Source organism: Pempheris klunzingeri, chromosome 8 (assembly GCF_042242105.1).
Source record: "Pempheris klunzingeri isolate RE-2024b chromosome 8, fPemKlu1.hap1, whole genome shotgun sequence".
NCBI classification, from domain to species: Eukaryota; Metazoa; Chordata; class Actinopteri; order Acropomatiformes; family Pempheridae; genus Pempheris; species Pempheris klunzingeri.
In genome coordinates this window covers 12,074,734-12,593,206 of record NC_092019.1, presented here as the reverse complement: position 1 = coordinate 12,593,206, position 518,473 = coordinate 12,074,734, and the positions used below count along the sequence as shown (strand labels likewise).

Here is a 518,473-nt window from a genome sequence, read left to right as displayed (position 1 = left end):
ATCGCACACCGCGTCTGAAACTTTCTACACTCACTTGCTCTCTTACGTTTCCTTAATTCTGCCATTTTGGGTCACCTGTAGCAAATTTCTTCTTCTATTACTCATTTTATAGAGAAGCTGCCTCGTTCAAGACAGTTATTCCACCTAGCGGTGAGACTAAGAAGTACAATACAGTCCAGCGCAGGTTCCATGTGTGGGCCGTATTCCAATACATTTTTAGAATTTCCTGCGGGCCAATGAAAATTGGACACCCCAGGTGTAGTGTCATTTTGACTACTCAAAGCACATCTATATTACATTCATTCTTCTTTCACACACATTCACAGTTGGGGTTCAGTGTCTTGACCAAGGACGCTTTGACACATTGACTTAGAGGAGCCAGAGATCGAACCACTGACCTTCCAGTTGATGGACAACCCACTCTACCTCTGAGCCACAAAACTAAACACATTTGATATATATATTAAATTACTCAATAGAAGGTAAATAGAAGCACCACCTTGAGCAACAGTAAAAAGCTATTTACACATAAATTCTTTCCTCAGTAATATTAACCTTTCTGAATAATAAATAATAATAAACATCAAAATCGGATTTTTCTGCTGTCCATGGCCCGACAGAAAAAAAGTGGATATTCCAAACTTGTTAGCAAACAGTTACTTATTTACACATACAACACATTCAAAGGAACATTATCTTTCATTTGGAGTCATGTTTCTGGCCACCTGATTTTAGCTCTGTTTTTGGTCTCCTCCATCTCATGAGAAAAAATATCTGGCTCTTTAGCTGCTTGATGCTCCTCTATTTTCATCGGCTAGTCGCTCACTGTGCCTGTCTGCTGAGCAGGCAGAGTTTCTGGGTCCCTCAGAGCTTGTTTGCTAAAAACAGCTGGCTGTGTCTCAATAATAATAATCACATTAATAATCACATTACACATAGTCATTTGATCCATTGTTGACATTAGAATATTGATTGGTGCAGCTTTAACTACATTTTGTACTGATAAGAATGTGCCTTGAGTATTTCTGTGTATAGCTGCTTTTACTGAAGTAAAGGGTCTGAATATGTTTTCCACTACTGCAAATGAGAGATAGACATCATCAAGATTGTTGATGCTAATTTTACAGAAAGCTATAGGTCCCTGATTTTTTTGTATAGACGATGAATCTCCCCTCACTCTGAATCTCAGGCTGGTTACATAACTGCATCTGTGTGCTTTCCCATAGGCTGCACTGAAGTACCCTGAGCCTCTGCTGTTGGGTTTGAGAGTCTATCATTAGCCTCTCTGGTCTGACCACATCAAGTCCTGTCTTGTCTTTGCTTGCTTTCAGAGCAGACAGAGGAAAGTGGTCCTGCACCCCTTACTGCACTGTGCACCCCACATGCTTTAACAAACAAAGAGTTAACACAAAGACCCAACAGGAAACATCCACCAGTCTACTTTCCTCTCCGTGCACCTCGCCCAGCGCTGGTGTCTCTGCCAGTCACAGACCAGAGACGCCAGGCCTGGGCAATTATGGCAATTTTTGGATGACATCAGACCAGAAAATGAATGATTTCATTTAGCTGTCATTTTTTTCTGGATCTGGTGTAGGATACAGAACCTGTAATAGAGCATGTCAAAACAGAGGGGGAGAATTGTTTGGACGTTCACATCTGCAGTTGGCTGGAGGGTGATCCCAGCCTGGTGGGGTTGGTTTGTCTGCTAATAATGACCACTGTTCGGTGTAGGCACTCGCAAAAAGTAGGCTGAATCTCCCGGAGAGGTTGGACCACCCAAAGACTTTAAGAACATCCTTGTATCTTCAGCTGTCTCTTAAGTCTCTGTTTGCTGCCACACACACACACATGCACACACCAAATCTGCCATATCCAAAACAGTTTTGGTGGTGCCACTATTTTAGGCTACCTATGACCAAAATAACTGGTGGTCCCACAGTTAGACACAATCCAACCAAAATAACAAAATTGCTAACCAAACTAAACCTGAATTATGCACTGAGCAAGAGACTGCAATAAGCACCTTTACTGTATCTCGCCAGAACTGCAGGTTAAGAAGCGAGACAGAGGAAATGATTCAGCCTATAGCTGCACAGTGAATACCCCAAAGATGCCTTTAAAGGCAAGAACAAAAGCTGGAGAGGGATATGTAAAATATGTACTATAACTTATCCGCAACCGTCAATTACACACTGGCACAGTGGACAGACACTGAGTCATTTGTGTAGTGTGTCTGCAAAAAGATCCTGTGGTTCTTCCCAAGGCTGCGATTTGATCTCTGAGCTCTCTTCGTTTGTGCTTGAGCGTCGGCTTTATGCTGACAAACAAGTGCATAACCCCTTGTCTTTAGACTGAGAAAAAAATCCTTCAATCCAAATCAGTCTGTCTTGAATGGAAAAGCAGCTCAAAAGAATGCTCCAACTTCGTGCATTTGATGCCACTGACACCGGACGACAGCTCTGTGTTTGTCTCTCCATTCAGAAGCTGTAAATTGGATCCAATAACTGCACTCATTGCGATATAATCTAGCTGTTTACAAACATCACATCACACAAACCCCTCAGATCAAGCTGTGCTGATTTACAAAGTGAAGTTCCTAGGCTAATGAGTCAAATTGTGTTAGTGTGTAAATCCCCTCTTACTCTCATTTCCTTTTCAACTGACCGCTAATCCAATTGGAGCACCGGAGTCCAAAACCTGCGACATCTACCCTTTCTCTCTGTATTAGCAGCTTTTGCAGTGCTTTCTGTTGGAATTGGATTCTGCACAGGTTAGATATTTATATACAGGAGCTGCAGTGATTTAAGATGAGCAGGAATTGAACTCAATGTCAAATGATCCAGTTAGTTGCAGAGACTGTGCAAAAGCATGTACATCCACAGGCGTCACACATTTGTAATCTTATTTTTAGCTTAAAAGACTTCATTTGGGCTCTGTTAGAAAAGTGTGTCCCTTAATACTAGAGAGTTCTGAAATATCCAATATGGTCCTTGTAATTTAAAGACAACAAAACACAGCAAAACAAACAGTAAAGTGCATGCAATGAAAACCCAACCTCAAAGTAACGAAAGTGAAAATATTTGTAGTTTCCCTTCCTGCCATGCAAAGAGACACTTTCACTAGCTTTGAATATCCCTAAAGCAACTTATTCACACGATACAGCTTTACCAACTAATCCATGTGACTAGACTAGACAAAAATCATAAGTTCGTCAGCAATAAAGTGAATTCACTGACCACAACCATTCACGTGACCTCTCATGTTAGACTGAGAGTCAATTAACAGGTCAGTCATCTCCTTAGCTCCTTCACCTTCATTCATTAAGATCTGACCACGAGGACTTAAACTCAGCCTGTCAAAACAGCTCTATATTGTCCCCTGTTGCTTTGAGGGAGTTGTGTTTTATATCTTTGTAAATAATCCCCATGATGTCATCAGGGACTGTCTCACCATACACATTTTATCACAAAAAGCTTAAACTTTAAACGGAACTGGACTGACTGTGAACTATGAAAGACAATAGACTTTTGCCCGACAAGGAGTAAAGTAAAAGAAAAAAAATGCACAAAAAGTTTCATTATGGGGGTTGTACGATCCAGTGTTTTTGAACCTTGACCTACATTAAATCAAAAAAATAGTCTGTATAATACTCAATAATCAATTAACCATTTTTAGTCCCAGTGGCGAACATTGCACCACTGTTCCTCCTATTACGCTGCCAATCAGCTTACCAACCAAACAGGAAGTGGACGTACTACAACAGACTGAAACTGCAGAGAGATTTTTAAAATGTATTTTGATACCTGTATCAAAATTGAAAAAACAGCACATACAAACATTGTAGCCGATGCTGCCACCTCAGAGTAACTGAAATATGTATGTTTTTTCATTTACTTCTGTATGAATATCAAGAAAGTTTAAAATAAATGTAAAGAAATGAGTTAATTATCAACTTTACAACAGAAGAGAAAAACAGACACAGAAGGAAGCTTTGTAAATCTGCCCTCAGATGTAGCTTTGAGCTATAGCTGTGTTATGTACAATATGCACAAGACTAGACAGCTCATGTGTCGCCCCAAGCATTAAATGTTTGTCTCTCTTTGTGGTTTGTCTGACATGTCGGACATATTTGATTGCTGTTGTTGGCACCTGTGACTGATGTTCACATTGTTTGCTTACTATGAATACAAGGTTTCCTTAAGCTGTAGCAAAACTTTTTACCTTCAGCTGTGGGCTTTAAGCAATAAAATAAATATCACAATATATCTCCACTTTGTCCATTTACTATACATTTCTTCTCTCAACTGGCTGTGCATGGGAGGAAGTGAAAAGAGTGAAATAAGGCACAAAACAAAAATAAACATCAAAAAAAAAGAAAAATGGCTAATGGGGAGAAAAAATAAAAAAGCACGAGGGGCTATCCAAACATCTTTCTGCAGTGTTCGTTTCAAGTTTGTGGTGGATTTATTACTACCACATGAGACTGCAGCAGCCCAAAGGAAACGGGGAATTCTGTCCAAGAGCCTCAGTCAAAAAACCCTCCTGATGGCCTTGTAGGTCACCCCAAGGTCAGCACAAGCAAACTTGTTAATGCGTGGGTGATGTCATGACCAAGAGGTCTCGCGTGGTGATGTCAGGATATCTACTAATGCCTGTGCATGTGTGTGTGTGTGTGTGCTACAGAGAGTAAATGTATGCTGTGGGTGTGCTTCTGTGTCTTTAGGGGGAGGTGGGAAAGAATGATGTGTGTATTTGTTTCTGGTTCAGTTCACTGACAGCACACAGATCCTCTCTGTCTATGTGGGGTCCAGGAAGTTCAAATTCTCAGAGCAGAGGAGGCGTCTTTGCCGAGGACAGGCCCTAATTCATCTGCTCTGACTTCCTGCAAACAGATCACATGACAACAGCGTGTTTAACATTTCTGCTGTTATAACATCAAGGTAATGTTTTTTTATATTTATCTACTTTTATCTTATGTTTGACAACTGATCTGTAGCATACTTTATGCAGCCTTGAAGAGAGGATATTCAACCTGACTTATGAAAAAAACATAAGACCTCTGTTGATCCTAAGCAGGAAATAGATAAGGAGAATGTAAACAAAAAGATTATGAAGATGAGGAAAAGCAATGTTATCCAATCAAATTCTGAATGTATCCATGCTCACGGAGCTGTGGAAATCAGGTTATTGTGTTACATCAGTTGGGTGAATGCCAAAGGTCACAGTTTGCTGCCACAGTGCACTTCAGTACGGCTCTGTAAGTATCTGAAGTTAGTAGGCTAGTAAGTCTTTGTTGTAAATGTAATGAATTAAAAAAAAGTACTTACTATTTTTATAAAATTTCTCATTTTGTAGTCTTTTGAGAGGATGTATTTCATCCACTTAAATGAAGTTCATTTACACAACTTAAAACAGACTGAGGGTCAAGTGTAGCTGCATAATATCAGAGGAACAATGATAAGGGATTGCATAGTATTCGCCACCAAAACAAGAGGCCAGTGGAATCATGTACAGTGAAAATAAACTCGGACCTAGTATGGAGCCTTGGGGAACGCCACAAGCGACAGTTGCAGGTAGATACTGTTACAGAGGTCACTTTTCTTTGAGAGTAACTGGCAGGGAAAAAAAACGTCAACAACTTTTGTTAATTTCTCAGTGAAATCAAGTTAATTGACATATCACAGGAGAAAAAACAAGAGAGCTCAGAATGAACAGGCTGACCAGGCTGCAGGACACTGAAGCCCCATGTGATCTTTGTCCTAGCTGTCAGACATCCAAGTTTGATCATATTATCCTCGGGAAAAGCAGAGGCTTGTATCTGATGTAGGTTGACACAAGTGAATCGAGCTGGCTGTTCCAAATCCACACACTCTAGTCGTACGCTTCCAGCCAGTAAGGATAAAACCAGTGACTGGAAAATTTACTGGCCAAAGTATACAACAGACTGACCAAAGTCAGCACACCACGCTCAAAAGCTGAAATATATACTCATTTTATTAATAAGAAAATACCATCTGAGCTGGGTATTTTGAAATAATAGTTAATGATAAGTTACTGGGGCTATCACATGAAGGAAAATAGTTTTTTTATTGTTGTTCCTGGGGTCGTCCTATGCCACGTCTTTTAACAATAAACTTAAAGCCTTTTGGTAGACAGACAAAATGATTTCATGAGAAAAGGAACTGCTCAGTTTTATATCACACTATAAAAACCAACTGACAGTACAAGAATTAAAATTATCACCAAAACATCTGGAACACACCACGGTAATTATGTGCTCATAATTCACTTCGTCTGACTGTTTAACAAGCAAGGTTTAATGCCTGGAATTGCATTCGAGTAATTAATTGGGAAAATCCATTGTGTTCGTGCTAGGGACCAGAAAGGTTTTTATCTTGGGACTTATTGTTGTATGCCATCAACAATATTTTCCCCAAAGTTAAACATTTGCTTTGTTTCAATTGTCTTCATATTTCTTTTTAAATTTGAATTGATTGAATTATGTGATTCTCGAAATACACCTGGAATCAATTCCTCTCCTGACGTTCACTGCCTATTAGGACATTTATGGCTCGTATTGAATGTGGACGCATTTTTATATTTTGTTAAAGCATATGCTGCTAAATTCTCACACAACAGTCTGTCTACAGTGTATACAATGATGTTTCACAGCCTGTTAGAACTGATGACCATGCAACTCTGAATTTTATGACAGTGTTTTGCCATTTTGTTTACGCCTTTTGAAATAGAGAAAAAAATTTGGTTGAGGCTGCCATGGTCCTTTTGACTATTCCCTGATGTTGATGGTAATACATGCTGCAGAGGCACATGGTTTGGAGCAAAAAACATGTTTCAGAAGTGAAATGTATACTGGCAAAACAAATCACTGATTTATGTCCTGTGATGAGGCCTCATTTTCCATCTGATCTCAGTCGCAGACAGAGAAGAAATGCAGTTTGACAGAAATGTTGGGTTTGAGTGGGGAAATTGCCATCCTCAAAAGTTGTCCAATGACCTCGGAGCAGCATCAAGACATGAAGCATTTAATGATTTTGCTCAGATTAATATCAAAACAAAGCCATGGAGTTATTATAACCAGATTGAGCCGATGTGCTCAGTGAGTTGGTTAGCCAATAACTCCAGTCACTCCCAGCAGGAGACAGATTGTTGGGGGGGGGGGCAGCCAGCCAACGGTGGCGGCGGGGGTGAAGAGTAGCTCTGAGACATGTGGAAAACTTGAAATGTGGAACAATGACTTTTACTGGGCTCTGAGTAAACAAACCCACATCAGACTGGACCCAGGTCCTCTCGCATGAGTCACCTCCATCACCCATCTTCTCTTTAAAACCCCACATGGAGATCTTCAGCAATCCTGTCTCCACCAGTGTTGATGAAGAGCACAACCAAGCCCTTCTCTCAACATTGCACTTCCTGTCCTGTTCCAGGAATGCAAGAAGGTGGACATCAGTGAAAGGGGCCTTGATGATGGACTCCACATGACGTCCAAATGGTTAGAAAGGATCCAGAGGAAGGCTTCACATTGCAGCCATAACTTCAGCCCACTTCTGAAAGGCACTTGGGATCACTTTTCAGGATATATCCTGGAAGGGAAATGCTATGTTACTCCTGACAAGAACTATGTCATCATAAGAAAGACTTAGTGGGTGTTTCGAGGCTTTTAAGCTTATCACAATCTTTGTCAGCAGATGGAGTGTGCCCAGTTGTCAGGGAATTGTAGATGGTAAAATTGTTAATTTATCATTGTTAATTTCTGTCTGAGCACATAAGGGAGACTAAAAGACTAAATGTTTGTTCTCAGCCTTGGAAACAGAGGATCAAGAATAACTTTGACTTTAAGTCAAACAGAAGTCCTTAAAAAGCTTTCCGTTCTTGTGCAGCAGTTTATAATGATAAAAGTGGCAGATTTTTCATCTCAAAATGCTGAGTATCTCTTATACAACACCTTGGCATGTTTAGAAATCCAAAGCTTGACAGGCCCAACATGACTAGTTAGGATTGCTAAGCTATGATTGGACAATGGTTGTTCGAGGAAAGGTTTAGTGAATGGTCAAACCATTGATAACTGGGCAACTCCATCTGCTAAAGAGGATCATGTGAAATGACTGAAAGCTCCAGAACAACTTCTAACAGGCCTTTTAGTCTGCTTATTTTTGTCATTAGTTTTCTTTCAGTTTCTACTACATTACTGTTGTCCTTGACATGGGACAGCAATATGAAGTACATGGTATGGTTATAGTGTAGAGTTTATACATGCGTGTCTGTATGGGTGTATGATGCTGAAATAACAGGCAATAGTTTGATCTTTGCCACAGAGCGGAGGGTGTTGAGCTGTTATGCTCTCATAAAATCTCTTTTATAGTTGAACGAGGCGGATGTTATTTTGTACTTTCAAGTCCTTTTAATTCCAGCTAGAAGCAGACATGTCTGCTATGAACATGTTTTGGTGGACAAATCTTAAGATCAAGAAAAGGTCACCTGGTACTGCTATAATTAGAATATCAATCACATGAAAAATGCAAAAACAATTTATTGTTTACTTGCAAACAATATTATTATTAGATTTCCGACACTGAGTTGACAGTTCCACCTCCAGCATTATAGTGTTTGGATGGGGACAGAGTGGAGGATCGGGCTGGGCACTGCCCCCCTCAGCGGGTAAACTCTACACACTGCAGCCATTCAGTTGGCCCGGCTCACTGGATAAAGTTAGGATTGTTTGTCAGCGGGCTGTAATGCCAGGAATGCTCAGTGCTGGCTCCCCGTGTGTGTGTATGTGTGTGTGTGAGTGAGTGTCTTTCACACTTTATTTTGCCTCTCCAGCAGCAGACTGGATCCGTGGTAACACCCCCACGCTCCCTGAACTCTGAAGTGAAATAACAGATTCTATTTCTCTCCTGTAAGCTATTTTGGTACCCCCGACGCACACATCCAGCACCTCGAATTACCCCACCCTCTGCCTCCCACCGCCCCAGTAGAGACTGTCCTGTCTCTACTCTGCACTGGCATTTTCTAGCTAGTTCCATCCGACCATCATGACATCACTTTCTAAATAAGCAGACACATGAACACACACACATAAACACCCACACACACACACATACACTTTGGACTGATGATTCAGAGCTTGAGTCCAGTGTCCAGCTGCATTCTCTGCTTGGCTCTCTGGGTTTTAATAGACATTAATGCTGCTTCAGATTATCGTAAAAGAGAAAAAAGGGGATCTTTGTTATTTGATCAATTTATTTCCCTTGGCATAATTAAGGATTGCTACACGGTTTATTAAAGTTTTACTGGTGATCAGCAATTGTAAAGCATCAGTGAAAAAAGCTTTTGTGGTTTTGGCAGGTGAACACATATTTAAAGGAATGTTTCAACATTTTGGGGAAATTCCTTTTTTTTTTTCTTTTGAGAGAGAGTTAGATGAGAAGATTGATACCACTTGCATATCTGTCAGCTAAATTTGAAGCAGACTTGATCAGCTTATCTTATTTTAGCTCAGCATAAAGACCGGAAGCAACAATAATGTAAAAATGACAAGTTGTGGTTTTACTTCATTCATTCAGTTTCTGTCTGTAGTGGAAGGAGTTTTCAGACACTTCACCTCAGTAAAAGATGCAATACTACAGCATACAAAATACTCAAGTTGCAAATAAAAGTCATAAAAAGTTCTATATAAAATTTTGAACCCACCCACAGTGCATCCACACAGGTGTTTAGACTAATGTTGCCCATTAGACCTCTTCTCTGGACTGTGTGGGTGCGTACACACAGTGCTCGACTGACTTTTCACCCCTCTGTGGTCGGTGGCTTGTTCCACCTATAGAGTTTGCTTATTTCATAATCATATAACCCAGCAGAGCTCTATGTTACCTACACCTGACTGGAGGTCTAATCAGAGTAACTGAAAACAACTGTGTGGGTGTACAGTGTATTGACTTTGCACAGCCATTAGTAACTATAGAAGTAGTCAAGTGAAAAGCACAATCTTTCCTTTGAAGGGAAGTATAATGACACGGAAATAACATGGACATATTTAAGTACAGGTACCTCAGAATTAGACTCAGCAAATGTACTCAGTTGAATTCCACCCCTGGCTGATGTACATGTATACGTATATAAGCTATGTTGCTTTTTTAACCAGGCAGTCCATGGACTGTGTGACCTCTTATTCAGTGGAAAAAAGCTAAAGTGCCTCCAGGCCAAAAAAGGATTTATTACATCGTTTTTATGTTTTCATTGCTATCCAGAAGAAAACCTTTCATGTCCACAGTGGCATGTTTTCAGGTATATTTTCACGATCCCTATGTTCAGATAAGATAAAAAAAAAAAAAAAAGCATTAATGTGAGATAAGAAATGTATCCAACCTCTTCTGATCAGAACCCTTTCAAACCCCAATAAATTATTTGGAGATACAAGGTTTTCACCTGGCAACAGCTTATGACTTATAGCGCTGTTATTTATAACTGCAGGCTTTGTGGCTTATTATAAAAGTGAGGGTTTCCTCTTTATAATACACTAGGAGATAGCTATGCCACAGTTATTTGGAGTCTTTCCTCTCATGAAGAACTTGTGATGAACTTGTGGACATTTCTCACTGCTGCACCCCGGCAACACAGCAAGACACACAGACGGCAACCCACACATCTCCCCCAGCTGAAGCTGCACTGCTCCAATCATGCAGTTCAAATAAAACATGTGTTTTCCCTTTGCACCCTCAGGATGATGTCACATCCACAGAGTCATGTGCTCCCCAAGTACAACTTAATTTAAAACATCTCCATTTCCTGACTCAGATCGGTGTGATCTGGATCGAAGTTTATCTTGCATCAGGGAGAGACAACACGCAGAGAGAGTGTGCACCAAACAGAGGCACAGGGTGAGAATCTCTCCTTGGATAATGGGTAAGTGGGACATTATAATTGCTCCCTTGGGTGAATAAACCCTTTACAGGAGAGGTAATAGCACAAATACCAGGCCAGGGTGAGTTTGATTTGTGTTGTGGCAAGAAATCGTGAAATCTCTGTCATTACTGCATCTCTGTCCTATCATCACTGTCCTTTCACACAGATGTGTTCACAGAGCCCCAGCCCACACACACACTTTCCAAATTAAAGCCCTAATTAAATGTCTCAGAAATCTTACACTATTATCCCTCCGATAAAATTTCTACCTCTGTCATCTAGACATGATAGTTGATGAGAATCGTTTTAATCAACTGCGTTCTTTCTCTGTTAAATTAGGTATGAAGTGTAACATCTCCTTATTTCTACTTTTTTAGTCTAATAAGTAGAGTTGCAGCTAGGAGCCCACACCCTGGGAAGGTCTGCTAAACACACACGGCTGCTTGAAAAACACACACAGCATGAAAAGAAAAACTTACCGACAGCACGGCACTTTGTGCCAAAACGAGCAGAGCCAGCTTTCCTGACAGATTATCAGGATGTTAGATTCAGTATTTTGTCACTAGGCCTCGGACACTCAATAAATCATTTCCAGTATGTTTACTGCTGCATTGCATCCAAAATAACCCTTCAGCTCATAACATCTGAGTGTTCACAAACATTTTTATTCTTAGTTGAGGCAACATGTTGTTATTTTCTAAAGTGGAAGAAAGGACAATCATATTTCGGGATCATGAAAAGACAATAAAAACCAGGTAATAGATAATAATCAAGCAGAGAAAGGAAAAGCCCATTAGGAAGCATACTGTCATTTAGGTGTGTGGAGGTCATGCCCCTGAACATGTATGTGGTATAATGTAACTTATAAGTAAAGGTTTCTTTCATATTGGCACTGATCAACTACCAACTATCCATTATACTCAAAGAGTTACAAATATAGAGGATGACTCCAATGGCTCAACTTGAACAGTTCCTCTTGATGGGAAAAGTCGCTTCAACTTGTAAGACTTGGTTGTGATAATTTGATTAAAGGGGTACTGTACTCATTTACTGTTGCATTTTCAAGTTGGGGAAAATCATTGTGAAAACTGATGCTGGAATACTCTAGATCAAGATCCAAAACCACTGAATCCTACAAATCATTCAAATGATAGTGTCAATTGTTGGACGCTCCCTGCCTGGGAAAGTCCAGTGTCTTTCAAACACCTGTCCTCATTTTGTAACACAGGCTTTTTGTCAGTGTTCAGTATTAATTTCTTAGGCTTTAGAAAGCTCCTTCAGAGTCACAGAGGATGTTACACAACTGTTTTCACAGGCTGAGTAGTACTCCCCATGGCAAGCAAACTAGTTTTTGTATGTAAAATTGGTGGAGCACCCCTTTAGTTGTAACACTGCTAGGATACAGTGAACACGACCCACCATCAACTGAAGAGGGTCCCGTGTCATTTACAAATGTTGAACCCTCATCTTATCTTTTGTTTCTGCTTTATTTATATTGTACTCACACATGCATATTCTCAATAAAGTTTGAGTTTGATCACATTACCACAAACTAACATACGAAAATGTATCATTCCACCTTAGGACTACTGGTTGTACTGGACTTAATGGCAAGTTGGAGGCTACAGGGTACATACACATTGTACAGTGGGCAGTTGATGGGGTGTCAGTAGGGGCTCAACAGCAAATCTCTGCTCTGGGTTCCTGTTACAGGTTCATCTGGCCTTATGAGCAAGCGAACATGACACAGAGTGAAGGAATTTCATATCAATAATATTAACTGGCCTCCATGTCTCTATATTGTACACTGACTCTTCCCAGTAAACCAGCACTGTGACCACTATCAATAATGCTGTAGTTACTAGATTAATGCAAAGATGAAGTCGTGTCTATAGTATTCAATAACGCCACATTTCTAACGCTTGAAATCCAGTTACAGTTCATTGTGGAGAAGAAATGGCTGGGTGTGACTCACATATGGCAAAATAAACTATGTGTTGTTCTGTAAATATTGACCCATACGTGACGTGTTTGCGAAGGACTAATGTCTGCTAATAATTAATATAAGCTTTGTTGTTTTCACCAGTTCCGTCTTTTCACTTTGAACTTGAACTTTGTCGTTCAAGCTATGCCTGTAAAGATTTTTGATTTTGACTCAGACAAAATTACATGGCTATGGTATCAGTCAAGCAAACGGGGCTGGGTTTCCAGTGGTAACATGGGTGGGAGAACAGGCCAGCCTTTGTTAAAAAGCTTTAGTATCACTGAGGAGAGAGAAGCCATTGTGCTGTTGAAAAGCCTCCTTATGGTTCATGTCCTCAGATTGTAATGGATCCTCAGCTTCAGTTCAACAAATGCAACTCACTCCAGCCGACAGTATATGCATTTCAATGGGCCTGGTTACTGGAAATGAGCCACCTTGTTGTCATCAGCTTATCAAGTAAAAGGACAAACAACCTCCCATCCATCCCACGCATCCAGAGCAAGATAAAGTCGGAGTCAAAGCTTCTCCCAGGTTCAGTGAAAACCTGCCGTTTGTGATGCTTGTGTCAGAGTATACAACTTGCCTGTGTGAATGGTGAAGCAGCTTCAGACAATCACCAGTTAAAACTAACTGCAGCCCTTCGAGCCGAAGATTAAAACCTCAATCATTATAGGTCAAGGTTGAAATAAAATAACCACGATACAAGAAGTAGTAGTTGTTTTTCCTTTTTTTTTTTTTAATCTCACAAAAATGAATGCTTCTGTTCCTGAAAAGAGAGACGGAGTAATCTAGAAAACACTAAATGCACAGTTCTCACTTTACAGATGTTTTTAGAACATTTCATGGTTCATTTTAGGCACTTGGAATCATAACAACATTCCCTTTTTGAACAACAAATACATCTTTGGTCCAGTATGTAATTTAAAAAAAAATAAAGCCAGAGTTCGAAAATAACACCAGCTTCAATGTTGGTTTCCTCAAAAATGTATTTTTGACATATATAAAGCTTCATAAAGACTTTTTTTTTGTAATACTTAAACAAGATATTATCGCTACATCTCAGAAATGACCAGCAATCTTATAGATGTTTTGCAAGACAAAACAGTTGAGAAAAACTTATGTGTCGGCTCAATCAGATGTACAGCAGTACAGGATTGTTTAAGTCAAGTCACATTTGGCAAACAAGAGTCTCTTTTTTTTTTTTTTTTTAATTTTCAGTCCACTTCCTTTGAAAAATGAAGCACGATGGAGACACGTCCACCTCTGCCCATCTCAGTCACTTCAGCTACAAGGCAGCCACGTCTGATATGAATTACTGCACGGTGAAACCGGCGGCGGCTGCACATGTGCAATATAGTAATTACTGAAGTTGATGTCCTGCACGTACGGAGCTGGCTGGTAATAACACGTGACATTCGTTACAGTGGGGATGGCGTTCTGCTCGGCCAGCACCTTCAGCGCCAGCATGGAGATGAGGCTGAGCGTCTGGCGTCGCTCGTGGCCCATCAGACACACGGTGCTCTCGTTCACCACTTGGTGCAGAGTCATCAGGCACTCGTACCGTTTGTGCTCCATCCCAGCGAAGTGGTTTTGCAGGTAGGCCTCCAGTTTCCTCTGCTGCTCTCCTATGTCAGAGAAGTCAATGAAGAAGCGTGAGCACATGTAGCGCTGCATCTGCTTCATGTCCGCCTCTGAGGATGGTCTGAACCCGCGCACCAGCAGGTGGCAGTACTTCAATAAGCCGCCCCCTCTGATTTCTTCCGGGCTGCGTGTAGCTATGGTCCTCTGACACAGGTGGTCAATGGCCTCCTTGAAGTCCCCATACACACTCTCCCCGATCACAGTGGGATGAAAGCTCTCGGACATGGGCGTCTCTGAGCAGCGGTCAAATAAGAGCAGAGAGTCAAGGCAAATCTGGAAGGAGTCCACGCTGAATTCAAACTGCCGCCGTAAAGAGTCCACAAATTTTAGCTCCACATTCTTGCCCGTGTTGTTGGACAGTGAGATGAGGCTCCAGCGGTCCGTGTCATTACAGACTTTCACCAGTTTCTGTACATACGCCTCCTTGAGGGTCAGTGCCGTGATGCGCTCCTTGGAGACCCCGGCTGGCAAGAAGTCAAACAGGCAGTCCAGCACGACATCCTTCACCAGACGGAAGGCCTGATCGTCTTTCAGCGACACACCAAAGATCAGGTCCAGGTCCTTGTAGCCCAGTCCAGTGTCCTGATGGAGCACATGGCTGGCCGCCGATCCATTCAGCCTCACGTCCTTAACGCGCACACCCCTCTCCTCCAGCCTAGCCCGTACCACCTGGACAGGGACGAGACAGAGAAACAGCATGTTAGTGATGATGTACATGAATTTATACAGGCTCTCTTGTAGGAAAGCGAGGGTCAGACATATAAATAATGCCCTTGTAGTTGCAGATTTGAGGAAAGGACTCGAGTTTAACTCTTGAAATAAGTTCAAATAAGCGCCACATGGGCCTAATGGAAATCAATACTTTGTGAAGGCAAGATCAATACCGCTGCTCACAAAAGTTCATTTCGTAACCATCAGCCTCAGTCTGAATGAAACCTAAAAAGTCCAAACAAAGACCAGAGTCTGTGTTCCTGGTCCATCCTTCTCTGGGTCAGATTGTCTTATTTTATCACAGACACGGCGATAAGATTTATAATCCTGAACTGCAAACACTGAGCACCAGTGTGCAGGACGCCACAACCTCAGATCATTAAGGGTCGGCAGCCTTTCCCTTCTTCTGTCCCAGTGACCTGTAGGATGTTTAAATGAAGAGGTCTCGCCTCTGTGCGGCCACACTGGGAGAGGACGATCTACAGCTGGACAGAGTATGAGAGCAGCACTGCTCGAAGGCTCAAAGGGGGAGCATGACTGAGGTTTGAAATATGGCATCACACAGATTTGGTCTTGTTGCCTGATGGGAAATGGCATTCCCCTTGTGCCATAAAAACTTGCAGTTGAACACATTTGGAAGAGATCAAAGCGCTCAGTGGAAACTTAGATCTGAATGATATGACACATAAACAACTAGCTGCAGCTTCCCTGTTATATCTGGCAAGCTGTCTGAGAGGTTTGCAGTAATAATTCAGTGTATATACAGCAGGCAGACTTGTTGGTAATGCTGCTACATGTAGCAGCCTGTAACAAAAACAAATAAACGGCTGAAACGCAAGCTTCACTTGGACTCTGCAAACATCCCCACTGAAAGAAAATAATAATTTGCATACAATTCCAACAGTAAAACCTGCGGCACAAATTGGTTGTTACACACAACACAATCCTAAATCTCCCTTCTGGCACTGACCTGTCAGATTAGTGTCTGTTAACTCTCTCTCCCATGGTGATCAGATAACAAGCTGGCTCTATTTATACATACTGGGTCAGGCTACAGACAAACAAACATTTGAAGGCAAGTCACACAGGAGCGACGGAGGAACAAAATCAAAATAGCATAATTTGGCAGCAACCGCATTGTAATTATTCAGCCATAAAGTGGCGCTGATTGGGTTCAAATTCCAATCAGAGGCAATAACATTGCAGTTTTAGTGTGCTTCTGTGGTCGTCCCGATATGTCAGTGCAGTCAGAGCCAAATTCAGGGTCAGGCCCAGACTTAACACCTTTCCTGCCTGTGCGCTATGACTGCAGGTAGTCAGTCACACATGCTTGAATACAGGTGAGTGGATAAGTCTCTGGAAGCACAGGTGTGCCACAGCTGGCTGTACAAATCCTGCCAGAGACACGGCTCCTGTCTGATCACGTCTGTCTCACTTCTTAAGGAAAAAAAAAAAGAAATCAAGTAACAGGTAAGTGGGGAGGGTGGGGGTGTGAGGAGAGCCACAGGTCTGAGTTGTGAAGCAGTTAGAAAAACAGTGGGTTTTTGTTATCTCAGATCTACAGTCACAGATGTGTAACTCCTTGGACTCTGGAGCTTAATGATGCTACAGGACAAAGGTTCACACTCTGAGTAGGGATGCATAACAGAGGAGGCACATTTACATCATGAGAACCTCTTAAATAGACGTTTAGGCTGAATTGCATCATTCTAGATCAATGTTCTGCCAACTGCTAAATGTATCTGCGTGGCAGATGTCTAAATAAAATTATATGGGGTTTCCATAAATCCAGGAGTGCCCACATTTGGTGCTCAAACCGGCATTTAAGCCTCCTGAACGCTCAATGGAGCATTCATCCTTTCACAACCCCAAGCATGAAGCTCTGGGCTTGTTGAGCTCATCTTGAATATCTCAGTGTGGAAACCAAATGGGAAAAGGGGGGGGATTATGCGTTAGATTACCTGACTTTGACATTAGGAATCTGCTACATGTTCATTTTTTAAATTCTGTCACGGCGTTTACATTGCACCGCAGGAGAAGTGCAACATGATCCAGCAACAGTGCATTAGAGGCTGGAAATGTGGACGGACTTTGGCATGTGTCTGTTTCATAAAATTTCAAGTCAAACCAAAGGAGATGGGAGAGCAGATTATTCCCCACTATAGAAAATGTATGTACTTTTGAAGGAATACATAGCCGTCCTGGGAAGCAATGTCCCAAAAAGAGGAAACAGACCAAACAGAATTATGATGTAATGTGACAAGGAAATACAGCTGAGCGAGGAAGGATCCTAGGAACCTCTACAAGTTATATATCCTGGTTTGGTCAAATTGGAAATGGGGGATCACCTGGGCTCTTTGAGGACTTTTACAAGGTAGTGCAAGACAAATACCTACAGTTTAAGTTTAGCATTTAGTTCCCAAAGTGTTACCACAGTCAGAGAACATGTAAAAGTGACCATTTGATCCATGAGTTTCACTGTATTCACTCCCTACCAACCTGCAGTGTGATCAGCTGTACTACACATACTTCTAACCAACTCTGGAAATAAAAGATCCCCCTTTTCAAACTTAAAAAACTGTAACTAATATATAAAGAGAGTGTGTAAATGCAGTGTACGTGCGGGTTAGTACCTGCACGATCTGGCGTGGTTGCACGGACAGAGTGGGGAAGTTTCCCCGGCCGTGGATGGGAACAGCTTCTCCCAGGATCGAGTCCAAGCGCTGCACCTGATCCCAAGACAACACAGAGAACCGCCGACTCTGGTCCGACGCATCACCGCAAGACATGGCGATGTTAACTTTCAAAAAAAAAAAAAAAAATTAGAAAATGAATCAGTGCCTCCTCCCGGCTGATCTTCTCTCTTCAACGCGAGTGAGATATTCCCGTGGATGTCAGCAGACAGCGGGTCCCGGCGGTGATGTGTGGTGAAGTGAAAAGTAGAGAAAGTTAGTGGGCTGAAAGAGGGATCGGCTGCTTCCTCCGCTGAGAGCAGCTACAATCTGATCAGTCTGCAGAGCACCGATTCATCAGGGGGTTTAAAGCCTCCTAATTAGCATGAGCCCTGTGATTGGCTGCTGTGTTTGGTCATTGATTATGGACGCCCAGTCTGCAGGGAACACCCTTCGTGCGACGCATCTGACAGCCTCCTCCCCCTGCTCGGCTCTGCTCATGGTGCACCCTGCCTGCCTGCCTGCCTGCCTGCCTACCTGACAGGGTTTTCCCTCAAACAAGCCCTGTGATCTGCAGGCTTCATGATCTGCATCGCCTCGACATTAGAAATGAGCTCTCGTTAATTTAACAGTTGGTGATTTGTGGTCAGATTGAGAGTAAAGAAGGCTGATAACAGAGATCAGCTGTGCAAACACAACTTTTACTTTTCCTGGTATGATGTATTCCTTTATTTGTCCTGGGAATGTTTGCAAAGCATTCAGGATGTTTTTCCAGCAACGCCCTGCTTCACAGACTTATAGAAGCCCTGAGAAGACCACAGGCGCTCCAGAGAGAGGAGAAAGGGCTTGATGAAGCTTCCAGCACAATACGACCAATACAACTCACTTTTCTGGTCATTTTCCAGTCACTGGTTGCAGCTCCCCACCAGCTGTAGGCCATCTACCTTCTTCTTTAATAGAGACCTGGACAGAAACAATTACCAATAATTCACCACAAAAAAGAGGCAAATAATAGAAAAAAGTCAACATGTGCATAATTCTGTGTAGCAGAAGTATGTTTTTCTGCTTTTCTGCCTTATTTTCAGTCTTATTTGTTGTGACGACTTACTTTTCCACCTTCTCTTCCTCTTATATATCGTCAGAAACTGTGAAACAGTAAAGTTGAGGAAAAATGGTTTGAAGCTTGATGGATCTTTGTCAATCTGTTTAACACATATAAAATGCTAAACCTAAACTTTATGCGTTTTATTAATCATTGTGTCATAGATTTGGTTTTAAAAAGACATTTAGATGGTGAACAATCTAAAGCGCATACCATCTACAAACAAAATACACTCTTCTACAGCGTTTATGTCCATTTAAACGGATAAACTACTTCACTGACTTAATCTTTAAGAAAATAGACACAAACATGTGGTTTAAATGTAACTTAACTAGATGAAATCATGTCTACTGCTAGCCTGCTAAGCTAGGCTAGTTAGCCTTTAGCGGGACTAGTTTATCTGGTGTTAGGGTAAGGGGGTTACTTTTTTATCCATTATGCCTTCATTATATGGCATAAAACAATTAATTATTAAGGGCATGAAATTGATTTTTTCAGCTACAGGAAGCAGGTAAAAGTGGATGAGTTATCTTAAGCTAAGGCTATTTCACCAGCTAGCATAACTAGCCTGGGTGTTGTCACTGCAGTTTGGGTTTTTACATAGACTGTAGAAACTGAACACTCATACAGTCAATGGGCTGTTACTTCTATTTTAGTTCCTGAAAAATTTACAAGCTGTTTATTTTAATTTTTGTAATCAGAAATGACACCTATCTATGGTGTATTATTATTATTATATGGTTAAAAAAAACAAAACATTTGGATTGCTGTCCTTGTGTATTATTCCTGACAAACATAACGTGAATTAAAGAAGATTATACAAATGCATGAGATTTGGCAGCTGTTTCATTAATAATTTGAAAGAACTCGTGTGCGGCCTTGTACAGCATTGGATACATAAAAAACATTGAGTCCATAAAACATTTTGGAAATCCATCATCTATTCTGCTGAAATCCAGACGCTGCTTGTCACCCGCTGAGTATTTAAACTATGATAGCAGGCTATTAAACCTGTAAAATGTTGCTTGCTAATCACACATTTTCATAGGCCCTTATCATTTTTGGTATGGCTGTGTTTAAAGTGGAGGGCCATACCTTGGAGTTGTTTGTTTATTCGGCCGATGGAAAATTAAAGGCTACAATCATTCATTTAATTTGCTTATGATTGCACAGGGGCTTATGAAAAGGCTCTGATAACCTGTAATGCCCTTTTAGCTTTCCATTTACGATCTCAGATACCTCATGCCCCTTGTTTCCATCCTGCCTCCTTATCTGTGGCACAGAGCGTTTTCTTTTTATTTATTTTCGTGCAGACATTTGACAGCATTTTTCTGCTTAATACTGTATCTAATGGTCTATCTGAGATGTAAACAATATCATAGTGAGAGAAGGCCTGAATAAAATAATGTACACATGTTAGGTTAGGCTTCAGTAAATGCTGTCATATGCATTCAGTCTCTTCCATTTTATTTGACCGCTCTGAATTCTCTGCATCATTTCTTACAGAAGTGAGCTGTGGCCACATTGTCACTGTCTTTATATGTCACCCTATCCTGCACACAGTCTATTATGTGTTTCACTGCACTACATATCCCCTAATGAAGGATCTCACACAATGGCAGACATTACTCACAATAGCAGACATTACTCTCTCAGTGGTGGGAAGGAGTTTCAGCCAGTATGTAATTTGCCTGTGAACAATTCAGGTGAAAACTTCAGTAATTTCCTCTTTTTAAAATGACCCAAATACGTCACCTTGTATAAAATCCTTAACCACTCATACCTGTCCACACAGCATGTTAGTGCACCTGTAAAATGTTTACAAGAGAGTAAAGTTCGTTTCATGATTGACCTGTACTGGTTTTTAGTGATGCTGCAATAAAACACATCAATCAACACATCAACACATCATGTCTTATCAAAAAATATGCTTGTGTGTATTTGGTTCATACACTTGGTTCCACTGTTGTCCACAACACACAGCTGGAGGATGACAATGCGTTGCAAGCCTCCAAGAGGTCGAGTCGTGGGCGTCCTGTGGATTTGGTCTCCACGGAAGATCACTTCAAATCCTGTGATGGCAACATAATCCTGTTTCCCCGGCAACAGCATCCGCGGTTGTTGGGCAGCTGGGCAGAGGCGTCTCCAGCTGAGGGTCCTGCCAGGTGCCGATGTGAGACATCTGCGTCATCTGACTATAAATAGCCCGCCATGTGGCAGCTGTGCATCCTGTGAGCACAGCCACTCTTTACCTGAATGTGAAACTCTTGGGGAAAGAGAGAACAATGACGGCAGATAAATGTCAGGCCACTTGACATTCTCAGGTTCCCTCACAGCCCCATGGCAGAGGGACGTCAACCCAAGACATTCAAGCAGTGGAACAAAACAATTAACTTCTGAAATGTGTTCGCTGCTTCGTGTATAATTCTGCACTTTACTTTTGCTCATTTCTGTCAGTGCCCCTGAATCCTCTGTTTATCCCTGAGTTGACATCCTGCTGGAGCCATGACAACTGAGACTGTGAGTCTAGTAGGCGCGGTGAGATAAGCAGTATTTAAACACACCTTAAACAAATTATGCATTTGACAGGCGTATGCTCCAGTCCTAACCAGTCAAACATTATTAAGCAATCTGGTTTTCTTGAGTAGTGATATTAGACACCTTCAATGAAAGTCTGTTGAGGACGTGTTTTTCTCTCTGTGTTTGTTCTCAAAGACAGATAAAAGGCATCAGACTGTTACTTTCTTTGTTGGCAAATATCTCTATCTGCCTTTGCCTCATGGTCAGCGAGGAAGAGGAACAATGCAGGGTTTCTGTCGAGCGCACGGACACCATTGGACGTCACAGCGTGTTATAAAAGCGTGGCTGATAATCGATGTTGTTCAAACAACAAGCAGTGAAGTGTCACAATGATCAATTGTACGCAGGCAGATAACACTCTGTCTGTCGCACAGGATGAGTTGTGAAGCTCTTTTCTTGCTCGTCTGTCGGGGCTCCCATCATCCTATAAGTGAATTATATCCACAAAAAGACTTCCCCTCATCTGTCACTGGGCACATTCAGACCTGTTATACCAGAGGACCAAATATTTGCTATTATTAGAGCGTGCGTCACATGTCACTTTAGACAGTATTGCCATAGCTAAAATAGTGATGCAGCTGCTGCTATTACGTTGCATGTGTGACATTACACGGCATGTTTAATTTCAAAAGCCCACTTTGACTTTGTGAATGGCTAAAAAGCTTGAGTGCACCAGAGTAGTTTTTCAGGCCTTTTTCAGGCCTCTGTGCAACCAGGTTAATTTGACCAGTCAGGCTGGACACCGGGGCCTTACAAGCGATAGAGAGAATGCGTTGATAAGATTGCTCCAGATGACAAATCTACGGACAGTGGATGGAGGTTACGCAAGCAGCCGTGCTGCTGACGTCAGAGTCCCTCCGCTGCCTGCTTGATTGATTACACTAGTGCTTGGCAGAGCAGACCAGTGTGCGGCTGGAAAAAATAAACACACCAAAACACACTATAGATTCAAGTGGTATACACACACACAGCTCTCCACTCTGTCCACACCTGGACAGTGAAATGGAAAAATACTCAACTGTGAAAAAGCAAACACGCACTATTTGGTGTTGATCTGTTGTAAGCTTAGATACTATTGTCAGACTGAAATCAAATAACTTTTGTTGCCTTGTTGTTACCAAAACCTGATTTTAGGTAACATGAGCATGTTAACGCTGGTACACTCAGATGTGTTTTGTTTTTGTTTTTTTGTTAGAGGATGAGTTCTGTTTTCTCATGTTTTCACTGTTTCTACAAGAATTTGTTCTTTGTGAGCTCAGAAGGAAACACCGACAGCTGTGGCTTTATTTTCTACCAGTTTCTACAAGCTCCGCAGGTTCATAGTTATGCCACAGCTCTTGAGTAAGAGAGGTTATTGCATAGTTGAAGTGCTCTGAAGCCCACTGGTCAAATATAGCGTGCTATGCATTATGTAACGCTCAGTTCACTTCACTCCCTGAAAGAATTGAATGAGAAAAGACTCACTCAAGTTTGACTGACGCTGAACTTGTGTGGAATGTCAAATACATCATAGAAACGCAATGTATGTAAACAGTGGCTGAATGTAAAGCAGCAGCATGAACATGTACAACATTCCCACTACACTCAATACAAACAATATAAGTGGACACATTATCCAATTAATATGACACATAAGGTCAAGGACAAGAATCCAGTTATGATGCATAAACAGATATAATTTTCCAAAATGATTTCAGTGAAGATTTAGGAGCTGACATGTTGACAAACTCTTTATTAATTTCAGGTCCCTGGGTGCCTTATTCCAGGCAGAAGGCGCAGCATAATTAAAAGCTTTTTGCGTAATACGGCTCCAACTCTGACGATCAACATCTGCAGAAAAGAGAACAAATGGAGAATAGCAAGATGAGAACATAGGCACGTTTCCATATGTGGGGAGCCTCATTGTTAGAAAAGGGTGAGATTAAAAATATGAGTCAGAGGTTCTGCTTTAAACTTGAGAAAGTAAAGATTAAGCTTGTCAGGACCTGCGGATTTGTGGCTTTAAGGCTCTGTGGACCTCTATCACATCATGAGGAGCGAAATTGAACGATTGAACCATAGAATTAATTGGGGTGGTGAAAGGTGAGCCCTCTGGTTATTAGACTGTTCTCGATCTGGGTGTAAAGACTCAAACAAGAAATCTGAGTAAACAAAATGTTCATTAAAGCAGTTAGGAGTGGCGGATTTATACAAAGGCATACAACACGGAAAGATAAGAAACTCCTTTAGAAGGTGCTATTAAATCTTTATTTCCTCAATAAATTGCCAGCTTATGTGATACAGATCTGAGGGAGTCATAAACATGTGTTTCCTCTCTATACTGAGTTTTTTTTTTCTTTTCCTCAAACTCTAAGCACATGAGTGTCTCACATGTGACTTATTCCGGCTCACAGAGCAGCTTGTGTAGAAGAGAGGAATGTATGGCTGGTAACAAAACACCTTCGCCTCCTTCTGTACGTCTGGGCCGTCCTAACTTGGATAGACTTCCTTAACTGGAGCTTAAATCACGTTATACAACAGCCCCACACCCACTCCAATAGGACACTTAGGGTCCCTGCTGCAAATGACCCTGTGAAATGCTACACAGAAAGAAAATAAACTCCAGCCTTGGTGTTGCTTGATGACTGCTGCACTGTGGGGTTTCACTCTGGTATCATTCCCCACCGTTCAAATACTACCAAGCGCACTACAGGGACGAAGAAACAAGTTGACAGCTGCGTACAATGTGCAGATACCGCTGAGTCAACAAATGCAACCATAAAAGCTTATAAAATAAACATGTTCTGTAATTTTCTCAATACATGTGCCCAGTGTGGACAACACATATTAAAAGTTACCAGAGAGCAGAAGTGGCTCTTTCAACTCCCTGCACCATTTACCAGAAGCGAGAGGGAACCCCTATTTAGCAGCGAGCTCTGATTTCATTCCCAGAAATCCTGCTCCGCACCCCCATCCAGTAGCCGAGGGAGAAACTAAACCTGAGGGGCAATAAGAGCGGAACACATCAGAGAGCAATTGTGTCAATTCAGTGGACACCTTTTGAGTGAAGCTCAGCAGAGATACGGAGCAGGAGATGTCTGTAAAGGTTACGATCGTACCAGCACAGCTTGAAAAACTGCAGAGGCATTTTTTATCAAGCCTCTCAGTCACCGTAAAACCTCTGTCTAAAGGAGATACTAATAAAAATGTATTAGCAGCACGTTTCTCAGATCACCATCCATGTATCATCATGCCAACGGTCGGCGAGAGCCAGCTGGAGCTACAAAAACCATAATGATATCAACAGAACAAAGTGCTCTTATTAGATTGGTATATTTATGGTCAGCGATTTGCAGGCCTTTCCAAATCCGTGACAGGTGTTTGTGAAAACTCATTAACAAAATACATTTTTGAACAAAAACGACCCTGGCTTATTTTCCATAGTTTGACAGATTCATGCAAGGTTTTCCCGTGAAGGGTTGAAATTTATGTAGTGCTGCAACTGAAGGCAAGCATGAAACACACATGGCCAAAAGCTGCTGCGAGTGACACACTGTAGAGCCACAGACAGCAACTGTAGACCAAACACACCATTGGGCATTCAAACCACAGTCTCAAACACTTAAATTGTGCAATTAAAAGCCTTGTGGCCTGTGTTTTACACTAGAGCGGATCTCTCTGACTGACTGATGCCCTTCTCCCCTTTACATAACTTCATTTTAAATAACATGAACATGATAAGCCACATGGAGCGTTTAACCCTGGGAATATGTCTGGTCATGCCCTCTCAGTGACTCAGCACCCACTATCTATCTGTCCGTCCCCTCATCCCACCTTTTTCCCGCTCACTTTATTGTGGTTGCTACATAAACCTGGTCCACGACCAACTGCATGAAGTTCAGTGGCCTTTACTGGTAATTATATAACCATCATATGTACGTAACATCCGTCTTCACAATGTAAAGCTGCCTAGAGATCTACTAACTAATACTATCCAAGAAGAAGTATTCAAATCCTTTACTTAAAGATAAAAGTAGCCATATTACACTGTGAGAAACTCCTAAATATGAATATAAAAGCTCCTGTTTGTTGTTTTATCTCAGTTTGCAAATCTTATTTAATTTCTTTTATTGTGGTGTTTGATTTTGATGCAGCAAATCTCTTAATCCAGTTTTCTCAAGACAGTAATTGTTACCTGAACCTTAATGTTAACATTTTAAATATACATTATACATGATGTAACATTGTTATGCAGTAGATGAAGCCACTTTTTACTGCATAGCAATGCATCGTGACCTGGAGCAAAAAGCACTATATCAAATATACTACTCATTTTCTATAGTGTAGTGAAGTATCAAGTAGCATTAGGCCCAGCACTGAGAATTGTACTTAATTACGGTATTTATTTAGTAAGAAAAATAGAAACACTGTGATGATTTGCTATCAAAGCAACTAAAGTGGCTTAGCCGGTAAAGATGAAAGATAATTTACAGATTTTTTTTTTATTAGATATGTCACACAGTTCACTCAGATAGTTGAAGCAAAGATACAAAGAGCTTTCTCTTTTCTTTTCTTTTCTTTCTAATTAGTAAAGTGAAAGAAAAGAAGACAGACTCACCTGAATCATCAGCTTCAACACTCAACACAGTATTATAATAAAAAAATAATTATTTACAGTCAGTACTTAATTCTACTTCTCTCTTTCCACTGAATGGTAGTGGTGAATATTGCTATTTTCCCCAAGTTTTCTACTATAGAGCACCTATTTTCAGTCTTATGTCTCAGTCTTCAGTCTTCCTAAGCAATCAGAAACAAAGAAAGAAACTCAGTAATGTGTGAAATCATTAATCATTTTTATCAGATTATCATCTTAAAAGCACAGCTGTTTAAGACAAAAAACAGTGACGAGTTATCTGCCAGCAGTTGAGCCTTAATACTGTAAAAATGTCCGTCAGCATTCTTCAGCAGATTGATTGAGGCCATATCAAACAGTCTGCATGATAATGGCTACTGTGATAAGGTCTGACCCTGTGGTACCCTGGTACATTAATCCAGCTCCATGGCACATATTCAGGTTTCCATGGGGAGCTCTTTCCACTTCACCACACACAGCCGCCGTTTTTCCACTGCAAGAAGCACTTATATCTCACGTCTTTTTACTTATTCACTTATCTAAAAAGAACACAAATACAAATTGTTGCAGTTTAGCCGATAGGGTATCTTGAGAAAGTGGAAATTGTTTTTATGATTATTTGGGAGATATGAGGATAGTGGGTCATAATCATGGCTTACATATCAAGACCAAGACTTTATTGTTTAACAACAGAAACGGCAGCTGCAGCGGCTCCGAGGTACAGCGGCACCAAGGTGCAAAATTCAATAAATCAAGAAGAATAAAAACAATGCGTAAAAATGATCACCTCAGTTAACCTGCACTCAGATCCGTAACTCTGCACTGACTCTTCTCTAATCTTTCAACAAACTGGATCAGTCAGAAAAAACAACCAATAAATAACACAGAGCTGATCTATCATGAGCTTTATGTGCTAAAGAGCTTTTTTTAGGCGTTCACACACACCCCAGCATGCACCCCAAACACACAGATAATCAAATCTACCAGTGTTACACCCAGAAACATCCCTGAAAAGCAGTAGACAAACATATGGTTAAGTCCTGACCAAACTCCACACACACACACACACACACACACACACACTCACTGGTGCATTTAGTGCCTGCTAAGATGCATGAGTGGCAAACGTTTGGTCTGTTTTGACCCTTGTTCGAAGGTCAAACCTCCTAATTCGATTGTGTGAAGCTTTGCAGGATAACTTTTAGGAAAACACAAGTATGCAAGAATAGCAGGTTGTTTGTTTGCATAACAATTCAACATCCAGGACTGGGAAATTTTAACCACCATGTGCAAGTTACCCACAGGTTTCAGTTGTTTCATGTTTCACTGGCAGTGGCAACAAACTATGCCTGCTGGCAGCTGCAAGCCCGCTGGCAGCTGGTTGGTTCTGCTCAGTACAGGGTTAATTATATCCAGCTTCACTGCCCAGCACAGAGACGCACTTTTAGCTCTCAAAATCACAGCAGCAACAATGCTGACAGCGACCCTCACTGTGAGTCACCCGCTTTGACGACATAGGTACTTCACTTCTGCTCTGCTCAGACCAGCGGGCCGCGAGGAGGAGACTTGTGAGAGTGTGACACACGGCTGCACACATGACAGCAGGGCCAAACGTGGCTCGCTGAAGAGGAACAAACGCAATGAATCACAGGGTGGACGAGAGCCGGAGGTAAACTGATGGTGGGTTATGTCTTTGTAGAGCTGGATTTTTATTAGTTTAAAGCGAAATGGGTGTTTTTCACAGCTCCTGCTGCTACTGTGTCTCATGTGTGTCAAGAAAAGAGAAGATAACAACAAAGTAAAAGTGTAAGAATAAATTATGACGTTTTGTCTAAGCTGAGTCTAAATAATGACCACTTATCCACTGACTGTGGAGAGAAACTGAGGTCGAGCCAACAGAGGTCAGTGCTTCTATGGAGTAAAATAAGGCCACCTTTTCAATTAAAATACATCGTTTTACTCTGAAATCCAGCCGTAAAGCAGGCAGCTCACCAGCGCTGACTGGGTGGCCCTCTCTGTCTCTGTGCCACACCAGTTGGGGTTAAAGAGCATGACACACTCCAGCAAGCGAATAATCACCTGCAGCCAGGAAGGACTCAAATAATCCACATGTCAACACTGCTGACAAATAAACCCATTACTCTCTCTCACACACACACACACACACACACACACACACACTCATGTACCTTTACTGCTGATGTTAAGTCAAACTCATCCTCACAATTCTCTTCTTCTGCAAACAGTTTCTGGTTTTCTAGACCATGGAGGGCTGTGGTCAAAATGCAGCACAGCTGCTGAGGCTGTGATGCTTTGGCTCTTCTTCTCTGCCAGACACTCGGCCAAAAGTCTGACCATCTGTTGTATGTTAGCTTAAGATACTGTATATACGTACACTGACATACTTCGGCAAGGAGGCTTCCCAAATGAAGTAATAGATGATTAAAAATCTTAACAAATCCATTAAGGCTCTCGTACTTCACGACAAATACGTCGTCCTGTTGTGAAAGATCGGTGCCTTGCAACCATGACATCCTTTGTGTAAATCAAGCCAGAGCTTTAGCACGAGTTTATGTCTTCAACCAGCTTTTCCTCCCTGTATTTCATACTTTTCTCCTTTGTCAACCTTTCTAAAAAACAATACCAATGGCATTAATATTATTTTTTAATTGGTATTAAGTAAAAAAAAAAAATACATGCAATGAATACAATGTAATGAAATGATCTCCAAACCAAATATACTTTTAAAAAAATCAGATGCTCCTTTCGCACTGAGAAGATGTTAGACATCCTCTTTGAAGGCTGGATAACATCAGCATACAGGAGACACCAGCTGCCACATGCAGACACCCCTTAAAAAAACACTTCCAAAAAAGGTGATTTTAGAGGACCTTAAAGCAACATTCTCACTTTTCTGCACAGTAGTGACAGCTGAGCGCAGTCAGACTCCCAACCTCAGCTGCCAGGGTCCGTACAATGTGATCACTGGCCTTCAGGCTATTTTTCTCCAGTTTTCAATTTCAATAATTACAGGCAAACCTGCTTCTTAGAAAGTAAAAACCTGGGCATAGAACAAACATTATGTCATCAGCAATGCCAAGGAAACAATTTTACCGCACTCTGAAAGATATTTTATTCTGTATGCTAATTTACAAGAGGGAAAACACCCCTGAGCCACAATCCAGAAGACTTAATCGTATTAGGTGGGAATGCATCTCTGGGGCGGGATGGACACAGGAGACAGTGTTATTATCAAAATCATATTGTTTTAGTCTTTTGTTTGCTTTAAGGTGTTTTTTATCTGATCTGACTTATAAACCCAGACACTGGTTTATTTGCTACAACAATTTGTTTGTTCACCTATCCTCTCCTGATTGAGCTTTAAGAGTTTTGTTCCCTTTCACCTCATTGTGATCCTGTCCTTGCTCCAGGTTTGTGTCAGCTGTTGTCCACAACACCCCTCACACAAACACACCCTTTTCAATGCTGGACATCTGCCTGTGCGAACACCTGCGGAGCCTTAAAAAAAAAGCCCAAATCAACAAAATGGATCATTTTTATTGACCAAATGTTACAGTTCCACTGTTACATCCTACAAAATACAGACAACCAAGTTTGTTCATACAAGCACTGCTTGTAATTGTTTGCACAACCTACAGGTCTTGATGCAGACTGATAAATGAATGATTCACTGACTATGGCAAAGTGGTTCCTCCAAAACTCACTATCTATGTACAGCTCAATTACAAAAAAATAAATAAAACATCAAAAAGGCCTTTCTGTTTATGTTTTTCATGTTACTAAACTGTCCAATGCTGCTCCACTGCTCCAATCCCTTTTGACATGCTGCCCCCTAGTGTTACAAGCTAACTCCTGCCGTTTGCTCCACCATCACAGACGGAGGGTTAGATTTCATGCTTGAAGAGGAGGGAAAGGTCACAGCCGTGAAAATGACAGCTTTCCCTGCATGTGAAGGGGCCTCATCAACATTCCAAAAACATTACTCTGTTTGACAGAGTCCATACGTCCGGCCTGTGCTGTCACCACCAACACACTTGTGTCAAGCGATGCCCAGTACGGCCGACGTGCCCTGAGGCAAAGAAAAAGCAGATGCTCACATCAATAGGAAACAGTGTGCCAGCAATAAATATGGAAACTAAAGATGTGCTAGGCAGCAGCAAATTCGATTTTGATTTAAATTAAATACTTTGTTTTGACATCCAAGAAATTAGATAAAGCAACAAATGCTGCACGTCTGTCAGTTAGTATCCAGTCACACATGCAAATATCTGCACAACTTCACTCAGTTCTGTCTTTCTGTCAGTTCTGTAAAGTGATACACCCAACAAAAAGTAATGGTATTTACTCTTTAGCCTAAGCACATCTGATGCAAAAGACATGAAGAAATGATTGCAAAATACAGCATAAACATTGATATGCATACATTTAAATAAAACACCATCTGCGCCTTGCCCTCCCTCTTCAAACTCATTCATTCATCTAAACACGGTTGACGTAGACCCTGATGACATGACATAAGGCTAACTCTTGAGTTGATAATCCTGAAAGGCTCGCCGTCCAGAGCATGCCAGTTCAGTAAACCTAAACTTTTGTCTCTGTACTTCTTGCATCCACAGTCGTACTGTATGTGTTCCCAGATTCAAAGACCTGTTTGCATAAGATATTAGCAAGAACTGAAACGCTGCTGCGGCTGGGATGTATGGCTTGAGGTTCTGTGGAGGGTGTGGAGGCATGTTCTGGGTGTCTTCATAAAAAGGTGTTAAAAAAATATCTCTATATTGTGCTTCCAAGTATTACTAAGATTTACCTCCATCCTGAAGGACAAATGTAGTAAAGAAGGACAGTGTTGATAAAACTCACAGAACATAAAAACCCTCCACGTAATGCTTAATCAACTCATCAGGATATCTTGACCACATGGCAACACACGGCATGACCACCACTATGAAAGTTTCTTTGTAGCCAAAAACAGAATATGTGAGGCAGAGCAGCGTTTGAGTGCAGCAGGATAAGTGCTCTGAGACTCCCTCTGTTTTATTATGGTTGCTGGGAGTGCTCAGGATAGCGGGACAAAACCGATGTCGGGTGCATCGCCCAGAATGAAGGTGGTGCGACTCAGCGACGGGGAGGGGGAAGCCAGGCGGAAGGCCGGGTTGATGGAGTGCAGCGAGTCCCTCTTGCTGCTTCTGCTGAACATGGGGCAAGAGGCGGCCGCGGGCGGGCGGGCGGGCTGTCCTGAGCAGCCGGTGGAGGGTGAAGGCTCAGTGGAAGGTGCTGCCGTGCTGGGAACCTCCAGGTCCAGAGGGGTAGTCTTTGGGGTGCCAGGGGGGCACGGGCCATGAACGTCCAAGGAGTGGACCATCCTCTCCAGCACGTCCTTGGTGCTCTGAGTGCACTGCGTAAGGAGGGGGGAAAAAGAAAGGGGTCAAGAAAGCATCTTCCTCAGACCTCATTTTGTGTTATGGAAGGCCAAACAGTAAAAACAGGACAAACATGGATAGAAAATTCTGCAAGGTGATTAAAATGATTAGTTAAGCGCCCATCAAGCACAGTGAAAGTGATGACAGCACTGTCAAAAGATTCACATGGAAAGGCATGGAAGAAGTGAGTTCAAAGCAAACAATGCAACATGGGTAAAGACTCATACATGTGAGGAAGCCTCTTCATGTGTTTCTTCTGGCTCTGATAAAAGTAGAAAGTGAGATCCAGTTTATGCAGGCTTATCATGCATGCACAATATCATCTAACTACTAAAAAGGACAAGAGTAAGATCATCAGCCTTCAAACACGAGCTCCATCCTAAGCCGAGTGAGTGAGCAAATGTTAATGAGAGGAGAATGAATGGTAGTGAAGCATGCACATTCACAAGTAAGGCAGTGCACTCATTCACACAGTCACCACACACCAATCACAACATCTACTCCAACTACACTTGGCTTTATGCAAAAACAAAGTCATATCTTACAAAGGGAAATGACTAGAGATTCAAAACTTAAAAACAAACTATATTATGAAAAAAGACACAGTAAATGGCGAGTGAAGAGATGCTGTGATTGGTTTTACGTTCACCCCTACTCTTACCATCAACCGTCTACATGCAGCAGTGCCCTTCAGGCTGTGCAGGACAAAGCAAAATCCTGACAGTTCTCCTCCTAGCAGGGTGGAATGGATACAGTACAACACTGAGTGTCAGACCTTTCTTCTGGCAATTATGTCACAGACATAGGAAGCAAATGTTCATAACAAATAGATTCATCTGTTCTCTAACTTATAGCTACTGAAATAAAAAATAAAAAAAACTTTAAAAAAAAACTTAAAAAATACAAAAATCTACTGTCAGGCACATGAGAAAATGAAGAGGCAAAGTAAACTCAAAACAAAGACCAAAATCCCAAAATACAAAAATAATGTTTATTTAACGCATAAAAGAACACTTTTTAATTAAAATGAAAAATATATACGTAAAAATAGAAGACATGGATTAAAAAAGTAAAGCAATACTGCCTTTAACATACTTGAAACATTTGATATGGCAAACATACTGAATGACAGATGTATTCAAGGCATGTGATTAATAACCTGTGCGGATAAAGTGCTGATAAATCAAGTACAAAATATGATCGAATACCATTTGAATCTCCTACTAATGAGTAATAATGTAACGTGCATACACCTTCACCATAACATACAAGCAAACCCAGTAATACAGTAACGAGGAGGTCGATACAGCAACAAGTTGTAGGCAAACATAAACGCAAGTCAAATATCAAAAGTTGCTGCAATAAATGTGTTTTACTGTCCAACGGCAGCAAATGACCATAATATATCTGCAGCAGTCTGACGGGGGAACTGAGCAACTCAACAATGACGGTAACGAACGGTTAAATTTGTGGCTGTAAAAACTCTGCCCACTTTCTTGCGCTTTTAAGTGCTCGATGATGCCAAACAGTGTTACAGACGCTTTTCAAGACATTTTGTTCTAAAGTTCAAAGAACAAGTGACACAGCAGTATCACTTCAGCACGCTGCACAGTGATTACCTCTAGGAAGAGGTTTCTGTTGAATGACAGCTCTTATTAGCTTGCTTAATCATTTCTACTGTGGATATTTGGCTTAATATTGTGTTCAGTTCCAAGCCATCAGAAGCTGAGCCCTAGTAACCTCGTTCCAGTCCAGTCAGAGACCACTGATTAGGCCATTCATTAATAAAACCCCACGCTCTAGTTTCTGTCGTCATAACCATTATGTATAAAATGCACATCTTTCATAACACAAGCCACAGATTGCTGGAGGTCTGGAGGATGAAGGAGTGGATACAGAGTAAGAAAGGAGCATGGGGGTCAGCCTAACAACAACAACAACAACGGGCTATGGGACAGTCATGACTTTGGAGGGACCACAAGCTGGTTCATCCTACCATGTGCGCGTCATTCTTGGCTGTGAAGGGGGGCAGCTCTATCTCCACAGCAGAAGCAGCAGGGATTGCCTCGTCAGGAGGCAAGAAACCTCTTCTGTCAATCAGACTAGAGAACAGAACAGAGGATTAAGTTACCATGCAATTTAACATGGACTACAGACACTGGATTGAGGAGAAAAATGTTTCGAGGCCTCACCTTGGGGGCATGGGGCCACATAATGTCACACAGCAGTTGGTTATAATACTGTTGTAACTGTAGGGGTTCCCAGACTCCTCTGTACCCCGTTTACTCGACCAGGATCCCTTTATCTGCACAGCAAATAAATAAAGTCAGCTACCAGTAAGTGCATAATGTCTATTTTAACCATCATGAATTGAACTGTATCGTGTCCAGAAGAAAGAGTGCTTACGTCTTCATTTGTTGTAAGGTTGGAGGCTACTAAATAGGTATGGAAGCCTGAGAGGCCCAGGATAGACCAGATGGAGAAGAAACAAATCACCAACTCCACCACAGTGCACAGGGAAGAGTCAAGGCACGATAATATCACCAATACCAATGATTACTTAACAAAGACGACTATTAAAGCTGATGAGTAAAACCCATGACAAGGGTGAATATGTGTGGGTGTTTTTCCTCTCACTGTTAGACTCCTTTTTGTCCTGCACCAAGCACATCTACTTCAGCTGACTTATGCCTCTCTGTCTCAGCTAAATGAAATAAAACTTATGTAATTATGTTAAATAATTGATTCTCTGCTGTCAACAAACAGCAACAGCAGACCATTTTCCAGTGATAGAATATAAGATGTAAAAGAAAATGGAATTACTCAAGTAAAAAACAACTACCTCTATATCATACAAAGAGCAATGCTTTAGTAAATCTATCACCACAAATCTGCTTTCCAGACACCAACAAAAAGGTTCACCATCATATTGTTGCTTCCTAGAATCATTTATCTTTCTTTCTTACCAACCTTCCTCACTCACTGGTATAAATTTGTTTCAGCGTGCTTGAGATATGAAATTTATTACAGTGAACAAGTTAAATTGTCACATAATATTCGTTAATTAGTTGGTTTTTCATTTTAATATGAAAAGTGACTCAATAAGTTACAGTAAAATCAGATCATCTGCTCACTGAGATAACTAGTAAGAAATAAACAGCCCGTGTTCTTTCTAGATTTAGAAAGACACGCACACAGGCTCCAACAAAATGACATAATGTCCTGCACATCATGCATAGCATGAGGAACTTACTCCACACTCTAACTGTGAGTAACAAATTTAACCACTCTGTAGTCATGCAGCCTATATTTGTCTAGCCACTGACATCATCTCACATGGACATGAGGCAGCAAACCCTCTACTGGAAAGCCATCTGCCTAAAAGCACTGCTGTGCTGGATGCTAACTGTCTGATCCTATTAGGCGTGGGCTTAGGCTGAAGAGCGCTGAGAAATGCCTTGTCGACAGTCTAACTCGTGTTATTTCTTGGCACAAAACAGTAGCAAATTTAAAAAGATGTCATGCATCCCATAAGCGGGCTGATTATGTGACAATGTGTACAAAGGATATCTGGCAGGGCTCTCTTGAATGGCTTGAACAAGGCTTTTACCTGCCTGAGAACCTGGAAGGAAAAGGACAAATCAGAAATGAAGTGATCTAAAAGCGGCTCCTGATAATATGGCATCATACCACTACTGAGTGCATTTGTGTCTTTGTAAGTGAGAATATTTACGCAGGGTAATGTGCGTGATGACACAGCCAAATATGAAAGATGTCAGGAACGACAGAGAGATGATGAAGCTGTAGAAAAAACGGTAATTGCGCTTGCCCACACAGTTCCCCACCCATGGGCAGTGGTGGTCAAATCGTTCTGAGGGTAAAAAAAAAAGACAGCATGCATGTCAGAGGTTAGAGGCACCTTTATGGTAGCTGTAAAGTATAATAGCAGTAACACCTAATATGTTGTATCATAAAAATAATCACTCCTACCCCAGAATTTATATAGCATTTTCATCAAATTATAATTTTCCTGATTCAGTTAAAGGATAGATTCACATATTTTGAATTTGTCAAGTGTCAATATGATCGTGGAATCAGTTTTTGCTTGCTGTAGTGATTCCTCTTGTTCATACTGGCCCATAAAGAGATGCCTTCCTAATACAATTACAATGTTAAGTAATGGGTGGAAAAAATCCTTAGTCCCACAGTCCTTGTTCCGTGTAAAAACAGATTCCAAAGCTTATCCACAGTTAATGGGAGGCCTCGGGAGTCTGAGTTAGACTAATCAGGTGGGCATCTTCCAAAGTTACACATTTTTCAGTAGGAAATTCCCTCATTGTGTTACTATCAGTCCACCACAGCTCAGCAAGTAAACACTGCCAGGGACGACACAAAGATAAAGATATGTACAAAAAAAAAAGACTTATAAAGAAAGATGTTTGATTTAACTCAGACAGCTGAAGCTTCATACTGACTTCAGTTGAATTTTGGAACTCATGTTTACATTGAATGAGGAATGAGGTCTGTGGAATTTCAGTTTAACTTTTGTAAAGCTTCTCAAGTAAAGTAACTTGAAATCTATGGCAAGAGTATCTTTTTAATTTTGTTACATCTCTACATAGTAAATTCAAGAAACAGATCAGTAATGTAAAGTAATGTAAACCCTCGAGTACATCAGTATGGTTTGTTCCTCTTGGCAAGGCTGTTACGTTGTTGAGTTTCATTAGTGCAGTTAGGATAAGTGGTAACTTCCAGCCAAATCCTTACCAACACAGTTGTCACACAGGCTGCAATGGGAGGTCCGAGGAGGGCGGAACGTTTTACAAGTGAAGCAGTATTTGAGCTTTACCACCTGCTGGTTGATGAGGATCTCCTTGGTCCGCGGTGGGGGGCGATACGTAGATGATCCTGAGGTATCTTAAAATAGAGAAGCATATTGGAGAGACTCACTGAGACTTGCTCATTTGATGGCAACATTTCATCCAGGAAGCAATCAAATGATATAATAAGCAATGAATAAAAACACACATAATGCTATGCTTTGGCTCTTGTGCTCTTCAACTATTACAGGGAGTAAGCTGCTTAGGTCTGCAGTTCAGTAACAAACACGTCCCTCAGAGATCCCCCATATGGCAAAGCTGTTTTACCCCATCTGTCTCACAGCCAGTGTGCAGCTCCAGGGTGTGCCTTACCTATCTGCTTCTCTATGTCTGCCGCTTCATCAGGGGTGGCCCTGGGTAAGATGCCTGGATCTGTAAAGCTGGTTCTCAGCAGGGAGATGACCACAAACACAAAAAGCACCCCACCAATCACAGGTATGAAGACGGTCAGGTGCTTAACCAGGAATGGGCAACTGTAACAGAAAATATTTTATCCTTGAGTATACTATCACGAAACAGTGGCTGAAATACAAAAATATGAAACTTGGGGAATTTACAGCTTCTCCATGTCAGCAAAGACCTCTAACGTTGCGTTCAGGGCTCACTGGAAGGAATCATACATTTACTTTACTCACTCGAATGCAAAGAAAAGGCCACATGTGACAACAATAAGGCCCAGTGTCAGAGGAAGGACACCGCTCTGTCTGGCCAGGATGATCCGTCCGTCGCAGAAAAACCTGTTCTTTCCCGGGAACACTTCCCATTTCCTCCGCCGCCGCTGCACTCTCTTCTCGGCGTGATTCTGTGCGGACGAGGGCGACACCGACAGCGCCCGTGGGTCGATCTGCTGGTACTCGCAGTTTTTCATCACGTTAACAGTATCAACACGGTCCAGAGGTAGCTTCAAGGCACACAACAAACTCTCTTTTCTAGCCGCTTTTCCGAGAGCCAGCAGTCTCAAGATTCAGTCATTGTACATTGATATTTAGCTTCTTCGGTTAGCGTTCAGTTGCCCATCCTGAAAGCTAACGCTAGCTAGCTAGCGAGCTAGCACAGTTATTATTCTCCGTAGTTTTACGAGCTGAATCAGTTCCCGACTCGACTCAAGGTTAACTACCATCTTTGGCGGTTAAATTAAAGCCATTCATACATATAAGTACTCGTTCGGTGACATGAACTCGCCTTTTTTTAATAACAAATTGAGCACTCTCAGACGAGCTTAGGCTCAAGCGTCTAGCGGCGGTTCACGTTTCCTTTTTTTTTGCCGTCAGCCAATGTACGTCACGGTGAGGACGGTGACGTAAACACGCAGGCCTCTCCGCTGATCTGTAACGGCTCCACGACGTCAGTGATGCGTGGAGATGACTTGTAAATCAGCGAAAGACACCAGCGCTCCCACAGTGATAATCTGTTTGGATTTACATAGGCAGTTTGAGGTGCTGTGTTTTTCCCACACTGATTTATTAAAGGCCATATAGAAAATGCAACATGTAGTTTCAGACAGGACAAATGAGGTAATCCAGTCCAATCCTGCTGTTGGTCTGTTGGTCTTGTTCAGGGCCGTAGCTGAGCTCATGTCCTCCTGTCATGTTTAGCAGCCTGGTGGGAGTTTACACAAACATGGTGGGTATTTCATGGGATGTTTCCAGTATTGTTCAGAGGGGCCCCAGAATTCCCAGTGAATGTGTGGTAATTAGATTAAGAGCTCAGCACAGATCTGATATGTACTGGGTACTGAACACTGCTGCAGTCCACTGTTGAGAAAAGTAGCTTTGTCACACTTTTAGTCTTATGTAAAATTAAGCATCATCATTTTTAAAATGATTAACTTGAATTAGCAATTCTGCTAAACCTGATCCTGTGTGCTAAGCAGGGGTAGAGAAAAACATTACCATAAGGGCATCCTTGATTTATATTATTATCATTTTGTTGTTATTCTATTGTTTTCCTGAGCATGTGGACTGTTTTAAATCCCCGTTTAAATCTGATGGGAAGTGATAAAGCTAAGGATTGTATGGCATTTACCTCACTATATATATGACCATTTGAGATAGTTCAACTCCTCCAGTCCACATGCCGAAGTGTCTGGATACCATACATTACCATAGAATACCACAGCTTTTTGCTCACAGTTTTCCGTCATACATTTGCAATATTTTCGGTGATGATTATTTTGGTAATTTATCCTTAATCACATCAACTGGGACTAAATGCAACTGTTCAGTTTGAACTTTTGCTATGTGTCTCCACATGGACTGACTCTCCAGGGCGTTAAGTAACCCTGACTTTTTACCCACCAGCTGCTGAGAACATTGACTTAAGCGGCCACAATGCAACTGGTCACCATGTTAAGTGCTCTCTGGGCCGGTAATGCTTAACAGGTGACAGACTCACTGTTTGAAGTGTTTGACTACAAGGCCGCTGTTCTGTGTGCATGTCAGCTGTGGCACTATTCAGTGTCTCCAACCTTGTTTTGCTTGGAGGACATTTTTAGAGTCTGTGAAATTAGATTAATGATGTACAATTGTTCATCTTCAAAATATTTATTCTGTACACGCCACAAATGTAATGCTATAGTATTAAACTAGTTGCACTGTTCAGCAGAGAAACACCCTGATTAGTTGGTTCACTTTTCTTTGTTATAATGCACCTATTGTTGTTAAAACGCTTGCTTACAGGTTTGTTAAATCTTTTCCATAAAACATCCATAAAAAAACATTATTAACTGTTAGGTGGTGCACTAAGATGTTTAATGAGTAACAGCAACCTCTAGTGGTTTTAAAGAATCTGCCAGCATCAGGGGTGCAGTGCAATAAAGGACCATGAAGCAAGACCGAAAAACATGTTTACACACTGTTCAGAGGAAGGTAGAAGGGATTTTGTGTGTGGAATAATCAGTACATATTTGAAGTAAATCTGTTTGATTTCATTTCTGTTTAAATTTATCACATTTAGTGTTAAATTCAAAGCTAAACTTGCCAGAGCATCTTTGGCAGCAAATGTCATTTACAACAAAACACAACGTGGCAGTTTCACAATACGCATAATGAAAGAAATTATTTCCTTTACATGGAAATAAAATGAATATAATTTCACAGCAACAAAATCTTTATTTTTTTTCATTCACATCCAAAAACCCCAAACAATAACTTAGAATAAGTCTCCTAAACATGCAGTGCAATATTAAACTGAGTGAATAAAATTTTATGCTTCAGCAATTTTTTTTCCCCCCCAAAGTACAATGACAGTTTTCCCAAGATTTACAACTAAACAGTATTCAATAAAGTTTCAGGTAAAGTGTTCTCAAACGGTTACAAACACATTTAACAGATACATGTGCAAATTAAATTTGTTGACTATTGCATGAATAAATCAGCATCAAAAATGTAATCATGTCAATAAGTGCTATGTATGACTGGGCGACATCATAACATGAGGCAAAGTATTCTAAAGTATTATTACTTACAATACTTATAAAATATTTTTACTTTTATTTGCTTTCTATTTGTGACATTGGCAAACGTTGCATTCATGGATATAAATGATTTTCTTTGTGATGCTATTGCAACGAACAATTTACCAATAACTGGATTAACAAAAACTGACTATTGATGATGTAGTGTAAAAACACCAGTGTGTGGATTCATATCATTTAAAATACAGTATACAGCCCAGTCCTACATAGAAATATTGCATTTAAAGCTCAGAGCAACCTTTTAAATCACGTCCATGGCAAGAAGTTACAATGCAGTGCGAGGCCCAGCACCCAGTAGGAGAGGAAGTATCCCAGGATGCTCTGTGTGGTCGGAGAACAGGCTGTGAAATGCGGCAGCAGTGCAACGATGGGGTTTTGAGGTGTGTGCTTGCATCCGTTTCTAGAATGTGCCTGTAGCTGCACGCTGGGGTTCGACGTTTTCCTTCGATGAAGAAGCGGCTCGTTGAGGAGGAGCAGATGAGCGCTTATCCAGAAGGGCACGGGAGACGAGGAGGCCATGAACCTGGTTAGAACCTAGAAATGTAGATTGGGAATTGCAGAAAATTGGGGATAAATGGAAATTAACAGCTGATCCTCACTCCCACAGACTAAACATTCCACAAGAAGGTAATTTAGAAGATTTACTTACCTGCACGTGCATGCACAAGGTCCCGAACACCAGAAGTACTGTTGAATGCACAACATACACAAACACTCTGGGGTTGAACATGCCAGGTGTGGGTTTGTCGAGCCCTTTATTTGCACCCGTCTGCCAAAGTCCGAGTCTCAGACACAGGTCTGGATTGGCTTGAAAGTATGCATAAGCTGCCATAATGCCGAGGGTAGCCATAGGTAGAGCCAGAATAAAGTTTGGTATCTGCCTCAGCTCAAAGTAGCGGAGGAAGCCCACATCCCAATACACATCCTGGATATGAGAATATAGCAGGGGGAGGGGTCTCATGCACCAGAGGGGTGGTGGACCATTTTCATCAGGAACCCGGTAGCTCTTCCGTTCAGCCAGCGACAGAAGGGCAGGGGGGATCCGCTCCAAGGAGACTGACGGCGTGCAGAACGTCCTGTACCCGTAGTACTGGAAAGCACAGAAGGGAAGGGCAATAATTGCAGTTCCCAAGAGGGAGGTGAGCAGGAGACGGATGATGGCCCAAATATAGCGGAAGACTTTGCTGTGGCCTTTTGTCGTTGCTCGATATAAACGAATTTGGGATATAGCGTGCAGAGATGGAAGATACAGTAGAAACCCCATGTTAACAAGTCCATTGGATCGTGCTGCAGTGGCTATGCTGAGTGCCAGGCAGGCTCGGAGGGTGAATCCCTTCTCCAGGAGGAACAGGCCGCCAAATGTGAGCGCAGCAAACAGGCTCTCCGAGTACCCAGCAGTCATGAAAACATTGGCAGGTGTGATGCAGTAGAGCAGGCTGGAGAGCAGAGCGAGACGCCTGTCCTGAAGAACTATTCTGCTGAGCGCATGCAAGGCGACCACACTCAGCAGGAAGAGGGCACTGTTCCCCAGAGCCACGGCCACCAGCAAACGCCCCCGCACGCTCAGCCAGCTGCTCAGGGGCCACAGCAGCGTCTCTGCCAGCCCCCGCAAGACGACAGGGAAGAGGGGGAAGAAAGCAAAGTTGTGTTCGTAGAGGTATCCCCTCTCAGCAATGAAGAGGAAATGCTCGGCGTCCCAGTGAGAGAGGCCGCCCAACAGCCATTCCACTGCAGAGTCCAAGTACAGGGGCTCCTCTGTCCGTGGGGGCCTGAACGCATCAGCATCATGGTCAGGGATGGCAGCATTCAAGACAGCCTGGGGAGGGACATTGGACAGCTTTAAAACAAATCCTGCCATTATGAACAGTACAAAGAAACAAAGCACACAGGTGTTTGAGACCTACTTACCTCATACAGTATGTTTTCCATGTGCACTATTCATTAACTACCGTACAGAAACATATAATTGCTGAGGTGACTTAAACATTAAGGTTAATAACTAACAAATGGGGATGTTAGATTAGCAAAGTGTTAGCTTCACAACATCCAACGTGGCTGAAACTCACCTGCAAAAACAGTGACAGACCCCTGGTGACTGTGGCAAACTCCAGTACTGCTCTGACATCCATGGTCATTGATGTGACGGACAAAATGTGAACAAGCCGGTTATGACAGGCCTGAGCATTGTCGCTGCTACCACACAGTCACTGCTGGGTCCGTCATGTTTTCTATAAAACATAGCTAGCTGTGGAAAGCTGCTCGGGAAAAACGATTCCGTGGGTTTCGAGTTGACATTGGTTTATAACAAATTTTGAATGCTGGGTCTGACTAGATAGGCCACCCGTCTTCACGCAGCGTTTGTTTTCGCTCAGGTGTAATCTTTGTCTTCACATCCTCATCCTGCTGCAGCCTTTCGAATGGGGCTTTTCACTTCCGGTGTAACCGCACATCTGATTTCGAAATAAAAGCTCATGAGCACAGAGGGGAACTCGTGTGTAGTTTTTCCTGCATGCACCAAAAGAAAAACCTTTTTTTTTTTTTTTTTACTGATTATGTAGCTAAATGTCACGAATAATAGTTTAGCTTTATAACCATGCATCTGATCGATTTGATGACATGGCAGGTGATGTTTTTTTCTCTCCAGCAGGAGGAGCTCCATATTGTCTCACTGATTGCTGCAGTGGTGTAAGTACTGTTTTGTTATTCCTATAGACTGTATGTAATGTATGAAAACTCTCATATACAAGTCTATGATCATTCCTCATTAAAAAAATGTGAAAATATTTATAGTTCAAGCCTGTTTGGCATGTAAAGCTTAATTAGCTCTTATTTTTTTATCAGATGTATTTAATGTGTGTGCAGTGGTTTCTAAACATGTTGAGTAGAAGCCAAATCTTAGCTTTGATTGGATGTTTCACTTTGATGTTTGGATAAATACAAAGAGAAAACCCATGTGCAGTCCTCCTTCAAGCTTTATGCATGTAGCCAGTTAGTGAGACCACTCGCTGATGGTTGTGGTATATTTATTTTACATTTATGCAGTGATTTTACTGAATCAGCAATAATTAATCTGATGCAAACAGTAAACCCCATGTCAACTGTTGAGCCCAGTGAGATGGACCTCATTTCCTACAAGTTTCCTGAGCACTCAAGTGAAAATATATGTATCAGAAAATTCTTTTAAACCTTATTTTGTGTGTGAATTCACACACTTGTTTGACCGAAAGTAGTAATTATTCCAGAAGAACGAAACCACCAAACAGCTTACGAAGATTTAATGTACATTTATTCTTACCACGTGGAACATATAGTATAAAGATTTCATACTGAATAAATGATATTCATTGAGCCAAAAAAGGGAAAGGGAGGAATTTACATGTTGTCTTAGCTACATAGTCTGAAATACAAATATGCAGAATCCATGACTGAAGAAAAATTGTCAAATGTGTACTTCATCTAGTTTATTTTCGTTGTACCAGGAGATAACAGGTTTGAGCCGTGTCTGTCATACTACGGAGCTGTGGAGAGACCAGAGGAGTGGGTCTAATCAGCGGGGACTGGAGGTCACGGACCAAACTCACATGTCAGCCTCAATCCCTCACCGATAGCAAGTGTGAGAATAGTGACACAGACAGAGACAGACACAGAGAAAGGAAGTGTAATGTACAACATTATATATACACCACAGCAAAGCTGTATTTGAAGTTGAAAACCAGTCCTAAGAGGTGATTTCTTTTCATAAGGGTATTCATACAATCAAGGGATAAGAGGAGGTAAGGGTGTTGTAGGTTCTTGATACTTTGGGGAAGAAAGCCATTTTCTGTTCAACACCAGACTAAAATGACCTCAAAACTCTAGAAGAGCTGCATCTTCTGCTTCTGTGTGAAACGTGTGTTACAGAATGCTTACACTCAAGAGCAGTACGGTACAGAAAATGTCCTACAATCTACTGCACACTGCACAGGCCTCCCTGGTGAAGGTGTCTATCGACAGCACTTTGTCTGCTGTTGGGCTGACTGGTGAGAATCCAACTACAGCAACTATAACCAGTAGGCCACTTGTCAGTCTGCTTCACCTCTGAACGTCAACCACAGACTCATTGTGCCCTCGAGGGGAGAGCTAGGGCACACTGTCTCCCAAACTCACTGTAAACGAGACAGCAACTTTGGTTACAGTTTTTGTTTTTCAGCTATTTATTTATTTATTCATTTATTTCTCTTTATTAAAAAGTACTTTCCCCCAAGTGCAGAACAGTCTCCCAACCGTGGTGCTCTGCATCATCCAGTTGGCATTCATGTTGCAAGTAGTGTCACTTTGTGGGCATCTCTCTGGTTTGTAATCCACCACAGCTCTGTGATTACCCTCCTCCAGCAAGGACGGCCTGGGGAGGGCTCAGAGAATGGAATCTGAAGGATTTTCATAAATTAAAGACAGTCACTTGAACTTTCCTTGCCCTGTTACACACACAAGCCAGGTTTCCAGGGAAGAGGGGATTGGGGATGAAACCCCCCAAAAAGTGGAGCCACGGCTCCCTACAGCTGTCATGACTGGCCAATCAAAAAGAGTACATCACAGATAACATGGGAAACCAGTGAGTTCATAAGGGGAGACACTGACAGGTCAAGGAGTCGGGACTCATGTAGTGTGAACTCTGAGTGGTTCTCCTCCACCTTGGCTAAGGCGTGCAGAGCCCGGGCAGCTCGCCGCATCATGTCCGGGCTTGTGGGTTCGAAGTGCATCCCCTGTAGGTGTAGTAGAGAGCTCTGGCTCTGCTGAAGCTGTGTGGCAGCCAGACTATCCTCCAGGAAGCCCAGCAAGTTGCCCACACTGCCTTTCTGAACAGCGACTGCTCGGGCTGCCATGGTGCAACCCTGGGCCAGGTTGGCCAGTAGGACCACAGCCATCTCCCTGCAGACTGCAACCTTCCTGTCTCCGATTAGCCGCACCAGGTTGCCGTATAGCTTCTCCAACCGACTGAATGGCGGAGTGGCCAAGATGAGGTCCACATTGTTGTCTTGGATGCTTAGTTTGCTTAACGTCTCCAGGACCAGTCTCTGAGGTGACAAAGCACTGTGGGGGCCGAGGGTGGGGAAGGGGTCCTGGGCCTCTGCTGACGGGCAGACAGCCCAGTGGAGAAGACCGTCCAACAGAGGCAAGCAGATGCTCTCGGGGTAGATGGAGAGGTCGAGCTGGCCTGAGATGTTCGCCAAAGTGACCAGTGTGTTCTCCCGCAGGAGCCCCAAGCAGTCCCACCACCATTCATCCCTTTGGCCCATTCCCTCTTCTGAATCCTCATCTTTCTCGTAGGTGAGCGGAGCCTGTTTGCGCTCAGGGTGCCTGTGGTGGAGCAGGATCAGGCGTCCCAGTAGGAGCAGCAGCCCTGGATGCTTGGACATCTCATGGTCATTGCCTGGCACAAAGGAGAGGCTGCGGACAATATTGGAGACACAAATGCAGCGGCGAGCTAAAGAATCCTGCCAGTTAGCCAGTGCAATGAGCGGCCCCTCGTCTTTACTGTGAGGCTCATCCTCCAGGATGGTGCCAGTCTGCTTTACCTGCAGGGTTAAATCGCTGCCGAGGGAAAGACAGGGTCTATTATTCTCCTGGTAACTTTTAGCACCTTTCTCAACCATCTTTGTCTCAGACTCTGTTTTGCTCTCCTCCTCGCTGCTGAGTGAGGGGCTGTCTTTCTCTGAAGAAGCCGTCTCTTTTGGCCTTTCTTCTTTATCCTGAAGCTTCCTTTTCTCTTCCTCAATTAATAAACAATTTTCCTGCATCTCTTCCTCTGGGGCTCGTCGCCTCAGCAAAACTGTGGGCACAGGTATTCGTTCTCGTGGTTTCATGAAGTCTTTGCGTGGTTCAAAGTGAGTCTGGATGTGGTCTGTTGAGTCTCCCCCACCAGCGCTCCAGTGAAGCAACCCACTGTCAAACTCTTGCAGTTTTCCATGATTATTGGACTGACCAGCCACAAATGGGTCTTTCTTTCGTACCAACTTTAAGGGAAATTTGTCAAACTTGCTGGCCTGTTTGGGTCTCTCATGGGCAGCTAAAGACTGCGATGGGCCCGTTTGTTCAGATGAAGAACCCTTGCTCTTCCTGTCCTCATCGTCTGTCTTCTCATCTCGACCCCGAGACTCAGAGCACTGCTCTTGTACTTCCTCCTCTTTCACCAGAGCTGGTCCCTCGGTTTCTCGTTCCTCCTCGTCTTCATCATCTTCCTCCTCTTGTTCCATGTCCTCAGCCCGTGGTCCCTCTTCTTCCGTGCTGTCCCAGTCTCGTTTCAAGGCATCAGGATCAAGTAGTGTTCTCTGACCAGGGTCTCCAACCTCATACTCCCGCAGAATGCCAAAGATTTCAATGAGGCAGCGTCTAAAATACTCAACCACCAACTCCAATAGGCCAGGCAACTGAAGAAAGAACAAAAATATAGAATATATTAGACATGATCACTACACTTTGTGTACTGATAGAAACCATCATTTAGAGCTCAATGTTAAGTCTCACCGTGTTGAGATCAAAGGTGGAAATACTGCTGTCATCATACAGGAGAATGTTGATGGTATCTAAGGCCCACGTACTCTCAGCCAATAAACCAGACTTTAATGACATCATGACTCTCCAGGCCTCTGGAGTTCCTGTAAAGTCAAGACAAAATACTCACGTGGTACCAAATATTGAATAATATAAGTGGACTGAGCAAAAGGTACTACTGTCAATAATAAACTAGGTCAATATTACAAGATGGTATCAATATTTATGATCTATGGTCATACCGATATCTTTCATGGTGAGTCTCCGACGTGGTTTGAGGACAGGATGGGAAGCTTCTACAGACCCCGGGGGGAAAGGCATGTCTCGCCTTATTAGAGGCGACTGCACTGGAGGGGGCACTATGTGAGATGCAGGCACTGGAGGGCCGGCCTTCTGCATCTTCATTACTCCGTGCATATAGGGAGATTTACTGGGTGATGTCCTGCTCTCCATGGGGCGGGGCATGGAGGCCGGGCTGGACACCTGTGGAATGTGGTTCTGCACACCCTGGGGGGGCTGGTAGTTGGGCTGTACTGAACGAGGCATCGGTTGGCCAGGTCCTCCTGGACCATAAGGAGGCTGCCGTGGGCCCATCTGACCCCCCCACTGGCCATCATGATTCATGCGCTGTTCTGATGACATCATTTCCTCTGAGCGGTTCAAACCAGGGTAACCAGGTCCCTGGGGTGGGCCCCCGGGGCCACCCTGCCGGCTGGGGTAGTTCTGATAGTTCATGTCTCGCGGCCCCTGCCACATACCTCCCTGAGGGCCCTCAGGGCCTGACTGCATCATCTGAGGGGGCATGTTGGGTTGAGCGTTGGGCCCCGTCGCTCCCTGCATCCGTTCACGACCAAAGGGAAAGGGGAACTGATTGCCTGGGCCAGGTGGACGGCGATCAGAGCCGGGGTAGGGCCCACTGCCGCTGTACTGATTGTACGACTCCTGCTGTCCTGAAGAGGGTGCAGAGGCACCTCCTTGCTGTTGCTGCTGCGGCGGTTGTTGTCCACCATGGAAGGGTCCACTGTACTCCGTCTCATGACGTTTTGATGGAGGGTAACCCCCTTCCACAGGACGCTTGTAACTCTGCACATGTAAAAAGGTATAGAAGAACAAGAATGGTTGATAACACTGATAACACCGTCTTATTCTTAAAAAATAAAACTAAATCCAATATATAACAGCTTTGTTGAAGAAAAATATTCTAAAACAATTCTAAAACATTCTTTGATCCCAGTCTACTAAGAGTAGCGAGTTGGTGTAATGCAGATGGATCATTGACCTGTTGTTGTTGTGGGTACATTCCAGGCTGCTGATTTGGGTAGGAGCCAGTAGGGGGCGTTCCCTGTCCAGGATACTGATTACCATAGGAATCATGCCTGCAAACATCATCCCTTGTCAGTTTGGCCATGAAAATATCATGCATCTCTAACTCACTGGATTAAGGCGCACAAACATACAGTCATACATAGTCAACAGCACACAGCAATGAATTTCTGACAATAAGACATCCATTTGCGTCTACAACTTCATACTCAATTACATGTAGTTGGTCAATAACATAATTTTTAATTTCATAATATTCACACATTTGAATATATATATATATATATATATATATATATATATATATATATATATATATATAAAAAATTTGAGTAAAAAAACCCACGTTCATGATGTGGTCAAATTCTGATGAATATTTGTCAAGGAATAATAAATATCGAAATAATGTGAACACACATGGTGTCTGATTACATGGTACAACTGGGTGAAATAGGTTGTCTTGTCACAACACAGAAGAACCCATTTTTCAAACTTAAGACATTAGGACTCACGAACGCAATATATATTTGATCAGTTTTCATTGACAGTAGCTTTAAACTGAAGAATCATGGAAAACACAGGCTATGTGAACTGACCGTGGCTGCTGTGGTGGGAAGCGATTTGGCGAATACATCCCCGTGTCGGCGTTGGCAGGCATCATAGGGTTTGGCTGAGGAGCACCGGATCCCATGTTGGCTTCTGGGCCCATTCCTTGTTCCGATCTGGGAAATTCAGAACAATACACATGGTATGTTTTTCCATATTTTGCTGCACAAATTCAACAAAAGTGGTGACAATTTATTATCAGCGACTGGCCAAAAAGACTCTATGTAGTATCAAATTATGAAACTGTTTTACGTTTAAGTCTAAAGATGATCATTTCTTTATGGTTTTCCCACTCAGTAACTGCTGAATATCTTTTTTAAACCACCATCATCCACGTTGCTGTTCTTTTTATTGTCTCAACTAACCAAACAAAATCACAATCGATCTGATAAGCTAGCCTGAGTTTTGAATCTGCACTCCAAGGTTTCTTTTGAAACTGAAGAGACTGAATTTGGTTCTTGATTGTATGTGGTTCTTGTTTCCAAAACAAAACCATGAGGTTTGACGAATCATAAAAACCGCCACTGGTAATAATTAGCCGTGTTCAATGACCTTGAAAATGCCATCCTCCATTCAGTGATTCTTACCTCCTGTCGTAGCCTGGTCCATAAGGATACTGCTGTCTGGGCCCCATTGGCATCGTGCCCATGGCCCCGGGCGGTCCCCTGCTGAATGGAGGCTGCTGCTGTTGCTGCTGCTGTTGTGGCGGTTGCTGCTGTGGTTGGTCACCCACCCCGCTGTTAGGGCCCTGATTAGCAGGTAGAAACTGCTCCCCAACTGGAAATTAATTCAGAATTAAAGCCCATTTAGAAACGATTGACTGCACAGATAATTAAGGAAGTACTTTAGTTTCTATGATAACACGATCCATTCAGCCGTTGTCCATTCAGCTCAGCCCACCTTTCCGCATGTTACCAAAGGGATCTTTGTTGGGTTCATAGGTGCCCATGCGCCCTTGCATGTCTGGTGTGTTCATGCCGGACTGATAGCCGGAGTTGGGCGTCATGTTCTTCCTGGGGAAAGCAGGGTCACTTCCTTCAGAGAAGGGGTCCTGCAGGTTAACACTGCTCCTACAGAGAAGCAGAGGTGAGGAAGAGGGGAGATAAATGGGAGAGGCAGAAGAAAAAGACAGAAGAAATTAGTTTTTCTAAATAAAACATATTTGAGGAACTAGAGTCAAAACTTGAGGGTAAAATCAGAGGCGTTTCTTGAGAGTCACCTGGACCCGGGTGGCATTGGGGGCATCTGGGTATGAGGAGTGGAGGCTGGGGTGGGAGGTTTTAAGTCTCCCCCCTCAGCCATGGAGCTGCTGGTGGACTGGGGTGTCTGAGGACCCTGCAGAGAGCCGGACCCAGCTGTGGAGCAGAGGGACGCTTCAGACAGACAGGGCACAGGACGTTAATGTCAGGCAAACACAGCAAGTCATGTATTCTTGTTGCCAATGAGTGATGTGGGACACTGAACTGCACTGAAACACATGTGCTCATTTGAAAAGATGGTAAGAGTACGGGTCTAACCTGGAGAGGGTGGCTGGACCTTTGCAGCTTGGTTCTTTTTGTTGTCTGTAAAAATCTCAGGAGGAGTGTCCTCCCCACGCTCAATTTTGCACTCAAAGGCGTAAAGACACTGGATGTACTGTTTCTTCAAAGAACTGGCAGCACTGCTGGATGTACCCACATTCAGGGAAGTGGCCAGATCACGCCATTTCTTATTCTTGCTCACCTGGGAGACAGAGCATATATTTAGAATAGAAACAGCAAGAGGGGCTACCATACAATCAGTAATAACTGCACGGTAGAGTTTATTGTTGTTGATTAACACCATACTAACCTGAGCCATGCCACCGATCTCTTTAACGGACATGTACAGTCGGAAGAGGTCAAGAGGTTTGCGTCCTACAGCGGGCAGGTTAGTCATGGCCATGGCTTTCTCGTCGATGAAGGCCAAATAACGGTCCACCCACATCTTCCTGTCCGGCTCTGGTCCTAGCTCATACAGGCGTGTTATCTTTTCATTGGTTGTGGTGGAAGAATTGGACTTCTTCTTGAAAAAGAGAAACGGGAAAACAATTTTGAAACAGAGTGGAAATTCTACAGATGCACCAACAGAAGACATCTGAAGTGTGTGAAAAATACCGTTGTTACAACATATGATGAACAAGATACCTTGGATTTGGGCTCTGGCTTGGGCGTTACAGTCCCATCTACTTTGTTATTCATCTTATTGTTCACCTCTGGGGTGGGGGCCATACCTAAACACAGTGATGGGGATTGGAATTAGAAGTGAAAACATCACATCAAAGAAGATATGTGCAGTCATCTCTGTGCAACTTACCACTTGAGTTATTGGCCATGTTTGGCCCCATTGGATAAGGTGATCCACCTTGTGGGTTCATCATTCCAGGCATGTTGTTCATGGGAGGACCATAGGGTGGGCCAGAGCCCATCATGCCTTGAGACATGTTGGGGTAACCAGGCATCCTGGCCGGACGAGAAAACATATGAACATCTAGCATTGATACAAGTGACCATGTATGAGGCAGGGATCTTATATTTATGCATAAATTAACACAATCAAAAGCCCTGTGTGGGGTAAATAAAGGTGGGATCCATCATAAACCAACCTGTTGTGCATGGAATTGGTGGCAGGGTGCTGCATGGCTGCGGGATCCTGGGGCTTTCTGTTCATCCCTGGAGGAGGACACATTCCTGAGCCTACCTGGGGCGGCATGCTGCCCATGTTAGGAGGCATGTTTGGACCCATGTTGGGGCCCATATTTGGACCCATATTGGGGCCATAGGGACGTGCTCCCATTTGATTAGGAGGCATCCTTCCTGGAGGCATGCCAGCATATGGCGGTCCCCCTCCTTGTCCTGCCATGGGGTTTATTGGGCCCATGCCTGGCCCGGGGTAGTTTGCGTTCGGCATGTTGCCATAGCCAGGTTGCCGGGGATAACCTAAGGATGACATTATGACAAAAAAAATTATCAGATAAAGTAATCACTTGGCTGTAACTGCATACTAGCCTGGGAAATCACCCCAGACATCCATAACTTCATTTGTATTCAACGTTAAAAGTGGACTGTTATTGCTATGGCAGACTGAGGCAGACTTTTCCCCTACAGTGTGCTAGCAGAGAGAGCTATGCACCCTGAGCAACAAGCCTTCGTCACAGTCTCAGCTCTACTGACAGGAGACTCTGCTACGTCAGCTGACTCTCTGCTGAACGGCTATAAATAGCTGCAACAGAGTCAGAGGGAGGGACCAACGGTAGCATGGTATTCCTATGAGGCAGGGAGATATATTCCATATGTTTGTCTATGGGGAAATGTACACGAGAAACGTCATAAACAGACTGCAAATTAAGAGGAAAACCGTTACAAATCCACACATAAGCCTTAAAACCTCATTTCAATGAGCCTTTTCACAAATTCACAAGAAAAACACAACACTCTCTCTTAAAGTCAAACCCTGGCAGAGACAATTGACAACTACACACCTTGGGGGCCATATTGTCCTCCCTGCTGTCCATAGCCACTCATGGAGTTGTTCTGCTGATACGGGCCCATCCCAGGGTGCATCTGTCCCCCTGAGGACTGGCGTGGCGACAATGCAGAGGCTGACTGTGGGGAGCCATATGGGGGCATCTGAGGGTTTCTCTGCATAAACCCTAAAAAAGAGGGCAAGAGAGGGAAAACAAAGCTCAGACTCAGATGCTGCGGCAAGCTTGACATGTTAATGTCTAGGAACACTCTGACTTCAGCGTACCTCTGTCCTGGGCCATAGGAGACTGGCTCATCGCCGGGTGTAGACTCCCATCTGACTGTACACTCGATGGCCTGGGAGGCATCTGGGTCCCTAAACAATAATATTTAATTTAAGTTGGTGTGAGCTCAAAAAAAAGGTACAATACAATCTCTGAGTCTGAAGCCACTGTGGTTATTGAGATTAAGGACAGAGGCTGATTCCTGCTCTTGAGCAATTAGCAAAACCTAAACCTGAATATTTAGCCCTGAAGAATGAGCATCACGGTCAAAAAAGTATTATTCTAAAGATGCATTTGGCAGAAGAAAAATTTTGAAAAAAATTTTGTGGGCAACAACAACAAAGCGTGCTAGAACAACTTTTGCAGGATACCATTAGAGAAATTAATTTACAGCAACAAGAAAACCAGAACAAGTAAGACCAATAAGACTATTGGATTGTATTTGGCTCCGTTTTGTGGTCAAACTTTTGTAAAACAAGTCAAAGCTGTCCACCTCACAGGATTCTCACAGCCATATCTACCATTTCTAATCTTGTCGGACCCACTAGCTCAATCCGTACAAATGCATGCTTTGCGAATTTATGTTACCAATTGCTGTAGGGTGAACAGGTCATAAAAGCAGAACTTTACATAGAGAGCATTAAACCTTCAATTCAGTTTTAAAAATAGAATCTAGAGAATGGTATTGTCACACAGTGTGGAGCTATGTTGTTTCTAACTTTAAAGCTACTGAAATTAAGAAAAAAAAAAATTCATGACCTAAAGCATGAGTAATTTGGTGTCTGGGTCTCAAATGTCAGAGTTCTGTCAGTGATCGTATGTCCTGTTTCAGTGTGTGAGGCATCAGCCCACCTGGCATGTTGGCAGGTGACAGCGGTCCTGTGCGGGGCGTGCTGGCACTGGCAGGGGAGCCAGCTGGGGAAGGTGAAGGCCCTCGGATGCCTGGCAGGTGGGGAGACGTGTGGGGAGAGAAGGGCGACTGAGCCTGGTTGCTCTGCTCACCCTGGCTGCTCGACACACCTGACGTGCTCACACCGGGACTCAGGGCACCCTCTGTACCTGTAGGTAGGTCATCGATGGATCCTGACAGGTCCTAAAAACACGAACAGGAAGAGCAGAGGTAGAGTCAACAACTATAGAAAAAAGAAAAAGGATTAGTCCTGATTCACGATTTAAGATTCAGCTCTTGTGCATTTTGACACAAACTGTATTTTTTTACAAGTACAAACACAAGAATCATAACTTTTTATAGTAAGGTATATTTAATATACTGGCTATAGTATTAGATGTTGCAATTCCTTCTCTGTAGTTCAGATACGAGTGGCACACATACAAATACTACACACACACGCACACACCCCCAGAGGCCTTTGTCCTTATTTATCTTTTTCAAAAAGAAAAAAATGAGTGTGCATTAGTGCCGGAGGTTGTCATGGTTACCAAGGTTTGTAGGATGCGAGCTGAGTCAGCATGTAGCAGCAGCCTTGCCATGTGATTTCAATACACAAACAAACTCTCTTGTATGAGACCTGATGTACCCATTTACACAGCACCTTTTCCACTACCATCAGCCACATAGCTGCCTCTCAACATCCACTGACGTGCAGCAGCACACAAGGGATGGAAGGCATAGCAGCCACAATACAAACATGGAGAGAAATTAACGCTTTTAATACACCAATACTTGGCATTCAAAGTGACAAAAAATAGAATATTAAATGTAATATGCCTCAAATTGTTGTGCGTCTCGTAAATCATAACATGAATATGTCCTGTAATAACAACTACAAGACACAAATAGAAGCAAGCCCTCTTACAAGAGTGAAAAGCAAAAACACAGTGGGATGTGAAAAGGGCTTTTTATGTTCCAGCAGTGACATAACGAGCATGACTGACCGGAAGGCTGGAGGGGCGGCCTTGACTGTCCTCTGGGCCAGATTTAGGCTGAGTAGATGGAGGGGCGTTGGACTGAAATGAGTCCTGGGATACCTCCTGAAAGACAGCACAACATGTGCTTAAGTATACTGCCAGAGTGATGGAGAAGCCTGCATGAGCACACACACAAAGATAACTGAGTAAAATGAATATGGTCCCTGAATTAGGATAGTACCTGCTGTTGTGGAGTCGGAAACCGCTGATAAGGTGACTGTTGTGCTTGCTGCTGCTGCTGAGGGTTCTGTGGGTACGCTGCAGGCTGGCCCTGTGGGTGTTGGCTGTGTCCTGGTGGCTGTTGTGGAGGCTGGGACTGTGCCTGCTGTTGCTGCGAGGGGGGCTGCTGAGGCCCCTGTGTGGATCCTGGATAGTTGGACTGGCCCTGTGATCCAGGGGGATCCTGGGAACTTGGCTGCTGTGGGGCCTGAGTGGGAGGACCCTGCTGCTGGGCATAGAGAGACTGGCCAGACTGTGGGGCTGAGGTTTGGGAATAAGGTGGCTGAGACTGTGGGGGCCCTTGGGATGGGCCTGGCAGTGGCCCCTGGGGCTGTGGGGGCATGTGGGGCTGCTGATAGGGTGGTCCTCCCTGGGTGTGTGGAGCAGACGTCTGCGGAGGGTGGGGTTGCCCTGGGTAAGGTGTCTGGCCACCCGGTTGTCCTTGTGGGGGCTGGGAGTAGGGGGTTTGCTGCTGGCCTGGGTGAGGAGCCTGACCAGGCTGGCCATAATATGGTGCCTGGCCCTGAGAGACGTAGCCCCCTGGTCCCTGCTGTCCGTAAGATCCCATCTGAACAGAAAACACACACACAGGTAAGACTTCAAACACATTGGAAGGAAACACTGATACTGACAAAAGGTAAAATAAAGATACTAATGACTTATTTTTTAATAACATAATTCTTATACCTGTGGTCCATACGGCATGCCACCCATGCCTGCAGGAGTACGTCCTTGCATTCCCACTGGATATCTCTGGGGACCTGGAGGGCCATAACCCTGCCCAGGGTAACCAGGCCCCTGTTGTGGACCTGTGGGAGGCCCCTGCTGGGACTGTTGACCGTATGGACCACCTGCTCCGTATGGCTGACCTCTCATTTTTCCCATTGGGTCTATGGGACCAGGAGGCTGGGCATGGGAAGAATACAAGAAAATACATTAAAGTCAACACCAAGGCGACATAGGAGATAACTAAATAGCAAGTGCTACAACTTACACGCCGCCCTCCTCATTCTCATGCAACCCATTTATGCCATTACAGTGTTTTCGTCAAAGTCCATAAAATACTTGGCTGTAGAGTGCAACCCTTCACAGGATTATAAGTGTAAAAACAAGCTTCGGTGAAAGAGGAAATTGTGCTTTTTTTCACCTTGTTTCCCACGGTCATTACCCTAATTTTTTTCACCTCGCTTTGCCATAGTTTCGGAAGTCAGCAGAGCTATATATATCTACTTTCGAATGGAGGGCAGTCTGCCCAATCTTAAACATATCCCAGCTGTGCTCCTGTTTTGAGCCTGGTCCAAGTAGATTTTTTTTTCCCCAGAGGAGGCAGTTTGGCTCTGGATGAATGGCACCAGAAGTGAAGCAAACACTTTCACAACAGCCAGAGAGAGTGAAAAACGCACAAGAGTGAACTCTGCCTATAACTCAGTGGTTAGTGTAATTCTCTCTCAGGTAAAAACTATGTACCCCATCTAAATCATCAACCCCGTTAACTTACTGTTGCGCTATGCTTTGGATCTCATTAGCCCCTCACCTCCACCAAAACTGCTTGGCACTAAAAGTTCAGGAATTTTATAATAATTTCAGCTAAAAAACATCTCCACCTAGTATCCCCTTACATCACGTCAAGTGAATTCCCACACTTGCACTTTGCTGAGGAGAGCATCCTCAGCTTAACAACAGCCCTTCACATATAGTATGCAAAAGGCCTTACGTGACATTTTGCAGATCCAAGATAATGAAGTGAAATAAATAAGAGCAGCACATGGCTAATCTGCATAAGACACAGAGGAAACTCCCTTGGCTTGTGAGAGATGGTGGACTGCCTTCTGATTGGCTTGGGGGGAGGATTGGGGCGAATTCTTTGCAGTCACACAGTCGAACTTGTGTGGCATGCCAGACACAGCAGAGGCAACACACACACACACACACACACACACACACAGGTCACATTTGCCTTTTGTAACAGTGGGACAAATTATAATATGAAAGAAAATCTATGTCTATAATTTGATTATCTACAGAACATCAAGGATAACAAATAAGGTGGTATGTAAATCAGTAACAAGAAATCTAGCAGCACGTGTTGTCCTCAGCCTTCCTGTTGTAATCATTTTACAACTGTAGTAATGCTGTTGTGTGGTTTTTAACCTGGGTTTGATACAAACAACAGACATCACTCTCCCTGTGGTACACATCGATGCACACTGCATCCGTCATATGAGTTTACACTTTAGTCATCATGGTACAAAGAATGTGTTATGGCTGGTTCTGTTTTTTTTTTTTTTTTTTTTTAAATGCTGCATGCATGTTGGAACAGAACAGCTACTAATTAATGTTTTCTCATGTAGGGAAATATCTGCCAATAGATGAAATGGAAAAATATGAAACCACATGTTATCTACGTTCCAGTAGCTCCAGCACTGCACGTTTTTATGAGAGCGAAATGTGGAGCAGAGAAGAGGAGTGAAGCAGTAACACCTCCAGTGACCCTGTGATGACTTAATGCTGTGTGCTCTTATCAGCAACTGTTGCCTTGCATCACATGTAATTATAAATGGCCATGAGCAGCGCATGAGGAGCCAATCAGATTTCAGCTAGCATGTCAACCAAAGACCAACTATCTCCTGGCTTTGACAGCAGGATTTTACCTCCACAATTCAAATCCCAGTGCAAACTGCAGTCTGCAGGCTGCAGCCACTCACTCATATATGGCTGAGCTGACTGTTTACAGGCAGCATGCATGGGCAGCCCGGCGGCTTTTCATGGCGGGGGAACTCATTTAATCAATATGTGATCAAAATGAAATTATTTACATCATTTCGTGCCACCTTACAGGACATTTAGGAGGTTTAAACCGAGCCAACGTGGGCCACTTCACTAACCGTGAGAGGCTGCTTCAGCATGCAACGCATTCCTTCCACGGTAGCCACAAAATTACAGCTTATCGGGCAACAAAACAATACAAACACGAGTGCATAAGCAACTATCCCGGACTAAAATGTACCAGAACACGTTACCCTTCACACATCCGTGCGGTATGAACACATTTCTAAGAGAATAAGCGGTGAATTTGTGGTGTGTAATGAGCGGAGGAGAGCTATGGGAGAAAAAACGAGCCGTGGCTGCTCGGTGAGTATTTTCGCCCCTTTTCAAAGTCGGGCCTTCTCGGCTCCCTGAACGTCCTCACATCGTTTCAACAACTTATATCGTCTTCAAGCGGCGCTCCTATGTCGCTACGAGCCCTCACGGATATATTAAAAACAATAATTATTTAACGGTGTGGTGTAAAAGGAAAAAAACACACACGAGAGGCAGCCATTTTAGAGTCTTTGCGAACTAGTGTCAGACAATGGCTGGCCTGCTACGTTGTGAACTAGCTAGGAGGAGGGAAGGAGACGTGCTAAAGAGCCCTCACCGTGCTCCTGAAATAATGTGGCTTTACCTGGGTTCTAACCAGCGGCTGCCCGGCGCTTCCCGGGCTCATGGGCGATGGGAGATGGCTTCTTTGTTGCCAGCCCGGGTTGCTCCCTCCATACAGACCGCTGCTGCCCATGTCTGCTGGTCCCTTGCTAGCTCCCTCCTGGCTGCTGTAGTCGCCGGACGGGTAGTTCGGGTATGACCGCGTAGAGCTGGGGGATGTTAGGAGCTTGTTGAGAGTCGGTGTGGATGTAGGCTGAGGGTTTCCAATGTTATATCTCTGGTTATTGTAAGATCCAGCCATCGCCGTGGGTCCTCCCGCTGGTGGCGGCTGCTGCTGCTGCTGCTGCTTAACGTTAGCTGGCTGCCCCCCAGCTGTCGGCGCCTGGGTGCTGCGAGGGGAGTTCATGGCGTACGCCTGGCCGGGATAAGGAGTCCTGTTCGGGAATGGGTTGTAATTGTTGAACTGGTGGTTTGAAAAGCCATGGTCGTTTGAATTGGGTTGGTACGGGTCCATCATGTTGCTCGGCTGCACGACCGGACCCGCAGCAGCTGCCATGCCAGGGCTTTGTTGTCCGCCATGTTGATGAAAAGGGGCCCGACCGTAGTGCTGACCGTATCCGTACGAAGGTGGAGGAAACGCGGGGCCGTGGTGATGCACCAAACCGGGGTGGTTGTTTCCCTCCGGTCCGACAGAGTCATTCTGGTTATTATTGTTAGCCCTGGGCGGGTTCCCATTCCCGTTCTTCATCTCAGGTTCCCCTCCTCCCCCTGCATTTCCACCGTCGGCCCCGTCCTGCAGTTCCCCCCGGCCCGGCGATCCGCTCTCCAAGCCCGGCTGCTTTTTCTCCGACTGCTTCTCCCCCAGCACCGACTCCTCCTTGGGGTCTCGATCCGGCTTTTTGAGTTCGGAAGGCGGGCTAGTGTTCAGAGTGGCGGCGCTGGCGACCTGAGCGGCCATGATATACCCCCCCCCTCCCCACTCCTCTCTCCCTCTCTCGGCGAGTCAGTCACAATCAAAAGCTAGCATTGAATATAAATAATTGTTTATAACCATTTATCCTTGTGCCGATTCATTCCCACCCCTTATACCGGACCCAATCCGGCTGCCATCCCCCCCGGTTCCGGTTCCGTAAATGGATCAGAGATATGATGGAGGCTCCATACAATGCGTAAAAAAGCGACAGAAATTGTTGTGGGAGTTGTGTTACTGAGCCCGGGTAGAGGCAGGGAGCGAGCCCAACCAACACGAGGCTCCGCTACATACAGCCATTTTACTGAGCCGCACAGATGGATGCAAGACACGCACTGGATCCCCTCCAACACGGAGCGGACTTTCTGCCTCACAACCTCACATTGTCTGTTTTTTTTTCCCTCCACATGAGGAGGAGAGTCTCATGTTCAGACAACTCATCAATGTTGGGATACCAGCATAGAAGATAATGCACTTTAAATCAACCACACTGGGATGTGCATTACACAAAACATACATGTGCGTGGTGGTTTTCATGAGGGATGAGTGCAGGGGGGGGGGGGACTGATTATTATATTTAAAAAATAATAATAATAATAATAGTGCATGTGTTTGCATGAATGTGGATGCCACTGCTATAAGTGTAAAGATCTGTGCTGCACACTGCAGCATGGAGAGTAAATGAAACGAGCCTGGCTTGCCATACACACAGTTATAATTCTTACTTTGGGGGGGGGCAAAAAAAAAGGAGAGAAGTCATATCTCTAAATATATTCAGCTAAAAAGTCCTCCTTTGTGGACTGGTGCTTTCAGTTAATTCCCACCAGTGCTTCTGAGTGTTATTAAGGCAAGCAAAGGCAACACACACAGGTTTTTCCAGAGCAGAAGGAGGAAGCCTTGCAGCAAACGAGACTACCAATGCACATTCCCTCTTCTTCCCTCCCCTGCCTGCTCTGCTCTGCTCTGCTCTCCTCTACCACCCCCTCTCCTCTCTGTCTGTCTCTCACTCCAGCAGAAACACTCCTCTGCTGAGTATGGGGGGATGGGTGCACAGGCTCCAGCTCTCTCTCCCTCTCCCTCTCTCTCACCCTACTAATATTGAACTATGTTGTGCAGGGGGAAAAAAAAAAAAAACCCAGACCTTATCTACCAGACAGAGGATGCATGAACAGTTTCAAAGTCTCCCAACAATTAGAAAAATGGAGCACCCCCCCACCCCACCCCCCCTCTCTCCTCAGTCAAATGAAGCAGACATTTTTGGCATCCACTAAACGCACAGGGTGTGTGCACAGCATTGTGCAGGAGGTGGGATGGTAATGAGAAGTGTGTGTGTGCGTGTGTTTTAGGTGGAGGGAGTTTTTGTCAAATAAAAGAGAGAATTAAATGAAAATACATGACAATGTTAACGAGGCGTTTAATAGTTCGATTGGATATTGATCAGATTACAGATTTTAGGTGTTAAATGGGTATCTTTTCTCACTCGACACACACACACACACACACACATACACACACAGAAACTGTCTATCTCGCGCTCCTCCACACACACGCGCACACGCACACACACGCATACACACACGCGCGCGCGCACACACACACACACACACACACACACACACACACACACACACACACACACACACACACACAACCTCTAGGGGGCTTACAGGGGGGAAAAAAAGGCAGGAAGTGCCAGTGAGGAGGCATACTTGATCACATGTACAAACATCGCAACACAATTTAACATTCAGCCTGACACACCCCCTTAATGCACGGGGAGCAGGGAGCTTTGCAGGCGAGAGGCTGTGCACATGTAATTTCACAGCCACACCAAACCACACAGGGTTAATGTGATTTCCCACATTACTGGTAGCTCGCGAAGTGGATCACGCTTTATTTCAGTCTGACTACAAGGATGCACGCACAGCCTCGTGTTTAAATGTGTGCGGCGTCTAGATTTAAATGTGTAAAAATGCGTTTGTGAGGCTGCACAGCGAAGCAGGGGCACAACAGTGATCTCCTCCAAGTTATAACAGGGAGTTTTAGTGGCTGTTAGAAAGACAGAGGGTCTTCCATCCCAGAGAACAGACACAGGGCCAGTTGTGCAGAAACAGATTTAATGTAGCTTCCTCTCCCCGCCTGACTTAATTTTTCTGCTCTGGCTGCTGGGAAAAGCTGTCGCAGACTTCAGTGGATCTGGGATGGGAGGGTTTGCAAACGCATGTGCCATCTGCTGGACAAAAAGGCAGACCCAACACAAGGACTCGATCTTGGCCAAAGTCATTACTACTTCTGGTGATGTTTTTTTTTTTTGCTTCACCTTGTCTTTGTTAAAATTTGCTCCATTGTGCACTTATGTTAATGCCTGATTTAGATTTGTGTGCTAAGCACTATTACCCAGGATGCTGCACAATTACCATTTTGACTCAACACAAAGCTCTGATATAATCAAACCTTATCAGCATAGTATTTTAGTTTTTGGTATGACATTTGTTCAGATACCAAAATAAGTTTTAAAACCTAGAAATCATTGTTATTTACCCATTTAATGTTTGACATACTGATATTATTTGCTCTATAAACATAAAATTTGTATTCGTTAATATTACCCATCCAGTGCATGCACAGTCATACAACACTTGCATCTCTGAGGCAATGCTGATTGTCACGCTCCATTATATTCCTCTGCATATCAAGGGAAATAAATCGTCTTTTCTCTGTAACTTTCTGTCAGACTTACTCATTAATCTACGCACAAGGCAGGAGGGTACGCACGAGGAGAGTCTTCTGTTTTACCTTTGCTACAAATGCTTCACCAAAAAATATTAAAAAACTAATTTAAAGAAACATCTCCAGTGACTTAATTTGTGCACCAAGTGACTAAAATAGGCATCAAGGAATATCAACATGAATCTTAGATCTTCAGTTAATTCATTATTGGAGAGAACATGGTCACTTTATTGAGTGGATATGACTACATGTACAATACAAAAAAAAAAACTTGAGTCATTTTAAGAAAATGTAGTGGCATTTATTGAAAATTTGGAGAAACATGATCACATCACTCTCATTGATAACTGAGGAAAAGCTCTGCATTTTCCTCCCTTCAGTCGTGCTCACTGTGATTTTTATGAGGTGTGGTGCAACTGTGAAGCATCTACAGCACCCAAATTTAGTTCCCATCTCTTCACTGCTTTCATATAGAGGCTCAGAATTCAGGCCAAGTGAGACGGATGTTGCCAAGACCACTTCTGGTATACTGGTGCTAAAAAGCCAACCAGTGTTGTCCTTCTACTGGGGCTTTTTCACTTTACAGGTCCATCATTTCCTCCTTCACAGTCTTTCCACTGGTTTCAACATATCGCTCTTGCACTCCGAGGGTACTGTTAAGAGAACTGTTATGGAAAACACAACATGACACATTTGACATTGTTATTGTAAGATTCAGGTTAATTTTAGCATAATTTATACAAAGTCGTTTAAAAAAAAAATCTGACTCTTCAGTATTCCAGCCACATCCCGTAAATCTTTAGGTTTGATTTTAAACCAGATGAGTCACAGTGAGTCACTGCAGCGACTAGCAAAGGATACGAGTCAAACTGGAAGTCTGCCCCCACAGCAGATGACATCATGGCCTGCAGATTCCTCTCCTCCAGGTCTCCAAAGCAGTAACCATTGGCTTTGTCCACTGCTCGTAAGACCTGAATCATGCTCTCTTTGTCCTGGAGGCAGAAAACAGAAGCATTCGATTAGGGGGCTTTCCTTTTAGACATTCACAGAAACTACCAGATGAAAAGAATGTGAAACCATGATAGTGTGCTGTTTAATTAATCAGAATCAAAAGTAATCATATGTCTTATCAAGATTTAGAGTTTTAACATTAGCTACATGTTTCCAAAGCCATGAAACTCCAAACTTCTCCCACCGCTCAGAGTTTAGCATCTTGTCTTCCTCAAGGTCAAATAGTGTTTTTGTCCATTAAAGTTGTCGTGTTAAGAAGCACTGGTAACCAAGGTAACTAGTGGCTGCTGAAGTTGAAGGGGTTAGAAAAGAAAAATGCATCCAGACTGCGTTTTCACCACAGTGGAAACAAGAGCGCCAACCTGCCATTTGTATAAATTACTAGTCCATATGCAGTGATGGCACAGCGGTCTAGACTCCCGTCTCTGAATACACACACAGGATCATATCAGTCTCCATAAAGAAATAATGTCAGGGGACAAATGCAGTGTGCAGACAGCCCACTCCCTTTTAACAGTCCAATCCATCTGCAGAAAATTGATCCAATGGTCAATTTGAAATTCTAAAAGTGATTTATGATTTACCTGCTGAGAAGATAAAATATGTGGCGAGTGATTTTTTTTTTTTTTTAGAAACTCTTGGAAGGCAGCCATTTTGGCATAAATGAATTAATATTGGACTTCAACATGTTTGGGCCAGTTCTACTCAGAATTTATGCTCTTAGGGTAATAAACGCCTCTTCAACCCTCCACAAAAATATAATGAAGAAATACTTGCCACGCCGTCCACTCAACATCTCTCAGAGCGGTGTTTACTACATTAGGTCCGCGAGTTTTGGATCAAGCTCAAAGCAGGCGTGACATTTGGTGGCCGCTGAGCAATGATTTATTAAAGAAAAAGCTTTGTCAGTGGCCAAGTGCAATACACAGTAACTCAGTGTTAAGAGCAACAAAAGGAAGAACTCCCAGTGCCTGGTCAGATCTTGTTGTTGGCGCGTGTGAATGTTGTAAAACATCATTGTTGCTGCAAATTATGCGGTTATATAGTGAATACGTGCTGTCCTATATTTGAGTTTTTAATACTACAGTGTTCATTTTCTTAACAGAGATTCACTGTTTCCTGTCCAGGGACTACGGGTAAATTAGCTTATAGATAACTGTAATTGTGAACTGTCTCTGTCAAATGAACAAATAAATAAATAAATAAAAGATGGATGAAGGTCAGTTAGAGAGCAATGTTTTTCATTTTCTGTGTCACAAAATGGCCGCAGAACATTCACAGAAACTGAGCTGTTAGTCGAAATATACCTGAAATAACCACAAGCTGGTACATCATATAACACTTGACTGATTTAAATTCAGGTTGACGACAGCCATTGGTCTCTACATTACTGTAGGCCCTTTTTGAAGCCCAAAGTTATTTTACTTTTAATTTACTAAAGCGTATTTCAGTGGAATTACAGCAATAATCTGTAAAATGTATTGATTCTATGCAACATGTGACATGGAAGTTTTAAAAAAAACAACAAACAGCATCAGTGATACCTGTACATTGAGAGGGACGAAGGAGACGAGGCTGTAATCTTGTATGACCTCGGCCAACTTTTCATTTAGAAGGTGGAATTTTTTAAAGAAGGGGTCTGCAGCCAGGTGATCGAGAAGATAGGTCAGGTCCATAACTTCTGTGTAGAAGTCGAGGTTGAAGGCTGTGCAAGAACACAGACAGGAAAAATGTTATATGGTACATATAACAATCTATGAATAAGTGCCTGAGAATTATAAGAATCCTCTCTGTGGTAGCTTTTGTTTTGTCTGAGGTAAAACCAACAGAGCTCAACTTACCCAGTTTACCGTACTGCTCGATCAAATCCATCTTGGAGAGGACGTTGACGTGGGGAAGCTCGACGTGCAGCATGGTGGACAGGGAGGTACACAGCACGGAGATGAACTTGGCGGGGTCAGCGCAGTAATGGGAGTCCACAAGGTGCACAGCTGTCAGCTGCAAGGTGCAAGAAAAGTGTGGGAGAACAATCATAAGACCTAAATGAAATCACATTAATATTGTTCTAAGTAGATGATGACTGTGTGGATACAGTTTAAGGCTTTAGGGAGATCAAATCATCCCTGAATGCATTAAGAGGCTCACCCTGAAGTTCCACTTGGCCAGCTGTGAGAATATATTCTTCACTGAACTCTGGTGGGTGTAGAGCTCCACTTGTCCAGGACAGTCAAACAAGAAGTAACAGTCTTTGTGCTGTTTCAGCTTCTTCTCTAACCAGTCCAGGTTGGCTTCAACATACTCCATACAGTACAGGAGCCCACCGTTGGGTCCAAGCTTCAAACCCTCCATGACATCGTCCAGAGTGACCAGTTCTGAGATATCCACCCCACAGGAATATGGCAGTCCTTCATTGGCAGGGTCCATGTTCACCACAACCACCTTGCGTCCCAGGTGGCTGAGGAATTGCTGCATCCCTTGACAGTAAGTGGTTTTTCCTGAGCCTGGGGGTCCGATGACCACCTGGCCGAAGCGTAGAGGGGGAGTTCCTCCTGTCTGCCTGGACATGGTGAGAGACTATTGGACTGTAGAGGATCACATCGGATGGGACCAGGGTGTCAGGTCAGTCAGTGTCAGATATTAGCATGAGAGAGGCTGGAGTGAAGCTCAGTCTTTATATAGTTTATAACTAAAGCAAAAACTCACTTAAACACTTAACTTAGGCGGGAGTAAATGGTTGAAGTATGTCAGTACAGCGTCCTAATATAATGTTCGCTAAATAAAAGTCGGTGTGACAAAAGATACATTTATTTTAAGTATCCACAGCTCCTATTACATTGTGGACTGTATAATAATGCCTATAATTGTAAATATAACAAATACTGACAGATAATTACCGTCTGCCGCCGTTTTGTTTGCATGCGTACAGCGGCTACTAGCTAACTGGCTAGCTAATCTGGAGCACTTCCGGGTTACGATGCCGAGATTTCAAAATAAAAGCATGATTCACTCATTTCAACTACGTGACGGTACTTCATATCATTTCACCCATGGCCAATTGGCATTTGCATTATTAATGTATTACATACATATGTGAAGCATTAACATAGGACGGTTTTTTTTGTGTTATAGTGAGCATATAAAAAGTTAAGACAAAATCAGCAACAAGTTGTATGAAAGGACTGAAAAATGTTTTAATTGCTCAATCATACAAATAGGTGAGTAAAAAACTTCTATAAATACAAACTACAGTATAAATAATTTAATTATTGTCATCTTTGTGGTCCGATGCTGCCACCTGGCTGCCAGCCTCTGTACTTCATACTAGTGTTAGGTTGACGTCTCAGCAAGGTGTCTCCTCCGTCAATGTTTTTGGGTTTGTCATACACGGTAGTTATATGGAAATCTGTTCTGGCCTTCTTTACAGAATGCAAGAGCAATTTCTCCCCATGATACCTGCAGAAAAGAAATACATTAGCATCAGGAGAGCACTAAAACGGCATCCATTTACCCGCATCCCAAAACATGCAACTGATGATTATAATTCAGTTTTTGTATTCATACACACCCAAAGCCTCTTTTGCAATTAGGATGTTGGCCTTCACTCTCAAGGGCTTCGGGCATCCCAACCTGACTGTGACCCAACCCTTCACCATCCTTCCAGCCCTGCTTTTCCATCAAACGACGGCCAAAGCCCTAAAAAGGAAAAAAGAAACATTTGAAAATTGCTCATATAGACTACAGCACAACGGATGAAAGCCAAATCACAGGCCACCTCCTTACCTTAGTGAACCTCTCAAAGCTTCCAATAGACTGACAGTGTCCAGATCTATCTTCAAGACCCTCCCTCAGCCTGTTTTCATACCGCATTCGGACATAGTCACGGGCATCCATGTCACCTCCATCTGTGAGAGGAAGAGCTAGGTTAAAGACAATCTGACGCTGCAGAGATAATTCTGTTTGATTTCCTTCGTCAGTCAAGTAAAATAATCCCAGAAGTAAAACAAACTTGAGATACCTTTATCATAGTAAACACTCATGTCAACATCCCAGTCGTCTGCTGTTTGTTCATCAAAATCTAAAAAAAGGGAAAGACAGAGACATAACATGTGATTAATATTTCATCATGAAAATACATCTAAAGTAGTAGTGTTGGGGGAAAAAAAAATCAGCAAATGTGCTGTGAATCAATTTAGATGGGAAATATATGAGCATTAATCCTTTAATGTCTATTATTGCAACCATGGAGTGGAATTTAATTGTCTAATTTAACAATACACAACTACTTTGTCAGATTTCATCTCTTGAAATACAAAATAGTTAAAAATGACCATTTCACTTGACAATGCTGGTAAATGAGCTCAACATTAATCCGATAACCTGATGTGTGATTTTTCATGTATACACACACATCATGATATACTGGCTTCCTCTGGTAAATTAAACACTGTATGATTTGTGTTTTTGTTGCAAACCTCCTTCCTCCTCCTGCCAGTACTGGGCGTCAGTGTAGAACACGAGGCCTGAGCCGCCCTTCTCCCATTTCAACTCAATCTCCTCTTCATACAGCCTCTCTTTGCTTCGCTCCTGGCTCGTTACATCATCATGCAAAGCCTCATGGCGCTCCCACTCCTCACAGCAGTCATCGTCCTACAACCAGCAAGATGAATTATTGACAAACACAGTGAAGCCTGCCCTGATGTCATCGCCTCAAAATAATAACAATGCGTTTATATTTTACAAATAAATGCATGAGTGGATTTAAACCCACATCATCTGCGTTTGACTGTGCGTCCTCCTCCTCTTCTTCTTTCTGTGCCTCATCAGTCTCTGTTGTTTCTGTGTGGTCAGCTAGCTGCCGCTGTCCTGAGGTTGAATTAGCCAAGGTGCCTGGACCTGATACTTCATGTCCAGCAGCTGTTAGCACAGTCTCCTCTGTGGCTGGAAATGTTATAGTGTCCCAGTACTGGAAAGGTACGTTGCCGTAACGGCGGTTGGAGCCGGTCTTCGGGAAAATAAGGCCCAACTTCCGAATGAGGCGCGGAGGCAGTCGGCAGGACTGGATGAGCTGTAGAAACACTTTCACCGGTGTGCCCACATTCCCATTCTGCATCAGAGCAGGTGGATTCAGCTCGGATAAGCTTCTGAGGTCAGCCTCAGTGAAACACTCTGTAGGGGACACCCGGTGCCGCTGCTCGTACTTTGTTTTATAGGGGAACGACCCTTCACCTGAAAGAATAAAACACAATTACATATATAAACTGGGTGACACAATTAAATATACGACAATAACTTTATAGTAATAAACACTACACAAAGAATATATATATATATATATATATATATATATATATATATATATATATATATATATATATATATATATATATACACATATATATATATATATATATATATATATATATATATATAAAAACAAAACACTCAATCCTACACTTCCCATAATGCAACCACCTCCATAACCCCAGTATGTGATGCAGGTTAGGTGTTACAGATTTGTAGTCTCAAAACCAAAGAAAGATTATTCTGTTTCACGTTATTTATCTTATTTTTCTGGGACTTGACAATGTAGTTCTCCTATTGACTTATAGACTGATTTCTATGTGAAGTCGGCCGAATGTCCCTTTTAAATCAGTGTAATAAAAGGCAGGTCCACTGTGAGAGGCACACGGTTTATTCTGATCTCTAACCAACCTGTGTCATGGGACACTTTCACTCTTTTGATAACGCATCGTCCGGCCAGCCAGGTGCCCTTGGAGTTAATCCAGTGGTTCCCCTTATACATCCGGACGAATCTGTCCGCGTCTCTGGCATGAACGGAGACGACGCAGCAGCACGACTTCACAGTCTGCTTCTTCACCATCTGCTTCTCCACCGGGCTGCTTTTAGTTTCTGGGTCCGTCTCCGCGGGTCTGGAGGAGCCCTCTTCACCGTCACCACAGGCGGTGTTGTCGGGCCCCTCGGGCTCCCTGAGAAGCTCCGGTCGATGTCGGTAGTGAAAACAATGGAACCCGCCGCTTTCTATGAACTGGCTAAAATAGTTTCTCAGGTCGGCCGAGCGGAAGGCTACAGGGATGTTGCTAACAGCTAAATACACAGGACCGACATCTTCGGAGGCCGCCATGATTGTTTTTCTCCTGAAAACGTCATCGGGACAGCTTCCGGAAATTACGTCATATAACTTCCTGAAACGTCAAGAAAACTATTAAAGGTGCAACCTGTAGAAAATAAAGGGAACTTTAACAAACTCTTCTCCTTTGAGTGGGACTTCCAAACAAAGCAATTAGAAATATTATGTTTGATATCATCTCATACCCTGTAATATCTCACAGAAACTCAATTTCACAAATGTATTCAAAAAGAAAGGTTAGGCACCAACTACTTAAAGCTCCCCAAAACTCCCAAAGCAAAAGAAATCCATTTTAGATTTTTAAAAAAAGTGTATCCATCCAGTGAACTGTTAAAACAGTGATTTGGAATTGAAAACCGGAAACTGTGTATTTTGTGACAATGCTGAAACCATTGATCGCCTATCTTCCTAATGTGTGTTTTCTGAAGCTTTATGGTTGAATATACATGACTGGCTTTGCCCAGATGGTTTTTTTTCTAACCTTGAAACCTTTTCTCAGAAGGACATTATGTATGAACTGGTCATGGACAATAACAAATTTCCCAGATTCTGGGGAAATTATACATACCGAAATCAAAGTATATGAAAGTGAAACTTTGTTATTAGTGTGTTTCACAGTGAATTTCTTTTTCTATATAAAAGCCTTTAGAGTCATGAAAAATACAAATGCTTTCTGTTGTATGCTTTTGTTTCACCCTTTGTTGTTTTTTTCTTTCTATATGCACCCGATCCTTTTCATTTAACACTTTAAAGATATTGTAAGCTGTGATGTTTGTAAATGTAGAGATTTTTTTTAAAAAAGAGTGTAGCCATCCGCTCAAAAAAAATAAGGGTGGCACTTCACACCTCCTCCCCAAACAAACATTGTAAGTTGATGCTTCAATGCACTCAAGGTTCAAGGTTCATTTATTTGTCATTTTACAACATGGGGTCACATAATGAAATAAAAGTTGTTGTTCCTGTATGATACACACACACACAGAGATTCAGATTAGATTAAAAAGGATAAAAAACATTATCTATTTATTTGTTTATTTACATAGAAACATACACAGACCCATATACACCCAGGGGATAATTCTGTGGTGCATTTTATGAATTCGCATCTCTGAAAATGTAAACAGCAGCACCAGGATCTTCACTGTTTGACAACTGAGAAACTCCCAGATGAAACTGAAGTTTCATCAAACAGCTGAGTGATGTAAATATGAATGCATTCATTATTAGCCTGTATTCTAAAAATGTAATATCAATAATTTTGGAATGGGCCATTATGGTAATGAGTACTTTTCAAAGGTCTACTTTACATTTATTTTGACAGTAATACTCCAGTACGTTTGCTTAAATAAGATTTTGAATACAAGGCTTAATATTACACTGTGGTATTCATGATTTTACCTAAAACAAAGCTCAAGGCCAAAAGAACCAAAGCACATGGATGAAAACAGTAGGGATTTTCACAGGTTATCAGATGTGAACATATTTCAGTCTTTTTCTCTCTCTCTCTCTCTTTTTCTTTCCTTCTTTCTTTTTTATTTCTGTATTATTCCAATATATTTCACAGCAAAAATTACAAAGACAAGATTTAGCAGAGGCGCTTTAAAGGGAGATCCCCCTTCTCGGACTGCAAGGGGGGTTAACAAAAAAATTAACAAAGTAGTGATGATAAGTCACCAAACAGAATACTGTTAGGGATCAATTCTGCATTTCTGCATTAATTTCAAAGTTAAAATGTTAAAAGGAGAAATGAAACCATGATACTGAAATGACGGTTGGAAGCCAAAGCAGTTCAGGCTCAGTTTTTAACTGAACACATCTATTTTTAAATAAAGGCACCAAGAACAGCGTGAGACGACTTAATCTCACTGAAGAGGACGAAAGACAAATTAAGGTGCTTTAAGAACAATATTTCAAATCTTCACATCACTACATGCTCTGTTTAACCTTTTTAACCAAGAAATGTGTTGAGCCAGAGTTCATTAACCTGGAGGCTAACTCTGCCTCTGGCCTTCACCTCAGCTTTTATCGTGGTGTTTAGACAGCACTGTAATGGGCAGTAAAACTAGACCTATGTGTCTGGACCCTGACATCACTTTACATATCATATCACTCACTTAGTGTGACTCTTAGCCTCTCCTGGTGGAAGCCCGTGCTAGTCATCATGGGTGTATATTCATGTTTGTAAGATAGAGATGAAACCAGGTTGACTTTACAGACATGATTGCATTGTTCGGTCAGTTGTTCAGTCTTACTTTTATGTTTATAATCTTGCAAGTTCAGTGCTTGTAAAATGCAGAAAGAATGAAACTTGTTAACACATAAATCATTCACCCTGGAGCCCAGCCAAACATCTGTATACTGGAAAATTTAAATAAATGAAGACAGAGAGCCTGGAGGTGAATACATCTTTAACAGAAATACCAAAAATACTGTGACACCATGTTGCAAAAAGGAGCCATTATGGGCCACTGTGCTGGAGTTTTTTGGGCCTTCGGAGCTTTCACAAAATGAACGTTAAGCTTCACCACTAAACTGTGCAGCTCAGTATTGTTAAACAGTTTTGATAGCATACTAGTAACAACACGTCAATTAAAACTCACATTTCTATTGAAGAGCACAAGTCAAACGTCCTTATTGCGTCTTAACACGAGGCAGCCAGAACTTTGTCAGAGTAAAATTGGCTGTAAATGTGCAAAAAATTTAATTTATAATATCTAATCAAAGGATAGATAAACATAGTCAGCCTTCAGTACTTATTACCTTTTGGTCAGTACCAAAAAAGTATTGCAGTTATGTAATTTAGTTCATAAGCTTTTCCAGGGACTAGAGGGTCAGAGCAGTAGAGTATGTTATTGCAAAAATCAATATTATTTGAAGAGAGGAATTGCATTGCAAAACTGAAACATTCAGGTGCACAGATCAAAAGTTGGAATGGTAGTTTTATTTTGATGCACTTAAGTTTGCGTAGAAATCTTGTATTAGATGGGTTCTTGTGTCCGATTTATGAATCTTTTATAGACAAAAAGGTCTGAAAGGTTAATTGAGAAATCAAATTAGAATTGTATTTTTATTGAAAATGGCTGTATTCTGGATGTGACGCTGCAGTGTCTTGTGAGTTAATGGCAGATATCATTTTTAGGGTGAACCTGAAAGAACTAAACCTGAACGTGTGATTTTTCTCAAGGGTTGAAATGACCCCACTCTCACCTTTGGGTTGATGGCCTTGTGGAGACAGAGCCAGGCACATGAACCTCTGCAGTGGGTCAAGGTCAAGTATCACGTACCAGCCATGGTGTCCATCACGTACTGAGAGTTCAACGACCCGCAAAAACTACAACCAGAGGAAACGTCAATATTCGTGAGGGGAAACCTTACAGCACACCGTGTTTTAGTGGAGGAGGGATATGTTGACGCAGTCCACTTCAAAATTACCAGATGATTGTCCACTAAATTGTTATTATAGTCTTAACTTGATAATACTACTACTGCCAAGTGCTTCAGTACATTTTTAAAGCTTGTATGTATTTTGATAATCATAATAAAAAGCTTCGATAGTCCTAAGGTGCCAGCCATTACATAATGCTTCACCAGACCTGAACTGTTTCCCTGAGAATACAGTTGTCCCACTTACGGAATGAAGGACATTTTATTTTTGCTGTCTTGGTGGAGATAAGCGTCTGTCCTCCGTGTCCGTCTCTGCCTGCTCCTAACCTCTATAAACACACGCCTTATCACAAGAATTTACAACTGTCAGCGTGCCCCATGAAGCCCAAGGGCTGCTGAGTGCATTATGGGTCACTTTGCTGAAAGGATCCCATCCTGGAAGATAACATAACGTGTTTCGTGGCGTACCTGAAGCTGCGGTCCGCTTTGATTGAGCTTGTGTGAGCATAGACATGTCAGGCCTTACATGAGTGATCACTGTAGTGTATCATAATGAGATCACTCCAGGAAAGAGGCTATGAAAGCTATTCTGGAATTTTTTTTTTTTTTTTTGAAGGGATGAGTAAAGAGAGTAAAACAAACATTCGGTGACTGGTGCTGCCAGTAGTGTCTGCCTTGTAATCTCTTTATTGCAGCCATTCACTTTATGGGCTGACCTTGACTCCGCTGCTCTGTGGTTCACGTCTACTTCTGCATCTTCCATCCTTTGGGGGTTTGAGGCTTCTTGGCAGGTGTCTTGCCAAAAATAAAGGCCGTAACATGTTATACATATATATTTGTGCCACCTGTCACTATACACTATGCATGTGCTGTTTGTTTATTTGTGACAGTAATAAAGCAATTTGCTTATCGATCACAAACCTCGGTGCCAGGCACGGGAAAGATAACAAATTATGATAAACTCATTTAAATGAGAAGCAGAGTATTGTGCCACCTGTTAAAGACACCATAAACTGAGAGTTTTCTTGGCTAATGTTGTTTGTTTCAGAATAAAAACAGATATGTTACAGCTTAAATTGGATTGAAACAAAACAAAACAAACACCGAACCTGCTCCATTGATCTTTTCACAATTAAACTGGCAAACCTTACAGTTATAGTATCAATCATATGCAGTATTTTGTTTTGGTTTCTTATTTGGCAAAAATAATGATAATGTTGTTTCACCACTTTGGTCCAGAGAGAAAAATCTCAACAACTATTAAATGGCTTGTCATGTACATTATTTACAAAATGTATCCTATTTCTTCTTTTTTGTGTGATTGTTTTTTTTTGTTTTTGTTTTATTTACTTTATTTATTTCCGTGGGGAAATTCGGGGTATACATGAATATATAAAAACTTGCTACACCTCATGAGGACTGAACTTGTAGGTCAATGCCCCCGCTCTGCTCTGGCCTCTTTCCAGCTCCCCAGGTATGAGCTGGCAGTGTGCAGAGAACAGTGTGGGCCTGATTACCTCTGCAGTCCTTGGTAGCTTGGTACTGCCTGGGTTAATGACACCGGCTACAAGATAAGGCCCAACCCTCATGATATCCAGACGTTACTCCACCAGCTCCGTTTCATTGAGAAAAGCTTATCGGTTTCCCAGGTACCCTGGCAGAGCACATGGTTGTTTTTCACAGCGAGTGTATTGACAAGTCAAGGTCCACTTCACAGGCTGGGTTGGCCTTATAAATACAGGGGCACTGGAGGAAGCAGCAGCAGTACTCACAAGCTCATGAGGAGCCCATCCTGTGAGAGGTCGCCCACATTTAACTGCACAGATCTCTACAGGCTTTAAAATGGATAACGGGTGCCATTGTTCGGCCAACAGCAACAGGCTCTCAAATCCTATCCTCTTCAACATCCTGAGCCAAATGGACAACAGCAAACCAAGCCAAAACAGCTGCAACTACAATTCAATGGCTCATAGATGTAACTGTGAGCTGCGACGGACAGTGTGCTTGAAAAGGTCGTCTGAGGTTTGCAAAGAAGCTTCAGCGGTTCTGGTTAAAACGGTCCACTTCATGAAGAACTTGCCTGCTTTTAAGCAGATGCCACCGAACGACCAGTTCTTACTCATTAAAAGCTGCTGGGCGCCGCTCTTCATTTTGGGTCTGGCCCAGGAGCATGTGGACTTTGAGGTGACGGACACTCCTGCTGACAGCATGCTGAAAAAGATTCTCCTGAACCGTCAGGAGGGCCCTGAGCTGGAGAGGGAGCAGCCCACCATGGCCGGGGTCAGCAAACTCAAGTCCTGCCTGAAAAAGTTTTGGAGTTTGGATTTGAGTCCAAAGGAATATGCATACCTCAAAGGGACCACAATATTTAATCCAGGTATGTATTCATTTGTTATTGCCCATGATAAAAGAAATACAAATATTTCCAAATAGATTTTCAATCACTGCAGAAAGAATACTGTGCAAAGACAGCATCATAAACTGCATCTAATTTCACTCATTTCTTGTCTTCAACAGATGTCCCATATTTAAAGGCAGCTCTGTTTGTCGAAGGCTTGCAACAAGAAGCTCAGCAGGCCCTCAGCGAGGTGGTCCAGCTCCTTCACCCAGGCGACCGGGAGCGCTTTGCTCGAATCCTCCTCACAGCCTCCATGCTGCAGAGCATCACGCCGGGCCTCATCTCTGAACTCTTCTTCCGGCCCGTGATAGGCCAGGCTGATCTGCTGGAGCTGTTGGTTGACATGCTGTTCTGCAGATAGAAGAGGACAGGTGGACCTCGTGTAACTGTCCTAGGGAAAGCTGAATCCAATGTTTTTAACCGTGGTGATGCAGAACTCATGTTTCCTCGCGAAATGAAGGAATGCCTGACAGTGGACTGCTCAAAAAAGCTTGAACTAGGGAACATGAGACGATAAATAACTTATATTTACATTAAAGCTGAGGTCACTTTAGCCCAGTCTGAAAACATTTCATCTGCTCAAGTGGAGAAATTTGACTTTCCACACAGACTGTACCCACCGTTAATATACTGTATCTTGTTTTGAAGATCCTTTCTATTTGCTTCAATTCTGTAAATAAGTGTCTGCAGGTCTGCGTTGACAGAACGTTGGAAATAAATATATTTTTCTACATGAACGTAATAATGAAACTCTGTCTCAATCTTTTATAAAGACTCACGGCCAAATATGACACATCATTAGTTTATGAAGCAGGTATTGCTCCTAATAACGGCACATACAAGGTTGTGAACATCTGCAGCTCATTTGGCGGGCCCATCATGACTGATACGCTGTGCAGTCATGTATAACTCAAGCTCATCATTTAAATTCTTGTCACGATGCCCGACTTTCCAAAGATAGCGAATGTATGCTCCCTGGAAATGTTTGTAGATGATGAAAGAGACGCATCCCTAAAAAAACCTACAAATATGGCGATTATAGGTTTGAAAGCTTATTTCACTAATATGTGCTTCAATGAAGCACTGAAACAAGCAGATACATATGCAGGAAATGCACTGTAACACAGCCTGACAGGTTGTTTTTTTTGCTTTATTTATTTATTTAGTATCGCATAAAGCTCTTATTGAGAAACCTCATCTGATCCACGCGGGCTGTGCTCTCCTTGTTGCACCAGTTTATGTTTAAATTTAAGTTAACTGTCAGTGTTGCACATCAGTGGTAATTACTTCTCGGACTGTAGACTTTATGATGACGTAAATATTATTATGTTACTTCACATTAAGGTAGAGAGGCTGCATGTTTAGGAGAGAAGCCTTGTGTTTCTATTATGACATTACAGTGTGTAATACTTTTTCTCTAGTGGTGTTTTGTCTCCCTCTGATGGATAATAGTTGAAGTCACATGTTCACTCTGAGAAACTAAAAACAGATGCATATAGAGTAGATGTAAATTTAATCCTGCCATTTTTGTTACATGCACAACCATTTACCAAAATAAAAGCCCTACACAAACCAATTTTTCATGCACAAAAGTACGCAGGGAAAAGTATCTGAAGGTTAAATCAAGTGTCCTAAAAAAGAATGTGAGCTTGCTAAAAATCTGTGGGCTATATTTTATATAGCACAAGCCTTCTTCATTCATCTTAGTCTGTGGTATGTTAGTTGTGAAACAGTGAGTATTTGCATGACACCTCATACAGGTAAAACAGGAATGTGCTGGTGGGGGTAGAAAGCCAGAGGAATCGGGGTTACGCAGGGCAACTGCAACACAGCACGCACAGAAAAGCAAGTCAACACTTGGCACAGAACAAGTCAGATAACTTTGAAGTGCACTGCGCTTATTCACTTTTATCAGCATAAATCCTGTTGTTTCATGAATGTGCTTTTTTCTGTGCTGTTTCAAAGTGCTGACGACACGCTTCTGAAGTCTTCTAAGGTGAAAATAAGACAGAATTAAACACACAATAATAAAAAAAAGAAAAATGTAGCAATATTTACCAATGGATTTTTTAAGACACGCACTATTGACAAATACAGCTCGATTACTATGACTCAAAATGCACGATAAGTTCCTAAAATCAGGCTGATTTTCTGCACTGCTTACTCCCTTTCCAATAAATGACAAAGACAAACCCCAGGATTTTATTTCCTTTTTGTCAAAACCAGCCAAACGAGTTCCTCCTTTGGCTGAGGGCGGAAAAAGCCTGCTTGGTACAGCGCAGTGACCTCAGGGAGATGAGCCTGACAACAATAATCCAAGAGATAAAGAGGAAAAGTAGGCTAAAGAGACAGAAAGCTGTGAGAGGGAAAATACCTGTTGATATATGAAAGTAAATAATCTGTTGCAAAACAAATTGAGCTGCTTATATTCAAACAACATGAATATATTATTAGTATTTGGCTTGCCACAAAGCTCTGCAAGCATGGAGCAGTATGTCATATTTTCTGTAAATGAGAAATGACTTCATCATTACGATATATAAAGATATTTTTTAGTTTTTATTTTGTTAAAAACAGGACTTATCTGTAAATAAAAAAAAAAAATGTGGCCAAATGCCACAAAACGACTTAACAACCCGGAAAGTAACATTGACTTGAAAACACGTACATAAAAGTATGGCTTAACAATGCAGTTTTCAGGTCAAAACATGCTTTGAGTGGAGTCTAAATGGCAGGAGTCAATCAGCCCATAGATGCATGCACACAGTACATGCACAATGGCTTGCATAAACAATCACACAACAAGAATGAGGACGGTTATGTTCCACCATCAGTCTCTATCCTCTGGCCTGACTGCTTAGATTTCATGGAGTGTAGTCATGTTTTTAAACACTGCAACCAAATGCATAAAAACTTGCACTTGATGTCTTTCCCCATGTAAAAAAAAAAAGCATTGTTTCCTCAATGGGTCATTTGCTGGGAAGATAAGAAGGTCCGTGAATTTAAATGGCACTCCAACAGCAAACATTAGCCAGAACACTACAAGGTGAAGTACAACCGCCCAGGGTAAAAGGTGCTCCATTCAGTAACAGCAAAAAAAAAAAAAAAAAAAAACGACAGCAGGGGATAACATTGTCCATATAGTTGGCTACATCACTCCTCAGCACTGGTACTTTTGTTTCAGAGAAGCAGAGGAGCGCCTGAGGAGTCTGTCTCGGTGTCACGATGGTAGGGCGAGTAGGCTGTGGCGGTGCTGGAGGAGTACGCTGCAGGAGAAAGAGCTTTACTTAATGCACTGACAACAAAATAAAACACATCAGCGACAGAAAAAAAAAAAAAAAACCCACAGTGGATGTTATATTTCATGCACCAAATGAGAGACATAAAACAGAGTTAAAGAGTTAAAGCCGCGGCGCTGACATATTCCCAGGCCGCGGTGAGAAAGTAGTGGAAGACATGTAACAAGACACTCTGTCATTTTAAAAGCCTCTTCACTGAACAACAACAAAGAAAAGAGGCTGCTGCACCGTAATCCACCTGTAACCCAAGTTGTTCCCTAAAATTACATAATAAACCAGGGGACATTATGTGGCATATATTTAATGCGACTTGATCTGCTGCTCTAGCAGGTGGTGTAGCATGACGGCTGAGCTGGAGGGGAGAAAGAGGCGGATTGATAGATGGGTGTAAGGTGGCAGATGAGGGGAGGAGGCAGCTAATGAGCGAGGGATTGTAATATGCAGAGAAAAGGGCAGGAATGCAGGGCTTTCACTGTCTGAAGAATTGGTATGTTGCTGGAAAGTAGAGACGAGGTGAGAAAATGCCTGCAGCTGCAGCAGGTACAATGGATTGCCAAGGCTGAGCCTCACACTCACTGATTCACTGGGGTGGTAATTACACCTCAATGACCGGGACAAATAAAGCATGCGAGTCCATCAGCACATTGAATACAATTAATATGTGTAATATCTCTAACCACTAATCACACACTTACACCTATTTAGTGCCAATTGATTATGGATGTTAATACTTGTATTTACAATCGACGCAAAGGAATACGTACTATATATGTCTCGGTTATGGAAAATTCCCACATGTACTCACTTTTCCCGCTGTAGTGTCTCATTTTCCTCGCCAGCTCATCTGACGGCGTCTGCTCTGACACTTTCACCTCTGGAACTGAAGCGGGGCGACAAGAAGGCAAAATGAGCGCAAGCATAAGTGGAGCTTCAACAGACATTAACACAGTCTCATTTTAGGATAAATCCGGTCAGCTCTGCTGTTGTGCAACACGTTTTTAGACAACACTGTGCACCTGTTTCAACTTGTCTCAGATTTACCAATTACTATTAGGCCACTGCCCGTAAAATGTCTGGTGCATGATAGAGCTTCAAACTATGAGCCAAACAAAAGAGTTTAACCGGCGTTTCAACAGCCGCGATGAGTCATTTAGGGACGACAGATCAGATGATTGGTATATTTGGTATGTTGAAGCCAGGCGCTGCCGAAAAGAGTCGCAATGTGGCATCTTATAAATATTTATACAGCAGTAATTATTGATTTGATGTAAAAATGTGGCATGATATTCTTACAGTCACTGCTCATGAAAGTGTTGGTCATGGTCTCGTTGCCGCTGTCAGGGAGAGTCCCGTCACTTCTCCCATTAGGACGCTGCCCTGTCGACTGGTGGCTCTTGTTTCTCTTGCCCTTTCGCGTGCTGATGCGGATGACTCCGTGCACCAGCTTGCACTCGGCCTCCTGCTCCTCCAGGTTGTAGTCCTGGGCGATGCTGTAGATGAGCTCGCTGATCTCGTTGGTCTTGCGGGAGAAAGAGGAGTCAGAGGTGCACTTGGCCAGCTGGTCGATCTGGTGCAGGGCGTAAAGCTCCAGCAGCTTCTTGGTGATGAGAGAGTCAATGTCTGTGCCCGTGTCGCTCAGGTCGTCCAAGTCATAGTCCTCACGGGATAACAGGCTGGTGTTGCTGACAGGCCGCTGGCTTTCCCCCTTGCCAGGCGTACGGGTCCGTTTGGGTGCAGGAGCCGGATACCTAACTGTCTGACCTGCGATGCGCACATCCGGGTAGCGGAAGCTATCACTCGTGGGCAACTTGGAGGCTTTGGGGGACTTTCTGGACTCCAAAGGGATGCCGCAAGTGGGGTTGGTCACTGCCATGCCATTAGGAGGGTGAGGCTCACTACCTGCTTTGGGGGGATGGTCTGTGGAGCTCTCATTAACAGGCAGGCAGGGCTCCCGGCTGCCATAAAATCCACAGGTCAGTACACAGCAGATAAGAGCCTTACAGCCGCTCCAGCCCATGGAGGCGCAGGACCCACAGGCATGCCTGCTGGCAGGGGTGCTGTCTGCAGACCCAGGAATAAATCCTATAGTCTCCGAGCCCCGTGCAGTGCCGTTCCGTGGGTGGCCTCTGCTTCGACCATACTTGTTCTCTGAATACCGGGAGTTGTCAGTGTGGTGCTCGTGGGGATGCTCCCCATGAGGATCCTTGTAGCAGTCTTGACTGGTCGTACTCTCCCTTGATATAGTCCGAGTGTGGCGGTACTTTTCTGCTCTGGAGCTGGAGCTGTGGTGTTTGTGGTGGCGGGACGCCTGGGGTGCCCCCATGCTGTGGCCAGGCATGGCTCAAAATGCCTGGGACCTGGTGTGGGAGAGGCACGTTTAGAAATAATAACCAGGTGTAAACTTCTCCTTCTGTTGCCACACAGGCTTGCAGCATTAAACACACCATGGCGCATTAAAACACCCCAGCATCAAAGACTCATGTATCAAACATCCCTCTAAAACTCTGAGAATGTAAATAAGACTGAGTGCATTAATTCCTGGCCTGATAATAATTTAGCCCATTTCGTCGCGCCCTTAAAGTTTGTTGGGCCTACAGTAAATGTGCAGGAAAACAGTTCAGACCAAATCCCGTTCAACATTTACGCGTTTTTAATCTCACCAACAAAACAGTCACTTACCGCATAAGAGGGAACACTTGTGGCTGTCTTTTATGCCAGATAACTTGCTAAGCGAGCAAACCGCGGAAGTCTCACAGAGAAAACTTCTGCCAGCGCTTCGAACACAGAAAGAAAAACTTCGATTTCGACCGCCGCCCACAGCTTTCCAGGTGATTTTTACTTCCACGAAACAGCAAAACTTTGCAAACCTAAAGTCGGGTACCTCGACCGAACAACTCAGCTCAGCCCCGCTCATTCGAGTCGTCTCCTTTTTGTAAAACTCTGTCTTGTGTAGCCGAGAGTCTCCCAATGTTTGGCTATTACCTGCGGCTACAGCTAATCCCAGATCCTACACCCACCCACAGGTGAGGGGTGACGTCATGAGGCGGATATAAAAGCACGGAGGAAGGACAGAGAGGGAAAGACAATAAAAGACAACAAAGGACCACGGATTAAAAACAAGAAAATAAGTTTAATAGAAGAAGAAAATGTAAATATGAGCAGAAAGTGAAACATAAACTCTTTGATCAATCCATAACTTCTTATTTATTCTCATTTTGTGATGCAGCACAACAACTGATGCTGAAACACACACACACACACACACACACACACACACACACACACAGAGACAAGGTAGGTCTGACAGAGGTGTACAGCTGCAGAGCCAGCAGGTGTTTTCTGAATAATATCTTTCACTCTGCCCTATTTTTCCCCCACTATGGAAACACTTAATCACCCACTCTTTGAATTGAAATAGTATCCACACCTCACCTGGGGAGAAATGAGTCTGTGCAGCATGGTGTCTTGTGGTTTCACTGCAGCCACAATAAAACACGAGCACAAGAAACTTAAATACACCAAAATGTTGTTTTATTTATAATCAGTGTAAATACAAGTTTCATATCATACAGCAGCATTAATATCTATTCATTCGAACTATGTAATGCAGATCACACTATGAACTCTAGCACGATAAAGACACATGATGAATTAAGTACTAGTAATATTAAATTACTGAGGGATACATAATCTTATAAAGACCTATTATAAAATTTACTTGGTGTTAATGGATTACAGTTTCTTAGGTCAACATACATTTTCCATGCCACTGAGCTACCATCTATGTCGTTTATCTTTCTGGCAGTCTTCTGCAGAGTGTTAAGGTATTTAAAGTCACGACACTATTAATAAAAAGCATGGAAAGCACAGTTGCCTACGTGTTATATTACTATAAAATGTATGATAAACACACAATTTTTAAGGTGGATTTACAGCTACAATGCTCCAGTGCCTTGAAAACACAAAGGCACTTTTAAGGTGAGATTTAGCCTACAAGTTATAACTGCAGTATGTACACGAAGCTTAGAATTATAGATCTACCAGCATAAACTACCCACATCTACATCTTCCTGCTATTTTGTCAAATTATTCTGGCTTTGTTAAATCATCATAGGCTCGCGGGTGGAGAGGTTGTCATTGGTTTGACTTGTGTGTCTGTGGGAACAATACAGGTGTCATTTGGCAGAGCTAATCCTAAATGCCCCCGTGCGATGGTGCCAGCGTTATCTGCCGAGATGTGCCCCAGTCGAGGGTCTGAGTCAATCTCATATCGGTAGTGATATCCCTCCAGAACGTCCCGACATGCATCCCTCATTTCAATGATCCACCTCTTCATACCTTTGCGATTCAGGTAGAGCACAAAGAGAAAGACCATGCCCACAAACCCCAGCACCAGCCCTAAGAAGACGTAGGATGTCTGGAGGGTGAGGTCAGCCACCTCTGCTTGGACTGGAACAACACATCCAATGGCCTGGACATCGAGCCCCCGCAGACGAGCGTCACTCAGCCGTCTCGGTGAGGCACACCTTACAGCATCCGCATCCACCTGAGCTCTCGTGTCATTCAGCCAAGCCACAAAGTTACGGATGTCACAGGAGCAGGAGTAGGGGTTGTTGCCGAGAAGGATCCGGACGTTCCCAAGCTTCTCCAGCTCTTGTAGAGCATCAGCCCTGAATGTCCTGAAGGCGTTGTGTGTGAGGTCCAGCACCTCCAGGTGGTTCATGCTGGAGAAGGTTCCACTGTAGACCACCACCAGAGAGTTGTTGGTGAGGAGGAGCTGCTGCAGGTTGGGGAGGTGGGAGAACATGCCCGGGGGCAGCAGGGTGAGGTGGTTCCCCGACAGGTCTAGGCGGAGGAGCCCCCCGAGGCCTCCCCAGCGCAGAGCCGTGGTGAGGTCTGTCAGGGCGGTGAAGTTGTACAGCGATCGGCTCAGGTTGAGCTCCTGAAGGGGACTGCCGGGTATGCTGAGAGCTTCTGGGTGGATGAGAACCAGTTGGTTCCCACTGAGGTCCAGGAAGCGCAGGTTGATGAGGGAAGAGAAGCTGTGGGAGGCCATCTCTGTGATCCTGTGAAGACGACTGACACTATAACATCTGTCCTCAGACATTTAATATTACATGCATGCTCAGATACAGCACAAGCATCGCACTGCACAAAGTAAACAAACCAAAGCCACATTCAGAGAAAAACATTTATTTTGTTAGATACACATCCAGATAGTTAGTCACATTACTCAAATATGGCTTAATATACATGAGTGAAACAAGAAATCAAACACTGACATTCTCACCTATTATTGCTTAAAATGATGTTGGTGACATTCTCCAGTTCAGTAAACGAATCAGGTCCAATCTGGTTTATGTTATTCCCTGTGATGATGACAGTCCTTGTATATCCTGGAATACTTTGTGGCACCTTGAGCAGATCCTTGGACACACATTTCACTGTGCGAGTGACGGCGAAACACTCGCAGCCCAAAGGACACTCCGAGCACTGGTACAGCGCACAAAGAAGGATTCCCAAAAACACTCGGACTGCAAAAACACACATCTCTAAATTATAGCCAATTAAAAAGAAAGAGTAAAGAAAAAAAAACTTAATTCCACATGAATTAATGAGCCAAATTCTAAATGCAGCTTTTGTTCTCAGACTGATCAAATGCTGCACAGGCGGCTCCAGCATCAGCCCCTCTGAATCTGCTCCACTCTGGGAATAAAGGTTCCCGTAAATTGATGAGAGTTCAAAACAGGCAGAATCTGCTGGATGAAAAAGGTACGTGGTTCCCTTAAAGGTACAGAGGACGATTAGGGCATCCACAGCGTGTGACCGACACCACAGTCTGCCGGGGGAGACATAAAAGGCTTTGCATACAGCACATCCAAAATTAAAGTTACAGAAACAGACATATTAAACTGGGTACATAGCATCATAAACAAATCAGTAAAATAAATAATAAATAATGTAACATAGTATTGCTCATGATCTGTCTAATACGGATCTGAGTTATAGAAACATTCCAGCATGAAGATGCACAGTTAGAGAGCATTCAAATTCTGTCTGGAGAAAAGCAAATAATACACTCATGGTAAAGAAAACACTTCAACACGTTTGTCTTAACACACCAGAGGAAAAAAAGGACAGAAGTGAGGACAATACCACTATCCATCACATGTGGGTCCTACATCACTCTATCTTTGGTGGCGGCTCATATCTCTTCTCTTCGCTCGCAAATAATTGATGAATACTTTCAGCATTAAGATTTCGTGATCCATTTTGTGGCGATTCATCACTGAAATATACATCAGCCGGTCTGGAAAGGTTCATCACTGCCGTTCTTGAGAAATATGTGTCTGGATTGAGAACTGTATTTCATCTGCTGTAATCTGAGAAAGATCGCAGAGCACGGGACCCCCCAGGTGAAAAACAGCTATGGTAAATTTCTGAAGAGGTGTTTTGTTGGTGTGCATATCACTAAATCATAAATACTTCATAAAGAAAAAAAAACATTTAAAACATAAATTCATCAACACTACCCTTAAACACCCTGCTAGAGCCTAGGTCACTAGAAACCATTAACACTGATGAACAACTGACAATGAAGTCCTTCATCTGGAATAATCGTACAAACAAATGTCCTGTGGAAACACTTCATTCACTGTAGGTTGAATGTCAGGATGAAGGTGGCGAGGACTCCGCAGAGCATGAAGAAGGGAAGCCAGGTCTTGAGGAACGCTGCCCAGCTGAAGGATACAGAAAGGATAATGTGTGTTAGAGGAACCATCAACACCTGGAGGATGTGAGTGTGCCTACGTGTGCGGCAGGGAACGTAAAACACCATCTCTCGTATATTTTCGGACAGACAAGGACGCGCGAGGTGCGTTGAAGTATCACATGGCCCGTTCTCTTTACTCCCAGAGGCCCACAGCTCCCCTCTCTCTCCCCCCTGAACTCACCCCCGCGTACTGTCCTTTCCACCCAGCCGTTGCAGGGAGCCCCACCGGAGAGGTGACCTTCAGCGGTGACACAGAGGGGGAGCGCTGCTGTCAGTGATGAATTACACGACTCCCCTTCTGTTTAAAAGACTCCTGTGCCGTGGGAGTTTATGTGCAGAGGCAGCACAAACTGTGACGCCAGCGTTCGCTATGTGGGTCAGCGGAGAATAATGAGGGGGGTTCTCTGAGCCATATGTCTCTTAATGCTCACAAGCAGCAGAGCAATTTAACTTTCTGATGAAGATGCTTCGGGGGTGTTTGGCCCAGTATTGTTTGTAACCATATTTTCTGCTACTGCTCCCTCTGTCTTCTCTGTATATACACGACACTTATCTACGTATATGGAGCACGTGTCTGTCTGTCCTGGGAGAGGAATCCCGTCTGTGTTGCTGTGTGTTTTCCTGACCTGAATCAGGGGTTTAAGGATAGAGGGGTTCAGTTGTTGTAGAGGGTGTATGTTGTACAGATTGTTATGCAGTTTGAGGCGAATTTGTAAGAAGTAAAATCATCTCGATGTGACAAACAGCACAAACAAAAACCGGAAAGGCAGATTTTATAGATGTGTTCCCTGCTTATAAACACTACCATGCCGAATGCTTGGCGGATGCACTGCCACGAGGTTTTGATAGTGTGTCTGCGGACAGCTGTAACTTAGATTGTGGAGTGGATAAACCGTCAGGGTCAATGGTTCAATCCTACAAGTGTCAAGACACTCAACAGTCTGCCAAATGATTGGTATGTGATTGTAATACAATGAGAGCTAAATCTGTTAAATGTTAACCAAAAAATTGCTGCTTTATCGTGAATTTTAAAATTCATGTTTGTGTTCAGAGGTTCTAGTAGAACTGGTTTACGTGGTTTAATGTTCAATAAACACCGTTTTTCTCATAGCAGATGTGGCTGCAGCAACTGTTTTTCAGCCTTTGTCTGAACGCTCCATTTTAGAAGAGCGGGACAATCTGCTGCTTCGCTCTCGTCTTCGACATCTTCGTGTTAACGGGAGCTGGTGTTAGTGAGGCAATGGCCGACAGCGAGGTGGATTATAGTAGTGCATGGAGACAGATTAAAGAAACACTCTACAACATAATGTATTGAAAACCTTTAAACGAGATGCTAACCCAGCAGGACTCTGGTCCTTCACGCCAGCTGTTCTTAATGGTAATGCCACAAATGGCAGAATGCGGCTAAAACACTCACCTCACATGTTTTCCATGAATGAAAGCCAACACACACAGGTTCACCATGTTCCACGACGAGCTGTTGTCGTAGCGCATGAGGTTGAGGGCCATGGCAACGTGGGAATGGCAGTTATCTAAGCACAGATTGTGCTTCAGCAAAACAAAAAAAGTTATTATCACTAGATGAATAATATTGTGAAAATACATGTATCAAGACATTTCATGCACTGGTCAGTTTTTAAGATTTTGGGTTAATTTAATTCCATAGCACGTCTTCTTTAAGACAAGTGAAAAGAAAATGTCCAAAATACACAGGTGTTTATTTTACTACACATTGTCAATATGTGTCTGCGGATTTCTCCTGAATTCATATTTTTAAAGGGCATTTTCTCATTTTTCTCAGGCTCTGAGACAGAAATCTCCACTTCAGTAGCACTTGCATACACCAAACCTTCCCGTTTTATTCCCAACTATATTCTGAGAGTTATATAACAATTTATTCCCTGTGTGTTTCTTATGGCTGTTGACAGTATTCTCTTATTTATGAAGCGCTAAAAACTTTCCTTTGTAAAAACATTTGGCTCTTTATCAAATGTTCAGATTTCTGTTCTAGACATATATGCAAATGAGGGCATATTTAATTAGATAATGCATCATTTGCAAATTTAAACATTATAGAAAACCTGTAATACAAAAAATACATGTTTTCATTAAAATAATCAACTGGGAAACTTTCATGGTGATACCAGTTTTTTTTTTATTCCCTATTCACCTGTAGTATCTTGCCTTAAAGATCCTGAATACTAACATACCGGCCTGCATTTGTATTCCTCAGATGCATCGAGCACTGCTTTGTCCCATGTAGCAGCACCACTGCCACACACTTTGTCCACATCAAGCTTCCAATACCTGCAATATTAGTATCAATCAATCAATGTGTTTATTTAAATGTGTGATTAGGTGAGATATCGTTGTTGAAACACTATCAAAATACAATATTTGGATTAATACACTTACTTCGTTGGTCTACCAAACCCCATGCTGTCCTCCTGGAATACATTTTGAAACATTTAATTAATCATATAAGTGAACTTGAGTGAGTTTGTGAGTTCATCTAAATGCAGAAGATGTCAGAAATTATAATCAACTCATGTTTCAAGGCATTTTCCTGCCTGTCTGACTGGAGTCTGGTGTGAACTGTCACATGAGGTGAAACTGACTATTGCAGCTGACAAATACGCAAACAAACCAGAGTTCAAATACTCACAGAGACGAAGTATGATCCTGCAAAATCTCGTATGACCCCCGAAGAGGTGCATATACCCATGTGACCAATGATAGGGAGCACCCACCTGCAGAATGCACCCAGAGGACAACAACACACCGATAAATGAGCCAATTCATTTACGTTTGATTGTGAATACACACTGTATAGTACATTTAGTGCAGTCGTTTGAGAAAAGGAGACGGATAACATGAGATCTAAGCGACGCCTAACACAAATCTGCTTCATGTCAGCGGACGTGTGCTAACCTGAGGCTAACCTACCGACACCAGGAGAACAATATGCGTTAGCCTCTTACGATAAAATGGGAATAGGCGTCCAGACAATGCAGAAGGGGTAGCGGCTGCTTTTTCTGTCGCTTTTTGAGAAATCGCCGTGGTAGTTCACCATCACGTCGGTCTCGTCCACCTCCGCCATCACTGTCCGGAGTGACAGGGGAAGATTGTGTGACGCACAGGCGGCGTGAAAGCGCCAGCGCGCAGTCGTCCGTGAACGCAACACCGTTCATTTGTACCGCAGCGTGTCGTCAGATTATACCAAAAACAGCAAGATTCACTGGTTTTGAGCCTGCCTGTCCCAAAGAATTGATCTATCCTGTCTTATTTCACAGTATAAATGTCTACTTTATACTGCTGAATGTGCTCGTGTGTTTGCCATTTTTCAGGCTTGGAGGCTCTGTGTTGTGTCAGCCCTGTTTGGCACCCAAACCCACTCACATGCTCTCTCAGCCCTAATGTTTATGACTGAAACCTCCACTACTCCTGAAGCTGGGTCACCTCATTTCTGTACAGTATGTGGGGCAGGAGACATTCCCCTAACTACTCATGCTTGTGATGTACTGTGTATTCACATTTGTTGCCTAATAGTCAGCAGAACCGGGGAGTAGAGCAGACACTGATGAATGAGCAGGATATCAGATAGTTCATGGTGTTGCCCCACCTACGGTACATCTTCCCAACCTAGTTAGTAATGTGTCAGTGCTGCTGTATCTGTTGTGTATCTAAAGGGACAAACGATTCATCATGAATGTTCACACTGACAGAGCAAAAACAAAAGAATTCAGCAAATGTGTTCAATAATTTTATTCTTCACTTTGTTGCAACAAAGGTTATTATGGGATCCCTCAAAGAAAAACAGAGTATCTCAAATTAATGAACAAAAGTAAAACACATCGAAGCCTAGTGTTGCATCATGTTGAGGATCCATTTTCTTAACATTTACCCTATTTGAGAGCAAAGAAGACCCAATGAGCTGCTCTTTGAGCAACGGATTGGATGGCTCTGTGTCCTTATTTGCCCACAACTATGGTCAGAGAAGCGTCATGCAAGCAGGACTGAACACCTGACTGCAGCAGAGGACTAGTGCTAGAGCCACACAGCTATCAGGCAGGAACCCTATCTCCACCCAAATACTTAGCGGCCAGCTGCCACTTACCGAAAGTTAGCATCTGTGTCCCACTTATAGCCAACAGAAGATTCACACTGATTGATCAAGCCAAACAACTTTTGGAAATCAATGGTACTAGTTTTAAAACAAAAAAAAACCTGTATTAGAAAGTTTTTTTTTTTTTTTTTTACAAATATCTCTTTGTTGATATCCTGTTGATCTTGTCAACAATCTATTGTAGTAAAACCTCTTAACTAAAAGGAGCGTAGTATGCCAAAATTATGTTTCAGTGAAACAAAGAAAGACTTAATTAATCCTTGGCCATTGAAATGATAGGTGACAACCTTTGGCAGAAGAAACCACTTGTTTTTTTTTCCCCCCTGACAGTTATAAACTAAACAAAGCTTATAAATACATTTCATTGGCGCAACATTTGCAAATTTCACAACTTTTGTGACAATTAATTCTAGGCTTCATGTGACCAAAACTCCAACTGAAAATATGATCAAGTCTAACTCAGAATCAATGACTTGGGTGTGCAGCCTTTCTGAGATGAGCGGGCACTAAGACTCTCAGCTCCAACTGAAGAGCAGACAGGAGACGCAACAGAGCACCGTCTTCTGGTCTGTGATCCGATCCTCCATGGAAGACGCTGCGACTGACCTGAAAACAGGTCGCCCGAGCGCAGGTTTCTCCATCTACATGTTGTGTGTCTCTCCAACATAAACCTGAGGAGGGATAAGTGCTGAACTCCTCCTTCTTCGTGAGAAACTGGGGAGTGACGTGGAAGGTGCTCTCCTCAAAGGTGTCCCCCTGCCCCCACAGGGTGGAGGGAGAGGCTGAGGTGTTGTCGGTGCTTTGAACATGGGTGTCTTCTCCACCCTCCATGAAGTCCTCTCCCCAGAGTGGTCTCCACCAGTCCTCTCTTTGGACAGGGGAGGGCGATGCATAGTGCAGAGATGTGACATGACATTCACTCAATGTTTCTGTCAGATAGGGGGGAGGGGGGATTAAGATTCAAACAGGAGCTGGGAGAGTGCTTTGCTTCCTACATCCATTCTATAGAATGGCTGACAAGTTTGTTTAGCTTGGCCGACACTGCACTTGTCCCTCTGAGCTGTCTTCGTCATCTGAGCCATCTGGGCCAACACCACGCAGGCCCGTGATGCGATATCCCATGTTGAGCAGCATTACCTCCAGCGGATCAGCATTCATACGTCGCTGGTTCGCCTGAGCAGCACCATCCATGTCCTCCACCACTCGCCCGTTCTCACTCTCTGTCTGTGTTAGACAGAGTAGAGGGAGGAGAAAGAGACACAGAATAAGGTGTAATGATAAAGGACTGTTAAGTCTTATTCTTATTTAACATGCTTGACATTACATGATAACAAATTAGAAGAATACTTTTTTCACTGAAATGCAAAGGGTCCGATTTAAGGAATCAAACATTATACACATAACGGATCAGGAAGAGCTGCCCCATGCCAAAAGCCTTCAGAAAATGCAACCTTGCATGCACATTGGAGGACACAACCAGAATATATTTTGCGGATATCAATATATATTGTTCAATGGTGCATTCAGATATTCACCATTAATCTGTGCAGTCACAAAATGTCATTTTTACAAACCACATAAACAAATATTGTACTCTTCCCATCTGACAAATCAATAACCATTTTGCAATTATGTAATGAAACCATGACACACACTGAAACTGAACTTTTCTCAAAAATATTACAAAATTCTATATAAGCAGACTGAAGTTTACCTCTGGTCTTGGGTTCCATAATCGAACCACAGGGTCGATACCACTAGTAGCAAGGAAGCAGTAGCTGGGGTGGGGCTGCAGGCAGTTGACTATGGACTCGTCTCCCTGCAGGATCCTCACCAGATTAGTCGTCTCCTTTTCCCAGATAAAGAAGGAGCCGTCATCCGAGCCGCTGACAATGTACTGCCCTTTGCTGTGGCGAAAAATAAACCATTCAGACCTGTCTGATGAGTCATGTGCTTCACTGAACTTCCTTCACAGAACACTTGAATGTACAGGTTTGTAATTGGGGCTTTTCCAGTTATGTGAAAGATACAAGTCATACCAGGAACTGAGCTTTGTGTTACATTATGTATTATTATGTATTAATAATTATGTATTGTATTACATTCCTTACTGCCTACATTTATGAATTACAGCCACATTCCACTGTAGAGTTATTGTTCTGGTCTAAGCCCATGACTGCCCCCTAGTGAGGTCTCAGCAGACTGGGAGTGAGGTCCACTGACCTTCCAAAGAAGTTGGCCTCTTTGATATCAGTGGTGGTGTTGCAGTGACCACAGTATCTGTGCTTGTAGTCAAAGCTGCACTCTCTCAGTCCCAGCTCATCTTCAGGGATGGACTCCTTCAGACTCAATGAGTGGAACCGAACAGAGCTGTTGGCCTTCTTATCTTCTGCTGGTGAAGAAAAATCTATATATCACACTTATTACCACAGAGACATTCAAATACATTTACAACCAAAGGAAGGATGTTCCTTACTCTTGAAATGCTAAACTAACACATATACATATAGATACACAAACAATACAGTTGTTTACTTACAGTAAACAAACATCAGTTTCTAAACCTAAAAAATTGCTTTAGCTAGCTATATTTAATTATTTATTTACCAGAATGATCTAGTGTGCCTGTAGATTTTTAAGATCAAACTGTGCACATTTGTGTTTAACAACTAAGAGTTACTGCAAATCAGAATTAATTCTTTTGTACCTGATTCTGTCTTGGAGAAGAGAGCAGCCTTGATGTCTTTATCCAAGGCATCACAGGCACTGCTGTGAGCCTGCTCCGGAAACTTTCCTTTAAAATCATCCAGACACTCCAGAGCCTCAGCCACATACTTAAGCTCAAACAGGCACCGTGCCAGCCTGAAATGAGCCTTCAGGTGACCAGGGTTTAGCGTCAGAGCCTTCAGACAGTCCCTGAGGGCATCATAATGGTCTCCGTCCCTGTCAATCACAGTTGTACACAAACACTACATAACTGCTTTCATGGCCTTCGGGATTAGAATCATCTCGCTGCAGTGACACAATGATGCGTACCACTTGCGTTTCATGTAGGCTGCAGCCCGATTCCCATACAGCATGGCGTTGCAGTTGGCCTGGTGAATGCCTAAACTGTACAGCTGTATGGCCTGCGTCCACTGCTGCCGTGCAAATGCATCATTAGCTTGTTGCTTTATCTTCTCCAAGTGAGGAGGGAGCTCAGTAGAGCTAATTTGGAGAGAGCAGAAGAAAGATAACTCAAATGGGTGCATGCTAAAACCTTTAAACAGTCAATCTGTGTGCGGAAACCAAACACCGACAGGGTAAAAAGAAGACTACCTGGAGCGTGTCTTGCTTCCAGCAAATCGAATATGGCTATTTGGAAAGTGAATTCCATTGGAGACGCCATTGGTTGTCTTTCCGTTCTGAACATCTCCTGGGAAGCCAAAGTTTATGAAACCACCAATAAATAACGTGCTTAATCACATCTGTGAAGCACCATTCAAGACTTTTTGTTATTTATGACTGACAGAGGCCTACCTGTCGATGACTGGCACTTTTTTGGCAGCAAGAAGGTGTATGGCCTCTGCTTGAACGTCAAGTCAAACAGATACACCTAGTGGAACCGTAACAATAAACCAAGCCAAAGTTTAAACACTAACACTTAAATTAATAGCTCCTCTCACCATCCATTGTTGATTCTAAGAAGCATTACCTGTTCCCCACCCATGTTAACGAGCAGCTCAGTGCCATCTGGACTGAAGGTGACATAGGTAGCCACAAGGACCCTCAGGCGGTTATTGTAGTCTGGGAGTTTCACTGGCAGGTGTCCTGGAGCGTTCAAACACAAAGTAATGTTATTCTCTGCAACCTGCACATCTCCTGATGTCGTTACAACATAATTAAAATACAAGTGTTCGCACTAAATGAATTCAATACCAGACTATTGAGCCATATATGCACCTGCAACATAATACTGCCCAGCTCCCTCTGGGATGGGCTTCTGCCTGTCACAGAACGTGTGCACAGCTGCTGATGTGTTCTGACTCAGAGATTTCCTACAAAAGAAAAAAGAGAAACTTGGTGAAAATCCAGTTGTGCGTGTATGTCAAAACCTGGAACGGGTGAATGTACCACATCTGAGTGGTTGTTTAATAATTACTACCATTGAGTGAAATAAAAAGTGTAACCAACCTGTAGTTGTGAATCATCCTGATGTCATAAAGGCGAACAAAAGGCCCATTGGCTCCCACTGCCAGGTAGTTGTTGTCCCGTGGGTTGACAGCTAAACACTTAGCCTCAACCAGCTGACCGCAGAACTCTGTCAGGTCAATCAGGACCTCAGAGCGTTTACTGCTCTCCCTCAAGTCATACTGTCTGTAATGAACAAGGAGAAAGTCTATATAAAAACCGGGACATCCTTTGACTTTGTCAAACAAACAAACAAAGATTGCCATGTTCTAACCTGATGATGCCATCCTCTGCAGCGCTCCAGAAGGTGTTGGGCCACATGGGTGCTGTGGCGATGCGTTTGACTCTATTGGTATGATCAGAAAACATGTGGATGGTTTCCTTCACTGTCAGGTCATGCACGTGGACCTTTGTGTCGGCTGCGCCCGTAACCAAAATTCTGTCCCCAGAATGAGGGAGGAACTGTTCGGTCAGACAAAAACACCAGAATGAAATAATAAGTGCAGACAATGTTTCAAAATGGCTTTCCTTTCAAGCACACAGACCGATTACTAAAGTGTTGACATGTAGTACAAACAAACCATTAATATTCCAATTTCTATGCAATGAATCTACATCTTATTAATGGATCCACATTATCTCACAGTCTTACATTCACAGGATTTCTGTCATGAAGTGGTGCACACTTGTGGCAATAAAAACAGCAACAAAACTGCGCTTTGAACAGCTTCAACATAATCAAACATGAGCAAAGATGCTTCTCTACTAAACATGCCACTGATTAAATGACTAACACTGCCATCTAATGTACAGGAAGAGAACATCTGTTGATGACTTTAGGGTGAGGCAGGTGAGGCACAGCAAAGTATCTTACCAACAGAGCATTTTTACACATGACATCCAGAATTTCAATTGCTTTTTGTGTCACAAATTGTGATTGTGAGTCAAAGATAGAAATATGTCTTATGGTTAGAACTGGCTGTTACCATAATGGAATAACACAACTAGAGTATGATGTTCGATTGGGCCGCACGTTACTCACATCGCTTCCTTCGTCACATTATGACATTATGATTGTCAGTGCACATGTAAACACAGCCACTGTACATGATTTCAGCCCGCTTTCCATCTTGCCATTGATTCTTACCTTCACAGAGAATATATTTGCTGCATGACCTGTGTGCATAGTTGTAAGTTTCTTATGTCTGAATGGATCCCAGATGACGGCATGTTGATCATCTGAGCCCGAGGCCAGTAAACTGAACACAAAAAGAATCACCAGGACAAGTCAAGCAACATTTGTTTAGGATCTTCGCTACAAATACCATTTTAAATCCTATATTGTATAACAATAAAACACATTACATGTATTAACACAGGTATGGGGTTAACAATTAGGACAAATACACCAGGGATAATGATGAACTGAACCCATTGCTGGCAGATTTTCCTTGACAATTTCCCGCAAAATTAAATGTATTTTGTTGATTTGAATCATCGTCTCTTTGGGCACTGAAGGTGTCACACGTGAGGCAAATAATTGACTAGTTAAAGAAAAGTATTTATAGGCACACATAAACAACAACACTAATACTTCTACTAGTAGTGTCATTTTGGCAATAAGCAGAGCAGCAGCAATGTTTAGAGTTGAAACACAAGAAGAACAGCATACTTATTTTATTTGGCCATACAGCCTTTTGTATGGATACAACCTCTAGCATAGTTATATGGTGTTTTTACCCAGCCAGCGATCCCAAGTCAGAGACTATAACTGTATATAAGGTGACATTTTAGGCTTTTAAGACTTACTCTCCTTGTTCATTCCACTCCAGACAGTTCACACAGCCAGTGTGGCCCTGTTGAGACAGACAATATAAGAGATGATAAACAAGATTATCTTATCAGTATCCCTCCCTTTTCACAGATCCTTCCCTCTACACAGACAAACACACACACACTTGCTGTCACTGACCTGAAGCTCAGCCTCCAGTCCGAGTCTCTTGATGAAAGGGTCAGTCACATGATACTGCCTTTGGAAGCCCGGTGCTCTCTTGTCCTGAAGATATGAACCAAATTCAAGATTTGTATTCTATAAATTGTATTTCTATAAACATGACAATAGCGTGTTCACTGGTAGGTGGAGCTCCTGTGATGTGCTGGCATTTGTTTACTCACTCTGATCTGCCTGTGCAGGATATCTCTGGTGATGTTGGCAGCAGTCATGGCCTCACCACAAAACATAAATTAGGGTCTGGGCTGGAGGTTCCAGGGGTCAGAGCTCAGATGACATTTACTCTGTATTTCTCCAGAATGAGCTGTAAAAAACATTCAAACCATTAAAGACAGAGTCAAAATTAGTGGAAGGACGCTTATTACAAGGGACTGGTTTTAATGCCTACAAGTTATAGAGAAGCTGACATTGAAGCACAAGGTGGTCAGCAGGTAAATTAATTATTTGTATAAGGAAATGCATGCCATGTAACCTTAGCTGGTCCACACACTTTGTCAAAGACAGTGTCTTTGCGTCAAACACCAACCAGGCGACCCCGTTAGCTAACTGGCTGTGCAGCTATGTCGGTATTATAATCTACCGACAGTTTCGCAAAACACGGACACTTATTAAAACATTAAGTCGCTGTTAGCATGCCAGCATCGTTAGCCACCTATGCATCGGGCCTGTCGTTTACCAAGTAGCTGGCGTTAGCGCATTTGCGTTACCTTGCTAGCTAAACAAAACGTCCACTTCATGTACCGATAACGATAGCAGCACTTTAATCCTAATTTACGACTGCTGAAGAAATCTCACCGCTTTCCTTGAACTAAAGGGACTTCTGTCAAGAAATGTCCATTTAATAGACGTGGTGAATCCCACTCTGTGTGAGTTTGTTGACAGGGTTCACGCTAATACCTTCTCTGACTTGAACACAAACCTCCTCCCACTGGTCGCATCACGCAACTTTGTTCCGCAACCACTTCCGCTCTTGGTTTATTTCAGAATAAAAGCATGCTCCCCACACGTTTCAGTTAACATTAACATGACATTAAATGACAGTTCTTCTCATTCACTTCAGTAGAAACAGCTCAATTAAGTGACTACAATACACCCAAGCATCGACAATGAAATTGACACCTTTTTAAAAAGCAATACTTACGAATAACAATATTCAGGGAGTAGGTTTACATTACATATTTCATATTATACTACCACTGACTCAGTCTTACGAAGTCTAAAGTGTGCCACAAAGACTTCAGAAGAGGCAACCAAAAAAAATTGAATGACAGGTAAAACATGTTCTGCAAATGAGGACAAAACGTAATGTCAAATCCTGCTCAAGCAGTATGAGGTGTCATTGTGAATGAAGAAACAAAGTGAGACTGTCAACTTTATGTTCAGCGAGCAGCCAGACAAACAAGGAAAGTAGATTAAATGTCTGATCTGGACGTACTTCAGTGGCAGATTTAGGATGTAAAGATTAACTGAACAGGCTGAGTCAGATTAAAACAAAAGACCAGGCTTTATCTGAGGACACTTGTAGCACTGATGGAGAATTTGGAAATGGTTTGGAAATGAATTCATGAATTGGAAAATGGTCTACCAGAAGTAGAGAAACTGAACAAATGCTCTCTTTGCATTGCTTTGGTAATGGTGTTTGGGAGTGTTTTTGTCTTTTACTTTTGAAAAACTGTAAATACAAAAGTAAATATAAACTGTTATTTTTTCTATTATTATTATATCATTTGTGCAATGTGAATACATTTTTCTCTATATTATTTCTGACTTATGTATTATTTCAGAAAAAAGTGCAGCCTTACAAGCAAAAGCTTTGGTGGATGTATAATATATTGCAATTTTGACTATTGTAAGCATGACAGGTCACAAGTGAATATAGAACAAAATGGAGAAATCTCTAACATGACTTGTATTTCTTCAGCCTTTCAGCATCAGTCAAACAATCTTTGACTACCTGCAGTGCTATTTTACACTTTATTTGTCCTGCATTTGAGATGCAGGATGTATTAGTACTCAGTTATGGTAGATTCAGTAATACTGAAACTCCTGGTGGTAGAAAAAATGAGGCCTTACAAGGTTGTTTTTTTTATGGGCCATGTGCTTGAATGATATATCTGACAGCACTTTTTTTGCAAACATATGAAGTTATTATTAGTTAATTATGTATAATTAATTATCATTGTACCAAGCAAAGGTGGAATAAAACAGATGTTGCAAGTAGGTGTATTACAATCACCGCAAAAAAAAAAAAAAGCCTCTGTGCAGGGTAGAGATGAGGTGTCTCAACTTCCTACAACAAACTGATGTCTGCATTTGTGTTATTTTCACTTCTTTGTCATCCAGAGTTGCAGCTGTTGTTCTGAACATGCAACTTCATTCATAGTGAAAAGCAGAAGTGTTTGAATTAAGCCAATAGGATCAGTGGCATATTTTACCATGTAGCACAATTAAAATAGACTGCGTTTTCTATTGCTGGTTTGTGTAATAATATAATAATGTATAACATTTATCTCAGTGGTATTTTGAAGTCTTATTGAATAAGTTTTGAACCGGTTTAATAAGTTTGAACTCCCATTTGAGTCTTATTTTCCAGGCTGCTCTAGCCATCTCAACGCATCTTGGTTAGGTGCGTTGGTTTTGTGTCACCGTAGAGGTTTTATGGTCATATGGTAGGATGAGCCCAGCCATCTTTGTGTCGAATCAGCTGCAACATGTCAATAAAAGCCTTAATAACACCACTAAGATACTTTTTAAGCTGTAGTCTGTAAATGTAGCCACTGCGGATACATATACCGCACAGACAGGAAACCCTCAGATGGTTTGGGAGACAACATGAAGCGTCACCGTTAAACGGGCGAGGCCGTGTCATAAAACAAGCGTCCAGTATGTCTTTGAGTGGCTGCCTGGCAGCAGAGGAGGTCCGTTCAGTTAGCTAGCGGAACAACGGCAGCAGCGGATGGTACAGATTCAGCTCCGGTTTCCAGCCTCTAACCGAGATTTGTTTCCGCGTTTCTGTGTTTACGTGAAACAAAAGGTAAAGTGAGCTTTCTATGTCAGCGCCAACAGCTGTTTTAGCCACAGTAATGTGAGCGGGAAGGCTAACGGAGATATGTTGACTCAAGTAGCCGAACAAACGGCAGCGTTGTGTTAGCTGTTAGCTAGCTTGTTAAACGGAAACGGGTTTGTGGTGGATTAGCTAAAATGGTTAACGGTGCGGTGCATCGTTGAACTACACAATTTAGTGTTACTGCAGGGAAATTATAAAGACGTTATCGTTTTAAAACAGCCGACATGTGTGTGGCTATGACTGTCGCATTTATCTGATTAGTATCAGACATTTTTAACAAATCCAATTTAGCGATTAGTCACGTTTAGCTGATAGGTTTCCTCAGGCTGGTTAAGTACTGGTGAGCAATTTCCTTTATGAATTGGCCGGTGAAGAGGATTAGTTTGCAAGGACCAGGCTGCCTCTTAGACTGCTTGTGCCCACCAGTAACATTAATCCTCGTAGTCGGTTGTCACGACTAATGTACAACTTCCTGTAGCCTCATAGGGATATAAATGTTTGTGTAACAGATTATGTAACGCTAAGACATGTGCTCATGTTGTTATTTTTGTTGCTACTCAGAAAAGTCTGTTCAGGTTGTTTCTGGCACGTTGAGGGTACAGATGAGTTTGATAGGTGATCAGTCAATGACTAACAGCTGCTGACTACCATCCAATGGACGCTCAGTTTCTAATATACAGTGAGCAAGAAGGGAGCTTTTATCCAGTGGACATCTCAGTTTGTGGTTTTAAAACATAGTTACCAGCCTCTCTCACTATATCTGAACTACAGGTGAACTATCAGGTACTTACTAATTTGCTGAAGTGAACTTCACAAACCTACATTAAGATGTTCCAGACATGCCAGTGATCCTTTTTGCCAAGTTGTTGATGTGATTTAGAATTAAACAACCATAATTCTTCCCCCCCCCATCTCAATCAGGTGATATCGTCTTGCATGGAATGACAACCTCACAGAGATATATTGAATCCAAACCAGCAGGTAAGTTCACACCCCACAACCAAAATGCCCAAACTGTGTTAGTTCAGCGTGTGTTGACACACTCCTCTGTTGCTGTTGTCTTGTTTCACTCATATACATTAGCTCGGTTTGCTGACATGGAGTGGCAGACACCAGCTGTGTCAGAGAAGTTCCAAAGCCGCTTTGGCCACCGGCCTGGAACATCGGACAGTGGGGACACTGGTCTTGGCACCTCAGCATCTGACAGCACAGAAGGTGATGAGTTCTGCTTGTTCTTCCCCCGCCTGCTGCGTGTATTGTGTAACATTGTTTAAAGCCTGTCTGTCATTAATGGAGCTTCAGTTTGCACTCTGTAGAGCCAGAATTACGTACACACACTTTACAGAATATCTGTGTTCTACAACATGCACGGTTATCATTAAAAGTCTATGCTTTTGAGTTTTTAGCAGCGGTCATAAACTGTGTAATGTGCTGAGAACTCCTGCATGTCCTCCCGGACTGAGGCTGAAAACAGTTTGTCTTCATGATAGTGTTGTTGTTGTTTCTTAGTCTATTTATAGAGTGAGAAAAATGTTCATGATCCACTGTGGGTGCAGAAGTCCCAGCCAAAAATGCCCCAAGGCTTTATTGGACTACTCTGGTGTTAAAGTTAATAGGGAGGACTGGGCAGCTAAATGGAAACTGGACCTTGACTGTGGAGGAAAATGTCACGTTTTATTTATTTTTTTATCATTATTTTAAATGGGAATATCCCACTGGAGAAAATGTGGAATCTCACTGGAGGCTGGGCGTGTGTGTGTGTACTATATTTATATGTGTGTACACCGAGTGGAAACAATAACAGAAGAAAGATTCCATGTAATGGCTGGCCAACCGTGGTGGATAGTCTCATGTACAATAGGAAACACTCCAAAATAATCAACTGGAAAATTATCAGAATTGTATCAACACAGTAAGATTTGAGTTTAATGAAGCTGGTGTTCTTGGCAGTCCTGAGTTCAATGTTTTTGCTCTTTACACCAAGTGTCATGCACGTTAGTTGGCTTCCCTGAGGTGCTCCTAAGGATGCCTTTAACACGTGATGACTTTTGCGCATTTCTAAACATTGTTGTGGATCTTTAATGGTATCAGGGTGGCAGTTGTACTCATAATCACCCTGAACAGTTGTGTAATTGCAAAGATATATCCAGTTTACACATTTTTATGAGTCCATTTCATACACACTCTGTTTTAGTGCTTTCCTGATCACTATGGTGATCCCTGCACACCTTCTGGTCCCTAGATAAACATCATTAAACCTCAAAGCGAGGGCGTAGAGAACGGTTAGTGATTTTAGCTGATGCATATCTTCTTTGTCTTCCAAATAACTTAATAATGTTAATCTTGAGGTGTTCAGTGTGTTATGTTACAAGCCCTAAACACACTCACGTAGCGCAGGGCTTGGAAGACCACATTCCTCGGAGGGTTGAGCTGCATTCAAGCAAATGGTGCTCCAGCTCCTTATTAGAGTCTTGATATTTACCATTTGTTGGGTTTGCATGATTTTTTTCCAACCCTGCACATGCTTACGTGGTGTGTGGTATCATCTTTGGATACATGTCCTTCATAGCTGTCGTCTTTACGTGGGCTTCTTTATGAATCCAACTACTTTTTACAGGCGTCACTTGTTTAGTTACAACTGTCGAGCATGCTGCTGGTGCTTGCACAGCTTTGCCCTGGCACTTAAACTGACAGCCATGCCTAGCAACATGACAATTAGTCCCAAATTTAGCCAGTGTAATGACCCGTTGTGGATAATACTGTAAAGAATACTCTGCTCGTAAATTAAACAGCTTCAGGAAACCAGAACGGACAGTAGGTTCTTAATTTCAGTAGGTGGGTGTTTCTCAAAACATTTTGTTTTATAGCTGTAGGTAATTGGCACATATGTTGCAAAATTTCAGAAGGCAGGAATGTCTTTTGAGCAAACATCTAGCAAATGTTCTTCCTACAGAGGAGTTTAGACTTGTTCCAGCCAGTCATGAACTATTGGAGCCTGGAGGCTTCCTTTATGTTTGAAGTTCCACCTTTCTGAAAGCTTGGTGCTGCTTTCATAATTTTCTTGCTTTTTTACTTATTATTATTTTCCTTGTGATTGAAGAGTTTCTAATATAACAAAGTTCAATCAGTCTTTGACTGTGTGTGTGTGTGTGTGTGTGTGTGTGTGTGTGTGTGTGTGTGTGTGTGTGTGTGTGTGTGTGTGTGTGTGTGTGTGTGTGTGTGTGTGTGTGTGTGTGTGTGTGTGTGTGTGTGTTGAGGTGGGAGGAGGCAAGGTGCTTAAATAAGCGGCACCCACAGATCACTCTGTAACTTGAGAGGTGGGCTATAAATACCCCTAACCTTTCCTGTGTGTGCCTGTTTGTGTGTGTTTGCTCAGAGCTTGATACAGGCCGGTTTGACGGTTCGAGGACAATACGGCTTTGGGCACGCGGCCTGCCTGCTGCGACGCTGTCAGTCTTAGCTTCAGGTCAATTTCGTATTCTTCAGAAATGCAGAGGACGGACTCTGGTTTTGATTTAAAGCGTTCTGCAACTGGGCTCACCTCAGTTCAGCCTTAGAAAAAAATGCCACAGCTAATAACATGTTTGATGCGTTCGAGTGAATGCCAGATTTCCAGACTTCAGCAGGTCTCCCAGGTTTGTAATGCTGTTGCAGTTGGAGTTGTGTAACTCTCGGTTGTGGTGGTGCTTGTGGACATTTCTGTAGGTTGATTGTAGTGATTTTGGATGTGTTCCTGAAACATAATGTGATCTCTGAGGTTTCCAAATGAAGACAGTTAACATTTTTGTGTGTTTTTAATGGAGGGGATTGAGTGTGTATTCAGACTAGCGCTGTGTCTGTGGGTGCTTATTTTTGCATGTTGTTATGGGAATAATTACAATAGTTTCTGCTAAATAACAAGGAAGACCCTTTAGTCAGCTATTTTGTCTATTCTATCATAATAGAATTTTACAGTGGATTATAATTGTCTCGCATGTCCACTCAATGTCGTGGCAGCTAGCATAATCTTTTATCAATGATTTACAGCAACATATTGTTTATGTTAATCACATAATACAGAGCTTTTATTCTGCGCATTGGTTTAAGTCTATTATAAGCCTGTTCCCTTGGTTGAGTCAGTCAGAGCCAGTTAATTCTTTTAGTGGTGACACCTCATCATCAAAGTAGGCCACCCATAAACCCTGCTGCATCTACTTTACATCACCGACTGAAAATAGAGAAAATGGCCTGCAGTAGTGCTCTAGATAATCTGCACTGATTTAACAAGGTCTATCTGCATGTTGAATAGTGAGAGAATAACATTTAATGTAATTTCTAACAACTCTTTCTTCTTTTACTCTTAAAAGATTTCTGCAGCTCCAGCAGCAGCCCCCCTTTCCAGCCCATCCGCAGTCAGATCCCCATACCCACTGCACATGTCATGCCATCCACGGCCGGAGCCCCGGCCTCTAAGCCCCAGGCATGTGTCCAGGAGGACTCCCTGTCCTCTGAGGGCCACAGGTCTTCCTCTGGCTCCAGAACCCCGAGTGGCTCCACCTCGAAGTCTTCCTCTCTCTCCAAATCTGCATCTTCACCCAACTTGGATGGTCAGGCTGGTGTGGGAGGTGATCCTGTGGGGCCAAAGCCAGACTGCCTGAGCCGCTACCGCAGCCTTGTGAATGGGCTGGACCACTCGCTTTTCCCCTCAGATCACACACGGGTGGATGAGGGCCAGAGGTTTGACACTCCTGCTGTGGAGCCTACGCTAAATCAGTCAGCGCTGCTGGGGGGGCTATGCCCTGATGTCAGACTCCGATTACAGACGACTGGGATTAGAGACGCCTCAGACTGCATGGCTGAGGCCTACAGAGGAGGCATGGAGCACAGCTATAAGATTCTGCCTGAAGCGAGGCCTGGGGTTCCCGGCACAGCAGAAACCTCTAATCAGAGGGCCAGTCAGCCTGGTGCAGCCGGATCCCCTGGAGTTTATGCAAGCCCTCTCAGCCTGCAGACACAGGCTCTGCTGAGGGAGCATTCAGGCTCCAAGGGTTATGAGCCTTTGCGGCAGGACAGATGTAGTGAAATGGCCAGCTGGCAGCAACAACAGCAACATAAGCAGCAACTGGAGAGTTTACGCCTGCAAGTGGAACAAATGCAGGTAAGCAGTGGAAAATTGCACTACATCACAACGGGCTGCTGTGAAGAGGGAGAGTTGGATTCTCTGAGGAAAACACCTTGACAAGCTAAAGGCAGTTAGAGTAGACATGTGGGGCAGCCTGTTCTTTGTGGACATTGAAATCTGTCCAGAAATTTTGCTTCTGACACATATAGGTCAACATTGGCAAATAACGTTCCATTAAATAAAGCCTGAAGCCATACAGACGCTGTGTCCTATTTTATGGTGGGATTTGTCTAGTCAGTACAATCAAAATCACAAGAACTTCAGAGAAATTTCTGGTGTTTGTTGTCAGATTTATTAAAGAAGTTACATTTTATTACAGGTTTAATTCAGAAAATCCTATGTGTGATCAGTGCTGAACAGCTCATCACAGCTTCCCTTTCGCAGTTGTTTTGCAAAACTGGCGAAATTGTAAAAAGCTGTTGTACAACTGCTCTTCACCAGATGCTGACACTTTATCACTTTAACACAATTTGAAAAAAACCCAACTGGGCAAAATTTTCAAGTGCAAAATCCACTTGGACCCACAGGGGTTTTTATCATCTGAAGAAATCATAGAACTTCTGTCAAGTTTTAGTAATGGCGACCATTCCAACATTGTTGTGTGAACTAAATGATTGACTGTTAGAGTTGTGATTCAGCGACAGCATTCGTTCATTCATTCACGGTGCCGAATGTATTCCTCAGGCACCAGAATACATCGACATCTGGCCGTGCTTTCAGTGTGTCGGAGGAAGGACTTAAAATAGTCGCTGAGGTGGAATTACATGCTACTGTAAAGAGAGATTGGCAGTGCTTCATACTGAATGAGTTTTATTTCTCTTTTGTGACATTTGACCATGTCGTTATTGACAGAGTATCTGTTGTCAGGTGACTGCTGGGGTGTCAGAATTGTTTGATCAGGCGCTAAGTGAGCCAAGTGATAATTCCCGAGCTGTTTGCCTTTTGTTTTGCGTTACTATTTTTGTGTTCCTGTCATCACCTGTATCACGTGCACCATAAACCATCCATACTGACAAAGCAGTATTTATTTTCAGCATTAATATTGTGCGTTTGTAAATCTTTGCATGTCATCACCTTTGTATATGTTCGCCACACGACGCAGCTCCAACTGTCACATGGTTTTTGTCCTCTTCCTACAGTTGATGAGTGCTGGAGTGGGTCAGTACCCGTCTATGTACTCAGCGCCCGTCCACTCAGAATCTGGCAAGTGGGATGCTCTGGTCAAAGCCAGTGAGAGTCTGCTGAAGGAGAAGGAGCTTATCATTGAGAGGCAAGCCTTTCAAATAATTTTACTGCTCATGCAGGGACTCTCCATGAAGGGGAGTGTAGGCGAATCACAAAAGATATTCAAGAGTTCACTGGGAATTAATATAGTGCGAGACAAAAGTATTCATGTTTGTCCCTTAACCCCAGGGGCTACACAGTGCTTTTATCAGAGTGTTTATTGTTGTTCTTGTGTTGATGATGGTTACAGACAAAAGCAGCATATGGCCCAGTTAGAGCAGCGTCTGAGGGAAAGCGAGCTGCAAGTGCATGGAGCCCTCCTGGGCCGAGGAGCTTCTTATGGGGATATGTGCATGCTGCGGCTACAGGTATAGTGAAAGCTCACACAAGCAGCACTGTGTCACACTGTCATCACCCTCACTAACTATTTGCCCTCAAGAACCTTCACTGAAACTTTGGCATCACATGGTGGCTTCACAGGAGGCTCAGAGGGAGAACGTGTTTCTGAGGGCTCAGTTTACTGAGCGCACCGACTGTGTTGCCCTGGAAAAGGCAGAGGCAGAGCGCAGACTGGGGGCAGTCGAGGCCGAAACACGCCGACTAACTGAGAGCCTGAAGGAGACCTGTGAGAGACACGCAGAGGAGATGAAGAAACAGGAAGAGAGGGTTTGTGCTTCCTTCCTTCCTAACATACAGTGTTGCAAGCAAGCGAATCACAAAAGTAACATGAAAAAAATAAAGGCTCTGAGAAGATTAAGTTGTTAAGATCCTGTCACATTTCCAGCTGCAGTAGTTCCAGACGGCTGATATTATGGAAAAAAAGCACTACACAGGAAACTTTTCTCTCCCCACAGAAGCTGAGATGCTTTTGATAAAATCAAACTCTGTGCATAAATAGATCCCACATGTTGCGCACAACCGTAGGCTCAACAAGTTGACTCATTTACAGAAAGATGAAAGGGCCACCTCTCTGAGGCTGACATGTGATGGTGTTGTAGGAACAGTTTGTTCTCGCCCTGTGTCTTCTTGCTTGCTTTGAGTTGTCAATTGCTGTAGCACCTATTTCTTGCTACCCTATGAGCGTATTATCCCTCTATATCACCACATACGCCTAATCTGTGCAGATCCGCAGTCGAGACAAGCACATCAACAACCTGAAGAAGAAGTGTCAGAAGGAGTCGGAGCTGAAGAGGGAGAACCAGCAGCGTATTGAGACTCTGGAGCGCTATCTAGCTGACCTGCCCACCTTGGAGGACTACCAGAGCCAGAACAAGCAGGTTAGGACAGTTTCATGCATTCTTACCAGGACTCTTCTGGTTTATGTGTATAAATCATTAAACCCGGTGTATGTCTTTGTTTTTTGTATCAGCTTCTGGAGGCTGAACAGCAGGTGGCTCAGCTTCAAGAGAAAGTCCGAGAATTGGAGGCCTGTCTCGAGACGACGTGCTCACAGCTGCGGGAAAAAGATGCACATCTGGAGGATCAGAAACGCAGGGAGAGAGACCTGCTGACCACCATCACTGAGTACGCACACCAACAGCCCGACGACAAAGTACCATCCTCTCAGTGGGCATGCTAATTCAAACAGTAATAACTCTGAGTAACGTCTGTTTGGTGTTTTTATTTTTGTCTTAATCAGTATGCAGCAGCGGGTACAGCAGGGCCTTGAGGACGGAGCCAGACTGCCTTCCCTGGATGTGGAGAAGCTCAGAGGAGAGAACAACACTCTGAGAGAGGAGCAGCAGAGACTCAAAAAGGTCTGCTGTTTGTTTCTTTTGAGTGAAAAGTTCTGCATACTTGAAATACTCATGGGACAGTTTTTTACTCATGAAGTACAGTGGGGTACGAGGAAATTTTATGAATTGGGGTTAAAGCAAAGCATTAATCCATTAGTAATATTAGTACACCTTTGTGGCACCCAAAAAATACCAAGTGGGAATTGATTTATTCCATACACTGTTGATTCTATGCAATATTATTGTAGTTTTACTGATTGTGCTTCACCCCACATGATTCGGCCTCAGAAAGTTGATCGGACTGAAGCTAAGCTTAGAGGAAATGTGTGTTCAGTTAAGTTTGAACAAATGAGAACTGTTCGTTTCTGTGGAAGTAAGTCTGTGTGCATTGTGGTCAAAGTGTGTAGCAGCAAACTGTTCATCAAATACTTCCTATTATGTCTGAATGATTCTTATCTGTCTGCCTTGTCATTGGTTTTAGAGCGTAGCTGCTCCGAATGTCCTCTCTGTAATGTTTACTGTGCTTGCTCTCCTGTTTTGTGCCTCACCTGCAAAGTAAACGCTTCCAGGCATGAAGACGCACACACAAACACATTATTCCCATGAAGCTTAGGTCACATCCCCCCAGTCCCACAGCAGAGGGAGGAGAAAGATGTAGTTTGATATTAAAATTGAGGAGGGGTTGTTTTTTTTTATGTCTGTCCTATCTGCTCTCATTTTAAAGCCCAGTTTGTCTCTTCGCAGGTCATCGAGAAGCAGCATCGAATGATGGAACAGCTTGGCTCCCAGATCCAGGTGTCTATCTCCGCACAATGAGTCTAAGTGATCTGTCTGTCCAGTTTTCTAGTTTCTTAACATGTGAGTCATTAATTGTTCCTGTCTGCAGTCTTTGGAGGAGCAGATATCTCAGGAAGAGAGCAGCTCTCAGGCTCTCAGGGAGGAAGTGTTGGCCAAAGAGCAGAATGCGTTAGAGCTCCACACAGCCATGAAGGAGGTGAGATAGATTAATGCCACAAAAATGATCCAGTGTAAACCTGGTCAGAAATCTCTCGACACTTTGGCCGCATAATCCTGACGCTGACTTCTGCGTTTCAGCTGTCCGCCCAGAACCAGGAACTGATGGAGCAGAATCTGACCCTGCAGGAGCAAATGAGCGATCCGGAGCACAGGAGCAGCAGCCAGGCCTCCTCGGCCCTGCAGCCAGCTGGGGCTCGGCTCACTCAGAGGCTGCATGCGGAGATCGCTTCCTGCCTCAGTGACCTGCGCTCCCTGTGCAGCATCCTCACCCAGAGAGCTCAGGGACAAGACCCCAACCTCTCCCTGCTGCTCGGCCTCACATGTAAGCACCACCTCTTGTTGATAGTAGAGTTAATGTTACTGCTTTTAATGTGATCACTTGTTTCAGGGAAAATGTGCGAATCAGACATGTTTTTTTTTTTTCCCAGCACCCCCACCAGTGGCAGAGCAGGCCGAGGACTGGATGAGCCCAGAGGTGCTGCAGAAGAAGCTCGTTGAGGCTCAGCAGCTCCGTCGAGACGTTGAGGAACTACGCAATGTGATACTGGACCGTTACGCACAGGACATGGGAGAAAACTGCATCACCCAGTAGCCCTGACGCCCAGGTGATGGGTAGCGTGAGCCCCCACTTCACCTCCGAAAGGGGCTCTTCTTTCAGTTACTGAATGTCAGAAAGAGGACTGGATTTTTATTTTCTTAAAAACGAGGACAAAGGAAAGCCCAGATGGTTTAGCTTCTCCCTTCGTCGACTGACTGTACGTCGATTCTCAAGTCTGCCTGTAGCTCAGATCCTTCCCATCCCCCGTGAGTTCATCTATTTCAGTCCAAGGGCTAACAGAGAATAACTTACCTCTAATACTTGATCCTTAAGCATTGTCTGCGTGTGCTTTTTTAATAATGATGACATGATGCTGTCAGTTACCAAACAGTCTTATACTTTTTTGTTCTATCTAGTGGATAACTATTTGTGTCCCACAGATATAATTTATTTAATTAATTTCCCTCTCGAGGGGAATTATTCAAGAAGTGGTTGACAATCAACTGAAGATATTTTTAATCTTTGCTTTTAACTGAATTCAGAAGGAAATGTTGCTAACATGCCATTATTTAAAATGGTGAACACTGTAACATTAGACTCTGCTGTGAGGTACAAGACTTGGACAACTGGAGGGTTTAATACCAAATCAGCTTCTCACACCAACAGGCCTCCGACAGTTTTATTACCAAAGAAACTCTGGTCGAAGCAGTTGTGCAAGTCTGCGAATGTCTGTGAACGCTTCTCCCTGCTGCAGGCCTCGTTCTGAATGAACACCAACATGTGCCTTTCTGTCACGTTTGCAACCACAATGCTAATTCATTTCTAGACCAACCACAAAGGGCTGTTTGCAGCTGACTCTTCCAATATGACCCTTTTTGTTTTTCTCTCTCTCTCTCTCTCTCTCAGCGTATCAACCAGTAGGATAGTCAATACATTCCCTGACTCTGAATGTAGCGGATAACTTTGGGCCGCATCACAGAGCGCGTGGAGGCCCCCTACACTGTTCTTGTTCCTGTTAGTTGAATGAAGTTAGTTCCTCAGTCTGTGTGTAGATTAATAACTTCACAGTATACTGTACATTTCAGGTTGATAACGGCTGACTCGCATCCAGCTGAGTGGTTTAAACAGTATTAATCTTCAGTATTATTTATTTGTTTTGTTTGCATTGACAACTCAGTGGGCCCTCCTAATGTGTTGCTGTAACAATGTGCTAATGTGCTTGAGCAAACTTGGCATCCACAGCGTGTAAAGGTCCCATGAAGTGGCTCTTAGATAGAAACTATCTCCTGTGGTTTGAAGTGTTTCATATAGGATGTTGGTGCTGGATTTAGCAGAGCTTAAGAATTGGTTCTTGAGGATCCTTGACCTTCTTCAGGTGGAAGAGGGACATGTTTAAATCCCAAGTGGTAGTGGTGATGATGATGGGAGGGGTTGGCTGGTTCACCCCCATGAATCCCTCAATCACATTGTACTAGATAGAATTTTATATTTGCCCTGAGCGCAGGATAAGCCATTTAAAAAAAAAACTTGACACTTTGCAGGAAGAGAAAGGGATTTTAATATAAAAAATATGCAACAAAGACTCATTTTTTGACAAATTACACAGAACAACACACCCAGGGACACACAAGCCATTTTTTTTCATTTCATGGGACCTTTAAAAACTCAATTAGCACAATAATTGTCTTTGGAAAGTCAGGCTCCGCATGCCTTAACATCTCAAATGTTTTTGCAAAAGGGAAAAAAGATGTTTATATTTTCATACTTTTGTCCTTGTTTGTATTTGCATATTTTAGAAATAAAGATTTTCAACATTTTGGTTTGTTTTAATTAGTTTTGAGCTTCATTTGATTTCCTTTTTTTTTTTTTTTTTTTTTAAACTACTTTATTTTGATCACTTCTGTGCAGAAAGACTGCACAGGATTCCTGATTAGTGATGCACAGGTTCGATATGCTTAATCAATATCAGCCGTTTATTAAGCCAATCTGGTGTCGACCATGACATCAAAATAAAATCTGGAGTTTGGCCACCAGCATCATTCATTCAGACTCCACTTTAAAAACAAGAATCCTTTACAAGTCACCCATAACCCTTTTTATAGGTTTATTTTACTGCCCTCGGTCGATGAACAAGGGTGTTGCCTCTTTCTTAGCAGCACAGTGGCGTTCGTTGTGAGTCCACACGCTTGGAGCGTCTGGCAGTCGTCACTGTAGCAGCACTGTGGGTACGCACTGATGATGTCATAACCAGGGAGACCGCCTCCACCTCTAATGCAAGAGAGACAAGCAGTCAGCGTCACCTGATACAAAGACAGACGATCCGTGGTCACTGCTGGAGGATGTGGGCTCACCTGTGCTGGTCCAGATACTGCCGCAGGTCGCCGATTGTTTCAGAGAGGCACATTTTCAATACGTAAGTGTGATTCCCGTTTTCTGACTTCACCTTGAGTGTAGTAACATCACAGGCGGACGAAGGCCGGTTGGGGCTGAATGTCTGCAGTCTGAAAGGCATTTCAAACACACTGAAATACTTTAGAATGGCTCAGACTTCAGTCCCATCACAGGCTGAGGAGTGCTGGCTGTCCATGATGACCTGCCCTATTTTTCAGACCAGCGCAAACAGTAATCTCCACAGTTAGTATTTTAATCAGCCTGTACATCATGTAATGTCTTCTTGGATCCAATAATTCCTTTAACCCCATAAGTCCTGTTTTTCCATGTAACTTTCCTTGTCACATACACAGTTTTGCATCTTACACTGAGCGACTTATCAAAATGCACTTTTTAATGTCTTCTCAACTTAAATATATGTCCCTGGTGTCCCTACAGCCAAACTGAGAAGCGACCATCATCCTACTTTTTATCCTGCTCCATCTTTAACTGAATGTGTAAAAAAAGCTCTGTTTAGATTTGGCTCCCGTTCTGATGTCATAAGGGGATCTGTTGATCATGTGATCAACTCCTCCAGCTCTTTGGCAGGCCGGCTGTCCCCGCCCACCAAAAACCCCCTGAATCCACCTCGCTGTCCGCCACCGTTTTTTCACTGTCAGCTCCCAGTAACATGAAGACATCGACAGCGAGAGCGAAGCAGCGGATTGTTTCTGTTCTTCTAAAACAGAGCGTTAAGACAGAAGCTGAAAACAGCAACAGCAGCCAGAAAAAGAATGTGTTTTTTGAACATTAAACCATTTAAGTCCGCTCAGGTATGAAATGAGCAGAACATGGGACCTTTAAACCCAAGATGCAGTATGTTTCATGGCCGTACCTTAAGGCCAGATGGGAATATTCTTCATCTGTGATGGAGGACAAAATTTTGAGTACCTCTCTTTCATTGCTTGCAGTGCCAGTGTGTCGATGAGGATGACAGAGTTGCTGCTCTTTGCATCAGATGAACCCTGGTGAAAGGACTAGTTAGAGATCTGGTAAACAGAGGGATTAGCAGATGAGATAAATGGATACAAATGACCTCTGCTTGCTGCTCACCTGCAGGACATCCCTCACTGAGTCCCTGATGTCAATCACTCGACCGGCCTTCACCACCACCTTCGGTAACCTGCTCAGGAACTGATCCATTCTCAACTTCTTGACTGTGGAGAGAAGAAAATGAGTGCGACGGTGAGGTTTTTCACTTCAGGTGTGACTTTTTTTTGTGACTTTTTTCCAGGACAGACCTGATTCCTCTTTCTCCCCACCAACAGCTTTTCCTTCTCCAGGAAACTGATTCCACGGCCGCCTGAAAGTGAATTCCTCATCTCGCCTGTCACGAACCTAGCACAAGAAATTAGTAGTAGCATTGTCGCTCATTTTATGCATTTGCTCACAGACGGAGGCAGACACAAACCTCAAACGGCACGCCATGTGGAAATCTTTCTTGAAGCTCAGATGGAAAGTAACCGTCCATCAGATCTCGCATGCACTGCTGCAAAAATGCAAAGAAAGAGGATTTGAACCACCAAAGAATCCAGTTTGAAGTATCAGCAGTTTCAGGAGGCTAACCTGGGTGCTTTGCTCCTGATACGAGCGGAAAGGGCCATCAAACATGACAATCCCGTTGCTGTAGAGGCTCAGCTGAACGGGATCCTTCTTTGCCAGCTGTGCCCCTGTGACTGTCGACCGCACAAAACACTCTCCCTCCCCTGCGAGGACGTTCAGCTCCCTGATCCTCTGCAGCACGAGTTCAAAGTTCATGTGGAAGTTCCTGATCCGGGAGTCGTCTGAACAGAGAGGACACACAGCATGTTAGGAGTCATTTGGGAAAGCTTGTGGCTTGGAAAGACGACAGCAGAAGGAAACTACCTGGCTGCCAGAGGCCTCCGTCTGAGTTGTGCGGCTGCTCGGTCTCAGCAGAGTCTCCCACCCAGATCAAACCATAGTCATTTAGAAAGCTCTGCAAGCGAGGGGTCAGCAGAAATCAGTGCGGTGCCATCGCAATATAAACAACTCAAATGAGATGTTTTATCAAATGAACTCACCTCCATTTCACACACTTGATTCTGCAGTTGCTGGCATCTTCTTTCAACGTCGGCTCTGTCACTCAGATCAGGGGCTCTCCCTAAATGCACACACAGGAAAGACACAACCAAGATCAAAGCCTCCTGTCGAGAGACGTACATCGAACGGACGCACATTTGTTACCTGGTTCTTGGAGAGGCCTCAGTTTTTCCTCCAGAGCTGAAATCTTTTTAGCCTTCAGGGGAAACAAAGAGGATTTAAAGTAAGGGCTTGATAAGTTTTGACAAGTGTGTGTGTGTGTGTGTGTGTGTGTGTGTGTGTGTGTGTGTGTGTGTGTGTGTGTGTGTGTGTGTGTGTGTGTGTGTGTGTGTGTGTGTGTGTGTGTGTGTGTGTGTGTGTGTGTGTGTGTGTGTGTGTGTGTGTGTGTGTGTGCGTGCTCTCACCTTGCGCTCGATCTCCTCTGCTTGGCTCCTCACTGTTTTCTCCAGCAGGGCCACCCGCTGCATCATGGCAGACATTAGCTCAAAGTCGCTCGGTGGAGCACCTGAATATGAGGAGCTTAATGTGCGTAAAAGCATCCTGTTCACTCTTAAAGATGATTTTTTTTTTTTGCATGGCAACTTAAAAATAACAATATTTACAATATTAGATTAGATATTGGGTTAGATCTTCAGTCTGTTTCACTATAAATAAATGAAGATAAACTTTGTGTTCATGTATTACCTTTCTTTAACGGGGCTTTTGACTGAGAAGTGGAGGCAGGATTGGCGGGAGTGTGAGAGGTCAGGGGCGGATGTCGATCAGAGGATTCATCGTCATCAGCCAACGCTGCCTGAAATTCTGAAAAAACCCAAAACATTAAAACATGTGAGAGAAGGGATTAAAAATAAGACCATATTCATGGTTTACTATTATTTATAGCAAAAGCCAGTCTGTCAGAGTATTGAGTTAACCAGAGGTGGGGTGTGAGTACAGTATTTACATATTAACATATCTGAGGTACTAATGCAGTACTTTACTTAATGTCACTTTATACTTCGGCTCTTCTACATTTAAGAGGTAAATACTGTAGTTAATCAGTCCTACAACTATCTGACAGCTACTTTACATATTTACATTACATGTAAAACACATGAGGAGCATATAAAATATGATGCTTTTGCTCGTTGTTTAAACTGTCCAATAGTATATACAATTACAGCTGAAATAGTTAGCTGATTAATTAATTAGTATGTCAGTTATGTCTTTATTCATTAAAAAAAAAAAAATCTCACAGTTCCAGCTTGATATAAGATTTTATATGTGGTATAATTAATGCATTTTCCTACATACTTTTACTTAATTAAGTAATATTTTCAAGGCACTCTCACTTATAATGCAGTATTCTTGTGTGGTATTAGTACTTCAGTGTTCTCCCTCCACTGCTGATGCTGTTTTTAGTGGTATATGGTTTGACAGTCAGCCTACCTTTTAACATGTTCCTCCTGAAAGGCACCTTTCGTGTGTCCCTGAGGATCAAACACAGTTTAGTTTCTCACTCCTGCACAGTAACATTAGCACACAGCCTGTCTCCCACCCAGGAACCTACATGTGCTCGTTCAGAGGGCGCCTCGTTTTCTTCAGCATGGACAAAGGTGAGCTCATTTGACCAGAGACAGGACAGGTGAACCTCTGAGCCCCAGACTGTCTCCACCGCAGGGCTGCGAGGGAGCTCATCTGTTTGTTTGGAGGCGGTTGTCAGGAGCAACGCGGAGCAAACAGTTGGTGAAGGGGAAGAGGACCCGGATGCTTCCGGTTTCATCCGCAGGAGGGCGCTGTTTCTGTCTGTCTGTGTCTCTGTGTATGTCTCTGTGTCTGTCTGTCTGTCTGTCTGTCTGTCTGTCTGTGTGTGTCTCTGTGTGTGTCTGTCTGTGTGTGTGTGTGTGTGTGTGTGTGTGTGTGTGTGTGTGTGTGTCTGTGTCTCTCTCTCTCTGTCTCTCGCTCTTACTCTGTCTGTCAGTCTGCCTCTGCCTGTCTGTCTGACTGTCTCTCTCTTACTCTCTGTATGTCTGACTCTCTCTCTCTCTCTCTCTCTCTCTCTCTCTCTCTCTCACACACACTCACACACACACACACACACACACACACAAAACTTGTCCTATTTTTTTTTAATGGTATGTGAGTTTTTTGTTTTGCAAGAAATAAGCAAAGAAAAAAAAACATCGAAAGTTTCCCATAAACTATATAAATTATCTTTTAATGAAACCAGTTGCTGAAATGAATTTCATTTTCTGTTTTCATTGCTTGTGAAAATGCATGTCTGTATTCAAGCTCCCAGTAATCTAAAAAGCGGTCACCATGTGCAGTGACCTGCAGCTTTCGGCGCTTTGCAGCCTGAGACCCAGTGACCTGCAGCCACTAGTCGGCCGGAGGAGCGGAGCGGTGCAGCCATACTGTCCGGCTCAGGCTCGCTCTGTGCGGGAAGAGAGCGGGCATCAGAGAGGATGCTGAGGCCTGCCAGTCCCACCGCACACCCATCACCCACCTACTAGGCTGGTCCGGGCTATGGCCGCACCTATCGCACATTTCGACGACGACTGGCCGAGCATGGTTGTAGACCAGAGGCTGCTGCCGCACAAAGGCCGCGCAGCCTCCGCGGGGGAAGCGGCAGCAGCTCCGCAGCTCCCCCCGGATGGTGATGACATCCTCGGGCTGCACGACAGCAGCTTCTCCCCGGGGGACACCGGGGCTTTCAGGTCCATGGAGGACCTGGTGAAGGATTTTGACGAGAAGTTATCGGTGTGTTTCCGTAATTTTAACGCCCAGACGGACAGCATCGCTCCAGTGAGTGTGATCGCCGAGGACTCGCTGCTGGAGAAAGACGAGTGAGTGTGTTTATTGTGTCTGGCCTGTCCGCAGGCTGTGTGCTGCTGCAGGCTGCTCTTTAAAATAGACAATAAAGGCATGTCATCTCACAGAGCGGGAGGCCAACAGTCTCTATACATAGTCTGCTAGAGTTGTTATTATTAATAGGATGTGATAGTGACAGCCACACACACACACACACACACACACCTACATACACACACACACACACACACACACAAACACTGCCTCCATCTTTAACCATCAAAACTCCTAGTGCTTTAACACTGTAGTACCAATACCTGGACATGTAGGTCACATCATTCACAGATGCTCTGACAATATCTGACCCTAAATGGCTTTTAAAAACAGACACTGGCCAGATACTGGATATGAGAGGACTGATGAGTCATATTTTAGTTTTTACGGTAGATATTTAGTTGAAATCAGCACCTATGAACGGGATCACTTGTATTATTGACACATATTTGTGTGTTGTTGTGTTGTACATTGTATCTTACATCACAAATATTGTTATATGGTATTTTGTAGACTAAATCAGTAAGTGATTATAAATATGAATAAGATATAATGATAAATGACTAGTGAGTGAAATTGGTCGATTATGAATTGTGAATTCTCAATTACAGCTGTAACTTATTATAATGTAATATATTTACAGATAGGAAGGAGATGTAATGTAACTATAATGATATTGTTTTAAAACTTCATATTAACATTATTAACATATTAACTGTTTTTAAGACATTTGATTTAACGGTGGGTCTTAGGGCGAAAAACTCCTCTTTAAAAACATGAAACAAACATAAACTTTGTTAACAATTCAGCGTGGTGCAGTTTTGGGTGTCTGTGATGCTTTCAAATATCATCATCTGTGGCATTTTCAACTTGATAAACCCTGTTGGGGATTATATTTTCAACCTACGCATCCAGACTATTTAATCTGATTGGGACATTTGTGCATGCGACGTCCAAACATGCTTCTGTGGTGTCCCTTTTACTTTGTACATACACCAGAGGGGCTCCTGCTACAGGTTTGATTTCCATAAATTGTTGCTGGGTACTCCAGAGATGAAGTACAGCAGAAAAAGGGTGCCCTCATACTGGTGTGGAGGGTATAGTGGTGAAGACCCATATCATCATGCAGCAACATCCCTGGTTTGATCCCAGTCAGGGGGCTTTGTTGTCCTGAGTTCTCTGAGTGTTATTTTAGACTTACAGACTTAATTCATCTCTTCTCCTCCCTCCACAGAATCTGGAAGGCTTTGACCAGCAACTACAGTCGTGTGATGCCGGTGGACTGGAAACAGTCTCGAACGTGCTCCCTCCACATCCCCACATTTAACCTGGAGGAGAAACCCGTGAGTGATTCCACCCCTCCCATCCCACCTCTGTCCCAATTTCCCTTCGACCCCAGCCACCCCTCCCTCCCTCCCTCCCTCAAATCTCTCCTCTGTTCATCTCACAAATCTCGAATATTCATTGTGCCAGGGTTTAGCGCTTTGATTAAATTCCCTCCCCCTGGCTAGAGGAAGACTGATGTCACGGCGGAGCTGTCGGACGACGAGGAGCTGAGGGAGCAGCTGGACATGCACTCCATCATCGTGTCGTGTCTCGCAGAGGAGCCTCTTTTCACAGCAGAGCAGGTAAGTTACATGTTAACCTCCAGTGTGGTTTAGCCACATTGTGTCAAACCCATTCATGCAGATCGGCAGCTTAACATGGCTGAAATCCTTCTGCGTGTCCCACAGAGATTTAATAGCTGAGGGGTTTATTAAGCGCTGCCCCTCTGCTGTGTGTGCAGGTTATTGAGGAGATTGAGGAGATGATGCAGGACTCTCCTGACATGGAGGCACAGCACAACCCCTCTCAGTCGGACCTCTCCATGCTCTCCCTGGACGTCCAGCGCTCCACCAGCAGCCCCAGCTTCGAGCTCAGTAAGTGTCCACACATCGGGACTCGGAGGTGGGACAAATACTCAGTAATACATCACGTCTTCTGTCATTTTGCGGTAATGATTAATTGTATCAGTATTAATATGTTCTTGTGAAGGTTCATCTTGTGATTTGCCATCGATACAGTGTGACAAATAGTGTTTTTAGAACTTAGAGAGACGACAAAGTAAATGGAGCTCCAGTTTTCCTTCATTAACATGAACATAGCTACCGTAGTTTATTTCCCCTTAATCACAGATACACCTTCCTGATGTAAATACTCACGAGAAAACCAACTGTGTATAAATCCACAGCTGAAAGTAGTCCCCAACAAATACGCTATTTACGTCTGTTTGAGTACCGTTTGCTAAAAATGACAGTGCCCAGCTGTTTTAAGAAATGATTCAGCCCCTTTTAAAAATAAAACAAAGTATTCGTGACCAGTGTTTGAAGATTAATTTGTTCAGTAGGAATAAATGGGCTTAGGACTGAGAGCCAGAGACAAGGCAGCGAAATTATTGAAAGATGGATTTACGCATCGTTGGTCTTTTCATGGGATTTGTGGACAATATGAAAAATCTAAACTAATGCTAGACTTAAACTCCTTTATGCTCTCCATCCCAAATGACCGGATATGAATAGGAAAAAGCGCATTTGTGTATTTTCTGCACCCTCGGCGTGAAATACACTGCAGAATCACTTGAAACTCAAAGAAGCTTGTGAAATACTTTTAAATGTGAAATAAAAGAATTAGAGGCAGATTCCTTAGTTCTTAATTTACTTGATTATGCAACTGACCCCTGGAAATGTACTATTTTAGAAATGTGAGTTCTCTGTGCTTGTTTATTGTATTTTGTCTCTTTTTGTGTCTCTAACCTAATGCTGCTGGCTGTCTTGACCAGGTGTCTCTTGAAAAAGAGTTTCTCAATCTCAGTTTGACTCTCCTGGTTAAATAAAGTTTGAAAAAGAAAAAAGAAAAATCCTTCAATATTCTGATCAATGCCTCTGTACTAATAGTGTGTGTGTGTGTGTGTGTGTGTGTGTGTGTGTGTGTGTGTGTGTGTGTGTGTGGTCCAGGGGTGAGGACCCTGAGCGTTGCGGAGCTGAATGAACGTCTGGAGGAGACGGAGATGAACATCAGGAGGTTCTCAGAGGAGCTGGTGCAGCAGCTGGCTCTCAGGGATGAGCTGGACTTTGAGAAAGAGGTGAAGAACAGCTTCATCTCAGCGCTCATCGATGTACAAAACCGACAGAAGGAGCACCGGGAGCTGCTTAAGAAGAAGAAGAAGCTGAAAGGTGGAGCGGGGACGTCGCAGGGCCTCGCGGAGAAGACGCTCGGATCAGTGAGTACTTTATTCTTCCAGTTCTGCTGTAAAGAAACGTTACTTCTCTTGAAATGTGAGAATAGTGGAAAGGGCTTACTTTTTTCCCACTGTTTGCTGGATTTTCTGGCTGGATTCTTTGTTCTATTTTTCCAACAAACTTCCTGAAATCTTTTCCCATCTTTGGATTTATGTTTCTCTGCTTTACTTCCTTCCCCCTCAGCGCTTCAGCATGGAGGGACTCTCCTCTGTCATTCAAAACAGCTTTCGGCAAACTTTTGGGAGCGGGTGCAGTGAAAAACAGGTTACTCTGCATTTATCTTTCAGCTGCTGAACTCTATCTTCTTGTTTTCTGGACTGGAAATACACAGTTTGACAGGAACGCCATCATACAGTCCGAAGCATCCACTACAGCACCTTTATTCCCTGTCCTTGTCTCTGTTTTATGATGATTTACAGTATCTGACCACAGTCATCCCTTATGAGAAAAAAGGGCATCCTCCTTCGCTTGAGGACCTGCAGATCCTGACTAAGAGTGAGTTTCTGCATCTGCTACCAACAGTACTTGAATTTAAGTGGCTGTGATTGATCCATTCACTCCTCTGTATCTGCTGCCTATCAGTTCTACAAGCTATGAAGGACGACAGCGACAAGGTGCCCAGTCTCTTAACAGACTATATCCTCAAAGGTGAGCTTTTCTCTTTTCTGCTTGTAGATGTTGATGCCGTTATTTGTTCCCAGTATATCTGCACTCTGAATCACGTTTCATAGAAAGTATCAATTATGACGTAAAGCTAAATAAACACAACAGTGGGATTTCACTATCCATTTATTGATAATCATGTGTACATAATATTTGTTTCCCACGTCTCAGTCACATTATTCATTGTAAAATCTTTGGAAAATTACGTTGAAACATGCTTAATACAGACTGTCCATCACTCTGAGCATATTATTGCCGCTAGTTTGCTAATATCTTGGTTTTGCAGTTGAGAGCACGTGCTACTTTGAAAACACACATGTTGGTTCGTTGAAGGACACAACAAGGTTAAATTTGACAGTTGGGTGCCATAAAGTATCGTTTTTATATGTTGTGTTGTTGAAAATGATCTGTAGATGAATAAGCAAATATTCATAGTGTAAAAAGCATAGTATAAATCCAGTAGGTTAAACCTGTGCTTGCAGACTCAGAGATCGTAGCTCCTGTGTGTAACTGCATTACAAAGCAGCAGCAAATGCAAACTTAGACAAAAAAAACATTCATGTCAAGCAAGTTTCAGCTGCAAACTGACTCTCACGTCGTACTGAAATCAGCTCAACAGCTGCCTAAAGGCTAGAAAATCGTTTTTATGTCCTCCCTTTCACACATGTTCTGTTTCCATTCTTTTCATGCTTTCTTTCTCTACTTCTTATCGACATTTCTTGCTGCCTTGCACTCGATAGCTCTGGTGTGAGCGACGGATGGAGAGGTTTGTGACACATTCACGTGATGTGCACTGTTGTGGTGGTGTGGTGGCTCACATTGGGAGAGCGCCCCCTCTCTACCACAGAACTGTGGTGCTGTCTGACCCCGATGCTCCCCTTGTCACGTTTCCCCTCTCCCACACTGCAGCATGGTTGATCCCTCTTAATGTGGACACTCACTGACAGTGACTCACTGCCGCGCACATTACAGCTCAGTTTACCCCACAGTTAACATTTAAGACTCTGATTAGTAATGATCGATGTCTCTTTCTGCCTGAAAGTATTCACCCTCACACCCCCCCTCACTTCAGAAATATGTTTGTGTTCTTCAGAGATTTAGCACTAACTGTAGTGCTAAAATTCAGATTTTTCCTTTTGTTTTTCCTCCTCTTTATGCTCCTCTCATGCTGAAGCTTCATTCCCACTCATTCATACCTGTGCTGATATTCATCTCTGCTGTTATTACAGTACTTTGCCCAACGTAGACCAGAGGGACGGCGCCTAATGCTCTGCAGAGGCTTCAGATAGTTTACCATGGGAACAAGATGAAGAGGACACATCGCGGTTTTTGCAGACATGAAGCACACTTAATTTATTCCTGCATGTTCTTACCTGAAGCTGTATCTTTTTTTTGGTGCTCTTCTCTTCATTTATTTGTGTTTATTTTGTGTTGAGCGTTGCAATTTTTGCAAACCTTGTGTGTTCCTGTGAATATTGACTTTTTTTTCAGTGTTTTTAATTTTTCTTGCACTGCGAAAGAGTCCTATCCTAAAAGTGATGAATTATATGATAAGTATACCCCGATAGATAAACCAGCATAGGAGCTGCACTGTTTGGAGCTTTGCTTGTTGGTCATAAGTAAGAGCAGAGCTACAATGCGAGGGGCTTTGTATTTATCTGAAGTGCTTAACTACCCACTGAGCAACGAACAAATGCACAAAGCACGTTGGACACAGAAGAGATTAATAAAACGAGTTTTTAAAGCAACAAAACTGTAAAAAAAAAAACACAAGAGAGATTAAAGAGGAAATCAATAAGTATTACAGCAGCACGAGACAGACTAGAGAGGTACAAGATATAGATACACAGAAAAATGTAGTTGACTGAAATGTAAGTGCATCCTGTAGTTGAACACAACCTTTCATGTAGCAGCAGTGTGCTATCTGCATTAATCTCAGCAGAACATGACATACATCGTTACTATTATTATTCTATGGAAGATAACGTGTCGATGGTCGGGGCGATGAAGTCCAGACTGAAATGAACCAACTATGCACTTGAGTCAATACTGAATTGTGACCCATGCACTGTCCTTACTTTCCTGACGTTGACTCTGAATCAGAGACTCGAGCGTCGACGTGCCTGCTGTGCACAGGGCAGCGTCCACCATGAAGGGGCATTATTATTCTCTGTGTATTCTTGTATATGAACAAGCTGCCTTTGCCTTTGCCTGAACTTTTGTACATCATAAATGACTTATTTTCAATGAATGTGAAATTACTGGACGATTTACAGAGTCTGCTTCATTGTTAATTTATCTTGTAAATATTTCATTTCAAATATATTGATAATATCACACCCGATTTGTCCCAATGGATTTTGTTAATCTCATAACAGACAATGTACCAGAAATGTTGATTACATGCACAACAAAACATTTTAAGGTAGTATAAAATGCAAAATAAGAAATGAATAAAATAAGTGGCTTTAAAAAAACAAAAAGTACACAGTGGGTACAGGAAGTATTTCCTCATCAATCTACACACAATATCCCATAATGACAAAGTGAAAAAAGTTTTTTAGAAATTTTTGCAAATGTATTAAAAATAAAAAACTGAAATATCACATGTACATAAGTATTCACACCCTTTGCTATGACACTCAAAACTGAGCTCAGGTGCATCCTGTTTCCACTGATCGTCCCTGAGATGTTTCTACAACTTGACTGGAGTCCACCTGTGGTAAATTCAATTGATTGGACTTAATTTGGAAATGCACACACCTGTCTATATAAGGTCCCACAGCTGACAGTGCATGTCAGAGCAGAAACCAAGCCATGAGTCAAAGGAATTGTCTGTAGACCTCTGAGACAGGATTGTATCGAGGCACAGATCTGGGGAAGGGTACAGAAACATTTCTGCAGCATTGAAAGTCTCGAAGAGCACAGTGGCCCCATCATTCGTAAATGGAAGAAGTTCAGAACCACCAGGACTCTTCCTAGAGCTGGCCGCCCGTCCAAACTGAGCAATCGGGGGAGAAGGGCCTTGGTCAGGGAGGTGACCAAGAACCCGATGGTCACTCTGACAGAGCTCCAGCGTTACTCTGAGGAAATGGGAGAACCTTCCAGAAGGACAACCATCTCTGCAGCACTCCACCAATCAGGCCTTCATGGTAGAGTGGCCAGACGGAAGCCTCTCCTCAGTAAAGGGCACATGACATCCCCCTTGGAGTTTGCCAAGAGGCACCTAAACGACTCTCAGACCATGAGAAACAAGATTCTCTGGTCTGATGAAACCAAGATAGAACTATTTGGCCTGAATGCCAAGCGTCACGTCAGGAGGAAACCAGGCACCGCTCATCACCTGGCAAATACCATCCCTACGGTGAAGCATGGTGGTGGCAGCATCATGCTGTGGAGATGTTTTTCAGCGGCAGGAACTGGGAGACTAGTCAGGATAGAGGGAAAGATGAATGCAGCAAAGTACAGAGACATCCTGGATGAAAACCTGCTCCAGAGTGCTCAGGATCTCAGACTGGGGCGACGGTTCACCTTCCAACAGGACAGCGACCCGAAGCACACAGCCAAGATAACGAAGGAGTGGCTTCGGGACAAGTCTGTGAATGTCCTTGAGTGGCCCAGCCAGAGCCCAGACTTTTGAAGACCCCATTGAACATCTCTGGAAAGACCTGAAAATAGCTGTGCAGCGACGCTCCCCATCTAACCTGACAGAGCTTGAGAGGATCTACAGAGAAGAATGGGAAAAACACTCCAAATGCAGGTGTGCCAAGTTTGTAGCATCATACCCAAGAAAACTTGAGGCTGTAATCGCTGCCAAAGGTGCCTCAACAAAGTACTGAATAAAGGGTGTGAATACTTATGTACATGTGATATTTCAGTTTTTTATTTTTAATACATTTGCAAAAATTTCTAAAAACTTTGTCATTGTGTGTAGATTGATGAGGGGAAAAAAATAATTTAATCAATTTTGGAATAAGGCTGTAACATAACAAAATGTGGAAAAAGTGAAGGGGTCTGAATACTTTCTGTACCCACTGTATGTGTGTGTGTGTGTGTATATATATATATATTAAAAAAATCAGAAAGTTGTAAAATATGAAATAACAGGAATATGTCAATATCTCTTTTTTCTTGCATATAATTAAGAATTTGATGAACATAAATAAGACAAGTAATTGGTCATTCCTACTAACAAGGTATTTCCAATCTAATGCCTCCTGGGATGTAATTTATGAATAGAAAGGACTTATATTAGTATTATATTAAGAGTAAATTCAGGTGTCTTCGGGTGTAATAACATTTTAGAAATACTCACTTGGACATTGGAAGGATGAAGACCTGATACAGTTTATAGGAGACGGCAGGTATGAGGAGTGAATGAACTTAATATTGAAAATATAATATGGAGCGTACAAAAGATCTAACACTCTTTATAATCAAGCTGTTTTTCTTTAAATGTCGTATTTTGAAACTTGCATCATGTTCCTGCTTTTATATAAATGATTTTCAAGCCATAGTCAAGCTACTCTGAGTGTATTTGTTCATGTTTGGAAGCTTTTCACTGCATCACTTCAGTGTGTTGTTTGGCTCTGCATTGTGTGTATTCAGAGAGTGAAATGTGTGATCACAGAGCATTTAGAGATGCAGTCATCTCAGTCACTGCTGACAGAGGTCACTGAAACTCTCATGTGGTGAAGACCAGAAAAGACTTGAAACATAAACAAATGCTCAGTTCCCAACAGTATTTCTTCATTATATAAGTCTCTGCCACGTGTCAGCTGCACCCTGTCCAGCTCACTGAGGAGATCCAGATGTGGGTTTTAGGACAAACCCCAAAACATCCAACCTCTGGCCTGTCGGAGCCCTCAGCACAAACACAACGAGCCCTTTGACAGGAAAAACAACAGTTCAGTTAGCAAGCAGCTATGAAAAGGCACAAAAGTGTCTGCAGCCCAATGTTTGTTTCTCTGAGGTGGCACAAACAGATGTAGATAATTGATAAAGATATAAATGACTTAAATCCTGTTTATGATAAACTGTGACAGAACACACACACACACACACACACACACACACACACACACACAGATAAGTCCCTGCTATAATTCACTGGTAAACCTACTAACATATGGGGCCCGAGTCATGCTCGTCTAGGCTCTCTTAACCTCTGCACAATCCTGCCACAATCACCATCCATCTCCCCTCAGCGTTTCAAAAGCAACACAAACGGCCGTTAAACATCTGCAAAACATTTGTTCTGTCTCAGATAAGATTTCCTAATTCAACTCTGTTCCGCCACTCCCGGCGTGTAAAACACAACAGTCTGGCTAGTGCTCAGAGCTGGGAGCAGCATATTGCGTTGCTGCACTGAGACAGCTTCTTTACGGTGGATTTAGAAGTGTTTTTGCAAGTATTATGGATGCTAGAGGGGTTTGCTTGATGCTTTGCCTTCTCCTGCTGCCTCACTGCTCGCTCCAGCAGACCTCCTCAAAGAAAAGAAACGGCAAGAAAGGTAGGACTTGATATTAACTTGACATTGGACGTGAAAACAAAGCCCTGACTTGTTCAATAACTCTTTACAGAATAACAGTAGTGAAGTGCCGAATGAGGGATTGATTTTTTTTTCCCCCTTTGACAGACTCTGCAAACACTGCTGCAATCGAAGAGCTGAAGAAACAGATTAATGACATTGTTCAGGAGCTGAATTTGCTGAAAGAGCAGCAAGCTTTACAGACAGGTATTTTTGCTGGAGTAACACCACACAATTAGAATTTTTAGGTTGTTTTTCTCATTTTATGGATCACAGCAGAGAAAATGTTGACCCACAGCTTAATAATCCACCAAAGCAGTGTTTCCTAATCGTGCCCTTGGGGGTCCTTCGGCTCTGCATGTTTTAGATGTTTTCCTGCTCCAACACATCTGATTCAAATGAACGGGTTATTATCAGGCTCCTGCAGAGCTTTGGCAATGAGCTGATCATTTGAATCAGGTGTGTTGGAGCAGAGAAAACATGCAGAGCAGTGGGTACCCAGGACCAGGACTGGGGAACTCTGCATTAAAGTATATTTCACAACGTGCTGCATGTAAAATAGAGTAATTAACAGCTTTCCAGTGATGGAGAGCTCAAAATAGGCAACACTAAGTCCTGAGCCACACTTACTTTTTTCCTAATTCACCCTGTGCAATACACACATGTATATATTTTATATTTTTTCTCATGTTTTTATATGAGCATTTATTTTCACATTTTGTTATATCCCTTGTTTTTGCACTAATTCTGTTACTGACACTTTGTTTCTGCACCTTTTCTGTCTCCTCTGTTGCTGTAATAAGTGAATTTCCCTGCTGTGGGATAAGTTAAGTCTCTTACTCATCTCTTATCTCAGTTTGTCTGCGAGGCACCAAGATCCTCGGCAAGTGTTTCCTGGCAGACCCAGTGAAGAAGTCCTTCCACGCAGCCAGTGATGACTGCATCGCCAAAGGAGGCAGTCTGGCCACTCCTCTGACGGGAGATGAGAACGACCAGCTCTACAGCTACGTACGTCAGAGCATCGGCCCAGAGGAGCACATCTGGCTGGGCATCAATGACATGGTGACCGACGGCCAGTGGGTGGACCAGTCGGGCTCCAGCGTGCGCTTCAAGAACTGGGAGACTGAGATCACCCTGCAGCCAGACGGAGGGAGCAGACAGAACTGTGCCATCCTCTCCACCACAGCCAACGGGAAATGGTTTGATGAGAGCTGCAAAGCTGACAAGGCTTCTGTGTGTGAGTTCAACATCGTCTGAGGGCCTCTCTCTGACACTCAGCGCAGATAAACGCTCATATGAACATTACTTGCTGCCTGCAGTAACGAATGAAGCACGTAGAGCATCGGGTACATTTATGCAATGCATTGAAACGTAATGTTCTGCATCTTTCTTAAGCTCACATTTTCTTGAGCAAGCCATTCAGATGTCAACTGACTCCATCCAGTGGTCTGGGACACAGCACACCATTGTATAAGCTAAAGTCACTGAAACATGATATTTTACATACATTCAATAAACTCTGAGTGTCCATAAATGTAAAACATCACTGGGTGGCTTGTCCTCATCATATGTATGTTTATGTCATTTGCTTTTCAATGCAATAGAACCTTTTGTTTTAGTGAAGATGATCATCATGAGGCACTTTCTTTATTTCTAGTTCTGAATGCAGACTTATGCTGCTTATATTACATCATATAATGTTAATAAACACACGTCTCCTCAGTTCCAACCTTCTTATTGTCTTCTTGCTCAAGTCAAATATTTGGCTGGTATAACGAGAAGCTTTTGTTCGTCAGAGGGAAAAAATGTTTGCTTAGAAAATGCTTAAGTGTCCTGGTGTGTGTGTGTGTGTGTGTGTGTGTGTGTGTGAGTGAGACTCCTGGGCAGACGGGTGGGGGTGAGGGACCAAGAACTGGTGTGGGGGTGGGCTGAAGAGGGGTTTTCAATAGATAGCCACAGACCACTGTTAACACTACTGCTAGTTGTGTATGTTATTACTTTCTGTGTAAAAAACAATGAGGATAATTTAGATTTGGAGAATAAATACTTGGCTTGTACAACTAACGATACTAGCGAAACAAACTCTCCTGCTTTCGGGAGGGCAGTGGGGTTTAATGGTCACAGGCAAGACTTACAAACACTATGTGGAAAGGAGGAAAAGTTTGGGGGTTAATTTAAGCAGATGTACATGAATGATGTGTTTTCTGGATTTTTCTCAACCAAAGAACCAGTAAAAATCAACAGAAAAGGCAGGTACTAAGAGTTGATGACGACAGAGTTAAAGGTTTTCTTTCTCAAGCGTCACCACTTCACATATCCTGCAGTTGAGGTCAGGAAAATATATATTTTAAGCAGAGATGAGGATGCACAGGACGTAAGGTGTGCAAAGATGTAAAACCTTTTCAACAAACTCCCAGAATTTAATATCAAACCCTCTGGACGTTTCCTGATCCCACTTTTCTAAAACCACTTTTTACAGGAGAGCCCTCTGCTCGATGAGTAGCCAATAACAGCTTGTTACGTCTCCACCCACACACACTTTTTCCATCACGAAAACCCTGTTTCTGCACTGACACTGCTCTTAATAGTTTATTCGTCCAAAGGACGGTTACATCAGATCAACATGTCTGAACGTCTCCATGGATATCCACTGATGTCATAGGCAGCATGTCCTCATCCCTTCAACACTCAAGATTTATGGTCATATTTTTCAAGACTTTAAACCAAAGTAACTTCACATTCAAAGGGCAAAACACACTTTATACCCTCCGGATATGGTAACTTTGAATTTGTCTCCCTCTGTAGTACGTTCTCTGAACTGCAGGGGGCAACCAGACAAGCAACTCCCAACAAACAGACTTTTTCACTAACTTGAAGCACATTTTTCCTCAAATGAGACCAGTTGATACTGGCCTTGGTCAACCAAATCTCAAAACCAACACCCTGAAAAAAGATTGTAATACACTGTGTTGTTATTTTCTACGCCAGTTAATGTACAAACTGTATTCCAAAACAAAAACTGTACCATAGGACAGATCGGTTTGTTGTTCCATATTGAAGGTCTCCAGCACTCATCACACTTATATTAAATTATGCGCCTCACACAGTCTCTCTTTTATTCTCTCTGTAATTATCAATTATCATAATCAACAAAATGTAGTCGATTATCAAAGGCACTGACATTTCTTTGTGAGATCTGACTTTTCATTCACAGGCTGCAATTAAGTGTGTATGAGGACTTTAGTTTCATACCATCATAGTCCAGTGAAGCGGTCTCAAGACAAATTGTAAAGTACGGGTTCTCATCCATGATGATGCACAAGAGATAACAACTAAGTCTCTGTATGACCAGACAAACAGGTCACTTGGCTAGCAGCAGATCGGTCTTAAGAGTCCTAAAAGGATGGATCCAAAAAAATAGAACAAAAGCATTATATTTATTCATGTCTTGACCACAAATGGCTGAACACAACTCTGAGATCCTAAACTGATGTGAGAAGGAGTGCACTGACCTCTCTGTAAGGCACATCTATGGTGTAATGCTCCGGTAGCTGGAGGTCTCCATAGCAGGTGCAAAAGCAGTGATAAAAAGAGAGAGAATACTCCGTGAACATACTCTGCTGTTGCAATGTCCCGCAATTCAGGCCATCATGTTTGGATGATGCCATAGTGTAGTGTATTGCAACAGCAGTGGAGTCGTCTCTACTCAAATGAAAAACTCAGCATGTAAACAGCACACGTTTGCTCCTCTATAAACATCCATAATATGTACAAAGTATCTCAAATGAAAAATATTCATTGCCTAAAAGCAACAACAACGATCTCTCTATAGTGGCAAAAAAACAGTGAAAAGGGAATAATTATGTACTGCTTTCGAAAACCAAGTGCACCTTCATCAGAGAGAAAAACCAGGTAACAGCTGCGGGCAGGTTTGAACAGGGTTATTTTGTGTCTGGCTTTGGTGCAAAACCGTGCTTGACAAAAAAAAACAAAAAAAAAAACAAAGGCTTCTTGCAAGGCTGAACATCAGGTAATCACACAGATGCCAGGGAATGAATATCTCACAGTTCGAGTGGGTCAAGTGAAAAGCAGAAAGCCGAATCCAATCTTCTCCTCAGTTCCCTCCCTCTGGCTCCAGCCGAGGCCCCAGGCTCGGAGAACGTTCCTCCTCACTTTGATCCTCGGCCTGGTAAATCACATTGTCCACCAGGGACTGGTTGTGGCTCGCAGGCCTGACGGGAAGCGGAGGAGCCTGTTGAGATGAGAACCGAAACTCCTGGTAAGTCCCGACTGGCACGTCATTGGGACCGTTGTCTTTGGAGACCAGTGGCTTCTGTGAGTCCGTGTGCCCCGAGAAGGGCTGATATGTGTCAAACTCTCCGTAGACGCCGATCTCTCTCCCCTTTCTCAGCAGGTGTGTGTAGACCAGCGTGTCCTCAATGGAGGCGTACTCATGGCAATCATCGTCTTCAACTGTTTTCGGGAGGCCGTTCTGTCCTGGCAGGAAGATGGTGCCATTTGGATTGTAGATGGACACTTGATGATTCAGCTTCTTCTTCTTCTTCCTGTTTGGCAGGAAAAACAAGATTCAAAGAGTTTTATGTAAATCATCTCTCACAACTCTCAAAAAAGTTACATTTAAAAAGTTAAAAGGGAGAAAACTTTGAGGCAAACACAAGTTTAACATTTGCGGGATAAGAAACAGAGCAGATGCACTCACCTGATCACCACACAGACCACCACCAGCACAATGACGAAAATGACCAACAGAGCAGCCACCACGCTCAGGATGATAGTCAGCAGAAGGCCTAAAATGAGAGAAAACAACAACAAATGCAATCTTTCTTTAATCCACTGTGACACTAAAGTAAAGCTACGGTCCTTTTTATGAAAAATTGATACTGTCCATAAGATTCAGAAAGAAGCATCTGCCAAATGTCCTCTTACTCTTGCTCTTCTGCAGGGTGATCTTGGTGACGACACTGAAGTCTCCTCTCTCGGGATTACAGTTGGACATGTTGAGGTAAAAGCTCTCTGAGACCGTGATCTCACTCTTGGCCATCTCGTCCTCCCTGCGGCTGTATTCCTCCTCCGGACAGCCGACCCTCTGCACCCTGATGTTGGTGTGGCGGTCGCTGCACTTGGGCTGGCTGAGGTTGGCAAACATCAGGACAGCTTCCATCTTCGGGGGGACGGAGACGATCCAGGAGACTGTGGATAAAGACTTCATTCCTACTGGCCAACCGGGAGAGGCCAGAAGGACAGGAGTGTCTTTCTTTGGAGATACAGTGAATATGTATCTTTCTGTGAGTTAGACAGAAAAGAATATTAAATATCACAAAAAAATCCAACATTTATTTCATTTATTTATTTCATTTAACTGAAGCTGCTTGTTACCTGATATTTCCCCTTTCAATCTGGCGTTCAGCACATGTCTGAAAGCCATCCTTGGCGTTTTTCCCGCCATGCCGGACACAGTGACAGACACATTGGTGTGGATTTGGACCATCTGTATGGATCCCTGAGGGCAGAAGTGTCCGATAGTAGTGCCATCGTCTTCTGTCGCCTTGATGATGATGCTGTCATTGCAAGGCTGCCCAGGTAGGGACTGCTTGAGGGTCATTGTGGGAGACGTCAGCTCCACGGTGCCGTCCTCAGGAGGACGCAGAGTCCAGGTCACATGGTTTAGAGGGGCGGGCATGCAGGTTGGCAGCAGAGGCATCGACAGTCGGATAGCCTTCGGGCAGTATTTGAGCTGACTACACTCTGAGATGAAAGTACAGGTCATTCAAATCAGAAATGAGACTTGACTTCTGCCTTCAGGAGCTACACTAATTAAAGGGTCAGTTCACATTTTCTTCACCTCCCTTTTTGCATTTATGAGCAGAATATAAACATTTATTGAATATTTTATAACACACTGTGTAATGTAGATGTAAGATGATATCAGTGTATTTGCCAACGACTATAACTCATATATTACAGTAGCACCCATATGTGGAGGCTGGTGTATAAACACATAATGGATGTAATACAGTAAAACACAGACATTTTAATTGTTACTGTAAACTACTGTACTGTAACAAGCATGTGCATACAACTACATGACAGTGTGTTATCATGCATTTTTTAAATGTTTACATAGCACTTCTAAATGCTAAATAGTAGGAATTAAATTGTCACGTTGCAATAAAAAGCCATGCAGATAGTTTTCACACCATTTGAAAGAGCAATATCTCTTTCCAGAAACAATGTCTAAGCTGTCAACAGCATAATTTGAACTAGTTTGTTTGTTTAACCGGGAAGGCAATGTTGAATGTGAGGACCACAAACAAATTCACCACTATTAAACTACCTGGATATGTCTGGAAGTAAGTGAGAAAAATATTGTTTTTCATTGTGATTTGGTTGAACCGACCCTTTAACGTCCAATACTGTATAAAATAAGGTAATTACATGTTGATTAAGTCATGCAGAAGTCAATGGAGACACATAAAACAATAAAAACCTGTGAAGAGGCCAAACTGGCGTCCTACACTTATGTATGTTAAGATCTGGATTTACCTATGACTCTCATGGCGGTGACTTGTACGTCCTCAGGATGGCAGTCCTGGAACGACAGGTCACTGTTTGATGTGACTGTGATCTTCTCCTTCGGCACAGAATTCATTTTCATCTCGCAGTCAGACGCCGCTCTCATCTTCTCAATGTGAAGCGAAAGGCCCTCCATTTTGCTCATATCCACTTTACACAACACTGCGTAACACAGTAGAGGAAGACATTAGCGTTTCTTCCGTTTCTTTCTCACACACTAATGCAAATGTGTGGGCAAGTGCATTCCAGCTGAAATCAATCATGACGATCGGGAATTTGAATGTCGATTTGACTGATTGAGCTGAACATGATTCCCTGAAAACTGGAGGAAGTGTTTCCTGGCACCGTGCCATTTATGACTCAGCGATGAAGAAATCTCAGAGCTCCCTGATCTGACACATGAGGGTGCAGGAAAAGGCCATGAGGCCCACTGTCCACGTCACTGTTTCATTACTCATCCATCCACACTCAAGCTGTCTCAAAAAACAGAGACACGTCTCTTACAGCCCTGACTATTGTAACATGATAAAGATTATTTCTATTTAGTTATCACATAAATGCTGGAACATGTCGAGAAGACACCTCTTATCCTTTGCAGCTTTAAAGATTCTAAGATTAGCTTTGTTTTTTCATTCATATCATATCTGATATGAATGAAATGATGATCTGCTGATCAAACTGAGCAAGAATTTTCAAGATAGAACACTCAGCACTACTGGTTTGTCATTGAGTTTTAAAGACTAAAAAGAACTGACATAAAAAGCAGCAACACTATATATTTTTGACCACTTGGCTTATTTAGTTGTTCTCTGCTTATACATCCAGCAGACATGAAGCGACATCAGTATCCATTTGGAGTCGTGTTTCTGGCCTCTTGGTGAATGTCGGTCTAATATTCACTCTCTTTTAGCTCCATTTTTGGTCTCTACCGACTCCTGAGGGAAAAATCTGGCTCTCACTATGATCACCAGCTAAGTTGCATCTTCTCTGCTGTTTGGTGCTGAGCAGGTATTGTACAGCAAGTTTTTAAATTGTTTTGCTGAACGCAGATGCCTGCTGCGGTTAAAAGAGTGGTGACAGTGAATCAAAACAGTAAAGTTGTGGGAAATAAAACCAAAACAATGAGCTAAAAGACGCTAAAGTGCTCCTGAAAGAAGATGATAATTCAGTGTGGGTTCACCTTTGCAAGCATTGCTTCACATAACATCATTCATTTGATGCATTATTAAAATACAAATATTGATTATGGTAGCTTTAAATTTCAGTTTTTAATTGTTCGGCCCTTTAAATTCAGTTAGTTTTTTAGGTATTGGATGGATGAAAACAACATTATTTGAGATCCAGATCACCCTCAAAATCAAAACCTTTCCCCCGGCTCTGACTCGTCTTCAGAGGGCCCAGCAATTAACCATCACAGCAGAGGTACAAAGTTACAATTGTGGTGCGTTTAAAGCCCAGCGGCAACATCAAGTGCAGAAAATGTACAAACCTGCTGAACTTTTACTCGAAGAAGACACTTTGAGGTTTAGGGACAGTCCAGGAGAACCAGCACGTCTCCTGTCCATCTCGCAGTTCCTCAGCATCAGGGAGAAGTTTCCCTGTGTCTGGTGCGGCTGAGGGTCCATCAGACTCAGCACCAACGCCCCTCTGCCTTTGCTGTGGTACTCCACTGCGGTTTGCTTCTTCACACACCTGGGCTGCGTGAGCTTTGAGAACTGAACAGCTGTCTTGTGTTTGTCCGGGACCTGAAAGTACCACTCCATCACGTCATCGTCCGGGAAACTGTCTGGGTAGTTTGGAGAGAGCAACTCTGACAACGAAGTCCCTTTTGGTAACATCAGGGTGATTTTAGCGAGGGCTACGAGACAAAAAAACACACACACACAACAGTCAAATACTGTGATGTCTGACACACGAGACATGAGACAGAGAGGAAGTGAATCACACAGCGCAATTTAAACTAACTCACATTTGATCTCCTCCCCGACGGACACATCAAACTGGCCATTTTGCAGCTTCTGCCCTGCTGGGACGTCCAGAGAAAAGCTGCCTTGATCGAGTATCTGAGCGCTGCGGATCGGCCCCGTCCTGCAGTATTTCCCTACAGTCGCGTTCCCTGTAGTCTGGAGGGCCTTGAGGGAGAAGCTGTGTCTGTCTGGACATCTCTCAGACGGATCAATCTGTCTCAGACCCACGCTGCTGAAGTCTATTTTGAATGCTTTCGGCGCTGAGGCCTTCAGGTTCCAGGTGAACGTGCGGTTAAAAGCGAGCAGGGGAAGTGAGCCGGCGTCCGCCTGGATGATGTGGCCATTGCACGACTTTGTGGTGCATTCTGAGAAGAGATATTAACAGATGAACTTTACAGCAAATACATGCACCCAGATTGTATTAGTTCAGCCAGATAAGCCTTCAAATAATACCTTTTATTTTCGCTCTCACCTATATTCCGCACAATTTCCACGCTGAATGCATCTTGAGGTTTGGGGCATTCAAACTCCACTGAGACAGCAGTGTTGTCTTTCAGCAGAAGGGATGAATTACATTGTCGTGCGCGTCCCGCCACGCTGCACACTTTGCAGCCTTTGACCTGACCACTGCTGATGCTGATGGTGGTGCCCCTGTCAGGTGTCAGGGTCAGGACCCCTGGAGAACACACAAAAGGAGAAATGAGAAAACAATTAGTTAAAAGGGAGAAATGTGGGTAAAAATGCCAGATTTCCAATCTTGGATAAAGGTCAGATTCAGAATATAAACAAGTCCTGATACGTATTAAACGTAAGCTTTTATTCGCTGTTCGCAAAGGCACAATGACTAACTGCTTTGGGAGATGAGGCCGACAGCTTGGCTTCACTCCCTCTGTGACTAACCAGGCCTGTGCTGAGCAAACACAGCCATGTTCACACACAACAGCTCCTAATGTCAGCTCTCTACTGTCTCACATATCCTGGTTAACACTGTATTATTTCGCTTTCTATATATATATGTGTGTATCTGTCCCTGAAGAGGACTAAACAGAAGCAACCTATCATTTGACACATGACACAACAGATTAGCTCTGTGAACGTTTTGGGATAATGAGGTTTCTGTTGAACAAACAGCAGAAAACCACTCAGCTCAGCTCACGTACAACAACAAGAACTCCACACTGAGACTACAGGGTCCCTCTTTCATTTTTGTCCTTTATCCTTTTCCAGATAATTTAATGTACCCTGAAAAAAAACTAATCATTAAAGGCATTCAGGATCCAATAAGTTGTCAACAACCATATTTAAACAGCACAATAATAAAGAGCATAATAATAATAATAATAATAATAGTAATAACAATGTCTGATGAGATCTATATGGTTCTGTAATTTGAGGATTTATCAGTGTACATATTTAAACAGCAGATCTTCGACCTCAGCAACATTACAGATTAAGCTCTAACTCACCTGATTCAGTGGAGACGACGAGTGTAAGGAGTAAGATCTGAAGAGTGGCTGTAGATGCGCACATGCTGTCCTACTGTGTGGCTCTCTAACTGTGATCCTGAGGGAAATCTGTGGACATCTGCGCATATTTCATTGCTTCTCGTCCAGAGGTGCGACCTTCCTGCGCCACATTTTCCTCTCACGGACGTGAAGCTCAGGTCGTAGCTGTTATAAGACACAACTCCTCCACTTCCGGTATGTGTGTGTGTGTGTGTGTGCGTGTGTGTGCCAGCAGCAGAAAGGCGTGTGAGGCGGCAGGTAATGTAAGGGCGTGGCCAGGTCGGCCATCTTGGCAGGTACAAAGTTCATTAATGCCTTGTAACACCGATGACTTAAAAAAAAAAACTGCTAAAAATCACTCAGGTCCATTTATTTCTGCCAAATAAAACCGAGAAGATGATTATTTACAGTTAAAAATACAAGTAAAATGTGAAAAGGCTGAATAATGTTTTAATTATAGCCTATTAATAGCAAAGTGACATATTAAAGCAACATGAACGCAGACCAGAAATATCTAAAAAAAAAAAAAAAAGACCTTCATTAATGTTATAATATTTCAGAGAGATTCAACTTAATTTAAAGGCTGCAATTTTGGTGCTATTGGGTTTATAATGCTGTTGTATTATAAACAGAGGTATGTCTATTATTTTTATTAGTTTTATTATCAAGATTACATTACCTTTATATGTCTGTTTGTTATAAAGTAGAAATTAAATGTATTTTCCTCACAGGAACTAACTGACCAATGGGTTGCCTATTAAAATCGTATTCTTTTCAACACATCAACATTCACGCTGGTTGCTTTTTAACAAAAAATTTGTACTGTAAGGCTTTTCCGAGTTCGTCTGAATGTGTCATCATCACAAACTGTTCAGTCAGCTCAGCCAACAAAAGCTGTTTTAATGATCTGGCTGATAAAGTCTCCCATGAGAGCCGTATAACGTCCACTGATATGAGAACACATTAGCACTGGCATGTACTCATCGTAAATTAGACAGGTTAAAAAAAAAGACAGGTTTCTTCACTTCTGGGAGCCAAAGCAAACCATGTGTCTGGAAATGTTAATATTACAGTATCAGAACGACCATTTCTGACAGCTGAGAAATAATTCTCCAAATCCTTTTCTGCACTGAGCATAAAATAGAGGAGGGATGGAGAGATACATCACCCTGACACATTCTGTTAATACAGATTTTTACAGGACGATAAACTTTTATTAATAGCTGTAAATTACACGACCCAACAGTAAATAAAGAACGCAGCATCACCTGAATCAGCTACAACACTTTAAGTCTGCTCATTTTGAATCAATAATTTAACACTATGGAGCATAATTGTCACAAACTGATATATTATTCCATATCTTCACTTTAAAGGGAAAGGAAATCTGAAAATAACAATTAAAGTTGTATTAGCTCACATTGCCAGGCGTTAATACTCTGTACTATAAGATAATAAAACAAGCAGTGTTAACAGATGCTGCATTAAGTTATGTTCATAATCCACATAATAAAAATCTGAACATAATCAGTGATGAATGCAGACGAGCATCATAAGTTAAAGGCACATTCTGCACACCATCAGTGTTAAAATACAACTTGGCATTGTATTGCATTACACCGACAGATGTTTGTATTATTTTTCTATTATTTTGCTGCTCACATTTATATCAATGTGGGCAGGCTGAATGACAGAAACATCTCTCTGTGTAAAGCAGTACGGTTCAACAGCACCACAAACAGCAGCCACCAAAGTGATCATAAAGTTGAATCTACACCTCTCAACAAAAGCTGAACATTGTAATCTTCATGATGGGAGGAATTTACTGAAGGGCTGTACTATCTGACTGCATTAGTTCCAGCTAGGAGTGCCTAATAAAGTGACAACTGAGTGTACGCTTGAAAGAAGTCAGAAGTAAATTGAGTTAAGCTACAGCGAACAGGTCAGAGAGAATCTGAGACAGGCCTATAGCCTATAATCAATTTTATTTGCATTTAAACCGCTGGAACATGGATACAAATAAGCACGTATATTGAACTGGACATTATAAATGTAACAATATAAATATTGAAACCCTCTCTCAGTCAGTCATAAACAACATCTACTTGTCAGAGCGTATTGGAAAAAAACTAATACATTTACTTTGAACATGACTATAGGTTATATATGTGACGGCACACTTTAAAGTTCAGTTTTCAGTGCAAAAGTCCTACACATGGGATAAGGCAAAAACTTTCTAGAAAGATTAAAAACTATACAAACACTATTTAAAGAGAAAAGTTTGCACAGTTTACGCTGACATAATCTATAGGAAGGCTAAGGGTATACAAAACACATTGGTGTTGGTCCCAGTATAGATTACTATTGGCTAGAATAATCCATCATACTTTACCTTGGTCGTCCTAAAGAGGAGGAGGAGGTCTAATAAAGGTCAAAAACACCCAAAACTAAAGTATTTCATCAAAAAGTCCTCTAAAAGTTCATTCATTCGGGTGAACAGTTGAATGGCTACAATTATAGTATAGGCAGCACAGGCTAATCATAATAAAGATTATTTCAATTATCTGGGTCTCCTCTGCTCCATCCCATTAGGCAGAAATCCTGCAATGATGGGCACTGGCCATATGAGAGCAGCAACACTCCACACAATGATGACCAGAGTCATGAAACAAGCCACAAGTGTCGACTCGATGGGCTTTCTGTTCAACCTCCAACTTTTGTCCCCCTTCAGCTCGTCGAGGCTGAAATCCACGCAGCAGAAAGCGACCTGATCCCCGGTCTGCTGGCCCCGCGACCTGCCCTGACCGAACCTCCGGTACCGGGACATCCCGCAGCCCACGCACAGCCGCAACTCCTGCTGACCCCCGGTGACCCCCAGGTGCTCGATGACGACTGGCGAGATCGCCCTGTTGAAAGAAGCGGAGAAAAAAGCCCTTCCGTGGTTGTTGGTGGTGTAGATGAGCACATCACACTGGAAGCCGAAGCTGCTGTCCCAGTGGGCCACCAGAGAGGTGGGCTGGAGTCTCTGGACGCTCACGTTGCACTGGGACAGAGTCTGCAGGGAGGAGGCGTCGGGCGAGGCTTCGCTCTCCTCCACAGACCTCTTGGAGAAGCGCACGTCCACCTCCAGGTTGGCCAGGAACCTGTTGGAGGAGTTGATGGGCGGCAGGAGGAGGTCTTCGTCGCTCCAGCCTTGGCATCGCTGGAGAAGTCCGGCCACCGCGGTCAGAGCCAGCAGGAGAGTCGGAGAGTCGTTCAGCATGGCACAGGGCGCGTCTCTCCTGCTCGCATGGTGCTGTGACGATCCGCAGGCGACGGAGGAGGCGTGCAATGTTTCAAGATGATTTAAAAAAAACAAAAACACCCAGATTCAATTCCTTTGCCCGACTGCTGTAAATGGAAACGTCCAACGCCTGTCACATGCGCGCATCCCAGCCCCCTCCCTTTTAATATGTCCCCTCTGACTTGTTCTCCAAACGCGCTCCCTGCAGTCGCTTTACAGGAGAGGCAGGCTGAGCAGCTCTGCGCGCTGCCTTCATCGCAGCTCCGAGCTTCACTCCTCCTCTGCCACTTCAGGTGTGAGCGCCGAGCAGGAAAACACAGGGGAGTGGTGAGGGGAGAGCCTCCAGTGCGCAGGGACGAGCTGTCCAACACGCATCTTCCAATCAGCAGCCCCAACATACACATGCTCCATTAAACTTTGTCAGTGAGAGGAGAGGAAATAACACAATTTGAACACAACCCCCCCCCCCACTCTTTGTCTGGCTGATGCCAGTCTGGTGCTGAAGCTCCCAAAGTGGCAGATGACATGGGCACAATACTAGGAAAGAGATATTGAGTATTTTTATGCTGAAATTAAAGCTTAACACATTTGTAAATCATCTAAACTTCTGTTTACATGTGATGGAGCTTTGGTGTCCACAAAGGCCACAGTAGGATGAGAAACTTGATGGGATTTCAGTGCCTCTGACTGATATTACTTCATCTGAGCAAAAAGATCAGAAGTTAATCTACATGCCATGCAGGAAAGATTAACTTCTGATCTTTCATGTAAACAGAGTAGATTCACTGAGCTCACTGGAGCAGCGACGTGCTGCTCAAGAGCACCTCAGCAGGAGTAAGAGGCAAAAGTGCTGTTCTCTCATGTCAAGATTTGTCACACTTTGTTCCACATAAAACACTGCACACAAACAGTGGAGATATGAGAACAGTCTCAAATGTGGAAGCGAAAATGTTGCCATTTGAGAGCATTCGTTGATAAAAACATCCAGATCAGGAGCCTGATACTGTCTCCACACAATCTACAATAACAACTAACTACTCCAATGACGTGCTTCTGACAAAATGTTTCCCCTTGAAAATCAGGAAAAAATTATAGAATCAGTCTTGAAATTAACTCTGTGCGCTGTATACATGACTAGTTACTATGGTTACCTACTGTATGGTGATGTACTGTATATAAACAGAAAATACTTTTGATTGACATGTCAAAGCCCATAATTCAGCACACTCAAGGTTCAAAATAGAAAGCCTCACTGCCTTTATGATGGATTCAGCATGATAGATTCATGATTGTCATCTCACATCACTTCTTTTTTTCTGTACACTAAAAATCGCTTGGTCAATACGGCATCAACCCAAAAATGGGCTAACTTTACCCAGCATCACTGGGGTGCTTTACTGGATTAAAACAATCCTTGTGTTGGGCGGTTTTCTATACACACACATATATAAGCAATGATTTAATGACGAATGCAATAATACTACAAGGTAAGCGTACATTTTCATTCATTTGTAGTTGGTGTATGAAAACGTCACTGAGAGGTATAAACCCAATGGTCCCTAATCCATCTGCTTGTTTGTTCATCTGTTCTCTGCTCGGAGAGCTTTCTGCGTGTTGGTGTTTGTTTCTCTCAGCCATATTGTGCACTCTGGGGCAGCCACACACATCAATAAACATGTGCCTCCGCCGCGCTCCAGCAGCAGGGGTTTTGTACACAGTGTTTATCACCTGGCTACTGACGAGGACTCAGTCGCCCCCACCGCCCATCCCAGTCCCCTCCCTGCTGTCTTTGTGTTTCGGGTGCAGCAAATCTGATCAAAATTACAGCTCGGGGACACAGCTGCAGTTAATCTCAATTTTGGGGAGGTCTAATAAAAGTTTAAGCATTACGACTAGTGGTCGAGCACCTGATCCATTTTGGCAAGGAGGGTTTCAAAGCTGCGGTCACTGCGAGCCAGCGTTGACACACTGTGCTCACAGTCAGCACTGTCTCCTAAAGATGACAACAGGACAGAGAGAGGCCAGGACCGCGCACAGCGTCACTTTATCATGACGTCTTATTTAATACCTACATTTTACTAGGTGCTGTTGCATTGGAGATCTCTCTATATCCAGGTACATAATAACAATAATAACTTTATTCGTGTAGCACCTTTAAAAACAGAGTTTACAAAGTGCATTGACAGACAAAGCAAAACAGGTTACTTAAAGAACAATATAACATCAGAGAGCCGAACAGTGAAGCCAAACAAAAGCTAGGATTAAAAATGAATTTAAAACAAGAATGAAAAGACAAAAACAGCGGCGAGCAGATAGAAGACATTAAAACATTAAAAAAGTGCAAGTATAAATACAAACAAATAAAGAGCAATAATAAAACATTAGAAAAATAGAAAAAGTAAAAGATAGAAACCAACTCAGATTGAAGAGACATAAAAGACGTGAAAAAGACAACATCACATAATAGCAAGTCTGTAAAAATGGGTTTTGAGAAGTGTAGAATGTATTTCACATAAAATAATGTATGTTTGCCTGTGTGTGGTTGTTTGATCTACGGTGTCGAAGCTGATATTTCACTTCCTACCGCCTCTTTTCATACGAAACAATCTTTGCAGAATTTGAACAAAATGTACTCTTGACCTGGTCTTGTGCAGCACACTCGATAGAAAAGATAGAGAAGATATATAATCCCCACTCGACAATCACTCAGCTGTAAGTAAGCATGTTGTTTCTGGTAAACACTTTTTAAAGAGAGATATGGCTTTAAATGGGGAAATGATTATGCCTGTTACCAATCTACATAATGCAACAATGTCTACATAATACATCAGAAAACATAATAAGCTATTGACAGAATTGGGTCATTGACCAGAGGCAAAATCGTGATGAATTATTCTCTTTCATCTTTGCAGCCGAGGAAATATGAATGCCACTTGTATGAATTGTTTTCCTCTGTGCCGTGTAAATGGTGTAATTTGCTCTGGAGGCCTGCCTCCATGTATTTGATGTGAGGGCGAGCTGAAGTGAAAGACGCTTTGGCCTCAATTTGCACCTGAAAGCCCCCGTCCCCTTGTCTCCGTTTGATTAAGACAGCGTCTTCTACTCAACTTTTGCTCTAAAACAATCATGTAGTTGTTTGGTTCTCTTTTTGCACACTCAGACGTCTCTCTGGTGCTCAAAACACTCCCACACGTTTCCAAATGCTGGTCCCTCTACATCAGATATGCTTCAGACCGTGTTCTGGTGCACAGAGCAAGAAAATGTAAATGACTTTCTTGTTCATTAATTATGCTATAAAAATGTAAATTGCTTTGGTGACAAAAATGCAAATGGGACTAAGATAAAAGTCTCTTGTGCCAAAGGAGAATGTATGAAAGATTCATTTTCTCAAAATGTGGCTCTTTATTCAGGAAACCAGAGGGAGGACCTGTTAGCGGCTCCTGGCTGGCCTTCAGTAGCCCTGTGCCGGATCAGATAGCATTAGTCTGACCCACCGGCTCACACAGACAAACTGCTTTAATTAGAAGTTGAGGGTTCAGTATGTGCAGCCTCACAGCCGCAGTGTCCAGGCTCCCCTTTCACACCAGAGCCCGGTGAATCCTGTCTTTCTCCTGTCATATGCCTCCAATCACAGCCAGGACTCATCACCACGGCAACAAATAATAATCGCCAGAAGAAATATAAGGTCTGGTTCAGTTGATAACAATAAAACATCATCATTGTTATTATTGTCATGTTTGGTGTCAGTGCTGAGAATATTACAGGAGATCAGATCAGGCACAAATAACAATAACAATGCTGCGTTCAGGTCCTGTCCATCAAAAACAATGTCTCACACAACTGAACGAAACATTAGTCAGAGTGGGACCTGCTCACAAAGAGCTGAGTGACCATAAGACACAGAGATGGACGTGACGAATCTAATATTCCAAATGTTTCGCAAATCAGCTCATATATTACTAAGATTCAGTGTCGGATGAATTTAAATGGCCACTTCTCTGATTTTACATATGAGGTTTAATTTACTTATCAGATAACCTTTGTTAATGGCTCCTTAATTGACTTCCCATCAAATATTCTTGAGTAAAAATACAGACTTATTATCAGCATAATGTACCTTAGTATTAAAAAGTTAAAAAAAATCATCACAGTGAGTTGAGTGCAGAGTGTTTTATTACATCGCTGGACTATACAGTAGTTGCTGATATATTAAAATGTGGTCAGCATTGTGATACTGCAGTCGATCACTCTGGATCTAAAAATGTAAAATGTGACTGCCAGGACTGCTTCTAATATAGTACTGATGCTATGCAGATAATTCTCCTCAAATAAAGTGAATTGTATGAGTTTGAACCAGATATCATATAAATGTAGTTGATTAAAAAGTAAAGTTAACTCTGAAATGCAGTGGAGTGGTATATAAAGTATGAGTGTATATCAAAATTAAGCTTTCGTACTGCACCATACTCGAGTAATAGCCTGAGTTACTTTCACCCAAAGCTCATATTTAAACTGTATGTTGTTTTGTCCTCATATGATTTAATGAATCCTCATTACTCCAATAGTATAAAGTTAGCCTCTCTAACTCCTCGTTAACCTTTAAGTGAGAGTGATTAAAATGGTAATGAACACATGTAGAAATTAAATTTTTGCTCGAGGACAGTTTAAAAATCAGTGTACTCGCATCCTAATGAGGTTGCCAGCCGAGTCTCTCTTACAGCCGGTCTGCAGAGAGATCTGTAGAACTGGGGAGTTGTACACTAATTAGTAACATTAATTGCCAAGAAGCTGCTCTGAAGTCAGGCAAAGTGGCTGGACAGCCAGAGAGAAGACATGATAAATGTTTATTTTTGCAGAAAAGCTTGTCTGATGAGGGAAAATCACGCAGCAGGAAAGATCAGGATGGGGAGTGATGCTGCCAGACACTTCTCAGCAGATTCTTTAACATCATGTCTCAGATCCAGATCCTCCTCATCTCCTCTGTGCCACCATGTGTCTCTCCGAGGTCTTTATCTTCCACGAGAGCAGATAAGCGAGGGTCTGTCTGTCTGTGAAATAGGCCCAGGAAATAACATCACACTTTTCAGGCTCTCTGAACCACGGGTGGAGACGTATCAACCTGCTCCTTGCTGGGCTCTGGGAGCTGAGATGGTGTGAGATTGCTTCTACGTGGCGCCGTTCGGCCTACTTCTCACTGGATGTGGATTGTGAATCACACACACCCGTCCACGAAAGGTCACCTTGGACAGGTGAAGACAAGTCAGCCCCCCTCGTTCTCCCCTCATCTGCTTTCTACCTAAGGCATTGCTGCTCCGGCCGCTCTTTGTGGTCGTTTGTCATCTGGTTCTCTGCTGGTGAAATGCAATCGTCCTCCAAAACAGGGAGAGAGGGGGTGATTACCATGGGTTGTTTGTCATGGTGGGAACGGGGAGGCGGATGTGGGCGGAAAAGGAGGATGATTGGTTGCTTTCAAAAGTGATTTGTTTGAAAAACAACAGAGGCCGCTTGTACCTGAGACTCAAAGGCAATGTAGCGGTCCAAAAACGCACAGCTTTAATGCAACCAAAAATAAATGATTAAAAGACTTTTCCATCAAACTGAGGAATGATGCCATGCAGTTTTTTAAACTGTTAATATGAGTGAAATATAAAGAAGTGGAACATTGAGACAAAGCTGGCAACCGGAGAGAAGATGAAATTTTCACAGAAGTGGTTCCATGTTTTATTTCGGTGTGTTTCTCCACAGATTTCCTGCAAAAAAAATTGGCTTTGCTCACTCAGACGCTCCCTGAGGATATGAGCCTCCATCTGCTCCTGTTATCCCATCATTTTCCCTTATATGTCGCATTGAGGAGCGTTACTTAAAAATAATATTGACCTGGAGCAGTCAAATTTCACAGCATCTGTTTAGGAGAAAACTTTTTTTTTTTTTTTCATGAGTTGATTACTTAAAGACCCTGAGAACATATTTTCTTCAATTAGCTTCTTTGTGCACAGAATAATCTGCAAAAGTTAGAGACAATGTTGGTTATTTCATGTGAGAGATTTCCTTGTTTGTATTCTTCTTACTGATTTTACCAGGGCTGGTTCAATTGGAAATGAATATAACGCCATACTTCTGAGCACCAAAGGGGATTTTTTCCCGTGTTATTTATCTATTTTTTCGTGATTTGCAGAAATACATACAGGAGGTGCAGGGAGGTTGAAGATCCCATATTCTTCTCATTTTAAAGTTCCTACCTGTATTTGGAGGTCCTACTATAACACGTTTACGTACTTCAATGCTCTAAAAACACATTATGCTCATCATTGCAGACATGGCTGCTGCAGCTGTTTTCAGCTTCAGTCTGAATGCTTGAATTTAGAAGAACAGAACAGTCTGCAAGCTTGACATCTTTGCGTTACCAGTAGCTGTCGTTAGTGAGGAAAAAACAATGGCAGACAGCGAGGAGGTTTTCATTTAGAGGGGACAGCCGGCCTGCTGAAGGGCTGGTGGAGGTCACATGATCAACAGAAACCCTTATGACATCATAAGGGGGCCATGTCTAAACAGCCTGTTTTCACACACATTTAGACGGTCTTTACTCAGAGTTTGGTGATCTCTAGGCACACCGGGGACACACATTTATGCTGAAAAGACATTATGACCTTTATGGGCCAGGAATTAGCGATATTTGAACAAGGACCATCCGATGAGTGTCGTGAGGTTGTTAGGCTAATGTCAGTCAAAACCACACCCAGACAACCCTGACGAATCAGATTATCTGAGTTACTGGTTTTCTTTTTGTTTGAACTTGATCTTTAATTGTTCCCCATCAAGTCACAAATATGTTATAAGAGATAAGAGCGACTTTATTTATCCAACACTGGGGAAATTCACTTGACTCGTGGAGAAAAAATCAACTAAACATATAATTCTTAAAATCAAGTTTTAAGTGGCTTTAATTCTCAAGACGTAATTGTCTTTTTTTTTTTTTTCATCTAACCTTTTTTCCATGAAATAACATGAATTAAGCACAAAGAGACTGAGGGATTTTGTACTAATTGGTCATCAGAGTACATGATATTAATTGTACAGTTTAAACCTGTAAGCTTTGAGATGTGTCTGTGTTTTAAACGAGTGAAGGTAACACCAGTCATACCCACAGTGACTCCACATGCTCCGCTGCTTCAGATCTGCTTCACTTCAATCAGCTACCTTGACTCTAAACATGAAAAGCACCTCAGTGAAAAAGTGACCTTCAAGCTGACCTCGTTTTGCCCTTAGCACACCCCTTTTCCACCCTTCATGTGGGTATACTTTGATTTTACTCACTTTTAAAAAGCATTTCAGAGTGAAACATCAAGACGAAATTGAGCTGGATATATGGGCATGCTTTCCAATATGTGTTGGTATTTCTTTTCCAGGATCTCAGCTGGAATTTCAATTATGAACAGATAATAAAAATGCCAGTTTTCAGTAGCGCCTGCAGCTCTCCGTGAAATACTGTAACGGCAAGGAAGTGAGTCTCAGATTCATCCATCAGGGATCCTCCCTCTGTATCTGCAGATCAGACAGATCTTTGGCTGCATGTGGAGAGTTAGTGTCTCAACTGTGTCAAAAACCCATTTCCCTCTCTCATTCCTCCTCTTCAGCCACATCCTGTTGTGCCCTGAGCGGAGGCACCCATTTAACTCTGATATACGACTGCAGGCCGGAGCAGAGCCCAAGGTTTAGCTCTCTGACGTCAGGCTGAGGAACTCTCTCAATCTCCTGTTAATGATACCCCACCCTCCTTTTTCTCTTCCCTCAGCGGCTCTCTGACTTCATCCCTCCTTCACTGCTTCTGCCAGCACATCAGATCAAAGGTGAGAACCACGGGGAGAGCTCGGAGAAAAGAGGCTCTGATGAGACGCTGCCTCCTCCTCATCACCTTCCTCCTCAGAGTCTCTCTGCTCTGTGATGAAGATGAGAGAGAGTGGGGGGTTCTCTCTCAGTCTGCAATCACTTAACGCTGGAAGTTTGCATCAAAGAAATAGTGCTCCTCTTAGAAATCACGTGAAATGAAAGCTCCTGCTAAGGATACTTGTGGTGCGGTTGGCAGGAAATTTGTGTCATGGAATTATTTGTGTCATGTTTTATGTAATTCTCCTCATGTGAGACTACCATTTGAGTTTATTTACTTTGTACATTTGAACATCAAAGATAAAAGGAGCTTAAAAACAGCACACTAGAAGGTTAAACAAGTAAGTTGCCCTTAAAAAGTAGTTTCTGTAAAACAGAAAACTCCAGTGACACTTGACTGGTCACCATCTGTAGAAGAGCATCTGGACCGAAATCCATTTATTTACAACTTATTAACATTTATAATTACAGTCTTAGTAGCTCAATATCAATGAATACATCATATTTACTGCATTGTTACTTGATAATAACGACACAGTTAATAGAGATTTTTCACAACCTGACAACCGAAATGTTGTTCTATAATCTATAATCTATAATCTATAAATCATTAGTTCATCATTTATGTTCCATTAATATTGACAATGTCAACCTTTTATAAATTAAACAGGATTACAAATCTAACAGAAGATCTTAAATGAACATCATTTGCTCTGTGAATTTTGCATATTCGGGTTATTTCAGCTTTCTGTGACTGGGGGCAGTAATTTAACTGATCTTAAAAAAAAAGTGATTTTTAAAAAAAATGAAAAATAATATTAAGAGGAGGGAGATTACGGCGTTGCTAAGGTAACCAGCAGAGCCATCACTCTAAAATCAACAATGACGCTGTGACACACACACACACACACACACACACACACTGTCACACTGTCTGTCAGTCAGTCTGAATGGAAGGTGTCACATAAAGTCAATGATAAACGTGCTGTACAAACCACGCTGGTTTTGTTGTCATTGTCCGCCGTGTTAATAAAGTTGATTCAAATCCAAGATGGCTGCGCCTATGCTGAAGTCGTGACAGAGGGAAAACAGGTCATTTACAGCGTTTTTAAAGGCTGAGTTTGACATTTATAACATGGATTATTGGATTTATGTCACAACGACCATAACGCAGAAATAAAGGACCCGGAAATAAATCAGTAAGTAGCTAAAAAGCCGAAGGTTTATCTGGACTTTAGCTCCTGTGAGCGCTCAGCCAGGAAACAAGAGGTATAAAGCGTTCAAGTGGCGTCAGATAGAAGAGCATAAACAGGTCTGAACAGGTAGCTTTATAAACAGGTATGACAGGGTTTCTTATTTTTAGCTAACAGACTTTCCATCAGGACGTTATAATGTTAATCAATGCCATGCTGCCATAAAGGATGTTTTAAGTACAACCTGTTTCAATACACGAAGATGAAGAAAGCCTGTTTCTATAGTCTGGTGCTGAGAGGTTACATTTGTGTTGCGATTAATTGATGGTTAAGTGTGTTTGACTCTTGAATATTTGACCCATCATGTAAAGTAAAACTATCATCAATTTTCTCCACATAATGGCACAAACAGCATTACAGTTTTATCACGATTTAGAGGTAAATTGATAAAAAATATTTAGTTACCAGCTCTAATTGTAGGTTAATGTGTAAAGAAGGGGAAGCTGGGCTGCAATTAGTGATAACTTGGAGTATTTATTAATATGTTGATTACTTTATCATTTGGTCTTAAAATGTCAGAAAACAGTGAAAAACTTTAAAAGTATTCAACTTACAGCTCTTTTAATCTTCTCACTCGACAAACTTGAAGCAGAAAAAAGTGACCAGCTTGTCAAGATAGTTGCTGATACTTTGTCAGGTATTTAATCGAGTTATTTCTTTCTGCTCATTCGCAGCACATTTTTGACACAAGACAATTTGTAAGATGGATATCGTGACTAAACAGGCATTCACTGTATTATTTGGCTGTAGACATGGCCAATAACACAGGAGAAGCATCGTCTTCCTCTGCTGCATCTGCTCCCACGGCAGAAGTTTTCAGTCACTCGTTACAGGAGACGCCCGGATGGATGAGCCCAGTCTCCATAGAAACATTTTCTCAGTCTCTCGCCTCAGCCCACTCACTTGCACCTTCAGAGATGCACACAACCTTGAGTGCTCGGCTCTCCCAGCCTCAGCCTGGAGGGAGGAGCGTTGGCTGCTGTGATGCTTAGGTTATACTCGAGAGAATTTAGTGAACAACACATTCCCATAAGCAGGTGGGCGGCGGAGAGGAGAGGAGAGAGCACTTATCACTTGTTTTACGCTCATTTAGAGAGAAAAGCTCAGAGATATCCCCAAAAGATTTGTCCACCCGAGTCAGTAATATCTTCAGGGCTGGGAAAAGATGCAGAGACTTGAAGTTTATTGCATTTGATTGTCTTTTCATTCAAAAACTCTGCCAGTGATCTCCATTCATTTCTCCACCTCTGCGCTGAGCTCTCTCTCTCTCTCTACACTAACGTTGTATTTTTGAAAAATCAAAGGATACTGGATAACCTTTTCCTCCTCAGCTGTAGATAAACAGTCACAATCTTTGTTCACCTAATTTACATCTTCATTGCGTTCTGGTGTCATGGCGTTCTGATCATCACTTCCGCTCAGCAGCTATAAAGGTCTCGCTGTCTGAGATCCAGATGCGTCACTGCTGTGAAAATATTCTCTTGACAGTTCAGGTTAGCAGCAGTTGTCCTCCGCCGCCAAGGAGGAAGAGACTGTGCGGATACCTCAGGTTACCTTGGAAACTGTGTTTATGTACATGTTTGTGTGTGTGTGTGTGTGTGTGTGTAGAAGACAAATTTAGGTCAGATTGTTTCTTCTTACATGCCGTTGACTGTCTGACCTACATTGAGCCGTAGGGAAGTCTCACCTAACTGTGGTATTCATGCCTTTTTTTTAACTAGCCCACATTAAATCAGTTGTTATGTTAAGTTGTTAGTTTTAAGAGTGATTAACTGCCATTTATTATTCACAAATCTCCTTAATTATCCTGCTTTTGACATTCCTATGATGCAGTATTTTGCCCTTTTTACCTACAAGTAATTGCAAACCTTGATTGACATTTTCTGGAAGCAGCAACGTCCGCTCAGATGATGTGGGAGGAAAAAAAAAAAAGTATAAAACTGCAGGGAAGATTCGAAGCTGAGAAATCACTGAATAACTGCAAATCAGTTGATCGAAAATGTCATTCTCACATCTGAGCGGGCGGCAGGCGGCTTAATAAGAACAGCCTGTCCAGAGCCTCACAGCGAGGCAGACCGTAATCACATCTCGCTGAATAAACCTCTTATTTCACAAAATCACGTTGTTGTGTGAGTGACGTGGTGCAAAGAACACAGACTGTGAAACAGCAGTGGTGATAGAAAATACGAGGAGCCGAGCCGTCAATCACTGCACTCTCAACAAGTGGACGCACATGTGCTGTTTAGTCCCAGAGACTCCAAGCTGTCGATATGTAATAGCCTTGTTGGATTTTTAAGGGCACTGCATACATCAGAGCGTTTCAGTGGATGACATGTTGTGGCTTGTTATACAGTGTAGTGACCATATGTGGCCTGTAGTTACCGGCATTAGAAAGTAGCCTGCATGATTTTAGCTTGTATAGGTGTTGTTTTCTTTGAGCGGAGATCCTTGTGGAGGCCTGAATCCAAAATGCATCTCTAAAGCTTCAGGGGGGGAACTTGAAAGTGATGATACTGAATCAAAGTGGTCCAGATGTCTGATAAGACTCTGCTAAACAAACTAGAAAATACTCAGTGGTGGACGATTATTCAGTATTATATAATCTGTTTTTTTAGCTTTTCAGTCATAGTGATGTGATCACATGTCAGTTATTTAAGTGATTGAATCCCTGATTGCACTACTGTCATTTTTACACCGTTTGTCATAGTTTTTTACACCTATACTTATATATATATTCACATATCTGCATTGTACAAAGACTATAAATGATTATTTCATTTGCTTAAGTTAAATGTGTGTTTTTGTCTGATTATGTGTACGTACACAAGAGCAGTCAAATTCCTTGTATGTGTTCACATACTTGGCCAATAAGGCGGATTCTGATTCTGATTTTGAAAATGTTATGCAAGTTTTTGTGTAAAACATAAAAAAGCATCAATTTAGTGCTGCAACTAAAAATTATTCATTTATTCATTCATTATTTATCATTCTGCTGAATATTTGTATTCTTTGAATTCTAGTCTTTATCTATAAAATGTCAGCAAAGAATCACACAAAGTGACTGAATTACTTGTTACTCTGAACCAAAAGCCGAATAAACTTACATTTTAGTGACGTAAAACAAAGAAAAGCAGCAAATCTCCACATTTAAGAAGCCTAAACCAGCAGATGTTTGGAATTTTTTGCTAGATAAATGCTGAATTGATAATCAAGATAGTTCTCACTATCAGTTGGATCATGTTATATGTGATCTTACCTGAATTTGTCACATCACTTTTGGAGAAAAAAACTTGAGAAACCCCAGTATTTTATAGGGTACCAACAGCACCTTCATCTTGTCCATCACCTGCCCGTTCACTGCATCCGTCCCTGTTTTGTTTTAGGTGTCAGAACCATGCAGGTCTCAGTGCGAAGGCTCGCTCTGTTTCCACTCAGTGTTGCCCCGTCTGGCCAAACCAGGGCTGGCGTCCTGAGCCCAGTCCTGCGCCTCCTGTGCCCCTGCACCCGCACCCTGTTCAGTGAGACAGGAGTGTGGGAGAAGGACTATCGAACAGAGACCCGACGCAGAGTAGAACAATGGTGGCACCCACGAATTATGGCACAGTGGCGGAAGGACGCGCTGAAGGAGGTAAGACGTTACTTTTGACATCAGTTGGCCAATTAAATCTCTTTGTTTACATGCAGACTAGTATCTCAGCTATGATCTGGTTTTTGGAGTATCCCAACATTGACACGCTAACTGGCTAGAAACCTGGATATTGTGTCATGTACACACCTCATCCAGGATCATACTGTTCACAAATTAGTAAAAGATTAAATCAACTACTGTATTAGATGTCAGAAAAAAATTTGAAATGCTGAGAAAGCTCAAGCTAAAGACTTCAAATGTCTTGTTTGCTCCAAACAATAGTTCCGAACGAAGATATATTCAGTTCTCAGTGATACGAATCAGAGAAAAGGAGGAAACCCTGATATTTGAGAGGCTGAAATCACAAAGGTATTCCGTCTTCTATCTGGACAAATCAGTGTATGTCCACAATTGAAACACCTTTAGCCTTGTCTTTAAGTTTGATTGATTAATGGGATGTTACGCGTCCTTCCACATGATTCACTGCTATTACTGGCACAGGCCCTTGGAGCTCATCTCAGACCTGGAGCTCTGGCTGATTATATATCCTAATGGTCCGACCGTGCGGCTGTCTGAGACAGGCTGACGGTGATTAAGTGCATTCATGACAGCCCTGGTCCTAATTAATTTATTGAAAAATTCATGAGTCAGGTTTCCTGTAATCATGTATAGCTGGGTGTAACCAGTACTCGGTGTGTTGCCGTGGCTACAGTGTTGTTACTGTAAACCATCCATAATCAGCGCTCCCGCCGTTCATATTCTGACACTATAATCAGACACTGTTAGAGCGTCATACAGTAATACACCAGAAGTCAAGTCGCTGCTCTCGCTCTGTAGGAGATGAGTTATTATTCCTGTTCTGACCCCATCAGGTTAATGCATGAATCAAGTTTTACTGCCGTTATTTTGACTGTTGTTTTCTCCAGGGTTCCAACAGGAAGAAGTTTTATGTCCTCTCCATGTTTCCGTACCCGTCCGGGAGGCTGCACATGGGCCACGTGCGAGTGTACACCATCAGTGACACTATCGGCCACTTCCAGAGGATGAGAGGCCACCAGGTACGTCTGCTTGTAGTTAATGTTATTTTACCATTTCAGACGGTCCTCTCTGAAGAAACACAAGGTCAGTGCACTCTGCAACATAAAATGAGCCAAGAAAACTTAAGTGCTTTGAAAGGAAAGGAAGGAAAACATTAGTTTGAGGCCGTTTTCACAGAAGACATTTTGACATGTCTTGGAGAAGAAAAGCACTGGAGTGTATAATAAAACAAACAAAGGTAGAATTCCTTTTATGTGCTTCAGTTTCAGGGTCCTGGTATTGTGCGTTCTGCCGTTAATGTTATAGGTAGAGTTATTAGCGTCCACATATCTGCTGTGCCAAAGGCCTATAAAGCTTTAAGATACTCTAAATATTCATTAAACTGATTTAGTTAAATTTAAATCTTATTTTGATGTAAAACTCACAAATACTGTTTGTCGTAATAGATTATTTCCCATTCATTGCCTGTGGACATTTTTTTTCCCAGCCATATCACAAGTTTTTAAGTGTACAAGTATTAACTCAACTGTTCTTTGGCCAAAACAAAACACAAGTAACTTCTTGCAGTAGGTGGCTATACCTTTTAAGAATAAGTAAGCTTTTTTAATTTATGCCCAGTTTTGCTTTATTTTTGTTTGTTATAAGTCCTTTTCTAAAGCTTAACGGTCCCTGTTTTTATTCTTTCAGATATACAGCAACACTATACTGACTTTTCTTTCTAAAACCTCAAAGCATTTGTCATCCTCAGAGGCACTTTGAAGAACATATTTTACTGTAGCAGGCTGCTATAATGTCGAGACATCTACCTTCCTGTCTGGTCTAATGCTTTGAAAGTCATGTGTATTTGGCTTTTCTCACAATATTGCTGGTAAACCACCACTCAGTACTTGGACAGTGAATCAGTCTTTTATTTAGAGTTAATGGAGCACTCTGCGTTTGGTACGTAACATTATACCGTATTGATCTGGTTTATGCTATTTTCTTTCAGATTGAATTCACTTTTGTTTTCTCATTGCACGGTAGCTCCAATTTGATCCATTTATTCCTGCTCTGCATCACTCAACAGTGGTTTATTAGGAATATCATGAATTATCACCTCTATTTACTCTGCAGGAGCATCTGTTTACACATGCACTGAACTGTGATACTGCTCACATAATATAGCGAACTAAGCGTAGCATTAATATGAGTACCATTATTGGCATTACATGAACAAGGTTTACACTATTCTGGGAGCACGCACTCCATTTGTCTTTTCTTTTGAATGCGTTTCTCTGCTACGCTGACCTAATATTATGTGTCATCCTTTCATGTTGGGTAAAACACTGAGATCACTTTTCTTTTTTTTTTTTTATTACACAGATTGAATAAACCCATGATCCCCTGTGAGCTGAGAAATATTTATGACACAAGACAACATCAGTAAAGCAAGAAAACATTTTCCTGTGAACTGGCAGTTGGGGAAAATAGAAGGTTTTAAGCCTGCTGCGATAAAGATAAGGAAAGGAGGAAAAATCCATACTCGACTCTGTTTCAAATCAAAGCGTTGGTGTCGATATGCAGTTCTCTGCTTGAGCCCAGTTAGACGGCTGGTGTTGATGAAGCTGTGACCAGTGTCTGTCAGACGGATCATACTGCTGCAGTCACACACACACCCTCTGACATAATAGTGACGACCTCTGTTCAGCTCTGTGTTTAGTCTTTGTCCTCCTCCCTGACAAACACTTGGCGTATGACAGACCTCTCCTTTTTCCTTCCCCTGGTGGATTTGACACAAGGTTTTTGTGCATGTCCCTCACTTACAGAGCGAATCCCCTCTGCTCCCGTTTGGTTATTCCCCGAACAGAAACATGGTTTCACATGAATGGAAACTACTTCCTGGAGTGTGCGTTCTCTCAGCATCTGTCAGAAAGCAAACCTTGTTCCGCTGTGTGAACACAGTCTACTCTATTCACTGGTTAATTAAGGAAGGTACACTCTGTCGATTGTCACACCCTTACGCTATTTTCTGGCTTTTAAAGGGGAATTCATGTGTGAGACCCTCCTTTTTATGCCCTCGTGCTGGCGACTGCCGTGGCTGAAAGGCATGTTGTCTGTCTCTCTGTCCTGTGCTAATGGATGCAATATCTCAGCGATGCCTTGAGGGAATTCAAATTCAGCAACATCCACTTGAACTTAAAGGTGAACTGATTATACTTTTGTGGTCAAAGGTCACTGTGACATCACAAAACACATTTTTCAACATAACTCATGGATTCATACACTAATCATGTCCAAATCTCACACATTTTTCTGGCTCAGGAACAGAAAGGATTTTGGCCACATTTCACATTCAGTCAGATACTGAATTGATGTTCTTGAAACTGTGGTTATTGTGTAGATCTGTGGAGATGAAGATGTCTGCGAAGCATCTACATTTGAGAAGCTTTTTTGCAGCAACATCCATATTTGAAGTGTTGTCTACTGTCATGGCTACAACTCTGCGTTTTATCAGAAGCAGCTTTATCGGCCGAAGTTGCACATAAATCCAATGAATCTGACTCCTCTCCCTGGATGACAGCCAGGACAGGTGCCTCCTGCTCCTCTGGTAGTTCACCACAAGCTCACTGGCTCTGCTGATAATGAACTTCAGGTCAATTTTCTTACATCGTGTGATGAAGCTCTTTGTCAGTCCTCTGTATTCCTGTGTAAAAATAGTGCCAGCAGCATGTTTCTTACTGGATGTTATTCACTGGAATCTTACGCTTCAATATAGTGATAACTTACATTTTGCCATAAAAATACACTTAATAACAGTTATTCAGTTCGTTCAAAGTCCTCAATACATACAGTATATTATATGGCAGTATTAATAGCAGTATTCCTAGTGTTATCAACTTTATATACGTTGATTGGCAGAATGTGTATTATTTCATCACTGTAAAATAAGGAAGGGACTACTTTCTACTGAATAAGTAGTCCAAAGTATTAAACTGTCCACAACTCACCTGATGAGAAGGCTCTACTAGCTGCTGGAAAAGTAGCTGGTACAAAACCCTTTTTGTACTGAAGTACTACCTATGAAAACCGATGACTGCATGGTTTGTGGATTATCCAGCATAATCGGGGCATGGGCTAAATTTCAGTTTTGATAATAACTGCTTGTCGTAGCTCCATATTTTACAGACATACGAGTGGTATCAATTTTCTCTATGTGTTTCCCAAAATGGCGAACTATAGTTTTAACCCAAACCTGCCAGCATGGCAGATTACAGTAAATGAAAAAATGTCTTTCATAATTCGGGTGAAATAAACCTTTATAGATGTAGATGAAACCTGATTAAAGTCATGCTCTTCTTCTTTGCTCTGCAGTTGCTTGTGCTCCTGTTTAAAATTGTGAAACTTAAAAAAAAAAAAAAAAAGTTGGATACATGGAATGAGCTGAATTGTCCAGTCACAGTGTGATGAGAAAACAGACGAAGCTGCCACAGATCGAGAGAAGCCTCTCGCCGGAGCTGTGTGGGTGGACACTTGCATGTAACCGAGTGGCTCCACATTCAGAAAATCACTCGTGTCCTCCCTGTCGTCAGCCTGTAGCTGCTGACTGATGTGTCTGTCTGTCTCAGGTTGGCACTGACTTTGCTCCTCATTACAGTGGACAGATTGTCATAAAATGTTCCTCCACTGACTCCCACGTCCATCTTCCACTGCCTCTTGTCACTCATGCTCTGAAATATACTGTAAGTCTCTGTGATAACAGGTTAGTAAGGAGTCGGACTAGTATTTGTACTTTGTGTGGACATAAGGATAAGTGGAGATGAAGCTATTCGTAGTGAAAAGATAATTTGTCTCAGCCGCTCTCTTTGAACTTTGAGAATTGAGCCCACTAACGCAGCCTGTCCGTCACAGCTGGTCCCTGTAGCGTCCCCTCATGAATTCTGTCCAATTTAATGGAGTTTTTACACTGACTAAACAGTGTAGCAGCGTATCTATCCTAATGAGGCACATGTTTTTTTTCTGCTTTGTTATTTACATAGGCTATCTTTGGCTTGTGCCTCACTCTCAGTGTGCCTGTATTCCTCCTGAGCAGTCACAGGGGTCTGCTGTGCTGAGCGCTCTTAGCCTAATACCATCCAGCACTCGGCTTTACAAATGAGGCCCATGCAGTTACCATGGATACCAATTCGTCTGAAACATCAGACCCGTTGGAGTCCGTGCAATGATCCTCTCCAGTCCTCAACTCCTTGTCACTCTGCTTCTCCTCTACTTTATTCACGGCTTCCACTCCCGTGCTTTCATCTCGTTTCTCTCTCAGCGAGTAGAAAAGCACAGCCGAAGAGCTGAAGGGGAAAAGAGATGAGTGAAAGAGGCGTCCACAATGATTTATGTCAAGGAGGGAGTATTTTAAATGGGGGCACTAAAATGGATAAGGATACAAAGTGCTGAGGGATAGAGAGAGAAAGCAGACAGTAGATCATGGTGTTTAGGAAACTGTGCGAGTAATTTGTATCAGGCTGGCGAGTAGAGAGCTGTCACGTCCTGATTTTCCATTCAAAGTCTCACCTTGCACTCCACTTGTTCTTATATTATATAACATCTGCAGTTACATGAACACAGCAGTCTGCATGCGGTAACAACAATGTGTAATGGAGTTCCCAGCAGGAAACGACACATTATCATACAGGGGTCTAAATGTGCTGCAGTTAGGGGAATCCAGTGCTGTTCTGCTGAATAAATCAACTTCTACGATGACGTATTTTTGATTTTAATGAAACCGTTTGCATAAATCATCCCGTCACATGTCAGATAATTTACACAAAGGCCAAAATCTCAAGAAGGCATTCAGTCTTTGTCTCTTTTGAAGTGCCCCTCCACTCAAAAATGTGTTTTCCCTATTGTAACTTCACCCGCGGCTCATTGGTAGAGCAGATCGTATGAACGCTTTGTGAATGGGTAAAAGCAAACGTAGTGTTTGAGGTCTTCAAGTGTTTGAAAAGACTAGCAAGGCCCTTTACAAGCACAGTCCATTTAACATTACTTGGATGTTTAGAGCTTTTTAGCTATTTTTCTTTTTGATCATTTAGATTATGAAATGTCAAAAGTGGTGAAGAGTGCCTGAAACTATTTCCCCCAACCCAAGGTGACGTCTCAGAATAGCCTGTTTTGTCAACGTATTTAATTAGGAGTGATTTAAAAAAAACAAAACAAAAACAAAAAAACGGAAAAGCACCAAATCTTCACATTTAAGAGGCTGAAAACGGAGAATGTTTGGCGTGATTCACTGTTGAATCACAAATAATGTCACAGCTGATACAGAACTCCTAACTGCACCCGCAGGTGCTGAATCCGATGGGCTGGGATGCTTTTGGACTCCCAGCAGAAAACGCAGCCATCGAGAGAGGCCTCGACCCGGAGGAGTGGACTAAACGGTACACGAAATATCGCATCTGTTCTTGTGAGCTTTATTGATCGTACACACACGTCAACATTGCTGCTGCTCTGTGTCGTCTCCACAGGAATATCCAGTCCATGCGGGAGCAGCTGGACAGCCTTGGCCTTTGCTTCAACTGGGACCGGGTGAGTAGGAACTGAAGAGGAGCTGAGCATCAAACAGTTGAGAGTTGGGCAGCTTTTAAGTGTGGCTTGCTCTCTGACCTGGCTGTGTTTTATCCTGACAGGAAGTGACCACCTGTCTTCCAGACTACTACAGGTGGACGCAGTATCTGTTTATCAAGCTCTTTGAAGCAGGACTCGCATATCAGAAAGAGGTATGAATGGTCTTTGCAGTACAGTACTTATCCTGGTTTTCTTTTGAAAGGAATAATGTGATTGGTTTGTGTGTGAGGTCCCTGACAGTTACAGAAGTGATTGAGGCAGCTCACCCGTCACTCCTGGAAGAAAAACGAATGTATTGAAAAGAGGAGAGCTTGGTAGAAGCCCTTTGATTGTGTTTAATGAAATGGGACGACCTTGACATAAGCCGTTGGTCTGTCTATTAAATCCAAGCTACTTCCTAAGCTCTGCTTTTTCATTTTATCTGTGTGTGTGTGTGTGTGTGTTCATCTGCATGTCTGTGTGTGTGTGTGTGTGTGTGTGTGTGTGTGTGTGTGTGTGTGTTATCCAGGCTGTGGTCAACTGGGACCCTGTTGATCAGACAGTGTTGGCTGATGAGCAGGTGGATGAAAATGGTCGCTCCTGGAGGTCTGGCGCCGTTGTGGAGCAGAAGCTGCTCACACAATGGTTCATCAAGACTACAAATTATGCCAAGGTATGGCTCTCTCTCTCTCATGTGTGTGTGTGTGTGACAGAGATAGAGGGAGAGGGAGGGGGAGGGGGGCAGGCCTATACATTTGTGTGTACGTGAGAAGTGGCATCTGAATGGCTGACCAGCAGCTACATGCGGACCCATCTGATAACAATCATGGCAGATACTTCAGTAGCAGCAGCTGCAGCCCTGCCTGTCCGGTTTTGCAATCAGACCCCCGGACACTGTCATTTGTAGCCTGCCGTCTCCCGACCAATCAGAGAGAGACCAGTGGAGTCGGGGGTAATGGCGCCAGGCGGCCTGGCTGGCTGATGAGAAGCCTCCAACTTTTCAGCTCAGAGCGCAGACCTGCTGCAGGGCGAAACGACCCCCTCTGGACTTATATGAATCACCGATGGGAAAGAGAGTTCATGCATTATACATGCAGCACACGCATGTGCATTGTTAGACATATATGTCTACTCAGTGGTCCTAAGGGGAAAAGTGGTTTTGTTTGAAAGCACTTAACTAGATTGGCATTTTCTCAGACCTTTGACTGGCAGACGATGGACAGAAATCCATCATTAAAACTTGAGTGAATTTTTTTCTTAGTTGAGAAAGTTTGAGTAAAAATGTGAGATTACAATATTGCTAGAGTTTCTATGGATGCAGCTAGAGATTATTTTAATGATTAAATGAATAATAAATACTGTATATATATTTTTTTAAATGGATTGGTCTGCCAACTTAGATAACATAAAAAACAAAAATGGTATTACTATTTCCCAAAGCCCATGTCTTGTTTGTCCGATCAACAAGTGCAAAACTCAAAAGCATTCAGTTTACATTGATATAAAACAGAGAAGAGCAGCAAATCCTCATATGAAAGCAGAGAAAGATTGAAATTTCTGCCTGAAAATGACTTTAAATGGGTTGTCAAAATAGATGTAAAATAATTTTTTATAGACTAATCGATTAAATTGTTTCAGCTCTCCTTTTTTCTATTAAAATAAAAGCTTGTGTGAGTGGATTTTCATACCACACTGAAATAAAATAGAAACCAAAGCCTGCCTGGGAGGTGTGAAATCAATCTAAACTTCTTCTGTGCTTTGAAAAATATTTGGCAATCGTAGCAAATACATGTGATCGTTAATTAATGGGCTAAAACGTGCAAAAACACTAGTTTGTCCTTTGAGGGTTTGGTAACTTTGTCGTTTTGATTAAAAAACTCAATTTCAGCCAGCTTTAGCCGCAGCGTCGAAGTCGCCCATACTTGTCCGTGTCAGAGGTGTGAGCGGAGGTGGAAGCAGCCTACTGTGACAATGTGTTCCTGCATTTCTAATTTTCTCTGACAAATAGGGAGGTGGGAAGGAAGGAAGGGGAAGGTGTTAAGGAAAAGAAGTGAGAGAGACAGATGGAGCGAAAGGAAGACCGTGTCAAACCGCAGCGTGCCAAATAAAAAGCGCTGTAATTGGACTGTGATTTCCTGCGTTTCTCTGCCTCGCCTGTACACGTGTTCGAGTCTGTTAGACAACATTAACTTCAGACAATATTTACTCGGCGGCCATCAGTTTAGCTGTCAGGTTGCTCCACGCTGTGCTGAAGGAGTTTCCTCATGAATTGTGAGCGTATTGTTTCCTCCAGGACACAGATGACTGCATATTATTACTAAGATGGATTTTTTTTGAAGTGGAGTGTGCAGGATGCAAAATGATCACGTGCACGTGGCGATGGCAGAGTTTCCAATTTCATGCATAATCACACTTGTTGCACTCAGGCACACATGCTGCCTGCCAATTACACTGCACTGACATCTAAATGACTCACAAACTAAGAGCTCAGTCTATTATTTGACCGTGATGTTGCTCAACTATGAACAGATCTGCAAGTGGTTTGTGTCTTTTAGGTACATTAAACTCAAAGAACTTGTGACTTTGAGGTTGCTGGTTCAAATTCCTACACCAGCTTGGAAAATGCATGGATTTGTATCGCTGCATTGTGTAATATTTTTCTCTCTCACACACACACAGACACACACAATCCTTGGTTATTGCTATACCATGCTTTTTCTCTCAAGCTTTTCTTAGTTGCCATGGAGACTCCTGTCCTTGCTGTACATCCATCAGTTTCTCCCTGCTTCTGCGCCAAACTATATTTTCTTGTCCACTAAAAAAAAAAAAAACATTTACTGCCTCACTCTTTAAAGCCATCATTAGTTGTCCGTGGTTGCGCTCCTGCTGGTAACATCTTTGTTTAGCTGCGTCTCCTCCAAGAGTCTCTCCGTCACGCTGACTCAGATTCACTGAGATTCAGCTCTCTGTTGTCCCACTCTGGAGCAAATCCATAACTGACACACCCCGCAGTCGTGCCAGTGATGACTATAGCCAGTGTTTATGTTTGTATTGATATCGCTGTGATGAGGTACTGCATGCTGAGCGGCACAGCGAGGGGGGCTTTCGGTAATAGATTGTGACAGACTGAAAAGGAAATCGAGAGTTATAACATCTTTGGCTCAAGCCCAGCTGTGGCTTTTTGGCCTGAGCCTCGTTGATATGCATAGCTTTCTTTAATCATGCAGAATAACAGTTGTGTGTGTGTGTGTGTGTGAGAGAGAGAGAGAGTTTGTGCACTTTATAACCGATTGCTTTGTGATATCAACGAAAGTAGAGCGAGTGGAGGTCAGGATTTCTGAAAATCCCTCTTTATCTGCATAATGTGACCTGGTCGGCTCTGCTGCTTTGTCAAAATAAATTGGCTCGGCTTTGAAAGAGGCCACACTGAGTTGGAGTCCATTGCATTATCCTACAGTACTGTAGACAGCCACATACTTATGAAGAACCAGTTGCCCCCTTACAAAAATATCTCTTTTCCACAGTGAAGTGGAAAATTGGCTCTTTTGAAACTTGTACAAAGTGGTAAGCTTGTGTCTGTGTTTGCGCCTTTCTCCTCCAGCCTCTCCTGGACGCTCTGGCAGACCTTCCAGAGTGGTATGGGGTCAAAGCCATGCAGGCAAACTGGATTGGAGAGTGTAACGGCTGCTACTTCGATTTCAAACTCAAGGTGAATCTCGGCTCCCTTCCCACTGCTCACTTTTTATTCATTCATCATTCTCGCTTTCTTTCAATCTCTCAGCCTGTTTCCCTGTTGCTCCCCCTTCCCAGCCTCTGTTTTTCATCTCCTTCTACCCAAGCACTGATTGTTCGCTTTATTCTGGATTCTTAGACGCCTCTGTTTATTTATGTGTTTCTATTAAGAATCATGTACCAAAACATCAAAATCTTTGCTCTTTAGTTCGTATGCAGCGGGTGCATCCATCTGCAAGCGGCAATTTATACAAACAGATGATGTCACAGATTAGTTTCTATTGAGTTTTCTGAGAGCCATATTTACAGTTCTTCACACGTCTGTCGTTTCAAACTGCGCGGTGGCAAAAAGCCCACTGAGAGCCCAACGAACAGCCTTATTAAACTGTTCTCCTTGAAAAAGACTCAGTTCCTTAATTTAAGAAGTCTTTATATATCTAGAGAAAAGGGGATATGAGGATGCTACTGTGTTTTTGTTGTTTTTATTTGTCTTGTGCGTAATTAAAGTAAAAACCAGGGGTCGTCAAGTTAATTGGCTGCTTGTCTTAAATTCATCATGATACATTGTCACAGGAACTCTTCACTGAATTATCAACCCAGTGGGCTGAAGATGTGTATTAGTATGTCTTCTACAGCATGACCTACAATAATTACCCTAAAAACCCCCACAATGAGTGTGTTGTCTATGAATATTAGAGACATTAAAGACATTGTTGTCTTGTTATGTATCAAAGAGCTACATTCTTCTGCATATATCTCATATACCCAAGATTTTATGTGTTGAATTCCAACTGACAATGAGCTCCAAGTGACTTGTTAAATATTTAATCTATAAAATGTTTATAAAGTTATGACAAACGCCTTCAACAATGCACCACATCCCATAATATATGTCTTTAAACAGATTTACGTGGAGTCACAGAGCTCCCAGCAGCACCATCTGAGTTTTGCATGTTAGCATGCTAACATTTGCCAAGTAGCATTAAATGCTATGGACAGCTGAGACTGATGGCAAAATTTTAATATAAATAAATAGAACCATTAATTCATTATGAAAATTGTACTTTCTGTCTACTAGCTAATTGATGATTGATCATTATTATGAAACCACACATGCTTCTGTGCCTAAAACTGTAACGTCAGACATCATACTTCAGAATAAACCACAGTGTGCGACAAGCAAGCAGGTCCCCCTCATGAACTCAGCTCCAGTGCTGTTGTTGACGTGGACGGCGAGAAACACACACATCCCACAGGACTCTGCTCTTATCCCCCAGGTGAACGGGGAGGAGACGGGGGAGACCCTTTCAGCCTACAGCTCCTCTCCAGAGACGGTGTTCGGGGCGGCTTACCTGGCCATCCTGCCCTCCCACAGACTGCTGCACGGCAGCAGCTCAGTGCGCTCTGCCCTGGAGAAAGCCTTCCAGCCGGGCAGAGGTGAGCGGCCCTCCACTCATCTCAGGCTGCGTTTTGTGTTTTCTGCTTTTGTGGTGTGGAAAAGAAGCTTTTTTTAGAGCAAAGATGCACATTTAGATGTTTCCTTATCAGCAACATAATCCATTACTTATTCAAGGTGACTCAGTCCTCTACACTTGTATGAAGAAGGAACTGAATGTTTTTTGTGCATTTCATTTCAGATTTGAACAGTATTTGTCTGCATATGTCAGTGCCAAAGTAAGGATGTAGTCGCTGCAGCGGACTGACTATGTTAATTGGGATTCCCTTGAGGTTTTCTCTGTCTCAGTAATGATTGTTGATAATTAGTTACCAGGGGAAGCAGCACTGTCTTTCTCACACCTCCTGCCCTCTGCTCTCCAGACTCCCTGACAGAGGTCACGGCTCGCAACCAGCTCACAGGCCATGAGGTTCCCCTGGTCATCTCACACAAGGAGGTATTTGATGGCTATCTGGATACTGTCATTGGTGAGTTATTGATGTCTACAGGTGTGGGTCACCCAGAAATCGCTGCGAGTCTGTAAGACAGTCATTTGTATTCATCTCTGAGTTGCTGTTATAGACTGAATATATAAACTTTAACCTTTACTGGAACCAGTGTCTGAAACCACTGGGTGTTTCTGTCACAGAGAGGTGAAGGTGCAAACTGAGGGATCATAACATGCTAACATCGCCACAGGAAGCATTTGTTATGTGTATTTTGTGTATTTGTCATGTGTGTGTTTTTTTTTTTATGTTGTTTAATGTCTGTGCTGCACCTGTGTGTGACAGGTATCCCAGACTGTAGTGAAGAGGATCTGTCTGTGGCCACAGCTCTGAACCTGAAGTGGACCACAGTGCTGAAAAGCAATGAAGATGGGACACAAACTCTGATCAACTCTGAGGAGGTCTGCGCTGCTGATGATGACCACACCACTGATGAAATGCAACAGACTCGTGATTATTAAGTCTAATATACCTTTTCTTTGTTGAAAATATAAGCGCTTTTGTCCTTCTGTAGTTCTCAGGCCTCTCCAGAGAGCAGGCGTTTGACTCCATTACCCAGAAGGCCAGAGAGCAGAAGGTCGGCGGCCACCTCACCAGCTCCAAGCTGAGGGACTGGCTGATATCAAGACAGCGGTACTGGGGAACACCCATCCCTGTGGTGCATTGTGGGACTTGTGGTCCAGTTGCTGTCCCTGAGGAGGAGTTACCTGTTACATTACCCAAGCTGCCGTCTCTGACAGGAAAGGGTGTATCGCCGCTGGAGGCAGCTCACGACTGGGTCAGCTGCAAGTGTCCCAGGTGAGAACATTATTATTTAAATGTCTTATTTTTCATGTTTTACTGGAGTACCACACACAAACTGATTTGTATGCTCCAACTATATGGTGTTAACATCAACAAGCTACATTGTCTGTTGTCCAGGCACATTGGAGTCAAAACTGTAGCAACTGGTAGCATATCATTTTTATTCTATAACCACAAGCTATTCTCTTACTATTGTAATATTATGCAAAAACGCACGAATACACCCAAATAATACACATTAAAAACACAAAAGACTCACTAAAGATACAAAGTAATGGGTACAGTTGAACTATTTGTAAACTGTGTTAAAATTCAAGACTTCTTACTTGTGAAATAATTTTCTATATATAATGGTAGGCATGTATTTTAGCAGCTAGTTCTGCTTGTCAGTTGAAAATAAAGATATGCTGCTTGTGCAAGCTCACTGGAGGTGCAGCTTCTTATCTGCAGTGTATCTCTGACAAGACAGCTTGTCGACTCGTCACCGTCTACAGATGGATACTATTACTACCACTACTTGTAACTGCTTTGTAGCTACTAATATCTCTTCTTCTTCTTCTAAAGAATTGCAGGTAGACCAGCCACTGGATGGCGGGTTTCTGTCCCATAAAAATTCACAATTCACTTTGCAGAGACTTTTTCAGCTTATGTGCCCAGTGAGCTACTTTCATAGGAATGAATGGGATGGCATCTTTAATTGCGGTGACTAGTTGTTCAGTAGCTCATCCATGCTTTGCACAAATGTTGCCAAATCCACCAGACAGATAATCTTCAAGGTTTAGCACCTAAAGGAACATTTTGGGAAATGAGAGGCATGAGACCAGTCTGACAGGTTGTGAGATAATAAATAGGATAGGAAAAAAACTGTTCTTTATTTTCTTGTTTTTATCTTTTCTTACAAATTTAAAATATCTGAATGAAGCAATCATAAAGGAGACCTGTGGAGTTTTTCTGTGAAAATTCATTGTTACGAAGACGCATTGTGTGTGTCCTTGAGGTCTTAACAAATATGTTGAATAGCTTCTCACTGTCAAAAAGCAACCTGCATCCATGTCACAAGAGTACATTACTTATTATTAATTCTGAGTGTTTAAATTTCACCAAACAAGATCCTAAAAGTATTTGAAAAGTCATCTCCTGGGGCGCGCTGGTAGTTCACCTGGTAGAGTGTCCCTTAAATAATTTCTCATAACCACAAAGTCCTTGGTCAGTTGCAGATCTTCCATTCGTGCTGTGAGCAAACCTCCCAGCTGAAGTACCCTTGAGCAAGTAACTGAGTCATCAACACCTCCTATAGCACTGATCAGTAGCTCCATTCAACTGTGTGATGTTGTAAATAGGATTCAGAAAGGGTGGGAGGTGCGTTATTTCTTTTTGGCAGAATGCAGGCGGTTGGGGAAATGATCCTGTCCATTATGGTGTTTGTGGAGTGAAAATTGAATTATGTGTAAACCCTCCGCAGTGACAGCCTCCCCTCTGTACTTCCTGTATTTCCTCAGGAGACCAGCACTGACAAAATGAGCCCGCTGCCAGGCAGGCTGAGAGGAATGACAGCTTTGCAAGAACACAGAGAATTGAGAGCGAGCCCGTGAATTGTGTGATTAATACTTTTGTTCTGACGGGCTTATGTAATGAGTGGCATCTGTGACAGGAGCAGCATGAGATGATGATGGAGGTTACATAAGCCAGCTCTGCCTGCAGAAACACACATGTACGTGCACACATTTACCTTTTGTACACAGGCATAATTACACGCACACACAGCTCAGCAGCGAGTCATCAGCGAGTGAATGAGTTTGAAAATGCTTGCAGAAGGCCTACTCAGTCGCCGTCTCCAGAGTCCCGTGCTGACATGGGAATTCCACCCTGAATAAGACTAATCACTGTCATGGCACCATGTTGATTAAAACGATGGCCCACTCAGTCGCAGATGGCACAAGTCATCAGATTGTGTTCACTCACTTCCACAAAGCTACTATAATTCCTCCCATCAGCGGTGATTGATGGCTCTAATCGCCAGCATGCTGTTATCTCCTCTCTTCCCGTCTCCCCTCCGTTGTTAAGTGTCTGTGGAAATTTGTCGTCGACCATGTCCAATTAAAGTTTGAGTGAAAACCAGACAAGCAGGGTGATGAGAGATGGTTTTATTTGTCCTTGAGGAAGTCATTTCCTGTGTGCTCAGCTCGTCTGTGACCTTCCGCAGCGCTGTAAATTGGCCTGCCAGCCGAACCCCGCCTCGGCTTAGCCTGGCTAGGAAGATGTGCATGCGATTGTGCGTCGTTTCATCAATTCACAGGTAAAGACAGGGACCACCTAGTTAGCACAGCACACACACACATTCGCAGGCAGTCACACAGCAGATGGAGGGCTATTTACAACGGGAGGAGAGCCTTGGTGGAGTGGGCAGCTGCCTCTCTTGCCTCATCTGTTTGAGAGCCCTTTGCTCTTTTTGGCTCATCCTACAAACACACACTCGCACTTTACACTCTCATGCAGACAGGTTGCTTCAGATTTAGTCACCTACTTTTGTTGTTGGGCTCCTTTCATGGCTTAGAGAAGGGCCATCTCCACAGAGAGTACGTCTGTGTTTTGACTAATCTGATCCTCGGTTGTTTTACTGTAGCTGGTACCAGCTGTGTGTCAAATGACCACAATCTGGCCTCTGATTGGACAGTCTGGTGTGGGAGAGGAGGTGAGATATCTCACTTGCTCAGTTTTTTGCAATAATTTTTTTTCTCCATTTCGTCAAGTTTCTATTTCTGGATTCTTTTGTGATGGAACTGGCTTTGTTATACTTCTCGGTTTTCATCATTCGAAATAACACCTGGCTTACAAATATTAACCTTGCTACACCTTAGCCTTGTTGCTAGGCAACCTTCAGTTCATACTTCATCATCACAGCTTTATTATAGACCAGTGCGGTAGGTGGTCGAGGGGCTTTGCCTCCTAGATGTGTGTGTCTGTGGTGGTGAGATTAAAAAAATTGACTGTGAGATGAATGTTAGACAAGTAGAAAGAGACGCTCAGACTAAACAGACATCCCATAAGGTCCAGGGAAAGGATACCTGCTCTGCTGCACATAGAAAAGCTCTCAGCTGTGCTTCTGTTTATCTTTCTGGGACACTGATTTTTTTAAACTCTATTGAGACTCATTATAAAGTAAAAGGCAGACACTTTCACTGTTCCATTAGGTGCTTTAAATTTGAACAAAAAGCTCTTTCCAAAAGCTCTCTTTTCCCTGTGTCTTTGCGAATGTCCTCTCCTCCACTGTGAAAGTGATTTTGACAGATTCACATCACGTACCCAAGTGCTGTTTGGCTTGGATAGGAAGGAGCACGAGGTGGCATTTCCAACACAAACACATGATCGTGTGTTCGTCCCGCCAGTTCGTTCCCTGTTAGCTCAGCCTGTTAGTCAGGGCACTGGAACAGAGCTCTGGTGCCAGTCTGGCTTCAGCTGTGCTTCTCTACAGGGACATGACCCCCACAGCCAGATGGAGCCAGCTTTGCACTCACACACGCAAATCACATAATGTGCCATTTCACTAAGCATACAAACAAGGATCGTTCATTTGTTCACGTTCTAATTTGTCAGCCTAATATTGATTTTTGTGCTGCTTCTGCAAACTCTCTTTGTCTCTTCTGTCAGATGTGAGGGCCCAGCGAGGAGGGAGACTGATACCATGGACACATTTGTGGACTCAGCCTGGTATTACTTTAGATACACAGACCCTCATAACACAGACAGGTATGAACAGCCTCCCCTTGACACTTCAGTTTGCTCTTTCTCCTCTGTCAAAGAGTGATGTTTATAGTGCTTTTTGTTTTGTTTTTTTGTCTGCATGTTTATGGAAAATCTGCTGGCCCGATTTTCATTAAATTTGGTAGAACGGTCGAGGAAGAACCCATTAAATTTTCGAGCGGGTCCAAATCAGACTCGCGAAATAAGCAATAATATTGAAATAGTTACACACAAAGGCAAAGTGAATAGTGTGGCGCAGCTAAAAATAAGTTTTTGACACATTTCTTATAGTTTAGGAAACTTACTCAGACTGGACTATTGTCCTTGGCGGAGGTCTGTGCTCTGCGAGTGCCCTCCTAGCTCCTCTTGCACAAATTGCACAAGTCTTATTTACACTTAAAAAGCCGCCTCCAGCAGTGGGTGAATAACCATGTCTGTCTGTTTTTAGACACATCTTCTACTATGTTATCTCTGCTAATTTAATAGAAACTTCATTTTCTCTTATGCCTCACCAACACATTGCACTTCCACAAAAACACTTTGTTCTGTGGGCACTGTTGCAAAGTAACATTCAAACACATAGTTATGTATGACTGTATGATCACCCACTCTCTCCCACTTACCACTTTCAAACATGCATATACTTCCCTTCTCTTCATACACAGTCACACTCTCACACACGAACACTTGCCTGGAAGTTGCATTCCCTGCCAATAGAGATTATGGAGCCATGGCTGTCACCTGCTGGGATGGTGGCGATACCCTGAGCTTCACAAAAGAGATTAATTTCCCGGTGCCCTGACCTAGCTGTAAAGCTGCTTTAAAAGGGAGGGGGACTGCTCTCCGCATCACTTTTCTTAGCGGGATAGAGTATGGCACAACAGAAAAAGCAATTACACTATTTGTGCATTTCAGTTAGCCTGCTGAGCCCTATGTGCGCAAGGGGAAACGATGAAAATAGCAAGCAAGAGATGTTGAAAGTAGCAAGAAAGAGGAAGGAAATAGGAAGAGGGTGTTATATGGAAGTATGTGTGTTTGTGTGTGTGTGTGTGGTTATGTATTAGAGTTCCCTGGTCTTATGCCAAATAACAGGCCAAATTATTTTCAGCCTTGAGAGTTCATAACTTTTTTCCCAGGTTCAATTATCCGGAGACACCATCAACCAGAGAGGGAGGGCGGGAGGCAGAGAGGTGTGGAGGAGAGTAATGACTGGTGTGAAAGGTGACACACAGAGATAGCAGACTGCCCTAAAAAGCATCATTAGGTGGAATCCCTGCCTCTGCTGACCATCATGCTAGACAGGCTAACCACATGCAGCTCTCCTGCTGAAAGAAGCAGCTTCGTCTCAGATAGACGTTTCTCCGCTTTCCTGTACTTTAACTGTGAACATGAACATGAGAAGAAGAAGTCTTCAGATACGTATTACTTTGCGTGCGTGTGTGTGTGTATGTGTGAAGTTGGTGAGATAGAGGAGGTTTCAGGATGCTTCTGTTTGCTTCATCCCTGAATCAGATTCAGTCTGCCCCCTAGAGGAACTCAGCGTGCATAGTTATAAAGCACATAGCAACCACTGCTGTGTGACAAAATGTTCTCTAAGGGCATGCTCTGAAATTTTGTACAGACACATGTCTGCTGTGCTACTGTAGTCTAATAACAATGATCTAGCAATAAACAATAACTTTCCAAACAAAGACACTGGAAAATCTGCATTTTCCTTTCAGCATTTCAGCAATACATTTAGATAAAGTCAGCCAACATACAGATAATGAAATAGAACAAAATCCATCAAGATCCCGTCCTCCTGGCCAAGTCTCTCTTAGAAAACAGATTTTTATCTCAATGATGATGATGTTTTACCTGCTTAGATAAAGTATACGTGTATAAAAACAAGGTAAAAAGAGGATGAACCAACAGTACATTGCCGAACTGGAAACATTAATGAAAGGCTTAAAATCTAATTCCATAAAGCAAGCACATATCCAGGTCACCACAGCTCTCACATTTTTTGTTGTTATAAACATGTAAACAGGAAGTCATGTATTTGATATTTAGTCAGAGTTGATGGCCAGAGCAGTGAAAGCTTCCATCAGCACATTAAAGAATAGAAAACATCTACATGAACGTCATCAACAGAGAATCTAAGGAGGGTAGAAGAAGAATCTCCGTGCAGTGAGAAGATTCACAGCTCCCTTTAACTTGCTTTTCCTCTCCAGGCCTTTTGAGCGCCACCTAGCAGATCACTGGCTGCCTGTGGACGTGTACATCGGAGGGAAGGAGCACGCTGTCATGCATTTGTACTATGCTCGCTTTCTCTGTCACTTTTGCAAGGATCAGGGCCTCGTCACTCACAGGTACAGCACACAGCATTTCATCTGCTTTTTTGTGTGTATGTGTGTGTGTGCGTGCGTTAATTAACCCTTTTTCTGTCCTCCAGGGAGCCTTTTTGGAAACTACTAGTCCAGGGTTTGATCAAGGGCCAGACTTTCAAGCTGGCAGACAGCGGCCAGTACCTAAAGAGAGAAGACATAGACTTCACAGGTACACACAACCCAAAGATGCAGGGTGTTTTGTCAATGTCACACGTAACAGATGGGAGATATCAGTATCCCACCTTTGTACCCCCTCTCTGTTTTGAGCTGTATAGTTTGTATAGTAGTAACTGAGTGACACATAAACAGCCACTCTTGACAAAATCAAATCATACAAACATCCTTTGAAGCGACTCGAGGTCTCTTAAAATTGACATCATGCCCGAGGATTCTCTCCATTGCATGGTAACGAGGAGATAATCAGGAGATGTAGCGAAAGAGAGGCTAGAGTTATAGAATGAAGGTAACTAGGCCTTCGCTTACTGTTCTTTCATCTGTTTTTCGCTAATTATGATCGGACCGGAGCCAATAAAGATAAAGTAGCTGCAGTTTGAAAGTTCTTAGCATTGGATAAAACAAAAGCTTGGAGATAGATAAAACAGTTTACCACTTTGTCCAGCTGTATCTAACTTCAGACTGCTAACTTTTCTCTTCTAGGGAAGGAGCCGGTGATGAGCGGTGGTGGTCGCATTGAGATGACCTGGGAGAAGATGAGTAAGTCCAAACACAATGGTGTGGACCCCGAAGAGGTGGTGCAGCAGTACGGCGTGGACACAGTTCGACTCTTCATCCTTTATGCGGCACCACCTGAGCAGGACATCCTCTGGGATGTCAAGAGTGAGTCTTGACATTACTGCAAATTCACCCTGATGCATATTAAGCATTATGAATTCAGAATTATCCCAGAGTATGCTAGTTTTGTGTGATTTTATCCATATGCCATTAACTGTTTCCTGGTATTAGTTAAGTGTCAAGTTAGTCAAGTGAAGTACATCTTATTTAGAAAAGCTGTCTGTGCCACAGTTTATCAAAATATCCATTTCTCCTGTGTCTCTGTGTGTTCTCCACCTCAGAGGACGCCCTTCCCGGGGTTCTGCGGTGGCAGTCTCGGCTCTGGCAGCTGGTGACCAAGCTGAGGGGGGCTCGGCAACTTGGAGATGTGCCCAACCCCTCCCTGCTGAAAAAGAAAGAGCTGGCAGAGACCAAGAAGATCTGGGAGAACAAGAACTACGCTATTCAAGAGGTAGCAACTCCGTAGCCTCATGTGGGCTGTGATCAACAGTTGGATATTACAACAGTCTTTACCAGTAGGGGTCAGTAAGGGGCCCAAATTCAAGTCAGTGTTCACCTTCCTTCAGTAAGTTAGATGAATCACCTTATTGCATCCGTCCCTTCAGTATTGTTTGAATTTCTCTGCTAGTGCCAAATATATGTGGTTGTTGTTGTTTTTAATGTGCAGTAAAAATGAATTTACAGTAGCCTTTTTGGACCACAGTAGATTGTACTGTTGGAAGTGTATGTGCACGGTCCGAGGTAATTACTCATCCCATTACTCAGCCCAACAGTACATAGTCCTGAGATCCAGCCTTTCCATCCAAGGCTCAACATCTATCGAAACCTGAAACCACCGGAGTAAAGAGCAAAAGGAGGAGGGGATGGAAATTGATTTTAAATCCACTCCGTCTCCTTTCACACTTTATAAATAGCCTCCTTTGGCTGCCAGGTTTGATTCTCGCTCTCCACCCCTCTGGGCCGGTGCTTTTAAAGGACCTCAGGCTGTTTGCCATAAGCCCCCAAAGCCGAGGCTGTCCTTTGATCCGTCCCTCAGAAAAGCCTCGGTGATCGACCTCCTCCTCCCTAAGGCCCTTCCCAAATGGGTTCTTCTTCCCAGAAGGCTAAGCAGGGGACTGTGGACACGCTGTGTGCCTTCAGCTGGTACACATGGTGATAACTGGAGGAGGCTCCTCTTTGGGGCCTGACATTGTTTTCTAAAAATTCATCAGAGGCAAAAATATTCCATGACTCACTCGATCCATCTATCCATCGTATAGCCTCAGGCTTTATCATTTCCACTAAATGACTGTGTCACCTGTTGGTTTTTTTTTCTTTTTGTTGGTACTTTCAGGTGACATCTTACTTCACAGAGGACTTCCTTTTCAATGCAGCCATTTCTCGCCTGATGGGGTTCACCAACACGCTGAGTGTGAGTGTGCCCTCCGTTACCTCGAACTTTGAAATGTCACATTTGCTGTTTATTGCTAGACACTTTGGAATTCACATCTTTACCCCTGTGTGTGTTCAGAGTGCTACAGTCAGGGTGGTGCAGCACAGCGTGGAGTTTGAGGAAGCTCTGGCTGCGCTGGTTTTGATGACAGCACCCATGGCCCCTCACCTGGCTTCTGAACTGTGGGCAGGTTGGTGTCATGCGAGTTATTCACAATAAAATAAGCACTCAAACACAAACACAACAAAGTAAACTGTTTACCCATCATATAACAGACCTGGAGATCTTACCAGTCTACTCTGCTAATTTTAATTAGTTTTGTTTATTTATTTTAGTCTCTCTGAATAGTGATGGTGTCAGTTCAGGGTGGATGACGTTGTATGTGAGGTTTACAGTAAAATGAGTCATCTTGACACTGCAACTCATCTAATTCAGCACCCAGCAGTGCTAACGTGAGTGAAACTATGACACTTGTGTTAATACCGTAGTATTTGTATTACTGTTATACATCCTAGACGAGCCAAAGCCATAAAACAGTTCACCTGGCACATGAACAAATCTGAAAGTAGAGCTGAGAGCTCATGGTCAAGTATAGAACCACAAACAATACAGGGGAAGATCTAGCGTCACTTTTCGTGCCCCGGCGCTGGCCTGGACGATATCCCCTTATTGTCGATGACACACGTACACAAGCTTTCTGCACACAGCTGAGAGAAAAGAGGTTCAGGAAAAACATATTGTCCAGCTGATAGCTGCAGTCAGGAAAACCTGACAGATGATCTCTGGGAGGAAGAGGTGTGTGTATGTGTTTTAATGAGTAGCTGTGTGCTTTTTCTTTGTGCCTACACATAGTTTTTTTTTTTTTTTTAAACAGGACATACAAGTGAGGACTGTCTGACCTCTGCTGCACTCAGTCACGTTGTGCTTTTCACTCTCGCTCGTTGTTTGTAATACACACACACAGTTCAGGATAGAGGAAGTTCACATCCTTCCCTTGTGCCTCCAGGGGGACGTACACTTGCTGGTTTGAAGGAGAGTCAGGCCTGGGGGTGGTGGGGTGTTGTTTGACCCTTCATACAAGTTACTTTTTCCCTACAGAAAGGAAAACAAATTTGGCAAAAAAAAAAGCAGCACAAAAGTCATCCCCAGAAATTTCTCTGGCTTGCCTCACTAAGAGACAACCCATTTAATTAATTCTGGTCTATTTTCACAATATTTTTCTCCCCGCCCTTTGGCTGAGTTGGTGTAATGGCTGTTTGAGAGCGCCGGAGACCATCTCCTCAGTGTGACCGCAGGCTTTTTCAGTGTTCAGTGTTCTCCTGTGTTTCCTCTCAGGTCTTTGCCAGGTGAAAAACCCCCTCAGCCCCCTCCTCCAGCGGGGGGGAGATGTCCTGCAACAGTTCTGGCCAACAGTGGACCCTGAATACCTGGATGTCCCCGATTATGTGGAGCTGTCTGTACTGGTAGGATCACATAGACACATACATGACATCTCCAAAAAAAACAAACATCATGGATGTTTTTATTTTCTTTCATTGTGTGAAGATTCAGAAAAGTCCTCTTTCAACCAGACTGGATGAACGAAAAATGAAAAAAAATCACACTCTTATTTCCCTTACATTTGCTTTTGAACATAAAGGGTTCTCACTCAGCGACAGCTCATTATTTATACATAACTTTATTAATAGAAATATGCACGCACATTCGCTCTTGCATCCGCTGGCATTTTCACTCAAACTCTCCAGTCTTAGGTCCATGATTACATTCATAGTCTGTAATTTTCAAGAGAGTCTATGATTACCCTGTGTGTTTGTGCATGTCTGTGTGTGTGTGTGTGTGTGTGTGTGTGTGTGTGTGTGTTTATGTGTCTGCATGTCATGTAGTGAGCTTCAAGCTAAATAGACAAGTGGGTCAATAATTAAAAGCCAAGAACAGAACGCACTGTGTTATTCCTGACTCACGGTTACTCTCTCGCTCTCATTTCTTCTCTGCCTGTGAGCTCAATCACACAAATAGTGAAAACCCCTAGCTTGACAGAGTATGTCATCATCAGCAATGAAGTGTGCGTGTGTGTGCGTGCGTGCACTTTCAAAGGCAACACAGACAATCTGACAGAGTATCCAGCTGTGATGGGAAGGTTCAGAAAATCAACTTGGATCAGATCCAAACATCACATGTGCACACATTAACACACACACACACACACTTGCATGTATGATGTGTGATGACAGCAAACGCAGTCAGCTGACTAACAGCACCTGCTGGATTCTCCCTCTGGAGACATGAAATCACAAGACAGAAATGAAAGAAACCTGGAGTGTGTACATGGATGCGTGTGTGTGTGTGTGTGTGTGTGCGTGCGTGTGTGTGGGTTTGTATTGCTATCTTTGTCAGGACCAATTTCAGATTCAAACCATCGTAGTGAGGACATGTTTTGCATTGCATTGTTCCACTCACCACTTCAAAGACCCGTTTAAAGGTTAAAACTTGGCTTTATGGTTGAGCTTAAAATTATGTTTTGGCTGGGGAATGCATTATGTCATAGAGGGTCCTCACAAGTGTAGAAAGACAAAAGTGTACATGTTTACAATCCTGCTCTCTCTTCACTCTTATTCGTTCGGTTTGGGAGTGAAAATTATACTCGTTTACATATTTCCTTTCTGTTAAATAAATCTGATGTCATGCATTCTTTTTTGTTTTCTTGTTCATGTCTCATACACATATAGTCATAATTCAGACGCACTCGCTCTCCCCTAACAAGGACGCACACACACACACAGTTAGAGTACATATATTTGCACTCACTGTGCTTGATGACGATGATGATGTTGGTTTTACTTCAGAGTGAGCTCTCTGTTGTGGGCTCCCCTCAGCTCTGTGAAGGCAACCTCAGTCCCTCTGTCCTCTAATCACGTACTTGGGTTTGTCCCAGATACGAGGCCAAGGCTGAGTGGCCTCGGACACGCACACACACACACACACACACACACACACACACACACTCATGTACACGCATACAGACACACACACCATTAATTTTCAACCACTTCCAGAAACATGATCACATTCACCGTGTGCACACATACACTTGCCTCTAAACATTACAAGACTGAGCGCCCCTCCCATACCTACCACTAACTATGTGTTTTAAGGGTTGACTGTATATGTGGAAGGAGAGGTGGAGACTGTTATTTCTGGGACTTTTATGCCAAGAAGGAAGAGTTTGGGCTGAGCCTGACAGGGCAGAACTTCTGTCAGATGGAAGGAGATTTCTCGAAAGGGGAACATTTGACAGAACAGATTAGTAACTCATCCCATCTATTTATATCTTCATTCTTACCCTCAGATAAACAACAAGTCCTGTGGGACAGTGACCGTGCCTCTGCAGGTGTCCAAAGATTTGGCGCAGGTGCAAAAACTCGTCCTGGAGAGCCCACTCGGACAGAAGCATCTCGGCGAGCGCAGCATCAAGAGAGCCATCCTCTCCCCCAGGACCACCCTCATCAACTTCCTCACCGATGAGTGATGTTCTTTTGTGAATGCCTGTCAATTAGTGACTCAGCAGGGAGAGACACACAAAATTGGTGGATTTTTATACGTCATACATTAAGACAAAGCGAAAGGATGAAAGTCGGTCATAGTCACAACTTGAATGTAAATATGCCTAAAGATGTTTTATATATTTATGTTCCTATTTTTAATAAAAGATTCAGGAAGCAGTGGGTTTCTAGTCTCTTTGAAACTTGAGAAAGGGAGATTTAGCACCCGTCTCTCTCAGATGATCTTCCCGTATTTTCTCTTGGTAATCACACATTAGCTGAAACACCACTTCAGATTTCAGTCGTCGTTCCACCTTTTTCCCATAACACCACTTTAAGCACGGGGCCCAGTACCATAACTTCACACCTATCCGTCTGCCATACGCTTGGCATCTCGGCTGAGTCACGCAGTCATGATCTGCCTTATCAGTGTTTCTCTGAAGCTGCTGCTGCTGCTTTTAGCCGCAGATCTCTTCAAAGCACCATACCCGGGCCGCTGTTTGACGACTGAACGTGGCACTGTGGTTTGTGAACCCTGCATCATCATCTCTGACCATCAGGTGACCGGAAAAGGCTCACAGGAGGGACAGAATAACAGGAAGAGAAACCAGGAATAAGAAGAGGGGAGCAAAGAGTCACAGCTCTGTTAGTTATTTTCTGTATTGTATCAGATTCTGCGAATTTGATCTCAACCAGGTGCTGTCACAGCACAAAACAGAAAGTGGGTTTGTGAGAACTAGACAAAAATAGAGTGGCCATGTTTTCTTTAACACTTTCAGGCAGGCTGTATGAAATTAGATTCATGGGACGTAGTTTTTCACCCCTGATTGCTTCCTCTTTTTTTGTGTTATTGCTGGAGTTCTCTTTTTTTTTCACCTCCCCTTTCACTCTCCTTGTGAGTACTGCTACTTAATAAACAGGACTGAACTTGAATTGGCCCGAACAATAAGCCGAAGCTCCTGTGTCATTGAAAAGAGGAATGTTGTTGTCCATTGAGGTGGGTCAGAAGTGCCAGAATAATGTAGGCTATTTCTGACCAGTGTTTTTGAGCTCAAAGCTGTACTGGTGCATTTCTGCTAATAATTAATTTTGTCACTAACAGCCCCTGGAGTCATTTAACACTTTTCATCAGCTCTCCAGTTTCCATGACGACTAGGATTATTGAATAGAAAACAGTATTCCTCTGTGACTCACTTTTCTGTTCAGACCACAGTCATAGTCTTTCTCACACACGAGATATACAGCATAAATTGTCTTTGGTGAGTTGAAGAAAATCACTCCCCTTCCTCTTGAGAAACTCTGCTGGTGGAACATGAGGGTGGAGAACGCAGCCGTGCCGTCACAGTCACCCTCCATTGCACCAGCAGAGTCCCTGGACGGGGCTGCGTGTATTCTCACAGGGCGACCAGTAATGCCACAGCTCATTATCTTGGAGGCTGGCCTCAAGGCTGGTAATTTGGTCATCTGTGGATGTTTTTTTTTTTTTTGTGTGTGAGCTCATTGTGTAAGCAGATTTTCACTAAGTCCTTTTTATTGTCTTGAGGATAAAGCTAGACTCTTGGCATGTATGTGAAGGCAGCACACTTGCCAAAGTTATTATTTATTTATCGAACATCGCCATAGAAACAGTATTTTAGTCATTTTGGCCTTTTGTGAATGTGAAATATGCCCAATGCTATGCAGAAGAACAATCACACAGGTGTGACATGTTTTGTGTTCAAAGGGATCGATGGAGATATCTTTATATTTTGCGTACACCGTATGTAGTTACTTCTGTCCACAAGGCTTTGTAGAAAATATTGGTGTTCAATTGATTATTGACATCAGAACTCAGTGAATCTTTCACAGCCTTACTTCTGCTAGTAAAAACTATTGCAGGTAGTGTTTTAATGCTGGGGAAACAGAGTTTCTATATGCATCTGTCTATTTTTTTTTCTCCTTTAATGAGGCGCTAATCACACAAATAAGCTAATTAACATAGTTGGTGAAACCAAATGAGCTCAAGTTTTCCAAAACCCCTGTTGTTGTTACCACATGCTTGAATAAACCTCACTGGGAGATAAATTTACATTTTAAATCCCTTGTGACTACTTTATGATACTTGGTCCAATGTATCCTTCGGTCATAAACAGCATGAATGCCGTCATCTTTGCTGCAACAACAACTCTCTGTTAGATGTGTGTTTCATAAGTAAATGCCAGTAAATCACATCTGAGTAGCTTCTGCTCCTTTCATTCAAATACTGAATCTCTGTGGATAACACCAGTGTGCATGTGAACAATGTCTCTGGGGGTTTCACTACAATAGCTGAGGATGTAGCTGTTTTTAGTCAATATGTGTGAGACAGGGCTAAAGTGAGTTACGCTTTTGCTTAAAGGGAATGCTGCATTGCTGTTGTGACTGTTTCCTAAACATACAGATGGCTTTGCCTCATAAACCTTCTGTTTTAATTACACCAGCAGCAGCAGCAGCAGTCTAGAGGCCGCCTCAACATACTGACTCCATATATATGATTTTTTTTTTCACATCAACTGGATCTGTCGGACCATTCAGGACACAAATGAGTTGAGTTCCTATGTGTTTACTGGGAGATGGATTCCAATCATGAGTTCACCCTGTTTGCACCCAAAGTCTGTCTCAGATATTCCAGTTAGGGCCAGGACACAATATGGAGGGGTCACAGTCTGTGTGTGTGTATGTGTGTGTGTGTGTGTGTGTGTGTGTGTTTCATGAGCAGGAATGTGTGACGTCATCCAACCAAAACAGAGGGGGCACAGGCACTGTAAATAGCCCCCCACAGCCGCAAGGAAAATACGCCCATACAATAGTTACAGTATAGTCCGGCTTGTATGGGTTTACTCCTCTACATGTTTAGTTTATGAGATGTGGGAAACTTTAAGAAGTTGCTATTAAATGCTTTTTTTTTTTTATTTTTCCTCCTCTCTTGCAACAGCTAAACCCAAGAACAAGCATTTAGATTTAGGTAAAAAAAAATAGCAACATCACACTGTAAAAAAACACATTTAAAAGTCATGCATTGAAAGTGTTATTTAAGTAGAAGTATGTAAGTCAACTAGTATAATGTACATTTAGGGGACAATGGAGAGAAAGAGTTGTCAAAGCAGAAAATTGGCGCCTATAAGTGTTTTACTTTTATATACAATATTATTCTAATATACCAAAGGGTGCATAAAAGTTGGTGGAGATTGAACCAGCTTTAAGTTTTGTTTATGTTGCTGAGTAGTTTGATATGTCAGTAGCAGATCAAATGTTTTGAGGCTATGTGAAATGGTAATAAAATAGCTACCAAATACATGAAGTGGACTGTGTATGAAATAGAAGCACACAAGTACCTCAAATGTGCACTTATGTTTAGTAGACTACTTGATAAATGCACTTAGCTTTATTAACTGTCCAAGACAACAAAAAAAAAACATTACAAAGCAGAAAAAGGGAAAATGCTGAAGTGTTTTGCAGACCGGAGGAGAAGCTCTGAGTCAACCAGCTCTTTTTAAATAAGTCACAGGATGTGAGGGCCAGTCAGACGAAGATCTGCCCCCAGCTTCTGATATTTTAAGCCAGAGCTGGTGATGTGCAGGCTGCTGCAGCCTACAATTATTAATGAATCCGGCGCTGCTCTCACTCACCCAGTTTTGACTTGTGGATTAACTTGCGCACTGCTCCTTTAACAACAAACTGCAGAGCGGCGGCCGCGGTCCTCCTTTACCACTTTTATCACCAAACCAGCGCCACTTTGCCGCCTGTTTTAACCACTTTGAACGTGTTTTCTGCTCCTTGATGGTGGGTTAGGGGAGAGTTTTGGATGAGGCTTCCCCGCTGGGACGCTTCACCGGGAGGAGGGGGCGGTTTGTGGGGTCGTCCGGGCTATCGGATCTGGGATCTGCTCACATTTATAACCAGACAGACGGCGGCTTGTTGGGGGCAGAGCTGAGCCGGACGGACGGGCTGGTTTCACCGAGGAGGACGACCGGTTTAAACTTTTAATTATCCACCCAGGACGGCAGTAAAGACGGGGAAAGTTTGGAGTAAAAGAAAAGTTTGACCCCGGTGCGGACACCCTGAGGACTCCGAGCTGGACTGTAAGCTAATACATCTTTTTTTTTTAGCTAGCTTTAAACACAACTAGCTTAACTTCACTGATACTCAAAGTATCTTCAACATGGATAAATACGAGGATTTAGGACTCGAGGCGAGCAAGTTTATCGAGGACTTAAACATGTATGAAGCATCCAGAGATGGTTTGTTTCGGACGAGGAGGGATGCAGGAAATAACCCGGACTTTGAAGAGACGAGGAAAGTTTTTGCCTCTAAAATGACTAAAATACACATGCAGAAACACCAAGAGGAGATGGCAAGAAACAACCAGGCGGTTAAAATGAATGGGGGCCACAGCAGTTCCTACTACACTAAGGACAGACCGCCCATCAACAGCTACAGACAGCCCGGGGAGGCGGCAGCGAAGCCCCCGATACTCTCTGGCCCAGTGCCGGGCACCGCTGCTGGGAGTCAGTACGCACAGTTTGACGGCCAGAAACACCACACAGGCCCTCAGTCTGAGCCTCCAGCCGGCAGGGCGTATGGGTACGGAAACAATTACGATAATAAGGAGCGTTTAGAGCCACATTCATACCAGTACAGCACCCCTACTCCCACCAGCCCAGGAAGCGTGTCTCACAACGCGCCCACACATGCACGTCACCCCGTCAGCCAGCCTGCTTGGGCCCCATCCTCAGAGAGCCAGTTTTCCCCATCTTTGTCTGGATCTGGGAGCAGCAGTGCATCTCAGCACAAGCCCCAGCGCCAGCCCGCACCTCCCACCTCCAGCAGTCTTCCACCCCAGCAGAGTCAGGCTGTCCCCCCATCTGTGAACCGGAGTCCCCCATCCTCTGCTGGGACAGCCAGGGGACGGGCCGGAGAGTCTCCCGTCTCCGCCAAACCGGACCTCATCCCCGCCCTGCCTCTGAGTGCCTTCACAGGAGGAGCTGACTTCCACGTCCAGCCGCCCTCCGTACAGTCTGCAGCCCATTACGCACCACCGTCTCCAACCTCGAGACCCTCTGCCAACCACAATGGCCCCATGGTAGCATCCTCGCCCCCGCCTGCAACCTCTGAAACACCTCAACCCAAAGCGAAGGGGACGTCTGCTCCCCCGATCCCTGGAAATGTCTCCAAACCCAGCAGCCAGGTTCAAGGTCAGAGCCAGTTACCTGGCTCTGGACAGGCCGTCATTGCTGAAACGGAAGTCCCGTGCCCCACCAAGCCTGTCCAACTACCCTGCCAGACTCTCCTCCCGCAGCCCCCTGATCAGGGGCCCTCAGCAGCCGAAATAAAATTAGAGGCCCTCACTAAGCGGCTGGAAAAAGAGATGGATGCCCAACCAAAGGCTGACTACTTTGGTAAGACTACCCAGCAAACTACAAGTTGCTTCTGTTGTTTAGACCACTGCTGTAGAACCCACTGAACAACAAAGTGCCCACCCACAGTTCAGACCATGAATCCACTTGTTTCTGATGTCATTTTATTTACGCACAAACACACACACACACACACACACACACACACACACACTGTCACTCTTTGTCATTCGTCTGTCTTTCCCTTGTGCGTCTGTTTCTGTTGCTGAATCAGTGGCACCCAGTTATCTTATGTATTTGTCTGGTGGCATTCATGATGGTCTTTGCTGATAAAATAGCTGAACTTATCATGTCGACATCGTGGGAGGCCTCTCTCTTTTTGTCAGTGGAATGCAGACAGAATAATTTTGTAATTAGTTTCATGTCTTTTTCTTTTTTAGATAATTCATTGTTTGCCCTCTTGGCAGCTTAAACAAACCCTTTGGCAATAAAAGATGAGGCCGATGCCAGACAAGAGACTGTTCCAGAGATTGTATAACAGTTGAGGCAACATTGATAACTAAACTCATGTGTCAGACCTTGATAACTCGTGTCAGATCTGTGCTCCATTTAGTCCGTGGCTGTTTTAATGTTTCATCTCATGTTGAGCTTGTTTGACTGACAGTGGCGCTCACTGATTTCCAAATGATGTCATTACTATAGACCTGTGCTTGCACATTTCTCATGACTCTTTATGTGAGTATGCCATGCATGCTTGTGCACGTGATGAACACTTGCCCACAGGGAAGATGATAATGAAGTTAGTTCTCGCGTTTGGGCGGCACATGAGGAACAAGAAACCATAGTTGTGATTGCGATACAACTGTGATTGACACCACGTGTCTTATCTTGGAGATAGGTCCTTGCTTGTTGAATTGTCCTGCTCTGTTCTTGCATTTGTTGACTCAGATTTATTTTAAATGTATGATATTACTAATACAGGAAACAGAGGCGTTAAGTCTTGCAACTGAGATTATTATCAGTACATAAGCAGGATTGTTGAAGAATGTCCATCATCAGCAGAATACTTTGGTTTCTATTCCTCATGTTGCTGTCTGTAGCACTTCAGCTGCTCTAAATGGACTCTAGTACACTATCAGGAAATTAATGCAGCCTTGATAAGACACATGCTTTTCTCTGAGGTCGGCTGGCAGGCTGCCGTCACAGATGTAGATACAGTAAACAGGTGACAAACACTGTTGCTGTGTCCAAAATCACCCCCTATTTACTGTATAGTGCCTGACATTTACTTTCCGCCATTTTATTTGAGTGCCCGAATGCTGAGTGTTTAAATATATCCACTATTTAGTGCCTTTAAAAACTCCGCCTTGGAATGAAAAAAGTCCTACGTTCTGTTAACAGTCATACGATGCAATGCTCCTCATTTTAAAGATGTGGAATGATAGTGATGAGGCAAAATGACAGTGATTAGTCAGAAATCTTGATTTGGTCTGTGCTTGTATAGCGCCTTTCCAGCCTTTTCGACCACAAAGCGCTTTTACGCCACATTCACACACTGATAGGAGGTTTCCAACCCCTCCATCAGAAGGAAACTAACCAATCACACATTGAAGCTTTGCTTCTGATTGGTGAACGACCCACTCTACCGCTGAACCACTGCCACGCCTACTTGCTACTCACTCCTTATGAACCTATTTAGTGTCTATTATATAGGAAGGGGATGAGGGAGTGATTTTGGAGACAGCCTGTTTGTTTCTGGGAGTGTGTTTGTTGCAGCGAATCACATGGTGGCCAGGTGTTTGGAGCCAAGGCCATTCATGAAAACGGGGTGTCGTGCTAGAACCCCCCCCACACACACACACACACACACACAGCCCACCCTTGCCTCCATGTTGAAGGAATATCTGGAATGTCACGATTGAAATTCACAGCCATCCTCAGCACCCTGGTGTGCTTATACTGGTGTGTAAGGGAAGACGTTCTGGCATACGTCACTGTCACGGCAAGGCTCATAAATAGCTCAGAGACGTGAATATCACGGATGTGTAGGAGAACACAGCGCGCAATCAGCAGAAGTGTAGGATTTGATGTAATACAGTGCATGTTCCCACATAGCCCACACACAGTTCCTGTATGGAGTTTCCCACCAGACCATGGCTCATCCTCTGATCCTCTGAGTCATGCTTTCATGCCAGAAAAAAATCTTGTGTAGGCTAGTTTTTTCCACAAAAGTTAAGTTTTGTCATAGAAAAATATGTTTATGCAGACTTTTTAAGTACCTTTAGTCTCTTGTCATATTAGTAGATCCCATCTGGGTTTGAAGTTTTATGGTTAAAGCTAATTCTTCTTTGAACCTGACGGGACTGAATATAATGTGCTTTTAAAAGTATGCTATGGCGATGTTTAACCGATCCAGTGAGCTGTGTCCATACGCAGGGCTGGGATCCATCAGAGTTCCTGAGTGTCCTCCGAGTGTTGATTGGCATAGCTGCAGCTGGAAGTTCTGGGAAAATGAGTCCGGTGCCAAACGGCTGCACCAGGGGAACGCAGAGGAATGTCTGAAGGAAGAGAGCGAGGAATTTTAGAAATGAGGTCCCAGGATATAAAGGGGAGGGGAGTCCCAGGCGAGTTTAGAGGTGCCTGCGGCGCAGTTGAATGGATGAGTGGACAAACGGAGAGATTTAGGGACAAGTTCGTGGATGCTTCTTTGTCCTTGACCACAAGAGCCTGAGAGGATGTGAGATTTATAGACAAGTTCATCCAAGAGGGGAGAAATGGTGGGACATCCCAGTGTGCTGCCTCCCTCCCCTCTTCCTCTGACTTTCTCACACACACATTCATTCAGTTGAGCATTTAGTGTTGTGTTAATATGGAGGATTAATTTATCCCATCTGGCTGTTTAGTGGAAAGCTGCGTCTTAACTCTTCCCAGGGATTCTTGGCTTCTGCTCTGGCAGGCTTTTGGAGCCTCACTTTTATGTCTGTGTGTGTGTGTGTGTGTGTGTGAAATATCCTCTCATCGACAGTATTGCTTGCGGTATTTGAATTTAATTTGTCATGTCACTTCTGGGTGTGGTGTCTGTGTGCTCTATGGTAAAACTTAGAGAGTGATCCCATAGGTGACACAGCATCCAGTACATTTCAATGAATGAATGACGTGTGATCTACATACTTTTGACTCTTTTGAAGTTAAATTTGTATCACATGGTAGATGTGTTGCACATGGAATTTATTTACCTTTTTATTGAGGAAAGTTATCTTTCATTGCTCAGCTTATTAGAGAAGTGACTTCACAGTTCACACCTTCCTCCAACCTGAGTCAGTAACACTTTAAAGCCATGCAGAGAAGTTCCGATAGTTAGCTAAAAGTTACGGATACAAGGTCTAAATAGTTAGTAATGGAAAAAATGGATTATCATTTGAATTTGAGTTTTTCTACGCTGGGATGTTGCTACTTTTACTAAACGTAATCCTTCCACCACTGGCCAGGAGTTATGGAAATAGTGGAAATAGTTGCCTAAAAGTGTTCATTGCTTTCAGCATTTGAACTAGCAAGCTAAAAGAAATAGGAAAAATGTCAAATGAATTATCCAAAAGTAAACAGCTGAAACAACAAGCCAAAAGTAATTGATACAAACCAACAAACAAACAAACCAAAAAGCTTGAGAGCCACAATACAACTCCATCTGTTAAATGTTTCACATCCTTCAAGTGAATGAGAGGCTGATGTACATACATTAGCGAAGTCAAGGTTTTTTACCGTGTTGTGGATGTGTTATACATGAATCAGAAACCTTGGGGCTGACAGTAGAGGTGATAACACTCAATAACACTCTGCTACAAAGTGTAGCAAAGATCTCAAAGGTTTTCAGTCAGTGGCACAGTGGTCAGCAAGCAGCCATCTACTTGGGAGTTTTGACAGCTGGGAAAGGTAAAGGCGGCGAGGGGGGGGGGCGGGGGGGGTAGGAGGGGTGACGTTTTGGCTTCATGTTTTGCTTCCCCTCCCCCCACTTGAAGCAAGCAGTCAGTCCCCTGAATAATCACACTGTTTTGGAACATGGGACTCCGGCCAAAAAGCAGATTTGTAGTGGCCCAACTGGTGAGGAGGTTACTACAAAAATAAGGCCTTTTTGGTCCCAAACAGGAAAAGAAAAGACAGAATGCATTTTTGTTCTCATGGGGCATACAAATGAAAGCTATAAAAAATGTAAAGGGAAAATGTCCTTGGCTCAGCGTCAGATCTTGAAACAGTCCTGAAAAGGCGCTGTGTATTTAACTGTGTGTGCACTGTGTTCCTGAGAATCTTATTCCTGCTTTATTGTTTTTTCTGGGAAATGAATTGGATGTAGTCAACATTTACAGAAGAAGAGAGAATGTGATTTGAAGGGCCTTCACTCATTCATACCAGTAGTTTGAGAGCATGACTAGTTTATTGTGTAAATAGCTTACATAAGAGCAACATTCTTCTGCTTTCTAATAATATCCCTCTGTTATCTCTAAATCTTCTTTCCAGCCATTGGGGCCCCTGATGATGTGTCTTCTGTTGTGGCATTAGGGGAGGCTTTAGATGAATTATATATAGCCCAGTTGTGTATTGTATTACTGAAAGTCTATGAAGAGAGACATTCGAAGAAGGTTATTAAATGTAACAGTGTGTTTTTGGAGGAGGCAGCCACGTGATTTGTGTTGGATACAGTAGAAACAGAAGCTTCTTTGTTGAGGAGTGTTCTAGGAGGACCAGAGCTGAGCTGGGCTGGGCCGGGCTGGGCCACGCTCTTCTGCTGAGCTCTATTTCTCTGTCTCCAGGGAGTTTTTCTATATAAAACACACACACACACAAATAACCTCATGCACACACACCCTCACACTAAAAGAGAAGCTTGTGGACTTCATCTTCCATCAACGTCATTGGCCCTTCTGTTACTTTAACTTAACACTTCATGATTGGATGGTCATATCATACTGTATCTGATTGATTTAGCAGCTAGCTGACTGCCCATTAGGGTCAGCAGTGATGGGAGATGTCACTTGTCATAGTCCATATGTCAGTTGTCATATCCCGCCGTGTCATACGGTGCATGCTGAGAAACAGAGATGGAGATTGGCAGTGGAACTGTGTGATGGAAGATAATATTTTCGTGCCAGGTCTCAGGAAAGTAGTGTTGCACCCTGAGCAGCTCTAGACAGAAAATTGTAATATATTGATCACAAGGAAACCCTGTGTTGTTCACGAGCTGTCCAAGGAGAGTTTATGTAATTGTGTCTGATGTGTTCTCATGTGATTGAACTGGTGCTCTTCACCAAGCGCACAGGAGAGAAAACTCCAGCTTTCACATGTTTTGGGTTTTCATCTCTTTTTGACATTTTGGGTTTTCTCTGTAGATAAATTTAATTGGCTCGGATGAGTGAATGAATTAGTATTAAGCTGACTCCAGCATCTTGATATCAAGCCATAGTAGCCGTGTGTGTCATCAGGGTAGGAACATTTTATCAAAGACCTTATTAACAGACTTCTCAGTCTCTGAGCCAAGTCAAATAAGCAAATAGGGATAAATTTCCCCTTTCAGTGATACAGCCTGCTAACCAGCTTCCTGACTTTTGTGAAGTGTTGTTTTTTTTTCTCCGTCTTCATTGTTTTCGTCTGGTTTAATCTGGATCATACCCTCCACATCTATTTGCTCCCCTTTATCTGGACACAATAAACCAAAAGTATCTGAATGTATATCTCAGATGTCGTATTTGATTTAGAATGGATTGACGTAGAGTGCAACTACAACTGTATGTGTGTCGTCTAACCTAAAGTGACTAAAATGTGTGTCTTCGTCTTGCTCTGTTGTGTTCCAGGAATATGCGTTAAGTGCAACAAGGCCGTGTATGGAGCAAATCAGGCCTGCCAGGCCATGGGTAGTCTCTACCACGACAGCTGCTTCACCTGCAGCGCCTGCAGTAAGCATACATACACAAACACACACACACAGGCACAGCACACCTTCACCAAGTCTTTTGCTGCCATTCAAACACTTTCACCTTCTCTCCTCGGTCCATTCACATGTAAAGCTCATGTCACTTCCTGACTAATAAGCTGCCAACGACCCTGTTCTCTTGAATTAAAAGTGGTACCTTCCTCTTGAGCCGTTCACTGGCTTGAGCAAAAACACAATTATTTAGGGATTACTGTCCTGTACAGCTGGTGTTTGGCTTCTGGGTGTGCCAGTCAGCCCTCCAGCCCACACAAAGACACACAGAGCAAGAATTTTTGTTAACCTAGTTCATCTATCAGTCAGTAAAATAACTTTTAATATATATATTAGTACTCAGAGTGTATCCAAGTATTGTGCAGAGCAGAGACGGAACATCACTTACTTTTAAAACCACAAATCACGCCTGAGAAAGGCCGGGGTTATAAGCATCAGCGTTTACTTTGTGGCATTTGTAATGAAGCAATAATGGCTTGTAGCATCTTGGACTGGTTAGCTACAGGGCTTGTTTGTTGCTGGATACTTTTACAACAACTTCAAAGACAATATTTGTTCTTCATTGGTGTTCTTGTGGATTTAATTACATGAGGCAGACACAGATTCAACTTTATTGACAGAACAAGTTTAAACAACAATCTTACCATTACATGTCCACTGAGATGTTCTTTAAAACTGTAAAGGACTAGTTACCCAAGTTTTCAAAGCTCAAAAGTGAGCTTTCTGAGGGGAATATTTTCATCTGTTGGCCTGTGTGTTGTGTGTCAGTGCACTCCTCATTCAACGCTGCAGTTGACAGTTTACCAGACCGTTTAGGTACAACCAAATTGAGGTTTTTCACGCAGGTTGTGCTGTCCGATGAAAGTGTGACCCGTAGCTTCCTGGCTGTGCAGCAGCGCACTTCCCTTGCTGAAGTATGACCTGGTTCTTTTCTCCTACCAATTAAAATTTCTGCCCCAATTATCAGATGGAGGGTATGTGGAGTATTTGTGGCACTGTGGTGACCTCTGCTCAGGCCCATTGTTCTGCGGCACCTTTGACCTTGCTGGTTACATCCTCACATGTATGATTAACATCCCTGTGTGTTTATACGAGCACGTGAGGGCAAGGAGATGAAAAATGTGGCTCAGAGTGGAGCTGATGTGCATAGTGGGGGGAGAGAGGAGTTTACTCACCACATACCTCTCATAGCTTGCTCCATGTGAGGGCATAAGGGTTGTGCTCGCTGCGAGTGGCTCCGGGGAACAGCATCTCAGCTGGGGAGGAATGCAGGCATAGGGGCCCTCAGTAGGTCTGGCTCCAGGAGGACACTAGGTGCTGTTATGTCAGATGGGAGTACAGTGCAGGACAGGGAGACCATTCAGTGGGAGCACACCACCCACCACACAGCCAGCATGCAGGGGTACACTGGGTAATCATGCATATGTATTCATGCATATGCCCACACAGTGAACAGCACGACGCAGTCAGATACAAGGCCTTTGTATCAGACATCCCTTCTCATCTTCCTCCAGAATCTGGACGTCAAGTGTCACGCTCATTGAGTTGCATAACACCTCTTTATGACCGTGAACTTCCATCTTTTCCCTCGCTCCACCAGTTCCCCCAAGGTGACTGGCAGGCAGGAGGACATTCCTGGTGGGCAGGGGAGCTCACGCGGCATGTCTGAGATTCAGCACTTCGCAGCAGGGGGGCTTCCTTCTAGGCTAATTATTGACTGTTTACAGACAGTTAACGATACAAGCCAAATCTATTTGGAGATGAAGCTCAAGTTTGTAATCCTGGGAACTTTACATAGCAGCCAACTCAGAAATCTCAGAAAAGAGTAAAATGGAAGATTATATAAGATGTTTATATGTGAAATTGAATTCAGGTACAACTGACTTCACCATTACATATGCCTTCCTGATGACCAAGTGTCTTTTTAGTATTTTTTATACTACTTTTTTAATACCAAGAGGGCAGCAGTCCAACATGTGACTTGAGTTTAAAAGGAACGTTGGTACACACACACACCCTCTCAGATTCTGCTTTCATAATATCTGCCCCTTATCCCAGCCAGTCGGCAGGCTTTGGAGAACACAAACAAGGATCTGATTGGTCCTGAATCCACTGGTATGTTAACATCTGGCGGGTAGATTGTCAGGACCTTGACCAAACGTTCCAGGTGCTGTTCGCAGTCGAGAGAAATGCATTCAGACTCCTAGAAAGACAAATGTGTGTTTGTCAAACATACGTGGATATCTTCAGCAGGGCAGGAAATAGCTTAAGGTGAGACTGAATCTCAGAGTAAACAGTCTAAATTGGTATATAAGAGATGTGATTCTTTTGCTGAGATGTCTCACTCAAGTAATTTACTCATAGGAAAGTCATGGCAGGGTCATTGTGAGTTTATTTTCTGAATGGGATTACACAAAGGGATTCATAGAATGTTTTAATTAGAAAATGGCCTTGTGTTTTGTTCTGTCCCTCAGGTATTTTACATTTTTATGGAAGTGCAATAGTCACAGTTCTTTCTCGTGCTTTTCAAATAGTCAGCCCTGACTCCTGACGTTAATTAAGCACTTATCTTTCCACAAAGCTCAGAGCCGTCCCTCTCTGACTCACTGGGAAAAAAAACCCGACAGGAATGTGAAGAAGAGGAATGGCCCATATCTCACTTTCATCCCCTTTATCCGTCCCTCCTTCCTTTAGGGACACAGTTCTAAGACTGTCTGTCAGTAATTACCCAAGACCAGCTCCACACCTTGGCCCGATCGAAATGTGGCTCCTCTTAAGTTAGTTATTGCATCAGCCTTGGCCAGACCTTTGTTGCTGCGTGACCATTATTATTCTATTAGAGTAAGATAATGTAATTGTGAATAACTGGTTCAGAGAATTGCATGTGCTATTGAGATACAAAGATGAATCACGAGGTTTCAATTTCGTTTTTTTTCTTTGCTCTTTTATTCTATGTGTAATACAGCCTCATCGTCGAGGAACAACAGAGGTTATAGATTTATGTTTTGTTTCACCCTCCCAAACAGTGAAATTGAAACTTCTGATTTTGAGACAGCAGTGAGACTTTTATTAAACGGGAGTCAAGTCAGCCTGTACAACTGAGCTTTTTCTCTCCTACAAGACTAAAACAGTAATTTTCTTAACTTTGTAGACGGCACTGATCTGTGGGCAGTTTCATCTGTGTCCTAAAGGTGAAATACGATCAAGACCCCAGCACAGGAAATGTAAATTTGTATCATTTATCAGTTGAATTAAGCAACTCGGCAAGTGAAAGTGCTTATCTATTTAACATTTATTTAAACAAGACGGGCCATTTAGATCAAGCTCTCTCTTGCAAGGACGCCCTGATTATAGTACATATATGATAAAAACATGAGAAAAATGAGAGAGTTACAGTATACATCAACAAGTATCTACATCAGACAGGCCAAGGACATCCACATAAGATACGACATCAGTTCAAAGAGGAAAATGATTAAAAGGGATTAGCTGTTTCAGTACATGATACAAATATCATCATCAGTAATTTGCAGCACTGCCCTTGATGGCCTAATACTCCAGAGTTATTGAAGAGATAGATAGAAATAATGAGTAACTACATCATCTCACAGTAAATACTGTCATATCGCCCAACCCTATGTCCGTTACAGAGTTGTTGTTGACTTGTCGTCCTGCAGAAATAAATAAAGCTCTGAATTGAAAATGTCCCGTTATGCCCACGACTGCTTCTCTTCTCTGTCACAAGAATGAAAAGTGCAGTTCATGGTGGCTAAATGACTGCGTGAGACAATCTGGATACAAGTAATCAGGTAAACAGAGTGTGAGATGGAGCGTGGGAGATAAAGAAGGCTCCTGTTCACCAAGGTTAACCCCTCCTCTCCCCTGCTGTCCCCTCCCTCACCTCCCCACTCAGAAAATGTGAGGAATGTTCCCTCTTCCTGTGGGACCTGGACAGGAATAGCTATGTGAAGTGAGCAGAGAGGTTTTGTGTCCACACGTATTTTGTGTGTGTGTGTGTGTGTGTGTGTGTGTGTGTGTGTGTGTGTGTGTGTGTGTGTGTGTGTGTGTGTTACAAGAAGCCACATCCAGACCATACAACTATTAAAGCAGAAAGACAGACAGGAAGCACACCCAGCATGTGGAGAGACACCAGAAAGGAACAAAGAGAGGGAATAGCAGATTGTTGTAGGTTTTGGCTTGTGGCTGCCATGAAATCCAAAAGAGCAGACTGTTTAATCTGTTGCGCCTGTCTAGTAATTGCATCTGATCAGCATTTTCCCCACGTGTTTGGTCCAGATGTGCTCCTTGTCCTACTTCAGCCTGCCCTGTGTCCTGGCAATATTATATTAAGACACCAGTACACCATAGATCCGTTTGTTTGATTTATCTGCCTGGGATTCAGCAGGATATAATGAATATTACAAGAGGGTCCATTACCTTCGAATGGGTGTAATTAATCACCATGGTCTTTGTGCATTAGTGCTGTAACTATTTCCTGAGACTGGGCTCATGGCTTTGCAAGATTTTCCTCTAAGACATTTCAGCATTTCATTGCTGACTTACCTTTTCTCACCTGCTTTAATCTTTACTTGTCAGTAATTAAAAATACTTGGTTCTACATCTAAAAGGCAGGTGTCCAAGGTTTGGGTCCTGCTGTGTGTTGCGTGAGTGAAATAACACAGACGGACCTCTCCGTTTGCCTGTTTCTGCAGGTCGAAGGCTGAGAGGGAAGGCGTTCTACTATGTCGGAGGGAAGGTGTACTGTGAAGAGGACTTTCTGGTAAGCGGTCAATACAAAATCAATATTTAGTACGTCTCACTCGAGGTATGTGGTCTTGTAACCTTTGTGGTGACTTCAGAAATGCATTACGCTGAGATAACACGCAGCACCTTTCTCACTGCTCTCGCTTCCACCCACTCCATACATTTCTGTTGTCTCAAGGTTTACAAATCTCTTTTCCATAAATGACCATTTGTCACTTAAACCCTACACACGTTAACCCATCTTATAACGTACCAGTCTTCAACTTAAATAGGTAGTAGATACTTTGACCTTGTGGCCCAGTTTCTAGCATCAAATGCAGCCTATTCATATCGGTTTGCTCCCTTGAGTGGGACTGGAAGAAGGTCAGTAACTGGAGAAGCTGTTTGCTATAGTTTATAGGGTGGAGGGCAGTCAGGCCAATCACACCAGTGCAGTGACTGTGTGTACTCACAGCTCACAGCATGCATAATAATAGGATGCACATTAAACACAGTTGAAACCCCTTGGTAGACTTGGTCGTAATTTCGGATATGCTTTTCTAACTAGTGTGTGATTTCATAGAAAATCCTCCCTGTTTTGTTTTCTGAGTGATTCCCAACTCATCCTTGTATTCAGACTGTCAGTAGCTCTGTGCCTGTTTACCTCAGGGGCACTGTCTGTATAAAACCTCATCTAATTGCCTTCCCACCAAAAGCTCTTAGTTGCTCAATTAGAATCAAAATTCATAGTGAATTAAATTTGCTCTGCCTCTGCTCCCTCTGTGTGCTGTTAATTATATCAGCTCCTCTGCAGGCCTGTTAGTGTGGCCTCTCCTCACATTGCTCATACATAATAACACATAATAAATCTGAGCTGACTGATTCTATTACCACATCAGTTAATGCCAATCTCTGCACCCCTCGCCATAAAGACTCTTACAAACTTCCCAAAACGTGCCCAGTCGTCCACTCACCTAAAACAGTGCTGGCTGTGTTGAGTTATTGAAATTACACACGGTAGAGATGCTGTTCTGAGAGAGGGAAGGGACTGATTTTTCAGTTTTTAGTACAACCTCACAGACATTGTGGCGTTGCTTAGGGCTCTGTCTGAAACAGAGAGTCGGAGATTTCAGCCTTCCATTAAATAACCAAATTCCACTGACATCACTGTCGTCTTTTCTCTGTCTGTTGAAGTACTCTGGTTTCCAGCAGTCTGCAGACAAGTGCAACGCATGTGGACATCTGATCATGGACATGGTGAGTGTGTGTTTCTTCTCTCTAGTTGTGAGTAATTTCATGTGTTTGCCGTGTGTGTGTGTATGTGTGCTTGTGTGTGTGTGTGTGTGGGTCAGAGCCAGGTGATCTCAGCAGAAACTTAAGAGTTACTTCACCCTAAATTAGCTTTCTGTGGGCACATCTGGACAAAGACTCAGGAGGAAACAGTGGCTCTGAATGTGCGTCTCTCTCTCTCTCTCACACTCACACACACACACACACACACACACACACACACACACACACACAGTATATGATCAAGCCAGGAAGTGTTGCAGTATTTGAAGGATTTGGACAGGTCATGGAGGAGATGTCTCCAGTGTTTTTTTTGTGTCGCCTTATCTTCATAATTGCATATGAAACATACTGTATATCTCTGCAAAAACCTATTGGACCACATTTTTTACGTTATGTTCATGTGGCATATAATCTAAAAACTGGCCAGAGAAGAAATAGTATGTTTATTTCATTGCTGTGTTTTTGGCTGCATTTAGGTGTGATGACTTGTTATATTTCATCCTGAGTACTACTCTGGGTGGGCTTATTCTTAGCTTTGTGCTATTCTCAGCTGCTGTTACGATCCGATATACCCACAGGCATCATTAAAAATTAATCTAAAGGCAAAGATTTTTTAAGAACAATGACTATTTCATTGGATACAAGTAGTGAAGAAATATGAGTAGCAGCAGCAGAATGAAATGGAGTATTGATGCCCTGATTTTTTTTTTCCACTCATTTCTTTCTTTATAGATCCTTCAAGCCCTCGGGAAGTCGTACCACCCCGGCTGTTTCCGCTGTGTCATCTGTAATGAGAGCCTTGACGGAGTGCCCTTCACCGTGGACACTGAAAATAAGATCTACTGTCTCAAAGACTACCACAGGTGAGCATCACTTGTTACACAGCGTTTCAAAGGAACAGCAGTGCAGGGCCTGGGCTTATCCGTGTTAAATTAGCTTAGCGTGATGCTGGAAAAAAAAAACTGTCAAGGTCTCATATTCCAAGTCAAATGACAGCACAGCCCCCTAACTCTCCCTTGTTATTGCAGGATCTGGTTGAGAAGGGCGGACTGAGCTTCTCTCTGCCACGTGTGGCAGACACATGAGAAGTGTAGTCAGGAATGAAAGGAGAGGGCGGGGGAGGGAGGGAGGAAAGATCACTGTCCAGTTAGAGGTGTGAGGAGTGGCGTGCAGCCATGGCTCCTCTCGTCCAAACTCAACAGTAACATGCTCTGTGAGGACAAAAACAGAGCTGAAGGTCTGAATGAAACATCAAGGTTTTACGTGTGTGATAAAAACTGATTGTGCAGTAAAACTTATGAACAGTAGCACCTGTAGCACCTCGACTGTTACCGCCTTTTTTCTCCCTGCTGGGACAGCATGTTCAGCAGAGGCAGGCACATGGACGATCACTGGCAGCTCCCACATGTTCTCTGCGCTGATTAAATCAGACAAACCTTATTGTGTATACAGTGTGTGTTTGACTTTTAGCCACAGTCATGCCCATCCGCACTGAGAGGCCCTTTGTTATTTCCTCAGACATCCAGGTGCCAGCCATGTGTGTGGACATAATGAATTCATTTTGCCTTTTGTTTTTCTACCATTTTTTGGATTTGGGGAATCACGTGTGTGAGGGAAAGCCAGCACATCTGCAAACCTGGCATCTCCTGCGTCGAAGGATCTTGAATCTAGTCAGAATCAGGAGGGAAAGCTGGAGAGAGGGACATCACATATGAACTGTAACCTTTGGATAGAGTGGACATGAATTCACATCACTGAATTCAGTTCAGTTATTTTGCAGCTCAAACAAATCTATGAAAACTAACTTCTTTATGCATCTCACTCCCCCAGGGTCCTGGCGCCTAAATGTGCAGCCTGCAACCAGCCCATCCTGCCCTCAGAGGTACGCCAACATTCATTTAGGACTCGGTCATGATGAAATAAATAAATCAGATGTTGTCTCTCCACATTATCATAGTTGAAAATTACCAACTTGAGTCACAGCCAGATGTGAGCAGCAACTATCAGTGCTGGCATGTGTGGCATCAATTGTGGTGTTTTAGGTTTAAACAATGTCAAAGTCTTAAAGTCAAGTTTCCAGCATGGAATGATCAATCAGCTTTATGCCTTCGTCACACCTAGAAGTTGTTCACCTTCACCTGTGGGCCTTTAACCACCAGGAGCTCAGCAGATTATAAACCCTTATATGCTCATCTTTACACATTTAGGACCCACACGTAGAATTTAGCGGTGCAAGTAGCTGATATTTCAGTACAGCTTTATTTCCCACTAGACTACAGGTCAAAAACAATGTGCGGCTTAATATCTGTGGGCTTTTATTTGATGCGGTGTTGAGGAAAAGCAGATGGATATGAGGGGGAAACACGGTTCACACACAGGCAGGACATGCTGGCAAAAGCAAAGAAATGTCCAAAATTAGAGTTGACTTTGGTGGAACGTCCCCTGCCCTCCCCTTACAGTAAGCAGGGAGGTATTTAGAGGAGAGAGAGGTAATGTGTGTGTGTGTGTGTGTGTGTGTGTGTGTGTGTGTGTGTGTGTGTGTGTTGGGGAAGGGGGCTCAGTCTGTCTTGTAGCATTTATGTAAGCTGTTGTACGGATGTTCAGGGTTCCTGCTCAGGCTGATCTTGTAACCAGAGAAAGGTGACTAAAAAAATGCTCTTGTCTCTGTGGACAGATATCGGATCTTTGTAAACGACTTTCTACAGTCTTTGGCTCCTTATGACTGTATTGTTTGTCTTGTATCTATGTATACAACTATGCGACTGCAGGCCCTCAAAAGGTCTAAAATTCACCCCAAGAACAAAATGCCTGAACATTTAAACCAACTTCAAATTTTTAGGTTTTCGCTGTTTGTTATCTGGATGACTGGATTCATCCTGACAGACATTTACTTTTTATTTAAAGCTCTGTATAAACTCTAAAACAGATCCACAGTATTAACTCAGACCTTTAAATGACTCTCAGCAGCAAAACTGACTTTCTACTGTCATATCTCCTCATTTCAGACTCTGGCTGTGACACAGTTGTACTGATTAGCGTCATTAAGGACTAATATAGTTATTTGACATTCGTTAACTTTATTGTCATGTTACTTTTTTTCTTATTTTCAACTGACAGCATTTGTACTTACTCAAAGGACAACGCCTATATTTTGTTATTTGATGTTCATAGTAATTGGAAAATTAAATTTAATCAAGTAGTGGTGTTAAAAAGTCTTAAAAAGTCCTCTATTTTGTTACCAGGGACCTGAGTTTGAGTTTTTCAATAGTAGATTCAGATAATATTTTGCAACGAGTGGGTGTGTGCTCAAAGAAATGATTGACAAACCCTCAAACTCCAAGGTGGTGATGTAGAGGAGCGGTTTAAAGAACAGAAAATCCAGCTCCGGGCTGCCATCAGTGTGTGCACGCTTTTTATCGATCTTTTGAAGCTTTTGTCAGACTGAACAGAAGAAGACAGTGGAGCGTCTTCTGACAAGATTGGCTTCAGCTGCGTTTGTCCCTCTGAATTTCTTTCCAGGGATCTGATGAAACCATTCGAGTTGTGTCCATGGACAAAGACTATCACGTGGAGTGCTATCACTGTGAGGTGGGTTTATAACGCGTATAACACGAACCTTTGCATGTGGAAGCATGCACGTAAGGCTCTGAGCCAGGGATCCTCTGAATGCCTCATTAAGAGAAATCATTATGAGAAGATCCCCGGTCTTAATTACAGTCTTGGTGGTAATTATATGTTGCTGAGGAGAGCAGGTATGCAACACCTCATCATCCCGATCTCATCATTTAACTCAAGTGCTTCTTTTTTTTTTTTCTTTCTCCAAAGGCTGATTGACAGCTGCTGCTCTTTCACTTCATGAAAATAAAAATCAGTGGGCTGTGAGGAGCAGCTTCCTGTAAAAATGATGTTTAGCTATTTAGTGGCTGCGTTCTCCTGCTGGTTTTATGTTCATCTTTTAAATTGTTCACAGAGGAGCGTCTTGACATTAGACTTTTGTTTTCATAGGCAGATTTCTTTGTTGAAATTGAGCCATGAGGTGAATAAAGAAATTCTGTATCACTTTTCTTTTCACAGATTTGAGATTAGCTAATGGAAAGGTTAAATCCGTAAAAAAACCCCGGAGAAATTAACCTGTTCTAAGCTCTGTATTTCTACATTTCTGAGGGGTCATTATCACTGTCTGATCTGCCAGTGAAAATGAGGCAGATACAGAGCACAAGTCAGACCAATTATCCTCCAAGCTCATGTAGCCCTTCACTGGACGTGTCTCATCCTCCTCTGTGTTGTCCGTTCAGGAATGTAAGATGGAGCTGAACGACGAGGAGGGTCACCGCTGCTACCCTCTGAACGGACACCTCCTCTGCCACTCCTGCCACCTGAAGAACATCGAGCCTGGCTGCTCCTCCTCCATCGCCGCTGCCTCCTACTAACGTCACCGTGGGTGGAGGGAGACACCTGGTGGACGCGAGGAGGAACTGCCAAAGAATGACTGAGCAGGAGTGGACACGAACAATTCTTGTTGTAGAGGATTGATTAAAGCATCAGGTCACACTATGGTAAATGTGTATTTTCACCATGTTAATGAAGTTTCCATTACGCCTAAAGAGGTTTTGACTCATCAATGAAGTATTTTAATACACCAGAGCCCTACTTTGAATGCAGTGAGGCTTTGCGTTGTGCCCGCTGCACACTGATGTGGCAGAAAAGTTGCCATGTGATTTTTTTTTTAAATGTTAATATTCATGTTCGCACCTCTGCTGAGAAATTACAGTTCAACGCTAATCCATAAATTGCCTGTCCAAAGGTGCCAATAAGGATGATAATTTAAACAAACAGAAAGAGAGAGAGGATTATCTGCTGGTTTATTAGCTAAGCAATTGGAAATTAATGGTTCAATTATACGATAATCTGATACATGTAATGTATAAATGCTTTTCTACATGCAATAATAACAGTTGTGCAATTAAAATAGAAGAAATATTTAAAAAAAAGGTGTCATAACATAGCAGTAATTTCCACTGTGTTGAAAGGGGTTATTTTCTTTTTCTCACAGTGGTTGCCACTTATAACAAGAGACATAATTTGCCATTATTTCCCATGTCCAATAAATTCAATCAGATAATAGTTCTTGAAAACAACCATTCCACTGAAATGTTAACAGTGCCATTATCCGCCAGGCTGCTGTGCCTTTGTACCATTTCACAGTTTTCTGACCTTTTCATTGTTCAGACATCCAGGTTATACTGTTCTGTAGTAAATAAACAGCCTTTATTTGTGCAGTCTGCTCTAAAGCACTTAGAGATAGATCTGTCAGTTTTCTATGCACCTGACGGCGTGAACAGGCCGGTCTTAGGCCTGTAGATCTATGTATTTCTTTACATTTGCAAATATTATGTATTTAAAAAAGTTGTTGTAGGTCTACATTCATTTACTTTTGTTTCCTTTTGACTTATGTGCAAAAACCCCCCAAATGCTAATTTGATTTGCAGTGGGAAGTAGTTTTTAATGCCTGCCTTTGCCATCCAAATGTTATTCATATCTTGAGTTTACTAACTTAATACTTAAATTGCTTGTCACTTGAGGTCCTGATTTCATAGCCAACTGTAGACTGCGATGAAGAGGAAACATATGCATATGTGCTGTATGATTGTTGTAAGAAAATATTTAATAAATGCATTGCAATAGGCCAAAATGTCAATGTTTTTTTACAGCAGAAAAGTGGACAGCCTTTATGTCCAGAGGAGCACTACACGCTGCACTGCCCTCCCTGCAGATCACAGGCAAACAGGAGAAAGTGCTCAGCTTGCACAATGTGGCTGATGGCACACATTTTTACAACTTTCCAAGACGGTCTGGTTTTCTGCAGATAATCCTCTGTGATGCAAGAGTATCTGCTTTGGTGATATGCCGCTTTAATCTTTTAATTTCACACTTAAAATCACAATATAGATGGCACCAGGAATATTTACTATGCAACTCTTGTCCTGGCGTCCCGATTGTCCTCATCAATATCTCCTGAAGAAAGAAGAGTTGACCCGAGCCAGCCAGGAGTCGAACCTAGAATCTTCTGACCCGTAGTCAGACATGTTCCCAAATGGCTGGCCCAATGAATTTACCCCCGGGTTGGAAATCAAACAGAATTTCAAACACAGAGTTTGTAATTATGTGGGAACGTTAAAACCATGAGTACTAAAAGTATATCAGATTCCTGAATATAGTAACATTAAATGGAGAGGGAACACATTATCCATTGAGTCACTGGCTGCAGATAGATACTTAAAAATTATCATCTTTTTTCTCTACATTATACATGATATTAAAGAAATGACAAATAGTATAGTAACCGTAGCAACCATATATAGTTCAAAGCAAGGTATATGCCTATTAGTGTATCAAAGCTGCTTTATGGTTGAGTGAAAGCTACTCTGAGATCAAGGGTTCGAATCCCGCTGGTTCCTCACTCGTATGTGATCACGTATGAACGACAACAACATACATTGTTTGAATTTGGCTTCTGTAAATAAAAGCTGTCACCTGCTTAGGTGAGTTTTATATTACGCTGGTCTTTGTATGTTTTTTAAATGGCTCAAAATGTCTGCTTCTCAGAGTCACTATGGGCCAGAGCTAAACCCTTGAAAGGGAGCGATACGTGCTATGACAAGTATTATACCATGAAAAACAGCTTACAAAGTTATTTTAGTCTGGTGAATTAGCTGTAACTATCCACTCACTTACAATGAACTTACGGAACAACGTGGTGATAAATGTTAACGTTAAACTGACTTTACGAACGTAATATTAGTAGGAAGTCTGAAGAAGACTAAGCTGTATACACTGCTGGTACCGCTAAATAGTCGCTAACGTTACTGAACAACAGCTTATTTATTTTAAAACAAAACATATATTTGCCAATTCATTTGTATTGACAGTAGCTTTAGAGGATTCATGACAACCGTTGCTAGGGGAAATCTTGGTAGCAATCCGAGCGCTGATTGGCCAGAACAACCAGGTTTGTGGCAGCAAGCGGAAACGTGATTGGCTGTTACTGTCGAAGTGAATACACCAGTTTTACAGGCAGCAAGAAGTGACACGATCAAAGTGAAACAGCGTTAAAAAATCAAATTATCATAAAGCTGATATTAGCATGTGATAATGTTGCAACTCTGTTTGAGTATTAAAAGTGGATCAGTGTCTTGGATCAGGCGAAGAACGTTGAATGACACGAACAGACGTTATACCCCTTCTGTCACGGTCCTGAGGATATTTTAAGATAAAATAAATCCATCTTTACTGATTATAGTAAGATTAAAATAAAAAACCGGTGGCAGCCGAATCATCCATATCAGCTACGGTTCATTTCAGCTACAAGAAAAGATACGAGCCAGCCAGGAGTCGAACCTAGAATCTTCTGATCCGTAGTCAGACGCGTTATCCATTGCGCCACTGGCCCGCACGTAATTTCTTAAAAACCATTTATATTTTTCAAATCAACAAAGCATACTGGCTCGTACATTGTCTCTCTATGTCGAAACACAAGGCCTACTTCCGTCGCAAATCTCGCAAATCTCGTGACCGGCAATGCCTTCATTGCCCAGCAGATGTCGCGGTCAGACTTGCAGTATCAACGACGAAAGAAACTAATATTTTAAAAAAACCAAAAATATAAACAGAGGAGACGGATATATCATGTGAGTGATGGATGGTTTATATTTATATTGTATGCTATTCTACAATAACCACAATAAAGTTTGTTTCTCATTCTGATTCACACCATGGTTTTACGCCGCACCTCTCGGCCGCCGTAGTTTACAGATCAACCAGTAGAGGGAAAACCTCTGCGGATCTGTCAGCTCTGCTCCAGCAAAGTGTATCAGCATGGGAAAATGTGATCTGTACGTGAGATTAAGTGTCCAGGATAATAGCCGTCCACATGGTGTCCACCGAGAACAGGCAAGGTCTACGTATTTATATTTATAATCAAATATAACAATTAAATGTAACAAGAAAAGTGCTCCAATACTGCAACACACTGAAGAGAACTCACATAACTTATCTGGAACATCAGATATCGCTTTCCTCTACAATGTCTGCTAAAATAACTGCGCACTATTTAGTCTGAAGAGAGTGCAAATGTCTCTACATCGCCTCTGGTTTAATGTGCATGAAACATGAAGCTTGTTACATCTAATTATTGGTCCAACCGAGGCTGCATTAAGGCACTCAGACATGTGAATACATGAACAGGTGGGATGCGCACTTACTTTGGTGTCATTGACGCACACAAGTGGTCCAGAGGCGGTGAAAATACTTGCAGGCTCAGTCCTTTGCAACCCATACCTGCTGCAATTAGAAGATACTCGGCTTCTTGCTACCTTTTTGCTCCAGTTTTTTCTCCATCATTAATTTGCTCGCTGATTGGCTACGCGTGACCGGGGCGTGATTCGCTCATGCATGTCACGTGATACGGGCCCACTCTCATCTCAGAATCTCTTGAACATCGTTACTGTTGAAGGTGCACAAAGACACAAAGCAAAATGGCTTTTGCATTTGCAGTGTTCTTTGATTATTATGAACTGGGTGTGGAGTCAACATTCATTAGAGGAGGGGCAGGTCAGAGTCACTGAGCTCATCAGACCAATCATCATAGTATTAACTCGTTCAGCCCTAAATGGTGACATAATAACTTTGTTTACTTGACTGAAAATCTTTGAGATTATAACTTGATCGAGGATCGAGGCTCTCTGAACTCCCACCAACACTGGTGCTGCTGTGGAGTGGCTTCCCTTTTTCAATGGCCCATAGGCAACAGTTCCCTTCCTCATCTCCCTGGTTTCTATCCAAGCAGGCTGTGCACACTCAGAATGGATCCAGTTTGAGCCAAAGGAGACCTCAGATTGACGTTGGATGTTGGGTAGCCATTGTTGGGATTCGCCATCATTCATTCATCCATTTAGTGATGTTCAACAAGCGGCACATCTCTCTAAACAGGTTTGAGTCGAAATTTCACCCCTGGTCGGTATGAATACTACACAACACAGACAAACCCACTCCTCAACCAAGAGCTTGGCAATGGTGTGGTTAGTTTCCTGTTTATGGAGGAGAAACGCCTCGATGCACTTTGATAAATTATCCCTCCATCACTAAGTTATACTTGTTCTTGTCAAGTGTTTCTGGCAAAAGACCTGAAATATCAAGAGCCACAGGTCAATGAGGCCTTAAAGTTGTTGAAGAGGCACAAACAGGGCCCCACCATGTGTCAGTGTGAAAGTGAAGTCAGAGCGGAAGTGCCTTAAAGCTGCATTCTTTCTAATGGCCTGCAGGAGATGACTCTGCTTTGATACCAGAGGAAGTCAGAATGTATGGAAGTCTATGAGAAAATGAGCCCACTTCTCACTTGATTTGTTACCAGAGTAAACATGTTCCTAATCAGTTTCAGTCGCCAGTTTCATACAGCATGATGTTCATTTTGTAAACTATGGTCTCATTTAGAGCAAAGCTGGTGATAAAGCAGAATATACTTAAGGGTGGGACTACCTTGTGACCAACCAATCAGGGGGGGTCATGCCTATACTTAACCAATCAGACACGGAGGTGTTTGTGGAATGAACGCCATTTGTGGTTCCAAAATCAAGATGGTGATGCCCGTAAAGCCAAACTAGAGACTTGAAAATGACAGCCACCAAACCAGAGGGTGACGTCATGGTGGTTACAGCTGCATTATATCTGTGACAGCTTTGAACATTTTGTGGTTTTCAGTCTTTGCAGTGTGGGTTTTGTTCTATTTTCATTGTTAGTTTGCTCCTCAGGTCAAACACATACAACAGCTTATGTGGTCATACATGTGTATAGTTTATATGTTTAGTTTAGTTTTTTATTTCTGTGTCATGCTAAACCTCTAGCCCATCCGACATGGGATTTCGAGACACCATTATTTTACAAAACCTACATCTTCCATAATATATACAAAAAAAGAGCAAAAATAAAACAAAACCAAAAATATTATCAGATCATAAAGAACTTCTACATTCCTTCAAATAGCATATTTAAAATGAAACTGCTAGATACTCACATTTTATCCTGGTAAAAAGATTTTTTTGTAATCTCTGTCTAATTGATAAAATATTGCTCAGCCAGGCACACAACTCTCTTTGCTTTTAAGATAATCATATACAACATAATTCTATGTACCATTCATTATGTATGCAGTTTAAGTTTAGTCCACAAGTCATGAACCCATTTCTCTACGTACTGAGTGAACACTGATTCTCTTGAATGCTGAGCTTTAAATTACATTGTGAAATGCTCCACAGATAAAGAACAGTATGTTCACACATCTCTTGACCGAGAGCCATTAATTTGTTCATCTCATATGAATATCCTTCTAATAAACATTTTTTCTAAGGCACCAGCAGAGAAATCTAACACAGGATACAAGATAGAAAAAGTTTTGAGTATGTTTTGAAAACCTTCGGGTTTTTACTCTTTTTTTTGTGTATACAGTGGTGTGAAAAAGTATTTGCCCCCTTACAGATTTCTTCTGTTTTTGCTTTATTGTCACACTTACATGTTTCAGATCATCAAACAAATTTTAATATCAGACATAGATGACCTGAATAAACACAAAAAGCAGTTTTTAAATGATGATTTCATTTATTAAGGGAAAAAAGCTATCCAAACCAACCTGGCCCTATGTGAAAAAGTAATTGCCCCCCCTTGTTAAATCATGAATTAACTGTGATTCACCACATTTTTGAAAGCTGAGTTCAATTTCACTTGCCACACCCAGGCCTGATTACTGCCAGAGCTGTAGAATCAAGAAATCACTTAAATAGACAACATGAAGTAGGCTGAAAGATCTCAAAATGCAACACAACATGCCCCGATCTAAAGCAATTCAAGAACAGACAAGAAACAAAGTTATTGGCATCTATCAGTCTGGAAAGGGTTACAAAGCCATTTCTAAGTCTTTGGGACTCCAGCGAACAACAGTGAGAGCCATTATCCACGAATGGAGAAAACATGGAGCAGTGGTGAACCTTCCTAGGACTACCGGCCTACCAAAATGACTCCAAGAGTGCATCAACGTCTCATGCAGGAGGTCACAAAAGAACCCCAAACAACATCTAAAGCACTGCAGGCCTCACTTGCCTCAGTTAAGGTCAGTGTCCATGATTCAACAATAAGAAAGAGACTGGGCAAAAATGGCCTCCATGGGAGAGTTCCAAGGTGAAAACCACTGCTGACCAAAAAGAACACAAAGGCACATCTCACATTTGCCAAAAAAACATCTTGATGATCCCCCACACTTTTGGGAAAATATTCTGTGGACTGACGGGACAAAAGTGCAACTTTTTGGAAGGTGTGCGTCCTGTTACATCTGGCGTAAAACTAACACAGCATTTCAGAAAAAGAACATCAAACATGGTGGTGGTAGTGTGATGGTCTGGGGCTGCTTTGCTCCTTCAGGACCTGGACAACTTGCCGTAATTGATGGAACCATGAATTCTGCTCTCTACCAGAAAATCCTGAAGGAGAATGTCCGGCCATCAGTTCGTGACCTTAAGCACAAGCGCACTTGGGTTATGCAGCAGGACAATGTTCCGAAGCACACCAGCAAGTCCACCTCTGAATAGCTCAAAAAAACCAAAGTGAAGGTTTTGGAGTGACCTAGTCAAAGTCAGGACTTAAATCTGATTGAGATGCTGTGGCATGACCTTAAACAGGCCATTCATGCTCGAAAACCCTCCAATGTGGCTGAATTAAGACAATTCTGCAAAGAAGAGTGGGCCAAAATTCCCCCACAGCGATGTGAAAGACTCATCGCCAGTTATTGCAAACGCTTGGTTGCAGTTGTTGCCGCCAAGGGTGGCACAATCAGTTATTAGGTTTAGGGGGCAATTACTTTTTCACATCGGGCCAGGTTGGTTTGGATAGCTTTTTTCCCTTAATAAATGAAATCATCATTTAAAAACTGCTTTTTGTGTTTACTCAGGTCATCTTTGTCTGATATTAAAATTGGTTTGGTGATCTGAAACATGTAAGTGTGACAAAAAAGCAAAAACAGAAGAAATCTGTAAGGGGGCAAATACTTTTTCACACCACTGTATGTAGGTTAGAGATAGTAGTATGGCATTTTTCTGAAACACACACACACACACACACACACACACACACACACACACACACACACTACATGCTTACTAGTACAGCCAATGAACAGCCAGATGACTTCATCTGTCCTGGGTGGAAGCGTTGGTTTTATGTTTTACCTCAGCTACAGAAACTTGTCTGTTTCACATGTTACTGTGATTGTTGTGAATAACAAGTAAATGTGTTCATCTTTTTAAAGATAAATCCTCCACATATAATTTGTGATTCTTCATGTTGACAGGATATTTTGATAGCCTATGATTGTATTTTCTTGAACTTAGTTGGACAGGCCATAGAGCTGTAAGAAAGATGTTTGGGATGATCAACATATGGAATTTTCACTACAAGATGAATTGCCAGCTGTTTTCTTTTTGTATGCTGTGTGCTGAGTTGCTACAATGACAATTTTAGCTGTGACCATTACATTTACATCTTATTTTACTACTGGGTGTATAATATTTGCATTTTATGAAGTAGATGACATTCAGGCAGGTGAAATCTCACTGACAGCTCAGGGAAAACAATCTCATTTAGCGGATGCTGATTCGCAAGAGATCCTCCTGGGAATCACTGATTAAATGTTCAAAATTAGGATTTCTGGTGCATTCAATGTAAAAAAATAAAGCTCCTCGGAAATATGTTCAGCAGTTATGAAAAAATATCAGACTTAATCACAAACTCATTGCTTGCACTTTGAGTGAAATGGATTGAAAGGTGAGTGGGAAGGAGAAAAGCTGATTAAATGTCTCTCATTCCCAGTTGTAGAGCGGAATAAGAAAGTGGTGACATGTCCCTTTTTATTGACCATAAGGCGATCAGCCACCATTATTAACAAAAATGATGCAACAAATCTTTTCAGAAAAACATTTACTTTTATTTATTTTTTTAAAAAAAAGCTTCCCTCCTGACTTCATGTTGCCAGTCTACTTATTCCTTACCTTCTTGCCCTCTCCCCTTCATCCCCTCATCCCTCTCCCCATCATCCCCTTCATCCCTCATCCCCTCTTCATCCCCCAACCCTCTATCCATCCTACCTACTTCAACTCAGCTGCACTTCCTCACTATGTAATAAACCCTTCGTTAGTGGAAAAAACGCTTGTAAAGAAGAGAGGTTTAAAAACTATTACACAATGATGTCAAATTACATCCAAAGTCCCACCCCTGTAAAACACACAATCGTGGTGTATAAATCGAGCGCTCCCACGCAGCCCTGTAACCCCGCCCCCCTCCCGGTTAACTCCCCCATTGACGATAGCAGCGTCCAGCCAGTGCGGAGGCTCGTGGATGGGCGCTGACTGACTTCACCGTGGAGAGAAACGTGCACGCATCCCCCTGTGGTGTGTCAGTGTCAGTGACAGCCTGCACCCTGAGGACCCCTCGGCTGTCCTTCCGAGCGACGCATCCGAACAGCAGCGCACAAACGGAGAGGGTTCATAAAGGGAATGCATGCGTGCAGACATTTTGGAGGTTTTCGAGGAATTACAAGTGGACTGCTGCTGATGGAGCTGCTCGCACGCTGAGACTTCTGGCTGCCTCCGTTGTTGCATGTGTTTCCTGGCATGGAATAGCCTCCCCTCCTCATTCATCAAAGGAATAATAGATAATCTCCTCTTTCCTCCCTCTCCATGGTGCTTGAAGGGTGAGCAAAATCCGAGGTGTCAGTGCGTTGTTTATTCTCTGTAACCATCGCCGCGTGGATGCTTGCACGCCTTTGTTGTTCAACGCATCCGCTCCTCTTTCTGTATATTTGTCAGCTAGAGAGCCACGGGTCCGCACTCTGCTGCACAGCATGTTTACTCATTTACAAAAAAACATGCAAGGCTGGTGCATTTTCCCAGTGCAGAATGATGCCTTTGTGTGTGGCCCTTTGGCAACAACAAAAAAAACAACCAAACACCCCTGGTGTGTGCCTCTTGTGTTAGCAGAGAGATGGACGGGATCGGGAACACCATGCAGAAGAAGGCTGCAGAGCTGGAGCGGCTGGCCGAGGTGCTCGTCACCGGAGAACAGCTCAGGTAGGTCGGTCGCTCCCGGTGGGTGACCCCGGGTGTGCTGCTTCTCAGGTCCGCCCGCAAACTTACCACCAAATTTGCACGCCTGATAATATGTGAACATGTTAATAATCTGTAGTTTTCATGCTCAATCTTGCATGATGTTTTTTTTTTTCTTGTGTGGCCCAGATCAGGATGAATGAGGACATGACAGGACATGATAGACTGAATGAGACAAGTGGGTGTTGCAGGCATGTTTGGCTGCAGGTTAATGATCATGCATGAAGCTCTCCCTCACTGCAAACTGGCACCACAGGCAGCTTCAGCTCCACTGCAGCGTGCACAGCCAAACAAAGGCGTCCACACATGCACAACCCTCCCCGTCCACACTGCTGCAGGATCCTGTGTTGCTTTACCCTCTCTAGGACTTAACGCATGAGTAGTTTCTCTTGTGCCCTTTGAGCGGCACAGGGAATGATCAACCCCCTAACCTTGTATCATTATCCTGCTATCAGGTAATTGTCCTGCTAACCCTGCCAGTGCTGTTGACATGCTGTACCCTTTGGCCTACCGTATGTAAAGAAAGGCCCCATAACCCTGTTGGCGTTCGCTGGTTTTCGCTCCCAGCTATGAATAGAAGCTCAGTAGGTAAAGCATGGCACCAATGCCTGGAATTTCAGCCTCCCACTGAACTACGAGAAAAATACGCCACTGGATTGTGTTTTCCAGCTGGGTGGGATACAATGAGTTAGAGTTTGTGAAGAAGCACATGACTGTCTTCTTCTGAAGGACCATAAAAAGTAACTGTCATCACCTCGAGAGATTGATCGTTTGTGTCTGGACATACTCTTCAGTCCACTCTTGCTCAGCAGCAGTGTCTTTTTCCTGTTGTCACTATATACTCAGTGTGTGTGTGTGTGTGTGTGATTGTCCCTGGCACAGCTGTATCCTGACGCTGCCAGCTGGCAGTGTGGCTGGTGTCAGTGAACGAAAGGTTGGTCAGGGTGGCCATCCCAGAGTCCTCTGTCTCTGAGACGCTGCTGCTCTGGGGGAAAGGACTCAAGGTTGTGACACACAAGACTTGATCTCGACAGACAAACTGTGGAATAGATACTCTATTAAAGCCAAAATAAAAGTGACTAAAAAGTGTCTGAAATATCTCAACAACTCCTTGATGGATAACTGTGACATTTTAGCAGACATTCATGGTCCCCAGAGGATGGAACCCACTGACCTTTCCTGTAGTGCCAACATGAGGCATTACATTTTCTGTTGTGAGTGGAAGTCGATAACTATCTGAAGGATTGCTGTGAAACTTGGCACAGAAACTAATGTCCCCCACAGGATGAATATTAATAACCTCAGTGACATTTCACCTGTTTAGCATCAGTATGCTCTATTTTTCATTATGATCATGGTGAACATTGAGCTCAAAACACTGCTGTACTTAAGTCCAGTCTCACATAGCCTCTAGCATGGCTGTAGGCTGTTAGTCTATTGTGTAGTACAAACACACACTGGACAGATTGATGTTCTCCCTCAGTGTTTTACCTTGACTTCCTGCTTTTGGTCTGATTTGATAGTTCAAATCAACTTATGACATGATGGAGTGACAAAGTCACAGTCAATGTCATTTTGTGAATAGCAGTGTTCATGAAAATAACTAGACCTGGTCCACACCTTTGTTTTTTGTTTGATTTTATCATGAGTCACGCTCATGGAACATAGGCGACGTGGTACCTGGTGCAGATAACAGCACACTGGCTGTTTTTTAAATACATATTTGTGTCGCATTATGTGGCCTGCTTGTACCTTAGAGCTGACTCGCTTCAGGCACAGGGCTGAAAAGCAGACACCATGGCACACAGACACATGCAGCTGCTGTAGGAAGTCCTGTGACCAGTTCATAGTTGTGAATGGGCCGTTTGTTGACTGTGATAGAGAGCGAGGCTCGGTGAATGTCTCAGCCTGGGACTCAGCCTATAGTCATACTGGGAGCCAGAGACTCATTCAGACACATTCCTGCTTATCATTGTTTGAGACAGCACAACTTCAAAAAATATGCCAACACAGAGAGGAACACCTACCACCAGGAAGTAGTCTGACACCTGAGCCTCTTATAAGGAAACAGCAAGATGGATATGTTTGTTTCCAGCTCCATTTGAGATGATTTCTAGGTAGATTAGACTGAAACCATGTGAAGCTGAACAGAGGAGGAGGAGGAGGAGGAGAGGATGATGCTAGATCTGCTTTGAAGGGAAGTCTGTAACGTGTTTGCCCATCTCGAGTCTTGGCAGAACAGTGCATGGATACTTACTGGGCAGGCTTGGACCGGGGCTGTCATTGCTAATCCGGAGTGATGCTAGCCAGCTGCACACAGACTCAGCATGGAGTGGAACTAGCTAGCTGCAGGAAGCTTGGCTAAGACTGTGGTGGGCTGTTTCACAATACCCAGGTTCAAGAAGAGGTCACCTTCATGATGCGAAACCAGCATTTAGGCCGTCTATAGAAGCACGAGAGGGGAGTCGTGTCATCATGCCGTGTTGTTACATTATACATCCCTGCACACTGTGAAGCTTTTCTTAATCGTGTAGAATAATAACTAGATTACACCTTTCTAGAGAATGAGACATTTGTCATTACTCTCATTATTATTACTTCCAGGTTGAATTCTGACTATGATTGACATTTCAAATTGGCTTTAGTCTTTTGGCAATAAATCAAAACCACAGTGTTGATCTTATCTTTAAGGAATTACGTCTAATTATTCTCTGCTCTGTCTTCTGTTTGCTGCCCTCCAGGCTGCGGCTCCACGAGGGGAAGGTGATCAAGGATCGGAGGCACCACCTGCGAACTTACCCCAACTGCTTTGTGGCCAAGGAGCTCATTGATTGGCTGATCGAACACAAGGAAGCCTCAGACCGAGACACGGCCATCAAGATCATGCAGAAACTTTTTGACCAAAGCATCATCCACCACGGTAAGGCCGAGCTGTGCGTGCTTGTGTATGAGTGCGAGGTTAGTCCTGCTGCTGTTGTTGTGTTCACCATTTTCCATAATGGCGAGGGTTTCTCTCTTTCTCTCTGCCTTACTTTCTTTCTTGACATTTTCTGGGAACGATCGGTGCTTCTTAATAAATGATTCTTCATGTCTCTCAGCCAGTTTGGCTCCAGCATAGTGACTCACTACCTGCTTCACATTTAACCAAAACAGACAGAAAGAGCAGGCTGTTCCTCGTCTTTAGTTAAAGTTTAGACAGAGCCGACGCAAAATCAACTCATCCCAGATTAATGATTTAATGATGTTTAGAGTTTAGTGACTGCTTTATACAAAACATTTAAGCTACCATCATCCCAATTTGTTTCTACCATCATTAATTACACCCAGCACTTATTGTTTGTAACCTAAAGTGACCTCTGTAGCTGACAAGGTAAAATTATTTAGCTGTAAAGTAAGTACCATGCACAGTTTTTTATTTGAGTTAAACACATGAAACAGAATTTCATGTTTTATGTGTTTTGTAACTTAAGTTCCTGCATGATTGTCATGATACTAAAATATCAGTATGCCATCTAAGAGGAATGTGTCCATCTGTGTCCGTCTTTGTGTATCTTCAGTGTTTCTCTGAATTAAACGCTGTGGTTCTTGTCGGTCACTTAGTAACAGCCTCTTCCTGTTCTGTCATCAATAATCCTTTTCTGTCCTGTTCCTGCAGCCGATGAGCCCTTAAAACTAAAACTTGCGTTTCTGTGTGTTTTCAGTGTGTGACGAGCACCGAGAGTTCAAAGACATGAAGCTGTTTTACCGCTTCCGGAAAGACGACGGCACTTTCCCGTTGGACAGTGAAGCAAAAGTTTTTATGAGGGGGCAGAGGATCTATGAGAAGTAAGAACTCACAGAAATACAGCATATGTTTCACAACCTCAAACACTCAGTCATGTTCTTTGTAGTGGAACTACGAGAAGGTTTGAAGGAAATGGCTGTTCATACAGTTGCGTTCATTCACCTTGATTGATTTTTCTCTTTCACCTTTTAAGCTCTGGCTCTGTTTAGTGAATAGATAAAAATAATCTGGTGAGCAAACTCATGCGAGTAAGGCGAGGTGAATATTTGTATACGGTGTAGTGTGAATAACGGTAGCAGTTGATGCACAGCTAGTGTGCTTCAATCATTGAACATATACTAACTCACCTACACTAATGATGAATGAACTCTTTGATCAACACACAGTTACATGATGTTTTTCATGTTTGTTACCTATTTTAAGTTTGAATGCATTGCTTGGCCATCAACTGCAAATACACAGCTTCCCGCCTCAAAAAAGGTGTTGGTGATGCTTGTTGATTTGATGGACTGTGAACTGTCACTTCCATATCTGATGCTGTTTAAACTTTTGGACGTCCATGGCCTGGTGGCAAGCAGCAGCAGCACATGCCATGTGTGTATTACCTGCCTTCCTCCTTGCGTGTCTTTTGAGAGTCATTCTCCACAGCTCGCTGAATGAATACACCAGAAAAAACCACCACCATTAATTTTTAGAAAATGTTTTTTGCTGGTAAATTGGATTTAATTAGATTAGAGAGCGCAATATTCAACGAAACTGTTTTTTTTAGCTGGGATAAAAGCCCGCAAGAGAAAATAACATGATACTGGAAGCATCTCAATAAACAATGAGTCATAGCATTTGTCCAGAGACATGCTGGATTTAGATAAGGGCAGAGGACACCACTAATGGGACTGTTTTTGTTTGTCATCAGCTTTGTGTAGTGATGAGACTAATTGTCTCTATAGTAACCCCAAAGTCTTCCACTCCTCTCATAAGCCGTCTATCAGTGGCATCCCTACAGTTTTGGATTTACGCACACATCCTGCCTTCGCGCTTACAACGAAATAAATGCCGTAACACACACACTTGATGGCTTTTTATTTTTGTCTTGAACACAGCACACACACAGCTTGACTGCTCTTCTCAGTCCCACACATCCTGCCACCTCTTTGTCACATGAGGAAATTATATTTCTGCAGCTCTCTTAATACATATGCACACACACACATTCATACACAAATGCACACAAACTCTCACACACATACACACACAATCTTGAACATACAAACTTACACACAGACACACTCTGCAGTTGCATAAGAGGAAGAAATACTCCAAGGGGAGGCATCTGTCATCTCAGCTCTCAAAGCTATGTGTTTATGTAATCACCATGGTGCAGCCCAGCACACGCACACACACACACACACACGCACGCACGCACGCACGCACGCACGCACGCACGCACGCACGCACGCACGCACGCACACACTCCTCAAGCTTGCTCTGGTGGTTGTTTGCTTGTGAACTGCAGTTGCTAAACGGTTACATTTATGGCACAAATAAACAGTCCTGCGACATAAAAAAAAAAACTGTCTCAGTCTCATGTGCCTGACTGCAAATATCCCATCATTAGGAGTTTAAATCATTTTTCTTCTTACTTTTATGGCCTGAATGTATGTCGTGAACTTAAAGCCTCTCTTTAGCCATAATAGCTGGTGTATGTTGGTCCAGACTAAAATACCTCAACAGTTAAGGGACAGGACGGTTGATACATTCATGTCTCCTTCAGGATGAATTGTAATAATTTTAGTGGTTTCCTTACTTTTCCTTATTAGGTAATTTTTTATTTGTTAGTTACATTTGTTTATGGCTAAATATCCTCCTAAAAACTCATTGTAGTTCAGGGGCCACATGCAGCCCAATCTCAAGTGGGCCGGACCAGTAAAATCACAGCATAATAACCTGTAAATAACGACAACTCCAAATTGTTCCTTTTGCTTTAGTGCAAAAAAGTACATTCTGAAAATGTTCACATTTAATGAACTATCTTTTTACAAAACATTATGAATGACCTGAAACTTATCTTCCCTTTAATTTTTACACTTTGCAAAGTCATCCCGTGGGAGTTTAATGCTAATTAGCAGATGCTAACATGCTAATGTACTGTATGATGGTGAAAATGTTAAACATTCCTGCTTGACATTAGCATGTTAGCATTGTGAGCTTGTTGGCATGCTGACTTTACTGTCTAGGTACTGCCTCACAAAAACCGCTAGCATGGCTGTAGATTTTTACTCCTGTGAAAATGAACAGGACCTTTTTTTTTTTAGTTTTGTCTTTTGATTTTTAGTCTGGATGGTGGACGTGGTGTTCCACCTCTATGCTTGTCTTTGGTGGTTTGTGGTTTTGGCTGTTTCAGTTCTTCAATTTAATGTAAATCCACTGCTGGTTGACAAAGTTAAAGAGTTAGCAAGATCTAAAAAGTGGCTTGAACTGGTTAAATGAACTTGCATGAGGTAGTAGAAAAGCGGTTTGTTCGGTTTGATACAACATGGCCACGGTTGGGTTGCTTTGAGGACACTCGTGCAGCTCCGTTAACTTACACTTATGTACAATGCAGGTACATGCAGAAACACCCCCAGCACACACTGCACCGTACCCTACTGTACTTTACTGTGCTGTACAAATGGTATGTTATATCAAATACCCTTCCCTACAGTCAGTTTTCACATCTTTTTTCCATTGGAAAAATAAACAGCCCTCCTCACCCATTGATCTTCGTTGCTGTCAATTGTCAAATCAGCTACACAAACTCCAATAAACAAACCGCAGGAAGACGTTTCAACAGTTGTTATGACAGCATTTCCTAGGCGACAGGGTTACTCAGACGGGACAATGTTTAACAGTCCTTTTAAAGCATTGTTCAGCATGTGCACTGTTTACGTGTGTGTGTGTGTGTGTGTGTGTATGTACTGTAGATTGTGGTTGAATTGCACAATTAAAGATGATTTAGTCATGCTACCATCGAAGTATCAAATGGTGAAACTGGGCTTTTGAATTAATGAATGAAAACAATAAATCTGACCTTTACTTATCTGGGGTAGATTCACTGAACATGAATGCCCTGCTCTGTGCTCACACACACCCACACCCACATTAGATGAACCTTTTAAGTCTCACCGGGGCAGCTGTGCGTTATGTTCATCTTAGTTGTAGCAGTTAGGAAGATTTCCACACGCAGATTTATCCTGTCAGTGTACGTTATAAACCACCAACCTTGTGGTGAAAAGTCTACATTTCTAGTCCGCTACTGAAATTTAATGTGATTAAAATTCAATCAAACCTTTACCCAGTGTAAGATGAAAAAAAAAAAAGTGTTTTCCAATTTGATTTTACTTCAGGAACAGATAACATTCATCACTATTTCCTCAGCTCTTTATCTGGGCTTTATTCTCACCCCTTGATGAGAGACTCTGCAGGTTCTTCTCTCCTGTCACACATTTCTTTTGAGATTGTGCGTCAACACTCGCTACATCAGTGTGTACTTCAGTGTGTGACAGAGAGTAAAAGAGACGGCTCCATTTATCTTTTCAAGGATAGAAAACACCTCAGTTTAAACAACAAAGACTCTCAATTCTCAGGCACTACTGTCCTTACTGATGGCTTTAGCCTGTTAACACTTCACATTATTGTTGGCATTTTTCTGCAATCCAGACATCTACTTGACATCCATTTTTCAGTTTTTCTTTTGCTAATCAACACATAGTAACACAGCCTTTCATTTCTGAACATGCCACTGGTTTGTCATATGCTCCACGATGGCCGTGTCACTTCCAGGGCTAAGTTACAACTGATAATGGCTATTTAATTACCTCAGCTTTACTCTGTGCTTGAGAGTAGATCCTATAACTTTTCCACTTGACTAACTGATGACTGGAGGAATGTCTTTGGTTTTTACAGGAGGAAGTCCAACATACAGGGTTATTAACAAAGGAAGTTTTACCATAAAGGCTTTAAACTTTTGATCTTTTAACAAGGTTAGATTATCTTAAAGTACTGCTAAGCTGTACTGAAAGTCCTGATAAGTGCGTTATCATTTATTTGTTCTTCCATTAGGTCACTGTTATGAGCCTGTTTGGAGACTGTAACTGACTTTAAGTGCTGTACTAATAAAATAGATTTGACATGAGAAAGTCAGATTGTCTTGGCAGGACATGCTGGACAGTTTTATTTATAGTCATGTAGCTGTGAATTGACCTCAATGTTAGAGAAATCTGGTCATGAAGTGTGAAAATGTGTCGGCATATGTTAACTTACAGTTGTAACATTTTCTCCAGATACTTCACTGTCTACTGAGACCAAACCAAACAAAAAAAGCAGATTAGTAGTGTCTCTGCTCTTATTTAGAAAATCTAATGCTCTACAATATTCTTGTCAAGCAAATGCAAATGATTTTTGCATCGTTTACATTTTATTTTTGGCTGTGAAAGTCAAGTCATTGAATAAAGTAATTTAGAAGAAGGAACTTGATTTTCTTCATTCCACGCTGTACTGAGAAATCAGCTATATTTAGAATTTACTTAGGTTCTGCTTTAAATATTTAAAGTTGCAGCTAAAGAAAAAACGTCTTTGCCCATTTCAACCTCCAGGGCAGATGATTTTAGATGTTTTTATATATATTATATATTAGATTTCCTTTCCTTTCCTTAAAAATCTTGCGTGCTCTCTGGTTCTGTAACCTGCGTACTATACATTGCTCTCACAAATGACTCTTGAAGTCATATATTTGTTTTTAAATGTTGTTTTATGGCCCTAGAAAATCATCAGCACCCAAACTTTTATGCAAAACCACATGTGAGAGCAGGAAAAAGCCTGTGCTCTTACAACCACGTCTCCAAGGACACTACTCCAGCTGGGTTGGGTATGCTCCCTATAAAAACTATGCTGCGTGCCCGGGTCATGGCAGCTTGCCTTGTCCCACTTTAAGTTATTATTATCCATTATACTGTGCATACTGTCTCATTCATAACATACTGTACTGTATTGTTACCATGTTTACTCATATAATACTCGAGATGTTGTTATACCAAGCGCTGTGCTTTACTTACCATGCAGTACTTTGAGTCAGTCCCTAAGAGCCAACACAATGTGATCTGTTGACTTAACGTGCTTACATAGATTAAATGGCATTGTGTACACAGCCATGTCTCAGGGAACATTATGTCCAGTTCTTTCAGCATTTTCATGATGACTTTTGCTGCTAATGTGGGTCAAAGAAGTTATTCAACTCAAAATTTGACATCTAAACAACTAATGTTTTCTCTGATGTGTTGACTTTAAGCGTGACGGACTTGAGCAGTCTTGGGTGTGCCCCTCAGCCCATTTTCTTCAGGGCATTTAAACTGCAGTTCTACTTCCTACTCAACTTTAGGAGTGTCATGTTCAATTCTTTTCCTGAAATGTGGACCTGCAGCTCTGGGTCATCGGACATAGTTGAATGAACCACACTGAGAGGATGGTACAGGCAGAGAGGAGGCTTTTTACGGGCTGCACCATTAGGATACTCATTTAGCATTATTAAAGCAGAGGATTATTGGCGGGGTTGTCACCAATTATCTGCATCAAGATGTTAAATTTTCTGCCCTGAAATGTATAAACAATACATACAATGATGGTTTGTCCATACCAGTCTTTCCTATTCCATCAGTTATCAGTTAATACTACACATATTGTGGATTACCTATATACACAAGGCCCATTATTATGTTTTTTTTCTCACAGGAGTAGTTAAACATTTTGGCAAACACACTTATTTGCTCTCTTGCTGAGAAGAATAACTCATGGCTGGAAAGTTACTACACATAAGTTCAAAGTCTAACTATTCTTTTAACCTGTCATCCATCAACCTTTTCACAGGAGAGTTTTATTTAATCTCTTGACTGACTAATCTGGTGTGAATTTAAAAAAATTCACATCCAAGGTTAAGTTAATACTTTAGCTTTAAAGATGATCTGTTCACTGACAGACAGACAGACAGACAGACAGACAGCACTGATTACTCCATCCACTTTGGATTGGCCTATTTAGGTCAGTGGGTGGTAAAGTTTCCCCGCCTGGAGCCGAAATGTTTCAGCTGTAGGACGTGTCTGCTGGAGTCTTTTAGTTTCCATAAATGCTCTAAGCATTTCTACAAATCTCCAAGCTGCTATTACATCCATAAATGTTACCTGTCTGACTGTATTACACTGTTTGGTGTGTAGAGTTTACAGTTCAGTGAATGATTGATAGCTACTGAAACAGAATGTGGGACTGTGATGTCTGCTAGTGATCAAACAACGATGCTTCTATCTCTTCGTCATCAAAGTGTCTCTGTCTCTTCAACAATGCAGCTCATTGCTGGCACAAGTTTTGACATGTACAGGTGTACCACAGAAAGCTTTTTGTTTCTTATGAACGCTGCTGTTTTTATACTGTTTGAATCATCAGGCGACAGTGTTTGGGTGTGAATGTGTTTTTAAGAGAGCGGTGTACAGAGAGTGTCAGCAATTCTGTTCTGTGCATGTGTGTGCTCGTCTGTGTGATTGTCACACCTCAAGCTTCATGTAATTCTTCATTAAAGACTACGCAGAATTACGCGTGGCTACTAATAAAGGAGTGAAACACCAGTAAAACGCAGGCTCCATTGTGATATTTTAGCTGAAACTTGCTGTGAACCAGATTTTTATTTGAGCTTGGACACACAAAGTCAAACCTCCATTGATGGTCAGCGAAGCAGATCTGGAAGGTTTGATGTAATTACCTTGTCATCATACTAATCTGATCTGTGGTTTTGGGATATGAGACTCTAATAACAAGAGTCATTCTCAGTGGCTCCACTTATGTGGCCGAAGTGCTAATCCGAAGACAGTTACGGTGCAGTGTTTGTGCATTTTCACTGTGCTGATTACAGAGTGGGGAAATGGGCAGAGCTGCTGGTTTGGAAAGATTTCCCCTGCTGGAAATTCCCTCTCAAGAAATGCTATTTTCACAATAACTCCAGTTTTACTGAATTCTTGGATGATTGGCAAATGGTAAATGGACTGCACTTACATCGCACTGCACTTGTGAGGGCCTCTTATTTCGGGTTCAGCGTCTTTCCAAGGACACTCCACCTCCTTGTTCCCATCAGCTAGCTATGTGCTGTACATAACTCTGTACTGTAAAGTACATAGCCAGGGCTGTGTTCAAGCATAATCACATTGCTCTATTGTTGCAGTCAAGGATACTGTGCTATAGATACCATATTGATCCCAATTGCTGAATTTATTGCTGAATTTACTTACAAATCCCATAAAGTTAAATCTCAAACTGCAAACTAGAAACTGGGAATGTGAATGCATGACTTATCTCGGCATGTCTTTTTTTTTTATTTCCATACGAATGAATGTACCAGAAGTTTACTCTATTCTCTCCCCAGGTTAATGAACACAGAAAACAACCTATTACAAACCAGGGAGGAGGAGGGCGGGACATTCGAGCGGACGCTGGTGGCCTCTGAGTTTATCGATTGGCTGCTACAGGAGGGAGAGATGGCAACCAGGGAGGAGGCCGAGCAGCTGGGGCGGAGGCTTCTCGAACATGGCATCGTCCAGCACGGTGAGGAAGATGGGGGCGAATGTGACATGCATGCTGAAAATGTTCATTTATAAGCTGAAAACATTTTAACTGCGTCGGTCAAATAGTTTGTACAAAACTGCAGAACAAAATATAGGTAATTTAATATATTCACTTAATCTCAATTATTTAAAAATATTATTACCTTTTGCTTGGACCCTGTTACCTTGCTTAAACCCACTTTAGTTTATGGGCTCACAGTGTGACTGGGCATCGTGCTATTGACAGACCGGTGATCTGTGAATGACCCTTGGTGACGGTAAAGCTAGTAGCCCGTGTAAGTAGCTCCGTTTCACCTCTGTATGATCCTGTCAAATAGCTGTGCTGGTACATCAAGTCTTGGCTCTGGTATTAAGTTCTCCCATCAGTCAAATTCAGACCTGCTGACAAACCAGTGGCAATTTTATTTATTTAGGGCACTACATTACACGGAAAGTGCTTTAAATAGAAAAATATGGACACAAACATGGGAACATCAGTAGCAAAAGCAACACAGGTGTGTTGAAGGCAGAAACCAAATCAGTGATCCTGCATAGACACAACATACATGAACATCAACACAGTCAAATACAATAAAATGTTGCCTTTACTTTTGCTTTACTCTTTTGGTTAATGCCATCTGATAAAATATCATTACAGCCCTGTCTGCACACTTTAATGCCACCTTTTGACTTGTCCTTGTCAAAGTCACGGGGAGTTCAGTCCGAGCACACAGAGGAGACCCAGCTGACCACTTCAGCACCGTAGAAATGTTTAGATTGATCTAACCTGCATTAAAGTTGCACCTTTCTTTTGAAAACTCTTTACTCTAACTCTTCTCTAGCCCTCAAATCTAAAATAAAAAGTAGGTTAAGATAGTCTCAAATGGGAAACTTTAAAACTGGAAACTGTGGTAAAACGTCACGTCCACTCCTAAAACTCATTACAGCTCATTTTGGGCTCACAGACGCAGTGAAGTGACCCACATTATACCTCACACTGGCCGGGATTGTATTTCACTAGTCTTGATTCTCTGTCCCTGCTATGTCTGACCTGACCTCGCCATGTTCAAGAGTGAATAGAGTTACAGAAGTTCACTGAGTAATAAACATGAGAAAAATGTGACCTGAATGTCACGTCTGTCAGGAGGTCCAGAACCAGGCCTATCATGTTATCTGTGAATATGTGAGATACACATAAACACACTTTTTTATGTAATTGGTTTATCTCATAATCTGGAGGAGGAACTCAGACCCTTTTCTTAACTGATGTGAAAGTGATGTTACATTATATTATCATACTAAATACACATTTTATGGGATGACCACATTTTTTGAATAAATAAATTTTTATTATATGGTATAGTAATGAGTAATTCTTTGACATAAGGAGAGGACAGTTTAGCATCACACTAACTTTATAATTAATGGAAAATATGTTCTACCACCAATGCTGCAGCAGCCGGTAAAATAATATGTAATGTGTAAAGAATTATAATTATGATTCCATCTGTCAGATAAATGTAGTGAGGAAAAAAAGTACAATGTTTCCCTACGGAATGTTGTGGAGTAGAAATATCAAGTAGCATATAATGGAAATCCTCAAGGAAAATACCTCAAAATTTTACTTCAACTGAGTATGAAAATAATAAATCTTAGAATAACAAAATGATTACAGACACATTTCTGTTAATTCCCGAGTGTTAGTGGGTTAGTTTCACAAAAGGAATCCTGAAATGTTAAAACAGTCAAATAATTTGTACTAGGGTACCAAAGGGTACCAAATCTTGAGAAGATTCTCTACATTAGTACGTATTTCAGATGCTGACCCACTTTAACAGGTTTAACCTCTGTGTGTTCACCCTCGGAGCGTGCCCTTCAGTGGTCGTCATTCACCGCCGTACAGTCAAGTTCACGACAGTTTGCTCTACAGATATAGACTTTGAATGAGTTCCCCACATGATGTGAAATTTGATTTGACGCTGATGTCTGTTGCTCACACCCGTGCCTGACTCAATTAGGATGTGTATTACTGCAGAGAAGTCACATGGCCTTATTGCTGGAGGGTTCTTTTATTTGAACATACATTATTTAGATTTCACCATATGATAGACTGTAGCTAGACATGTTCACACATTTTAGATACATTTTGAATAAATACACAGTAGAATAAATCATATTAACTTGAGGCACTGCACATGTACACTATACAATGTAACAGCTGGCGTTGGCATGTGGAGCTACTTTGTTGTGGATTACAGACTGTATATGGCCATAAGGAACAATGCATCATAAAAATACCATTGCCACTTCACTCACTTAATGTAATACGGAGGCTGATCTGCTTCCTGCTGGCCGCGCAGTGAATTAATGGGCTCATCCTCCCTGTGGAAATTACTGCACTCGTGTTACATGGGTGATATGTGGATTTTGCGCTGTACAAATTGTCATAAGCCCTTTTGTTAAAGTAAAGGTGTTCACAAGCTTTCAGTTCCCATTAGAAACTCATGGTAGAGAAGGAGAGGTATTTGCTAACATGCCGTCCTGCTCTCCGCTCTGCTGAGCAGACATATGCTCACACATTCATACATACAGTATAATGTATAGAGGGTAATTCTGGATGGATCCACATTGTGTCTGCTGGTCATTGTTTACTGTGGGACAATGTGGTTGCTGTTTTTCCACACTACGCATCTGGGCAGCTGAGATTAGGGATCCACATGAACAGACCTAAAAGTAAAGTACATAAGCAAATGAAGAATATAAATCAGTGGTCAGAGTTACTGTATCGCTGTGCCAGAGTCAGTGGGCTGGCAGCAGGCTGTAATCATCTTGGGCAAGGCAACTCAGTAAATCTGGCATTAACACTGTTCCTGACACAGGATCTTCCTAAATCACTTTATATTAACATAAAAAAATGTGAAAACTGAAAAGAGAGACAGTGATTCAGTTTCACAGTATAGTTCAGGCTGTTTATTGGTGTGTACAGGAGAATAAAACGCTCCTCTAAAGGCTGGTCCATACTATGTTTTTTCTTCTTCTTTTGTCACACATGATAAAAGGACTTTGTCAGGTTGACAATAACCTCACAGATTCAAAAGGACATGTCGACTAACCACAGGCCCAATGTGTGTTTCAGCTGATAAATAGAAATTCAACAATCTGTCCTTGTTATTCTCAGCGAAGGACATTGCCAGTCAGATAAATGGTCCAGTAGCTGAACTAAAGCCCCAAAGGATTCATTTCAACCATAGAGGAAGAGTTCTTTAAGAAATCACCAGCATGATACTGCTGTCCTACCCAGTCCTACCCAGAAACACTCATCAGCATTATATCAGATGGGTGGTTTGATTTGTAGGGGGAAGTGTGTTGATTTGAAAATGATTACTTATCCTGTGGCCTGATGAGTTGTGTAGAAATTACATTACAGCACTGATACAGCTGCTGCAGTTTTAATACAGCTTAAGGGGACAGCCGTCTTACTTATTAAACTTACGTAACCAGAAACAGCCGATTGTGCTTCATGTTTGAAGCAGGTCTCTTACGTACGTAGCTGGATGATTTACTGACTTGCTTTTGCATTTCCTGTGACTGATGATACTAATTGTAGTATATCTTTTTATTTGTGCATGTCTTTATGTTTCTGTCTTTCCAGAGACATGGACAAACAAACGCAGAAATCAGTATTTAAGTAAATAAAATTAAAAAAATAACAGGTTCAGCACTGTGACAGCTATAATAGTTTGAAAGATGCTACATTTAGCGTATTTAGACTGGAGCAGTTTTATCTGCCTAAATAAAAAAACATTGACAGCAAGGCTTCAACATCGCCTATGAAATCACAGTCAGGTGTAACCGAACTCTGTCTGAAATTTAAATAAAATTGTACTCAGCGCCGCTGGTCTTATTGGCTCAGCTGACACGGCTGAGGTCGACGCTCTCTGGGGTCAGTGTATGTTTGCTCAGGTGATCTCAGCTCAGCAGACAGTTTGTTTAGTGCTGCTCAGCTGAGTTCAGACTTTCAGGCTCGGCTGAGCTCAGTTCAGGTGAGAAACATCGATCTGTGAGGTTTTCAGCCAAGCTAGTCAGTGGAAAATATGATTAAAATAACCTGATTTAAGTGTGAGGCATTAGATTATGATTCACAGCCAGTGTAGAAATAAATTTAACAAGGCATTAAATTCACTTCCTCATGCTTTACATCTCTACCTTCATTATACTTTATCCTGAAGGAGAGATATCCACAGGTGATGGTATTAAGGCTGTTTAGAGCCACAGCCAAGATTTAGTTTTTCAGATCAGACATCACTATCATAGTGGTAGCGGGGCTGAGTGGTCTAAGGTGCTGGATTTAAGTCCCAAATCTTACTGCTGCCAATACGCTCTAATTTATGCAAACCGCCGTCTCCTCTCTGGTCCATCTGATTCGTACATATGGGCAGAAATTACAGCTCTTTAAACCTGTTGTGAGGACATCAAAGAAGTGGACTAGTGAAGCTGTGGAGAATCCTCAGGCGTGTTTGGACTGCACTGACTGGGATGTGTTCAGGATTGCTACCAACAGTCAGAATAAGTATACGGAGGCTGTGACTCCAACTTATTCTGACTGCACCAGGTCACCAGATGGTCTGAACTGTCTGACCTCAATGCTGTAAAAACAGTGGAGACGGTAGTGGACTTAAGAAAGAGCCAAGTTCCTCCTGCCTCCATCACCCTCCTCACCATCATCACCCAGGAGCTCCAAAAACACAGCAGATAATGTACATCCTGAGGCTGCTGAGGAAGTTTAACCTGCCAAAGACAATCATGGTGCACTTCTACACCTCCATCATCAAGCCCATCCTTTCATCCCCCATCACCATCTGGTGCACTGCTGCCACAGACTGCAGCATTTCATTCGCTCTGCTGAGAAGGTGACTGGCTGCAATCTGCCATCCCTTAAGTACCAGTACGTCTCCAGGACCCTGAGGCGGGCAGGAAAGATTGCAGCCGACCCCTCCCTCCCTGGATATAAACTCTCTGAAAGCCTTCCCTCTGGCAGGAGGCTGCAGTCCGTCAGGACCAAGACCTCTTGCCACAAAAACAGTTTGTTCCCTTCTGCAGCTGAACTCATCAGCGTGGCCCGGGACCATGAGTAACACGAGTCCATATTTGTTCATCTCGGGGGACCTCCAGTCTGTGTCCTCAACCAAGGAAACATGACAGCTGGGAGGCTCCTAAGATCCAATATCTGAGTCATTCTGTGTACTATCTGTTCACACAAACAAGATTTTAGGTATCTGTGTAACATTTATCTGCGTACTGTTGAATGTATAGGTATCTGTTACTGCTTATGTAGCTCTTTACTGTTTATCCCTCATATTCTGTATTGTAAATATAATAAGTATACTTACATTATAATACATACTTATAATAAATAAGTATATTTTTATGTTTTATATTTATGTTTCTTGATTATGCACCAATAATACCAAGCCAAATTCCTTGTGTGAAAACTTACTTGGCAATAAACCCAGTTGTGATTCTGATTCAGTAAATATCCATCATGGCATTTGGTGAAGCTTCAAATGCCTTTTATGCTCATCTTACCTCTCCTTCTCTCTTTCTCTTTAAATAAGCTTATTTATTCTCTCCATGTCTGTTTTTTGTCGTCTCCAGTCACAAACAAGCATCACTTTGTCGACGGGCCCCTCCTCTACCAGTTCAGGATGAATTTCCGGCGACGGCGGCGGTTGATCGAACTCCTTCACGAGCGCAGCCGCAGCATCCCAGAGAGCCACGACAGCCCCTTCTGTCTCCGTAAACAGAACTCAGACGGAGGCAACACCAGCTTCCTCTCAGGTAGAAACTGTACCCCCCACACACACACACACACACACACGCACACAGTAACTGTATGTGCAGTGATCGTGTCCACTTTGATCAGTGTGAGTCTGACAGTTGACTCTCCTTCAATCAAAACCTGACAGAAAACTTTCGATGTGTTTCTTTTTTATCTCCATAAATCTAAATAACCAGTCTTCAATGAAAAATACAATAATGCTATCAATACTGTGTTTTTTTTGTATAATCTTCTCTTGATACACTTACCTACACACACACACACACACATATGCATACATGCATTACAAGTGGTGTCCTTGGTGGTAACTGCCACATAAAGATGATGCAGCACAGCCATTTATGTTGCCAAGTAGAATAATGTGGTAAAAAGTGGTGTGCAATGGATGTTTTCCATTTTTTCCCTCTGATTTTGATAAATAGCTCTCACCATCTCTACAAAAATATTTACATTAATATAAGATAATGAATGGACATGGATTGAAATGCATAACACAGAGTCCTGATCTCTCTGTTCAGCAAACTGTTGCTGCTACCGGAGACATTGATTCTAAACTATTCAAAGAAAGTTCTTGTGGGAAACATGCAGCAGTCAAAGAAGTACCGTTAAGTGCTTGCAATTAGCAAACAATGGCCGAGAGAGAAAGAGAGAGAGTGGTCCCAGGGGAAAGTTTTCAATTTAACTCAAGTGGGCAACCATATCTGGAACACAGGAAGTGCATACGTGGTAGTTTATACTAATTGAGGGGGAATGAATGAGCATTTGTTTTCATTCTGAGCTGTAATTCTGCATGTGGAAAGACCTAATTAATAAACTATCGCTTTTATTCTAGACTATTTTCTAGCTCCTTGCTCTAGAGTTCCCCCCTCCTGCTTTTTTTTTCTCTCTCTCCCATCAGTCTTTAGTCTAACGTCTCTCCTTGTCCTTCTCTGTATCAGTGAGTCCCACGAAAGAGATAAAAGTGGTGGTCGGAGTTCGGCGGAGCAGCATGAGCAGCAGCTGTGGCAGCAGTGGTTATTACAGCAGCAGTCCTACGCTGAGCAGCAGCCCACCTGTCCTCTGCAACCCCAAGTCTGGTGAGATGAAGGGGACACACACAGACGTAGAGTCTGATTAGTGAAGGGCCCGACTGTGCAGCTCTTAACAAGAAAATACCAGGGGTGTTTAAAAAAAAAACATAATAAACATTTGGTTCTTTATTAGTTCTTTAATCTGCAATGACAGCAACCTGACCAAATCGTGGTCCCAGTTTTCACCCAATACATGCAGATCAACTGTATTCATGTCATGCTGAATATGAATTACTTGGTATAGAAGTTGTTGTAGAGATTTTGTGCACATATTGACAGATGAATGCCTCCTGGGTGAAACCTAGTGATAGTAACATACTGATGATATCTTAAATATGTTTTTTGGCTTTTTGTTATACCTTTTAATGAGCACAGTTAACATTTATATTACATTTATATTACATCCTTAATGCTAGTTTCTTGTAAATAAATCCACCTCCTGCCATTCAGTCCATCACAAACTGTAAATTGGCTTTACTTTATTTTATTTGACTTAAAATAAGAGAAGGAAAATGACTGAATTTTAACTACAGAGGAACACAGATATGTGTTGCTTGTAGCAAGTGATAATCATGCATATCATCTGCCTTAGTTTCTGAATGGAGATCTCAATGAAGAGGTGATGTGTTTGAGCTGTTCGCATGAGCTTGTGTGTGTGTGTGTGTGTGTTTTCTGCTGTGTGTGTCTTTACTACTGTGAGGTTCCCTTTGATTTGTCTAATCCACACAGAGTCCTTGACAGAGTCTGTTTGTAGCAGCAGAGGTTCCTCACACACACAACACACAATGAACAGGAAAAGGAAGGCACACACACACACACACACAGAATTCCCCTCTGCCTCACATTAACCACAGTAATCGTGTGAATCACATGATGGGAAGATACAGAGTCCAAAAATATAACAGTCATTGTAGATGGTACAAAAGTTGCCCAGTGAACAAGAGCGACTTTGTGTCTTGTGCAGTTTCTGTTTTGCATTAATGGAGCCAGACATTTTAAAAAGAAAGATGTAACGCTCTGATATGAAGCAGAAAAGGTAGATGAGGAACCTGTCCTGTTGATCTGATCAGATCAGGATTTCCACAGAGAGATTATGGAGGTGTCCAGATCAAGTGGATGAAAGGTCTCTATCACTTCACTTCCTCTGTCCTATCGGTTTACAATGAAGAGACCACAAGTGATTTGTCGAAAACACACACACTGTACAATGAGTGCTCTCAGGTTTGTGTGGAAGACGTAAATGCAATTAAAGTCATTTTAGTACTTAAAGGATTCTTAGACATACTTATGAACGCATCTTTTTAGTTTAGCACCATCAAAAAAGACACCAAAAAGCTGCTGAAGTGAATATGCAAAGCAGTGCATGATTGATTCTGGTTAATAAATCTCAATCATTGTTCATTAATCGCCTTAAATAAGAAATTTCACCAAATATCTGTGGTGAAATCCATATACATGACCATTCCAATCCATCACATTTGCATCTTGAAACCATAATCATCAGTAACATCACAATCAATCAATCAATCAATCAATCAATCGTCAACTCTCGGAAAGGTTGATATGTAATGATTTAGGCAACAAAGTGCCTCACTCTAAAGGATTAATAATGAAGTAAACATAAAATAATGAACTAATGACTGACTGACAAGAATAAAGTTTGTAATTTGCTCGTATTGTAGATACAGTAGGTGTGTAGACGGCTGCACACGGTGAAATTAGCAAAAACCCTGAAGAACATGAGATTCCTTTTATTGCATTTTTCTTTGTTATTTCACGTCATCACAGCTGCATAGTTTGGTCTGAATCATGTCAGATGTGTGCACTTTCTTCTTTAGTATGGCCAGTTTATGTGTGCGCATAGTATGCTTGGTATGTGTATACATGGACGTTTGTACTAATGGAGTGAATTTAAAATGAAATTAAAACCATTTTTAGACACAAAAGTCCAGTTAAAGCCAGTGTAGAGTCATGTTGGAGTGAGTAGTGGTTAGGGGAAGTTGGAGGAGGGGAAGGGGCACTATACTGTTTCAGGAAGCAGCGAGCCTCCAGGCCCCGCCAGCATGTGACGGACATTAGCACTTTCTACTCACGTGCACATATTATAACCAGCATTATTGTGTTTGTTTGTGTGTGTTTGTGTGCGTGAGTCAAGGTAGCAAGTAACATTTAATGCATGTGTTTCTCTCAACAGTTCTGAAAAGACAAGTGAGTCCAGAGGAGCTGCAGACACCAGGAGGACCTTTTCTAAAGAAGACATTCACTGTAGGAGACATACGCACACGCACACACACACACACACACACACACACACACACACACAGCTCTAACAAAGACTGCTTCAGGCTTGATGTTGGCAGGCATACTCACAGTCACACACTCCCTCACACAAACACATTCATAGAGATACATGAGGCACTCAAGTCATCTGCGTATACAGGAAACTCAGGCATGCGTACATGCGCGCGCACACAGACACACACACACACACACACACACAAACACACACACACACACACACACACACACACACACAATCACATCACATCAATTTCACCACGCACTTTCTTAGCAGAGTGCGATCACCACAGGGTCCCAAATGAGTATCACAATTGGCAGGAATGCTAAAATTTTAATAAAACAAGGGACGTAAATATAATTTCTTGATAATAGTTTGTAGACATTGTTGCAGTGTGGATTCTTTACTTTTTGGGAATCTAACCACCAACGTCCACTCACTAGCTACAAGTACAAATCTGTAACAGATGCTTATTTAAACTTAGGTCAACAGTGAGATGTCGTATCATATCAATATGTGTTGTTGCCGTTCCTCAGATTGTAGGTGATGCTGTGGGCTGGGGCTTTGTGGTACGAGGCAGCAAACCCTGTCACATCCAGGCCGTGGACCCTGGTGGACCTGCAGCTGCTGCTGGCATGAAGGTAGGGGCAGGAGAGATGGAGTGAAGTTTTGTTTTTTGTTTAACATGTGTGAACAGTTACTGTATGTAATCTGTTGAGGCTGAAGCACCATTGGAGGAATGTGTATGCCTTTTAATTCTATTACTGTTCATGACTGTGGACCTATAGTGCATCAGTAATTTGAGAAGGGAGCCCTTGTTATCCGAGTCTGATTTGATTGAAATCAAAACTTGTTTGCTGTAGCCAGTCAAACGGTATTCTATTATTTAGAGTGGGTTGTTAAGTCAAGAATGAAAGAGAAGATAGAGAAGAAAGAAAGAGGACGCTTCCTGAAACCTGTGACAGGAGAACAGAACGGCTGTAAAAGCAGAAAAAAATGTTTAGGTAGGAAAAAAAGTCATGAAAGAAGACAGCAGGGTAATGGTGGCTCTGCTGCCACAGCTGGCACGACGGTATGTAAGCAGAGTGGCAGCAAGGAATCCTGGGAATGCAGAGCATAGCGACTTAAACCACAAAATGGAGAGGGAGGGGAAAGTGTGAGGACCGAATGAAAAACACAGCAGGAGCCAGAAAGAGGAGCAGAGAATCACATGACTGGCAGAGGAAACGTGAAGTTTTGTTGGTTTGTTTTATTAGACAATTTAATTTAATAGAAGACATAGCAGTGTTAACATAAAAGAAAAAGTCAGGATAACACAAAGCCCCCAGGCTTATTTCCATTGTGGTCCTTATTAAGCCCATAATAAACTATTGAGTGTGTTTTTAAGAAGTCTGCATTTAAATCATGAATAAACCATAGCTAATATTCAGCGGACACTTGAAATTATAAAGTCAACATTAAAATGTTTCCTCAGGCGTTAATAAAAACGGTTTCAGTGGTTTTTGTGGAAACCTTTTAAAATACAAAGCTACTGCTGTTTTCCACTTCGTAATGCCAGCAATGTTTAACTTTGCCGACAAAGTGAAGGACAGGATGTCAAACTCTGGGTGACGTTAGAGAGGAGACACATGAGCTGAAGAGTGTGGAGGATGAGGAAGAAGACGGAGGTAGAGGAGCTTTAGTATTTGCACCGAAAGAGGAAACAGTCAGTGGAAATATTATCACTTCTGCTTCGGTTCCTGTCAACTGACATATTTTATCACCATGGAAATACGTGTCATGGTACACAGACGGCCATGAAGGCATCCTCATAAAGTGTGTGTGTGTTTCTTAATGTGTTTGCGTGTTTGTGTCTTATCTCTGTTGACCCGAGTGCGGTTTGATTGTGTGACCTACATGTAACACTTGAGCTCCATTTCCACTTTCATGTATTTCACTTTTTTTTTCATTAGTCTGAAAGGGAGCATCATTTTTAAGGTGCTGAGTGTCAAAAAAACTCCAACCCAAACCAGAATATTAGCTTAGAAATGAGATTTTCACTCATTATAGTCACTCTAGATTAAATTCCTCATGTGCAGCATTGTGTGTGCGACAGCGTCACCAGTTTATTGCACTCCCTGCAGTTCCTAGAAGGTTAGCCCTGTTCCACTTCACCTGAGTAGGTTTCTTGATGTGTAATTAAGCCGTCACACAATCCAGTAGAGCGAACGTCGTGCTGTGAGGTGCTGGCACTGCGGTCCGGGCAAAAGGCCAAAGGAGAAACTTACACCCATTGACCGGGAGGTAGTGCAGAGCATCATGAGGCTCATCTCTCTTCTCATCACACACATCCATGCTTTCAAACCCCACATCTCTGATTGTGTCTTTTTCCACACACGGACACACACATCAGCACTGTCCTGACCATAATGGACCTGTGCACTTATGTAACTGTTAGAGCCACTTCTAATGCACTTTAACAAGGGCCGCAGGTAGAACAGGATGTGTGTTTGTCTCACTTTGTGTCCATTTGTGCAACTGTACTTCATGTTTGCACACCATTACATGTGTGTGTACTAAACAATATGTTCTCTTACATTATTAGTACCAGATGGATATGATCTTCAACAGTTTCTTAACCTCCATTTAAAAAGATTTCGAGCCCTAAAACCGAACAAGATTGGAGATTAGAGAGTTGAAGGTTAGATGAACACTCTTATTATCTGTGCCAGGCGATATCTCTGCTTCAGTTTGATATCAAAGAGCATTCCTGGCAATTGGCTGTTCTAAAAGCAACCAGCCATAGACATCCATACAAAAGTTTGGTCTCAGGACTCTCCTGGAGTCTTTGTCGTCCCTGTGAGGTTGACAGGCAGACAACTGCTCCTGGCCAAGAAATAATCTGACACCTAACTACCTGTAAAACCACAAAATTGTTTTTTGGTTTCTGTACAGATCAAACAAACTATACATAATTAATCAGTGAGCTATTAACCAGTCAGACATTGTGTGGATTAAACCTGATTTTAAAACTAAACGCCCAATTGGTCAGACATTTTGGTCAGCTGTCTTCCAGTTTGAGCCTTTCCATGGTCTGATTCCTCACATTGCTGCTGTAAAAAGATCAATTGTCAACTGTAGTGAGCTTAATGTATTATTACTGGAGTACTATTTTACAGTGCGTAGCTACTCTAGTCTTGACTGAGACTGTGCTGTGAATTAAAACTGAACTTCATTACAGAAGTGGTGGAACGATTGAGTCTTCATCTTTTTCTCTGGCCCAAACTCTTTCCTCCTACTCTTCTTTATTAATAGTACAAATACACCAATTAATGCTTCTTTCTCTTTTTGTCTACATTGTTGTGGAGGCAGCCATCTTGTCTGAATAAACCAACCACGTTGTGATTGATCTGTACAGTGTGAGCATAAAGACTGTACGTTTTGGCTGTGATTAAAAGATGTAGTGTGACTTAACACATTGTTCAAGAAGAATAAAAATGTACAGAGTCCGGCCAGATGCTGGTAGGCAGATGTTTTGTACCTTTGGGTAGAAGCAAGTGAGATGCTTCCCCTTGCTCAGCTAAGCTAAGCGAACTCCCTCCTGGCTCTCTAGCTTCATATTTAACAGACACGAGAGTGGTATCGATCTTCTCAATTCTTTCTCAGCCAGAGATCGCATAAGTGCATTGTCAAAATTTGTCAAACTTGTTTCTTTAAAACACCAAACCAAACAGGGAACGCTACTAGTTGTGGTGTGATTTCAGTTTAACTTGATATTGTTTCTTGGGCTCTCTGCTTCCTCAAGAGACATAAACTCAAATATGGCCTCAGGTCATCATCATCTAAGTATTCATGTAAAGAGGAATACTCTCCATTGCATACCGCTGTTACTATTATCGCTGCATGCAAGTTGAATATCTCAGCACGGCCTCTTAACATGTGTTGTTTGTTCTCTATACGTCTTCACTTCATGCCTGTTTCTGTCTGTGTCCTTTCACTGTGTGAGAGTAATTTTAACCCTCTGAGTGCAAGGAGCCATTCAGCCGAGCTGGGCCCCAGCCAAGACTAACAACCCCACAGCCTGAAAGGAGAGAAGCGTCAGTGGGAGAGAGAGAGAGGGGGGGGGGGGGGGGGGGTGTTGGAAGAGAGTAAAAGAGCTAGAGAGAAAAGGTGGAACAGAGAGAGACGTGAATGGAAGTGGAGAGAAAAAAAAGAGTGCGCACAGATGTGGATGTATGAGAGTGCTCTGACTTTGCAAGTAGTGTAATATAGGCTGAAGCGGTTTAGATGTGATTACAGTGAGAGTGATTACAGTGAGAATGCCGCTGCAGCACAGGATTAACAGTCTGGGCTTTTTTCCTTCCTTCTATCACTCTTAATCTCTCGTTCCAAGTATTCCCCCTGCATATTTTGACCTCTCCTGTCCTGAAACACTGAGGAATGCCAGAAAAGCATTCTGTAGCAATTTCTGTAAAAAAATATCCAAAAATAGTAACCTCTATCTGCATGTATTCATTATTCTCTGCCCCCGTCTTTAACATCGGTTTATGTAAAGAACAGGCAGTTTTAAGAGCCCATGAAAAATATCAGTAAAAGTTTTTCTTTCATCATCACTCTGCAGTCGACCATTTCTTTGTTGATTTACAGGAAATATAAATATCTGAATGATTATGTGCTTTTGTTCTCCCTTACATACATCAAACTTTTTTTGTGTGTTCTTCAAGGCTTTTGGAAAACTTTTGGGAGCCAATGAATGACGAGTGTTCTCGTGTGTGTGTGTGTGTGTGTGTGTGTGTGTGAGTGTGCGCATGTAATAGCTTGCAACAAGCCAAACCAAACCACAGCAGCAACAGCAGAAACGGGAGCATAGTGTTGCAAGAGCAGCAGCTAGAAGGCAGCTCACATAACCAGTTTATCTCTCTCCGAGCTGCCAAGTTGGAGCAGTTACGATAAGAAGGGGGGGGGGGCAGTCCAGGCGTGACACCGGAGTGATTTGAACGTGGCTGTCATGTTGTACCTGGGGCAATTTATGTCAGGCAACACTATCAGTGTTTACTTGTTTCTCTTTACTGCTGGGGCTTTCAGCATCTTGTCACTTTTTGGTTTCGTTGGCTGCACAGTGGCAGGACAAATGTTTTTAAAGGAATATCCCACCCAAAACCGTTGAGTGTTTTGAGTGTGAAACATTCACCCTCTATACTTCTTTGCAGTGGACAACAGTAAGACCAGATTAACCTGCTCGGGGGGGCTTCAAGACAAAAACTCTTGTGCCCCTAATACTCCCATTCGGCAAGAAAGCAAATGTGCATGTTTCTTAATAAACAAACTATACCTTTATTCTAGGCCGTCATTTTGTCAGTCGATATGTGATTTGCTTTTGCATATTCCAAAAAAGATTTTGAACCAAATAAGCTGAAGTTAACCTTTAACCTTGAAGCTGACCAGTGTAGTCCATTCAGATGTACAGCAATTATAAGAGTTGCTAATGGAGAAAAGAAGGGAAAAACACTAAAATGTCCAGCGAAACTTCTCAAACCACTCTTCTACCACAAATATCCATTATGTTCCAAACACTGCATAACACAGAAGACACACTGTTTCCACGTCATGCTAGCATCTTCTCATAGCTTTAAAGTGAAGCAACGATTGAGTTTTCCAAGCCACCTTCAATCCTGCAGGTGGTGAGTATTTTATTCCGCAAAGCCAGGCGGAGTATTAAATCCTTTATTTCTCTCTTCTGTTTATATCTTTCTGCACTCCTTTCGTCACCCCCACCCCGCTTTGACTCCATTTCAACTTTAACATTTGATTACTTTGACTATTGTCCATTTTCTTCTGTCCGTTTTTCTCCAGGTGTGTCAGTTTGTGGTGTCGGTGAACGGGCTCAACGTCCTCTCTCAGGACTACCGGGCCGTGAGCAACCTGATCCTAACTGGACCCAGGACAATCGTCATGGAGGTGATGGAGGAGGCACAGGTTTGAGGAGCGCTGCGACAAAATCCCTCATAGAGGAGAAGTGCAGTAAAAGACCGGGGGGACTATAAGGTTTAGTACTTGACCTCAAAACCACAGCAACAGAGCAACGTGGACGACTTGATACACAGGTCACACTCTTTCTGTTCCAGCATTGTTAGGACAAGGTGGATGTTTGTTGAAGTCTGAAGGAGTTCAAGTCAGGTAAATTGATTCAGCCTGTAGACAAAACACACAGGTTGTATTTGATTTTTTTTTTTAAGCTGAAGAGCTCCCACTTTTACAGATGGTCATCCGACTCCTCCAATGCCCATAAAGACTCTCAGTCATATTAAAGAGGCCACAGACTTTATGTGTGGAATAAGAGGATCCATATTCCCTGTTTTTGTCCTGAGTTTCGAACAGGAACTGTGTCATGAATCTGTTGCTGAACCTGATGTGTGTTTAAGGGAAGTCAAAGGATGAGAGATGAAGTTTGCCACGAGAAGCAGGCGACGAACAAGTAAAACTGCAACAATAAGGAATATTATATGATGACACATTCAGTGACCTCTACCCCAGTTAGTTTTCTTCTGGACTGAAGCTCCTGGTGCCACACTGTCCTCTGCTGGGGAAGACAGGAACACTCAGAGAGGGAGCATTCATACGACAACTTCATAAATCACACATCTTTCATTTCGGGGTGTTTAACTGAAAAAAAAAAAGCCCCTTGTGCGAAAAAATTAACAACTAAACTGATGCCAAGGTAGATTTATGTTTAGCTGCTAGGAATTAGTTAGTTCACATAATAAAATGCGGCGTTAAACTGTATGTGACATTAAAAGGCACAATGTATATAGAAAAGTTACGAAAGATGTGGAAACTTTATGAATAATTGTTTTAAAAAGGAATTTATTATCCCTGATATCTGTAAGTATTTTTTAAATACTGATATACAGACTAGAAACTTTCCCAATGACATAAGATGTCATTATTTGTTTACAAATAAGCACTCAGAGAGCAAATCTCTTAAAATACCATTAGAAATAATTTCTAAGAAGCATTGATTTCTTAAAAACAAAACAAAAAATAAAACACAAGATGTGTTAAATACCAGTGGAAATGCCAAATAAGTCCTAAACTATAACTGGCCAGCTGGATTTAATTTGGAAATTTAAATTATTTCTTGTAGGAACAGTAGACACAGTTGGCCTTACATATAGAAACCGTATCTATATAATAGGACTTATTTGATGTTTGAAGAATATTAAAGTGTAGAATGACAATATGAACTATGTGACAAAAATTTAGAATTTGAACTTGTGTATGTACACACATTTTCTTCAATGCTGTGAGACACACAAACAGAATTTATTTCACCTCCAGTGTACTGGAGTGGCATCAGAAAAGCTGTGCAGAGTGTTTATTTTTTTGTATTTGGTTGAGATGACCCTTAAAAGAAAATCCCGTCTTGAGTTAAGTGAAAGTTAACTGCATTTAAGTGAGCTTGAGGTTTAGATAAATGGACTTGTACAAAATAATACCATCAGAATTACGTGTATGTTTGTAGATCAGTCCAGAGGATCATATTCAAATCTATATGAAAATAAGAATAAGAGCATGGATAAATGAAGCTTATACAGTATGTATCTGTAACCCATGGTTTAGTCACAAGTAAACACTTGTTTACTTGTTTGTTTTAGACAAATCAACACTGCCTGGTTCATTGGATTTGTACTTAGTTTAGCCCTGAAGTGAAATTATTACCACTTAAGGACATTTTTATTGCCAAACAGTAGAATTAACACACACACTGTACGATACAGTAAACTGCCTCCAGGTGTCTGAAGTGAGTTAACATCTCATATGTGCTTCGATGTTGTGAGCGGTGAAATGCATGATTCCTGTAAATCTGTGCTTATTTAGCATTAGTTTCTTATCCAAAGCGCTTCTTCAGTCTATCGGCTTGTAGGACTGCCAAATCATTTCAGAAGTCAAGTAGATTTGAGGCTTCAGTAGTCTTTTGTTTCCACCTGCTTTTCCAGGAGAAAGATGACAGAACAAAACTCCCTCAATAAATAAATAAAAAAAGTTTCTAAAATTATAGAGTAGAATATTTTAGAGCTTCTCAGACATCGGTGATGCTCTCTGGTTTGCTCCGCTAATCATTCGTGACATTTTTGCCTTGCTGATCTCAAAACTATAAATATATGCAATATACTATTTTAATATTGTTCATGTGAAGTTCATGGATATTTTGTTAAGTAAGGTTTGGAGAAGATAAAATAGGGACTGCACAAACAGAGATTTCAATGTTCTTTAATACTTTTTCTGATTTTCTTTTTTTTTTTTGCCACTCAATCAAGGGATTTCATGAGTCAACTGTGGAGACGTCATTAGTCTTAAACAGTTTATGTCTACGCTCAGCACGGGTTCAGTTTTTCTGTCATTAAAAACTCGCCCACCTGCAGTTATCATCACCATATTTGTTCTCTTAACTTCATGGCTGAGGGGTTTGTAATTTGCGATAAATGAAATGGAAATATTGTCTGATGGGCACTGATGAGTTCTGGGATGAAGAAATATGCAGAAGTGTTTCACGTGTATAAAAGTCCTGAAGGACTTTTTTTTGTGTGGCTGAAAACGGGTTCACTGACTGTTCAACAATAAGCCTGAAAGCATTTGCCTTAAGACCTTATTTTGCTGCTAATCACAGTTGGTGGTCATCTCATCTCTCCTTCAGTTCCCAGCTCTGTTATCTCTGACTTTATACCAGGTGATCATACGTCAGTTCTGTTGACAATCAGTGTTTAATGGACAAACGGTTCAAACAGCACAACAGTGGTCTCAAAAGCAATGGTCTGACAGAATGTATTTCACCGTCGTCCCCTTCATCATACTGTTGATATCGTCAGTCTTTACAACTTTAATCATCGGATCTCTCGTTTAATTAAAGGGAGTTTTCGCTTTATGTTCACCTCATGAGGCCCGGAGTGAGTGGCCAAAACATTTACAGCCGTGTGTTTATTTTCTCCGCCATCAGAGATTGAATGTTGGGTTTGACGACAATATAAGCTCTCAGTACCACAGTCTGTTTTTGACAAAGCAGCTATAAGCTCATTCTGATGTTCTGATGTATTAAACAGTTGATTAAGTGTTTAATAAACAAACTGATTCTACTCTAAGCTCATGCTTTCAATTCACGACTCTTGGATTGTATTTAACAACAATAGAAACATTATTAATAGAAACTATAACTACTATTTTGAAGCTATTAGCAGTTTCATTACTCTCCCTCATATTTTGTTCCTTTATCCTAATGTTGTAGAAACATGTAGCTTAATTGCCTGGTTTTCTTCTCTCGTCAGATCGGAAGTCCAATGTGCACGACCACAATCCTGAGCGCTCTCTCTCTCTCTCTCTCTCTCTCTCTCTCTCTCTCTCTCTCACACACTCTTTCTCACACACTCTCACACACACTCTCACACACACACTCACACACACACTCACACACATCTGACAGCCTAACAAGTGGTTCCCAAATCTGGGAGTTCAATGGAGGTTAATGAAAGAATAGACTATAAGAAAGGAGCTTAGAAAAAAACTGAAATGTAAGTGAAAATTTTTTTAAGGAATTAATATTTCTTTCCTTCTTAAAATATTGTGTACTTTTACCACTTCAGCTCAATAAAAATCCCTCATAACATGGAAGATGTCAATGATCACAAGGTCAACATGACGCCCTCTCTGTAAATGCCCTGCCAGCTCTTCCTCCCTCCTCTTAGATGAGCCACAAGTAAAATACAACACCCCAGTCTCTTCGTCAGATGCACTACCTAATGACTACCAGCAGGGGGTACTGCTATACTGTAGCACACAGTCTGTACTGAAGGTGCATCTTTTCCCTGATTTTAACAGGACTCCCTCCACATATAAGTCAGTGGTGTCTCCTTGGACAATTTTATGGGTTTCAGCAGAGGACGATAGATTTTATAGCGCATCTCTCCCAGCCAGCACTGCTTTGTGAAAGGTCAGCGTGTGAATACAATCCACAGGAATCAAATGAATAAGTGAGACGTTATTACCATTGATGTCTGATCATAGTAATCTCATTAATTCCCATTAAGTCTATTTGTTTGCGCTCTTATCTCCGTTCTTATTTACTTATTTATTCAGATGTTGATGACATTACTAACTGTATATCTGGATGATATTTACCATCTGACCGCTGATCTCACACACATATGACATCCTATAAGATATTATTATGAACATATGAATAGTAAACCTGAGTCAGAGTTGCTAATGTTGATGTACACAACACAGTTTTGTCATTTTGTGGAGACACTTTGCTCACAACTCCTCCTCTCTCTTTTCTCTCTCTCTCTTTTCTGTCCTTATACCTTCCAGAAAGGCTGACAGATACACTAACTAGAGGAGGCCTTATCAGATGAAACCATTGCCACCTTTCCTCCGCCTATACGTCCATTTATTCATCTGTCATTCACACATTCACTGATTAGCTCAGCAACCAACCTTCACACTGCCTCCATCCATTCATCTATTTGTCTGAGTGTGTTTCTGCACAGTATACACACAGTGATATACACATGCACACAGGAAATTAGAGACTGTTGCGCACACACACACACACACACACACACACACACACACACAGAAACCTGAGAGTGACGGCCTGCTGGACACTTTTGTTTGAGAGAAAGATCAAGAAGATATAACCATTTAAACCACCAGTACTGATAAGAAATGTTACTTAACAGAATAATTACAAAGCAGCAGACAACACTTTAACATAGAATATGTGATGATTGTAAAGGTTTCTAATCAAAAATTCAATTATTCAAAGTTGTCAGTGTTAGAGCAAATGTGTGGCAAACAGTAATTATGATTTTGGAGGGGAGACGAGCGTGTTTATGAGCAAATTTTGTTCTATTCATGGGCCCTCAGAGAGTAATGTGTTGATCCGCTCGGTGCATACAGAATCACAGTGACAGTGCCCAAGTTACTGTGCAAGTCCAATTCCGACTGGAGAAGCCAGGGATGAAAGCATTCACCAAGTAGCATATTTCATTAGACCATATTAAGGTTTGAAAAGCCCAGTTGGTCTAATTAAAGCAACACCAACGCGGGCGGCACAAGCCAAGATCGAGTAATTAATACACATAAAAGTTTCCTCTCATGACGGCGACAGAAGCCAAAATAAGAGAGTTAAGGGGGAATATGAAGCACACTTAAAAGCAGATGGGGAGGGTTTTTGGCTTCTCTCAGTGTGTTAGACAAGGACAAGAAAATCACAATTTCTCACTCGTTTCTCTTCTAACTTCTCTTCCTCACATCAGTGTTTCCTTGATTATGATTAAATGTTAGTAAAATGATCTCAAGGATTTGAATAAAAGGATGTTATCAAGCAAACAGACTTTCAAGCCTGCAGTAAAGTTTAACAAAAGACATTTTTAAAAGGTGTTTTTAGAGTCTACTGTTCTGGCGTTTGTTGCTGCAAAGCTCAGGATGGTCCTTTTCAGTTTGTTCCAAGAGAAATGTTGACATAAATGTGACAAAGCACACACTGTTGGTACATTTTAAACTGCAGATAAGAACGGCACTTTATGGAGCCTTTGTCGGTTATTTTCCCTCTTTACAGGGGGTCTACAATTGAAGAATACTTTTAAGGTTATTACTTGCAGATTTATCAAAGGATGAACAATCTGCAAACACCATATTATATATATATATATATACATATTATATATTCAAATATTGAAGATATGCTTTCAGGCTATTATTATATCCTTTTTTCTATCATGTCATATTACATTCTACATTATATTATAGTACATTATGGCAGAGCAAATAATGTAATACCAGATAAATGAAATAAGATTCACTGGAATATACTTTTGTGTTTAATTAGCTTTTTGACACAGAGTGCCAGTAAGTGTCCGTGCTGCCTTGATTTAATAAAGGTTATCAGTGTTATCACATGTGGGAAATATGAGCCTTTTGCATATTATACAGAGAAGAAAAAGAGAGAGAAGGAAAGAAAGAAAAGTCTTATGTAGCTGAAGAAATGTTTCAGTGGCCACTCAGGTTGATGGACTGACTGCCTCTGAGGCATGATTACAGTGCTTTAAAGTGAATTGTCTCCTGTCCTCCAATTCCTTCCCTGCGGGCGAGGAGCTCAGGACAAGTCACAGCAAGCGGAAACGTTAGCCACTTGCCAAATGCTTCATGGACTGTGGCTGCCAGCTCTGTAAATTTGGCTAGCTAAGCTGGAAGGAAGTCACCTTTTGTTCAAATAGCATTTTCTTCTAAAAACTTATTTTACCAACTGAATGGTGGGCCTGGAGACATTAGATAATATAGCATTACATGATATTACTTTTCAGGGCCTGGTCAGGATGCAGGTTGTGAGCGAGAAAAGTCCAACTTAAGTCTTTTTGATGCTTTTTACCAAGATACTACCAATAATCTCCCCTGAAAAGTTGCATTATTACTAGATGCAGTTATTTCATCCATGTACTGTACACTTGTTGTCATCCATGTTGCTTATTGGGTCACATGGTGTAGATTCATGGACATGGACAGCGTCTTTAGGGCTAGAGAGGGAAAAGAAGCCAAAAATGTCTGACTTCCCGGGTGTAAAAGTACCCAGATCTTCTGCATTGTTGAGCCCATAGGAGATGCGCACTAGCGTCTCCGGCAGGCTAGAATGGGAATAAAATTATTTAATCATGCAGATCTTCTAGACTTTCCAAGTGTTATTGGACCAAATGGATCAAATTCTGATGGTGAAACAAGTCATTTTGTGGGGGGTGTGACTGTTATTAACAGATTTCTCTTTCACAATGTAAGCCTATAGAAAAATGTCTTTTTGGGCCCAATGGCATCATGTGACTGACACCATTGCTGTAATTACATGGTTTGGCCACTAAGTAAAATTGGCTTCAACATTTGGCGCACTTCCTGAGGGCTTGGGTTACCTTAGACTAAACTGTACTTTGAGCTGAATGCTAATGTCAGCATGCTAACATGCTCATAATGACAATGCTAACATGCTGATGTATAGCAGGTATAATGTTTACCATGCTCACCGTCTTAGTTTGGTGTGTTAGCATGCTGCTATTTGCTAATCAGGACTGTACATAAACTGAAGTTAGTTTTGCAGGTATTTGGTCTTAAACCAAATCTGGAGATTGAAATTTTGATCTGATGATGCCGTAACTTAAGGGATCACCAAAGTTATTACAATTCATCCTGAGGGGAACACGAAGGTCTGCACTAAATGTCATGCCTGTCCATCCAATAGTTGTCAGACATTTCACTGAAAAACCACAAATGTGGACCTCATGGTGGTGCTGGAGGAAAAGTCAGATCACACTTCTTCTCTGGGGACCATGAATGTCTGCACCAGATTTCATGGCAGTCCATCTACTAGAGTGGAGATATTTTAGTCTGGACCAAAGTGATGGACTGACCGACTGACCCACAAACCAACACTGCCATCCCTGGAACCATGTTGCTGTGGCTAAAAATGGCAAATGGAATAACCTCAGTGCGTCCAACCTAGATGGCTCTAGTGAGCGTACCATGCATGTTAAAGACACTTTGGTAATAAGCAGCTTAAACAGCTGCTTGTGGCATTGAATTTAAATAAACAACAGCATTTTCTTGAATACATCACCTCCATCCATGTGTCTCGCCATGAAAAGTTGCATAATGTATTATGACCTTTAGAGCTGTCGGGTTCAGCAGCGGTCTGGGAACTGCAGGCCTGCTACCAGATAACAACCCGGCTAATAACTGTGACTAGTTGGACTAATCAGTAGGCTGAGGTCACTTCAGTCTGCTGCTGCCCTCATATTAACCTGCTGCTTGTTATTAACACAGAGCTCAAGAGCAGAGTGTGTGTGTGTGTGTGTGTGTGTGTCCAGCAGAAAAAGGAGTGAAAGAGTGAAATTCACAGCATGAGGTGTTTGTCAGAGTGTCTGAGTTCACATGTATGAGTGTGTATAGATAGATGGATAGATAATGTACTTTATTGATCCCAGACTGGGAAAGTGTATCAGCAGCATCACAATAAATATAGTAAAGTGTGAAAAACAACACACACGACGGGAGCTGCTACAACAGGCTGCCGCCAAGCACGGCGCCGGAAGAGACTCAGTATGAACACCCTTGTATGTGTCAACTCTATTTGAACTTGTCCAGCTCTTTTTGCTTGAGCCTCTAAGACAAACAAACCATGTTTTTTCTGCTGGTTTAAATGCAGTTTATTGTGTGCATGAATGACACTGTGATCTTGGTTGTCTGTCACTGTGGCAGCATGCTAAGCCCCGCGCCTAAGGTTATCTCTGCGTCTTAAAAATGTAGGGCAGGGGGCTTCAGGTGTGTGTGTGTGTGTGTGTGTGTGTGTGTTTACATGAGGGTGAAACGTGTCAGAGGTCTTTGTTTAAATGTAATATTCGGTGTGTTTGCAGATTGCAGGCTTTTGTCGCTGTGTGTGAGTTTCTCTGTGTTTGTGCAAGAGCCTGACTCGACAAACAGAATCAAATAAAAAAGTAGAAATCCCATTATTGAATGCAGCAGCTTCTCAACAGCAAGAGGCTGCAGTTTTTATTCCTGTCAAATTTTTGAAGACACACGACTTTTTCATATTATTAACAGGAGGATGAGAGAATTTGCTGCCCTCTTACTCTTGCTGATTGATACCCAGAAATGCACATTCATCTTTCAGCCGGTTCAAGCTTAAACATGAGCCTGTACAAACAGAAATGAGGGGGGTTCCTGTTTCCTGGGAGAAATCCTCTGCTGCACAGGAAATTATGCTCTCTGTGTTTGTCAAAGCAACAATGGCGGCTTTTTTGTAATAATTATAGGCAGGAAGAAGAAATACAAGCGGCTGTGGTGGAGTTTGATTATTTTCACTATAACAATATGTCGCTCCAATGCAAACACAAGTGGAACTACTACTGCTTATCAATGACAGTAACACCTAATCCTGACCATGGTGCAAAAACATGCATTTTGTTTTTGCATTTAGAGAATTAGTTGAAATGCCTAACATGTTGACTTCTCAAAAATTCAACTGTATTCTCAAAAGAAAATCTTCCTCTGATTCATTTATTCTTATGGCTGGGCCTCATGCTTTTCCATACATATTGGAGGAAAAAATATGTGAGAAAGCTTATCAGTTTCATTAAAAAAAGAAATTGTGTTTTGTGTGCATAACACTTCCCTAAATCTTCTCAGTGCCAGAGCGAGTATAATTGGCTGTCAGAATTTTTACTGTTTATCCATACCGTCTCTCCACAAAGTCTTCTGGTGCTGTACCATCCAGGTTTTACAAATGTGAGATCTGTCACATATCACCTGAGTATTCACTCAGTCAGACAGCTGAACTGCACACATTTTTCTAATTCCTGTGGTGTATTATACCTACAGTTGTTGAAAGCGAAAACTAAGAATCCCAACTCCATGTCACAGACTTGTGTGTCAGGAATTAGGGTGTCTGGGCTGGCAGAGATTTTTGGGGGAGATTAGATTTATTGACTTTAGTGTTAAACAGTTCTTGTGTGTGTGGCAGTAATGTTAAAATGCGATCAGTAAAGGAAGGAAAGGCACCTTCAGGAAACAGATATTTGTTGCTGTACAATGACTTTAAAAACTTTATGAAGCTTCACAGTTGGACCATATGGTGCTGTGTTAAATGACCTGTGGATCAACTCTACCATGTGACTGATGCATTTATTCAACAGAGCCACATTTGGGATGGTCGGCGATGGCGGAAAGGTAGCCAGAAGGAGGATAAACATGAGGAGTAGGGTGAAAAAGAGTGGAAGAGGGAGAGAACAAGATGGAAAATGAGGAAGACATAAAATAAAAGGGGGAAGATAAAGAGGGGAACAGAAGGAAGACATCAAGAGATGAATAGATAACAAAAGGGACAGGGGGACAGCAGCTTGGTTCATGCATCGGGCAGGTCTGTTGAGTCTGTTGGCCTGTTCATCTGTAGAGAGGAGCTGCCAATCAGAATCTGGGACTGCAACAACTCTGAATACAAAGTCAAACCAAAAATTATTGCATATTATTATTTATTTAACTCATAGTTTCAGTCCCGCACATTCCAACTTCACGTGAACCGAAACCAGTTTGTCATTTTGCTTCATTATTACATTATAACACAGTTCCTCAGTCATTTGCCACACGCTGTGCCACTGATTTGTTTTCAGTGTCACATGGCCACGCCCTGGCATTCATTTATTTCACCAGAAAGCAGTCAGTTGCGTAATCTTCAATTTAATCTATTGAATCACTGCTAGTGGGTCTGTGAAATGCCAGAAGTGAACATGGCTACTGTGGCGTCACCCGCTGGTTTATAGGCCGCCGCTTTGAAGCCTCTAGTTGAGGCTTAATGGGTGTTGCCATCATGGTTTCAAGCCAGAGGTGATGTTCATTCCCCGAACATCCTCGCATCCAAGTGGTTAGGCATGAGCCACCTCTGATTGGTTAATCATAAGGTAATCGCGCCCTAAAACGTACCCTACTTTATCCTCTATTTTCCTCCAAATGGGACCATAATTCAATAAGTGAACATCAAGTTGTGTTAAAGAAGAAAGTAGCGATTCAGACTATAAACGCATTAGGAAAGTTTTTACTGATAATCAAATGAGAAGTTGGTTCATTTTTCCATAGATTCAACACATTAGGATTTCTTTTTGCAAACAGCAGCGTTGGCAAACAGCAGTCAGGAAGTCACCAAAGTTGCTAGGATTCAACCCTGCAGGCTCCACAAATGACTTTATGAAATCAATCTATTAAATATTTGTTGATATTTTTCAGTCTAGACCAAAGTGGTGGACCAACAGACTGGTCCACGCCGGTTGCATGGCTAACAACAACTACTCTGAACAAGATAGACACATCAAAGAGCCAAAATGAGAAAAGAAATACATGAAGGGATGCTTAAAAATCGAAATATGTTATCGAGGGAGATCTGATTTATCTTGATAGAGATAGTCACAACATCCAGCCCTAATTGCAGACACACAGGGACACACAGCGCCTGCATGGCTGTATTTGTTTGCTGTGCGGTCGGCATCAAACGGGCAACAGATGAATGGACGACAGACGGACAGGAAGGGAGGAAGAGGCTGAAGGAAGAAAGAGGAGGAAGGAGGGAGGAGGACAGAGAATCCTTATCCACTTGATTATAGTGTTTATGGCATCTGGACAGTTGGTTGGCTAAGGCGTGCATGTGCGTGTGTTCGGAGCAGTTTTTGCGAGGTTTGTGTGTGTGTTAGTGCCCCAGGGACACACCTGGAGAGCAGCTATTGAGCGTTTCAGCTCAGTCAGCCACTGGCACATTTCACCAGCCTCCGTTTCTCATGACTCCCATTCCCCCTCTCCTCAGGGCAAGTCACAAAGTCCCTTCAACAGCACAGAAGCTTATAAACAGGATTACAAGTGCACTCTAGTCTTTTTACTCAGCCTGATGGAAGAAAGCACTGATGCTGACCACCCCACTGTAATGCACGGTTCAGCCAAGATTAAGGGAATAGTGTGGCATTTTGGGAAATTCGCCTTTTCGCCTTCTTATTGACAGTCAGGTGATAAAACTGAAACCAACAGTTAGGGGGAAATGGCTAGCCAGCTCACATAACCCCGCATAAAACCACAGAAAGCCTTGCTTTTCTGTGCAGATTTAAAAATAAGACACAACATGTAACAATATGTGACCTTTAAAAGTGTTCTTTTTTTTTTTTTTTTACTCTTAAATGGAGCCAGGTTTGCTGTTTCAGTCTGTTTTCAGTTTTAATGCTAAACTAAGCTATTCGCCTCCTGGCTACCACTGGACCAGTAGTTATTGATCTTCTCAACTAAATCTCAGTAAGACAGTAAATAAGCATATTTCCCAAAATGCCCTTTTAATTTCAGATTCTCAGCTACCTTATTAAATCTGCTTATATGATTTGTTGATGAACATCTTGTACAACTTATAGATAGATAGATAGATAGATAGATCTCAGATTGTCTCAGGAATAGGTCTTATTTTAAGGTTGTGGCTTTACAACAGATTGTTGATTTAACTTTGTGTCATTGCGCCTTTAACACCAGAGCTCGCAGCGCAGCAGGGCATGGCCACAGACACCTGCTCCGAGCGCACCGAGCCATTTTCAGCCGGACTTTTTCCTGCAAGTCAAACACGCAATAAACGAGTTCCTGTAACGACCATGTGGCCCCTTTAAAGCCGGTCCCCACGACAAGTCCCGTCGTGATCGCGGAGGCGCACATGAAGGGGCCCCGAGGGGCTGAAGCCGGATTGAAACCTGCAGGTTGGCAGCGGAGGCTTTTGCGCAGCGGCACTGGACCGCGTCTCTCTCTCTCTCTCTCTCTCTCTCTCTCTCTCTCTCTCTCTCTCTCTCTCTCTCACTCTCTCTCTCACTCTGAGATGAAGCAGGGCGAAGGAAAGGGTTGGGACAGGGAGGAATAGCTGGAGGGAGGGATGGCTGAATAACGAGGAGAGAAACACCCACTCCGGACTGACCGAACTGAATCCGGAGGGAAGGAGTGAGAGAAAGAAAAAGAGGGAGAGAAAGAGTAAGAAGAAAGAGGAGCCCATTGGGAGGCAGCAACGGCAGTCTTTGGTATTCAGAGGATTTCCTTTGGGGATAAAAGGACGCTTTGATTTGATGACTGGAGAGGTACGAAAGGCGATTTCATTCATTGTGCGTGCGTGCGTGTGAATGAGGCTGTCTCAGGTGTGCGGCTCTGGAGCGACTGGACTCAACGACTTCATTTGAATAAATCTGATCAGTTTGACCCAAATCTGGCTGAGAAACTTAATTTAAACCAGTCAGATGCACTTTGAGATGATCACTGAGGACTCATCTTGACTATACGGGCAGTGAATCAAACTTGTGCAGTCTCACAGACAGGTGGAGAGATTATTAAAAAAAAAAAAAAAAAAGATTTTATTTGGCTAAAGACAGTTTCCCCAGAATAAAATAAGTTGCCTGTTTTTTTTCCCCTCAGCCTGTAAAAATATTTGCTCTTTGAAAACACAGTCTATGTCAACGGGAGTGCCTGGGTCTTGTACTGTGATGAACTGCATTTGAGTGTGTGTGCAAACTGGATTCAACAAATAGCCTTTTAAAAAAAGAAACACGCACATTAAGCATGTAGCCTGCTTTAATTTTAAAGGGAACTGCGCCTTTACTCTGCTCTTCATTAACCAATTAACCAGCTCCAAAGTTGCCCTTTGGATAGGAAAGAGGACATTATTCAAACTGACGAGACGAGAGAAACTTTTTGGCTTAAAGTGGTTCAGATTTGGCTGTAATGTTCGTTTATATTTAAGCATTAGGATCACAAGAGCAGCGAGAGAGATATTTTTGAATGAGCCGCCCTCTAAGACTGTCTAATTTAGTGAGATTAACTCTCATTTGTGAGTGTATACTTGCATTAGTTATTTGTGTGTTAGAGAGAGACTAATAGAGAATGATTTCTCTCTAATTTTCCTTCTTCATGTCCTGAGGCTAATCCATAGAAGAAAAAAAAAAACTCATTTCTGGAGTATTTTACGCTGATTAATATGCATTGTCATTTTCCTGGCCTTTTGACACTGTCTGAATTGAAGAAGCCGGCCGTTCTGTCAACACCAAAGATACAGCAGAGAAGCATGAAACAACTTTTCCTGCAAATGCTGTTTTATTCATTGGACTGTCAGCATTTGTGTGTGTGTGTGTGTGTGTGTTTCCCCAGGAGAGAGAGGATAACATGTCTGTCTGTGTCCGTCCTCAGTGTGTGATAATGAGTGGCAGACAGCAGAGGAGGTGAAGAGGTGGAGAAGGAGGGAGAGGGAATGTGGAGCGGAGGGTGCAGGGAACTCAGAGTGAAGGCAGGAGATGAGACAGGGAGAAGGAGAGAGGAGCTGTCGTGTTTGCCGTTGTGGTCGGACAATGGCGCTCGTGAAATGTTCCCCCTCCAGAGTGTCAATCAAACAGCTCTCTCCCCGTCTGTCTATCACTCTGTCTGTCCTCCATCCCTTTTTCTGTCAGCTCTTTTGTTCATTTCCTCACTTCTCCTCTCTTCCCTCAAACAAAGTCCTCCACTGTTTCGCCCTGGGCCTGCTCTATGTAGGCGTGAGGCTCGACCGCTGCTCTGCGGTCAGTCTAGACTGTCACACTGCTGCTCTGTAATTGTATCAAAGTGGATATTGGACAGGAGTGACTGATTCCAGATCAGCCTCTTTGGGGCCGTGGAGGAAAGGTCTTCTTGACCCACAGAGCCTCTCTGCAGCTGAGCAGCATTCATGGTGTTTCTGGCACTGAAATCCCCCTTTCTTTGTGTCTCTAACTGACTTTCTATATTTCTTTTCCCCCACTTTGCCTTTTTTTTTTTTTGCTCGACATAATCTTCCCTCTCTCTGTGCAGGTCTAGACTGCTGGTTGTGAGGATGTTGTCAACGGGGCAGATTAGGTGGTGTTTGTGGGCTCCACTGGTGCTACTGGTCCTATTATCCCATTTCCCCAGTAAAGCACAGGGTCAAGGTAAGTACTGCTCCCCCTTCTCACCCAGCCATCCCACATCCACCCCCTTCTTCTCTTTACCCTTCAAAGCGAGCTCCTAGCCCCCTTTTCACCCCATCCAAGTTTGCTTTTCAGCTTTACTCCACTTCCCACCTTGGCCATCCAACCTCTTCCCATGTTTCCCCTCCATCAATCTTCTCTCATTGTTTCCCTCAAGCCCACCCTCACCTCTCTCCCCCTATCCCTCTCCCTTCCCTCACCTGACCTACCTCTCTGTGTCTCCCCCCCCCCAGCCCCTTTGCCACATTGTTCCTCCCTCTGCCGTCTCTCTGTTTGATGTGCAGGCACAGTCCAATCAGATTACATCACGCTCATCATCGCATCTCCTCCGTATCATCGTGCCATTTCACCCTGGCAGCATGGCAACGTTTGCAACCCCGCTGCCACGCTCCAGAGGGGTTTTAATAAATGTGTTGTAACGGTGCGCTTCAAGCTGTGATGATTTGCTGCGCAATGTGCTGCACAATATACAACGCTCCAGTGTGCTCTGCAATCAACCTCACCTCAGCAAACCTGATTTAATCACACTGAGACGCATCTCAACATGGGCTGTTGTCTGTTTTGTGCAATGTTTTTGCTCGCGGATGTTAAAAAATCTGGATGCACACTTAACAAGAAACACGCACATTTGAGTTCCAGTTGAACAAACTGTATGTTAATATGTCATTGTGTGGCATTATTAGCATATCATGTGTTGAAATGTAACAACAAATGTGTGTTTTTCTGAATGGGACTCACTCTTCCTGCTTCTCCTCCCTACGAGCTGTTAAAACAGTAACTTTCTTTATTGGCTTCAGAGCTAAAGCTAAACTAGCCAGTAATCCTTTCTTATCATGCGATCAAGAGCAGCAGGTCAAGTGATTTAGTGACGGATGCTTTTATTTCATCTACATCTGTACGATGTTCTCATGATGAAATTCAGCTTGTTCTATCAAACAGATCCAAGAGAACTTCTCTAAATCATGATCCTAAATGTATGTGTGCAACTGTGTGTGTTGTGCATGACTTCATAGGAGAGTGTATTTTCAATTGGCAGACAATGAATTGCTGAGGGACAGACCTAATGTAGTTATCTGGATAGAGATCGTATGAAAACAACCCCAAGGGACTTTTAAACATTTAGCTGACCCTACTTTGTGTGTGTGTGTGTGTGTGTGTGTGTGTGTGTGTAGCTCACATTCTTTCCAGGATGTGGAGTTAGAGGAGCAGAGAAGCAGCAGGTCTTGTTTAAAGGAACACTACACATAGAAATCAAATAAAAATTAATTTTCTCTCTCCGAAGTTGGTCAAAATCAATAATCGGCACATGACACAGTCATCTTATTGATCCATTTCTACAGCTAAATTAGAAATGAAATTCTAATCCTAAAAATAAGGTATTTTATTATAGTGGTCCTTTAGAGGTTAGTTTTTATTTGAGGTAAATTTTTACTTTAAATGCTGAATGGTTCGGTGTTCAGTGTTCTGCTTTGTGATTATTTAGCAGTGGAAGTCCTTTCTAAACAGTGACTGCTTTGAAATGAAAGTGGCAGTTTTCTATTTTCTTCTGTCCTTCCCTCATTTACTTCCCTCATTTAGTTCTCACTCTTTCCTTTTCTTTCTTCAGTGTTCTCTCTCTCCATCCTTCTCACTCTGTTCCTCTTCATTTATTTTTCTCATCACTGTTTCCCCCTCCTCTCCTTTTCTCCCTGTACATTTTATTCCCGTTTTCATCTGCAGTTCTCTGGGTCGTGTTTTTCATTGCAGGCAGACACAAACGAGAGGTGAGACATAAGTGTGACACCATAAATTAGGCTGGGATTTGATCCCAGTGAATCACAGCAGAACATGGACGACCTCCCAGACACCATGGGAGCGTGCCCTGCTCAATCCCTTCATTAGGGAACATGTGATAGCCATTAATTTTTGACCAGTCTGTCCCCTGTAAGCTGCAACATCTGGTCAGAGGGGATTTGAGCCTGAGGATTAGTGTGTGTTCTACCCATGGAGGATGTTTGTATATACAACGCAAATGTCTGGATATCATCAGGAACTCCCACTGCCAGAGAGTGGGTCAGTCCCAGAAGGCTTTTTTCTCTGCAACAAATGACTACAGTAGTAAATAATCTGGCATTCACAACTAACAACTTACATTTAAGATCATGTAATTCCAAGGATATCACTTAATTGGTGCATAATCCTAAGAAAATACATTACAAATGTTGCACAAACCTTTTGTCATTGAGTTGTAAAACATTTTCTGTCAGATATTATTGGAGAAGTTACACATTAAAATCTGAAGTGCAGTTTTGTGAAACTACCAAAATTACTTACTGCAGTGCTGTGATAATGTAAATTTGATAGTTTGCAACACTGTCTCCGTCAAATATACATTTATATACAAACTGACTTTGATAAAAAATATGTTGAGAAGGAAATGCCACTGATATTTGCACTGATTGAATATGCAACACTGTTATTTTACCACTGGAAATGTGACTCTCTTCAGTCAACAGTCAGCGTGTCATCCCTTTCTATAGCAGATGCTATAGAGAAAACCAATTCATTTAATCAAATGTAAACAAACATTTACATGTTATGTCGACAAACGAGACACAAGAATCTACTGCCATGCTAGCAGCACTGTATGTCTGCACACAGCGGTGCTTTGACTGAAATGCTAACATTAGCGTGCTAACATGCTCAGGAGTGACAGTCTGATGTTTTGCACTTAATATTTACCAGGTTCACCACTGTAGCTCAGCAGCTGAGGCTGAAGGGAATGTTGTGTCATTAGTTTTGTTCATAAACTGCCTGACAAATTAACATTTCTGTTGAGGAAAAGTCAGATGATCAACACAGTCATTATAGTTTATCAAGGAAAACAGATTTCATTGCAGTCACTCAAGTAGCTGTCCAGAAATATCACTTGAAACCAAAAATGTCAATCTAATGATAGCACCAGAAGTCAGAAAATCACCGTAAACATTCAGTATAATTCTAAGGAGACAATGAACATCTGTACAAAATAGTTTTTGAGATATTTCAGTGTGGTATTTCATAGTGGGATATTTCAAAGTGGTGGACTGACCAACAGAGACAGTGAGACACACATTGACATCCATAGCGACTCGCCCCTAGCATGGGAAAAACAAAACGTATTCTCTGCAGTATTGTATTTCCTACAAATCCTCTTTGCTAATTCAAATTTGCTGTGCTGTAAATGAATGGATTCTTTTAGGGGACAGGATTTGGACACAATATACAGTCTGTACTGCATATGAGTCACTGTTACTGTTAGTGTTCCCACTGCAGAAACTGAGCAGTGTGCATGTTTGTTTGTTCTCTGGCTGTTACTTTGGCCTTGAAAAGAATTGAAAAAGGAAATGTAAATTATGCTCTCTGCTCAGTCCTCAGAGGGCGCAAGGAGTGACCTGCTACTTTGTGAAGCTGTTTCAAATTCACAGGAAGTCACAAAGTCACAGGAGCAGGATAGATGGAGGAAAGATGCTTGATGGTAGAAGTTTGCCACCATTAAATGTGAACCCTAACCTAATTTTTCAGAAAAAGAGTTGTCATGCCTTATTGTTTATAAAAGTTATTTTTATAGTCAGATCTGTCCCCTGGATGGGTCATTATAAAGATGCTAAATGTGTGTGGGCTGCAGTGTGTGTGTGTGTGTGTGTGTGTGTGTGTGCGTGCTTACTGTATGCATAGTTAATTATTGTAATTGATTTTGTTGATTGGCTGACAGGCTGGGTCAATACCGCACTACAGGACACATCACAATAGATTATGTCCTCAAGAACACATTTACAAAGATATTGCACTTTTGTGTTTGTGTGTGTGTATAGACACGTTGTGTGTGTGTGTGTGTGTGTGTGGTTAGAGGGCAGCCTGGTGAATTAGTATGAGTGAAAGTGTTGGCCAATAATTTCAGTAATAATGAACAGGGAGAGAAGCCAATGATGAGAAATCATTTATTCATAAACAAAAGAGCGGATGAGATGGAACAACCTGTTTTGAATTTAAAAGCTGCTAAATTATCCGAACCCAGACCGCTGTCACCTCACCACTCTGCTGCTGTTGATGGTAATCCAGCTTGTCATAATCATCAGCCACTTTGGACTAAATGGAGCATTGAATCGTTGGCAATGTGATGTGCAGGAGGCTCTCTAATTTTGCCCTGTTGTTATCGTCAGAGCATGTAGATAATGTTCTGTGATTGTAAATAAACAAAATTAATTTTAATTAATGGGAACCTGAGATAACGATGATTTATTTTGGAAATACGAGGCTTTGGCAAGGATTGATACAGGGACAAATGTATGATACAATTTATAATATCACTCTGGATATCCAGTTCACTCTACATCCAACAGGCATGCACTTAACAAATTACACAGTATGGGTGCCACAGTGTAGGTAGTGATCGTGTGTGTCAGGTGAAGTAGTTGCAGTCTGAAAAGCATGAAATAGGCTATGAGCGTTTTGGAACATGGACGAGCTTCCCAAAATCACAGAGTGGAATTGCGTGCAGAGCCGGAGGTGGCTCAGGGTTGAACAGATATTGTAGTAGTACAAGGTTGTGAATTGGCTTCATGGGTCCTGGTTTTGTTGAAATAACAGAGAAAAACTAAAATAAGAAAAAAAAGACAATGACAGTTCTTTTAAACTCAAGTTGTTGCTGCAGTTTTCTGGAATCACGTAACCTGAGTTCATAACATATGAGGTGAACTACAGGTCTTCCATCTATAGTCCTATAAGTTAAAAGAAAATCCCTTGTCTAAGTGAACTAAATAGAAAATAAATGCATTTTGAACCTATTGGCTGTTTGGTCACTTTCTCCAGATCAGGCTTTAAAGGACAATTTCTTTATTTATTCATTCGTCTAGCAACTGCAAGAAAACCATTCCTAATCTTTTTTTTTGTTCTGAATATTATTTCTATTGGTTTGGATAAAACTGTGTGTTTATCATAATAACTGCTGAGATCTGTGAACACGGCACCTTTGCAACAACAAAGCAAAGTCAGTCTTTGCAAAAAACTACAGGCAAGATGTAAAGTGAGATTATCTTAAACCTGCTATGACTGAAATCACCAAACCATTAAGCTAAAATGAAAAACTAAAAGGCGCTGTGGAATTGAAGGAAACTGCAGAGACTGGTGATAATTCCCTGTGGGCTCATGACTGCTTTTACAAATTGTCCTTTAATTTAGAATTAATATAAAAATAGCTCTACAATTGGACCTTTAAAGACTTTATATTTAGGTAAAACCAAAAGTGAGCACACAAAAAATGTCTGTAATAGTCCTTTATTGCGCAGCAAAAACTGTGCATGAGCAAAGTGAGTACAGTGGGTGAAATTTGATTGAATCAGTGTTGCAGCTGAATAATAGTCTAGAATAAGAACATAGTTCTCATAAACTAGATTTCAAATTACTCAGTAAAGACTATATGCAATTCCTAATGCCTTGTCATTATATATTTTGCAGTATTAGATTCGCAGACTTGATTCTTCATTCGTGTTTAAAGCCAATCATTTCATATTATTAATAACTCTGCAGCATCAGGCGTACTGTTGCTGGACCTTTGTCATCATGCTAATAATAATCCAATGGTTAATGTCGTCAAATGGCAGTTTGCTTAGGTTAAGGGACCAAAGCTACTGGGTTAAGTTCAGAAAACAGATCGTGGTTGTGGTTAAAGTAACTACTTCAGGTAGTGAAGTTACATTAGATATGTGACGCGGTTTATGTCAGTTACAATAAGTCAACGTTGGCTTTTGGTTTCACTTTGGACACAAACCCTGGTCTCCCCCTGTGTTTTTTTATACTACGTCACCTTACTTCCTCCTTTGCTTTGCTTCCATCATTGTTACTATGGCGTCATCACCTAAATATGGGTTGTTCCACCTCACCAATAGATGATAACGGCCTACTAAGCCAATTAGAGTGTGGAGTAGGGCCATATTACCTGATATCTAGGCTCCCCATGACAAATGATAGCCGTCATAACACAGGCTGATAACACTCGAATCAGCTGGCAGAATGAACCTTTTTCACTGTTGGGTGGCAGTCAAACAGAATATTATGGCTTCCTTCACCAAACTGCACATGGTGACGGATCATCCAAAAGACTCTTAATATTCAGCCAGTCCTTAAGGCACACACACACAAACACACACCATGCACTCATAATGCAACACAGAGATAAGTGTTGAGGAAAAAGGCATCACTTGCACAGGTAAAGTGATGAAAGAGAGAAAAAAGGTGCTAAGCCACTAAAGGAGCATAGTAGATGGGTGCAGGAGAGGAGAAGATAGGATAAAAGAGCAGATGAGAAGACGAGGGACGAGGAGGAGAGGGAGAAGAGAGTTTAAACCCAAGGATGAGAAAAAGAGATGTGATAAAAGGGTGAAGTGTTCCATGAGAGAAGCAGAGGAGATAAAAAGCAGAGAGGTGGAAAGATAAAGCCAGAGTGGATTTGGGTTAAGTGCTATCCTGGTGAGCAGAGTAGTTCTTGTACCGACAAAGACGCCGGCCACATCAAACGACGGGTGCTGCAGCGCTAGATAGGCACTAAACACACACACACACACACACACACACACACACACACACACACACACACACACACACTTATACACACTTCCCCCATCTCCCTCATGTACAGTACAGTAGCTATCTTGTGGTGACAGTGCAAGCCAGCAGTTGTCATCCATAAATCCTGCGTATTAGTGAAGCTACCGTAGCCTCACTGTGGAGTCGGTTCAGGGGTAATCTGGAGACAGGAGGAGGAAAACAGGGAATTAAAGGATGAAAAAAATGATGTGGAAAAGGAAGTGGAGGAGAGAAGATGACTGAAACCAAGAGGAGGCGGAGGGAGAATCAAAGTATGGTGGAAAGAACGAGGAGAAAAGTGGAAAAGAGAAGACAAAGTGAAGGAGACAATGGGAGGAGAAAATGGATGAGAAGAAGAGGATGGGGAGATGCAAAAAATTATGGGAAGGAGAGGATGTGGGAAGTGAGAAAGGGGCAACTGGCAAGGAATGGAGAGATTGAGAGAAGCCAGAAATCCTGGAGGAGATTATAGGAAGACAAAACAGAGGCAAAAGTTGAATGTGAGTTGAATAGAGAGATTGTGGAGCAAGGAAAGAGGAAGAAAGAAGGAAAAGTGAGCGAAAGGGAGGAAAACTGAGAGAGGGGAAAGTATGGGAGAGTAGCAGAATGAAAGGAAGCCAACATGGAGCAGGACGGTGAGCCAAATGGGAAGAGGAAGCTTGCAGAAGACGCTGAAACGGAGACAAGGGACGAGGGGAGGGATGGTGAGAGGAGATGAAGTGTAGCAGAGGATTGGACAGCGTGCATTTACTCATCTACCAGGACTCCCTGCTAGCTTTCACCGCTGCTAATCCTGGATAGAGTCATTTCTTCTCAAACTGGGGCATCAAACTGTGCCTGCATTGCTCTAACCCAGATAACTCCAGTTCATACTGGGCCTCCAGTTAAAAGACTTTTCTAGTTCAGACTCCCCACAGTTGGGAGATTACTCAAGTTCATACTTCAAATTAGACCCTTTTTTAAAAGCATCTTTGAATTAAGATTGAACTGCACAGGACGAGAACATGCTGAATCTAGTTTTTGAAGGGATTCTTATAATTTTATGGCGCTGGGGTGCTTTTTTTTTTTCTTCAATGAGGCTTCAGTGACTCAGACTATTTACTAGAGCTAAATTCTGTTGCTAAGCAGTAGTCGCCAAAGTTCTGCCAAATGGCTGGAGTTGCGTTTACTACCTGGCAAGAGGCTCGTGCAGGGAGCTGTTGAGGGCTCGCTGATTCCAGTGGTGTAACTCTTCCAAATAAATGGCTCTGGTTTGTGTGATATACTGTTGCGCTATACATGAGTATGAGCTCTGTAAGGAAAGTAACACCATCTAGCCAGGGTTTCTACAATATTCACGCAAAGTATCTTATTGTGAGATCCATCTAATGTGTCTCACAAAAGCTTCTTGGCAGTTTTAGAGAGAGAGTGTGAAACGTTGAGCTCTTGGATGATATTTATGGCTGTACTGTGGTAAACAAGAACAGACGTGGTGGTTTGTGAAGGGTAATTTATATCAGAGACCCTCATGTTCTGTCAGCATCCGCAGCTATTGGAGCTATTATGTCCATATTCATTAATCATAGTTGCTGTCTCTGTAATAGACTCCAACTTACAGACCTTGACATGCATTCATAGAAAAAAGAGGGTCATAGTTGGCTCATTCATTTTTTACATAGGTTTTTATTATAATGCAGTGGGTGTATGGATGAGTGTGTTCATTGACATGCAAAGCAAAGAACAAGGTATTGAAAGCAATTTCCACTTGGTTATTAGTACCCCGTCTGCCAACTCAATTCTTCTACTATCAAGCACACATTAAATGATACCAGAGTAATAATCTACCAGCTCTGGCACAGACTTAAATTATTCATAGATCCGTATTGTGTGGTGTAATTATACCATTTCATCCTGTGCATTCTGAGTATTTGATAGGTGGCGTGGTGATTACATAAGAAAAGGAGTGAGCAAAATGTAAAACTGTGAAGTGCTGCGCCGTGTCTCTACAAAAACGATCAAACAGCATCATCAAGATCTGGTGATGAAAAGTTCAAGAGGTTGTCCTTGTTTGACAACTTGGGACTGGATTCTGTGCTTATGGTTTTTGTTAACAGTTGGGACCTGACTGTTGAATTTGTGAGGTAACGCCATGCCTAAAATTTGAAGGATGTTTGGCAGGAAAGTCATGGCTGAAATAATTTTTTGGAAAGAGATGAGCTTATTTAACTATTCTCTTTAACTTGATAACTGATTTTAGTCGGGAAAAATATTACATCTGTATAATTCAATTATGTATATACTTGATTATACACAGTCCAGCATATTTATTATACAAACAGTAAATGCAGTTTTTTGACCTAACTTGATTAATTTTGTCCAAACCATGAGTGGAACAAGCCTAAAAATTTATTGTGTCGCTCACCTAACACACCGGCTGTTAAAGGGACCGTCTCAAACTGGCATTTCTAACTTTTCCTACAAAATAACAATACAATAATGCGATGTGGAAGGTACGGTGCTCTCTGATTACGGGCTGAATGGGATTTTCCATTGAGAAAGATGGAGTCTGTTCTCATCCGCGATTGAAAATCCTACACAATACCGCTCAGGTTTGTCAACATCATATCACCCATTTTTTTCTCTACAGTTTCTCAGTAATGACTAATGCACTGTCTTTACATGTCAGCACTCTCTAAACATTCACCTCATGCCACTAAAAGAAAGATCAGCATCAATTTCTGTAGGTTGTCGGATCACTAATGTGTGTCAGCACTTAAGGTGACGGGTCCTTTAAAGTTTATTACAGCTTAAAGGGATTTTTTGGCAAGTTTGGCAACTTCAGAGTTGTACTTCATTAGTATTATTCCCCAGATACTTCCAGGCACAGAGCAGTTGGAGGTTATCCTGTGGTTCTTTGTTTATATAGATTGATGCAAATTTAGCTCCCGACTGAAATGCATCTGGAGAGGAAAAGTAATTGTTTTTGTGTCCCAGAATTCACTTGATTCTGCTAATTACAGAACTGTGAAATTGTCATGTAAATTTGAGTCAGAAAAAACTTAAAAATTCCATTTCTAAGAGCATGAATGAGGCTCTAAATGTAAAAAAAAAAAAAAGAAACTGTGATTCATTTAAGATGTATGTTTCATTAACAAAGTACTAAACAAAATCAATATATCTGCGTGTTTCGTGTTAAGTGACATGTTTTTAAAGAGTGCTGACAGGTAACTTTACATTGGCAGTGTCATCCATAAACTGGATGACTGTCTTCTCATTTATAGAAACTCTGTAGAAACATATTAGAAACTTTGTACGTGGACTAACATACTGCAAAACGGTGAAATGGTGATATGTGTCGCAGACATAAAGGTTATGTCAATGACTTTTGCTCCTGAGGTGAATCTGTAGTATTTCATAATACTACATGTCTGTGTTGCTGCAGTCAATTTTTGTCTTTAATCTCTCTGTCTGTAGATGAAAAACAGTCAAATTCTCCTCTTTACCACCTTTTAATTCAACAAAATATGCTGTCAAAGTGTGATTGTGAGAAGCAATAGACAGCGCACACACATGCACACACAGGCATGCACGCACGCACGCACACACACACACACACACACACACACACACACACACACACTCATGCAGAGAATAGCTGCTGTCAACATTTTTAACAGGCCACTGCAGATCTGTTTTCATTGACAGAGTGGCTGGAAGGCATAGTGAGCTACTGAGGATGCTACTAAACCAATCTCTCTCTATGATATTGTACAGATCAGAAATATACAATTTACTCACACATTGGCACAGTTTTTTTTTACCTTCTTTATCTTCACTGGTTTGCTCATAGAGAATTTGACTGGAAATACTTTCTTCATAATCTGTTCCTTTTCTAAGCCTTTTTCATGCCGTTTTGAGCTGAGTTGCATGTCATGCTGACCAGCTTTATGTGTTGCCCTCATGGATACAGGAACTTCAGAACTGAAATTCACTCAGCCCTCTCTTTGTCCGTCTGTCCATCCATTTATTCATTTCCTCTTTGAGTCTTTTCTTTTTTGGTGGCAGATTTTGTGGTATTTCTGGGTTTACCTGCTGGCATGTTGTCATGTTAACACATGTTGACTGGTGGCTGGGAACTTTTTAATTAGTATCCTTTTCATTCATCAACATATTATTTATTTCCAGTCATTCCTTATTGAAGCTGAAGTGTGGTTAATTGCTTTTCAGTTCCAGCTCCGAGGAGGTTGCGTTTCAAGGTGCTGAGCTCAAGCAAACTCCTTGTTTCATGGAAGGAGCCCAAAGGAGACTTTGACAGCTATCTGTTCCTCTACAACAGTATACCAGGTAGGACCATTTTGCTGTATAGACACACGTGCAGGCACAGGCACACACACACACACGCAGAAAGTACTTCTATGCCAGGGAGAAGTGGGACTTAACTTTGAAATTTTGGGGGAAGGATCCCATTATTTTCTGTCTGTCAGGAAGGATTATGTAATTTACTTCTTATCAAAAAGCTGCTTTGAAGGGATCACACTCTTGAGAGATGTGGAGGACTCAAAGTTTGTCCCGCACCTCTGCCAAGTTTGAGACAAAGTAGTGTTTCTGCTCGTACGTGGAGCCTGTCAGCAGATTTGAAAATGGGGCTGATAGGTACACTGGAGGACTGAAATCCAGGACAGCTGAAAGACAACGGCAGCCACTGTAGTAATTCATTCAGCATTAAACTGCACTATCACTGTGTGGAGTTGTGGGCATGATGGACGCCTGACATCCTGCTTTTATCCTGCATCTGTCAGTAGTCGATGATTGTACAGACACAGGGCATGACCTCGTCTCTTTCTGGGCACGCACCCCAATTACCATTGATGTCTCCTTCATCATGTAATCACAGTGAAGCTATCTCCACAACCATACATCTTCATCCCATCAATTCCTTAACTATTGCTGCACCGCCGTCTGCACTTGTTCTGTATTAATGCTATGCTGAACACTGCAGACAATTCTTTCGCAGCCGTTGTAAAAATGAATGAGTAGGACTGAATAAGCACTCTGTAACATAAAACTTGTTTCTTGCAAACAACCCTTTGCGAGAAACGCCTCGTCTGACAATTTCTTACTGCCTTCGACAGCTGAAAAGAGAACAAAAACTAAAATTTATGGCCACATCCGCTCAGGGAAGAGTGCAGCAGTAGCTCACTGGCATTGAATAAATGCAGTAAAAATTGGACTTTCACGGTGTCCTTATTGTGTCTGTAAACTACAGGGTTAATAAAGCTTTCTTTGATAATATGGAGGCATGAGGACACATGTACCTGTCCTGTGTCCTGACGTGCTGTCTTTTCTGTCTATTAGTCTGTCTGAGTCAGTTGAGGTGAACAGCACTCATGGTAAAGCTTGTTAACACTGGCTGGAGTTCTTTTGTTGGGAATAAAACACCATTTTAGATCACAAAAGGAGCTGCCAGACTGGCAGCTAACCTTTCAGCTCAACGTAATATCCTTTTACTCTTTGGAGCTTTTCTAAAGAGGAGCAGCTAAAGTACAACTGGATAAAGATTCAGATTTTAGGTCAAAGATGACAAGAATGCCTAACAGGGTTGTTTCTTAATGCTCATATTGTTTAAAACACTGCCCCCTGTCAAATTTGTTCCCATTATCAGCTTGTATCCTGGTTGATAATGTTGCCCATATGTCATATTACATCAAAATGTGTTTAACTTTAGCCTGTGCTTCTCTGACCAGTGTCTTTAGTCCCTATTCTATGATTATGCTAAACTAAAATAAGCACTTATTGGAAGTCTATTCAATAGCCTGCCAACAATTCTGAAATTCAAATAGTGTGGGTTGTGTCTGTGTGTGCTTGCATATCTATGTGTTATTTATCATTGCCAGATGTCTATATTTACTCTCTCAAATCTCAGCAGATATGAAGCCAAATCCAGCAGGAAAAAGTTAAGTTTTTACTGTATGCAACTGCAACTTATCGTTACACTGCTGCTGAAACCAATTAGAGGAATAGTTTGGATATTGGAAAGTATGTTTTCTATTCAAGAATTGGAAGGTATAAGAAGTTGTTGTCTCTGAGGAATAAAATAGGTTTTGTATTTATGGCAGCAGTATAGGGGAATGTGCATATTTACTGCGGCACTAAAGCATTAGATAGAAGAAGCACATTAGTGTTTTGTGCAGTCGATGCCATGCAATTTAGTTCACCGTGATAAAACATTTTAACCATATGCCATGACAGCAGGGTTAAGTGGGGATCACTGGGGGATTCACTTAAGCTTGTTTAACGTTAGTAGTAGCTGTAGTCAACCACTAATTATGGATGGGTCTAGAAATAGCAAAAAATTGTGCTCTTAACAGTTAACCACAGGTGTTTTTATAAAACCAACCACTCAGTCCTCATCTCTTAATTTTTTCTCATGTAAAACCAAAAATACTATTCAGTACTAATGCGTTTGGTCTCAAAACACTTCTTAGGAAGCATAAATCTAACCTTTATGTTGCTGTGGTCCAAAGAAGTTTTCTAAGGTGGAGTCTTCTTCACCCTAGTATGGTGCACCAGCCATAATGAGCTCATTCCAGCCCCCTGACGCCGGAGGACTGAAAACACCAACTGGTATTTGATCGTTGGTGAGAACTGCACTTGTAGTGGCATTTTTTTAACCCCCAAAAACAGCCACAAAGGGCAACAATGAGCCCATTCCACTTTAATGAGCGCCACAAAGGTGAAATTTATTGTTTATTGGAAGTGTTGTTTTGGTTTTACAAGGGAAAAAACCTGAAGGATGAGAACTAACCAGTTGTTTTGGCAAATGTACATCTGTTTAAATGCCCCACCTCCATTAAAGAGCAGCAGAACGGGTGCTTTGAGGGTCACTACCGGCTGCTAATGCTAATGTTACCTGTAAACTGATGCTAAAGAATGCTAACGCTACAGCTGTAGCAGGTCCCAGGAATTAAATAGTATTGAGCTAATGGACCACTAGAAGGATGGTGTAAAAGCATTTAGAGATCATCCCAGTAAAAAATATCAGGAGACTGGTTAATGTTATGAGGTTGAGGTACACAGGTTTTTGTCATCTCTCAGTATGACTGTAGTTATTGTTTAACTGATCAGATTAGTGAAGCCGCATTGCGGCCTTTGTCTAATTTTAACCTGAATTGTGCTGTTTTATTTTTGCTGTTGCCTAAAATGATTTTTTGGGCCAATATAAAGAAAAAACTACATGGCTGTGTGTGCTCTCTAATGATTGTACCAGGCCTGTTTTGCATTTGTGATTAAGCATTCTTATTAAGCAAAATGCCATGAAATCCCTGCCAACATTTTCTATTTATTCTGGTTTAAAATTAATATGACACCAGTTTCAAAAACAAGTCAAGCGTCAGTTGTTTATGTAATTTTCCAAAACCTTTTTAATTAAACTTAATATGGAGAGATGATGATTTTAATGAGTTTTCCACAGTTGAGTCATGCTACAACCTGCAAGCTGTTTTGGATATCACTAAAATAAATCTGATTCATAAAACTTTTAACCAAATTAGGAATAAAGAACAGAAATTTAAGGACTAATAGAGCATTTTGGTAACCATGCTGATGTGTTTCCACGTCCAGAGTCAGATGAAAAGATCAATGCCCCTCTACTATCTGTGTTTTAATTATGGATCCAGGGCCTGGAGGCGACAAGCTTAGCATTAAAACTGAAAGCACGGGAAACAACTTGCCTGACTCTGTCTAAAGATCACGACTGAAGATCACAAATTAAGTTTTATCTAATCTGTTTAATCTGTGCACAAACAGAAATGTAAAAATGGTGATTAGTGGTTTTAAGGGGAGTTTCTACAGCTTCTTGGCCTGGTGCAATGACTTGGAGATGCTGCAAGTGTGAAGCGAATTCTGTGCCAAGAAATAGCATGTAAGTCCTTCTAAAATGACAAATGGTATAGTTTGCATCTCTCTTTGAGTACATGTTATACAAATAACATACAACCTTTATTACTGAGTTTTGTTGAGGTGCTGGTATTCGTGCTCTTGATCTTTGGTGAGAGTCCAGCTAAGTGTTTCCCCTTGTTTCCAGTCTTTATGCTAAGCTAATTGCTTGTTGGCTCTACTGACATGACAGTAGTACTGATCTGCTCATCTAGTTCTTTCCATTAAAACATTAAACAGATCATTGTAGGTGAACTCTTTGATTCCTTACTGTTGTCACTGAATAAATCCAATTCGGTGATGAGAAATCTATGCAGGTAAGGAAAGGACTGTAAAAAGTTTAAAGAAGGGTGTTTAACCCTGGGAAAACTAAAACATGCACTCTCAGTGCAACAGATGCTTTCTGGTGACCCAGTTGATGCATGCTATTCACCTGATGCCTGCATATTTGGTTGATTAACAATAGTTACGGTGCCCGGTGCAGGCTAAGGTTGCAGTTTTAGGTGTGAAAACTGATCCATGCTGTTACCTCACCTGACCAGCTGTTCCCTTCAAAGGGATTTATCTTCCTTCCCCTAAAGGCATCATTAGTCATCACTCTGCAGGCTCAGGGGACAGAGGAGCTGAGGAGGCACACACACACACACACATACACACACCTTACTGATGGCCAGATTGATTCCCGGGGTCAAAACTGAAATGGGGTGATAATGTGACCTGTTGGCCTGATAGGGATTAACTGCTAAGGAGAGGACACAAGCACGCACACGCTTGCTTCTTTATGAGGACCAACAATTTACTTTAGGAACAATGTGTATTTTCCTTACTTAAAACTAACCTTTGTCCCAACCTTCACCCACTAGCCCTAAAAAAGCAAAAAAAAAAAATTAAATAAATAAATACATGTCTTGGTTTTGGAGTTTCTGCCTTCTTATGTTTTCTTTCTGTGAGGATATGTATGCTCCTCACAAAGACACGCGCACACAAACAAACCCAGTATAAAATGAAATATTTCGACCTTGAACGCAATGTTTGCTCGCCTTCAAAATGGAGAATGTTGATCAGTTCCATGATGAATTAACTTCACATTGGCTCCAACATGGGAATGCTAATATTTTGCCTCCAAGCAACTGAATACAGCAACAAGAAATGAAAACCACTGAATCAAAATATCTGAATCTAACCTTTGCCCCTCTGCCCTCTTCTCTCTCTCTCTCTCTCTGTCAGGTGGTCAGCAGAGGGAGATCATAGTATCTAAATCGGACACTAAGGTGTTGATAACAGACTACAACCCCTCTAAGGACTACACTGTCAGTGTCATCGCTGTCAGTGGGAGTGAGCAGAGCCGACCACTTCAAGGCAGACACAAAGGTGCGTTCATGCATTTTACTTTTATGCTTCTATTCTCCCACATCCTCTGTTCTGCTCCATCGTACTTTACTTTTTGACTCTTCTGTATGCTACACAACACTACCATACCCTCTGCTCATGTTTCCTGTCATTTCCTTTCCTTTTCTCTTGTTTCCTCCTGTTTTTCCCCATCTCCTCTCCTTTCCTTTCCTTTCCTTTCCTACCTTATTCTCTGCTTCCTCTCCTTATTTGACCTCCTGTTTCCCTTTCTCTCCTGCCATTAAAGAAGGATATCATTAGGATTTTAATGATAACAGTGATGAAACGAAATGTGCTGAATCATATGTACACAAAGCATTAAAAGTAAAAGTACTCATAGTGCAGTAAATTTGTCCTCGTCAGTGTTTATATCTGCTTATATCTTGCTATTACTTATAACATTACTGCTGCATCAATGTGTTGTGTTTGTTGTTGTTGGACTTTGTTTTACATTTTGCTCTCCACCCCACTTACAAAGCTTGGTGCCTGCTATTCTGACATCGTCTATGATATAATCCAGGAACATAGATAAGAATTGTTTATAACCAATGCTAACTGTGTCCTCAGTTAATGATGACAGACTTTTTTTTTTTGTTTTAAAGCGATAACGATGAGTATAACCTTGACTTGACGAGGTCGAGACAGTCGCGTTGTTAAGCTGCGCCCCATTCAAAGTTTGATGTCGGAATTTTTTAGCAGAGATCTCCCATTTCCGACCTTGAAGTCGAGGTAGATTGTTTTGCCTTGAGGTTGCAAGTAAATCCGACTCTGAGTGCTGGTCCATTGTACTTTTTGTGGACGGAGTGTCTCAACTTTCCGAGTTGTCAGGAACGCCTCATTAGCATGACATTAACTTTACGTTAACGTCAAGTGCAGCAGCCGCTCTACTCAAAGGGAAAAACACCATCAGGTGTTCAATGTGTAAGTTTTTAAGGAGGCTGCTGGTGTTACGACCTTTACGGCCAACTAGCTTTTTTACGTTTGTTGCATTTAGCTGCATTTTCATTTAATATTAGCGAAGTTAGCGCATACTTTAGAACGTTCTACGCCGTCACCCGTAACAACTGGAGAGCATAGAATGTGACGTAACACGCACATAGGTAACGTCATAAGTAATCGCCTGACGCCAGTAGTTACGCCATCTTTAGGGGATGTAAGTAGTGTGAAAAAGCCCGCAATTACTAACGAGTTAACATTATACAAATACCGATAGCAGCATTTTTTGTCCAGAAACTTGTCAATATTTCAATAATGACAAATCAATTAAGTGCCGATTCTTGATACCCATCCCTAGCTGTCGCTCTGTCCTCTCAGTAGACTAAAGCTACACTCAACTTTGTCCTGATGTGCTTTACTCTCTTTACCAAATTCTTTGCTCTATTTTAATCAGTTCTCTACTGCAGTCCCCAAGGATCAATGCACATGTTTTCCTTATCAGCATATAAAGACCCTGAAAGAGAAGGAATTGTCTAAACCAACATTTTTTCTTACTTCTGTGGGATTCTGCTAACTTGTGATTTACCTGGTTCATCCACTGCAGCTGAAAGAGGTGAGAGTGACGGAGGAGACAAGACCGATCCCCAGAGGCTGACCGATTCAGTTGTACCTCCTGAGAATGCCAACGAGATCTCTGGAGGTAGGACAAATGCACACAAACACTGTTTCCAGGAGAGGAGGCTGTGCACAAATCCTGTGCTCACACAAGCGTATAAATAAAAGGAATTGTGCTGAGGAGGACTGTGCTTAAACAGTCCTCCAGTCAGTTGCCATAGTGATGTTTGGAGGTAGGAAAAACAGCAGCAAGTGCTGTCTTTAACACCAGCACCATAGATCAGAGAACCCAAAAAACATGGGCCTGCTGTCTGTCCATGTCCAGTTGGATGTGACTGTGAAGTGTTTCCCCCATGCCGAGTCTGTGTGCAACCGGTTAACAGCAAAATCCACCTTTTAAAGCAATACCCAGATGGACGTGTGCCTGGTGGTTTACTTACCCACCATGTGAGAGTTAAGGCGCCCAAACCGTCTATCTATCAATGGTGAATCATTCACAGTGGTGCTTTATGGAAACTCTATAGCATATGCAATGCTGAGTGATATTAGGTGACTGTGGCCGCTGATATTAGGCACTGAGTGATCCGCAATGTTCACTTGTGTCTGTGTGGTTCCTGTTAATTTGAGCTCTCCTCTCCAGCAAGACCGTGTGGCTTTCTGTCTGTTTGTTATCGAAACCAAGGTGTTCTTTCAGTTGGCAGTATTAATGTCTTCATATTTAAATGCCTAATATTTCAACCAATATTGAAATATGAGCGAAGAAAGGAATGTACCGTACCATTTCCATCCCTACTGTATGTCTCTGCTTACATAGAAACTGTTGATTTCTTTACCATAACTGTGTGCTCAGTGGGGGAGTCTTCGTCTATGGAAATAATTGATCTGTTGTAGTGCGATGTTGTGTGTGTGCTTAGGTGCGTATTAGAGAAAGATGAAGCTGGTAATTTGCAGACTCAGACATGAACCATGCTTGTGGCTGAATTTGAGACGCTCTAACTGCTGCTGAAGTGCAAATGTGATTGTTTTTAAAAGGTTTAAAAGTGACTGTGTGGAATTTTTCACCATTGCTATCGAGCCTAAAGTCACTACACTAACAGAATTTCATTGCTTGGTGGTGGACGGTGCTTATTATTAAAGCACCAGCTTTCTCCTGGCTGGTTTATTTGTGTTTTTGTGTGCGGAGTGATTGTTTATCACGGGGCACTAAAAGAATATATTCAGGAAATTGCGATTATTGAATATGGTTTAAAGAAGTCCAGCCTCCAATTATCTGCATACTGTGGCATCATTTTTATGGATTATAACCCTTATATATTATTTGCGCAATAAAATTTCTCTGTAATGCTATATGTGCATTTCATATTTGCTGATGCAGCAACAAAGGAACACTCACACATAAAAAGAGAGAGGGAGAGAGAGCAATTAACCACGTTATAAAGCTTATTTATGGACACTTTGCATCCGTGAATACATAATTGGCTCTTGGGTGGAGATGAAAACATCGACAGTAAACGCACACAAATTTCATATTGACTTGAATCTGTGGTAGCAACTATAGTGCCCTTACCACGATGTATTAACCAGCATATCAAGCTACGGACAAATATTGGATTCACAATAAATAATGTGTGATTTTCGTACATATGTGCGCCCACAGTTATACAAAAAGATGTTTAGATTCTTCATGTAACGAACTTTCACGCACTATACAATCATCATAAAAGGTATTAAAGCAAGAGCTGAAACATAAAAAAACTAAAACAAAACTTTTATGAAAAAAAATATAATAAGCCTTGTTGTTTTACCAGTGATGAAAGTTTTTCAATGGCTTTGTTTTCAGTTTCCAGTGACTGATTTTGTGGCTCATCCTGGCAATTAAAATGAGACAATGCAGTAAAATCTGTACATTATAAATTGTATGATTACTTTTTGTTTGCGTTGCTCAGCCATAGAGAACAACAAGGTGACATGCTGTGACTTTTTCTGGTAAAATTCACAGCTGTCCCTCTGGTCCAATACATCTGGTTATGAAATTACGAAAAATCTTTTATGTGAGCTCGCGTCGGTGAACCTGCCTGCTGTGGACTTATTCACAAAATAGAAACTTTAACCACCACTGAACCCAGACTGAAACTGGAACTGCAACTTTGTTCAAACAGAAACTAATAAAAAACCGTTGGACTGTAATGACTCTCTCTCTCTCAAACACACACACACACACACACACACACACAGGTTCAGATCTTTGATGTTCTTTTCTTCTTTGTTTCTCTCTTGCGCTCCTCCTCCCCTCCTTCCTGTCAGCGAGCAGATTAAAAGCTGGATTTCCTTCAGTCTGCTGTTATCACAACCACTCACCATTCACTGCAGCAGAGGTGACCTTGATTGGTGTTCTGCCTCGTACCTGTTGGGGATTATGATAATATCCTGCTGTGCTTCAATAGAATTTGTGAATGCACTCTGTGTGTGTGTGCATGTGTGTGTGAGCTATGTTGGCAGCTTTGTGTACTGTAGTGATGATGATAATATCTCACTGTGGATCAACAGAAGGTGCTCTTGTATATTGTACTATAACGAGAGACTCTTTTTCTCTTCCTCACTATCGTGCTCTGCATGTGTATTTATGTTCTACAGTAATAATACCAATGTGCTCCAGAGGAGACGGCGTTGTATCGAGTCTCCCTCTGTGTGTGTGTGTGTGTGTGTGTGTGTGTGTGTGTGCGCGCATTAGCAATGCTAACCCAGTCCATCACTGCTTTGTTCCACGGGAGTAATCAGCTCTCTTTTATGTCAGGGTGGGTTGTTTACAAAACCTTTCATTAACAGCTGGCTCATACTCTCATTACCTCTCTGATGTGTGTGTGTGGTTGTGTTGCAGACATCAGACAAGTCACTTATGTTTCCTCACTAGCCTACCTTTTACATGTGTGGGTCACACCTTAGCAATAGGAAATTGCAGTCTTTTCAGTTTCAAGCTGTTTTATCATAATGACAAATTCATTTTGGATGGGATGTAAGTAAAAACTAACACAAAAAACTGTAATAATGAATGTTTTGCATCACAACTTGGCATGCCAAGGTAAAAAAAAATGAAGAAAATTTAGAAGAGAAAGAAAAATATGCAGAAAACCTAAGCTTGTTAACTTTGGCTGCTTATATCAAAAGCATCCTGACGAGTGTGTGTGCTTGTGTGTGTGCATGGGTGTTTGTGAGCATCTAAGCGGGGAGGTTTGAAGTTCCTCGGATATGTTTTAAAGTAGAGGGCAGAGGGCCATTAGCTAAAGGAAGTGTCATGAAGCTTCCTCCGCACTCTGTGAAATAACCACCTTAGCCACCCACTTTTGTTCCAAAGATACTCGACAAATTACTGAGCTGTATCTTGCAGAGCGTAAGCGCAGGCTGCTCTGAACTAAATACAGACTGTCCATTCCAGGAGCTTTAGATGAAACAAATTTTCTGTCTGCTCTTGGGGTGGCATTGACTCAGTCTGGCTATGAGCAGACAGGAAGGGGTTTAAAAGGATATTTTACTTTGGTTTGCAGTTTGTAGTCCATCCAAATTTCCCATATTGATCTCAGTCATTTGTGGGTCTGTGCCCTAAAGGTCGATGATGCGAATCATCGGTCAGGGACTCTCAAGTCAAATCTCGGTCTGGAGAGAGGGCTGAAGCATTTTTTTTTACAGCCTCTAAATCAATCAGCGATCTGAGCACCGGATTGAGCTGCTCGGTGCTGGAAGATGTGAAGAGAATTCCTTTTCTCCTTGAATATCAGTTTCTCAGTCTAAGTGTCTGACTTTTTTTCTTCTTCTTCTTTTTGCTGTGTCACTGTCTGCAGAGAAAAGCAGGACAAATACCAAGGCGCTGATTTAAAAACCTGGACTACTGCACAGGATAGGAGTGACACTCAATTTATAGAAGACAAAAACTGCAAATCAAATTCATCTCAGAAACTTTTATGTCATATTGAGTCATTCACTGCTGTGCTATATCAATCCGTCAAATCTTGGAAGTTATTCCTCGTGTACGCTTTGTTAATGAGTAACATCAGAGAAACATAATTACTGTGAAACATAATTGCCTTATCTTTATCCCCGCCTAACCAACCCCCAGTAATTACTATGCTACATTTCCTTTTACAAGTTGAATTAAAGACTTAAATAAAGTGACATGTGTAGAGCTTTTTCCTTTACACTGTTCAAAGTGAAGACTTTTTTTTTCCCCCTATGAATCTGAAAACAGGAAGAGAGGCGGGAGACAGATGCATACTGGGTGAATCATAAAGCAGCAGAGACGGAGGCAGTGAGAAAACATCAATATCCCTTGTGAAATCTGTGTGTGAATCATTCATGGGTCTATAATGATATCTCAGCAGGTTAGCGACTAGAAAAGAGACATTGCTTCATTGAGAGCACTGTGTGTGTGTGTGTGCAGTTAGATTACACTAATCTCGTCTTAAATATTCAGTTTTTGTGAACTATGTCTGATACGACTAGTGTTTTGGCTGTGGGAATACAGGACAGAACTACTACAACTTATCCATCCGATCTCATTTCTCTTCCAAACACCTCACCCCTGAAAAAACACACACACACACACAAACTGTAGATTCACATTTATCTTAGAAATATTCATTTCTCAAGAAAACCCCTTATTTCAGGACACTGTTGTTAATCTGCTTTTGATGAAATCAGGGCAGATTTATTCTAAACTGGACAAACAAAGACTGGGCCTCATAACCAATGCATCATGAAAAAATAAAGATGGTAATGAATTTAAAAAACATTTTCAGCTACACTGCAGTGCCAGCAAAGTTTGTCATACCACTTTCCACTTGATTTCATCAGTTTGATCTCTGCCAACAAAAGACTCTCTCTTGGCTCCTTAATCAACTGGCCGCATTAAAAACAAAAAAAAAAACGGCATTTCAGTGTTTGACATTTAAACTTTAGTCTCACAGTCTACAGTGTCAAGACATCAACTTCTTTCCAGTTTGGACTGAGACATGGAGACGGAGCAAATACTGTGTAATGCTATTATACATGGGTCCCTGACGTCAGTTCATGAGGTTGCCATTTTTGTTCGCTTGATTCAGTGGTTCCATTTTGGTTAACCACCTTCAGAAACTTTCAAAAACGTAACTTATCAGTATAATTATCAGTTTCATACAATGTTTTTTAGCCATGCTGGAGTCATGGCTGCATGAGATGCTGATGTTGGTTGTTTGGTCCATTCTCCACTTTGTCCAGACTGAAATATCTCAGAAAATTTCAAATGAATTGCCTTGAAGTTTTGCACAAACGTCCATGGCGTTCAGATGATCAATCCTACTGACTTTGATCCTTGATTTTTCCACTCGTGCCTCCTTAATTTTGACATTTTCACAATTTTGTTAAATGTCTCGTCAATGACTACATGGACTTCTAATACATTTGGTACAGATATTCATGGTGCTCAGAGGATGAACCCATCCTTTTTCTCTAGCGGCACCATGAGATTCACTTTTGGTTTTGACAATAGAAATCCATGTAATTCATGGCAATCACTCTAATAGGGATTGAGGGGATTGAATTGGAGTCAGCAAACACCCATCTGAAGCATTTTTGTAACATTTTTGGCATATGAACGGTAATGACAGACAGCACATTATATCATCAGGGTTGGAGGACTTGGATTTGCATGTCATCCCTCTCTCTCTTTTTCTGTGCTGTTCTTCAGTATAAGCTGATTAATAATAGCGATATTTGGCAAAATAGCTTTTGCCCTTTACATATCTCCATTATCAACTGTGTTACCAGCCATTGCTGCTGGTTCAGATCCATATTTAATCCAAAATAAGTCTGTCAGGAATGGTGCAGCCAATGCCAATAAGTATTTGTGTTTTGCTTATCGAAGCAAGAACAAATCCATTACTGGTCCCTTGCGCAAGAGAGTAATATATTTTCTTTGGAAATTGGCCCTTAACAATGTTTCCTCAAAAAGAATTGCCATTATTTGGACAGCTGCGTGATGTTAGATCAGAGGGCATCTGTGTGTGTGTGTGTGTGTCCTGTAGGTGTGTCCATGAGTATTTTTTACAACGGGGGTCAGTAGCCTCCAGTAGTAAATCAAGATGGTTGTGGCCCTGCAGACCATAAAGATCTGACAGATAACTGCATGTTGAATCGACCACATAGACTGAAAAAAAACATTTGTTTGTAAAAGGAGCAAATTCCTGTTTTTCTACCACTGACAGTGAGTTATCAGCTGACCACGTTTGAAGAAGCTGTTCAGATTAGTTTCAGTATAACATTGATTTATGGAAAAATGACCAGATACTTGTAAACAAGCTGTACAGTGTTGGAGGAATGAGTGATATGGCCAGATTCTTTTGTCGCAGTATATGTAATTATATATCACTGTAACGGTACATATGACAATACAGTAATTGTTTCCTACATTCAATGAAGAAATGGTTATTATTATTATGAATGGTTATGATTATTTTCTTTTATTTGGAACTTCTATTCAAACAAAAACACCTACCTTACATGAGACAACACTTTAGTTAAAAAGAAAAGACTCCAAACGCTAAAAATAACATTATTTCAAAAGGAGAGCATTAAGGTTTCAAATCAGAACAATAGTTTCAAGTGTTACAAGTTTCAATGTTAAAAGTTGCAAACGAATACAAGCCCAATCTCGTGCCTCCTCCTCCTGCTCTGTGTTTACAATTTCGCTTTCCTCCTCCATGTCTGCCCAAATCACGTAACCTGGTCAGGCAGCTGGATTCACATGATCACACATAAATTCAGCCCTGATTTGCAACATAACCTGCCCAAACATGTAGCAGAGACCATGGATGTAAGATAGAAACTATGTTGTCACATCTCTACCCGTGGACACCGTCACCGTCATATCACCCAACCCAATGTTTTAACCGTTTCACTCTCTTTTATTTGTCATTACCCTTTATTGTCCATCCATTGTCTATACCGCTTAATCTTAAGGGTTGCAAGGGGGGCTGGAGCCAATTCCAGCTGACATTGGGCGAAAGGCGGAGTACATGCTGGACTGGTGGCCAGTCAATCACAGGGCTACCCTTTATTCTACTTCACTTAAATTAAAGTTACAAATATTGATGAAAAGCCACTAATGCCTCCGAGACGTCTTCGTTTACTTAACTTGATAAACTTCGATATTGATACAAATCCACTCATTAAATGGTTGACTGGCTTTGTCTTAGCTTTTGTACATAAAGCAATCAGAGCGCCAGGCCGACGGGTCACACAAACAAGTGGAAATCATTGAGCAATAACGGGCAGCAGCCTCTCCTTCCCTTCATGCTACGGTGCCTTTTTCCATGCATATCACCTAATAGGATGTGAGCGGACTTTTGCCTCCCTCTTCCCCTGACTGAGGCTTCAAACCAGCGCTCACACAGCCAGACACACACAGACTGAACCCAAGGGACAGATGTAGTTAAAGTTGAACTGGAGGCCAATGAGATTCAGTTGACATTCACCATCCTGATCGTGAAAGAGAAGGAAAGAACCCTCTAGTATCCATCACATCTGCAGAGGGTAACAAACACACACCTGGAGAATAAGGTTTCTATATTTATAGCCGACCCTAATTCTTACTATTATCATTTATTTCAGCCTTGGCCCTCTTAAGCTAGATCCGTGCATGTGTGTGTGTGTTCATTTCTCTATACTTATCACCTTGTTAATTCCCAGCTTTAACATTCATTTAGTCATAATCTCTCCATCTCTTGGAGCCTGTGTGCTATGTGTGCATATCTGTATGTGCGCCTGTGTGCTTTATTTATTGCCCTATTAGTTTCCAGAATTACCAGTTATAGAGTTCCTCTGTTGTTGTGGATTTTGCTCAGTATTTAATTTAATTCCTCCCCGTTCAGTCAGGGTGATGCTCAGTGGCTACACAAGATGTCAAAGGTTTGTGGCCAGAAAGATGTATCATTAGGCTGAGAAATAGCTAGAGAGACCGAGTGAGGAGGAGGCCAGAACGATACCACAAATGATAGGAGAGAATACATTGAATAAATGCAGCCTGCTAAAGTATGTGCAGGCTACAAAGTAACTGGTGAGGAATGCTATCGGTTCCTCTGAATGCCTCTAAACATTACATCAGTTCTTTCCATTTGAGAGCAAAACGAGCCAGATATGTATGTCATTGCTTAAAAGCACTAAACGCTCTGAGAAATTGGAAAGATTCACGAATGATGTGAATTTGCGCACTTTCAAAATGAGCTGGTGTGTAGTGTCAAGGGCAAAGTAAGGAGAGCGTTAAAGACAAGTATTTAGAGAGAGTAAGCCAAAATGAAAAGTGAGGTGGCGAAGAGTGAACGCAGATAAACGTCCTCCAGAAATGCACATATCGTCTCCATTTGTCTCGTCTCACTTAACACTTTTCCATTATTGCAAGTTGTGTTTTACTTTTGTGTTGGACGTTCGCCAGGTACTGAAGTATTCCTACTGAGAGGAACTGAAGAAATATCATCCTCACACACGTTGAATGTGCGTCCAGAGACTTGGGACTGGATTGGTCATTGCTCACTTGGATGTGTGTGTGTGTGTGTGTGTGTGTGTGGGGGGGGGGGGGACTTTTGACTTTTGTCCTTGTCCCCGATTAAGGTTCATGGCTGAGTTGAGGTAATTGTCTGACAGTGGTTAACAAGTGCACGTATGTGTGGATGTGCTAATGGCATTTCGGTCATTAGTGGCAAGGACTCCTTAAGTGCAGAGGTCAATCAGGACAATTAGCGCCCACTTCCTCCCTGATTTTCCCCTGCTGTAGCTCCTCTTTCCTTCCCTCCTCATGGTTACACATAAAAGCCATATTGCACTGAATGATTCTGTAGCGGAAAACAGAAACACTGCAGGTGTAGTTTGACTAGAAATGTGTTGATAAGGACACCTTCTTCATGCACTTTACCCTCTTTCTATCACTCTACCTCGTTTTACTGTCTGACCTTTCGTAACCTCTTTTGTTCCCTAAGTTCTCTTTCCTCTCTTGTCAAATATTTTCTCTTTATTCCTCAGTCTTCCCCTACTTCCGTTCCCAATGGTTTACTCATCAGACCTTAAACTGTTGTTTGAAAAGACCACATACCCCTATTGTAAGGAGAGGCTCATTTATTGCTCAGACGATTTTAAAAACTGATATCATTTGTGGAATACAAATCATTTATGTTTTGCATACATTTTTCAGTGGCTTGTAATAACTTTAGCTGCAGCAAAGCTTCCTTACTGTACATTGAATTGATGAATGTATACACCTGTTAAACTAACATTTGCTCGTGTTTGAAGACGGCAAACTAAAAGATAGAAACAGAGGAGTGGAGAGGTAAAACAAGGGTGGGCTGGCAAGTAAACTGTCCCTGCTGCATAATTAATAGGTAAGCCAGTGCTGTGTTGTATAGTGACACAAAAAAAAGCCAGGTGTGAGAGACACACCCATCTCTTAGGTTCTTACAATGTGTGCATGGAGCTAAAAAATAACCAGACGTGATAAGAGGGACTCTGCTTTTGAAATAGAAACCCACACAGTTCAACAAGTGTGTGTGAGTGCGTACCAGAGATTAGAGGAATACAAACGGTGAGAAAGAAGCAAGGCAAACAGAGAAAGATAGAGATGGAGTGACAGACTCAGAGAGAGACAGTTTAGAGGGAATGTGTTGCTTTCAGCATACATATAGTGTCTGTTTTGTGAGAGAGCGTCGGCGTATTCAGTGAAGCTGAACAGAGCAAGACAGTGGATTAAAGATCAGGAGGCCAAACAGGGAAAAGGTCTCTGATGGAACAATACAAACTGTCTGAAAACAGCTGTCGGATTACACCTTAAAACCCACTGGATCACACTTCTTACGCACACATGACCGCACACACACAAACTAGGCCCACAGGTCTCACAGGTGAATATGAATATGAATGTTTGTGCCTGGCTGAGTTTGTCTGAGTTGCTCTGAGGGCCACTGAGCAATCGACAGGTTTATCAATCTGCTGCCGGCCTCCTGATTGAATAAACAAGCTAATAAAGCAAAGGAAATCTTGTTTTTGAGCTCTTATGCATCATTGGTTCTTTCTGGGAGAAACTGCTGTAGGCCAGCTGAAACAGCTCTCTGGTAGTCTGACAGCAAATAAATTAATACCCTACCATTGAAATATGTTCATTTAAATGTATTATTTCTGGAAAGTGATATTAATGGCATTTTTATATAGATTTACATGACATTTTGACACTTCTTTGCAGTTAAACAGGTTATAATAAGGAAAACCGGCCAGCAGGGTCAGTTTTTCACTTCATTATGTCTTCTTTGTGACTGTCACTTTAAATGCTATCCACATTTTCATCTCAGTTTGTTAGAGCACTTAGCAAGCACACCTACACATGAGCAGACGAGGTGGAAAGGACCAGACTGTATTGATTTAAAGTGGACATTTTTCTCCACAACATACAGGAAATTGCTTATATTGAAACATTGGGTTCTACATGATAAACAGCAGGCAGGAGAGAGAGATCTTATTACTGCTCATCCTGAAATGATATATTGAGAAAACATCTCTCAGGGGTGACCATAAAAGAGGCAGTTCACCTACTGTATCATATTATTTCCATTTCATCATTTCGCTTAAGTGTACTCTAAAACCGAGTGGACCAGTGCATCAAAATCAAACGTATCATACTGAGTTAGACTATTTGGGAATAAATGTCGAATTATTTTTGTAATCAATTATCCTTATCTTGGAGTTGAAGTGCAGGTTCACGCAGGAATCAAACTTTTGCCAAGAGAATATAGGAAATGTCACTGATGTGTGCACGGTCGCTGCTGCTATCCATCTTTCTGTATGTCTGTCACTGTTCTCAATGTTAATTCCAGACACTGAAACACAATCACAGTGGCGGGGGAAATAAAACTTAACTAGAGAGAGATTGAAATGACAGCACACTCCACTGATCCCTGGCTAAATAGGGGTCAGCAATAAATCATGGCCGACTGGGAAGAGCCACTGCTAATGAGAATAGAGAGAGCGACAAAGAGACGGAAGAAACAGAGGGAGGAAAAGTTTTCTAAACTAGACAAGTATGTGCATTTGAAGATGTGTTCTGCGTGTCTGTAAATAGACAGACTCTATTGTCTCTATTTGTTTGTGTACTGTGCATACATTACTCTCCCAACCATATTCATACGTGAGAGTGTGTGTTACCTCCTGGGAGTTGGAGATTACAAAGCAATCTGCTTTGCTTTAATTAATCTGGTCTGCTTTACAGATAACATGCAGCCTATACGTCTGTGCTTTTAAACCTTCATGTGCTTTGCTTGCGAGTTTGTGTACAGCTACAAATGTTACCACTAGTTACTGCTTCTCATACTACTCCTCTACGTTTCTCTCTTGTAGCTCCCACTTCTGTTTTCCATCTTTTTCACCCCCTTTGTTGCTGCATGTCTGTCTTTGCTCTTGCAGCCAGCCAACAGTGGCTTCCATTGTTGTGCTCACATTTTTAATACCCATTTCTCCACTCCCACACAAGTTAATTCAATTGTCAAGGAGCCACGTATTTTTTCCCACAGCACTGCAGACTGCACTGTGGGTTGAGCTGTAAAATGTGGCCGCTCCCTCTCTCATGGACACCAGGTGGACCCTCTGTCTACTCACATGCTCGCATGCCAGTTACGGTTGGTGCTTGTCCAATTGTGCACTCGTATGTAAATGGGTTCGGCGATGGCAGTGCCTCCTCTAATCATGTGTTTCAATGCAAATAAGGTTCAGATGTGGTTCAGCCAAACCTCACAGTTCCCAGTCAGTCAATATAAAGACATAGAAACCAATCTGCAAATTCAGCCTATGACATAAAATGCTTGAGCTATAGCTGCTTTAGTTTCAGGGTCCCAGTACCGTCACACTGTCACGGCGTACTGGGACACTTCAACAGAGCGAAGGCGTCTTTAATGTTACCAAAAACACCTGTGATTTTCCTGCTATGGCAAATAAAATATCTGCTGAGAAAACATTCTAATTTTAAAATGCAGAAATGTTGGCTCCAATAGCTGATTGAGGTGTTATATGTTCTCCAACAGAGAGAAGAAAACTAGCAGTGCTATTTCTGCCAGCCATGACGTCAGAGACCATCAGCGGATGGTGGAGCAGATACAGTTCTTTGGATAATTATTCATGTATATTTGTATGTCATCCCATGACATATATACACAATCTGTAAATTGAGTTAAACTTTGGTAAGTCTTACCTTTATCCTAGAGGCGATGCCTCCATGCCTGCTGTTCAAAAGTTAACAACCTTGAATGTATCAGCACTTCAAGATTTCCCAATTTTAAAAAGAAATATTCAAATATTTTTGAATAAAAATACAAGAGCACACACACCTTATGGTGGAGACTGGCATGTCTTGCGCTCTGTCATGGTTTGTTTTAGGTAGCGGAGTGTTAAAGACACATTTCAGTGCCAAACAAAGCCTGTATCTTATTACTTAGCTGCAGAGAGAATGAGACAGTGAAGAGGAGAGAGGCGGAGCTGCACATCAGTAGTAAGCGGTTACTTAGAAAAGGAACCACTTGGCACCACAGAATCTGTCAATATAGCTGCGGTATTTCATTAAACAGTGTTTTGCTTTCATACCGTTCTTCTTTTCTCCCTGCTTCGCTTGTTTACCTTCCTTCCTTTCACACTTTTTCCCCCTTATTTGTGTACAGAGACTCAGCTCCCCACTGTTCCCCTATAACTGCTCTTTGACCTGCAGCAAAGGCGTGAGACGGGAAGAGAAAAGGGATGGAAGAGGTAGAGAGGAGGAGGAGGAGGAGAAGAAAGGCAGATGGGGCTTAGAAGGAGCAGAGGGACCTTTGACAAGCCTCCTATTGTCTGGCATTCAGGCAGAGAGCAGAGAGAAGAGACTCAATAGCAAGTACAGTAGTACAGTAAGATACTGGAGGCATTCTCTCCATTGTTCACATCCATTGTTGGGAGGGAAACGTCATATTCTGCATATTTATGTGTAGGACCACGTATGCATGACTTTGATTCCCTATCCCTCTGTCTCCTTTTATTATATTCTCTGTGTCCATGGTTTACATACATCTGCCACATGATTACAGACATGATTGTGGATTATTTTCAGCTATTTCTAAATCCTTCGCTACATTTGTGTGTAGTCCTTAATAAAGTAGTGATTTACTAAATCAGGTTTAGAACTTAAGAAAGACTCAAGGCTTGGAAACATATTAACCAAATATATTAAACTTAACTGCCTTTGTAAAGCAGGTATGGCTTCACTCATGCACTATCTGGAGAAATGTGTGCATTTTAGGAGTCAGTGGAAACTTATTTATGAAGTTAAGAGTGCAAGATATCCAATAAAGTTAACATAGCTTAACCAACATAATTTGTTTGTTTGTTTTTTAAATATAATTTGGTAATTTAGTCTAATGTTACTGGCACAGTGTTTTGCAATTATATTTTTGTAGCTATATTCTGTTTTAAGAGTGTTCCCAGTTTACATTATTAGTAAACAGCATTTTTATCAAAAGTCAGGTCAAACGTGTTGACTATTCTATATTAATTGTTAACACGTGGCAGTTTGTGGGTGTACTTTTTAATTAGTGAGATGCAACATTTCTCTAATTGTTTGTTCACTCACCCAAGTGTCATTAGACACTACTGCTCCAATATTAACAAACGATGGATAGCGCTGAGTGTAATTGTGGTAAAAAGTGGTAAATAAACATTTTCACTCGCTAATTTAACGAGATTTGTTAGTATTTAATCATTTAACACAAAATGTACATTCAATCTGCTGTCGCTTGTAAAGAATTACTACCCAGTCCCGCTAAAACGACATTAAAGTTTGTGAGGTTTTACAGAGACGTCTACAAAAAACTGAGCATAACATAATGCACACATTTATGTCAAAACACACAACCTGGGTACAAATAAATAACTTCTACCCAAAATTTCATGTTTACTGAAAGGGATCATCTACCTTTGGTAATCATAGAAGTTGTTACTGAAACTACTACACTACACTACTGAAACTGAATGGCAGCGAATGGTTTCTTGTAGGAAAATCGACCGTTGATATCCAACTAAATTGACTGTTTACAGACGTCAGAAGTGAAGCAGAGGGGCAACCTTGATTATTGCTTCATATGTAAAACACCAGTGTTGTGCCTAGTTGAAGGTCGTTCTCACCACCCTGCCAACAATGAGCTAGGGAATGGCCAAGCGAGCTGTAATTAGCTGTAATTACGACCCTCTAATCCTCTGTTTACCATCTCCTTCATCTGTCTCGATGGCTTTTCCCTCCACTTAGTGCCCCACTCTCCTTCTCTCACTCTTTCCTGACCATTAAGTTCCTTGTCTCTCTATTTACCCACAGTGTCCACAGCACTAATGATAGAAACTCACAAACCCTGAATGTCTCTCACCTTTTATCAAAGCTCCTCAGCTGATATGAGATCTGTGTCTTTGTGTGTCTTCTGTAGCATCTAAAAATCCTTTCTGGTGCTTAGTTATGCCTCTTTCTATTTTTCAACATAAGATTTCATTTAAAGGCCATGTTTGATAGTTTTGTAAGAAGGAAACCATCCAAAAAAACTCACTCTCCCAATTTAGACCATCATATACAGTAGGATGTTTAAAAGAGTTCTCCTCATTCCTTTAAATGGTAATAGAAAAATGGAAAACTGTGACTCTTATGTACCTGAACTCTGAGGATGTGTTCATAATCCTCTTGGCCTTTTCAAAACGTTACGTAAGATTATTTTATAATAGCTCTTCGGTCTTATATGTTATGCATCTGCAAACCAAAGATTAACATCAGTTGTCTCTCGACCTTGCTGTCGTCTCTTCTCTCCTCCATCTGCCATCGGTAGCAGATGGATGGTTCAAACAGTCAGACAGACACAAGCAGCAGACAGAAGGCTCTGTCTGGAAAGTCACTTTTTTGAAAGGGATACCTGCGTGGCTTACTGTCAGACAATGTGTCTTTTAAGAATTTAAATCTTGAAATAGTGTTTGCCTGAGATAGTAGCACAAATAACACAGCTGGTACAGTCAATGTTACATAGATTTTTTTTAGGAATGAAATAAAAAGATAACTCGCCAAAATACAGTAAATCCCTTCCATGTTTCATCTAATGTGTTGTGCAAGGGCACCAGCCACCTGTTCATGTTAACTTCAGAGTCATTCTTGTCAGCATGCATTTCTGACAAATATCGTAAGATTGTGAAGGAACATCTCTTTTAGCCACCAAATGGCAGTTTATCTGGACACGAGAAGAACAAAACTGCAATAAAGTTCTTGGGACTAACCCAGGGCATTGCAATTACCCAGTATGCACCTGAGCCATTAAACTAACACCTGTTGTTAGTGTAGTGAGAAACTGAACCTTTCACTCTGCTGTCCTATAGGACATGTTGAAATAACTAAGTCCTATTGTGTTCAGTTTGGATTAATTAGTGAAAATGTTAACTAGCATCAGCTGGATTATCTGCATTGTATCACTCAGCTCTGTAATCTTTGTCTTTTTAAGGTACAAAAAACTGATGATTCTCATTTCCTATAGTCAGCACTCTCTTATTACTTTTCTTCATTTAGACAAAAATGTCCAACCTTAACAGCAAGTTTTGAATTATCCACGATCGCTTTTGTAGACAGATTGGGGATTTATGATGCAACGTTAAGTGGATGTCTTCATTTATAGGATAGCATACACGGCAGGATGACGAGATAAGCAGTACTGTTATCATGATAAATTAACCAATAAAAGTGTGTGTGTGTGTGTGTGTGCGTGTGTATGTGACTGCTTCAACAATATTGACTCATATCTATTCTCGTTGCTGATTTCAGGTGGGAGTTTTCACATGTAGATTTCCCTCTTAAAACTGTCAGTTTTTTTTCCACATATCTTGTTTAGAGAGTATTTCTAAGAAGAGGAGGTTATGAGATACTGGAGAGAAGAGCACCACTGAGTTTGAGGGAGGCTCTCAAGATGTTTTTATATTTTTACATCATGCATTTTATATGCTTTAGAGCAAAAAAGAGATGCAGGACATGTTTTATGTGTTAGAGCTTGTTTTGTATTGTAAACAACGAGATTAGTCAGTGTCTATTATACATGATGTCTAATTTTCTGAGCTCTGTTTCTGGCTGTTCGGATTAAATTGTGTTTTTTGTACAATAAAGCCAATCTGAAACCTGCTAACTTGAGGTGTGAATTTGTTGTGTTTTTCTGAGTTTTGGCTGAGACACCTGCATATCAAAAGTAAAAGCACAATGTTTTTAAAGGACGTTTTCTTTTCAGTTCATTATTTATTAGTCCCACATTCTGTCTGATTGTTCCTGGTTGTGGTTAGTTTGAATTCACGTCTGTCTTCTCTCCTCCCGTTAGCTGATCAGTTTGTGTGCCACACTGAGGCCATTGCAGACATTGTAATCCTGGTGGACGGCTCCTGGAGTATTGGTCGGCTTAACTTCCGGCTGGTCCGCATGTTCTTGGAAAACCTTGTCAATGCCTTTGAAGTTGGCATCGATAAGACAAGGATAGGTGGGTCCCTGCTACTTTCCTCCTTGAACAGATGGGGCCACCATGGGGCCAATATGGTCTTCTAATGTTTGTGTAAATTTATTAATTTCCTTAATACCGATACTTTGCTCATATCTGTCAGAAAATAGTGTCATTTTTGTATCGGCTTTCATCCAGATTTAAGCAATTAATACAAGCAAATAACAAGTTGTGTTTGTGTAAATGTGTGTTTCTAGGTCTGGCTCAGTACAGTGGTGATCCCCGGATAGAGTGGCACCTAAACGCTTTCTCCACTAAAGATGCCGTTATTGATGCTGTCAAAAACCTGCCCTACAAAGGAGGAAACACTCTCACAGGTGCTGGATATTACTGATTCTAGTCTTTTTTTTTTTTACTGTTCATGTATGCTGATTACTAGTTTAGTGTGTTAAGAATTTGCGGAATTTCCCTCTTTTGGCTTTCTGTATAATCCTGGTACTTTCACCACATTTTACTTCTCCGTTCTTCTCTGCTTACTTTCCTTGAATATTTTTTCTTCTTTGCCTCTTTTTTATTATGCTTTTACCCACTCTGCCCCCTCTCCCCTTTGTCATTCTCCTCCTCCTCTTTCTGTCTCCTCGTCTCTCCAGGCCTTGCGCTGACTTATATCTTGGAGAACTGTTTCAAGCCAGAATCTGGCTCTCGACCTGGTATACCCAAGATTGGGATCCTCATCACTGATGGGAAGTCTCAGGATGATGTCATACCGCCAGCAGAGAGCCTGCGAAATGCTGGTGTTGAGCTGTTTGCTATTGGTGAGAATGGACACACGCAAAGGAAGAGTCCTACTTTTACCTCAATGAGTTAAAAAAACACTATGTAGTTTTTCTAAGTCCATGCCAGTGATGTTTCTTTGAACTAAACTTCCTCAAAAGTTTACTGTCCTCCAGTGCTTTTATATGCTGAATGTTATCTCTGAATGATGTGCCTCTCTCTCGTTCCCAGGTGTGAAGAATGCTGATGAGAATGAGTTGCACTCCATCGCCTCAGAGCCAGACAACACTCATGTCTACAATGTGGCCGACTTCAACATCATGAGCTCTATAGTCGAGGGACTGACCAGAACAGTGTGCGAACAAGTGGAGCAGCAAGACAAGGACATCAAGCAGAGTAAGGAAACAACAGGACGCGGAGTGAGAAAGAGAGACTGCAGCTATCATACATAAGTAATATCACAGACAAGCGTTTTTAAGCACTTACATGCAAACTAGAGTAGTTGCTACAATCTGCCATATCAATTATCCTGAGTAAGGCAAAGTGCAATGCTATAAGTGGTGAAATCAACAGTGGGTGGTGTGATTACTTTGGCTCGCATGTATCCTTAAATGAATAAATGATTAAAAGAAATGTTGAAATGATAAGTCAAACAGCATCTATACTCACAAAGTAGGTTTTGTGTGTGGTGCGAATTAAAGCCTATATATGTAGATAAAGCTTGAGTGTCCAGAGATGCTCGTATTTACTGTAAAGTTTCTCCACTGGGAGGATGGTGTCACACAGCAGCCAAATACAAATGCTATCCTGCAAATAGAAATGCAATCCTGCCATAAAATGTTGGAATATTTTAGGAAGCATTGTCTTCTTTCCTCATCCTGCTCCTATTTCTCAGTCTTTCCTCTAATAAGTGTCCGTCTCTGTGGATATAAAGATGCAGGATGGAAAAACAAGAAAGAGGTCGTCTTTAAAAGGACACCATAAATCCAGTCTAATGTGTTTTGATTATATTTCAACACTATCTCTTTTTCTCTGATCCTCAACTTGTGTGAGGTTTTCTACTTAAAAGTTCCTCACTGGGAGTAACTTAATGTAATCTGATGCAATCTCTTCCCTTTTTTGTCTGCTTTTATTTCTTCAGAACAGACACCAGAGGAGGTGGGGGCACCACTTGACCTGGTGACATCAGAAGTGACGGCCCGAAGCTTTCAGGTTTCATGGAGCCATGCCCCTGGAAATGTGGAGAAATACAGAGTGGTTTATTACCCAGCTCAGGGAGGAGAGCCACAGGAGGTATATACCTAAGAACAGCACTACATTTTCGGTACTAAAGTGTTATTTACCAAGTTTAAGTGGGAAAAGCTGAGGGAGTTAACAATCAAGCTATACATGCATGTGTAGAAGCACAAAGCCTAAAAAATACTCAGTAGGAGCACAGAGAGGTGGCTTTAGGCCAGAGACGCTCAGTTTTTCCATCATATTTACTACACCAGTAGGAGTTACTATATCTGGGGTCTTTAGGCAGGTGTATGGATTGAGCTCAATTTTACCCTGAAACGCTGGTGGTATCATTCTTCTCATCCCTCCATTCACAAGTCCCTTGAACATTGATGCAGGTAGTGAAGGCTCGCTAGAAATGATACTTAGGGCTGATCCAGGCACCTGCTTGATTTTTCCAGAACATTTGACCAGAGAAGCCATTAAATCTTTTGCGTAGCTGGGTTTACAGGGACCAGATGGTCTGGAGCCGCATGTGAGGAGACCTTTCCAGCTGGCTCAGCCTGAACCTAATCTGTATCACAACTGTCATGCATTCAGATCAGAAATGAAAAATATTATTTTGCTTTAGACATTTGTGCCTTATCCCATTCAATAAATCCATTCCGTTTCCCCTTCCTATACAACTCTCTTTCCTGCCCTACCTTCCCTGCTCCCTCTTCCTCTTTCCCTTTCTTCCATTTACCATTTTCATCTTCCTCCATTTATTGCCCTACTTTCCATTTTCTCTGCCATTTTTTTGTCCCCTTATCCCTCTCCCCCATCCATTTCCACACCCCATATCTTCTCTGTCGCTTCCATCCATCTTTCACACCCCCTCACCCCACTCTCACCCTCCCCCACTCTCCCCAGGCGGTAGTGGACGGTAGTGAGACCTCAGTGGTGTTGCAGCATCTCAGCTCTCTCACGGAGTACCAGCTGGCTGTGTTTGCTGTGTACGCAAACGAGGCAAGCGAAGCTCTGAGAGGATCAGAAACAACTCGTAAGTTTATTCTTACACACAAACACACATGCGGAAATGTACTTACAAACCCTCACGCCAATGCTTCAGTCAACATCTGAGATCACAAGTTAATAACAATGGCTTAAAGGTTCGACAGTCATAGAAGCCAGACATATTGAAAATGGTGCATTCTTTGGACAGGAAGATGAAAGAATATATGATGAAGTGTTTCACTCTTCACTCTTCACTCTTAAAATCCTGGTAAAACTGTGTGTTGTGGTATCATAACAGTTATAAAACTCAAACCCTTCTTAATCAAGATCAACTCAAAAGTTTTGGTTTATTTGTCTGATTCCTCCTTGATTGATGTGTGTGTGTTTGTGTGTGTTTGTTTGTGTGTGTGTGTGGTTGTGTTTGTGGTCGCGTGTGTGTGTAGTGTCCCTTCCCACAGTGACGGGCCTCCAGCTGTTTGATGTGACTCACAGCTCCATGAAAGCAAGATGGGACAGTGTTGATGGAGTCTCTGGCTACATGCTGCTGTATGCACCGCTTACAGATGGTGGAGACTTGGATGAGAAGGAGGTAGTGAAAGAAAGATAGAAAAAGACAAAAAAAATAGATAGACATATGCTTATGAATAAGCATATATCTATCTATTTTTGTGTGTGTTTTAAATCACAACTCGGTAGTTTAGAGCTGAGAGTTTTAAAGGTGTTTTAAATGCTGTAATGTTTGGGTTTGTGCATCTTTGTCCCTAGGTCAAGGTATCGGATGCAGTTACAGAACTGGAGCTGGATGTGTTAAAACCTCACACTGAATACACCGTCACTGTTTATGCCATGTATGGAGAGGAGGCTGGTGACCCTATTACAAACCAGGAAACTACATGTGAGTAATACACAAGCGCGCATACAATTTTTAACTTCTGTCCTTATGAGGGCCCTCCTTCTGAGCCTTTAACCTAACCTTAACTTAGATTCAAACAGTCCCTCGGAGAGGTGAAGATCGTCTCTAACGTCTAAAACCCCAAACTGGTTCTCACAAAACTAGAGGTGCAAGTGCATACAAACACAAATCAATCACTTGCTCTCTCTTTCTGTCCTCTCCCTCAGTACCACTGAGTCCTCCCAGCAACCTCCAGTTCTCTGACATCACTCACAACTCCGCCCACATCAGCTGGGACCCGGCGCCCGGAGAAGTCAAAGGTTTCCGCATCATGTGGGTCAAGACAGACGGACTGGTCACAGAGCAGGTGTGTCAAAAGAAATAAGTGACATAAAGATGATGAAAGTTAGAACAAAGTGTTGGGATTGTTCTTATTGGTACGAAAAGATGTACAGATATTACAGTGATGTTTGTATGAGAGTGTCAGTGTGCACAAGCCGGAGTTGGATAAACTCTTAAAACTTGCACATTCAGTAGAAATTGGTGCCTGTGTCCAATGTGTTCCCCAAATACTAGCAGCACATGTTACTCCTGAAAAGCTGGTCATCTTCCATTGTCCGAGGCACAGCAAGAAATCTTAACAAATAATAAATGTTTTAGTGGATTTGGGGCTTTTTCAGCTGGCTGTGATTGAACTATTTTATTTTTGTATGGGCATGACTGTGGATTTCTGTGAGGATATGTCACGTGTCTGTGTGTGTTGTGCAGGTGGAGGTGGGTCCAGTGAACTCTTATGACCTCAGTGACTTGACGTCTCTGATGGAATACTCAGTGGCCATCTTTGCCTTGTACACCGAAGGCTTGTCAGATCCACTCACAGATGGATTCACCACCAGTAAGAAACTGTTGTTTTTTGACTGCAAGGATACAGTATTTAATTAGTTAGTTAGTTTGCAAACCTCGTATTTGAATATGAGCAGATGTAGATGACAAATGTTGCCACCAGTGGTAATTATTAAGTACATTTGTTCATTTGTTTTTTTTTATTTCATTTTAGTTTGTCTTCCAGATGGGTTTTATTCCATTTCCCATCTCTGCTGAGGACAATTTTGTCTCCATTTCCTGACAATAGTTTTATCAATACCATTAGAAGGCAAACCATTTCTCTCTTAGTGCCAAAGCGTGTTGAATTTTATTATCGCTACTGGTCCTTCTGCTATTTTGGAGATCTGCCCATCTCATTTACACCTCAGCATAATAACCCAGTCCCATTAAAAGGTCATTCCACTGTCCCTTACTATTTTGTCACGCTAACAGATATTGATTTGTAGAAATATCCCTTTAAGCAACAAGCAGTTGGGCTCCAGTGCTGAGTCAGCTGAATGAAATGTGTTTCTGGCAAGCAACTATTAAAGTATTCACTCTATTCGCTAAAGAGCCATGTTGGTTTTTATTTATCTCTTGGCAAACTTTGTTAAATGGAGCAGGTTTAAGAAAGGCAGATTCATGAACTAACGCAACTACACAAAACACTTTTAAGATTTTTGAGTGGGGGAGAGGGAAATGGTGGGAACCTGCATAATTAGAGTTGAGCTCTGGTACAACAGTGTTGTTGTAAGTCAAAATAATTGCTCAACAAACTGTTTAAATTGCAGTAAATTAGCACTTACAGTTGGGAAAGCAGCCGTTTAATTCCAGGTCAGTGATTGTACCATGATCCAAAATGAAGCTAGCTCATGGTTATACTGTTTGGCTTTTATCGTACTACTTTTTGCATAGTAATGCATGTGCTATTTTAACTATCACATGTTCTTCACCGTGTCCGAATGACACGCAGCTTGAATCTCACTTGGTGCAACAAGAGTGGAGGTTCAGTTCTTTGCAGCTGTGGGTATTTGGGGAAACAAATATTCTATGAAAATTAAAACTGATGTTTGTACTAGAATTTAAAACAATCGGGATAAATGCTGTTACACCGCAAGAGTAACTGTTTCATGCAACATTTAAATGAAAGTTGCATCATGCAGTGCAATTGTAGTGCCAGCCAAGCTCTCTTTGGTCAGTACTCTTTCTATTGCTCAGTAATGCAGAACATGTGCTGCTTTGTGAGAGGCACCAGGAGGAAAAGCCAGCGCAGAACACTATCTAAATATCACAAAAGGTTATGGGAAAATCCAAAAATAATTAAAAAATGTACAGTATGCAAATGACAAAGATGGTAAAAAAAAACAGAAAGAAAGGATAAAATGCATCTCCCCACCTTTCAGCTCCTGTCCCTGGTCCTTTGAATCTGCGCTCCAGTGACGTCAGCACAGACAGTTTCCAGGTCAGCTGGGATCACTCAGCCAGCGACATCGTCCTCTACAGGCTCTCCTGGGCACCATTCGCAGGGGGCGACACAAAGGAGGTCAGTACCGACAGTAAAATACGGGCTGTGAAGGAACCAACAAGGAGTGAAATGTGACAAAATTGTCCTCATTAATCATGTTGACACTACAGACGTGAACATTTAACATTAAGTTTTAGTCCTTACCGCTGCCACAAACATGTATTTCCTCTTCCATAAGCTGACAAATATTACACCAATTCATAGTTTAGCAAATCAAGAACACAGATAAAAAAGAAAAATAACCTGCATGGATTCTGGATTTTAAATTAGCCAGAGGTCCACTTATTATCTGTATTTCCAGAGGGAGAAGTGGCTGTTCTCCATGTGCCCAGATAAAGTCTGTACTCTATAGACTTGCCTATAAGCTTAACTACACTACCGGTAGCTGGTGAAACCCCTGGCGTGACTGAGTATAAATAAATGCTGCATAAATCTAGAAATTAATGGCTTGGGTGTTTTATTACCATGATCTGGGGTTTAGAGACAGCTGGGCGGCAGCGATAGAGCCCTTAGGTCTGTAAGAGTGCGTGTATGTATGTGTGTTCGTGTTGTGTGAGTGTGTATGTGTGTTTGTGTGTTTTGCCGAGAGTCATCAGAGCTGAAAATAACACTCTGGGGAGTTGGAGAGGTGGGCTGGTAATTCCGCCAGCATTGAGAAAGGGATGCACACAGCTTTTCTCTGTCTCTCACCCACATACTCTACACATGTCCACACACACATCCTCCACCGACTGCTCTGTATTGTTGCATCTGAGAGGAGATTAAACATTCTTCAATCAAACAGCCACACAGACACAGATGCACAACACAGTGAAAGATTACCCAGATTATAACTTTATGATAATCTAGAGAACCATGAGTAGATTATTTTTGTTGAATCATGCTGTTTTGTTTGGATTCATTTGTTCCTTTTTTTTTTTAAAGCAGGGTTTGGGTCTTTTTATACTCTTATAAAATGTCTGATGACTCCACTCTTTAATCAGGTGAATACCGATGGTGGTGGGGGTGCTAAGAAATCTGGAAGTATATCTCACTAAATGCAAGGAACGTAAAAAGAAAACCGAGAAAATCCATCATTAAAGATGCACTTGCTCCAGGGAAAGCACAAATTGTCATCCCCACTGGTGAAATTTGCATGCAACTGTGTCTCAAAGGGCTCCGTACAGAAACAAATTCCTGCACATAATGTGGTTATTGAGTCATCTACAGTAAATTCCAATTTCAATGTTGCTCTCCATGGAAGCAAGATGTACTTTTGATGACCTCTTTATATTTACCTTTGGGTCTGATTCGTTTCTGTGTTGTACAAATTATAATGGTCGTTTGGAGTCCTGCAGCAGTAGTTGATCCAGCTGGCTTTGCCGTTTGTATTCAGGGGAAATGGCACATTTCTGAATTGGTCATATTGTGATGGTTATCTTTGTGAGCTTTGTTTAACATAACATTTTGTACAAGTACATTTAAATGCTATGCACTTGATGATTAGATTAATTTATACAATTCCAAATTTATTCAACACAGCACTACAACCGAATCCACATGCAGCTTGTTTTCATAGACACCAGCCTTTATGACGAAACCGTTTCCTGCTGTTTTCATGACTGAAATTATGAGCGCTGAGGCGATTTGTTATTTTATTTTTTTAGCAGCTTTCTCTACTAAAACTCAGTGATGACCTTGGTTCGAAAGTCTGTTGTTGCACTAGAGTATAAATAACCTTGTCAGACTGTTGGTCAATGCCCAAAATTTTGTCACATCTTGAAGGTAACTTAGGAAACTCTTCTTATTTATTTTCTACAAGCAAGTATAGTAACAACAAACGAAGGTACAAAACAGAACAATGTGTACAAAATTCTTAACAGCGCATTGTGAACATGAAAAAAATGTCATTAAAAATACAAATAAAAATAGTATATATAAAAAATACTTTTTTAAGGCCAGTTCAGTAATACACACCTTCATTTGCAGTATTATCTTTGGTCAAAGCAAAGATGAAAGTGTGGCATTATAAATACTGACTGACTACTATCGCACATTATGCTGCTCAGATTTGTCTGTTTACTGTTAAATAAAAATACTCTTTTAAAACAGCAGATGCACATGGTTGCCTTTTTTAAAAAAATTATCAGCCAACATCCTTGAGATGCTAATTATTTGGAAAGAAGATATTGTCGGAGTCCAAATGTAATATGAGACTAAGACTTGTATGTGTGTTTTTCTTCTGTAGGTGGTCTTGAGTGGCAGCGATAACAAGTACATCCTGAATCGTCTGAGTCCGTCTACTGAGTACGAAGTTATGTTGACGGCTATTTTCAAAGATGAATCCGAGAGTGACACCGTCTCCGTCATAGAGACCACGTGTAAGTGACTTTAGGCCAGGTATTTTCTTTATCTGATCTGAACAAATTTGAGTCAGAATCTAAAAACTTTTCCAGAGATGAGAGAGAGTATAATTTCACACCAAAATCTCCTTGGTTTGCACTGAAGTTGAAATTATCCTGTAACCTAACCAAGCCTCTACACCAAAGTGCCACTGTCTGCTGAGAATAGCAGACTAGTCCAATCACATATGCCTTTTAGGATCATAAAATTTGCATTTCTGAGTTCAAAGCAGAGCTCTGCATGAGTCCACTTGCATTGATTTGCTTGTCACAGCTTGTCTCAGAAAAAAGAAAATCTATTTTCCCATCAATGGTTTGCTATGTATTTCTTCCTAATTACCTTAGATATTGATACAAAGAGTTGTTGATGAGAGTTTCTATCCAATTATCTTATTTATGGTCTGTGTAATCCCCCAGTGGCCAAGACAACAACGATTGCAACCACAACAGCAGGTAAGAAGCGTCCAAATTGCTTTTGTGTGAAATTCAAACATGTCCAAAGCACCACACTCTGTGCTAGTTAACAGTTTAGCAGCTTACTTTCGGCTGTATGGCAAGTGAATGTGAAGCAACCACTCATGACACTGTCATTGCATGATGAAGCAAAAGACTGTCTTGAAAGATGTGTTAAAATTGTGCCATAAAATGTGTTTTTTGATGAGGTTAGAATTTGAAAAGTGTTGCTTTAAATAATAATTGTGCTTGCATGTGTCCAGTGAGCAGTAGGTAAGTTCAAGTGGTTCTTGGTTTAACAACAACAAAAAAACAAAACTATCCTGGCAGAAGAAATGGTTAAATTTGAAGCATGATTCAAGCCAAAGCATCTGTCTGAAAAGTCTACTGTCATTGAAATGTGAAAAGCTCTGCTAGGCTGCCAGTGCATGCTGATGTTGCCAGAGTACAACCACAGTTCGAGCAAGTTCCCGTAGAAGAGTTCTGGTCTTTGTTGCTCATTTAGTTTCAGGAAGGAAAATCAGAATTACTGAAGGCCTAAAAAAAATCCCCACATTGTCTGTTCTCACTAAAGTTGATGAATGCAAAACTGAAACACTGATAGCCCTCTCAAGCAGGATGCACCTTATGAAAAATGTTTGGAAGATCTTTTGTATGCATGTTCACCAAGTTGGCTTCACCCAGAGACTGTAGTTCAAACTTCATTACTTCAGAGGCGACCCACAGTCCATCTGGATTGTGTTTTGTATGAGGAGCAGACTACAGCTAAGCGTCAGAGCAGTTTCTCTTCTCACGGCTCTAAAAACTTAAAAAGCAGCATGTCTCCTTTACTTAGGTCCCTGCTCACTATCCTAGAAACTTTAAAATGGCACATCTGCTTTGATTAAAACTTTTAAGTATTCCTGTTATAATCCTGAGGCTTTAGACAGTGTTCTGTATTATGCATGGAACCTGCACGCTGACTTTGTAATCAGGACTGCCTAGACCACGTCTACTTCTTTTAAAGACATAAGTAACGCAGATTAAACAAAAACAACTAAAAACACTAAACACTGTTCCTAAAATGCTCCATCTGGGCCAAATTTTCCTGCAACTGTGTTTTATCAACGAGCACATCACAGCTGTCTGAGCATGTTGGCACTTTGACAGTAACTGCTATGATTTTCTTTTAGCATACCGGCATTTTGAGTGACATTTTTCTAATCCACCATTTACAGAACCACATTAAAAGTGTAGCTTTTGTGTGTAGATTTTGTGCCAGTTTTTGATATATAAATCTTACAGTAACTCAGTACAATAACTGCTGTCTGTGATGTGGCGTCACAGTGACACGTCAGGCTGTGAGAAACCTTCAGCTGAGTGACGAGACCACCCAGAGCTTAGAGGCATCGTGGGAGCTGGACGACCCCCACGTGGAGAGCTACAGGGTCTCCTACGCTGGCCTCAGGGGTGACCACAAAGAGGCGTCTGTGAGTTGATCAAGCTGTGAGCTGTTACTGTAAGACATTTACAAATACCAAAGTATGGAGTTCTCTCTTCTAAGAGGTATTTTTAGATGTCTATGAGTCTCCCTCCTTACAGTCGCTCTCAAACACATGCATGTAAACACACACAAACACCTCTCCTGGCGAGCTGTGAACACTGATTAAAGGCAAAACAGGAGTTATGTTTGGAGGAAAATCCTTGTTATTTCAATCCTCCAGCCAATTGGATGACACTGCAGCGGTCAGTGTCGGGTCAGCTGCTCCAATCAAAAAACTGATCATACTTATGGTCCCGGTCCACTCAGCCTCTCCTTCCTTATTCCTCTATCTGTGTTAAGAGCCCTTGAGCTCAGTGCCATGTACTGACCCTGATCACTGATGCACACACACACACACACACACACACACACACACACACACACACACACACACACACACACACACACACACACACACACACACAAACAAACACACACACTCTGCCTCTCCCTTCCTCTCCATCTGTCCCTCTATCCCTCTGCTTTTTCACTGTTTCCCCTCCTTCTTGTCTATTCTCTCGCCACCTCCCCATACTCTCCTCCCTCCCTCCCTCCCTCCCTCCCTCCTGTTTTAATTTCCCAATGTGGTGTCAGGGCCGTAGAAGATGGAGAGGCCAGGCCAAGCCAGAAGACATTCCATTATCTTTTCAGCAGCCATTTACCTCACTGGGAGCAGAGATGGAGGGCAGCAGAGAAAAGAGCAAAAGAAACAAAGAGAGGTGGAAAAAGAAACAATAGCTAAACAAAATGGGAGAAAGGCTTAAACCTGTCCGCTGGCTGATAGATAAGGGTTTTTTCAGGTCGTGGTTTTTTCTAAAAGTTTGGATGTGTTTTGATGTGGATGTGTGTGTGAGGCAGATATAGAGGGCAGAGCATGGGCAAGTCTGCATGTGTCGTCAATCTGTGTGTTTATGTGCTTATCTACATATTTAAAAATGTTTATTAGTGTGTGCCGCCGCCCCCCACACACACACACACACTTTGATGCTGGCACGTGTTTCAGCACCACAGTCAGAGTGGACAGCTCCTCTCATCTCATTGGCTGTCACAGACAGATTTACCTGGCGTTCTCATAAGGCACCTCTCTCTCTCTCCCTCTCAAACAAACACACACTCACATATTGACTTACATTTGGCAGACATTTGTTATATGCATACCAAAAATGTTTTGGTTTAGAATTTAGAAAATTCACTAAATAATAAGATTATTCAAGATTTCTTTTTTGGCCTTTATTAGATAAAAAGAGGGGAAGACGTGGAGCAAAGGGCCATGGGCTGGAATCAAACTCAGTTAGCCTTCATGGTACGTGCTCCACCAAGTGAGCCAACGAGGCGCCCCCAAGTGGAAAGAAGTTTAGTTGGTGGACAAAACAGTGAGGGTCTACTTACTTCCTTGTTCTGGAGCTTTCAACTTCACCACACAGTCTTCATCCGATTGCTCAGTTGCCACAGAACTGTAGATGTTCGCACGTTTCATTTTTCTCTGCATTATTAGAAGAATGAAATGTAACAAAACTTTTAAGAAAACGTGGACAATAATCAGTACAAAGGTTATTGCTGAGACACCTGCAGTTCCACAAACCACAAACAGCCTTTGCTGGTTGGCAGCTGAAAGCAACAGAACAAACTATAAAGCGAACCTTGTGTGGGGATTGTTTTGTCAGCACCTGTTTCTAAGGTCAGGAATTAATTGTAAAGCTTTTCTTAGTGTCTTGGTACCCTATATGGTTTTTAAATAATAGTTTGATTGAAATCTTTTTGATAAAGATGTATCTTATTAATATGAAAGGAACACATTTAGAGCTTATCAAATAAATAGCAAATAAAGAAGAAACTTCAACACTGATAAATGAAAACATAGCAGTAATAGGTTTTTCTTAGCTCTTTTCTGCCTCTCCATTGGCCTCAACTGACTTTATTGACTAAACTGAAGTGAGCAGAATTCTTGAACAGTTGTGGTTCAAACCTCTTAAGGTATGCACAGCATTTTGAAAGCAATTTGTGTTTCACCAAATTAAGCCTGGCCTTAATCTCTGCTTCCAAATGTCACTATGACCCAGCAAACAAGAGCAACAGATTCTGAAATCCTGATGCGTGTGTGTGTCTAATTTGTATGCTTCATGTCTGTTTGCCTATGTGGAGGCTTGTCCCAAGAGAGAAGAACCTATCATTGCTTCAAAACACCTGTGCACTCTGACTCATTCAAATGTGCCCTGAATGTGTGTGTGTGTGTGTGTGTAGGTGTTAGTTCCTGGTGGTCAGAGGAGAGCAGTGCTTGAGCCTTTGCTATCAGACACCCAATACAAAGTGACAGTGACACCAGTCTACACAGATGGACAAGACGGCATCAGTGTCTCGGTCCTGGGAGCCACATGTAAGCCTTACAAACCCTCAACACACACACACACACACACTGAATTATTAACCATCGGGGTCAAATCTCGGTTGCTCGGTTTTCATTACGCAGTGATGCAGCTCCCAGTTTAACAGAACACGTCTGACAAAACTGAAAGCTAATGAAAATTAATTTTATTGCATCGAGCAGAATGTTGATGTGCATGAATTTCATGTTCATTTGTGTTTCCGAAGGAGAGTGCAAATTAAAGCGATGACAAATACTGATGCATTCTTAATTGTCTCAATGAAGGCCGCTCATAATTACAGCAGCTCCTTTCATTAATGAGTCGATTAAATTATTTTGCTCTGCTCTAATTGATTTTCTCAAACGTTTTCTTGGTTACCTCGTAGGAACAGTTGTGATTGTCTCCTTGTCGTACACGGAATTAAAATGTCAGATGAAATATGTCATCTTTTTAGATGAGGGCACTGTAGCTCTTCATGTTGCAAATAAAAACCTCTTCTCAGATTGGAAAGCAGCATAGTGATAAATCAGAGACCAGCCAAAGCGTGGCAAGATTTTCAGTTTTTTTGACAGCATTTATTGAGAAGGATATAATTAAACCATATATCAACAAAATATACATAAAGTGCCTTGCCTAGATTTGAAAAAAATGTGATCAACTAGGAACAAGTAATGTGTCATTTTAAGGCTGGATATGGAAGTTTAACGTTTACATTACTGACCGAAATGTCTCCACTGTACAGAATCAAATGCCTGCTCGGACAGATTCTCCTCTACAGAGATGTAACGATAGATTGACAGAAAAACCATCTATATCTCATTTGATAATTGGTCTTTTAAAACAACACAAATATTTTGTGTTTTCAGCGTTTATATAATTTATCAGTGTAAAATCTTTGGGTTTTGAACTTTTGATCAGACAAAATAAAGCGTCACCTAAACTGAATATCAATAAAAATGTTCAATGGAAACTGTGATGGACATTTTTGATATTTTCTGAAATTTTATAGATCAAATTATTAATGGATTAATCAAGAAAATAATCTCCAGATTATTAAATAATTAGAATCGCATCTTGTTTCAGCCCTACTCGTCTTAACTTGTTTGACAGGTTCTGATTCAAATCTTAATTTTGTGAATTTTACTCTGTGGTTTACTAAGGCAGTTTTTTTGTGTGTGACTGCTTGTGTTTGGCTTCTTTTCTTAAATGGAAAGAAGTGTTTTGTACAAAAACATTTTTATATTCTTAAAAAAGTATTAAAAAAGGTGTGAATGTGTGCAACTGTGAGTGTGGTGTGTTCCAGGCTTACAGTGACAATTCCTTGTTAAAACAAAAAAGTTTTGCTCTGGTGTTGGTGCCAAAACTCAGGCATTGTCTCAGCACTAGTATCAAAAACTCTTAGATCACGTCCACCCCTTAATCATAGTGTATAGTCGGAGGACATGATGGCACCCGACCTCTACAGTAGAGGATTTGATTATTTCTCTAAAACTGGGCCACCTCTATGTTATGCTATGCCTTAAAAATCTAAAGTTTAAGGTTCCCTGTGGAGTTTTTGACCTCTAGTAGTGTTTGTACTGTCAGACCTCGAGGGTACAAACAACGTGCTTTGGTGCGTAACACCGAATGTAAACATGACTTTTCTTTATTTAGAAGAAAACTCTAGGGGACACCTTTAAGTCAAGCTCTGAGAAGCACTTCTACGCTCTCTCTGATCTTTGTCTGACTGTGTCTTGGCAGTGCCGCTCTTGTCTCCTGGAAACCTACAAGTGTCCGAGGAGTGGTACAACCGCTTCAGGGTCACCTGGGATCCACCTCAGTCGCCTACAGTGGGTTACAGGGTCGTCTACCAGCCCATCAACGGTACATACACACACAGACACACTCATACACACATAGAGGCTGCTGACACTCTAATTATTTGTGTAATAAAGCAGTAATTCCAAAATAGTCTATCAAAGATGACCTGTAAAATATAGAGATTGTGGAGATTATCCTCAGTCTTTTTTTAAATTTTTATTTCTGGTGATGTTTTTCGTAAGAGAAGAAACACAAAAACAGACACAGCGGCATGTTTTTTTAAAAAGTCTGTTTAATCCAACACAACTGCACTTCTGCATATACTACAGCACACACACACACACACACACACACACACACACACACACACACACACACACATCTAAGCAGGATTTTCCTTTTATTTAGCATGTGCTTTGCCCTGAGACACACACTTGTCCAAACATACTAATCTGCTTGTTATGGGAGGACCAGCCAGCATCAAACCTGTGACAGGCACATAGCAGCTGAAAAACAAACTGCTCTCAGGATGCTTTTGGCTTCCCTAATTGTGAATACTTAGTTTTTTTTGAGGCATCAAGAAAAATGTCAGTGATCCAGAGCTGAAATAAGACATTAACCGTCCTCATCATCAAAAGTGCATTTTTACTGTTTTGATGCCTCTCTAGTGCTAATTGTTTCATCCTTCCAAGACAGGGCTCCTAGTTTCCATGCCTGTTTTTAGTCATCTAAACACAATTACCGAGTCTCGGAGGATCCAGCTTCAAGCAGACTGGCTGCATTAATCTGATTTTCTGAATTAAGTTGAAGGGAAATAAATTTCACCAGGCGGCTGTTTTCACTGTGAGAATCTTGGTAAGAGGATGGAGGAGAAGTACCTGTGTGTGCAAATGCCTTCACACACACACACACACACACACACGCATGCGTGCACACATACGCACGCACACACACACACAAACACACACACAAACACACACTTGTACTTCTATCTTTGTGAGGGTTCTCATTGATATAGTGCATTCCTCAGCCCTTCACCCTAACCTAAACCTAATTCTAACCTTAACCTTAAAACCAAGTCTTAACCCTTCCCAAAAATGTCCCCACTTTGCTAGTAAAATGTGTTTTCTGCTCCTTATTATGTAGCAAGTACTAGAACACACACGCACAAAGAAATACGGCTACAATATACTTAATGTAAACCTAAATCTAATTAATGTTCACACACACACACACACACACACAGATGAATTTTATGTTTCCTCTTGTATTGGTTTTGTTTCCTTTTTAATTTAGTCCTTTATTAGTCTATATCCATGCAGGGTTGCTATTATTTTGTAAAGCACTTTGTAGTAGTTGTTTTAAAAAGCTGCATTAATAAAGTTTGTTATAATGATATCTTTTATGTGTTTTAGTGGCTTAGAGGAGTGTGTGTGTGTGTGTGTGTGTGTGTGTGTGTGTGGATTCTTTGTTTAGTACAGCTTCTATTTACAGCAGGGATGGAAACACTGCCATAGTTCAGCGAGGCACTGTGTACGAGTGTGTGCATGCGTGTGGTTTATTCGTGCAGGTCTGTGCGTGAGAAGATGCTAATGCAGCGGACTGTCACGATTCCTCTCTTATGATTGATGTTGTTCGGTCAGTTGTTCTGTCACAGCTGGAGTACTGCCCAGTCATTTGGTCAAATGCTGCTGAGAAACAAAGAAAAAACCCTTCAAATTGCAGAGAACAGAGCAGCCAGATTAGCTCCTCATTGTTCTTTCTGAGCTGACATATGTGAGATGTATAAACACTTTGTTGTGATTTGTTGTTTGTTTTTCATGCAAAATGTTATTTGTAATAACACACTACTCGTCCTTTGTGCCTAACAAGTATATAGTGTTTTTTTTCATGGGTTCCAAGTCCACAAACAAATTGAAATGATGAGAAATGTTCCTCTGTCTGGAATATGTTCCTCACTAACATCAGGCAGATCAAAAGTAGATTTTGTTTCAAAAAGTCACAAAGCAAAAACTGATGAGTGATGTCATTGTTTGATGTTATTGTGGTTATTGCTGTTTAGGAAACTTTGATTGTTTTTATTTTCATTTTGCAATTTTGTTTTTGTTTCCATTGTAGTTACTATTGTTTCATTTTTCATTTATTTTCTAATCTTAACATTTGGCTCGATTAGCCTTTTTTTCGTTTTAGAGATTAGAGTATGATTTTAATTATTGTTTTGTTTATATTATTTTGTGTGTGGACTGCAGGAGGAACCACAGACCTAGAGAGAAGAAGTTAATGGGATTCCAAATAGACAATAAAGAATAAAGCAGACAATGATAATGTGACAGATTCACCACTACTTCAGGCAGAGGCAGACAAAAACAACTTCTCATTTCTAGCATGACCACTGGTGACTTTGACGGCTAAAGTGATGAGCATCTAATTAAGGCAGCGTTAATGTCTCTGCAGAAAAGATGAAAAAAATTGTGCTGTAGAGCTAATTAGTGTTAATATTATAAATATGATGGTGAAAAATGTAAGATTCTGTAGTTACTGTAACGTAACCGTTTTTGGCTTAGCTTTTATACTTGTTAGTATTTTCAAACCGTAAATAATTGCTTTAGTTTTGAGTTACATGAGCAAAAGACTTTCAGTTTGAGGATGTGCATGCAAAATGTAAAACTTTCTCTGAGCTAACCCACCAAGTTTCAACTGAAAATGGGATCAAAATATTTTTGCAAAGTTTCAAATTTATCTTTATAAAACTTACAGAAAACTGGAGGTGGTTTGGAGTAAGTTTTATTGAATAAAATATAATCCAATTTCCCGTCTTTCTCTGTCTTTTCTCTCCGTGCTCATAAATATGTGTGTGTGTGTGTGTGTGTGTGTGTGTGTCTCAGTTCCAGGACCTGTTTTAGAGACACTGGTGGATGAAAATGTGAACACCATGCTCCTTCTGAATCTACTAAGTGGGACGGAGTACAGCGTTCAAGTGATGGCCTCCTACCCTACAGGACAAAGTGAACCGCTGCTCGTGAACGCCAAGACATGTAAGCATCCTTGTCATAAACCTGCAAAGACCCCTCACGCTCGGTCGTAACACCAGTTATTTAATGATGGACATGGTATCTGATTGTGGAATTAAACTCTTCCTCCCTTGTCAGCGTTGACATGTTGGCACAGCTGTAAATAGAGGAGAGGCCGCCTCGGTGTTAGTTTGCTGATGTTTCATGAAAATGAAATCCTAAATCTAATTTCAAATTGAGCTGTCACTGATGATGACCTGATTTACTTTTGGAAAGTCATACCAAATTTCCAAATGAGTCATTCCAAAAGAAGCCCTACTAGGGGATGTCACCATCACCTTAAGTTTTCAGTCTACATACCTCATGAAGGACAGTGTGACTTTAAGACTGAAAGGCAAACTACTCTGAGGAAAGTGGGAAAGGTATAACGTGCATGTTAACTGCCTGCTGATACCGTCCGCACTAATTTCCATGGAGACTTTAGCAAACAGAAGGATAGATAGAAGGGTATTAATAAATCCCAGTGAGCCTGTGAGAACAGCCATTTTTGAATATAAATTTGGTATCAGTAGATGCAGTAACACCAAGTGCAGGCTTTAACGTCTCCTTCATCTAAAACAAATAGACTCTCAGAGAGGAAAGAGGTGAGGTGGAGAGACAGACAGAGGAAGGCAGGTACAAAGAGGGAGAGAGAGAGATTAACTGTTGATAGAGAGCGAGTAATATAGTGTATTTATTGTAGATATATGTGTTGGTGTGTGCACATGCATCTGTTTGTGCATTTTTTTCTTTGAACCCACTCTGGCAGGCTGTCAGAACAGTGCTGTCACTATCTATTACCAAACACTGATGTTGTCTTTTTGGCTTACTGACTTACTGTGTGCGTCTTTTTCAAAAAACTGCTGTATCATCCCTTGCTTCCAAAATCTCCTGTTCACTGTCTGATTGGCCAGAAGGAACTCACTAAATGGTGGAGCATCGAAAGGGACGAAGACAAACACGCTCTAATTTTAATAACTCATGAATTTCTCATGCACAGAAAGAGGCTTCCTCTTTTTTTCTGAAAACCTATTTGCCTTAACTTAAGAGGAAAATGTTTTGAAACAAAATGCAAAGACCAAATGTGGAGTGATCAATAGATTTATCCATATTGAACAATTAAAGGGGATTGCTTTTGAACCACAGATTATTCATCACTTTGTGTCACAGTAATGTGCTATCCTTCATCTGCACTTTAATCATCCCCCTGTAGGATGAATGACAATTCCCTCACGCCTTCCTGTCTCTATAAAGCACTCATAATGAAAGATGCTTTCATAAGAAGAGGAGGATGAAATACGAGGCACTGACGTGTAGATTTATCAGCCTTCCACATTTAAACTTTACACTTTTTTCTCTGTTGTTTCACTCCATGATTGTACCTCTACAGTCCACATCACAAAATATTACAAGGATGGTGAATTGTAGACTTTCCTTTCTCTTCACAAGCCCAATTTATATGTACAGTATAGAGCAGATATAGTTTAACAGCTTCCTCCATATAAGCTTGTCAGATTCATATTTCCTTCCACACTTTTCTCGAGCTCCCTTTGTGTGTATTGCCTTGTGTGCCTTCGTTTTTCCACACTTTTGGCCAGGGATTAAGAAAATGACTCTGCACTAAATAATCAGCAGAGCATGTATTCTCTATCAGATGCAAGCAGTTCACAGCACACTGGTAAATTGTCAAATGTATCAGATTTTCCTATATTACACAGGGCATAGTTAAATTCATTGTCCATATTTGCTCTCTGCAGTGGAGAAACTCTGATTTATATACGGGGATGCGTTCAGTCGTTTGTCATTCTAATAAGGGAGATGCAGTAACATATTTCCCTGGGTACACTGCATTCATTGCAGCCGTACCATGGGAGCCAACTGGCATGTCTGCACCAATAAATTACACATACAAGCATGTAGCATAAAAAAGTAATTATTGGTGCCTTGAGGACCATTGAATGAAATGAAACTGTTTCCCCCAAATGAAGTTTTATATAGTTTGTTTTGAGGTGCTGTACAGTCAAACTGTGTTTTCCTTGGCACCAGTGAAGGACGCTCAGTCAATCTGGTCTTTTGTAGAATTAGCAGTGTCATAAAATGGATATTGTATATTTGTTTCGTTTTTTTAAAGAAAGTGAGACTGTGAGAGGATCACACAATGAGAAACGCACAGTAGTAGAAAGAAGAAATAATGTTGTGGAAACTAACTGAGGGTGTGGAGGTTTGGAATGCAGATTGGTGCAAATATTTGGCTTTGAGTCTGGCAACCTCAGCTCTCACACACACACGCACACATTTCCTTACTGAATTCAGTAACTTTATGCGGTCTTCTGTGATTTATATCAATAGCACTCATTTGGGTTTGACCTTTAGATAATCAAAAGGGCCACTACAACCTCAGTTCCCTCTTCTTGTACATTTTATCGTTTACTTCCCCCTCTCTCATACTTTCTTTGTTCTAGTTCTAGTGGTTCTAGTTTTCGTGTGTTTAAACCTGATTTTGCACACTTCCTCTTAAGCATTGAAGTAGACTCCATCTCACCAAAATGCCTTGTGTTCTTAGACTTGTGCTGAGTGTTGCTGCAGATTTATGTGGGGACAGACGATTCTCGGATGTCCTTCAAAGCAGGAAATTAAGTCACAGTTCTAAAACAAATCCACTTTTTTTGGTAGAAACTGCCAGCTAAGACACTACAGGCAAGAACATTGTTTTTTTCATGCATGCTCAATTTCAAGTTTTGGGCTATTTCAGTCCATAACACATTTTATGTCCGACTAGAGGACAGAAAACTTCTAAAGTATTATTATTATTATTATTATTATTATTTTACTACTTTTTGTATATTTACATTTGTAGATTTCTCCTAAATTCATATCTTTAAAGGCTGTTTTCCCAAATTAGTTTTTCTCAGACTTTTTTCTCAGATAGCCAGAAATCTCCATTTCAGTAGCGCTCACATACAACAACCCATCTATATTCTGAAGGTTTTTACTGAGGGGTTTGTTCATGAATCATTCATAGCCAGATTTTTAACATTTTATTCCTAAAAACAGGGCAAAAATGTTTTTTTTTTTATGGCTGTTGACAGTATTATCTGATTTATAGCGTGATAAAACAAAGATTCCTCCAAAATCCTCTGTAAAAACCTTTGGCTCAAATATGCCAACAAAATGAAACAAGAATTTAAAATTTCCAAGATTTCTGTTCTGAAAGTATGTGTAAATTTGATGCATATTCAATAAGATAATGACTAATTTGCATTTTTAAACATAACATTTCAGAAACTTGCATTACAACAAATAATTGTGTTAAAGTAAGTCATCAGTTAGACAAGTTTCATGGTGATATCTGTTTTGTTTTTTTACCCTAGTAGTGCCCTTCTTAACACAGTTTATTGTATGTGCACATGTGCACACGCATATGCTATATATACATGATTACAAATGTTCATATTAACGTGTTCACTTGTGCATCTATGCGCACTGGTATGCATTTTGTATGTCTTTGTGTATGAGTTTGTGTGTATCTTTGCATATTATTGAGTGCAATGACGGCCTGTCACATGCATTATTCACTAGTATTTAAAATAAGGCACCTGCCATATGGTCCCAGCATAAATATCCATTTACTGGTGCAAGAGCCAAGTTTATTTTATACCATCAGCAAATTCTGTTAACAAGGGAGAGAGAATGAGAGAAAGAGAAAGAGAGGGAAAACGAAGAGAGAGCGGCTCCTGGGAGGTCTGCTTGCCTATGGTACACTGGAATCTCACCAAACGAGCTTCAGATATTTAAATTGCTTGTGGTGTTTTGCATTTTGCTGTATCATGACTCATTGTTTCTCCACAACACAGATAAACACCAAGCCTGGCTAATTTTGTTACGTGCTGATTTGTCCTAGCATATACCTAACTGAATGTTGTGACTGGAACTATCAGTATAGATAACCCTTTAAACCCTTTAAAGCTCAGAGGGGCTTTTACACTACATTTCACATTATTGTCAGTATGACCATGCTTGGAAGGTGCATACTACATAACAATTGTACTCTTCGAGGCATATTTCACATTCATTAAGTAGTTCACTTAATGATGAATCTCTGCAAAAAGAGTATCCTTAACGGATATATTTTGGTGCAGACTTAGTAGCCCACATGATCCCTGGCATAAAGATATTTGGATTGGATTTGATGGATTTTTTCATCAGTGTTCAATCAGTAAGTTGAAAATAGATGTCAAATGGATCTCTCTGTTGTTTTTTTTCTCTGTCTCCAGTGTTCTTGGGTGTTTCTGGCTTGTCAACCTACCAGGTTCGTCCCAACAGCATGTGTGTCCAGTGGCAGCCTCTCTTACATGCCACCTTGTACAGAGTGTCCATACAGTCTACACTCAGTAAGTATTTTCTGTTATGAGAGTCCACGACAGTGTTTGGATGAATGTTTATCATTGTGCATGTGTGTGTGCCAGTCCTCATCTCTGTTCTCAAACCTCTTGATTTTGTGCTTTCATTAGTTTTCCCTTTGACACCAGACAGGCAGCTCAGTCCGAGCAATAACTCAATCGACATATCTGGTCAGAATTCAAATTAGGTGTAACTTTCATGTTGCTGGAAAGTGGTGCGATCACACCTTAACATCTCCAGACAGTTTAATTCAGTGAAAGCTTTGAGAAACAAGCAGTAGTGCTCGCACACACGAACAGACACCAACTCACCAACGTTTCGGTGTGCACCTTCAGTCATCCCAACATGTTTCAGTGCTCCACGTTGTGAGAAAACACAGATTTTGCCAGCTAAGTGACTGGAATGCAATTCAGTCAGTAAATCAAACGTTTTACTGGACTTGTGACGCTTGGTGAAGTGGCAGGATTGAAGTCCAAATTCTGCACATGTTTCCTTATAGATTTACAGTCTGTTCTCGTGAAAATGTCTCCTCTGTTTGTTATTAACACAAAGACGAGTCATCTCAGGACTCTCCCAGTAGGTGTGTGTGATGGTTTCGCATGTGTTGGTTACATGTACCTTTCACAGTCATCTGGATTCATATTAATTCAAGCCTCTGAGGAAATAAGTGTTATATATTTCTGTCATTTCCACATGGCAGTGGTTTGCATTGTAAAAGATATTCATAAATCTCTCTGTTTGCGTAAAGGAAGGGAGGTATGATATATGATATGAACACCATCTCTCCAATAAATGACATGGAAGGAGAAGGCTTTGAGAATTGCTCATGTTATCACATCAGAAAGAAAACAAAGAAGCTGTTAAATGCACTGCTCGGTTAAGAAATGGGGAGAAAGGGAGACAGAGGAAGAGAAGAAAGTAAGGAGCTCTTAAAAAGGAAAGAAATGAACTCCAAAACCAAAATCTGTTTTAAGCAAATCAATCAGCAAAAGAAACAAATCTAAATCTTTCCTTTGTTAAATTTAGCCCCTTATGTTCCCATTGAATCATGTGTCTGAAATGTGAAAACCTTAATAAAACCATTATCCTGTCGACAAGAGAGTACTTTGGAGCTCGTCCACTCACAGCGAACAACTTCAGGATCAAGTTTTATTTTCATTTGTCCTCAGAGGGCAGTTGCTTGTGCAGCACGCATTAATCTGAAATCTACAATAAAAACACAGTTATAACAGTGACAAAGAGAAATACAGATATTTTTCATCATTATGTTTATTAAGCATTATGCAAACACCTGTAGCAAATATCATAGACTCCTGGTTGTCTTTAACAAAGTAAGGTTTTACTTGGTCTATGAACCCGTTGACATCTCTATTTCTGCTCATTCTTTTCATTATTTATCTGTCCATGAGAAAACCTTTTGTCTAAATTTATTTTCTAAATGTCAGCATATTTTTAAAGGTCAAGTAGGAAGCAGAACCAGACGCAGTTGCAATGGGTTTTCACTTCCACAAACACCTCTGAGATGATAATGAGAAAAGATGCACGGGCACATCGCAATACAGGATGTTCTGCTCTCAATTGATATTAAAAACTTTACTATTTTTGCATCAATGTTTACTCGATGAGCCCTTTGTCATTAATTTCAGTGATATCTCAGTGTTGGTGCAGACAGATCATGTTACAAACAGCTCTGGAAAAAAAACGGATGATGTTGCAGAAAATGGTTTGGCTTCATTTATTCTGCAGCACAATAAAATGTCATGCAGTGTACTTAGTAAAGTCTGAAAGTTGTACTGTACAAATGGTATTTTGCCTAGAGTTGGTTAAAATTACAACTGTAGGCCATCTCTCACGAAAAGAGCCTTCTTCTAACCTCTCTGTTCCCTAAATTTAGTCTTTACTCCTAAAAAGAAACGAGTTAATCTGGGATTAGTTGTTTTCTTTCAGAGACTTTGATCACAAGATTCTCTAATGACACTATAATGTCTGTGTGCTAACATAAAACAGGCAACAGCCAAGAAGTGATTTGATAGCTTACTCTGGGAGATTACTGCAACCATGAAATAGTTACAGGACCTAGTAAGGTCATCATAAAACAAAATATTGGGTTAATTAGTCAAATTCAGAGGTAGACACAGTGTTTCCCCTATACAGTAATTCTTTACTAACAGTGGTGCGTGCGAGTCATTTTGGGAAGTCCACATCTCTGTCTTAGTTTTCGTTTATATGGCTAGCTGCAGAGCTAAAACTAAATAAGTCTAAATGTTATAGCTGTAGCTTTTTGTCTCTTTTGGGTTTTTGGACACATTTGGTGTCTTTTCATTTTAGCAGGGGGGGAGGATTTCTTGCTGAAGTGTCCCGCCGTTGCTGAATGACTTGGAGGAAATACTGAGACTTTTCTTTTTTGGCAGCAGGTTCGCTATTTCCCACTGCTTTCAGGCTCTCTGATAAGCTAAGCTATTTATCTTGTGGCTCTAACTTCCTGTAGTGTACAGATATAAGAGTGGTATCGATCTTCTCATCTAACGTTAGACAAAAAAAGCAAATCTTTCCCAAAATGTCAAACTATTCCCCTAGAAACGCATTTCCAGGGTTTTCTCTTTTGTACCACAGAAGACGACATACTACAGCTGAACAAGGTCACATGCTGAAATGATCCCTGCGTGTGACATCACAAGTGGGGCCAAAACTAAACAGAGCATTTTCACACACATTTACTGAAAGATGGAGAAAAAGAGAGAGGATGGTCTTTGCTCATAGTTTGTGGACACACTGGAGACACATATTTCTGTTAAAAAGACATTAAAAAGTACATTTTGCTTTAATTTCATATACTTGTATACTTTGTTTAATCCATTAAAGCATTTATTCATAGTCTCTTTTGCTTCTATCAGACTGTGTAAACTTATCAAACACTAACCAAGACATTAAAGTCTCAGACATTTTGACTTGTCATAGCAGGAAGCACACTGGTGTGAGTAATAGCATTAACAATGGCTCTGTTCCACTTAGGCAGCATGCATAAAATTGGGTAATGACAGTGTCACACCTGAATTGAATGGAGCCATTATTAACATGATTAGTTGCACGTGTTTGGCAAGTCAACTCTGTCTCTGTGAGGAAGGCCTATCAAATGTTAGCTCTGTTTTAAAACTTGAGAGCCCCAGTAGGTGGTTTGAGGTTAGTGTTGATTAAACTAAATGGGAAGCTGGAATCGGCTGGTCGATGTAGAGGTTGGAGACTTGAATAAAACTGCTTTGGCTCAAAGGAACGTGCACAGTGAGTGTGTACACTTTTCACTGCTTTTTACTGTCGGGAAAAAGACACCAAAAAAAAGAAGGAGGATGTCTCTCTTCCACCTTCCCTCCCTCCCATACTTTCCTATTTATCTCCGTCTCTCCCTCTCTTCTGCCTGAGCAGCGACTGGATAGTCTAGCTGGAGTTTAGAGATTTGGTTTAATCCACGCAGAGCCAACCAGCTGCTTAAACACCTTCTCAGATGAAAAGTGCAGCCTCTCGGTGACAGCTGTTTCCCCAAACTTTATTATCTATGGCTCTTTCCTGTGTAGAGGAGGAGCTAATTTGTCACTCTCCAAGATGAGAGACACATTAGGAAATAGAATTAGACTAATGAAACTGACAAATAGCAGCTATTAGTGCATGTGTATTTGCACTCCCAGTATCCAGTTTGTCCCTCTCTTGCTGCCAACTTAAATTCTAATTATTTTTTTTTAATCCTGTGATGGTGTCCCACCATAGCATAGCAAAGTAAACAAGTTTTTGCAGTCAGCAATCCAAAGGAAATTGACAAGGGAAGAGGGTACAAATCATAAATGCGATACTTTTCATTTTTCAAGGGATGTAATGGTGTTTTCCTACAGTGATTTTAGACTGCAGAATAGTCAAGATAACTTACAATTTGGAGAAATAAATGAGTAAAGCTGCATATTCTTCAGTCTGTCACCTTGCTTATTTTTTTAACTTGTTATATTCATCTGTGATAAATCTGCCAGAGATTGAATGAGTTTGTTGTGAAACTTTAGGATAAATAAAGTCAACAAAACATGAAGCTTCACCAAAGTGAGCTGAAACTTCATAATGTTAACCATAAATCCCCCAATCTGTCATCCTAAAATATAGTATTAATATTATTCTTGTTGTTAGTGGTAAAGTGAAATTATTTATACATGTTGCAGATACTCATAAAGCTGAAGGCAAGATTTTCTCTGAATTTCCAGATGACCTGAGCAGGTCTTTGCAAGGTAGTGAATGATGGCTACTTCTGTGCTCCAGCATTTAGCCTTTATTGTACCCTTGAGCAAGGCACTTTGCCTCCTGACTGTTTTTATAACACTGCTCATTATCCAACTCTGAAAAAAAGAGATTAGTAGCTCTCAGGCTTAAATTTAATGCAGAGCAAGGCTGGAAATGTGCTCTGCAAATACAGCAAATTTGAAGAAAGAGCATTAGATGGATTTCAGTTTGTTTGGATTGTCTTACTGTTGATCTGAGCATCTTTCCTTGCAAGTCACTCTTTGATTTGTTGTTTTTCTTGCAGATGGTCAAAAGCAAGAAGTGAGCCTGGGAGGAGGTACCTCCCGACAGTGCTTCTATGACCTCACTCCCAGCAGCCAATACCAGATCAGCGTTCACACGCAGATGCAGGAAATGGAGGGACCTTCTGTCTCCATCACTGACATGACGCGTAGGTTGCTGATGATTTTGTTTTGTACACGTGTGTGTGATTATGGTCTAATGTACGCATTTGCTCACAGGAAAAAAAACAGAAAAGTCCATTTGCATTTTAAAGGAGTTTAATTGACACTCACCCATTTTTCTCCCATCTTTACTTCCATTTCTTCGCTGTCACACCTTACTTGGTTCTTTCTCAGTTTTCTCCCCTTAACCTAATTTTCCCTAATGAATCCTTCCAATCTTTCTTTATACCTATTTTTCTCGATCTGTCTGCCCCCTCAAGCCACCTTCTTCAATGTATCTGTCTCACCTCAGAAATCTTCTCCCTCGAGCTTTCTTTACTGTGGTCGGTCTCTGTCTTTTCCTCCCTGAGAGGATTGAGGCTGCTGTTGCAGTTCATTGGTCAGCTGAGGAGCTGAGGTGAACTGCACAGCTCCAGGGACCGGCAGGGCTCAGCTCACATAGGATTATAGATACATGGATAGGTATGGTCTCTGATACACACACAGGAACACACACATGCGCAGATTCGCCGACTAATTATGTTGTTGAGCTGCAGATTTTGAGTAAACCGCTGTGATTAAATTCAACAAGAAGCTCTACAATTTGATTTTAGCAGCAGTTTAAAGTTCACAGACAAGTGAAGAAAAAGTAGATGTATGCATTATGAAAAATAGTCCTTTTAGAGAGCTACATTATTATATTACAGTATTGATAATGATTACTGATTTATTAACATGTAACCATGATTTGTATGTTGTAGCTGGAGGGGGTGGAGCTAATTTTAGCTATTTTATGCACTGTTAGATGTAACATAATATATTGTTACAGTTTATTCTATAACGATGCATTATTTCAATCATTGCTCAGAGATGCATTCAAGTTGTCTGTCTTTTATAAATATTTTTTGGAGGGTAGCAGGATAGTAAAGATAGGAAACAGCAGATAGAGAGACATCAACAATTGTAATGAGGTGGTCCTCTACAGCGTTTATACTTTACATTTTCTTCAATCTCACACTAACAAATATGCTCTAACAGCAAAATTCATGATTGAATCAAACACAGTATTTGCTTATTATTACTAAGAAAATTATTTTATCTTCTTTCGTGAGCCTATATGCCACTTCTGTGGACAGTAGGCGATGTTGCCAAGATGATTTACTTGCTGTACCTCTGGTTTGACAGAGCCCACTGCTCTCCGAGAAGTAATTGGCTTGGCACTGAGGCATACCTTAACCTGGGGCTGTTTTGACTCTTAAAAAAACAGCCTCTGGTCAGAAAAAAAGTGCTTTTGCTGTTTCCAACTTATGGAAGGAAGGGAAAAGAGATGTACAGATAGAAAGTAGAAAGATAAAGTCTGATGGCTGCAGCTCAGTGATGGAAAGAAAGATAGACAGAGCAAATCACAGCAGCTGGATTGCTTGTGCACACACAGGTTGTAAATACAGATTGTACTAGAAATCTTTTCTCTGTAACGGCCCAGAACTCAGCTGTCGGAGGACAGACAAGGATTAGGAAACTTTCAGCCTAAAAATACTGCTGCCTCTTTGTGCCAGCTTATTGACTGTGTGTGTGTGTTTGGCAGATAAACCCGATGATGGTACCACTTGTCACTGCCATCATGATCGATGACCTTGTCTTGTTTCCCTCTGTGTGTCTTCATGTGTGTGTGTCCAGTACCAGCACCCACTCAAGCTCCAACTGAACCCCCCACCACAGAGCCCCCTCCCACTGTCCCACCCGCTAAAGAAGGTGAGCAAGAAGCCAAACACAAAAACCCACACATGCATCCGTATTATTCTTCTTATGTTGTAATCTTCAGAGTAACTGTAACCGTAGTCACCTGATGCCACAGTTTATCAGTTCTTGAAATGCATTTTTTGTTAAATTATACAAAGCTATGCAGGCAAACCATTACACTCAGTATACACCAGCTATGATATGTATCAAAAACAGACAACTTGCAGCAAGATGGCAAGACTTTTGAAACAGGAAACAAAAAGGTGATATAAGTATTAGGACACTCTGTGCTCTTAAAACAACTGTGAACTGTGTTGAGACTCAAAACAGTAAGAGTGACCTGGAAGGAAATTATGGATTTAACAAAATTAGGGTGGGTAAACTTAAGGTAAGTAAAAAGGAAAACACTTGAATGTCCTATACAGGAAGGCTACGAGACATTCATCATATTCTACAAGGCCTTTATTGTGTGAGCTATACACAGGCTACTGTGGGCCACAGCCTATTCCAAAATAAAGAAATGCTACTCCAATCCTGGTTTATTAGCTTATTACCTCGGGCTCAGCAGATCATGACCCCCACCCAGCGTCTGCTTCAGTACAGTTTCTACTTAGTCCCAAAACACCGGAGCAGTCAGTCCATCTGCCAATCACAAACAGCAGACACTGGCCCCAACATGCAGGGTGTGCCTGTGATTGACAGGTCACATGCCATAATATAAATACACTATGTGCATGTTGGCTAGTCCTCCTAAACCTCAAGGAAGCTGTAATGTTAACAGTAACATGGTATTTCTAATTCTTATTTCTTATTCTTAAAACTTACAATATAAAATATTATATGGATTGTCAGCGACCTTTGTCACATTTCATACCCTTCTCTCTTTCTCCCCCATTTTTCTGCCTGCTTCTATACTGTAACTATCCAATAAAGGCAGAAAATGCAAAAAAATATGCTGTAGAAAATCCAAACTTTGATCATAACATCATGGCGAAACATTACCCTTTACTTTTGTTACATTTATTAACTGTAATTTAAGCTGGAACAGTAAATGAGTCATGAAATAAGACATAAAATATCCTCACTGTAGAGGATTTTTGCGAAATGCTCTGACAAGCCTAGAAAAATTAGGAACAAAAGGGAGTAAATTCATAGTCCGACCCTCCACCTCCTACCCAGACGATCCTCCTCCTCTGTTCCTGTCTGATGCGCTCAGGTAAAAGAGCACCGCACACTACATGAACCGACACACCTGCTGAGCCCGTCTGTAAGGATTTCTATCTAACTTTCTGACCTTTGTCAGGCCTATGCCTCTGTCAGTAATGACGAGCAACCTTTACTCAGGACAGAGAAAGCAAAGGTGCATGTGTGTCTGTAAGTGGAGGAGAGACGAACAATAACAACAAGAAGAAGAAGAGAAATAAAATGATCTGCGGGATGAGAATAACAGGCAGCAAACGGAAAGAGAGCAGAGGAGGAGACGAGAGGAGAGACAAATGGGGGGTGAAAGGCACAGACAAAGAAGTGAGAAAAGACATTCAGTATAAAAATAAAGTTGGGGAAAAACTGACAGCGATGAGTGTTCAGGACCGATAACACACACACATACAGAGAGAATATCAGCAATATCAACATATCTTTTATCTGAATCAGCCACATAAAATCAAAACATTCTCCAGCTGACCTTTAACTTGACATTTCTGAGGAGAGCTTCACTCAACATATTCTGTAAAAATTTCAGATTGTAGCACTTCTCTAAACAGTAACACCAGGATTTTTGCATTGTTTCACTTTTTGTCTTATTTCTCTCTCCTCTCCTCTCCTCTCCTCTCCTCTCCTCTCCTCTCCTCTCCTCTCCTCTTTCTCTTTCTCTTTCTCTTTCTCTTTCTCTTTCTCTTTCTGGTTGAGATTTTATTTCTCTGCTTTTATGGAGATTGACATGGTCATGAAAAGGGTTTGGAATTTAGTGAATAACCTGAGTTTGAAAACTTGTTAAAACCACAAAACAACTTTTACGGCAGCAAAGATAAGGCTACTGGGAGTCATTTACTGGGAGAAACCTGAGAAGAATAAAAGAAGTGCACTGCTGAACCAAGAATATGAATGAGCAGCTTATAGAAGGAGAACAAAATACACACACTGTGAAAACTGTGCGTTATACCTTTAATCTTATAAACTCTACAGTGTGGTATTAAATCTGAGGACCCTTTGTATGTATACCCTTTCAAAGGGGATGTATATTTGCCTTGCTACATACTATCCATATTTACTAAGAGTCTGAATAGATTAGGTTGATATTCAAGTTATGGTTTGTCCTCCGTTGACCTTCACTCTGTATGAAATGACTTTTTGAAATGCATCTGTATATCTCTCCTTCCTGCTGTCCAGTGTGTAAGGAGGCCAAAGCTGACCTGGCATTCCTGGTCGACGGTTCCTGGTCCATCGGAGACGACAATTTCTTGAAGATCACACGCTTCCTCTACAGCACCATGGGATCGCTGGATCTGATTGGACCAGACGGCACCCAGGTCAGTCACGTAACCACATCCGCACCCTGGTCATTTAACCTCAGGGAGAATATGTAATCTCAAAAGAAGAACTCAACAATGAAAAAGTAAAGAAATAATGAAGCTTTACTTGCATGCCTGCACTGTGCCTCCCTTTTCCCAACTGCGTCAGTACGTGGGGAATTAGAAATGTTCAGCCTTGACCATCGAGGTCTGAATAATGTTACAGTGAGTCTCCTGGGTGTGCTGGTATTCACATTTATGGCTGCTAGTGGTTCTTATGTCTAGTCAAAATGTCTGTGTCTAGTGAAAATTACTGTACTGACAGTTTACACAGTATCATAAGTTAACCAGCAGAAATACAAATGTGCCTAAGGCTTTTAATCTTTGCTCACTCGCTTTCTAATTTATTCTCTTTGTTATAGCATTTTGCTCCTGAAAAATGCATGCTCATAGGGAAGGGAATGTAAAGCAGATGTTGGGGAATTAGCCAAAAGTAGCCACAGTGAAAGCCATAAAAATGACGAAATAAAGAAATTACATATCATAGTGTAATTTGTGGGTTAAGGGGGTTCACAGAGAGAAAATGTTGTTATAATACATGTTTGTTCATTTTCAAATACGCATTTGTGGGATAATCTGCCTTAAAAATAAATATTACAAAGCTCTGTGGGCTTTACCGGAGTTTGTAATATTTCAGTCGTCATGTTTTGCGAGCACAGCACAGCGTCAAATATACAATAAAATTCACTGCTATCCCACATGCAACCCAACTACCTCATCCTTTGCCCTCCTCTTTCATATACAATACCTCAACCTGTTTCACCTTCCACTAGTCTGTTAAAGAAAGAGAGCAAAAATATTTTAATTTAGACTTTCATTCCGTAGATAATGGAATAATGGAGACAGGATGCTGTACATCCATAATAACTTGATGGAGAGTGATTTAACGTAATGGCTGACTCTCTCAACGTCTGCAGCTTGCTTTGTATAGCTGGCTATATTTTCCTTCTTTCCTTTGTCATTGTTACATTTCAGACAGCAATATAAATTATGGACATAAGAGACATACGATCGTGAACAGTCCGAGTTTGCTCTTCGTCCTCGGATCATTTATTGTTTGATGAAGGCTGCTGCTGTTGGCAATAAATATTTTTTGGAGCAGAATTTCAAACAGTTTTCTTTTGCTGTTCCCCCGACAAATCAGCATGACCACAGTCTTGTATGTATAGAAAAGTAGACAAAAATTAGGAACTTTACTTTCTGGAAAGACAGTATTCAATTAACTCACTTTTAAGCCACTGTGCCAGAAAACATTACGTTTATGGCAGGAACACTGGTCTAAGTCAAGATGCATAAAGCTGAAATAAAGATGGTTCAAGCATCAACTGATACACTATCAACTTGTTTCTTGGTGTAAAATCCACAGTGATCAGGTCTTTGAGCAGTGAGTATTACCATCTCCAGTGTGTTTCTCATGTATCAGATTCAGCAAAAGGAAGACCAGGCGCCAACTTGGGCCAGTAGTTTTCTACTGTCATTATGAACTAACTTCTTTGTGCTTCTTGCCCACCCCTCCCCACCTCCACTGTGTCAGCAGAGCTCAGCTAGTTCATTTGTCACACTGCAGAGGTGCTTGCTAAACCTTTTTCTTTCATTTGTGTAATGTCGGCTGTTAAACAGTTTGCTACCTTCTGTGTGCCCCATCACCCTCTGGCAGCAGGCTACCGAGAGCAAAGCACTGGCTGTAATGTGAGAGTCTTGGCTGTACAGTAAAGAGAGAGCTGGCTGGTAAATGTAGGCCTCGCTGAGCCAACAACAGCACCATTAGCAGTCTGGAGGTAATGATAGTTGTTCCCCCCACTTAGAATAAGCCAATTAGATTGATTATAGCTCCGGTTTGGGACTTTGGACATATATATATTTCTGTGAATTTTCACCTAGAGACCCTTTTGACATCATGAGTTTTTAGGTCATGTGCTTAGTGTGAAAAATATTGAGACCACCTGCACTGACCAAGTGACAAAAGTTTAAATCTGTGACCTGTTACTGCTTTCACCCATTAAACCTTTAACTTAATGTCATATTTTGGCTCCTTGTGTGTCATGTACAGTTTACTTTGCACAGTATTCGCTTTGTGAGGCTGCCCAATTTGTGTTAATACAGTATTTCTCTCCGTAAACTAAGGCAGCATCTGTTTAATACTGTTGTTGCAGAATAAATGCAGAAATTGTAGGTGACAATAAGAAGCTCTCAGGTTTTTTTGGACTCAAAGCACAGACATTTGGCTTCATTGCACTCACATAATGCCCCATGAGCTGCTTGGAGTAATTTGGCTGATTATTGATTAGTATTGTGACATGAGCAGATGATGATTTCATTTTTGTGTAAGCTATTCCTTTATGACAAGTTTAAAACACCAGGGCTCCAAGAGATGGAAATTTAAGTTTGTATTATTTGATCTGACATGTGATCTGGAGTTATTTCACTTATCTGTCTGTCTGTCTGTCTCCGCCTCGCTGCAGGTGGCCATTGCTCAGTTCAGTGATGACGCTCGGACTGAATTCCAGCTAAGTTCCCATGGCAACAAGGAAGCGCTGTTGGAGGCTATTCAGAGGATCAGATACAAGGGAGGAAACACCAAGACAGGTCAGAGCAGTGTATTAGTAGGATTATTGTAGGAGTACATGCAGGGGTAAATTCAGGTGTCAGTTTAAAACCTCAGTCAAAATTTACCTCAACCCAATCTCACCCCAAGGTCCATTAGTTACAGTTCTGGAGCTTTCAGTCGTATTACACAGTCTTTCCCTGCAGATAGAGTGTACCCATTTGTCTGGGATTTGTAGATGTTAAAATTTCCACTTTTCAGAGCATTTTAAGCACTTTTCCTCCATGTTCGCTTGAGATTTAAGTTCATTCTTAATCTTGGAAGCAACAGTTCTCACCACATGGCCCATTAGTAGCTGATCTGGCGCTCTCCGTGATTTGCGCAAATGTTGGACATCTACAATTCCATAACAACCGTGCAAACTCCATTTGTTGATGAAGATCGTGTGATAAAAATCCGAACTCCAGCTGCTGTTTCCAAAGTCAAGAATATACTTGAAACCTCAGCTCACCAGAACCAATCGTGATAAACACATTTGAAGACAGCATGTTTTGAAATTTGGTATATATCTCCATGAAGAACAACTTCAGGATACTTGGAACTATCACATACTACAGAGAGGAGACTCTTTAATGTAGGATGCATAACAAGCAGTTTGGGGTTGTGAATCTGTTGTAATGCTCATGTGGAAGCATCCAGCTGTACTCGTACACACACAAGGTGAATACGGTGTGTTAATGCGGCTTTACAGGTAACGCTGGCTGCTCAGTGGACTTAAACTCTCCCAAAGTCCGGGTCATGGCTTAGTGCCTGTTCGGAGTAATTGTGTCCTTCAGCTTTCCTATCGGCTCCAGGGCTGATGGTGCTATCATCTCCCCACTTATCCCTTCCTCCCCCTTCTTACTCCTCTCTCTCTTCTTTCCTGCCCTAAATCTCCTCTGCTGTCTTGCCAACCCCCTACTGTCCTCTCCTCCTTCACTTTGTTGTTGTTGCCTCTTTGTTTTCATTTCAGAGTGTCCTCTCTTCTCTCTTTTTTTTTTTCATTGTTTTCTCGCTCTTCCTCTCAGCATTCCTCCCTTTTGTACCCTATTTTTCATCTTGTATTCTCATATCTTCAACTGCCTCCTCCCCCTCCACTCCACTACTCTCTCTTCTTCCTCATCCCTTCTTCTTTCCTAAGCTCTCTCTTGTGTCCTTTGTTTTTTCCATCCCCCCCAGCCATAGACTTTACACACCTACATCTACGGTGCTGCCTCATAGGTGGAAACAGGTGGTATTTAGCTGACAGGGCAGTGTGTGTATGTGTGCTTGTGGTCAACAGAACAGAAAATAAACCACGAAATTTCATCTTCCCCACACAGAGTGAAAGAGGAGGCAGTCAGTTCTTAAAAGGTTAGGCTAAAGCTCGCAGACCCAGAATTTCTCCTTTTCCCTCTCTTCCTATCTCTTTGTCTCTCACCCACTCACTTGTACACACACACCGCGCACGTACAAACACCACCTCAGCTTAGAATTAATCTTCCTCAATAGCTCAAACATAATGCCTATTCTTCAGGCTGTCCTTATTTCCACTAGAGAAACCTACACAGCTTACTGTATATGCATATTTTTGGATTATGTTTTAGTTCATATGATAGCGCCTTTATTTTACATATTTATTGAAAGAAAACATAAAAAAATAGTATTTATTTTTGAATAGATCAGTGCTTTTCACAACATTATTTCCTGTTCTGTTTAATGAAGCTTTTTTGTGCTTCAGTGTTTATATTTTCCACTCCTTTGTGAGTCTTGACACTAATATGGTACTAAACTATACAAACACACATATACTCAGCTATATAATCTTGGAGACTGTGCCTAGAGCTCCTTGCTTACATCTTCTCTCCTTCGGTCCATTAAGAGAGGTTGATCTGTAGTTTCTCTGGCTTTCAGGACCGAAGCTTGCATTACAACCCTTTTTCGCACTCCAAACCCAAACTATTCCCTCTTTTCATTCTTAAACCTCAGAGACCCCGTCAGGGCCCCTCACTGTGTATAAATCCCCCAAAGCTCTCAAAGAAAGGACTGTAGCTTTCTGCCTCTTTAACCCTGAACCTCTGGCACATACATCTGTGTGGATACAACTGCTAACCAACAAGAAACCCCACCGCTTTAATGCCTTTTTTATGCTTTTACTTTACGTGCCTAGCTTACTTCATATCCTCTGTCCTGTCACCCTTGGGTCAAGCAAACATATTGGAAATACATTTAAAAATGTACTCAAAACTATGCATTCCATGATTATTTTTTTTCTTCCTAATGAGATTGGACAGTAGATTCGGTTTCTGAATCATGCTCATCTGTATTGATAAATGTTATTCAAACCTGCTTATTTTAGGAAGCTATCTGCATCACATTTGCTCACAGTGTCACCCCTGGGAGCTGCCCACCAACCCCCGACTGTGGTGGACAGTCAACAACAAAGCGCTACTATAAGCGCTGAAGGGATGAGCACTTTGCTCGATGGCACTGCGGAGGTTCAAACGAGGAGGGACAGCTTCTTATTCACCTTCTGAGACAGCTTTGAGTCATAAGCTTTTTCTCTATACTTATTTTATAAACAATATGTAAATTATCCTGCATTCCTTAAGACTTTACAGGCTGTTTTTTTCCACCGTCAGTACCCTCTCGTATCGGTGTGAGGGAAGAGCATGTTGAGCATTCAGAGTGTTGAAGCTGATATTCTGGGATTTGGCTTTTCACTATGCATTTATTCATTAAGGTATTAGTGAGCCTCTGACTGCCTTGGTGAATGACTGAATTAATGTAGCTGCAGCTGTAATGGTCTTTATCCCTGTACATATACTGTAGTGTATATAGTGTATGAGTGAGTGTGTGCGTGTCTTTTAGGACTGATTTCCATGCTCTACATGATTAATTGTGCTAATCCCCAACTCTGGTCATACAGTATCTTCAGTATTCAGAAGTGTGCTTTCAGTATTAGATCAGTCAAGACATGATTGGCCTTATTCTATGATTTTACTCTGGCAGTCAGTCTGACCTCTTTAGCTGTAGTAATGCAGCTCAATGAGACCCTCACTCTATTTCCAAGGTTTATGAGTTCAGGAACAAGCATATGAACGGCCCATGAGCCGGTTTCACTGACTGTAAAAGCCTCTGAAGCCCATTCCAAATTCATTGTGTATTTTCAATAATTCATTTGATTATTTGAATTTTTTTTTTAAATCATTCTTAGGAACTTGCTGTAACCTTTCAAAGATTAGAGGATTTTATAGTTCTCGCTGTTCATAATAACCCAGAGTTGGTATTACCAGTCATTCAAATTTCACCTTCAGCCACAAAAGTACATAGAGAAAAATTCTTCTACTTCATTAAATTGCACTGAGGCTTTGGATGCTAAAACAGGAGAGATGATTTCAAGTTTTTACTATCTTTTTCCCTTCTGAAGTGACAGCGACAAAACTGGTAAACTGTTGCCAGATAGGAGGCCAAATCCAAACGACTACTACACACACACACACACACACACACACACACACACACACACACAAAGTGATGGATCAGTGATTGATAATGGGCTTTTGAAGCCAAGATCCACTGACACGTCTCTGTTTTGTTTTTGTTTTTTTGCACCTGCCTTTCTCCACCTGACCCCTTCTCACCCTCCTTCTTACCCTCACCCCCCCACTCCCTCTGTGCCCTCCCACCGGCCCTCCCCCATCTTCTTCCACCACCCACCCAGCACCTCGTCCATCTCATCCCCCCCTTCCCTCTGCTCTGTCCTGTGTCTCACTTCATGCCTGGCTAGCTGCTGTAATTCCAGTCTTGCCCAGCGTGATCTGAGGACAGTGTAGAAACAGATGTATCACTGGCAGATATCTGACAGCACAACACTTTACAGGCCAAGCACTCTATCATTTGTCATCACTGACAGGCCAGTGAGAAAAAAAGAACAAAAGGAGGAGACGGAGATGTGGTCTGAGGGTTTTGGTTTGGTTAGAAGTTTTGAGACAGAGACAGAACACACATATAGAGCCATTTACACCACACACTCACATGTACAATAGGTGTTTGGTCAACTTAAAGGGCCATTTCCTACTTCTGGCATTGTTTTTATTGCAAAGTTCTTGGCACTTTTCCTAATAACCCAGACACACTCTTGAAAACACAAGTGAAGTGAGAGGAGAAAGTATGAAAGGACAGAGGGAGTTAAGTGGATTAATGGCAGTGATTGTCCATTTAATCATGAAAAGGTCAGGTGGTAGACGTGGGCACAAGCTATTTGACGTATTAATGAAAATTACGATATGCAAAAATTAGCATTAAATAGAAATGTCCTACCTGTGTGTGGTGGTGATCAGGGGACTCATGGGTTTGCATGCACAAAATGAGCGCATTTGCACATTGTTGCATATTTTCAATATCTGTGAAGTCTTTAACAGTTAACAGTGGTTTCACCTGTTATTTAAACTATAGTTTGTACTTTGTTTTTCGGCTCTGAATAACAATAATGATGACTTTCATCTGTTCAAAGTTCATTTGTCAACACTTTAGTTCATTTCACTTGTCAGCTGCAGAGAGAGCTCTATGGAGGCAAATAGATCAATATATATAATAGATAGATTATATACAATAGATATAATTCAATATACAGTATAATTGATCATATTATTTTGAATTTTATTTTACTAAACTCCAAATATTCTTTAAGGGCCATGAATTACAATGATACATAAGGCACCTTTAAATTCACAGACAAGTATGCATTGAAGCCTCCTTGGCTGCTTTGTTGTTGGCAGGTTTTGAAATCTTTTAAAGGCAGACTTGATTGACTGATTTACATTATTAGCAGGTGACCTGCAAAGTTCAACTAATTCTGTTGTTTTGACAGACTGGATTCCATCTTAGTTTGTCTCATCTTTTTGTGTTTAGGTCTCATTGAAAAACATCTGATATTGCCTGTTTTCTGGCATATTTTAAATGCTAATAAAAACCTCAGAACCTTTTTAGGTCACTTATTGTCATGTAATAATTATGGGCTCAAATGTATTTTATTAATGGTTGTGGAAGGATAAAAAATACTTGTTTTTTTTAAATTGGTGAGTACATTAAAATTATAGTAGCAAAGGTCACAAGCATTCACATCCATGCTAGAGGAGGAGAAGAAGCTTCTTTTAAATTGGTGATGAAGACATCCGTGCTTCTAATAAGTTCGGTTAGCCAAGCATTTATTCCCTCCTTCCAAAATGTTCCCCCAATGACAAAATTAAGCTTCATATCAGAAGATGATGTTGATGATGTGAAGATTAAATGTTTATGCAGTAACCTTTGGCAGAAAAGGCTCTGCTGTTTCAGGGATCTCTCAACAAATCTGAGCAGCAACCAGCTGATCCTCCCTTAATTAACATACCCAAACATTAAATCTTTGTTTTAATCAACAACAATAGCAAGAATCATAAAAGGAGGGGTTGGGGTGGTGGAGGGAGCTGCGTCAGCAAATGACATCAGCATGAGCGTCTTCAGCAGTGATAAGTGTCAGGTTTTAATGTCTGTGCTGTCCCCCTGCATGAATATGATTACACTTTAGTAGTCACACAGCTGTAAATGAGCCAATTACTATGGTATGCTTAAGATATGGTATATAAAGTACTAATGGGTATATGCGCAACAACATGCAAAAATACTGGTATGGTTTTTTCAGTGAAGGGTTTTCTTTCTGTTGCCTGTCAGGTCGCGCCATCAAACATGTGAAGGAGTCTATTTTTACCCCAGAGGCCGGATCGAGAAGAGGTGTTCCTAAGGTCCTGGTGGTCCTCACTGATGGACGTTCACAAGATGATGTCAACAAAGTGTCCAAGGAGATGCAGATGGATGGTTGGTATTATATAGATCAAACACAGAAATGATTTATTATTTCTAATTTATTGACATTAGATAGAGTATGTAAGTCACTGGCAATGATAAGGTAAGCTGTGTGTGTTTGGAGAGTTCAGACAGATCCCCATTCCCATTCTCTCAGTTCTTGGATGCTTTATGTACTGTGTGTCACATTTTACTGTAACAGGATATCAGACTCTTCTACTCTTGGTTTGAAACTCATAACTCCAACTATGTGTTACATTACTCTACTTAATCCTTCCCATTGGCTTTAAATTCACAGTGAATTCTCTCATCAAATTCCTATCTCAGGCTATATCATCTTTGCCATCGGCTTTGCGGACGCAGACTACGGGGAGCTGGTGAACATTGCCAGTAAGCCCAGCGACAGACACGTCTTCTTTGTGGACGATTTGGATGCCGTGAAGAAAATAGAGGAGCAGCTCATTACTTTTGTCTGTGAGGCTGCCACTGCCAGTGAGTAACACCACCTTATGTTTAAAACAGAGCGAGGGTAAGAGACCGGGAGGGAAAAGAGTTCAGAGAAGTCAGACGGGGGTGCAGACAGAGTAAAAAAGGCAAAAAGAAGTTTGTAAAGGGTTCTTGGAGAGACATAGAGAGTGACTGAAGAAAAAGGGAAGTAAAGAGAGATTTATTTGATGGTTGAGAATTTGAAATATTAAAGACTAACGGACGGTTTTTCTGCCTTCCAGCTTGTCCGTCTGTTTTGATGAGTGGTAACACAATGGCAGGTAAGAGCTGCAGATGACAGCATGAATGCTTGATATACTGTACAACAGTCACACATGTCGAGCCTCCATCCGTCACGTGGAGGAGGAGGTCGCTGATCGCGATAATGACAATGATGAATTGTGTGTTGCAGGTTTCCGCATGATGGAGAAGTTTGGCCTGGTTGAGAAGGAGTACAGCACCATCCCTGGAGTTTCTCTGGAGCCCGGTTCATTCAACAGCTTCCCCTGTTACAGATTACACCGCAACGCCATGGTGTCACAGCCCACCAAGTAAGTGAGGACATGTCCGCACTAAGGGGGAAGAGATCTGAAAGCATTGTTTATATTACATGTTACATCTGACTCCTGTTTACAGCTGCACTTATATGGGGCTGTGGCTCAGAGGTAGAGTGGGTCATCCATCACTTGGCAGATCGGATCCTGCATGTCGAAGTGTCCTTGGGCATGACACTGAACCCCAACTTGCTCCTGTAGCTTAGCTTCAGTGTGTGAATGTGTGCGAAAGAAAAGCCTTCATACAAAGTCTTGAAAGTTTGGAAAATGCTTCATTTTAACTGTTATGTTTTCAAGGGGAGGATTATGCTTGAATTCAATTATTCTCTGTGAAAAATGTCTGATTTTCAGCATAATCTGATGCCTTATCTACATAATTACTCATTTAAATCATTTTAATTTTTTATCTTTTATATTTGAAATGAAACAATCCCGTCGTCATATTTGTTTGTCTGCCGGCGTCTCAAACCAGATAATAATCATGATCGAAACATGCAGTCAAAGTTACAGCTGGTAAAATAAACAAAGCAAAAAGATACACTGATCTCTGTAGGTATAAAGGAAAACTTTCTGCATTTGCATTTATATTTATAACAATATCTATTTAGATGTGATGATATAGGCTTTAAGAATCTGGAAATTTGGGGTTTAGGTACTGTGCTTGAATTTTACTCTTAAAATGCAGTACAGAGCCTGAAGCTAACATGTCAGAGATCTTCCCTTTTATCTCTGTTTGATGTAGTCGGACATATAAAGGTTCAAGTCATAACGCACGGGCTGTGTTCCACTTGCTATCCCACCATCGGTATTTGCCCCTATGCTAACAGCCACAAATAGTGATCTTGTAAAATTAGAACCTTTTAAAGTGAGACTGTATTTCCATATGTGGTAGCCAGACTTTAGATGAGACACGTATATCTGATGAATTAATGTAAATACACTGTATGTTCTATTAGATTGGATTCAGTTTATTTTGAAACTTGCACATTTTTGCAGAAAGCCTCTCAACTGTTAAAAAAATACTTAAAAACTGTGGAATTTCTCCAGTAAAAAGAAATTTGCTGAAAGCACTGAGCAGAACCAGATTATTGCAGTAACATTTTAACCATGCAGTTTCCACTAAACCCTGCAATTCCCTCTGCCATTTAACACAAAAAGCAAATTGACAATTTCAGGTCATTCTCTTTCAGGACCTTATAGGTAAATTTCAGAATGTTTTTAAAAGTAATCACAACTTGTAAAAACTGCATCTCTCGTGTTGTGTATAAATTTGATAAAACACAAACACACACGTACAATTAAGGTTTATTGCACATGTAACCAGTACACATTTAATGCCCTGTAGTTTCCTGACTCTCTTAGCAACTTATCAGTAACTATTAATAACTTTTCAAAGAAAGTTAGAAACCACCCCAAAAATAAACTGGCTCTGATTGATTGTCTGTTTTCCACATGTTGATATACACTGTAGATCCTTCTGTATGTCTCTTTTAATTTTATATAATTTTCATCGCTCACACAGGATACTTATCACAGCTAATAACTTGATTAGACTGATGCTTGCAGGCACAGGTTTACCAACTATACCACAGGGAAATATTCAAGCATGAAACCCATGCATACAAACACTTAACAGGAGCATTCAGTAGCTTCAGAAATGGCTTTCTTTCTGTGATGTTGTCTTTTTGTCTTTTTTCCTTGGTTTTTACTGTGAAGTAGCTCTAACTTTAGCTTCCCGTTCCGTGACATTGACGGGCGCTCTGAAAAGTTGAAACTGAGATAATTTATATCTGAAGCACTCAAAGGCAGCCGCACAAAAAAAGGGCTAGGTTCTGTGATCAAAAAGAGTCTGGCTCTCAAAGACAGTCTCAGGCAGTGGAAAGCTCTCTAAAAGCATTCACAACAGCTGAAAAGAGACAGTGGCACTTTGAAAAAGACACTTAGTGGATAAATGCCTTTAGGGCACAACTAAGCTCACTGTCTGTGTGTGTGTGTGTGTGTGTGTGTGTGTGTGTGTGTGTGTGTGTGTGTGTGTGTGTGCGCGCTTGTTCTTTCATGTGTCTTCCAGGTACCTTCACCCTGAAGGTTTACCCTCTGACTACACCATTTCTATGATGCTCCGACTACTACCCGAGACCCCGCAGGAGCCCTTTGCATTGTGGGAAATCCTCAACATGGACAACGAGCCATTGGTGGGACTGATCCTGGACAGTAAGCTCGACACACTCGTGTTTTTGCTTCTTTATATTGTCTTTGACTTGCCAGCATCATAACACATAACACAGTCTGACAAGCACAAACTCAAACAGCAGATGTGTGCTTCCACTCCTGCAGTCCCAGTGTCACTAAATAAACTGTGAATGCATAATGCAGCACATTTTACAAGTGAGGCAGAGGAGAAACTAATTACAGATGGGATACAGCTACATTTTTGTACCCTATAAAACATACCTTTAAGTGTTAAGTTTTTAAGCGGAGATCAGTCTGATCAGTCTCACATATATTATCAGCATAATAGGGAAATAATAATAATTGTAGAATGATGGTTGCATTCAGTGCTTAGTGAGACTTTTTTCCATGAGAAACTTGATACAAAATGATGTAACATTAAAATGACTTCAAAGATTTCATGCCGATACCACAATAAAATTTATTGTTGATAAATTAATTATTTACATGTATCAGTCAAACATACATCCAGTGAAGTTTGTACGTTTTCAGTATTAAAATTAGTCATTTCTGTGAAAGAGATCAAAGTGTGTATTGCTAATGTTGTCCAGCCCATGTAGTTGTTCTGTTGTCACAAACCAGATCTTTATTGGAAATTAATAGCAGGAGACAATTCACATGCTCAAGGCGAGTTTCAACTTCATGGGAACATCAACTTTTTGTATCTCTTCCCCCCCCCACAGACGCTGGAAAGACCTTGACGTTCTTCAACAATGACTACAAAGGAGACTTCCAAACCGTCACCTTTGAAGGAACTGAAATAAAAAAAATCTTCCACGGCAGCTTCCACAAGGTTGGTCTTTAATATATGTGTTCAAGAAAGTTTTAAAAAGTTGTCAAAAATAATTGAATAAATGATTTTAAAAAATGCTGGTTATAGTGTCATGCTAATGTGCTAACTCCTGCTTCATATTATAATAAGGTAAGAGATTTTGGGCATATTTAAGCCATTTTAAAGTATAATGTGTGCATGTCTGGTCTGTTTGTGTCCATTAAAACCAGAACCACTTCAACGCCACACACTGACATTACAGTTCTTAGCTGGGAGTTTGGTACATAAATATTCAGATCTGCTGCAATGAAATTTTGCAGGTAATAAGGGTACAAAGGGAGCAGGGAGATTTCTGGCCAGCCGTTGAGAAAGAGGCCAAAATACAGAAGCTTGACTATATTTTGATATTTTTGAAGCTGTGGAGCCTCAGGTGGTTTTCCAGTGGCTCTTGAGCTGGATTTTTTCTCTTGACCTGTCAGCGCTGCTGTGGTGAGTGTGTGTGTATGTGTGTGTGTGCAGGTGATGATAGCCCTCCTCCCTCTCCTGTCTCTCCCTCCTACTCTCCACTGCTTTTTCTATACCCATTTTATTTTGTTTTTAAACCAGTGGAGTGTACGGAGTGGGAGCGAACCAGCAGATTTCATCTCCGTTAAGAGCTCTCTATGGTCTCCCATGATACAGTTATAGTAGACATTTGATGTTATTTTTGACATTTAACAGACTGAATTGTTAAAAAAAAATCTGTAGATGAGTTAATCATCTCCATAGCTCAAACCCATAATCAGTGCCACAGAAATGACATGAATGCAGCACCTCCAACAAAGTATATTTGGGGTGCACAAAATATAGACTAGGTTTTGATTAGTGCATCATTATGAAATGCAAGCATCTGTGGTAGTTGTAGTAGTTTCCATGATTCTGTGGCTGTTACTGTTCTCTGGTGACCGCAGACGGGACCACTGGAGACGATATTAGTTTGTCTCCCGACTGACTCTCTGACAAAAACATTTCTTATTTCACTCAATCACAGGGATTCTGTCCAAATATTTTTATGTAAATTATGTTGTATCAAATTAGTCAGACTGAATGGAAATGGCAAATTTTGATGACATTCCCTCAATAAAAGACAATTTTCTGCTCACTTGAGACGAGAAAGTGTTTTGTGGAAAAAGAAATTATGGAATAAATAATGATGCAAACGCCTCTGCTGAAAAAAATAATGACATTGGTTTGGCCTCAACAGGCCTAGTGAATGACAAATTCACATTGCAAAACACTTTGGCATTAAATTTTAACATTTACTAAAACAAAATAATAATAGCAACTTGCCATATAATAATCAATTATTTTGCGTTGTGGACATGTTCTTTGAATTAACCTCAATGTTCGGGGGTCGTATTTACTTCAGCAGGGCTGATGGAAATGTACATTTGCCTGTATTGTTTGTTACCTTTTAAAAGAGTGGTTAAGTCTTCAGTATTGTTTTGTTGCTGTACAGCTGCCGTTATGTACTTTCTTTCCTGGTACTCTGGGGATTTCTGCTGAAAACAAACCAGTACCAGCCCACCAACTCTCTGCCTGTCTTTCTTTATCTCAATCCTCAAAATGTCAGGGAGTAGCTGTCCATCATTCTTTGCGCCTTTTGTCTTGTCTTGTCATTGTTTTCTGTCCTTCTGCTGGCGAACATGAAAATGTTGAGAGAGGGAACAGATGCAGGAGACTGGCTGACAGAGGAAGTGTTGGTCTCTGCTTAGACAGGATGACAAGTGAATAAGAGGAGTGTCCATGTGCGCGTGCATGTTCCTGTGTCCGCTATAAAGGGATTACCATATGAAGACACATCATGTGAAAGCAGGAATACCCAGCAGGATCTGTCACTGCTCAGTGAAGCACACGCACAAACTGAGAGAAGACAGAGAGCAGAAACAGGTGAAGGAGGGAGAGCTGAGGAAGAAATGGATATGACAGTGAGCTTGAGACACAAAGAGAAATGCAGGCAGAAAAACATAGAAAGAAACAGAGACATATAGACATAGAGAGAAGTGAGAATGTAACACATTGCTCAGAGCCATATTATGTGTGTATGAGCACTTTTTCTGCATCCCCCGAAATGATTAAATGCCTCACATTAAAAATGTTAGAGTGCACTTAAAGCTGTCCTTGTGCACTGTAAAAATTTACACACAGGAAATAATTTGCACCAGTGCTTTTGGAGCTGTCCAGCTTACAGTAATCCACAATATTTCACTGAGTGAAATACAGAATTCTCTGTTAATTCATTTGCCTATAAATGATTATTACAAAGCTGTTTCCATAAATGTTGGTAGCTTCTTGGAAAAAAGAAAAAATGATAATGGAGAAACAGAAACGGCAACTAGAAATAAATGTGTCTGCTGGAAGGACAAATTTGGGATGCCAGACGCTGTGTTTGTTTGCAAAAGGAAGAGAAGAGACGGTGTTATGTGGTGGTTGGATCTGTCTTCTTGACGATTAACAACTTGATTAGTAATCCAGAAGGAAGCAGAAAGTGAAGAAGTTTCTTGTGCCTGCACTGGTTTGGAATATTTTCATTGTGTTATCAAACTTATGATAACACAGTTATCACAGAATAACCTGAAAAAGCAATTTAGGTCGGTCAAGTGTAACTTGAAGCAACATCTTGGATGTTTTAGTTGCTACTTTTTAGGATAATTTGTGGTCTTGAACATAGAGATTATAATCTTGATACTAAATGCAGATCAAAAAGTGTTTTCATGACTTTTTAGTAGTCTGTCAACACTGCAGATGTTTCTTGTTTTTTAAAATGTATTCATCATTGAATTTGTTCCCACACATGTCATGGGACAGAGATATAGTGCTAACCTCATTTCCATTGTAACCGTTGCTTAATGACTAACTTGGCAGTTGTCACATGTGGGATTTTTAAACATTGTCAAATGTCTCCAGCTGTAATGAAACTTGTGTTTATATTTCCTTTTTCCCCATATAACAGTATAAAATATTACTTGGTCATCTTTGAGCTTAACAGGAAGTCAAGAGCAGAGGACGCTGACTTTGTTTACAGTTTTCCCCACTGTGAACGCAGCATATTAGGGTTGACTGAAATATTGCTGACTAGAGAGGACAGGAAATGAGAAAACACACACACACATTGTACACACACAGACAAAGACATAGTGCGAGGGCATGCACACATGCATGCACTGATGCATGTGCTCAAAAGTTCAACAGGCAGCCATTCATACAAAAGCACTCTGGATGCATGCACACCTTCACACACACTCATTCAAACATGCATAAGCGAGCAGGCGCATGCACATTTTTTAAGTGCAGGTCAGAGACTGGCTGAGTCAGCAGACATACTGATAGACTCATCTTCTTCAAGCCACATTATCTCACACAGCATGTTTAAAAAGTGCCATAACAATTTAAGTGTGTGTGTGTTTGTCTGTGTGCCAATTTTCCAGTTTCATCTCTCTATCAGAGACACTACCTCATTTTCTGTTTAGAAGTCACCAAAAGGTGAGATAAAGTGCTTTATGATTCTACTTTTCCTCTTCCATTTCTTAGCGTTTCTTCCCTGTTTTATCTTCTTCTATTCCGTTGTTTCGATTGCGATGCTTTAAATATTTTGCTATAAATTTTGCTCTTTCAACTTTTGGTAGCTGCCATAAATATGCTCTCAAGAACTATAGTTTTCAGTTTCTTATGACGTTAAATCATTCTGTGTTCAGAGATAAATACGCCAAGAGCATCAAGCTATTAGAGAAAGTCCCAGCTGCACACAGGGCACTTTTCAGTTTTCCTGTTTTTTTTTCCCTTGTTTTGTCATTTATATTCAGTAAAGATAATATTAAGTCGATAGCTCAGCGTTCGGGGTTTTTTGCTATCGAAGTGCAACGGAGTTGTTATTCTATTTGTGAGATTACTACAAAGTCATACATGCAATATGACAAAGATAATGTAGCACTGTCAGTGATTTAGAAAATAAAAGGTAATTTGTCTTATATGTCTGAGCAATGATAAGAAAAAAGAAGTCCGATAAAGAAAAAACTATGGCCATCTGCTGACAGAGTGATGCAAACAGATGAGGTGCTTTACATTAAAGAAAGATACTGTTGATGTGTGAGACAGCGGCAGCATTAGAAAATACAAGACTGTGTGCGTCTGAGAGGCTAATTCATCTTGTGCTGGCAGCAACATTAGCTGTGTGGATGCATCCTGTTGTTTCCAGGCCACCATGTCACCCTCCAGCAGCAGCGCAGAGTGAAAAACATTATGCCATTGATATTTTTTGTATTGGAGATGCGGATAAAGAGAAACAACAACAAATAAACAACTGCGTTTGTAATTTTTAAATTAGCTTTAAACTTACCCATTCAAAATCTTAATCTGTACTATATACTGGCCTCAGATGCTGCCATAGTGACTGTGATCATGAGTAGACGCTGCTTGAACAAGTGGATACAATTGAATTTCACCTTTGAAACAAATGTGTGGAAGGTTGTGACGTTCCTGTGGTTTGCTTAAATTTTAGATTTCAGCAATTTCTAGCATGCAAAGTTTAAGAACACTAGTCCTTCATTCACTGTGGTATAGACTTCACACTTTCTGGGGTTAAGTAACCCGTCATCATCATCATCATCATTTTCATCAGGGTCATATTATCGTTGCATGGTTATGAAGTACAGATCTGTTTTTGCTATTCATTTGTAACATAAGTCTCTGCAAGTTTATTTTAATTTTGTTTAGAAAAAGAATGACAGTAGTTCAGACTGGAAGGAAAATACCATTATCAAAGCTGCTTGTATCATGTCCACAAGCTGTAAATGTCCATATATGGGGAAATGTAATGGAAAATTACTTTAATATGATGTTTTCAGAGGCTTTTTTTTTTTTACTGTAAAGAGCATTTGCATGAACTGAAAGTTATTTCAGTGGTAGCTCAAATCTAAGCCATTAGAGTGTTAGATGTACATCTTAATGCTAACCTGTGAATTTATAGCCCTAAAAAAAACAGCTGATTAAAAATAAACTGCATATTTTGTGACATTACTGTTGGTAATAGTACAAATGAAAGAACAGATGAATGGTTCAAATACTCAGTTTTCAAGAATAAACTTGCTCCAGAGAGAAAATAAGTCTGGGTCACTGCTGGAATAAATGGAAGAACCAGCTAGCCTGAAGGAGAGTGACACACACACACACACACACACACATACACACAAGCATATATATGACACATTCACAGAAACGTATACATTTATATACCTTAGGCATTTCAATGCCCTATGTTCATTCCCTAACCACTAATGTTAACCTTAACTGAAACCACTAAATGCCAGAAAATACCAGCACCTTAGAGGATTTTCAACATCTTTTATGCTAGAAAGGTACAGCACACACACACACACACACACACACACACGTGCCCAGTGAAGTGTGCAGAATGGAGGATGAGAACAGAAAGTCATTATAAAGCAGCCGTCCAGACGTCAACCAAGGAATGGGCTCTGACACTCGAATATGAACTTTGTCTAACTCTACATTAGCCGCATATTACTGTGTGTGTGTGCGTGCGCGTGTGTGTGTAGAGGTGTATGTGCTGCACACATGCATTCATGTACCTTTTGACTTATAGTGCGTGTGTGTTTTTTATTGAGGGTGTGAAAGAGAAAGAGTGTTGGAAAACCTCCCATAATGGTGAAATATGCAGGTGCTAATAGTCTGGTTTATTACTTCCCTTCAGCAGGACGCAGCCCCCTTTGCTCATTAACCATGCCACCAGTTGAATTTCACAGTTCATCGCACTTGCAGTGGTTTCCTCAAAGGAGGCAGTTTGAGCTCACAGTCACTCCGACTGGACGGGCCGATTTGTGTGTTTAGATGCTTTTGGCACAAAATCAAAGGAAGTCATTGTCACTGTGACTTGTCAGTCAAGAGGTGGCCTATTGTTGTTGGTGCTTATACACACAAAAGGTTGTTGAACACTTTGAATTCTGGCTGCTGTCCTGTGAAAATGCTGCACTTAGAGTGATGTTACAACTCTTGCTTTATTGATTCTGTCTATACAGTAGTTTGTGTTCACGTCTGGTTATATATTTAAGACAATAATGATGGATACAGACTAAACGGGCTGACCTATACTTGCTACAATAATGTAGACAGCACATCTGTATCTCCTTAAACTCGCTCTTATCTGCTCCACAGGTGTTAAACATAACTGTGGTTCGAGAAATACTCCCAAAGAAAGTCTAAAACACCTTATTCTCTCTCTTCCACACAGCTCCATGTAACCGTCAGCAAAACATCAGTGAAGGTGGTGTTAGATTGCTCTCCGGTTGGGGAGAAATCCATCAATGCTGCTGGAAACATCACCACTGATGGAGTGGAGATCCTCGGAAGGATGGTTCGGTCCAGAGGCAGACAGGACAACTCTGCTCCAGTCAGTAGAATTTAATTTCTAACCCTTTTTTTGTTCACAATATTAAAAGCAGTCGGAATAGATCATGCCTGTGTGTTCAGGGTTTGAGACAGGTGTCCTCCAGACAGGAGGTATAAGAAAGTTATAGCAGTAGAGTATGAGAGGGTCAGCAAAATCAAGAAAACGACAAACTGTTTAAGTTGGAGTAACATGTCCGAATTTATCTCACAATCTGTTTCACATATTCATTAAAATGATGGGAGAGTTAAAGAAGGAATAAATATAAATCTGCTTTAATCAAGTGATAACCATCTGGTTGCTATAACTGTCCCTGGTGCATTGATTGGAATGATCAACTTGCAAGGTGTGTGTGTGTTTGTGTACGCGCACCATTATGGCCGTTACACCATTAAAACAGCATCCATTAATATCTAAAACCATCTCGGTGAGTCACTTGGTGGGAGTTAATTTTATTTATTATTTAGTGGAAATTTATAAAGTGCTGTACATGTAGTTGTTTGCTGTGCTCTAACCATTAAGTAGCACAAGCACTCAAAAAAACACACAGGCAAGGGGAGAAGGTGAGATATCACAGGCCTCTGGGAGTACTGAGCACTGCTGTTTGTAAATGTATACTTTATCGCTGCTCCAAAGAAATATATCTGCTGGAAAATGCTGCATGAAGAGATTTTAAAGAAAACTGTGACATTTCCCCACGTACTACTAGGTTGTTCTTACCTGGTTGGACAGTTTTTGTGTTTGTCACGTTTGGAAACATGTTTGAAAATGAAACCATAATGGTTGCTTTATTTGGCTTCTAACTATTTTGTTTTTAGGCTCCACATCAAGCATTTCTCACCATGTAGGCGACTCTTAAGCTTAAGGATTGTTGTGCCCGTTGATAATAACAGCTGAGCCTGTGGACTTTCAGATGATGAGTTGATTTATAATATTACAAAAGTGACAGTACATCAGCATGAATAAATTAAATCATTTAATAAAATTTGTGACAATTTTCTCAAGGCTTCAGCCAGCCAGTTCACCATTTCTATGAATCTGGGTCAAAACCCCAAACTGATCACAGGGAGTCTGTATCTTTTAGGTCTCAGCATTAGTTCCAGTTTAACCGAAACTGCTTACTCTTTTAAGTCTAAAACCCCCCGTGGTGTTTGTAATAGAAGGGTTTTAATTAATTGGATAAGACTGTTTCACCCGGGCTGCAGGACAGGCCTTAGCTCTCCAGTAATTAAAAATGTTTGACTCAGATTTCCTTTTATTGTCATACATTTTCTGATTACATTGGACTATTTATAGGATTCGATATATGACATTTGACATAGATGATAAAGTGCGCTGACTGCTATTAAACTTGTTCGGGGGACTCCTGTCTGCATTTGAACTAACACACGGTGCACTATGCAAACACCAAGTAAAGATGAAGCCTGATCAAACCAGGTCCTATGTATGTTTCCATTCAGAAGACTTCTCTTTAAATAAAGTAATGAAGATTATAATTGTGTAACTGAAACAGTAGCAGAGAGAATAACAAACAGTTTTCCACGAGCCGAACAGAATCTCATCAAGTCTGCAGTCCTGTGTTCATGTCTGTATGTGTTTAACGCCTTAGATAAAACATTTTCACAGTCATTAAGTCAAAGCTGGAGTTTCCATAGTTTAAGTCGTGTCTGTGATATGCACTGTACATGTATATAGGTTTGATTTAGATCTTTGTTGAAGGTTAGTGTAGTGAAACATCTCGTTCGTCTCTGGGTGCTTAGAAGGCACTGATGTAGGCACTAGAAACGGCCCCTCTAATCAAATACACAGTATGTGTCAGCGGGCCGCTTCGTCACTCACGATGATAATCTTTAGGAATGAATGAGACACGAGCCAAAAACAGCCTGGTCTATAGTTTAAGACTAGCGGAGCCTCCAGTACATTTGTTTTGCTCGTCAAAGCTATCAGCCAGACTTCGTGTTGTATCTCCCAGCACTTTTCAGCGGGTCGTTAGAGCTTGTAAGGAGCCAAACTGTCTCTGCTCTTGTTTCTTATCTCCGCAAAACCACATCATTACAAAATACCGTTTGTAATGTCGCCTCTGTTTTATGTCTGCATTTTGAAATGCGTTTACTGATAATATTATAATTGCAGCATTAATGGAATTGGTTTGTCTGTGTGTGTGTGTGTGTGTGTGTGTGTGTGTGTGCGCGCGCATGCCTGTGTGCGTGCGTGAAGTAAACTGATTCATGTGTGTGTTTACAGTTTCAGCTCCAGATGTTTGACATCATCTGCAGCACATCCTGGGCCAGCAGAGATAAGTGTTGCGAGCTGCCAGCATTGGTAAGAAACTAATACGTACATTACACTCTCTGACACACACACACACACACACACACACACATGCTGAGACATTTTGATACATCGTTTTCTGCCTCTCCTCTCTGAGTGTACAGTAGTGTAGAGCTCTGATTATTACAGCCTCAGATAATTAGAGGGATAATTGTGGTTAGGATCAAATTGAGTTATGATGAAACCAGAATGATAAAATCAGAATTAAAGCCAAATTACTCTGAATCTGTGGGAATGGCTATTAGCACTGGCAAAGATATGCCACTGCAAATAATGCCTGCAGTCTTGTGGGTAATTTCATTCATGTGAAAGAAATGCACTGAATGAGCACATCAGGAGTGACCAGCGTTGTCTTTCTCACACATACACCTCAGGCATAGAACATACCCAACAAACAGATACACTGAGTAACCAGGTAACTAGGTACACCTTTACATTCAGGTGTGATGCAATAAGCCAATATTTATGTGACGCGTAACAATGATAAGCTTTTGCTGATTCAGAAAACTTAAGCTTCAGCTTTCTGGAGATGGTTAGGCTGTAGTTATTGGTAGTACTGAATTATGATGCTGTATATATTGGGAGATGTTTCAAATTTTTGGGCCATATTAGAAACACCCCCAGTGTGATACAATCCAATGAAATCTGTAAAATTTAAATGCACTCCACAGTACAAGTAGTACTGTTTCTCAACAGGGCAGGGCAGTTTCTCAATGGTTAGTTTTGACAGAATAGTCTATCAGTAGTCAAGAAGCAGCTCAGACAGTCGGGAGTCCAGAGACGTAAGACAAGTTAGCTAATGAAGAGCATGCTTTCCCATCGCTGTCTTGCTCCGCTCCAGGTGTTCATAGGTGAAATCATAAATGCTGCTGCTCACAACTTGCCAAAAAACAGACAAAGTGGCGCTGTAAGCTATTTCTGTGTGCTTTCAGAGAGTTGAGGAGCAGTGCTCTCCCATGCCTCATGCCTGCACCTGCTCCCAGGACAGCAAAGGTCCTCCAGGACCTTCTGGACCCCCAGTAAGAGCTCATTCATTCATTCATTACTTATTCAGTCTCTTGTCCATCTTTTTCAGGCTATTTCTGCCTTTTATCTGCCTCTGTCTTTCCCCAGATCTGTGTGGAGCTCTTTAAGATGTCTCCCTCCCTCTCTCTGCATTTGTTTTCCCCTCTGTCTCTTTACACACACTGTCATTTATGGTGTTCATACCTCAGTGCACTCAGTAACAGACTTTCGAATTCTTACTTACTTCCTCTCTTACATCGGTTATTAACTCATTCACTTTGACTGTCTAGACTCATTAAAGAGTTTGCATTTATTCAATAGTGGACACTGCTGGTAAATTTCGGAGTCACACCGACACTTTAACAGCTAAAAAACTTCATTTCCTGTCATTGAATTTACAGTTTGATGTTAAGGACAGAAATCAATGTAATGCAGCTCAGTCAAGTTGTTAAATTATTCCCTCAAAGAGTAGTTTGAGGTTGGCTGGTCTGTACATAAAACACAATTTATATACAATTGTGTTTTTATTAAAATATATAATATAAAAACGTTAAATATGATTGTGAAAGGATTTTTTTTGAGTTGAAAGTTAATGGCTATTGCCAGTGTATACCTGATTAACAGCGTTCATGTGCAAGTTCATTTATCAGTCTATACGTAGTTTATTTATTATCCAGACAGAGTTAAATTAAGTTATTTCCAATAACAGTTTTTCTTAAAGTGGACATTTTTTTAATGAAACCTGTGAAATGTAGAATTCCAATTCTTTATGTGTTTTCCATTGGGGTGGCAGTATGCTCGAGAGAGAAGGGATGAGCTTGTGGAGAAGCTGCATTCCTCTCACGCAGTAGCAGGTAAAACATGATGGAGGCGAGATGAGAACAAGTAAATGAGCTCATTTATAGCCTAAGACTTTTGTCTTATATTCTCCCTTCTTTTTCTCTTGTTTCTTTCTCTATCTCCCACTCTGCGTTTTCCATTTCTTTCTCTCCCCCCCTCCTAATGTCTGTATCTCTTTCATTATATCTCTCCATTCTTAAGTTCTCTCTCTTTGTCTCCACCCTTGGGTACGGGCATGCGAGGGGTGTGGATCAACACTGGTAGAGTTAGAGAAAGTAATTATGCAGCGATTCCATTTATCACAGCCGATTACAGTCCCCCCAACTTTCATTCCAGTCTGACTAGCCAGAGCCATTTACATCTTTAGGTTCCCTTCTAGTTTTCTACATCTTTTTGTTTTTGCCTTTGTCTCTATTTAACATTTCAGTGTTTCATCCTTATGCCAGAAATCTACATTTCACTTATTTCTAATGCCAAAGTAAGTAGTAATTGATCCAAGAATGTAATGTGGTTGAGCTTAATTCAAAGACATATTTCTCTTGACCTTCTGTTCTATGCATTCATGTCTGTCGCCTCCATTTCTTTTTGCCCTTTTCTCTCTTTCAGTCTATTGCTCTCTTTCCAAACTAAAGATCAATAACAGCACTGTATGGCTTTCAACTTTTTCATTCATTGTCTCTGTTCCCTCTTTTCTCTGTTTTCTCTTTTACCTCCACTTCATCTACATGCCCAAGGCTCCTCATCGTCTCTCCTTTCTCTTTATTTTTTATTATCACTTAATGCCTCTTGGTGCCTGTGTCTGTCCGTCTCTCTGTGTCTGTTTCTCTCGCCGGCATTGAATGGGGTTGTTAAATCACATTTTAACTGCAGCATATGGGCGTAGATGAATGGTTTCATGGCGAAATCATAGCCACCTCTGTGCTAAAACTGCACACTATACTCAGTGGGGTTTTGAGGAAGGAAGAAAAGACAATGCCATTCCCCTTGTTAACACAGTATAATGGTCGTTAACACATTAGATGTATTGTATCCCCTGTGGATTTCCTACAAACAGGAAAACTTTCAAATTCCGAACAGACCGTGTAAACAGAGAGTTTCCTTGTCAACAATGGATGTGTGCAGACTTTGTTGTTGTGCTGCAGAGACTTTGCTCACTCAACCAAGGAGTGTCAATAATGCTAAATGAATACCTGGAGCTATGGGGAAACCCTATGCAGTGTCCAGACAAGCAGACTACTGCCATGAAAAGGCAACCGGAAGGCAAATGGGAAGGAATTAAGAAACTATTCTAGTTACCAGTTGATCTTAAAGATTATTAGAGCTCACTACATCCCCATTAAAAGTGACTTAGTTTAGAAAGCCATCAAAGTAAGTAATCGGCTACAGCAAAGGTTTGTTGTACAATTAGCGTCATCATCTAAAACACTGTGCATTTCTTTCTGAGTGTAATTTCTGTTTGTGTTCGCTGTCAGACGTATGTTTTTTCCTGTCTCGCACAGCAACAGGCCTCATCAGTTTTGTAAATCTTGTAAATCTGAGTCATGTTTGAAATAATATTGATTGCCCCAATTGAATTGCAATCTGTGCAGCCCGATTTGGCACAGACTCTGCTCAATACCGAGCATCAGTCAGCAATCAATCTGGCATTAAGAAGAACATGCGCTGCCTGCCATCTCCTTTTTTTTTAAATTGGATTGTGCACATGCTGTTTTAGATCCAAGTTTTGTTTAAAAAAAAAAATGTAAATTTGCCTTTGGCATCAAATCACTCAGTCAACTGATAATAGCAGTGTACTTTCTATCACCATTAAAGGCCTGTGAAAAATCCAAACACAATTATGTGCATTTGTTGTTGTTGGAAGTTAATTTTCATTTCTCTGCAGGTTTGCAGTGACAAATTGCAGAATTGACAAACATAATCAATCATTTTGAAAAACATTTTTTTCTAACATGACTTTACAAAAGCACGATTGCATTTAAATCAAATATGCTGCAGTTCCATTCCTTGTCTAAAGTTTAATTTTGTCTCTGCCAAAAGGAGAATGTAGAGGATAGCTTCTGTCTTTCATTTGTCTTTTAAGTCTGCCTTATTTCAGTTCTTACAAACCATGCTTTATGTAGTCAAGAGAGTTATTGGTTGCTGTAGTCTTACCTCCTCTCCACACTGGCTGTTAAGTGATCCTCACCCAGCACTGCACCACTGTTTATAGGCACTGATTGGCGATAAAATCTACAGTCCTCCTGTGCAAAAATGCCTATCACTTCAGCTGAAACTAATATGAGCTTTCTGAGTTTGAGTTAGTATCTTTATCCTGGCTGTTATCTGTAGGTTTATTGTTGGCTTTGTGAACTGCCAACGAACCTTTGACCCCCCCCACCACAACGTATTTCTCCACAGCAATGAAACACTATCCAGAGATATAAAAAGAGCAACAGTGTAACACTGGTAGATACTAACTTGATTTGTCTAACTCAGACTGCTGAAGCCTCATATTAGCTTCAGTCGAACTTTATCATGTCTTGGCCAGGATAGACAGGAGCAATCAATAACACACACATATGAGCCGATGATTCACGTCTAGCTGCTTGATAAATTCATGTTAGTATAAATATAAATTCATGTTCTGTTTAAAGAGATATGCATCATTCATGCAGCGGAGTCACTCTGCAAGCTGTTTGAATAGATCTTATAAAATAGTGGGAGCTAATGAGTCCTGAGTGGCAAAGCAAACCAACCATCAGTTCAGGGGGTTTTGCCTTGTCGTTGGCATAAAGTAAGAAAAAATAAAATGAAAGTGGTATTATATAATAACATATACAAGCTGGTGTAGAAACAGGTAGAAATAAGCATTTGATGATTCCATTAGGACTGACTTCTTGCTTTTACCACATCTGTGTCTCCTCTCATATTCATCCCTCTTCTAACTCCCCTCAGGCTTAATACTGTAGGAACTACCTAGTTCGCCCCCTCATTCCCAGGAGAGACCTATTTAAGCAAACACAGGAAGAGGATGTATCACAAATGGGCCAATGGTTAGCAGATGTGTATAGTTTGTCCCTGGATAAACCTCAGGGCTAGAGGGGTCAGCCTGAGGTTTACAGCTCCAGACTTCTGCTGTTGCTCACAGATGCGGCGTAATAAAGTGCAGAGCTCAGAGGGGCAGTTTAAGGCACAGATCAGCGTTGGCTTCTGTCCATCAAATTCCATGATCCATTCATATCAAAGACCTGTGCAGTTCCAGTTTTATTACATTTTTTAAAATGAACTCCAGTTTCTTTCTTTGAAATGGAGCCTGATGGATACACACTGTTACAGAAGCGTGTTTCTTAACCATTACTCTCTTTCTACGCACGCAATTTGCAAATACTGATTATGTTCTGTGACTGTGTGTGTTTGGCCTGTGTTTCAGGGCGGCCCAGGCATAAGGGGAGCCAGAGGAGACAGAGGAGAGCCAGGAGTGACGGTTAGTAAAATACACTTAATTTCAGAGACCATTTATTTTTCATCAAAACCTTCAGCACATAATATCTTTCATGTGGTGGAGTCACATGTTCCCAACAGTAATCGGCTGGTCGACTGGCAACATTTCATTATGTGCATCAGCCATGACGAGAAATATCATGGGCAAGGTTGTAAGCACAAACTGTGTGAGCTAGCATAATTTCTATGATTTTACTGATGAATAGATTTAACCTAGAACCTTAAAAAAATATGTGTTTCTTGGATGAGTGGTCAATCAAACTGTCTGGACCCTGGAGAGCCTCATGATTTCACATTTCAGAGTTCACTTAAACTCTACATGAAGCAGTAGAGGTGGGGTCAGTTTGCAACTGGAAGTGAAAAATAAAGGGGAGCCCACAAGACTCTTGCTTGTAATACATTTTGCTCATAATTTGATCATGTTGGTCCACACCTCTACCTCCAGGGACAGAAGAAGTTAGGGATGTGAGGTAATGCCCCTCAATCACAAACAAAGAGCCTTTTCAGCAGCGGCCCACTCCATCCTCCAGACTGGATGTGAAGCACCCTTGGGCTGAAGGAAGTGGTCATTTTAGTAAAGCCTGTATCACTTTTCTGAGCTACATCATCTTTCTTTTGGCCTCAGACTTAAGGCAGGCTCTTGCCACCTCTGTCTTAAATAGAAACTCTTCCACAAATCTTGTCTATTAATGAAAGATTTACTGTAGAGTTTGCATCTGCTACAGTTTTGCTATGGCACTTTATTCCAAATTATTACAAACCATCCAGCTGTGGCAGTCAATACAAAGCCTGTCGCTGTTGGAAATTTCTCAAAACCAATACATAGTTCCCACGATTGTAATTTAAGCCTTTCTTCTTTGAAAGAAGCAGCAGGGGTCCTGCCAGTTCTGCTCAGGCACGCTGGGATGTCAATCAAGAAAATAAGGTTGTTTATCTCAACCATATGTCCCACTTTGACATTGCTGAGTGGGAGTGTATCAAGTGCAGTACACAAAGTGGCCCACCCAGAACTCAAACTTCTTGCTAGAATGAAGCAAAGACAGGGTCAAACTCATGCAAGGGTTTTTCAATACAGGCCATGCATGTTATATTTGATGGGTGTAATTATGTTAGTGTTGGAGTGAGATGTGGTTCTATGTCCTGCTGGCACACACATACTGCACAATACACACTTTCCTATTAATACATGTTTGCCAGGTCACACTTGTCTTAGCTCTGCTGCATTTGTACCTCTGAAGCTGCAGCCAAGTTTATTTGAGTAGTTGGATTATTCTTTTGTAGAGACCAATTCATCATTCTTCATTCTCACATTAATTTGGCTATATAACTTAAGTACTGACAAATGGGAACATAGTTTGTGCAGTAACAAAAATAAACATTCAAGTGATTTCAGTCATCTGTATTGGTTCATCTCTTCAAGTAGTTTGGCGCCATATTTTACTGATAATCATCACTTAGTTAAACATGACATAACAGATCTTAGCCCTCTGTTTATTTTTTTCCTCACTTGAATTCGTGCTTATCTGATCCAAAGCTTCCTCTGACTGTTTGCATGGATAAGAAAGACATGAAGCCAGTAAGCGAATGGTTGATCAGTAAAACAATAAATACAGACAGAGTGAAGATTACTTTGGCTACTGCTGCTGCTGAGCCGACAAGCTGCAAATGCTGTAAATCAGTGGCGGTTTGCAGGAATTTCTCTTTTCTGACTCCCACTGCAGGAACCCTGTCTGCAATACACATGGATCAAATGAGCCGACACACTGGTACAGCCTTATTGTAGATGGATGGACAAGTGTCGAAATCTATTTCCTTTAGTAGATCTCAGTATGGATGTTGAACAGAGTTTGTAGTTTTAACTTAATGGACATTGTATGTGTTGAATAGGCGCAGCTTTCAAAGAAATGGGCACACATCCGTTACCTCAGCGGATATAAACTTAACGCTGTTATATAATAAACAACTAAGCATTATCTAAATCTATTTTGCATAAAAATTAAAAAAAGTTACAAAATTAACCTTGTGTTGTTTTTATAGGGACCTCAAGGGCCAGTGGGAGAGATTGGCCCTCCTGGACCTTCAGGACCGCCTGGTCCTCAGGGACCAAGTGGTCTCTCTATTCAGGGACCCCCGGTAAGACATTGCTCATGTGTGTTTGTGTGTGCACTCAAATGGAGTATAATGAGATATTTTCAGGAGTGCAACACCACAGTTTGGAAATTTCCACAATTACTTGGTAATTTCAAGATTAACATACTGTAAGCATAATTTAATTCACTCTCCCTCTCAAATCAAACAACTCACTCTAATGTTTAGATGGGATCAGTTTGTGATAAAATGTTGAAAAAAGCATTTTCAGAAGCGAAACAGGTTCAAGAACAAACATCTCTGTTGTTCCCAAGCATTACTGCCACATTAGATTACAATGGAAACATAGTCATGAAGTGTGCTGTTTGCCTTTCCCCTCCCACCTGTCTTTAATAAGGCCACAAAATGTGTGCAATTAGAAACTGACATAGCATTGAGCTGTCAACCGCCTGCCACTACAAACTGACAAATGTTGACATGTGCCTCAGATAGACTTCCAGACTGTTGAAGGATCTTGTCCAAAGCACTCTGAAGCTGTTCTGGGGACTTGCTGCGGCCCAGCATCTCATTGAGATAACTGGTTTAGGTTTTTCCAGTCCTTTGGTAGCTATCAGTGTGACCACTGGTCCAGCTGAGATGTAATGACATTGTATATTTTACAGGGGTCTGCTGGGGAGAAGGGAGAAAGAGGAGAGACTGGCCCATCTGGACAAATGGTAAGACAACATTTCCTTAAAAAGTGACATAATAGTGAGACACAGAGGTGAAGTGTGTGTTGGGCTGTGTTCATCTGATTCCCAACGTCACAGAGGAGAACTCAGACGGGCCACTATTTTCCAATCTACCTGATACAGTGGGGCAAAAAAGTATTTAGTCAGCCACCAATTGTGCAAGTTCTCCCACTTAAAAAGATGAGAGAGGCCTGTAATTTTCATCATATGTATACCTCAACTATGAGAGACAAAATGAGAAAAAAAAAATCCAGAAAATCACATTGTCTGATTTTTAAAGAATTTATTTGCAAATTATGGTGGAAAATAAGTATTTGGTCAATAACAAAAGTTCATCTCAGTACTTTGTTATATACCCTTTGTTGGCAATGACAGAGGTCAAACGTTTTCTGTAAGTCTTCACAAGGTTTTCACACACTGTTGCTGGTATTTTGGCCCATTCCTCCACGCAGATCTCCTCTAGAGCAGTGATGTTTTGGGGCTGTTGCTGGGCAACACGGACTTTCAACTCCCTCCAAAGATTTTCTATGGGGTTGAGATCTGGAGACTGGCTAGGCCACTCCAGGACCTTGAAATGCTTCTTACGAAGTCATTCCTTTGTTGCCCGGGCGCTGTGTTTGTGTTTGTCATGCTGAAAGACCCAGCCACATTTCATCTTCAATGCCCTTGCTGATGGAAGGAGGTTTTCACTCAAAATCTCACGATACATGGCCCCATTCATTCTTTCCTTTACACGGATCAGTCGTCCTGGTCCCTTTGCAGAAAAACAGCCCCAAAGCATGATGTTTCCACCCCCATGCTTCACAGTAGGTATGGTGTTCTTTGGATGCAACTCAGCATTCTTTCTCCTCCAAACACGACAAGTTGAGTTTTTACCAAAAAGTTCTATTTTGGTTTCATCTGACCATATGACATTCTCCCAATCCTCTTCTGGATCATCCAAATGCTCTCTAGCAAAATTCAGATGGGCCTGGACATGTACTGGCTTAAGCAGGGGGACACGTCTGGCACTGCAGGATTTGAGTCCCTGGCGGCGTAGTGTGTTACTGATGGTAGCCTTTGTTACTTTGGTCCCAGCTCTCTGCAGGTCATTCACTAGGTCCCCCCGTGTGGTTCTGGGATTTTTGCTCACCGTTCTTGTGATCATTTTGACCCCACGGGGTGAGATCTTGCGTGGAGCCCCAGATCGAGGGAGATTATCAGTGGTCTTGTATGTCTTCCATTTTCTAATAATTGCTCCCACAGTTGATTTCTTCACACCAAGCTGCTTACCTATTGCAGATTCAGTCTTCCCAGCCTGGTGCAGGTCTACAATTTTGTTTCTGGGGTCCTTTGACAGCTCTTTGGTCTTGGCCATAGTGGAGTTTGGAGTGTGACTGTTTGAGGTTGTGGACAGGTGTCTTTTATACTAATAACCAGTTCAAACAGGTGCCATTAATACAGGTAACGAGTGGAGGACAGAGGAGCCTCTTAAAGAAGAGGTTACAGGTCTTTGAGAGCCAGAAATCTTGCTTGTTTGTACGTGACCAAATACTTATTTTACCGAGGAATTTACCAATTAATTCATTAAAAATCCTACAATGTGATTTCCTGGATTCTTTCCCCCCATTCTGTCTCTCATAGTTGAAGTGTACCTATGATAAAAATTACAGGCCTCTCTCATCTTTTTAAGTGGGAGAACAATTGGTGGCTGACTAAATACTTTTTTTCCCCACTGTATGCAGTGATTTCTCCCTCAGTTTCTCTCTTGTAAAGTTTTTGTGTACTAAAGTAACCAAGTAGTATTTGGTTATAGAAAACCCAGCCGTCTATGTGTGTGTGTGTGTGTGTGTGTGTGTGTGTGTGTGTGTGTGTGTAGGTGTGCCTATGTTTATAAATTGCTCTCCCCTGTGTGTTTGTGTGGAGAATACAAACAAGTCCTACATCCATTATTATCACTGAGGTGCCATGGCCCTAAAGGCTCACAGAAATGAGACTTGTTGCCCTATAAAGTCATATTTCTGTAACCTCAATCCATTTTTCATTATTTTCCTTGTGTTTAAACATTCAACTCTCTGCTCTAATGCCTTATATTACACCATACAATATACAGTATATATATACACATGCAGAGAGAGAGATAGGTATCATAGTTATACAGTAAAACATATATATTTGGAGACATATTCTACTTAAAAATAGTTTTCAACTCTCAAACTGTACTATAACACTATGGGTAATCTTCAAGGAAAGCAAACAAAATGTGTGCTTTCATTTCTGTTCCATTTTCACTAGTCCCTATGAAAGTAAGCTTTATGTCCATAGGCTACACTGGATTGAATGCATTTCTGTTGTTATGAGTCTGTCTGCCTTTCTACTATCAATATTTATATTGAAATCAATATGATAAAGTAATATACTATTTACGTAACACACTTAAATGTTTGATTTAAAAGTGGATTAACCAAAACAAATAACATGAATTCCACTAGAGTTAAAAGCTGAGATGGCAGTTTATTGTTTTGTTCCCATCATAATTGGATTCAGCTACTGCCTTGTGGAAATAAAAAACTGAATTACCAAGATGTTGCTTCATCAAAATGGATATTATTTAATTACAGATAACGGCTAAGGAAAAATCAGCAAATAAATTTAGCTGCCCTGGCTATCTGAACCGCTAGCTCTCGCTTGATGTAGCTGTCTAGTTGGCTGAGTCAGAGTAAGTGTCGAGTAAGAGCTGATTTCACGGAAATTATAAATTTTTTATGGCATAATGATTTTGTCTATGGGGCCACAAAGCTGTGGCTTTTTGAAAACAACTATGTAGTTACTTTATTTTGACTTTGTTAATGTTGTTAATGCTATACATCACAGTTCACAAACAAATACAGAAATGATTACACAGTATCTGCAGCACTTTTGGCTATTCTTGTTTTCCTAAAGGTGAAGGTCAATGGTAACAAAAAAAAAAAAAATCTTTATTAAATGTGCATAGTACAATGACTGTTAGAAGGAGAAGATGAGGGGCATATGGAGATAAAGGTTCAAGACATGCTGTGTTTGTGTGTGAGTGTTTTGGTGTTTATTACTATCTTAGTGAGGACCAACTTCAGTTTTAAACCTTTGTAGTGAGGACATTTCAACATTGTGAGGACATTTTGGCCAGTTCTCACCACTTCAAAGGACTCTATTAAGGTTAAGCTTTATTGTTAAGGTTAGAGTTAGTTTTAAGGTAGGGTAAGGGTTGGGGTTAGGCATTTAGTTTTTGTGATGAAACGTTTGTGATGGTTAAGGTTAAGGGCTTGGGAATGCAGTTTGCCAATTAGGGTCCTCATAAGTGTAGAAAGACGCGTACGTGTGTGTGGAGAGTGTTTTGTTGCTGTACGTGGACATGGAGCGGTGTAACGGAGTCATTGAGATGTGAATAATCATTACCAGCGTCTCTATTATTGGGCAGTGAACCAATCAGAGGTAATCCTGAATTAATTTAATGGTGTTCTACTGGGAGCACTGGACATCAGCAAGGACACAGTCAACGTTCCTGCAGCTCTGCTCCAGGAGAAGCTTTGATTTTTCAAGGAAGATTATGTCATTAATGTGTCTCTTAGGATAATACTGGGGATAACACTGGTAAGATGTTTTTAAAATACATTCCTTACAAACATAACAGCGTTTTTTTGTCCGCTTCATATATTCAAGGCCCTGCACACCCGCACAGTTGTTAGTTATTCTGATTATTTAGACCTCTGCACAGGTTGAAGTTGGGTAGCACTGTGCTGGGAATTATGTAATATCACGAAACTGAGCTCAACAATTTTTGTAAGTTGTCCCACCTCAACAGGTGTAACAAGAGAGTCAATCAAGCTCAGCCTGTACACACGCACAGACACACACACAATACACACACACACACAGACCTAATCATCATCCTATCCTCCAGATCTAATCAATCTAATTAAGGAAAACACATATGGGTGTTTATTCTGACTTTTTAGGCATGAATCTGTACCACTTTCTACACTCTTTTCATTTTGACTTGTCAAAGCAGGAAAAGCACAGGTGTAAATAGTAACATTACTGATGGCTCCATTCCTTTAAAGGTCCCATATTATGTTCTTTCACAAGTTCATACTTGTATTTGGAGGTCTCACTAGAACAGGTTTATATAGTTTAAACACATTTTTTTTCTCATAACAGACATGGCTGCTGTAGCTGTTTTCAGCCTCTTTCTGAATGCTCCATTTTAGAAGAACAGAACAATCTGTGAGCTTCAATATCTTGGAGTTGCCAGGAGCTGGTGTTAGAGAGGAAAAACAATGGGGTGGCAACGAGGTGGACTGTGGAGGTTTTCAGTGGGCTCGGACAGTCGGCCTGCTGAAGGGCTGTAGGAAGTCACATGTTCAACAGATCCCCTTATGACATTACAAGAGGAGCAAAATCTAAATGGTGGGTTTTCACACACATTTACTGCAAAATGGAGCAGGAGAAAAAAGATGGAGATGGCCGTTTTTTTCTCGTAGTTTGGCAGTTGTTGGGCACATTGGCAACACATCTTTATGTTGAAAAGACATTAAAAAGTGCATTTTGCAAAATATGGAATCTTTAAGTGTCCCAGTAAGACATATCCATGAGGGAGCATGCACAATGTCACAGCCCTAAAAAGGACATCAGCCATTATTTATGTCATTGATTTCACCTGTGTTTTTCCTGCTGTCACAAGTCCAAATATCTGCTGTGAAAAGGGTCTATTTCCACTATTTCCAAAGGTAACATTGAGGTAACATAATGTGATAATGGAAAAACAGCAGCTCACAGTGGACTAGATAACACACAAAAGTCAATTTACTATGAATGTTAAATGTCCATTATTGTGATATATTATAGTGTGAATAAATAGGGGATAAATTAGAGTTACTATTTATCTATGAGGCAGTCTTACACTTTTAAGGCCACTACTGCATGCAATTAGAGTTGGCTTACTATGTTGCAGAGTGCTGTCTGCCAGATAATTTTCCTAATTCTTCCAAATCAGTTTTACTTTCTTGGATGGCCTCCTCATTATCACCACATTTGACCATCAAAATGTCCTGTAGGGCTTAAATAAATTAAATCAAGTATACAAAAACAGATATTGTGCATATTTCCATTAAGCTTACCACTTTCTTGTGATTTCTTGGGGATGTCACAAGTAATTTGTTTCACTGAATTTACTTTTTGTGATTTCTTCAAATAGTTTGAAAGTGGAGAATGTGGGAGCCAGCAACCCTAAAAGCTTTTTCAGCTCCATCACAGTAACACACTGAGTCCTCGTAGATCCTGATGCCACGATATCTGCCCATTGCAGAGATGGTGCAGGTCTGTCCTACAAATGCTTTTGCTTTCATGAAGCTTATGAACTGGGAAAAGAACTCTAAAACAACCTTCCCTTTATAGTCTCCTGGCTGAGATGGATTTTTTTCTTTCCTTGAGAAACTCCAGTAAGATTTGAAGTGAGCAGAAACCCTTTATCCAGGTGCATCAGCTAGCGTTGTCCATCGCTGCGTTGTCTGAGGACCATAACAGATTAAATAAGACAATGGATTCCATTATGGCTCCAAGCCCAGATATACTAGAGGATGCTACACAGCAGAGGTGCTAACCAATCTGACTTTCTGTCCTGTAATGGATTTTTGAACATCCAAATAGATTTTTAGGAAATAAAAAATGTATGTTTTTATATTTCAGACAGTGTTCATGTCTGTTATTAAAGCTTCCTGTTTTCTGTTATCTTTATAAGTCCCATTGACAGCCATTTTTTTTCTGCCCACTGGATACTGGGACAAGCAAGGGAACAGCGATCTGTTGAGGGATGAGATACTTCAGATAAACTCATTTTAAATTCATCATAACTAGATTTAGCCACAGTCGAGCTCTCCATGTGGAGCTGACGGTGGAAAAGTTTTGATTTTGAGAGACAGCTCCCACAGACGGCATGAAGCAGCGCTATTATTTTCTTTTTCCACACCAGAGCACAACTTGTTACAGTCACTGCTCCCGTCCGCCAATCACAGATGATGTCAAACTGATAGATCAATCTGCCTCCAGAGCACACTGTGTCGTGATGGGATGGTCACTTTCTAATGGTTTCCTTGAACAACTGCCGATGTTCATACTTCAGGATGGTGGGCACCCTCTTTATCTTTATTAATGTTTAAGAGTAGCTTTAGTGTTGGGTTGTAATGCTGATTAATTATGTAGAGAGTCAGTTTTGTGTCAACAGGGTCTTAATTAAAGGACTATATTTTACAATGATGCTGATAATGACGATACTGTTTACTGTATTGGACAGGTGTTTATTTTTGAGCTGATACAGAGGCAGCTGTAAAGACAATTTGTTGTTATGCTGATGCTGATAATCGTGCTTGATGATTGTAGTTCTTAAGGGATTTTGATCTATTTGTATTTACTGTTATGGTTCATGAAATTGCTTGAATCAGTTATTTTGTTGAGAGTTTTGTGACTAGAGTTCAGTCACTGATCAGAAGTCACATTCTGAATATCTACCAAAATTTTTGCCACATTTATTTCATTTTCAACACAGTTTGCCTAAGAAAGGAAGAAGCAGTGACCTAGTGAAAAACTAGTCTCTGAACCAGCTCACCCAGAGCTGCAATACTTCCTGATGCAGCACTATCTAGCTCCCTCTCTCTCTGCATAGTCCTATTAATAAAAGCTGGCAGTGCTGCCCTGTGCCGCACCATGTTACTGGGTAATAATGTGTTTTGTCAGAGAGAGGAATATGAATGGGCGTGTGTATGTGTGCGTGCGTGTGCATGTGTGTGTGGCTCAGTGGGGGAATATTGTAGCTTCCAGGGCCCTGTTGTAATATATGAGGGACCACAGAGAATATCACAACTCTAAAACATCAATTACTCTCTCTCTCTTTTCCTTTTCCTGTTTCCTCCTCTCTCTCTCTCTCTCTCTCTCTCTCTCTCTCTCTCTCTCTCTCTCAGTTTCTCCTTTCTCCGTCTCTCGGTGCAGTAAATGCAATGTAACCTTGTCATCAGTGTCCCCTCCACCTTAGTTTCAATTTGACAATGAAAAATGCAGCTGCATTGAACAGCAAGAGTGTTTTTTCCTTCATATTTATCCATCTTTCTCACTGTCATGCTTATCAGTGTGTGTGTGTTATCAAGTAATAACATTTATCTTCTCTGTAGATTTATATAGCTGCCCCTCTTTCACTTAGTCTGTTGAGCACTACCAAACTCACCGCTGTAGGTTTTTATTTATGTGTGTGTGTGTGTGTGAGTGTTGCTCTGCAGCAAAGGAATCCCAAGGCTAATGTGTTGAATCAGAATCACTTGTTTTCTTGGATCCTGATCACTCATATCTTTGGCCTTCTCCTTATTATTCTCAAATCCTGATTGAGAGGCTCAGATAGCTGTGTGTGTGTCTATGTTTGTGTGTGTTTGTGTGTTTCTTTCTTGTGTACTTGTATCCTGGCATACAATTGCACAGCAAAAACCAGGGACGCTTAAACTTGCTAATTTAGCATTTTGTAAGCAGTATATCAACACTAAAATAATAACACACCATAATGTAGCTGCCAGCAGATATAAGAATATTTTTACCTAAAAAGATGTTTATTAATGTATTTGCCAATAAACTTCTATTCTAACTTCTATTAACAGTTCATAAGTTACTGATGATGAATGACGTGGCACCAAAATATGTTGGGGTTTGCACCATTTCTCAGGCAGTTAATTATCAGAAATAATTAATAATTATCAAAGATAATTAATTCTTATATTGATTAATGGCAAGTCCACCTCAATTGGGGCACCACCTCAAGTTAGAGGTGCTTCACAGGAGGGGTCTAACCCTTGTATGGTGTTCCGGTCTGTGGGACCCGTTTTCATTTTTTTATCAAGAGCAAAATGATACGATTAATTATTTTTTCAAACTCAGACTCATTGGCCTTGGCTCATATTGATGAGTCTGAGTTTGAAAAAATGATTAATTGTATAATTTTTCTTTTGATAAAGAACATGAAAGCGTATGAAATCGGGTCCACAAACCCGAACACCATACAAGGGTTAAGTTGTTGTTGAGTTGTTTTAGTTGACTAGTAACTTGACTTTGTTTGCATTTAAGCTCTAAATAGAGCTAGTGTGGGGGTTAAAATATAGTATTACATATATGATATGCAGTTTATATATTTTTCTTTATTTAAAAAAGTGAAAGTGAGTGCAGTGAGAATATTTGAGTACTCTATAAATGCATAAAATTTTTTATAAAATTCTTGAAACAAATTAAAAATGTCTTCCACCTCCAGCTGCACCGGATTAGTTCCCTGCTCTTCGTGTGTGTGTGTGTTGTAGGTACATGTGTGGAAGCGGCAGGAGAGATATTATTGCCGATGTCTGGGGAGAATGCACATCAGCCAACATCTAAACAACAGCACATCGTTAATCATACGCGGCCTGTCCTCTACGACCCCATCCTGTAATTTGTTGAACTTTTAACAGTGTTAACTGTCCTGTTTTATGAGCTCTCCACTAATACTGAAGTGCAGAGATAAATCACCTCAACACTTAATCCATGACTGTATTTTAGAATTGGCTCTGTGCATTGACCCACAGAGAGGTGGATGAAGGGGAAATGGGGCAGGAGATGGAGCAGCAGGGTGGCCTGCTGCTACAGAGACTGTCCTCTACCCTGAGGGTGGGAGGTTGGCTCTTTCTGCAAATCAAATTTATGTCTACTGCCGTCGAAGCATCGTTGAGCAAGACAGCAATCCCTTACCTGTTCTGACCTTTGGCTGAATCCGTAGATGCATTTTGAGTATTAAGAGAATAAGGACATTCTTTGTTATGCAGCATGTAAAATTTTAGATGCCAAATGCCTTCAAATATGATGCCAGATGGTTCTGGACTGAGATGAATAAATGAGGGAAAACCACAAGTAAAAAAAAAATGTATCTTAAGGAATCTCATCTTGTAATGACTGAGAGTAACATTAATGTCTTTTTAACTCATCGCAGAAACAAATCACAAAAAGTTCACAAAACAGCTGCTTTTATTCATTGTATATCTGAACAAAATGTCCATTGACATGCCGAAGTGTCTGTGAGCCACTGTCGGAGTTGTGATAGTGCTTCAAACCTGCTTGTTTGTGTTTTGTCTAGGGTGTTCCTGGAAGCCCGGGCTCCCCTGGTAGAGACGGCCCCCCAGGAGCAAGGGTGAGATAATACACTGACATTACCTCTACTGTTTACTGTTCCACAGTGTGTCTTTGGGGATATACTGTGTGTTATTTTATGACTTCTGTTTCAAGACAGTATCTATGACTTGCACTATATGTAGATGGGGATATTGTATAAGGAGATGTAGACAGTTGAGTTCAATGGGGTATAAAATTACAATCCTGAAAGGGGTTGTTTTGGTGTAAGTGAAAATCATACAAAGGGCAAAGCTGAATGGTATACATGTAAATATGAAATGATATAATAACAATAGTATATCTTTCTGCTGACATTATCATTGCTGGTTTAACGGGTTGCTCTAATATATTAAAACGACCATTAGGAAATGGTTTTGAGAAGACCTGTGGGCATAGCAATACACAACAACATAGAGATTTTGGAAATGTTTCTATCTTCTATCTGTGTTTTTTCACTGCTTGGCAGTTGTTCGTTGTGTGGTATGTTACATTTGTTTGATGTTGCTACTCCCTCTATCAATAATTCTTCAAAACTCACTCAGCAATTTGCGAAGCCCTTTTTACATTTTTTCCAGATACTAAACACACATGGAGGAGGAGAGCTAACAAGGAGATGTATTAAGTTGATTAAATGATAGAGGATGTGTAACACATAAACAGTACATAGTTAACAGTTTCAAGTTTGAAAAAGATAGGTGATATTTTAGATATATGCTTCTATGCTCTGGTGAACATTATTTGTGATACTTTTGCAGCTGTGTAGCATATGTCCAGCTGTGTTTGTCTGCTTGATTTTATGTGTCTTCATAAAACCATACAAGTCTTCTCCCAGTTGAGTGAAGAGTATAGGTCGGCCAGCTTTTCAACACAACATTTACAATAGATGGGATCCCATTCATGAAGCCTGTTCGATACCAGGTGGCTGTCGCTCATGCTGACTGACGAACCTCAAAATACTGACCTCACAATACCCAACTGAGCTGTAAATACTAGAACAGCAACGCAGCCAAAGTGTAACGTGTCAGCAAGCAGAAGGAAGAGGTTTTATCCAAATATGTAATATGATAACAGGAGATCTGTCCTGGCCCGGCTCCTGGCAAGGTGAAAGACTCCACACATAATCCATTTGCTGTCTGTCTGCTGGCTGACAGGAGTCCACGCACTCAGTGGGGTGGTTTTCAGGCTTGTCATGTGGTGAACGCATGTATGTTGGCTGGAGCTTCCTCTCACAGTTTCTGATAGGTTTGGTGCTCAGGAACTTTTAGTAATAAAAAAAAACCCACTGTTTTTGGGTTAATTAAACAATAACAACTAACTTCTCAAGGCAGCAGGATTCACAAGTTCAAAGTTATGTGTTTGTGGACGAGCAGTTCAGCAGTTCGGACCAACCAGTCTAAGCTACAGGGGGGGTTTAGGTGTGAGCTGTAAAATTTAAAGAAGAAACACTTTACAGCTTGATTCTTTTATGACTCAATTTACAAAGTCCTGTTTAGCAGGTTGCTGAATCCAGTCCTACTCATATGTTAGAAGTACCAGCCCACACTGTAACACACCCACGCTCACAGAATTCAGTGCATGTTTACTGATGTAATTGTTAATGAGTGTAATCATGTCGTTTTACTAATCAGAGAGTAATTTTAGCTGCTGTTAGTTGCAATGACACCCCCTTTGCAACACTGATCATGAAAGGCTCCTACATCTGTATTTCATCAAGATGCTCCAGACCTGTTGTGTATTTTATATTTCTTAGTGTTGTAGAAACTACTATAAAGGAAATTCCACCATGGGTATGTTTTCCACAAAGAGCTAATTGTAATTTAGTTTCCATACATGACAGGAAACATGTCAAATCATTACTTTTTCTGTTGCAGAGTAACCGCAGCATCACACTGATGCTTCCAGCAGCGCTCAGGCTGAATTCATCCTAAATGTTTTTGTTATTCAGGGGAGAAGGGGACGCAGTGACCACTGATAAGAATCAATTCACAAGAGGTTATCAACAACAATTTCTGCTATCACTATTCATTTGACAGCGATATAGATATTAGATATGGGGGTAGGGGGGTTATCCCAGCAACTAGACTGTATCATCCAGTGTTTGCGAAGCAGAGCGGTGAAAGCAGATAGCCTTTTGTTGATTACAGTGAAACATATTGGCATCGCACTAGTCCACTGGGCATACACACAAACTTTTTGTGAGGTGCATAAAAGTTTCAGAAAAAACAAGGGCTTAGTGTAAAAAAAAAAAAAGAAAAGTCTGGCCAAGACTGTACTGCAGCAGCCAGTTCGATCAATTGTTACAACAGTAACAGTGTTTCCTGGCCACTTTATTTGTCCGTCTCACAGTGAAATCAGATCAAATAAAGCTATAAATCTTGATGTTGTCATTGATGCTTACATTGGAGAACTTTTAAAATGTTTCCAACTCAGGACTAAACTGAGTAGATCTAGCTTTTTCTCCAAAATATAAGCTCATAAAAACATCGTTGTAACAACGTCGTATAGAGACCCAAAATGTCCATCATTTTTGCTTACAACTTTATTGTGATATATGACTTGCAAATTATTCAACACTTAGAAGGCATGGTTCTCATCAAAATTTTACATGGGCGTCCAAGCTCACCTCATGGCCCTCTGCCAAGAGAGCTTGAATAAAAAAAAAAAGTCGATCTCGTTAATCGAGGTTACAGAGAAAGAGCCTGCACTTTATTTGTGTGTATTTCAGCATGCATACAAAAATCTGAATTAGATTAGCCTCAGCCCAGTTTGTTAGACTATAGGTCAGACTGTAAACCCGTTGCTGCTCGGCTGTTAAAATATTGCCACACTGATACATTTTCATGAGCCTGACTCCTGTGACAGAAGGCAGGAGGCTAAATTTCCTATTTGAACCTCACATAGAAAGTTTGATAATGTCTAGATTGTAATATAGCCAATATTGGGAGTGTTTATAGTGTGACACCAGGCTGACTCTCATCCCAGTGTCACATCTAATGCTTATCTGCTTCACTTTGGGACATTTTGTAGCTTTTTTTGTCTCATGATGTTGATTCTTCTTGTTCCAGATTCGCTTATGTTTGGTTTGAAATTATTTCAGAATAAAAAAGTATGCGACATAGTGAGACTTGGACTATTGAGAGGAACTAAGGCCTCCTCCAGAGTACCATTAGTGGGTTTACCAGGGCGAGTGTTCACTGTGTTTTGTTTCCTGATGTCACACACTGCCTCAGTGTGTCAGAGAAGCTCATGCATATGTTACTGTTTAATACATGCAGATTCTGTTGTGCAGTCAACAAGTTTATTTAGAAGGTAAAGATCCCTGTGAGACTTTAAATGAGCTTGTCGCTTGTTGTTGGGAGCACTTTGAAAGCAACACCACGGGGGCAATTTCCTCCTCTAAGATGTGTTTTCCCTCTTTGTCTCATCAATTGGATTAGAACTCCACCCTTATTCAGGGTAAACTGAGTACCACATACGGAGAGTGTCCATGTTGAAAGGGCATCAGCCTCAGTGTGTGACCACAAAGTAACTTCAGACATCCAGACTAGAATGAGAGGATTAGCTGAACCTCAGGACAGTCTGTCCAAAATGTGTATTAATAGCACTGCATTTGTTCAATTTGAATGACTCATAAATATTAAGATACAGGAAAAGCGTCATCATGCTATTATATATCGTGTTATTATATGCTCTTCATTAACAAAAACAGTAGGTATGAATGTGCCTCAGTTTCATATTCACGCGGTCTCTTCAAACCACAGCATCATGGAGAAGACATTAAATGGTGAATGGTTTTTAAACACCTTAACGCATCTAAAATACAGATTGTGTAAAACCAGGAAGAATGCACCTGAGTTTTCTGCAATCTGTCTAAAAGTAAAACCAAATAAAGGTTTGATTGGAAACAGTTGTCGGACTTTGCCAATGAGCTTGGTTTCCATCAGCAGCATGTATGTTAATTGTATTAGAAAATAACACTATTACTGTCGGTTTAGTCTGGAGACTTGCAGGAAATTCCTCAGGCCATTTAGAAAAGGGTTTGTGCAAAACAAGTTCAACCTACAATTATGAAAGTGCACCTAATACTTAATATACTGAGCGTATTCATCTGCCACTCTCAGGGTCTGCCGGGTAATAATGGACCACAAGGACGACAAGGTCCTCCTGGACCTGTTGTAAGTCTTGTTTTATTATTCTCTGCATCATTTTGTCTGTCACATCAGCCTGATACATGGGCTTACTGTCCCTCTGCCTCCTGTCATCTTCCTTCTTCTTGTCCCTCTCTTTTCTCTTAACGCCTGTCTGTCTCTCAGGGAGCACCGGGGGCACCAGGAGCTCCAGGACCTGGTGGGTCTGCAGGGTCCCAAGGAGATCAAGGTGTTCCTGTGAGTGTGTTTGCTGGGAAATCATTTTGTTTAGTTTCTGTGTTGCTATGACGTGACCCGAACCTCATTAACAACAACAACAATAACACAGTATCACAGATTTGCTCGAATATAAATAACACTGTAGTTTGGCTGCACAGCTGACAAGTAGTTCACGCTTCGCAGCTTGTTTGTTTTTCTACTTTTTGGCCTGTTCCACTTTCTGATTTCCCTCCTCCAAAGTGGAACCAGCCTGTTAGTGTTGGACACAGTCCCTAACAGCAAATGTATCATTTAGCCCTAAATTAGTATTATTTATTAGGCTTATCTTTTTAGAACATCCAAAAGACAAATCCTGGTACACATATTTCATAAGGTCAATTTTTAAAGGAATGATGAATAGCACATAGTAATTTTTTGTTAAGCAGTACACAAGAAGAAGAAGGATGTGCAAGTGACACAACACAAGCAGAGAAACGGATGTGGAGGAGAAGATGTTTGGTTCCAAACTTTGTGTAATGCTAACAGGAACAGATGATACTGTGATGTTGGTGACAGCTAATCTAGTCTCGGGTCAGCTCAGCAGGCCAGCAGCAAAGTTTGGCTCAGAGAGGGAGAGCTATAAATCACTTACCGACACCCTCTCCCCCTCACACACACACACATATATAAAAAAAAAAAAACACATGAGAGATCTCATCTGCCTCATCTCTCTCACGTAGAACACCCAGATACCCCATATGAATGTGCGTGGATGCAGCAAACACACACAAATGGAGACAAAAAATAAAATCAGATCTCACTTCCCTGAGCCATAATCTCTTAAACATCTTTAACTTTAAGTTTCAAACTTCACCTCAGCATTAAATTGCTGATTCAGTCCCTGTTCTGCCCCCTGCAACCCTCCGCCAGGTTTCTGCTGCAAGAGAATATTTTTCTTCTTTATCTGAAATAGCAGCCATTTAAATCTGCAGGGAACTTCAGCATTTTGCTTCATCATTACGTGACTGACCTTAAGACACAGAAACCTGGAGGAACTCAGCCCTCCCGGTTTTGTTGAGGTGGACACAAAAGTGCCACACACCTGTCCCACTGCGCTGAGAAATTTGCTGAAGGACAGTGGATTTATACCATCAAAGACAAGACAGAGTGCAGAGCAGCAGGACTTAAATCATCGCCTCCAGTTTCTCGAGCTTACGTCCTGGTGTCTAATGTGAAACCAAAAACTGTTTTAGGAATGATGTGATTCATCTGGGAATGTTATGCTCTACCTATCAAGATAAATATTCATAAAACTTAATAATATGGAACAGAAGAAAACATTTTATTTCTTTGCTTTGAATAGTTTTATGAGGATCTCTGGTCAACTGGTCCAAGTTGTCAAAGTCTTGAGGAGGCTGCAGTGACAGGTGTTGTTTGTTTGTGACAAAATCCACTTTCTTCAGGCATTTGGAGTGGTGATTACATTTAAACGGGTTGCCGTAGCACTTGACGTCCTGAGTGTGTGTCTGACCTGGAGAAAATACTGCTTCTGAATGTGGTTTCCAGTGACTCCAACCACCTGAGGGTTCTTTAATTTATCTTGCTTGACTTGGTAACAAGCTGCCTTAGGTTTGCCAGTTACAGAAGAAAAAAAGCAACAATCTTCTTGTGATTGTTTTATCAGTCCACACTGAAGTACTGTCTAAGAGGAAATAAACGAACTTCCCTCTGAGGATCAATTGTAAAACATTCTGAGTGAAAAAACATCGACTCCATACCGGCACTATGGTTAGATAGCTTTGATAAAATAATAAAAGAAATCAGATTTTTATGAGAGATACTCGTGTCTTTTTTAAGCTTCGAGGCTTACTTGGCTCCCACACAGTTTGATTTGGTTTTCCCATGTCACCTTGATAAGGCAGCAGACATTTATATGTCCAGGAAGACTCAGGAGATCCAGACAGACACACAAAGGAGGTCCAGGAGAAAACTTTTATTGTGGAGACGTGCACCCCTGTGTTAAATGTTGGCACAGGCTTTCTGTCATCTGCAATATAATATGCATATTATATGCCAGGCCTGCGCACAAATTCTCTCTACCCGTCCTTATCCACCAACACACTCACGTACAAACACAGCCAGTCAGTCTTTGGTCAAGGACATGTTTCCCCCAAGATAAACAAACCTTTATTCAAAGGCTGTAACAGCATCAAGCTGATATTTATCATATCAGCACATGGTTCTCTGGCCAGGAAATATTTGTCTTTTATTTGCCTCTGGATTACAATGCGTTACACTGTGATATGCATTTCACGGGCTTTATGTGCTTGGCTGGTTTGTGCCTGTGTGTGGTGTGATCAGATATGCATCTGTGTGCTTTACAGTGTTGGCAGTAGCACAAAGTGAGTCTGTCCAAGGCACAGAAATTGCTCTGCGTTTGTGGGCACACGAGCTCTGTGGCTTGTGTGAGTGTGTTGTCTTTAGGACACAAAGAACCTGGACACACTGTCAAAATTTAAATGCGTTTAGTTATACCAGCTGTTCAGTGAAGAAAAAGTGTGTGTGTGTGTGTGTGTGTGTGTCTGTGATGAAGAGGCACAAAGAAAAGAGGGATGGAGAGTAATGGGGTGGGGACATTAAAAGAGAGAGAAAAAGGGAGATGAGCATGGCTATTTCTGAATACACATCGTAGTCAAATGTTTATTCTCCTTCTGTGCTTTTATGTTCCAGGGTCCTGCTGGTACCAAAGGCGATAAGGGAGAAAGAGTAAGTCATTCCACTCACCCACTTCAACCACTGTTTAGAACAAATCAGGTTTTACTGCGCCATTTTGCAGTAGAAATATGCTGAAGTAAAACTCAGACCATTATTCACTTACGCTTCACAGCCTTGTTTTAAAGACACTGAATCACTCTCCAGCACACATTCAGTTTCACATTTGTCTTTTGCGCAAACATTCGCTTTTTTTTTTTCTTCTCTCTTTCACTCCCTCAACCTCGTTTAGAGAAGACCAAATCAAATCCGTGTTCATAGCTCAAATTTGCAGGAGAGCAGGGTCTGTATTTTTGCTGACACAGTAGCCGGGCCATCACTGCCGAGGGCTTGAGAGACACGCAATTTGCCAACTTGAATCGAACCTGTAATTCCTGTTTCTGCCCCATTTTATCAACTGTTGGGGACATTTGTACCTGGCTGCAGTTAATTTTCTTTGGAAGACTTGACATGAAAGTCTTTAAAAAAAAACATGACAGGATTTTCTCCTCGGTGTTGTGCTTTTTGTGGCGTGGCCCAGGCGTGAATAAAGCTGGTTTGAATCTGGTTAGTATCATGTAGTGTGTGTCTACCCTTAAACTCTTTTCACAGTCCCACAGGGATTTCTGCAGTCTGAACAGTGGAAAAGTAAACATTTACCACAAAGCTTTTTTCCTGATATATTTTTGCTGTGTGCACAGCAATAGATGTCACATCAAATTATTCACAGGCGTCAGTTCTTCTTCTTCTTTCACCTCCCGTTTTTAAGTTTTTAAGTTGCAAGCCATAACTGAGATAACCGTGATGATATCACCATGAAATCATCTGGGTTATTTGGAAAGCTCCTCCACAGAACATGATACAACTGTTTTCATGAGCTGTGCAGTGCTCCTCATGATGAGTTAACTAAAATGTTGTGTGTTTTTCCCTTTTAATGTGGGAAATCTAGCATTTATAATTGAAGTCAGTTAATGTCACGAAGGTGCAAAGTTATCAACTCAAATCCAGCTCTAGTTTCAGGTCACTTGAAGCTCAATTGAATATTAAAAGTTAGGCTATTAATACATCAAATTGAGTCTCCAATAAAAATGTGACTGCTTATTCTAGCTATGAGCTGCAATAAAAGCAAAGGGCTGATTTTAATATTTCTTATTCTGTACAGTATCGGCTCAGTGGAAAGTTATGTCCACATATTTTACATGGTTACAGTTTAAAACACTCACTCACTCATTAAAACACTCACTAAACACCCACCCATTAATTTATCAACCACTGGTCTGGGCGTTTATGTCTCTGTGGCTGCTCAGATATAAAAGTTGTGTATCAGTCAACTGTGTGGTTGAGTAATATCAGACTGTAAGAGCTCTGTGTTTGTTCTACAGGGCGATGTGCAATCCCAAGCTGCTGTTCGTGCCATCGCACGGCAAGTGTGTGAACAGCTCATCCAGAGTGAGTAATCACTATTCACACATTAAGACAAGTTTCTTTGCTGAAATTGTGTCGTCTGACCACTTGTGACTTCTTTTGTCTTTTACTCTATTTTCCTCTGTTTGATTTGTGGTAAAATGCCACAATAAAGAAACAAAAACAGCTTTTTAACAAATTTCAAGATGTCACAAAGCTCTCGCTGAACCATTTCAAACCATTCTCCTCCTCTTCGTCTTGTAGGCCACTTGTCGCGGTATAATTCCATACTGAACCAGATCCCCGTCCAGTCATCTGTGTCAGTCCGAACAGTACCTGGACCGCCTGGAGAGCCGGGAAGGAGAGGCCCCCCAGGACCTCCTGGAGAGCAAGGCCCGTCCGGCAGGCCAGGCTTCCCTGGTGCCAACGGCCAGAGCGGACAACCAGGAGAGAGAGGTGAGAGAGGAAGATGTAAAGACAGGTTGCACAAAATACCTCAAGAGACGAACAGACAGATAGACAGACAGAGGAAAATACACCTGACAAATTCTAAACATACATATCTTATTCTCTCTAAAATGTCCAGTCTGATCACCATCCATCGTCAGTCCTCCACTGTTTGGGTTGTGTCTAGACTCTCTCAGACTTAATAAGCGCCAGAAAGAGTGAAGAAACATTTGAGTGTTTATTAGATCGCCCTTGCTGCAGTGAGCAGGTGATGGTCCAAACTGGAAAATAAGATGACAAATAAAATGCGGAAAAAATACAGTATGCAGAATAGAAAAGTGTGCTGTATGGCTTAGAAAAACGCTGGCTATGGATTTTTCTTTTATTTGTTGTTTTTCGAGGCATTTTATGACATCAAAGTCTGTTTACAGGTCTTGGGGAGGACTACTGCATATGTGGGGAAAAAGTTGTAGCTTTTAAGCCTTTTGTGTCTCCAGAGGGAGCTGTCTGAAATCTGAAAAATTGCATTTGATTGCTTTGCAATTGAAGTGATGTCACTTCAGTCTGAAGTGAAAATGAAAAAAATCTGGAGGTGTGGAGTTAGAAGGAAGTGGTGTCACATTAGCCGCCACTAGTGCCGCCTTCAAATATGACTTGTGAGCTTGTGATAACGACATTGTGTAACACGATATGCTGGACGTTTGGGTGGTCACATTGTGAGAACACCGTTGCTAGGCAACGCTGCTAGGCTCCTTGCTGTCGTCGTTTATCGCCAGCGAGGCAAACTATTTAGCTAGGCAGTGAGCAAATGACGTAATGTTAATGCAGGAAATGTGAAGCTGTTGGGAATGTCAACATTTTCCTCAGACCTGAAATTACTAACGACAGCTCTATTCAACTAAAATTACAACATATGAACTTATCTACCACTGAATAATTAACTTCCATGACCTCCACCATCTCTACGAATACCACATGAGGGGTCCATTCATATGGACTCGGATAAAAAAAAAAAGTTAATATAGTTACAGCTGTTATTATTATTGTCATTAGTAATAACGGTAACGGCACATTGACCATACACTTAACTCCATGCATTCACCTCTTCAAGATCAATAAACACGGATTTCACAGCCTCTCATAAAAACACGTTTTACCCACAAATACTTTCACCACACCTAACCTAAGGTAATATCTAATCGCTATGAATACTGCAAAGGCTTTCTTATTCTTGTTATGTCACTGTTTTTTTTTTTTGCTACATTATTTCACCAATTAAAAGAAAAAAGATAATATCTGTGGTTGTGCGGCATCAACTTTGATCCTTTTTAAAAACTGTCAAACAGGAGTGCTATCAGTGTGCTACTCACAAACTTAAAATGACTTCCAGTATTATCTGTAGAATTATTTATATCTAAAGTGGAATAAAATAAGGTCTTCAAAAACAAATATTTTTAGTATATATCTCTTAAAACGTAACAATATACATGGATGTAATGTAACGTAACATGAAGTTTAAAAAAAATAGATTTCTGCCCAATAAGAAAAAATGTCTTTTGCAAAAAAGTAGATAAAGCAGCGTTTTGGCAGATGTCATAATGTTGTCTTCACTTCCATCTCTGCTCAATTACCTTATCAGCAGTGGCTAGGGGCTTTTACTGTGAAAAGAACAGAAAAGACACTGAAAGATGAAACCAGAGAGTCTCCGTAGCTCCAGTTGAAGCTTCAACCTGCCTGCTTGTATGCTGCTCTCCGTCTGGTCTGGCCCACTGTCTGACTCACACTGAGGGTGAGAGTTCCCGTGAGGCTCAGTCCAGGCCAGAAGACAGGATCTCCAGTATCCATGAGGTCATTCGTCTGCCACGAGCCCTTAGAGCAGAAACAGCCTTTATGAGGCCTCGTCTTCACCACTTAAACACGCAACCCTCTCTGAAGAACCACACACAGAATGAGCTGTGCACACACACAGGGTTAAGAAAGCTGAGAGCAGGAAATGTCCAGCATGGTTACCTCCTCTGCTGTGGTTCAGACCTTCGATTCTCCCCAATAACATTTATGATCTGCAGCCACTGGTTCACCACACACACACACACACGTAATGACGTAATGCATCCCCAAGCCCCTTACCCTAACCTTAACCTAATCCTAAAATCCTAAACCAAGTCTTAAAATGTCCTCACAATGTAGGAATGTTTAAAAATTGTACTCATATCTATACAAAGACATGCACGCGCACACACACGGCTTCCTTTAGAAAATAAGACATGTTATTAATAAGTCAGACAGTCCATGTAGGGCTGATACCAGAATGAGGAACAAAGCTGTGCTGAGGCTCAGCAGATGAAACCATTTATATTCCAAGTACAATATTGTCCCGAATATAGAAAGCCATTGGGTCAGCTAGCAGTCATTATAAAGACAGAATATCACAAAACGAGGCCACTGTAATGTAAAATGTTTTCTCCTCAGACTCATTGCGCTTACTTCCTCTTTAACGATGCAATTGATTAAAACGGTCATAAAAGCAGCAGGACAGAAAATCTGCAGATCACCAGTTTTATGTGCTTTTCTAATATTAGAGTGAACGAAAAATATTCCATTAGGTCATTCAAACAGCTGCACCACTGGAGCCGACTGTGGCTTTATCATACATTAGACTGATCATCCAGGCATAATTTATGCTGCACATTTTCTCCAAAAACTTGCAATGTAAGACGGATGTTGGAGTAGAAAGTGGTGGGAATATTACTCCGTTACAGGTAAACATCGTGCATTCAAACTCATACTTACATCAAAGTCCAGAGGTGTCAACAGCAAAATTTACTTTAAATGTCAGGAGTACTCATTGTGATCTGTTTATGATATATTTACATGATTAGATTAGGTTAATACTGATGTAGAAATGAGTAAAGCAGCATTTCATTGTTGTAGCTGGTCATGGTGGAGCTAGTTTTGACTAATTAATTTACAATTATTTAAGGCTCCCTCTAAAGGGCCACAAGATTAATCTGAGGGGTCCAGGGATCATTAGTGTGAGTTGGAAAGAAGACAAAACCAAGTTCCAAATCTGTACTCATTTTTTGGACTTTTCTCTAATCCTTGGGATTTTTTGTAAAATAATGGATAATTTGACCTCTTTGGGCCTCAAATAGTTATTTAAATGAAACCATGTGAGAGGTTTAGAGGGGAAATCGCATTCTGATGGAGCAGCTAATAAGTCATCTGGAGGGGTCATAAGCCAAACGATGCATTGTATTTTAGCGTATAAGCTTATTATAACGTATAACTATAGCTGTCAGATAAATGTAGTCGAGTAAAAAAATATGATGTTCCCCCCTAAAATGTAGTAGTGTAGAAATAGAAAAGAGCAAAAAGTACAAATACTCGGGCAAAGTGCAACAACCTCAATAAACCTTCAATAAACCCTGAAGTGGCTGTGTGTGCACCAGAGAAGGTAAAAGTGTGATGTGATTTTGAGTTTTTGAGTTTAATGTGGAAAACTGTGTGTTTTTCCAGGTCTGCTGGGAGAGAAGGGAGAGAGGGGGAGTCCGGGGGTTGGGAGTCAGGGACCTCGAGGACCACCCGGACCTCCAGGTAAGATACTGACAAACATGCACGCAGTCCTGGGGGCGCATGATAAGCTAAACCAACTGATTACTCCCTCACCAGCCTCAATGCTTAAATAACATTTGAAGGCGCTGTAGCTGCTTCATAATACGATAACTTAGCATTTTTCTGTTCTTGAACATTTGTTTTCAGTGCTTTTTTGCGACTGTGACTAAGCTGGAGCTAGCCATGTGGAATGTTTTTCATTGTATTTCCGCTGAACAAATCCACAAATGTCTCAAATATTGAAACACTGGAATAGCACAGAGACCTAATGTGTTTTGGATCTGCTTTACTCACTGTTAAATCTGTCAGAGAAAAGCAAGCAAATGTTTTGGACCATGAATATAATTCTCTGTATTGATTTCCCTGCGTGCTGTGTGGAGTTTGAGGTTTGTGTTATGAAAATAAGACAGTGCTGGGGTTTTCTGTTTACTGTTGTGCGATCAATACTCACAGAGCAAGCTGACAAAACTCCCCCGAAACTTTTCTGTGAACAGACGACTGTTTAAAAAAAAAAACATCACCAAACTTCAATATATGAGAGGTATTTTCTGAGAGAAAGGTGCAGGGAAGATCTCTCAGTCTGCAGCAACCATGTGCATTCCTGTAATATTTGTAGGATGATCATTTTAGCACTAGGCAAATGGCACTCCCTTCAAAATATTGATTTCATATTTCTGCTGACTGCCTGATGGAGCGGTTTCTCTCATGTCAACCAAAAACAGAAGCCTCCGGCTACATTTCAGATAAGAACTGTGTTATTCCTGCTCCTGCCTTCAGGACGTTGACTATCATCTCCCTTATCGTCATGTCATTTCTGTCATGTTGTCTCAGCAGCAGAGGAGAGGGATTTAGAGGAGATTGAGGAGGAGATAGCGCAGTGACAGGATGCGCCCTGGATGGCACATTTTCACTTTCTTTCCCTCCCTTCTCTTTCATCCTTTATCCCCTCACACCATGTGTCACACTGCCGGAGCCCTTTTTTTAAAAATCAAATGTTTATTGATGACTGACTTTGTGTACTAACATCTTTAACACGGACTTGTTCTCCATCCGAAGGCCTGCCTGGCGAAGGACGGACTGGCAGCCCGGGCCCTCCTGGTCGGCCCGGTAACCCAGGAACACCGGGGAGGTCGGGGAATCCAGGTAGCACAGGACCAACCGGCCCACCAGGATACTGTGACCAGAACTCCTGTATGGGGTACAACGTTGGAGGTAAACATCATTCAGCCGCTGTTTAAGTGACACAACACTTAACTTTGCATTTAGAAGCAGTTTATATTCATTTACTAAATTATTTATAACACAATAAACCTGCGAAAATACATTTCCTATTATTAGAACCATGACATATGATTAATGCATGCTAATATCTGCTTACATCTACATTACAGTGTGTTGCACCACGGTCTGGGTGAACACTTGACTCTGATTGGCTGCAGGATGTCCGTTTTTTATTTGATGATGGACACCTGCTAAATTGTACCGGTGAAACTGTCTATGAGCTGAGCGGACTAGAAATATCTCCTGTTGCCAAATCATATCTAAGGTTCATCCTATTTACTGGAGTGAACAATGTTTCCGTTGCGTAGGAACCTAATGAGATGGCAACAACTGTTCCACGTATTAGTCAAACCCTTGGGTGTTACCATGGAAACTGAGTCATGGCTTGTGAAAAACTTAAGCTTTTGATTGCAAAACAAAGTGACCATGGTGTAAGCAGGATAACGCCCTTCAAAGTAGCTGTAATCGGGATTAAAGGAGGCGTCTGCTGCACATCGGACAGTTCAGCCTCAGCCTCCCTGTCGTCCATCAATTCCTGATAATGGACAGCTTATTGGCCTTTTATCAAATGTTTGCATGCTGCTTAGAAATCCAAAATGGCTGCACTTAAAGTGTTTCCTACACACACACACACACACACACACCTGGAAACACTAGAAAGTGCCAAGAGATGCTTTGAGCATACTTGAGACCTAACCGAGAGGGAGCAGACGCATTAGAGGGAGGGTTGTATTAATAGAGGAAAAAATGTGTAATGAAATAGAAGTTGAATGATGCCAGCAGACTGTCATGATTTAGGTTAGCGAGATTTATTCAAAGAATAAAAGAGTACAAGATGGACGTATTTTTTGATGAGAGGAAAGAAAAACACAAATTTGGACAACAGAAATTAATGAAAAAGATTTTCTTCATAATCTTGGCGTTATTTGTTGTTGTTTTTTTTCGGCTTACAAAAGGAGGCATGACAGAAAAAGTTTAGGAATGAACAAAATGAATGAACAAAAGCACACATGTACGCAGTAAGTCGGGTTACATACAACATAGTATGAAAAACATTCTCTGCTCTTTATTTAAACATTGTTTGTCCTGATTTGCCCCTTTTTCAGCTGAGCATTACACTTATTCTGTACACTTTAAAAATTGGAGCAACCACCAGTTTTGGTACTACAGAATTAATTAAATCATTTGGTTATTTGTTTTATTTTTATATTTGCTGATCTATTGACATAAACATCTTAAAACAGTCTCACCCTGCCCTGTCTTCCCACCTTATAAACCATCTTTTATATGCATAAAACACTGAAATATTGTTTTCACAGTGACGGTCAGCTCTGAGATAGTTATTGTTCTCGTAAAGCTCTGAGAATTGAGTAATCTGGCTTTTATGGTTGTTCCACTGTGAAGTTTATACATTCATGTCCACACTGATGGATTAAGAAGCTAACTGTGTCACTGACCAAAGCTATTTGTCTGTATTGAGAGCTAACAAAAAACACACACACACACACACACTCCATACTGATGAGTACCTTACAGGACTTAATGGATCCCGTGTCTCAGGTTGGACATCTAACAGCTTCTGACGAGTCGTCGTAATGAAATATCATCTGCTAAAAGTAGTTGACGAATGAGACATTACTTCATCCATCAAACCAGATTTATTTTATAGAAAAGTTTTTCAGTTTTTTTTATTTTATGACTTAGGAGAGTCTTGCCTGTTATTCTTAGCCATGCAAGCATTAAGAGCAGCCTCCCTGACCACTTAAAAGGAAAATTATAAAATACGGCATGTGGAGCAGCATTGTTCTTTTCGCAATAGACTGACCTTTAATTTGTCATTGTGACTTTCAAAGGGATATTTCAGTTCATTAATATTTTTCCTGCTAACACAAAACATTGTTGTGCCATTTTATATATATTACTACATATTACTGTCGTAGGCAGTAAAACTGTGTGAACTATGAGGTTGGTCAATCATAGCTCAATTACTGGGTGTCAAAAGGACCAGTTGTCATGAGTATACATACAGTACATACAAAACCCCTAAAAGGATAAATTAATTATTTAAAGTACTGTTTCCACCTCTCTCTCTCTCTCTCTCTCTCTCTCTCTCTCTCTCTATATATATATATATATATATATATATATATATATATGTACATACAGTCACGTCTTATTTAAAATATGTAAAGTACTACATGTAGTTCAATTAATTATCCTACTTAAGTATAGGATAAAGGCACAATTCCCCAGAGGCTGCTACTACACAAAAATGGTTTCAAATGCTACGTAGCTAAACTGGGCTAAAGCAAGGCCTGTCTGCAAATACATATACATGGCATCAATGGTCACGAATCATTAGCTGAGTCATTCTTTAATATTAGGGCTCTTCAAACCGTCGGTTCACTCATTATGATTCATGTCTGTCTGCTAAAGTATATTAAAGACAGATTTCCCAAAATGTTGAATGCTTGTTTTGAGCATGGAATAATCATGGATTACAGTACTTTAAGCAGGCACATAAAAAGGGCCTGCATGCGGTTGTCCTACTCTGGTTAGTAGAAATAAAAGCTGTTTTTTACCTTCATATCATAGGTCTTATTTCTTATAATATAATTCACTAACATTCATACTTAAGTGTAGTCTGAATCTTGACTACTTGTTGAGTAATATGTGTTAAAACATTGCAGTTAAGGTGTGTGTAACTGCAAAAAAAAAAAAAAATGGTGACCTCTGTTTTATTCAGTATTTCTCACAAGGCTTGTTTTTCTTGTTATATATATCTGTACTCCTGTTGTGCTGCTGTTTTCTGTGTTAGAAATCTTTATTTGTACTTTCTCATGTACAGAAAGAGAAATAGAGATCTGACACATTTCCCCTCTTTCCAAACATTTTATACGAATGTTTTAATTCAGTAATGTGTGCTAAGTTTATGTAGGAATCATCCAGGGTGACCTTTTTGAGAAGCAGATTCCAACACTAATTTTTCTACCTCCAAACTCAAAACCCAACAGCTGGGGCAATCCTGTCACCGAGGTTTGAGAGGTTTAACTCTTTGGTGTCTTTGGGTTTTCCTCCTGATGTGAGCTAACATCTCCTCCCTGTGTTCCCCTCCCCTCTGTCTCTTCCTCTTTCTGACTGAAGTTCAACAGGACTATGGGAATGATTACTGAGGAGCATTCTCCAACCATCCTCCTCCTCCTCCTCCACTGCCCTGTACACAAGACTAAAAACTGAGGAAATTGATAAATTATTCCTTGAAGGCCTCAATATTTCATGGGATGGATAATTACCTTTGACCCTGGTGTTAAACCTCTAATCCCTGCAGCAGTCATTTTTACATTTTGTTTCTCCATAGACCTTCTTTTCACAAATTACTCTTGCAGGCAACATTTAATTTTTGCAGGAACCTCTGTACAATTCTTTGTTTTTTCTTATGAAAATGATTCTAACAGTATAACTTGTAACTTGTATTTATCCATTTTAAATCAAACAGGAAGATCTGGTGTATGTTTTTAGAAACAGTATTCACACCAGATTTTCAGTCTTGATGCAAATGATGCCTGATATTATCTTAATAGTAGTATAAATTGGATTAATTTCCACTCTAAATCAACTTTCTTGAGAGAAAAGGACCATTAATCTGGCCATTTTAATCATTTGACAGTCTCAGAGACAAAAATGGATTAGTTTACCTTCCCACAAGACCAAACAAAACCCCCAAAACACTGCTGCGATGATCACCACCACTGATCCCAGTGCCATCTGTCAACAAATACTGGTGTACGCAGCGCTTTGCTGCAGCAAGCCTCCGCTTTGGGCTTAAATCTCTTCAGGGCTTATCTTATCTTTCAAAGCCTGATGAATCAGCTAAATTGGGATGAATTGCTTTGATGCTGATTGGCTGCATTCATGACTGAACCCCTGTATCTGTACATCTCATATACTGTAAGGTGGGCAGGGAATCTTCATTTTATTCCTAATGTGACCCAGATGTGATGAAAATGATCAGATCTGGATAATGTGGAGTAGAAACCGCATTTTTCTTCTACGTCACTGACCCACTTCCTTATTAACCCAATCTTTTGAACACTATCCTGGGTCCCAAATCTGCCTGTGCTGCTCCTATTCAACTTGTTTTGTAACCTTTTAATAGCACACTGCCCCCTTAATGCTTTTAATTGGTGGTGGCTTATTTAGGGTGGTACTAGTCCCAATGTCAGCCCTGACTTCGCTCCATGTTCACCCTCGGTGGTGGTGGTGGCTGTTAGCTGCAGTGATCAATAAACATTCACTCAAATTGACCTTAAATATTCCCGCCACCCCAGTCCAACCCCTGCCTCACGGCGGCTACCAGCCCTACAACCCTGCTGCAGTGGCTTACAACAATGACCAAGGAGCCGAGGAGGAGGAGGAGGAAGAGGAAGAGGAAGAGCAGGATCCCTATTATCGTGGTTACCCCCCTCAGTACTACCCCCACCGGCCCTCCCAACCGGTCAGGGGCCACCATGCTTACCACTCGAGCCCCACCCACTCTGAGGACACGGAGCTGAGGTCGCCGGGCGTCGCCAGAAGGTTTCCGCGCGATGTCGTCGTCATTGAGGAGAGTGAGGAGGGAGGTCTTTAAAGGAAGGATGGACTCACCTAAAGTGCTTGAGCCCCGCATGCCACAACACACACTCACATTCACACACACACACACACACACACACACACACACACACACATAAATCAGACACTGACACATCGTTCCCCATCTGATACTGTGGTGAGAACCCCCCTCCCTGTGTATCCAGTGGTTTCTCCGCCTGGTGAAACAATGTAAATAGCTCTGTGGACTCTTGTATGAAATCTCTGTTAAAAGGGGGGTCCGAAAAGTGCCTGATCTATGTAAGCATCGTCCAGTGGTAATGTTAAGGTAAGAACCGTTTCTTCCCATGTTACAGCTGATTTCAGGATTAAACCCGTGTTTTTGTGTGAAGCTGCATGTCTCCTTTGAGCCAACCATTGAGTGTGTAACTGGACACGTGCATCTTGTTTTGGTTGTATGTAACTAGCTAGATTATTTTACAATTCAAATCGAGGACAATGAGCCGGCAACATTTGTACAGGCTGCTTTTTATAACGATGAATCTCGAGTCCCCCATTGCCATGCTGTCTTTATTTCAGTGTTTAAAGGAATATTGAAATGTTTTTGAAGTGATTTTCTCCATACAGTATTGTGTTGAGTTTGTCTTGTTTTTTTTAACCACTTATTATTGGAGTTAATCCCTCTAAATTGTCTGTAGAAGCAGATGCATCAAATTTAAATTTACCTTAAGACTGTAAAAGGTTTTTAAAGGTCCCATATTCTGCTCATTTTCAAGTTTATACTTGGAGGTCCGACTAGAACAGGTTTACATGGTTTAATGTTCAGAAAACACATAATTTTCCTCATTGCAGATGTGGCTGCTGCAGGTGTTTTCAGCCTGTCTACACGCTTAGTTTTAGAGGAACAGAACAATTTGTGTGCTTTGCTCTCACCTTTTGACATCTTCATGTTAGTGAGGGGAAAACAATGGCGGACTGCGAGGTTGAATCAGGAGGTTGCAGATGGCGGGGACAGTCGGCCTGCTGAAGGGGCGGAGGGGGTCACATGTTTAACAAATCCCTTTATGACATCATAAAAGAGGCCAAACCTAAACATGTTTTCACACATTCACTGAAAGATGGAGCAGAAGAAATAGAGAAAGGATGGTCTTTTCTTACAGTTTGGAGGTCTGTAGTCACATAGGGGGACACGTTTACGTCAAAAATACTTATGCATGTTGCATAATATGGGACCTTTAAATTATCATTTTATCAGAGAAAATTTGCCTACAGTTATATTTTGCCCTGCGATATTTTCACTCTGTTGCTACAAAGATGGACCAGGTCCAGATTTATGGTGAAATAAGAGGATAAATCTGTGTTGTTTGTGTCTTGTGTTGCTGCCCTAGTGTTTGTTTTTTTTTTTTAAATTAATCGTTCTTATGCAAAGTCGGGCCTGCTCACTGTGGAAGCTGTTTGCTCACTGGTTGACCTCTGACCTCTTACTGGAATGAGACCTGGATCCAGTTATTATTCAAAACAGTTAGTTGCCTCTCTGTGAAACCAATAAGGACTGAAGCATTAGTGAAAACCCGTCCTGGAAAAAAAAAAAGCAAGCACTAAAGTGACTACAAGCGGTGAGCTGGCCCTGGTTTATATGAGATTTAAACTGTTGAACTTAAAGAGTTTAATAAGGAATGTGTCTCACCACCACGCCCCTTAGTACAATAACACCTTATTTATTTCATGTTTTGTTTGCTTTTATAACCAATAAATCTGTAATGAGACTACAAACTTGTGTTTTAGGTCATTTATCTCACTTAAATGGCACAAAAAGGTCAAACTTTAACTAGATTTTACAACATTTATATAAAAAAAACTACTTGACGAGAGCAGGTTTATTAAATTGTTTATTAGCCTATTTTACAACTCACATAAACAGAACTGATTTATACTTCAACGACACTACGGAAAGTTTCTGACACACTGGCAAGACAGAAAGCTCAGGATTTCCCGACTAAATTTCCTACTGAAACGGCACCGATGGCCTGAATGTTGTCATGGTAACACAGTCGCTGGTTTCTCTGTGAACGCATAAACCTTCAAAGGCAGGATCGGCTCTAACAGATGTCATTTTTTAATGGGCCAGATCTGATCATTTCATGGTTGTATAATCAGAGGAAAACCCACAAAATCTGATTTTCTCTGATCAGAGCTGAGCCACATGGAAAAATCTCGACCTGTTGCTGGATTCAGGTCTGCTGTCAAGGGGAATATACCAGCTGACAGGTGTACATATATATTATGGGAAGGATAGAGTTTGTGTTGATGTATCACGATTATGAGTTAGTGCTTTTAGTGAAGTCCAGTCAAGCCTTGATGACAGTGCTGTTGCCTGGATTTGCACAAAATATGACTTTGTTTTGATGTGTCATCTGAACAGAGAAAATCACTTTTGTGTGTCTTAAAAACAGATAAACATCTCAGAGCAAATCCTATAAAACAGGCCTCTGATTTGTACAATACTCTGTCAAGAGTCAGAACTAGAAATGTAGTCGAGGACACCGATGCTTTCAGTGTAAGAAAACCTTTTCAGCTTTGGTCACATCGGGCAGCCTTGATTTCATTTCATCTTGTAGTCTTGAGGTCTGTGGAGAAAACACAAGACAGCACATTAGTATGGGGAGGCATAAAAAGTCTGGGAAAAGAACAGATTACAGGGGAAAACATGGGGAGAAAGTGACAAATGAGAAACCAGAAAGATCTTATCAGGTTTTTTTTGCTTTTCAAAATGAGACCAGACACAGCATCCTCTTTGTGTTTTCTCCCCTTTCATTTTGAGCAGAGATCGCAGCAGACAGATGCTATCAGGACATGCTGTATTGGTTTTGATAAAGTACAAAAATGTTATCATCATTTGTAATAGCTCTGCTATCGACTACAGCAATATGTTTATGTTGTTGATTTTCTGTGCGTGTGTGTATGTGCACGTGTGTGGAGAGAGAAGGGGGACCGCATATCTAATAATAATAATCTTTTGCCTCTGCACCGCGGTTTTCAGAGAGAATATTAACTATGTGTTTAATAAAGGGCAACGATTGAATCGCCCTCAATGACCTCAACCCCATCTCCCTTTGACACACACACATATTTGATCAGTAAAATGAATAAGGGAGTGTGAGTGAATATTAACTAGGCTAAGGCCCATCTCTTAAATAAACCAGGATTAGCTTGACCTTGACGACCACACAGCGACAGGCCTGAACAGACGCACTGATTGGCTGAGGAGATTGGACCAGTAAACAATAAGAAGTGGCTCATTTATCACCATGCGCAGTAGCGTGAGCACACACACTCTGACAGCAATGCTGAGTGTAATACTGACATGCTGTACGAGTCTGTTCACGGCACACACACAAACACACAGAGGACAGTAACTGAATGTAAACAGTCAGATCAGAGCCCTCTGTGTAGATTCAGTGTCAGTTCTCACTTTAATATATTCAAATCAAATGTGGGTTATGTTTTGTTCAAATGTGTGAAATGCCAGATGAAGGGTTTAGTGCAACAGAATGAAGTCAATGGATTCACAATTGTAGTAGAGGACTGTTTGTAACGGACAGTCCACCCAAACCACAACAAAACATTATCTCAATTGTCTCTTGTGGTCACCAGACTTGCACATTTGGTTTTAGTTGCTCAGGTTTTAAGAGTCTGACTTTCCCGTTGCCATCCCAATATAACGGAGGTGAGAGAAATATTCTATTTAGAGAAGTTAAACGGCAACATTATGTCCAGAATGTCCCTGTTGCTTGGGATAATCCCCAGAATATGCTGTCCACAGTTTTAATTGGCTTTCATTTCTTCTTCAGGTTTTTCAGATTCTCCAGGGTAACTGTGACAAGATTTCTTGAAAGACATGTTGCTGTTAAAATGTAATTTCTAAATGCTTTGAGTAACATAAACAGAGTCAGCTCCATTATATTGGTATGACAGCAGACATTTCAGAGGTTAATATTTCAAAACATGGACAAACAAAACCAAAACTACCTGCACGGCTGGATACGTCTACAGGTGAGAAAATGAATTCGGGGTGGCGCTTTATAACTTGACAAGCAGCACTGGTGTCCCGGTATCCCGGTACTCATTCCACCCATGAATTGTTGGCAAAGATTGTATTCAACACAGTGCAAAAACGACTCTACAAAATTGCTTGTACATCACATTATTGATGACAAAAAGCTCATAAAAGCTGCACGATGTGTTTCACAGTCGTCTTGTTAGCTGTGTGAAATAGAAATATTTACAACAAGCTGGGCAGTAAAGGTGCATTGACTGCAGCAACAGCAGTGTTACTGGATAATTGACTGTGCTGCAGCTAAAAGTTGAGCCACAAGGGAAACCTTTTTCAAGTTTCCCACTTGATCTATTATTATGGGCTCGCCAAGAGTCACAATGAAGACGACCAGTGGACTTGGGTGAGCCGCTGCCCTGCGGCTGAAGAGGAGCGATCCTGACCTGGATAAACAGCTAGAAGACGGACAAGCTGGATGAACTGATGGACGCTGAGAGGGAACGCTCTCAGTTAACCTGTCAGGATGATGTTTACTACAGGTGAGGCCAGAGGAATGCAACAGGGCGACATTATCATGACAGCAAGCCACGGGTCACAGTGTCAGTCTAATCTCCAACTGGAAAATAGTTCACTCAAAAAGCCATGAATATGATTATGCCGAATAACAGATGCTCTCTCTCACAACCTACAAAGAAGGCTTGTATGCCCCAAACACTCAGCAAGTGGTGGGAAACAGCTGACTTTCCACACGTTTGTGGCATTTTACCATTTATATTCAAATGTTTGGCACAAAACCTTGGCCAGAAAAAGAACAGAAATCTTTGAAAGTTTCTGTTAAACAACACAACTGCTGACACACACCTACAGGCTGAGAGGCCTGTTATATTGCAGTGGACTTCAGTGTTATGTTGTTTGATAAAACCATAATGTATGATGGCCTTAATTTATGGTGCTTTTCAGGGAAGCGCACCAGGATCTCCAGCATGCAACCATCAGAGCACAATACAGCAAAAAAAAAACTTTTATATCTAGTAAATAAAAACGTCAGCTGGGGGGAAAAGGGTCGTATATTAGCTTACTACAGCTGTATGCTGGCTCCTGTAACTGAACTCAGTGAGTTTTAACCTCCGAGTCTATTCAGATGAATAAAGTGGCCGCTCGTCCAACAGCCTGTCCTGACAGCTCTTTGTTGGCTGACAATCATTCACACCACAGACACATATGTTTGTAGTTACGATGAAAAATGTTGCGTCTTATTTTTTCCTGCATGTGTCAGAGTCACACTGGCCACAAAAACAGGGGTTTGGCGAGCGTTTGAATTGGATCCATTCATGCATACGTTGCTTAGGGTGACCATGAAAGTAACGCGGAACTGTGTAAAAACAAGTGCCCGTTCACTGCTGACAAAGTCTGAGCACGGTGAGGCAATGTGCGAGTACTCAATCCCCCATCCTCATTAACATACAGATTGTACTGCGCTGGGTAACGGTCTGTGTCACGCCTCCTACTGTGCTTCTCCTCTAAAGCTCAAATTTTTTTGGTACCTTTGCCATCTGGCATAGATTTAAATAAACCTGAATTTCTTTTGTATGCAAAAAAGAAAACATATCTGTTTATCTTGACAGGTTTTCTATGGAGTATTTGAGATCAGTATTTATCTTTACAGATGTAACCACACAACTAACCAAAATACTCCCAACAGACAAAGGATGTTATCTGAAACTGCTTCATGTCAACTTCTGTATCACAAATCAAGGCGGTTGATATACACAAGTGGCAATGAGAGGTGGCGCTCGGATCAACATCGCCCCCTTCTGGCTATTCCTCACCAGTACAAAACAACGTGTGTGTGTGTGTGTGTGTGTGTGTGTGTGTGTGTGTGTGTGTGTGTGTGTGTGTGTGTGTGTGTGTGTTACTCATTATGGTACAGAGGTCCTCAAGGGACAAAAAGATGAGGAAATGATTCCCAAGTTTGGTACTTTTTAAAAGTTTGTCAAGCAATTAAAAAAGTCGTTTGAAGGCAGAAGTCTGCGTTAACATTAGCATTAACATAAAATGTCTTTCTTGGTTCGGTCGACTGAATACAAACAGTTCTGAATAATGAGTATGAGCTAATGTATATTTTCTTTACAGGAGATTCATTATGTTGCCTTATAGCAGCCACAAACATTGAAAACTGAAAACACTTATAGAAACTCTGCTTTTATCTAAAAGGTCTAAAAGGAGCGATAAAGAGTCAGTGATCCCATTAATCCTGTGTGTACTGAGGTTTTTTTGTGTGATACAGTATATATGGCATTCGTCGCTTCCCATCTGTTTTGCGTTTACATGACGCCTACATGTACACTGTTGTGTATACAGTTTACAGTGTCTGCATTTAGGCTGGAGTTGGTGTGTTGAAGAGAACAGACTGTGTGCGTTTCTACATACGGTGTCCACAGCCTGGGGAAGGCGTCTATCTCCTCCTGTGTGTACTCGCTCAGTTTCCTGGGGATTTCTCTAGGCTGAGGCAGCTCCTCCGTCAGGTTGGCTCGGATGTCTTCTGGCAACTCCTAGTAGGGGGTGGACAGAAGAGACACTGAAAATTGAAAATGTAGACAGGACAAGAAATTCAAAGAGAAATGAAGGAACTGAGATGGGAAACTTAACTGAAAGGAGGTGGCATGAAAAAGAAGGTGAGAATAAAGAAGAAGGCACCATTTACATCCCAAAAGCAGCTTAGATATTCTACTCAGACTTGAAAGGAGCTTTGGGTCCATCACTCTCCAGCACCGACAGTCACTCTCAGTAATATTGAGTAGAAGTGGGTTTGTACATACAGATTCATTTACGGAGCGGGAATACAGTTCAGACTAAAAGACAAACATAGTAATTAAAAATACCCTGGACCGTCCAACATTTTCTGTTCTGAATTGCAGATGAGACTGCAGACATTTAGACCAGGAAGCCCATCTGCTTGTACTTAGGAATAAACACTACACAACATCAATTCTGCTGGTGGATGTGAGGTCAGGGCCAAAACAAAAGACATTGTGTCTTTTACTTTTGTGTCTTTTATAGTATAAAAAGCCTTATGTATTAGGCTTCAAGTAAAAACTCAGAAAGTTCTGACTATCTTCCTTTGTCAGACATTCCTGGCATTAATAATGCCCTGTACTTTCTCTCATGGATAAGATTTATATCCAGTTAATATTTGGGCGGACCACCCAGGTCAATTAACAGCCTGTCAAGTGCTTCTTTATTTCAATTCATTTCAGAAGCTGTGATGTGTGACGCTGGTGCTTCTCGCCAACATAATTTTAAAGCAATCACAGTTTAATGCTACCAAATGCCAAAAGCTTTACTTGTGAACTGCAGTGACCATAATTCACTGCACCAGTGATGCAAATTTTCTCTTTCGAGTAAAGGAGTAAGAGACGACAGGCTGATCAGTGTTACAATGTGATGGGAGAAGTATTAATTGATCTTTTGGCCAGAAGGAGGCAACGGAAAGCAAAACATTCAACCTTAGAGTGTTGGGAGTTAACAAAACAGTAAACACTGTAAAATTGCTCCTTGTAAAACACTGTTCAATTGCTCCGTAGAGGTGAGAGGAAAAGCAGAATTGGGTGATCGTTCTCTGTGGGTTTGTCAAGACGAGTGACCCCTTTCATATTCACACAGGTAGTCGGCCGTATATAAACATATTGACTCATACAGCCTGAAGCTATAGAAGACTGAGAGGGAGAAAAAGGTGCCGCTGAGCAACCTTACAACCAGTGGGAAACACCAAAATACCATCTCATTGTCCAGCACTTCAAATACACATACCAGCTGAGAAAATATCGGCAAAGGAAAGGACTCTTCGTTGTCAAAGGCAACAATCGTGTTGAACTACACGCGTTCATTTTAAGGTAATTAATTCCTATTAGTTGTGAAGGTCACCTGGATGAAGGAAGATTAAAACTAGCTCATTCTTCTGTGTCAGCTGATGCAAAATGAAATCAGTGAACCCCCCCCCCCCCCCCCCCCCCCCCCCACATAATGTGCCCCCTTTCTTATTGTCCTTAATAAGCCTGGGTGATTAAGGGTGTGGGGGTGGGTGTCTCAAGACTCATGAGCTCTTAGAGATGAAGAGAAACTGGACTCACGTCATCAGCAAAGATGTGTAATCTCTGCATCATGGTGCGCCGTTGCAGATTCCTAGGCAGCATGCCGTAAACCGCTAACTTCACAATCTGGTGAGAAGAATTACAAGGAAAAGGTTGACAAACACTCACTTGACTGTTTTATTATTAAAAAAAAAGACAGTGTCTATAGCACCCATATATGCTGTTTTTCCTTTTTTTTTTTTTTTTTTTTATTTGCATCCAAACTCTGTTTCTCAATGTGAGGCTGGTTGCACCAATGTGAATTCGACTTGGAGAGAGTTACTGGACCGAGACATTGGGCAGAGATAATGGAGAGTGATGTTGGACAGAGGCAGTGCTAACAAATCATTCATCTGTCCAATTCTATTTCTCCCTCTTTGCTCGCCAACCCTCCAAACCTCATTCTGACTAAACCACCATTAGGACACACATCTGTGGTCACCGGCTGGACTACAGCCTTCATCGACAGACAGCCAACAGCAGAGTAAACGTCTCTCCTGGCTCTGTAAACTACTGATTGAAAACCAGCACAAGTCCCCCACATTCGCGCAGTGATTCCCACATGAATTTTACAGTATTTTTACTTGCCTACAAGGGCTGCATGTGGAAAAAGTCCTCAAACCGTTGCTGTGTGGCTCTCATGTTAAATGATTCTGACCAGTCCTGTTGCTATAGTGCAACTCCCCTGACCTGTGAGGCTCAGTATTCTGGTTTAACACCCGCTGGTTTCCTCTAAATAGGATTTTTCATGTTGTGCAATTGATGGGATTGAGTTTGGGAAAAGAGAAATCAGATGTTAAAATGAAGCAATATAAGCACCTGATATAACAATAAACAAAAATTAAAGGAGTGAAATCGATCTCAGCACCGTGCATGTGAGGACTTGATGAGATCCTGGTCCCCTCTTTATGATGACTACCATATCCTTGTCTGTAGTAAAAACAAACCTTACACAAAAATGTGTTGGTCCAGCTTGCAATACTTTCTGAGTTCCCTATTCTGTCTGTGGCTCTCAATCCAAAGCCTATCCACTGCTACTATGTGTGTACATTTAAAACAAGTCATACATAAATAGTTTATTCTTCAAAAAGGCTACAACAATTCTCAAACAACATTACTCTAGCAGAGATAATTAGTGCATTTATTAGGGACCATTTTCAGGTGGAGATTAATACACATTTGGTGATCTAGTGAGTATCTGCGTGCAGAAGGATGGTGTGTTTAGTACTGACATAAAATGACAAAGAGCCCATCTTCATCACACTCGAGGGACATGTCACCCAGTTAATTTATTAATTTCAAAAGAGGGATGCAGAGCACAAGGGCTTAGAGGAATAAACCACATCAGGCTTTGGCAGCACAGACAGTACTCCTTCGTAGGATCAATTTATCCATTTTTTTCTACATGGGATTGTTGACAATAAGTCAAATACACACCGTTGCCAGATTTATCCTTTATATTCATTAGTTGGCATTTTTCTCTCGTGTCAAAGCCTTTGTGTTTCCTAACACAGATGTCAATATCTGGTAGTTCGTCAAGAGCAGCAGTTTATCATGAGTATGTAGGTCACATCAAGTTCTGAATATAATTGTGACTGTCTGTGACACAATGAAGAGCTTGTAACCCCGACACCATGAATATGCAACACAACCAGAACCCCAGGAATTATCCTTGAACTGACATTCTCCTAACGAGTTTCAGAACATACAAAACACCACCATCACCAGCGCAAATCCACTGCTGGTTAATCCCTGTACTCTGCACTTCACATTAATATGCACCAGCAGGACATATGAAGGAGGGGATAAATGTCAAACCACGAAACACCTACTCTGCACAGCATGTGGTAGACAAAGAAATTAGACTAATCTCCATGAATGTGGGTTAAATCATACACAGCGTATAATAAAAATCCATGGTGTGAGGTTATGTGGCAGTGTCATATCTGAGAGTTTAGAATTCTATAAATTAAAAAAAAAATAACATGGATGATAAACTAATGGGCAAAACTTACAGCTTTTGGGTCTTTATGGTGCATCTGGGCAGCTGTGACTTGTTTGAATCCACCTGGATACCTTTGGAAAAAAAAGACAAGCCAAGTCAGTCCTTGCTGTGCGTGACAATATAAATAAGTATATATACATATATAAATATATACAGTATAACAAATAAAAGAAAGCATGCATATACCAGACATTTGATGAATATATTTAAGAGTGTTGTGTTTGTTAATCTGCACTTCTAATCAAGTATTTTAGGAAATTCAGGAAGTTCATTAGCCACTAGGAAATACATTTTAATGGATTTTCAGCAGTTAAAGGATATGCACAGTGGGCTCCTTTTAAGTGCTGTATGACAAGCAAACCATAGTGAAATACCAACCTCCCCCAATCTCTAATGTAGATGAATGAGGTATTATATGGAGGATAAATTGAGGGAAATTGATTGAGTCCAGCATAGACGGCAACAAAGCACTAACCAACCACAAAAGCTTTGTAGTTTGCAGGTGGATAAAACACAAGTGGGTCATCGCCTCTCCTCGGGTATGAGCGTGACAGGAGGCTAATGAGTCACTGAGAAATGCTTTACTTCAAACAATTTCTGAGTCCTTCACAGGCATTGAAGAACAAAGACAAATTGGAAGCACAGAAGAAAACGAGTATTATATGGGGGTAGTACGCACTTACCCTGTGTGTGATGAGTAGACTTTCTGCTCCCATTTGTTTCCAGAGAACGCTATGTGCCTGCTGTTTATTATCACTACATGGTCACCACAGTCACCTGCGAAGATGGTCAAAGTGTTTGGATTTGGGATGCCAGTGATAACACCAAAAGCAGCAGCTAGTTTGTTAGACCAAAAAAAAAAAGAATCTTCCAAAACATAAAGAGTATTTTGAGAGCTTCACTTTAAGTACGAGGAAGTCAAAATTGTTCATAAAGTTTGTCCCGTACTGCCATCGTGTGGTCATTCCATGTCACTACAACCTTAAACTAAGGGTGGGTTGTGGTTTAATTAAAAAAAACAAACAGTCATTTATATGAAGCATAAAGGTGTTATGTTAAAGTCAGAAAGTTACTCCTGACTATACAGCATGTGTGTGACAGATTAAACTCCTACTCACTCTTTGCATGGTAAATAGGCTTGTGTTTCCCCTGTAATCTAACTGAACACATAGTCGCGATCTTCCCGGGCGGCTGCATCCTGGCATCGATCAGGAACCAGGACCGAGCGAAGGTCGCCCATTGCTGAAAGAAGACAGAGAGAATGAATGGGTGGAAAAAATGACTGGAATGGGACCATCACTTGTTTAATGTATGAGACACAAAAAGAACCAATAGAGCACTTTCTGTGACAAAAGGACTTTTCAGAGACATTTGACAGCAGCACAAATGTAAACCATAAAGGTAATGATGGCTGAATTCCATTTAGTGGCTACAGCCTCAGGGTCCTGATACATGCGGGCTCACTGTCACACTGTCATGGTTTTAGGGGACACATGAATGGAACGCAGCCATCGTTGATGTTGTGCTTTCTCTAAGTGTGACACAGATGTGTGGCATTTGACAAGACGGCAATTTGTTTCTAGTTTGAAGCAACAGAACATTTCCATTAATGTAAAACAGAACTCATTTCTAGTTTGTTAATGTTGCTGTCCTCTTCCTCTTAAAATAATGAAGACTCCATCACCCTGACACCATAAACATGCATTTAAACCAAGACGTAAAGTTACCTTTTTATAGGGTCTGACAAGATATATTATATGTTATAGCGTTAGGCGACAACTGTGTCTCTTTGGTGTTTCTGCGACTACTGAGGGCAGTCCTATAGCTTCAGTACTAATTCACCTTTACAGTAACATCCATCATAGAGCCACACACACCGTGGCTAGCTCGTTAGCAACGGCTAGTTAGCTAACAGGCTATTTGAGACAGACAAGTCTTTACGTTACATTAACGCATATAACCGCCAAATTAAGAGATACAAATAGGATAATGTAATGTTTGGTGTTAAGTGCAGTTACCTGGGCAGATCTGGAGAAACTTGACATTTCGATGACACTAGCAGAACATCCTCAAAATGTTGACCCTCAACGTGAGTGGCAGTCCGTTTGGTAAGTTTACTCGGTGGAAACAAGAGCAAACGCTTAGCAGTACCCACGTTACAGGTTTATCTGTATTTAACGCTAGATATTCTACTTCAGGACTACACCAATCTTGAATATTAGTAGATCTTAACGAGAATGTGTAAAGGCACGTTTGAGTAAAGGCTCAAGAATAATTATTTTAGCATTTATTTCATTTATCTATCGAATAATAGTTTCTACTCGGCCCTATTTTGACGTCGCACCTGACGTAGTCACCGCACTTCCTTCCGAGGACAGAAAGAGAGCGGGGAAATTTGACAGGCACCGCATAATTACCCAGAGAAGCCTTAGTTTTTATTTGGATTTATGCGTTAGATAGAGCATAGTTTGTGTCAGCCTGTTTCGTGAGCCTAAAAGGGGTTTATTTATCGAAATACTATCGATCTAATCCGCTGTTTGACCGAAAATGAGAACTTTAGAGGAGGTTCAGGCCACTCTGGAGGTCGCCAAGCTGAAAGAGGAGGATCTACAGAAAACAATTCACTGTCTGTCTTTTGGGGAAAATGTTTCTTCTGCAGACTACTGCCTGATGGAGCTGGATGACACACTGTGCAAACACATAGAAGCTGGGCAAAGGTGAGGAGTTAATAGTGTCCTTATTGAGTCTGATCTGGTGAAACGCACCTACAAGATGGTAACAGCATCATTAATCCACATATTAATGGTTTACTTTACATTGAAAGTTTAATATCTAAATGTAAAAAATATTCTACAGAAGTTGCCCAAATATCAATTCATTCAAAATGCTTGTTTTATCTGACATCAGTCTAAAACCCACAGGTTATTTAATTTACCTAACTTAAATGAATAAACTGTCAAAATTTTGTGTAGGTTGACTAATCCATTTAAAAACTTATAGACTCTCATTCAAGAGCACATAATGTGTAAACAAACGTCTCCCCTCTCTTCTTTAACATGGATTAGTTTGGGTGAAAATAATTAAAACTGACCTGCAGTGTAGTGGCACAAGATGCGTGATCGCAATGGATATAAACATACGACAATGTCACCGATTAATTATAATAATTTTTCTGTTTTTACAGTCTTGTGATTCGAGGGGATAAGGATGAGCGTGTGGTTCTCTGTAGTGATGACAAGACCTATGATTTAAAAATCGCCGACACATCCAACCTGCTGCTGTTTGTACCTGGATGCAGAACACCAGACGAGCTAACTAACAGCCAGGAGAGCTCTCACGTGGTGCACACTCAGGTACAGAAATGACACACACACACACACACAGGCTCAGCCCACTGGGTACATACACACATTTAACAGTTAACTGCATTCGTGATCCACAGACACTAACAATATCCTCCTTCCATTGTAGATCTGGGGATTTTGTAACAGCTACTGGGAAGTGAGGAAACAGCGTCCTAAACTGAAGAAACTGAAGAAGATTTTAATGGAGAATCCTTATGAAGGGCCTGCTTTAGGAGGCCAGGAGGAGAATACAGAAAACAGGGTAGATATGTGTTCCACAGTGAAGTGATTTATCATAAAATCCGGTAGGACCGTGTCTGTATAAACCATAAATATGAGTATAGCTGACCAACGGGACTGTTACATTTTGGGTGTTTCCACGTTAGGTGTCACCCTCATTTAGATGTTATTGGAGCTGTTGACAAGCAGTTTCCTGTGTTCTTCTGTTACCAGTACACAATGCAGGATCTGTTGGAGAGGATCCAGGCCAGTGAAGAAGAAATAAAGAACCACTTAGAGATCATCCATGCCTGTCAGATAGATGGTAAACTGTGATATTATTAAAATAAGAACTTCATGTATAGTAATTGTCAAAGTTGCTTTTGCTGAGAAGCAACAAAAAGGTAAAAAATGACTACCGCATGTTTAGAGAGAGCATCTTCTGTCTTCCAGGCTTCTGGTGTGTGCTGGACTTTGACTACGAGATGAAGCTGCTCGGTCATGTGACTCAGCTGGTAGATTCTGAGTCGTGGTCCTTTAACAAGGTTCCCCTTCAAACCAGTCTGGAGGAGTTAGCTCCACTGGAACCCAAGTAAGCAAAATATGGACATGGCTTAAACTAGAGTTCACTTTTAGTGGTGTTGAGACTTAGATAACATAATTAACAAGGTTTCACTGACTTTATGAACATCTATTGTAAGGCCAGATAAATCTAATACTCAGCCATGTTTCAATAACTTCTCTCTTTCACAGAGAGATGATCGAGCACTGTCTGAACTGCTATGGGAAACGCTATACTGAGAATGGTAAACATAAACAATCTATCAAGACTCAAATGACAGACCTTGAATTTCTGTTCAATCTGAAAATACACAGTACTAACACCTCTGTATTCTCCTTCCTTGATACAGGCGAAGTTTTTTATGCACTACATGAGGACAAAGTATGTCGGGGCCTGGCGTTGCTGCTGCTGCAGAACGCTGTCAAGTTCAACCTGAGTGAGTTTCAGGAAGTCTGGCAGCAGAGCGTCCCAGAGGGCATGAGCACAAGACTGGACCAGCTAAAGGTTAGGTCGCCTGATATACTGAGTTTTTTCTCACATCTGTTTTTTCATCCTTTCAAAAAAAATGCAGCCTCATACTGTCTCTGGTTATAAAATAAATCATTCCTTATAAAGGTCAAATACGTTCACTTAAGTGTGGCAAGAAAAAACAGGCAGCCCCAAGATCATTGTGATAATCTGCCTCTCAGACTTCATCTTTAAAGATATGTTACTACTGACTTCTCCTGAGAGACTGGATACCGCAGTATTGACTGCATTGTAAATCTTCCAGAGCGTCGCCCTGGTGGACCGCACCTCCCATCCAGAAACCATCTGTCTGCTGCGGGTGGAGGACCTCCCAGAGGACACGCTGGAGCGCTTCAACCACCTCTTCACACTCCGAGAGAAATGGACAGAAGAGGACATCACGCCGTACATACAGTAGGTGTCAACCATTTAGGAAATTATTATAACTATCCTGAAATAAAGGTACATGTATTTGTCATGTTAACATTAGTGCAGATAGATATCACATATGTCATTTATGTTAGCTAATAGATTATCATGTGTAATTCTTCCTCTTTACTCTCCTCGTTCAGGGACCTGTGTGGAGAGAAACAGACCACCGGAGCCCTCCTGACCAAATATGCTCGATCTTCGATGCAAAATGGGATCAAGGTCTTCAACTCTAGAAGACCTGTGGCTACATGATCATGACCACTGTCATGTAATGAAAGTACATTTAAAAATGAATGTGGTTATGTTTAATTCCCAGCGTGACTTTTGCAGTTCTCATAATCATTTTACTCATAATGTGTCCTTGAAAATGCCTTATTAGCATTCTAGGTATTTAAGATCATTTATCAGTAAAGTGTATGATTAAATAACCATGTAAAATTCAAATGTTTTAAAAGTTTTTTGTCACTCAAAAAATTCAATGCAACCATTCAACTTTGTTATTTCAGCTTTGTCTGTAAAAAATGCTTCGTGTTGGTAATAAAGTTTTCATAATATTATCAAATAGGTGGTTTTCTCAGTTTCCTATTGTCCTTAATAAAGCTGAGTTGAACAAATTAGCACCTTTTTCATTTTCAACACTAGAATGGAAACATGGACAACAGGAACTCATGCGACGCTGTGCAGGTTCTCCACAAGGTGGTGGCCTATGCTTATAAATTCAGTTCTTCTGACATCCAGCTTATTTGTAATGTAAGTACAAGAGATCATTCGCAGTATCGCACAAATAAATGACAAAAGAGGTTGTTTCGATTCATTACCTGCTTAATGCCCTCATGTTGAAAACCATTAGATTTCTGCAGACTGGATCCCAGTGTTCACAACTTTTGTTAAAAGTTTCTGATGCAACATTTGGTAAATCTAAAATCTCATACATGAGATCAAGAGAGAGAAACCTGGCCTCACTTTAATAGAGTTTAAGCCTAATTTCAAACAGTCCGTCAGACAGATGTCTGTCTAATGTTAAAGCATGCATGTGTTTTTTGTAGATCACATCAGAGGTGCTCAAGTGTGACTCAGTGAGTGTTAAACATCCACAGACTGTGTTTCTCCACTATCACAACTGTCTGTGTGTGAATCAGTGTTTCTGGGACATAAGGAAGAGCATCAGTAGACACAAGCTAAAAGTTTCAACACAGACACACTCCTACACACACATCATTTGTGTTTCCCATATGACTTTATCCGCACTGGCTGGCTGACTAAGCCTGACATCACCTCTCAGGAAAGCTGACTTATCAGTCCATGGGGTGCAGAAATCCCAGCTGTAAGTGTGTGTGTGTGTGTGTGTGTGTGTTTTATGTCTGTTTTGTTTTGGCGTGCATGGCGCCCACAAAATGATGGATTCTCTTTACTTCCTCTCCTCCTCTGTATAATCTCTTTTTTGGACTCTTCCCTTCTCTTATCACGTCACCTCCTGCTTCTTGATTCCTCTCTTTCTCCTTTCTGTGGACTAGATGTCTCAGATGTCTCATTTGTCATCATCTTCTCTCATCTCCCCCTTTTTTCTGTCACAGAAACTACATGATCAGCAAGTAACAACAAGTATTACAGCAGAAGAGCAGATGGGAGTGACAGTGTAAAGCAATGATTAATACTTTTTTTATTGATTATATTACAATACAGCAGTGATTTTTTTGAGTGAATTTTTACAGAACATCCTGTAAATGCCCACACTTAAGCAGAATAATACATCAATACTTTTAAAATTAGGAACATCTCCAAAAATTTTTAACACATTTCCTTATTAATGAGCACATTGTTGTTGCTTGTTTGGTTTGTCAGCATTAAAAGAAACATTCGCTCTCTCCCTTACAGGTGAATATTTCACAGTGATCATCCTGTCCTCACGTTAACTGGTTCCTGTGTGCTAGCTGGTTATCTGGGCAGCATGCTCTCTAGGTCCGCCACCACATAGGCGACCACGGCCCACAGTGCTGAGCAGAGGTTCATTTCATGAGGGTTCTGAACGGTCATGGTATCCCCTTCAGTGTGGTGGAACCAAAAGTACCGACTGTCTTCCACGTGGAGGCTAGCAGCTGGATGAGAGATGGAGAAAATGGCAGTTAAAATGAAAACAGTTCCACTAAACGTTACATGTTAAGGAGTCAACTGGACATTAAACTTTATATCATAAAAGCAGCATCGTTATTGCTCAACCCTCAACCCTCTAGTATGTTTCTGTGGAAGGAGACCATGGTTCTCCCTGATACAAGCGCTGGTAAAATTTCTCTCAACAGTACCTCATCAAAGCTGTAGCTGTGTGCTGCACTAGCATGTGGGAAACAACCAAAACCACTAGAGACTGAGAAATTGAGGAGTGAAGGAAGAAAACCTGTTACTAGTCTAAAATAAATGTCACTTCTCATTTGGTAACTTTTTTATTTCAAGCTGCATTAGTAGTGAGACCACACACACTCAGATCAATTTGTAGACATGTGCATAGGAATGGGCATACGTTATGCAAGCAGATATATACTGTTTCTGATCATTCATGTAGGGTTAGGGTTAGGGTTGTTGATGTTTCAGCTCTATGGTTCAATCTGGTGTTGACTTTAAGAGGGCTAGTGGTGTATTAAGAAACTGTCATTATTTAAATATTGCCTTTTTTATTACTTAACCTCTGGCATGTACTTATGTACTGGGAGCTTCAGTTTGTAAGAAAAACATAAAATTTACTTATTTAAGATGGTATATGTACAGTACAGTCTCTTTATCAAGCTATCAATCAGCTGATCCAAAGTGTTCACGGCAATGGTGGTTCTCTGCCTTCTTCTGGAAATAAAGTAGTCTATATACAATCTAGTGAGGTTAGCAATCATTTTTCCAATTTCACTGCTCAAATGTATTTAAATTTAGCTTTTTTCTTGTTTTTTTTTTTTTACTTTAGTTCTTGCTTATACATTTGTAAAGGACAACAGAGATGTTAAAAAAGCTAGTAAGTGGACACTAACTACTATTGCAATGGTATTAACTTCCTTTCCAAACTTTAAGCCTACATGGAGATGTCCTTTAAGTGTTACAGATGAAATCTAAGCCGCTACTGAGCAAACTGACTAGCAAATTCAACCTGCTGATGAGGAACACATGATATGATAAGGTTTTTGTTTTTTATTGCCCATCCACCACTCCACACCCCAGTACAGTAGGTGGCAGTAAAGCAAAAATAAGAAGTTTGCCAGCCGCCAATTAGTCGCAAGAAAGAAGTTGGTTTGTTTTTAGCTTTGCTAGCTATTCCCTGAAGGCGGTCCTAAAGTCAGCTGTCAAGCATGGGTAGAAAATGCGCTTATCCAGAGTGCAAAAGCACGGAGGGTTTGCACTCTTTGCCATCCAACAGAGAGATGGCGCACCGCTGGCTGCACGCTTTGGGGCGGGTCGACATACCCTCCGCTTCTGTTTACGTCTGTAATCTCCACTTTACACGCGACTGCTTCTCCAACTATGCAGAGGTGGAAATGGGATTCAAAAAGCAGCTTCTCCTCAATCCTGATGCTGTCCCTACACGCGCCAAAGTGGTGACACAGGTGAGTGTGAGTTTCTAACACACAGGAAGTGTAGCCCTTGATTTACAAGCCACTGTGGTTAATGCTGCTCAGATTACCCTGTCGCCTTCTCCTAATGTTTGCTCTGAGCGGACCCCACCTGCTCGACGTGGGTCTCTACCAACCTACATTGTGAGACAGCAATTTGGTCCACAACATGGGCAGAAGTCGCCTGACATCGCCAGGCCACTTCCGTGTTTGACCCCATGTGGTTGCGACATTCAGCCAATCGGAGCACAGAAACGCATGACGTAGCACTGTGCGACGGAAAAAACGTAAACAAACCACAGCGTGTAGACCTGTTATGGGTCGTTATACGCACATAGTGCATGTGTCTATGGTAGGGGTGAGCTGTGGTGGTTAGCATCGATATGTCTGTGAACGAGTGTCGCCGTTTTTGCGGCAAAAATGTGAAAATACGAGGCGTTTTTTGTCACTCTGCTAAAATATTCGAGAAAGCAGCAGAGGCCAAAACTGTGTTTGATCGGCTCGTTGTCTTGGGTTGACTTTGACTAGAAGCCCTAAAAAATCTATAGGCTACGGACCTGTCAGAAGTGCACCAGCCTACTCTCAAAAATCGAGCGGGATTTGCCGTTTTCTTAGAAAATGGAAGGAAGAGGAGAAACAAGCCGATTCTAGCGAAGAAGCGAATGAAAGCCTCTGGGATCTTTCTCCATCACAGACGTCCAGGGCTGAGAAAAGGCTGAGCCCCAGTCCGCCATCACAAAGCTGGACCAGACTATACATGTGTGCACGGACAAGTATTACAGAGGTAAACAGTGGTGCTGTAGAGTGGACCTGAAGTGCTTTTCTTTATTGGTAGTCATGGTGGTAATGTAGATAGATAGATAGATAGATAGATAGATAGATAGATAGATAGATAGATAGATAGATAGATAGATAGATTAGTACTTCTGATCATTAATATATGTGCTGTCGATGTTTCAACTCTATGCTTCAGTCTGGTGTTGATATTAAGGGGCCCACTGACGCAAAAGAAGGGTTTGTTTTCTATGGTCTCTTCATGGTGTGGATGGTGAATGATATTTATACATTCTTCAGCTGAAGAATAAACTCAACCAAACTGAAGCTCAGCCTTTGGTCTGTTAGTTTTTTTTTTTTTTGTTTGTTTTTTAGTAATTATGACTCACAAAAGGTGCTTTTTCAGGTGTGAGGGAAAGATACAATTATTTGGCTTGCCGGAAGCAGGGAGCACCAGACAACTGTGGAGACCGTTTGTGTTTTCGGGCCAAGAGCATCAACCCGCCAGTGTTTTTGTTTCTTCACGGAGGACTGCTTCCTCAACAGGGCCCAGTATGCAGCCGGGTTTGCGGTCAGGCTGTTGCTTAAAGGCGGTGCTGTGCCGTCTGTAAAGGGCCGTGTTGAGGAGTCAGACGCACAAACTGTGAGTAAGATGATATCGACGAAATATTTGTCTTGTATTGATGATCCGACCCACAGATTCAGTGCAAAAGTTATTTAGGGAGCTAACAGTGATTTGCACATGGGCTAACAATACAGCCGTGCACGAATCAGTCAGAAATATGTCTTTATTTTCAACCATATCCGCTTAAAATCACATTTATTTGCACAATCGAGGAGGATAAATGTCACTAATGGGTAGGAGGGGGAAAGAAAGGTGGAAACTGCGACTTGGTAGGTTTCATTGTCCGCATTGTTTTTCATGTAGGAATGAGGATTTAACGCAAACCCGCTGTTATTTAGTTCTGTAGTTAAACGGGGACCTGTTGTGTTTTTATTAAGAGCTTCATATACAGTATGTGGTCATATGTCACAGCCGGGATTTATCCATATGATCCATTCATGCGCTGCACACGACCCACCGTCCTGATTTAAAAAAACAAAAAAAAAAACACCCAAAACTTTATTAACAACGCAACAGCAAGCAGTCCGTCTGAGCTAGCAAGCTACTGGAAAGACAATGTCGAAGAGACGCTGCATAATAGGTGGATGTCATGAAACCAATATATCACTGCACAACCTTCCCAAGGACAGAAACATTAGAGACCAGTGGCTAATGTTCATTTTTTCCAAAATACCACAGGATTTTAGTCCGAAGTTGGGTGTATGTTCGGCTCATTTCAGCTCTGACTGTTTCATCAATCAGGCACAATTCAACGCAGGTTTTGCAAAGAAGCTACTGATCCGGGACACCGCAGTCCCCACACTGCTGGGCCCGGCCTCAGACCCACGACCAGTGAGTAAACCAGTAATATAATGTATATGTGTCATTAAGGATGCAGCGCAGTTGGAAGTTAAAACGTTTGCTGACCCAAACATGTCGCTACTACTTTTGTTAACAAAAGTTAGCTGTTAGCTAAAAGTAACTCGCAGCTTTACCCAGAGCTAGAAAACACTAACATGCACTGACACTGACGGGGGTCGATAAATGTACGAGCTCAGGTATAGATCGATTATAGATCGATACCGGCTGTCTGTGACCCGACCTCAGACCTGGAAGCTGCAGGGTTTGCCATGTTTGATGCAGTTTTACTGTTTATTTTGCACGTTAGCCTGTTGGACTCATAGGCTGTGATTGGAATCGCATACTAACGTATTGACCAGGCATTATGGACAACATACATCATCTACGTGTAATAAATCATTACTACACATTGTTTTAGCATTTAATAGCGAGTTTGGATCTAAACTGATATCAGATATCAATTCTTCCACGTCAAATAGAACGTTTCAGAGTTCCACGACGTCATTACTCTAAAGACCAATGACGTCACGTTTGCTATTGTTGTGTATTGGGCTTTCGGTTTCAAAAATCTATTACGTCATTTAGAATGGACGTTCTGGCATCTGCGATAGAATTCTCACTATTAATCTCCTATTTAAGGTCTCAACAATCCAGTTGTTACTAGTTTTGTGTTCAGATAATCCGAAATGAGGAACCATTCCAGATATCCATCATGTAATCCATTTTAATATCCAGAATACATTGTGGCCAGTATAAATGTCATTATGGATATGCACAAGTGGCAGTACAGCTTGTAAAAATGCACTTTCACATATCTACTGTTAATTTTTTTTTTTACTAGAAACAATGCCATTGCAGATATCCACAAATGTATTTCACCAGTAAGAATGCAATTCTGGTTACCCAAAAATGTAATAATACCTGACAAAATAGCTCACTTAAGTTATGACTACTAACAACTGAACTGTAGATATTTGAAATGGGAGTTTTTACTGCTAAGAATTCTATTGCAGATATCTGCCATCGTTAGTGATATTAAAATTATGTTGTGGATATCTGAAATTACACCAACAGTGCACATGAGTGACAATAGTGGCAAAACTATTCCTAAAAATTGAATTGTCACAGTGGATATCTGAACTGTTCTTTTTTGACTAGGATGAGTGGAACTATGGATACCTGCAATATATATGCAATCTGGCTGTCTTTAAATCTTTAAACTACTAGTACAATCAAAGCTCTAGATATCTTGAAATACATTGTCTTCGGGTAAGAATGTTATTGTGGTTATTTTTAATTACCATTACCACTAAAATGTACTTGCAGATAGGAGTGTGGTTCGATTAAATGTTAAACCAGTTGCATAGCAGACTGTTGTATACTCAAGCAGTACATCTTCTCTGAGTGACATTACTGCATAGATGACGACATTACTTCTCCAAGCTACCGTTGAATGAAATTTGTTTCTAAGATATGCTAATCAACGTTACCTCTTCATCTCAGTGTAGTATCCTCTAGTATTATTATTAAATGAATTAGGGTTAAATATGTTTTCTACAGTACATTATATGAATGAGTTTAACGTCCTGAGTCACATTTACTCACTATCATTCCTAAATATTTTATCCAACCAGCCACACTGTGGTGCTAGAATCATATCCCTCGCAGTCTGCCATTGGACAGTTTGAAGAGACACGGTGAATTTTGTGGCAGTTGAGTATGTGCAGTGAGCTAATTGCGCAGACTCAGAAATTCTTGCTAACACAGTTTAAATTAGGGCATGTCTCACAAAATCCACATTCTATGCTTTTGAAACACACTAAATACACAATTTGACATCTTATTGGTTTGATTGGTACATTAGTATGCCATTCTGAACACAGCCATAGATGGTATAGAAGAAGTTGATGTAGCTCTCAGGTCTGAGAAGTCTGATTGTGTAGAAGTCTAAGAATCCTGTTTCTTTTTAATAATATTTTATTTAAATTTCAACGAGAAAAGGTGAGAACTACTCTCCTGTTTTTATCTTCTCTATTTTTATCTTAAAGGTCCCATATTGTGCAAAATGCACTTATTAATGTATTTTTAACATAAATATGTGATCTCCTCTAGAGATCCCCAAAAATATGAGAAAAAAACATCCACTAGCATTTTATTTTTGCAAAATCTTTGAATAAATGTCAGCAAAAACGCTTCATGTAGATTTTGCTCCCCTCCTGACGTCAGGTGGTTGCCGGTAATGAGAAGAAGATGTCGAAGGTACGAGGAAAACACGCAAATTGTGCTGTTGTTAGCTGCAAAAACCCTCACAACAGTCTTCACATTCTCCCATCGTCTGAGGAAGTCAAGACCCAGTGGATTAACTTTATTTTTGATGGAAATGTGCCCACAAGGATGGGAAAACTGTTGTATGTTTGCGCGAACCATTTCACCTCAGATTGTTTTCTGAATGGTGGCCAATACAAGGCAGGACTAGCAACAAAACTGAGGCTCAAGGATGGATGTATACCGACTGTTCGTTGCCTGACCTTGGACTTTGAAGCTGTAAGTTTTATGCTGTTTTACTCTTTATTTTGTAGGTTAATCTATTGAACTTGGCGGTAGCATTTTGCACGGCCAATTTTGCTAGCGTGTGTTGCACAGGCTCAAGCAATCTTGGACTTGGCGTTTAATGTTGTAATATTGAGACAGTCAAGAGAAACTGTGTGAATGTTAAGCCAACTAACTCAAAATAACGAGAGTAGTAGGGTGGATGCCGGTCACTGCTTTCAAGTTTCCTTTTGTGGAGTGTCACATTACAGCACTAGCTGTGAGCTAGCAGTAGCTTGGCTGTTATACAGAGGCCTGTTTTACTCATTATGCTCGCCGGTATGAGTGTGTGTGTTTGTGTGTGTGTTGCTGTTGTAACATTATGCAAATGTACTGCTGCAACCAACAGTTAAACTTCTCAGCTCATAAAGCCGTATTTTCAGTGGACCGCTGGACAGTGAGTCTGAAGTCAAGCTGATGCTAAACAACATGCCGATCCACATATACACTGCTCAGAAAAATTAAGGGAACACTTAAATCACACATCGGATCTCGATTAACTAAATATTCAAGTTCCGAATATTTACTGTACATTGTGTAATTCGTTGCGAACAAAATGATGTAACAACGGTCAATGGAAACCAAAATCACCAACCAACTTAGGGTTGGATTCAAAATCACTCTGAAAATCAAAGTAATCATTTTAAATCACAGGCTGATTCAACTTGTGTGAATTTCATCACAGCAACTCATAATGGGACTGTGTTTGGCCCCCACTGCAACAGCGTAAGGTCTGACAATGGCTCTGAGGATTTCATCCCTGTACCTAACAGCAGTCAGGGTACCGTTGGCTACCACATGGAGGTCTGTGTGACCCTCTAAGGATATGGCTCTCCAGACCATCACTGAGCCACTGCCACACCGCTCACGCTGGATGTTGTTACAGGCAGCATAACGTTCACCACGGAGTCTGTTTCTGACAGTTTGGTCGGAAATATGCACACCAGCCACTCGCCGGAGGTCATTTTGGAAGGCTCTGGAAGGCAGTGCTCCTCCTTTTCCTCTTTGCTCAAAGGAGCAACGGCACGTATGGATGTGCCATCCAGGAGGAGCTGGACTACCTGTGCAACCTGAATGTGCTGCAGGTACCGCCTCATGCTACCAGTAGTGACAAGCACACTAGCAAAAACTAGAGAAGAATCAGTCAGGAAGGATAAGGAAAGAAACCAGATGCAAAACCATTCCCTTTTTGGGGGTTGTCTTGCTGTTGCCTCTACAGTCCACCTGCTGTCACTTTCATTTGCACCCAAACAGGTGAAATTGATCGTTCATGCTTCCTAACTGGACAGATTGATATCCCTGAAGTTTTATTTGACTTGATGTTGTACTGTGATGATTAAGTGTTCCCTTAATTTTTTTGTGGGAACTGACCAATGAGAGCAGACTGGGCTTTTCGGGAGGGGGCCCTTAAAGAGACAGGAGCTAAAATGGAGTGTTTCTGAGAGAGGCTGAAAACGGCTGAACCAGTATACAGTCCAGTATAAGAAAGAAGGCATTTTTTTGAACATTAAGCCATGTAAACCTATTCTAGTAAGGCCCCCTAAATACAAGTCTGACCCTGAAAATGAGCATAATATGGGACCTTTTTTAAAGATGTTATCTGTTGCCATGATAATCCAGATGATGGCGCTCTTGAATATCTGAATAATTTCATTATTCTATGCAAGTTTTTTTTATTCACAAACAGAAATTTTTAAAATCCATGCTCAAGATCTCAGGTTTTCCCCTAGAACAGAATTCTCTATTTAAGAAATAAGTGAATTAGAATTTGTCTTTGTATTATATTTAGAGAATAGGGTTTAGGCGGTTACAGTCATGTGGCTTGTAGAAACTGATCGTTGTTTGTGGTTCTCATGTCACCCAAAGTTTAAAAGAGAAGAATTCTCTGAATCTGACACTTCCTTAAACTATGCTTCCCTTAAAGTGTTGTGTCTGCTGTAGTTTAAAGCAACATTGTTTGGCAGCCTCACAATCTACCATATTCACAACATAATGTTTTTAATAATATATAATATAATGTATATAATAATTATAATAATGTCTTTTATCGCAGGGTGCTCCTTCTAAGTTATTGTCAACAAACCACATAAACTACTAGAAACACACCAGTTCCTTCATTATGATGAACATGGGCAGTGTAATTTATTTTGAGTTGATCCCTCCTGCTCCTGTAAAAAGTCATTAGCGCATTAAGTCCACCACTGAAAATAGTCCCCAACAAATGCGCCATTTACTTCTGTTTCAGTAATGTTCATTAAAACGTACAGTGGCCCGGTTTTTAAGGCACTTGTTTGAAAAGATTTTTTTTAATGCAACAACTATTTAACAAAAAAACGGAACAAAACTGTCTTCTTACCCCACTTATCTTAACTTCCTTTTTTACCATAGCATCACTCTCGCCACTCTCATCATTGTCACAAAGAATACCATAACATCTATTGCTTATTTCTATAAAGTTGACTTTGTAATAGCATCTGTTTTTACCATTTCCTTTAGTATAGTATTAACTTAACAGATGCCACAACTTGTACAGTTTTTTTGGGCTTGTAATTTGTCGTTTTAAATGATAATTGTGATGACGGATGCATTAAGTGTTTCTGTTCCCTGTGTTGCTGTTTAGGGCACCGGCGCGAGCGGTTGTCGAGTTTTTCCTGCTGTGAGACACGTAGCCTCCCAGACTGACCCCCCAGAGAGAAAATCAGTCAGCACACAGCTGTCCATGAAAACTCTGCAGAATCACTTCAGAAGCACAGGTTTGTAGCCTTACATTTTAAGTCCTATATGAAACGCAAGTTTTACTTCAGTACTGACAAAATTACTAATTTCTTTGTCTGTGCATTGAAGGTACCCAGGTGAAAGTGCCCAGCAGAGACTGTGGAGTCTGCACCCTCACCTTCCCCTTGGACAGTCCGTTACTGTTCCTACAACCAACGATAGTAAAGAGACCATCCAAGAGACCTCGGCTCAGCCTCACAGAGGAGGAGGAAGGCCCATCAGAATGCAGCTTGTCTATGGTGGTTCATGAACCAGAAGACTCGACATGACTGTGAGGACGTGTCGGTTAGCAGCCGTGTCTTATTTTATCTTCTCAGAGACTCTCCTCATGGAGAGAGTTTGGTGAGCGACAGATTAGTGAAGAAGTGCTGAAGTGCCACCGCACTAAATCATTTACGCCAGGTGATTGTCTCAACAATAATGTACATCCAGCTGAACTGGTACTTCTGCCTGGCTGAAGCTGCAAATGTGTTTTTTTTTTTTTTGGTCATTTTTCAGTTTCTCTTCTGAAAGTTATGCTACAATGTCTTTCTGAGTACATTGTGATGTCACTTCTAAAACTAGATGGAGTTGGTGAAGATGTGGAGCCCATTTGCTCTCTATCAAAGCCACAAAGATGGAAACAAACTGCTATGGTTTGGTACAGTTTCTCGCCATTATCACTAAACAGGATAGTAATTTAAATTCAACAGGTGAAAACACCAGTGCAATCCTTCATGTGACAAATGGTGGAGTAAATATTTGACAATTGGGTTCAGTTTCAGCACCAGAAGTGACTACAGCATCTAGTTGGTTCATTTACAGTATTTCATGTCATAAAATGTACATGTGTAAGAAATGCAGACTTAAAGTGAAAAGAAATGTACAGACAGATTTTAAAGCAGCTTTTGTGTGAAGATGTGCCACAATGTTGACTGCAATGAAAATCGCAATTTCACTGTTGACCGATTAAACTGTCGGCAGCCTTTTGTAAAGCCGATTCCTATTATGTGGGTTTCATTATTGAACCAGCTATGTACAGATGTGACTTTCTTTGTCTTTTTTTTTTATACGGAAAATATAAAATGCATACACAGGTTCAGCAGATGTGTTGTAATAAAACAAAATTCTACTAAACTGATCGTGTGCTGTTTCAGTCTTATTTGGTGTTAGCAGACGTACTGTGTACCCACAGTCCAAAGAAGGAATATATGTTTAATTGACCTTACTTGTAAACAGAGAATTGTGAGTTTACTTAAAATCATATTGTTCTGCAATAAGTTTGCTTACTTACGACTGATTGAAAACTTAAAGGGTCCACCCATTTTCGAAACATCTCGCACTGAAACATCTCGTTTCAAATCTTATTTATGAGAAATGCACTCAGTGAAATCAGACATGCGGCTTCCACTATGCACAGCTCTGCTTAAGACTTGGATTAAAGGTCTTATGCAAAAAATGTGGCTGGCAAGAATGTTGGGATGACAACGAAGTGGGAAGGCATCTGTAAATTAGAATTGCAGCCTCGTGGTTGTAGCCGGTCCATATAAAAACTGTAAGAATTAACAGTCAGCGGCCTTTGTGAAGCCTCAACTACTAAATGAGTTGGAAAATCCATCCACCTATGAACAAAGTTATGTTTTTTTTTCTTTTTTAAAGGAACAAAACAAATACTCTGGTCCAGTTTTGTGTATTCTAATAACACAATTTTATTCTTTTGATTTTATTCTGTCATTTCTACTTTATTCTTTATTCTATCATTAGATTTTGTGTTTATAGGCCTACTGACAATGTGTATCTCTCAAAAAAAATCTCTGCATATTTGATCAGAACAAGTTGGCGGTCTGGTTCTTCCCATTCATATGTTAAATAGTTTTGTTTAAAAGTTTCAATTCCAGTTTTTAAGAAATGTCACTGAACTGAAGATGTGCCCCCACTTCCCTATACTCTGGTATATTCTGGTTATACCACGTTCACAGTTCATCAATGAGGATGTGGTTCTTTGTACACAGCACTTTCAGAAAAAAAAACTATTGAAGCCATTACCACAGAAATTAGGATGAGTTATTTGCTATTGTTTCTGTTTTTATGACACCCATGAAATTGTGTTAAAACAATGTTGAAACATTTCCTTAAGTTGTTATAATGTGAATTTTCAACTGTGTTCATATTGCTACTATTGCTATTATACACATACTATCATGAAGATGTGGTGCTAGTTGCAGACAGACATGTAAGCATTTTGATCCAACTGACCTGGTACCCCTGCATTGATGAATGGTGAGATGTCCGTCCCTTCTCCGTGTGTCTCCAGTGTGGTCGCATTAATGGGAGCCAACAGTTTGACCACCTCTTGCATCACCTGTTGATACAGACACAGCTAAGTGCCCCTCAGCTCATCACACAGTCTATTACAGACCAGCACCTTTCAAACATGGTTCAACATTATTTAAATTATTGTAATTTCAAGATGCATTGTCTGATTTTTATAATATTTGGTCATTGTAATTCAGACATCAGACCATAAGCAGGCCAGATTACTAACATGGATGCAAAGCAATGTACTGCTGTGGATGGGCCAGCAGAAACTTATTTTGTCACTTAAAAACTCAAAATCAATTCAAGTATTTTTACTGCTTCACTCAGGCCTTCCCTCTCTCTCTTTGCTCTCTTCAAAGACTCCATTAACAAAAACATTTTACCCCAGCCAACACGGGTATTGGAGGTCTACCGCTGTCTAGATCAACTAACATACAGATTAGTTTGGATCTGTGGTCTGCAAGGTAAAATCAGTGTTTTTGTCAATGGAGTCTCGTGGCTGTACACATGTTTTTATGCTGCCCCTGTCCACAGCGGTAGCCGACATTGCTTGGCGTCCATGCTGAATAAGCTGACTATGGATAAGTTCTCCTAAATTCAAAATATCCAAACTATCCCATTAAGCATTGGTTCTCTGAGTTTATTACTGTAGAAAGAGGAAGAGGCTACTTCCCTCCTGCAACTCAAATGCTCAAGAGACTACTCTGAGGTTAAATGGAATTGAATGTTGAGCAGTTAAAAATGCCCAATCTAAGGAGCAATGGTCTGAAGGAAGTAGGGTAGACAGAAAAAAAAAAAACCTATAAACTAAACTGGGTACTCCAACCTTTGCAGAACTCTGAATTTTAAGCCTGAATAAATACTGATAATTGTGTGACAGTGTGGTGTTACAAGTCTTACCTTTCGTGCAGCAGGAGTTCCAGTAAACTGCAGAGCCACTGGGGTGAATGTGCCCAAATCAGACTCCATGACCATGTTAAAGTTGGATAAGTTCACCTGTGTGGGGAGAGGAATTAGAGAGGGGAACGAGATAGATCAGACAGAGGAGGTGAAAGACCAAAAGAGCTCAAGGGAGAGCCTTAACTAAATGAGGCAATTTAAATTCTAATAATACATCAAACGTAAGACCTGTACAGTCCACTGGGCAGTTATTGGTGAAATATGTTTTGGTACTGAAATGCACTAAATCTGTATCTCTGTTTTTGAGAATGTAGTTTATTATGGGCCAAAGCCTGGTAGGCAGCCAAAGCACTAAAGAAGGAAGATTGCTGTAAAAATCCTTTGCACAGAGAGAAATCTGGTAGCTAGCCAAGGCCTCTCCACTTCTCTGGAAGTACACTTCTACAGTCTATACTTCCACTCTCACAATGTGCTCTGACCCTTCCCTTTTCTTAATAACCGGGGTAGTATTTGCTTTACTGATTTTACAGTGTGTTTCCTGTGAGATACTGCAGCGCCAGTAGACAGCACCTTGTGTTGATCGAAGTACTGCTGCCCTCCGATTCCACCCGGCTCTTCAGCTGTCCAGAACACTGTTCGCAGGGTCCTCCTTGGACGTAGACCTATGAACAGATAAAGACTCAAATGAACACACAAAGCAAGACTGAGAGAGAGGTAAAAGAGAGGTAAAAGCTCCAGTTAACAAATGACACAACTACCAGATGGCACTGGCACACTGATGAAAACAAACTCACATTCACTCTAACTACAAAACATTCGAGCACTTGATCTTGTGCTTTTGCTTGAATGAGCCTGTCCCACTATATTCACATGCATTCTTTTGTCTATAAGAATACTGAACTGTACATCCGAGTCTGTTTCTTAATTATGTGTGTTCTTGTTCCTCCTCAAACAGTTAGAGGAAATTACTGTTTACAGTCCGAGGAATTGTTTTGTAACTTGTCCTTAAGTTTGGAACTGGATACTCTATCCTGTCTTTTTGTGTTCACTAACAGGCCTTTAAAGTTTATTGAAGCAAAAATATAGAACATTTAGTTTTGCTCCCTCATCCAGGAAGCTTCACTATATTTTGCTTCTGTAAATTATTCCACTAGAGTTTAAAAAGTATACTGTAGGACACAAAGCTAAATAAGTTTAGTCTAAGTTTGCTTAGCTGTCGACTTACTTTTTTGTTGCATTTATACAGTATGATTTCTATAAAGGTTCTATAGAGGTTGTGTGCGACACCATGCACTGTAGATGTGTGTGTGTTTATACTGTCTAATTGTCTCCGTATTACCTAAGTCCCTGATGAGTGACAGGACCTCCCAGGAAATCATGGCTCCACCTCCGTCATCCATGGCACCTTCGCCCACATCCCAACTGTCCAGATGACCGCTCAGTAAGACGACCTAGAGGATTGGACAGATACAGAGATGTAAACATACAAACAACAGACAGAGTGTGTAGTGGGACAGTTTAGCGAGGTGTGCATCCATAGCAACTTGGCTATTTGTCTGATCTGAAGCAGAAAGGTGCAAGACTGTAGGACCAGATAACACTCCCTGATCTATGTCCTGTCTGCACACACACACACACACACACACACACGCTTCAAATTTGAATCATCATTTCTTGTAAAATAAGCTTTTTATCAGCAAGGACAGACATGGGGTCTTTAAGGACAGAAAAGCAAAGACAAATACACACAGTTCAGAGTGATTTCCCCATTTCCAGGAATTTGAAGGGGTGGGATGCTCCTGACCTTCCAGGTTTGCAAAACATGCTGTAACCTGGGCCCAATATGGACAATGACCTTGTACAACAGAAACGCTAATATTTGTTTTTAGTTATGCCAGTGGCACGGTTCAGGATGTCAGTCAGTCAGGTTTTGGATGGATCGCCATGAATTTTGCTACAGATATCGATTTTCCCTCAGTATTAATTGCAATAACTTTTGTGATCTCTCCATTGTTTTTATTCAAAAACTAAGATAGAAAAAATTATATTCCCATCAGCCTCAGCAGGTTGGTACTTTGCGTTTTGTGCTAATATATGTATGTTAGTATCGTCATTGTGAGCATGTATGCTGACGTTAATATGTATGTCAAAGCACTATCCGTGTCTAAGTACAGGCTCAAAGAGCCTCTAGCATGGCTGCTTAGTGTTGTTATAAAGTATACCTTTCTATAAATATTCTATCTATAGAACTGATTATAACAATATTAACATTTGTGTAAACATGTGGTCCATTCACTTAAATGCTTCTAGCATGATGTAGGAATACGTCAGCTGGGAATATAAAACATACATACACATTTAGTACAGAGACACACAGACGTGGTTATTGTGTGTAAGACAAAAACCCAACATGGATTATTATTCTGTTGTATTGTAATTCTTACGTTGTTTAACCTCAAAAAGATCCTTCTGTCCCTGTTGACTTTACATTGATACCCTGTCCCTCTTACCCTTGAAGAGTACAGCTACCTGACTGGTTCTGCTCTCAGTCTGTTTATGGCGGTGTTTTACAATGTGTTGACAGTGGAGACAACTAAACATGATGCACTTAACAAAGGTTGAATCATGAGACATCAACATAAAAAACCATGAAATTATATTTGGTGTGGTTCAGTGACATGTAGTTGAGATAGGAATAATGAACTAATACTTTCTTAACTAAGAGACACTGACATTTATGATCAGTACTCAGCCTACACATTGTGACATTTTAGTTTTAAAAAGTTAAAAATCCCATGGCAAAAAGATGGAAGATGTAGAAGCTGAGTAGGTGGAAAAGATCCTCGCAACTCAGATGACTCTGACTACATCTGAAAGGCTAAACTGTGGAAATTACTCACTTAACCTCAAACGTACATCTTTCTATGAACATGCACGTGCAAACACACGCGCACGCATATGCACACACACACACACACACACACACACACACACACACACACACACACACTCCAACCACAATTGCCGCTACTGCCAGCTGGAGCACAAAGTCACAGAGCCAGAAATGATTTCAACCATGTCATGTGTTTCATTTCCCGTTTCTATAATGAGCGACCAAATGTTGGTTCCTAGATCAGAATAGTAACAGATTATATCAGAAATGTTCCTGTAATCCAAGTCTTCTGACTCATTTTTAGGTAGCTCCACTTTTTTTTTTTTCACAAATTAAACCAGAGATGCTGCTGTTTGTAAAGAAGAACAGAGTTCACTTTGATTGCACACATCGGGAACTGCTGAAATATACTGGACATAATACACTACATATTAAGTGTGTGTTCTCTCAATCAAAGTCAGGAATCTTGCGTGTGGCCGTCTTGGACCGTAATGTTAGGATGGGATGTTTTGCAATTCTTGTACTTGCTGGCTCAACAGGCGGTGAGGGAATAAAGGCTTACACATATCAAATCAAGTCACACTCCTGAGAAATTGCCAACTTCACCATCACCATACCTTGTTCCAAATGCTATATACACACTTCCCTAACAACAATAAAAACAGCCATGCTTCAGGCAACCTTCACCTATATACAGTACACACCATGATTCACTGGTGACGTGGGAATTTCACACAAGCTTTAACTGGGTCATACATAGAAATGGAAAATGTTAATTCACTTTAGTCATGTCCAACAGCCTCTCCCCCCTTTTCCTGAATATGCTGCAGTTCTGTTTCACTCACACACCCTGAGACATGCTAGTTCAAGCCAACTGGGAAACTGTGAATGGGAATTGTCTACCCTGCTTCTAATTCACTTTTATCCAGACATGACAATGTTGAGCAGACAGTAAAACCTGTCAGGGGTGAATGACACAACTTGTACACAACTGAATACATTTATTTTATCCTATTTGCAGGCCAGTGCCCCTGTTATGCAGCACTGTTACAACACCCATTGGGCCAAAAGTTTCATACACAGTATGGTCTGGGAATGAAAAACAAATACTGAGAATGATCTGTGAACCCACATCTGTTTTTTTCATATCTTTTTATCTATGTATGGGTCAATGTCCCTGTTACGCAGCACTGTCTATCCCCATTGGATCCCTCAACGGTTCATCCACAGCATACTAATCATACATTACAAAGTCTGAGAATTGAAAACAAATATTAAGAAAGACTGCAGGTTCCAGTATTGCAGTAGAGAAAAATCCATCCCAAGTAGATTTAAATCATTATTCTGTGTTTACATTAATATGATGTGTTCACAAATCGCTTAAACCATAAAAGGATTGGTTAATTTCAGCAGGTCTGTAATACTGGTTGAGTTGTATTGACTCTCCAATTGGAAAAAAAAATGCAGTGAGGTCTCATATGATTATAATATGGGGATTCATAAAAATTGGAGACCAGTGCAGAGACATTTCTTGGGAACTTTAAAAGAAGTTTTTTTCCCCCAAAAAACACATCCAGAAAAGAAAGTTGAATGCTGTTACAGTTACACAACTATGACATGTCCATAGAAATATAGCCCTCCTTTTGCCCCAACACTAAAAGACTAGAAGAGAGAGAGAGAGAGAGAGAGATATGGTGGTATGACCAGATAAACAAGCATGACAGGTGTGACGGGAGTGTGAGCTCTACCTGGTCGGGGTATTGCCAGCCTTTAATCTCAACCACCGTGTTGAAGGAGTCAGCATCCGGCAGAGTCTTGGCTTCCATTTTCAGTCTCACCACAATCACTTGCCCCCTCTGTGCCATCCGCCACATCAGCTCAGCATCCTCTATGGTGATACAGGCTGTAGGGATGTGCTTCACTCCAACCTCGTAGTCCTGCCAACCTGTGTGGGGACTAGAGAGGGAAAGACAAAGACAGAAACACAATAATCCTTACACCTGACAGACAGACAGGCAGACAGACAGACAGGCAGACAGACAGTTACCTATTAATAGAGAATGGTGTAATAGATCGAATGAGTGTGGCCACGGCTCCCAGTTTGGCTGCCTCAGAGGCACCTTTACTGCGGTAAGCCACCGTCTCATCGTAGTTGACAAATGGCTGGTTAAAGACCACAATCTTCCCTTCGGCCTCTTTGCCTCTTTGCTTCAGTTCCTCAAAAGATTTAACCACCAATACCTGTGCCTCGATACCTAGAGATAAGAGTGAGACAGTGAGGAGTTAAAGGGAGGTGTGTGGCAGATCATAGGCATTAAAACGATTTTGTTCAGTATGGTCTTTACCTTCAGGTGGTGTCCCTACACTGCTACCCAGTCCCAACATTGCAAGATTTTTGGCCCTGGGCAGAATCATTTCTGCACTCTCCTTTCCTCTCACCCAGTGAGGGATTTTGACCGGCTCTGGAGAAATAAACGTGTTACATTTAGCAGAAGGCAAGATTTGCTGATCCATTAATGTGTGAATCTTATGTCTGCAATTTATCCTCATTTCACACAACCAACATCATGCATGAAGTGAGACAGATAATATGGCACACTCACCTAGATGTACATCAAACCCATCCTCTTTTGTAGCATTGAACATGTAATCAATAGCCATTTCCAGGTTGTGTGAACCGCTGACACGGTTCCCTATGGTGTCGGTAAACTTGGACAGTCGTCTGTAAGAGCGGTTCTGTGCAGCCCCGTATACGGCCAGGTCAATAATCTTGTTGGCCACATCACGATAGTTTGCTACCTCTTCAACTATGCCTTAAATTGGGGTGACACAGAAACACACAAAAAGAAAGTCAGCTTTTACACCCAGATCTTGATCATTTAACCTTTCAAAGAGGATTTCAGCCAAGAATTCCAACAGACCAAACTCTGTCCTTTACTATATGTCTGATGATAGAAAGGTTTTGGGTTACCTTTCTGTGCAGTGGTATCAGATGCATCCACTGGACCAGCGATGGGGCCACAGTCACTCTGAGACAGTAGCATGGAGAGAAACATGAAGAGGAGGAAGGGCAGTCCATCTTTCTGAGCCATCTGTGTACAGAAAAACAAGAGTATGATTACAAATCTGACAGTAGCATGGATTAATAGCTACTTAATTAACCTGTAACTAGTATCAATTATACTAGATAGAAGCAGATAGAGTAAAACAAGACAAATCAGCATAACTAATTCATTCTAAATGCTAAAGAACCAAAAACGTATTGCTGTATAATCCCACATAGATGGCTCCAAATTATGAGATTTTACAAGGTAGTTAAATTATCATTAGCTGTAGGCCCTGTTCAGACCTGGCATTACCATGCATCTTTTGTGACCCGATCACAAGTGCAAATGCAAACGGACGCAGTGAACCTTTATGTGTCCTGGGACACTTTGAAGGACCGCCTACTAAACAGAGGTCCACCACCCAAATGGAAGGTATGCCCATATTAAGGTGATGTAACTGACTGAACATTAGTCATTTAGTTATTAAGATTAAGGTTCACATCTGACAATATAACCCATAAAGTTCCAAGCATATTTTTGATTGTTCATCTGAAGGAATGCCATGCTCTTGTCAGTAGCCTATAGTTACTGTTCTGTGAAAATATGATTTTAAGAACGCTCATTTAACGCTTTATCGGGCAAGGGACCATATTTGGTAACTTAAGTGGGAGTTCAAAATGCTCACCCCTTGCCTCACCATGAGGCAGTAGAACTACAAGATTTCTCCAATCCAATCAGTGACAATCAGGCTACATAACAGACCGGCAAGAAACCATATACTGTTGAATTAGAATTTAATATGACCATAGAATGTTTCAGGCCTTCTCAAATAAAGTTACTCTCTCCTCATGAGAGTGAACAGAATATGTCAATCTGACCTCCACAGACGTGGCTTCTTCTGTATCGTTTTGTTAAGAAGATAGACAGAATGTACCAGACGGACCTTGATTGTAATAATTTTGTTGTGCTAATCATATTCTAAAGTCATGATTAGAGATACACGCCTACGCAAACAACATCCACAAGTGTTTGAATATTATATGACCACACCAGGGATGCACCATCTGTGACGCACACACCGAAATGGCCAGTTAGAGACAGTCACGTATAGTACTCGGTCCAGCCAACCCTTTAAAAAGCATATGCATGAAAGAGTCGGGGCTCACTGCCAGAGGTCCATGAGGCCTCTGTCACTCCGAGCCCAGCGCTGTATGTACTTTACCTGTGACTTCTGTGACTTGAATAAAACTGCTATTGGGAACTGCAGAACTCTCCGGCTGAAATCCTCGGACTGTCAATAAAAGAAGCGGGAGAATCTAACATACGGTAACTGCATTGACCTTGACTTTCACCATAAAATTGATTTTTTTTTTTTTTAAACTCACAAAAGTAAAAAAAAGTCTTGTAATGACCACCAGTAATGGTCTAAGGTTGAAATTTTGAATTTCTTAGTATTTCAATGAGTTCCCTATAAAGGGTTAACTTTTCAGCAATATTCATTATAGGTTAAGATACTTTTGAACACAATGCAAACCAATGTGATAGAGTAAGTAGAGCTGCAGACCCAGACACCTCTCTTCAGGGAAACAGAACAACTGAATATATTAACTGTATTGTTCACACTTTGACAATTAAATAGTAGAAATGAACTCCCAATCAGTGGCATCCACCTTTATTCTCACATTACACAGAAAACCAAATTAGTGTTTGATGCAACACTTATAATATAATAATGTGTCCTTTTCTGACATTTTCATCGTCCTTGTCAACAATTTTAGCGGCCAAAAAGATGTCCACTGATTGGAATGTATTGCATCCACTCAATAGAAAATACAGCGATTCTCTGCCCACATCCCAGTCTGTGGTTTTCAGCCCCCTCAAGTATCTTACTAGGTTATAGAATACTAGGAACTTACATAAAGGAGTTTGACTTCTGTTGACCTTTGGGCATTTGCTTCTTACATAACGATATAACCAGCCTCTTTTGTTTAGTTTCCTCTACCATTTGTGTTTTCTTCTCTGCATCATCAGGTTTTGGAAAACATTTGGCCATTTGGCTCCATTCACAAGCTGCTGACTCAGTTTAACACTGTGGTGTGACAACTGTTTTATTTTCTGGCACCTACATTTGTAAGAGGATGTTTCTTGAGGCTGGGAGGAAATGATTTTCTGCCAACCGTGCAAACAAGTGGAACAAAAGCTACAGCTGAGTGCTTTTACCTGCTGCTGACCTTTCAGTGTAGGCACATTTAACACGTGTCATGACTAGTGTCCGCCATCAATTTCTGTACAGATTACAGAATTTGAGGAAGAATCTGGTCTTGGTTTTGCCTTCTTTTCACACTTGAATACACAACAATGACAACAAAGCACTAGTTTACGACCACAGATAATATCAAAATACTGTGTGGAAACATGAAATTATTGCCCTTGTGGCCGATTTTGTGGTTGTTGTCAGGGAAAGATTGATAGAATAAAAGTGCAGAAAGGAAGAGTGACAGGGAGCTGGTTGAACATCAGCACACATGCTGCCCAGCGAATACATCTGGATGTATCTGTATGAGTGAGAAGGAATGTTTGCTCCTATATTCAAGCCAATCCCCAAAGCCAAAAAAATGACAAACAGCCTGTTTTAGAGTTGCATTAAAGCCACATCTTTTATTCAGTAGTGAACCTCATAAGATATACCATTTCAGCAACACAGTTATCTATTGGCCACCTTGTGTGCTTATGTCACCATTTTTATCTGTAATTGGATTTTTGGTTGGTCCTCACCTTTGTGTAGGTGTTTGTTAAAATCAAGGCTTCAGTAAATTCATATTCACCTTTCAATAAACTGAAAATTAAAGCCGCAATATATTTACAAGGAACTTATGCTTACACTAATCATTTACTAAATGCATTCATATGAAAAACATTTAAAAATGCTAAACAGATAATGAAATTGAAAATTAATTGAACTTGTCACATACACTAAAAAAACATAAATATAAAACAAATAGAGCAGTAGGCACAAAGAGGCTTTGACCATGAGTGAGTAAATACTATACAATCCCAATTTATCACTGACATATCAACCTGGATTATAGTCTAAGCAAGTATAAATTAATACATATAAATTATAGTATCATCAACATACTGTATAAACTTACAGAGATCCCAGAAGAGAAAGGTTAACTGTGTGTAATCACCTGTTGGATTGCCAGGAAGTGCTAGACCGTTGTCTTAACCCTCTATGGTTCTGGTCTGTGTCCAACATTTCTGTTGGTATGGACAACAAAATGTCAGAGTTTTTCCTGGACCACACCGGCGCAGTGTAACCCAGAACTATTACAGTTGTGGTTCTGGACAGCTCGAGGGTCAAAGCTTAACACGAATCCTGTAAGAGCACTCTAAATGAATGTAGACAATGTATTGTGAGGCACTAAGGATTCAAGTGCCCAACAATGTCACTTCATCAAAAGTAAGTCACAGTGGTTTAGTGATAAGATTGTCCTGTTTATTCCAGCCATAGTGAATAGGTAGTTTGCATTTGCATTCAGATAAAATAGAATTGCTTTAAAATAGTCTTTTCCATTAAGGCAAAGGAAACTATATCATGTAAACACTATTAAGTAGCCTCGACTAAAGGACAGAAGATAAATGTAGCTTCTCACTAACTTTCATTGAAGATACATGGCCTCATGAAGAGAATGAAGTGAATTCACACAAAAACTGCTGCAAAAATTTTTGCAACAGAGGGGCAGTGATCTTTGACACAGGATAATCTGAAAAAAAGCCATTTCAATCCTTTAAGGAAATACTTGTAACAATTTAACATTTGTTATGTGACATTAAACTCAAAATCAACACAGTCAGAGCAACAGAAATAAAACAATGTGAAACCAACTTCAATGGCAATGGGTGGATAGCTGGTAGGTCTACTGATAGGTTTAACCTCCCATCAGTCATCTTGATAATCAAAGTTGTTTTTTAAAAAAAAATAAAAATTAAAAATTAACTTCTCATGAAGACTGTAAGGCCACCAACAGTGCTGCTTAGAAGAGGCTGATGTGAAAAGTATTGATCTTTGACAAACAATAAGCAGTAGGTAGTTAGTTAAAATTAATTAACACTACAAATGGGGCAAATCCCCAATATTTTCACTAATGTATATTTAACAGTTTGTAAACAAGTAGAACTAATTTGATATCAAAATACCACCCTGTTGTCGGTGCTGTCGACTGACTCCTGTATATTTACTGAAGCTCTAAAAAAGGTCACAAGTTTCTTTGGTTGGCTGGTCGATGTAAAGACCGATTATTAGGAAAAACCCTGACATGCTTACATTCAGAGTAGCCCTGTAAGTAATTAAAGAGAATCTGTAAATAGTGAATAAGTGATTGATTTGGGATAATACAGTCAGTTACATTGGTTATTCCAGCAGAGAGTGAAACAGACGTCTATAACTGCTTGCATTTTTAACTCTCCAACCCTGCTGTGTGAATAAGCCCTGACTCTGTAAATTGTAAGAGACACTAAACGCTGTCACTGTCCCTTTAAGCAGAAACCAGCTACTGAAGCTGTATACAGTTGAAAGTCAGAAAGGAATGTGCTTTGGCTGTCGTCAGAAAGCGTTGGTCACTTCTACGGTTTCTGAATTATAGTTATTAGCCTTGGCTCTACCTTAGCAATCCTGTCCCACATGTTTGCTGCACGTCTCCGAATAAAATAGTCCTGAATATATTAGTAATGTTGGACAGATGCAAGGTTGAGGGACTTACACCTACTGAAGGCTACCACTGTCTGAATACAAAGAAAAGGCTAAAATCTCTTATTAAACAATGGCTTTTCCGGAAATATAATCTCTAAACATCAACACACATTGAAAAAGATAGTAAAAATAATTTTCCAAAAGACAAATAAAGCACATTTATATTTGGTCAGCTCTATGCGTGTCAAATATCTGTGAGAAAACAACACAAATATGTACCTGCAGAGTAACAAAATCTCTCAGTACCAATACTGGACAGCATGTGGAAAAACATATTCATTCCTCAGAACAGCAAAAAAAAATAAAAATAAAAAATCAGCAAAGAAAGCCTACAGAAAATGAAATGTAACAATGAAAAATTTGACCTCAAATAAAGAGAGAAGGGTTTATGTTTTTGAAGGCCCTTTATAATACTAATTCCCATATGTGGTACTGTTTTTAATAACAGCGTTCAAAATGCATTAAGGCTATTCATATGCGTCTGTGAACGTCGTCAGTGTTGTAACGCTGAGCTGGTGACAGTCCAGGCTGTAGATCTGCCAAACGGGACAATCAATTTGTCTGTAATGCAGAACAAAGTCCAGCCCAGTCTGGTTCAGCTTAGAGACATAATGTAGGTCTAAAGGCACAGTGTAACCAATACTTTGAAGTGGATTTCATAAAATTTAGGATGTGTAAGTTGCATCCAACTCCTTCCCTAGAATGAAATGGCAGGAATGCATTTTAATAGTCTTATTTGTTCTCTCATGCCCTCGTCTTTACAAACACTGAACATCTTACAGGGGATGTGAAAGGGAAGCAGAGGAGGCAGGTGGGAAAGATGAAAGAAAAAAAAAAACTGGAAGGAGCACTGTGGAGGAACAGAGGTGCTTGACTTCAAACTTCATCAAGAAAAATTATCTTCAGTTGTTTATAGATCCACTCTCAGTCCTGATTGAGAGGAGAGCGATTCCATTCAAAGTCTTTCTTGGTCCGTTCAGGCGTAGAACTCCTTGGTAGGTGCTTTGTGATAATTTGTTGTGGAAAGTTTGGTGTCTCCCAGGTCGTAGCTACCCTCGTCCTTCTTCTTCATGCGGTAGGCGAGGAGGAGGAGGAGGAAAACGGCACAGAGGAATCCAACCACTCCGCATGCTATCACGGCTGCAGAGGGCATAAGGAGAGATTTTTTTTTTTAACAATAAGATTTGTTAAATAAGTGTTACAACAAAATAAGTGTTACATCACAAATCTGAATGTTAATATTCTAAAAGCACCTGGCATCAAATTTACAACTCAACATGCTTTTAACATAGAAACTTTTATCCATTTAATCTCAGTGAAGTACTTCATTAAATCAGACATGTAGGGGACCGTAAAGATGCAGCAAAGCCTCATGGAAATCTGTCCTTACCTGCCAGCACTTCCGTCCTCTCCCACAAGTTCTCAGAGGTCACCTCTTCGGGAGAGTCCATCTCATATATCCTGCTGCCTCTGCCGTCTTCGGCCACAATTTCATTGTCAATCTCTTGGATTTGGATGTTCACACCGCTGTCTTTGGGTGTTGAGACGTCCCACCAATCCAGACTGTTGTCCTCATCTGCATCTTTGGTTGCACTGATGTCTATGCCAAATTCTGTTGCAGTAGTCTCGCTGGGACTGGTACTCTGTGTGAACCAGTCAGCTGTTGGGCCGATAGGTGCCACCTGGAGGAATATATGCAATGATACAATAAATGAAAAGGTAGGACTGAGGAAACAGTATAACAAGTAACAGGCATAATGTGGTTTGAATACTGTCTGGTTACCGCTGCATAGACCATGGAAATAAATTAAAGCTACGTTTTATTATTACGTGTTGTTGAAGTAAGAATAGAAATGATTCTCACATCATGAGTCAAAATACATATAATCGATATTCTTGTGAGTGCTTTGGCTCATGTGGATTTAAGTCTGTTAATCATTTACCATTTCCAATAGTCTACAGTGTACTACTGGTAGTTCATCATGGGACACAAGACATTAAGATTTTCTGACGTTGAGATGAGGATTTGTATAAACAATATGCTACCTCCTGATCTCTGCTGTCCCCATCAGTGACTATGACTGCTGTTGTCTCACTGTCCTTCACTGTGGTTGGTGGATTCTGGCCGTCTGCTGCTGTGGTTGGTGGGTTGTGAGGAGAGCCTGCCGTTGGCTGTGGTTGACTTGGAACCACTTCCTTGGAGATTGTGTTGGAGAAGTTGAAGAACCTGAGTATCTCCTCTTCGTTGCTGAAAACTGAGATGGGGAAATGATTACCGCAAGTTCTGACTGATTTTCCTCTCAACCTAGAACCATCACTGTTGTTCTCATTTTTGGGCTGAGAAAATTCCCATACTTCATAAGATAAATAAATCATTTAAAATTCTACTCAACTACTAAAAATTAATTGTCTTAGCTCATGAAAAGTTGACATTTTGGAGATTTGTGGTTTTTACAGGACAGCGACGTAATGTTAAAGCTGTCAGGATGTTAATTAACCAGTTCTTTAATCATGCAGGAGGAATGCAATCTGGGAGTTTTATAACTTACTGGAATTCACCCAACCACATTTTAGCATGTTGAACGAACTAAATGTTCCAACACATTATTCACTGTGGGCATAACAGTGAGTCATTGATAGTGGAGGCACAAGTCTCTGACATGTGTGCACTTCCAATAAAACCTCACCTGGTTAACTCTACATCACCTCAGGCTAAACATCTGGCACACCGTGAGGGAGTGCTTCTGTGTCTGAATATGCAAGCGCTTACGTCTATGGAGCACATTTATGGCTCATTTGTCTGACATGAGTGACTGAGTGCATGGACAGTGGATTAGGAAACGCCCTGAGACGAGGAAAAGTTTGTATACTGCCTGTACGGAAATGTGAATGTGAAGACGTGTGATTGGAATAATCAGAATTATGATACCATGAAAATATGAAAAATACCATTTGTGCAAATGGTTGTTTCCCAAAAGCACTTTAAGAAATGGATAATTTCTCTATAAGTCAATGGGCCTATCCCAGATTTATAATGCTTTTGGGAAACAGGGCCCTGAACTGTTGCAGTTATGATTTGAAAAATAAAAATATAAATACAAATAAAATTTTACTTAATGTTTATTTCAACATGTATATATATGTGTATATACACACACACACACACACACACACACACAGACGTATTAGTATGTAAGTTAAAACAAAGATTGATTCACATTAATAACTATAACCAAGTAAAACACAGTGGTCTCCTTACTGTAGTCTCCGGATCCAGAGCCTGAGCCATCGTCCTCAGCGTCATCTTCATCGTCTATAGGGAGGTCACCTGATGTTCGGCCCTCCAGGTACAGGTCATCTGTTGTGGAAAAGGACGCCTGGGAGGAGACAAAGAGCTGGAAGAGACACGAAAAATACACACATTAATATTCAAGCAGAGAGAGAAAAAAAAAATACTAACAGACAGAAAAGGAGAGAGGGAGAGCAGACACATGGGCTAGATCTCTTTTGTTCACACTTGCAGAATTCCCTCCGCTAATCGAAAACATGTGAACGTCTCTACAGTTTGGGAGTAAGACAATACCTCTCACAACCGGTGACCTATGCTGGCCAAATATGCCAGAGTCTCCACTGGTGTCTGGGAGTTTAACCGTACTGTGTGTTGCATCCATACTGTAGCACGTACAGCTGATGGAGGCTGGTTACTCGTTCATTTCATGTGTCGTGGCAGTAATTTGTGATGCTTCACAGAGCCAGACAGCAGAGATCTAAGTGTGTTTATGAGGAGGAGGGAGAGACGGAGGCTTCAAAGACAAGTGGACACACAGAGGAAAAAAAAAAACGGTTTCATATATAAGACTGTAGCTCAGGAAAACCTCCCACTAACCCAAACACCACGCAGTCTGATGGAAACCAAAACCCTACTTGTCCCGTCATCTGCAGCTTAGTCTGACAAAAGAAACTAGGCTTCAGCTAAAGAGACGTTTATTCATCAGCTTGTTGAAAAATGAGTGTCTCTACAAAGATAGTAATATAATAAACGGCTTAGGCAGACTAGGAAACATGAATCAAAGAGAACAACTAGATAATGAGTCTGAAATTCAAAAAGAGGGGAATGCCTGAGCAGATGTTGGTAGTAAGACAGACAGACAGACACACACACACACACACGGATGAATATGGCCCATTGAGACCTGAAGTATGTCTGGTATGTATACTATGCTTCCACTAACACAGGTGCTGAGAGAGGGAGAAAGGAGGAAGACTGGAGAAGGGAAGGGAAGGAGAGAGACGGGGACAATGCCGCATGTTTCTCATGAAACAGGTGCCTGCAACATGGGAGATGCGTGAGGAGGTGCACCGTTCTGTATTGTAGTGGAATAAATATTCATATTTGGGCAGGAATGTGCAAAATATAGAGATAAAATGTGGCTTAAGACAATTCTACCTTCTTCAACTACACAGCTTTCTTCCCCACTTAAAAACGGATATTTTGCATATACGTTTTATTTTGAATTAGATATTTTCATACTATATATTTAGTTTTCTTGACTTGCAGTACTGTCCATGTTTTGTTTACTTCTACTTCTCCATGTTTCCTGTATGCACAGAACAGTTCCTTGTAATGTAAAAAAAATACATGGCAATAAAGCTAGTTCTGATTTTCTGCTTTCTGATGCATTCTCTTTCATTTGGCAGTAGAGTGTTGGTCATCAGTGGGCAACAATGTAATCAAAAGCTCAACACATTTTTCTGAATGTGAAGAACAGAATGGGAGTTGAATAAGCCAGACATCAGAAGTGATACAGGCCTAAAATGCGTGCATATATTCTATAACTGCAGGTTAAAGCACTTTATAATACAGGTTAACATTTAATAATGCCACCTATCCATTTCTGGTATCAATAAACTGCTGTAGATCAGGGCCAAAAACTAACTTTTCAGCTCAATTTCCAGTATGTTGTGACATCTGGCATATCTGAATTTTGTTTGAGCTAAGTGAGATGTGACAAGAGAAAATCCACTATTAGACAAACCAGATGTTGTGTTCATATTGTGGTGAGACAGGCCAAACAGAAAATCATTAACAAGCTTTTTCAGAAGACAGCAGAGCCTCATAATGTCAGGGCTGACTAAAATAGCAGAAGGGGCTCTCGCATTCTTGCCGTCTTCAACCAGGGATTACAAAAGCAGATGCTGTGCTTGTCTAAACGACACACAGAGACAGCCACACAAAACTGGAACTACTGCAGGCATAAAAATGTGACGTCCATAAAGCCCTCCTTGTGTCATCTGCTAATTCCCTGTCTTTAAACTTTTTGAGTTTTGAACTCAGAGCTGAATTACATTTACTGTCAAATTCACAGCTCCTGGTTGGTGGTCTGGCCTCTTTGATAGCTGTGAAGGAGAGCGCCTGCTGCTCATATCTATGCTCATGTCATTTTAAAGTTCATATTTGTGTTTGGAGGCCCTACTAGAACAGGTTTACATGGTTTGATATTCAAACTATACATTGTTTATTCCATAGACGACGTGGCTGTTGCAGCTGTTTTCAGCCTCTGTCTGAACGCTCCGTTTTAGAAGAACAGAAACAATCTGCCGCTTTGTTTTTGCCTCTGACATCTTCGTGTTTTCACGAGCTGGCTTTAGTGAGGAAAAAACAATGGCGGAGAGCGAGATGGGTTCAGGGGTTTTTATTTGGCGGGGACAGTCGACCTGCTGAGGGGCTGGAGGAGGTCACATGATCAACAGATCCCCCCTATGACATCATAAGGGGAGTCAAATCTAAACAGCACGTTTTCACACACATTTACCGCAATTAATAAGAAGATATTCCCATATCAATAAATATGACAATATGGCAGAGGTATGAACAATCAAACTGATGTTCAAAGTTTTTGTTACAGATCGATCTGCCGATTCTCGGTTAACTCATTACTTGTTTGGCCTACAAACATCAGAAAACAGTGACTAAAGTCCATCACAAAATACTAGAGCCCAGGGTGATGTCATTAAATATCCTGGTTTGTCCAACAAATAATCTAAAACCCAGAAGTATTCAATTTATTACGATGTAAAACGTAGAAAAGGAGCCAACTTTCACATTTGAAAAACCTGGAACAATCAAAGGTTTGGAATTTTTGCAGCTGAAGTTTAAAGTGATTAACTTAGTTTGGGACCACACTCTTCATATTTTTTAAATTATAGTGTGCTGTGGGAGAAACAGAACTGATGTTTGTACCAAGGATAAGACGATAGCTTTGTCTGCTTAAAATAGACAAACCAGCAAATCCTCACATTTGAGAAGCTGAAACCAGTGACAGTTTGGCCTTTTTGCTGGATAAATGCCTGAAAAAAAAAATGAACTGATTATCAGAATTAGTGGTGAATAATTCACAAATTGATTAATTGAAAAATTGTTTCAACTCAGGCGCATGAACAGACAATGTCACGTACAAAATGAACCACGAAGGAAAATAGAGTCAGCTATCCCTCTCTCTGTCCACCCTTGTTGCCAGAAAGACGTTATATATTAGGGTTTATTGAAAGGCTTGAGTCGGTCTCTCTACACACATCTGGAAAACATACATATGTATGTTGCTCACACACACACACACACACACAGGTCATATATAACCATCTGGTATCCCGTATCTTTGTCCAAGTGAGGACAGTTTTCTGGAAACAGCCAGATCGCAGCGATGAAACACTACAGACATGCAATCTGGGAGGTGTATGAGATTGTTTAGGGGAGTGCAATATTAAATGCTGTAACCAACAAATCCAGATTTTTGTGTCCGCTGGATTTATGGTTATTAAAGTAAAATATTTCCCCGGCGAGCTGGAGGACAATAATGAGGGAGCAGTTGGGCCGAGAGCGAGGTTGTGTAACAGCCATAAGTACACAGTGGACCTGTCATCACCATCTAGATAGCAAGAGCAGCAGCACATGACGCTGCGTTCGAGGGGGCGTATGTTTGACCAAAAAGCTCCAAGTCATAAAATGTCTGACCTATCGATGTTAAATGTATCAGTTTAGATGTTTAACAGCAGTTAAAGTCTCCAAAGGCTTCACAATTATTTGACAATGTAAGAAACATGGGCCAAATTGGTATAAACAGATATTTTACATTGTTGTTCGTTTAGTAGGATTGTACAGATAGACATTTGTGTAAGTTCAAATTCCTGAGCGTGACACGAGCAGCCAGAAAGAGACACAGAATCTGATTGTGTCTTGCACATAGAGGATATTATGATGTCCTTAACTGAGATGAGTATCACTCTTATTTGAATCTGCAACCCCCAAGCTAAAGGTCGTAATCCACGCTATTCTGCAAAAGATAAGATTTTCATCAGTTAAGAGGCTTAAAACGTTAAAAGCTCTGTGGTGGATCAAAGAGCTGTGTAAGAGAGAGCGTCTCCTCACTGATGTTTCCCTGCTGTAAAAAAAACCAAAAAAAAAACCTGCTTAGCTCTGGTTTTTAGAACTCATTCAGGTCTAGTTGTACAACGTATGCCATACATGTGACAATGGCATGAAAATCCCTCAAGGCCATACTGAGATTGAACGTCAGACATACCAAAGTCCTAAAAATGTCATAGAATCAATCCTGCAGCCAATCAGGTCCTGTAACACAGACAGGATGTGAACAGTCTCCCCTTCACTTAAAGAGCAGCATTGTGACTAATTTGCTGTGACTAATACTGCACTACTGTTAAAGAGGAAGCCTATAAAACTTCAGGTAGTCCACATGTAGGGATGTCAACACTTTAATTTCACATTAATCAGTTATTTTTATTCTAATTTGGTCTTCCGGTCATATGTGTGTTTCAGTAATCCCTTTAAGAGGCACTGTGAAAATAATCATTCATAATAATGACAGCATGTGTCACACTCTTCCTCTTGCCTACCCTGGTAGGGTGGAAAACTGCCTGTATCCCACGCAGTCACATGCTTGTCTGGACTTGCCCGGTGGGACTCACCGTGAGTCATCCATCCACAAAATGACACCACTACCGGCTCACAAGCTGTCACGGGCAGAAAGCCTGTTTCAACATTTATTTTTTCAGAAGTGAGCATCACTGGCTGACTAACCAGTAATTCTACAGCCACACTCAGAGAAAGAGACAGTTTGAATATACGCTGTGAGCCATCACGCCCAGCAATTTAGGACTGGAGTCTCTGTATTAGTGGCCTGAAGTAAAGGGGAATCAAAGCATGTGAACAGCAGAGTATGACATGCATTACAAGATGATTTAAGTACAATTTTAGCTGTTGAAAAAGCTGTTTTTCAGTAAATCACATCCATTTGTAATGTATTATGTCCACAGGTTAAAATTCTGGAGGCTATAGGTGAGAAATAATGACCATTAAATTGTATTTCTTCTCTCTCCACATCTCTTTCAGTATTTAGCCAGTGTTTACTGCCATATGCGGAGGGACAATCTCAGGTTTCGGCGCTCCCCCTTTCACAGTGTACAGTCCATAAATCATAAATATCATGCATTTTTGGAGAGGCGGTGAACCGCTCTGGCTCTCATTTTGCAGGTGATAAATCATTCAACCAGGATATTTAAGCACTCGTGACAATGTGCAGAGCTCTGCTTTGGCCTGTCATTTTCAGGTGTTTTCCAGCTTTACAACACACACACACACACACAGGGAGAGGAGGGAGAAGACAGAGAGGGCGAGACTTGTGAAGCCAGGCAGAGGGATTTCATAATTTCAAATAATGACATTTTAAAAGTTGACCAAAGACCTGAGTGGGTGAGAAATTCAGGCTAGCAGGTCTGGAGGTTTGGGTTTAAATGTCAAAGCTGGGAGCTGGAGGCTGAACAGACTTTGGCCCTGTGTGAACTTGACACCAACTGGACGCCTGAACTTGGCTTGAAGACACTGTGTGTGTGTGTGGGTATATCAGTAAAGCCTGCATTAGTCCGCACAATAACCCATCTCTTATGTAAATACTGTTGCTTCCTGGAAGATAAGATTAAAAAGCACCTATGCTTCCTGTCATGTGGGGTCATTTTTTAGGGCAGATTTTACATTTAAAACGTCCAGGTAGACCAATTAGGGAAAGTATGCTAACAAAACAAACAAGCTGAGCAAAGTTGAACGGTATAACATCACATTTGGGGCATTTAAAACTTATTTCAGGTTGATTTTATTGGAGACAGAAGTGGCAACTGAACAAAATTAAACAGTTGCCTTTTCCAAACGGCTAATTCGTTTCTCGGGATAAAACAAAGACACAAGGTCACATTGACTCAAATAACCTCCAACTTCCTTATAATGTTATATGTTCGATATTTTAAGTAAAACCTCAAAAAGCTACTTACTTTTTCACTGATGAATCCAGTCGTCAGTCCGACGAGGAACAACAACCACAGACTCCTCATTTTAACGTCCGAAAACAAACGACAGTTGTACGGAAAAATAAATACACGGTCAGGGAAAAAAACTAAACTGTACACACTCAAAAGTAAAACCTTATCGTTCGGCTAATCCCTCGGTTCGGTTTTTCGCTTGTGTTTTCAGCCACTTTGTTAAATGTCGGCACTTCAACGGACGGCTGCTGGACGCGGTGTGATGTGGGGTTTATCTGGAAAAGTTGTTTGGACTGGCAGGACAGCGTGGCTGCGCGGTGACGTCAACACGTCACTGTGACGTCCACTGATGAAGGTACGTAGCTGGGGGCGTTTCTCTATGGAGACAGACAGACAGACAGACAGAGACACAGAGACAGACACACACACACACACACACACACACACACACACACACACACACACACACACACACACACACACACACACACAAACTTGGAACTTGGCTGAGTTCCCTTTAATGTACCATTTAACAGCTGGTATTTACTTTCTGTAGGTTAAGAAAACACTGTGTTGTTAGGGAACAGTGGTGGAGGAAGTATTCAGACATGTACCAGGAGTGGGCCTCATTACTTTGAAATGAAGTCAGTTGTCACATACACATTACATGGCCATTTTTGTAACATAATCCCTTAGATTACATAAAATGTAATCTAATTTGAGCATTTTTGGATTACCTCTGGGTTATGAAAATAACTGAAAATAGTGAGAAATGCTGTCACAATTACAGAGCGCTCAAAGTGACACCGACACAACCAACCAATGTACAACCAACAGTCTAAACCTTAAAATTATTAGAAATAATTTAAAACTATTAAAATAATTAAATGGAAAAACAGCATGTCCTTACATCTGAGAAGCTGGAACCATGAAATATTATTGCATTAAAAACGATTTAAATTATCAAAATAGCCAACTAATTTTCTGTCAATAGACTAAGTTTTGGATTTGATTTGAATATATTGTTGGGTCTTTTAGATCACAACAAAACATATTTCATACGTTCTTCACATTTTATATGTAAAAATATGGATTTGTAAAGATACATTTAGTTAAGTAAAATGTAAAATACTTCCCTCTGAACTGAAGTGGAGTCGAAGTTGAAAGTGGCAAAAGAAGTACTAGTTACTCTAATTCATACTTCGGTACAGCACCTGAGTAAATGTACTTAGACTGCACCTCTGTGGGAGGGAGAACCCATCACTGCAGGATGCATTAGTAATAAGTGTTAGACTGATGTACTCCCAAAACGACGATGCATTTTGAGGAACTCATTAAATTTACCAAAAGAGTACATTTATATGAAGTTGTTAGGACATATAAAGTGCAGTGATTTAGAGCAACAACATACATTTCTTCTCACACGTGGCAGTGTAATTTTTAAATATACATAAAAAAACATTTTAGTATCTCCTCTTGTTTATACAGTACTCATTTCATACCAATGATAAGGGGCTGATCACTGTGTAGAGGCATCAGCTAATAAACTGGATTTAAACTGCAGATATGACTCCCTCTAGTGCAGAAGAGCGGTCAGAACAGCAAAGGAACAACAAAGCATCCGCAAGTCACAACTGACACTGAAATATTGAAAATAAAATTACGGTTTTACCCTTTTTCTTTGTGATTATGGTCATTTAATCTGTATTTTACAACTTTTTCATGAATGTAATTAGGATTTTTTGACACTCACACTTTTTAAATGTTAAAGCTGTACCTGCTGCCAAGGGTTGAAACAGGCGAATGTTTGTGCTACAAATTTAATGTTAGTCTACAGTTATTTGTTTATGTTTTAACATTAAAAAGTCGGTGTCAGAAAATAATTAGATCCACTGTGATAAAAAAAAAGAAAACATGAAATATCCCAAAAAAGCGCTGAATATTTCTTTTATAGGCATTAAATATAATACAGAGGTAAAACAGTCAAAAAGTGGAGGGTTTGAATAAGTTTGTTAGAAAAAATACACAGTTCTGCGAGGCAGTGGTTTTTCAACATTTTTAGGTTGAGAGCCCTGAAATTTAAAGCCAAACGTTGCATATGTCTGTCAGCTTTGACCAGTTCAACCAAAGACTCCTCTGATTTACTTGATGCCCTCTTAAAGGTATCTTGACACCCAGGTCAAAAACCACTGCTGTAAGGCTTTCAATGTGCACAACAAGGCGTCAGAGTGATTTATGATACTTACGATGCTTTGGGTTAAAAAAGTCCTTAATGTCTGACTAATGTTACGATGACGCACAGTGTCACCACTCAGCTTGACAAAGGCAAATTCTTACTTTCATACTGATCACAGAGAACAGAACACTTAATAAACCTTAACACTAGACTTCACACGTTAACTCGGTTCACATTTATTTAAATTAAATTGATAGGATTTAATCCTTTAACGCACCACCTATTTTTCATCTATGAAATGAGAGAACGTACAACTTTAGCTCCGGTGCTGCCACTCGCCCACGCATCCAACCACTGATGGCACAGTAATACTTTGTGTCTACATGTTTTTTCCACATGTCTGAAGGTAGAAGAAATATGATGACGGGGACGCAGGAGGACATTTGGATGCAGTCTCAAACGCTGCTGTAGGCACGGGAGAGGAAAACAACGAGGTGTGTTTAAAAAATGCAAATCTCCTGGCTTTATAGAGAAATCACGAGGTCCAGGATGGTAAAACATGGTCTTTAAAGCTGCAGAGTCTGTAGGAGGTTCTCAGCATTTCACAGTGCGGAGGTAGAGCATTATCTCACTCCTGCCTTGATGTCCATTGCTTTCAGATTTCTTTTCCAAACTGGAGGGATCTGTAACACAAATAGGAGAAATGACACTGAGGAACTGCTCTTGTTAAATAAAAGTATGCACAGTAATTTATTTCAGCTATTTAGGGTGAAGAGTGGTGAGGACTGTTCTCCATACGGCATTATATTGAACATATAATGAGAAAACGTTTTTTTAGAGGCTCATGTATGTGTGTGTGTGTGTGTGTGTGTGCATTTGTATTACTAGTGGGGGTAATGCAGGCTCAAGATGTCGTCCAAGAAAAGACAACAGTCGTCTCCATATCAGCCCGCTGCCCAAGAACATGAAGCCTGTTACCAGCCAGAAAACACGAGGGTCCTGGTAACAAACAGTCAAACACATGAATGTATGTGGGTTTAAGCATACAAAAAGGTTAAGTATGCACATCTGAACACATAGACCAAAATGAATCAAAATACATTAGACAAATGTACATGGCATGGAAAGAAAATCAGCCTAAAACACAAAGTCTTACAACAATATAAAATGTAAACAAGCCAGAAAACACTCATGTTAACAGAGTTCTTTAGCAGGAAGCTGTCTCACTTCTTCAAAGGACGACGTCAAATTCATTCCAAAGGCCACCCCTATCAGACCAAACAGGGTAAGGGAGAAGGAGCCCATCGTGAGTTGCAGATTCAAGCGCATCATCACATTACGATGGCTGGAATAAAACAGGCAGCACAGGAAGAGCAAATAAGTCATTTTGTTTCAAGAGGACTTAGAATATGTCTTTTATGTTTGTAGGATGTAATGTAGGAAAAGTAATGTGCAACCCACATAGAAAGCTTCTTACGGAACAGATGCACTTCCATTTTATTAAATGAATGATCAATGATGAAAAACATTGTTTTTTTGTGTCTTGCAGAGAAACCCGAACATTTTTTTATACTTCGTTTATTTTTGTCACATTAACTGCACAGGCAGCCATTTAAATCACTCAAATACTCTGCTGTACATATGTTTTGAACTTATAAACTACTTTGCTGGTCAAGGCTCCTAGTCTGCCAGTGACTGATGTTTAATTTTACAGAGAGATTCCCAACACACGCTGGGGAAATAAAATCAACATGCAAACACTGTTGATTCCTTCCCATGGAGCTGACATGAAATTTTTTTTGGTTCAGTGACTTTCTGATGTCAGTCGGCCTGGTGAAGGCAGGCTAGCCGACTGCTGTCCACTCAGCTCCCAGGGAGAGCTGCTGAGGGATATCCAGACACAAAAAGCTGGTTACAGAAGGCCAAGGTCAGTGTGGATTCGATGATAGAGCTCTTACACACTGCTCACGTCTTAATTCCTATGTGCATTGCCCTCAAAGGATACTGTATACCCAGTGTATGTGTGTGTGTGTGTGTGTGTGTACCTGTCCAGATTGATAAAGATGACGCTCTCAGAGTCGTCTATCAGCCCTTTCAGCTCTCTGGCCTTGTTCCCCAGCTCCTCAGCCTGCATGGAGCAGTTCACAGTCACTGAATGAGCCCTCAACACGACCAACAGCTCACTCACTCTGTTTTACACGTTTTTAATTTAAACAAACTAAATAAGAAGGGCATTAGGACCGAATCAACAGCACAATAAAGGATCAAGTTAGCATAATTAACGTCTTGATGTTGAGACTAGTGTGAAAATGCCTTTCAGCTCTAGTGTGAAGCAGAGTGGTGAGTGGCTCAGCTCTTTCAAAATGTCAGTATTAAGTTAAATTAATTCGGTGTTGGGGGATGCATTAGTTAACAGTAGTATATTTCATTTTAATGAAGAGAAGTGAAACTTTTTTCTATCCAACTCTTTCGGGGCTTAAATAAGAAGCACTACCTGCAAGTAGTAATTCTCCAATAACAGCTCCATCTCCTCTGCGTGGTCAATACCCAGACTGCTCTCCTCACTAGAGAGACAGGCAGACAGTATGTTTATGCAAAGATGCACACAAAGATCTGTAACACTCAATAATAGGCCTGGAGCTTACAAAAACTTTCAGCAAACCATTTATATGCCATATTTTCTAATAAAAATGGAAAATACAACTGCATTTTCCAAAAATGACAAATTTTGACAATTTTAATAATGTCCTTCACCACATGTGAAGTTTGTTGGGAAAAAATCCAAGAAAATTTGTTGTATTACAGCTCTCCAGTTTGACAGTTGAGTCTGTTAAGTGTCACATGAATTACGCAACTGATGGCGTGGCCTAATGGATAAGAAGTCTAACTTTGGATCACAAGATTGAGGGTCCATGGAATATTTCCATATTTGGTGTAATTTCCACACTCACCATCATTAAATGTTCAAGTCTAGTTTGTGGCAAAGGGAGGGTTACTGCTATACATTTCTGCGATTAGTTCTAAGTAGGGTGAGAAAATTATACATTTGCAAGTATACAAATTAAATGTATTTATCTGCAACCAGTCCAAACTTTACCTCACAATCACCAATGACAACAATGGTGCAGAAAAGCACAGCTCAAAGGGGAAAAAAAAGACTTTGACACCTTGGGAATCTAGAAAGTCTTATCCTTTCTTATCTCTTGCTACAACCACTGCTGGGACTTTAAAGGAGCTTTTAAGATGAACTACTTTTAGGATTCACGCAAATGTACGTGAGTGCACGTGTAACATACAAAACTCTCGGGTCTGTCCACTTGGTCAGGCAGAGTTCTTCAATGATCTCGTCCTCATCCAAAATCTTCAGCAAGGAGTCCTTAAAAACTTTTATGTCCGTCTCCAATTCTGACAAGCTGCCAGAGACGAGAGGGAAACAGAGAGGGAGACAAAACAAAATATGTGCCGTAAATGTTTAGGTCTGACGCTGCCACATTGAGCCTGAGCCTTCCCAGGAATGCTTATCAGTTCCTCATATCCATAAGACAGAAAAGCATTACAATCCTGAAATTTGCAAATTATATCAGTGTATATGGTTGTGCGCATTACCTCTTGCTGTTCTGCAGCAGTACATGTAGTTTACTTCTATCAGCAGAAAGGATTTTAGGATCCACTAATGATTCCAATGTGTCCAATATTACTGGTTCGACATCATTCAGCCGAGTTTGTAGAGTGTTGACCTGTTGACACAGATACACAAAGACATCTATATCAACAAACATGCTTCACATTATCTCAGAACAGAGCTTCGTGGATGTCCCCAACTTGCAGGCAGGTTTTATCTAGATCAGATCATGTTTAAATACACAGACAGGCAGTGTTTCTGTGATCTGTCTCACCTTGTGCTGCAGTATGGCCTCCAGTGCTCTGAACTCAAAGGGCAGAGAATGTGTCTGCGATGCTAGCTGAGGGGCCAGGTCCAGTACCAGCCAGCGTTCCAGCCCAACACCACGAAAATCCAACACCAACAGGGACTGCGGGGTTATGATGGTTTTCAAAGTCTGAGGAGAAACACAGGGATGAGGGGTCAGCTAGCCGCTTAGCGGCATAAGAAAACACTGGAATGTATACTCCCTGGATGCAAACACATAAAACTTCATTCAGAATTTCAGGCTACTTGTTGAAGACTGAAATGACTTAAATGTTTTGAAGCAATTTGATCCATGGCTTTTTAGAACAATTCTTATGTTAATGTGAATGTGTCAGTGCCTGCAGAACTGCATGTGGATGACTGCAGTCCCAACAGTTGACTCTGATCTGTAAATATTTGCCGTGAGAGACACGACCAATGAAAAACTGTTGTGAAATCACACACGCTGATCTGCTAGAAGTACACTTCTGTGTTTGTTTTCTAAAGACACAATCAGATACCCAAAACAGCTGCACCAATCAGGATCGGTGATCAGACTCTGCATCCTGGGTCTCACCGCAGCGTTCACACACAGCCAATATAAAACTGAAGCATGTCGGTGTGTCAGTGTGCAGAGGCTGGTAGCCCCAAGACGCAGCTACAGCACAGAAAGCTTTCCATACTTCAGGTAATGCACCAGCACGGCTCTGATTCTGTGTTTTAGTTTATTCAGCACATAATCAATAATATAACCAGAGAAACATGAAGCAGGCTGCACACTGAAAGTATCAACAACATATATTAGGCGTCTTAATGGAGCAGTCAATTATTAATTACAGTCCTGCTTGACTTTCTAACAAGGCCTGAATCCATGCTGGCATCTTTATCATTTATCAGTCTAATTAAGTAAAAGAATTAATCTTATTTGGATGTTATTCTTGTGTGTCCCATTAAACAAAGAAGAGAAATGAATATTAAGAAAACATGAGTTGTCCGTACAGAAGGAGAATAAGACACTGCAAACAAGTAAAGAAAACAAATAAACAAACTTTTTAAAAATAACTTTAACTTACTAATTGTTGGCCTATTTATCATATACAGCTGTATTTAACTAGTTGACTTTCATCCTAGATTTTATTAAAATTGATAAGTACATCGCCCCAGTGACTCTGTTCTGGCTGCAGGATGGCTGTGAAGCTGCTCCGTCTCTGCCTGGTTCTGGGTCTGTTATGTCCGAGCTTGGCCAAAGAACAAACATGTCTCACATCTGCCTCCAACTGCGATGAATGCATCCAGTCTGGACCTGAGTGTGCTTGGTGCACGGCCCCTCGCTCTAACATCCGCTGTCATACCTCAAAGAGGCTGCAGAGAGCAGGCTGTCGTAAAACTTATTTGTATAACCCTCAGGGCAGTGTGCAGGTTGTCAAGAATGGCAGCAGGTGAGTATCCTGATTTAAAGCTTTGTTACAAAAATCTGTACACATCAAGTCTGCCTGGTAAAATCAGTCTTATCAGCTTAAATAACAGGGAGTACAACACCAAATCACCCCAAGCTGATATGACACTTGTTAGATTACAGTGTCATTATTTGTTCCAGTCTGTAACGACTTCTACTGATAATCTTGCTGAACCTCTGCAGCACTGAGCCAGCAAATGCCGGAGCTTTGTTCCTCCAGCCACAGGAGCTGTCCCTCCGTTTGCGGCCGGGTGTGAGCCAGTCTTTCCCTCTCATTATCACCGTGCCTACAGACCAGGCAATCACAGAGCTGACGATGGACACCAGCGCTGCGCCAGCGGGAGTTAACATCACAATGAGTAGCATTGCGAGTGGAAACCCACTGGTCATACAGGTCAGCAAAAAATATTGCACAGGAATTTGGGGACAGCTTCCTTATATGAGGGGCAGGTTTTGCTTCATCATCTTTGCTCTTAAAAAAATATTATAATGATGAAGTCTCTTTCCGCTAGGTGAAAGTTGAGGCCTTCCAGTGTCCCGGTAAGAGTGACGACTCAAGCCAGAACAAGACTGGGCCCTGGTTTGTCCACATCACACCCAGAGGCTTTTCACTGAGTGTGAGATTAGAGATAACTTTGGAGTGTGAGTAGAGCTTCAGAACTGTGCTATTGCTATTATTCAATCAAAGAGCAGAATAACAGAAAATCCCAAAACTGATTAATGAGATAAAAGTCTTTTTAAAAGACTGAAAGAGTCAGAGTAAGTTGCTGAAAAAAAAATAAGATAAGATGTTTCCCCAGGTCAGTGTGACTGCACGAGAAACCATGAGGAAAACAGCCTTGGCTGCAGTGGCCAAGGGGCTCTGGTGTGTGGCCAGTGTGAGTGCTATGAGCCTTACACTGGACTGCAGTGTCAGAGTGACCTGGATTCAATGTTTTCACCAAATGAAGACTTCTGTCGATCTGGCCCGAACGCCCCCGTGTGCAGCGGTAGGGGGAAGTGTGTAGAGGGCTTCTGTGAGTGCGAGAGGCGAGAAAACCCAGAAGAAAGATACAGCGGACAATTCTGCGAGTGCAGCAACTTTGACTGTGCGTACCACAACAACAGGTATAATATGTGATGATTAGTGAGCACTTTCTGCTCCAGAACTTACTTCGCTTTTAATTCTACTTGATTATAGAAATGGGCCTACATTTAACAGAATGAACTCTTTGTCTAACAGAATATGTGGAGGAAATGGGAAGTGCATGTGTGGACGCTGCATTTGTGATGACGACTGGACCGGCGAAGACTGTGGCTGCTCCATGGAAACTGCTTCCTGCATGGCAGAAAACCAGATGCTGTGTAACAATAAAGGGACGTGTGAGTGCGGCTCATGTAAATGTGAGCCACCGTACGCAGGCCCGACCTGCGAGACCTGCCCTACTTGTCAGAACAGATGTCAGCAACACATGGTGTGTGTGGAGTGTCGGGCGTTCGGTACAGGACCAAAGAAATACACGTGAGAGCACGGCTGCTTTTAATACAACATGTTCTAATGATGATATGGAGTGAAACACCTATGCTATTTTCAGGACAATTATCATTATCATCAACATTATTTATCTCAAAACTGTGCTGTGAAATCCATCATGTTAGAGTATTGATACTAGAAAATCTCCAAAGTAGTTTATTAATACGCATTTAAATGTAATTTACTGGTATTGTTATGTAGGAATATTTCTTGATTTGACTGGGTTCTCTCTCTGATCATCAGGTGTGACCATGACTGTGGCTACCTCAGTGTGACAATGGTGGAGACCAGACATGATCTGCCTCAGCCAGGAGAAACTATTTCTTTCTGTAAAATGATAAGCCGCTCAGACTCTTGCGTCTTCTATTACACCTTCTCCAGCACGCCCTCTGGAGGACAGTCAACAGTGGGGCGGGCTAGGGAATGTCCTCGCAACTAAGTGAGATGGTGTGATGATACTGTGCCTGCACACATCTTTCCTTTTTGCATTATTTTACTAGACTGTGTCATCCTCTTGGCACACACACACACATCTCATTTACAAACAGGCTGAATACCTGTGGTTTAAAATTGAGATGCAGTGAGGGCTGCGTCACTGGGAGAAGTTGATTTAAGTGTTATGCAGAGCTGTTAACATATTAGTGACCATGAAAGAAAAACTGTTGTTATTATTACCAGTGGTGTGGCTTAGAATTAAGGCCATAAAATTATTCCTATCAGCCAGATCAAAGATGATATAGTTGAGAACAGAAATGTCTAATCATTCTCAAAGTGTGTTTCTAAGAGAGAAAGAGAGTGTACCTCCATTCGTATGATAATGCAGTTGTTCCTAGCAGTGAGGCTGGTGCTGTGCTGAAAGCGAAGGTCTCGGGCCTGAAGACTCAGCTCCTGGCAAAGCTCTGTTTTCTTCTTCTCTGCAAGAGGAAAAAGAAAGAAGAGGAGCAGAAGCGGAGAAATGAGTTCAGGGTTCATACAGCTTTTTACGAGTAAGATGCAAGCACTTTTAAAGCCATTTCAAGGTAGCTAATCCAAACATTTCCAGATTATTGAAGCCTTTATCATCTCATCTAAATTGTTACTATAAACACAACTGTGACAGAATTCATAACACACATTAATGACTGTAGTTTGTCACTTCATTTATTTTTAGCAGCTGTTCATATTAACAATAATTGTATGTTTTGATCATGATTATTATCTTGTGTCAGATGCCAGGAACGACAACGGGATCTTTCATTTCAAATGTTAATTATGTAAGCCAACATAATTGCAGCAACAGAGGAGTCAGAAAAGGTGCAGAAACAAAGTGTCAGTGTTCAAACTATTAAAGACTTTGTCCAAACCCTGTATGTAATATATACAAGAGAGTATGTCTCTGCCTCCACACCAAAGGCAGAGGTTATAACATCTCTACTGCTTTCAGGTTCCTCTTATAAAAAAAAAAAACATCATGTTGCAGGACCTCAAACATGATAGAGTGAGTAGCAGTGTGAGCCCAACTGTGCATTGCTAAGATTTAAGAGTGTATTCTGATGACATATTGAAAATGATATCTACAGTCCTGTCAAAAGATAAGACAGAAAGCTAATCATCAGTCTCATTGACAACCTTGATTTTGCTTGCTGGAGGTTAATAAAAGATTAGTAAAATGTATTTTCCAGCACCTACCAAATGTTGTCACATTTCCCTCTTGGTCAAACTTCATCTGTGAAACAAATAAAACAAGACACTCAAATAAAATAGTAATTAAAACTAACAACAGTTTTAATGTATTTCAGTAAATATAATGTATGACAGTAGGTTGACAAATGTTGGATCTGGAAAATCCTGGTTAAATCCAGAGAACAGATAATGAGATTTAGATTTAATAGTTGTAACTATTGGTCGTAACAACTGAATGTTTGCGGCTCACTGCTCTTGGTGCATCTCTTACCACCACAAAAACTGGAGGCACACTGGAAAGAGTGGCGTCTGTCACTCTGTGGCGGATGAAGGACACTGTTCAAAGAAAAGACAAAATTAAAACACATGTAAAGACACAAACATGCAGTTTTATGCACTTCAAAAAGATTCTGTTTATATTTTTCTTCAGCAATAAAGATTAATTAAAATATGAATATACTGTCGTCTGGTATTGTTGGGACCATAACTGTATTATTTTCAATAGCTTGATATTCATCATTTTGGAGGTTAAATCACTATGATCTTAAAGGGCTAATCAGCTCTTTTAGTAGAATTTAGTAGAAATGTGTATACTGCCCCATTGCAAATTAACAAATTAACATTTACAGCAGAGTAGCTACAAAAATGGCAAATCAATTTCATGTTATAAAAAAATCCTGCAGTGAAATAACTGATGAATATCTAACATAAATCTCACTCACTCTATCTATCTAGTTGAAACATGTATCTACAGTCAGTCTAGTCCAGAGTTAAATTATGCAGGCTAGAGCCTGATATATATCACTGATATTTATTTTCTACATTAATACATAGGATATTGTACAGTAGAAGAAGAAATGTTCTGTTGGACAAACTATGTGATAAAACAAGCTGTTTGTGGATCACCAACCACACATTGGCATCTCTGTACAACAAATTCTTGTTACTTACCCACAGACACATACATCAGTTCCAATATATCCATGAAAAGCAAATATCAGTAACTTTAGCCAGCCAATTTATCAGCCAAGCTACATAATGTAGACACGTACTGAAATTAGGGCTTCAAATAACAATTAGTTTCTTGATTAATCGCTTAGTTGTTTGGTCAATAAAATGTTAGTCATTATTTCCCAAAGGCCAAGATGACATCCTCAAATAAACTGTTTTGTCTACAACACAAAGTTATTCAGTTTACTGTCATAGAGGAGTAAGGAACAGTAAGGAATATTTACATTTAAGAAGCTGAAATCAGAGAATTTGTGCATTTTTCTTAAAAAATAACTCAAAACAATTCAATGATCAATCATCAAAGTAGCTGACAATTAACTTAGTAGTTGAGAAATAATCAATTAATCGACCAATTACTGCAGCTCCAATTGAAATATGAACACATGAAATACTACAGTTGGGATGGACTGGTGTTTAGTTACTGACAACTCTTGACTGAAAAAACTGGAAAATGTAAAAGCAGCATGTGCACGCTGTAGAAACAGGTTGTGTTTTCAGTATGTATACTGACCACCTCTTCTCCTTACCTGGCCATGTCGCACCTCCCTGCAGCAGGTTTTCCTTTCCCACAGCAGCAGACGGAGATCTTCCAGGTTGACATCTTGACACAGGCAGTGTCTGACTGCAGAGTGCATTTGAACCAACATCCCTGTAGCTCCTGCTGTAAAATCCCAAGTTTCTATCCCCAAGTGGCACAGCGTACTTCAGTGGGTAGAGTCCTGAGTGAGCTCTACAAAGTCTTGAGGAAACAGAACTAAAAAGGCGCTTTGGATAAAAGTTCCCACCAAATGACAGATGCATCCTGGTGCAGTTCATACAGCCAGCGAGCAGCATCCTGTGAAGCTTCATCTCCACACCACCACCACACACAGCCTTCACACAGAGTGCCATACTGGGTTTGGAGGGCTGATGTTCACCACTGCTGCAGCAAGATCAGGATCATAAAACCTGAAACAGCAGGGAGTGGTGGTGGGGAAAAGAAGGGCACGCTTCAGCACCCATAAGACAACATATAAAGGGATACAGGAGGAGCGTGAGCAGCTGAAAGTGTATATGATCCTTGAGTTATGTCATTACTGATCCCTCAGCGGCCTCCTGTCAGCCCAGTCCAGATCCAACTGAACTGGAAACTCACACGACAGTCACAATATGAGCAAATATTGAATATCATGGCCTCCTGTGATGCTACTCACATGCTCCACTTACTTTCTTCTCAATGTTATGCTAGTTAGCTTAGCTGCTAGTCTCAGGGGGAGCTCGTACTCTTAGTAATTATCCATTTAAAAATCGCAGTGACAGTAACGAAGACACAAGTAAGACAAGTCAGCTACCTGCCACCGACTGTTCGCTTCCCTTAATCAGCTCTCTAGGCCGTGTTTTAGGCCGAAAACACACATGTTCCTGTTAGCATGATGGAAGGAGTTAGCATAGCACACAGGAGGACAGACAGAAGGCTAAAGCGCTGTTTCCGACCATGATGCACCGCGGTGACACCCGGCAGTCTGACAAAGATCGTCTCTGATCACAGTCACTCACTCAGACTGTAAACAAATGACTTACATTATGAGCAGGAAAAGAAAAAACAACGCATGATAGAGATTTTAAAAAAAGTACTTGAATCTCCAGCTTAACAAATTACCACTGAGGTATTTTACTTTTCAGTCCTGCTTTCCAGTGTATGTTAGCTAGCATTAGCACTGAGCTCTGACAGCTGACCTAGCTAACATTAAATTATAGTATTATCATTTTAGATACTTCTTAAAGTTACTTTTTAGTTTAATTTTTAGTTTAGTCTTGGTTTGATTTTTAAAGTTACTCTTCCAAAAAGTTTAAACATACAGTAGCCTAAGTGTAACTGAGGACCACTGCTCAGGTGTAACATTTACCTCACTAAGCTATGAAAAATGAAACACCTGATGATAAAATCGGTGCAATTGCGCCTCCACATTTAGACGCCAATAAAAAAGTGTCTAGCATTGGAGTTTTCTATAAAAAAAACTTCCCATCACAGCTCGCTTATCAATATTCAGGGGCTTTTTGTACACTTTTGTATATCTATGTGTGGGCTCATTGGTCTGGCTTCGGGAGATGTGTGGACACAGGATTAGTGAAGACGGCGCATGCGCGGCCGCCGAGGCGTCGTCAGCAGCATCAGCATCTCCGCTGGATGCAGATAACCGGAAGGATGCTGTGGCACGGAGGAAGCGTGGGGATTTTACTGTGTCGACTCTGAATCCGATTATAAACACCTCCGTCCTCACGCCAGACCACGTCCATGTTTTTATGCTATTTTTTTCCCCGCTGTTGATATCGCGCATCGGTAGCTGCCATGTTCCCATCGTGTTGCTCGAAGCCCGCGGACAGCAGCGGGAAGAGGAGCTCGGTCGCTAAGCTGCTGCTCGGGGTCTTTGTGGTGTATATGCTCCACACCGTGTGGCTGCTGTACGGCTTCCTCAACACTAAACCCTGCGACGGAGGCAGAGGAGAGCTCTGCATCACCTCCTACCTGGCAGCAAGACCCAGACTACAGGTTAGTACAGGCCTGTTGTAATAGTCTTACTCCTCCTGAGACAAAACAGGGAACCCAAAACTCCTCGTGTCAAATCCAACTCTAGACACAAGTGCATGGGCCTGGTTGTTAGGTTGAGCATAACTTAACTGCCTTTTCATCATAAACATGAAACCTTTAGCAAATCATGTGTTGTCTGCAAAACCGGTTTGGTTTTGGGCTTTAGTTTTTGGAGATGACATGACTTTTGTGTTAGTTTATTTCAATACAGAGAAGGATGTTTATGTCAGGATGAACCATTAACCACGATGAGCCACACTTTGGTGCTTTATATGATGGAGGTAATCCATGTTTGGAGCTTTGGTGTAATACTGTATCACAATAATGTCTTCGCAAAAATGATAAATAATTCTCATGCAGGAAGTTCATCCTCAGTAAGTTTAGTTTCAGGTCAGCTGGGTCATTAAAACAAACACAATGTACATATATTACACAATGTACACATATATTGCTGATTTATTTAATGTCTGCAGTTGCACCTCAGTTTGGAATCAGACCCACAGCTTTTTTAAAAATGGAAAGACTGCGTTTGAATCTGCTTCTCTCTCTTGTTCCATCCAGCTGAGTGTCTTCACCTGCCTCCTGCCAGACAACAGCCAGCTCAACCTCGCTGTAAAAATAGACCCATTTGACCCCCACTCTACATTTGAGAGGTGAGTTTGACATGCTGACACAGCAGCGGCTGCAAAGGAAAAGGGCTTTTGTTTGTTAAATGTTTATTTGAAATGAATGAGGAGTGTAAATCTCTGGCATTGTAGAGATTATTAATGTAGGATGATGACCACTGCTCCGCCTGGCTGGATCTTTGCTGAGGCGCTGGAAGATTAAAAAAGTGCAAACTGATAAAAGAGGTTTCCACATAATTAGGTCTATGCCGTGTAATTAGGTCCTAAAAATAAAGCGATACATAGATCTGTGTGTGGGAACCTTCTTTATCCTAATACAGTGGTGAGAAAAAGTATTTGTAGATGCTGTAGCATGACCTTAAACAGGCCGTTCATGCTCGAAAACCCTCCAATGTGGCTGAATTAAGACAATTCTGCAAAGAAGAGTGGGCCAAAATTCCCCCACAGCGATGTGAAAGACTCATCGCCAGTTATTGCAAACGCTTGGTTGCAGTTGTTGCCGCCAAGGGTGGCACAATCAGTTATTAGGTTTAGGGGGCAATTACTTTTTCACATAGGGCCAGGTTGGTTTGGATAGCTTTTTTCCCTTAATAAATGAAATCATCATTTAAAAACTGCTTTTTGTGTTTACTCAGGTCATCTATGTCTGATATTAAAATTGGTTTGATGATCTGAAACATGTAAGTGTGACAATAAAGCAAAAACAGAAGAAATCTGCAAGGGGGCAAATACTTTTTCACACCACTGTAGCTAATGTTGTAACACTAACAATACACTGGTGAACATTATTTATCAAGCTTATTTGTCCATTTCTGTCCAGCTGGCTAAGTTGATGTCCCCCTCTGCTTCTGCTCACTCACTCACCTTGCTCTCTTCTCTCTTAGGCAGGTGAATGTGTCTCTGCCACAGGAGACTCGAGCTAACGGCACTCTGTATGCAGTCGTGTACGTTCACAAAGCCGGTGTTTCACCTCTGGAGGACAGCAGAGAGGTCCACTACGCAGCTCAGCTCACCACCTACATCGCTCCCACACACACAGAGGGGCAGAGAGACATGCAGGAGGTAAAGATGAACTCAGCATCCGTCACAGCCCGCTCATATTTCAGCCACCATGTCACCTTTACGGCTGATTTAGACGTGTGGCCTTGCTGCAAATAAGTTATGTTTGTGGCTCCGTCAGAGGCCGAGTCCCAGATCAGAGAGTCCTGTATCCCACTGGAGGCCTCACCTGTCAATCACGATGATGTCAGAGGACTTTACCTTCAACAAGGCGGGGCTTCCGAGTGATGTGCGGCGCTACATGAGAGTGTAAGTCACACGAAGCTGTGGAGGTCAGCGCCAGGTGATCAGTCAGAGTGCTGCTGACTTGTGCTTTATTGCTGCTTCTCATCAGTTTCCTCCAGTGCTGTAACATTTTGTTCTGCTTTATTTATGAAGAGTTTATTAACAATAGGAAATAAAACACGCAATTTGTGTTCTTAAGTAATATAAACAGTTACAAGCAATATATATCATCAGGAAAAGCATCAACAGCCTCCAATCTGTGCAATAGTCATGTATATGTAACAGAGAGATTACAGCCAGGGATCCCCTGAAAGCATCTATCTTATCTGTATATCCTGTACTGCTACTACTACTGTATACCATACTATAAATCGCTTAAATACATAATTGGTTTCCAACCTATTCTTACTACCCCTTAAAATAAAGCGGTGTCTATTTGTGGCCACTCGTCATAGGATGCATATGTCCACGCATCAGGAGGTAAAATCTTTGAGTAATTAAGAAGCAAAGATTTGAAACAAAAGTCAGGAAAAAACAGATTTTCGTGTTTGTGTACCATGTGATCCTTTGGAGGGGTTCCCCAGAGTTGATGACCACTGATTTATGTAGTTCTTTCATAAATGACTCAGTTTAAAGACAATAAATAGTTGGAAAATATGCTGCAGCTGTAGAAATACACTTGTGAGTGGAGAGTCGTCTGTTCATCAGCGATCAGACAAACCTAGATCCTAAAGTGATATTTGTACATACTATCCTTGCAACTCCACCCGGCTGTAAATAAGGAATCTGCCCCAAGTGTGTGTGTGTGTGTGTGTGTGTTTAAATGAAACCTTCTTCCTGTGTCTCCTTGTAGCTCTCAGGAAGGCCGACGGATGATCTACCTCCCTCTGCTGCTGGTTAACGAGCTCAGCTTCAGAGTCAGAGACCTCGTGGTATGACGATTTTGCACACTCAGCGAAACTTTGTCCAGTAAACACCATGACCTTACATCTTCGTCTCCGTACATTGACAGGAGATCAGCAGCAGCACTGCTCAGCTCCCTCTGACTGTGTCCTACGAGGGGATCTCTTTGAGGGGTTTCAGGTTCTGGGTGCATCTACAGGATGTGGTTTACTCTCTGAGACAGTTTGGTGAGATAATAAGATTACAGATATGGATATGGTCTCTGGGTCAGCAACATTTTGGTGCATTCACATGATATTTGATAGCTCTGAGGACAAATGATAGATACAGTTGCACCTATAATTATTCAACCCCCATTGCAAATGAGGTGTTTTGGCAAAATGTACAAACTGTCAGTTGCGTTCAATGAACAACTCAAACAAGGACAATTGAAATAGCTCAACACAACTAATATTACAGGCGATTTCTCCAAATTCAACTCAATATGCCACTTTTAATGACTGCTGCAGTCTCAAAATAATTCAACCCCCTGATTAGAACGAGATAATAGAATAGAGTAACCTTATTATATTTGAGTCATTTTGACAGCATGTTACAGTTTTTAGATGTGGACAAAACCTAATTAATGTACAGTCCCACTGTCAGGAGATTGAGCTGAACTAAATCCTTCAAACCTGCATCTTTGCGTTTGCCCAGGCTTCACAGAGGAGAACATCGATGAGATCAAAGAAACGTTGGTGGGCTCCAACCTCTACCTGTTAGTGTTGACCGCACTCATCACAGCTCTGCAAGTAAGATTATACAACACCACAAAAAAAACCCCCACCATTCCCCACACAATCGACTCCAACTCATGAATCTGGAATTATTTTATAAATCCCACTCTCTCTGCGTAGCATAGTGTGTAAAGAGGACACGTGACAACTGAGGCATACTGAAAGTGGAGCATTGGAAAATTAAAAGTATTGTTTTCTCCACATGTGGTGCTCAACAGCTCATTTGTGAGTTTTTGGCTCTCAAAAATGACATCAGCTCATGGAGAAAAAAGAAGAGCATGGCGGGAATGTCTAGGAAGTCGGGTAAGAAGATCATCAAACTATACAAGCTTGACTTTTTTGAATTAGCCTGCAATGCCATAGGGTTTGTAGGAGGGCTTACCAGCAGTTATGAACCACGCTGATCTACCACAGTAAGCAGTTAAAGTTAGGACCTAACCGTTCCCCCGTCTCTTCCCTCTCTGTTTGTAGTTCTGTGGCGTAGTCTCAGTACGTTGCTGATTTTCCTCCATCTGCTCGAGGAGACCAGTCTGCTAGTGCTGCTTCCTGTCGGACTGGGAGCGTGCATAGAGGTATTCAGTCTCCTCCAACAGGAAGTGTCAAATAAAAATCAAAAACGGACAAACTAAACTGTCATAACTGTCATCCGGTCAGGTATGGAAGGTGTTTAAAGTGTTTCAGATCCAGTGGCAGTGGAAAAGCTCCAGGCTTCATGTGAGTACGGCGCCATTTAGCCATCCATCACAGCAGTTTTTATGCGCAATTCATTTTTTTCCAACACAATCCTGCCTCCTGTAGGTGCATAAGCTGGATGAAGAAGAGAGGAAGACAGTAGAGTATGATACGCAGGTATCAGCATCTTATCCTTGTCCGATTTCACACTCTGCCTCAGGCTTTGTTTGATTTTAATATTTTGTCCATGGATATTATCTCCGTAGGCGTCCAGATACTTGTCCTACTTGGTTTATCCTCTGTGTATCAGTGGAGCTATTTTCTCACTGGCCTACTTACGCCAAAAGAGGTGAGCTGATCACTGTATTCAGGTTTTTTTCCCCACATAGTGTAAATGTTGTCTCATGCAGTCTACTTGTAACATTTCATCACATACTCTCTCTCCAGTTAGATTCAAATCAGATCTGAATGTTTCTTGAATAAAAGTAAGATGTTTTGGGTTTTTAAAATCTCTTATCTAATTGGCATTATGTGCACAGACAGCAGCTGCTACTCATACAATAAAAAGCTAAAAACATATAAATGCACTTCTGATTATTAACATTAAACTGTATTTTGTTGACAGCTACTATTCCTGGTTGATCAACAGCCTGGTGACCGGTGAGTTGATTCCCTTTTATTTGTTTTTTTTTTTAAATATACTTACTTTAATTTTTGTCAGCTTTGCTTATCAATACAGCACACTAAGAGTTAATATAAAACTAAAGGGGTACATTTAATACTTTCACTCCCTCCTCTCAGGCGTGTACGCCTTGGGCTTCCTGTCTATGGCCCCACAGCTCTTCATTAACCACAAGGTCCGTCCTGCAACTGCAACACTAGCCTTTATAAGTGGATTCATTACCACGTTATCTCATCATTATGCTAAGTGAAATGAAATAATTTACCTGTCTCTCCTCCTGCCTGTCTCCACCGGTCTCTCTGGACCAGCTGAAGTCTGTGAGTCACCTGCAGGGGACAGTGTTGATGTACAGAGTGAGTGTGACTGCAAACAGTAACAGTAACAAACTTTGAGCAGCCAGGACTAGACGACCTGAGATGCAACTTTGTACCGTTTTACAGTGATTTCAGTGGTTTACTGTCTTCAGGTTACAGTTGGAAGACCAGTTTGATTCACTCTCATCTCTCATCACCAGGGAGTGAACACACTGATCTCAGATCTGTGCTCCTGTGCCTCCTTTTTCTCCTCCTCTGGCTCCTTCTCCTCCTCTCATCAACTTTCCTGCTTCAGAGACGAGCTCCTATTCTTCCTCTACCTCTACCAGCGGAGGTGGGACACTCCACACACGATACTACAAAACATACACATCAACAAAGACACTCAAATGCTTTAGACACAGTGAATAAGGGCAGCAGACTTGTGTCAAGTAGAATTTCTATCTATAATTCATAACTTTTAACTGTTTTTTGCTGTTGCTGACAGTTTTCAGTACATCTATCAATGTTTTCTACTCACCATCTACCTGAATGACTATTTTTATGGATATAAAATAACTGCTTTATTCTTGTATCTGTACCAGGTGTTACGCTACCAAGGCCAGAAGGCGAGAGTCTGGGACCCACAACAAGAAACTAAAGACTCAATAAGGAGGAGATAAATTCTCCTACTTCCTTTTTCTAGAAACGAATGCACAAAAACCCATCTTTGAAACAACACTGAAGACTTGAATTGGTCACTCAGGCCGGACACGTATGCCACAGCAGCTTCAAACTGGTCCAAGACGACGAGCTGTCCTGCTTCTGAATCTTCGCTGCTGTACACTCGTGGTGCTGCGGCTTTTTTGCTTGGCATGGATGAAGCTTCCCCTTTACTGCCGCAGTGACTGAGCTCATTCATCTACAGACACTCAGCTGCACGTTTCGCTGGGCTGACGTTCGAGGAGAATAACAACAACAGCATTGCATCACCGGTCGTAATTTTGCTCGCTTCATATCTTTATGCACACCTAAGGAGTTTATGCATACATTTAGGGGTCATAGGCTTGACCCATGATTCTCCCTTTAAAATGACTTTAAGAAAAAAGTGTTTTTAACATAGTTTTTGTACAGATTGATGCACATACAGTGTGTTCTGTACTGTATGCTTGCTCCAGCGTTTGACTGAAGCTGGGGGAGGCATAAAATGAACGATAACACACTTACGCTCACATAATCTTATATATTCAAACCCAAGACAGCATCACTGTTATGGTTGCACAATTACATCCAATGAATATTATTCTGCACAATAAACTCAACATTTGTGGTTTCTTTAGAGACTTTTTGATCCTGGCTAGAATTTAAAATAATGTCCAGTGATTTGAACATTGCATGGCTTTGCAACACACGTGTGCAATGAGGTGAGGTTGTAGATAAGCTGCACAGACTCAGAGATCAGCAAGCTACATAAAGCACTTTTTACTCTTCGTCCAGTTTAATCTACCTGATGTGTAGGTTAAATGTTAGTCATATATATCATGTAACGTCATTAAAGTCTCATTTGTATATTGTCATCCCTAATGTTCACCCTCGTGTTACATACTGAGTTACTTCCACTGTCTGTGTCCGGTGAAGTTTTTTTAACTGACCTTGCTGCATTAACTTCACCTAAAAACAGTGTAAAAACTATTGCCAGCAAGTTGACCACTTACTTTTAACATCCCGATTGCATGCATGAAATCCCTGCGGTGCATTTTGACTCACAACATACAGTATAGCTGCTTTATGAAAGAATCAACCTGTTTCCTTTGATTCACCACATAATACGAAAAATACTCAATCTTACCAACATGTTTACTGTGTTTGTATTTCACTGATTTCTGCGATAACTTCTGCTTCTTTGCTGACTGAACTGCTTGAGCTGGAAAATAATTTGCAAACTTCAGTTTTGAAAAAATTTCAGCACTTTGTCCTGCTTGTTATTTTTTTAATGATATGGAATAAAAATAAAAATGAAACTGGCTTTAAGGTTTCTGGAAATTAGAACAGCTAACAGCTACCGGTGTGTCCATCAACAGTCAGGAGACTAATCAGCACAGACATCAGACAGGTAATTATGGTGTCCGCTTGACTGGTTTCTGTCTTCTGAGGAAGTTTCATACTTTGTGGATGTGATTTGTGTGTGTGTGTGTTTGTTTGTTTGTCTTATTGCTGAAGGAGTGAATAAATATCATCACTGTGTTCCATTTAAGGTTCAGGTTTGGTGTTAAAATAAATGTTACCTACAAAAAAGTGTATTTGTGTATGTGCTCGCTGGGTGTGTGCTGGGTGTGTGCTGGCGCATTCCTGAGTCACACTGGACAGATATGCAATGACAGATATGAGGATGACGTGAGTCTTCAAGTAATGCATGTTTTTAAAATCCTCATATCTCCTTGCAAAAAATGTCTTTGTTTTTTGTTATTTATTCACAGGAACACTTTTGTATGGTCTATTTAGCAAGACCTTATTTGTGCAGCGCTTTAGTGTTTTCAGGAACCAGTGGAGGGTCGTCAGAGGAACAAAATTAGACCATAATTGAGTTACAATATAATCACACATTCACCGATCACCTTTTATATCGATCACCATTAATATCGGGACCTTAGACTACATCCCCATCAGACCTCTCAGGTCGCCAGACTGTGGCTTTCTGGTGATTTCAGCACTTTCTCACGCTAATTGTATTCACAGAGGTTGTAGTTGGAGAGAAATGGGAGCTGCTTTTTGACTAAAGAAAAGTAAAACCAGCAGCACTTGTAGCTCTGCAGCACGGGTTGAACTGAATGTACTGAAAGTCATGACATAATACCCGTTTCCTCTGCCTGCAGAGACACAAACTGTGTTTCATTTAATGGCTGCTTTCACTCAAAAGACCACATTGTGTCTGTGATTGACAGCAGATAAATAAAGGACAAGTATCTGTGAAACCATAACAGGATGTAGGAATGTCCCACACACACGCACACGCACACATTTTTACAGAGTTATGAGATGGTTTCAGTGCCATGATGGTGGATGATGGTGTGGGTGGAACCGCTGTGATGAAGTGCTCCTGTAAAACAAACAATTGAAACCAAACACACACACACACACACAGCAGGGCACACCAGGTCTGCCAGCAGCTGGCGGAAGTTTGGGTGGTGAACAGACACCGACACCTGAATGAAGATGCTGCTCAGCCTCGTGCTCCTCTCCGTCCTCGTCTCTCCAGGTATGGAAGTTAATCTCAGACTCCTCAAACTGGAGGTCAAAGGTTTTTTTTTTTTCAGGACCAAACTCACTTGTGGCTTTTATATGACGACAGGAGAAGGGTGGTAAGTGGGACATCAGGGGCTTAGCTCTGAAGGAGTGATGTTATGTGTAAATCTTGTAGGGGAACAAGGGAGGGTGGGCGTTTTAGTGTTACTAAAAACATCAGGGAGAATAAAATCCTGAACAAATCAGTTGTCCTTAAAAGTGTACAGACTTGCTTTATATTAATAGTTACTGTATAATAGTAAAGCAACAGATTTATCCAAAAAAAGTATGAATAAAAAAACTTGAGGGGTTTTATCATCAGGGTGGCTGTGTTGTATTTATCAGTGCAGAGTCCTGCTCTTTCTTTGTCTTGATTAATAATTAACTCGTGTCGGAGTTTTAGGCACCTCTAATGTTCATTTGTCTCAGTGGCTCCACGGTTAATGTAGTAATGCAGGAAAACTGTGACTGATATTAAGTTTAATTAAAGATTTGTAACTTTAGGCACTGTAGAAATAAAAAATGTTTTAATAACAGCCTCGTCTGTCTAATTTTTGTTTCCAGCCTGCAGTGCAACATGTTTACTGTTAACTTTGTCTAATATGTGGATATGATCCCAGTTTGGTGCATTTACTGTATAAAAAAAAAAAATTAGATGTACACGATTGCTGTGGTGCATCAGAAGAAAGCAGAACAATAAAGTCTGAATGGGAGGAACAGAACGCAGCCTCCTTTTCAATACTCACTGCTCTTTATAATTAAAGAAGCAAGCCTGACAAGTTCAGACAATGCTGTCTTTGGGAGAAGCTGTAAATCTATTTCAGGAGATTTTTAATGAGTGTGACTTTATAGAGTATCGTGAAGGTTTGTCTAGTTCTATAATTTTCCTCCTCTAGTCAGACTGAAAATATTTAATACGTCCCAGTCTGCCGCAGTTTAAACGTACATTTTATTTTTAATTTAGGGTTTTTGTTGATGTTAATGCAGGAGCAGACAATCAGGAGCCTGGTGTTTCATTCATAATACTTGCACTGTTAAAGGAGGCACAACTCCGGGTGCATCGTTTGTGTATAATTCTCAGAAATATCGGAGTTCCTGTCATAAAAAGATTGCCAGATTCCATTACAGTCAAATGAACTCTACTTTAGCCTGTTGTGATTTTTAATACCAATTCTCAAAATATTTACATTATATCTAATTATATCTCAATTTTTAACTGAGAGGCTAAGCCTTAACTTCATTAGGATTCTAAAATATCGAAAAATCAACTGAGTATTAAAACATGACCTTCATTCAAGTGAATAAATGAATGAAGAGGACGTCTATATTAAAACAGACCAGGCTCCTTCTACAATCAGAGGTAGGAATACACATCTAACCATCAACTTAATATTAAAATGTCCAAAAATGTCTCAATATTATTTCTCTTGTGTAATATATGTTGTCTACTTCAAAACGCGGGTCTCCAAATCATGTTCTATCTTTGATGCTTTGCTATATTCTTATATTTTTCTGATTATCTGATTTCCTCTGTCTGTGCCTCGTTCCCGCTGCCTGCAGTGCTGGTACTGGATTGCTACGTGTGCAGCTCTTCTGCCACCAATGAAGAATGCAACAAGAACACACAGGAATGTCAGCAGCCGCTGGACACGTGCATGACTATTGTCGACATACTAGGTAACAATGAAAACACAGTGTCAGATCTATGGTGAGGAAAGTACTGTGGAGCCTGTGTTAATTTAAAAATGCCTTAATGAATCTTAATGTATCAAAATAAAGTTCCTTTTTAGATGTAGGTCTGGTTGTTTTATTGTGGTGAAAATGCGGGAAAATGTGTGATAGGATAATACCCTGCTGTTTCTCTGTGTGCGTGTGTGTGTGTGTGTGTGTGTTCAGGCCCTGTGAAAGCCATAGTGAAGCAGTGCTCCAGCAGGGCCACGTGCACAGGAGCGGCCTCAACCGCCTCAGTCAACGCAGAGGGAAACGGAAACATCGTCAACTGCTGCAGCACCTTTAACTTGTGTAACTTCAGTGGAGCTGAATCCATTCACACACTCTCTGCGCTGCTGCTCTTGACTGTGGGTGTATTAATCCTGCTGTCACAGTGAGGTCAGTGCTGTCAAAAGCTAAGTTAGACTGCTGCTGTGTAGAGAAGTGTTGAACGTCTCTGAATCTGTCCCACCAGACTGTAATATGCATCATATTGTGGCTGTGTAATCATGTCTATTCACATTATGTTTTAAATGAGGGTGTTGTGTGTGAATGCTGTGAAATTATGGCTTTGACTCACAGGTTTCTGAGCACTGTTCTAGCACTTGTATTTCCTTTGAAATCTCAGGGCTTGAATACAATCTTAACTTAACTAACTAAATATATGCTGTTCTCTGCTTGGTTTATCTGATTGTCCACAACATAAAACCACTTTAGAGGCTCTAAATGTATCATAATATACAAAGCAGTATGACTTGCCTTTATATACAGTTTTATATTTGTCTATTTGCTCAACTTTGTGGGAGGGTCCCCTTCTTCTCCCTCCACGTCTACTCCAGATATAAAATCAAATCTCAAATCTGTTACTCTTCTTAAATCAACAGAAGACAAAACTAATGCGGCTCACAGGTGAAAGTACCCGCTAGGAGAAGTTACTCCCTGCAGAATGTTAATGAAGTTTCATTTTGTGTCCTGAACGCTTTCAAAAGAAATTCAAAATGGGATACAAGATGAACAAGAGCCGGGAGCCTTCCTCCTCACGCCAACAGTCACACAAACAAATCTAGTATTTGTAAATGTAGTATGAAAACAAATGTAGTGCTTCCAAATAAATCTCTATCATGGATAAGAATGTGGACAGTCTGATTTCCGTTTCGTCATTGTTTTATTTCATTGGTTTTTTTCCTCCTATTTGACAAGACGGCTGATTTAGCCCAGAAGACAAAATAAAAACCAGTGTTTACTAGTACGAGTTCTGTACAATTCACCAGTGATACACACCAGTATAGCTTACAATATACCAACATGAGCAGATTTACGCAACAACAAGGAGATAAAATAGATTGTTTTTTACATTTTTTTTTTATCCCTATAAAACCCAGATATTTTGATAGTTTAATTGCTGGTTAAACACGGAAATCCAATCTGGGTAAAATAGGGTTAAAAAACTAGGATTATTTTTGTGGTGCTGTGCAAATATGCTCTTCTCCATACCAGTATATCATGCTATACCAGTACAGTCACCAGTATATTTCATATAGCAGTATGTCGTTCTCCGTGTGGGGTCAGTATTAACAAAGACACGTGTGATCTGCTGTATTTTCAGCTCGGTGTTTTGTGTCTGCGAGACAAGTTCCAGTCGTGTGGCTTCGCATTTCATGTGTGTTTGTTTCCCTGTTGTTAGGGGGGACATATTTGAAGAGTTACACCTGACAGAAACTGGGACTCAAAGCACAAAGGTTCCAGTTGTGAGGTTTGTTTGTGTCCCCGGTTAATCACTTTGTGACACCGGCGGGGTGAGGGGACAGTTAAAGGTGAGACACCAGTCTTATGTGGGGAACAACCGAACGACATCGGGACAGTGGGTGAGGAGAAAGAAAGGAGAGGAGACAGCTTCCTCACATAAATAGTTTAAGTCAAGCTCAGTGACCAGTCTGAGACATGATGTCCTCCTCTTCTTCCTACACAAATAGGAAGTATCCAGTCACTCAGACTGAACCCTCAATTTTTTTTTTTTTATGTTTTGCTCATCAGAGTCTATGCTGGGATTGAATATCAGTAAAAAGGAAGAAGACTGCTGAAAACAACACAAAAAACATGGAGCCAGCCGATAAAAAGAAGGGACTACACTGAGTGCAAGAGGGGAGTCAGATTCTTCACATTTGGAGCTGAGGAAGACTTCAGGAAGGAGAGGAACAGCGAGAACAAAGAGAAAGAAAACTGAGTGAAAGAGAGAGGAAGGAAGAGAACAGCGTGTTCTTTCGTCAGGCAGTAGACCGATGCTAGACTGTCCTCCAGTTTCAATACCCGTCTCTCCCTCCGTCTCCTCCTCTGCAATTTCCGAGTCTATAAATAAAACCTGGTGAGACGGAGGGAAGACAGGAATGGATGTCGGAGACAAACGGGAGGAGTGATGTAGGGCGGGAGGCTGCTTCTACAAACCAAACCGAGACTGACTTTGCTATGAATTTCTTTGTTGAAGCATCCGCTTGAAGCACTGCGCATGACCAACGCTGAGCAGAAAACATCTGGTTTGATCTGCCCATTCAGAAGAATGGAGGTATTTCAGCGGAGGAGGAGGTTGTTCACATCCAGGGAGTCAAAACACACGATATCAACAAATGTACTGACGCGGCTGCTGGCTGACGTCCAAGTCCATTCCCTCGGTGAAGAGTCATGCAGATATGTTGCAGGTCAAACGCGGTCCGATCAGGTTGTGATGGCTTTGCATGACAGTTGTATTCCACTAAGACTAATCTTCCCACATCCAATTGCTCCTGTGATAGTGATTCTGTCAGAGGTTTTTAAACTTTAGAAACCCGGGATCCCAGGAATCAGGCTCATCTCAGGTTCAGACCCATAGTCATCCATCACTCCTCCTCTTTGCTCTTCCTCCTCTCATCATATTCCAGTCCTACTAGAACGAAGCTGCCAAGTCCCTGATTCAGGAAGTGTTTTTGCTCTGTTCCTGTATTAAGAAAGTCACAGTGGTGGAGAGTTTTATCCCAGATGACATGACTGCCTCAGCTTACACGGGATTCAACATCTAATGATTCTTCACGGACTTTTGTCAAAGTACCAGAGCCATTTTTTCTCCTTCAACTCCGCTCACGTATCATGATTGACGTCACAAATTTAGGAGTCTTTAGTTCTCCACTGCTAACACGACCACAGTGATGCCGTCTCTCACAACACCAGACCAGCTCCTGTTGGTCAGCTCAGCTGATGGGTGGCTAGTGTGGGCGGGACTGGGCCATCATCTTGAGCCGTGATTGGTCGATGACATCCAGCAGGTTCTTGGCATCAACTGCAAGAGCGTGAGCTGCTGTCAGCATCTGCTTCTTGTAGTCCTGCTGGAGACTAAGACAGAGGAAAAACACACACACACACACAGACATTACTCATACGGGCTGGTGGGCAGATGAGTGAGGTGAGTAGTGCAACATCAAAGCCAATGTTTATAAGAAATTTTAAATGTCCAACTTTGGCGCCCTCCTCTGTCTGTTACTGTTCTGACACTTTTCCAGACATTGACTAGATATTATTTCTTAGATTGACTTCATGAGTGTCCTTAAAGTGATTCATAATGAGCTCTTTTATTGACTGCATTCACTAAATAAATACAACAGCAACAACATCTAAGAAAATAATCAATAAAAACAGTATAAGAAAATCAGTAATAAAATATAAGAAAAGAAAGCAGGTGTCTATTACATGGAAATTTGACCATGTCTTCCAACACGAAGCATGGACATCACAGTTTTCTTTATCTATTATATATTTGAACCTACCTGGTCATCACATATTGTTGGGCTAACTTCATTTTCCCAATCAGCTCTGCCAAGTCAGAGTTCAGAAGTTTCTGTGCCATCTCGATCTGTTGAAGACAACCAGAGAATTAACTATCAATCTGACGGGATAAAATACCACTATCAGCCAATACTAGCGTATCCTTTGGTAACATTCAGTAATAGGAAGAAAATGAAAGTGATTCCACGCTGCTCGAAATAGAGTATGTGAGTATACGGTTAGTGAGAGTGTGTTATTACCTCTCTGTGTGTACTGGCTGGAAGTTGTGGTAGAGTCTCATCCACTGTGGCCAATAACGTCCTCAGTGCCAGACCCACATCCTGAAACACACAGGGTACGACTCAGAATAGTTTCAAAATTGCACATAACAGAAAGAAGATTAAGAACTGATTTTACACAGCATTCAAAATGACTTCTGTATGTTGTATATACATAAAGGTTTATAAAAGATATTCAGAAAATACCAAATTTACATTAGAATTTACATAACAGATGGAGACAATCATCGGGGAGAAATTAAATCAAACTAAATTCTAATTGTAATTTTAGAGTGTGTGAAGCAACAGGATTTCTGTGAGACTTTAATTACTAAACCTCCGCAATTAAAAGTGATATCTAATGAGGTTAAAAGGACAAAAGAACATGTGATATGAATCACAAATTGTTCATCTGGATGCGGGAAATTCTGAGCTGCACAGTGTCACATAATTAAAACAGGGCGTCACAGTGGTAAAAAGAATAGGACATTAAACTATACAAATGGGGGAGCACTAATCTCTGCGATGTTTTAAGCTTCAAGGTTTGCGGCTCAACAGAGAAAAAAGGAACATTCAACAAGCCCCAATGATAAATTTAAAAGCTATCCAGGAGTGAGATAAATGTGTCGGAGAGCCTCTGTTACCTTGACCATGGGAACGTATTCCTCAGGAGGAGCCGGCTGAATCTTGCTAGACATCTCGATCACAGCTTTGACCAATCCTGTCACGTTCTCGTACACCTTGTCGTTGGAGCGGTCCAGATTGGCAGTGGGGGGTGGACTTATCTCTTGGGGCTGCAGCTGAACCGCAAGAGCACAAGAAGAAATGAGGGACGGGCGGACTGAATGAATAAAAGACCTACAGGTGTGTGTGTGGCGACTCGGAGGTGAGAACGACGCGCAGAAAACAAAGTGAGACACAGTTGATGAAAAACACAAGCCTTCTAATTAATCCTTCAAGATGCTCTAACAATAAATGTTAATAGTTGACTGAACAAATCCCTCCCAAACAAACAAATCCCAAAGACATACATGAGTCATGTCTCTGTTGAACTAAGGACCTTCTGCACCTCCAGCGGCAGAAAATGAATCATTCTTAAATAGTTTGAGATGAAGAAGAGAGGCCACAACTGCTGAATGCCACAACCTTACAACAAACTAAAGAACAAACTGCGTCAGTGAGCAGATTAATGAGTGAGTGAATGTCGGTGATTTAGATCTACGACATGCTTTGAATAAAAGAACACAACAAAATGTTGTTACATGTAGTTCTCAATTCTGGCCACTTGATGGCAGTAACACATTAGTACATCCACATATAATCCATCCATTTTCTACACCCCTTATCCTCAGATGGTGGAAGGGGGGCTGGTGCCAGGTAAGAATTGATCGTCAATTTAATCCAAAAAAACGATACAGCCGGGCTCACACATTAAAAACTCATTTATCTTAAACGGACCTTCTAGTTCATCCCACAGTATATTTCTTGACTTGCGCTGTCTCTTCCACATCTGTCTGTCCTCTCATCTGCTCCACATCTGGCTGACTGATCTCCATTGATCCTCAATTATCTGTGTAGTCTCAAGCTGTGACGTTCACTTGCCTTCTCCAAATCCATCTCTGCTACTAAATTACCTCTTCAGCACTACAAATGCAATCCTGTGTACCTAATCACATGTTTTTCTACATAGACTACTCACAAAAAGTTAGGGATATTCGACTTTCAGGTGAAATATATGGAAAATGTAAAAAGTGAATGCTACAGTGATATTATATCATGAAAGTAGGGCATTTAAGTAGAAGCATGCAATGGTAATTTTATTCATCTTAAACAATTTATTGAAAGAAAATCTAACAACAGTGGAGGGTATACCACAACAAAAAATGTTCAGTGTCTCAATAAATTGGGATGTGGCCAAAGGACGTCCACTCCTCTCCTTTCTGTGACTCTTCCAGTCTCTCTGTATCACTGTTACAACCTCCTGATGACACTCTGTGACCCTCTAAACTCAGTGAACACCTCCGTCTGAGGACTTCCTGTTTGAAGCCTCGCAATGGCGAGGTGCTGCTGATCAATTGTTAGGTGTCGTCTTGGTCTCATGATGTCAGAATGTGAACAGCACGATGAGGAGGACTGTTTAAATACCAATTCCAACTGAAGCAGGAAATGTATTGGTCGATTCATGGATCAAACCTGTTGTGAATTTTGCTGTTAAGCTTCTTGTTAGAGAACAGCAACTTGTGCAAAAAGTACTGAAACACTGAACAGTTGGACATGTGCATTCAAAGGTTTAGAGAAGGTCACATTAAGTTCACCTGGAAAGGTTAGAATGCATTTTAGGTTCATCCTGAAATTTCACCTGAAAGCCGAATATCCCTAACTTTTTGTGAGTAGTGTATTTGTATCCCCCCTCAATCATCCCTACCCTAAAAACACTAGAACTCTGAACTTGTGTCTAACTCTACTGTGGGCAGACTGTGGGAAAAGCTTAAAGGAAGTCAAATGTCAATACAAAGAGCAACTAGGGATATTTTATTCAAAATATTTCTAGTGTAATTCAGGTGAAATATTTCTGAAGAATCTCCAGTGTGATAAATAGGTTAAAAACAGTTAGTATAAGAAAACAGACACAGCTCCGTACATTTGGATGTTAGTTCAGAGGGAAAACAACAATAGAGACGAGAAGTCCGACTGGTATCTACACAACTAAAGGAACTCCAGGATGAAAGACGTGTTTATATTTAGAACTATCTATATATATTTGATTTGTTGGACAGAGAAATCAAAGAACTGATGGAAAAAGGGACAAAATGAATCTAGATGTGATCAACTAGCAGACAAGACGCACAGTAAACACACACAGATAGTGTGCTGCTTACCCGCCAGGGCTAGGGATCAGCAGTAAGGCAAAGTGTGGGAGGAAGAGGAGGGAGAGAGGGTGCAGCCAAAGAAGAAGATAAAAGGAAAATATTAATGCTCAAAGCAGTAAAAAAAACATGCAACCTGTATGTTTGGTAAATGTTGTCATAGGTGTTTGGTTATTTCTGGACATTCTTGAGTGTTCTTTTTATCAATATGTCTCTATACATGTTTGTGTGCAAGTATTTTTGTTTGGGTTTGGTGAGTTACTGTATGTGTGTATGTGTGTGTGTGTACCTTGACTCCGTCGTTGTAACTGTCTGCAGTATTCAGACAGGCCAGACCGCCCACTTGGCTCTGGGCCCCGGGTCGAGGGGGTTTCTTTGGGGGAGCTGCATGCTCTGCATGAAACAACATATACAAGTGAAAATGATTTCTCCTCAGTGGTTTTCTGTGTCATACAAGTTCTGCACAAAAGGTACTTTTACTTTCATCAGCAGCCATGATAAATATAAACAATGATAATCAGAAGTTCTGGGATGACGATATCTTCAAATGTCTTGTTTCACCCAACCAACAGTTCAAAATCCAAATAAATCCAATTAAAAATGACATTAAATACAGAACAAGAACAAGAAGAAAATCTTCACATTTGGGAGTCTTATAACCATATTAATACCTTAAACCTTATTTATGGGACTGAAAAAAAAAATCTAAATTGTTCCTGGTCAATCTTCTGTGGATTGACTAATTAATTTTCTTAATGATTAACTTAACTTATCATTGAAGACAATTAACACAAATAAATAATAAAAACAAAGTGAAAAAAAGCAGTCAAGTCAGTCCTTTAAAATCTCCCATCTGTAAAACCATTCTAAGCTGAATGTTTCTCTGTTTTCTCTGAACTTGGCTGCTGGGTATATTCACACTCCGAGCACACAACATATTCAGCTTGACATGCCGTCTGATTCCATATAAACAGAGGTTGGTTTGCTTGCGAGCAGGCTGCAGAGTTCACAGTCAGATCTGTCATATTGTGGCAACAGACTGTAAACTCTGCAGGAAGACACTGACACACACAGACGGACACTGTATCTGCTGGTCATGGGAGATACAGACTCTGTATACAGAGGCTGAGTGAAAGCTAAACAGAGCTATGTAATGGTATATGTGTGAACTACATACTTTGGGAGATTAAGAGACAGAAAGAAGAGAGAACAAAACAATGGTGCTTGTGTGACTGTAATTACAGACATTACGGGCCTGTCTATTACCTGCTTTGCCGACTGGCTGGTATATGTGCTGGTTTCCTGTCTGCACAAACAAACACAACAAAAAAAAAAAAAAACACTGGGTTAGGAAATGCTCGGCCACACACATAATCAGAAGCTTCACAGGAAATCAGAACTTCACAGGCAAAAACAACAAGCTGGTTCTGAACAATGTAGGGAATCCAATTTCATTTTCTTGTCACACGACACTGAGTCTCAATTTGTTCTTGTAAAACGTAGCGAGCGCACGGCCGTCTCCAGTCGAGGAGGTGTTTCTGTTTTCTGTGGTGTGTGGTCTCACACTGCGCTACTTATGCTAACAAAAATATTCTATCTGGTTACACAGGGATGACAAAAAAAAAAAAAAGTTTGTTTGTCAGTGCTACCCTTTCTCAAAACCAGAGAAAGTCCTGCAGCACGTCTTCATGATTTGATGGTTGTGAGCATAAAATGAAGCCACAAAACTCTCTGGTGGTGCCAGGAATATTTACTTTGTCGTATTATTACTGAATCTTGTTTTTCTCTGTGTGTGAAAACAGTACAGAGGGCTTCGAAAGCCTCAGTGCCATCAGAGTGTTGTGGTCTGACAACCACCAACACCCAAAAATACTTCACTACAGCATTTTACACACACACACTCTCACACAGAAGAGGGAGATTTTCCCACCACAAACCACAGCCATTCAATGGGAGGAGGACGACAAGCAGGGAGATGAATTACAGAGACAGAAATATCTGGCCCCTGGCAACTTCAGACAGCTACAACAACTTACTTTTGCTGGCATTGAGAACATAACAGACACCAACATACAACTCTGTGTTCAAGCCCTTCAGATTCCAACTTTGGGATAAGGTTACACAAAAGCTCTGATCAACAACATCGTTTAGTTTCAGGAGAAAAAAACTCAATCACAGAGAGGCTCCAATAAAAACATGACCATTGCTGGTCTACGAAAGAATAAAAAACATTACAGGAGGGAGAAGTGATGAAGTTTACCTTTCAGTTCTACTTGTGCGAAAACATGTCAGTGGTTTCGACAGCATATAACCATCATTATGTTTCGCTAAGTGAAAATGTGCATCTGTCTCTGTGCAAATAATTTACACCACAGGGCTCAATTAAAAAAAAAATGGTGTGGTTAACTCTCTTAAGTGATCACAAATGTGAGAGACAAGAAATTATGTCTTCTTTCACAAACACTGACATTGTACTTACATGTTCATGCGACTACGACTGCTGCTCATTGTTATTTTCATTGGGGATTAATATGCTGATTCGCTGATACAGTGTCTGTCAAAATCTCCTAAAACTCAGGTTGAAGCTTCAAATTGCTTATTTAGTCAGGCAACAGTCCGAAACCCGAAAGACATTCAGGTCATTATGACATAAACAGCTAATCCTCACATCTCAGAAGCTGAAGATTTGGCATTTTTGCTTGAAAAATTACTTAAACAAGTAATCAAAAATCAAAATAGCTGAATTGCCAAATCTTTAAAATTTTAATTCAACTAATTGTTTAAGCTCCACATTCACTTTTTAGGCATATTATCACATTTTATGTTAGCAACAAACTGTCTGCCAACATCCTGTAAAAGTGTGTAAGACACAAAGTTTTGAGCACCATATAATCCACCATATTTTCCTTTAATGGTGCTTTTGACACTCTAAAGTGTGTAATTACTGATGGACAGACTTGATCAGAGAGCGCTGAACTACAGACTTCCAGCATGCTGAGATACAACACTGAAACTGAGAGAAGAACAAAGATGGCTGCTTGTTTTCTGGGAGAAGTTTTCTATTAATAACCGGTGATGTTGTGGGAATCCGTCGACCCCTCATTGGTGAACCCATCCCCAACGGGTCACTTCCTGTCCCTGGATCGATCCCAGCAGCTCTAATCATAACAAACACACACTGCAGCCAGTTGCAGTCTGTAGACTTCCGTCAATGCTTGTCTTTAACAGACATCCTCCTCTCTTAAAAACACAAACAGTTCAGAAAAATAACTTCCCTTTTTTATGTGATGGGAGTGGCAAATGGTCATGATTTTGGCTGTGGAAATTAGAAAGAGGCTACATGAAGTGCAGTTTATTCAGGTGAAATCCTTCAACTCTTTCTTTTATGATGTAATTTGTTAATCAACCTGCACGTGCATGAATAACACCAACTAATAGTGAGATGGAGCAAAAGAAAAATGACTTACCGGTGGTTGGAGTCCACCTTCTTCTCTGTCCAAACTCCCTCTAGAACTTCTAGAGTCTGGTTTCTAAACACACACAGATAAGCAAACGTATGATGTCTCCACACATCAGCTGTATTTAAGTTCAGGGCTTCAATTTAGTGCCAATCAGAGATTCACAGAGGCAGATTAAAAGCTCTGTATTGACAGTTAAGCAAAGTGATTGTGATTGTTTCTCCAATGAAAAGTTACTAGTTACTTAGCATTGCTTTTCTGTCTGTGACTTTACAAGCAGTACTGAATTCTGATTTCTGAGACAAATACCCTTTTATGGCATGCCATCAGCTCTACATCCCATACTGTTGTCTGACTGGTGCATTATGTGGAGCAAACTCAGACACGAGTCGATTTGCTGAAGATTTTCAGATTTAAATGAACATCTTTTATCTTGATGTATAAGTGCTACACACAGCCATTTTGGAGATACATGGCAATGAGCGCCCTCTAATTAGGAAATGAGTTTATGCTTGATCTTATGAGGGTGAAAGTGAATGGACTAACTCCAAATCCAGGGTTAATCTTAAATCTTAAAACATGAGAAAAAGAATGAGTGAATCACAGTGGTGAAGCTCACACTAAAGAAAACTTATGCATCCAATCGGTCTCTACTTACAAGACTTAAAATCAAAAACACGCTGTACAAAGCTGCAGGATCCCAAAGTGCATACAATAACAAACTTTTTCCAACTCAAGCATAACTTTTCAGATGGACATTTAACCCCTAAATTGCGCTGCCAACTGCAAACGCAGCCAAATAATACCACACACAAACAGCTCTGCACGTACAACTAGGCAAAACAGACCCACAAGCTGCTCTCACACCCGTCCTCGCCTACCAGCTTTCCAAGACAGGACTTGAAGACCAGCATTGCCGTTGAGTTCATCAAAGTCGTCTGATGAATCGTCTGTGTCCCACTTCTTTGAGGTGTTGTGTCTGTGTTGTTATCTGGTTCTGATCTTATTGTATTTCTCTCTGTCGCCCTGTCTGCATCTATCACAGTGTTTTCCTGTCTGTCTGCCTCCCCGCCTTCTAGCCTGTATCCTCGGCTGTGCCAGCAGTTTCATCAAGACGAGAATTCAGATTCAACTCCAGCTTCCTGCCTCCAGCACACATATATCTGACTCTGACGCACGGAGAGAGGGAAGGAGGAGGAGGAGGAGGAGGGAGGAGGGATGGAGCATGCTGCCAAGAAGCCATCAAGTGTGTGAGCATGTCTACCCTTCTTTCTCCTCCCCCCTTCGCCCCTCCCTGAAGTGACAGTGTTATAGAAACCAGCCCACCTCCAGCACACACTCACACACACACTTTTCAGTAATCTTGTGAGCTGTCAGTTAGTGGTTGGGGGTCAAAGACAGACTGTTGACTGTGCTGTCAGATTCTCTAAGCCTATCATTAGGCTGGAATTCCAACAGGCCACACCTGCCTACAAACTCTCTCTTTCTCACACACACACGAGCAAAAACCCCACACAGCTCCTTCATCAGCATTCAAAGAAATATGCATCCTGCAATGAAACGTTCCTCCCACTGTCTCTCCCCCGTCTTTATGTCAGAAGGTCTCTCTATCAGAAACAACCTTTTTCACACCAACAGACACCATCAGACAGAAATGACCACTGTGCTCATTTATCTTTGTGTGTGTGTGAGTCTTATTGGAGCAGTAAGTCCGTCATAATGAATTTTCTGTTGAATAACTCACAACCACTTGGCACTCCACCGCTAACGTAAGCAGAAGAGAAAAGCTTCTTTATAGAAAATACATTTTTTGTTAAGTAGGGTATTGAAATTTTACTCCATAAAATCAGTGACTGAGCAACAGAAATGCATTTTCCTTCACATATGGACGTATTCAGAATATACTATGTTAAATAGTCTCCAGAGAACAACCATCCATGGCTCAGGACAATTATGTTGAAATTCACACAAATCATTTTTGTTTCAGTGGCAGCGTAACATTTCTTTATTGAGTTGCTAAAGCTCAATAATTCAACAACTCCAATTTAGGAGAAATTTTAAGCACAGTAAGTATTAAAGCTCACAACATTCAACAGCATTTTGATCAAATCAATATCGGTATTGATCGTAATTCTGATCCTAATAACAACTGAAGTTCACATTCATTGGTAAACGGCCTTGATGGTGATGTGAAGAATTTAAGAGAGTCCATTCCCAAATTCACAAAAACACAACATCATGCATCACAGAACTTAAAAAAAAAATACCACAACAACAAAACTGACAAGTCAAAGATGGGAGCTGCTGAAAGCAGGATAGCTTTGCAATACAGATAACAATAACACACTGTACCAGGCACATCATCACACAAAAACTGGACTTAAAAATGTAGCCATTCCTCTATATTGTACTTTTCTGCAGTGAGATCCTCCTGGTTCTGCAAATATGTTGGTACACACTTTATTGGTTTGTAATGTTGAGACTAATTTGAGGATGTCTGAGGTGACTTTTGTGTCTTTATTATGTAATCAAACCAAACAGGTATGAGAGACAAACTTTCCACACTGCAACCACAAAACAGATTTGAGAGAGAAAACGACTGACACTGCAATCAAAAAACGTTTTATTGCACATTTGTGATTAAAAATATATACATGCTATTCTAAAAGTTTTCTTCAAAAAAAACAAAAATGTTGCTTATTGTTGAGCTGAACCTCCTTATCTTTCAGCAGAGCTCCAACCCATGAGATTCAGCACAACAGCAACCAAAACTTTTTGGATTGTGAAGTACATCATTTGATTGCAGTGTCAATGTTTTTGCTCTAAAACATATTTTTGATTGCATAATAAAGACTCCAAAGTAAGTATGAATGGCATTGGTGTGACATTTAAGGAAAATAATCCAAATGGTCTTATATTTAAGTTACAGAAATATGTCAGCCTGTATTGTTAAGTCCTTACTATTGTGTGTCTGTGAGTGTTTTTTCCAATGTGTGCGCTGTGTGTGTTACCAGCAGCCTTTCCTCCTGCTCCAGCCACCTCTGGTCCTCCTCCATCTGCTGTTGTTGTATCATCAGCTGTTCCTCCATTAACAGGCACTGCTGGCCTACACACTGCTGCATGTCTACTGCCCTGTCCTACACACACACACACACACACACACACACAGACACACACAAGCATGCAACAAAAGACCAGCATAGCAGTAGACATGCACACCAACACAGGGACACACGCACAGAGTCACAGATGAAGAGAAACATGCACGCACACACACACACACACAGGACATATAGACACACAGACACGTACGCCAGACTGATGAGAAACTGAACTGAGATGATGGACACACACACTAAAAATAATGGCCGTCAGTGGGCCGATGATTTGTTCCATTTTAGTATTTGGATGATAAGAAAGTGGTTCATCTCTTAAAATCTGCCCACCAGTGAGAGGTGCATTATTTGCCTGACAGCGTTATCTAATGGTCCCAACCAGCATTATTTATTTCCAGAAAATAAAAAAATCACGGTAATTTTTAACCAATCAAAGCTGGACTTGCAGATTCAATGTTTAGAGACAGTAAACTCTTAACAATGACATACACTTTAAAAAAAAAAGACTTTTATTATTTAGAAAAACTGTGAGTGTGACTGAGTACAAGCTGGATAAGTGACCTCCTCTGTCCCTAACATACTGACAGCACTGCTTTGATCCTGTCATGACTCCCCTAAATGTGTGTGTTGTGTGTGTTTGTGTGTAAAATTGCCCTCCTACCTCCATCACAGCACCCCATAGTGCCATTTCATGCCCATGTGGCTGGGGAAGGTGCTGTACGTGCGAGTGTGTGTGGACGTGGTGGCGGGGGTGTGTGTGCGCATGGTGTGTCTCCATCATGGCAGCCTGTGGCGGGTACAGGGCGCTGGGCACTGAGGGGAGGGTGTGAGGGCCGGGGTATCCTGCCATCTGAGCCAGGGAGGGAGGAGAGGAGAGAAAAGACACACTGTTACCAGCTCTCTTTTGATTAGTACCCATTTCTATTTTTCATATTTTTAATTTCTCTTAAATAGTTTCAAAATGTTCATACCTGATAGTGTCCAGGATGTTGGGAACTGGGGTAAAAACCTTCACTCGAGCGAGGACTGGGATAACCTGGTCTACTCGGCTACAGACAGAGAGAGGTAGATTGATGGAAAGAGGGTGGGACGGAGGCGAGGAGAGGAAAAGTGGGTGAGCAACAGAAAGACAAAAGAGGAGAGCAGGAGAGATAAAAATAAAGTTACAATGGTGGTTATTCTCCCCCCCCCCCCCAAACTGAACGTTAGAAGACTGGACACCAGTTCATTCAGACAATCAACACACAAACCCCTAGGAGCTGTTTGTGTGGCTGGGTTAGCTGTCAATCAAAACAGGGAACACCCACTGGGCTGCAAGTCCAGCAAGCTGTTAGTTGATCTGGAGCTAACTAGTGTCCCTATAAGACAAACATCAACATCCATGGATTACCAGTATGAACTATGTTACAGTCGGGAACTATCGACCAGCTGGATCTCTGGTTAGATGTGATGCAGGTGTGTAGAAAGTGTTACGGCTGCACGTTCACCAAAGACCTCTTGTTGTTTTTAAATTTGGAAAAAACGGGATGCACTGAAAAGGTTGGAAGATAAAAGAGTGGTGTTAAAGATTTTAAATCTGCATAACAAAGGGAGTGTTTCTTGAGAGATTTGAGTGAGTTTGCTACTCCTCTCTGTTGTATTGTTTTCAGTTCCTCTGCTGTGCAGCAGTAGCTAAAAACAGAAGTGCTTGGTGAACCCACAGCCATGTTTCTTCTCTTGGTTTCTGGTGATTTGTTGGGATGAAGCTGTCGAAAGTTGATGAAGAGTTTCCCATCTTAGAATGACTGGAGGCATTTTTCTTAATGATTTAAAGTTCTCTAACACAGAGCTCATTTCTAGCACAACAGCGTGGTAACCTCTACCTTCCACAGTCTCTCACAGTAGCTTTCTCTGGACCACACCTCCGACGGCAAGACAGACACAAAGACACACAGGGAGGTAAACAGACAGCAAAGAAAGACGGGGAGGGATGGAGGGAGGAAGACAAGGAAAGAAAAAAAGGAAGTAGGAAGGGAGGGAGGACAAAGAGAGGCACACAAGACAAGGAGGCTGAAGATAAGACAGACAAGAGCTTATAAACTCTCAGACAGGCAGACAGAGAGGGAAACATACAGTATGTTGTGAACATGCTCACATATGGATGAACACGAGGTTCCTTAACAAGGACAGAATTGTATCTGGGAGGTTTAATTTGCCTCAAATAGATTCACAGCCCACGTAGAGGTAGGTTTCAATAGGAACACCCAGTTTAAAAATAGAAAGGTAAACACAGGGTCAGACACATTGGAAGGTGAGGTTAATAAGACAGAAACGTGTTACAATCTGAAGACTTTCGGATGAATATTTGAATGGAACAATTAAAGACTAAATAAATAAATATAATTCAGCTGCAGAGCTGCAGTCCCAAGAGTTTCAGTCACAGCTCGCCACTTACATGCAAAACAAGTAACAGCAATGACAGTTTACACCTGCACATGTGCACCATCTACTAACAAGGAAAATTAGCAGAGGCAATTTGTGCCACTAGCAGGTTTCAATTCACATTACAGCTGTTGCTGCTTTTTAGAGCTCTGTCCTAGGAGCTAAGGTCCTCCTTTGTAGAGAGACTACTGCTTGGTAAAAATAAATGTGCGAACAGTCGCTACGGCCTCCTTTCATGAGGTGCTTTGCATCTGTCAAAAATGTACGGCTACGAGTAGAATATACTACCTACAACTACACTAACGACACAACCTCAGTCTGCCAGATAGTAGATAAAACCTTAGCAAGAGCTTGAAAAGTCACAGTGAGAAAAACAATTAAGAATAATGGAGCTTGACAAACCTTTCAAAGTAATTAAATATATTGTATCAATTTAACTTGATCTATGTGACATTAATTTTTCATTCCATTTAGTGTTCAAAAATAGTGTGTAACAGTTTCTGGGAGGCACATTTTGTACACAAAGTAATTAGGATTCTTTTTAAATTTTATCTGTTACTGCGAGACACATACCAATGCTACTAGCATGTAGAGCCATGGCAGAACTCCATAAAACATTTGAGAAATGCTGAGCAGCATTTTTAGATTTTCTTTTTACTTCATATATCACTCGGGGGTACAATTCATCGCCTCCCACACAGACACATCTAAAACCACAAGGGTCACAGTGCTGTATAACAACAGCTCTGTAACAGGAATGTCTCAGATGTCTGAACAAAAATGTAACTTGTGACCTGACTTACAGACCAAACACAACATTGACTGAAGGCAAGTCTTGTCTTATACAGCTAGGCTGTATTTTTTATCATGTTGACATCACCAGTTTCTCACTGGTGCCGCGAGTATTTCGAATTTTCACATTAAATGTGCATTCTCAAGCACAAAAACTAATTTTTAAACACTTTCTCATAATTCTTAGCAGAAAAAGATGCATGTGGGGGATTATGTTACAGCTCAGCAGGACGACGAAACCTTCACCCCAAAAACAGGATCACCTACTGCAACAAGCTCATGTGTACTACTACTGTCAGGCACCCAACAGCTGGGCCAAGGTGACAGAGAGTCAGCTCTGTGTACACAGGCTTAAGTACAGACAGACCTGTTAGCTACCTCTGTATGCATTTATAGCAACTGACTCAATCCTAGGCTTCACACATTCATACAAGCTTCAGTAATATCAATAAATCAATGTGACAGAATTCAGAATTATACTTTAAGTTACAGGAGTTGAATCTTTTCCTCTTGGATGTGGCTGAGACCCGGAGCCTGGGAGCAGAAAAGTTGCTGCATTACATAGCAGCATTGTTTCTGGACTTTGGTTCCCACCTGGTGTAAAAACACGCTTAACATCTGGTTTGAGATCCTTCCACTTTGAAATTTCAGTGAAATGTAAAAGCTTTTTCAGTCAATTCTATGAATATTTGCTTTCTTCTGGCTTTTCCATGCTATGCTGTATTTAAGTTCCACGTGTGTTAGATGAGTCCGACTGTTAGCAAATGGGTTTAGGACTTATAACAGGCATCCTGAACAGACTCGAAATAGGGTGCAATAATCCAAGGACACATCAACAGAATGCCTGACCCAAACACACATTTGTGTAGCTACATTCAATCACGACAGAGGACATTCAGCAAGTCCAACATAGATGAAACATACCACCAGGTGAGGCATAAACATGCTTCTTTAAAGTCAATGGTGTTGGCAAGCATTGTATCAAAAATCACCACACTCATTCTAATCAATGATTCAAAGAGCAGAGTTTAGTCCTACATGATATTAAAACCAAACATCAACAAAATGTTGCAACATTGTTTTCTGAGCCAGTAAGAAAGAGAAGAAGTTTGACCCTGGAAATAAACATGAATATGATGCAGTCAGAAAAAATGACAAGGTTTTAGTGTGAGTTCTCTCTGAATCTGAGTCACCATTTTCAGTATTAATGTTCAACAGTCATGAAAGTGCAAAAGAGGCAGAAATCTATCCATCATCAGCAGGCTCAATGGATCAAAATTCAATATAATGCTTTTGTGAAAGAGTGACTGATCTTACTGGGAATATCTGGCAAATCTTTGAATCTGGAAATTCCTTTTAAACCCCTCTGGACATTTTTCAAAGTGGCCACAATCCTGAATGTTGCAACTTTTTTTTGATAAAGACAGACAGGTTTGTTTAAGCTGTTAGTGCAGTTTAACAGTAGACCACCTGCCTTCAAGGGTCTGGATGTGGGCCTTTCAGAGCATGAAATAGGAGAAAGTGTGTGGGTAGTTACAGTGAGGCTTGGCAATCGACTCAGTGGATGGTGGTTAGTGGGAGACGGAGGGTAGGCAGAAGGTACAGGGATGACTGCCTCTGTGTGTATAAGACTGAGGGGGGCGGGAGAGCCCAGCGGGGGCCTCCCACATGGCTGCACAGCAGGGTGATGGTGCTGGGGGTCAGGGTCAGGTTGTAGTGGGGTACTGGGATTAGTTTGGCAGCCAGGGTGAAAGCTGGGCAACAGCAGGGTTTTAAGATTAGAGTTTGACTGGGGCTGGATGTTTTGGAGGGTGTGGGGACAAACATTTGACAAGCTGCGGGGCAGAGAGTTAAAGTAAGGACTAGATTGTGAGAGAGGAGGGGAGAAGTGCCAGGGATGGGAGTGCGAGTTGTTTGATTCTGGCTTGGATGAATAGAGCAGGTGACCGTTAGTAAGGGGATTTGTCTTGTGGGGGCAGCTGCCACTGGACAGGCTGTCTGAACTGGGCTGAGGTGAAGAATAGAAAGACTTTGGGGATGAGCTGAAGTGAGTTTTGGATTCAGGATTTAACTTTGTGTTGGGCTGAGAGACAGAGCGATTGCAGTAAGCGTTCTGAGGAGGAGGTGATTGAGGCTGAGGTTTGAGAGAAGAGGAAAGCTGATGGGGAAATTGCAGAGATGATGAGCAGGGTGGAGGAGCGGATAGGTGAGAGGAGGTGCAGGGAGATGAAGGATGAGGGTTTCCAATACAGAGGGAAAGCTGTGAGGCAAAGCGCTGGTGTGGATGGCAATGGTGGTGAGGAGAGGGAGCAGATAGACAATCCAGGCTGAAGGTGGGCTGCAGGGAGGGATGGCGGCTGGGCTGCAAACAGAAACACAAAGATAGAGGAGGGACAAATGGAAATAAAAAAGGTATCATAGAAGACAGAAACATGTAGCAGACAGATGAGAGAGACAGGGATGAGCTGAAGCACGGACAGAAATATGCACGACTGTAGCCATACAGTGACTGTGCAAGAACAGCAAACGCTAGTGAAAAGACTTTTACCGCAGACAAAAACACTTCAATTCATTTTGTTGTGAGTTGAAACAAATGTAACATTCACTAATACCAGCAACCAAATTTAGATTAAAGAAAGAACAACAGCATCAAGGCTCAAGAAAAATAAATCTCTCAATCTTATGAGCTGCTGTTGGAGACATATGGCTTTAGTTGTAACCAAAAGAAGCAGCCAACAGATGCTAACAGCAGGGGTATGGGGGGCAGTAAGTGAGGGTGAAGCAGCCAGCAGCTGGGGCAACAAGCTGTGAGGTGGGATGACTGGTGGAGGCGGGAGTGGGGGTGGCATTTAGAACAATTTAACAATTCATGTCATATTTGTAAAAAGTAATTATTCAGAAAATGTTGCATATTTATGCATTTGAAGGAAGCAGTTTATGTTGTGACTGTTCTAATCATATGTACACAGTTTTTTCTAATTTTCTATAACTACTGTATAAAACAGTTTGGTCATTGTCAAGGACTTGCCAGTACAGCTCCCTTGTTCTGACTTCCTGTGCAGTAGTACCAGCCTTAACCTGCCCAACACAGGGTCATTTTCATACTGACTTGAAAAACCTAGATCCAATAGCTCAAACGCATTCACATTTGTTTTTCTGCACCTTAATTATCATTGTGAGAAAACCCCACTTGCCTTCTGACTTCAGCAATAATCTAAATGAGCATGTCACCAGGATCCTGCAGACACCTTATATAATCAAACTTGTACAAAAAGAAGAAACACTGAATCAAATGAGTTACTAGTTGAATCATTTTAATGTGTTAATATTAATGTTGATGCAGCAACATTAGACAACAGAAAATGTATCACTAACTCCACATGAAAGGTTATAAAAACGGAAGAGTGCATGGGACTTGCAATGATCAGGGTGTCTCACTGCCACCAACACAAACACAACAGATACTCTGTAGTACGACACCTGTTGCTCTCATACAAACATACACAAACTGACACACATGGTGCTGTAGCGCCTTACTTTTGGTGGTGCTTCATCAGACCCTCCAGAGTCCCACGAAACAGTGACCTGTCTCCTCATCTCCATCCTGTTCCTCTCCTTCTGCTGGAGCTTCTCCTCTTCTAATATAGTGCTGTAAACAAGGACAAAACAAAATGATGCAACACAAAATGGGCACTGGTGTGTTTATTTGTTTCTGCTGAACTTTCCCCTCATTTAATCCAGCACTGGAAAGAGGGAAAGGCTGTAGATGATAAAAAAAAAAAAAAAAAAATAGACAGGGTAACACAAAATATCTCATATTCTAATGATATCTTTGCCTATATCCCTTGTACAAAAGTATGGAATGAAACACTTTAAAGTCAAGTTTTTATTATACAAATTCATACAAACTCACGATTCCACACGTGCATACTCACATTAAAAAGAACAGGATTTTCCTCAAAAGAAAAGTTTATTTTGAAAGTAAACTATTAGCTTAAGTGGTTTTCTACCTCCTGCTGGAAATCAGAAAACTCAAGACAATCCCATAAGCACACACACACACACACACAGTTGAGCTTCATTATTGTGTGACACTCGCACACACTCATGCACACAGAGCATTCCTCCCACTGTTTGTGCAGAGCGTCAAAACACAAACTACTGTAGTCAGAAGAAAAACAAATTCCATTTTGTTATGAAATGTCTTTCTGCTCAGCCTCTGACTACCATTATAGTTCATCCCAGAATGTACAAGTAACCCCCAATAATATCCAGTGAGCAAATACAGTAATACAATAATAAAAACAACTCAAGCCAGTCATTATTATGTCTTCAAAAAAGACTAAATATTCTATCTATTCTATTCTGTGTCAGTCAAAACAAAGCAATAAATCTTTGGGTAATATTGCTTAACAACAAATGTAGTCACTTAGAGGCTAAGCAGCGTCCCATGCCTCAAACCCAACATTTTTAGGTCTAATGTAGCCCAACATACCACGCTGAATGTACTTGCTAAAATTATCCTCACTGACCTGTTCCCTGGGAAAAGCACCACCAGACCAAACCAGATTCCCAGAGGAAGGAGCTGCTGCTCAACAGTTGATGGCTGAACAAAACTGCGAACCCAGTGGTCCAACAATCTGAAACATAATGCTCTCCACACACTCACACAGTCACTCTGCTCGTCTGTCCTCAGCAAGGGTAAGAGCTATTTCTAGTAACATCATCACCCTCCTGTTCTGTTGTCTCCTGCCGTGTGTGTGTGTGTGTGTGTGTGTTTGCACCTGTCGAAGTCATTCTCCTGTCAGGTCTCGTCCTCCTTTTCCATCACAACACTCATTATCACAGATTTATACAAAAACACTCTTGCTGAAATAACCACTAAAATAAACCGTAAAAACTGATCCAGCACACTGAACACTGGCTTGAATATAAAGATAATCTTTTTTTTTTTTTGTGCCAGTTTTGGATATATCTATTTGAATACCATAATGTCATCTTTCAATTTCTTTTATTCCCATAATACTAATTGTTAATTTAAGAAATGCCGTAATATGAATTAGATTGGTTTTAAAAGCGAATTAATTTAAATATTTTTAACTGATGTGCTTTTGACTTCGTATGAAAAGAAATTTAGTTGTTTTGGTTAAGTTTTTGTATTTTCTATATCACAATTAACTTTAGTATGTTCAAGTCAAGTCATTGACCGGTTTTAGAGTTAGTGTGTGCTTTATGTCTATATCAATATAAATTTTCCAAATGAACACTGTACACTAATAGATCTAATAAATTATTTTACACACTAAAAGAATAAAGGTTATATTTGTATGGATGTCAGCTCAAAAGTTTAATTTATTCATTATTTCATTATTATATTCATTAATTTATTTATTATTTAGCGTTTTAATTTTCTTTCTTTTCATTTTTTTTGTGCACAAATTCTGCATCATGATCAGACTATGAGACAAATCCTGTAGGTGTGTTTCTGCAGGATCCCATGTGATGAACACATGATGACATCATCATTACATCAAACACTGTTTTTTTTTAAATTTTTTGTCAAATAGCAAAAATGGTCTCCAACTGTGAGTTAATGTCTTTTTTTCTGTTTTAAACTGTATTGTGTCCCCGGTCTTTTTATTTAATGTCTATTTAACAAGCCAAGTCATCAGAAATTGATCCACATGCAGCCAGTCATGGATAAATCTGCCAACCTCGCCTCACAGTTTCACAGTAAATGATGTCATGTATAAATAAGTGTGATGACATTAATATCAGCACCTGGCAACACCAACACTTATGGTCTCCTCCCCCACCTATACCACACCACCACCTGGAATAACAAGGCCTGTTTAGTTTATTTACTCAGGCTGGGCTGACTGCACAATCTTTTCAGCAACGCCCTGCTTCACACTCATGCATTTCTCACCTGAGAGCAGCCCAGTACAACTGCTACTGATGGAAACTGAGCAGCATGCTTTAGGTATCTGGGGTCAAGTGCACAGAGATGTAAACTGGACACCCCAGGGCGTTACATCTTTCTCTTACGTCTACGTTAGAGCTGACACAAAGGCAAGTTTGAATTTTAAAATAAGCAAAATACCACAACAGCTAAATCAAAATCTGACCACTAGATAGATCAATGCAAGATGATTCCTAGTCCATTTTCTGATTCCTCTGGTTTCATAATGTGGGGGACGACGACCAAAAAGGCCAAAAACAAACTGCTCAAAAAAACCTGAAAGTCATCTCTTAACAAGCTCAACATGTAGAAACATTGTCCACTAGTTTGATTCAAAGAGGATGTACAAAAAACAACTCCTCCGCATTCATGAAATAATGACTCAATAGCTGAAACAAAAGTGTTTAAACAAAAGAGTTTATCTTTCTATCTCAACAATACAAAACAACGAGCAGCAGTGTGGCAAATCGGGCTGAAACTAATGGCAGCAAGTATCTCAGCATCTTCTCTGCTGAAGTGCTCTTGAGCAAGACATTAATGTCCATCCAGCTCAGAACAGGCAGTTCTCTGCTACAATGCAGATCTCGAACATCTTTGTTAAAGGATGAAGGTTTCCCTCTTGTTCACCATCACTTTTATTGCAAAGGCTTTACAAAAGAGTTCTCTTTGCAGCCAGTAGTCACAGGACGAACAGCCAATAAGGACATGCAAAGAAACAAATTTCTTCCAAAGAATTTGAAGAGGACAGAAAACCACAAACTATGAATTATGTTTAAGGGGTATACAAAATGGCTGCTCCAAAACAGCTTTGGGTTGAACCCACAGGTACTGTAGCAACCACTGAATGCAGCACAGTTGTACAGTTAAACGGAGGTGAAGTAAAAGGAGAATAAACTATTCACTCCATCATAGGCCTGGCACTACAACATTTAGAAAACATGAAGAGACAATGCTTTACCTTAAGAACAGGCCAATCCAATAGCAGCGGCCTATATCCGCTTAACCTCTTCTGGGACAATCACGTAACCACTGAGATGATGATGGGCCACCAGCGCTCAGCACTGATACGCTAGAGAAGGTCAACAGGAATAACTGTAAAAGATCCCAGCAACGCTAAAAAGGATAAAACCAACTACTCCTAGCAGAATGACTGAAACAAAACCCCTCCGGACTACTTCACCGCACTCAGACTTCACTATCAGGATATGATCTGAGTATTAAGAGCCTTGGTCTGCTAGCTTTAACCAGGAGAGAACAGTGCTGCTCGAATTTCTCTCTCTCTCTCTCTCTCTCTCTCTCTCTCTCTCTTTCTCTCTCTCTCTCTCTCTCAAGCTGTAGCTCCTGGCAGCTGCCCATTGTGTAAACACACACACACACACGCGCACGCACACGCACACACATGTTGGTCCACCGTCTAGGAAAACTGTAGTAGTAGCTGAGAGCTGCATATTTGGCAGGAGAGACCTATAATTGATATTATGATATAAAAGCCAGCCAGACTGAAAGTAAACCAAATTGTATAACCTTATATGGCGTGACTTTCCCCTAATAATAGCCAGTGACCACAGCTAACATGGTCAATATTGACTTGGTTTCCAAGACACTGGATGAGGCACATTGAAGGGTCCTCACTATTTCTTCCTGCCAATTAAAATAAATGCTCTTAATTGTGTCAGATTAGCACTCAAATGCAGTTCACATGCACTTTTCCAAACTGGGTTTTCAGCCCATTAAAACATACAACCACAAACATACTGTACATGTGTCAGACTAATGCGCGGACCTCCAAGATGTGAAGGCCAGTGCTCGTCTGGAGCCAAACTAAGAAAGTGAGATCAGGAAAACCAAGTGAAAAGGTGAAAGAGGTCATGAAGAGAGGATTGAAAAAAGAGGAGGAAAAGAGTGTCTAAGAGGGGTAGAAAAGGGGGGAAAGAGAGGAAAGCTGACATGGAGAAGATTAGAAGTGTAATCATGGTGGAATTTAAGGTGTGAGTCATGCTGGTTTTAAGCAAACTCATAAAGCCACAGGAGTTAAATATGCGCTCTTATTTTCCTGTTTCTGTGTGTGTGTGTGTGTGTGAGGGAGAAAGAGAGCACGACAGAGAGAGAATGTGCATGTTAGAGGAAACAATGATGGCATCTTGCTGTGTGACTTTTTTGTTTGAGAGTACAAAATGTTTCAAGCCTCAACATCGACAATGTGATGAAAACTGATAACTGTGTAAATGTTCTTATAGTTCAACTCTTCATTGTGTGAGTTACTAAATATTGTTCTGATCTTTTGAAGCAACTGAACTCACTCATATGCAGCAAGTGGTTTGTCATGACTGACTGACGCTGCAAATTTCACTAATCGAATTAATTCTAAATTAAATTAAAAGTTATGACATGTAGATGATAATAATATTAACAAACGGAGAAACACCCTACCTGAGGAATCTGCTGTGACCAGCATGGAAATGGATAGTTTGGATAATTTGAAAGGGGTTTATATTTTTTATTTCTTTTATTTTTTATATATCTTTTTATTTTTGCTTATTTATTTGTTTGTATTCATGGTGGTAGTCACTTAACCTTCTATGCTATTGTAGCACCAGAATTTCCACCCGGGGATCAATACAGTACTTCTATCTATCTATCTATCTATCTATCTATCTATCTATGAGGTACTCGTCCATAGTGAGTTTATCACCTACAGTGACGTCAGCATGCCCCCAGTTTTCAGAAGCCTGTCCTTGAGACAGAAGTTAAGCAAAGTATAGCTGCAGATGAGGGGCAGCAGAAAAGCGTATTTTAGCCATGTCCGAAAAAAAAATCACTTTTCACGAACACTGCCTGGATCGCAGAAGTAACCTGTTAGTTTGGATCCAAACTAGTCATTAGAAAACACAAGATGCACAATAACACAAACAAACTAACTAATCAAGGCAGTGGTAGATGAGCAACTCCCATGTTCTGCCAGGTAAAATTTGTTTTTTTCAGTGGAATCTGGTGCGAGACCACAACAAGTTGCAGTACTGTACCAGTGTCTCACCTGAGGTTTTGACACTGACATCACTTATGTGAAATCCATGTAAAACTTGTGTTACAAATAGGTTTCATCAGCGGTTTCAGCCACGCAAAACTCATACTCTGCTTCTGTTATTACGATCAGTCTTACCATCAGAGGTGATGCTGAAACATCACTTCCAAAAAACTACAAGTCTGTTCGTGTCCAATGACAATGAATTGTTGAGTCATGGTTGCTGGGAAAAACTCTTCACCTACAGTACCCCTTCCTTATCCCTACTGTATAGCACAAGGACGAAAGTCAATGAGCCTTGAGTTAAAGAAGGAAGGTCTTATATTTAAGCTAATACTGTATCTCTATCGTAGCAGGAGTCCCAATTCTGTTGCTCAAAGCAGAGTAAATGGTCTTATCAAGCCTTATCACACATGAACCCACCTCAGATTTCATTAAATCTAACTTGTGCTTTGTGAATGGGAGAAAATTATGATCTGAGACCTGGTGATGTCATTTTGGCTGTTAGCATACTATGATTAGCATTAATTATAATCACATACTGTAATCCTAAACTAGTAGGCAAAAATCAAACATGTCAGGTTCATGGAGTCAATCTCTTTCTTTACTTTCTTAGTGATACAATCTTCTGTCTTATGGACATCGTGCTGCAATGTTCTTTGGAATTTTTTTTGTTACTCTACCTTTAATAAAACATTTAACAAATGCTTAATTGTCTTGCTCAATTACTTGTATGACAAACATATATGACGCATGAATAGGCTGAACCGTTCCCATTTAAAGGGGAATATCACAATGATGATTTACTCTGGAGCTTACTCTGGGAATTTTTCATTTGCGTACGGTGTTGTCTGGCTCTGCCTTATCTGATCACAACATGCCCGGGATATTGTCTCCTGATAGATAAGGTCTCTCTCTTTGCAAATCTGTCTCCGGGCAAAGCTTGTAACAAGACAGTGATGTATCATTTAACAAGGAAGCAGGGTGTGACCGAGATATCTCACTCAATCTATCACTGTCATCATCACATCTCTGTTACCATGCCAAATGTAATGTCCTCAGCCCAAACAGGATTTAAGTGCAGTCTGTTGTGTATTTGGACAGTTTTGTTATGGCTCACTATGATGTTAATCACTTTCAGGTAACATTTAAGGGAGCTGAACCATGTAGGAAATGTCACCCTCTGCATGAATACAGTAGAGGGGTAGAAATGTGCCAGGAGTCCTCTATCATTTGTCCAATATCAGTGTGACAAACACCCATTAAAGTGCACTGTAAATGACACAATTGAAGAGAAAGTTAAAACTGAATACTTCATATTGTTGAAAATTAGAATATACATTGTTATCCAAAGAACTGAGTTTGGAGTGACATGAAACAACTTCATAGGAAATCCCAAGTGTCTCCACGTCAGACATTAAAAATTAAAAATTCATGTAGTTCAAGTCGACATAAAACATCTTCTTGCTGAGATACTGAAATGATCCACTCTGCCATGTAAATGACAGTAAGTAGTAAATGTGACCTCAGCTGGATAAAATCACCGTCTTTCTGCTTTTTCTGTGTACAGACCCTGAATCTGCTTGTCCGGTCCATCTTTAATAGTTCATTCTGGTCTGATGTTTAGCAGCCAAAGACAAAAGCCAAAGCATGTTGCTTGATTAAAAATGTATATTTGCTGTATCTTTTATGATAATCTAACAAGAGGAATGGAGCAGACAGACAGTGACACCTGCTGTTAGTAAGCTGTAAGGAAACACTTCTTCTGGAAAATATGATTTACTGTGGCAGATTCCTTTAACTAAGCTACAGGAAAGAGCTGCTTTGTTGGTAGGGTGTTTAATTTTCAAATTCAATAAATGTTAGGTAATCAATGTGCTGCTTTTGTCTGCAAATCATATCATTCTTTGAGCTTGTTTTACTCAGGGTATTACACCTAAAGTCTACAATGAGAGACCAAAAATGTCTGGTGAATGTCTGGTGCAAATGGACACAGAGCTGAGCAACAATGCCAACAGATCTTATATCATTACACTTGAAACATACATGTTATGAGTCTTCAGCTGAGGTTACAGACATACAGAAATGATAACTGAACATTCTCACAAAGCTCAAGAGGCTCCTTCTGTCCACATACTAAAATGTCCTTGACCAAGACGCTGAACCCCAAACAGCTCTCACTTACAGAGACACACAAAGAGACTCACACACAATCAAACCACACTCCGTTAAGTACCTCAGTTGTGTTTTGAGTTCAGTGAATCGTGGCCTCTTGCTGGGGTCATACGACCAACACTTTGTCATCAGGCTGTAGAGAGTAGGAGGACACTGGGGGGGCATAGCCAGTCGCTCGCCGTTCTCTATCCTGCCGATGACGTCGTTGTTTTTCACACCCTGGAAAGGCTTGATGCCAAACATTAGGATCTCCCACATACAGACGCCTGTGTTATGACAGAAAGACAGAAAAACTCAATCACTATGAGACAGCAACCTATTGGGTCTTAAATGCTGCAAAGGCAGTGAGTAAGGGCACAAACATGGTTCATGCAAGAACGATAGAGCAACTCAGAGCGTTTCCATGACCACGGCAGTAAACAAAATTGGCATCTGAGGAGGAAAATGCACTGCTGTGCTTACTGCACAGAAGGAAGCAAAAAATGAGATAAAAGACGAAATGTCATGAATATACCGAATTATACAAACAAGTTCAGCTAGACCCACAAAGCTAGGGCCCATGGTTATGTTGAGTGGAAGTGAATGCAAACAGTAAGGACCAGCTTTTTCTTGTGGTTTCATGCCCGCTAGCAGCAACACTCAAATTGCAACTCGCACTAAAGTCCAGTTACGATTTTTCAGGTGACACACTCCAGAAGGCAACATCAATCGGTCAACGATATCTATCCTGCATAGCTCAAAGGGTCTGCATTGCGCCCTAACACAGAGGCAGACATAAAGCTAAGAACTAAAACGCTACAGCACAAATCATCAACACAACACACATAGAAATGATAAAAAGGAAGAAAACAACACAGACTTACCAAACATCCAGACATCACTGGCTGTGGTAAATCGTCTGAAGTTGATGGATTCTGGAGCCATCCATTTAATAGGCAGTTTACCTTTAGATGCTGCAAAACATGGATCGGGAGAACTCTGTCACACTCAGTTGATGTCAGCCCAATCGATAATAATGGTGTTTTCCTCCATGTGTTATGGAGGACCGAACAAACTTAAAAAGAGATGGTGAAGTGTGCATTTACGGGAACACAGTAACACAGGTATAGAGGTATATATATATATACCTTTGTAATAAGAGCTATCCTCCATGTATCGTGACAAACCAAAATCTCCCAGTTTTACACAGTCGACTGTAGACACCAGCACGTTCCGCGCTGCGATATCCCTGAAGAGGACAAAACCAAAAGGAGAGGAAGTCCTAAATACTTGACATTTGTTTTGATAATCGACATCACCGAACACTTGAAGTAATAATTTCCATCTCTCATGTAGCTTCTGGGAAAATAAGATGGTTAGCATTCCTCATTCAGCCTTTTGGATCAGCCAACATGTTTGTTTCCAGTAGGTGGCAACACTGTGCTGGGGTTTAAAGAAAATATGTATTTGCAATAAAATAACTCTTTCCCATGCTGTTGCCCTAAATCATATATGGTCTTTTTGTATATATGGTCAAATCCAGCCACTAATTCATATGAGATGTTATTTTGCTCTGGCCACTTTGCTCTTATATTAATTTTGTAGTGGAATATTAACTTCTACAATTTTACTACTGCGCTACATTGGGGTTTTGGGAGATGCTGATGCATACCTGTGTACAAAGCGTTTGCTCTCCAGATATGCCAGCGCTGTGCTGAGCTGGTAGGAGTACAAGATGAGAGAGGCCAAGTCTAGACTGTACTTCCTCACCTGGAGAAATGACCGTAACTATGGAGGAGAAAAAAAACACAGACAAAGGGATATGAGGAAGAGAGCAATGTTTTTTGGGAGTCATTAAATGCAATGCAAATTTTTAACATTTTTAACAGAAAAACATTAATTAATTCTAAATTTTAAACAAGAGTTTAAAACCAACACAGCTCAGAAAGCTCCATTAATAAAAGAGAGATTAATAAAAAAGAGAAAAATGGAATTAACAGCTATTGCTTATAAAACTATTGACACTCAAAATAATTTGAAAAGCTAATTTTTTTTGGCTGCAGGTGTTATTTTTTCTAATCTGATTTACACCCATACTGTTGAATTAATACATTTTTAAGAATCTAATTTTCACCCAATAAATTCCCTATTTTCTTTTTAAAACAAATTAAAAAATGATAAACGATAAACTAACACATACTTCAAAGCCTTATACAAATCTCTATTTGTGTTCTACCTCTCCGAGTGTGCAGAGCTCCATGATGATCCAGACTGGATTCTCTGTGATGACTCCCATCAGCTTCACGATGTGTGGGTGGTCAAACTGACGCATGGTCACTGCAGGGAGAAAAGAGCGGGGCAAAGGGCAATTTGCAGGTGTTTCTATACCAAATGGGCAAATAATTGAGGAAATCAAACAAAAACCTTACATGCTTCTTGGAGAAACTTTTCCCTGACGCTGTCTGACGTTGAGTTCTTACAGGTCTTCACTGCCACAGACAGCGCTGGGTTCTCCTGCAGGAAACAGATCCAAGCAAACGCTATCAGCATTACACATGAAGCCTATTCACATTCATATGCTCATAACTCAGTAGATCAGCAGGAAACTCCAACTCAAACGTTTAGGATTTAGGGTAACCAACAAATATATTTAAAGCCTATTAAACTATACTGAGAATATTTTCTGTTTGTGTATCACCTACCAAAATCACATTATGGATATGAAGTGGCAAACCCACCTCGTCATTTTTCTCTGTTATAACTATACTGTAAACGTGCAGTTGTTATGATTGTGAATTCAAATTCAGTTCATGTTTTTAGTCTAGCTTCAGTGACTTTGCAGGGAGAGTGTGAGAGAGAAGACGAATGAAGTAAGTGACTGTCAGTATCAGATTTTTTTGCCTTTAAATGTAAGAGTACAAATTTAAGTGTACAACAGGCTATATTAAGTGGATTATCATAGTTAATAAAGCTACTAGAAAATTATCAGCTCCTGACATTAAAAGCTTGAGTGTGTGAGGAAGAGAATACACACCGGGCTGATGTAGACTCCTTGATGAACGTCTCCAAACTGACCCTCCCCTATGCAGCGTCCCAACTCTATACGATCCCGCTGAATCTCATAGTCCCGTGCTGAATACACAATATACACAGAGATGAACAAACATGCAGAAATGGACACACAAACAAGGACAAACAGAGTAGACCTTTAGATCAAAACACACACATCAGCGCTCACACATATACACTCTTTAGTCAGGCCTTGCATTTACCAAGCTTGTCAGAGTGCTTTACATCAAGCAGGGCTCATTTAATCTGCCTTTAATCTGAGAAAACATACAAGTGATTCTGTGGATTATCAAACCTTTGAAACCATTAATCCAACAAATTTATACAAACATGACACAGCAGTTACTTAAAAGGAGATACAGTTCTGGAAACATTTCTGACCTGCCCACATGGAGTAAGAACAAACATTATGTGGTGCTGTCTTTGCTAAGGGCTATTTAAAACAGAGCAAAGTATGCAAATGTAATCATCCAGAATTTACAGATGAATAAAGTTAAGGCACCTTCCTACTCTGACAAGCTTAGTTTAGTTATAGCAATCAGCGTAGCTCACTGTCAACAGCATGCAACAACAGCATCAGCAAACCACAGCCAGACATGCCACACAGACAAACAAGAGCCGGTAACACTCAATGTGTATATGAACATGAATTTACACATCAAATCAAATGTAATATGGATAAAGTCAGGTGGGTGGCATAATAGTGAGATATAATTGGCAGGAATTCAAAGCTCAATGTGGGACCAGTCTTACATTTGCTTCATCCAAAAGGTTTAAAGGAAATACTAATGTGGCTGTTGAGAGGCTGGTGGTTTGCTTTGCCAGACAGGCATGACACTGTTGACCTGACTTTGTCCATGTAATCAGCCTATGAAAATAGCATACATGGCGTTCACAGAGTTTGACAAATCTATGACTTCTGTTTCATACTGTTCATGGCTGTGAAATGTCCAGCACATGTGCGACCTTTAGAGACAACCATACTGAGTAATAACATGCCTGTAGTGGGAATGGCACTAAATGTGGTTACAACATACCATAATATTATAAAAATATACAGTTGGCCATAATTAATGCCTGCGTGTTCTGCCTCTAAATGACGACCATGAAACCAGATCTTAAAAAAGTCAATCATTATGGTTAAACAATGGAGCGGTACTACCCTGTTTGTTAGTGGTTTGGGTTTAAATGTTGTAGTGTATATATTTATATTATGTATTTATATGCATTTATATATGTATCGATTTAAAACCTTTCCTCTCACTGCACGTTCTCCTTCGGCCAAAGTTGAAAATAGGGATATGCGAGTGAACGTGCCAGGTTAAACAATACATAAAATGTTTTTGCACTGTTGCCATGTAGTTGTTAAACTGAGCAGCAAATGGATGTCAACCATTTTCATTATTCTGCAAGTCAGCTGGTATTGATTTTAACAACTGTGTGAATTTGTTTAGCATTTAAAAAACACGACAAGATCCTCGTCCAACAGCTAGGACTGAGTTCTGACGCCATTAATTCTGCCTAAAACTGACAGCACACCAAACATCAACAGAGGGGGGGGGGTCAAATCAACAGGGTACAGATATAGAAATAAATTCAGAATTTTGTTTTACAGTTGCAGGCAAACGTAAAGTAAGGGTCACGACAACCACCAAATCAAAGTGCCATCACAATACAACCAGAATGATGGTACGTTCGAATCAATCATTACCTTGATCTAGTCCATAGTATTCTGGGAAAATAGGTTAATGATAGGAGACAGAAATAACTAGCTGTGAGTACAGAGATCCATAAATTGCAGTTTTCATAATAAGTGTCAATGTTATTTTAGCGATTGCCATGATTGTGGGTGGGACAATGATGCAGCTAAGTTAGATGCATGTTAATGACCATGTAGCTATTACCAAAGTGGGTCATAGAAAACAATTTGTTATAGGATATTTTAAGTCTTTTGGTGTGTTTTGTCTGAAGAAGGCTCATCTTTGTTGTGCATAAATATATCTAACAAGCACACACATCACTGGTCACCTCTAGCTAGCTTGGACATTTGGTAAAAGGTACATTTTAACACAAAGACAACTTATACACCAAATGGACGACTTTTATTGCACAGACACCTGCTGTTTAACACCGAAACGACTCTAGACATGAGTAGCGTACTGTTACCAGCCTTATGTACTGATCTGACTACATAACATCTAACTAAATCAGCCATTTACACATCTGAGAAATTTGTTTGTCTGTAAAACATGTTTTACAGAGTGATAAACAGCACTTTTCTTTTTAGTCATTTACTGTACGCTGTGGACATCTAGTTATCTCTGTATGCTGTTTGACTTGCCTTTTCTGTGTGTGTGTGTGTGTTTCTGTGTGTGTTTACAACTGTCCACAGGACTATGTGGAAAGCTATAATTTATAAATGGTCAAAAAGCAAAGCCATGTTGAAATTTGGTTGCATGGAACAACATGTATTTTATGATACACCGGCAACATTTTGAGGCAGTTTAAATGGGTAATTTTGTCGGTAAAATCTTTCACTTCAGCTCCATTTCCTATCACATGTTAAGGTGACAACACCCATCTCCGCTGCCTCTAAACGTTGCCTATGTAGCATCACCATTGATCATTGCAGTGAGCTAAATATGAACAAGAGTGCTAAACCTGATGAATAGGCAGTACTCAGCAGCAACAGCAGCATGGCAGGCCTTTTTCATGTTTACTCTCATCCTACAGGAGTCTTAAGGCCAGATAAACCTCTACACTGATGTTAAACTGTCAAGATGAACACTTGTCAAAATACTAATAAGAAGGACATAGAGCCATTTACCCTAACTGTGACACTGTGGAGAGATCATGTGTCAAAGCAGTCAGAGGAAGCTCTGATCCTCATTAAATCTTGTGACAACAGACGAGAACAAATATAGATTGCAGGCCTATTAATATACAGACAATATGTGGTTCAAGTGGTTTCCCCTTTTAAAAAAGATTGCTACATGTGACCATGGAAAATATAGATTCATTCAAACTTCCAAACCATGTCGTCACTTTGGCAGCCATTCCTTTTATTTTCTTATTCGTTTTCTGGGTTTCATATGTCCAGCACCCGTCAGTTCATTAAATAACACAGTATATTGTTGATATTGGTACATGGTTAGAAGATGTATTTTCACCTTATATCAACAACCATGAGATGAAATATTTCCAAATATTCTTTCTGAATTTGTGGAGAAATTTTCAGCTTGTCAGTTTTCAGCTTTCAATCGATGTTAGAAGCAAAATAGTGATCACATATTTTTCAAGGGTTCTGCTTTTTCATGTGACTTGTGACTTTCATGTGATTATCTGGTTTTGGGGCAGATTTACTACCCCACCACACAAAAATATTCAAGACAGGACTAAGACAAATTAGCTCAAAGTAATTTCTAAATATTGATAATACTACATTCAAGACAAGACCAATCAGATCAAAGTGGGTACAAATATTGATATTACTATACACACACCTGTCACTTTGTCTCTCCATTTGTAACATTAGTTGCCTTCAGTGTTTGTGTGCATGTGTGTGTCTGCTTACTTGAAGGCATGGTATAGGTGTCCTCTTCATCTATGATCTCAGCATAGTCATCCGTTTCTGCAGAGCCAGAGTGAAGTGGGGAGTGAAAAAAGAGCCGAGAGACGTTAACCACACATCTAAAAGGCCACTTTGGTACAACAAGCAAAGCCCCCTAGACATTTTTGACATTAAAAGTCCAATATTAAATACATAATCATTTATATAATCTGACTTTTAAAGACAAGAGACAAGATAACTCTTGTCACAGGAAATTACTTAGATCTGCATGCAACTCTAGAAGTTCTGTAAACACACCTTCACAGACAAAAGAACAGAGTAAAAAGACCAACAGTAACAGAAACACACCATCATCAGACAGAAGTACCTTTCCAAAAGACCGTCACCATACCCGATTCCAAACACATACACATTTAAAACTTTCATGTACTACAAAAGAGCCGCAGACAAGTAATGTAAGACAGAGGAGTACAATAGAGAGGGAGACACAGAGAGGAGGACACAGAGGGGAGGAAAGGGGACGGATGGAAAAGGTTTGTTCTTTCCACCGAAACAAGTAAGAAAAAACAGGTTGAGTCATGGGAGAAGACCAAAACAGTTAGAGGCAGATAGAGAGAGTGAGACAGTGCACACACATACAGTATCACTAAATGCAGACACAGAGCAGGAATTCCACTGAGTTACTTATTTAGGACGGTCAATAGAAAGAATGTTGTTTACCATCGCCACTAGTGTGACCTGCAGAAGCCACATGCAGCATAAAACACACACAGTGGGGAAAAAGGGGAAAGAAACATTAGTGTAACTAGTATAAGATAAACAAATAAGATCGCAGATGTTATTTAATGACTCATTACTGTATTAATACTAATTTTGTGCCAGTGTGAGTTAGTCAGAGGTCAGTAGACAGTCAGGGCAGATGCAGAGTGACAGTGACTAAAGCTCTCCATGGGGACATCTGGCAAGACAAGGACTCTTCACTGCGCACACAGATGAGGCTTTATGGGGGAAACAGGGTACGCACACATTATCTATGAACCCTTTATGTAACTCTTAGCGGTCACTCTCATTCATGACATTTAGAGCAGCAGACAGAGAGGCAGATTAACAGGGCAGAAACAGACCAACAGGAACGGAGAAAGCAGAAGCAAAGGGTTTATACCTGAGACACAAACAGCTCTGGTCCGTACTCCGTCCATCCGTTTTTCCATCCGCCTCTCATGATTTGAAACTCTGGACAAGAGATGAGGTAATCATTTTTGTTATGTAGACAGTGGAGAATCCTTCAACATCAGAACATTATAAAAGTTAAGAACACAAGAGTGTCTATATCTTCAATATCATATTTACTTTGTTTTATACAATAGATAAAATGTCATCAAGATGCTCGAAAACTAAAATTTTCAGTACGCAATCTCATTCACATTTCTCTCAAAACAAATTCTGAAGTGCAAATAATGAGTGTAAGCACTAAATATAAAACCACTTAAGAAAACAAAGTTATACTGGTAAAAGGAAACAATTTTTTTCATGCGTCACTAGAACCTTGACTACACCTCTTGTATTTCTCACAAGATAACGAGAACTTGTTTTTACTTGATGAACCAACTAAAGAGACGAGAGGAGACTGTAGACTTACTTGGGGATGGAAGGCAGAGCTCTGTCCCCTTCTGCAAAAGCAAAATGAACATATGAATTAGACACAGAACAGACTGGCTTCATGTTAGAGAGAAATCACTGTTCCCATTTCTTTGTAGCCAAGGTTATTTTTAGAAAAGACTAGCTAAACACAAGCTGGTTATTCAAAGTGACAAGCTTAAAGTCTCATCAGCCACAATCAACTGACGGACAGTTTCAACCCTGAGTATTATTCATACTAAAAGTTAATTTCTTGTTTGACATAACATAACGTAACATTACTGTTACCATCTAAAACAAATAAAAATCATGATAATTTTCATTTAGCTGCATATAATTCTAGCATTATCAAAATATCGGAATTTGGACGTGAAGTGAGACAAAATGAGAATCAGTAATTGTGTGTCCTACCTTTGTGGACTCTGACAATGAAGGAATGAGTAGCCGAGGACACGAGTCGACAGTAGCCGTCAATCAAGTCAGCCATGTTTTCTGCTGTGGTCAGCGATGCTGTGGTGACCGTGAGGGGCTACACACACACACACACACACACACACAAATGAGTGTAAGAGTGGAACAGAGAGTTGCTTCACAGTGACACAATGAGAGCTTTATTAGGGATAACGTCTTCTACCAGTGCAGATACACACACACACACACTCAGTCTTCCACACACACACACACAGCTACACGCTGATGCACACATGCTTTTCCACTAGCAAGGCCTGCTACGAACACACACCCACTCTCAACAGACACACTCACGCTGACACTCAAGTGCAGATGGCAACACCCGCCTTTACCCTCCCATGTGCCATTTCCTTCTTTCCCAACGTCACTCCCTGTTTTTTTCCTGTAGATTTTGTGTTACTACAACTTGAAAACAAGCAGAAACTTCATGTTTGTTACCCATGTATAAATGAATAACTGGATGAAAGCAGACTAAAAGACTTTCAAAAACTTGATGTGACTGATATAATTACAAGCCAACAATAAATGGCTAAGCTGGGTCGCAGCTTAAAATGCCCCACCAACATGTGAATCAATGGTTTATTTATGTTTCAAATGATAAGTATTGTCTCAAAAAAAGATTAAGCCAACAATGAAAAAGCCCTGGGAGCAGTATGCAAGATGTGTGTGTGTTTTCACCTCTGGAGCTCCTGCTACATTGAGCTGCAGCATGCCTTTCCTGTCTTTCTCTTCCAAAGCAGAGTACTGGATGGACTGAACCTGGTTAAAGTTAGCTAAGTGTGTAGGCTGCAGAGACAGAGATAGATACACAGAAATATTATAATAGTACATGCTGATGCTATTTATTTGACCATGACAAGAAAACAATGTCAACAGTGAGTTGATGAAGGCCAAACAAGATAAGCTGATTCATTTTCATACTTTAAACAACGTATTTAGTAAATTGTTGACATTTTGAGGTGTATCCTAATTAAGTTGAAATTTAACAACTCATGGCACTGGAATTACAGGTGTGCAGCTGCTTCATGTTGTTTGAGTTGTCAATGCAGCAAGCACCTCATTAATGCATCACCTGGTGATCACACACATTTGGCTTTTTCTAGCTCATAGTATCTGTTTTATAACAAAAAACAAACCTGGCCACCATCACGTCAAGGCTCAATTCAATGTGGCCAAGTGAGGAGACAAGGGAAAATCTGTCTACTGGAGAAGTAAACCAGTAGAGGGCAGTATAGTACGATTGCTACTCCATTAAAAGCCTTCCAATTAAAAGCATGCAGGATACAGACGTGTTGAAAGCTTTCTGAAGTTAATGGCTACACTTTGACTGGGGCCTGATAATGCAGAGTTAGACCTTGTAAGATGAGACATCTGTGTGCATACTCACCGTTGAGCCCTTATCTGTGAGGTAGCTGATTCCTTCCTCTGGTCCAATAGCCAACTCTACTGATATTACCCAACTAGACTAGAGAGGGAGAGAGAAAGACAGTGGCAGAAACACAGCATTAAAATAAATGTCACCTTTCATCATATCATCTGCTTTATTAACTAAACATAGAACTGCGAAAAATGCAATATTGATAGCATAAAACCAGTTTAATGTTCTAATCTGTTTCCACTACATTTGAGATTAAATGCCCTCCAGGACAGAGACAGGCTTGTATTCCATCAGTGACATGGATAATAAGAACAGTATTACTGGCACTAAGCAGCACTGTGGAACAAATGCATAAAATTGACCTCACCTTGTATCTTTGTGGAAAGCCATTTAAATTAAAGATGATACTTCGCTTTGGTTGTTTTTACCTTGAGCATGCTAAACAGGCTCAAGCTCCCATTCCTCTGACTTAGTATGAATTTTTTAGGGTGTGGAAAATCTATAAATAGACTTCACCATTCATCCTTACATGTAACATTTTTTGTTTTTATGAATTGAGTGCTGACCTACCCCCAAAGCACATTTGAAGCACTCTTTGTCGAAGCGGTAGATGGGAGAGACTATTTCAAAGAACTTGTGGATGCTCTGCTCATCATTGAGGTTGGCAAACTGCTTAAATGTCTGCTGGATCTGCTTACGAAGAGTCTTCGCCTGTTAGAGAGGGGGTAGAAGGAGGAAAAAACATTTCCACGGGTTGAACCTTCCTGGGAGAAAGTTGGTTCAGAGCCAAGAAACACACAAGAGACAACTGACAGGGCAAACTGTGAGTGACAACAGGAGGCTGAACTTAATTCCAGACAATCAGATTATCAGACATTCAGCCAGACATCCATTCAGTCATCAAGTTGGTCTCCTTGCCAGTGAGATGGTCACTTAGTCAAATAGCCATGAGCTCATCCAGCTGACTAAGATTGTCAGTGTATCTGGCAATGGAATTTAAATGGGAAATTGGGCCATTAAAAGGTTCTCCAAATGAGATTCAAAGCATTTCTATAGCAGCAAACAGCTATTAGCTATACAAAGATACAGCGGAATATGACCCAAGACGGGCACATGAGCGTGGATATCAGACCTTTAAGTCAGGGAAATAAAAGTAAGTGACTATGTTTCTACAACAGTGGTTAAGCCTCACCTTCAGGGAGTCCAGCAGGCTTTTGGGGAAGAACCTTCTCAAACCAACGTCTTTCCTAAGAATAACAGCAACACAACATTTATCTTTGAAAAGTTGCAAAAGTATTTGCTGAAATACATGCAGTTTACAGTTTAGATCAAATAAAATCAATCTTACTCTAGTAGTTCATAATTGGATTTCTTATCCAGGGCGTTGCCTGGCATCTCTCTGAAGAACCTCCTGTATAATTCACAGAGAGAAGGAGATACAGTTTGTAGAAACAATATTAAATGGTCACCAGAAGACTTTTTAGTTCAGATATAAAGGGAAAAAATCTCTGATAAAAGCAATGACAAACAGTCAAGATCAATCAGTGGTTGTGATAAAAGAACTAGTGTGTGGGTGTGTATATGTTTCTCACCTAATTTCCAAACAGCCCAGTTTCAAAGCAACGTCTTGATCCACCTGATCAGCTATATGCTGCATGTAGTCACTCTTTACCTGGTGAAGTACAATATGACAACACAACTTTTTTATAACAACACTTCTCAAAAGATAAAACCAGCTGAAAGTTAAAGCATTAAATATGAAATCTGTAGTCTGGTACAGTCTCTTTTTAATTATCTGTAGGGTATGTCTGCCTTGTTGGATGTGAAAGCGACAGGGAGGAAGCAAAAGAGCAAATGATGTGTGAGAAGACCAGATAAGGAAATCATTTAAAACAAAATAGCATTTTTACTTTTATTTCACAAGGAGGCGACCATCTCCTGTTTTTTTATGTGATCCTGCTGTATTGCCTCACCTGGTGATAGAGGTAGTTGAGAGAGGGTTTGTCCTCAGAGAAATGGCTGAGGTAACCTTTAGGAAGGTACCGTATCCGCAACTCATACCTAAGAATGACAGATAATTCGGCCAAATAACCATATGGTCAGTGCACACACAAACACACACGCTGAGAATGAACTGACCTGTAGCATCCAAATTCAATGCCTGTCTGAGGCATAGAGCCAGAGGCATGCACACTCATACACACAGCTGTCGCACACAAAGAGCACACTAGTTTCAGGTATACTAGAGAATGAAAGGCACACCAATTTCGATATTAAAAAGAGTATCTGTTTTACATAAAAAATAGGTTTTTGGTCGAACAACCAGGAGCCTCATTTATATAAGTGATGGAGTGCTATTCATTGGCACATCATACGACATTCACCTTGAAACATTTTTCAACAGGTTGGATACAACCTTTCTTAAAAATGTCAAATATTACAATGTAACAGAAAATTGATGATTTACTTGATAGGAGTGTTTCAAAACCAATCGCTTATAGTTAAAATATTTGTGCATCTTAAAGACTTAGACAATAAACCACAGAATCCTGTCATTGTTACACCAAGGACTGATATGCCCCACTGATAGGGCCTGGTAGGTTGTCTTGTGCTTCCACTATTTTCTTTGTTCATCTTGCTCTACCTTCACAGGGAAGTTAAAGCACGTGTTAGTTACATAAGACAGAGCATCCACAGAGCAGTAAATTCTATCTTTTGCTCAAAGTCACCTCAGCAGGGTGGCTGTTTGCCAACTAAGGGGTCTTGAAGTTGGAAAATGCCCTTTCTACTCTCTATATTGCTGTATGGTGGCACAGTAAGACGTGATTTCATATTTTGCTGACAGTGCATTAACCAACAGAGATAACCTTGTAATTCTTTAAAGCATAATGAGATTCCTGCTGTAACACTTGCCAGTTAACTGTGTCACAGAAGCACCCAGATGGGCCATCATTGTTTATAGCGACATATCAGTTTATGACTGACATATTGCAGTGAATACAGCGGAGAGAAATGGGTCAGGAGAGTAGTGTGCTCCAAGCTGCTGTGATGCTACAGGCCTGTAGTTAGATTACAAAAGAAATCAAGGCTGAAGACAAAATGAATAAAACATCCTCGTTCTATAATGAATGAACCAAAAAGAGTGTGAGAAGGGAGCAACTGATGCGTGTTTGAGAGAAAAGAGAGAGCTGATAGGAAAGAAAACACACAGAGATGTGAGAGATGAGAGAAAGGAGGAAAGAGAGAAAGATCAAAGTGAAAAAGAGCAACTGTGAGCACATGAGACAGAATGAGAGAAAGCACGCGAGGGAGCGAGACAGGAGTGAGATAGAGTCAGTCCATCCCCTGGGCTACTTCTGCTGTTCTAACAATAGCTTGGCAGCAGCAGAAGCTCTGGGGGTGCAGCTCCGCTGCCCTGCGAGGCAAAGCTGCAACAACTGGCAGAGGCTGCATGTTAGCAGCGTGAATGACTCGTTCATTTTGAATTCATTTTAATTTTAATGATTTAGAGTGTAATACATCAACCGGAGGACAATGGACTGAATTCTAAGGAGAGCTGTAAAGAATATCCACTTAAAATAGTTAAGCGCCAGCCTTTGATTCATTTTGGCTGTAAACTCTATATTCACAATTGGCAGATATGAATGAATGAGGAAACACAATATATGAGGGCTTTTAAATCTCAAGAAAATTGGACAGGGACTGTGGTAAAAGTAATAATAATAAAAATTAAATAGATTTAATACTTGGTTGTAATATTTTTTACTGCTTGTATACAGTAGTTCACATTAGCATTATAATTCAGGTCTTGGTCTGTGGTTTATTGAAAGTATAAAATGCTTTTATTGGGACCGTATGTTATGTAATTGTATCTTATAGGATTAGCTAATAAAACACTATTGGTTGGCAAGTTTGTAGCTTAAACAAGTGTAGCTCCTATACAGTCCAATTGGGCATTTGTAAAGATGTGGAGATTATGTTACTGGCCTGCTGTTTAATATTAGCTACCTAAAGTACGGACAAAGGTATCGTCAGCCACAAGTAAGTTCTGATGGTCTTTTAGGGACTGTAACATCCAGACCTGCTCACTTTCTATGCATAACAAGGGAAATGTGAAACAAGTGAAAGAAGGGAAGAGATGGGGAGCGGGAACAGACAGTGAGTGTGAAATTTTAAATGTTGTTGTAATTCTACCTCCACTCCTCCTGGGGATGCTGTTTCTCATATTTCTCCCTGACATGAGACACGCCCAAATCAGGGTGTAACCAATGGAGTGCATCGGAGTGCAGATGGGTCAGACGGAGGCCCAGAGAAGACACACAGCGCAATTTGTGGATCTCTGCTATCTTCTGGATAACACCCTGTTGAAACAAGTGGAGGGATGAACAGAACAGTGAGAATCAGAGAAATGACAGCGGAGGGCTAGAAAGATAAGCAATGTTTGCGTGTCTTACCCTGACATCTGTAGCGTCTCCATGCCTGATATTACTAGCCCAGGTGCACGGTTCGCTGTTTGTCTCAAAGTAATGGAAGATCTTCAGAACTCGGTCCATGGAGCCTGGGGGTCGCTCAAGGCCTCCAGCAGAGCCGCTGGTACCAACACTGGTACCACCAGGCATCCCAGAACGGGATTTAACCCCACAACCACCCGCCGTGGAGTGATTGTGGTTGGGTTCCAAGTAGGAAGACGACGCCATCGCTGACTCAGATGCTCCTGCTGGGGCTAACTGTCCATCATATTCTGAAAGAGAGAGACAAACAAGAGAGGACGGAGGTCAAAATGTGACTTTTTAGTTGACCTGTAATCAACCTGCTTTGTATCCTTACTGAAAATATGTTCAATGATCTGATTTTGTGAAGGGAGCATTAGACAGTAGAGGAAAATAATCAACAGGTTAAAAAAAAGGCGATTATGGTATGCAAGGAAAACTGCATCATCAACCCTTTTAAAACACACTGCTGAGGGAAATAGCTGAGACAGTAAAATAACCACTCAAATAACCTCTGAGTCACCGCTGGTCTGTCATACATACTGTAATTTATACATTTAGGTTACATCAAAGACATATAGGAGAACTCATGCAGAACAAATCCAGTTGGAGAACAGATAATAGAAAGGTGATATTATAGCAACACTTTGACAACCATTAACTGCATAAAGGCAGTAGTGGAATACACACGTTTGTGTTTATGCACACATGCACAGTTGCATATACTACATGCCAAAGACTGATGATTGCGATGAAGATTGGTTACCTGCTTTAGTAATGCTACACACTAACCACTCAGTCAGGCAGCCAGTCAATTATTCAGTCAGTAAAGAGTCAATATAAATCAGGAAACACTGACAGAGGATCTTTTTAGAGGTACTTTATGGACTCACAGCTGAACATAATTAAACTCGCCATTGAATTCTAACTTCTAGAAAATAAACAAGCAATATCTTGGTTAACAATTACTGTGTTGCCACAGTATGAGGCTACAGCAGGAATTATATTCATACTGCAGTGCTTTGCCATCTACCAGAGTCAAGCAAACACAAACACAAACCGCCCACTTCCACAGATTCTTCTGTTTTTGTCTGCTTTGTTTATGTCCCATGTTTACCTTCTTTAAGGTTGTTTCTTTTGCCCCACCTCTCTAGGTTCATCTTCACACATCTAATCGTTGTGCAAGGCACACACTCTGCTGCTGCCTGTGCCATGCTGTCACTTCCTGGATATCCCTGCAGGCTTTGTCGAGTCATCATCACCCCAGTGACTGTTTCAGCTGAATTCTGGCTATCACATGGTGACAAAAGGAGATGCAAGTAAACCTGAATCTGATCGACTGACTAATTTCGTGGCTCATTTCCAGTATAGGGGATATAATATACAGCTAAACATTTTTCAAAAGACTGTCTGGAATTGTGTTCTACATCATCATCTACCAGGATATTCAAGCCTAACAGATTTGATTATTTGTATTGAGTGATGTATTTAATCCACTTAATAAATATAAAGATGGAGAAAATAAAGTCAACTGACAAACATCATATCACTACATTCAGCTTTTCTCTATGTTGTGTTCAGGTCACCGTCAGTTCATTTCATCTTGAAAAACTAGATTTACTGTCTCCCAGTCATATGCCTCTACAAACCAGTCAAGTTGCATTTTACATCCAAGTCTGTCCAGACTTAAACACTATATGTAGAGAAGACTTTGAAGGAATCGCTTCTCAGCTGAGTCAGGGGTCTAAGGATGGAGGATGTTGTTGACTGTACAGATTGTGAAGCCCCTGGAGGCAAATATTTGATTTGTGATTCAGAGCTATATAAATAAAATGAATTTGACTTGACTTTGTTAAGATTTGTGGTTCTTGTTCTGGTGTATGTCGTTGAGAGAAACACAACTTGAGTCTTTCCTCAAATGTGATTCCTTGTATGTGTTCACATGCTTGGCTTGGATGTTGCTGCAAAGAAGCTACAGACTCTAAAACATGGATGCTTCATACACATCTTCAATCTGGCAACTACACAATCACTACAGTTTCGAGGTGGGTAGCCATTTAGTATCTGACTAAATGTGAATTATGGTAACTATCTCATAATTTCCCTTCTTTTTCTGAGTTATGGCGCTGACTAATGACCAGAAAGGTGTTTTTGCAGAACATTATGATGTCACAGTGAGGTTGACCTTTCACCTTTTCGGCATAAAATCTCATCACTCCATTATTTTATCATGTTAGACATTTGTGTGAAATTTTGTCATAATTAACGCATAAATTATTGAATTATGGCGTTTACAAGAATGGTGTCTACGGCCACGACTGTCACCAGCGTGGAGACATAAAAAGGAGAGAGAAATATCAGAGGAAAGTTGGCTCAGCACTTTTAAACAGCTTGACCTACAGTTGCCTCTTCAAAGACAGCAAGTGAAATACATGCCTGTGTGTGTGTGTGTGTGTGTGCGCGCGCACAATGACTGCAGAAGTGTAAAGGAGGACATTATGTATCTGATAACTTGACTCAGCACTCTCTTTAAAAGAACTTGCTGTATCAATAGGGTGTGTGAGCGTGCGTGTGCATACTAAACTGTGCGTGTGCATGAGACTGATACACATTATTACATCCTGTGGGAATGGAAAGGCATTACACTAGTTTTCCTTTTCACAGCCTGTAGTAAATATAGTGACATGAAAGCCTCTCAGTCCTTCTCTTTACACACTATAAATACACTTTTCTTGGTATTATTAACCTGTTTGTTACTGTTGTTATTTTTCTATTAATCTGATCAGTTCAGTTCTCCTTCATCTCTAATTGAGATACATGTATGGTTTATAGATATTTTGTTAGGTTTCCTTGTCCTTTGTTTTTCTAGAGCAGCTGTTAAGTTTCTAAATTTTAAGGAAGATCCTCGCTTTGAAACACTGACTTGGTTTTATCTTTTGATTATGAAGTGCCTAAAAATAAAAAACATATAAATAATGTTTTGCTCATCTGTAAAAAAGGACTACAAAACAAAAAAGAAAGATTTTTACTGGTCCAAGTATCAAATCTTTAACAGAAACGTATGTTGTCAAAGTCATTTCATGTATAGGGCAAGAGGTCCCTGAAACCAAGAAGTGAAAATGCTGTCTTGGTTATATCATGCTGTACCAAGCTCTCTAATTATTATTTATTTATTCAGCATTTACCTCCTAAAGCTCTGCAGTTTAACAAATAACAAGGTGTACTCTGAAAAGAGTGGACATGTTTTTGGTTTGGAGGGTATAATGGAGGTGTTTAATGGTCACCGGCACGGCCAAATACCCAACAGATCCCCAAGGCTTTAATACAACAGATTAGTGAAGATCAGATTACACACGTCCCTCTTACAGTATTAGTATCATCATCCAATTAAAATGATACAACTGTGGCTATGATATGACTGGATTATTAGGATACTTGTAAAAAATCCCTAAAGTGTATACTGCAGCTATACTGCAGCTGTGGTGTTTCCAGTGGAAACACCACAATATCATCACATCATAATAATATGAGCTGCTTTGTTAATAGTACTAACCAGTACCTATCCGCTGAAAGCAGAGACAGATCGGCTATGTGTATTTGCTGGGAATGCTTCAAATTCCAAGGCTTTCTGAGCTACACCTCACATTAAACCATGCATATGTTTTTGCTTTGGAATAATCTTAGTGAAGATCAGCACTGCATTAGAATAAAAAGGGGAAATATGTAATATAATATTAAATTATGTTGCCTCAAAAGAAAATGTCACAGCATATTTTTGAAATGCATTAAGCCAGTGTTTGTTGTACCACTGGGGGTGAATGATAAATTCATACACAGCAGGCGTTGTTGCAAAATGCACAATGTACGACTTGTGATACAGATGCACAACATACCTTCAGTTACAGCTAGTTTATATTCAACCTTCCAGCCTCGTCTCAGAGGGCCACGCTAAAAAATGTATTGGGGACATTATTTTGACTGCAACTTGTTTTTAAAATAGAAGCAGTTGCACCAGAGGAGCAATAGAGACACAAACCACAGTCAGCCATCTGCTGCTGCTGCTCACTCAGTAATCTGATTAGATATTAAGCACTAAAACGTTGTAACATACCACTGCATACACTGACACAAAACACAACAGTGACACAAAATCACACACAAGTAACCTAAACCTAAATACTACATACAGCTTGATGCAATCCTCTTAAAGAAGTACGCATACTTACATTTCCCTTGGTGCATGCATACAGTTACTTAACGCCATAAATACCATTACATCACATATAGCTAGGAAATGGAGTGTGTTCACCTGTTTTTTTGGTAGCATTTATCAAAAGAGGTTATTGTTAACTTAGCCCCTAAATGCTGAAGCTACCAACCAGTATGTGACTGGTGCTGTGATGGCATTACATAGGAAATAACGGAATAAAGAAATAAGAATAAAGAAATAAAGAAATAATAGCTTAAGCAGGTTCAGTTAGTAATTTTGCTTAATTGTTGCTGAAAACAAAACTGGGCAGGGATTACATTTTGTCTCTTTTTTCAGCAAACTATCTGCATGCTATGGGGTACATATGCATATAATATATTTTTATATTTTTGATATCATCCAGCATGGAAATATCTGACACCTGGCACTTTCAAGTTGGCTGCCAAACGACATTGCATTCTTGTGCATTATGCCATCAAAACAAACAAAATTCTTAAAGCTTTTATATTACAAAAAGCTGGCCCATAGCTACCTGATTCTATAGTTTCCAAAATCAGATTTGGGGCAAAACGTAAAATGGATGTCATAGTAAACAGTTATTTATGACTTTGATGACTTGATTTTAAAATAGGTGCACTATACAGCACAGAAAAAAATGAAACCATTCCTCCCTGCGCCACTTTCTACTCAACATAACTGCACTAAATCCCCACATGCATGCCCTCACACACTCAAATAGAGAAAATAAGAGGAATCAAATCAACTAGGCCATGCAGGCAGCCACCCCCCTCTCTCAGTGGGGCTCTGGTGACTGACAGTCAGCCTGTTAAACCACAGTAGGCTGGAGTTGAGCTCTGTCCCGTAGCAGCAGCAGGACGGTTTATCTCCTCGTCTAACTGGTATCTGGGTTACTGGGGTTAGCACAATCCTGAGGGAGACGAGGCCTTTCTGTCTTTTTTACCATCCTATTCTTTCTCTTTTCCCTCAGTAGCTCGTTCTTCACATTTATCCCCATCTTTGTCTTTCTTCTCAAAGCTTTCATCTTTTCTTTTCCCCTCCACTTCTCCCATGCCAAATCTGCTGCATCCTTCTTTCTCCATCCTTTCACCCTTCATCATCTGCAACTCTGTTCTTCTCCCCCTCTCTTAATCTCTTCCTGTCGCTCATCTCTCATGCTCACAGGCCTTTTAGTTCCTGCCTTCACATCTCCATTTGATCCTCGTGTCCTATTGAACCACCTTCTCTTACATCCTCCCTCTCATCTTTCTCCCATCCTCAAACAATTTCCTCTTCCCCCCCCTCCCCCATACTACTACACTCTCTACACTCTCTTCTGCCAAGGATGCGCATTATCTATACCAGGGGACAGAGAGGAAAAAGCTTAAAGTCTAAACATTCATTGTATAGCTATATACATGAATATACTCTTCAATACTCGCCTAAATGTCCCTTCCATGTAAATACAATGTTTTCCCATGATGTGCCGGCTTAAAAAAGGCACTCAGAGTGTATTTGTGAGAGTGTGTGCTCTGTCTCAGTGACATCAGAGCCACTGGAGTAACTTTTAACAACCATCTCCCAACACCCCATTCACCAACCTACTTGCAGCTTGCAACTGTAACCCTGGCAAATGAACTGATAACAGTTTTTCAGTCAAGAGCTTGAACAAAAGCGGAAACAGTTCAGAGTATCTCTGCTTCACACTGCCCTCTTAAATAAAAATCACAGTAAAAATAAAGCAACATGGTCTGACAAGTAACTCATTCATTGGATAGTTTTGGTGACCTAACATTCAGCACCACTACATGGACCAGCTGGGACAATTAGAGAAAGTTATTTGTGCTGGTTATGAGTTTTTAGTAATGGCCACAACAGGACCTCCTCTGTCGTGAATAAAGGCAGCCAGCTGAAACAGAGGACAGAATTTAGATGTGTTGTAGCACATGTAACACAACGTCCCGCAAAGCCGGGATGACATAAAATACATTGCTCAATTTTGCCCCTCTCTGATTCAGACTTCAAAGCATAAAACATCTCAGGTAAATAAAAAGCCAGCCGGACAAAATACTGAATGTTTAGCACAATAAAAAGATGCTTCCAAGCAGAATGTGCGATGGTAAACAAACATGGGAATTTCATTATAAATAATGATACCAAGGTAAAGGAAGGTGCATCATAGGCCTTAAATTAGTAAAGGTTAAATTCAGTGCTGACAGTAAACACGAACATACCCAACTACAAATTTGCATGCAGTTTGTATGTGGCGTGTTTCTAATGACACACTTATCAGTACATACTTGGTAGGGGGTGCTGTGCGTAGATGCAGGCCCCCTTGCTCCAGCAGAGAGGGATGCAGCCGCTGTTCTCCATTTGTTTTGTAGGGGGGCCCGTTCAAGGTGTGGCCACAGGGCCCAGACAAAACTGCTGGGCCCCGAAAACGGCATAGAGTCAAGGACTAGGACCGACTGCTCACCTGGCTTTTAACAACTATGAGATATTTGAATAAGCCAGGGAAAAGTGAAGGAGGATATCCAAAAATGTTAAAAAAAAAAAAAGAAAGTCAGACCTGTAGTGCTGATAACTGGGATATGACTGGTTACTAGGGTGTTAATGTCCACTGTACAATTGTACAATTTTTGCCATCTCACAAGATAGCCACAGGAAACACAATACAAAGAAAAAGAAAAAATCAATCAAAGCCAGTGTCCCAGGGTTGTAAGTAACTCCCGTAAGGAAAAGAGCCCAGTAAGAGGAAACAGAGTACGTCAAATATCCTTTGTACTGTAAAAGATGGTGACACAGCAGGTATCCCCACAGGAGGTAGAGAATATGCCAGTCCGTTGCAGTCTACGCTTTAGCAGCCACTACATTCGACATCTATCATCACGGTCCAAGTCCAGCTGACAGAGATGCTCCAAATGATTTCACCTTTGAATAACACAGAGATAAAGGTCTAACTCAGCTTCTTACATCCACAGTGGCCCAGCATGCCGAATCTATCTAAGTCAAAGTTAATCTGGACCTTCTCCTGCAACAACAGCAAACAAATCTAATGCTAAAATAACTGAAGGATAATAAGAACTGGAAGTACAGTATCTGGTGGAGTAATCCAAGCTACTGGTCCCAAGGCTGCAACTCACTCCCCAAAAGCTTTCTGAAACATCATATTACTCCAGGACAGGAAGCAGCCTGAGGTCTAGGTCTTAGTAATCAATCCGTCCAACGCATGTCATGACCTTTGACCCAGCAAAATAACTTCACCATTGTGCAATGTGATATTTAACGATCCTTGTAAGGAAGTTAATTTTTCACTGCTTCACCTCAGGGAGATCTCACCCTTGTGGGTGGAGAGGATTCAGTAAGTAGCTCGCGGACACTTCAGCAGGGTGGAGTCTTCCCAAAAAAGATGTTCAGCCTCACGTCTGTGGTTGGGGGATAATTTCTCTACCCATTAGGCAACCCTGCAGTCCAATAAATCCTCACAAAATATGAAATTCAGATCCTCAGTGCGGAGCTGCTGATCCAATTAATCAACCCTTGATGTGAAATTCAAAGAAGGCGGCTTCCCTGCAGCCATAAATCTTAAGTTGCATGGCTTGGCACTTTACGTCGAACATCCAGGTTACAAAATAACACTGACATGTCTTGCTGGCAAAGTAAGAGTCCATATAATCACATCAAAGTATCATTTTCCAAGAAAGGTGGTAGTTTTGTTTTGTAAATCCACAATGTTCGATGAAAAAGAGAAACTGGCATCAGTTAAGAAAGAGACAAAAATGTAGGGCAAAGAGAAACGTAGAAATGGAGCATAGTGAGGGAGAGCTGGAAGAGGATGGCGACGCAGGAGGAGAAAAGCAGAGCAACACAGGGACAGAAGGATGAAGACTGATGAAACAGGAGGAAAGATGAAACAGGCAGAGACTAAAGGATGAATAAGAACAACAGAGTGACCAAAAAGAAAGAATTTAAAAAGTAAAACTGAGGGAGAAAGTGGAACAAATAAGGTGAGTGGGATGAGGAGAGAAAGCAGAAAAACCCCGGGGAGAAGCTGAGCCTCACATCCTCCAAAGCTTTCCCACAATCCTCTGAGTCTGCAGGAGTTAACCAGGTCAGAGCAGGTGTCTGATGTCAGAGAGAGACATAAAGTGACAGAGACCTGAGGGGAAAGGTGGAGCAAAAAATAAAAAAAACGTCAGGAACAAAAAAGCTGTGATACGAAAGCAGGCAGGACAGGATCAGCGAAGGACTGTGAAGAGAAAATAATGTTGCAGGAGTGAGTTGGGAAAAAAAAAATGTATGCAGTAAATCTGTTTCGAAGTCACTCAGCTGTGTGCCGATCAGTCTGGCTTCTGAAGGCTTTCTTCTGGAGCAACTAGATCACAACATAATTCCCCACCTCACACACACACACGCATACATACCGCCGCAGCCAAATACACACACACACAGTATAGGCAGCGCGATCCTTGAGCAGTCGAAATGAGTGCACCAGAGAGGCTGTAGAGTGAGAGAGTATGTGTGTGTGTGTGTGTGGAAGGCAGAGAGAGAGAGAGAGAGTGTACGTGAGTAAGAGTGTGTGTGGTGTGCATGTGGCTAAGCAGGTAGGCGACTCTGTGTGTGTGTGTGTGTGTGTGCGTGCAAGTGTCAGCAAAGCAAAGGGAGTGTGTGTGTGTGTGTGTGTGAGCCAAGTGTTTCTCCTCTGCTGTGTCTTCGGTATGGGGCTGCTGTGACCACGCTGCGAAAAAGCTGCTCCGCTCGCTAACAGACAGAACCAGGGAGGGAGGGGACGGCTGTGTGTGTGTGTGTGTGTGTGTGTGTGTGTGTGTGTGTGTGTGTGTGTGTGTGTGTGTAGGGCAGAGAAGGAGAGAGACAGGAAGAGGAAGAGAGAGATAGAAATATTGTAAATAAGACTTGATGCACTGTAAAGTAGGCGAGCTGATTGGACAGTACTTATAAATATGCTAATGAGAGCAAACTCTTAATCTACACTCCGAGTTTAATAAACAGGCAGTGATACGAACACACAAAGCCAACACAATCTCTCACACACACACACACTTTTACCAGGATTAGCTTGGCTAATGAAAACATACATTCCACTCTTTGACCCCTTACAACACTTTCCTTTATTTTTTTCCCCCTATTATCCGTCCCCATTTTCTGTCCGGCTGTCCGTCTGACCCCCTCTCTCTCTACTGCCCTCAGCAGGTCTCTGCTGCCCTCTGTCCTCACTCTCTGTTGTCTCTCCTCCCCTCCAAACACATTTCATCTGCTCCTGCAGCATGCCAGCTCCTCATTGGCAATAAAGCACTCTGACATTCAATCCCTCGGATGTGCCAAAGGACAAAATGATGGTGAACACTTTCTAGCTAAGCCTCCAGCTGCAAAACACTAACAATCATATTGTGATTGCTTAGTGACTCTGATGTAGAGCATGTAGGTATATATTCAAAAGTAATCGAACAAAAGTAGAACAATAAGGTGTCCAATTTAAAGCGAAATACGAGTGACTGCCCTTTAGAATAACACATTTTCTCACACCCTATCAACAGGACATTATCAGTGCCTTCCAAAACTGCTGCAAAACACTGTTTTTTGGTGTGATGACACTTCGATTAAGGTTTCGTCATCTTGATTTTAATTTTCTAGTTTCTAATCAGTTATGAAACCTTCATTTTCATGGATTTACAACATTTAAACCACATATGGTGTTTAAAAGCCTAAGCCAAAATTGCAAGCGTCGACTCCAGATCTGTTTTCATTTGTGTTCTGAATCTTATCAACATTGTTGTATCATATAAATTTTGTTCTTGCAGAGTTACAGAGGCTGAATGTTATGTTCAGTCTGCTCTCCACTGGAAATGAAACTTGTGATCCTTATCAGCAACAGAATAAAAGCATTCCCAGTACTGTTATTGGCCACAGATGTTCAGTTTACACAGTCTGTACGGTGTGTACTATGACACTGTTACTGCTACTTTCTAGCAAAGTTAGAAAGCATCACCTCATTATATATTTTATTTAACCCCAATTTTGGCAACACATCTCCCACTGCAGACGTGCCAACATTAAGGTCAAGAAATACTGTTTCTGTCCCTTTCAGGGGATGGCAAGTTCTCAGCTCCAAATATATACAACATCCTCCTTGAAAACATAGGATAACCAGTTACTTAGCAACAGCCAAGGAGAGAGACTGGAGCTTAGGGCCATAAAATGTCTTATCTATACCTATGAAATAATTAAGCTATACCTCCATCCATCCCACAAAACGGCAGCACCGGTCCTTTTTAAGTCTGTATCAAGAATAAGGCAAAAGAATACAGTTCCTTGTGAAAAATGAAATAAAAGGGTGAATCTCCTTTAAACAAACAGAGAGGATGCTGTCGTTTTCATTAAGTGGTAAAAATTATTTCTATTCACATTAAAAATTATGAATCAGGGACAACTTCTGAGCAAAACAAAACTATATTTAATAAAGGTGTGAAAGAGAACTCATACACACTGCATACACACGAGCCGTCATCTCAGTTTGACATTCTTTTAAAATATTTTAAAACGTTTCTACCATTTGTTGTAGTTCAAAAAGGAAATTGTACTCACCAGCGTAGTACGATATTCTGGAAATATCTGCAACAGAACAGGGGTGAGGGGCGAAGAGAAAAACACAATGTTACAGTGAATTATTTACAATCAGAATATCTTCATGAAAGTCATGGCATCAACGAGAGCCCCTGTGCTAAAGCATGATTGGACGTGATACTGAAATAGATGAGATTGTATGAGAACGTGGTGTTTCCTCACGATCCTGGACAACCCAGGCAACTTGAGCATTGCCATTTTACAATGAATTGTCCATGAAACTGACAAGTATCAAACACAGACACAGATTTGTCTTGCATGCATACACAAACTGTATGTATTTCTATGTATGGTAATAAGCTGCCACTTTTAATACTGTACTCTACTTAAATTAATGAGCTTCTCCGTGTCCCTCCACAACACAAGACAGAAAGATGAAAAAGGGAAAGAATAAACAAAGAGGCACAATGGAGACAAAGGTAAAGAAGTGGACGGGTGCGGTGAGTTAGAAAAGAGAATGATAAGAGAGCTAAATTGAGCAGTGAATCAAAACACAGTATTATTGAGAAATAAGTCTTCACTGACTGGAAGAATACTGCCATTAAGTTACTTATATAATTACCCAATTCAATCAAAATGATCCCCCATTCACTTTCTGTTTGCTGAATAACAAATTATTTTAGCCCCACAACAAACCAGCGCATCAGAGAAGACATTCCTCACTTGGAAAGTCCAACTGTTCAATCTAATTGATGACAATGCTTAGTTTATTTGACTGACAGGAGTCAATTTCTAATCACACTAAGCACATCCACTGGCTTACATGTCAGCGCTGACCAACCGGTCCAATGAATCAGGAGGATTTAATATGAGCTACATTCCAGACAGTCGGAGCGAGGCGGGAATCATGACTTGGCAGAATATATCTGTCCTGTCATGCCGTAATAACTTCACCCACTGGCCTCATTCAACTCTCAAATCTGTCTCATAAGCTCACCACTCCTCTACCCCATCATTTCACTCACTCTTTACTGCGTCCTCGTGGAAAGACGACACCAAAATGAGCAATATGATGAAATGTCCAGCGCTCTGAAGCTACGCTGACGTCGGTTACTAAGCAACAGACACGAAGCAGCACTGTGCTAATTAGCATGCCAAGGCTTTGTCTTACAATACATATAAGGTAAAAAGCTGTGTCCCAATTCCCTACAACATACCGCTACTGAACATTATGAGCTGTTCACAAATGTTCAAAGCATACCCAGATAGTATACAGTAATTGTATGAAGCTACGGCTGTGTGCTGAGTCCATACTACAAACCAATTATGATACTGAACAAGTGGCAAGATACAAACGACACTCAAGGGAGGCAGTATGAAGTCTGAAGAAGGCTAGAAGGAAATAGAAGTACTCATAGCTGTAAAAATGAAAACAACATTTTGGCTGGTGTTAAAACAGCTTTGTGAGCACCTGAAAAAATAAAAAATATGTATTAAAATGTTTAATTGGCAGTGATGTTCCAAAGTAGCACCTTGATGATCATCTCCAGTTAGTAGAAGACAGTTAGGTGTGATAATTTTATTTGACTAACAGCATACTACAGTATTACACAGTATACTATGAGAATAGAATAACATAGTATAAACTATCAGCATCAGTATATTGTACATAATGTATACAATTAGTACATAACATGGAATTGGGACACTATCCTTTCCTAAATGCAATTCATTGTGAGTAAATAGAGGCCATCAGTATATTGTAAGATCAAGTAAATTTAATAAGTTTACTTATTTCCCTCAGCTTTCCAGTAAAAACACGACAAATTTCAAATCTGGTCAGAATGAATTAGTGCAGAATTGGGGCAGAGTTTAGGACTGTTGTACAATAATAAACTGTGTGGGTTGTCATAGTTAAAACATTTTAGTGATGACTTTGACTCAGACGTTTTTCTTGGTTTGATACACTGCTGCTCAATGTGTGTTCTGCCACTTCACATAATTTGCTCTAAGCACATAATCCAATTTGTTCCTGGCAGAGTTGTGTCCAAAATGTTGGCTACAAGTAGGATGTTCTTAACAAACAACACAACACCAATCCTGGCATTATTTCTCTCTCCCTCACTCTGAGCCTAAAATTCACCAGTGATAAATGTAACACTTCAAGGCATTGATATACAAAGTGGTTTTGAGCCAGGACCGGCAGCATATACAGTAAAGAAAGCTAAGCATGTATTGAAATGTTTCTTGGTGTTAAAAATATACCTATGACTAGAATGCTGAAGCGCTCAACCTTTACCTGTAGTTTATACATTTTACTGTACTTTCAATAAAAATATGACAACATGCACATCACAACACACATATTTTGTAAAAAGGTTTAAACAAATGTCCAGGCAGCTATTTTCTCAATGTCACCAGAAATGACCCAGCTTTAAACCCAACTTTAATCTGTCACATCCATAAATAACGACCCAAAACTAGAACCTGTTATTAAAACAGCACTGAAACATCTGTCACTAGAACTGCTTAACGCATTTTTCACTTGCATAAACACTCCTCAGAGCTTCTCTCTCCCACTCGATCACATTTCCCCCCTCATGCTCGCAGCCTTTTTCTTTCTCTCTCTCCCACTCAGGGTAGAAAAGCACTGCCTCTGGCTGTAAACCACAGAGGCTACGCTACAGTTGACACCACACTAAGGGCATTGCACAACTCCATTCTCATCAAGAAAACAACAACAGCCCTTTTTGCAGCTCCTCTGCACTGACGAGACTGTCAGAATAGAGTACAAAAGAATACAGTGGCGCAGGACTGAGTGCAACATCAGAGAGGAGAATAGAGTCGCCCCCAGTAGCAGATACAGCTTTAATGAGGTAGCTGTCATGGTAAGTAGCAGCTATAAAAACATTATTGTAGCGCTGGGACTACTTCAGAGATGGGGAAGTAAGACAAAGAATGGCCGGATTTTCACATCTGTAGGTAGCAGGAGAAGCTTTCACCTGCTGACGTCACTAAAACATTTTCATATGTTGTCCGTTGAATCACCTGTGTAATAACATTTACAGGCCAGCTACAGTACAGTGGAGGCCTTCCTTTAACTACACTTGCTTGTGTGCACACGAATAAATGAAGTTGCATGTCAATTTGTTGAACAATGTGCCAACAACGCTTGAACATAATGCACAACTGCACTTTTGTAAGGCGTCCATATCAGTTCAGAGAGCTCAGCAGTGCACCGTACGAATCCTGTTGTGTTCACCAACAGCAAACTACAAATACACTTAACCACACGCTCCTCTTTTCATTGAGTCTAATATATCAAAGACTTCATTCAATTCTAAAAGATTTTAAAAACTAAAACTCAGATTAACATCCAAAGAAGCCCTGTAATTTAGGATTCAAAGATTCAACAGAGATTCATTAGATACATGTAACAAATCCAGGTATTTTACCAACTTGTGACCAGCTAACGGATCTCAACCCTATAATTTATGTCGATCTCAAGTAACTCTAGGATTCATTTGTTCAAGTAAATGGTGATGTTTAAGATTTATGTGTTTACGAGGTGGATCAAATCAATGATGAGACAGAACATAATTATTCATTTGTGATATTATTGGAAGAGTAAATGTTTACGACTTTTACAGGGCAGTTTCACTCTCAGATCCCCTTTTACTCACTGTTTTTCCCTGAATTCACAGATTTATAGTTTCAATTTTTTTGCAATGGTATTTTTTTTTTACATAAACAAACCTTTTTTACAAGCCGTTTTATAGATTCACCTCAGTGTGCGGTGCTGTGCACTGCACCGAAGTTAATGTTCAGACATTGACAAATACATTGATCCAAACCACCTGATCTCCACGGTCTCTAAATTCCTCCACAGACTGACAATAAAGGATTTTACTATTAGACACCCGCATTTTTTGGTATTTTGCTGTTTCTTTAATATGAATTCCTCTTAATATAAGCTTCTTACAAAAATGTGCCTGCTGTCAGATATCTAAAAAATGTGGTAAGAAAAGAGAAAATATTCAAACAGCTATTTTACATCCAGAGCAGTCCAGCAACGGATTAATAGATCTGTTCCAACTTGAAAAAACACTACATACTTAAACAGCATCATAAGTGGACAGATTAGTCAAATTCAAAAATGAATCCAGTGCTGCTTGTGTTTATCTATACTGTAAATATATATTTGACTTCTTTACTTTTCTGGATGCTGTAAAGTAAAACACATTTTTATGTCTTACGGGCTGTATGAAACATTAAGGAGAAAAAGGTGATTAGATCTGGTTAATATATTCACCAATCATTGCCCATCATTGCAAAATGCATAAAGGGATTTTGTTCCTAATATAAATCATGATGCAACTGCTCAGTCAGATTTCTCCCATAATAATTTCTGAAATGCTCAGTTTGACTTCACATTAACATACGTTCCAATGTGGTGACTATAACCAGACAACACTTGATATCAAAACAGACAGTGTCACATCACACAAACCTTCCTAGCCCATTGCTTTGAGGAATGCGTCTATATGTAAACCTAAACAGCGAGTGCTGACCATGTGAATAAGTTAAACAAAACAGCTCGCCATGGATGCAAATAAGTCAAGACTGATGATGACACATCAGGAACACACATTTCTAGCCATACTTTCACGGGTCTTAACAGACAACTGCTGCATTGTCCAAAAAATACAACAACCACTGCTCCAACAAACAGGGAGTCATCAGGTAAATGATTTCAAGAAGTAGCACTTTTTATGTCATTTGTAATCAACTAATCATTCCAGGAAAATTTCAGCTAAATACTCACGCAGACACACACTCTGGTATTGAGTGAATCAGACAATGTATTCTTCTATATATAAATGGGAGGAATATGACACAACCCATCAGCTATCTTAGCTATAGCTGTTACTGCAATAGCAGAAAACATGGGCACAGGATGGGTGTTGGAGGTAGAACTGTCTTGGAATTCAATATAGCACAACAAAGTAACCACAATTGTGGCAAGACACAAGGCAACACAACTACACTGACATCAAAAAGGCAGATTTCTATATCCTTTATAGATTAAGATGGTGTGTGACTTTATATACATTAACTATTGCCAGCACAATAACAAGATGCAAGTATTTCCATAGGTCTGAGGACCATCTGTACTGAACTACATAGGCATATATGTGGGTTTGTTGAAAAGGTAACTAAATCTAGAGTTGAACTATTTAAAAACAAATTTGTTACCCATTTGTTTTTCTCAACATTTCATGTTTGCTTTCCTTGACCTTTCCACTATCAACCCACATGGTTGACAGTTTCACACCTTCGTATAGCCGTGGACAAGAAAAGTGACATTCGATAGCCTGTGGTGGTTGAACTGCATTCATACAAGAATAGAAATATGGTGTTTTCTCTGTGGCACCGGTCTGACCAGACATGGTTGTGTCATGAAGTTTCTCTATGCAGTAAACAACGGATGAAAGAAAAAAAATCATACATAGGTTAAAAATATAGATATGTATGGGTATGGTTCAGATTTCATTCATCATTTTTATTCTGATAGATGCCAGTACACATAAAGTGTGACAGCACTTTTTGAGACCTGTAGTCGCAGTACAGCATGGCAATAACAACTGGATCAATAGTAATACGTGTAGAGGCAGCAGTGGGTTTTATATTCCATCGTTAGATTTGTGAGAATTTAAAATTGCTCACCAATCATACAACAGAAACATAAAACGGCTGGCAAACCAAGTAAAAAATGCATACTCCATATGGACAGGAAAGCTGATTTTCATTATGTTTCATGGAGGCAAGCCTAGCAAGCAAAATCCAAAATCATTCAAGGCAACAGACACGAACAATCTCTTCATTTGTGCCAGTTTATTCATTCGTCAAATGAGTAGTGGGAAGCAACCAACCAGGTTTATCAAGGGAAAACAGAGCACGCTCACAGTGTATCAGAGCCTTCAGCGTCTTTATTTGTGCCTCACACTCTACCTGTCTGTGAGGTTTTCACATGCAACTGCTTGCACAGCGGTGAGCACCACAAATTCCTTTCCAGCCCTCAGCCTGCCAGACCCTCTCTCTACCTGCCTAGCACAGAGCACCCATACAGCAGTCCAATCACAGCCGAGCACACGAGCACATTCCCCAAGCCATCAGTATGACTACACACGTTCATACCTCCGTTGGTGCAGCCTAGGAAGTCCCAGAACTGCATGTTGGCAGTCGGTACACAGGACTGAGCCTCTGTCGTCATAGACGCCTGTATATGTTCTTGCTCTGCCTCTCCGCTTCCTGGTTGTACTGTATGCTGTCACTTATAGCGAAGGTGAAACACCCGCCCACTGATTGCTTCGAATGACACACCTGGGGGCTGAGTTTCATTTCCAAACAGCTGCCTCCTTCTCCTAAGCTCTAATTCCTAATCGCCTTCCCGTCTATTCTCCCTTCGCTTCCCATTTTGTCCACTTCTCTGTCTCCCGTCTTTGTCTTTACTCTTGACTGAAAACAGACAGGTGTAAAGATTGATCTAACATCCTCAATGTTGCTTTCCCCATCCCTGCCTCCTCAGATTAGCGGAGGTGATGGGAGAGGAGGCAAGGAGAACAGACAGGCAGAGGAGAAACAAAGCCTCAGCAGAGTCCAAACTACTCCTATTCACATCCTATATGAATAACAAGCGCCTAAATATTATGATTTTTATTACTAAATGCAATTAAACTGAGAGACATTCTTCATATGCACACGATAACCAGACATTGATATTCAAATCACACGTGTTAAGGCAGGTGGCAGAAAAATGGCTGAATTGCACAGATTTTTATGTCTGGCTGTAGACATGTATACAACGCTGCAGAAAAGAAATAAGACGCAGCACTGACTGGACTTTCAACCATATCTACACTGTAAAGTGTCAGCTTGTGTTCATCCTCTAGAAGGGAAGTCATATTATAAATAGACCAGGAAGTAAAATACCTTGATAAGTCACTTATACAGAAATGCCGTGTATCCTTAGTGAAATTTAATCATATTTTGGGTGTATTTACTGGAAAGTGAGCTAATACAACCTTGCCAGGGTTTTGTTCAAGTAAAAAAAAAAAGAGATTACAGTATGTTCTACGCCAGTTGTCATTTAATAGAAAACACTGATTTTCATCACATCACATCAAAATATCCGAGGACAAACTTTGGCGTTCATCTCTAATTTGGCTGCTAGGGGATGTGTAAAGGGAAGCGATCGGGGGCAATGTAAAGGCAAATAAAGTCAGGAAAAGGGATGGGGGAAAACAGAAATCTGTAGGAGACATGACAGGCAGCTTTGACTCCCCCCCTCAAAAAAAAATAACACATACACACTGACAAATCAAATCCTCAGGGAGGCTGGGCACCAGGCTGCTGCACAGCGTTTAGTTTGGTACATTTTAGCATTACAACTAAAATATTAATCAAATCCCATTGAGCATGCTTAAGAAACGATAGCTGGGCTGTAACTGTTAAGATATTTATACATTTCACTCGGCCTACCACAGCGATAAGTGTGCAGTATTGTGGTTGACAAGGCAGCAGAGCAGCCCAAAACACTTGAGACGCTCAGGTTAAGTAAGAACTGCCCCCCTTTGTCTCAAAACCGCTGCTTGCAACAATAAGTCTCAGTCTGTGCAACTCGTTATTCATCAAAACACAGATGTTTTGCCACAGCGTTGGTGCTCTGCATGACAGAAACCCTCCTTGGCTTGAACCTTTGCACCTAACCGGAGAAACACAGAGGGGTGGTTTCGGCCACTGCACCACTGTCTGTCTGTTAGGAATACAAATGACTTAGCGGAGTCAAAGTGACCGGCGTTTTATATCATTTAACCCACGATATTTCACCTTATATCCTAACACCAGCTCCTGAAAATACCCCCTCGCGCACTACATTTGCGTTAACCCCATTGTCTATGTGTGTGTTACCCCCTTTAATGCTAAGCTAGCTCGGCTAACGGTGGGCTATTCCCATTTAATCCGCCCCCCGGACGGATCAATACTCACCCGCTTCAGCCCTGGAGCCCGGCCGCGACTACTCCCCGTACCCGGCCACCTTTTTCCAGCCAGTCGGTTTGATTTTTACACATGTACGCCCGGTGATATCAGAGCCGGCTTGGTGGCTGTATCTCCGTTATGAGTCCCTCTCCCTGACTGTTTTTGTCCACAACAGCGCCGTGCCCGGTAGTCGGTGTCCACTGACGCTAGCTGTTAGCACCGCTGCTGCTGCTGCTGCTGCTGCTGCTGCTGCTGGAGCCCGAGCTTTTCCAATATGGCCGCAGCTGGCGGGGCTCAGTGACAGGAGGAGAGGGGCCCTACGTGTCCTGTACCACTACCCGGGGCCCCACATGGGATGTGAGTAAGACCTCAACAATACCTATCTTCTCATACAGGAGGACACACCTTCTCATTCAGTGATTTCACTTTGGTTTTTTTTATTTTTTTTTATTTTCTACATTGGAGATTAATATTGAAGACATCAAAACTATAAAGGCTTCATGAGGTCATCACCTGGAGTGGTTTTCAATTAGCATGGCGTATTGATGCAGTATTGAAATATCTATTTTCTAACTTCCAATTGAATTCCCTCCATAACTGACAATTAATTCCTTTGTGGATGCCAGCACATAAATCATCCCACACGTTGTCTTCAATCTCCAATTCCCATTTTTCTTTAATGTTCCAGGTATATTTGGAGTTGTCAGCCGTCAGTCTCTTATGTATTTCTTGCCTTCTTAATGTGTTTGAGATCATCAGTTGTGTTGTGCAGAGGTGGGGTTGGTAGACAGTTTTATATAGTGAGCAGCCCTTATGGCAAGAATCACTCAACAAAGCAAAGGGAAACAATAGTCCATCATTACTTTAAGACATGAAGGTCAGTCTGTCCGGAAAAGTCCAATGTATCCTTAAATGCAGTCACCAAAACTGTCAAACTCTCTGATGAAACTGGCTCTCATGAGGACCACCCAAGGAAAGGTAAACCAAAAGTTATCTCTGCTGCAGAGGATAAGTTCATTTGAGTTACCAGCATCAGAAACTGGAAATTAACAGCACCTAAGATTAGAGTCGACATAAATACTTCACAGAATTCAAGACGCAGACACACCTCAACATCAACTGTTCAAAGCAAACTGCGTGGATCAAAGATGCTTCTACTGAGGCTGAACACCATGACATCACTTTATATAACGTATATACAGTAGCTGTCAAAAGTTTTGACGCACCTCATTCAGTGGTTTTTCCTTATTTCTCTTATTTTCTATATTGTAGATTAATATTGAAGACATGAAAGCTATGAAGGAACACATAATATGAATATTTATTGTTGGGGCTTGCCACATGTGAAAACAATCATACGGAAACACCCAAATAGCCAGAAATTTCAAGGTTCAATTTAAGTGTCCATAAAATCATGGGAAATTACAGTTCTCATAGTTCCACATAGTAATAAATCAAAGAAACCAATGCTAATTACAAAGCAAAAGAAAATAAATTCACATTCAATACAAAAAACAGCATAAACTATAATCCTCATAAAAGGTATTCATAAAAATGAGGCACAAGTTGTAAAAGAACAGTTTAAACAGTAGTATATCCAAGTAGACTTGAAATTGAATAAAATTAAGTGTTATGTCCTTCCAATTTAATGCACCAAAGGGGCGTATTTTAGCCAACATGGGCTACAACATTGGTAGTAACAGACAAAGACATCCTAAAGCATACATTTAATTGATTTGATTTTTAAAAGGTGCGTGTGTGTGTTCCCTCATGATGGATTGCACAGTGTGAAAATATAATTGCCAATGCCAATGTCAAACTACCACATTTTTTGTCCATAAAAATGGCTTTTTTTTATTGAATCGAATAAAACGTTGTTTCAGTCAGTGATCAAAACTGCCTTTGTTGTGGGTAAGGAGAAAAAAAAGTGGGTGTAAATGTGTAGAATTTTGTGTTTTTATGATGTAGCCCAATGCACCAAAGCACAGTGAAATGATAGGAAACAGCAGATACATGTAAGAATCCACAGTCGTCTTAGGTTTAAATGAAATCTTTGGAGATTTCTGTCATACATTATTCATCATAGTATCATAATGTAAGCCAAACAAAAGACGCTTTGAAATAAAGATGCGCCCCACAACCACACACACACACACACACACACAGGCACACAGACACACACTCACAAACAAAATTATTGTGAATTTGATGCTCAGTGCCATTATTCTGTCTTGGATCTGTGTGTCTCCACTGTCTCGCGGTCTCAGCCCAAAACAATTCATCTTCTGACGGGCCTACACACACAGTACCACCCACACATATAATACATTCATGCATGCAGCTAATGTGCACACACACACAAATGTAGACACACACTCAATTCAAGGATTATTTTAATAGTGCAAATTATGGCACAAGGGAGGGTGAAACTTAGGTCGATTAAAACTGGTGACGTCACGGCTCCTTGGTGTCCGCTGGCCCACCGCTATACCCCACATTTACACATTTGGCAGTCACACAACTTGGCAGCTATTGGTAAAAACCTATCATATTTAGTGTAAAATGAATCTGCCCTATAAACAGTATGTGAGAGAAAGGAAAGGGTAAATCAACCTTGAGCCGTTTGCAGATCACAACCTTGCTTATACTGTACACAGTATGCAGTAAAACCCCACTGTACTGAAAGTAGAGAGTTTTACACATTTCAACTACTGAACTTGTGACAAACAACAAGCTCAGCACTGTGTCTAACAGAACTGCAGCCTTGTTTATGAGAATTTTCTTGGATTCAGCTGTGAAAATGATATAATAAGAGGCCAAAGACACTGCAGGGGAAAATGGGAATTCAGATGTCTCAATATTTTACACTTAGTTCTGAATATTCTTTAAACAAATAGATGCACAGACTTGCCAGACACGGGGTAGCATGTTTGCAGTACTAAAATCTTTTGGAAACCTGCAAATCTCTTGGTGTATAATTAGATGTGTTTCAAACAATAAAAAATAGTTATATTATTACATAATCAGAAGTAACAAACAAACAAAAACATATGAATGAATCTCTCATGATCATTTTATGATGGTACATGTCAGGGCCCATGAGCAGGGATGGTAAACACAGGGATTTCAGACAAACTATTATATAATGCACTTTAATCTAGCCCTCTGGGAAAGGAGTGGCAAACTATGAACCATAAGAAATATTAAAAAGATGCATAATGCTGTGCTACATGAGTGATATTGAATGTTATTTGGCTACATAACCTGACCCAGTGGTGTGTGATGCCTGGTGAAAGCAGTCATAGAGCTCCATCTAGTGGACAGACTGGAGAGGTACGCTGTGGTTTATCTTAATACAGAACAACATCTTAGACTATAATGTCATCAGAGCATGTTTGCAGACATCTCTTTACAAAATAACATCATTGTAACATCAATGTACATCGTTTCATGAAGGATTTTATACAATCTAATATGGTTGAGAAGATCCAGAGACATATCATCATTTATAATGATAAGGAAATCACAGAAAAGCCCTTCACCATCATGACAGTCGTAGGTGGGGTTTTTTTTCCGTCAGCAGTAGTTGGCAAGTGGTGAACTGAATCACAGAAAAGAGACAAAAGCAAGGTTGATGGACAACACTGACCTTTAGCATGATAGACACTGATGTTACAAAGATTAAATTACCCTTTTCATTGAAAACAAAGTTCTAAAAGGTCCTAGAACATTTACTCATGTTTGGTTTGCTGCTCCTGATAGAAATACCAGCCTATCTGAAATAATTTCACCACTTGTTGTTCCCCAATGTTTAAATGCTTAAAAGAACATTTAATCTGCTTAGCATTGCTCATAATGGACAGTTTTTCTTGTTTTAAAAAAGGATCAAAATCGCCTTGTCAACCCTGGTGCAGACATTACCCACAATCTAGCTCAGTGGCTGACAGTTCAGTCAGAGATGTGGGTGTGTCATGCTAATGTAGCCTTGAGACGTAAGCCTCACAAAGAGATGAGGAGTGACGTCAGAGGACTGATAAACTCAACCAACCCAGTTTTTTTTCTCATTGTCACACTTGTAGTCTTTACCCCACTGGACGTTGCCTCAGATTTGTAGTTGAAGTGAGAGGGCAACTCTGTTTAGGACAGTATATAAATGCATAGAAATTGATGTTTTTCATCTGTTGTTAGAATAAATGAGAGCCAGCTAGATTATTCTTTACAATATAATGTTTAATCACTGATAGCACAAAAGATTCTTGAAGTACAGTACATGAAGTTCACCTGTCTTAATGATTGAATTATATGTAACTTATCTTTACAGTGATAATATGAGTTTATTTTATACAGAAGGTCCCATAACACATTACTACAGCTAATAATGCTGCAGCTGTCACAGTTGTATATAATAAATACACATTCCTACTGTTATGAAAATCCAGTTTTCACACTAGGAAATACTACATCTTTACACCTTGATTAAACTCATTATACATGGGTACAAATCTGGGTCTTACAGATACCCATGATAGTTTAAGGACTCCATTTTCAAAGAATATAAAGGTACAATATGAGTGTCAGTGGAGAGAAAAGGAGATGAAAAGAAACTGAAGTAGACATGGACATGTACAAGGACACGGAGAAAAAACTACTTAGTAAAGTATACAGAGGTAGAGACATACAGTAACAGTTGGACAGAGAGACAAGAAATAATGCAGAGGAAGAGATGCAGGAAAGGATGGTTAAATTGATGAAGGAATAAGGAGAGACAAAGAGGGCAAAGAAGGACAGAACAAAGTCACATGGAGGTATAGCCCATGACCTTCCAGCTAGAGATAGTGCAAATAAAAGGGCATGACAGACAGAATAAAGTTAAATATGATGGAAGCTATCTGCGAAGATATAATGAGGTATGACTGGATTTAAGAGCATGAGATATATAGGGCAGCTCTAGCAGGCCACTTCAGTGGACTTTGAGATCATCTGGTCTACATTACTGTTGGAGATGCTCTCCATGGAGACGTCAGTGTGAGAGCGACCGCGTTTCTCCTCTGTGCCGCGGGAGTGTGTTCGTCCACGCGTCAAGTCGTTGGTGTGTGAGCGGCTCCGAGAGCCATCGAAGGACACGATGCTGGAGCTGGAGCTTGTCCGTGACCGAAGTCTGGTCATGCCGGCACTGGACACTGGAGAAAAAGGAGTGAGAGGTTTATACTGTAGAATTTATAGCACAATATTGATTCAACTTACAGTAAATCCTCTTACTGTAATGAATGCATTTATCATATTCAGGTCAAAACACCCGTGTGGGTTTACAATATTATTATTTATAGGAAGTGATGTCTAACAGTGGTTTGTTAGAAATAAAAAGGATGAATAGTTATCATGAGTAGCTGCCATAACTGAACAAAGATTGTCACCTGCAGAGAAATTTAAGGGAAATAATTTCAGAACTACTCTCTGAGATGTGACAGTTCTAATTTAGGGTTAATTAATTGTGACTTACAGTATCCCATGCCCTGGATAAAATATTTAAAGGCTTCAATCACTTTGGCAGGCTGTGGAGAGAAAGATGAAAAGTATTAGATATGTTTCCAATCCATCAGGTGCGCTACTTCTACATTACTGTCAGCTGAATAGCCAATTAGATAAATAACACAGCGTACCTGATCCACCTGAGGAAGTCCTCCACAGTCCGCCATCTATAAAAGCAAAGTACAAAGTCTCAGTCTGTAATTAAAGGTTTGCAGCCTTGATTATATGATGGTTTTCTCACTGACACATTCTCTGAATACTCATCACACCAGAATCACATAAATTATTTTGTGGAAATGTTGCTTTTTTTAAATAATTATTTGGTAGTTTGCTTCATTTCGGTCAGTCGTTTGGTTACCTTGAGCAGTGTGGTCTTGGTGGGGTTCAGTTTAGAATTGCATTCGACGACGGCCTCCACAGCTGGAGAATTGTCTCCTACAATCAGCAGTGTGGAGCACCTGTAAACCAACAGACCGGGAGGTGAAGCAGTTTGGATTGACAGGGAATGCAGCAGTCATGCAGTGATCACTAATGATCATGCTGACACATCCTGGAGTGAATAGTGAGCAGCTTAAGGTCAGAGGCTTGTTGGAGATTATTATGTTAACTCCCATAGATCTTTCCTGTAGGAATATGTTGCCATTTCTTAATAGTAATAATAACTTAATTTATATAGCATCTTTCAAAAACAAGTCACCAAGAAACTGATTGATCTAGCTTTTATTCTAATTACACTTGCAAAACAATATAATTTCTACTTTTTACCGTGTCCAGGTGGGAAAATTATATGTACAAAAATGCTAAAACTCTGCTGCTACACCCTCTTTAAAGGTCAGTGGTACTAACTTTAGGGTCCTGGCATTGATGGTTCCTCCAGGGACAGGCCGCTCCACCTCCAGATCGCTGCGGCTTTTGTAGGAGCGGAGGAACTGAGTGACGTTGGACTGGTTCATCGTTGTTGTGATGTGGTGACGGTATGTAGCAATGAGGTCGTGGTTGGTCTGGATCTCATCCTGAAAGTAAAACAGAGATATTCTGTATTGTATTGTATTGTAAAGTATAGATGCATGTTTCAGCTTTTGTTACCATGGTAACTGAATCCAGTCACTGAGGAGTAAGCCTGATAACTTACCTTTCCAAATATGTGTGTGATGACGGTGTCCGGGAGAGTGTGGGTCCATTCAGTGATCTGTAACACACACATACATACACACAGTTATCTTCAGCATCAACTGGAGAACCAATCACAAGGACAAACACTCTCACTACTCCTTGTAGTAACATTGGAACAAATACTATAGCATTATCTATCTATCAATAATATCAGTATCTATGTAATATCAACCAATACAGGGAATTGTATAGATTGAAAGTAACACAATATGTGAAATAGATGTTGGTCTTACTCAGCGTACAGGGAGGGTGATTAACACACAGACAGACACACACACACACACACACACACACACACACACACTGCTGACCTTGTTTGCAACACTATCCATTAGTCCTTCAGAGCTGGGGTTGATGTTGATCAAAACCAATCCGTCCACCAGATCAGGGTGATTCAGCTACACACACAAACACACACACAAAGAACAGCAGTTATTGATGTGACTTCAAGAACTCATTTATAAGCATTAACATGATTTTTGGCAGTTCTCTCTCTTTCTTCTTACAAGCGTGTGTGTGTGTCTTTCTGTTTCCCTATCTAGAGTTTATTATGGATAACATGGCCGCTATCAGTAGCTTTTCTATGGGGGTGTCATTCCATCTGTGGTACTTGGGAAACGTGTAATTGTTGTAACTGTGTGGCTTTGCATAGGAAAGATCTGATCAATTATATGTCTAATATATTGAATAGTTTTCAAAAGAGGGGTCAAATTATGTTCTCTGTGTGTCTCCAGTTCAAAGGAGTTTTAGAGAAGAGATTTGAACTCACAGCAAATCTAGCCAGAATGTAGGCTCCTGCTCCAACTCCCAATCCAATCACACTACGAAACCTGCAAAGAGCACAGTCAATAGGTCAAAACTGAGACAAATCCTAGTATGTTGTGTGAATAAGTGAAAATATCCTAGCCTTTAATAAAAGGACAACAGAAACATGTTAAGTCAGATTAACTCGGAGAAACCTGGAGACTTTCAGGTGTGTCTTACCCAAAGTGTTTGAGGACAGCGGGCAGTGCTTCAGACAGCTGGTCCATGGAGGGGTAGGTATACCTGGGGGGTCAAAAGTCAATGTGTCAGCAGGCGTGGGATCCACTCACTTATAAATGCCAAACTTGTATTAAATAATGGTATAATTACAGCATAACATCTTAATGTAAATAGAAGAAGAGACTGAGAATAATTGCACTGACGCAGAAGGCAGAGTTTTGGCTCCCTCGTGTTGTCCTGGTGCTTCGACGTGACAAATAGGCAAATGTCTGTGGATTTCCTGCATGTCCTCGTGGTTGAGCAGTGTTTCAAAGCAGGACTTGTCTGTAAGAAGAAGAAAAGACAAAAATATCACCAATTCCGTTCAAGTGAAATGACAAACGGGACTAGGAATATGAAACATAACAGAGTCGGGACTTACGGTTCAGTCCAATATCATGAAATGTCAGGATGACTGGGCGGTTTGCCCTCAGAGTTCCTGTCACGGTGCAGTGGACGTCCCCATATTGAGTCTCCACGTGCTCCTCCTGAAACAAACACACAGATTCAATCGCACATTCACACACAAATGCTGTTTATACGTGTGGCTGAAGATATACATTTGCAAATAGAGGTTTGCTGTTTTTATTTTAGCAGATGAAGCAGTGTTCAGAATGCACCGTAAACTATCTTTTGTTAAAGACAAATTAAAGAATGTTTAATGCAAACTGAAACCAGATGCTCATGAAGTTCATAATACGTAAAACCCAGTCTTAATGAGGTAAAGATCACTTAACCGCAAAGTTAACTTAAGCTCTCTTTGTACTCACAGTGATTTGGGGCTCAAAGACTGAGTCACACTCGTTCTCGTCCAGTACCATGGCTGCTGGTGCAGAGTGGGCCACAACAGGAGCAAAGGAGATATGCAGTAGATGCAGAGCAGATGTCCTGTTTGTAGAGCAGGTCCCTGATTCTTATTTGTACTTCCAGACGCTGCCTGACCTGCAGTGATAATCGAGCAACAGTCCTTCACCTGTGTGACAGACTACTTGTTTCAGCTGGTTTATATATCCTCCGACACTGATCTCTCCCTAAGCCTTAACTCCAAACTGGCTCACACGTGGCCAACTGGCCCCTTCCAGTTTTAATCTGACCTTCCGCTGCTCAATTCCCACGAGACAGCACTGGATTTCTACAGGGAATTAGCCAGAACATCGACACTGCCAAAATATAAAGTAACTGTGAGGTTTTCGTGCATCTTATTCTTAATCTTACTTTGGGCAAAATATCCACCTGTAATGACAAATAATTCATTTTCCTTCTGGATTGCTTTAGTTATGATGAAGATTTTTTTTCTAGGCAACTTTTTATTTGAATGCATTCTTATGTCTCACGCACAACAACAGAAATATATTAAAACTCATCATAAATTTGACCTGTAACCAGCTCCAGTTGGTGGGAACTGGAAATTGAAGTCACTAGTAAAGATCGTTATTTTTTGCTGTGGAAGCATCAGGGGAATCACAACACCTTCAGCCAAGCCATGAGCAGGTCATCTGTCTAATCCCAGCACGCCATCTGTTCACAGCAAAACATTCAACTCCCTGCAGTCCAGTAACCTTGGCCCTCCTGCGATCTCAGTACAGCATATTAACTTAATTTGGATAGTTACCCTGAACTCTCTGTATGCCATGTTAATCATATAAAGCACTGCAGATAAAATGATGTTCAGATGCTTCAAAGCTATAGCGTATAACCTTAATCATCTTTGCAAAGGCATCTGACAAAAAAGATAGGCTTGATTAGCCTAACCTTGACAAAGCCATGATGTTCTTTGACTTTCTTCTAGTTTCTAAAGCACTTTTTAAAGATACCGCGGTGCTTTAAGTCATACTATTACTGATAAATCTCACAACTTCCCAACTAGTCTATGAAATGAACACAGAGTATAGTATCAAATGTCAAATGTTAGTTTATAGAATTTTCTTGGTTTGAAATTGTAGTTTTACCAAATCTAAAACACAAATAAGTAGAAATAGAGAGTTCACATAGATCTTTTCAAGGCAGTTTGAGGAATTTCTGATTACACATCTGAGGAAATTTAATCACCACTTAACTGTGGCTGTGTAAGGCAATTCCTCATCAGTAATAAAATGAAGAATAGATAAAGAGATTTTCACATGAAAAAGCTAGATCTGATGTTTCATTGCACTGCAGAACACTCAGGTGGCAATCCTTCTAGTTATATCTTTGTGAAAATCTGAAGTCTTAAAAGTGAAGACGTTAACTGGTTTCCATTACTGATTACATTCTCAATTAGGTAGTCATACAGATGCACTAGAATAGTGCAGCACTTTTAATAAAAGGGGTAGGGAAGAGTATAGACACACATCTACAAAGGTAATTTAGTTGCTCTTAAATGAAATGGTGTTTCTCTCATAATGGCAGAAGGTCAAGTGTTTATGGATTAGCTACAGAAAATCCAGGTGGGTAAATTATTGTCATGAGAGGATAGAACTCTCCAAGAGCAAAACACGAGCACTACATATGCAACAGTTATTGTCCTTGGAATGCAGGATTTTCTCCCTAGATTGATGCAATAGCAGTCTAGACAGTAGCAGGAGGATCAGGAGGAAGACCGTAACAGCTGGCTGAGCGGAAACACGGCAGACTGTGCTGTGGCCACCTTCTTTAAGATGTAATACCACCACTGCCTCGAACACACATGCACACACGGCTAGATGAGAGCAGCAGCAGGTTTAATCCATTTAGTGGTGGCTGAAGAGCAGAGGGCAGCAGATGGGTTTTAGTCGGCCTCACGTCAGTCTGAACCCATTTTAACATCATACTAACCCTAACTAAGCTTTGGCCTGCTAGCCTCTTTCACCATTGACCACTGTCCCATATTTTGGAGCATGTGGTGTATAATTAAAGTGTGACCTATATCTTACAAAGAGATTTGACAATGCCAACAACCTCTCTTGACCTCTCTTTTTCTTGCTTGCATTTTGTGTTTTTTAGATTTAGAGTGACAGCGTGTATTATAACGCTTGCTGCTATGTCATATTTGGACATATATACAACACAGTTTATTAACTAAAACACAATTCTTACAGCTCAAACTATTTCTAGATATTTAATATTTAGTATGTCTGCAGCTGGAAACTCAGGCAATTCAAATAAGATCACACCTGCTGTTTAATAGATAACACTCTGCCCCTTGATCAAACAGCGCATTAAGCTTATGGAACAGAGTAAACTGTTATAATGACAATCGTTGATCTTGCTCATTTGGGAACAGAGTAAAGTGCTTTTCATGATGGTTCAACATTAAGAATTTAGGGCTACTGCTAAATAGTAATTTAGTAGTCAATGTACACAAAAGCAATTACTTAATAGAGTCAAATTTTGAACTACATACTGGTCATATTTTAGTGTTGATTACACCAAATCAAATCCAAAGAATAAAATTATTTAAAAAAAGGGGGAGACTGTAACACTTAAATCAACTCTGTATGAATTGTGTGTATTGTGTCCAGGTGTATTGTAAAACTATTTTTTAAAAGAAAAGAGATAAAGTCACAGTCCTTTTCACAGCCTGCATTTTGATTTGTTATGGGACCAAATGTGCAGGTTAATTTTATTATTTAGACCTGTGCCTTTCCTGCTGTGACATGCCAAAATGTCCCAGAATGAACAGACCCACTAACAGTGACTGGGTCATACTGCTTGATTTCTCCTAAACCAGGGCTTCTCAAAGATTTGATGCCAATTTAGGGAGCCAGCAAATGATGCCACACAAGAAAAATGCACACATAAAACACAATAATTCTTATCAGTTATTTATTAATTATTGAGATGCCAGAAAACAGCAGCAGAGAGAAAGACAAAGAGACAGATTTTAACATGACCTTAGACAGGGTGCTAGAGTGTGGCACGAGAGTCTGGGGGCTCTAACAGCTAATGCACCTTAAATGTCACCTTAAGCTTTTAGCTGTGACTTTGGACTGGAGAAAAAGAGTCTTACCTGAATTGGACTGCAGATGAATAAAATGTTATGCACGCATTTTATCCACATATCATCCAAAAACCTCTGCAGTATCATACCAATTAAGATACTTCAAGTCAAGTATGTGCTTCTTTTGTCATTAAAGTCAAATCTAATATTTGCACTGAAAGTAAGAAACCTCCCAGTCATGAACTAGCCTTTTAAAGTTGAACTTAATCTAAAAAGTTAGTCAGAAGTATTTCTCTTTCCTTCTTTCCTTCCAAGACAAACCTCTCATTTGGTTTGGAGAAGATAGCGAGATTCCAGTGCTGCGTGTCTTTAGTCATTTCCTAGTAGAGTCCACTAGATGGAGTTTCGTACCTACTTTCTGGATGCAGCTTGTCTACTGGCTGCATGATGAAGGTCAAGATATCCTCACACCCCTTTGTTTTTATACCTGCCAAACCTTGTTCCTATTGCTTAATCTAAAAAATGTTTGTGCTTGTTGATTATTTCTATGTGCCCACACAAATCTGTTACATCTAAACATGCAGATTATTAGTATGAGCTTATCCTTACTTTGTATTTTTACATAGCCTGACATATAATTGGAAATTAAATATTCAACAAGCTGGTCGAGGAAGTCTATTTTTCTGATTTTTGCAGCACTTTCAATGGCCAGGATTATTTATGTCTGATAGTTATTACCATAACAGCAATTTAGAACAATTTTAGAACATTTTACAAACAGACAGCAAACATGAGCTCCTACATATTGTATGTAGAAACAGCCACAGCAACTTAACAGGCAAAAACACTGAATTAATGTATGAAAAAACAGGTAGAGGAAGAGCGAGTTGAGACGCACCTTGTACCGTGATCAGATTCTTTTTCTCTATAATATCTTCAAACATTCATTTTTCATTGGAAGGAGTCT

General features: G+C 41.2%; 30 protein-coding genes and 1 non-coding gene across 40 annotated transcripts; 11 read left to right on the top strand and 20 right to left on the bottom strand.

The window, feature by feature from the left end:
- Positions 1-13,632: 13,632 nt before the first annotated feature.
- Positions 13,633-18,255, bottom strand: tent5ba (terminal nucleotidyltransferase 5ba). Its single transcript, XM_070835770.1, has 2 exons — positions 17,893-18,255; positions 13,633-15,217 (listed from the first exon to the last, which is right to left on the bottom strand). The coding sequence occupies exons 1-2, from the start codon at positions 18,046-18,048 to the stop codon at positions 14,189-14,191; spliced, it is 1,185 nt and encodes a 394-aa protein (XP_070691871.1). The 5' UTR covers positions 18,049-18,255; the 3' UTR covers positions 13,633-14,188.
- Positions 18,256-29,758: 11,503 nt separating this feature from the next.
- Positions 29,759-37,783, bottom strand: zdhhc18a (zinc finger DHHC-type palmitoyltransferase 18a). The gene is made up of 9 exons (XM_070835334.1): positions 37,182-37,783; positions 36,859-37,019; positions 36,434-36,583; positions 35,400-35,537; positions 35,237-35,288; positions 34,073-34,175; positions 33,859-33,971; positions 33,663-33,768; positions 29,759-31,641 (listed from the first exon to the last, which is right to left on the bottom strand). The coding sequence occupies exons 1-9, from the start codon at positions 37,412-37,414 to the stop codon at positions 31,303-31,305; spliced, it is 1,395 nt and encodes a 464-aa protein (XP_070691435.1). The 5' UTR covers positions 37,415-37,783; the 3' UTR covers positions 29,759-31,302.
- A 2,384-nt stretch (positions 37,784-40,167) lies between these two features.
- On the bottom strand, positions 40,168-42,419 carry pigv (phosphatidylinositol glycan anchor biosynthesis, class V). Its single transcript, XM_070835787.1, has 3 exons — positions 42,088-42,419; positions 40,671-41,837; positions 40,168-40,555 (listed from the first exon to the last, which is right to left on the bottom strand). Exons 1-3 carry the CDS (start codon positions 42,154-42,156, stop codon positions 40,268-40,270), a joined length of 1,524 nt encoding a protein of 507 aa, XP_070691888.1. The 5' UTR covers positions 42,157-42,419; the 3' UTR covers positions 40,168-40,267.
- Positions 42,420-43,467: 1,048 nt separating this feature from the next.
- On the bottom strand, positions 43,468-58,819 carry arid1aa (AT-rich interaction domain 1Aa). Of its 3 annotated transcripts, none has more exons than XM_070834744.1 (20): positions 57,841-58,819; positions 55,083-55,301; positions 54,358-54,963; positions 54,144-54,239; positions 53,100-53,340; positions 52,250-52,339; positions 51,981-52,151; positions 51,105-51,438; positions 50,816-50,961; positions 50,647-50,732; positions 50,312-50,524; positions 49,999-50,203; positions 49,701-49,854; positions 49,382-49,545; positions 49,069-49,258; positions 48,472-48,597; positions 47,832-47,928; positions 46,795-47,635; positions 46,526-46,656; positions 43,468-46,428 (listed from the first exon to the last, which is right to left on the bottom strand). In XM_070834744.1, the coding sequence occupies exons 1-20, from the start codon at positions 58,774-58,776 to the stop codon at positions 44,563-44,565; spliced, it is 6,912 nt and encodes a 2,303-aa protein (XP_070690845.1). In that variant the 5' UTR covers positions 58,777-58,819; the 3' UTR covers positions 43,468-44,562. The 3 variants fall into 3 exon arrangements, with proteins under 3 accessions (XP_070690845.1, XP_070690844.1, XP_070690843.1); XM_070834743.1 differs by having other exon boundaries at positions 49,382-49,551; positions 50,312-50,521; XM_070834742.1 differs by having other exon boundaries at positions 49,382-49,551; positions 57,841-58,818.
- Positions 58,820-61,797: 2,978 nt separating this feature from the next.
- On the bottom strand, positions 61,798-65,459 carry gpn2 (GPN-loop GTPase 2). Its single transcript, XM_070835506.1, has 5 exons — positions 64,675-65,459; positions 64,371-64,527; positions 64,074-64,234; positions 62,380-62,510; positions 61,798-62,171 (listed from the first exon to the last, which is right to left on the bottom strand). The coding sequence occupies exons 1-5, from the start codon at positions 65,092-65,094 to the stop codon at positions 62,099-62,101; spliced, it is 942 nt and encodes a 313-aa protein (XP_070691607.1). The 5' UTR covers positions 65,095-65,459; the 3' UTR covers positions 61,798-62,098.
- A 242-nt stretch (positions 65,460-65,701) lies between these two features.
- gpatch3 (G patch domain containing 3) lies at positions 65,702-68,685 on the bottom strand. Its single transcript, XM_070835594.1, has 7 exons — positions 68,242-68,685; positions 67,298-67,755; positions 67,002-67,176; positions 66,545-66,604; positions 66,310-66,431; positions 66,095-66,222; positions 65,702-65,982 (listed from the first exon to the last, which is right to left on the bottom strand). Exons 1-7 carry the CDS (start codon positions 68,669-68,671, stop codon positions 65,799-65,801), a joined length of 1,557 nt encoding a protein of 518 aa, XP_070691695.1. The 5' UTR covers positions 68,672-68,685; the 3' UTR covers positions 65,702-65,798.
- Positions 68,686-73,819: 5,134 nt separating this feature from the next.
- nr0b2a (nuclear receptor subfamily 0, group B, member 2a) lies at positions 73,820-75,191 on the top strand. The gene is made up of 2 exons (XM_070835549.1): positions 73,820-74,438; positions 74,579-75,191. The coding sequence occupies exons 1-2, from the start codon at positions 73,904-73,906 to the stop codon at positions 74,818-74,820; spliced, it is 777 nt and encodes a 258-aa protein (XP_070691650.1). The 5' UTR covers positions 73,820-73,903; the 3' UTR covers positions 74,821-75,191.
- Positions 75,192-77,070: 1,879 nt separating this feature from the next.
- Positions 77,071-80,727, bottom strand: kdf1a (keratinocyte differentiation factor 1a). Its single transcript, XM_070835827.1, has 4 exons — positions 80,438-80,727; positions 79,052-80,115; positions 78,564-78,638; positions 77,071-77,725 (listed from the first exon to the last, which is right to left on the bottom strand). The coding sequence occupies exons 2-4, from the start codon at positions 80,094-80,096 to the stop codon at positions 77,640-77,642; spliced, it is 1,206 nt and encodes a 401-aa protein (XP_070691928.1). The 5' UTR covers positions 80,097-80,115; positions 80,438-80,727; the 3' UTR covers positions 77,071-77,639.
- A 1,139-nt stretch (positions 80,728-81,866) lies between these two features.
- Positions 81,867-83,641, bottom strand: LOC139204816 (trophoblast glycoprotein-like). Its single transcript, XM_070834823.1, has 2 exons — positions 83,049-83,641; positions 81,867-82,824 (listed from the first exon to the last, which is right to left on the bottom strand). The coding sequence occupies exons 1-2, from the start codon at positions 83,438-83,440 to the stop codon at positions 81,867-81,869; spliced, it is 1,350 nt and encodes a 449-aa protein (XP_070690924.1). The 5' UTR covers positions 83,441-83,641.
- A 656-nt stretch (positions 83,642-84,297) lies between these two features.
- LOC139205685 (transmembrane protein 222-like) lies at positions 84,298-87,630 on the bottom strand. The gene is made up of 6 exons (XM_070835975.1): positions 87,512-87,630; positions 87,196-87,280; positions 86,946-86,977; positions 86,741-86,837; positions 85,948-86,078; positions 84,298-84,498 (listed from the first exon to the last, which is right to left on the bottom strand). Exons 1-6 carry the CDS (start codon positions 87,628-87,630, stop codon positions 84,411-84,413), a joined length of 552 nt encoding a protein of 183 aa, XP_070692076.1. The 3' UTR covers positions 84,298-84,410.
- Positions 87,631-88,289: 659 nt separating this feature from the next.
- Positions 88,290-95,735, bottom strand: wdtc1 (WD and tetratricopeptide repeats 1). Of its 3 annotated transcripts, none has more exons than XM_070835958.1 (16): positions 95,633-95,735; positions 95,002-95,141; positions 94,799-94,882; positions 94,636-94,682; positions 93,974-94,085; positions 93,101-93,288; positions 92,830-93,012; positions 92,599-92,693; positions 92,351-92,466; positions 92,176-92,251; positions 91,975-92,071; positions 91,693-91,863; positions 91,364-91,599; positions 90,880-91,063; positions 90,371-90,563; positions 88,290-89,880 (listed from the first exon to the last, which is right to left on the bottom strand). In XM_070835958.1, exons 2-16 carry the CDS (start codon positions 95,065-95,067, stop codon positions 89,683-89,685), a joined length of 2,046 nt encoding a protein of 681 aa, XP_070692059.1. In that variant the 5' UTR covers positions 95,068-95,141; positions 95,633-95,735; the 3' UTR covers positions 88,290-89,682. The 3 variants fall into 3 exon arrangements, with proteins under 3 accessions (XP_070692059.1, XP_070692060.1, XP_070692061.1); XM_070835959.1 differs by having other exon boundaries at positions 90,880-91,048; XM_070835960.1 differs by having other exon boundaries at positions 90,880-91,045.
- Positions 95,736-97,781: 2,046 nt separating this feature from the next.
- On the top strand, positions 97,782-109,397 carry cep85 (centrosomal protein 85). Its single transcript, XM_070835464.1, has 14 exons — positions 97,782-97,871; positions 98,826-98,885; positions 98,988-99,119; positions 102,251-103,041; positions 104,205-104,335; positions 104,540-104,657; positions 104,770-104,955; positions 105,414-105,566; positions 105,659-105,813; positions 105,929-106,046; positions 106,770-106,820; positions 106,912-107,019; positions 107,121-107,364; positions 107,471-109,397. The coding sequence occupies exons 2-14, from the start codon at positions 98,846-98,848 to the stop codon at positions 107,632-107,634; spliced, it is 2,391 nt and encodes a 796-aa protein (XP_070691565.1). The 5' UTR covers positions 97,782-97,871; positions 98,826-98,845; the 3' UTR covers positions 107,635-109,397.
- Positions 109,388-113,676, bottom strand: ubxn11 (UBX domain protein 11). Its single transcript, XM_070835465.1, is given in 14 exon segments — positions 109,388-109,848; positions 109,932-110,081; positions 110,902-110,975; positions 111,064-111,167; positions 111,252-111,348; positions 111,422-111,499; positions 111,577-111,794; positions 111,877-111,967; positions 112,053-112,132; positions 112,216-112,267; positions 112,476-112,576; positions 112,756-112,872; positions 113,500-113,540; positions 113,609-113,676. Coding segments are annotated over 14 exon segments (1,443 nt in total). The 3' UTR covers positions 109,388-109,676.
- A 791-nt stretch (positions 113,677-114,467) lies between these two features.
- On the top strand, positions 114,468-121,133 carry fez2a (fasciculation and elongation protein zeta 2a). Its single transcript, XM_070835668.1, has 8 exons — positions 114,468-114,896; positions 116,150-116,258; positions 116,427-116,543; positions 116,702-116,834; positions 117,909-118,174; positions 118,613-118,688; positions 118,776-118,841; positions 120,086-121,133. The coding sequence occupies exons 1-8, from the start codon at positions 114,577-114,579 to the stop codon at positions 120,100-120,102; spliced, it is 1,104 nt and encodes a 367-aa protein (XP_070691769.1). The 5' UTR covers positions 114,468-114,576; the 3' UTR covers positions 120,103-121,133.
- Positions 121,134-124,253: 3,120 nt separating this feature from the next.
- clec3ba (C-type lectin domain family 3, member Ba) lies at positions 124,254-125,815 on the top strand. The gene is made up of 3 exons (XM_070835881.1): positions 124,254-124,368; positions 124,495-124,593; positions 125,243-125,815. Exons 1-3 carry the CDS (start codon positions 124,272-124,274, stop codon positions 125,641-125,643), a joined length of 597 nt encoding a protein of 198 aa, XP_070691982.1. The 5' UTR covers positions 124,254-124,271; the 3' UTR covers positions 125,644-125,815.
- Positions 125,816-127,804: 1,989 nt separating this feature from the next.
- Positions 127,805-134,628, bottom strand: cdcp1a (CUB domain containing protein 1a). Its single transcript, XM_070835372.1, has 9 exons — positions 134,414-134,628; positions 133,420-133,623; positions 132,950-133,312; positions 132,470-132,838; positions 130,951-131,142; positions 129,784-130,152; positions 129,334-129,690; positions 129,107-129,194; positions 127,805-128,951 (listed from the first exon to the last, which is right to left on the bottom strand). Exons 1-9 carry the CDS (start codon positions 134,475-134,477, stop codon positions 128,501-128,503), a joined length of 2,457 nt encoding a protein of 818 aa, XP_070691473.1. The 5' UTR covers positions 134,478-134,628; the 3' UTR covers positions 127,805-128,500.
- Positions 134,629-136,354: 1,726 nt separating this feature from the next.
- On the bottom strand, positions 136,355-137,805 carry LOC139205650 (transmembrane protein 158). Its single transcript, XM_070835927.1, has one exon. The coding sequence runs from the start codon at positions 137,712-137,714 to the stop codon at positions 137,013-137,015; it is 702 nt and encodes a 233-aa protein (XP_070692028.1). The 5' UTR covers positions 137,715-137,805; the 3' UTR covers positions 136,355-137,012.
- An 8,885-nt stretch (positions 137,806-146,690) lies between these two features.
- lars2 (leucyl-tRNA synthetase 2, mitochondrial) lies at positions 146,691-175,631 on the top strand. The gene is made up of 21 exons (XM_070835255.1): positions 146,691-146,818; positions 150,256-150,500; positions 151,427-151,558; positions 156,855-156,946; positions 157,034-157,094; positions 157,196-157,285; positions 157,642-157,785; positions 160,714-160,821; positions 162,122-162,281; positions 162,663-162,767; positions 163,071-163,186; positions 163,300-163,583; positions 167,238-167,336; positions 169,544-169,681; positions 169,765-169,868; positions 170,357-170,536; positions 170,773-170,942; positions 171,825-171,902; positions 172,002-172,113; positions 173,259-173,386; positions 175,270-175,631. The coding sequence occupies exons 2-21, from the start codon at positions 150,267-150,269 to the stop codon at positions 175,447-175,449; spliced, it is 2,715 nt and encodes a 904-aa protein (XP_070691356.1). The 5' UTR covers positions 146,691-146,818; positions 150,256-150,266; the 3' UTR covers positions 175,450-175,631.
- A 3,566-nt stretch (positions 175,632-179,197) lies between these two features.
- LOC139205825 (Wilms tumor protein 1-interacting protein) lies at positions 179,198-198,526 on the top strand. Of its 2 annotated transcripts, XM_070836153.1 has the most exons (8): positions 179,198-180,879; positions 186,681-186,782; positions 191,524-191,591; positions 192,749-192,811; positions 193,580-193,710; positions 194,678-194,729; positions 196,367-196,435; positions 197,143-198,526. In XM_070836153.1, the coding sequence occupies exons 1-8, from the start codon at positions 179,643-179,645 to the stop codon at positions 197,275-197,277; spliced, it is 1,857 nt and encodes a 618-aa protein (XP_070692254.1). In that variant the 5' UTR covers positions 179,198-179,642; the 3' UTR covers positions 197,278-198,526. The 2 variants fall into 2 exon arrangements, with proteins under 2 accessions (XP_070692254.1, XP_070692255.1); XM_070836154.1 differs by lacking the exon at positions 186,681-186,782.
- A 1,698-nt stretch (positions 198,527-200,224) lies between these two features.
- On the bottom strand, positions 200,225-200,297 carry trnar-acg (transfer RNA arginine (anticodon ACG)). Its single transcript has one exon. It is a non-coding gene; the product is annotated as a tRNA-Arg (tRNA).
- A 6,017-nt stretch (positions 200,298-206,314) lies between these two features.
- Positions 206,315-234,457, top strand: deptor (DEP domain containing MTOR-interacting protein). Of its 2 annotated transcripts, none has more exons than XM_070834716.1 (10): positions 206,315-206,636; positions 206,923-207,012; positions 209,790-209,968; positions 210,750-210,873; positions 218,271-218,449; positions 224,104-224,286; positions 225,226-225,363; positions 227,552-227,622; positions 228,193-228,297; positions 233,489-234,457. In XM_070834716.1, exons 1-10 carry the CDS (start codon positions 206,623-206,625, stop codon positions 233,615-233,617), a joined length of 1,212 nt encoding a protein of 403 aa, XP_070690817.1. In that variant the 5' UTR covers positions 206,315-206,622; the 3' UTR covers positions 233,618-234,457. The 2 variants fall into 2 exon arrangements, with proteins under 2 accessions (XP_070690817.1, XP_070690816.1); XM_070834715.1 differs by having other exon boundaries at positions 206,920-207,012.
- An 8,929-nt stretch (positions 234,458-243,386) lies between these two features.
- On the top strand, positions 243,387-372,153 carry col14a1a (collagen, type XIV, alpha 1a). Its single transcript, XM_070834822.1, has 49 exons — positions 243,387-243,397; positions 248,042-248,157; positions 259,006-259,122; positions 263,941-264,084; positions 265,643-265,738; positions 282,057-282,212; positions 282,428-282,547; positions 282,821-282,985; positions 283,176-283,340; positions 284,086-284,237; positions 285,075-285,204; positions 285,602-285,747; positions 285,924-286,053; positions 286,278-286,417; positions 286,819-286,945; positions 288,318-288,457; positions 290,667-290,799; positions 291,238-291,273; positions 292,600-292,742; positions 295,037-295,169; positions 296,899-297,021; positions 299,844-299,993; positions 304,283-304,399; positions 308,968-309,114; positions 310,784-310,858; positions 313,235-313,374; positions 315,879-316,002; positions 321,692-321,835; positions 322,151-322,315; positions 322,552-322,590; positions 322,722-322,860; positions 324,932-325,074; positions 325,776-325,885; positions 332,151-332,309; positions 334,551-334,628; positions 335,570-335,656; positions 339,892-339,945; positions 342,000-342,095; positions 342,713-342,766; positions 351,930-351,983; positions 356,086-356,139; positions 356,278-356,349; positions 359,041-359,076; positions 360,444-360,510; positions 360,730-360,921; positions 364,429-364,506; positions 365,581-365,736; positions 368,820-368,887; positions 369,962-372,153. Exons 1-49 carry the CDS (start codon positions 243,387-243,389, stop codon positions 370,430-370,432), a joined length of 5,892 nt encoding a protein of 1,963 aa, XP_070690923.1. The 3' UTR covers positions 370,433-372,153.
- Positions 372,154-372,271: 118 nt separating this feature from the next.
- On the bottom strand, positions 372,272-382,688 carry mrpl13 (mitochondrial ribosomal protein L13). Its single transcript, XM_070835523.1, has 7 exons — positions 382,603-382,688; positions 381,703-381,826; positions 381,268-381,361; positions 380,595-380,655; positions 378,580-378,666; positions 376,880-377,001; positions 372,272-373,022 (listed from the first exon to the last, which is right to left on the bottom strand). The coding sequence occupies exons 1-7, from the start codon at positions 382,627-382,629 to the stop codon at positions 372,998-373,000; spliced, it is 540 nt and encodes a 179-aa protein (XP_070691624.1). The 5' UTR covers positions 382,630-382,688; the 3' UTR covers positions 372,272-372,997.
- Positions 382,689-383,010: 322 nt separating this feature from the next.
- On the top strand, positions 383,011-386,054 carry dscc1 (DNA replication and sister chromatid cohesion 1). The gene is made up of 9 exons (XM_070835842.1): positions 383,011-383,301; positions 383,769-383,937; positions 384,056-384,190; positions 384,382-384,472; positions 384,601-384,739; positions 384,901-384,953; positions 385,059-385,213; positions 385,482-385,630; positions 385,789-386,054. Exons 1-9 carry the CDS (start codon positions 383,132-383,134, stop codon positions 385,898-385,900), a joined length of 1,173 nt encoding a protein of 390 aa, XP_070691943.1. The 5' UTR covers positions 383,011-383,131; the 3' UTR covers positions 385,901-386,054.
- A 1,287-nt stretch (positions 386,055-387,341) lies between these two features.
- LOC139204814 (carboxypeptidase Q-like) lies at positions 387,342-406,021 on the bottom strand. The gene is made up of 10 exons (XM_070834821.1): positions 405,901-406,021; positions 405,533-405,742; positions 405,275-405,391; positions 404,977-405,184; positions 404,678-404,885; positions 401,376-401,487; positions 400,607-400,698; positions 400,037-400,132; positions 399,074-399,179; positions 387,342-387,744 (listed from the first exon to the last, which is right to left on the bottom strand). Exons 1-10 carry the CDS (start codon positions 406,019-406,021, stop codon positions 387,584-387,586), a joined length of 1,431 nt encoding a protein of 476 aa, XP_070690922.1. The 3' UTR covers positions 387,342-387,583.
- LOC139205526 (uncharacterized) lies at positions 391,133-397,988 on the top strand. Of its 2 annotated transcripts, XM_070835772.1 has the most exons (4): positions 391,133-391,465; positions 393,701-394,018; positions 396,684-396,816; positions 396,908-397,988. In XM_070835772.1, the coding sequence occupies exons 1-4, from the start codon at positions 391,190-391,192 to the stop codon at positions 397,105-397,107; spliced, it is 927 nt and encodes a 308-aa protein (XP_070691873.1). In that variant the 5' UTR covers positions 391,133-391,189; the 3' UTR covers positions 397,108-397,988. The 2 variants fall into 2 exon arrangements, with proteins under 2 accessions (XP_070691873.1, XP_070691874.1); XM_070835773.1 differs by lacking the exon at positions 393,701-394,018.
- Positions 406,022-408,606: 2,585 nt separating the features above from the next.
- Positions 408,607-420,336, bottom strand: LOC139205673 (syndecan-2-like). Its single transcript, XM_070835961.1, has 5 exons — positions 420,069-420,336; positions 413,989-414,124; positions 412,776-412,984; positions 412,120-412,411; positions 408,607-411,869 (listed from the first exon to the last, which is right to left on the bottom strand). Exons 1-5 carry the CDS (start codon positions 420,126-420,128, stop codon positions 411,706-411,708), a joined length of 861 nt encoding a protein of 286 aa, XP_070692062.1. The 5' UTR covers positions 420,129-420,336; the 3' UTR covers positions 408,607-411,705.
- Positions 420,337-421,826: 1,490 nt separating this feature from the next.
- Positions 421,827-433,263, bottom strand: mrs2 (magnesium transporter MRS2). Of its 2 annotated transcripts, XR_011584452.1 has the most exons (13): positions 432,309-433,263; positions 431,042-431,106; positions 430,777-430,813; positions 429,910-430,022; positions 426,129-426,290; positions 425,839-425,969; positions 425,529-425,645; positions 424,727-424,796; positions 424,278-424,360; positions 423,460-423,577; positions 423,118-423,231; positions 422,585-422,915; positions 421,827-422,552 (listed from the first exon to the last, which is right to left on the bottom strand). XR_011584452.1 is itself a non-coding variant. In XM_070835121.1 (12 exons), the coding sequence occupies exons 1-12, from the start codon at positions 432,670-432,672 to the stop codon at positions 422,856-422,858; spliced, it is 1,434 nt and encodes a 477-aa protein (XP_070691222.1). In that variant the 5' UTR covers positions 432,673-433,263; the 3' UTR covers positions 421,827-422,855. The 2 variants fall into 2 exon arrangements, 1 of the variants encoding a protein (XP_070691222.1); XM_070835121.1 differs by having other exon boundaries at positions 421,827-422,915.
- An 847-nt stretch (positions 433,264-434,110) lies between these two features.
- On the top strand, positions 434,111-440,258 carry LOC139205550 (lipid scramblase CLPTM1L-like). The gene is made up of 17 exons (XM_070835805.1): positions 434,111-434,311; positions 434,912-435,003; positions 435,861-436,038; positions 436,157-436,284; positions 437,114-437,192; positions 437,273-437,390; positions 437,860-437,954; positions 438,158-438,242; positions 438,411-438,511; positions 438,594-438,653; positions 438,738-438,788; positions 438,878-438,960; positions 439,237-439,271; positions 439,413-439,468; positions 439,602-439,646; positions 439,808-439,941; positions 440,192-440,258. Exons 1-17 carry the CDS (start codon positions 434,111-434,113, stop codon positions 440,256-440,258), a joined length of 1,608 nt encoding a protein of 535 aa, XP_070691906.1.
- A 5,475-nt stretch (positions 440,259-445,733) lies between these two features.
- LOC139205535 (focal adhesion kinase 1-like) lies at positions 445,734-506,022 on the bottom strand. 2 transcript variants are annotated; one of them, XM_070835782.1, is made up of 34 exons: positions 505,893-506,022; positions 497,865-497,891; positions 487,019-487,305; positions 486,759-486,925; positions 484,538-484,625; positions 484,157-484,236; positions 483,913-483,975; positions 483,757-483,811; positions 483,135-483,275; positions 482,574-482,651; positions 481,865-481,972; positions 481,127-481,244; positions 480,717-480,747; positions 480,240-480,310; positions 479,798-479,815; positions 479,081-479,137; positions 475,472-475,569; positions 474,867-474,951; positions 474,674-474,774; positions 474,110-474,225; positions 473,586-473,686; positions 473,322-473,411; positions 472,520-472,724; positions 464,837-464,948; positions 459,058-459,135; positions 458,748-458,936; positions 457,982-458,107; positions 454,980-455,042; positions 452,779-452,818; positions 451,802-451,905; positions 449,290-449,445; positions 448,628-448,708; positions 448,370-448,455; positions 445,734-447,938 (listed from the first exon to the last, which is right to left on the bottom strand). In XM_070835782.1, the coding sequence occupies exons 3-34, from the start codon at positions 487,259-487,261 to the stop codon at positions 447,812-447,814; spliced, it is 3,276 nt and encodes a 1,091-aa protein (XP_070691883.1). In that variant the 5' UTR covers positions 487,262-487,305; positions 497,865-497,891; positions 505,893-506,022; the 3' UTR covers positions 445,734-447,811. The 2 variants fall into 2 exon arrangements, with proteins under 2 accessions (XP_070691883.1, XP_070691884.1); XM_070835783.1 differs by lacking the exon at positions 479,798-479,815.
- Positions 506,023-510,830: 4,808 nt separating this feature from the next.
- Positions 510,831-514,429, bottom strand: LOC139204957 (protein NDRG1-like). The gene is made up of 12 exons (XM_070834997.1): positions 514,379-514,429; positions 513,991-514,096; positions 513,773-513,893; positions 513,570-513,632; positions 513,355-513,415; positions 512,897-512,983; positions 512,545-512,601; positions 512,259-512,425; positions 511,771-511,870; positions 511,544-511,579; positions 511,384-511,435; positions 510,831-511,063 (listed from the first exon to the last, which is right to left on the bottom strand). Exons 1-12 carry the CDS (start codon positions 514,427-514,429, stop codon positions 510,831-510,833), a joined length of 1,134 nt encoding a protein of 377 aa, XP_070691098.1.
- Between the last annotated feature and the right edge of the window lie 4,044 nt (positions 514,430-518,473).

Coding starts and splice junctions, on each gene's coding strand:
- LOC139205685 (XM_070835975.1), bottom strand. CDS start 87,630: ATGGCGGAGGTGGACGAGACCGACGTGATGGTGAACTACCACGGCGAT. Junction 86,838..86,945: donor GGGTTTGGTAGACCAACGAA/GTAAGTGTATTA, acceptor CTAATATTGCAG/GTATTGGAAGCTTGATGTGG. Junction 84,499..85,947: donor ATTCATGGAAAACATGTGAG/GTGAGTGTTTTA, acceptor TGTATCCTTCAG/CTGGGCAGCGTTCCTCAAGA.
- mrpl13 (XM_070835523.1), bottom strand. CDS start 382,629: ATGTCAAGTTTCTCCAGATCTGCCCAG. Junction 381,827..382,602: donor GTTTCTCCAGATCTGCCCAG/GTAACTGCACTT, acceptor GTCTTCTTTCAG/CAATGGGCGACCTTCGCTCG. Junction 373,023..376,879: donor TTCCCCAGGCTGTGGACACC/GTATGTAGAAAC, acceptor TTTTCTCCACAG/ACCTCAAGACTACAAGATGA.
- LOC139204957 (XM_070834997.1), bottom strand. CDS start 514,429: ATGGTACTGGACGAGAACGAGTGTGACTCAGTCTTTGAGCCCCAAATC. Junction 511,871..512,258: donor ATCAATGCCAGGACCCTAAA/GTTAGTACCACT, acceptor GTTGGTTTACAG/GTGCTCCACACTGCTGATTG. Junction 511,580..511,770: donor CCAAGACCACACTGCTCAAG/GTAACCAAACGA, acceptor TTGCTTTTATAG/ATGGCGGACTGTGGAGGACT.
- kdf1a (XM_070835827.1), bottom strand. CDS start 80,096: ATGCCTGGCCACAGCATGGGGGCACCCCAGGCGTCCCGCCACCACAAA. Junction 78,639..79,051: donor CACTTTCATGAGCAGTGACT/GTAAGAATATCA, acceptor GCCCCGCTTCAG/TTCCAGAGGTGAAAGTGTCA. Junction 77,726..78,563: donor GAGACACTACAGCGGGAAAA/GTGAGTACATGT, acceptor TTTCTCCTGCAG/CGTACTCCTCCAGCACCGCC.
- cdcp1a (XM_070835372.1), bottom strand. CDS start 134,477: ATGTGCGCATCTACAGCCACTCTTCAGATCTTACTCCTTACACTCGTC. Junction 129,195..129,333: donor CACCCTGCAGAAGAGCAAGA/GTAAGAGGACAT, acceptor CTCTCATTTTAG/GCCTTCTGCTGACTATCATC. Junction 128,952..129,106: donor GTGGTCTGTGTGGTGATCAG/GTGAGTGCATCT, acceptor CCTGCCAAACAG/GAAGAAGAAGAAGAAGCTGA.
- LOC139205825 (XM_070836153.1), top strand. CDS start 179,643: ATGGATAAATACGAGGATTTAGGACTCGAGGCGAGCAAGTTTATCGAG. Junction 192,812..193,579: donor GACATCTGATCATGGACATG/GTGAGTGTGTGT, acceptor CTTTCTTTATAG/ATCCTTCAAGCCCTCGGGAA. Junction 193,711..194,677: donor TGTCTCAAAGACTACCACAG/GTGAGCATCACT, acceptor TCACTCCCCCAG/GGTCCTGGCGCCTAAATGTG.
- fez2a (XM_070835668.1), top strand. CDS start 114,577: ATGGCCGCACCTATCGCACATTTCGACGACGACTGGCCGAGCATGGTT. Junction 114,897..116,149: donor TCGCTGCTGGAGAAAGACGA/GTGAGTGTGTTT, acceptor CTCCCTCCACAG/AATCTGGAAGGCTTTGACCA. Junction 118,175..118,612: donor CGGAGAAGACGCTCGGATCA/GTGAGTACTTTA, acceptor GATGATTTACAG/TATCTGACCACAGTCATCCC.
- LOC139205550 (XM_070835805.1), top strand. CDS start 434,111: ATGTTCCCATCGTGTTGCTCGAAGCCCGCGGACAGCAGCGGGAAGAGG. Junction 437,193..437,272: donor TCAGAGTCAGAGACCTCGTG/GTATGACGATTT, acceptor GTACATTGACAG/GAGATCAGCAGCAGCACTGC. Junction 438,512..438,593: donor GACTGGGAGCGTGCATAGAG/GTATTCAGTCTC, acceptor TCATCCGGTCAG/GTATGGAAGGTGTTTAAAGT.
- mrs2 (XM_070835121.1), bottom strand. CDS start 432,672: ATGGCACTCTGTGTGAAGGCTGTGTGTGGTGGTGGTGTGGAGATGAAG. Junction 423,578..424,277: donor ATCTTTATCAATCTGGACAG/GTACACACACAC, acceptor GTTTTATTCCAG/CCATCGTAATGTGATGATGC. Junction 423,232..423,459: donor TGACGTCGTCCTTTGAAGAA/GTGAGACAGCTT, acceptor GTTTGTTACCAG/GACCCTCGTGTTTTCTGGCT.
- col14a1a (XM_070834822.1), top strand. Junction 286,418..286,818: donor ACGGACTGGTCACAGAGCAG/GTGTGTCAAAAG, acceptor TGTGTTGTGCAG/GTGGAGGTGGGTCCAGTGAA. Junction 288,458..290,666: donor CAGGGGGCGACACAAAGGAG/GTCAGTACCGAC, acceptor TTTCTTCTGTAG/GTGGTCTTGAGTGGCAGCGA.
- LOC139204814 (XM_070834821.1), bottom strand. CDS start 406,021: ATGGCTCAGAAAGATGGACTGCCCTTCCTCCTCTTCATGTTTCTCTCC. Junction 405,392..405,532: donor TGGGTTTGATGTACATCTAG/GTGAGTGTGCCA, acceptor TTATTTCTCCAG/AGCCGGTCAAAATCCCTCAC. Junction 387,745..399,073: donor CATCAATGCAGGGGTACCAG/GTCAGTTGGATC, acceptor TCTCTCATCCAG/CTGCTAGCCTCCACGTGGAA.
- gpatch3 (XM_070835594.1), bottom strand. CDS start 68,671: ATGGCGGCCTCCGAAGATGTCGGTCCTGTGTATTTAGCTGTTAGCAAC. Junction 67,756..68,241: donor GAAAGTGTCCCATGACACAG/GTTGGTTAGAGA, acceptor TTATTCTTTCAG/GTGAAGGGTCGTTCCCCTAT. Junction 66,432..66,544: donor GAGTGTTTACTATGATAAAG/GTATCTCAAGTT, acceptor TTCCTCTCACAG/ATGGAGGTGACATGGATGCC.
- dscc1 (XM_070835842.1), top strand. CDS start 383,132: ATGAGAACTTTAGAGGAGGTTCAGGCCACTCTGGAGGTCGCCAAGCTG. Junction 383,938..384,055: donor CTCACGTGGTGCACACTCAG/GTACAGAAATGA, acceptor CTTCCATTGTAG/ATCTGGGGATTTTGTAACAG. Junction 385,631..385,788: donor GACATCACGCCGTACATACA/GTAGGTGTCAAC, acceptor CTCCTCGTTCAG/GGACCTGTGTGGAGAGAAAC.
- LOC139205535 (XM_070835782.1), bottom strand. CDS start 487,261: ATGGCGTCGTCTTCCTACTTGGAACCCAACCACAATCACTCCACGGCG. Junction 483,976..484,156: donor CTGGGCTGTTTGGAAATTAG/GTGAGAAACATA, acceptor TGAATTATACAG/GAGGTTCTTCAGAGAGATGC. Junction 452,819..454,979: donor AAGGTGGACTCCAACCACCG/GTAAGTCATTTT, acceptor TTGTTTGTGCAG/ACAGGAAACCAGCACATATA.
- cep85 (XM_070835464.1), top strand. CDS start 98,846: ATGACAACCTCACAGAGATATATTGAATCCAAACCAGCAG. Junction 98,886..98,987: donor TATTGAATCCAAACCAGCAG/GTAAGTTCACAC, acceptor CATATACATTAG/CTCGGTTTGCTGACATGGAG. Junction 107,365..107,470: donor CCTGCTGCTCGGCCTCACAT/GTAAGCACCACC, acceptor TTTTTTTCCCAG/CACCCCCACCAGTGGCAGAG.
- lars2 (XM_070835255.1), top strand. CDS start 150,267: ATGCAGGTCTCAGTGCGAAGGCTCGCTCTGTTTCCACTCAGTGTTGCC. Junction 160,822..162,121: donor ACTTCGATTTCAAACTCAAG/GTGAATCTCGGC, acceptor CTTATCCCCCAG/GTGAACGGGGAGGAGACGGG. Junction 163,584..167,237: donor GTCAGCTGCAAGTGTCCCAG/GTGAGAACATTA, acceptor CTCTTCTGTCAG/ATGTGAGGGCCCAGCGAGGA.
- zdhhc18a (XM_070835334.1), bottom strand. CDS start 37,414: ATGAAAAACTGCGAGTACCAGCAGATCGACCCACGGGCGCTGTCGGTG. Junction 34,176..35,236: donor ATTCAAGAGAGCCCTGCCAG/ATATCCTTTGTA, acceptor TTCCCTGTGCAC/TGTGGTGGAGTTGGTGATTT. Junction 31,642..33,662: donor CCAAGAATGACGCGCACATG/GTAGGATGAACC, acceptor CTCCTTACGCAG/TGCACTCAGAGCACCAAGGA.
- arid1aa (XM_070834742.1), bottom strand. CDS start 58,776: ATGGCCGCTCAGGTCGCCAGCGCCGCCACTCTGAACACTAGCCCGCCT. Junction 54,240..54,357: donor TTCCGACTCCACAACAGCAG/GTACTATCCTAA, acceptor GCTGTCTTTCAG/GAGGTATCCCAGGACTCATT. Junction 52,340..53,099: donor GTCACCTGCCAACATGCCAG/GTGGGCTGATGC, acceptor ATTATTGTTTAG/GGACCCAGATGCCTCCCAGG.
- wdtc1 (XM_070835958.1), bottom strand. CDS start 95,067: ATGTTTTGTGGTGAGGCCATGACTGCTGCCAACATCACCAGAGATATC. Junction 93,289..93,973: donor CAAATATATTCTCTGTGAAG/GTAAGAATCAAT, acceptor CTGACCGAACAG/TTCCTCCCTCATTCTGGGGA. Junction 92,467..92,598: donor TGGGCAGTATTATGTTGCAG/GTGCATATATGG, acceptor TGAACGCTCCAG/GACACCTGCCAGTGAAACTC.
- clec3ba (XM_070835881.1), top strand. CDS start 124,272: ATGGATGCTAGAGGGGTTTGCTTGATGCTTTGCCTTCTCCTGCTGCCT. Junction 124,369..124,494: donor GAAAAGAAACGGCAAGAAAG/GTAGGACTTGAT, acceptor CCCCTTTGACAG/ACTCTGCAAACACTGCTGCA. Junction 124,594..125,242: donor GCAGCAAGCTTTACAGACAG/GTATTTTTGCTG, acceptor CTCTTATCTCAG/TTTGTCTGCGAGGCACCAAG.
- pigv (XM_070835787.1), bottom strand. CDS start 42,156: ATGACCATGGATGTCAGAGCAGTACTGGAGTTTGCCACAGTCACCAGG. Junction 41,838..42,087: donor GTCTGTCACTGTTTTTGCAG/GTGAGTTTCAGC, acceptor GTCCCTCCCCAG/GCTGTCTTGAATGCTGCCAT. Junction 40,556..40,670: donor CCTTGTGCATGCACGTGCAG/GTAAGTAAATCT, acceptor CTACATTTCTAG/GTTCTAACCAGGTTCATGGC.
- LOC139204816 (XM_070834823.1), bottom strand. CDS start 83,440: ATGCTGGAGCCGCCTGTGCAGCATTTGATCAGTCTGAGAACAAAAGCT. Junction 82,825..83,048: donor ATCATTTTAAGCAATAATAG/GTGAGAATGTCA, acceptor TCGTCTTCACAG/GATCACAGAGATGGCCTCCC.
- deptor (XM_070834715.1), top strand. Junction 209,969..210,749: donor CCAAAGCATCATCCACCACG/GTAAGGCCGAGC, acceptor GTGTGTTTTCAG/TGTGTGACGAGCACCGAGAG. Junction 210,874..218,270: donor GGGCAGAGGATCTATGAGAA/GTAAGAACTCAC, acceptor TTCTCTCCCCAG/GTTAATGAACACAGAAAACA.
- nr0b2a (XM_070835549.1), top strand. CDS start 73,904: ATGGATAACGGGTGCCATTGTTCGGCCAACAGCAACAGGCTCTCAAAT. Junction 74,439..74,578: donor GACCACAATATTTAATCCAG/GTATGTATTCAT, acceptor TGTCTTCAACAG/ATGTCCCATATTTAAAGGCA.
- tent5ba (XM_070835770.1), bottom strand. CDS start 18,048: ATGTCTTGCGGTGATGCGTCGGACCAGAGTCGGCGGTTCTCTGTGTTG. Junction 15,218..17,892: donor AACCACGCCAGATCGTGCAG/GTACTAACCCGC, acceptor GTCCCTGTCCAG/GTGGTACGGGCTAGGCTGGA.
- gpn2 (XM_070835506.1), bottom strand. CDS start 65,094: ATGTCCAGGCAGACAGGAGGAACTCCCCCTCTACGCTTCGGCCAGGTG. Junction 62,511..64,073: donor TCGTCCCTCTCAATGTACAG/GTATCACTGATG, acceptor TTCTGCCTCCAG/GACAAAGAGAGCATGATTCA. Junction 62,172..62,379: donor GCAGACTTCCAGTTTGACTC/GTATCCTTTGCT, acceptor TTCTCTTAACAG/TACCCTCGGAGTGCAAGAGC.
- LOC139205526 (XM_070835772.1), top strand. CDS start 391,190: ATGTCGAAGAGACGCTGCATAATAGGTGGATGTCATGAAACCAATATA. Junction 394,019..396,683: donor TGACCTTGGACTTTGAAGCT/GTAAGTTTTATG, acceptor GTTGCTGTTTAG/GGCACCGGCGCGAGCGGTTG. Junction 396,817..396,907: donor GAATCACTTCAGAAGCACAG/GTTTGTAGCCTT, acceptor TGTGCATTGAAG/GTACCCAGGTGAAAGTGCCC.
- LOC139205650 (XM_070835927.1), bottom strand. CDS start 137,714: ATGCTGAACGACTCTCCGACTCTCCTGCTGGCTCTGACCGCGGTGGCC.
- LOC139205673 (XM_070835961.1), bottom strand. CDS start 420,128: ATGAGGAGTCTGTGGTTGTTGTTCCTCGTCGGACTGACGACTGGATTC. Junction 412,985..413,988: donor CTCTGGATCCGGAGACTACA/GTAAGGAGACCA, acceptor TCCCCATCTCAG/TTTTCAGCAACGAAGAGGAG. Junction 411,870..412,119: donor GAGGACGGAAGTGCTGGCAG/GTAAGGACAGAT, acceptor TGCCCTCTGCAG/CCGTGATAGCATGCGGAGTG.